Source organism: Phocoena sinus, chromosome 8 (assembly GCF_008692025.1).
Source record: "Phocoena sinus isolate mPhoSin1 chromosome 8, mPhoSin1.pri, whole genome shotgun sequence".
Taxonomy (NCBI): domain Eukaryota; kingdom Metazoa; phylum Chordata; class Mammalia; order Artiodactyla; family Phocoenidae; genus Phocoena; species Phocoena sinus.
In genome coordinates, this window is record NC_045770.1 from 3,839,456 (window position 1) to 4,342,100 (window position 502,645).

Genomic DNA, 502,645 nt, shown 5'->3' on the forward strand with positions numbered 1-502,645 from the left:
ACTTTGCTGAATTCTTTTATGAGCTCTAATAGTTTTTTGTGCATATTTTAGGATTATCTATATACAAGATCACGTCATCTGCAAATCGAGACAGTTTTACTTTTCTCTTTCTAATATGAAGACCTTTTCAAGGCTTCTTCCTTATTGTGCAATGGAACACTTTATCCTCTATAAACTAATTTCAGGCATCGAGAAGGTATGCCCAATGAGGACAAGAATTTGTTTTGCTCCCTGCCATAGACCTGGCATCTAGATTCATTCCTAGTATTTAAGAAGATTTCAATAAACATTTGTTGAATAAATGAAATAAAAAGTAATGGGACAGTTTAGTCCAGAACTTTTCCTCACCCCCTGAAATCACATCGGCAGAGTGTGGCTTATTCTATCCCTCATATATATTCACTTACAATGCCTACCAGTGCCTGACAATTAATGAGCACTCAATAAATACGTGTTTAGTGGGTGAATGAATGAATAAATAATGTAAGGCCTGACGTATGAGAGCGCATGACTAAGACCACATGGTCACACCTGGTATAGGAAACGCCATCTGTCGAATAGCTTAATAAGCCATCGATTCCATCTCACTGTATGATAAATGATGTCCCCTAAGATCACAGTGACAGCAAAACTCTTGTCACTGGAATCCCAACAGTTCTATGGTGGCTGTTAAGCCTTGTTCCCACAAAATGATACTATTATGTAATTCCTTTTATTTATACCATTCCAACAGCAGCTCAGAGAGTTGGCTGGGGCAGGGCAAGGGATGACAAGCCACCTGGGCTGGCTGCACAGCCCAATCTGCTGGCCCTGCCCCCTTGCTTCTTCCTCTTTGACTCTCGCCCAGGAAATACTTTCGGTACATCTGGAAATGCAGTGAAAACACTTGGCATGGACACCATGTGAAAAGTCAACAAGGCCCAGGCAGGTCTGGGGCACAGAGGGTAGGAGGTTGGGGGGCCTTGCCTACTTGTCTCATATTCCCATTCACTCTCTTCTTTTAAAGAGACCTTTGTTGTTCCTATTGTCCCAACCCCACAATCCCAGGCTCACTGTGTGTTAAAGACTGAAATCTATACTCACCAAATATGCCTTTCGTTCTATTTTACTCGGGCAATTATCATATAATAATTGCATTGTTACTGGAAACATACTTTAAGATTTTAATCACCATGAAGGAGATTTATAGCTATTACAGACTTGCTAATCCTCAACAAATATGTTTTTAATCAAGTTAGCATTTTATAAACAATAACTGCCCCATTAATTCTGGGGTGGATTTTGTAGCCTTGACAGAAAGCACTTCAATTGATTTGTTTTCCCTGGGACTCTTTAAGTTACACTTTAAATTTGGAGATTAATACAGGGGAATTTTTCAGACTTCAAAAAACAAGACCCGGGAATAGGGCTGAGTACATCAGTGACAAGAAAGAGCAGGCAGTTTAGAGTAGGACAGGAAAAGCCTGAACTAAGAATCAGATCAAGGTCTAAGAGTGCTTCTACTCGTAATTAGCCCTGCGGCTCTGGCCAAGTACTTAACCTTTCTTAGCCACAGTTTCCTCATTTGTCAAATGGGGATAATCATACTTAGCCGGGCCACACATTTTTATGGAGGGAATCCGATATGTGAGTGTGGGAGAAAATGCCATAAAAATCATGCAGTACTACAGCATGGGGTCTAAGGAACCCAGCTCGGCCCTGCACTTCTTAGCAGAGCCACCTTGGACACATCATCTGACCCTCAGTTTCTTCATCTGTACAATGTAAATAACAATAATAATTATGATAATTAATAATAGTAATGCCTATTTCTCAACGATTTGTCACATTTAGTGAGATGATGTATATGAGCATTCACAGAAGACCTAGCGCATAAGAAGCATCAAAAAGTATTCTCTTCCCACTGTCCATCCATCAGGAATGTACATACTTTCCTAAGATGAAATCCAAGGCATCTGGGAAACTTCAGAGTCATCTCGTTTTCTGCCAGAGAGAAACAGGCCTGCTACAGTGGAGACACCACCACACCACCACCTGCATTTTTCTGATCCCCAAGCCCGTTCTCTTTCTGTCGCGCCGTGTCCTCCACTCCCTGACTGGGAGCCCTTTATAAAAGTTCCAATTAATATGCGCTTGACAGGCTGGCTGGGAGGCCTGTCTCTGGACTCAGGAACTCAGAGCATGCTACATTTGAGAGCTGGTTACAGTTCTTGCAAAAGAAGGGCAGTAGGGAGCTGGAGGTTTGGGTCAGCAGAAAACTCCTTAGGAGTCAGCATCTTTCTAAGGAAGAAAGAGACAGCCTGGGAATGACTAAACAAGCGGCTATTCACTGTCGGCTCTGGACACAGGGGTGCCCACAGACAGCCAAACCCTGGGGTCAGGTCTCTCTACATCTTCGCAGAGTCTTCAGATCTCACGGCAAACCTTGAAACAAACAACTTCACCAAGCTCCCTACACGAAACAAGAAGGCGAGAGGAGTGCGTGCACAGAAACCTGGACCCAGTGGACCAGGACAGAAGAGCCCCCACCCCCCCACACACACACACACTCCTCTAGGGACAAGCACGAGAGAGATTAGCTACATAAACCAGGCAGGCTTGTAAAACAGCTGAAGAATTAAATACTCAAGAATGTTTTGGCCAAGCTGCTGACCCATTCCCTCCCCTGCAAAGCCCAGGGAAGGAGAGGGAGGTAGAAAGAAAAATAAAGAACCAGGGGAAACAAAACCAAATTATTAAGTCCTTTTCATTAAATAGATAAACTCCATCTGACAGGCCCTCCCCTGGAGTCCTGAGGTGCCATCAGTCCTGGGAAATGACTCGGGGCGGGGGGGCGGGGGGGAAGGAAAAGACACACAACAGAGCTTCCTTGGTCTTGACTGGAGTTGAGAGAGGCCATTTAGTTAACTCCCTTCACTCCAGTCAGATTCAAACAAGAACTGGGACGTGGATAGAGAAAGGGAGGATGAGCAGCCTGGTGACTGGCTTGGACCTTGGAACTGGGAACCAGTCAATTTCACGTTGGGCTACAGCCCTGACACATCTACCTGTGACGTGATAACACGCAGATCTAAATGTCAGGCCCACATCTCCAGCCCCCACCGCCCCTCTCTTCCTGGAAGCATGTAACCAACCCAGTCACTGCATGTCCCCCTTCACTCCCCACCCATATCCACCCGTCCTTCTGCACCCCTTCAGCTAATGACATGCTTCCATCATGAATGACCAGCCCATCAAGCTAAAAACTTCTGCCACCCTCCTCTCTCCCTTCTTTCTCATCCCCCAGATCCATTTGGTTACCGACTCCTGTCCTTTCCACCTAGACACATCGTCCAAATCAGGCCCACCATCTGCAAACCTGTTACCACCAAACAAAGTCAGGACCGCGTCAGGATTGACTTTAAGTATCAATCCTCTGATTCGTTTCTCTACCATCAGTCTCTCACAGTCCACGTCCTCTGCCACAATATCATAGATGGTATTGTACTAAAGAGAAAAAAATCAAATCAGACCAGTTCCTGATGAAAGACCTTCACCAGCTCAGTGCTGCCTTAGCAAGGACCACACCCCCGCCAGCCCTTCACAATCTGACCCCTACCTTGCTCGGTGGCCGTGTCTCCCACCCTCAAGCCACAGTGCACCCTACCATAACCAGGGCAACCCATCCCCTCCCATGATTTTGGGCTGCTTTTGTTCTTCCCCCCCTGCCTGGGGTGTCCTTGCTTCATCTCTGCCCGGTGACCCCTTCCTCATCTCTTGAGGCCCAGTTCTAAAGACATCCCTTCCGAAAGCTGATAACTAACGAGAACCTGCTGTACAGCACAGGGAACTCTACTCAGTGCTCTGTGGTGACCTAATGGGAAGGAAATCCAAAAAAGAGGGGATATATGTATATGTATAGCTGATTCACTTTGCTGTACAGCAGAAACTAACACAACACTGTAAAGCAACTATACCCCAATTAAAAAAAAAATGAATAACAAAAATAAAGACATCCCTTCTGTGATGTCTTCCCTGGTGTGCCAAGACAAAGCTAACCCCTTCCTCCCCCCTTTGCTCATTTCACTATTATAGCACTTGTCACGGGTTTGTAACGATCCCTTCCTAAGTCTGTCCCACTAGAATGTGAGTTCCTCAAGTCTGCTCCTCATGGTTTATTCACATTTGCTTCAGCATGTGGCCTTTGTAGGCACTTCTTCGATGTTTTACTAAATACATGAATAGGCACATAAATGATGACTGAGCAAGTTGGCAGCATGGACCCGGATAAACCACCACCCTCTGTGGGTCTTGGTTGCATCATCCATGCAACGAGCAAGTTTGAGCCCTAAAAGCCCCACCTAGCCCTGACATTACATGATTTTATGAGTTCTCTCTGAGAGGTATTGGTGACTGGGCTTCTCCGTGTGAGAACTGAAGCTGAGAGTTGTAAATATGTAAAGCAGCCGAGAGCCTTCTGTAAACACGGAGGCACAGGGGCCCTCAAGAGCAGACAGGTTTATGCGGAGGTAAGCCAGATGTCTTCATTAAGAGCACAGCAGTGCACAGTATCCAAACATGATACGAGAACTTGCAATCTGATATGCCTGCAGAAACCCAGCCCCAGTCCATCAGAGGAAAAAGGACAGAAGGGGCCAGGAAGGAACAGAAAGTGCTTACAAGCAGGTGGGAAGCTGGGCGACGGAGCACGGGTGGCTGAGCAGCCACGGCCCTTCCCCAGCACAAAAGCCGTCCTCTCCCACCTGATCTGCCGCAGGCAGAAACTTTCCAAGTTAACCAGACCGTCCTACCCACTCCCCCCAGGACCTGCGTAACAGAACCCGGCGACTGCGGTGCTGTTAGCTCGCTTCTCTCACCTGGAAAGCCTCTGTGGGCCCCTCTGCCCACGTATCCAGTGCTCACGTTCTTAATGCCCACCCTGTCGCCCACCCCAACCCAAAGTGACGTCTTCCTTCTCCTGGAATCCCGTAACAGCTCAGCTGCCTGGCTGGACCAGCAGCTGTGTACCAGTATCCAGCGTAACACAGCACCGACAAACAGAAGACATTCAGTAGAGGCTCTTCTGGGTGAATGACCAGAGCTAAGGGGGCCTATAGAGAGGCATCCCTACCCTCGAGGAGAACTCCGATGTAGGGAAGGAACAGCTCAGTGGAGGAAGAGCTGTTAAGAGAAGTATTCACAGGAATACACCAAACCATAGGGTTGTTGGCTTTTTGGTTTGGGCTTGTTTGGGGGATTTGGGGGGAAGCTTTCCTACTACCCACGTCCTCTCCCCAAATACTCTACAAGCTCCTTGTGGACAGAAACCAAGTTTCGTCTTTCCTCGCACATACACACCAAGTACATATTTATTGACTGATTTTCTGCCTAAAGCCAGGATTACCTAACAGAGAAAAACTACAGAAAAAGTAAGTGGAGGAAAAAGCGTCCTCAGAGAGGCTTCACCTAAACGAAGACAACTCAGGAGCTCGGTTAAGACTGAAAATGTTTGTTAGGCTGCAAGGAAAAGCATGGAAGAAAAACACTGAGAGGAAGGAGAGCAAATGGACAAGGGAAGTTGGGGGAGGATAAATAATCATTTCAAAGAAACGCGGGGGACTAGTTAAAAACGGACACATTTAGTGTGGACGGTGGCAGGTCACACAGCGCCGGACACATTATGCATTTCATTTCAGACAGAGTCACTTTCCTGTGGGGAAGACTGACGGGAACCAAAGCAGGTTCTGTCAGAAAGTATTCGCTGGTCACTAGAAGAGGGAGAAGGTTCTGGAGAAACAAACCTAATCATTTCCTTCTTTGAATGACGGAAGAGCTGAGCTTTACACACACGGATACAGAAGCCCAGAGATGCTTGAGAATGAACAGGAGACTCGCTGATACAAGTAATTTCATTCCTATGGCTCGGCTCAGGAATGCTGTAAAGGAGGGAAGGAAGGAATGAGGGAAAGAGGGACGAGAGGAAGCAGGAGGGCAGGGAGGAGGGAAGGTCCACCGCCCAGTCTGGCTGCACCGTCCATGTCTCTCCTGTTTCCCCTCATGTCCTTTCCAAAGCTCTGCAGAGATACTGCCCAACCTACCACAGTGAAATTTAAGAAAAACAGAAGTACGTGGGGTGTAAAACCTAAAGGAAGAACCTCAGAATCCTAAGAACCACTGAGTTAATGGCCTCCCTTTAATTTTCTTCACACTGTGGAAAACAATACGCCTTGTTTTAATAAGATTACTGTGTCATATTTCTTGGCAGGCCTGGCATCGGGGAAAGGACCATATCACCAGCACGGATTAACGTTCTCTTCCTGTGAAACACAGGAGCTGTTTTTTTAAGGTGGAAACAATACTATTCTATCTTCACTACTTGTCTGGAACATGAGAAGAAGTGTCCTTATAAGGACGAGGAGGGAGGCAAATAAGATGAGCCAAGGTTTTCTTTCTGCCAAAACTTTTAAACCCAAAAAGATTGATTAAGTGAACATCAAAGGCAAACCAGAGAAGGGGAAGGAAGTCAGAAAAACTTCAGACAGAGTTATGTACGGAAGACAGGAGTAACCCTAATCACTGTCCCTTAATAACAGCAGGAGTGCTGTGCCTGGCTAAGAGGGGATGCTTACTGGGGATGGAGGGATGGAAGGATGGAGGGATGGATAGGTAGGCGGATAAGTGGGTGGGTAGATGGGTGGATACAGGGGAGGGATAGGTTGATGGATGGGCGATCTGTGGGAATTAGACCCCTAGGCCCTAAGAGGGTCACCTTCCTAAATCACTACCCAGTCATAGGGCCAAGTCCTAAGGGAATTATCTCAGATAACTGCTTACTCTGTGATACAAGGAAGAGCAGTACTTCAATTACCTTTAGATGTTTTTTTTTAATGGGTATATATACACCTAGTGCCATAAAAAGGTTTATTACCTTTGACTCAGTAACTTCCCTTATGAGAGTTTATCCTAAATTTTTTTCTCAAAAGAAGAAAAAGTTATTTGCATAAAGGTGGTTTTAAAGCATAATCTATAAAATTTAACAACCATAGCAACCTACAAATATTAAAGTAAATTATTTCAATTCTATAGACTATTAGCCATAAAATAACGAGAAAAATTATGAAAAAACATGGAAGAACGCCTATGGTAAGGGAAAATTCAACATTATATGTACATGTTTAAGGAGCATGTGTAAGTCTTGCAATCACGAAATATAAATAATAATTTCAGCTTTATATGTAACTGTGATCACAACTATGCAGAGGTATACTTGCATGTCAAGAGGCTGGAAAGAACCACCCAAAAAATAACATCAGTAAATAGGTTAAAATGGTAGAATTCTGGGTGAATTATATTTTTTAACTTAACATTTATTAAAATAGACTTGAGATATTTAATTCACTTTCACGTAAATAATATTTTCAGAGGAAAGAAAAGTAAGAAAAACATATTTTAAATGATTACCAGAGTCGCTCCGACCAGGCCCTAGTTAGCTCAGCGTGTTACATGAAGTCACTGGGGAAGAGCCTAGCGGTGAGGAGGGAGGAGGGGACATCTCTGAGCAGAGGACACTCTCAATGGAAGGGAAACGGGGAAAAGATAAGATAAGTCTATGCAGGAATGTCTCTGAGCATCAGAGACTCCTGTCTTCCTCCTTGCCTAGTTCTCTCCCTCCATCCTCTCTTTACCTGCCCTCCTTCATGACATTTCTACCCAGACACAGAGCTGGCAGCCCTTCCCAATGCTCTCAACATTTTATTCTCACGTCCTCTATGACTCCATGCCCACAGCCTCCAATACCTCAGCCTTAAAATACCGAGCATCTTAGTGTTCCATTGCTGGGTAGTAAAATTACTACACACCTGGCCATACAAGACAACACCCTTTTATTACCCCACAGCCTTCGGGCATCAGGGCTTCGGGCTCAGCTCAGGGTCTCAGGAGTTGGCGATGGAGGCTAGAGCCGGGCTGCATTCTCATCAGGAGGCTCAACTGGGGAAGAATCTAATGCCGCTCATTTAGGTTGTGGGCAGAGGTGGCTTCCTTGCAGACGCATGACAGGGCCCCCGCTTCTCCCTGGCTGTCATCCTGAGGCTGCCTTCAGGTCCTGGGGGCCCCAGGAAGTCCCCGCCACGGGCAGTTCCGTGTTTGCTCCTTGGAGACCAGCAGCAGTCTCCCATTCTGGTCCGCCTCCCACCCTGACTCTCCCTCATCACCACCACAGCTTCACGTAGACCTCTGCCCCTCAAGATGCTCATATCTATCTTGGCTCCACTGACAGACTTCCAAAGGAAGCCACACCCTCCTGTTCAGGGAGCCCCAGGGATCTCCCCTTTGTCCCTCCCTCTCATCAAGCTCCTTTCTTCTCTGGGCCTTCTGCTCTGCCCCCTCCCCCTCTTCCCTCCACTCCCCCCACCCCTCTTTTGCCTGACTAACTCTGCCTTGGTCTCAGTTTCCATGGCACTTCCTCAGAGAAGCCTTTCCTGACCCTCAGACTAAGATGTCATAAAACAATTAAATAACCTTTTAGTAATTCCGGGTTTAATGCTTATTTGCTCTACAGTAAGTCCCCTACATACAAACGACTTCCGTTCTGAGAGCGCGCTTGCAAGTCCAGTTTGTTTGTAAGTCCAGCAAAGTTAGCCTAGGTACCCAACTAACACAATCGGCTATATAGTACTGTACTGTAAAAGGTTTATAATGCTTTTCACACCGATAATACATAAACAAACAAACAAACACGAAAAATAAAGAAAACATTTTTAATCTTACAGGACAGTACCTTGAAAAGTACAGTAGTACCAGCTACACCACCGCTGCTTTTACGCTTGCTCCCGGACATCCTGGGCTTGAAATAAAGATACTGTACTACTGTGCTCTATACAGTACCGTAACGTACACAAAAGCACAACCACTTGTAGAGGATGCACGCACGCGACAATGTACACCAGACACGTGAACTAACGTATCTAATCGGACATGCGAACGCACGTTCGCATCTTTGAAAGTTCGCAACTTGAAGGTTCGTATGCAGGGGGCTTACTCTATTGAGTTGTAAGCTCTACGGAAGAAAGAAAATGTCTCCTCCACCTTGCTTGTTCCCTGCTGTAGCCCTGGTGCTTACTTCCTTCAGTGCCTGGAGCACAGCAAGCACTCAGTGGATTTATGACGAATGCATTAATTAATGCTGTGTAGGCAACATCTCCAAACCTTCCACCCAAGCCTCCATGCTGTGACTTCTGAGGCTGCCACCCTCCTGAATCTTCTCTCCCCAGGTTGTCAGCAGTGTCTTCCTAATGGCAAAGTCTTCCCACCTCTCACCGCTACCTGTCTGTAGCCCCTAGCACACGGACTCCTTCCTTTCTCAAAGGCTCTCCTAGCCTTGGCTTTGGAGCCCTAAACTCTCCTGATTCCCTTCCTCGCCCTCTCATCACCCCACCTGTGTTGCCTTCGAAGATCATCTTCCTCTTTTAGAATTTCTGCTTCACCTCCATGTGGAGAAAACCCAAAGCCAGTACCCTGACCGCATCTGAAGCTGGCAGCTGGATCTGCAGCATCTGTAGCCTCAGTGATTTACCAACTGAACTTGAACTCAACCTCAGAAAGCCCCCTCCCCTTCCTTCCTTGGTTCCTCATCTCTGTTGTCTGTTAACGTCAACATCACCTGAGTTCAAAGCCTCAGAGTGACCGTCAGCAGCTCCCGGCCTCCCCCCAAGTCATCTCCGGCGCCCAATCCCTCCTCTCCGCCCACGTGGCACTCACTCCTCCTCGTGTCTGTCCCAACAGCCTCCTAAGTGATGAGCCCCACCTCCAGACCCAGAGGACCGCTTACCAGGTGTCTTTCTAGAGCACAGTTCCGGTCATGTCCCTCCAACACACGATAGTCCACAGTGGCCATCATTTGCCTAAAAATAAATCCAGACTCCTTACATGACCTTACGTGGTCCCCACGACCTTGCTCCCAGGGCTCTTCCTCGCCTCGCCTCCACCCTCGCCTGCACTCTCATCTCATCTCCCCAAGGGGGTCACTGCTTCCACGACTGCTCACCCCCGGGCCTTCACGCAATGGGCTGTTCCCTGCTTGTAAAAGGCAAAACTAAAACAACAAATAAAAGCACCTGCCTACCCCTCCAGGGCCAATTCAAATCTGACTTCCTCCAAGAAGACTGCAGGTCCAGAATCTGCTCTTTCCTTTGCATTCCAGCCTCAGCCTGTGCCACTGCTGGAGCACCGTGCGTGGTTTTGTAATAACCCTTCGGGCATGGCTAACCCCTACCACTAGACTGTGCTTCTCGGAGACCTGATCGTCTCCATCTGTGCCGTGTCTCCCGTGCTGAGCCAAGCCCCGGCCCGGAACCGGTGTGCTATAGAAGGTTCTTATGTTGAAGGACCAAGGTTGGCCCAGCGTGAGGCTCCCTTTGCCCAGGTCCCGAGAGCTGCTCCTGTTAGTTTGGAGCGATTCAGGCTTGCCTCTACCACAACTCTTTACCTCGGCAACTACAAACAGGAAATCCAGGGGGAGGAAAAGCTGTGGCTGATAGAAAAGCAAGCTCTCAGCCCAAACCTCCAGCTGCCTTGTTAAAATTAACAAGCAGCAGAGAGAAACCTGTGGCTTACGAGTTGGGTTTCTTATCGTTATTACACACACACACACACACACACACACACACACCACACACACACCACACACACACACACACACACACACACACACACACACACACACACACGGTATACCTTTCCCAGGAATAAGCTGGCTTTAGCAAGCAGCTGAATGAACAAATGGAAGATGAGAGGCAGAAAGAGATCTGGGGGCTAGAGCACAGAACCAGTGGACTTTTTTAAAACCCCCATGAGGAGAGTGGGGTGTTACAGTGGGCCTGACTGTGCCAGGGGGTGTCAGAGCCCCCCAGATAAAACGAAGCCTCAGAGCCAGGACCCATCAGAGACAGCACAGCTTACACAGGTCACACTGTATCTGCCTCCCTCTCCTCTACATGTGTTCAAATCCCAACCGAGTGTCCAGCACAGCAGGTAAAAACAGGGGCTGTGCTGGCATCGTGGGTCTGTCCCTTCCTAGGGAGGGGGTCCCTGTGTCTCAGGGCCTCTCTGCTATGATGGGAATAGAATCACAGTGCCCAATTCTCAGGGCTCTTAGGCTTACAATTTGGGTTGGCCAAAAGGTTCGTACCGGTTTTTCCATAACGTAACATCTTATGGCCTTTTGGCCAACCCAATAAGTGAGATAATATACGTAAGCAAACAGTTCAGAGCATACTCAAACCCTCCATCCATCCATATTAGGGTTTTTTTCTTTCTTTTTGGCATGTCCACTGCATGTCAAACACTGCTGAGTGAAACTGAAATTTAGGTTATTATGTGGGTGTTACCTGTCAGGGAGAGCTCCCAGCACTTAGACGGGGAGGTGACGGCACCAAGCAGGACCCACACGGAGGCCAGGGGCAGTCGTGTGGACCCGGGCGCTGGGCTGCTGCAGTACTGGATGCTCCCACCTTTTTCTCCACCACCTTCGTTTCCTGGGAAAGTCCAGTTGCCCCAGGCCCAAGGCATCCCCCATCTGTCAAGGCAGGGTCGGCCCCAGGAAGAGTTATTGCCAAACTGCCATGCTATCCCAGTGCTCAAACTGAAAAGAGAACTGTTCTCAGGAGGCTGGGCCTGTGAACTCTTTTCAAACTGCATCCAGCTAGGGAAACTCCGTTTTCCCACTGGTGTTTGCCCAGGAGGCTGACACACACCCCGGATCCCCTTCTACCCTCCTCACCATCCTCTCTCCTGCTTCTATGGACGTCCTTGACCTTCAGCCGAAATCAGGGGTGCGCTGTGCACGTGTAACAACCAGCTGTCGTGTGCCGCTTTCCGTGGTGTAAGTGCTCTCACCACGGAGTTGGGAAGAGATGTCCCCCGTCAGGTCTTGTGACCCCACGAGCCGGCTCCAGGACACAGAGCCCTCGCCGTGCCCTCCCCTCCTCCCCCATGGCCCTGCAGTCCTATCTCCAGAGGAGCTACTGCAACTGCCTTTATTCTTTCTACCTCCCTCATTTCTTTCAGGTCACTGAAAGTGAATCATCCTTTGGAAGGCAAGTCCTAGTGTCAGGGAATCTAGGCTGTTCTCAATGCTAGGAGCGTCCAGGACGGCCACGTACAGCCACTCGGCCACGCAGGGCACAGCTCCACCAGCACCATCCACGGGGACTTTAATGTGAACGGTGACCCCAAGATTGGTGCGGAATGAGGGGCCTGGGAGTGTCTGCACTGCAGTGAAAGGGCGTTCCTGAGTTAGGGGCAGGACAGAAACCACAAGGCTCCCCGAGACCCCCATTCCTGGGCGAATTCTTGGTCTCAGCATTATCTCCAGCTGCCGGAGACTCTAAGCAAATTGGTGCTGGGGGGGTCTCGGCAGGTCACATTATCCTGTCCTCTCCGAAGAAGCACCTAGACACTCACCCTAGGAGTTGCCTCTCTGCCAACCTACTGAAGCAGTTCATTTTTAAATTTATTCAACAAACAGAGAGCATCTCCTAGGTTCCAAGGAAATGCATTGAACAGAATAAGAAGTTCACAGCCTAGTGGGTGACCCAGACAAGCAAGCCAGCTCTTCCTCATCACACTGAGAGATTTGTACACACCAGGAAAGGAGCATCACCATTTGTACACACCAGGAAAGGAGCAGATGTAAATTTACATCTGCTAATAGCGACCGTGTATGGAAGGCTTCCTCTCAGCCAGGACTCTGCTAAGCATCTCCTCGATGTTATTTAATCGTTACAGCAACCTTCTAAGGCAGACATTATTATCCCCACTCATGCATGAGGCTTTAGAGGCCTGGAGACATTATAACTTGCCCGAGGTCACACAGCGAGGAAGCGTAGAGGTGGGTCTGGCTACACAGCACTTGCTCTTGAACTCTGGGCTACACCAGACCCCAAACTGTCTTGCAGTTAATGGTGGCTAATCTCTGGTCAGTTAAGGGCCAAATCTTTCTCTGTATCCTCTGGGGGCTGCTGAGCTACAGACTAGCCAGAGGGAGCCAGAGAAAGAGACCGTCCAACTACCCAAGGAACATGCAGTCCAAGTGTGGAGTCGAACAGCCACCAGGCCACTGCAAGTCACCCCACTCCTCGAGCCCACTTCAGATGCTTCCTTGGAAATTCTGACTCTGAGATCTTAAATGGCAGCTCAGCGCTATTTCTGAAAGCACACATGACAACCAGCAGACGTTTGGTTTTCTTCTTCTTAACAGGCCCTTGTTTCTAAAATGGAAAACCTGGAGAAACCAGTGGAGTAGAGACAAGGTTTTAAGTTGAAGGGAGAAGGGTAAGAAGGAAGAGGGGATTTCACTCCTGGAAAATCATTCTGCCAAGCCAGACCCTCTCAGATGAGGCAGAAGATGGAATTTGGGGACACGATGACCTCAGGAAAATCTCCAGGGACTCCAACTAGCCTGGTTCCAATGACACCTAACAGCTCATCACCCTTGCCAGCTCTGGACCCAGCTGAGTTTTCTTATTCCCGGTTTGGCCTTTTGAAGCCCTGCAGAATCTAGCCCACTTGCTTCTCTTTCTGATATGCAGAGATCTTAGAAAAAGTAGCCAATCCGATTCCCCTCGGGTAACAAAGCAGGATTCAAGATGTAGGGAGAGAGGCTCTCTCAGCTGTCTCTAAGGTCAGAAAACAAGTCCATGGCAGGCTTTGGAAATAATAGCACTAATTTCCCCAGGCTTTGGTTTCCACAGCCAATCTAAAGAAATCCAGGCAAAGGATCCAGGGCCTGAAGCAAACACACAGTCCAAAAAAAAAAAAAAAATGATTAAGAAGAGAGTTTGTGCGTCACAGCAATTGGAAAAATCAGGACATGACAGTTTCTTCAACGTCTGTCTGACTGCACAAAGTAACACAAGTCTTAAGACTTCCTTCTCCATTCCTTGTCCTGACCTCTGAGCCTCAGGTATCCCGGAAATCCTGTCCCACTTCAAGTAGCTAATAGACCTAAGAGTTTCTCTTCTGAGCACAGAGAGAGTGGGAATAAACACTAGTGACTGAGAAACTGTGGGTAGGGCAAGGCAAAATTCCAGGTGGACTTGTGCAGCGGAGAAATGTTCCAAACTCTTCTCACCAGTGATGCTTCTGATTGAACAGGGCCCACACCACAACATCCAACCATTCCTGTGGTCCACAGCCCGCGGTTGCTTGGACGGGGCCATCAGGCCCTGAGCCAGCCAGATTGTGGAAGTGAGTTCCTCCTGGCAGTAGGATTCCCTGAGCTCTGCAGCCAAAAGCCACGTGGGGACAAGGCAAATCCAAATCTCGGCCCCTACCTGGAAGCCACAGCTCACATCGGAGACTCAAGGAAGATTGCCCTTGGGCCTCTGGCCAGCTCTGACCCCTGTGGCTGGAGCCCTCAAAGAAGGTCCCTGGATGGCAAATTAAAGACTTTCTTTGGGATTCACAGTCTCTTCAAAGGATGTTCTCTCTGGTCAAATAATACAACACACATTTTTCAGGGAAAGGGAGAAAGCAGAGGCTGGGGCAGCACCCAAGAACGCCCCCAGGCCTCCTCTTTCCCCCATCACCTTACGGCAGAGGAGAGAAAACCGGGGCTGGCCCAGGCCCACTGGGACGAGGGTGCCCAACAGACCGGTGCCCAGGCTCATCCTGGGCACATCCCCAGCTGGGACACCCGCCTGGCTGGGCTGCCCTCCTTCTAACCCTGTGTGTCTTATTTTCTCCAAAGAGCCCCCTGGACAAGGAAGAGACAGTTAGAAATCACTTCTTTTCAGATCTTGAAAATGAGGCTCCTAAAGGTTGTTGAGTTAGGGAGGAAGGGGAATATTTGCGTCTCTCCCCTTCACTCCAGTGGGTTCCTAAATCTAGTTGCCAAAGAGGTGCTGAGGACTTGCCGGTTGTTCTCAGATGCCTCGTTCACCAGCCCTGAGCCTGAGCCCAACTCGATCAGCCCAACATCTGGAGAAAGCTCCTGTCCAGAACCTTCTCCTCTTCTTAGTGGAGGGAGTCTGGGGACATAGGAGTCCCTGTCCCTACAAGAGACTCATTGGAAGCCTGCAGATGACTCACTCACAGGAAGAACATCTTTCTCCTTTTAGAACCCAGGGTCCCAGCTCCCAGATCTGTGCTCCCCATGATTCTATATGCTATTCTCATTTAGTTTTAACTTCAATTTTCTTTTTTCTCCCCATCAACTACAGTCTAAAATCCATTGCAAGGTCATGCCCCAGGAGACAGAGCTAGGAATCCAGCAGTGCTTATGGAAGGGCCTAAGGACCTGGGGTTCCAGTGCAAGTGGTGTTTTGAATTTAAGTTGGTTCCCCTCCAGGATTGGGCACAGAGTGGTCTAGAGCAGGCTTCTCAGGATTTTCAAACTAGAATGTGGCAGGTGAGACTGACAAGCCAAGGTGGGGGAATCCGGAGCTATCCCTGGAAACCCCAGGAGCGTTGATAGAAAGCCTTCTCCAAAAACCACAAGAAAAGGTGACCAGAGTGAGCAGATCGCACTGTGCCATTAACTGCTTATATGACTATCAGCAAGTCACCTGTTAGAACCTTAGTCTCTTCATCTAGAAAATAAGAAAGAGATCGGGGAATCTGGGGTGAGCAGATGCAAACCAGCATATATAGGATGGATAAACAACGAGGTCCTACTGTATAGCATAGGGAAATATATTCAATATTCTATGACAAAACATAATGGAAAACAATATAAAAAAGAATTATACATATGTATAACTGAATCACTTTGCTATACAGCAGAAATTAACAAAACATTGTAAATCAACTATCCTTCAATACGGCTAAGAGCTACCGAGAGCAGGAACTCCATCTTTATGGCGCGCTATGTAAATGTGCTGTATGCTATATGCAAATGTATGGTGATGCACGCTTCAGGATGGCTCATCCCTGCCTGCAATTATCTCACACCTACTCACAGGGCCCTGTGCCAGCCCAGCTGGGGACACAGCCATGAGGAAACAGGAAATCTCTCTCTCAGGGAGCTCAACCCAGCTAGAGAGAGACCGGACCCTTCATGAGCAACAGACACAACTGTTCTCGGCGCTCTAACGGTGGGATAAAGAAGGTCCAGAGGAATCGCTCAGAGGGACATACCAGGAGTCGGGGAAGAAATGGAGTATAACCAAGGTCTCAATTTACGGTTGTGGTTTGGACATGAGGGAAGGACAGTGGAAGCAGAAGGCACAGTGACAGCAAAGGCGTCCTGGAGTCCCGGGAATGTTCGTGGAATGATGAACGTGGGTGAGGGCTGGGGGCAGGACAGGGAGAGGGACACCAGGTTGGCAGGACAAGCAGGGAGAGAGCCGAGGGCCTTGAACGCCAAGCTGGGGAGAAGAAAGTGTTCTCAAATGACAGCGAGGTTGGCTTTCGTGCTGCCTCCACGTTTGCCTTCCCTTCAGCCTCCCAAACCTGATCGGATCCCAGGCCGTCACGTCCCGGGATGAAACGAGCCCAGCCTGCCAGCCCTGCGCTCACGTGACCTCAACACCAAAGAGTGGCCAGGTCCAATCAGAGCATCGCCCACCGCACACTTGCCTTTTCACATGAAACTCTAGACCACGGAAGGCCAAAGGCAGCGACACTCCAGACCTCTCCTCCATGGGAAGGGGCTCTGAGCCAATCGCCCCTGTCCAGGGCAGTCACTGGCTGGGAGTGTAGAGGTCCAGGCTGTGCCGGGACACCGCCTCCTGACTTGTTCGTTTTGGTACGTCACACATCACAGACACAGCACTGAGGCCATCAGGGTGCTCCCCAACCCCGCCGGGTTTCCTGCTGAGCCAGCTCCAGCCCAGCCCCGGGGGAAGGATGGCGACGGGGCTGCCAGTCAGCTTCTCCTGTGGAGGCGTCTCCCCCATGCACTGAGCAGTTATCTCTAAGGGTGATTAGGAAATAAAACAGCTCCTTTCCCATTAGCCGCAAACTGGCCCATTTGGGCCCTGAGACAGCCCAGATCCAGGAAACCCGGGCTCAGCAGACGGCTCAATTAGAGCAGGTGGTCTCCCCACCCCGTACCTTCTCCTTCTGCCTTTTCTTGTTTGGGGCAGCAGAGCGGGGTGGGGTTGGGGGGGGCGTGCCTTGAGGTTGAACTTGTTGAAAGTGCAAGGGGAAGAAAATTGTTCTCATCTGAATACACAGAGTCAGCTGTTGCCAGAGGGTGAAATCTACCCGGAGTGAGCTCCCCTTACAAGCCAACGCGGTACTGGGCCGCAAGGGGCTCTTGAACTTGGGCCGGCGCTATCTGGGTGACCCTGGAGACGGCTGTCAAGTAGACGCGATGCCCCGAAGGGAGGCGAGATGGCAGCGGTGGGTAAGGGTGCGGGCAGGGGGGAGATATTGGCCCACACTTGTGTTGCAGGCATTCAACACACACCAGCCCTCCGTCCATGTCAGTGAGGGAGGGGGCGGGGGACGGGGGCACCTGCACCACAGAACCCAGTTCACAGGGCCTGTCTCTGACCCCTCAGCCGCGGGGCTTGCGGGTGGGATCTCCGGCTGCTGCATCTCCAGGATTTCTGGGAAGAAGCTGATGTAGTGAACAGGTGCCCTGGATACTCCCGGTGATGTGACATCCTGAGAACATGCCCCAGCTGCTTTGGGGTCACCCAACCCTACCAAGCAGCCTGTCTGCCCCAGAAACTCAGAAAACTTTTCCATTCTGAGAGTTACAGCAAATGGGCTCTGGAAAAAGATAGCAAAAGGACAAATGTGAAGGGAGGAATGGGGAGGGATGGGGAGTGAGTGAAAGAAGGAGTACCCTAGAAAGAGCACTAGAAGTGGTCCAGAGAATGAGTCCTGGTCCCTGCGCCTTTTAAACTAGCCCGATTGATAACTTCAGGCCAGACCCTCACTCTCCGGTCCAAGAGGGGAGCTGGGCTATGTTACCTGAGGTTCCGTCCAACTCTCAACTAACACGTGGTGAAACCAAAACACGGGAGCAGTGCCCTTACCTCTGTACCTCCAGCTCTGCCCAGGTCATGGAGAGAGTCATCCTGACCCCACATGTCCCTGGCATCTGCTCCAGGGATTGAGAGAAAAGTGCTCTTCTTCTAAGACCTGGAGATGCTGTCGCACACGTTGAGCCAGGTAAGCCAAACTACACGGAAAATGCATTTTCTGCACTAGTGGGAAAGTGTGCAGAGAAATAAAGACTCAGACAGCAGCGTTTCTGCTTCAAAGGGGCAGGGAAAACCGAACATGGCAGGCCATTGACCGACAGCAGTAGAAGCATCCCTTGCACTGAGGCATCTTCGAGGAAGAAAGGGGCCACCTGCAGAGAGACGTTCGCACTGTTTTTCCCAGTGGGGCCAGCTCTACGCCACAATCACCACTCCTCCCGTTTACGTGGTGCTTGACACGTTCCAAGGCTCAGCACGCGTTCAACTTTGCTCCAACCTCAAAGCCCCCAAGTAAAGGAGGTGGCAGCAGTGTCTCCACATGGATGAGAAAACCTAGGCTCGCAGGTTAAGGGACGTCCAGCGCTTCCTCCACACCTGCAGCATCTCCCATGAGGCTCATCTTTGGGGGCCAGTAGAGGACTGGCAAGAGCAGAGGGGAAAGTAGTTACAGTGCCAAGGACTGGGGAAAGGAGCTTTGGGTTCCATTTCAGGGTGTGTTTTACATCTCCATTTCTTAGTATCCCCTCCCAATTCCCCCAACTCTTCAACATACATCAGAAATGTCAGTGCTTCCTGGTCAGGATGTAACAAACTGAAGACTAACAAAAAAAGTCATAGAACAATGAGAAGGGATCATCTAATCTACCCTGTCATTTCACAGATGGGGAAACTGAAGCCCAGAGAGGTAAAGTGACTGGCCTAAGGTCACACAGCTAGCTAGCAACAGAGCCCAGGTTAGAACCTGCTATTCCTGACCCCTGACCATGCCGGGCAAGTCAGAACTCCCGACCGATGGGAATGACCGGGGAAGGACCTGGGAAGTTCCAAACGCAAGCGGTCCCTCTGTGCCCTTCCCCCCTCCTGTCTTGAGGTCGCACCCCCAGGCCCATATGCTCCACATCAAAGTTGGAGGCTGAGCCAACAAGCCTTCCTCTCATATGGAATGACTCCGGTATTCACGTCCGAGGCTCTCATTCCAACCGAAAACCTGATGCCAATCCAAATACAGCAGGCTAATCAGAAAGCTCTTGGTTCTTTCCCCTTGTTTACAGAGCCACACTGGAGGCCTGAGCCCCTCTGACATAACTACACAGCTGGTGCTGGGTAAGAGCTTCCCCCAGAGTGGCGAGGGAGGCCTCTCTGAACTGTAAAGGGTCTCCCTGCCTCTCTAGAGCATCACGCGCTCCTTCCTTCACTCCACAATCACGTACTGGGGTCCACTATTTGTCAGGCTTTGTGCTAGGAGCAAGATCCACAGCTGCAGGTGAGACAGAAAGCCACCTTCGAGGAGTCTTCCTTCTAGCTGGGAAGCAATGACATCTACATTTTCTGGGCAAATTCTCTGAGTCGAAGGGAATCAGTCGAAGGGAACTTTTTGGATTACAAAACCCAAAGCAGTGGCATTCCAGCCCAGCAGGTCAAAGTGACCTGGCATCTCCAACTCAGTGACGTGAGGCTGTAAATGTATTACGGACAGGGTATTTGGCCAGTTGTCTGGGGGAGAATTCATGGAGCAGGCAGGTCTCAAACAAATCTTGAGAGAGAAAGAGGATTTAGAAAGATGGAGCCTAGAACCTATGGAGCAAGGGAGGGAAAAAGAAACTAGTAGGTGGGCACTCACCATGCTCTGCTGTGGTCAGCGGGCTGTACGAGTCATCTCAACCCCTCTGCCCACACTTGTGTGAAGTTGCCATCACTGCCCCCATTTCATAGATGAGGAAACTGAGGCTCAGAGGGATTACTATCCATGATCGCAGTTCTGTTCCGGGCCCGTGTGAGTCCAAAGCTCATGCTCTTTTCACTGCGCTGTGCCCAGGGAGGAGCTGAGAGGAGACTCCGGTGCTGATTATCAAAAACTACAAAAAATTAAGACCGCTTAGTTACAGAACCTGCAAAAAGGTTTGCAGTTTAAAACAGTCATTTGTTCACGGTATTTTTTAGTGACTGTAAAGCCATGCTTGTCTTATCATCACCATCTCCATCACCAATCATTCTGATGAGACTGTGTAATGAACAAAAACCACGTGCTAGATACTGAGCCAAGTTATGGTTCAATTTCATTCTCCCAATAATGGGTTTACTTGCACGATTACTGTCCACATATTACAGATAAGAAAACTATGGCATGGGGAAAACTCACCCAAATTACACATCTAGGGCTTCCCTGGTGGCGTAGTGGTTGAGAGTCCGCCTGCCGATGCAGGGGACGCGGGTTCGTGCCCCGGTCCGGGGAGATCCCACATGCCGCGGAGCGGCTGGGCCCGTGAGCCATGGCCACTGAGCCTGCACGTCCGGAGCCTGTGCTCCGCAACGGGAGAGGCCACAGCGGTGAGAGGCCCACGTACCACCAAAAAAAAAAATTACACATCTATTAAGTAGCACAGCTGAGATGCCAGCCCAGGTAGCCTGACCCCAGATCCCATAGTGTCAAGCACACTGCTTATTCTTTGAGATTCTACCTGCACGAAGTTGGGGGTCACCTCACAGATGTCACAGAGACAGAACACATGGCAAAATATACAAGGAGGAAAACCACTGATCTGACTGGGCCACATGAAGTCCTGGAGTGGTCCTTGTGGAGGGACAGGACACTCCATAGGGACATCAGTCTGAGATGATTTATGGAGAGAATGGAGTTTCAGGAGCTGCAGGAGGAGGAGGACAAGGAAACCCAGGTGCAGCGGGTCCCACAGGGACAGGACACACAACCTCAAGGCCACAGCTCTCGCAGACCCAGCCCTGGGCCCAATTCGAGCTCATCCCACACCTCCCAAGCCCCCAAAGGCAGCTGCGTCCCTACGGAGTTCCTCTGTCCCTACCACGTGACGGGTGCCAGACACCGTATCCTTCACGGGAGGAAATATGTCTTGGAACCCGATCTCTCGTTACAGGACACGCCACTGCTTCTATAGGCTGTGAGTGGAGCCCCACGGACCTTGTCTCCCCCAGCCCCCCATCACCTCCTCCACTCCCAGCTCTCCGCTTCTCCATAAATCATCAGCCCAACGGAGCCAAGTTCAGCTTCCCACTTTTTAAGTCTGAGGGCATTTATTCCTGCTGATAAACTGGATTTAGACAGCTTCGCAAACCCCCGACTGTGGCCAACATTATGAAGGTGAAATATTCCTGGAGCCCCGTCCTGTCAAGGAGAAGAATGTACAGCACAGGCGCAAACTGGCACTTTTCCCACCCGTTTCTGTTCAAGGGAGAGTTACTTCTGTCAGGGACTGGAGCTGTGCTTGGGGGTTGGCTAGAGATATAAATCAGGATTATTACATTGGTGCTTCCCACCAAACTCCCAGAGAAGGAAGGCGGCCCTGCAGGCCTCTATCACAGCCTGTGGCTCCACCAAAACAAATAAGGCCCTGTGACCAAACCTGACCGCCATCCCGGCCAGCACACAGCCGAATCGAGACTGTGAAGATGGCCACGCTCCTCACCAGTTCTGCAGACTCGGGAGGACGGCTGGCATCCCTCGTGTCTTTGTACAAATCCAGGGGTCATGGTCCAGAACCCAGGCCACCCTGCAGCATCTACTGTTTCTCTTTTTTCCCTTCTTTCTTTCCATCCTTCCTTCCTTTTCTCTCTCTTTTTCTTTCTTTCTTTTCTCTTTCTTTCTCTCTCTCTCTCCCTCTTTCCTTCTTTCTCACTTCCTCTTTTGCTTTCTTTCCTCCTTTCTTTTTTTTTTTAGGATTCTAGCCAAATCTTGCTCTGGAGCCTGTGTCAGACATCAGGAAATGGCGCTCATCAGTAGGATGTGCTAGACTGAAAAATAAAACTGGTGTGATCCATGCAGGCAGGAGGGGAGCGCCGCCATCAGCGCCTCCCGTTCCTCAGAAGCCGCGTGCAGACACCCAGCAAAGCTGGGGCACGCGCAACGCCACTCTGAGGCCCACGAGGTTAGAGAGCAGCCAAGGGAGGCCCAGGGCTCTGACTCCCAAGCCCACACGCCCCACAGGCCGTGCTCAGGGAGGCTTCCACTCACTCTCAGACGCTGCCCCCCTGCCCTGCAGTTTCCTCACGCACGGGGAGGCCCCATGACTGACAGAGGCCAGGTGAAGGGACCAGAAGGCTCGGGGGGCCTCCAGAGTCACGTGTATCCACCTTGGCCTCCCCTCCCTCCACACCCGTCTCGGAGGCGGGGCCAGCGTCACCAGCTCCCAGAGCCAGAGGCAGGCAAGTCCACCAGGCCACTAGCGGGCGTCAGACAAAGGGAGAGTAAAACGGGACGCAGAAAGGGCTGCACGGGCTTCGTAACCAGGCAACGTGGAGTCCGATCCCCGCACCCTGCCAAGTACCAGCCGTGTGGCCCCGAGCAAGGTACCTGCTCTCTGTGGGACTCAGTCTCCTCGGCTGTAAAATGGGGACAGGACGCCCCCGCGCAGGGTCAGCAGGTGCCGCCCTCCCTGCTCTTGGAGTCCAGCCGGGAAAGCCAGCCCCTCCCCCCGACCTCAACTGGGCTACTCTGCTTGGCCGATGGACCTGCTGACCGTCGGAGCGTCTGATTTTTTTTTTTTTTTTTATTGGAGTAGAGTTGATGAACAGTGTTGTGTTAGTTTCAGTTGTACAGCAAAGTGATTCAGTTGGTACACATACATGTATCTATTCTTTTTCAAGTTCTCTTCCCATATAGGTCAGTACAGAGTAGAGTTCCCTGTGCTCCGCAGTAGGTCCTTGTTGATTACCTATTTCATATACAGCAGCGTGTACGTGTCAACTTGATTTTAGTTCCTCCTTGTAAGTCTTGCATGGTGTCACTCCCCAAAACCCTGGATCAGTCCTCGGAAGCTAGCAAACTCCAGACCTGGCCTGGCAACCCCAGCTCAGCACCTGGCTCGGGGCTCCTGCCCCACCTCCTCCAGCCTCCACCCGGCCATCAGCATTGCCTCTCTCCTGGCCGCCCCCCGCAGACTGCCAGGCCTTCCCACCAAGCACCCAGCCCCTGCCAGTCCTGAGAAGCTGGGATGGGAAAAGATACTTCTGTCTGCCTCACAGAGGTTGTTTTAAACAGGAAAAGTGACATATTACTATATGCAAATGCTATTAAATTCTGAGTATAAGAATTTATTACACAAAATGCATTCAGTCTGCTCTGTTTTGTAATGACTTTTCAGATAGCACATACGTTCAGTGTACCCTTCGAACTACACGATCCATTTCACAATCACTGAAAATGTTTTCACAGTTCATCTCCCACTCCAGACCCTCACCCTACTTCCCCAGAAATAACCACTGTTAACAGTTTTTTGTGTGTCCTTCTGGAAATTTCCTGTTCCTCCATAAACACGTGCCCAATTGTTACACAAATGAGAATATATTGTACATTCCACTCTTTGCCTTGCTTTATGTCTTACTTAAAATTACATTTTAGAGATTGTTTTCATGACAACACATACAGAGCTACCTTATTCTTTTTGATGGTGGCACGGGGTTCCATGACTTGGATGTCCTGTAATTCACAATCTGATCTCTAGGGATGAACACTTGTGTTGTTTTCAGTCTCTGACTACTAGGAACATTGTGAGAGTGGGTCTCTTGTTCACGCCCATCTGCCCATATGTGTCAGTGTGTCTGCAGCATAAATTCCTAGAATTTTGAAATCTGATGGTGTCGGGTTGTTCCCAGTGCATTACACGCATTTATGCTCCATTTATGCTCTCAGCAGCGGGCTATTGCTTGTTTCTCCACTTCACCAACATTTGTTACCGTAACATTGTATATCAAAGTAATGCATGCAAAAGTCTTACAAACTGTGAAGCTCCATGTAGATCTGAAAAGGCACCCTGCTTGCCACCTCTCCCGAGAAGCTTTCCCTGATTTCTCACTCTCCAGAGGGACCGCCTCCCTCCTCTGATCTCACACAGCACCGTGTCTGCTCCTTCCTCTCTGTGCACGTGCGCTCCTGTTACTGCGGGTCCACGAGTGCTGGTCTTGGCCCATCGACTCGACTGTGAAACAGAACTAGTTTGCTCAGTTTCAACCTCCTGCAGCAAACTTTACACGCTTGCACAAAATAAAAACTTGCAGGGTTAAATTTGGATCCTACCAACCCAAGTTCCTTGGGCTCTGACTGAGGCTGGCCGTGTTGGGCAGGGGAGGGTCTGGGATTACTGGAAGACGTCAAGGTTCCCTCCACTGCACCCTGCAACGTGCTATTGGTATCCAGTTGTTTCTCCCCTAGCCCGGGGTTTCTTGTGAGAGTCAGACCATCTCTGATTTTTTACTGGGTCCAGAGTGTACCTTCCTAGGTATGTGAGCCCTGGCAAGAGTCTCCTGCTAGACGTATGCATAGCAGCTGGTGGCTTTACCCTGGGGGTGGGAAACAAAGAGAGTGAATGTTTTTTTCCCCTTACTCCATACAGCTCCACAGGCAATGCAGGCAGACCTCTGCGAACTAAAATACTGCTGCCATATCAGTAAACAAAGGATGTTGCAGCCGTCAAGCCATCACATTACAGCCTCCCCAGGTGAGCCCTGAGGAAACTCAGTATGGGACAGGATGCCCACCATCTAGCAGTCAACTGCTGCAGCCACCCCTGACGACAGTGCACCTGAAGTGACTCAGGATGTGAAAACGCAGGATACTGGCCCCAGACAGCCAAGGTGCACATCAAAGGAATGATGCCAGTGAGCCCAGACTTTGCATCGTCCCATACATAGAAAAGTGCGAACTTCATTAACTTGAGATGTCTGGTTTTCTTTGATTAACAGTAATCGTTTGATGTTCCCACTACCTGGTCTTTTGTTGCAAAAACTCCTAATATACATCCTGACACCCCCTTGCCTCTTCGGAACAGTATCTCAGCATTGTCTGAGATGCTGCCTCTCGGGCTTGAGGTCCTCGGACTGTCCGCTGAATGAAACATAACTCTCAACTTTTAGGTCGCGCACCTAAGGAGAGTGAAAGCCGCGTCCTGCCCAGTCCCCCAGCTAGCGAAGTCCAGAACTAACACCACCTCAGGCCTTCAGGAGAGCCACTGCTAATACACCAAGATGGACAGAGCCCTGGATGTGGAGTCTTCCTGCATGACCCTGTGACCCATCCCTGCCCTTGTCTCCTCTTCTTTAAAGTGGGGACCACGTTCCCCAGGGCTTGTGGTGAGGACGGGGTAATAACAAATAGCTCTTCAGAGTTTAGAAAAGTTTTTTTGCAAACACGTTTCACTGATAAAAATGAAAACACAGCCCACACCAGGCCCAATTCCCAGCCACCCTGGTCTGTAAGCCCTAGCCCGCCCCAGTCTATTTTCCCAATCCCTAGAAGAAGGGGGGTGGCGAGCCTGGAATGTCTCTCCCCTCATCTCATAAGTGGATCCAGATGTGGCAAGCACTGGAGCCACCTGCACGTGTGCACCTGTGCCCCTCCCCTCCCCTCCCAGGTCCCTGGTGGGACCACCCGCTGCCTGGCTTCAGGGCTGTCTGGATGGCCGCTGAGGGGCTCCAGCTGGGGGGGGCGAGGGCCCACCTTTTACTCCCATCAGCCTCTCTGACAGCAGCAGGAGGCCAGGTGGTGACAGTGCTCAGCAGTTCTGCCTAGATCCCCCTTCCCCAGCCAGCGCCCATTTTCCTGGGGTGCTCAGGGACCACGTCAGACAGATCAGAAGCGTCCACAGCCCTCCAAACACAGCCCCCGCCTCCCTCTGCCCTGCCCACTGAGTTCCCCAGCCTGGAGATCTGGTCCTGGAGGAGTAAGGTCGACCAGAAGAAGCCACGAGGGTGCATCAGAGATGCTGCTGCCCTGGGCAGCCTTGCAGTCACTCTGTTTCTCTTCTTCTGTCCTCTACCCTCTAACTCTTCACGCTTTTCTTCCTGTCTGTCCACACTCACTGCCCCTCCCTTTGTTATGCTCCGTGTCTCAGTGTCACTTCCTGTCTTTGTGGATTTCTCCCTTCCCCTCTTTCTCTTTCTCCCACTGCCCCACTCTTTGTCTCCCAGCTACTCCATCATTTTCTGACTTTCTGAGCTTTGGGAATAACTGTGTTCCAGAGCCAAAGCAAGACCTTGTAAACCCTCATGTGGGGAAATTCAGCCTCTTGCTGGGGGGTTGCCATTTACTAAGAGGGCGGTTGGGATGCCTGGGTCTCGTGCATCAGTCCGGGACTCAGAGCACATCCAGCTGACGGCAGCCTGTGAGCACCTCCTCCCAGTACCTCTCCAGCCTCGTCTGCCTCTTACTCTCTCCACACAGGGAAATGCTGTAAACCCTCTCTTCCTTATTTCCCAGACCCTCAACACATCCTTTACCTCCAAACCCTGCTCACAATGCTTTAACTCCATTTCCAGAGCATAGTGAATGAGGAAGGGTGGTGATGGTAAAACACCATCACCTGCCCAGGGAGAGAAAACAGACCTGCCCAAGGAGAGAAAACAGACCTGCCCAAAGAGAGAAAACACACCTTCGCAAGGAGAGAAAGCTCTGTCTCAGAACAGAGGGAGTTTAGCATGATTGGGTGTTTCCAACCAGAGGGCAGAAGACAAGCTGAGCTGTCAAAGAGAACCAAGCATGAGCTGGAGAGAGACGTGGGGAGCAGGAGAGGGTTGATCTAGGTAAACTTCTAAATCTTTGAGATGTTTCTGTACCTGAGTTTCCATATCAGGAAGTTGTGAGGCCCTGGGCTTGCTATCATAAGCTGCTGTCAACTCTCAGGGATTTTAAGCTCAGATTCCCATGGTCCCCAGTTAATCTGTCCCTACAAGAAGGGCCACTTCTAAGCTAGAAATTTCCCTCCCTGCCCCCTTCCCCCCAAACACCTGTACTTTTTCTGGCCAATCCAGCTCTCTCTCTTTCTATTAAATGCACACTGGACATGGGGCTTGAGGAGGGCGACGCTTTGGTTTTTTCTTCATTCTTCTCCTTTTTCCCGTTACAGCACTTTCAGGTCCATTATCTCATTCTTCTTGAGAAACTGACTGTGTAATTTGAAAGTGAGGAGCTTCTAACCCTGAAATGAAGACAACTCTCTCGGAGATGGAGCTAGAAAGTTTACTCCCGAGACAAAGGCCGGCCAGAGAAGCGGAGCTGGGCAGTGCACAGCCGAGTGGGGCCGGGATTACGGAGGAAAGAGGAAGACAGCTTAGAGCAAACTGCCAGGACAGAGTGGTCATGGGGTTTCTGCTTGAGCTGCTCTGTATCGATGGCCCGAGACCCCAAAGGAAACTTCCAAGAGGGAGTCCCTTGGCCTTTTGTTCACTGGACAGTAACTCCTTCACCACCCCTCCTCCCTTGACCCCCTGCCCCCGCCCTACAATGCAGAGCCTCCTGAAGCAGCATTTACTGCTAGGAAGAGAGGAAAAGGAGCATGTAGCAGGGAGGGGCTGACTTCCTCTGCACAGACCGGGGCACAGAGTGGTACTTGGCAACCAGCCTTCAGTAGCTGTACTTTCTCATGGCGACGCTCAACGCGAGGCTCACCTCCCAACGCCGTGTGCACCTCTGACAGGGTCTATAGTTAAAGTCCCCTCCCAACGCCGTGTGCACCTCTGACAGGGTCTATAGTTAAAGTCCCCTCCCAACGCCGTGTGCACCTCTGACAGGGTCTATAGTTAGAGCCTTCTGAGTCAGCAGTTTCTGTTGGTTTCACTGGGATCTTAAGAGCCTCTCGGGCAGTAGAGATGTCTCTGTTTTTTGTTTTTCGGTATTTTTTGCGGTACACGGGCCTCTCACTGTTGTGGCCTCTCCCGTTGCGGAGCACAGGCTCCGGACGCGCAGGCTCAGCGGCCACGGCTCACGGGCCCAGCCGCTCCGCGGCATGTGGGATCCTCCCGGACCGGGGCACGAACCCGTGTCCCCTGCATCGGCAGGCGGACCCTCAACCACTGCGCCACCAGGGAAGCCCTGAGATGTCTCTGTTTTGATGGAAGAGGAGACAGGAGCAGGATTCAAATAAAAAGCTTAGTGTTGATTGAAAAGGTTAGAAGCACTGACTTTGGAGTCTGAGCAGAAACTTTCAAGTTCAAATCCCTTTTACTTTGCTGTGAGATTTAAAGCGTATCACTTACACATCCAGAAGAGATTATGATAAGGGTAATAAGAATGCCAGCCTCATAGCACTGTGATGATCCTGTGAGATACCACATTTGAAGCATTTAACACAGCACTTGACACAGTCACTGGTCAATAAGTGATAACTGGAAAAAATAAAAAAAAGGAAAGCCATCATGTACCAGAAGAAAAGCTCTTGTCTATCTGTTCCTGGGGTCAGTGGCTAGGGAGAGTTCTAGAGTTTTTGAGGGCTTCCCCTGGAGTCCTAAGATACAAACGGAACATGGGTGGAATTCCAACAAGGAACCCATTCTTCTCAGACCACCTCTTCATCTTCAATCTTAGACTATCCATAGAGACTTGAAAGTAGCCCCACGAGTGTTTACAAAAATTAGCCTTCTGGTTCCAGGAAAACTTTAATTTCTTCCACTTCAAAGATCTTTGAAAGCAAAATTGACCTCCAAACAATAAAATGGAAACATGGTTTGCAACAAAGACAGAGTAAATACCTGTGGTCAAAGAGATCATTGTTCAGAAACATTCTCTCCTCTCTTCATCTCCAGGAGCAGAGGATGCATCCTTGGCCCTGGGCTTTTGACCAATGGGAGGTTTGCAAGTGCAAAGTAACCAAGGACGAAAGAAGCACTTATACAATTGAACTTGTTCTCCTGTGCTTCTGCCATCATCTTGGAAAGAACCTTCCAAGCTGGCCTGCTGGTCCCACAAGGATGAGCGACCCATGGAATAGAGCTGCTCCAACAGGGTCCAGCCTGTGTCTGCTAACTCAGAGAGGCACAAGCTCAACCAAGCCTCACTGTTGTATACGATGTTGTTGATTGTTTGTTATGGACTATTACTGAAACAACAATTTAATGACATAGAAATTGATATTTACTGGCATAGAAACGGGATTCTGCTACGACAAAAAGCTAAAATATATGGCCTTGGGCTTTGAAACTGGACAGCAGGTGGAGGCTAAGAAAATGGCAACTTGTGTTGTACGGCGGTGAAATATTTGGTAAAATTACATCCAGCAGTAACTTGGAGATTGAAAATATCTAGAATGAACGTGTGAACTTCGGCAGCATGCTGGAAACACGCGTTGACTCCTTCAGCGCTACGCGATATTATAAAAAGGGGACAACTCTGAAATAACTGATCGATTTGCACGCAGATTTTAGAAAGAATATAAATAAAACAACTTATCTCCAGTCTCTCTACCCAGTAAAATTCCTCAAATTAAAATACAGCCTATAACAGATTAAATCTCAGCACAGACCAAATACACGAAGCAGCCAATACAGCCTGGGGAGCTCAGGATGAAGACCAGGGCAAGGGTATAACAGCCTCTGCTAGAACCCCTACAATAATGAAGGCGGTGCCAATTCAGCCTCTGACCTGGAGTCTAGAGATCATAGGACACGGTCCCTGTGGGAACCATGGAAATGCCCCTCTCATGTCCCCAGTGGTAGGAGACTAACTGGCTGACAGCACCAGCTACCAGCCTCTGAACTCTACCCCTACTGTCACCCTGAGGCTACATGTCCCATTGGCTGTTCCCAGCAAACGGCAGGGGTTCTCAGCAGGCCAGCAACTAGAAGACACGGGCCACCTCTGACAAGCCACCTTGGCTTGAACACTCCCCTGGTGTCTCTCTTAGAATTTTACCGCAGACTGAGATGCTTCCACCAACCTTCCCCTCTTTCCTCCACCTTCACGCAGGGACAGACCGATACTACAGGCTGACTGCTCCCCCAGCCCCCTCCCCATTTTTTCTCATCCTCACTGACATCTGCTCCTCTGAAGACACTGCTCGCACAAGTAGCCCCGGGAGTGGTCCAAGAAGAAAAAGATAGGGATTGGGTACTGGATCCCACCACCGCCATCCTTTTTGGTAGATGAGGCACAGGTGGTGTCTAGCACAAGATGATGGCTCAAGTCGCTAAAGATTTCACCAGTGGTGCCCTAGGGAACGTCCCAGTAGAGAGGAATGCTGTGGCATTTTTAAAATATGGACGGGATAATGCCTACAAAGACAGCAGAGTTGGCTAATTACTGCTACGTTACAATGTTGCCCTGCAAAGGGATGGACACCAGGGCCACTACCATTTAATGGCTATGTGTGTGAGCTAGGGGGCCATCGAGGGAGCCCCCAGTGAGGACCTTGTCCCCTACAGTGGACAAACAGACACAGCTAAGTGACAGGCTCAGTGTCTGTTAGAGTTACAGAGCTCCAGAAACACGGAGCTCCAGAAGCATTTCAATACTCAGCCAGTGGGTCTCTTCTGCAAAAGGGAGATCCCTGGTGGGCAAAACGTGGGACCCTGCGAAAACGGGGATGTCCTGATGGACGATGTTGACCCTGCGGACTTCCTGTCCTTCCAGAGCCTCAGGCCCTGTAGTGATGGCCCAGCCTTCCCTACAGACAGCTAGCACTTCAGTGATGGACGGTGCTCCAGGGCCCTCCTCCCCACAACGAGGCGACAGGTGCTCCCTTAGAAGCTGACCCCATCCTCTCTACTGGGTGCTGGGACAATAACTAGAGTGAAGTTCAGCTCTGTGACTCTAACAGACATGTTACATACGCTGTGTCCAAGAGGGAAGGAAAGAAACTATCCACTGGAGGAAGTGGAAGAATCAGCCTGCCTGTGCAGCAGGCCCCATGGGATCACTCCTGGGCTTGAGCTTGAAGGCACTACATCAAAGCAGCCAGGACGTGGCTACAAAAATTTTAATCTCTATGTTGTGCACCTGAAACTAATACTATATAATATTGTAAATCAACTATACCCCAATTTTTTTTAGGAAAAAAGGAAGAATATTGGATCATTGGTATGTTCATATCAGTACATTGGGACAGACCAAAACATAAACAAAGTGGCCAGGATGTAAGACCAGGTAAGCAAACACTAACTGAGTTCGGGGCACTCTCTCTGATTAATGGATTTTACACCCCAGAAAGGACCACAGGGAATGGGGCAAACAGCTGCTGGGATGGCCCCTAAGACCAGGGAAAAGCAATGGCCACTCAGCAAACGGAAATGCTCCAGCTGCTCTGGCAGACACAACAGAAAGGCAAGAAGAGGCTGGGGAAGTGGGCGTGCTGGGGTAGATAATACAGACTATGAGGCAGAAGCCCTGCTAAGGTATTATGTCCGTTCCTATTGAACCCAAAGACCATTCTTCCCCAGGCCACTGATCACTGAGAAGATTAGAGGGGCCGGGATTGCTGGATTTAGCAAATATAGGATTTCCAGTTAAATTTGATGTTGGGAAAGGCAGTCACAAAGCTGGACTTCTTAATATCTACAGGAAGGACAAAGCTCCCCAAGAAATAGAGGCAACAAGGGTGCTGCTGAATATCTATAATCCCAAAAAGTCACCACTGGAGGAGCAAGAGGTTGAAGGCAGACGGTCACCTCAAATAAGAAACACAATCCTTTGCAGGACCACTTGCTCCACAGGTGCCTGGAACCACTGGCCGGAGAGATGACTAGATTCCCAAGAGGAAGGACCCTACAACTCCATGGCAAATACATACCCTGTGGTTCCCCAAAGGGTCTTACTGCCATTTGCTCAGGTGATCGTATATAAGGGAAAGGAAAGAACCAGAATTCTCCAGGACTGGTGAACAGAGGGCCCTAGCTGACATCAACAGCCACAGACCCAAAGCATCATAATGGCTCCCCTGCTGGAATGAGGCCTCTGGAGCCAGGTCACAAACGCAGGCCTGGCTGAGGTACAGCTCACAGAGGCCCTGTGTCCACAGACTTGCTACACACAGTCCCCAGGGATATCACTGGAGCTGGGATACTTGGCCGATGGAGAAACCCTTACACTCGATCTCTGGCTCACGGGATAGGAGCTATCAGAGTTGGAAAAGCTCACTGGGAACCTCTGAATCGCAGCCAAAGTATCACGTCCCTGGGGGGACAGCAGGATGAGTGTCAGCATTAATGACCTACAAGATGCTGGGTCTTTGATCCTTATAATATTTCATTTAATTCACTAGTCTGGTCCCTGCAGAAACCAACAAGCTACGGAGAGTGTCTATAAACCACCACAGGCCTAAATGTGTAGGAACTGCCATTGCAGCTGCTGTGTCCAAAGTGACGTTGTTGCTGGAGCAGATTAACAAGACCTCAGGGTATGTGACTACTGCTTTTGCAAATGCATTCTTTTCCACTCCAATTTAAAAAAGAGAATCAGGGACTTCCCTGGTGGTGCAGTGGTTAAGAATCCACCTGCCAATGCAGGGGACATGGGTTTGAGCCCTGGTCTGGGAAGATCCCACATGCCACGAACAACTAAGCCCATGTGCCACAGCTACTGAAGCCTATGCTCTAGAGCCCGCGAGCCACAACTGCTGAGCCCGTGTGCCACAACTACTGAAGCCCATGCACCTAGAGCCCGTGCTCTGCAACAAGAAGTCACCGCAATGAGAAGCCCGCGCACCACAATGAAGAGTAGCCCCCGCCTGCCGCAACTAGAGAAAACCCGCGCGCAGCAACAAAGACCCAATGCAGCCAAAAAATAGATAAATAAATAAATTTATAAATAAATAAATAATAAAAAAGAGAATCAGAAACAGTTTGCACTTGTGTGCGGCAGAAAACAATATTCCTTTACAGATTCTCTACAGGGCTGTGTGAACTCACCCACCCTCTGTCACAATATCATCAAAGAGATTTGACTGCCTAGACAGCCCACAGGGTATCACACTGACCCATTACATCAGCAACCTCATGCTTGCTGGGAAGACAAGGCAACAGGCATGGGGAAGACACATGCACTCCAGGGGTGGTTTATAAAACCTACGAGGATCCACGGATCAGTCACTTCAATTAAGTGTTTAGGATACAAGAGTAAGAAGCATCCAGGATACCCTTCCACAGTAAAAGATGCATTGCTGCATCTTGCGTCCCCACCACAAAGAAGGATGCTCAGTGCCTGGCAGGTTTCCTTGGGGTTTTTTTTTTTTAAGATTTTATTTATTTATTTATTATTTTGTGTGTGTTGGATCTTCGTCGCTGCACACGGGCTTTCTCTAGTTGTGGCGAGCGGGGCTACTCTTCGTTGAGGTGCGTGGGCTTCTCATTGTGGTGGCTTCTCTTGTTGCAGGGCACGGGCTCTAGGCGTGCGGGCTTCAGTAGTTGTGGCACAGGGGCTCAGTAGTTGTGGCATGCGGGCTCTAGAGCACAGGCTCAGTAGTAGTGGCGCATGGGCTTAGCTGCTCCGCAGCATGTGGGATCTTCCTGGACCAGGGCTCAAACCCGTGTCCCCTGCATGGGCAGGCGGATTCTTAACCACTGCACCACCAGGGAAGTCCCTTCCTTGGGTTCTTAACACAACACATTCCACACCTAGAAATGTTGTCCTTCTCCTTATACTGGATGACATGGGAGGCTTCCAGCCTGGAGGGGGGTCCAGAGCAGGAAAGTTCTCTGCAGCAGGTCCAGGCCATGGTGCTAATAGCCTTGACACTTGGGCCATTTGATCTGGCAGACCTTGTGGTGTTGCTAGTGGCAGCGTTGGGAAAAGATGCAGCATAATAGATATTACAGTGAGCTTGGTGGGAAAATCACCACGCAGTCCTTTGGGATTCTGAAGTAAGTCTACGCTGTCTCCAGCAGGGATTTATAAATCATTCAAGCACACTCATTAGCATATGACTGGGCCCTGGGAGAGACAGGATGCTTGACCACAGGACATCAAGTGACCACACACTCAGCGCTGCCCATTATAAGCTGTGCTCCGTCAGACCTACCAAGTCACAACACTGATGCTCCCAGTGACGATGCCCCTAAATCAGAAAGGGCATTTCAGGGACTGAGCTTGAGCAGGCCCAGAGGACATGAGTAAGCTGCGTGTACAAGTAACCCAGATTCCACGCCGCCCACCACAGCTGCCCCAGTGCCCCAGCTCTACCCGCAGCTCCCACCATGCCACTGTACGGCTTCCCGTAAACCCAGCTAAAAGAGAAAGAAAACCCTCGGTCACCGCAGCAGGCTGAAAATGCGCCCAGAGTGGTGCAGACCCTAGGCCATCGAACCTGTGAGCGCTACCTTTTTGCTCAGCTTTTTTGAGGTAGAACTGACAAATAAAATTGTAATATATTTGTACAACGGGATGAGTCGATATACACATTCATTGTGCAATGATCAGCAAAATCAGATCCATTAACATATCCATCACCTCACATAATCACCCTTTGTTCTTTGTTAGTGAGAATACGTAAGGTTTATTCTCTTAGAAAATTTCAAGTGTCCAGCACAGTATTCGTAGCTGTAGTCACCATGCTGTACATTAGATCCCCAGCACTTATTCATCTCGTAACTGGAAGTTTGTACCCTTTGACCAACCTCTGCCTGTTTCCCCGCCACCCCAGCCTCTGGCAACCACCATTCTGTGAATTCTACCTTATAAGGTGAACGAGATGTCGTGGATGTGATTAAGTCAAAGATCTCCAGATGAGAGGTTTCCCTGGATTACCTGGGTGGGCCCTGAATGCAGTCACTACTGTCCTTACATGAGGGAGGCAGAGGGAGGTTTGACCAAGATGAAGAAGGCAACGTGACACTGAAGCAAAGTGCTCTGCGGCCGGCTCTGAAGGTGAAGGAAGGGGCCGCAAGCCAGAGAATGCAAGAAACGCAGCTTGAGATGCCGGAAAAGACCAGGAAATGAATTCTCTCCTGGAGCCTCCAAAAGAAGCACCTCCCTGTCAACACCTTGACCTCAGACAGGTACGAGTCATTCCAGACTTCTGACTGCCAGAACAGTAGGAGAATAAATTTGTGTTGGTTTGAGCCACTAAGTCTGTGGTAACTTGTTACAGCAGCAAGGGGAAACTAATACCATACCCTTCTTATCTGCCCTTGGATCCCAACCGCCATGTTGTGAGGAAGCTACATGGAGGGGCCCCAGCTGACAGCCCCACTGAAGCATCAGTGCCGGACATGGGAGTGATTCCAGGAGATTCTCATCTCCAGGCTTCCAGATGAGGTTCCAGAAATCATGGAACAGAGACAAGCTGCCCCACTATACCCTGTTCAAACTCTTAACCCACAGAAACCAGATTTAATTATAACTGTTGTTTTGGACGATTTAATATTTTGTTAGTTTGGGGGTGATTTGGTACATAGCAGTATATAACTAGCACATTATTAAAATCTGATGCTCAGGAAATAATCTAAGATCAGACAAACCTTGGCAATAACCTAAATGCCCAGTCAAAGCGGCAGCTAAATGAATGTTTACACTCCATATTATGGAATATTATACAGCCAGAAATAACACAGTTTTGACAAATGGTTTTTGAGGGGAAAATTACTATTTTTTAGCATATCCTTGAAAAAAAAAGTTACTGGTTTTTTTTAAAAGCCAGTAGTGTAAAAGAGCGCTTATTTCCCTATATCCTCACTACCCAACTCCTTTTTGCCAGCTGAATTGATAAGATGGCACTGCATTTTTTTATTTCATATTTTTTATTACAGTGAGGTTAAATACTTATCTGAATGTATATAAGTTTTGTATATTTCTTCTTCTGTGATTTGAATGTTCATAATTTCTTTCCCATTTCTATTGCAGCATTTGCTGCTTTTCTTACTGTCAAAAATTTCTCTCTGTTCAAGATACCATTCCTTTCTACGTATATTGCAAATTTCCCCCAGTTGTGTCATTTGGCCTCTGATGCTCCTCTTTCTTTTTAATTAAGCCCAAATGTTGTGGGCACTAGGATCTGATATATGTGCTATGCGAGTTGCAAAGGAAGCAGCACGTGTGGTCTTTGCCACTGAAGCTCTTAGGATGTGACTGAGGGAGCCAGTCATATGTACATGCTTCCTCACCAGGAGGAAGCCTCTAAGCCAGCATATAACACAGTTGCCTAAAATAGAATTTTGTGATCAAACAGATTGAAGAATTACTAGGATAAACAAATTCCAAAATATTTCTTTACCACAGGACATCTCAGAACCTTTAGTATTGTGGTTCTTCGAGGGTGGAGGGTGCATAATGACAGTATTTGAGGTTGCGATGGGCTTCCTGAAGAAGGTGGAGATTGAACTTGCCTGTGACGGCTGGGGAGGCTTAGGCTAGGAAGATGGTACAGGGAGGGGCCCAGGGGAAGGGGGAAGAGGCCATGACTGACACAGATAACATGGATCCCCAGAAAACCGATTAGAAGAGGACAGAGAGAGAAAGACAAGGCTCTGCCATCCACCTTGTTCTCACTTCCCATCTTTTATTTTTTTTAATGGCTGCTTTGGGTCTTCGTTGCTGCACACGGGCTTTCTCTAGTTGTGGCGAGCAGGGGCTAACTCTTCATCGCGGTGTGCGGGCTTCTCACTGCGGTGGCTTTTCTTGTTGTGGAGCACGGGCTCTAGGAGCGCAGGCTTTCAGTAGTTGTGGCACGTGGGCTCAGTAGCTGTGGCTTGCGGGCTATAGAGCGCAGGCTCAGTAGTTGTGGCGCACGGGCTTATTTGCTCCGCGGCATGGGGGGATCTTCTCAGGCCAGGGCTCGAACCTGTTTCCCCTGCATTGGCAGGCGGATTCTTAATCACTGCACCATCAGGGAAGCCCCACCTCCTGTCTTGCTTTATGCTTTCTGCCCAGTTTCTCTACAGGAAAAGTGATCTGGGCCTATTTCTCTGGCCCCTGTGGTTTGTATCCCGGAACCTGCAAGCCCTTAAACCCTGTGCCATGGGGAGATGCCCACACAGACGGGGTCCCTGAGGAGGAAGCCTGCCTCCTGACGGCTCTGGGAAAGATTTCCTTGACAGACTTAGCCCTACGCTCCCTCCCTTCCCTTGCATCCAGGTTCAGCCACTGAGTTCTCTGGCACCGATGCCTCTGAAATATTTGCAGAATGTTCTCCCACGCCCCTCAGTTGGTGTTGAGGTCAAGCCAGCAAGTTCTCTCATTTAGGTTTCCCTCATCAATCATGCTCTCCCTTCCCTTCAACGCCTCAGTGGCCCTTGCTGCCCAGGCCTCTGGAGCCTTCTCAAAGTTCACTAACTCCTGCTAGTCTCCAGGGAAGGATCTGTTCCCACCACTGGCCTCTGAGAAACCCAGGGTGCAAAGCCCTTCCCTCGGAGCTCTGATAGCACTTCTCCACATCCAGACCAGAGCAGCAGAGTGAGCTCACCGGATGCCCTGAGGTCACTCTCTTAGCTCCCGACATGTCCAACCCTGGATACAGGGAGAGGGAAGGGGCCTTATCATTAGGCGGGGAAGGGGGTGGGGAGTCAGGACACCTGGGTTGCATTCCCAGCTCAGCTTGCAGCTCACACAAGTCACCGAGTCTTTCCTGCCGGGACACGACTCCCCTAACCACACACTGCCCGGCCCTCAGGCTTCCTATAATCACGTCTAAATGGGCATCTGTCCATGGTATCTAGGGAGCTGACCTTCAGGATGAACTCGGGCACGGCAGCCCCCATCACAGGTACCTCTTTCCTGATGATCACATTTGAGATCCATCTTCTCTAATCCCAGCATCCCACACAGGAAATAACTCTGAGATACCGGTATGAATTGAACACCAGGTCCTAAACTCTGAGCTGGTCTCACCCAGATCTAATCCTAATCCACACCTCGTCTTAGCCAGAGACTTGCTAAAGTGTCCTGCTAACACTATGCAAAGTAGGGGCCGTACCAATGTTACGGAGGAAGACCAAAGTCCAGAGATACTCAGTGCAACTTACCAGATTCACACACTAGAAAGCAGCGGAGCAAGGGTTCCAGGGCACGTCTCTGTAAACCCAAGCCGCCCTGACCGCAGAGGGTACAAGAGGCAACCAGAGGACATTCACAGCTATCATGCATTTTGGAAGGTGAATGGGAAGCTATTTGACTTGGAGGTTTTGACCGTGTTTCCCCAACCTATTTTATGGACCTCCTTCCACCCTATTTTCACTTGGTATTATTAGGAGACAGAAATAAAAATAAGTTAAATAAGTTAAGTCATTTCAAAGTCTGCCTAGAACTATTATACTTGGCCCAGGTGCAGGAGAGAAGGCATCTCAATACGGCTACAACCAATCTGTTAGTTGGTCCATGTGTTTTGACCTATTTGCCATATTTGTTCAAGAGTCCAGTTGGTAAGACTAAACCTTCGGATTAAAAACAGCCACAAGTGCCAAGGGGTGAAAGACAAAGCACAGTCATCAAAGGCATCTAAAGATCAGGTAGGGTACGAATCGCCGAGAGAGAATGAACGGGGAGGAGAGCACAGACTCTGCCTTCAGCAGCTCTCCGTCTTCTAAAGCTGTGGTCTTGGGGTCCCCTTCTGACATAACGAGCCCTCAGCACCTGCCCCCATTCTGATGGTGGACACAAGGCCCTTCCACTCTCCGGGGGTGGGCAGCAGCCCGTGCCTAGAGTCACCCCAGCCTGGCCCCAGGACCAAGTGTGTTCATCACGCCTACAGACAGCTATTGAGTGCACCAGAGTCCCTTGGTTGATATCACACTGGCATTTTTTATTCTCCCTAAGACCAGGAGCTTCTGTGTGCACAGGGCCCGCCTCCCTGCTCCCCAGGACATTTTGATCCTCCTCGCGTTTGAAATCTTGCTGGCTTTTCAACACCCTCCCAGACAATCAGGTTCTTTTCTTTTCAATAACCAAGCTGTTCTCCTGATTGAGCCTCGGTTCTCTCCAAAAACTCTGACCAAGAAGAGTTCAAGGGGGCAGATCCCAAGAAAACAACAAAAGCATCACGTTCAGTGGGTTGCTGGCTGGGGTGAACATGGAATGCCTTCCACAGGCTCAAAAAGATTGGTTGAAAGAGAGAATGAAAAAGTGAGTGAAGAGCTAAGGGGAAAGTGTAAGGTGGTTTCTTCCACAGACAACTGGTCAACCCTGAACTTGCAAAGTGGCCTTTGATTCCATCCTCTCCTGTTCCCTAACTCTCCCATAGCCAATGGCTTAATCTCTCTCACAGTCATCCTCTCCTCTTCATCTTCTCTCCTGCTACCACCTCAGTTCGTGTTATCGCATAGCTGGTCTAGGTCTGGGTGTCTTTAACTGGTCACTCTCTCTCTGCCTCTCCTTTCAATCCCTCCCATCCATCCTGCATGCCACCCCCAGCTCATCACTCTGACCACGGGTTAACTGCCCAGTTCAAAAACAGTCAAAGGTTTCGGTGCTTAATTCACAAATGTCTTGTGTCTCCTGCGAGGTCCTCTGTGGTCTTTCTGTCTCTCTGTTATCACAGCCCTAGGTCAGCAGGGTGTAGTGGGAAACATACTGGATAAGAAGTCATGGGCCAGGGTTGTAACCCCGGTCTGCTCTTCATAGCCATGTAACCTTGGCCAAGCCACTTTAACTTTCTGGACCTAATACTCTCACCAGTAAAATGAGGAAATTGGGTCTCAGGATCTCTGGCATATCTTCCAATTATAACACCTGTGATCCCAGGAAAATGATCACTTCAGCCAAACTGTCTCTGACTCATAAATATTCCTTTTACTGTCCTAACTTTGCTCCTCTGAACATGTCTTTGTCCTGCTTAGAATGGCCTTCCTCTCCTCCCAACCAAATCACACACATTCTTTATGACCCTCCTGAAATCCCACCTTCTCTGAAAGCTTCCCTGGACCATCAGAAATGAAAAAATCTCTCCTCTTCTGCCTCAGCTCCCATCACACTGATGGTGCCTATCACACAAGCCTCAAATACTATGACTACTTCATGTGAACATACCTTGTTTATCTTCCTACACGGTACTGTGGTGTACGGGGAGGTGTCTTAGACCCTCCATACCCTCGTACCCTGCAGGCAACCCACAAACAGGTGACAATGATTTCTGGAAGAAGAGGAACCAGGACCAGCAACCAGGAAGTCTGGACTCTGGTCTCCAGTGATCTTAAGCACTCCACCCGTGTACACCTGAGCCTACATCTGTAAAATGAATGCTTTGGATCAGGACACTAGCCCATCTCTGAGATTCCTCCCAGAGCCAACACTCTGTGATTTCCGGATAAAGAACCGTTCAACCCTTCTTGGAGTCTCACTTTTCTTTATCTTCAAATCCTTTTGGTCTGGCTCTTCGGCTGAGCAATGAAGGGAGAACTTTGAAATAAGGTGCCTCAGTCTCTCACTCAGCCTGAACTACTTCTGGAATAAGTTGGAATTCAACTGTGATGAATGGTCACAACGTGGATTTCCAGATTCTTAGCTGGTTGAACTATTCCTTAGGAGCGGACTCTATCTACCTAGAAAAGACCTGCTATTCGGCACTGAAAGGCTTCTTATTGTTTTCCTGACCCTTAATGCTGCTTGCAGCCACCCATAACTTTAATGCTAGCATCCTAATGACAAGAGTTTAATAAAGTTCCAGAATATCACCCTTTACAGATGGGCTCTTACACAGAAATCAGCATTCAGTTCCTGATGGTATTTCGGGAAACGTCATTCCATAATTATTGTTTTCAGTTAGAGATGGGAAGGTGCTGGGGAGCTTTAAAAACCAAAGACGTAACATCTTTATCCAGAAAATAGAAGAAAACTGGACCATGGCAATGATACATTTCACCGGCTGATGGGACTGTCATAATCATCTAGTGACCAAAGAATTAGTAGACTCATCCTCACCCCCTGACTTGGGACCACGTCTTCACACATTCACTACGTCTCACCACACCCCGGCAGTGGCTTCTTCATTACGTCATTAAGACAAGACATTGCACTGTGTCAAGATTTTACAGACATTAGTAGAATGTGCTGGGGGGCGGGGGGCGGTGGTAGGGAAGGCAGTGGCCTATAAGAGGAATGTCTATGCTAAGTGGCTAGCTCTGTGCTGATTCATCTGCTCCTTCCCGCCCTGTAATAATAACAGCTATCATTTATTGACTGTTAGGGGGTGCCGGGCACTGAGCTAAGGCCTTCACTGCACACATAAGGTGGGCATTGTTGTCATCCACTTCTAGAGACGGGAACTGAGGTTTAGAGAGAGCTAAGAGCCCAATCTCACAGAGTAAGTAGCAGGCCGGAAGTCAAAGCCAGCTCTCTGTGGCTCCAAGCCCATGGTTGTAACCACTCTGAAACACGTCCATACTCATATACTTTTGGCTTCACAGGGTGTCCCAATCCACTTTACTTGCTTGGAAAGCACAGACGACTAGGATCACCCCATGCTGTCTTAAGTAGTTTCTCAGCTCTTCCTGGGAATTTAGCAAGAAACCTCAGCCGAGGTTCCTCAAGGCCACTTAGGGATATGAAGTTTGATTCTTTTCTTGATATGGGGGAAAGGATCATTTCCCATCACTAATACCAACCTCCTCCCACTTCCCTGCTTAGTCCCATAGTGAAAAGGAAAGAGAACTGGTTATCTTGGAGGGAGGAGAAAACGGGTCCAAGCCCACAGGTTTAAATACCTCCTGTCCGCGCAGCTTCCTGTGAAGTGATAAGGGAAGGCGAGGTTGGGAGGGGCAGTGAATCATCCCACCAAAGGTTCTCTTGTCTGCAAGAAGACTGTGGCTATTAACACTGAACAGCCTGTCTCTTCCAGAAAACAATGGCGCTCCACAGAACCACTGATTCCCTTTCAGGGGCCTTCCCTGGCTGTGTGACCCAGCCTCATGACTGAGATTCAAGCTTCTGCGCCTGGCCCAACAGCTGGCACCCATGCCAGTCCAGAGTGTGGACCTGGTCCCAGAGCCCGTGGCTATATATGGTGCTCTGAGCTACCCTTCGATGAAGAAACCAGAAAACCAGAAGGACTTCAGGAAGAATCTCCTGGTGCAAAATGGACAGTTAAACCTTAGAGATGGCCCCAGTCTCCCCCATTAACCCCCACTTCCCAGGCTAGTCCCAAACTGGGATTTAAAGCCAAAGCAAAGGTCTTCATTAGGCTTCCCATGACCTGGGCTCTAAGGACCTTTTTCTGTTGTTGTTTTTGTTTTGTTTTTTGTTTTTGTTTTTGTTTTTGTTTTTGCAGTACGCGGGCCTCTCACTGCTGTGGCCTCTCCCGTTGCGGAGCACAGGTTCCGGAAGCGCAGGCTCAGCGGCCATGGCTCACGGACCCAGCCGCTCCACAGCATGTGGGATCTTCCCGGACCGGGGCACGAACCCGTGTCCCCTGCATCGGCAGGCGGACTCTCAACCACTGCACCACCAGGGAAGCCCCCTAAGGACCTTTGATCAGAGTTCTTAGCTTGATGAGAGTTACCAGGAGTGACAGCCAAGTGACGCTTGTATTCCTGTTCAACCACTGCTCCCTGGGTATGCAGTGCCTTAGGACTCTTAGAAGGCTTGCTGGGAGTGTGATTAGTGAGGCCGAATTTGGGCATTCCTGGGTGCCTTCCTTGTCACTATACCATCAACCTTCAACTGAGGCAGGAGACAGATGGACCCCAGGAAGAGCAGCTGGAGTTTGTCCCCTGTGGACAGATACTCCAAGATAAAGATAGGAGAGGCTGAGCCCTGCCCAGATAAGAGACAGAGACCACATATTTCTCATTCTCGAAGTCAAGGAGACCTTCCTGACTGATTATACGTGCACAGAAAAGCTCCTTGGAGGTCAAAAGGGGAGTGACGTCAACCTACCCATAAGGCTCTTCGATGGACTCCATCTTGGCTAAGAGATGGGCATATACATGGGAGGACCCTGAGATAAACCAAATACGGGCTCAGAACCAGGCAAAGCAAGACTGGCCAAAGGAAACACAGAAGAAATTCCCCATGTAAGTGATTTAAACTGCCACGAGGGTGCGACTCTCCCTGAGTCCACCCGTGTGTCTATCTACACGTGCTGTACTCTTGTTTTCTCCTAATAAACACTTTACTTGTTTCCCTACTTTCCATCTTTGTGGGAATTCTTTTCTGCAAAGCCGAAGGGCCGGGGCCTTGTCACTGCTCACTGGTCTAGTGGCTAGGATTCAGCGCTCTCACTGCCGCGGCCCGACCTCAATCTCTGGCCAGGAACCGAAACCCTGCTTCAAGCCACTGCGGGCCAAGGCCACCCAAGATCACAACCATCAGCGAAGGTTCCCATCACATCCTTACCTCGCACTCAGGATAACTGTGTGGGAAAATGGGGTTTTTAATGCCTAAGCCAAAGAGCAATTCAGGAATATGAGGACATTTTAAGAACACTTTAATCTGTTTATTTCACTCATATTTTCCTTTTTTATGTATGTGCAAGAGTGATCTGTGATTTTTCTAAAAGCCTATGTCTAAAAAAGTCAGAAAGAACGTTTTTTAAATAAAATTAAAATTCTAAGCAATAGGCAGAGGCCACCTTAAATTATACTTCGGCCCCAAAATCACACAGCTCATCAATGACAAAGCCAAGACGGGATTCAGGGACTCCTATTCCCAGTCCCAAGGCGGTTGTGTTTGTGGCTCCCATCCACCACAGGCCACACTGGTCTCCACAGCAGGTGTCACTCAAATGCCACCTGCTGGGCCCAACCCTCAGCAAAGGGGACATGGAATGTCTATGAGCGCTTCCTGCACTCATAGACTGGAAAGAAGAGGCCCAGCTGGCCTATGGGCTGCAGAGGAAGCTGGCTCAGCCCCTAGAGCTGTGTTCCCCCCTCCCCAATTCCCACCCTCTTTCCCAGGAAGGTGTGAGTCCCAAGCTGCACTACCGCTTGTCAGAGAGAGTAGTACTCACGTGGGCAAACAGAGAAAAAGACAAAGAAAAGCACTCACCTCTAGGACTGTTTGGATGCCTCCCAGAGAGGGAAGGAAGCCCAAGATGTCTAGGGTGGGGCTGAAGGACTGTTAGGACTTCAGCCAAGGTCAGGCTTGAACTTGGCTGTCCCCTCAGGACCGGGGACATGGACCCATGGCTGTGGCTGTAACTGGCATCTTAGGACTTGCCGTCCATGGGCTGCTGTCATGAAAATCTTTGGAAATCTTAACCCGTTTTTTGGGTGACTTAAGGACCGTGAGGGGAAGGGGAACAGATATTGCTTTGGAGCCCTGCAGTGGTCTGGAAAGGCCAGACTGAACTAGAAAGTTTTGGTGGTCAGAGTGAAGAACTCTGGAGTTTGGGCCCACGGTTCAGAGAGCCTGGTAATAAAACCTCCAAAGCCATGGGAACAGCATCGAGGATCATGAATTCTGCAAACAATCCTAAAAGCTAGTCTTAGCTTCACCATTTATTTGCCATATGGCCTTAGAAACTTAACCCGCCTTCTTCATTTGAATATGGGGATAAAAATAAACACTTGAAAGGTGCGTTGGAGGACAAAAATGAAATTATATACATAAAGTAACTTGGCTCCTAGCAGGTGCTCCCAAAATATTTGTCCTTTCTTCCAAACCTTGAAGATTCCACCAGTGTTATGTTTTAAAACATCTTTTGAAACAATAGAAACCATTGTAAAATTGTCAGGCATTTGGCCCTAGAGGCTGTGAGCTTGCAGGATGTAACCGGATATCATTTTAATAACTGTGTGAGTTGTGTGGTCCTACTGCTCAGGAAGAATATGCAAAGAAGATAGAATTCCATCAACATCAGAGCTCATTGGAGCTAAATGGAAAAGAAATTACTATATCCTAGACAAAGGAAAACGAAATCAAGTCAAGCCGTGTGGCAGCCTGAGTCGGTTGCAGGTTTCCACGACTAGACAAAGCTTTAGTGGAGTAAAATGAGTGTAAATTCTTAACACTCGGGACATTGCAGGTCCCATCAAACAGGGTAAGTGCCAGTGATAAGTAGTCGTGTGGCCACACCAGTTTGTACGGTCCTATACACAAGACCAATAGCTCGTAGCAGTATAAAGTTCCTGGTGTGGGCTACAGATGGGGCTGGCAAGAATCCAGGTTAAGATCCTAGCTAAAGTCTCCAAATTCTCCCGAAATTGCTTGGAATGGCATTATTATCTCCTTCGTGGGTATGCATCTTTTAACTCTGGGGAGATTTAGAACTAAGAATAGAAATGTTTAAGAGAATCAAACTTAGAACATTAATATTTATGCATTAAGAAAAAAATCTGTGCCTATTTGGTAGTATAAGTATGTGTAACATTCAAGACAACTTCCTTGAACTATTATAAAATATACCTATACTGAAAGTTCCAATTTTCAATGTGTGATTGATTTAGACTTGTATAAGTTTAATTTTTCTTAGTTTATATACAGTTTTGGAACAGTTAGTGTACTTAAGGACCGCCATATATTTAAGTTTATTTTATTAAATTTATAAAAGTTACTTAGAATTTTAGAAGGTTTATTTTGTTAGGATACTGAAGGACATCAAAATGAGTTTAAAATATTCAATGTATACATGAAGCTTTAAAAGCTTAGAGACATTTACGTCTACAAATGGGCCCAATTATTAATCAAACACCTCCTTAAAAGTAACTGACAACATTTGATAAACTTATAAATATAATACAATTTATAAATTGAACTTTAAGGTAAAACTCGGTATATAACTTTATAAATTATATAGTAGGTATATAACTTTAATAAATTAGACATTAACCTTTAAAAACCAAAGAAACCTCTGAATAATATTTTCTACTTATAAAATGTTTGTAAGGGCAAAAACAATAAATAAAAACCTTCCACTTGGGAAAAAAAATACAAACATAAGAAAGAAATTGTGAGCAGAAGCAAGAAGAGCTACAATCCTGCAGCCTGTGGAATGAAAACCACATTCACAGAAAGATAGACAAAATGAAGAGGCAGAGGGCTATGTACCAGATGAAGGAACAAGATAAAACATTGGAAAAACAACTAACTCAAGTGGAGACAGATTCTTGTTCCAGAAAAAGAATTCAGAACGATGATAATGAAGATGAATCAGGACCTCGGAAAAAGAATGGAGGCAAAGACTGAGAAGATGTAAGAAATGATTAACAAAAACCTCGAAGAATTAAAGAAAAAACACCTAGAAGAATTAAAGAACAACAAACAGAGATGAACAATACAATAACTGAAATGAATAATACACTAGAAGGAATCAATAGCCGAATAACTGAGGCAGAAGAACAGAAAAGTGACCTGGAAGACAGAATGGTGGAATTCACTGCTGAGGAACAAAACAAAGAAAAAAGAATGAAAAGAAATGAAGACAGCCTAAGAGACCTCTGGGACAACAGTAAATGTACCAACATTCGCATTATAGGGGTCCCAGAAGGAGAAGAGAGAGAGAAAGGACCCAAGAAGATATCTGAAGAGATTACAGTCAAAACTTCCCTAACATGGGAAAGGAAATAGCCACCCAAGTCCAGGGAGCACAGAGAGTCCCAGGCCGGATAAACACAAGGAGAAACACACCAAGACACATATTAATCAAACTATCAAAAATTAAATACAAAGAAAAAATATTAAAACCAACAAGGGAAAAATGACAACATACAAGGGATCTCCCATAAGGTTAACAGCTGATTTCTCAGCAGAAACTCTACAAGCCACAATGGATATATTTAAAGTTATTTAAATATATATATATTTATATATATATTTAAAGTTATATATTTAAAGTTATGATATATTTAAAGTTATGAAAGGGAAGAACCTACAACCAAGATTACTCTATCCAGCAAGGATCTCATTCAGAGTCGATGGAGAAATCAAAAGCTTTACAGACAAGCAAAAGCTTAGAGAATTCAGCACCACCAAACCAGCTCTACAACAAATGCTAAATGAACTTCTCCAAGGGGGAAACACAAGAGAAGAAAATGACCTACAAAAACAAACCCAAAACAATTAAGAAAATGGTAATAAGAACATACATATTGATAACTACCTTAAATGTGAATGGATTAAATGCTCCAACCAAAAGACATAGACTGGCTGAATGGATACAAAAACAAGACCCATATATATGCTGTCTACAAGAGACCCATTTCAGATATAGGGACACATACAGACTGAAAGTGAGGGGATGGAAAAAAATATTCCATGCAAATGGAAATCAAAAGAAAGCTGGAGTAGCAATACTCATAGCAGATAAAATAGACTTTAAAATAAAGAATGTTACAAGAGACAAAGAAGGACACTACATAATGATCAAGGGATCAATCCAAGAAGAAGATATAACAATTGTAAATATATATGCACACAACATTGGAGCACCTCAATACATAAGGCAAATACTAACAGCCATAAAAGGGGATATCGACAGTAGCACATTCATAGTAGGAGACTTTAACACCCCACTTTCACCAATGGACAGATCACCCAAAATGAAACTAAATAAGGAAACACAAGCTTTAAATGACACATTAAACAAGATGGACTTAATTGATATTTATAGGACATTCCGTCAAAAAACAACACAATACATTTTCTTCTCAAGTGCTCATGGAACATTCTCCAGGATAGATCATATCTTGGGTCACAAATCAAGCCTTGGTAAACTTAAGAAAATTGAAATCATATCAAGTATCTTTTCTGACCACAATGCTTTGAGACTAGATATCAATTACAGGAAAAAAAAAACCGTAAAACATAAAAACACATGGAGGCTAAACAATACACTACTAAATAACCCAGAGATTACTGAGGAAATCAAAAAATACCTAGAAACAAATGACAATGAAAACACGATGACCCAAAACCTATGGGATGCAGCAAAAGCAGTTCTCACAGGGAAGTTTATAGCAATACAATCCTACCTCAAGAAACAAGAAACATCTCAAATAAACAACCAAACTTTACACCTAAAGCAATTAGAGAAAGAAGAACAAACAAAACCCCAACGTTAGCAGAAGGAAAAAAATAATAAAAATCAGATCAGAAATAAATGAAAAAGAAATGAAGGAAACAATAGCAAAGATCAATAAAACTAAAAGCTGGTTCTTTGAGAAGATAAACAAAATTGATAAACCATTAGCCAGAATCATCAAGAAAAAAAGGGAGAAGACTCAAATCAATAGAATTAGAAATTTTAAAAGAGAAGGAACAACTGACACTGCAGAAATACAAAAGATCATGAGAGATCACTACAAGCAACTCTATGCCAACAAAATGGACAACTTGGAAGAAATGGACAAATTCTTAGAAAAGCACAACGTTCCAAGACTGAACCAGGAAGAAACAGAAAATATGAACAGACCAATCACAAGCACTGAAATTGAAACTGTGATTAAAAATCTTCCAACAAACAAAAGCCCGGAACCAGATGGCTTCACAGGCGAATTCTATCAAACATTTAGAGAACAGCTAACACCCATCCTTCTCAAACTCTTCCAAAAAATTGCAGAGGAAGGAACACTCCCAAACTCATTTTACGAGTCCACCATCACCCTAATACCAAAACCAGACAAAGATACTACAAAGAAAGAAAATTACAGACCAATATCACTGATGAATATAGATGCAAAAATCCTCAACAAAATATTAGCAAACAGAATCCAACAACCCATTAAAAGGATCATACACCATGATCAAGTGGGATTTATCCCAGGATGCAAGGATTCTTCAATATACACAAAGCAATCAATGTGATACACCATATTAACAAATAAAAGAATAAAAACCATATGAACACCTCAATAGATGCAGAAAAAGCTTTTGACAAAATTCAACACCATTTATGAAAAAACTCTCCAGAAAGTGGGCATAGAGGGAACCTACCTCAACATAATAGAGGTCATATAAGACGAACCCACAGCAAACATTATTCTGAAGGGTGAAAAACTGAAAGCATTTTCCTCTAAGATTAGGAACAAGACGAGGATGTCCACTCTTGCCACTATTATTCAACATAGTTTTGGAAGTCCTAGCCATGGCAATCAGAGAAAAAAAAGAAATAAAAGGAATACAAATTGGAAAAGAAGCAAAACTGTCACTGTTTGTAGATGACATGATACTATACACAGATAATCCTAAATATGCCACCAGAAAACTACTAGAGCTAATCAATGAATCTGGTAAAGCTGCAGGATACAAAATTAACGCACAGAAATCTCTTGCATTCTTATACACTAACAATGAAAGATCAGAAAGAGAAATTAAGGAAACAATCCCATTCACCACTGCAACAAAAAGAATAAAATACCTAGAAATAAACCTACCTAAGGAGGTAAAAGACCTGTACTCAGAAAACTATACAACACTGATGAAAGAAATCAAAGATGACACAAACAGAGAGATATACCATGTTCTTGGATTGGAAGAATCAATATTGTGAAAATTACTATACTACCCAAAGTAACCTACAGATTCAATACAATCCCTATCAAATTACCAGTGGCATTTTTTACAGATCTAAAACAAAAAATCTTCAAATTTATATGGAGACACAAAAGACCCCGAATAGCCAAAGCAATCTTGAGGGGAAAAAACAGAGCTGGAGGAATCAGACTCCCTGACTTCAGACTATACTACAAAGCTACGGTAATCAAGACAATATGGTCTTGAAATATAGATCAATGGAACAGGATAGAAAGGACAGAGATAAACCCACACACATATGGTCACCTTATCTTTGATAAAGGACGCAAGAATATACAATGGAGAGAAGACAGCCTCTTCAAAAAGTGGTGCTGGGAAAACTGGACAGCTACATGTAAAAGAATGAAATTAGAACACTCCCTAACACCATACACAAAAATAAACTCAAAATGGATTAAAGACCTAAAGGTAAGACCAGACACTATAAAACTCCTAGAGGAAAACATAGGAAGAACACTCTCTGACATACATCACAGCAAGATCTTTTTTGACCTACCTCCTAGAGTAATGGTGATAAATACAAAAATAAACAAATGGGACCTAATGAAACTTAAAAGCTTTTGCACAGCAAAGGAAACTATAAAAAAGACAAAAAGACAACACTCAGAATGGGAAAAAGTATTTGCAAACTAATCAACAGACAAAGGACTAATCTCCAAAATATAAAAACAGCTCATAAAGCTCAATATTAAAAAAAAAATAACAAAAACAAAAAATGGGCAGAAGACCTAAAGAGACATCTCTCCAAAGAAGACATACAGATGGCCAAGAGGCACATGAAAAGCTGCTCAACACCACTAATTATTAGAGAATTGCAAATCAAAACTACAATGAGGTATCACCTCACACCAGTTAAAATGGGCATCATCAGAAAATCTAAAAACAATTGTTGGAGAGGGTGTGGAGAAAAGGGAACCCTCTTGCATTGTTGGTGGGAATGTAAATTCATAGAGCCACTATGGAGAACAGTATGGAGATTCCTTAAAAAACTAAAAATAGGGCTTCCCTGGTGGTGCAGTGGTTGAGAGTCCGCCTGCCGATGCAGGGGACACGGGTTCGTGCCCCGGTCCAGGAGGATCCCACATGCTGCGGAGCAGCTGGGCCCGTGAGCCATGGCCGCTGAGCCTGCACATCCAGAGCCTGTGCTCTGCAACGGGAGAGGCCACAGAGTGAGAGGCCCACGTACCAGAAAAAAAAAAACAACTAAAAATAGAATTACCATATGACCCAGCAATCCCACTACTGGGCATATACCCAGAGAAAACCATCATTCAAAAAGACACACATGGACTTCCCTGGTGGCGCAGTGGTTAAGAATCCGCCTGCCAATGCAGGGGACATGAGTTCAAGCCCTGGTCTGGGAAGATCCCACATGCCGCAGAGCAACTAAGCCTGTGCACCACAACTACTGAGCCTGCGCTCTAGAGCCCGTGAGCCACAACTACTGAGCCCACGTGCCACAACTACTGAAGCCCGCACGCCTAGAGCCTGTGCTCTGAAACAAAGAGAAACCACCGCAGTGAGAAGCCCGCACACCACAACGAAGAGTAGCCCCCACTCGCTGAAACTAGAGAAAGCCCGCACGCTGCAATGAAGACCCAATGCAGCCAAAAATAAATAAATAAATTTATTTTTAAAAAAAATTAAAAAAAAGACACATGTGCCCCAGTGTTCATTGCAGCACTGTTTACAATAGCCAGGTCATGGAAGCAACCTACATGCCCATCAACAGATGAATGGATGAGGAAGATGTGGTACATATATACAATGGAATATTACTCAGTCATAAGAAGGAAAGAAATTGGGTCATTTGTAGAGACGTGGATGGACCTCGAGACTGTCATACAGAATGAAGTAAGTCAGAAAAAGAAAAACAAATATCGTATATTAACACATATATGTGGAATCTAGAAAAATGGTGCAGATGAACCGGTTTGCAAGGCAGAAGTAGAGACACAGATGTAGAGAACAAACGTATGGACACCAAGGGGGAAAAGTGGGGGACGGGGGGAAGGCGGGTGGTGGTGGGATGAATTGGGAGATTGGGATTGACATATATACGCCAATATGTGTGTGAAATAGATAACTAATAAGAACCTGCTGTATAAAAAACAAGAAAGAAATCACAATAAGTAAAGCAGACATTCTAATTGAAAAAGGGGGTAGCAACTGCATACAGCTTACTGGTCTACCTCTTGGATCCTCTTTTAACTCCACAGTGATGCAATTCCCAACACTCTACTGTCCCCGTCCCTGTCCACATCCACCTCACTCTCAACCCAGTGGGGACAGGAGCCGAATGCCCCCCAGGGCAGGTCAAGGGGGAAGATACACCAAATAATAGATCACCAGCTCTGAATCCACACAGACCTGAATTTGAGTAACAATCTATGAGAGCTTAGGAAACAGATCTGAACTCTGAGGTTCAGTTCCCTCATTTCTGCAGTAGGAATTTTTAAAATGCCTGCTCTGAGGGCTATTACGAAAAGTATACGTAGTCGGTATTTTTTCAGCTTTCACCTTAGCCACTAGGGGTGTGGCTGCAAACAAGACACAACTCTGCCCTGTAGAACAGCTAAGAGGATGGTTGCCCGTGTGACGACGGCCCAACCAGTGCCTGCTACACCTGCAACTCACATTCGTGTGAAGGAAGTCAACGGGGCCATGGAAGTGAGAAAGGTCTGGGTTAGAGCGTGGCAATGCCACTTATCAGCTGTCCAGCCATGGGCTCTGAGCCGCAGGGTCCTCTCCTGTAAATGGGAAAAACTGACTACGGTTGCGTGTAGTTGAAGTGATACAACGAAGATGAGTGTGTGACAACATCTGGCTCCGTGCCCAGCATACGTGGGAGAATCTCACTGTATTGTACATCCTACATGCACGTGGCTGGCTCTTCCCAGCACCACTCCATTGCATATAAACCCCAAAGTGCAGGGCTAACACCAGGTCATCTCTCGTCAACCTCTGAGGATAGAGGGAATTTTGGAACTGCTGCCGGCCAGGAAGCTTGGCGTTCTCTCCTGTACCCATGGCCCTGACTGACCCTGAGGAACCAGCCATTAGTCTGGAACAGATAAACCACCATCTGGTTCTACTCAAAGCTTCTCTCCCTTTCACCCCCTTAGAAGTTTATATAAAATGCTGCGTCCATATTTGCCCACTGCTCACCCCAGCTCATTTTCTTTCAAAATCTTCTGGTGGAGATATTGGTCTGTGACCCTCCTGCCTGCATTTCATTTTCCTGGACACCTGTAAAATTTTTCATCCACCAAGTGCAAGGGGCTGCCCTCCGGCTAAGGGCGATGGGTCTTACAGAGTGATGTGAGGGGTGGCCAGTCCAGAACTCGCACCAAACATCAGCAAGATACTCCTAGTACCAGCACAATACTCCTAGTATCAGCTAGAAACTCCCAGTATCAGCTAGATACTCCTAGTGTCAGCAAGATACTCCCCAGCAAAGATACTTCTTCTTAGAGCTCCCATTCCCAGGCACAAACTTCTCACCCAAGCCACTAAACTTTGAAACCTGGGACTCAGGGAGCAAACTTCACAGCAGTCTTTTGTGCCAGAAACTTCTTGCCATGTTCCCCAGGGGGAGGCCAAGGCCCCAAATCATGGAGCTACATGGACAGTGGCTGGCCCTAAGCTTTCCATCTTTTCCTCCTCTCTTTACCCCCTTATACACAGAAGGAGTGCTCCAATCCCATTCCCAGAAAGGGTCCCCTGATACCTGAACCCTCTGAGCCAGGAAACTATTCCTTCTGTCCAAAGAGAGGCCTTACAGTGGATATTTACTTTGCTGCCTGCTTCCAATCGCCCTTCTAGTAACTTTATCCAGAATTTCCCCTAAGGAATCACTCCCTCTCCACTTTCAGTCCAGGAACTTAGGTGAAACTGACTCCACCCCACCTGCCAGGGTGAGCCTGGCCAAGGAGAGTGTCTTACTCAGCTCAGGGTTCCATAACAAAATACCACAGACTGAGTGGTCAAAGCAATGGGAATTTATTTCTTACAGTTCTGGAGGCTGGAATGTCCAAGATCAAGGTGCAGGTCAACTTGGTTCCAGTAAAGGCTCTCTTCCTGGCTTGCAGATGGCCACCTTCTCACCATGTCCTCACATGGCAGAGAGAAAGGGGAAGCTCTCTGGACTCTTCTTATAAGGGCACTAATATCATGAGGGCCCCACCCTCACCACCTCCTCCAAACTTTACCTCCCAAAGTCCCCCATCCCCAAATACTATCACATTGGGGGTTCATGCTTTAACATATGAGTTTGGTGGGGTACAGTTTAGTCCACAGCAGAGAGCCTCACACTTCTCTGGCTACAGTGCCTGGTTTACAGACAAACATGGAACACAGAGCCAGTAGGACCAAACGCTTGCTTCTTCTCTGGCAGACTAAAATCTCAGAGGATGAGGCCTGAGCTGTAAGCAGGCATCTTGACACCGCATAGAGGACAGAAAAGCTGAAAGAGAGAGAGGAGGTCCTAATGACACCTGACCTGAAGCCAGACCCATCCTCCCCTTCCGTAAGCTTTCAAGTTTGTGAGTCAAAATATACCCTCTTGACTTAAGCCAGTTTAAATTAAGCTTTTATTCACTGCAACCAAAGAAGCCCTAACTTGTGCAAATCTACACCAATTCACCCAGTGGTGTGCTGGAGAGATCACACAAGAGCCAGTTGTTAAAGTTTTAGGGATTGTGCGAACCAATCAAATCAATTATATTTTTAAAAAGGCAATAAATACTCAAAACCCATCCCTTCCTTGTAAGTTTACTTGTGCTGTAAGGTTATTTCTGTCTATTGTGTCTGCGTGGTGGGAATACTACACAGCAGTGCCACCCAGCATCTCTCCTCAGCTCTGCGTTTCAGCGGCACCACTTTGGTAGCTTGAAATTGGCCAGGGTGGGAGTATTGTGACCACAAAAATTGACAAAAACTGTAACTCAAGGCCTGATTTGTTGGCTTGTTGATTGTCTAGACTTAAGAAAGTGGTGGGGAAACTGTTAACAATGCAGATTAAAGTTTAAAGTGCTTCGTGTTTATGCAAACTAGTATAGACAGGATGGATAAACACCAAGGTCCTACTGCATTGCACAGGGAATTATATTCAGTATCCTGTGATAAACCCTAATGGAAAAGAACATGAGGAAGAATCTATGTGTGTATAACTGAGTCACTTTGCTGTACAGCAGAAATGAACACAACATTGTAAATCAACCACACTTCAATAAAATTTTTAAATAAATAAAAAGAGTACATCGTGTTTACCATTGTGAAATTGTGACCGGAACAAAAACTGGGGGGGAACATTTTTCCAGTATTTGAAAATTATTATTTGACTAAGCAAAGAATATCTGCAGCCACTGCCATCGCCTGGCACCACCGTGGTTGTCCTGAGAACTCAAAATAAACAGGGCACGGTCCTGTGCACAGAGTGATGTGCTCAAGGCCAAGCATCAGAGAAGATGCAGCAGTAAAAGACACTGCGGCTGTCAGCAGGAAGTGCATCATTTCATTGTAAAGCCAACCCCAGCACACAGAAAACACAGCAGAGTCTCTAAGTCGGGGATGACAAATACCTGTCATACCGTGCATGCCACCACCTCCGCGTCCACACATCTCCTCCCTGAGCCACCATGTGCTTCCAGCATCCGGCCCAACAGAGCACGCAGACAGCTGCTGCTGTGCTCCCCATTGTGACATCACACAGGAGTGCGGACATCTGTGGGACATCCCAGCTTAAAAGTTCAGGAGCAAGATCAGCTGGAACTACAGTACTTAAGGAAGGCTTTGCAGAAAAGAAACTTGAAAAGGGCCTTGAAGGATTAGTAAGAAACTTGTCAGAAAGGCAAGTTTCCCAGAGCCCACCCCAGATCTTCAGAATTAGACACTCTTACTCCAACTGGCCTTCCTGAACAGGTGGGGCCGATGCACGCTGACAGGTGAGAACCGCTGGACTCTGCCCCGCCCCCTCTCCCGCTGCTTCCTTTCACCTGTCACTCAGAACCACACCAGGCAGTGCACAGACTCTGAGAGGAGTGTAGAGTTCAGGGTGACAGAGAGGGAACAGCCCTGGGACCCCGGCCTCCGGAAGGAGAGGAAGGAAGCAGGAGTGGGCACAGGGAGGGGTCAGATTGTAATGCAGGTCCCGCAGCCTCCCTCGGCCGGCTCTACAGGGAACACTGGAGCAAACGGCCCCGCGGAGTGGTCCTGAATTGGCCAAAATAGCTGCACTTTTATACTCCGCCTTGATCAGTCATTGGAAACAGGCCACCCCCAGAAGGGCGTGACCCTGGGTGAGGCAACTCCGTAAGGGTCTGAGCTCTGGCGGCTGTCTGCTGAACGCTCACCCTTCTCACGTGGAAGAGCAGTTCCAAGGTACTCTGGGGCTCACCCAGGGCCACCCTGCTGAGGTGCAGCGGAGCCCGGGCTACAGCCAGGTCTCCGGGGACCAGCGCAGTGCTATTTCCATCAGCCCAGGGTAAGAGAGCACAGTGGGAGCACGAGTCCCTCCAGCCCCCAGCCTCCCAATTTCCTCTCTCACCTTCCCAAGGAGTTGCCCAGCCTCCTGAAACAGGCTGTGAAGAAAAGGCCAGGGGGGATGATAACGGCTGCCTCACAGAAGGGAGGTGAGAGGGCCTATTGCAGGCCCCCACCACACTCATACCAGCACGGAAGGAAAGTGGACCCATCACAGCCAGCACCGCCCCATCAGGCCCAAGGAGCCAGAAGCCTCGGCTCATCAGATGCCACAGCCCAGAGCTGGCCAGTAGAAAGAATGTGGAAACTCAGCCTCCAGTGAACCCCAGGAACAGAGCCACGAGAGCTGGTCCAGGATCCAACTTCTTGTGCCAAACCCTCTCAGGCAGAAACGATCAGGGTTTAAAGAGAAAACTCTGTAACCCTGTGTAATCTAAGGCCGAGGTGATGGGTCAGCTTGGGGGAGTGGAAAGGGCACGGCCTTCGAGCCCGACACAGGGTTGGAAATCAATCCCCCTGTTGACGAGCGTTGCAAACCAGGTTCCTCACCTTCTCTGAGACCATCTCTTCCCGTGTGAAGTGGGGATGACACAGGTTGTGAGGATGAAGTGAAATAACACAAGCAGAGGTCCTGGAGGAGGCCCGGCCCTTTCCTTCCTCCATCCCTCCCCGTGGGAGTCCTCTTTCTCCATCTCCGTGGATCCCGGGAAGGGGATGCCAGAGTCAGTGATGAACCAGGCTAAAGGGCAATAACTCTACGCAGGGCGGAAGACAACTGCTAGACGTCCCTTCTCACATTAGATGATAAGTCTGTCTCATGTTGAAACTGTGTTTGGGGGCTGTCGGGACTGGCTTTACCCAGCATTCAGCACTCGGCATGCACAATAATAAACTGCTCTGTAGCTTATGGAGTGGAGCCTGGTCATGAAGAAACTGATCAGGAGTTCTGTAACTTATGGAGCAGTCATGAAGAAACTGATCAGGAGTTCTGTAACTTATGGAGCTGGTCATGAAGAAACTGATCAGGAGTTCTGTAACTTATAGAGCGTGGTCATGAAGAAATTGATCAGGAGTTCTCCAGAATTCCCCTGTTATCTGAAATTTAGCAGTAATGCTCAGTGATCAGTAAATCTCTGGCAAACTACACACAGGGTCCAAATCCAGCCAAGAGCCTATTTTCGTAAATAAAGTTTTATTGGAACACAGCCAGGCTCATTCATCCACATATTATCTGTGGCTGCTTTCATGCTACCAAGGCAGAGTTGGACTGCAAGGGCTAAAACATTTACTATGTGGCCCTTTACAGAAAAGTTTACCAACCCCTGCTCCAAAAAAAAAAAGCATAGCTAAAGCTAACTGTTGTGGTTTGAGCTCTCCAAGACATGGACTCTGAGAGGAGTGTAGAGTTCAGGGTGACAGAGAGGGAACAGCCCTGGGACCCCGGCCTCCGGAAGGAGAGGAAGGAAGCAGGAGTGGGCACAGGGAGGGGTCAGATTGTAATGCAGGTCCCGCAGCCTCCCTCGGCCGGCTCTACAGGGAACACTGGAGCAAACGGCCCCGCGGAGTGGTCCTGAATTGGCCAAAATAGCTGCACTTTTATACTCCGCCTTGATCAGTCATTGGAAACAGGCCACCCCCAGAAGGGCGTGACCCTGGGTGAGGCAACTCCGTAAGGGTCTGAGCTCTGGCGGCTGTCTGCTGACAACACTCCCAGCACCCGGGCAACAAGTCCTCCCTCCAAAGGACCCTGGCAGTGCATCTGCATGCCCACCACATTCACTCTTTTCGTTTTCCCTCACCTCCTTCCTGCAGTGCACCCACACCAACACCACTGAGTCGTCCAAACCACCCATGGATATGGGGTGTCATCAGTGGGACACAAAGGTCAAAGTGGACACACCACTTTCAGAATAACAACTAAGATATCATCTTCAGTGTATTCCCAATAATATTCTTGAAAAAATTTTATGTCCATAAGCTTGACTGGAAATCATACAGAAACAGACTGAATATATAAACACCGTTCTCAGGAAAAATGGACTTTCTGTTTCTGTCAGAACACCACCAAGATTTTTTGATAGAATGATTGGTAAGATCTAAGATATGTATATATTTGAGATATAAAATGTTTTATATAAAATGTATAAAATGAGAGATAAGGTGCAAAAGCTTGCTGCTCTTGGTGCAGTAGTAAGAGATTTTGAATCTAAAGACCTAGGTTCAGTTCCTGTGGACAATCCCTTCACCCTTCCAGTGTAAAGGTGGGACCTCCCCTGTAAAATGGGACTGTAAAATGGGACCAGAGTACTCCACCCACCTCTACCCACATGGTTGTCATAGAATCAGATGAAATGATGTACGTGAAACAGTGACAAAATCTGTAATGTGCCCAAAAGGTATTTCATTGTCTATGTTGGTGTTCTGTTAACACCTCCTTAATCACTAAGTTCTTAAAGTTACATATTCAAATACGTAACAGTGTTAATTATTCTTCTTTTCTGGTCTTACCAAGAATATCACGAACATTGTGTCGCATGAGAAAAAAAAAAAAAAAAAAACGAGGTATTCAAAAAAGATTTTTTTTTTGCAGTACGCGGGCCTCTCACCGTTGTGGCCTCTCCCGTTGCGGAGCACAGGCTCCGGACGCGCAGGCTCAGCGGCCATGGCTCACGGGCCCAGCCGCTCCGCGGCATGTGGGATCCTCCCGGACCGGGGCACGAACCCGTGTCCCCTGCATCGGCAGGCGGACTCCCAACCACTGCGCCACCAGGGAAGCCCTAAAATATTTTTATTTGTTCTTTACGTACATGCATGCACATACATACACATACACACACTTATATACACAAACACCAGCCCCCTACACTATTTCCTTCCCAAAACAAATTATCTCAGTGAATAGATAGACGTGAATATCACAACTCTTGGCAAACGATGTTGGAGAAAATGTCAAACATTCAAAGTCCCACCTCCTCAATGGTTGTACAACTCTATGAATATTCTAAAAATCAGTGAATTGTACATTTTCGGTGAATTCCATGGCACGCAATTATATCTCAATAAAGCTTCTATAAATTGTTTTTAACAGTCCCACCTCCTCCTGGTTCTGCTCCCAGTGACATCACCTGAGGTCTCACAAACCCCCGGGAGCCCACTGAACAGGCTAGAACTCTGGGCCTCCGTCCCACCATGGTTCCCTGAGCTATAAGTGAGCAGGTACGACACGACAATGAGACCGGGGTTTAACTTCATTCTGTCTTGTGTCCCAGTTGGCACATCTGTTCTCTCAGTGGGTCACTAACCTTTCTGTATTTCTGTTTCTCTCTTTCAAACTACCTCTTCACTCCACAAACACACCGTATATAGATTATATCAATACATATTCCTTGGGCTGCATTAGCCAAGAGGAAAGAGCACCACAGGGACAGGATAACCAGCGTTACTCAGCGTCTGCCCACTGCAGCCAATCTGTCAAAATCTCCAGTTTTTATTAACAGCTGGTTATGGGAGTTCCCAGGAAGGGCTCCCCCATGCCCAGATCCCCAGCCCTCTCAGCTGCCAGGGGGCCCCTGCTGTCTTCTTTCTCCACTGCTCTGAGTGTCAAGCTCTATGAAGTTGCCAAGCTCTATCATGGCTCTTGCTCACGATAAAGTCCTCCTAGGCCCGACCATCCGTAGAGGGGAGGTCAGGGATGCTACAGTTGACCTGGGGAGAATCTATTCCCCACCTGGTCACCAAAGCGGGAATATTTGCTCCTCCCCAGTCTCTTAAGATGTTCAAGCAAACACTCTTTCCTGTTCCTTTCCTTCATTTTCTCTTTCACTCTCCTTGGCCCTCAGGGGCAGGTCCTGGAGTTGGAGGGACTCCATCCAGTTCTAAGAACCAACCTCCTCACGGTGACTGGGGCACCGTCTGTGGGCCTGGCTCGTTCACCTGGGCTCCTGCTTCCCTTGCAAGAACCCTGGGTCCCTGTTGCAATGTGTGCCGTGTGCCCACCCAACCAACAAACCCTTGCTGAGCAACTACCCAGGTGGCCCAGGGTCAGACACTGAATGCCCGAATCCCTGGAGGGCGCGACTCAGACTCAGCACTTACTTCTGGGGCCTCTTCCTTCACCTGGGCTTTCAATCACTCAACAAGTACATTCATCACCTACGATGTACAGGCCATTAAGCCCTATGTGGCAGGAGATGGGGGCACACAGCTGTTGCCCTCAGAGGTCTTGCAGTCTAGTAGCAGATATAGGAAGTTCACAAATAACCATAATACAAAACAAAATACATTAAGTGCTTAAAGAGAGGTACAAAGTGTTTCTGGTATTCAGGAAAAGACAAGTGCACTTATTAAGTACTTTCTATAAACCAGGCGTTGAAACATATTGGAATATATGCATACATATATATCACAATATATATATATACATACACACAGAGAACACTGTATATATACATATATATATATACACACACACATATACACACACACATACAATATATATAATACATATCTATATTACATATACATCATAGTGTATTTCTTTTCACTTAAAGTTTTTAGGCCCCATTCAACAGGTGAGCAAGATACCTGTGATTGATTCAGTAACTTGCTTAGACACTAATCTCTGCCAACGGGAAGATCTGGAAAATTCTAATAAAAGTATCATCTCAGCTGGTTCTGGAAGGTTTGGTGGAATTTTAATTCCTATTTATGATTTTTAGTTACAAGAGTAACACGTGTTCATTGTGGAAATTTTTAAAATATAGAAAAGCACAAAAATGCAAGTTTTTTTAAAAGCCCATAAATCCCACCTCAACAGAAAAACATTATTAACATTTTGGTGCAGATCCTTATAAACTTTTTTCTACTAATCACTTCATCTAAAAGAACAATTGGGACCAGACTTGAGTCACCTTCACTTTATTAATAAATGTTATTTCCCTGCAAACTAAGAAGTACTATCAATCCCATTTTATAAGAATAACTTGAGGGACAGAAAGGTCAGCTTGTCCAAGTCACACAACACAGCCAAAATGTACACCCAGAGTGTCTTTCTCCAGAGCCCGTGCTCCTCTCCCTCCCGGCTGCCTCCCCGACTGGGGGCAGGGAGTGCCCTGGGCACGGCAGGGCAAGAGGAAAGGGGTCACTGAGAGACACTGTTGTCATGCTGGGTTCAGTCACTGCTTCTATCAAGGGCATAAAAGGAAAGGGAGAAATTTCAGCATCACCCCAAATTTTCCAGCCTGGGCAGCTGATAGAAGGATGACCCCAGAAATGATACCAATTTCATAATCTGTTCAATAATTCCTGTAACTTCTACTGGGGAAAAAGTGTTCCCTCGATGAGACTCTACCCTAACTCAGATGGCACTCTGTGCACTGTGTGATCCAGGGAATCTTGTCAAATCAGCAGTCCAGGTCACCGAGGGGACCCGGCCCTGGCTGACATCTGTGGGAGCCAGCGTGGGAGCTACAGCACCTCCCGGGTGAGCCCAGGGCTCCCCACGCCCCACTTTTCCACGGGGTGCCTCTGCAACCAGCGGGGCCTCCAGAACATGCACCAGGCTACAGTGCTGTGAAGCAGACGGCCCTCTCCCCCTCCATACCAAGCGGACTTGATTTCTGCCCTGGCAGGGGTGGGAGCAACAAGCTTTTGCCAAAAAAAAAAAAAAAAAGAAGAAATCAAAACAGAAAACTTACTTCTTTCCTGGGCTGCATGTTCCTGGCTTGACTTACATCACTTATATAACAGTGATATTATGTGTTAGAACAGCACAGAGAGTTTCAGGAAAGGTCAGGAATGCCAGCCTGGGATCTGGTCCCCTAGAGCTCTGACACAGACAGAAAGACACGGGATTGGGGGCGGGGGGGTGGGACTCAGGAAGGTCTTCTGATTCCAGCCTCCAACCTGGCCACAACCTGTCCCCACAGACAGGAAACGCAGCCCGACAGCACTTCGAGAGGGGCTTTGACACAAAGAAGGAAGAGCAGGAACGTGTCCTGGGGCCGCTGGGATCCTCAGCCTCTTTGCAGGTCTGTCTGACAAGTTCATTTTGCGAGGAAAACAGTGATTCACAGGACACAGAGTTCAGGTTCAGCTCTTGGCTGAATGCACGGCACCCAATCCCACGACCCGCATCCCCCAAGCCCAAGACAATTGGCTTGGCTGCTCTTCCTCTCAGGTTTTCTAACCCTTGCCACTTTCAAGAAACTCACCCTTGGGGAACTAAGTTTTCCACAATTGTTAGTTTATTCTTGTCTTTTCTGGACGAAATCCGCTCTCCGTTTCTGGGTGACATCTGATGACCTGCATCAGTAGAAAACATTAGCTTTGCCCTCTGACTCTGAAAACTTGGCCACAAAGTCCAATTCTCTGTAGGTCCCTCTAGTGTGGGACTTCTTGTAATCCTCTCCCTAACACATACCACAGCTCCACGGAGATGCTTCAGAGAGAACGCCGGGCCATTGCAAATATTTTACAGGGAGCCTCCTGCAGGCCTCTTTCTTCCTCTAAATCTCTCCAGTTTCTCATTTCCCCTCGCCCCCCCACCCCCGTTGCTCTTTTCCCTACATTTTATCACATCATATCCAACCATTGTGCCCTCTATTATGTACCGGGACAGCTAACGTCCAATAAATATTGATAAATGGGGTGACTGTGAGTGAATCCTTCCCATCTTTTCCCTTTTCATTCCTTTTCTCTGCATTTCCTCATCACTGACTCCACATTCTGCCAGTTCCCAGTTGAGATCTCTATCTGCTCCCTGAGACTTTGCAACTTGCCGCTACCCATACCCCCTCTTTATCAAAAGGGTCTCATACAGGACGAATTTCCTTGCTCCTACACCAATAAAAGCTGCTGTTTCCTTTTTCATTCAGTAGTAAATATGTATTAACTACATATTTACATAGTATGTCCCAGGCAATGTGCTAACAAAACAGATAAACTCCCAATCCCATAAAGGTGATGTTCTAGTGCTGGGACACCAAAAATAAGCAAAGAGATCAACCAATAAATAATAGGTCCAGAAGAAAATAGAGCAGAGTCTCAGAACAGCGTGATGGGGGTTGGTTGGCTAGGCCTTTTCCAAGCCTTAGTGAGAATAGTCACTTGTCTTCATGTTTATCAAAGCCTCTCACTCGTCTGGCGATGAACAGGGATGCACTTAGAGAGCAGATCCACAATGGCAGCCGAGGAAAAATGGGAAGCGGGGGAGCCGCCATTGGCAAAGCCCATCTCAGTTGCTCTAATTTTAGTCTACTCTGCATATTATCTGTGCCTTCTTCAGGCAGCCCACAGCCTTAACGAGCAATTGACCCTCGATCTGATGAGCAGCTCTTGGCTGAAAGCGACACGATAAATAAACGGGACAGTTCAGAGAGGAAGGCAGGCTGAACTTGACAGTAGCTGGTAGGTCTCACTTGCCTCCCCAGGGCACCTCCTCACTCACTGGTCATCTGACATTCAGGCAAACCTGGAAGTGAGGGAAGTAATGACCACGGGGCGACCTGGATCACTGGGCACTGGAGACAGATCCAGTGGAGAAACTACCCAACGTCTGTACTTAAGGCAGGACAGGTGCAGTCCACAGTCTCTCAGACACTGCCCAGCAGGACGGAGCCTCAGTCACCCATGGCAGTGACCAGCACAGTGACATATCCGGGTCTCTCTTCCCCTGTTCAGTTTCCTGCTTCCAGCCCAACTCCTGCTCACTGACATCACTTCCCAAAATAACTATCTCCATAAGGCCCTCACTGCAGGGAGAACTGAGGCTAAGACACTAACTATGCTCTGGTCTTTCCTTTTAGATTCTACCTCCTAATATTTATATAAATATTGGAGGGTTGCAATGAACTTCTGTATTTTAGAGTGCAGACTGCCTTTTAATTCTAGAAGCAACATTTTTTTAATGTTTACTAATGTTTTATTTGTAGAAGTGAAAATTGAATACAACCTAAATGACAAAACATAAGACAATGGTTTCATAAACTGAACTAGTATATCTTATGAGTAGATCATGCAGTTAGCAAAATGGTAATTAAGTAGACTGCATAATAGCAAGGAAATGCATATGGTATATGTTGTTTTTTGTTTTATTTTTTTTATAATTTCTAAAATATCTTATGAAGCAGATTATTGCCTTTTCCTCCCAGCTTTATGCAGATATAACTCACATATAATGTGTAAGTTTAAGGTGCACAAAGTGATGATTTGATACACGTATATATTACAGAATATCCTGGAAGCAACATTTAATGCTACCTTTTAGTAATGCTCAGGCACTATATATATATATATATATGCAAATACTTCCAACCGAGATGTTGAGAAGTTAAATATTCTACTTGGGCATATAAATTGAGCATTGACCTGTAGCGTTAGATTATTTTTTCTAAATCTAGATTTAAACTGCCTTATAAAGAAACTTTTTTTTTTTTTTTGCGGTACGTGGGTCTCTCACTGCTGTGGCGTCTCCCGTTGCGGAGCACAGGTTCCGGACGCGCAGGCTCAGCAGCCATGGTTCACGGGCCCAGCCGCTCCGCGGCACGTGGGATCCCCCCCGGACCGAGGCACGAACCCGTGTCCCCTGCATCGGCAGACGGACTCTCGACCACTGCGCCACCAGGGAAGCCCCTAAAGAAACTTTTTGATTTGCCCTTGGGAAGAAGCAGAAAGACAACAGCCTGGAGAAGCAACAAGAGGACAAGGAGCGACCAGCAGAAGCGGAGCATCGCACCAGAGCCAGACACTATCAGATTGCCTGTCTAGAATGGGAGGATTCGGGGAATCATTTCCGTAAGGGTTCCCAAAAATTACTTGAGGAGGAAAACCTAATAAAATACTGAATCCTTTATAGCAGTGGAATGGAGACTTAGGCGACTGTTATTTGGGCATTGGTAACTTTTGAAGGCTGGAGAAGATGGGTACCAATGGTTCCCGATACTCCTGCATGTCTCTCTCCAACCTCCTTCTTTTCCCTTCCTCGTGAGGACAAGAGAAATCAAAGATCTACTGATTTAGAGTGTGTACCAACCACCATGTCTGATGCTCTATAGGTGTTTGGTAAATATTTATTGAGTGAATAGAAAAAACAGACCAACCTCCATCACCAAATACAAAATTATCCGAATACTGAATAAGAAGGCATGAAAAGGAGAAAAAGGAATCTCATTCAAGCTACTACTCAGTTTCCTTTCTAGCATTTCTCAGGGGGTTCTGCTAACCATTAACTCCCTGGTATGCAAACAGACGGTGGCGCGTAGGGGGTGATGGAAGAAGACAGGTGTCAAATATGTTTGCAATACTGGTTAAAAAAAGTAAAAAGGACTTTGTCATTGTTAGGTTTTGTTTTTAATTATAAGAATTCTCAGCTTTTACTGTGCTAATATATACCACGAGAAGATACACTATAGACTACATAGAGTGGTGTTTTCATAAGTATTTAATCATGAGCTTCTTTTGGAGAAGTATCTTGCAAGATAGTGTTTCTCGGGTAGACGGTTCCCTGGAACACACTTTGGGAAACACTGGTTTAGCATCATCCAGATTTCTTTTTGGCTTTGATTCATGTGGCTTTTCCTGGCCATCACATAGTTCTCAGACAAAGGGCATTCTGTACTCTGGACTCGTTCTCCTTACAAAGCTTCTTATGTAATCTCTGAATGTAATAATGTGTAAGTCTCTGAATGTTCCCAAACATCTTCTGTACTTCTGCAACCCAGCTTCAGTTTAGGCCTAGACCTCAAGCAGGCCCACCACAGTCTTCTCAGAGATCTTAACTCTTTTCCAAGAGTCCCTCAACTTTATAACCTATAAAACAGGTTTTTATCTACCCATTTATGCATCAAAAAATATGCACTGGGCTTCCCTGGTGGCGCAGTGGTTGGGAGTCCGCCTGCCGATGCAGGGGACACGGGTTCGTATCCCGATCCGGGAAGATCCCACATGCCGCGGAGCGGCTGGGCCCGTGAGCCATGGCCACTGAGCCTGCGCGTCCGGAGCCTGTGCTGCGCAACGGGAGAGGCCACAACAGTGAGAGGCCCGCATAACGCAAAAAAAAAAAAAAAAAAAAAAAATATGCACTAAGTACTTCTTACGTGCAAGGCACCGGGGGAACAGTTACATGGCACAGATTCTGCCTGTGAAGTATATAGTTTGAAAATAACTGTCACTTAAAATGAATAAGCTTGGGAATGAAATAAACCTGATTTTGTGGTCTTGGGTAAGTTACTTAACATTTCAGTACAATATCAGTACCACGGCTGTAAAACAGAGATAATTGGGACTTCCCTGGTGGTCCAGTGGTTAAGACACCTCGCTTCCAATGCAGGGGGCTGGGTTCAATCCCTGGTTGGGGAACTAAGATCCCACGTGCCATGCAGTGCGGCCAAAAAAAAGAAAAAATGGAGATAATTATATCTACTCACCTCTGTCATGTTGATCAAATACGATAAAGTGTGCAAAAATATCCAGCACAGAGAAGATTCTGGCACTAGAACCTTAACAGCATGGATAGTATGAGAACCCTTTAGAATCTACACAGCAGGTTTACCCAGAAGCAGGCCTTGTTCTCAACGGCTTCACAGAAACCTCCAGAAGTTTCCCAGTTGTGAACCAAAGAGGAGGTCACTGGAGCCAAGTCTGGCTGGTTGGTCTCTCCAGTGCTCTAGCCTGGCCCAGCCTTTGTGGTCTGGCCTGATCCTCACAGTTACTTTTGACAGATTTTTACAGTATTAGGAGGGGATTTTTTGTCATTACCTACTTTTGACAAATGAGTAAACTCAAGCTCTGAAAAAATAGATGTCTTGGACAACATCACCCTGCTAATGCGTGGCAAAGCTAAGACAAGTATTTCACGAGGCCAGTGGCCCATACATAACAAGACAAAAGTGGACGGTGAGGCGGCTGCTCTCCAAACAAGGGGCAGGTAGAGCTGTTGCTAGGATGGAATGGAGAAGAAAGGACAGAGACGAGGAAAAAGTAAAGTGGCCATTTGTGGAAGTGGAAGGACCTGGGAACCCTACAGTATCTGTCAGTTTCCAGCCTTTCCCCAGTTCTCCATTCCATCACCCCTGGAAGAAAAGCACATCGTGTCTACCAAAAGTGCAGGGCTTCCCTGGTGGCTCAGTGGTTAAGAATCCGTCTGCCAGTGCAGGGGACACGGGTTCGAACCCTGGTCCGGGAAGACCCCACATGCCATGGAGCAACTAAGCCAGTGTGCCACAACTACTGAGCCTGCGCTCTAGAGCCCGCAAGCCACAACTACTGAGCCCGTGTGCCACAACTACTGAAGCCCACGTGCCTGGAGCCCAGGCTCTGCAACAAGAGAAGCCACCGCAACGAGAAACCCAAGCACCGTAACGGAGAGTAGCCCGTGCGCAGCAACAAAGACCCAACGCAGCCAAAAGTAAATAGATAAAATAAATAAATTTATTTTTTTTAAAAATAAGTGCACATACATGCACACAGACATCCAGCTTTGACTCAGTCTCCACCGCCAATTAGCAGCTTCTGTTATACTGATCTGTACACAATCCCTGCCTTCAAAGAGTTAAACATCTGAAAGGGAGACAAGAGAGACCACAAAAAGGAAATAACTCCAAAAGCTGTATCATACTCAGGTAACCGAGATTCCAAAGTTAGTTCTGCCATTGAGTAGTTATGTGACCTTTGGCAGGTCACAGAATTTCGTCGGGTCACATTTTCTTCACCCATCACTCATTCATACACAAAGTCAATAAATATTTTTCAGTTGTTTCCTAGGTGCCAAGCACTGTGGTACGCACTAGGAAGACAGTGTCCCTGAACCCACGTCAGTGAGAGGCAAAAATCCAGACGATTCCCATTCTACAGCAGACTCCTCTTCCTCTGCCCCATGACTAGGTAATCATCAAGTCCTGTCTATTTCACATGCAAAGCATAGCTTGACTCACTGGCCTCCCAGTCCCTGTCCACTACCATCCTGGTCAAAGCCACAGCTCATAGACACGTGAGCCACTCCTGGGGTGAGCCCAGGTTTGACGGGTTCCATCACCCAAGCTTCTGCTTCTGGTGCGTCAGAGGAGGGCTCGGCTGTTGTTGGACATTCTTCCTTGGAGCCCTGCCTGCTGGAGGACGGAGACCCAAGTATCCTGGGCAATAGGCATCTTGTATGCAAAGACGAGGAGGCCTAGAGCCTTAAGAAGGACACCCTGAGATGCTTGAACATGATCTGTGCATTCCAAAGGAACCACAGATGATTAAAACCTACATCATGCACAGAATTATTTCAAAGGGTAGGGAAGTCAGAAGCCAGAAAGTTTAAGTGTCACAGTAACAAAGTTATTTTTCCTGCAGGAATTTTAATAATAAAAGTGTTTTTAATAGTTATAAGTGTTTAGCCATAAAACCAGTATATCATTAAGTAAATCCAGCCTTTGATGATTCTGGCTTTTCTGCTCAAGAGGAATAGCTCTTCTTTTCCTCTCCCTCCCAGCACTATCAGATCGCAGCATTTTGTCATTCTTTTGTATGGAAAACAAAACACTAAACTCTCAAACAAAGCAGCAGGATTGCACATCCACTCCCTGCCATACAAATCCAGTTCTGCAGCAGATAAGGAAACTTGTCTCAATTTCCTGGTCTGTAAAACAAGGACAGTAATAGGACCCACTTCCAAGAGTTATAATAGGATTGCATCAGCTAACATTTGTAACGTGCTTGGAGCAGTGTCCAGCCCACAGCATGTGCTGCATAAGTGGTGTTAAATTACATTAATTACGAGATAAATAATGTTCGATCTAATTCCTGTTACGAAAACACTTGATGCGGGAGAAGTGTTAAAGCAAAGAGAGCGAACGGGTAGGAGCTGAGTCTATCACAGCCCAGCACGCGAGTTACATAAAAAAACGAAGCCACAGAGTTTCTCCCCAGAGACAGTCTATGAGATCAAATATGCATACTTCTGATTAAATGTGTTATATGCATATATATCTGTATCTACATACATCTACACACATGACTGTGGAACTCCTACTGCCCCACTTAAAAACCAGGGCCTGAACCAGAAGCAAACAGGAGAAATTCATTCATTGTGCCCTACTTCTCTCTATAATAACACACAAGACGTTACAAACCTCAAACTGGGTCTGGGCCCAGAATTTGGTAAGTAAATTGAAAACAATAAGAACATAAAACGACTGAGATTCTCCATCTACAGAAAGAAACCACGCGGGAGATGGCTGTAAAATGTGTTGTTGATGGGAGCAGGGCTTCTCCCCATTTTCCATCAAGGGGAACAGGATGCCTTACAAATTCAATTAAGGGCACCAGAGTCTCCCGCAAGTCCCATCAGAGTGGCCCCAGGAACACACGCTGGAATGTGGCTCGTGGTAACCTACTTAGTTGAGTTGCAATGAATCTGAGACAATGTTGTATTGTCATAACAGAGGGTGAGGGTCCGCAAGAGTCAGGAAACTGAGAGTGAGACTCTGGGGGCATCTCCGCCACCACCCAGGGTTCTTGCTACATCATCAGACCTGTCGGATGGAAGCAGCCCTTTGATCCTAGATCTCCAAGGAAAGTCTCACCTGTCCCTTGGTGTCCTCAGTGGAGGGCCTTCCAAAATGAGTGCCCTCACTCGCCTCTAACCAGAACTTCACCCACTGTATCTTAGCAAATTCCATCAGTAAGAGAGCCAATTCTGCAGACAGGCTGCCTGGATTTCAATTCCGGACCTAGTCTTTACTGGCTGAAGACATTAAGCAAATCTGGCATCTTAGTCCTAGTTCCTCACTGACAAGGATGACAACAGTACCTCCCTCACGGGTGGTTGGGGGAGATTAAATTAGAATAATCCAGAAAAAAACGCTTTCTGTTTTGTGCCCAGCAAATGCTTGCAATTTTTATTGTTGGTTATCGTTGGTCATCACATTATCATTGTTGGTCTGGTTAAATCCTGACTCATTGAACACCTCTGGGTAAACCACTAAAATCAATTTTTTTCATTTTTATTGAAATATAGTTGATTTACAATGCTGTATTAGTTTCAGGTGAACAGCAAGGGAACACTCTTGCACTGCTGGTGGGAACGTGAATTGGTACAGCCACTATGGAGAACAGTACGGAGGTTCCTTAAAAAACTACAAATAGAACTACCATACGACCCAGCAATCCCACTACTGGGCATATACCCTGAGAAAACCATAATTCAAAACGAGTCATGTACCACAATGTTCATTGCAGCTCTATTTACAATAGCCCGGAGATGGAAACAACCTAGGTGTCCATCATCGGATGAATGGATAAAGAAGATGTGGCACGTATATACAATGGAATATTACTCAGCCATAAAAAGAAACGAAATTGAGCTATTTGTAATGAGGTGGATAGACCTAGAGTCTGTCATACAGAGTGAAGTAAGTCAGAAAGAAGAAGACAAATACCGTATGCTAACACATATATATGGGATTTAAGGGGAAAAAATGTCATGAAGAACCTAGGGATAAGACAGGAATAAAGACACAGACCTACTAGAGAATGGACTTGAGGATATGGGGAGAGGGAAGGGTAAGCTGTGACAAAGCGAGAGAGAGGCATGGACATATATACACTACCAAACGTGAGGTAGATAGCTAGTGGGAAGCAGCCGCGTAGCACAGGGAGATCAGCTCGGTGCTTTGTGACCACCTAGAGGGGTGGGATAGGGAGGGTGGGAGGGAGGGAGATGCAAGAGGGAAGAGATATAGGAACGTATGTATATGTATAACTGATTCACTTTGTTATAAAGCAGAAACTAACACACCCTTGTAAAGCAATTATACTCCAATAAAGATGTTAAAAAAAAAAAAAAAAAGGACTCTTCTCCATTATAGGTTATTACAAGATACTGAGTGTAGTTCCCTGTGCTATACAGTACGTCCTTGTTGATTGTTTTATATATAGTGGTGTTTATCTATTAATCTCACACTCCTAATTTGTCCCTCCCCCACCTACCCCTCTGGTAACCATAATTTTTCTACGTCTGTGAGTCTATTTCTGTTTTGCAAATAAGTTCATTTGTAGCGTTTTTTTAGATTCCACACATAAGCAATATCATATGGTATTTGCCTTTCTCTATCTGACTTACTTCACTTAGTATGACACTCTCCAGGTCCATCCACGTTGCTGCAAATGGCATTGTTTCATCCTTTTTTATGGCCGAGTAGTATTCCATTGTATGTGCATACCACATCTTCTTTATCCATTCCTCTGTCAGTGGACATTTAGGTTGTTTCCATGTCTTGGCTATTGTTAAGTAGTGCTGCTTTGAACACTGGGGTGCATGTACCTTTTTGAATTAGAGTTTTCATCTTTTCCGGATACATGCTCAGGAGTGGGATTGCTGGATCATATGGTAACTGTACCTTCAATTTTCTGAGGAACCTCCATGCTGTTCTCCACAGTGGCTGCACCAACTTACATCCCCACCAGCAGTGCAGGATGGTTCCCTTTTCTCCACACCCTCTCCGGCAACTGTTATTTGTAGACTTTTGGATGATGGCCATTCCGATTGGTGTGTGAAATCAAATTTTAGATCTGAAAGGTTAACCACTACTATTAAGAATGATCATGTATGGCCAGAAAGAAATGATAACATTTTGAATAAATACATTTCTGTACAAAATGGAATGTTTGATGTTATAGAACTACCCACAACTGCCTCTCAGGGGCCCCGCCTCGGTCCACGTGCTCCTATCGTGAAACCACGTAGCAGGGGATGTTAGAGCCGGTTGGGACATGAGAGGTAAACCCGCTTTCCGACTCTCTGACTTTACAACTGAGGCAGAGGAAATGGCTTTCCCCCCTTTTTTGGATTCACAGTCAGATGCTCGTTGCCCTGTGCCCTCCAAGTTCACAGACCATTGACAGCGCAGCAGAACTGCAGAAAGAACTGCTGAGCCACGCCCTGGAGTTCAGAGGCTCAAGCTCGAACCTACGTCCACGGAAATGACCGCGGGCCATCCATTAACCCCTGCCTGGGCCTCCGTCCCCAAGCCTGTAAATGGGAAGCAGGGTCACCCGGCCATTTCTGCTGCCCAAGGCTGTGGGACAGATGGCACCAAACGAAGCATGGAGGTGCCCTGTGGGCTGTTCCTGCGGACGTCAGAGCGAACTTTCACAAGTTAGTTGTAATCGTGCCTAGGAGAGAAGTCACCAAGGCGAAGGACATCAGATTAGGGGCGGAAACGGGGAGAGTCCCAGCAGGACCTGGGAAAGGCTTCTGGAGGAACACACATTTCATCCCCTTCCGCTACCTTCTGCGCCCTCATCCGTTCTTAACACACGCAAGAAAGGAGAGCTGAGAACAGGCCTAAAGCTTTGTTTGGAAAAGCAGGTGATCAGTCAGAAGGCCATCGAATCTGTGGCAGGGAATGGGAAACACACGGCAGGTCATTCTAATTAACTCTTCGACGCGTTGCACTGCGCTGGGGTGCTGTTCCCAATGTTTTACGTCTGACTTGTCCCAGGCCGCTCTCTCACCATAGCAACTCAAGTTTACCGGAAAGCAGAAAGGTCTGCATTGGGGAGAGTTAAGGGAGTCAATACAGTTCAGCTAACCACAATTAATTTTTTAAAAAGAAGAAGAAGCCAAATATTTCCCGCCCCATGCATGCCTTTTGGGAGATATTCTCTGCCTCTCTCCTTCTTACACCCCTCCTTCTCCCTCTCTCTCCTCCACGCACTCTCCCTCTCTCCACCTCCCTGAAAACTCCTTTTCTGTGTATAGTAAGTCCCCTGCAAACGAACAAGTCCCGTTCCAAGAGCGCCCAATTTGTTCGTAAGTCCAACAAAGTTAGCCTAGGTACCCAACTAACACAGTTGGCTATACAGGTTTAATACTAATTAATAGGTGTAATACTTTTCACACAAATAATACATAAAAAACATACACAAAAAATAAAGAAAACGTTTTTAACCTTACAGTCCAGTATCTTGAATAGTACAATAGTCCAGTACAACGGCTGGCATCCAGGGGCTGGCATTGAGCGAACAGGCAAGAAGAGCTACTGGCTAGAGGAGGTGGGAGACGGTGGAGCTGAAGGATCGTCAGCAACGGGAGACGGAGGGCAAACTGCAATGTCACTCACGCCTGACAGTGATGGAACGCACGTTCACATCTTTGAAAGTTCGCAACTTGAAGGTTCATATGCAGGAGACTTACTGTATCTGTTTTTCACCAACCGAAGAAAGTGAAAGAACAAGAGAACTAAGTCCACGTGTGTTCTCCACAAACGCCTGTTTCTATGAGCACCACGAGGGCGGAGCCTTACCAGCTTTGTTCTTCGTTATACCCAACAGCAGCTCAGTTAAGTTTCTGAATGAATGAATGGATGAATGACTGAATTTGGCTCCTCCCTCCTTTTGCTGTGGACTGTGGATTTTAATATGATAGCCCTATTTCAGAGAGGCAGTAGAAGGCAGTACAGCAGGTCATAAACCTACTGGCCTGAGAATCTGAAGACCTGGAGTCCCATTCACCCTTGCCCCACCATACTGTGTGGGCTTCAAGTTAATCACTCATATCTCCTCTCTGAGCTTTATTTTCTTCCCCTGAAAACAAGGGCATCAAGCAAGAAATTCTTTAAAGCCTCCTTAGTTCTAATCTCCTTTGAGTGTTTTACCAAAGGCCCTGCAGGGGAATAACCATCCCTTTGTGGGTGAACAGGCCAGGCCCGTGCTATCTTTCCTGACCACAGAAATGGGCCGAGCTTGGTGAAAGGCAGGCAGTGTCCCCTTTCTCTGCACGTCTTACTCGGGTTTACATCCACTGCACTGGGGAGGGGAAGCTGGAAACAGCCTCAACATTCTGAATAACCGCCCCCGTCTGGGCCAGCTACCCCCAGGAATTCAATTCCTGTCACATTTTCATGAGTCTGCATCTTACTTAACTCTTACGGGCAAAACCCTGACCTCTCTAAGATGAGAGATTAAAGAGGTCACCCAGTCCTTTTCCCGCCTCTAAGAACGCCCTTGGCCAAATTACCCCAGAAAAGTGATTAGATTCTGCACTGAAGCAGCTTCATCATCCAAGAACATTTCACAACTTCTCTAGGCATTGTACCATCTTCAGAAACGAAAGTGTCCCCGGGATTCTCTGTGATATACACATCAGGAAACCATACACCCTCCACGCTCTGAAAATTCACTGATTTGCAGAGATCCTGGCCTTTGGACTCATCTGGACAGTGGTAGCTTCTCAAATGGAGCCCTGAGACAGGAACTTGAAGATCTGGTTGATTTCAAGCCCCTTCTTGGGCATCCCTTCCACTGCCATTAGCACGTGAGCTACCGGAGAGGTCAGGGTAGCCAGATCACAGGTGTGCCCGATGGCCGGGTGTCCGCCAACATTCCTGCTCTCAGGTGCTGGGCTGGGTGGAGAGGCACGTTCCCTTCCCTGGCCTGTCCATGAACTCCAAACTGAGGTGATTGCTTCACACCAGCCAAGTTAATGTTTAAAGAGCTAATAAATATATAAATGGGTACTCTCTGGGGCCAAACTGCTGAAAACGGCTTAGAACCTTCCTGCCCTCTAAAAGCCCTTTCAAAGAGGGCATCAACTAGCAGGTCATTAAGAAAAGTGAGATGTGTTCATTCTGCAAAGCTCCCTTTTCCCTCCGTGCTCCTTTGTTCCTAAGGGTTTCAACACACTCCATCTGACACTCTCAATTCCTTTGATAAGGAGTTCTTAAAAGTCCACGGCCACTCACATCTCCCCATTCCCGAAGCAGGCCTACAGGAATTCTGGACATTAGTTGAGCAACCTTGAACAAGTTGCTTCACTTCTCTGAGTCTCAGTTTTCTCATTTGAAAATGGCTCATAATCTGTAGGATCTCCTTAATAACCCATGATTCTGCCCACGGTCACGTGGAAGGAGAGTAACTTTGGAATCACACAGGCCCGGGTGGGGTTCTGACTCCCTGACTCAGTGTGTGACTTGGGCCAGTCCCTCCAGTTCCCTAGCCTCTGTTTCCACACTGGTACAGGAATAAATGAATGGGTGCGACCAACCTACACAAACTCAGGGTAAAAAGGCAAATATGGTGCTTTGGGTTTTTTAGCAAATTGTTCAAGCCCCGTGACGTATTGGCAGAAAGCCTAGGGTCTCTCTCACGCAGTTACTTTGTACATGAGTTTTCCAGGAACCGCAGGCTTCAATGAATTCAAAGGTACCTCTTCCTCGACCCAGTGGCTCATCGCTTTCGTGGATGTTGCCCTGACCGCTCACCCTGTTACCGAGTCCAAGCTCGCTCTGCTCACCACACGACAGGCCAGTAAGTCGGGAGACGAGGTGTGGAGGCAAGGAGTACGACTTTCGGAAAGCCAGCAGACCCAGAAGATGGCAGACTAGTGTTTCAAAAAGACCGTCTTACCGGGGTCTGGATGCCAGTTTCTTTTATAGAACAGAGAGGGGGAGGAGGTGAGGAAGTAAAGCAAAAAGCCCCGAAGTCTTGCGAATATCTCCTGGAATGGCCAGCCTCGGGGAGGGGACGTGTTAAGTCCTTCTTTCTTGCAGCCATCCCCAGGTGGACAGGGTCCGGATGTTTCCCTGAACAAAGGCACTTTGGTTTAACCTTCAGGCAGAGGAGCAGGGTTCCCCGAGGCAAGCCATTACGTATAGACAGTATCCTTTTAGTGAACCAAAGCAGCGGAGGGCAAAGGTTAAAGTGAAAGAAACAGATCCAACATGTAGCCAGATTTTGTTCTTCCCCGTAACAGCCCCACTCAGATCAACAGTCTGCATTTGCCCCTAGAGCCAGGATGGACTTCTCAGCATTACCTGGGGAACACCCCACAGGCACCAGCGTCACAGATCTTCACTCACACGCCATCTGCACCCAAATTCCCCCAACCTGCAATCCCTGGGCATGAGTGCTGGGTGCAAGGGGCACACACGACACGAAAAACCAGCCCTTGCCACGAGCCTCAGCCTTCGTCTTGAGTTTGGGTGACTGGTCTAGCTTTTCAAGAAAGCCTGGGATCAGATCCTTTCCCAAACTTTCCCTTTCCACTTTCTTCATAGACTTTCTCCCCTCCCCCTCTCCCTCCCTCCCTCTTGGGCCAATTTGTATACCTGGAGGTAAGACAGCATTTGCAAAGCCATTTTCCAAAAACTGTAGTCCACCCTTATCTCACCCTTATCTCATTACAATACATGCCTACTTAAGTGCCTTATATCTGTCTAACCGAGAATTTTTTCCCCCAACTTCCAAGGTCTGACCTGCTCTCTCCTCCCCCAGCTAAACAAAGGAAACACTGAAATAATTTTAAATAATCCCCTTAGCGGGCAGCCCATTGGATCCCTGCCTCATCCATAACCATCATGCCTTGGCGCAGATATGATGCACTTACCAGCACCTGAAAACACAGGAGTTTAGAAAGTGGCAGTGCACCCCTCCGCAACAAGAACCACACCCAAAGCAAAGGTTCCCGACCTGGAAGGAAGGTGACCCATTGTGTTACCTCTTCACCAGTTGTAACATCAGGTTTATTTATCCCCTATTAAGCCAGGGGAGGCAAACTTTTTCTGTAAAGGGCCAGGTAGTAAATGTTTTAGGCTCTGCAGGCCACTTACATTTTTGTCATATATTCTTTTCTGGGTTTTTTTGCTTTTAGTTTTTGTGTGTGTGTGTTTTTTAATACAATTCTTTAAAAATGTAAAAAACCATTCTTAACTCAAGGCTGTAAAAAAAAAGGGTCTCTACAGGTTGGATTTGGCCCAGATGCTCTTGCCCACCCCTTGTCTAAACTGATGACTTCGCACACCCACAGGTTAATCACCCTGACGTGGGTATGGAGCGAGGGAGGGAGCTGGTTTTGGAAACAGGTTCCTAGGTCTTAACCCTAACCCACTCAGTCAGAATCTTCGGTAAATTCTCAAGCTCCCTGCTGGCTGTGATGGAAGCAGTCTACTGCCGACCCCAGGGGCCGTGCTCTGACACGTTGGTTCCCCTCCAGCCTCTGTTCCTCCTCTACCCGCCCCGCAGGTGATTCTCTCACCTGCTTGAATGTCATTGTTGAGCCACTCCCATCATGCACCATCCCCCATTTCTCCTTCGACTCCCCTCTGCTTACAGATTAATCACGGGCACTGTATTTTTTAATAATCCTTCCTAATAACACTTGACAATTTTATCTCAAAGCTTGCTGGCAGGACAGCGTTCCCCCAAAGCGCTGCCTTCACCCCATCGTGGCTGACGCCGTAACTCCTCGTCAACTCCATCCTTGCACTGGGCATGCCCCAGCTTCCGCCCCAGCCCTGGCCACCTCTGGGTTGAAGGATGCAGCAGTTACCAGATCTCTGAGCCAGCTCTGAACTTGCTTCAGGAGGGTGGATATCCAGTTCTTTGGATATTTTCCATGACGGTCCTTCTGGGTTTCTGGTTCCTCAGGGTCATGGCACCTAAGCTAGCCACTTACCCACAAGAGTCAAAGTTAAACCTCCAAAATCCTAAGGAAAGGTTTATGCACAGCACGCAGCAAAAGCAAAGCCAAAACCAAAGGCAGCTGGGAAGGAAAGCCAAATTTTAGGGGTCTGTGAAGTCAGCACAGGAGGTTGAGAGAAACGGGCAATCAGCCCTAGATGCAAACTGGGTCAAAATGACGCTGAGGTCACTTGGGCGTAACCCACAACCTTAGTGTAGGTGCAGATGCGTTGAAGATTTTCATGGCACTGTCACTCTTTGCATCATCACAATTTTTCACTGGAACATAATACACCAGTCGGCTCAACCATCATCATTTCCAGAACTTTGTCAACAACAAAAAACCCTTGACTAAAGGAGTTTTAAAGTCAGTTCTGGCTCAGCTTATTCCTGACTCAGACGGGATGTGAGAGAATCCAGGGCAAGGTTGCCGGGGGAGGTGGGGTGCAGCTGTGGACGGCCCGCACAGTAATATAAGAAAGCTGAGGCCGTAGGCGAGAAGGTATGTATCTCTGAATAAAACAGTGGAGAAAATCAGGACTAGCCTGTTGGCCTGGGTCTCCTAGGATCCTCCAACAGGTAATTAGAAGCCAAACAATCTCCCTTTCCCTCTGTTGGGCAGAAGAATGCGAGCTGTTGGGAGTTATGATAAACTGTGTTTTTCACTTGAGTGAGGTGGGGTACTAAAGAAGAGATGAGAAGGAAGGCAAGAGTGAGTGGACAGTTTCAGAAGCCATATACAGTCCTTAAAGTGCACTGAACAAACAGTAAACAACACCCGCCTAAGACAAAATAGGAGAATGTCTAGCTGACCTTGGGCTTGGCGATGATGACATTTAACATACAGCGCCAAAGGCACAATCCGTGAAAGAAAGACAATAAGCTGGACTTCATTACAGCTGAAAACGTCTGCTTGCGGAAAACACTGTCGAGCGAATGAGGAGACAAGCCACGGTCGGGGAGAAAATATCTGCAAAGGATGCCTCTGAGAAAGGACTGTATCCAAAATACACCAAAAGCCTCTTGAAACTCAACAGTAAGAAGATGAAATCCGATTAAGAACAATGGGCAAAAGACCTGAACAGACACCTCACCAAAGAGGACATACGCGTGGAAACTAAGAATGTGAAAAGGTGCTTAACAACATGTTGGCAGGAAATGTCAAATTAAAACAGCGATGAAATACCACTGCACGCCTACCAGAGTGATCAGACTCCAAAACACTGACACCGCTGAAGGGCGCCGAGGGTGTGGGGCAACAGAAACTCTCCTCCACTGCTGGTGGGAGCCCGAAGTGCTACAGACACTTTGGAAGACACTTTGGCAATTTCTGGGTTTTTCTTTCAGTTTTACTGAGGTATGGTTGACATACAGTGCTGTGTAAGTTTAAGCAAATAAACTGCAAACTTCGGCCCACACAGAAACCTGCACACAGATATGTAAAGCAGCGTTATTCCTAACTGCTAAAACTTGGGAGCGATTAGAATGCCTTTCGGTAGGTTGAAAGGATTACCTAAACTGTGGTCCATCCAAGCAATGGAATATTACTCAGCACTGAAAAGAAATGAGCCATCAGCCATAAAAAGATGTGGAGGGAACTGAAATACACATCACTAAGCGAAAGACGCCAATCTGAAAAGGCTACATGCTGCATGGTTCCCACTCTATGACACTCCGGAAAAGCCAAAACTACGTAGACAGTGAAAAGATCAGTGGTGGGCTAGGCGGTGGGCGGGGTTGGCAGCAGTGGGATGAGCAGGTGGAACTAAGATCATGTAGAGGATTTTTAGAGCAGTGAAACTATTCTGTGTGATACTATAATGATAGAACCATGTTATCATACGTGCGTCAAAACTCATGGACTGTTTCACTCAAGAGTGAACTATATACTGTAAACTATGGACTTTGGGTGATGATGACGCCCACTGTAGGTTCAATGATTGTAAAGTGTGCACCCCTCTGACGGAGGATGTTAACAGAAGGGGAGACTGTGTGTGTGTGGAGACAGATGGCATATGGGAAATCTCTGTACTTTCTGCTCAATTTTGCTGTGAACCTAAAACTGCTCTAAAACTAAAACCTATTTATATGCACTGACCACCTTCAACCACACTGCAGTAGAACTGGATTGGATTGTTTTGAACCCAGGAGTTCAGGTCCCCAAACAATAGTGGATGCCAGCTAGATAAAAGAGGTGAAACGACCTGAACCATCGGCTAGAATGAGGCCATAAGAGATGCTTTGTAAATACGCGTAGAATGGACAAACGACTTATCCTGAACCTCACCTATGCCACTCTCACCTGGACCTGAGGCTGGGTGTGGCCACCACCATCCAGATGTTCATCGGCCCAGACCAGTCATGGGGAAACGGAGGCCCAGGCATAGCCCAGGCTTCCTTCATCCAAGGACTTGGCCCGAATCCTTGGGCGATCTTCACCTCTGGCACTTCCGTCATTCCCCTCCTCAAGCCCGTCAGCCAATGCCATCAGCTCCGGCCACTGCCTTCATCTCAGCCACCACCGCCCCGGTTCCAGCTGCCAGAGCTCTGGCCTCAACTTTGCAGCAGCCCCTGCGGGCTCCCAACCTCCACACAGCAGCTCCCCATCTCACCCGAAGGAGAATCCGATATGCTTACCTACCGTGGCTGTATGGACCTGCGTGGTCCAGGCCCTGGTCCCTCTCTGACCTCATCTGCCCCTCAGGACCCTCTCCAGCCCACCAGCCTCCTTGCTGCCCTCCAGACACACTGGGCATGTTCTCCTCTGGACTCCCTGTTCCCTACACCTGGACGCTCCTCCCCAGGAGGTCTCTCCATGTCATTCAGGCCTCTACTCAAATGTCCCTAATTTTTTAAAAGGACATTCCCTGCACCCTGTACAAACTGGAACCCCTGCCCTCCTTCTACTGCGGCCGCTTTGCCCTGTCTCCCCTCCCCCGCCCTCCACAGCACATGGTGTGTTATGCGTATGTTCATTTCCTTGCGCTGTCTTCCTCCCCTGCTGGAACGTAAGCTTCATCAGATCTTGTCTGCTTGTTCGCTGCTCATGTCCAGGGCCTAGAACAGTGCATGGCACGTGGCCATTTTCCGATAAATACTGGATGGAAGGAAAGGAGAGATGGAGAGAAGAAGGTGAAAAGGGAGAGGGAGGAGGGGGGAGGGAGGGAGGGAGGAAAGAAGGAAGGAGGACCGGCGAGCCGGCTTCTCCTATGAAGTCACCATTTGCCCCATCTACCTCAGCACCTACCACCTGCTCACCGCCCCGCAAGGCTGTGGATACTACAAAAGAAAAAGAAAGCATTCTCCTTGTCCCTAAGAATCTCAGTCTTTTGAGGAACGAGAAAATATACTAAAACCAATTGAGTGAATGACAGAAGCAATTCACTGTGCTGAAGAGACTCAGGAGCTAAATATATCCGAACACAGACAAGTGTTGTGAGAACCCGAGAAGAAAGAGAACTACACGGAAACTGGATACAGTTGTAAAGCCTCAGCTGCGTGTATTTCTCTGGTCCCACAGAGCACGTCCTCCATAAACAGTCAGGACACACTATATCATGTTCTCCGAATTGGTTCTGCGGAAATTTGCCCAAATCCTTCTGAAGTGCATATTACCCACAGCTTCAGGGGTGTCCAATGACCTAAAAATCGGAGTTACTTCTTCTCATTCTCACCATTTCTTCCACTGACCTATAAATTCCATCTCCTGGTCAACCCCTCCCCCAGCCCTTCTCTCTATCTCAGGGGAGGGGGGCAGGGAGCAAGGCCTCCTATGCCTTCGATTCCATTACTGATGGAAGGTGAGGAACACCTTTTTGAACTTTCTCTCCCATTCAATCCCAATAATCCGTTACACTTATTTTTTTTAAAGCCTGACTTTTTTTTTTACTTGGCCGCATGGCGAGGCATGCGGGATCTTAGTTCTCCAACCAGGGATCAAATCCGCGCCTCCTGCAGTGGAAGCGCAGAGTCCTAACCACTGGACCGCCAGGGAAGTCCCTCTCTTCACTTATTTTTAATCTTCTTTTTCCCTCAGGCCGTCTTCACTCCATCTTCTTTTCCTTACCTATGTCTTCTGGATTTCCCCACACGAAGGTGGGCATTATATAGCTCACCTCATTATCCCATCTTTAAGCATTCAATTACAGAGGGAAAAAAAGTGCATTCCCTCATCTGCCTGCATCACACATACAAGGTGAAGGAAGCAGCGAGTAAATCATTCCTCCGCATTCTCACGGGACCAAAACGGCCTGTGCAGCCCCTCCGCTACATTTCCTGCTGCCCCCCACCCTCCTGCTCATCAGCCTGTAAACTCAGGCAAGGATTTTAATTCAGCACTACTCTTCGGGAGAAAAGGTGACTGGAGACGCCCAGTGGAATGGCACATGTGAAGGAATGTTCTCCTGGCACCCAAAGTAATGTGCCCCGTTTGGACCTGGCATCAGGGTTATATGCGGCCAGCAGAGAAGTTGGGCCTCAGCCCAGACGCAAACTGAAGGGGCCACCCTGCTCAGGAGGCATCTACCACTTCCGCCCTCACGGCTGAGTGATGGAAAAGTTGGTCCCCCACTAACTAAAAGTGCCAACAGTTCCAGAAACACAGAAGGCGTCAGGAGAGAAGGTACCAACCAATCCACCACCGAGGGCTGAAGGACTGAAAGATAAAAGGTAAAACACAAGAAGGTTAAATGAGGAAAAGGTCAAAACACAAGACACCTCTATAGCTTTAGCTTCAACTGAGAGGCTTTCTAATGGGAAAAGTAATGCACTTGCTGGAGAAGCAGCTGGTTTTCATTACAGCCTAAAAGGGTTCAAAAATGAATACAGCCCCCCTTCTCCCTGCCCCAAATTCGGTGCGCATTCAATTCTAACAGAATGGACACCCAGACTTAAAACTCAAATAATCGGAAACCCCTGCCATGGAGAATTGCTGCTCAAATGGTTTATTCCTTTGGAGGCCACTAACTAAAACAATGATAACTTTCATGTCAAATTCCAGGAAATAAAGGGTAGACAATAAAGAGAGATTTTTTTTTAACCAAAATGCAACAAATGAATTAGCGCTGAGGGGCTGAAGAGAAGCCAAACAAATTAGGCCTGAGGGCGCCCACCAGCCCTCCTACCCCACTGAACAGCTCCTGGGTGCCTTCTCCGTGAGAGTTCAGAAATGGTCAGGGTTAGGGGACAAACATGTAACAAAAGACGCAGGCCCACCCAGAAGATGTGGGAGCCTGCTGGGAGGATTACAAACACTGGCGCAGGGCCAAGAACTGCCTCTCTTCCCCCAGCAGCGGAAAGGAAGCAAGATCGCCAACCCAGACATCGTGGGCAAGTCCCCCCACAGTCAAGAATGGTTTTCAAGCCAGAAGAATGCCTGTCATTGTGCCTGCAGACCCTGGGGTTGGTAACTACATTTTAAAATCATTACTTTTTCAAACGCACTCTCCATTACCACAACAGAGCATCTCAGTCAGTTAGAGCATGGCCTGCTTTGCTGGGGACACAGTAAATATTTGTCATTAGAATTAACTAACTGCACTAAAGAGGCCGTGACACAGCCCTCCAGTTTCCCACAGAGAAAAAGCCTGTTCTTAAACCACAGACTTTACCCCATACCCCCAAACCGGCATCTGAAAAAGTCATATATGAATTGTGAGATGGGCTATGCTAAAAAGCAGGTGACTCAGGACAAACAACCCACCCACCCAAATCACGGAGGATGGGTTGGAAATAGCATCTTGTGAAGGTGAACGCATTTCCGGCCGCCTATTGTATAGCTGTGACCACTGACAACAGGAGGGGCTCAAAAACTCCCCTAAAGCAAACAGCAACCATGAGATTAGCCATAAAACCTCCTTAGGTGGTTTTCATTAAGAAAAATTTATAGTCGGATTTAAAAATTAAGTATCTCATTACTCACTAGTCCTTACCTAGAACCAAATGCTTTCTTTGACCTCTGCCTTATGTAAGCCCACCACTTCCTGGTAAATCTCCTCCCCATGCCTCACCCAGGGCATTCAGGAAATCCCAAAGTCCACATACAAACTGAGTGACTGAGCAAGGACAGGAGGCCAGCTGACCTGGTGGCTCCAGCAACTCCGGGAGCTGAAGGATGCCGATGCCTGCCCACAGGGTGTGTCCAGTGTGGGGACCATTGAAGGGGCCAGAGCAGGAGCACAGCATCGGAAACAGTGTTAGAAAATGAACTTTCGACGGTACAGCGGTGATCTCAAGTGTTTCCATGCCACATGGAAACCAAGACAACTTTCCTTGGGATTTGCTGGAGCTGCCATCAGCTGGTTTGGTACCTGGAGTTACGTTCAGCTGGGCATCTTGTCTTTCATTTGGAGCACTCACCCCCTTTCACAATGAGCTTCATCCTAGACCATCCGGGCCATCTGATGATCAGAAACAGCCTGGCCTAACTACCCCTTTTGCTTCTCGAGCGCTGCGGCTATGGTACTTCACTGAAAATGCAACTTTGCCATCTCTTTAAAATACTTCTTCCGTGGCGTCTGCTTATGGCTGTTCTGCCTCAGCTAAAGTGCATATGGGCAGATAAGATGCTATTTCATCTGCAAAGATTCCACTTACATATAGTCTTTTGGATACATACCTGTTGTCTACAGTATTGATTTCCATTCTGTGTTCCTGAAATACTAAAGTTGCATAGAAGTATCTCAGAAGACCAGGACACCACCAGGCTGGTAGGGCTTTGGGTCCTCCACCTACTCTTCAATCAGATTCATTCTGGTATTAGCCATTAATTTATATAACATATACCTTATCATATGTAACATATGATAACATAATTTACATTTATGTATATTATATACGATAAAATATATACACATACATAAATGGTAGATATGCATATATATAATCAGAAGATTTTATGTGGAAACAAATAATTCCATGGCTAAAAAAAGCTTGAAAACCATGATTTAACCAAAGTGAGATCTATCTGTACCAAGGACTACAGATTCTAAAGCTCTACCAGGCAATTGTGATATGAACAGTCAACCATATGGAGTTTCTCTAGTTGAAGCAGACCTGGGGAGCCTAAAGGCTCCCACTTAGGACCAACTCCTTACCCTTAAGTATCTCCCTCTCTCTCTCTCTCTCTCTCTCCCTCTCCCTCTCTCTCTCCCTCCTTGGAGAATAGTTTGGAAGTTATTGGACCACATGATCTATATGTTCCTCCAGATTCAATGATCTAAAGATTCCCATATTCCAATAGTTTTAGGTGAAATGGATGAGAACAATGATGATCTCACTGTCTGGGGATCTAAAATTGAAAAGATTCTGAATTATTGTTTCAAATAATCACTCACCGAAAAAAAGATCTAGGCAAGGCAAGATATTAGGATATGTTGAAATCAGATTTCAGTGCACAATTGCATAGATGAACTTCAAACTGATGAAGTTCATATTTTCTGGCTTTCTGTTTTAATTGTGGCCACCCAGCCCCCTGCGGGCCAAGCAAGCTCTTTCAATTTAGGATTGCAGCAAGCAAAGCATTCCCAGCAGAGGACCGATGATGGTGGAATTAAACCACCGGGTGATCTTCAAGCTCTTCTTTCCCCAGTTTGTTATCCCAAACTCTGTTACGTTCAACATCCAGAGAAGAATCACTTGTCACCTACGAACAAGAAGTTTAATCAGCAGCCTTAACATTGTTATCCAGCATCTGGACCTTATCTCCTATCACTATGTCACCACCACTTACATTCTTAAAATATAAAAGTCAAGACCGTCCCATGCCATGGTCATGTACGTTGAGAACAAACAACTTCTCCCGCCCTGCCCAAAAAAGCATTTTTAACAAAAACTTCACACGGTTTTACCCCTAGGATTATGTAAAGCATTTCCACATGCCTTAATTAATGGCAACTAAATATTAAAACATTTGGGCTTTGTTTTGCATGTGTGTGTATGTGTGTGTTTAATTTAAGTAATGAACAGATTACAAGTAAGTAGAGCTCTTGGTTGAAGATATTTGTTTTCTTTTGATCACCTGGCTCATTTCACTCATCACTAAATAGAGAAAGTGGGAGAAATTCACCCAAGGAGTTTCCAACTTGCCAAAGCTCAAGATATGTAGTCAGTAGGCATGGAGCTGTTCAGACTGAAGCCGAGCAGGTCACTTCCGAGGGGGGTCCCCAGAGTACTATTGAAGACCCCTCTATGCCACTGTTCCATGAGGATTTTTCCAGCTGTAAAATTCTATGATCCAGCTGTCTCCTCCGTATCTCCAATTGGGTAAGAAAAGGAAATGAGTGTTCAAAGAACCAAATGAAGAACCGAAAAGCCACACCCATTACTAGTCCAGTAAAGCGAGCATGCAGTCTATTTTGTCTCCCCATAACTCAGTGTTCTGTCTGCAAAATGGAGAAAGTGTGGGGCCAATGAGGATCCAAATGGCTAATGATGTTGGCGAAATGCGTTCCTTTCTCTTAATGGTTTTGTTATGACTCTCACCACCCCCACCCCAATACCAAAGAGTTATAGACACAAACAAGGAGGATAAAGGGTGATGTCAACAGAGGCAGGGTGAGTCGGGATCAGAATACAGGATGGGGCAGGAAGCAGAAATCCCAGAATTCAATAGGCAGGAGTAATGGGATGGCTCCAACTGGTCTACGCAAGCCTCATCTGTGCCAATTTGATTGGACACAGTTTAAGAGGAAGAAAGAAAATGCCAATGAAAACCAAAACAAAAGATAAACAGCAGCCTTTCCAAATGGGTGGGCAGGGATCTGGCCTCCTGGCAGGGGAGGAAGCCAGCAGCCCAGGGGGCCTGTCCCCAAAACCAGCCGAGCCCACTCTGCCCCTGTGGCCCCTCCTTCCCACGGAGTTCAGCAGTGCTTTCCGGACCCTGAACCCATTGGGGGGATTTTTTGGAGGGAGTTTGGCAAATTATTACAGAAAAGGAACCAAAGAAGAGAAGGGAAAACATAAAATCATTTCTACAGCACAAAAAAATTTTTACCCTTTGACTTTAGCCAGACAAAGAATTTTCAGGCTCCATTCAGCCGTAAAATCAGTTCTCATGCCACCCACATTTCGCACGCCTCCCCCACTCCTACCGCAGCCATTCCACTCCCCCAGCTCCAGCTCCCCCCGTCCTCCGCCTCTCCCAGCACCTGCCATCCCCCTGGCCTCAAACCCAAACATCCATTTGAAGCAAACATGAGGACCCAACAAATATACACTCCCTCTTACACATATTCACATGTGTGTATACATACATACAGCTACCCCCGTCCCTCACTGAAACTGTCTAACGTCCGACGGAGATGTTAGCCATGGTACCCCTTGCCCCACACCCTCTCCCAGTGAAACTGACAAGGCACAGCTCCTGTTTAGGGGTAGCCATAGGTGATGACTATTCCACCTGGTAACCCCACTGGAGCCATAGCTCACGGGACCCAGAGTAGGTAATAAAAGGGCTATGACAATGATCCTTCAGGCAAGATTTATTTCATTCTCACTGCCATCCGTAGGGTGGGCTGTGAGTCCGCAGAGAACACTCCATCTCACGCACCCTTGGTCTGCCTCTTTTATCCTCGTGCCTAAGCCTTTTTCTTTGGAGGAGCAAGTGCCGGAAGATAAGCTTCTGAAACAAGTCAGGTTCTGGGGGCAGTGTTCCCACCAGCCCTGGAGAGCTTTCACACAGATCAGTATCCTGGAATGAGCCTGTTCAGCCTGCAGAAGGAAGTGTGATAATGCAGGAATGTGGCTCTGGGTCTTGGTCCCCCAGGGAAGGGGAGAGAGGAGGAGAAGGGAGGAAAAGCAGAGTTAAAGGTCATGAGTAATTGAGACTTGATAATGCCATGTGCCTGTGACAGTGACGTCACACACGGTGGTGGAGCTTTGAGCCCTGGCTCTCCATAACCCGCCAAGCCTTGGGCTGAAAGTTAGATTCTAGTTCTGGTCTCCAACTGACCAGGAACTTCTTCGTAACGCTAACACCTCAGTGATTAAGGAACCACTGCCTCCCCAAATTCTACTCCTCCAGTTGGATTCACCTTGAGAATGCGATCTGTTAAACGGGAAGGGGGACGTTGCCCCTCCTCTTTTAACCCCTATGAGGCAAACTGACTCCATAAAGAGATTTAACTCTGACCTTTGGAGGAATCTGGGCAATCATGAAATTATGTCCTTTCTGTATTTGGAACAGCCATAGCTTCTACTGATAAAAACCTAAGGTCTGCAGGGTGTCCTAAAGACCTCACATCATCATACAGGCTTTTGGCAAGGTTCCTAGACCTAATGAAGAGATATAGTGGAGAGGAAGAAAACTTGAAGGGTGGCAGAAAGACATGGATAAACTACGCAGGGACTTCATTTTAACATGCACATCTTGAGCCATCCACTCGGAAACTTTTCCTGGAGAGAGAGCTCAGGAGATGTAAAGGCAAGGAGATGAGTTTCACCTCCTCTTCCTTCTTTCATTCTCCAGTGGCAGGATTAGGAAATAACCAACTGGCTAAAGATCAGGGGGCGAGAAGGAAAAGGAAGCAAAGCAAAAGGTCTGTATCATCCCTCCCTGGATCACCCTACTGCTCTGACAAATCAAGAGCTGACCCTTTGAGAGATGAATGACCTCAGACCATTTTATGGACAGAGTCAGATTTTCTCATTATAGTAAATCAGTACAAGTATTGTTGGCAGTCCAAAGAGGCTCAAAACCCGTATCTCCACGCAGGTTCCCCAGCCATCTCCTCTGATTCTAGGAAGTAAACCCATGGTCAGGTGAGTTCTGAGGCAACCCAAATGAGATCCATTAAAAGATCAAGAGAGAAAGAAAGAAGGAAAGGGGGGAGAGAAGGGGAAGGGAGGGGAGGGGACAAAGGAAGTGGGGGGAGGGAGAGAGGGAGGAAGGAAGGAAGGAAGGAAAGCAGGAAGACTGGCTGCAAAAGTCAGAGAGGCTGACTAAGGGGCCCCCTCCCTCCTGCCCACCTGTGGTATACACAGTCTAGGGCAAGAAGAGTCTGTTGGCAGAAATCTCTCTGAGGAAGAAGGAATCCTCTTTATAGTTAAGCAACTGTATCTCTTTTCAATCAAAGAAAAGTAGTATCCAATTTTCAGGGAAAGAGTTAGAGGAGACCAGTCAAGAATTCAAGAGGTGACTGGAATCTTAAAAAAAAAAGCAAGAGAATTCAAGAGGTGGACGCTCCCTGGGACTTCCCTGGTGGCCCAGTGGGTAAGAATCCACACTCCCAATGCAGGGGGCCTGGGTTCGATCCCTGGTCAGGGAATCAGATCCTGCATGCATGTTGCAACTAAGAGTCCACATACTGAAACTAAAAAAAAAAAAAAAAAAAGATCCCGCATGCCGCAACGAAGATCCTGTGTGCTGCACCTAAGACCCAGCACAGCCAAAATAAATAAATAAATATTTTAAAAAGAACTAAATCAGTATTAAAAAAAAAAAAAAAAAGAGGTGGACGTTCCCAAGACTGAAGGAGAAAACCCCTTAGTCGTTCAGGCCTCAGAACTGCTACGGAAGCAGAGGTGGGCAGCGGTGGAGAAAAAAGGTCTTTGAGAGCCAGACCTATAAGGTCAAAGAACATGGTAGATATTGGGGCCACCCAGCATCCAAACACTCTCCTACTGGGGGAAGAAATCCCAAGTTAGGTGGAAGACAGGCCTCCTTGGTGGCCCAAGAGGTCACATAGCTCCTCCCCCTCTTCCCTCGCAGCTGGAGAAAGGGCATGTGACCGAGGTGTGGCCCATCGGAGGCTACCACACCGTTTAACTCCGAGTTAAAAGCCAAGGACCACGTAGAGATGATCTTGTGATGGCGGGTTTCTAGGGAGAGTGGAGCCTGAAGGTGCGACAGCAGAAGCAGCACCCCAAGCCCACTGCTCGCACAGTAGGGTTTTGGCAGAGCCTTGCCTCCTTGGTGTGTGCCCAAGACTGGCTCACTCGTCTTCCCAGAGATTTCCAGAGCTACTGAATACGTCCAATAAATCTATTTTCTGCTTGAGTTAACCAGCTGGAGTCTTCTTCACAACCAAGAACCCTGACTAATGCTGCATTATAACAAGAAATGTATCAGGAAAGAATGCCCTGCTGGTTGGAGGTGCCCATCTGACCCCTGAAGTGCCACCTCTCAGGTGACGCTCACCTGTCCTCTCTGGGCAGTGAGCAGGTAACTGAGAGAACTGTGACATCCACGCTGGCCGCGCACGCCACGTGGGACTCTGCTCCTAACACACGACTCCACACTGCTTTCTTATTCCCTTTATGGTAATGCTTTTTTCAGTAAATATATGTTTGGGAGATGTATGTGTTCTCCTATAACCCACAGGGAAGAACCTGAGAAAGCGAGCAGACCTCAGAGCCTTCCACCAGTTTCCATCCCGTCATCTGGTCAAGGCCTCTCCACTCCAATCCATTTGCAGGGCCCCATATACACTTTTTTTTTTCTTTTTTTTTTTTTTGCGGTACGCGGGCCTCTCACTGTCGTGGCCTCTCCCGTTGCGGAGCACAGGCTCCGGACGCGCAGGCTCAGCGGCCGTGGCTCACGGGCCCAGCCGCTCCGCAGCATGTGGAATCCTCCCGGACCGGGGCACGAACCCGTGTCCCCTGCATCGGCAGGCGGACTCTCAACAGCTGCGCCACCAGGGCAGCCCCCCATATACAATTTTGTTGCTTCTGCCTTCAAGGCTTTGTTCAGGAGAGAAAGTTCACTCTACCAATTAAGCGTTCTCCCTCAAAACTCCTGCTCAAGATTCCTCTTCTATAGAGTCTGGCTCCAAAAGTCAGGAGCCGCATGGTTCCCTGGATGCACTGTGTTCTTTCTCTCCTTCACTAGGAATGCCTGACCTGCCCACCAAGAATCTCCACTTAACCTGATGAGGGTCTGCTTCTTAAAAGCTCAGCTCCAGGAAGTGTTTGCTGACCCTCTGACAGCGTATTAGAGGCTTCTCCTTGACTCTCTCCAAACCCCCATGCCTGCTTCCTCTACTGCACCTTCCACATGCATTGTCCCCTGCTTATGTGTCTGCCTCTCCAGGGAGATGATGAGCTCACTGGCAGCTGGCACTGGGTCTCCTTATACCGATACCTGGTGCAGCACTTGGCCCAGAGGAAGTGTTCGGTGAGTGTTGATGAATGAATGAATGAGTTAGCACTGGGACCTTCCCCCACAGCTGAACTTACTCTGCCACTGAGACCTCATCTGTCAAAAGCGGAAACGGAGAAGAACATTCGCAAAGGTCTCTTCCTGGCCCAAGGTTTTGTGAATCATTTCAGTTTTCCCTCATGGATCCCGCTTAACAGTAATAGTCATAGCTAACACTTCCTGAACAGGTTAGCAAGCCAGCTGCTCTGCTAAGCACTGTATCCGCCCTCTGTATCCACGGGTTCTGCATCTGTGGATTCAACCGACTCCAGATTGAAATTATTCAAGAACGTGCACGCAAAAAATTCCAGAAAATTCCAAAAAGTAAGACTTGAATTTGTCATTCACTGGCAAGTATTTACATGGCATTTACATTGGATTAGGTATTATAAGTCATCTAGAGATGATTTAAAGTGTACAGGAGGATGTGCGGGGGTTATATACAAATACTATGCCATTTTATACAAAGGACTTGAGGATCTGCAGATTCTGGTATCCGTGGGGGTCCTAGAGCCAATCCCCCACAGACATGGAGGGACGACTGTATGGGATTATCTCATTCAAGCCTATCAAACCCTTATCAGCACATTTGCAGGGAGCTGTACAGTAGCCAAGCGCTCAGTCTCACGGGGACTAAGACGGGGCTGGATGAGCGTACAGAGCAGCCTGAAGAAGAGGCAGCCAAGGGAAGGGAGGAGGGGGCCAAGCAACTGGGTGCGGTTTTCCTGCCTGAAGACACTTGAGGAATAAGCCAGGAGAGAAACGGGAAGGGAGGTCACAGTTGTTGAACACTCCCCTATGCGTCCTCGCAAAACCCCATGAGCGAGGCATGGTCGTCCCCACTTTGCTGAGAGGGAAACCAAGACCCAGAGAAGTGAAGGAATTCATCCAAGGTCCTGCAGAATGGAGGCCGAGTCCAAAAACTCAGGTCTGTTTGTTTGCAGAGCTGGGCTCACCATCCACCCCAGGATGGGGAAGGTCTGACAATAGGGAACCGTCCCCAGAACAAAACCTTGGAGCTCTAACCTATAGGTTTCCTCCAGCCTGTTCTCCTAAAGGAAGCAAGGGTCTGTAATCGATACAATCACACAGTCAGTCAAAGCAAGCTTGCAATTTCCCAGGGGCCCTCTAACGTTCTCCGGACGGACCTACCAAGGTTGAGAATTGCACGGCAGAGAAAAGAGCCCATGATTTGGAGGCCAAGAACTTGAACACAAGGCTCCCCGTCCACTCTTTGTTGGCTGGTGATCTCGGGACTTTGGAAACTGTAAAGCATTCAACAAATACTGTCATTTTATGAATGATCTGAGAATCCTGGCCTCAACACACAGTCAGATATGATCTGGCCCTGGATGTTGAGCCCTTTGAGCACATCAACAGCCTTCAAAAAGGACAGCACGTCTCAGCTAAGCCTGACACAGCCCCTCCAAGCTTCCTGGTCTGTTTATTTGTTCGAAGCATCTGTTTGGTTAGAGAAACACAGCAAGAACGTCCCTCTGCCTGCAAACCTCCCCTTCAGCCGGACAGATGGGCCAGAGAGCAGGGCTCCCAGGAATAGGGACGCTCAACAGATGCAGATGGCCAGCTGACCCAGGTCACCGGACTCCACGTGCCGGAGGCTGTGCAACAGCTCAGGCAGCTCCCCTCCCCATGGCTACACTGACCCCTCTGGCAAAGAGCTCAGGGCTGGAATGGGTACCACTGCTTGGAAACAGAGAGCTCCAGTCCTCCCCCACCCTCCGCTCCCTTCCCACACTGGTCGATTCAGCACTGTGGTTGCCAGGAGGGCCTGCAGCCTGGACTGCACTCAGCTGATAGGAACTGTGCATGTGGGGGGGGGGGGGGGGGGCGGGGGGGCGGGCCACTGCCCTCTAGGAGATGGGAGGAGGGGGCTTGGGCTGGATGGTCCAGGGTGTGTTCTGGTTCCCAGACCTGATCTGGGCTGACCTGACATGAATACTTTTCTCTCCCCCGTATCCATGCCCCAGGAAGTACTGATATTTACTCGGAACACCTTCCACACCCCCTCCACCCTACTCTCCACCCCCAACACGGAGACAGACACAATCTCGGGCAGACAACCTGTTCTCTGTGAAGCCTCTCCAACTCCTGGGGGCAGAGTTATTCTTATTTCAGATCTCCTCCTGCACCCTGTATCCACCTGAGGGAAGACTGCGGGGTTCAAGTCCAGTTAATCCACTTACTAGCACAGAACTGTGGTAGGGATTATCTGAGTTAGCAGAGGTAAAGGGCAGCGGCAAAGTCCTTATACGTGTATATATACCAATATACAAATCTATACATCCAAATACAGTATATCAATAGAGTATACATACTATATGATATACTATAGTGCATGTATGTATACATATACACAATAGTATGTATATGTGTGTGTATATATACACTCTGTTAGTTTACTGTCCATAGCTATGTAATTGACACATATTATACACAAATAGATTAGTATGTTATTAGTAGTATATTAATATTAGCACCATATCATGTGCTAATAAGTATATTATATATCACATATTATTGGTATCTTCCGGGATGAGCATCGTATCACGTCATCATCCATTTACTTGTCTGCCTTCTTCACTAGACCACGGGCTCTTTAACAGCAGGAGCCATGACTCCGGTTTCATCCACCTCTAAGCCAGGGTCTGGAACCCAGGTGGTACTCAATAACCAACTGATGAATGGATAAATACCAGAACACCGTGGGCCCACCCCCACCCATATACTATCAACCGAGGCAGAAAGGTCCGACTGGCCACCCAGTCCTCCCCAATCTTTTAAACTTCCCAGCAGAATCTCAGGCAGAACGTTCCAGCAGAGGCCTGGCTTTAATTTTCAGAGATAAAGAGCTAAGCGCTGGAGAAATGCCTTATCCGGCGTTTCAAGCCCTTTCTCCGGATTCGGCCCCCCGAGACTCGAGACTCGCACTTCGGCCGCCCTCCTAGGCTACACCCGCGCCGTCGGGGTCTCCACCCCTCGGCGGCCCTGCTTTCCCACACAGGGTGCGACGCGGCCGCCTGCTCTCAAGGACGCGGAGGAAACCGGCCACCTCAGAGGCCGGGCGGGCTGGTGCCGTTCCCGCAGCTGTCACCCGTGGCCTCTCAACACCCACCAGCTCCGCTGGAAGCAGCCCAAGTGCCTCCAACGCCCAGAGCGACATCCAAGTCCGAGCCTCCCATGGCCCCGAGGCTGGAGGGACCACACACAGCAGGCGGCGCACACCCCACCCTCGGGCCTCACTCCCCACCCAGGCCTCACACAGACGCCCACCTCACACGCTGTGCTCCACGCAAAGCCCCCCTCGGAGGTATCCTGCCGCCTCCACCCTGGACGCAAACAACGCTGTGAAGGCCACAGCACACGGAACGCTGTCACTGCTGGAGTCTGCAGCACCTCCTGTCTGGCCCTCCTCTTGAGCAGACCAGAAAGGAGTCCGGAGCCTGAAGCAAAAACATCGCCGCCCTTAGGCTCCATAACCTCACACAAAGACGTAAAATGCAAACGGGTCCTCAACAGCAGGTCCTCAGCACGCCAGGCACTTTCTAAGAGTGAGAAAGACGCCAGTATCCCTCCTTTTTGGCAAGAAAAATGAGATTCATGGTATCACTTTTGATAATGTTCTTGGAGCTTCCTTGGACCCTCTCCCACCTTTGGGTTCCCCCAGAGCAGCTCCTCCTTGGTGTGTTTTATATACGAATTTCTGAGTGAACTTTAGTTTGAAAGAATGCCATGGCTATAAACTAACGTTCATACAGTTCCTATATCTGCTGCATATCCAAATATATGGGGTCAATCTGGATGAAGTTTCAGCCCCACCTTGTCCCTCCCCTTCAACCCTCTCTACACACATGTGCACACATGCCTGTGAGCACACACACACGTCAGTCCTCCCAAGCCAAGCCTTGATGTTCCTGGCAAGGAAAGGGCTACTTTTAGATACCAGGCTTAAATGGCAAAGAAGGCCAAGGTGGCCACCAATCTTTTCTCTGGGACCAGTACTTTGGGAAGGACGTTTCTACTTCCAGCCGCAGGGTCCTCACGTAACTGAAATGCAGCCTCCTCAGACGGTGGGGTCATTTCATCCTCAGGTTTCTGCTGCAACCCCAGAAGTCCATGTTGGGAAATGATGGGGGAGGGTAGGACAGATACAATCTTGAGGATATTGTTGGGAAACGGAGGAATTTGTGGAGTAAACACTCCACTCTTCTCAAGTTTGTCTTCCCATAAAAGCTCGGTACTAGAGAGAAGGCTGCATCTGACATTCTGCAAGCTGTCATTAGACACCACTGTGTGCGTGAGCCAGCACTTGTACCAGGAGGGGATAAAAAAGAAAGATTTCCCGCCTGCAAGGACCCGACCACCTCCCTGGAGAGATAAGACCGCAGCTGTCCATAGACAGGCACGTGGCAACCCAAAGCAGCGTGATCAGTGCCAAGGGAAGGAAGGAACTCAGAGGAGACACAGAGACCTCAGGAAGCCTTCATGGAGAGATGGGACTCGATGACTCGGGCGTGAAAAGGGTGGATGGGAAGCGTTTCAGGGCACAAGAGGTGGCCTCGAGAGGACTAGCTGGGAACGAGCAGGAAGTGCTTGGAGGATGCTGAGTAGGACAGCAGAACTGCGTTTGGGGGATGGCTGAGAATAAACACCAGCATCGCCAAGAGTGCTACTGAGTGATTACTTACTGTTGATGGATTTATATAAATAATGTCTCCCTATTTCTAGTCATCCTGTGAGGCAGGTAGTGTCATCCCATTTCTACAGAGAAGGAAGGTGAGCTTGGAGAGCTTCGGTCACCTGCCCAAGGCCCCATCCCCACCTCCGTCCCCCAAACAAAGCTTGAGCTTTCTCTTCCCAAATCCCTGTGTTAGTTGGGCCCAACCATCATGGTTTCCACAACAGCCAGAGGAATATTCTCTCGTAGCAGACCTGGGAAGGTCGTGAAGGCAGATTTAATGGTAAGATTCATCCTAACGGCCTCCCCATAGCACGTGTGTATCATCTTTACCTAAGCTACTGATTTCTCCATTCATTCCGTTTACTCGTTTGTGCAGTAAACCCGTGCCCTGAAGGAAATAGATGTTAAACGTCTGGGCTTTCAATTAACCATCGACTTAAACCACGGTTCTCAAAAAAAGTGCCAGGTGGAGCCAAAACTGCATTAAGCAAATGAATTAAGTTACGAGAAGGAGATGAGGACGGAAGCACAGCCCCAGACCTTGGGCAGCACCAGCCTGAGCCCAGGGAAGGGCGAGGTTATGGCGGGCACTGAGCCGCGCCGGCTGGGCTTCCCTTGCCCACCAAGCCCCAGACCAGGACGCAGGGGACTGGGGAGGCGTTGGAAGAGCAGGAACACCTGGTGGAAATTCTCCTGGAATTCCTGGGAAGCAGAGGGGCACTGGGACGGGAAGCTTAGTCTGGTTTTCTCCCTGTTTCAGCATCAGATCTTTTGATGTTGCAGCCCAATCACCTCCCCTCCCCCCATGGTAACCCTGGGTGACTGAGAAGCAGGGGGTAGAAGGTGAGGCCTCCAGGGAATCCCAGCAGCCCCACTTCTCTGCCCTCAGCTCCCCACCCTCTTCACCTGCCAGTGCAACTCAGTGCTGAGCTAAAGGCCAAGCGACCGTAGGATCTGTCCTCCAAACCAGCATCCTCCTGAGAACGCCAGGGGGCGTCGTTAATAATTATGCAGGACAACAGCTGTACACTGGAGCTGGGGAACTAGGGCATGTGGTGTCCCCCGTTACAGGGCTCGGGGCAAAGTCTATGCAGGGCTGGCCTTGAAGAATTTGCCTTTTAAGGAAAATCAGTTGATTTCAGTTATGGCAGAGAAGTTCTCCCAGGAACTTTTTTAGAGCCCCTAAGGGTCTCCCTCTCTCCTCTCTGGTGTAAGGTTTGTAGTCAGAGAAAGCAGGTTGGTGGGGTGGGGGGGAATTAAACTCACTGACTAATAACCAAGAACCCAAAAATATATCGTGGCAATGGTCCTGTTGACAACTGGGTTACACTGGAGCCATTTCCCAGAATCCCCTTCCCTGGATGGTTCTGGGTTAGACTTAGACAAAAGTGGGACTTCAGTAGCTTTGCAGGCAGAAACGGGAGCCTGGCCATCAGATACTTGGTTTCCAGTGGACTTTCTCACCCCCTCCTGCTTTGTGGGGTCATTTCAGCAAGTGGGCTTCCCCAACTGGCACACCCCCAGCTCTGCCCAGCACCTCCCAGGCGGTGTAGGATCCATTCCTATAAGAAATCTCTTCTCCCATAACTCCCACAATAGTGAATCTGCTTCCTTGATTAAACCCTGACTGACACAGAGAGGGCAGACTTTTTAAACATCTGGACAGGTGCAGGCCAATTATATGCAAAGGCATACCTGTCGCCCGTTATTCCTGCAAATATCGGTGACTAAGGAGAGCCTCAGAAGAGAGACCACATGAGGGGCTGGGAGGTAGAGGAAACCAGGCTCGGGAACCCCGGTTCTGGAACCAAATCCCAGTTCTGCCAACTAACCACTGCTGGGGGCAAGTGGATAACTTTCCTGAGTCTCAGTGTTCTCCTCTGTAGTTCCTCTTGTTCTGCAACACCCAGCTACGCCAAAGGGCCAACACACGACTGGACATCACCATCCCCTTCTCAACCTGCCACCCCCAAGACTCTCCATGCTGGTCACCAACCCCACATCCAAGGGGCAGCAGCCTGGGAAGGAAGAATCACCAAAGCCAAACAGGCAAGGGCTGGGCGGGAGAGGAGGCATCAGAAAGAGCTGGAAAGGAGAAGGGCACAGGGAGTATCTGCAGGAGAGAGGTGTCCTCACACGGCCCTCTCTGGGCTGCCGGGACACTTCCGAGGGATAGATTTCAGAGCAAGAGAGTCACATTTCAAGATGTCCATCTCGTACGGGGCCAGCCTCCTGTGTACCACTGTGGTTTCGATGAGCTGATTCACTGTCCTCACCTGCACCCTCACCCTCACCTGCTCCTTCGGCGCTGCCTGACCGGTGGCCTGTCTGCCCAGATGTCATCTCTCCTCCACACGAGCACTGACCCTCCAGATCACTGCGGGAGTCTTTCAGCCCTGGCCTGTACCCTGCACTTGGCTAAACAGGAACCAAGACCACGTGGGCCCCCTGAGAGCTGGGGATTGGAACAGATACGCGTGCAGTGGAGACTCAGCTGCCTCCTCAAGCCCCGAGGCCGATGCAGCAGCTTGCGGATCAGGTTCTGAGCAGGTGCCATTCATTCTGGGGGGAGAGTGTAGGCAATGGGGACAAGGTGCCCAAAGGCAGAGTCCTCCAGGAGTCGAGTTGGAGAGTCCATGTTGGGGTCCCTCGGCCTCCCTAGAAGACAGTCCTTCGACCAGGTGGTTCAGGCTCTGCAGTGTGGACTCTTCCCAGGACGCTTGCTGGGCAGACCACACTCTTCAACAGACACCCAGACAGCAAAGCAGGGGCGGCCGACCCTGTGCCCACGAACCAAGCTCAGCGGGCTCTCTACCCAGATTCTGACACTGGGGTTCTGAGACTCATCGGGGTCTGATTAAATCAATACATGTGATTTCCCTCAAGCCTGTGCAGACCCTTGGGAGATCTTCACTCCAGAACAACACGGTCTTTGGCAACCTGAGTCCCTACAATCTCTGCTGAGAGCTCAGCATCTCAAAGGTTTCCCGCCCAAATCTATATTTCATCAACATAGCATCCAATCCATCCTCCACTCAGCCCTGGGACCCTTCTAACCTGCCCAGAGAGGTGCCTCCTTTTAGGGTTGGTCAAGGCCAGTGGTTCTCAAAGCGGGGCTCCCAGATCAACAGCATCACAGCACCTGGGAACTTGTTAGAAAGGCAAGCTTTGGCCCCCACCCCAGACCTACTGAATCAGAAATTCTGGGGGTGGGCCCAGCACTCTGTGCTTTAAGACTTAACGATCTCCTCTCTGCCATCAGAGCCAGAATAGGAGGGAAGGTACTGGAGGCAAGAGGACCGGGCAGAGGCCTGGGACCCTGCTGAGGTCTGCGGCCATGGGTGAAGGTAAGGAGAAGGTCTGCTTGCTCTCTGATGAGCTAAGAGGGAGGCTGGCTTTCCCCGGGCAGCAGAAGTTCAGGTGTCTGTCGCTCTGTGAGCCTAATCTGTCCCCAGAAGAGTCTGACCATGTGTCACTGCAAACACAGCTTGCTCTACCGCAGAGCAGATGTTCCCAAGAGCTGAGCCGTTTGAATAGAGTTAATGGGCAGCCGTAAATCATCAGCTGGAGACACGCGGAGGCTGCAGGGGAGATGAGGCCACTTGGCCTGAGCCCCAGCATGAGAACTAGGTGTGTGCTCCACTTGAGCCGGCATGCGGGCCATCAGCCAAACAGGGGAAGGTTGGGCAGGGCTGGTCCTCATGCCTGCTTGGAGCTCAGACCGCAGCCACTCGCGCTACCGGGGAGATCCTGAGTGAGGAGCGGAGAACCCAACTGGCCAAGGTCCTACCAGCTGCTTCAGGGGGCGGTCTGGAAGGGCACCATGCCCAGTCTTTGTGCCCCCCTTCCCTCCTCTCCCTGCATGGTCTTCACTGAGGTTCTTCCCCAGGAGGGCTTGAGTTAGTAAGAGAGGTGGGCAAGGAAGGGAGCACAGACAGGAAATGAGCCTGGAAAGCTCCAGGACGCTTGGGGAAGCCCAGGGCAGCAGCAGCCTGGAGGGGAGCCTTCTCCACCACCGCCCATTCTGTCCTCCCAACTGCAACCTCCCCACAGTTCTGAACTGAGCCTGATGCCGGATACCCTGCTGACCTCTGTGCTGAGGCTCCCCCGGGGGCAGAGGTGCCAGTTCTGAGCCACTGTCCATTGATCACACTGCAGGGTGCAAGCTACTCTGATCACCCAAGCTCAGCTTCTCCGGTCTTCATGTCCCTCTGCCTCCTCCCACCCCCACCCATGCCCATGGCGGATGTGCACTTGAATCTGAGTGTCCACCTGTGAGGACCGCTACTGAACCTGGAGTTCAGCACTGAAGACCAGTGCCATCATTTGGGACCAGTTCTCCAAAATGGTAGGGAACAAGGTACACGTGGTAGGGGTAACCATGCAGAGCCCTTTGTCAGGAGGGCAGAAAGGGAAGCAATCAGCCTGGATTTGGCAGGAAAGGGAGTGTAACTAAAATTTAAAAGATTTAGATTCTGGGCCTAATTAAAAGATTAAATGTGTGAAAGGATGCTAAAATTAAAGTTTCAGCAGAAGAATTCATATCATAAAGATTGGTACCACCGGAAGTATGAGACCAGTTCCTATGTGTGCACCTCACGCAGTAAGTGTTCCAGGACAGATTGCACCACTCTGGGATGCTTGGGCAAATCAGTAATACAGGACGGGAACCAAGAGTTGTGGGAAAAGGTGCAGGAAGAAAGTTCTGTGGGGAGAGCTGTGGCTGAGCTGCGAGTCCCACCCCTCCCCCACTTGGGGTGATCATCTCACCCCAAGGCTAGTGAGAAGGGGCTGCTACGAGATTCCTCAGAAAACCTGCACTGTGTTTCTTGCCACTGGAAAAAGAGAAAGCAGCCTGGTGTGGGGTCACTCCTGAGAAAGTAAAGATGCACATGGCCCAGGTGGATGTGGCTGCATGACTTATCCTTGTGTGCTTGAGAAGCACCACGTGTGCTTGAGAAGAATGTATCTTCTGCTGCTGTTGGATGGGATGTTCTATATGTCCTTTGGGTCCATCTGCTCTAACATATAGTTTATTTTTTTAATAAATAAATTTATTTATTTATTTTTAATTTTGGCTGTGTCGGGTCTTCATTGCTGCGTGCAGGCTTTCTCTAGTTATGGCGAGCGGGGGCTACTCTTCGATGCAGTTCTCAGGCTTCTTCTCATTGCAGTGGCTTCTCTTGTTGTGGAGCACGGGCTCTAGGTGCACGGGCTACAGTAGTTGTGGCCCGTGGGTTCAGTAGTTGTGGCACACAGGCTTAGCTGTTCCATGGCATGTGGGATCTTCCCGGACCAGGGATCGAACCCGTGTCCCCTGCACTGGCGGGTGGATTCTTAACCACTGTGCCACCAGGGAAGTCCCTCTAACATATGGTTTAAATCCAGCGTTTCCACACTGATTTTATGTCTGGGTGATCTATCTGCCATTGAAAGTCCCCTCCTATTATTGTATTGCTTTATATTTCTCCCTTCAGATATGTTGGTGTTTGCTTTATATATTTAGGTGCTCCTATGTTGGGTGCATAAATATTTACAATTGTTTTAGCCACTTGATGAACTGACCGCTTTATCATTATATAATGACCTTCTTTGACTCTTTTGACAGATTTTTAGCTGAAGTCTACTTTATCTGATATAAGTATAGCTATATACTATACTTTGGTTTCTATTTATATGGAATACCTTTTTCCACCTCTTCACTTTCAGTCTACGTGTGTCCCTAAAGATGAAGTGAGTCCCTTGTAGGCGGCATTTAATTGGGGCTTGTTTTTTTAATCCATTCACCCACTCTGTGTCTTTTTATTGTAGAATTTAGTCCCTTTACATTTAAAGTAATTATTGGTAAGTATGGGCTTAATATTGCCATTTTCTTCATTGTTTTCTGGCTGTTTTGTAGTTCCTTTGTTCCTGTCTTCCTCTCTTGCTCTCTTCCTTTGTGGTTTGATGATTCTCTGTGGTGGTGTGCTTTGATTCCTTTCTCCTTGTCTTTATCTACCACAGGTTTTTGTTTTGTAGTTATCGTGAGACTTACATAAAACATCTTACATACCTTCAGGATGCTGTTCCTCATTTGTAATGCACTGTGCAAAATATTAGTGAGCATGGCTTTCTTAACACAGCATTTTCTATTTTCACCCATCACTTCACAGTGATATTTTGCCTCATATTATTTTTAGTTTTGATTTTCACTGAATAAACCTGTACTTTTAGCACATCCCCAAAGAAGTAATCGAAAGGTTCAATTTTTTTTAAGTAAATAATATTGTTCAGGTTTCCTTTTATATAGTTCTGTAGATTTAAAATACAGCTTCTGGGTCGAAGGGTCTGCAGGAGGGAGTGTGCTGGGAGAACCCACCAAAGTGCCCACACAAGACAGTGCTCTTCACACCCAAAGCACAAAGCCACTTTGGGAAATTTCCAGTCAACAATGAACCTTTTCTATGTCCTCTGCCCCCTACCTTTTCTCACCACTCCCCATCCACCTTCCCATCCATGGAGGGAAAAGAAACCAATCAGGAGGTAAGAGAGGAAGACGAGAAGAAAGGGCTGAAAAATAGAGAACCAAGCACATCCCTCACTTCGCTCCTACAGCTGGCTCCAGAGGGACCCCACCTGAGGCTCACCTGAGCCAAGGGAGGGGAAGAAGTTTAACATTAAATCTAGTTCAGAATTTTTACTATTGTCTTCAACTGGACATTGCAGTTTCTGAATTGAGGCTGTTGGAGAATTAATGTGTTGGTAAGATGTACCTGCTGGAGTATCCTTCTAGGGCAAGAGAAGATTCCACCTGCTGAGTAATTTTAAAGGGATGATGAGACACACAAAATATTAAGTTGCATTTTGATCGTGTCATGTATTGTGAATGTTCACAGGGCACTTACTGTGTACTGGGCATTTTCCCTGCATTGTCTACTCTAATCCTCCCAACAGCAATACTGGGTCGGGTGTTGTCATCCTCACTTCACAGCTGAGGAAGCGGACACTCAGAGAGGTTAAGGACCCTTTTCAATGATACACAAGTGGAGAAGCCAAGGTGGAACTAATCTGTCTCTGATTCCAATGCCTTTGTGTCAAGTTAGACACATTCTTTCTGCCTACAGGTTCATCACAGTTTCTCAAATGTGAGGGTGAAAATCAAGGAACACCCACACGTTTGTTTGCATGTGGCTACATTTCCCAGGAACCTACAAATTCTATCGCTTTAATGCTCAACCTTCACCTTCCGCCAGCTGCTTCTCCAATAGAAGCAGGTCCCATGCAGGAAAGAGTGTTAAAAGTGGGCTTTCAGCTCCAGCCAGAAACAGGGATATGACATGTGAAGGGTGTTCCTTTTATTCTTCACCACATCCTTTGCAGTCACGACTGCACTTTAAAGAGAATGTCAGGTTGGTGGAATTAGTTAAGCTCCAAGACAAACGTTATATGTTTGTTTTTAAACCAGGCCTCCTGAGTAAAAAACCCAGCAAGCATATGACATGGAAAAATCTCCTTCTACAGGCATTCACGGGCACAGCCGGAGGCCTCCTTAGGCTGAGGAAGACTCTCTTTTCTAATTTAGAGACTCAAGGGTACAAATAAAGTTAGGTACTGGTTAAAGAACCTGGCCAAACTTTTAAACAAATCCAAGTTTCTATGAGGCAGTCAGATAGAACAGACCCTTTATAAGGAAAGGACTTGTTTTGGTTTGGAGACTGTTAAAGAAGGGAGAATCGTCCCTGAGATCCTGAGCTCAACCTTTGACACTCTAAGAATTGTCCCCAGTACCCTCCTGGGTCAGTGAGTGTCCTGAAAGACACCAACGACCACAGCAAGTAAGATTCTGGCCAAACAGACATAACTCCTTCAGTCAACAACCATCAACAAGCCAGCAGCCTGCCAGGTCTCCCAGACAACAGAGAGGTTAGCATCTCAAGAGAATCTTTGAAATCAGGCACACGTTCAGAACCCAACTCTAAACTCACCATCTGAGCACCTCATGGTAAACTGCTTACCAGGCCCCAGTTTCCTGATCCGTAAATTGAGGATACAGGCAATGCCCATACAAAGGGTAATTGTAAGGGTTAAATGAGATGATATTTGTAAAGCAGCTTGCACAGTTCCTGGCTGTTAATATTAAGTGTTAAATATATTTTAAATACATGTTTTAAAACATTTAAACTATAAAAAAATTAAATTTATAAATTGTAAAAGCTGCCCTTTCCCAGGATCCCAGTCCCAATTTAGACTATTGTGGTAACTTTTGTGAGGGTTCAAAGAGAGAGCTGAATTTCCATTGCTGGGAAGATGGAGTAGACATATTTTTCCTATTCCTTCCACCATATACAACTAAAAGCCCTGGATAGAATATACAAAACAAATACAAGAAGACTCTGAAAAGTGGAAAGGAAAAGGCAGACTGGCGAGGGACCTCAGAATCTGATGACAACACAGCAGTCAGTTTTCTGAGCTTATTTTTTGCCTCGTATGTACCAGACTTGGAGCTGAAGAAGAGAGCAAACAGACCAAAAAACAGACAAACTCCCAGAAAAACTCTTCTCTCTTTGGCCAAAGAACCAGGAAAAGGGAGCCTAGAAAGACAGAAAACTTGCAGTCGATCACCACTCTACTCCAGCCAAATGCCACGGAAAAAGGCTGTGATCCAGGAAAGCTGGGTGGGGAGCTACCCCTCACCTGCTCCATCAGGGTGCAACAAGACACCCTCAACATCCCTGCATGGTACTGTCACTTAGAAGGCCAAGAAGGGCGCTGGGAGCTTTATCCCCACCGGGCAGTGATGTCATCTTCCCTTGGGGTCCAAGTGGAGACCAATGGAGACCTGGACTTCAAGTCCACATGGAAAGAATGAGGTGACCCCCAACCTGCAGAGTTTGTGTCAGAGGAGACAGGACTCACTGTCACCCAGCAGTAATGAAACCACCACACCCTCCCTCCCCTATAGTCAGTGGAGGCCACATGGGAAGCAGAACAAGGCACTCCTCCCCCTGCCAGCCAGGAAGTTTCAGTGGAGGCCTAGCAAGGAGCCAGAAATCCGCCCCATGCCCAGCAGTAATGAGGAGGCTCCTCAGGTGTCATTAGAGAGATCCAGTGAGGGATTCAGAATTCTACTCTCACCTGGCAGTAGAAGGTGACCTTCCCCTGCAATCCTAAATATATATGTACCAAACAACAAAGCTACAAAATATGTGAGGCAAAAACTGATAGAACTGAGAGGAAAAAATAGATAAACCCACAATTATATTTGGGGACTTTAATACCACTATCCAAAAATTAATAGAAAAATTAGACAGAAAATCACCAAGAGTATGAAAGAACTCAACACCATCATCAAGCAGTAGGATCTCATTGACATTTACGGAACACTCCACCCAATAACAGCAGAATACATACTCTTTTCAAGTTCCCTCAAAACATATACCAAGATAAACCATATCCTGGACCACAAAACCAACCTCAACAAAGTTAAAAGAACTGAAATCACATAGAGTGTGTTCTCTGACCACAGTGGAACCAAACTAGAAATCAATAACAGAAAGATAACAGGGAAATAAACAACACACTTCTAAATAATATATAGGTCAAAGGGGAATTCTCAAGGAAAAATTTTTTTTAAAAAATTGAACTGAATGGAGCTTCCCTGGTGGCGCAGTGGTTGAGAGTCCACCTGCTGATGCAGGGGACACGGGTTCGTGCCCTGGTCTGGGAGGACCCCACATGCCGCGGAGCGGCTGGGCCCGTGAGACGTAGCTACTGAGCCTGCGCGTCCGGAGCCTGTGCTCCGCAACGGGAGAGGCCACAACAATGAGAGGCCCGCGTACCGCAAAAAAAAAAAAAATTGAACTGAATGAAAACAATAATAACAACATATCAAAATTTGTGGGACACAGATAAAGCAGTGCTTTGAGGGCAATTTATAGGCCTAAATGATACATTAGAAAACAGTGTAAGTCTCCAATCTATGACCTAAGCTCCCACCTCAATAACCTAGAAAAAGAACAAATAAACCCAAAAAAGTGGAAGGAAGAAAACAAAGAGAAAAGCAGAAATCGATGAAGTTGAAAACTAAAAAACAATAGGGAAAAAATTAATGAAACAAAAAACTTCTTCGAAAAGATCGATAAAATTGACAAAACTCTATGAAGATTAAAAAGGAAAAAAGACAAGATATAAATTAATAATATTAGGAATGAAATAGAGGCTAACATTACATACTTCATAAACATCATGAGGATAAGAGAATACTATGAACAACTCTGCATACATAAATTTAACAACTTAAATGAAATAGACTAATTTCTTGAAAAACACTAACTATCACAACTCTTCCAAAATGAAACAGACAATTTGAATAGTTCTTAACTATTAAGAAAATTGAATTTGTAATTTTTTAAATGCCCCAAAGAGAAACCTCTGGGCCCAAACGGTTTCATAGAGAATTCTACCCAAAGAAGATTTAACACCAATTCTATACAATCTCTTCCAGAAAATGGAAGAGAAGGAAGCACTTCTCAATTTATTTAAAGAAGTAAGTATTATCCTGATACTAAAGACAACACAGAAAAAGAAAACACACCAGTATCCATCATAAATATAACACCAAAATCTTTAATAAAACATTAGCAAATAGAATTTAGCAATACAGAAAAGAATTTGACTTGACTAAGTGTATAATTTAATAGGGTGTCTTCCAGGTATGCAAGGGTGACTCAATTCACAATCAGTGTTGCCCCCATATAACAGGCTAAAGAAGAAACAGCTCACGATGATATCAATCAATATGGATAAAGCATTTGACAAAATTCAACACCTATATATGATAAAAACACTCAGATGACTAGCAATAGAAAGATCTTCCTCAAACTGATAAAAAGCATCTACGAAAACCTACAGCCAATGTACTTAATGGTGAAAAAACGAATGTTATCGCCCCTCCAAGTCTGGGATCAAAACAAGGGTGTCTGCCCTCACTACTCTCATTTACATAGTGCTGAAAGTTCTAGCCAGTGTAATAGGGGAAGGAAAGGAAATAAAAGGCATACAGACCCAAAATGAAGAAATAAAAATATCCCTATTTTCAGATGACATGATTATATATATGGAAAATCTCAAGGAATCTATGTTTTTAAAGGTCCTAGAATTGAGTGAGTTCAGCAAGCTTCCAAGGTACAAGATAAACATTTTAAAGTTAACTGCATTTCTACATACTAGCAATGAACACACAGACACCAAAGGTACAAACACTGTACCATTACAATAACTGAAAAATATTAAACACTTAAGTGTAAATCTAACAAAACATGTATAGAATTTTTATGTTAAAAGCTACCAAATGCTAATGAAAGAAAGAATTCCTAAATAAATGGAGAGACATATCGCGCTTATGGATTGTAAGACTCAACACAGTAAATATGTCAATTCTCCCCAAATTTATATACAGATTTAACATAATTCTTATCAAAATGCCATCAAGGGTTTTTGTAGCTGTATACAAAGTTACTCTAAAAGTTAGATGGAACCGCAAACAAACTAGAACAGCTAAAAGAAATTTTGAGAAAGAAGAATAAGAGGAAATCATCTACCCAATTTCAAGACATTATATAGCTATAGTAATGAAGACTGTGTGTACTGGCAGAAGGAAAACTGCACAGATCAATGCAACAGAATAGAGAACCCAGACACAGACCCACACAAATATGCCAAGTTGTTTACTGACAAAGGTGCAAAAGCAATTCATGGAGGCAAATATAGCCTTTCAACAAATGGTGCTGGAGGAACTAGAAACCCAGAGGCAACAAAATGAACTTCAATCCAAGTCTCACGCCTCATTAAAAATTTCACTCAGAATGGATCATGGACTTTAATATAAAACATAAAACTGTAAAACTTTTTTTTAAAATAGGAGAAAATCTTTGGGATATAGGGCTAGGCAAAGAGTTCCTAGACATGGGACCAAAATCATAATCCACAAAAGGAAAAATGACAAACTGGACTTCATCAAAATTCAAAACATTTGCTCTGCAGAAGACCCTACCAAGAAGTCTACAAACTGGGAGAAAATATTCTCAAAACACATATCTAACAAAGGACTAATATCTAGAATATATATAGAACACTCAAAACTCAGTAGAAAAATAAATAATCCAATTAGAAAATGAGCAAAAGACATGAAGAGCCATATTCAAAGAGGATCTAAAGATGGCAAATCAGCACGTGAAAAGATGTTCAACATTATTTGCCATTACGGAAATACAAATTAAAACCCCCTGTATCACTGCAGACCTATCAGAATGGCTAAAATAAAAAATAGTGATGGGAGAAACAAGATCACTCACTCATGACTGATGGGAACATAAAATGGTGCAGCCACTCAGGAAAACAGTTGGGCAGTTTCTTAAAAAACTAAACATGCAACAACCGTATGACCCAGCAATTTGCACTCCTGGGAATTATCCCAGATAAATGAAGACATTTTCACACAAAAACCTATGCACAAATATTTATAGTAGCTTTTCTCATTATAGCCAAAAATTTGAAACAGCCCAAATGCCCTTCAGTGGGTGAATGCTGAAACCAATGCGGCACATTCATACCATGGGATATTACTAAGAAATGAAGAGTAACAAACTTTGATATTAAAGAGGTGAAAAAAATTGAGCAGCATGTGTAAGGTTCACATTCCAGAGACACAGTCTCACTAAAAGACTGAGATCTAATCACAGGACTATAGAAAGCCTCCCTCCCCCCTCCAATATCTGGCACATTACTAAAGGTCTATTTACCAGTTTCTTTTACATCACATACAGCCATCAAGAAAAAAATTATAAGACATGCTAAAAGGCAAAAAATACAGTATGAAGAGACAGAGTAAGCATCAGAACCAGACTCAAATATGGCAAGAATACTGGAATTATCAGACCAGGAATTTAAAACAGTTATGATTAATTTGCTAAAAGCGCTAACGGATAAAGTAGACAGCATGCAAGAACAAATGAGCAATGTAAGTAGAGAGATGAAAATTCTAAGGAAGAAAGAAAAAGTAATGCTAGAGATCAAAAATACTGTAAAAGAAATGAAGAATGCCTTTGAAGGACTCAGCAGTAGACTGGACATGGCTAAGGAAAAAATCTCTTTGCTTGAGGATATTTCAATAGAAACTTCCAAAACTGAAAAGCAAAAAGAAAAAGAACTGGGAAAAAAAAAAAAAAAGGAACAGAATATCCAAGAACTTTGGGACAACTACAAAAAGTATAACATACATGTAATGAAAATACCAAAAGGAAAAGAAAAAGAGAAATAAACAGAAGAAATACTTGAAGCAATAATATCTGAGATATTTTTTGGCCCCAAAATTAATGACACTAAACCACAATACCAAAAATCTCAGAGAACACCAAGCAGGATAAATGCAAAAACAAGCAAACAAACAAAGACACCTAGGCATGTCACAGTCAAAGTGCAGAAAATCAAAGATTAAAATAAAATACGTCTCAAGAAGACAGAGGTAAGGTTTAAAAATACCTTATCTTTAGGGACTTCCCTGGTGGTCCAGTGGTTAAGAATCTGCGCTTCCACTGCGGAGGGCGCAGTTCTATCCCTCTTCGGGGAACTAAGATCCCCCATGCGGTACAGTGCGGCCAGGGGAAAAAAAAAACAAAAAAAACACCTTACCTTTAGAGCAGCAAAGATAAGAATTACATCTGAATTCTCCTCAGTAGAAACCATACAAGCAAGAAGAAAATGAAGTAAAATGTTTAAACATTGAAAAGAAAAAATGACCAACCTAAAATTCTGTACTCTGTGAAATTATCCTTCAAAAGTAAAGAGGAATAAAGTCTTCCTCAGACAAACAGAAGTTGAGGGAATTTGTTGCTAGACCTGCCTTGAAATAGATGTTAAAAGAAGTTCTTCAGAGAAAAGAAAAGTGATATAGGTCAGAAACTTGGACCTACATAAAGAAAGGAAGCACATTAGAGAAAAAATTAGTAAAGGTAAAATAAAACTTTTATTTTTCTTATTCTTAATTGATCAGATAACAGTTGGTTCAAAATAATAACAGCAACAAGTTATTCAATTGTGTATGCTTCTGTGTGTGTGTATTATTTATGCATATGTATAAGTGAAATGAATGGCAGCAAAGATACAAGGGATGAAAGGAAAGAACTAGGATAACTTTGTTATTATAAGGTACATGCAGTACCTGTGAATCAGTATAATGTTATTTGGAAGTGGCCTTGGATTAGTTGTAAATGTATATTTCAAAATTTAAGGCAAGGGGGAAGCAGCCGCAAGGCACAGGGATATTAGCTCGGTGCTTTGTGACAGCCTGGAAGGGTGGGATGGGGAGAGTGGGAGGGAGGGAGACGCAAGAGGGAAGACATATGGGAACATGTGTGTATGTATAGCTGATTCACTTTGTTATAAAGCAGAAACTAACACACCATTGTAAAGCAATTATACCCCAATAAAGATGTTTAAAAAAAAAAAAAAAAAAAAAAAAAAAAAAAATTTAAGGCAAGCACTAAAAGAAGTTAAAAAAAAAGTATAACTGATATGCTAAGAAAGGAGAGAAAATGGAATCATAAAATACTCAATTAGAACCACAAAAGACAAGAAAGGAGTGGAAGACAAAACCAGGAACAAAGACAAGGGCAACAAATAGAAAACAGTAACAAATATGGCAGAGGTTAATCCAACTATGTCAGTAATCACACTAAATGTCAATGGTTTTAATATATCAATGAAAAGACAGAGATTGTCACAGTGGATTTAAAAAAAAAAAAAAAAGGACCCAGCTATACACTGTCTATAAGAAACCCACTTTCAGTATAAAGACACATATAGGTTAAAAGTAAATGAATAAAGATACATCATGCTTGACATGATATTATACATAGAGAATCCTAAAGATGCTACCAGAAAACTACTAGAGCTAATCAATGAATTTGGTAAAGTAGCAGGATACAAAATTAACGCACAGAAATCTCTTGCATTCCTATACACTAATGATGAAAAATCTGAAAGAGAAATTAAGGAAACAATCCCATTTACCATTTCAACAAAAAGAATAAAATACCTAGGAATAAACCTACCTAAGGAGACAAAAGACCTGTATGCAGAAAACTCTTAAGACACCAATGAAAGAAATTTGAGACGATACAAACAGATGGAGAGATATACCATGTTCTTAGATTGGAAGAATCAACATTGTGAAAATGACTATACTACCCAAAGCAATCTACAGATTCAATGCAATCCCTATCAAACTACCAATGGCATTTTTCACAGAACTAGAATAAAAAAGTTCACAATTTGTATGGAAACACAAAAGACCCTGAATAACCAGAGCAATCTTGAGAAAGAAAGACGGAGCTGGAGGAATCAAGCACCCGGGCTTCAGACTATACTACAAAGCTACAGTAAGCAAGACAGTATGGTACTGGCACAAAAACAGAAATATAGATCAATGGAACAGCACAGAAAGCCCAGAGATAAACCCACGCACATATGGTCACCTTTTTTTTTTTTTTTTTTTTTTTTTTTTTTGGCAGTACGTGGGCCTCTCACCATTGTGGCCTCTCCCGTTGCAGAGCACAGGCTCTAGATGCGCAGGCTCAGCAGCCATGGCTCACGGACCCAGCCGCTCCACGGCACGTGGTATCTTCCTGGACCGGGGCACGAACCCGTGTCCCCCGCATCGGCAGGCGGACTCTCAACCACTGCGCCACCAGGGAAGCCCGGTCACCTTATTTTTGATAAAGGATGCAAGAATATACAATGGAGAAAAGACAGCTTCTTCAATAGTGGTGCTGGGAAAACTGGACAGCTACATGTAAAAGAATGAAATTAGCACACTCCCTAACACCATACACAAAAATAAACTCAAAATGGATTAAAGACCTAAATGTAAGGTCAGACACTATAAAACTCTTAGAGGAAAACACAGGCAGAACACTATGACATAAATCACAGCAAGATCCTTTTTGACCCACCTCCTAGAGAAATGGAAATAAAAACAAAAATAAACAAATGGGACCTAATGAAACTTAAAAACTTTTGCACAGCAAAGGAAAACATAAACAACACCAAAAGACCACCCTCAGAATGGGAGAAAATATTTTCAAACAAAGCAACTGACAAAGGATTAATCTCCAAAAGTTACATGCAGCTCATGCAGCTCAATATCAAAAAAACAAACAACCCAATCCCAAAATGGGCAGAAGACCTAAATAGACATTTCTCCAAAGAAGATACACAGATTGCCAACAAACACATGAAAGGATGCTCAACATCACTAATCATGAGAGAAATGCAAATCAAAACTACAATGAGGTATCACCTCACACTGGTCAGAATGGCCATCATCAAAAAATCTAGAAACAATAAATGCTGGAGCGGGTGTGGAGAAAAGGGAGCCCTCTTGCACTGTTGGTGGGAATGTAAACTGATACAGCCGCTATGGAGAACAGTATGGAGGTTCCTTAAAAAACTAAAAATAGAACTACCATATGACCCAGCAATCCCACTACTGGGCATATACCCTGAGAAAACCATAATTCAAAAAGAGTTGTGGACCACAATGTTCACTGCAGCTCTGTTTACAATAGCCAGGACATGGAAGCAACCTAAGTGTCCATCGACAGATGAAGGGATAAAGAAGATGTGGCACATATATACAATGGAATATTACTCAGCCATAAAAGAAACGAAATTGAGTTATTTATAGTGAGGTGGATGGACCTAGAGTCTGTCATACAGAATGAAGTAAGTCAGAAAGAGAAAAACAAATACCATATGCTAACACATATATATGGAATCTAAAAAATTTTTTTAAATGGTTCTGAAGAACCTAGGGGAAGGACAGGAATAAAGACACAGAGAATGGACTTGAGCACACGGGGAGGGGGAAGGGTAAGCTGGGATGAAGTGAGGGAGTGGCATGGACATATATACACTACCAAATGTAAAATAGTTAGCTAGTGGGAAGCAGCCACAGAGCACAGGGAGATCAGCTCGGTGCTTTGTGACCACCTAGAGGGGTGGGATAGGGAGGGTGGGAGGGAGATGCAAGAGGGAGGGGATATGGGGATATATGTATATGTATAGCTGATTTACTTTGTTATAAAGCAGTAACTAACACACCACTGTAAAGCAATTACACTCCAATAAAGATGTTAAAAAAAAAAAAGATACATCATGCTAATACTAATCAAAAGAAAGGGCATAGCTATACTAATATCAGACAGACTAGACTTCAGAGCAAAGAGAGTAATCAGGGATAAAGAGGAGCATTACATAGTGACATAGGGATCCATTTTCCTAGAAGACATAACAATCCTTAATGTGAATGAATCTCACAACAGAGCATCAAAAACGTGTGGCAAAAAGTGATAAAACTTCAAAGAGAAATAGATAAACCCCCCATTATAGTTGGAGACTCAATACCCTTCTATCAGAAACAGATCCAGAGGACAGAAAATCGTAGGGACATAGTTGAACTCTATGTTGAACTCAAAAGCATCAATAAACCAGATATAATTGACATCTATAGACTATGTCACTCAACAACAGAAGAACACAGATGCTTCTCAAGCTCATGTGGAACAAAATATTAGCAAATACAATCCAACAACATATAAAAAGAATTATACACCACGATTAAGTGGAATTTATCCCTGATATGCAAGGCTGGTTCAACATTTGAAAATCAATTAATATAATTCATCATATCAACAGATATATCTGATAAAAGACTAATATCCAACATATGCAAAGAGCTCTTAAAACTCAACAATAAGAAACTGAACAACCTGATTTTAAATGGACAAAAGACCTGAACAGACACCTCACCAAAGAAGATATACAGAAGGAAAATTAGCATATTAAAAGATGCTCAACATCACATGTCATTAAGAAGTTGCACATTAAAACAGCAACATATTACTACACACCTATTAGAATGACCAAAATCCAAAGCACTGACAACAGCGAATTCTGGTGAGGATGTAGAGCAACAGAAACTCTAATTCACTGCTGGTAGGAATGCAAAATGGTGCAGCCGGTCACTTCAGAAGACACTTTGGCAGTTTCTTACAGAACTAAATATACTTTACCATATGATCTAGCAATTCCACTCCTTGGTATTTACCAAATAAGTTGAAAACTTGTGTACACACAAAAACCTGCATATGATTGTTTATAGCAGCTTTATTCATAATTGCTAAAACTTGGAAGCAACTAAGATATCGTTTAGTAGGTGAATGGCCACACAAACTGTGGTACAACCAGACACTGGAATATTATTCAGCACTGAAAATAAATGAGCTATCAAGCCATGAAAATGCATGGAGGGAACTTAAATGCATATTACTAAGTGAGAAAAGTCAATCTGAAAAGTCTACATATTGTACGACTCCAACTACTGTATATGACATTCTCAAAAGGCAAAACTATGGAGGTAATGAAAAGATCAATGGTTGCCAGGGCCTGGCGGGGAGGGAAGGAAGGATGAATAGGTAGAGCACAGAGGATTTTTAGGGCACTGAAAATACTCTGTGTGACACTTTAATGGTGGATCCATATACATTTGTCAAAACTCATAGAATGTACAAAATCACGAGTAAACTCTAATATAAACTGTGGACTTTGGGCAATAATGCTGTGTCAAGTAGGCTCATTGATAGGGGGGAGGATGCATGTGCGAGAGGGCCAGGAATATACGGGAAATCTCTGCACTGTCTGCTCAATTTTGCTGTGAACCTAATACTGCACTTTAAAATGTCTAGTTCTTTAAGTATGTCTAATTTTTTTTAAATGCCGCTACCATAAATCTAACAGCTGAACTTCTTAGCATTTATCCCAGAGAAATAAAGACATTTCACACAAAAACCTGTACACAAATGTTTACAGCAGGGTTTTCCGTGTTAGTCAAGAACTTAAAACAGCCCAGATGCTGAAACCCACTGCAGTACGGCCATACCATGGAATACGACTCACAACAAAGAGGAACAAACTATTGATCAGCAGTCGCCAGGGGCTAAGGAGGGGATGAAAGTGAGAGGGGAATCACTATAAAAGGGCAGCATGAAGATTCCCAGTGATGCTGCAAATGCTCTGTATCACCATCAGTATCCTGGTTGTGATATTACAGTACAGTTTTGCAAGATGTTATCATTGGGGAAACTGGGTAAAGGGCACATGGGCTCTCTCTGATTTCTTATAACTGCCTGAAATCTGCAGCTATCTCAAAATAAAAATCTTTATTTAAAAAAAATGACAAAAGGAGAGCTGAAGAGATCCAGAAATGGAACACGGCAGATCCTAAAGTCATAGCAGCAGGGGATGCAAAACGCCAGCTGTCAGGGCCGCCTTGCCGTGCCCTGTCCTAAGAACCACGTGAAGCCAGCTCTCCTTCAGGACTGTGAGGGGTATTGGAGGTCAGGCAGAAGGAAGGGGGTACATACAATTGCTTTCAAAGGAGCCAGACAAAGAATAAGTTCTATATCAGACCAGAGCAAGGGCAGACATCCGTGGGAAAAAGACATCCATGTCCCAAGTTCCTAATTCAAGCTCAGCCCTGAAGGTTGGGCACAGGCTGGGGAGGGCAGGAAGGTTGGGGGGAGGTAGGCTGACACTCTGATAGAACCACAGATACAAAGAGTGGCTCCTTGTGACATGTCCTGCCCAGTCCCAGCTGTCCCTGATCCCCAGTTGGTTCTTCAACACTTCCTTAAATGATCTGAGATACTTTGGTGGCCTCCATGCCTTCCCACTTTTTAGCCTAAGTTAGCTCAAGATAATGTTTTGTCCCTTGCAAATAAAAAAACGCACTGCCCCAAAAACCAAGGCTTGGGCTCTGACAATTTAAATATCATGAATTAAATAACTGTCACCTACGAACAAATTCAATCCAGCCTACAGTTGCCCTAAAGCCACAGGACCAGCTTCAACACGGAGGGGCAGATGGGGTGGTTACAACAGTAATAACTTCTAACTGGGTGATGTGGGAAAACTTCCTTCCTCTCTGCACTGATTTCATCCTCTGTAACATGGAGGTCATAGCAAGATAGGAGGGTCTATATCTATGCCTTCCCTCGCCTTCAAAAATCAACTTAGGGACTTCTGGGGTGGTCCAGTGATTAAGGCTTCACCTCCCAGTGCAGGGGGTGTGGGTCCCATCCCTGGTCAGGGAACTAAGTAAGATCCCACTTGCCTCGGGGCCAAAAAACCAAAACATAAAACAGAAGCAATATTGTAACAAATTCCATAAAGACTTTAAAAATGGTCCACATCAAAAAAAAAATCAACTTAAATGCCAACCATCTACACAGTCTGCCCTCGTTCATCTTCAAATAACTTCTCCCTCCTCTCAACCCCTAAAAACTTTATTTAAAACACTCCCACACTTCTTATCTTGTGTTATAATTAGATGAACATGTCTAATATTCCCTATTAAAGTGTAAATTCCCTGAGGACACGTGTTTGTTTTACGTTTATTTGTCCCCCCATACTGCCTAGTAGGACACAGATAAAGTGGGCAGTGAGTTCTTTGTTGAAAGAATAAATCAAGGACAAACTGAGACAACTTGCTCCCGATGAGGAAGCCCTTTTAAAAGTATAAACCATAGGGCTTCCCTATGGTTCCCTGGTGGCGCAGTGGTTGAGAGTCCGCCTGCCGATGCAGGGGACATGGGTTCGTGCCCCGGTCTGGGAGGATCCCAAATGCCGCGGAGCAGCTGGGCCTGTGAGCCATGGCCGCTGAGCCTGCGCGTCCAGAGCCTGTGCTCTGCAACGGGAGAGGCCACAACAGTGAGAGGCCCGCATACCGGGGAAAAAAAAAAAAAAAAAAAAGTATAAACCATAAATTACAAAGTGTAAAGGCATTGTATATACATGTGTATGTGTGTATGTATGTGTGTGTGTGTGTGTTTGTGTATAAAGGCATTTTATATATGTGTGTGTGTGTGTGTGTATGCACCACCTGCTACGTGAACTGGGCCTAGTACTTTAACTTCTTTGGCTTCTCACAAACAAGGCTCTGTGGGCAAGGATCACAGGGAAGGTGAGGTTGCATTGTTTGCTTTTGCTTTTAATTTCTACCACTCCTAATTTCAAAGGAGTGAAACTGAAGCGTGGGTACAATAAAACCCCTAAGCCCCAGGCACATAAAGACAAAATTGAGAAATCGGAAATGGAGAGAAGAATTGGGGGAGATAAGTTAACTAGAACCATAGGTGAAACAGTCACTGCATGTGGGCTCTCAATTGAGTGCTAAGCTTCCTGGTAGCCAAGGCAAAAAGCAAAATGTGATAACGTTCTTAGCTCTCATTGTCAGAAAAAAAGATCATACCGACATTGGGAAAGATAAACCCTTTCTAGGAGCTGCCTTTTGCAGGAATTAGGGTGTCAGTCCTTTTAAAAGGCTGATGAATAACATTGTGGGCAGCATTCTCAGCTGTCCCCTCCCCAAACCAGCAAGGCTGCGGACAGGCCTCTAACCCAGGGAGGCCCTGCTTCTGGGGGAGGATCAGAAAGGGCTCCAGTAGGAGCCAGCCCCCCGCCGACCCACCAGCCCCACACAGCTGCGAAATCGGCCAGTCACATCATTATTTAATGCTGTCTGACTGGGTGTCGGAAAATGCCTGCCTCAAACTATTTTCCATTTGGCATGAGGTTGGGCTGCTCTTTCTGACAATAAATTGCCATTGGATTCAGCTCTCTATTAAAACAGATCATGTCTCCTGAGTAGAAAAGAAAAGCCACGATAATAAACCATAATGACTGTGGCAGAAGGCCATGTGACAGATTCATCTTAAAAGTCATCAACTGTTTGCAAGTTAAAGAAGAGAGTGCTGCAAAGAGAGAGGCGAGGACTGGGCATGGGGGTGGCAGGGCTGAGGAAACAGCAGCAGCAGAAAGTCAGGGCTTTCTGAATCTGGGTGACCAGGTACCTGGGCTTTCACTGTCCTATTCTCTCTGCTTTTGTGTGTTTGAAAATACCCATATTTAAAACGAAAAAAAAAAAAAAAGTTTAAACCTAGGCGCACTGCAATTTATACTGCAAGATTCTGGCCATGAAAAGCGATCTGAACCCTGTAAAGCACTCCCCAGGTTACCCACTATTCACTGCTGCTGCTGTGACTCGGCTCCCCGAAGCCCCAAGTGGCCTTCCAGAGTTCACACGCAGGCACCGTCTGAGTCCTGGCCCAGGGCACCCGGTGACCCAGTGGACTCTGAGTGGTCCTAAAAGCACCTCAAACAATGAGCTGTTTGTTCCCAATCCAGTGGTGGGCCTCGGAGAGCTGGTCTCAGCCCCTTCAATGGCTGCCAATAAGAAACTCTGACCCTCAGTGGAGGTGGGGGTGGGGGGTAAACCAGGGGCTCTGACCCTCCCAGGAGCGGGGGAGGGAGAACATGGCCTTCGCTCCACCACTAGTGGGTCTGGGATGGGAGAAAGGAGAAGAAGCAGAAATCGGAGGGCGGCAGGGATAACTTTCCTGTCCAGCCAAGGCCTCTCTGCCTGCAGACTCGTGAGTTAGAAGCTAGAGGCTAGAGTCACGGGGGATGGTCCAGCAAGGAGGAGCCTGGGGTTGCAGAGCCTGGAGCGGAGGAGGGGCTACAGCTGCGCGGAGGGGAAGGGCTGCGACCGCGGAACCAGGAGGTCCTCAGAGGTGGGTGAACTCCAGGCAGCCTCGCCTCCCAGAGCCAAATTCAGAGAGACTGCAGGATGCATAGCCGTAAGTCTGGGGCCTCTGACGCAGTATGACGCCACACCGCTTAGCTGCGCAAGGAAGGGGCACGGGGACGACCCGAGGGGGACCGAGAAGAGGGAAGCTGTGAGCTGACCCCTCGGCACCTGGCAGCCCTCCTCCCCAGGCAGCAGCCAGCTCGCTCCCTTCGAAGAATGCAGAAGAGGAACGTGCTTTGATTTTCTTAAAACAAACACTGTCCTGAGCAAAGAGATAAGCCGGGCCGGGGTTGGCTCAGGCTCCCCTGTGCAAGGGAAGTCTCACTTCATATTTCCACCACGCAGGCCCCGGGGAGCCAGCCGTGGCCCCTTCTCCTCTCGGGAAACGCCTGTCTGGCGAGGGGGGGCTCTGCTCTGATCCGGCGACACCAGCAGCCGAGGGAGTTTTCTCTGCCGGCCGGGCCCCCAGGATCCAACAAAGAAAGAGGGCCCTTGATGCCTGAAGCTCAGGAGGTGCCCCTCTCGACCCTGGGGGCTTGGAAAAGTGACCTTGTGGGGAGGGGGACGTTTCCCCTAAGAATCTGCCTGAGTCACACCCGCTGTGAGAGACCGGAAGCCACGGCGGGGCTCGGGAGCCGCGGGGGTGACCCGTCGCCGCCTCCCCTCCCCGCCGGCCGCGCGCCGCTATCTGCGCCCTGCGTCACTCACGCTCCGCGCGCACCGGGCGACACGAAGAGCGCCAGGCACTCAGTATTCCGAGTGCTTCTCACAGGTTATCTCACCTAGTCCACTCGGCGAACCTGCCAGGCAGGTACCGCTATCACCTCCAGGTACAGATAAGGAGCCAAGGTCACACATGTTCGTAGCAGACCCGCCTTGAACCTGCCGCTTGGCTCTGGAGTCTGAGCGAAAAGCCGGCTCCGCGGCCCGGCTTCCCCAAGGCCCCGCACCTGCTCCAGGTGTGCGTGTGAGCCCAACCGCCGGCCACTCACCTGAGCTTCCCCGTCGCTTGTTGCCTTGGAGACCAGGGTTCCACCTGCATGCGCCGCCTTCCGTCCCTCTCCCTCCGCTGGCTCCCTGGGCCTCTTCCTGCGGCCCGTTGGCCGGACCCCTCCCAACTTCCGGCGTCGGGCCCAAAGCCTATGCGTATATACGCGTTTGCGCATACGGGTACGTATACGTTCTCTTTCACGCAAAGTTACGCATACGGCTACATATATATATACGTTCTCTTTCACTCAAAGGCCAATTCCACAAGACTTCCTTCAAAGGAAAGGAGGAATGAACTGCTCCCCTTTTCTATCCCAAATATCCTTTTTATTTTTCAGTCAAGTGGGTCTTGATAAGCCAGCCCCGTAGGGTTACACGGAGGAGTCCGAAGGCGCAGATGCGGAGGAGGAGGGGGCACACAGGGAGCAGAGCGGTTAGGAAGGGCACGCGCCCCACTCGGAGATGACGAGCCCGGGACTGTTAATGAGCCCAAGAGGGAAGAGCCCCAGTGCCGGGACGTCACTGTCGCTTCTGAGTGGTGACCAGCACAGTGCACCTGAGCAAGGACTGGCTAACAGGGGGCCACGGAAAAAAGTGTGCTCCAAGGCACAGGGCGAGGAACGAGAATCTGCAGGAACGCGTCCATTCGCGTGGAGGAAGTGCCAGTCTCTCAGGGTGGGACAGTGGTCTAAGTAGCTCTAACTTGCAGCTATATACAAAGACGCTCTTGGTGACCAAAGAGGAATATTGGGAGTCTGGTATTGACATGTCCACACTGCTATATTTAAAAAGGATAACCAACGACCACCTGCTGTACAGCACAGGGAACTCTGCTCAGTGTTCTGCGGCAGCCTGGATGGGAGGGGAGTCTGGAGGAGAATGGACACATGTATACACATGGCTGAGTCGCTTTGCCGTGCACCTGAAACTATCACAACGTTGTTAATTGGCTCTACTCCAATATAAAATAAAAGGTTAAAAAAGAGATAAAGAAAAAGAGAAAAAGGAAGTCTGTCAGCAACCCCCACCCCACCGCCATCCCCCTCACCCGAGTAGACCACACACAGTGACCAGCCATCACAGGTATTCCTATCTGCTTCTAGAGATGGCTGGAACAGGCCAGAATGTGCATGGCTTGATTTCACTTCCCTTAAGTAATCTCCCTGAATCTGTCCTTCCTGAGCTGCCTTCTAAATTTAATTTTCCAAGTAGATTTTACTACAAAAGAGAGGACAGTAATAACAATAGCCATGGTTGTCTTACACTGAATTCTTACTAAGTGCTTTATAGGTGTTTCTCCCTCAGACAGTCACAAGACTCCTGTGAGTTAAGGTTATTTGGTAGATGAAGCTGTGTCTGCCTTTTGTTAGCTATTCACAGGCAGGCATTGACCTGAGTTCTTCCTCTGCAGATTTTATCGCAGCGCCTTGCATACACGGCAGACTTTCAATTACGTGTTCCACTGAACCAGATTCAATTAACAGCACTCCGGGGTCAAGGACACACCTCTGTACCCCAAGTTGCAAGTGAGAGCCTTTTTTCTTTATTAACACGGTAATAGAAATAGCTAACATTCATTCGTCTTAGTAGGTGCCAAGTACTGTGCCTAATGTTTCACATTCATTATCTAATGTGACTGTCATAAAAATCTTATTATTATTTTCCCCATTACAAAGAAATCCCCAGAGGTTTAGAGAAGCAGTTACAAAGAGGCAAAGCTAGGATTTGAGTCTGTGCTCAAATCGCGAGTCAAACAATCCCAGTCTAGGGATTTGTGCTCTTTATCACTAAGCTAATCCCCAAAGTAAACATATTAAAAATGAAGTTCATACAGTAAATAAGTGGGAAAAAAATCCCCATAATCCATTGTTACACAGCCATCTCCCCTTCACCACAATGCCCACCTCTTTCACACAGATTTCCACTGCTAAATGTTTGACACACATCCTTCCAAATGTTTTTTGGTGTACATACATGCATATATTTTTCAATTGTTTTTGGCCGCGCCTCGCATGGAACGTGGGATCTTAGTTCCCTAACCAGGGATGGAACCCGCGCCCCCTGCATTGGAAGCGCGGAGTCTTAACCACTGGACTCTCAGGGAAGTCCCCATACATTCATATTTGTTACATACATACTAGTTTTTTCACAATGGTATCATACTTATTATACTGATATTCAATTTATTTATTTTTAACAATTCTAGACACCTTTCCATATGAGTATGTGTATCTTGTTATGGGCTACATTGTGTTCCCCCAAAATTCATAGGGTGGGGTCCCAACCCCCAGTACGTCAAAATATGACTGTATTTGGAGATGGGACATTTAAAGATGTAATTAAGGTAAAATGAGGTCATTAGGGTCCCTAATCCAATATGACTGGTGTCCTTATAAGAAGAGTAAAGGACACAGACAGGTACAGAGGGAAGATATGTTATATTACTCAGCCTTAAGCAATTTTGTCATAGTTCCGGAGGCTGGAAGTCTAAGATCAAGGTGTCAACAGGGTTGCTTTCTTCTCAGGCTTCTCTCCTTGGCTTGCAGCTACCTTCTCCTTGTGTCCTCACAGGGTCTTCCCTCTGTACCTGTCTGTGTCCTTTACTCTTCTTATAAGGACACCAGTCATATTGGATCAGCTAACACATATATATGGAATTTAAGAAAAAAAAATGTCATGAAGAACCTAGGGGTAAAACAGGAATAAAAACACAGACTTACTGGAGAATGGACTTGAGGATATGGGGAGGGGGAAGGGTAAGCTGTGAGAAAGCGAGAGAGAGGCATGGACATATATACACTACCAAACGTTAAATAGATAGCTAGTGGGAAGCAGCCGCATAGCACAGGGAGATCAGCTCGGTGCTTTGTGACCGCCTGGAGGGGTAGGATAGGGAGTGTGGGAGGGAGGGAGACGCAAGAGGGAAGAGATATGGGAACATATGTATATGTATAGCTGATTCACTTTGTTATAAAGCAGAAACTAACACACCACTGTAAAGCAATTATACTGCAATAAAGATGTTAGAAACAAAAAAATTGCTTAAGGCACCCAGTCTGTGGTACTTGCTATGGTAGCCCCAGAAAACTAATACACAGCTTTATCACAGTTCTTTTCATCTGCCACATGGAATTCTTCTTGACAAATGTACCACAATTGATTTAAATAGTTCTCTTTTTGTAGGAATCTAAGGCCTCCCTCCCTTGTTTTCTTCCTTCCTTCCTTCCTTCCCCTCTCTCTTTCTTCCTTCCCCTTTCTTTCTTTCTTTCTTTCTTCTTTCTTCTTTCTTCCTTTTCAATTACACAGAGTGCTATACTGGATGTCCCTAGGAATATTCTTGCACGTTTATGATTGAGTGTTTCCATAGGTTAAATTCATCAAGGAAGAGTTCTCATGTCAACTAAGAAGCACGTTTTGTAAGTCAGTACCTATCGCCCGGGAGCTTTGAGTTTTGCATGCATGTAGTTTGTTAAGTAATTCATTACTGTTCTTTTTCTGCACTCACTTGGCTTCCCGCTCCCCCTTTTATGTTGCCCGTTTCATTTTTCGGATTGTATTGGACCTTTTTCATAGAGAAGGAGCTAAAAAGAACAAGAGTCAGGCACAGGCTTAACTCCAGGAGGACAACAGAAGCCCTCAGCCTCACCAAAGTCAAGGAGGCTGCTCTGTCTCCAGCTCCAGCTCTTCGTCCCTTGAGTTCCTATGCAATTTCTTAAACTCACAGAGGCCACACGAAGACCTAGGAAGCCATGTGACACTAGAGGTCAATTCAGTTGTCGTTGCCAAATCCCGCGAGAAGCAGCTGCCGGTGGAGAGAGGCAGCGGCGGAGCCATGTTGGAGAGTTCCCTGTAGTTGGCTTCAAAGAGTTCAACGTGTTAACGACAGAGACTCATTTCTGGCACAAAGCATATAAGTCTATACTCTTCTCTCCTCTCCTCATTTCTCTTTCTTAAAAACAGTCCATGCCATGTGATTTCAGAATGCTGGTCCCTGTACAGAAACCAGACTCGCCATGTCTGTGGCTCAGAATAAAGCCCCAGCTTTCCGGGTGAGGGCTCAAGGTCCGGTCCTTATCCACCCTCTCCCACCGCCCCTCTCCGGCACAGCACCTCTGCCTCTGCAGAGGCCTCACTACCCCTGCTGCTGCCCTTACTCAGGCTAATCACACAGTCGCTCCCTTCGACTGTGAGCCCTCTGAGTGCAGAGTCTATGTCTCATACTCCACATTCCTGGATTCTGGTGAGAAAATGATAAATACGGAAAAGGGGGAAAGAGGAGAAAAAAGAATAAGGAAGGACGCAGTGCCTGCCTCGAGGAGATGATGACCTTCCACTCCATGCACACTCTGTCCCCTCCCATCCCTCTCCAGCCTCCAGACTCAAGCTGGGCTGTCCTCACCCACTCCAACTCCTCCTCTCCTCTAGGAAACTTTCTGGACTACTCTGCACTATTTATTTATTTCCTAAGACTATGTAGAACTCTCTGAACTGGACTATAGGCCCTTTGAGGGCAAGGACCGTTTCTTGGGCTTCTTTCTTGTAAAGCTTCAAGCACACACTACAATAGACAGTTATCAGACTAAACTGAAGGCACTGTCCAAGAATAAACCCCTTCTCTTCTGATGCCTGAGACAACAGTTGAGACAGAAACTTGGCTGTTGAGAACTTCTGTGAGATCAGAGACCCAGGAGGAACGATTCTCACTGTTTCTAGCCCTAAATCCTACCAACCTAGTTGTCACTTAACCAATGTCAGTTTTCTAATCTGCAGAAGGGGAATAATAGTTAACTTTATTGTTCTATTATCCATCAAGCTGCTGTGAGGGTAGACCGCATGTAACATATAAATAATTATAAGCTATAAACACACACAACGTATACAACATTTAAAGACATAACAGTGCCTGGGTGGGATGTAGAAAAAACCCCGTTATTAGCGGTAGCAGCTTTATTATTATCCCACTTTCCAAAAGGTGTCCAGGTTTCTCTCCCCAAGGCCCAGTATAAAGAGAATGCTGTGATGAGAACTACCCACTAGGCAGCAGTGCAGAGTTTAAAACAGATTTTTGTGTCTAGGTATGGGTTTGATAAGTAGAGGGAAGAAATGGAAATATTTAATATCACGTTCCTAGTCCATGACATCCAAAACTACTTTAGAAGCCAAGAAGGACTAAGGAGGGGTTTCCCTGGTGGCGCAGTGGTTGAGAGTCCACCTGCCGATGCAGGGGACACGGGTTCGTGCCCCGGTCCAGGAAGATCCCACATGCCGCAGAGCAGCTGGGCCCGTGAGCCGTGGCCGCTGGGCCTGCGCATCCGGAGCCTGTGCTCCGCAACGGTAGAGGCCACAGCAGTGAGAGGCCCGCGTACAGCAAAAAAAAAAAAAAAAAAGACTAAGAAAACCCCAGAGGCAGCAGCAAACCTATGTTGCAGTGAGATTTCTTAAATATTTATTCTCCTTCCAAGGGCTACCTGCAGATGGAAGAGTAGGTAGGCATGCTTCGGATGGGACACTTACCAAAAAAGTGGGGAAGCATGGAAATTTCCAAAGTATAAAGCCGAAAAATACATCTTTTTTGTTTCAGAAAAAGTGACAGACAAAAGCTTTTGAAAATCCCCTTGGAGCTGAGATTTCCAATTTATGGAATTGATGAGTCTTAAAGCTTGAAAGGGACCATGAAATTACTGATTAAGTTGAATGCCTCATCCAAAAAGGAAATGGACACTGAGAAGATACAAGTCACCTGCAGAAAGTCACCTGGTGGTAGCATAGCCTAGAAAGAAGATTGGGTCTCTTGACTCTCAGGCCATGACTGTCCAGGCTACCAGAGCCATGCGTAGATAGGTGACTTTTGAAGAAATAAGAGCAAAGTGGCTCAGACATAGTGCCCTAGACTGATGGAGAGACTTTCCCATTGAGCAGTTAGGTATTTATCTAATTATCTCAAAGGCAATAGGCATGTGTCAGACTTTCCCAGCATGGTGGGGAGAAAATAGCAGTGGCCTAACCATTGGGATCTTCATTTAGATAGAGTTTGGGCAGCAAGGAGATTTATTTACCCAGTTTGCTTTTAAGAAGGTTTTCTTGCCCAGAACAGTACATAAACCTTCTCATCCGGAAGATTCTCATTTTTCTCAGCCTGACTCCAATCTATTTGCCAATCCAAAGCAGAGTGTGTTACACATTAAAGCCACGGGATCATTTATGGGTACCATATGGAGACATCTCGTAACCCAGTGGTGTTGTCCCTAGAGTTAATATAACTCTGTTAACATATGTTCCCGCTATTCCCATCCTGAGAGATGTGTATTGAAATATATTATGCACGGTGTATGGTTAATGGAAAGATACAGGGGGTATATTAAAAAATAAATCTGTTTATGTGACCTATGCTGAAATACATTTGAAATACCATACAGTTGCTTTCAACTGTATGTGGAGGAAAAGATAGTCAACTATCTCACTGTCTTTTCCTCTGATTACTCTTTCCTTTTCCTTTCACCCTCCCATGTCTCCTTGTATGTTTTCTCAGTGCCAAGCTAACCACAGAATAGTAAGATTAGAGGGAGGGGGATGTGATTGCAGGAACTAAGGCAGTTAGTAAGAAGGTGTGGCTGGGAGTAAGGGGCAACAGGAGAAAAGAAAACCGTCAGTCATCCCATCCCTCTGAATCCTGGCAGTACTATATTTTCAAAACTTAATCCAGACAGGAGATCAAGAATTTCCACTTTCCACTCCCCTTGTTCCATGGTCATATCCATGTGTCAGAGAATGACCTCATTGTACACTTCCTGTGTGGAGCACGGAAGTCACTGACAGGGAAAACATCAACCTGCACTTTCCTCTGACACTTCTTTCCTTGTCATACTCTGTACACAGTTAGCTTTCAAGACCAGCTCACCCTTAACCGTATACATTTCTAGAATTTATGTCATCTTCTCCAATCCTCTTACACTGCCCTAGTCTAGGTTTCGTGGTCTTGAATCTGGAAGATTGCCGGAGCCTCTTACTTGGTGTTTTGCCAACAGTCTTTTCCTATCCTAATCCATGCTTGCTCAAGTTCACCGGAGTTGTGAGCTGATTAAAATCTGATCTGAGTTCAACATCTGATTTTAAATCTTTCCATGGCTCTCCACTGCCCACCAAACAAAGCACAAACTCCTTAAGGTGGCATGAAGGGCCTTCATGATGAGACCCCAGCCCAACCTTCAAGCCTCATCTCCCACCACTCCACCCCAAGCACCCTGGAGTCCAACCATAGCAAGTACTTCCATTCCTGACACTCTCGTGCCATTGCCCATGCTGACCCCACTGTGAGGAACGCCTTCCCTCCTTAGCTACTAGCAAATTCTATTCACTCTTCGAGACCCAGCTCCGGCATCATTTCCTCTGTGAGGTCTTCCCAGATCCTCTGAAAGTTATCACTGCAACTTCCTCTTCTACAATCCCGTAGACCTAACACATACCTCGAGTATAGCCCTTCCCACTCTACATCACAGTCATCCGCCTGGCCCCCCCGGTGAAATGTGAGCCTCCTGAGAGCCAGCACAAGAGGTTTCATTCTATAACTCATTCAGTAAATATGGAGCATGGAGACCTGACTGCCACTTAGAAGCTGGGAGAACACATACTGGGTCCTTTACGTCTTAGGCCGTCAGCTTCTTCATATGCAAACGGGCACAGTTATTTAACATCACGCGTGATGTTCGTATGATGAATAAATACAATAATACAAGCGAAGCCCCTAACAGAACCCTCGTATGTGGTTAATGCTGAGGGATGGCTATTACTGTCATATTATGGCTGTGTGCCAAGCACAAGTGCAAGGTCAATTAGGGCCCACCCTCGAGGTCCTCAGAGTATAACTGAAGAGACAGACAAACCACTAGTGCAGTGTCAGAAGGACACGGAGTTGCCGGGAGAGCGCAAAGTGGGCCATCTACTATCGAGGCTGAAAGTCATTCCTGGAGGAAGGACTGAAAGGGGATGAATCTGAAACCACAGAGGATGGGGGACAGCCTCCTGACATTTCCCGGATGAGACGTGATGCTGGCCTGCACTAAGGCAGCAGCCGTGGACGGGAACGGAGGGGACAGATTTAAAGACATCTGGGAGGTGGAATTAAGTCATGTGACTAGTGAGTGATGAGATGTGGGGTCCCTGCCAGGGAGAGTCTGGCGAGCACCGGCCCGGGGGAGGTTTAGAATGCAGACTCAGGAGCCATCCCTGTGCCGGTTTTAACTGAAGCAACCGGAGAGCGCGTGATGCGGGGGGAGGGAGGGGAGCGTGTGAAATGAGCTGCGCAGAGGGCTGCACTGGAGCCGCATTTAAGGGCCAAAGGAGGAAGACGAACTCATGAGGGCAACAGCCAGACAGAGCAGAGGAACCCAGCACAGAAGCAGCGAAAGGAAGCAGAGAAAAGAATATTCTAGATATTCTCAGTGCCTGGTGCCCGATACCTGGCAGATATATAGATATTTGTGGAGTAAATGAGTGAATCACTGAATTGAAATGACCCGCTTAAAACTGAGGACATATGAAAGGCCTTTCATAGGAGTAGGTGCACGCCTATTATTTCACCCTAACAGCGTCTTGGGGTATTGACGTTCGAGGAGATGGCACTTCCCTGGCGGTCCGGTGGTTAGGACTCCACGCTTCCACCGCAGGGGGCACGGCTTCGATCCCTGGTCGGGGAACTAAGATGCCACAAGCCACTCGGTGGGGCAAAAAAAAAAAAAAAAATGCACATGTGAAAAGGAGAGAGGGACGTTGGACTTCAGTGAAGAGCAGGGGAACTGAAGGGGAGATGGCTGGCTGAACTCCACTCCACGGATGACAGAGAGCGTGAATGTCCTCAAGGCATCTAAAACAGAGTCAAGGAGACCAAGTAACCCAGCAGCTTCACCAACAGTGGAACACCAGGAACTGCGAGCCCCTGGACGCCAGGGACAGCATGAGAGCCACGTGGGGAATACAGAGGGAAATGGGACAGGTCACAGGGCACCGTGAGGAAACAACCAGAGAATGAAATTCCAGGTGAGAAGCTTGGCTGAATCCTATAAATGACATTCTTGGAACAACTGGGGAAATGCGAATATGGACTGGATATCAGATGCTGACACGGAACTGTTCGTTTTCTTAGGTATGATAATGGTATCGTGTTTATAGTAGACTGTAGAAGACAATCTTTATTCTCAGGAAATGCAGCTGAAGTATTTAGGGGTGAAGGGTCAGGATGCAACTCCCACGTGCTTTGACAAAAAAGGTCTCTCGATGAAAGAGATGAAGAAAATACAGTAAAATAATAATCACAGATTCTAAGCAAAGGATAACTCTACTCTTTCCAGTTTTGTATGTCTGATATGTTTCATTATAAAAATTGGGGGAAAGATTGAGAAACTCATTCTTCAGAACCTTGGAGAGTCATCCCCCAGAAATAGCTCTGCAATGTCTAGGAAGCTGGGACCATGCTGACTCCTGAGGTGCTAGAAAAAAGGCAGTAGGCAGAGTCCCAGCAAAGTACAGAAAGTGGAGATGACACATTTCCTATTTTTTAAAATGTCAGGGACACAGCTACGAAAGGAACAACCTTAAGCCACTCATATTTCAACACAGATTGGGAAATAACAGCTATGAAAATTCTTTGAGAATTCTGGAGGCAGTGCAACTTACTCCAGGTTTAGAGTAATAGTTAATGGCATTTACTGAGTGCTTGCTACAGCCCAGGCACTGCGCTGGACACATCAGTCCACTGATTCACACAGAGGTAAGTACCGTTATTCCCTCTTTTATAGTTAAAGCAATTGAAGCTGTGTCCCCCAATCAAAAGTCTCAGCACGTATCTGGCTGCCGTGTCTACAAAGAGCTGCCTAACTCTGGTCCTCACCACCTTTCTCCCCTCACCTTTCAGGGGGTGTGGAAACTAAGCCCAACAGTTACTACCTGGGTTGCTGCACAAGCCCTTGGGTTTTCCCCACCCTGGCCCACACCTTTGTAACCTGCTCTTTATTTAACTCTCTCCTCAAATTATCCTGAGTTGAGTGTGCCTATTTCCTGCTGGAATCCTTGGAACCAGAGGGTGAGAAAAAGAGAAAGAAATTGGAGACAGGTGAATCATTACCCAACAGGTTAGTGGGTCAAGAAGCAACCCTGGTTGGTGGGTAAGGCAGCCCCTAAAAAATAGTAAGGCAAATTGGGAAAGCTGGGCCTGGTAAAATCACATTGGAGAACAATTTGGAAATAGCTCATAATAAGGTTGAAGTTGCAAATACTCTACAGCCCAGAAATTCCACCCCTAAAATCTCTCACATAATACATGCTCTGGAAAACATGTACAGGAATCTTCACAGCAGAACTGTTTGCATTAGCAGGATTCTGGAAACTACCTAAATGTCCATCATTCCTATCTAAATAATATACCAAACTGAAAAGCAAGCGAACTAGAACTGCACGTACCCACGTGAATGACGCCTACAGGCAGAACATTAAGCAAAGAAGGTAAGAGGCTGAAGAACACAGGTCCCTGCAGGTAAATGCACATGCTACCCGGCATGGACGGTTGAAAAGCACACCAAGCAAACTAGGCATTGTTTGGCGATACAGACACATGTAGTGAGACAATGAAGGAATGGCTGGGGATGATAAACACCAAATTCAAGGTAATGGTTGCTCCACCTCTACCCTGGGCAGAGGTGGGGAGGGGCACGAAAGGGCAGCCATCCCCAGGGGGCCTCGACTCTGCTGGTGATGTGTTATTTCTTACACCGGGTGATTAGCACCTACGCTTTATTTTATATTCTTTTTTCCTTGTGTATGACTTAAATATTTAATAATTATTTTAAGGGAAAAAAATGAAAAAAAAATTCTGGGTTTGTTTTTTTTTTCCCTGCCAGGTTTTCAGGGAAAATAAAGAGTCATGGGGGTTGCCGGACTCCCTTGCCAGTTTTACTCACATCTCATCGTTCTTTTCTGCTCCTTTGACTCAAAGTAGCTCAAACCAGCCGAGACTTCTGGGGCTTCTCTGAACTCTAGGTTCATTTGGTGGCAGAATGTTTCCAAGAGCCAAATGCCAGCCCTAAAAAACCTCAGAAAACACTCCCCTGGGAAACATACCAAGAAGGCAGTCAAGTGCATGGGTTTCCTGTTAGGAGAGGTTACAGGCAGACCTCCTTTCAGCGCCCCTCTCTTTATTATGCTTCGCAGATATCGCATTTTTGTAAATTGAAGGTTTGTGGTAATCCTGTGTCGAGCAAGTCTATCAGCACAATTTTTCCGACAGCATTTGCTCACTTCGTGTCTCTGTGTCACATTTCAGTAATTCTCACAGTGTATCCAATTTTTTCATTACTATTTTGATATTTGGTATGGTGGTCTGTGACAGTAATCTTTGATCTTAGTATTGCAAAAATTACGACTCGCACAGATAATGGTTAGCATTTTGTTTTTTAGTAAATTTTTTTTAGTTTTTTTCTTTCTTCCTCTCTCTCTCTCTCTCTCTCTCTCTCTCTCTCTTTCTTTCACTGTGCCAGGTCTTAGTCGTGGCACACGGGATCTTCATTGCAGCATGCAGGGTCTTTTCAGTTGCAGCATGCAGACTCCTTGTTGCGGCATATGGACTCCTTAGTTGTGGCACGTGGGATCTAGTTCCCCGACCAGGGATCGAACCCGGGCCCCACTGCCCCCCACTAGGAGCGCAGAGTCTTACCCACTAGACCACCAGGGAGGTCCCAATGGCTTGCATTTTTTAGCAATAAAGTATTTTGTAATCTAAGCATGTGCATTTTTTAGTGATAATACTATTGTACCCTTAATAGACTGCAGAATAGTGTAAACATAACTTTTATATGCACCAGGACACCAAAAACTCCGTGCAACTCGATTCCTTGCGATATTCACTTTATTGCGGTGATCTGGAACAGAACCTGCAATATCTCCCAGGTCTGCCTGTATAGGAATCAGGGCATGTTTGGGTTGTGTTATGAAGTCCTTTAGAAACCACAAAACATTGCCTCAAGAACATGCTCTCAGTCATCCCAAGAAATCTTTGAGGGCAGAAGAACGGGACACTGGTCACTGAAGAAAGGTCATTGTCTCCCTGCCGTACCAAGAGGCTGACAAGGCCTCCTAAAGCACAGTGGAGTAGGGAAGAGCCTAGTTCTGGAAGGAAGTAAACTTGGGCTTGAATCCTGGCCCCACCACTTGCCAGGGTAACTGTACAAGTCACCTCATATTCTGAAAGACCAGTTTCAGCATCTAGAAGGCTGGATTGATCAACCCACAGAGGGTGGCTGTGAAGACCAAGTGGGACCGTGTTTGTAGGTTAAATGCTGCCTGCACGGAGCAGGGTCCTCATAGTTTCAGAGAAGACAAGCTCCATCACCCCTCCTCCTGGTCTGACGCACGTTCCCGGGGAAGCCTCCGTCTGGGAATCACTCCCTGCTCTCCGTGTGTGTGTACCTGCTGCCTGGGCCAGATCCCCACGCTCTGCAGACCCAGGCCCAGGAGGGTCCTTGACGGGGTCATGGCATCCCCCAGATACGTGTCCTTAGGCCTCCCAAAGACTCTTTCCTCAGAATGCTCCCCACCAGCAGCACCACATCAGGAGTCTCTGCTTGATGAGCTGTGGTGGTGACAGGTCCTCTCTGATGAGTCTAGAATCCCAGTCCCGTGGGGTCTGAAGTTCCAGGGAGCGGTGACCTAAACCCCTGCATATACTGCCTAGGACTGTGGCCCTGGTGGGGACAGGGGATAGGTGTGGGTAGAAGGGGACTGTTTGGGACAGCTCAGGGATGCAGCTGAAACCTCGTCAACCTCCAAGCACTTGCCGTCACAATACTTTCACCATTTTCCCAAATCCCACTTTTCAGGAGGAGGTTCCCTTCTCTCATCCTCTCCCTCTGTCTTGCCCTTTCTGCCAAGATCACTCTCCTTGGGAAACCAATAGCTCTGCTTTGTCCTTGGAATGCCTCTGGAAGCCAGGGACTGTTATCTCCCTAAACAACATCCCGGCCAGTGCTTGGAATGTGATTTACATTACTGACCACTAAGCGCAGAAGAAAACAATGCGAGGCCCTCCCAGCTGCACGCAGGGGCTGAGCGGTGCTGCCAGGTGGGAGGTGAAGGGGAGCTGAGCTTCCCACGCAGCTTGGGGTCTCCTCCCGCCGGAGCCCCCGTGATGCAGGCAGGGAGGAGCCTCCCCTTCCAGGGCCCTACGACGGAGGCGGTAAGGGGTCTCCTCCCACTTGGGCAGTGAGGATGCCACCGCAATCCCCTCCGGGCCACGTGGGCTGGCAAGTGAGGGTGGCATCTGGGGAGCTTGAAGGAGACTTTGGCCTCTTCTAGGACTTGCTGCTAGGACTGCCAGCTTCAGGCCTGACTCACCCGGTAGGGCTGGGCACAAGCCAAGGGCCATGGAAAGACTGTGGGGTTACACACGCGGCCGTGGGCTGTGCCAGCGCAGCCTGCTGGGGAAGAGCCAGGGCTCGCCGGGCACAGGGAGCATGGCCCAGGGAGTCGAGACCTTTATGCAATCATAGAGGCTTTTTCTCTACTGGGGCAAGAAGACATTCCTCTCCCGAGGAGGAATTACAAAGCAAATTGTTCCTGCCTCTCTTGAAAGGCCAGTGAGGTTAGGAAACTGCTCCTTCCTTCTCCAGAGAGCTTGAAAACACAGGCAGGTTTGTCTGCTTTCGATGTTTCAGTGTAAGTCGCTGCCCCTATTACCTTGCCTGGGGTGCTCCTGAGCCCCCAGACCCACTGCGGGGTGGGACCCAGCCTTCTCCCCTTCCTCTGTTATTTGCTGCAACACGATAAGAAATATATATCGGTCCTTCCCCCTGGTTCCTGACACACAACTCCTAAAGCACGTGTAATTTCCTTAGTGATAGAGGTGCTAGGAGTATCTTTTTGTTTTGACATTTGATGCTGGTTCCTGGTACAGAGCTCCTTTTCAATCCCTTGCAGTTTCCAATGTGAGGCAACCTCCATAAAAATCCCTACACTATGTGGTTGGGAAGCTTCTGGATTGGTCAACACATCCACATGCTGAGGGTGACACACCCCAAGTCCACAGGGACAGAAGTTCCTGCGTCGGGACCCTCCTGGACCTCGCCCTACGTACCTCCTCGTCTGACTCTTCATCTGTGTCCTTGATCATGTCCCTTATGATAAACGAGTAAACACCAGCGAATGTTTCCCTGAGTTCTGTGAGCCGTTCCAGCAAATTATCAAGCCTGAGAGGGAACTGTGGGAACCCTCAACTTTGTAGCCAAGTAGGTCAGAAGTGTGCGGATCCTGGGGACGCATTACTTGTGATGTGTCTGAAGTGCAGGCACTCTTGTGGGACTGAGCTCTTAACCTGTGAAGACTGATGCTAATTCCAGAAACTAATTAAACTATACGACACCCAGTTGGTGCCCGGAGAGTTGCAAAATTGGTTGGCGAGAGGAAAAAAAAAAAAAAAAAAACCACATGCATTTGGTGTCAAAAGTGTTGTAGGCAGAGAAACGGTTTTTCCTTTACCCCCAAACCAAGCCATGGGAACTTTTTCTCACAAAGCTTTTGCTGGCGATTGCCACAATGGAAAACAGAAGGGATACCAAAAATAACAACCCCAGAAACGGGACAAGGTTTTGGGTAATTTTACAGAGATCTTACCGTTGCTGACTGCCAGCTTAGACATCAACCCTCAGCCCCTCCACATCCCGTCCAGGCCTCCAACTAGCTCGGAGAGTCATGCAACCCCTTCTGGCTCCCCACTCCTTCCACGACGACTTTCTGTCAAGTGCCAAAGCTTTGTCCCAGCCCCCGCTTTAGACCCGTCACTCATCTCTGAATCCCAAATTGAAACCAAATAATCATCCACCAAAGTGTAAACCGTAACTGTCCCTGGAAACCCAGACTGTGAATGTTGGAAACGCCCTAAGGGAACAGGAAATCTACCTTCCTCACTTTGCAGATTAGGAAATGGGATTCCAGAGACAATCTCAGATCTGAGACCAAGGCAAGTTTCTGGACTCTTAGTTGGATGTTCTTTAAAATGTGTCACGCCCCTGCCATGCCCACACGTCTGCTAACGTGGTCTGCTAACGTGGTCCGACCAAAACAAAAAAAGGAAGAAGGGAATATTCTCCAAACAGAATGAAACTTCCCTCTGAAAACTTGGGATCCCTCCTAAGGCAGGTGCCCGGGAGCATGCTGGGCCCCCTGACCTCGGTCCAGCCCCAGAGGCCGCCCCTCAGGCCACCTGCACACCCGCTCCTCTGGATCCCCTCCGCCACTCAGCAGGGTGTGCCCCCCGGCCCCTCTCCCCACACCCCCAGACCCAAGTGCTCCTTCTCGGCCCCAGTCCGACCCCTCTTCACACTCACCACACCTGTCACCATCTGTGTCTTTGCCAGCCTGGGCGCTGTGCGACACAGGGACCCACAGGCTGGCTGATGGTGGGTGCTCAGTAGATCTGGGGAAGGTGTGTGTGGATGAGATGAAGTCACAGAGGCAGGACACGGGTCTTAAATACAACTTTATTGGGAGTAGGCCGTTGTCCCCGCAGCGGCCAGCTCCCACGTATACACAGTATACAGAGCCCAGCCAGAACCCAGGTCCTTCCATCCTTCTGCAGTACACACACGGAATGCAAAAGAACCAAACACAAGGGGGTCTCGGTAAACGACAGTGTCTAGTGCCTTCGGGAGCCAGTGCCCAGGCTGGGGGCACTCGAGCCCCTCCTCCCGTCCTCGGCTCGCCTGCCCCCGCTCCAGCATGGCGAGGCCCACGAGGTTGAGATCCTGCAATCAGTGCACACAACGAGCAGAGGAGGCAGGGGCTCCTGAGCCCACACCCTTACTGGTCCACACCCCTCGGAAGAGGTTGCTGCAGCCCCAGAATGTTCCTCTTCTTCCACAGACATGAGAGACCACCTTAACTTTGTCTCCATCACCAGAAAACTGTGCCTCGAGGCTTGTCTCTGCTCAGCCTTGGAGAGTATGGTTGGATTAGTGAAATGGTCCCAGACAAGACACACCTCCCAAGTTGTCTTGCTTGTACTTCTTTTAAAAAGGAAAAAAAAAAGGTAAAAGGAAAACATCACGACAGGAAAGAGCGCCGAGACCCAGCTTACGTCAGGAGCAAGGTTAGTTGTCCCTCCTGGAAATGATCCATCAAGCCGCTCTCCTGGGGGCCAGGCGCCCCCAGTGACGGCACCTCCCTTCCCACCCACCCGGTCCCCGCCCCTTCCGCACGCCCCCGCGCCACCCTCTCCTCGACGAGGAGGGCTGCACCAAGCACAGGGTGCGGTGCTGTCGTCAGCTAGCGGGGGTCCACCTCTGCCCTGCAGCCCCAGTGTTCGCTCGGGCAGGGAGGGGGGTTCCTCCTCACTCCCTTCTTCAAGGGTGGCTGCAGCCCAGCCTCCGACCTCCTCCTGCCCTTCGTCCCCTGCGGGAACGTGTTCAGGGCTCAGCCAGGGTCAGACTGGGATTGGAACACCATCCCAGGCTCACCTGGCTGGTCGGCTGGTTTGTGGATTCTATCAGGGGAAGCCAAATCAAAGGGCTGACTGCCTTTCCCAGGGGAGGCAATGCTGTGCTGTCACCTCACCGAGGTCCAGGACTCACTACCTACTCTCAGAAACAGAATCTCCCGTCTTCGTGCTGGGGCAGCTGCACCCTCAAGAAATACCCTGCTTGGCCAAAGAATCCCTAACTCCAAAACATCGTCCCCCTTGGAGCTGTAGGAAACATCCGGTTTCCACTCTGCTACCGTGTCTCCGAGATAGACAAGTCTCCAGCAGTTCCTACTGGTGGCTGCCAAGGGCCCCTGGGTCAGCTAAGTGATTCCTGGTGTCTCCTGAAACCTGTCCCCATGGCACCTGAAGAGAGAGACCCTGTCATCGCATTTGGAGGCCCGGGGGGTGGCGGGCTGAGGGGAGCAGGAAGCATGCACCCAAGCTCATCTCTGTGTCTGGGCAGCTCAGTCTACAGGGGAGGACAGCAGGGCTGCTGGAAGCACCAGGGTCCCCACTGCCCCGGGGAGGGACAAGGGTGGGTTCCCAGAGAGCAGAGCCTGAGGTAGCAAACAGTGAACCCCGTTATCCAACTGCAGAAACTACAGCCTGTGATGCAACGTGACAGGCCCCAGGCAAGACCGCATGTAGCTGTCTGGACGGTGCCTACTTGTTTGTTCAGCACCTGGCCCTTCTGGGCACGTCCCACGTCCCCCTAGTGGGATCAGGACTGTGACAATGCTGGGTTAAGGTAACAGCCTGACTTCTATCTGGCTCCCTGGAGGAAGAAGCCATCAGAACTGGGGCCCCCTCCTCCCCATCCTAGGGAGACATTCCTGCAAAGCTCAGACCCAGCCCCAGTGACAGCAGAACCCTCTAGGTCTCTCCTCAAACTCCCTGCTTCGGGCACAGAATCCATCACCCCAGCATCTTTTTTTTTTTTTTGATGGTCGGATCCCTCTTGAAGAAGACAACAGTCTCCTTACTGACCGCCTACCTCCACCTGCAAAGACCCAGAGGACACCTACGCAGAAGCCCTCCCACTAGTCTGAAGACTACGACACAGGGAGAGGAGGTGGCCCTTTAAGGGATGGCCGAGAGTGGAAAGAAGATGAGGAACTTGGGACTGTCCCCCACACACCTCACCCCAAATGGAGCGGCCCAGGCTCCAGCTATACCTGCCCCCTGCCCCTCAGCTCTGCCCACCCCCAGCCGGTTTTCACTGTTCAGTCCACATCAGTCAGAAAAGAAAGTGGCTGAAAGCACCATAAAATCCTGCCTTGTTCAGAGACGGCTCAGAGCCCTGGGGCCCCCTGAAGTCGCCAAGCTGCCGGGCCTTGGCTCTTCCAGCAGCCTGCGGCCTCCCTGACGGGGGCCAAGGTCCCTGAAGTTCCGCTGGGAGGCGCCCATCCTCCAGGTCCCTGGGAGACTGGGCCCCGTGCCTCCTGCCCAGCTCCAAGCACCTCGCAGCCTCACCCCGAGGCTGGCCCCGGAGGAGCCGGGCGTGAGGTAGACTGTGCCTTAGTGACTTAGCTTCCCGGCCCAGGTCCTTGTCCCTGGATGTGGGTGGCCTCGCGGCTTGGGCCCTGCCCAGTGCCCTCTGCCCGTGGCCGCCCCGGAGGCAGCAGCGCGAGGGGCTGCAGAGTTAAGCGGCGGAGCGCTCCGCTCAGCACGGCCTCAGGACGCAGAAGTCCAGCTCCTGGGGCTTCCGGCGCAGGTTGCACCGGTCCCGGGCCAGCAGCCGCCCTCCGTGGCCCACGCACTTGAGCGGACGCCTCTTGAAGCCCCGGCCGCAGCTCTTGGAGCAGGGGGACCAGGCGCCCAGCTCCCAGGCCGGGCAGGGCTCCCCACAGGCGCGCGTGTCCGCCGGCCGGTGGGCAGCGTCGCAGGCGGATGCCCCGCGCTGCCCGGGGGGCCCGCGACAGTCCACGGGCCGCCGCTGCAGGCCGCCCCCGCAGCTGGCCGAGCACGGCCCCCAGCTGCCCGCCACCCAGCGCGCGGGGGCCCGGGCGTCCGGCTGCTCCACCTGATTGGAGAGGCTGAGGACACTGTTGTGGAGCACGGAGGGGGCCCGGGGGTCCGTGGGCGGCGAGGTCCGGTCCTCCCGGGGCTCCTTGGGCAGGTAGAAGGAGTAGCGGACCCGGGGCGGCGTCATCTTCCCCACGGAGAGCACCTCCACGGTCAGGGGCTCCAGGATGGGCCGCGAGGCCTGCAGGCTCTCCACTGCGGTCCCCGTGCCGCTGTAGCGCAGCAGGCTGCCCTTCACCACCAGGTCCCGCTCCACGGCCGACACCACGAAGTGCCCGTTGAGCAGGTACTTGCCTTGGCTGTTCTTCAGGGCCAGGTAGTTGTCGTCTCCGATCAGCCCTTTGTAGCCGCGCTGGCGGATGTCGATGCTGGAGGCGCCCGCCGGGATGGCGACCACGAAATTGTAGCCGTGCCTGCGGCGGCAGAAGAGTAAGCGTTAGACCGATGCCTGCAGCAGGACCTCGCTGCCCTCCAACGCTGAGACGGGTTCCCCTTCCCAAACCCCGGGCAGGTCACGCAGGTGGCAGAGTACCGGGCCTGGCCCAGCCCATGGGTCACACAAACCGAGAGGTGGGGAGGCTGTGGGCACATCGGCCGCCCCCGGATACGGTGGCTGCACCTACTGCCTCCAGAGGGAGCGGAGAGGAAGGGGGAGGAGGACGGGAGGGGCCGGGGCTGGGGCTGATGCAGGGAGGTGCACACCCTGGGGTCAGGGACCTATACCAAGCCTTGGCTCGGGCACCAGCTCCCTGGTGGCTTCAAGCAAATCAGCCTCTCTGGGCTCCAGGGGCCTCATCTACGCAATGAGCAGGTTAAAAGGATGATGTCTCAGCTCCTTCCCACTCCACTAGTCTATGAAAGGGACACCTGCCATTTAGCCTGTGAAGAGAGTCCGGGGATCTACCTTTAATTCCCAGCCCGGTCTCCCCTGCGGGCCCCTGAGGGACAGCCTGCAACACCATCCGCCTGCAGCACCCGAGTGCCCGAGAGGTTGCACCCAGGGCTCGGCAGAGGGCACTGTGTCCAGGGGGTGGGCGAGGCTCCTGGACAGCCATCGAGGCCTTCCTGCCACCAGCACCTGGACCCCCAAGTCCTCAGAGCCAAGCACACCCCTCGACTGAGACATTAGGGACTCTGCTTGCCCCTGCTTCTTCCAGAGCTTGGGTCCGGACTTTGCAAGGAGCACATCCCCCTGAAAATAAAGGGAACGTGCTGGACCTTGGAAAGGCAGGAGCCCAGGCTCAGCAGAGACATTTCTTCGGCTGATCTGGGCACCCATCTCCCACGAGGGGGCTCCCTCAGTCCCAGCCGTTCGCTCCTCCGTCTCCCTGCAGTTTAGTGCCATTCTCGGCTTAATCCTGTCCCCAAGGCCAGGGCCTCGGGCTCAGAAAAAGGGGAGGCTGTCACATCTGTCCCCAGGTATGCTTTGTTATCATCATTGTGAACGTTTAGTGAGCATTTATTACGCAGCAGGTACTATGCTAAGCATGTCACCTGAATTAGCTCCCTAATCCTCACAATAGCGGGACATGAAATATATTAGCATCGTACTCACTTTACACGTGGGGAAATCTAGAATTCTTGAGATTGCGTCACTTGCCCAGCTTCATCCAGAAAATGGGGAACTGGGACTTGAACACAGGTCAGTCTCACTCTAGAGTTCTAGACAGACCCTAACGACTCTGCCAAATGCCTGAGTGTCATCTCCAGCTAAGTGACATCCTAGTCAAGCCTTTGTCTTTGTTGGAGGAATGAATGAACGAATGAATGGCATACTTGTAGCCGAGCATGAGTGGCCTCTGAAGCAAGGGTGCCGGCCAGGATTTGACATTTACTCCATCTCACCCAAGCTTCCGACGCCTGGGGGCAACTCCTTCCCTCCTTCCGCCCCCCCAGGGCTCAGAACTCACATGGGCTTGGTGAAGAGTCCTGACACCTTCTTACAGCTCTTATTGTCTCCCCCGCACACCCCACATTTGTCGAACTTCTTCTTGGAGCCCAGGTTCCCGTCGCAGCCAGCCTTGATGCACTTGCCTTGGACGCAGACCGAGGTGGAGTCAGGGGTACACAGTGTGCCGTCCACCACCTGCAGTGGCCCAGGGTGGGGAGAAGAGGAGTGGGGGCAGCTCAGCCTGACGCTTCCCAGGACGCTGCCCCTGCCCGCTCTCCTGCCCAGGCTCACCCACCTTCGGCGCCAGCGCGTAGAAGTAACCAGTGCCGTTGGCTCGGCAGATGAGTTTGCACTTGTCCCGTGGGGAGATGCCCGAGTACTTGGGCACCCAGGCCACGGCCAGGCTGAGCCGGTTCGTGCTACGGTTGTAGCCGTTGAAGGCCTCGCACTGCTCCTCCCGGAAACTCTTGCCAGAGGCTGGGGAGGGGGAACACATGCAGGAAGCTAAAGGGAGGGCCAGCTGGGGAGAGGGCAGAGGAGAGAAGCCCCCCAGGGGTGCTCCACCTCACCCTCAGCCGGGGCGTCCTCATCACTGAAACCACCCCACCTCAGAGGACCAAGGCAGGCGGGGACCAAAGGATGCGGGAGACAGATGGTAACACATCCCGCGGGCAGTGTGGCGCCTCCCCCAGTGGTCTGGCCTTAAGTTCCCTCGAACAGGAGTCCTAAATAGAACCCCCCAGCAGTCTACTGAAACTGCGTTCAGAACGTTCTTAAATGCATAAAATACATAGATTACAAAGAACACCAATTATATTTATATGCAACTATCAATATATTTTGAAACATATTTGTGATTTATGTGCTTCCTTGTTAACCCGTTAAATAACAAGATCCAACAATGAGTCTAAAACCCACTGTAACTGTGAGCTAGTGATGAGCACAAATGCCATTTTAAGGAATCTGCAACAACTGAAAACATGCAACACATGAAAATACCCATGATTTCTAGTGGCAGAGCCACAGGTACTGTGACTAGCGTTGTAGTTTGTTGCCTAATTAAGAGAAATACTAAATTTGGGGTGGAAAGGTTAGTAAAAACTACTAAATTTCTAACCGAAGGAAATACTAAATTTTAGATTAAAAGGTTAGTAAATATAGAGATGTTATTTTCCTCCCACCCAAGTTCATGAGGCTTGGATAAAGAATTCCTGCTTGGGGGGCTTCCCTGGTGGCGCAGTGGTTGAGAGTCCGCCTGCTGATGCAGGGGAAACAGGTTCGAGCCCTGGTCCGGGAAGATCCCACATGCCACGGAGCAACCAAGCCCGTGTACCACAACTACTGGGCCTGCGCTCTAGAGCCTGCGAGCCACAACTGCTGAGCCTGTGAGCCACAACTACTGAAGCTCGCGGGCCTAGAGTCTGCAACAAGAGAAGCCACTGCAGTGAGAAGCCCGCACGCTGGAAGAAAGAGCAGCCCCCACTCAATGCAACTAGAGAAAGCCCGCACGCAGCAATGAAGACCCAACGCAGCCAGAAAGAGAAAAAGAAGAAGGGAGGGAGGGAGGAAGGGAGGTAGGAAGGAAGGAAAGAAGGAAAGAAAGAATTCCTGCTTGTATACAAGTAAGAATGGTGTCTGAGTTTGAAACTGGGCTGTACCTATCCCAATCTCATTAAAAATAGCAAGAAACTGAGAATGTGGAAAAGATGTAATTTACTTTTATCCCAGCAAATTACAGACAGCTGATCGTGGTCTACAGGAAAGTCAAACAAGGGATATGTAACAGTTCCTTTCTTTCTAAACCATATTATTTCCATTCTGCTATTGTTATTGCAAAGGATTATTCTCAGAAAACAAATTAAAAGCTAACCTATGTTAAAAAATAAAAAATAAAAAAAATTAAAAAAGCTAACCTATTTAAAAAAAAAAAAAACTTCTGCTTATGAAGATGGGCTTGTCTGTGCTTAACTAAGAGGGTTCTAGTATCCTGTCCCCTTGGGCCATCTAGACTCCCAGCCTCAGCATCAGAGGAAGACAGCCCTGGCAAAGGTGGCTAGGCCAAGAAATGATCCCAAGGTTTCTGCACAGCTGCACGTCCGGACTGTGCCCTGGGAGTAAGAATCTCGACTGCAGGAGCTCTGTGGCCTCCCGCCCACCTCCCCAGCCCGGCCGCGGCCGCCCCCGCTCACCTGAGCTGGGGCAGGACTCCAGGCTGCAGGAGCGGTATTTCACCCTCACTCCCTCGCAGTACTTGCCGCCGTTGGCGGGGGCGGGGCTGCTGCACTGCCTCCGCGCCAGCTGCACGCCCCCGCCGCAGGTGCGCGAGCAGGGCCCGTATGGCTCCCACTTGGACCAGGAGCCGTCCACCTGCGAGGAAGGGTCTGTTACGTCCCTGCGGGGTCGGGGCACGGCACCCACACGCTGAGCCCGCACAGGAGCCCCTCGGGGACAGCCTCCACCGTGCCATGCCACCGGCACGAAACCCACTTCGTGCCACGAGGGAGAAAATGAGCAGCGAATGATCCTGCGCCTGGGGCGCACACGACACTTCAGCCCGTTGATTAGCGAATGCCCACTGCCCCCACTTACACAGGAGGCCGCGCGCAGGACAGGGCTCCTGGCTGCGGAGTCAGGCAGGCAAGCTCCACCCGGGCCTCTGCCCTCGCCACATGGGTGGCCTTGAGCAGGCAGAGGAACTTCCTTAAGTTTCAGGTGCTTCGTGTGCAAAAATGGGGCCAGCACATCGACCTCGGGTGTGAGGTCAGACGGAAGATTTAAATGATGCAGCGTGTGTGAAATGTCCTAGCTCCGTGCTTACCACGGCGAGGGAGCTCAGGGTTTCTCTTTCTGTGTCGTTAGTGACCTTACAAAAGTCTCTGAGTCTAAAGGATGGCCAGTAAACCGTGTCGCCATAGATATCTGAATATTTTTATTTGGAAGGTTTCCATAATTCAGACTTTTCACCAAACCAGACTGGTCTTCACCTCAATCCGGGGTTAAACTTGAGAAAGTTTCACTACAAGCAGATGTAATGTTTGTGCTGAGAGGAGATAAAGACAGGAGGCTATTGAGCAATCCTGAAACTGTTTGGCTTTGGGGTGAATTATGCAGTGTTGTTTTAATTTCAAGAGGGTGGAGAAGGGAGAGAAAATTTACAGTCTTCATTATGTTTTTCTTAGGATGACAGTAAAGCCAGTTCTCAGCCCTGAATACACACGAGTTGGGCAACAGGGCCCAGGTGTACGAGGCTGGTGGAGAGGCTGTCACAGGTCACCCAAAGCCGCGAACCTGCACGGAGCCCGTCAGGAACTGGCTGCAGGTAAGGCAGATACCTTAACTTAGGTAGATACTCAGAGTTTCGTCCTGAGGAAGGACACTTTCCCTTAACCCTGCTTTCTCCACGAACCATAGCCCACCTCATTCATGCCTTCCCTTCCTCAGAGAATCAGCCACACCTGCTCTTTCTACCTGCTCCCTCCTCCGTGCCTTGCAGTACGGGCTCTGTCCCCATTGCACCACGGGAACTGCTCTCTCAAAGGTCAGCAGTGACCCCTCTCGAAGGTCAGCAGTGTCCCCTCTCAAAGGTCAGCAGTGACCCCCCCCTAAAGAATGAAAGAGTCCGTGCCCAGGCCCGTGGTCCCCAACCTTCAATATTTAACTTTGCTCCTTTGGCTTCTGAGACGATGCTATGCTTTTTTTTTACCTGGCATCGCTTCTTCCTACCCATTCCTACAAGAAACACTCCTGCCATGTGCCATTCAGTCACTCATTTGCCAAACATTTGTTGAATTCCTACCACAAGCCTGGCACCATGTGCAGCAAACCCCTGCCTTTGAAGCAACTGCATCCCAGCGGGGAAGACAGACCATAAAAATAAGCCTGCGCACATAGTGTCAGATGGGGTTAAAGCAGGTGTTCGGAGCGGGAGATGGGGAGGGCCCTGGAGAGGGGGCTGCCCTGTGTTACAGAGGGCATGGAGGCCTCACCACTGAGGTGACATTTGCACAGAGGCCTGAAGGAAGTGTGGGAGTGAAGCATGTCGATACTAGGGAAAGAGCGATCCAGCGCAAAGACCCTGAGGAGGCAGCAGGAAGAGCTGAAGACAGAGACGGGGCTCCTCGCTGGGTCTGCGCGAGAGGACCTGGCTTGCATTTCAAAGGATCGCTCTGTCTGCTCTGGAGGGAACTGTCTGTAAGGAGTAAGGTCAGAAGCAGGCGGACCGGTGAGGAAGCAGGGGTGATAATCCACGGGGCAGGGGGCGGTGGCGTGGAGGGGGTGACAGCAGAGGAGGTGGTGAGGAATGGTTAGGCTCTGCATCGATTTTGAAGACAGTCCACAGGGATTGCTGGACGCGAGTCCGGGGCAAAGAGGCGTTGGCCTGAGCGCATGGAAGACGCCAGAGCAGGTTCGGGGTGGTGACGAGGGCCTGCATTTTACAGATGTCGTATTTAGGACGGTCATCGGTTATCCAGATGGGGCGATGGAGATCCAGGGAGACAGGCAGTGTCCAGGAGAGAGGTCTGGGCAGCAAACTTGGGAGTCTTCAACATGTAGACGTAAAGGGTGTCTACGGCCAGCGATCTAGATGCTCCACCTAGGAAGGTGGCGTGGATCTTGACAGGGGCGAGGACCGAGCTCTGCAGCACCCACCCCAACACTGGAAAACAGGAGTGTGAGGAAGGGGCAGCTGGCGGGGAGGAGGGAAACCAAGGCAGGTGAGTCTGTGTCCTCAGGGCAGAGAGCCATGGCCGGGTCAAATGCTGCTCGCAGGTCAGGCAGGAATCACCGAGCAGCAACGTGCAGGTCGTTGGTGACCTTAAGAAGAGTTATTTCAGAGAAACAGGAGGACTGAAAGCCTGTTTGGAATGCGCTCCAGAGAAAAGTGGCAAGACAGGCGTTGGCGAGAGCCGGTTCATACAACTCTTTCAAGGAACTTTGCTGTAAAAGGGAGTCAAGTAGGGGCTTCCCTGGTGGCGCAGTGGTTGAGAGCCCGCCTGCTGATGCAGGGGAGACGGGTTCGTGCCCCGGTCCGGGAAGATCCCACATGCCGCAGAGCGGCTGTGCCCGTGAGCCACGGCCGCTGAGCCTGCGCGTCCGCAGCCTGTGCTCCGCAACGGGAGAGGCCGCAACAGTGAGAGGCCCGCGTACCGCAAAAAAAAAAGGGAGTCAAGGAGAGAGACTGTGATACATGAGAAGAGGAAGGATTGTGAGAAGTTTAGTTTGAGGTGGAAGAAACTACAGCAAGCATGCATCCTGATAGGAACAATCTGACTCAACACAGGGGACAATCTGATGCTGCAGGAAAGAGAGGAGATTGACAGGGTGCTTTCCTTGACGAGACGGCAGAGGAGAGCATCGGAGTGCAAAGCACAAAGCCTGGCCGCAGGTGAGCGTGTGGGCAGCTCGTCCACTGTGCAGGAGGAAAGGCAGCACCACGGGCGCAGAAGCAGGTCCGACGGTGGATGCGGTGCTGGGAGCTGGTGGGAGTTCACGTCTGATAACTTAAATGCTTCGTTTTTCTTAGGGAAAGAGGAAGAAAGGTCACAGGCAAAAGTGAAAAATGAGGAAGAAAGAGCTGGTCATAGAAGAGAAAAGTGAAGATGTGAAGTAACAGCTTAGGTGGTTGGGAGAGTGAGAACTCAGGAGATAAAATGTGATGTGACCCCTGGGCAGGCCCACCGCAGTGTCCAGGTCATTGATTCAAGCTGAGGCCAGCGAGCAGGACTGCATGTGCTTCTCCGGCCATGTTCACCTACGCTGGCACCACTGAGAAGGTGAGGGAGTCGGATGCCACCAGGGTGGTGGCTTAGCCCAGTGAGTACGAGGAATGGGGACGGGGGTAGAGGAGTGTACGTGAAGGAGTGGTTCCAACAATGGACCACGGTGTCTCAGCTCAGTAAGAGGCTGGCGAGGGCCTGAGAAGCCTGAGGGATGATGCAAAGATGTCAGGTCGAGGGACTGTAGGTCAAATGGGATTGAAGAATGGCCGGAGTCCCAAAACTGGAGGGAGTGAGCTGGGAAAATCAGGCTTCAGTGGACAGAGTGGGACCCCTGAAATGAGATCTCTGGGGTGACTCACAGGACAAGTTTTGTGCTTTGACTTTAGCTAATGAAGGCAGGGTCCTCCCTAAAGGGCCAGGGTGGAGGAGGGACAGTTCGCTCAGAAAGAAGGTTGAGGATAGAGTGGGTTTGGCTCCTGATGGATTGAGAGGTCCAGAGAGCTTCCCCCATCACATTTCCTGTATCCAGTATCCCCCTAACCAACCTCTTTATCCTCTGACTCATCTTCCCAAGAGGAGGAACTGGCAGTGACCGGCCTGTCCTCAGGACCTTCCAGCCTCAATGCATCAGGCTGGTGGTCAAGGCAATGACATGTTAGTAGCGAACCACCCCCCCCCAAAGATGGCCCCAATGGAGTGCCCATCCACGCTAGCCTCCAGCTCAGCCCACCACCCAGACTCTGCTCCAGTAGCGAACCACCCCCCCAAAGATGCCCCCAATGGAGTGCCCATCCACGCTAGCCTCCAGCTCAGCCCACCACACAGACTCTGCTCCAGCTCTGCCTGTTGAGACCCTCCTCATCCCTAGAGGCTCTCTTCAAATCCCACCTCCTCACCAAGGCTTTTTCAGGCCCTTCTAATCATCATTAATCTCTCATCCCTGCTCTCCACGACACGTTCTCGCACTCTGTCTCAACACACAGCACACACCCCTCCGCGTCTTGGATCACAGTTATATTTCTAGCTTCCCCACTAGACTGTGAGCCCTCTCTGACATGGCCCATGTTTCATTCGTTTTTCTGACCACCACAGTACTTTACCCAGGTCCCTGAATAGAGCGGGTTGTTGCCTAATGAATGAATGAAGCTTTAATTAAACGTATATTCCCAGAACACGGAAGATTCTACATAATTCTGTACCGTGCCCATCTCCGGGCAATGGATAAAGTGCTTGGTGAATGCTTTTTTATTATTGATCCATGGCCTCTGAGTACATAAAACCCCAAAGCAAGCCCTCCCGTGGCCAAGGCAGGGGCAGGAGCGGGCTGGACAACTCCCGCCAGGATCAAGGGAGAAGATGGGCCTCTTTCTTATTCCTTTTGGTGGAAAAGCGCAAATCCCTTTGCTATCCCAACCCAAGATCTGGAGAAAATAAAGTTTTTATTATATTCGAGAGTATTTGGATTCTGAATTTGTTCCGGTTTGGTTGCTATTCCTGTTTATTGAGAAAAAATAACTTTTGTTCATTTATGTTTCAACTTCAAAAACGACCAATCACAACAGAAACTGAAGCTTGGTTCGGGATGTAACAAATAGGGCTCTGAGCCCGGCTCACCTTGAGCCCACGGCTCCCTGGCCATGAAACACCCGCTGAGGGCGGAAAGGAAGGAGCGGGCAGTAGGCCAGTCCGAGCTCCAGGTGTTGGGCTCCAGAGCTCCTCCCGGGTTGCAGCTCAGGGCCGGGCCCGCTGCCCCTGGGAAAGCACCCCACCTGCCTACGGCCTCACCAGTTTCTCTGACCGGCCTCATCTTTTCTCTCCGGTTTCGGAGTCAAGAAGGGGCCAGGACCACAGCCAGGGCAATCAAGGCACAGAGCAGCTGTGTTACGGCCACACAGCAATGTGTGCCGGGGCTGGTCCCCAGGGCAGGTCCCCGGAGTCCACCCCCCGCCCCCCAGCCCACTCACCCTGTGCTTGCCGAGGCTGCGTCTCTCCACACAGGCCCCCTTGAGGCAGAAGCTGCCGTCCCCGCAGCTGGTGCCGTCGGCCCAGGGGAAGTGGCGGGTCTGGCACAGCGTCTGGCCCTTGGCCTTGCCGGTGCACCACAGCTTGCTGCAGCGCTGCATGTAGGGGCAGGGCTTGGAGCCCACACCGAAGGCCAGCTCACACTGCTGGCTCAGGGGGTAGCTGGCACCCGGCAGGTCCTCAGGCAGGGGCACGGGCTTGCTGGGCTCGTCCAGAAGACAGTCGCCTGCAGGGGGCCAAGGGCGCTCATCAGGGGAGAGCCAGAAAAGTGGCCGTGGCCAGCGCAGGGTCTCGACGGGAGCGGGGATGAAGCCAGGGGAACGGAACGGGCCCCGTCAGACGCCGTGGGTCGCGCGGCACAGACGGGACGGGGCCGAGCCCGCCTCCCCGGGGCCCCGCTTACCGTGCCCGCTGTCCAGGAAGTCAGTGACAATGGCGGCGCTGCAGGCCGACCAGGGGTTGGCGCGGTCGATCTGGATGAGCGTCGGGGACATCATCTGGTTGCCCCGGAGCTTCCCGAACACCTCCTCGCACACCTTCACGTTGTCGTGGGGCATGTTGAACACGTGGCCTGCGGGGGGAGGCAAGAGGCCTCAGAGGGCGGCACGCGGGCGAGCGTGGAGCAGCCTGAGGGGCGGGTGGGGGGCGGGAGCTAGAGGACCTGAGTCTACGGCTTTCAGGCGGGTCATTTCTGCCTAACGGTAGATCGCTTCGCAAGTGTCCTCAAGATCACGTTCCTGGGGACTTCCCTGGTGGCACAGTGGATAAGACTCCATGGTCCCAATGCAGGGGGTGCAGGTTCAATCGCTGGTCAGGGAACTAAGATCCCACGTGCATGCCGCACCTAAGGAGCCTGCGTGCTACAACTAAGGAGCCCACAAGCCGCGACTGAGGAAGCCATCTGCCACAACCAAGGCCCCGTGCAACCAAATAAATAAATAAATATATATTTTTTTGAAAAAATCACGTTGGGGTTTTATTGCTGTTATATTAAAATTACAGAGAGAGAGAGAGCACAATTTCACGGGTCCTGCCCTGCCCATCGGCTGTGGGCTCAGTGAGGACAGCAGGGTAGGGCCCTAGTTGATGAGACACTCTGACCGCTGACCGACACAGTGCCACCGGCCACCTGGGCTGGGGCGGTCGGGAAAGTGAGCCATCACCAAGGGCGACTCTGACCCTAAGGAAGGAGCCCAAGGGAGCACAGATAGACGCCCACCCCTGCCCAGAACACCCAGTGCAGACCCAGAAGGGCACTCTCCTCCCTCCCCCAAGAGCCCCCAGCCTCACCCAGCTCGTGGGCTGTGGTGAAGGCCGAGGGAAGCCCGTCGTCCTCGATCACGGAACAGCTTCTCTTGGGGTCGCACATGGTGCCCACGTCAGCCATGCCCAGCGTGTCACAGGTGGTGGCCCCGCACAGGTCCTGCCCAGGTAGGGGAGAAGCAGAAGCCGGCCAGAAGTTAGAGACGTACCAGAAGGACCAGATGGGAAGGAGGGGCACTCACCCCGCTCCGGGTCCCAGCAGGCCCGGCACTTCCCAGCCAGGCCCTTTGCCCAGGGGAGCTGCGGGGCTGTCATTCATGGAATGCACGCAGGGAAAAAGCCTCAGGAGGGAAGCTCGGTGGCTTGCTGAGAAGATGCGACCCAGATCCTACCCAGGGAGGACCTGGGAGGAAATTAGGAGGTACAGGATTACACTGAAAGGACCGTTGCTTTCTACAGACACAGCCTTCCAGCCCCGAAAACGGCGACTCCCCAGCTGGGTGAGGTTCCGGTTGTGGCTAACTGGGCAGAAGGGGGTGGAAGGTTGGCACCACCCCAGCCAGGGTTGGCTCTGGGAGCCTCATCCTTGATGAGGGACTGCCTTTGGACCACCATGAATTAAGCTCAGATTCTCAGCCAATGGGTCACTGGCCAAGGGCCCGCCCTGCCCAAAGCCCAGCTTCCGCGGGCTGGGAGTAGGCAGAGAGAGGCAGAGACAAGCCCGGATGCAGACCCAGCTCCACTGGCCACAGAGGCTTGGGGGACCACGGGCTCCACGGCCGCTCCAAAGAAGACAATTACATGAGTCGTGACCTAAGCAGGAAGGTCCCTCTTTCTGTACTGAAAGAGCCTGCAGCGGGGCCAGAGCCTCTGGCAGCCCAGATAGAATACTCTTCACGGATGTGGAAGGGTCTCCTGGGGGCACAGCTCGCATGACTCAGGAGCATCATGGGCCAGCAACGCATCCAGGCGCCTTCGGAGCCCGGAGAGATAGGATGAGACACCTGTACACATTCTGCTCCTCCTGAGAAGACACTTTAACTGGGTGACACTGGTACTTTCTACACCACACCCCTGCCTTTAACGTGGTCGGCATCTGACAGTTTACACGAAGCTGACGTGCAGCATCTCGTGTGATCCCCACCACAGTCTGAGGAGGCAGAGGTATTATTACACCCATTTGTCAACGGTGCAGACCGCGACTCATATCACAGCTAATCACGGTGGCGACTGAGTAAATGCTGACACTGGGCCTGCACCTGACACACACAGCGCTAGTTAATCCTCCAGCATCCACTAGAGTAATGACGGCACCATCACGCTCCACAGACACCTCTTCAGACTCCCCTGAAGCTTAGAGAAGCTCGAGTCTCGGTCAGGGTCTGAGGACTGGACAGTCACCCTCTGTCCGCTTCATCGCAGCTGTTTACTCAGCGTCTCCTGAGTCCACGCACTGCAGGTGTTTCCCCCGGGAGCCCAGGGGCTCACACAACAGGCACAGAGAGCTGTCCTCAGCTGTGTATCTCCCTAGGGGTGTATGTGTGCGCGCGTGCGTGTGTGTGTGTGTGCACGTGTGCTGACGTGGGGAAAAGGTGGGCAGCCAGGGCGTGTAAGGGGGACCAGGGAGCATAGGAGGAAACGTGGTCACAATACAGAAAATCAGCAAAATTTAATCCCAAGCACTCAGCAGTTTACCACCTGAGCAGTCAGACTTGGCTTCTCACGGTCAGGTGACAGTCACACCTCCTCACGAGTTCACAGGGATTCTGGCCAGAGAGCTTCCAGGGTGATCAGACTGAACCCGAGGGCACCCGAGTCACTGGCGGGTAAAAGGCTGTCCCGCACTTGCTCACGGCTCTTCTGTCCCTTCTGGGAGCCCCCGGGGGCACCTCGAATTCCGGTCTCTTCCAAGTCCCCTTCCCTCTCCAAAGGATCACTCCCCAGAAAGTTCTCCCTCCGCCAGAGTCCTGAAACCCAGAAAACACCTGCTGTCAGGACGCATGGGGGCTGGCGTGGGGGAGGCTCACCTGACCGGTGGTTGAGGGAGCGTGGCCACCCAGGAGCAGGCTGGGCTGGTGCAGCGGCCTGGGAGCGGAGGACGGAGGGAGGCAGGAAGGCTCGTGCAGGGCCAGAGGGAGATAGGCACGAGAGCACAGGAGCCCACAGACGTGGTCGCCCCTGAAAGTTCTAGCCTGGCGGTCACAGCCCGTAGGGAGAGCCTGCAGGACGAGCGTGTCACACTGTCCCCAGGCCACCATGTGCACCCAGCACTGGCCTTCTGTAGGAGAGGGCACGGCAACAAGCACCAGGAAGCCCAGAGTCTGGTCCTGGCCCATCACGCCGCAGGTGTGTCCCTTCGGGCAAGTCACTCCTGTCCCCTCGTTCTCCTCCTCTGGGGAAGGGCCAGCTCCCAACTAAAACCCAGATGGTCCCAGCACCTGAAGCCTCTGCTCCTTCCCGATCCCAGGGTGCTCAGCCCATCCCCACCCCCACCCCCTGGCCTCTGGGTTATAAAAGGAGCGCCCAGAACGCTCTGCCTGTAGAATGGAAAGAACCCTAAAGCTGATCTGGTCTGCTGACCCACGCTGTGTAGTTGATAAAACTGAGTCACAGAAACGTGAAGTCACTCACATGGAGATTCAGAGGCCCATCCCCTGCCCTGCTCGGCGGAAAAGGCTAGAGCAGAGTGAGAGCTCAGGCCGGAGTCCGGCGGCCGCGGGGCCGCCTGCCTCTGTGGTCAGGAGGTCCTTAAAGCCAAAAGCCGCCTTCCTCTCAGCGAGTGTGGATTCTCTCTGAAGCAGACATGCAGCTGCAGGCCCTTCCTGGCCAGGAGCAACCTGTTCTTTCCATCAAGAAATCCCAGTTTCCCTGGATCAAACAAGAACAAGGCAAGAACCGGCAAACTTCCTGAGGGTCGGACGCAGCTGACGGCAGCTGTTCCGCGGTACCCAGCCCATCGCTGTGGGAAGACCAGCTGCATGGGGTCAGAGGTGCTGCCCGGCCCTCTGCCTGGCCCTTTGCCCTGAGTCAGGACCCAGATGGAGCCTCCCTGGGCCTCCACGCTTTGAACTCCCACAGGTGGCTGTGCAGGGTCCCATGGCGCCTCGCTTGTGGCCCTGTGTGTCTCCACCCTTCTGGAACGAACTCAGATGCACTCAAGCTGCCTTAACCTCTTCAGCTCAGGCACTGGTCTCCAGAAACTGAAACGGTTCTGGTTCCTTCCACCTGGAGGGCGTAGGCACCGCCCAGCCTAGCCCCTCACTATTTCTGGTCATTTGCCATTTCTTGTAGCTGCAACTGACTTTCCAAATGACCCAAGAATCATCTTGGCCGACAGCTTAATCCTCCGGGATTATTCTTTTCTAATTGTCTCTTTTTATAAAAATAGTTTAGGACTAGAGCCACATTTTGGAAACAAATCAATAAATAAGGATAACACCTCGCAGCTGCCTTCCTTACGGCCTTCCTTCCACCTCCTCTCACTTCCCCCGCCATCTGCTGAGATGCTCGTGTTTTCAACGGTAGGAAGAGAGGGAGACCCACAAAAATCAAGCACATTCATCTTTTTAATGTGGCAGAAGATACCTGTTCTGATGGAGCCAACTTCCTGCTCACACCGAACTCCTACGTGTGCGAGCCAGCACTCACGTTCACGGCCACGTCACAGCTTCCAAGAATTCTATTCACAGAACTTCAGAGCCGCCCTCTCATTCTGCAGGTGAGGAAACTGAGGCTCTGTGAGCTAAGATCACTCCCCCAAGGCCATGCCGCTATGACGTAAAGAATGGGGTCCGCATCCATGCCTCTTGACACCAGGCCAGCAGTGGCCTTTGGTCTGGATGGCACCACACGAGTTAGGGTATCCTAATCGCTGGTGAAACCACCCTGCACTTGTATTAACACTGCCCCACAGCTTGTTACCCAGCTGAATCTCTCAGGCATCACTGGATTTCTTCATCCAACTCAGAATCCACTTCTGTTTGTAATCTCCGAGGATGGGAGGGCACGGCTTTGTTAGAAGAAAAAAAATCTAGCAGTTCAGTGCCTGGGCAGTGTGACTCAGGATGCCTGGAAGAAGAGGTTAGCTCACCCAGGCAGCTTCTATCAGCAGATTCCACTGGGATATAAACACCTCAAGATATACAAAGTGGTATCCCAGCAAGAGATGGACGAAACCAAACACGAATTACATCACCGAGGAAGCAGAGCAACCTCACCGCAGGAAGACCAAACAACTTTCTCCAGAAGCCGTCACTTCAAGGAAGGGTGCGTACCACGTCCAACAGTAGCTGGCCTTCACGCACAGATGATATTCTGAGCGCTTTACCTGCTCACTTACAGAATCCTCACAGCAGCTTTATGAAGGAGATGCCATTACCAGGCCGCGTCCTACAGATGAGACCCGGAGAAGATGCGTAACCAGCCCAGGGTCAAACGGCAAGCCCAGGTTAGACTAGGAGGGAGGGGCCGAGGCAGGGCTGAACCCAGGCAGTGCATCAGCAGAGCTGGGCCCTCCTCACCCTTACATGCTACTTCCAGGGCACGCGGTCCCAAAGAACGAAGGGGCTGGGGGGTCTCAAGAGGGCAAGGTCATCCATTCCGGACCCTCTGCCCCCAGAGCGCTGGTGGGTCACAGGTGGGCAGAGGCCGGAGAGGCCCGGGGAGAGGAGAAGGCAGGATCCAGGATCAAGGGCCACGAGTGCTCTGGGAACGGGCTCTGCGCCAGGTCCCAGCCCCACACCTGCACAGACACACTGACCCCAGCCCTGCCGTGCACCGTCTGCCGGCTCCTCCTGGGCAAGGCCTGATGGTGGAGAGCGAAGATGAAATGCCCAAGAACCCGAGGCTCCCTCTCCCGGCCCTGCAGCCTCAAAAGCTGGATGAACAGTCCCCAGGAAGGGAGGTGAAACTACCTGAGCACTCAGAGCGCTGTGGTCCTTTCACTGCATCAGCACCTCCCTCCTGCGAACACACTGAACAACGGCGACGTGCGTGGGCCCATCGGAGGGGCTACAAAGGTGTAGAGAGGTCCTGCCCGGAAGATCAGTGGGAATGGCAACTGTGGAGCCCAGAGTTTCCACACAAATAGGAAGGGTTGGGCACACCTGCAGGGGGATGCGGCAGAATGCTTTGAAGCAGGGCCGTCTCAAACCTAAGCTCTGGCCAGGGACCCATCGGTAATGACTGGACAGCAGCAAACATACTGAGCAACACTAATGCAGCGATGGTATCAGCTGCCATAACTCGGCACCAATTCTGGAACCCTCGGCAGCTCGTCCCCTCAACAGCCCTGCCAGTCAGGTACCCTGGTCGTCTTCATTTGTGTTACAGATGAGGGGAGAGCAGTTCAAACAGCTGATTCACTCACTGTCATTGCTAAAAGTGGAAGTGCCAGGATCCCAACTCAGCTCTGCCCGACTCCGCGCCTGTGCTCTTTCCATTGCGCCCTGCGACCCGGGCACGGTGTCACAGCAAGGTGAGCGTGAGGGCCCCGCGTGAGGCCAACATCTACAGAGACGTTGAAGGGCAGGACCTACCGAGGGACCGACCTCGCTGGCCCTCCTGACTAACCAGAGTTTAAAAAAAGAAAGAAAAGATTCCAGGGCACATTCCTCCCTCCAAACTTCCTCCCCACCCTCCCCCATCACTCCCGGCTTGCTTATTTGCTGTAAGTAAGAAACGGGGCAGAAGAGCTATCACCCTACAGTCCAGGGAGAATCGTCTCTCCTCCCCGCTCCCAGAAGGAGTTGGGTTGAGTTTCCAATTAGTGACAAAGATTTACAAACTATTAAATGACAGATCTACAGCTGTCTCTCTCTCTCTGCTAACATCTTCCTCCGAGACCTGACTTCAAAAACGCTTCTCACAAAAGACAAAAACTCTAATTCGAAAAGATACATGCACCCCAATGTTCATAGCAGCACGATTTACAATAGCCAAGACCTGGAAGCAACTTAAATGTCCATCGACAGATGAATGGATAAAGAAGATGTGGTATATTTATACAATGGAATATTACTCAGCCATAAAAAAGAATGAAATCATACCATTTGCAGCAACATGAATGGATCTAGAGATTGTCATACTAAGTGAAGTAAACCAGACAGAGAAAGACAAATATCATATGATATCACTTACATGTGGAATGTAACAGAATGATACAAATGAACTTATTTAGAAAAAGAGAAATAGACTCACAGACATAGAAAACAAACTTACAGTTACCAGAGGGGGAAGGGGTTGGGGGAGGGATAAATGAGGAGTTTGGAACTAACATATATACACTTACATATGTTTTATATATATATAAACATATAACACATATGTACGTATATAAAATAAACAACAAGGTCCTACTATATAGCATAGGGAATGATACTCAATATTTTGTAATAACCTATAAAGGAAAATAATCTGAACAAGAATATATATATATATATATATATATATATATATATATATATATGAATCACTTTGCTGTACACCTGAAACTAACACAACATGGTAAATCAAAAAAAATTAAAAGATCCTGGTGACTTCCCTGGTGGCACAGTGGTTAAGATTCCATGCTCCCAATGCAGGGGGCCCAGGTTTGATCCCTGGTCAGGGAACTAGATCCCACATGTATGCTGCAACTAAGAGTTCACATGCCACAACTAAGGAGCCCACAAGCTGCAACTAAGGAGGCCGCCTGCCACAACTAAGACCCAATGCCACAAAATACGTAAATATTTTTTTAAAAAATTAAAAGATCCTGACAAAATTATGATTCTTTTTATTGTGTTGGGAGATGTGTGTAAAATCCATATTATTATTTTATTATTAGCATTTCTTTTGTCGGAACACTAAATTTCACTGCCATGCTGCAACTAGTTGATCATGGAAAGAACTGGCCTCTGTTTCAAATGAGGGTCCACAATGTGGATCCTTTCTGCACAGTGTAGAATACATATACATCCCCACAAAACCCAAGGCCAGAACGGGAAGATGAGCGCCAGCCTTGGGATGTGAGAGGAGGAAAGGTGAGAGCATGAATGAGGAGAGGAGGAGAAGAGAACGAGGACAGAGAGCCTGCCTTGATGACCCCACAAGAGGAAGAAGACAGCGCCGAAGAAATCGGGGAGAGAAGGGGACGAGGGAGCAGCAACCACGGTACTCAGTGCGGCAGGAAAAACCAGTAAATGAAGGAATAAAACCCACAAACTATGAATCCTAAAAAACAGCCAGTCCCATGGAGGAAATGTCACAAATAGCAAACCAGAAGGTGGCCTGAGGAAGGGCCTCCTGCAAGATAGAAAACAAGCTTCCTGTCCCATCACCACCACCTCCTTCCTCCTTGCCTTTCCTTCGGTCCAGCGTCTGTTTGTCCCTTGTTCTCAGCTTCCAGACTGCAGTGTTAAACAAAATGACCCCCCTCTGGGCTTCCAGAAGACAGGGTCCGAGCCTTCGCCAGGGCACTTACACAGCATTGTAATGGGTTGTTTCCTTGCTGGGGTCCCTGACACACAGTGAATTCCTGGAGGCCAGAGGCCACATCTTAGGAGTATCTGTAGCTCCACAGCCCAGGATAGTACCAGAAATAATAGATGCTCAGTAAGTGTTACGAGAATGTATGGATAAATGAATGGAAGCCAGTGGACCACGAAGTTGCCCAAACAGCAGAGGCGCTAGACCTAAAGAGAGAGAAGACCCGGAGAAGTGCGGTCCCACTGGACCACTGCCCAGCACAGCAGAAGTCACAGAAACTCCTCCTCTCAGAAACAAATGTGCACATGGAACGGCTGGCTCTCATTCTCCACACATCCTGGTTCCAGTCCTCTGTGACCTCACCCTGCTGTTATGAGCTGGAGGCTGATCGCTTCGCCGAATCTAACGTGCACTCTTCCTACGGGAATGGACTTATTCCGAATCTTTAAGGAAACTCCTCAAATTGTCAAAATCCTTGCTGTAGGATCCACTGTTTCTCCTTTGTGGGCAGTAAAGGATCCTCCCTGGGTCTCATCTTCCCAGTGTTTTGATCTCAATACCCCACAGCCCTCCATCCGCCTGCCAAGGGGACAGCAGGCTCCCCACAGCCTGGCCCGGGCTTGTTTCCACCGCTGCAGCTCTGAGACGTCAGAGGGGAACTCCACGCCTGCCAGGCCTGACCTCCTCCTGCTCTCTGCTGGGCACCCCAGCACCGGGAGCTCCCTGGAGCTGCCCTCACCTCTTCCTCACGGGAGGAAGTACTGTCCGGCCAAGCCCGACCCCTTCCTAACTGCTTCCTCCCCGTGAGAAACACAACCGGAGTGCAATCAGAAAGAGGCAATCGCCATTTTTCCAATTTCTCTGGGGCAACCAAGAAATAGGTGACTCTAAAGGGACTTCCCAGGAGGTCCAGTGGTTAAGACTCCCAATGCAGGCGGCCCGGGTTCGATCCCTGGTCAGGGAACTAGATCCTGCATGCCACAACTAAGAGTCCACATGCCGCAACTAAACATCCCGGACACAGCAACGAAGATTCCACGCGCTGCAACTAAGACCCGGTGCAGCCAAATAAATAAATAAATGTTAAAAACAACAACAACAACAAAAAAAACGGTGTCCGTCAGTTCAAGGTCCTTTAGAGACAAAAGGTAATTTACAAAATAAGCACCTTTCTAAAAAACGTCTTATCCAAACAAATTATATATATTCTTCTCAAAGTTTCGTTTGAAAAAGCGTGGATTACACCACTCTTCCAATAAATAGGGTTTAAGCAGAGAAGCTCACACATCTGATTTAAAGGATTACTCCCCACCCTTACAAAGTAAGACAAAAGTCCCTCTTGCGTTGGAGCAGAGAGGAGGCCCCAAGTTCCTGGAGACCACGTCGGCGTCCGTCTAGAAAGAGCAGCTGCGCGCTGCTGTTCTCATCTCATACTGTACCTTCCCCGGGGAGCTCAGGAATGAGCCGTTCCTGAGACTCTGGGAATGCAGCAGGCCCTGAAGTCTGTACCGGCCAGGAGGAGGAGAGACGTTTGCTCTGAAGCGTGAAGCGCATACCTGCATGATGGGCCTGCCGACACAGCCTCCCCACTCTCTGGCTTTGCCCTCTCCACGCCTAAGGGAAAGACAGCTTCTAAGAGTCACACCATGCACATCCCATGCACATTCCGACCCAAGTGGTCATACATCTTGTACCCGTTATGCGTGGTCAACATAGCCCCCTAGGGGAGGTCTAGCACACACCACTGACAAACAGAAGCTGTCACGCTGTTTGATTGCCTCTTCTTCAAAAGGCGGATCCTTCTGACGGCATGGCCCATATTCCCAGCAGGAGTGCTCTTCCTACGGCTGGTTCCAAAAGTCAGCCTCACCACCAGGCAGTAGAGACGGAGGTCTGTTACTTTAGACCAGTGAATGGCCTCCACAGGGGCATCCCAGGCAGCAGATGGGGCAACAGCTGCTTTGCCCATTAAGAGATCCTGTTCTTGGCCTTTGCTTTTTCCCCAGCCATCTGACTGCCGAGTTGGGCTGTGTGCAGAGGTTGAAGCCACCTCCTTTGCAGCTTCCCCGTGACTCAGGCAGTGCTTGTAGGGGCTGGGCAGTGACAGCTCCACAGACCTCAGTTGGAAGAATGAGCGCAAGGAAACGGACTCGGGCCAAAGGCCTCCCTAGAGGAACCAGGTGGTGGGAGGAGAAGGCTGGGAAAGGAGGAAGCTTAGCTCCAGGAAGGGACCAGCTCTGCCAAATGGGTTAGTGGGGAAGTCTTCAGCTCCTGTTCCAGCCCCGTGTGCGCCAGTCCATCTGGATACGGTGGAGAGTCAGGGCCCCATAGGTACCCAAGGATTCCTTGCCACCCCCAGAAGCCTGCGGTTATGATGTCAACAAAACAAGAGCCCGGCACAGATTCAAACCGCAGCCCCCCACGTCAGAGGGAGCAGCAGGTCACGTGGATGCTTGCTTTCCTCCCAGTCTCCTGTACCTGAGAAATTTCAAGAATTCAAAAACACAGCACTCAGTCCCTGCAACATCTATGAATCTAAATTTTCAATAGATCCATAGCAAAAGGCAGAGCTGCTTTTCTGATTTGCTTTTTTGATCTGTCTTTCTAATCCCAAGACTCAGTATCTTTCCAACCCTGCAGCTGGGATCTCCAGATGCTCTGCCCCGAGCTCACTCCACTTCCGCACTGCCGGAGCCAGGAGATGGAGCCCTGTAGCCAAGCCCCATCATAGGAAGTGTCAGTGAGTCTGGGTCACGAGCAGCCCGCCTGCTCTGCCCAGAGCCTACATCAGGACACAGGGTCACACTCCACCGACAGGGATACGGGAAAAGTGAAAGAGACGTTCTCAACTCAGCTCTAAGTGAAGCTCCGCTTGAAACTCCAAGCCTCGAACGGTTTGCCTGCTCCGAATGGACCAGAAGCTCCTCAAAGAGGAGACAGGCCCAGCACAGACAGATGTAAGAGAAGCAGCAAGGAAGACGGAAATGCTGCCTGTACTTGATTGGGTCTCCATCCTTTCACTGCAACCCACGAAAAATCCCAAACGAGCCCCTCTATCCCAATCCAGCTGTCCCAGGCCCAGGACAGAGAGAGGATAACGGCATGTTACCCACGAGAGAAGCACCAGGCGCTCAACTTCCAGGTCCACAAGCAGAAAAAAAGAAGCCTCGTAAGGATACGTCCGAAAGGACTTAGACGCCTCCTTACAGTAGGGGCGGACCTCGCCAACACCATCCTCAGAGCGCCTCCTATCTGCCTTGGAGACAAACGGCGGCTCCGGGGCGGCAACTTCCTGGGTTCCGGCCCCTCGGCGCTGGATCCAGGAGGCGCTCATTGGCCGCGCTGGGCCTACACCTTCCGAAGGAGCAGGCGTTCCTCTGACCGCCCACGTGCATCCGTATGCACAAGAGCCGGGGCTCCACCGAGCCTAGGAGCCGGCTCTCCCCGGAAGATCCCGAGTGGCAGTCGGAAGAGATCAACGAGATTTCAACTCGGGGGTGGGGGATGGAGGTGACTGCGCGCCACAGAGGGCATTTAGAGAGTTAAGGGCAGTGACCTCCCCCCCCAAAAAATGGAGGCTATCTGGGTCCAAAGAGGTGACAAATCAACTCACCTGCCGGGTGAAGAGGATGGCGGTGTCCCAGTACTCAGGGTGCTTGTCACTCACTTTGTTCAACTTCTTCTGCCACGCGCAGAAGTTGCGCAGCGTCAAGGCCGCGTTGCCCGTGACCTTGGGCCCCGTGTCGCGGTCTCCGAGAAGCAGCACCTTGACCACGACGATGTTGATGGGGTTGAGGATGCTGGGATGGCGGTAGAGTCGCGCCGCCGTGGCCAGCAGCGTCAGCAGATAATGCTCCAAGTCCGCGCCGTGGAACTTGACCATCGACTCGTCCGCCACCACCAGCGTCTCCACGTACCGCGGGATAGACACGAAGCGCTTGGCGCGCCCGGACCTGCGCGGGCTGCGACCCTCCCCTAAGCCGATCCGCTGAGGCTTGTAAGGGTCCAGGGCCTGCAGGATGGAGGGGTTCCAGCCTGAGGCTACCCCGCAGCGAGACTTGGGACCTGCGGGAGGCCCGCCGGGGGTGCCCCGGCGCTGCAGGAGGTGTGCGCCCTGGCTGTGGCGCTGCGCCGCCGGCGCCCTGGCGTTGGGCAGTGGGCTAATGACGTACTCGGCGCCTCGGTAGCCAAAGGCTCCGCGTAGCCCCCCGCACAGGCTCAGGGCGGCGAACGAGTCTGGCTCGGCATTCACGTCCCCAGAGTAGAAGCAACGTCGCAAGTCCGGAGAGCTCCCGATGAGTCCCTGGAGGGGGACGCCCAGATGCTCAGTGGCGAAGGCGGGCGCCAGGAACTGAGCATCCGGCGTCAGGTGTAGGTAAAAGTCCTCCTGAAATGCTGTGATCTGAAAAATGAGTCCCTGATCCCCGGAGTCCTCGGGACCCCGCCAGTAGTAGTGGCGGCCGTTGATGTCCGGGTCCAGTTGGATGGGGACCACCACCTCTCGCTCTGGCTCTGAGCCTCCAGCGGGTGCCCCGGCGAGAGCCAGCGTTAAGATGCCCAGCAGAAGCATGGCGCCGGGCAGCGCACAGCAGCGCTCTGGGAAGGGCTCGGCCGGCTCCCCGGCCGCCGGCACTGTCTCCTCGCAGCCCGTACACCGGAACCACCGACGCCTGGGACCGCCCGCAGCTCCCAGAAAGGAGAGCCCCGGGGAGGGAGACTCCTCGCAGAGCAGCGAGCGTGCACCGGGCAGTTCGCGCCTCCTACCTGTGCCTTTCCAAGCAAAGCGCGCCCTGGGAGCTTAAGTACAATCGCTGTCAAGTGCAAGGACGAAGATTTGCAGCCGAGAACTAGAGGGAGGTGTCGGCCGCTCCTCCGAACCGCAGCCGCTCCGCTCGCAGCGCCGCAAACCAGGCGCTGGGCGAGCCTATTAAAGGCCCCCTCCTCTTTGGACTGCCCAGTCAGCGCCCTCCCTCCCTCCCCTCCCTCCCAAAGCTTGCAGCCTCCTGGGGCCACCGAAGAACTCGGTCCCGCCTCCCGAGCGGAGAGCCACTTGGCGGGGAGGGAGTGGCGTTGATCTGAGGCAGGAGGCGTGGGCTGGCCAGAGAAACCAGCGCCGGAGTCTGGATTCGTGTCCTGCCCTCACGCTAGGTCCCATGGCCGACACATCAGTCCGGACCCACCATCCGGCCGCTCTCTGGGTCTTAGCCTTTATCTCAAGGCAGTCGGGGTCAGGAGTTGGACATGAAGACCTGCCACTGACCCCCTCATCCCTACCGTTGCAGCATCCCTGCTGTTTCCTCATCCTAGTGTCCCCTAAAAGTCCCAGAACCAAGAATTGTCCCCTGTAAATGTGCACATTCGCGGGCACATGGAGGGACCTTCTGGAAGCCGGGGCCACCCAGGTCCACAGTCTGCCATGGGGGCGGTGGTGTGCTGGCTGGGATGATACTGAGGGTTAATTTTCAAGAACTTTGCCAGTCGGCTCTTACACAGTCATTCCTAACATTTTAATTATGTGAACTTATAAATTATGTTTAATAACAAGCCCCATCACTTCCTAATTATTTGTGCAGAGTTATCTGTGCTCTTGAGCCTCGGAAGCCACCAACCCTCCAGGACAGCCCCCGGCGCAGGGGCGGGAGGCAGCGTAAGAGGTGCTTTTCCCGCCCCGGAGGGGCTGAGGCACTGGCGGACGGTGGGAAAATCATCAAGAAAAAGTATTTCCTCCCTGACTTCCTCTCATCTGATCCTTGACCAAGTAGACACAGGACCCTGGAGTGCACGCTGAGGGTGTGTGGGCGGGATGTCCGTCTGTCCGAGAGCTCCCGCTTACTGTGCGGGGGGTCCGAGGGGCCCGGTGTCAGGCTCTGGGCCCCGAGGTCCTCCCTAGCTCGCCGTAGAATCCACGTCTTTTCTTCTGACCAGGGAGGAGGTCAAGTAGAGGAAGGAAGCCTTTCCTAGTCTCTCCTGATACCGAGAACATCTTCCCAGAACCAGAGGGCTCTGGGTTGAGTTTGCAAGAGGAGGGGGCAGGAGACTATGTGACGCAGTGAAGCATGAGAAGGGGGTGTTCAGAAGTAGTTTGGAATTTTCTCAGGAAAGTGGCTGCTGGCGAGTAAACAACCCTGTTGTTGAAAGGAAGAGAAAGCTGGGACTGGTCCATGGCAGAGAGCGCTTTCTGCCCATTATCTCCTCCCCATAAAGGATCCCATCTGCAAGAGCCCCCTGGGGCCTCGGAACAGGAAGAGTGCTCGGATGCCCCGCGAGTCTCCTGGGGCCGCTCTTCAACCGAGATGCACGGGGCTGAGATGCATTCTGTGAGTGAGCAGGAGATGGTGTCTATGCTCTGCAAATGAGAGAGAGAGGGTGTGCGTGTGGAGGAGACGGAGCAAGAGGGAGTTCACCACGCTTCCAAAGGCCTTCTGTGCTTGAGTGTTTAAAGAGGGCCTATAAGTAAAGAGGAACTCAGACAACCGAGGGCAGTCGTAAGTCACTTGTTTAGGGCAAGCGATTGTTCTCCTACACCCAGCAGTTTTAATGGTGAGTTACAAGGTTACTTTCACTGTGATCCATGGGGTTTGGTAGGGGGCCATGGCATGTCACTCACGATGGCAGGCCCAAGAGAAGAAGCCTCTCCCCACCTGTGGGCCTCGCTTCCCCTTCCCCAGTCTCAACCCAGCTGCTCTCACCCCTGAGCACAGAAACAGGCCACGTGGACATCCTCAGAGGCACGACCATGAACTGAGCCCTTACCGCCAAGCACTGCGCCAGGAGTTTTATATGCGTTCTTATTTAACGCTGGTCTCTCCCTGCTCACCGCCAAGCACTGCGCCAGGAGTTTTATATGCGTTCTTATTTAACGCTGGTCTCTCCCTGCTCACCGCCAAGCACTGCGCCAGGAGTTTTATATGCGTTCTTATTTAACGCTGGTCTCTCCCTGCTTGGGAACTACCAAGCTTTGCTTGACCTTCCAAGATGATTGCGTCATCACCTTCTGAAGTTTCTGGTATTTCTAGTTGCAAAGGAGGAAAGCTAGTGGGACCACCTTCTCCCAGCTGTGCTGGGCCTCCCAATGTCACTTTGGTGGCCCTGCTTCCATACTAGGACACTGCAAGTGCCACCCTCTTACTTCTCCCTGTCCTCCAGGATGTTAAGATCTCTCGGAGATAAGAAACAGCTCTTCCCCCAAAGAAAGATCGGGGCCCGGCCCTGCTGTCAGATCTGAATACCTCAGCTTGGCCTTCCTGCCCTTCACCTACTAGGCTGACCTCTTCCTGGCCTTCTGACCTCAGCCCAAGTCCACCCCCTCAGAGAGGCCTTCCTAGGCCACCCAACCTAACAAGCCCCAAGTCATGATTATGAGTCCGTATTTTCTTCTTCTCCACAGCATTTACCTCTATCTAAGCCTATTTTGTTCACTTGGGTCTTTACTTCTTTATTGAACCGCCCCAACTATAGAATGAGAGTGGGACCTCCTCCGCCTCTTTCACGGTTACCTCCCCAGGGCCTGCCAGCGCTTGGCCAATAGGGAGCTCTCCATAAATACTGAGTGAATGAATGGATTCACCCGCTTCTAATCTCAGCTCGGCCACTCGCAGCGGACAAGGAACGTCAGCTCCAAAACGGGGGTAAGGCTATCTCCTAGGAGAGTTGGGAGCACCTAACAACTGCTCCCATAATTATTAATTCCCTACACCTCTGGGACGGAACCTCAGCCCAGCACCCTAGTCACCCATCCCAGGACCCTCGTGTCACGGTTGAGGCCGCTGAGGCCCAGAGAGAGAAAGTTCCTTGCCAGCGAGCTGCTTTGCTCATCTCATGAACTCATTTCTCTTTACGCTTTCCATGAAAACCTGGCTTTGGCTAAAGTAATTCGTTTGCCTTCTTCTGCTTGTCTCTATAACTCTCACCTCCTATAGGAAACCACTTCATTTAGCTCTCACAGCTTTGATTATGCCTTTCTTCTTAGGCCCTTCAGCATAGGTGTATTCCATTTCTAGCAAATGAACATTCAATTTGAACTTCCTCGCCTTTCGCTAATTAAATGTTAAACCCTTTTCCTGGGACTGGGCTACAGCCACACTGGACCGGAAACTCAGCAAAACCGGGGCTTCCTTTTCTTTCACATGAGTCTCCGTGACAGTCCCCAGAGCAGCTGTGGGTGGCTTGGCTGACCCAGGTGGGTGCTGAAGTTTCCACGCAGATCAGCCCCAAAGGGCGATGTACTGAGGTCAGAGAATACAGCCGCAGGGTTCCGCCAGGAGACGTAGAACTCACTTCTTTCAGATGTGCTTACTCACCAACATCAGGACCGAGGATGACTTCTGCCTCCTGTAAAATCGAGCATCCTGGCCTATCTCCCCAAACGGGAGACACGAACTAAGGAGAAAAGCGAGTGGGGGAGAAAGGAGGAAGAAGCCCTACGGTCGAGGCAAGATTTCAGTGGGGAGGGATGTCTCTCAACTCCTCAGATCAGGTGTTATTAAATCATTGGTTTACCACGTTAGCATTTAGATCAGAAAATAGATTTAAGAACGTACCATTTTTGTGTGTGTGCTGTGTGTCTCTACCATTCTCTAGCAAAGATCCCTGAAAGTCCCAGGTGTGTTTAATCTGCTTTTCATGGAACCTGTGCTATAGAGACGGGCAAAGCAGATAACACGCACAGAGGCATTAGGGAAGCTTTCTGGAAGGCTCAGGAAGTGTTAAAGGCATCACCCACGGGCTCCCACCAGTGCTGGAGCTCTGGGTCTTCCCCCAGGTGTGGAGACAGCTGAGGCGGCTGGAGATTCACCTAAGGCCCCTTGAATTATAGCCCTGGGCCTGGGTCCATTCTTCTCTGCTCACAGGAAATATTTAACTCTATTTTTTCCCACTCTGTTTTTCCTCTGGGGTCAGTATTTAATAGACGTCCCTCTGGTACTTAAGTCCCGTACCTCTTCTCTTGGACGCTAGGAGGTTAGAACAAAGGGTCCCGACTTGGCCTGGGGACACTCACCGGATAATAGTCCCAGGCTTCCTCCTCCTTGCACCCTGAGCCCCCGCTTCAACAGTCTTAATTAACAGCCGCCACGCTCATATCTCAGGATCCCCAATTTAGTAACTTATTTCATAGATTTACACACACACACGCACACACACACGCCAATGTAAATTACTGTGGAGCTCTTGGCTGTTCAGGATATCACTAGCCTTCGAACTGGTGCAGGAGCAATACCTAGAATGGAGATGAAATGAGGCTGAATCCTCAGTCCTGCCTGGGGATTTAGAAAGCAGCGCGTTCTTTCTGCCAAGCAAGCTTCTCGCTGCTCTGCTCCTCCAGTATATGTTTTCCCACCATCGTCAGCATACACAATAGTAGCTTCAAGACTGGGCTTTTGGACCAGAGCCCCAGGCCCCCTGCACCGTCAGGAGGAAGCACCACCTCTCAACGTCAGGATGTCAGAAAAGGCCCCAAGATAATTTCATCGTTGCTCCCAAGCGCCATGTTCTTCTCCATCAACCCATTCTCCTTCTTCATAAAAATACTTGACGTGTACAGAATAGCATGTGTTCTGCAAAGGAGTTCATATTGATATATATTATCTCACTTTATCCTCACAAAACACTGGGGGAGGGGGAGTGGTGGGATGGGAGTGAGTAACATCTCCACTATGGGTAAGAAAAACAACTTGATGGCCCTAACGTGACTGAGCTACTGTGTTTGGAGTTTTTACAAAAAGTCACAGGGAACACCCTAACATAGCAGAGGAGTATTATTTAATTTGGATTCAAAGAGCATTATTTTCTGTTCTATTCATTTTCACTTCCTTCCTTCTAAGCTAGGTCACTAAGGGAACCCAGCCCAATGGAACTCAGCATAGGTCACCGTTTGCTCCGATGTAGCGATCCTGAGCCTCTTCGGGACCACAGAGGATGTCCTAAACACTGAGAAACCTGATCCCTGGAAACACCCAGGCGCAGACACACACTCAAAACTTTGCTGGTAACTTTGGGAGATTTGTAGACCCTCAGAAGCCCATCCCTCTGCTCCTGGAGGCTTAGCAGGTCCTGCCTGCGCCCAAACAAGAGGAAAAATCTCCTCTCACACCTGTTGTTAAAATACTTGAACGTCAGATAGGCCACAGCAGGACTTGGGCAGAAAAAAGGCAGCCCTTACGTGACTGAGGGTAGCTCACTGCCCCAAACGGCAGAGCTGCAAGCCGGCGCCCAGCCCCAGCTCTGGCGGTGGGTTGTTTGGGGGTTCCAGCTAAATGGCCCCGGCTCCTGCAGCTTTGAGTTCCCTAACTACCTACGAAAGAGGAGGACTATTCTTACTGCCATTAGTAAGGACCCATGGAGCCCACAGAGTGAAGAGCATCATTTGGGACTCTTGTAATTAGAAAGTATGATACAGGGCTTCCCTGGTGGCGCAGTGGTTGAGAGTCCGCCTGCCGATGCAGGGGACGCGGGTTCTGTGCCCCCGTCCGGGAGGATCCCACATGCCGCGGAGCGACTGGGCCCGTGAGCCATGGCCGCTGAGCCTGCGCGTCCGGAGCCTGTGCTCCGCAACGGGAGAGGCCACAGCAGTGAGTGGCCCGCGTACCGCAACAAAGAAAAAAAAAAGAAAAGAAAGTATGATACAGTTCTCACTTCAGGAGTTTGCCAAGAAAACCTGAGGCGAGCCCCTGTGGGGAAAATGGGGGGGAGGGGGATGTGGCCCGTGGAAACCCCGGGGGCCAGCTCTTCCCGTCTGCACCCCACCCTGCCCCCTCCACCCTCTGCTTCCCCGTCCACCACCCCCCCCACCCCCCCCACCCCCCCACCCCCCCCCCCACCCCCCGCCAGGCTTTCTGTCCTCTCTCCAGTTCCTGCATCCTCACTCCGCTTTCTCAAAATCTGCTGCTGCCTCCGGCTTCATTTGCACTAAGGTGCAAGCAACTGATAACAGCTTTAAAATGTTTCCCATTCACGTGTATTTACACCTTAAAAGGATCAAAGCCTTTTCCAAAGCAAAGTTCTGACAGTAGCATCTCAGAGAATGGCCACCAAGTGAGGTGCTTTAAGAGGGTAGGAGGGTAAGAGGACATCTCTGAGATGTGGCACAGAGACCTTCCCAGGCAGGGTCACAGCCCAGTTCTGGGGGCGTGGGTCTCAAAAACAACGAGAAATAAACCACCTGTGCCACATCTGATTCGTGTTCCCACACTGCTCTCACCCATCACTCTGTTCCCTGAGCCCAACAGGCTGGAAGGGTTCTTACCGAACCTCCCAGGACTAGAGGGTGTCCACTTAGGAAGCTACTGTCCTTGAGTTTTTTCTCTGGCATCTCATTTAGAAATGCTTTGTGAACTGCCTCCCCCCCCCCCCCGGTATGTCCCTAATGGGGTCCATGCACTTAGGCCTCTCGGCTTCACTCTGGAAGCAGAGAAGTGAGGGGGCAAAGGGGACAGGTGCCATGGACGGCCAAGGTCAGAGCAGGAGCCAGAGCAGCAGAGACAATTCCCACCTGAGCCTCCATGACCCAGCATTCACGAACATGCTTACAGGACATCAGAAATGAACGGGCGGACCGGGAATTCCCTGGTGGTCCAGTGGTTAGGACTCCGCGCTTCCACTGCAGGGGGCATGGGTTCGATCTCTGGTCGGGGAACTAAGATCCCACATGCTGCGTGGCCTGGCCAAAAAAAGAAGAAAGAAAGAAAGAAATTAAATGGCAGAAAACTCTGGTATTTAACTAAAGAACGGGACTTCCCTGGTGGCACATTTGTTAAGAATCAAAAAAAAAAAAAAAAAAAAAAAAGAATCCACCTGCCAATGCAGGGGACACGGGCTCGAGCCCTGGTCCGGGAAGATCCCACATGCCGCGGAGCAACTAAGCCGGTGTGCCACAATCACTGAGCCCGCGCTCTAGAGCCCGCGAGCCACAACTACTGAAGCCCAAGAGCCTAGAGCCCGTGCTCCCACAACTAGAGAAGCCACTGCAATGAGAAGCCCGTGCACCGCAACGAACACCCAACGCAGCCAAATAAATAAATAAAATTATTTACTTAAAAAAAACTAAAGTAGAAAATAGAACGAGCCCCTGACCAGTCCATCGGGAAAAGGACAGCCGCTCTGGGTCTCCTGGCCTGGGCCCCCTCCCACCTGAGCGGGGGTCCCAGAGCAGAGCCCAGATGCCCGGCAGATCCCCGCTTGCTCCCAGCCGGGGCACCCCAAAGCTCTGTAGCGAGGCAGGATGCCGTCCCCTTCGTCAAGGCTCTTGCGCTCTGCCCGCACTCGTATCCTCCTCCCAGCACCTCTGTGCGGTCTCCCTGGTCACCGTCAAGAGTCAAGAGGTGACGGGATCCAGTAATGTCACTTCTCAGCCAACCTGGCAGGGTCAGCCCAGAAACCCCTCCAGTACTTTCCAGCTGTGGTTGGTGAGACTCCAGACATCGAGTCACTCCCAAGTAAAGACTTCTCCCCTGCTCTCTCCAGGCCAGCTAGGAATCTCCTCCTTCACCAGGGCTGGGATGCCTCACATCCGAATCAGCCAACAGACCAACTGGAAGACACCTGCAGATCACAGAGCCCAGGTGGGTGAAAATCACCGCATCTCATCAAGGAGAACCAAGGGTGCTGACTCTTTGGGAAAGACCCCAGAACAGGGATCGGACAGGCTGGCCTCACCTGCACCCTGGGAGGTGCGAAAAGAGAGGAGAGTGAAGGAATGGGGAGGTGCTGGGAAGATGAGTAGAAACTTAGGAGGAAACAAAGAGGCTCCTTAACTGCTCACACATTTGCAGAGCAGAGCACACTCATAGCCTCAACTACCCATCTTGGCAGCCAGCTCCACATCCACACGCCCGGCCCCAGCCCTGCCTGAGCCTCGTGGATGTGTATCCATCCCCACCGGCCGTCCCAGAGGGCGCTCAACAGGCCTGAAACCAAAGGTATCACTCCCTCCCACGCACATTCCCAAAGCATCCTGCGCGTTTTCCGCAACTGGGACAACGGCACCTCTGTCCACCTCATCACGCCGTGCGTGAGCCCCACCTCCTCCCTCCCCTCGGCCCCCTGCACCATCACCAGACGAACTCAAAGACTCCAGTGCGTTCCTGTGCGTCTCCACTGCCCCTTCCTTCCCTCAGGCGCACACCGCTTATGGAAAGCGTGTCATAACAGGTCCCTGTTACTCCAATCTCTCCCTTAATGCAATCCTCATTCTACATAATTGCTGGAGTCATCCTTCTAAAAGATGGATGCAGTCACGTCACTTCCCTGCTTCCGCACTCAAGTGCACAGGTAACAAATACACCCCTCGCACCTGCCCCAGTGACTGCTTCACTGCCCGCCACTCCCGCCGCTCCAGACCTGAAAGACGCACTGAACTCCGTTCCTTCCCAAGTGCAAAATCTCCTTTAATGTCCATGTGTGTGTGTGGTGTGTGTGCACGCACACACGCACACACACACACACGCACACACACGCACACACACACACACACGACAAGAAGAGGCAAAAAAGCCTTCGATATTTCGAAGCTTCGATGCTAATTAAAAAGCTTTTGCATGCAAGGGCACCAGCCCCTCCATCTGTATCCTCTTCCCCTTCCTCCCCAGCCAAGTGGCTGCTCAAATGCCACTCTCTTCCTAAGTCCTCAGGCCTCTCCTGTTTCCCCATCACCTTTTGAGGCATTTGGAAGATACCTCCACATTCTCCGATAGTATCACTCTGGGTGAAACACTCCTCTGTAAGTCACTAAATAGGGCTAAAGTCTAAATACTTTGAATTCTTCCTTAATGGAAGGTTCTTTTACTGGAGAAAAAGCAAACATACCAGGGAAGAGTTCTGAGCGAAGATAACGTGCTGGATGACGAAGGATGCTGAAATACACCAGCACGCCTCGCTATACCCACGGACTGGGGCTCTGCCACCAGGCCCGTCTCCAGGCAGCACTGGGACTTGGGTTGTGTCAGAGGAACCCTCTGGGCTCAGGTCCTGCTCTGCAGGAGAAGGTGGCGTTAGATGGGACACAGAGAGAATGACAGGCTGAGAACGCACATTCAGGCCCTGAATCTCCTGTCTGTCGACGAGCTGTGTGACTTGGGGAGAAGGACGGCCTTGCAGGTCTCAACCTCCCCATCTGTAAAACGGGAGGATGGAGAAATGACCCCTGCCAGCCTCATCTAATGTCTACCGTCCTCTTTAAATTCTCAAATCCAGTGAGCTTGATGCAGACAGAGAGGACTGCAGGGAAGAATGTCCTGAAAAAAAGAAAGAAGTCCTGTCACCTCAGGAAGTGAGATGGGTGGACAGTCTGCACTAGGCCCAGATGTCTAAGAGAAAAATATCTAGATTTTTTATCCAGAATCAAGAGAATGTTCATTTCCTCCACTGCCCAAGAACACCTGGAAAATAGAATGGATGGGGCCCTCACGTCCCCGTAACATCATCCCCCGTCCAGTTCAAAAATCCTCTTTCAATTTGAAAAAGAATAGACACGTGTGTGTATAATTAAATCACTTTGCCGTACACCTGAAACTAACACAACATTGTTAGTCAACTAGACTCCAATATAGAATAAAAAGTTTTTTTTAAATCCTCTTTTAACACTCTTTCGGGTGCTCCCGTCTATCACTTAGGAGCCCTGGTGTGTGTCCCTGGCCCCCAGATTTCTCGCTCATGCTACAGCCATGGTGTCTGAAATTCCACCATTAGTTGTTTATTTCTTTTGGTTCCCCTTCCTCCGGTCTCTTAAAATTCAAACAGTCCTACGGGTACTTGCTATCAAACCCAAGTGTACATGACTAGGATTCCTTTCTGTCGATGAGAGCAGGTCAGGGAAGCACCCTGGACAACTCTAAAGAAGAGAGAAGCTGAGGGTGAGGGGAATGAGGCCAAGATAAACTCCAGAGACTTTACGACTAGTCTACCAGGCCAGGGCGGGTAGATAACGATGATGACCGTGATGAGGATGTGATGGAAAACAGTGGCCGTTTACATATGCTTACCGTGGGCCAAGCACTCTTCTGAGCACTTCCCATCCTAACTCACTGGCAACATGTTTAGAAAAAGTGGATCGTTTTTATATCAAGTCCCTTGATGACCTTGAGTAAGCACTTCATCTGCCCTGAGAAGTCACCCTCCATTCTGAAATCCCAGCTCCTTTCCTTCAACCCTCTTTTCTTCCATCTGTTACAAGGAGAAATGAATGCAGCGTCGCACGTTACTACAATAAAACATATTTATATGTATGTGTGTGCCTGTGTGTGTATAATCAGAAGTGGTTAATTAGACCCATTGTTTAGAGAGGCTTCAGACCCTCTTGCATCGGCTATTAAAAGTAAATGGGGGGGCTTCCCTGGTGGTGCAGTGGTTGAGAGTCCGCCTGCCGATGCAGGGGACGCGGGTTCGTGCCTCGGCCCAGGAAGATCCCACATGCCACAGAGCGGCTGAGCCTGCGCGCCCGAGGCCTGTGCTCCGCAACGGTAGACGCCACGGCAGTGAGAGGCCCGCGTACGGCAAAAAAAAAAAAAAAAAAAAAAAAAAAAAAAAAAGTAAATGGGGGCTTCCCTGGTGGCGCAGTGGTTGGGAGTCCGCCTGCCGGTGCAGGGGACGCGGGTTCGTGCCTTGGTCTGGGAGGATCCCGCGTGCCGCGGGGCGGCTGGGCCCGTGAGCCGTGGCCGCTGGGCCTGCGTGTCCGGAGCCTGTGCTCCGCAACGGGAGAGGCCACAGCAGTGGGAAGCCCGCGTACCACAAAAAAAAAAAAAAAAAAAAAAAAAAAAAAGTAAATGGGGGCTTCCCTGGTGGCGCAGTGGTTGAGAGTCTGCCTGCCGATGCAGGGGACATGGGTTCGTGACCCGGTCCGGGAAGATCCCACGTGCCGCAGAGCGGCTGGGCCCGTGAGCCATGGCCGCTGAGCCTGCGCGTCCGGAGCCTGTGCTCCGCAACGGGAGAGGCCACAAACGAGAGGCCCGTGTAACGCAAAAAAAAAAAAAAAAAAAAAAAAAAAAAAGTAAATGGGACAAGACTCCCATCTGGTGGTTAGAATCAATAATGAAGATGTAGAGGAAATGGATTGTTTTCATCAACGATTAAAGGATGCACGAAAGCCAAACCATCCTCACGATTAAGGTGGTCCCGGGCTCCGGAGACACCGCGGCTTGGTCAGCTCTCCAAGACCGCCAGGTAATCTGAGTTGAGACACACTGGTCTGATGAAGACCGGAAATCGAGGTGAAGGAAGGATGGTGGGAAGGGGAGAAGCACAGGTTATAACAAGCAGGACCACCACACGACACCTCCTTCAACCTTCTCTGGGCACTGGGTGTGAGAAATAGAATGAACACTTAGATTTATGTGCACAGTTGTGAAGGACTGCCTCCTCAGACTTGCATGATGTGATAGAAATCTCTAACTTTGGAAAAAGTTGCTCTGCGGTGGCTAAATGTCATGTTGAACAGTGCCCCCTGCTGGCCATTTTGTGATAAAGCAAACATGACCCAAGCCTCTTGTCATTCATCTTTGCGGCCATCGTCACCGCACGTAAGACTCAAAATGCGCAAGTGACTGGCCAGTTACGGTAGTGACCACAGATTGTCATCACAGATGCAGCCCACATGGATCTGAGGCGACCTTATATTTGGGGTGCCCCACAATGAGCCCGATACTTGGCAGTCACTGAATATACAAAAGAAGTTTGTTTGCTTCTGCTCGTTATCCTAAAATCAATCAACGTCCGGTCAGCAAGCCAGTCGACGTCAATATCGGACTAAAGTTTGCGCGAGATCTGGTTCTCGGTGATGTAAATAACAGGATTGGGAATGTGCCCACCGAGACTGTCTGTAAACACTAGAACAGCCAGATGAAGGTAGGAAAAGTAATCAGAGACTCGCTAGCGCTGCACAGGAGTTAGGACATTGAACTTAAAGTGGCCTCAAGAACAAGAATTAAAGATCTTCCATATACTGGGTGAAGTTCCAAAGGTTCCAAAAGATAGAATATTTAGGACTAAGAAAGGATTAAGCAAACAAAAACACAGAGGAATGCTTGTGTACGTACAAGTGGCGCTCACAAAACCCTGCATACCAAAGGGAATACAAAGGCACATCAGCACAAAAGTGATGTCAAAAACCAAACCCGAACTGCTGGGGGTCTGAGCTCACTAGTGAGACAGAGAAGGACCAGGAAATCCTCCCTCTGTTATAGGCAATGTGTGGGTCACAGCAATTAACCAAAGTTATAGAAAATGAACATGAATTGACGCAGACAACGGTATTATTTTGTTTAGAATAAAGGAACTCTGTTTATATTTAAATGCCATCACAGGCTTTTGAGAAAAGCTGTTTATTCCCTTCTTTGAAATCAAAATCCTAGAGGCTCTTCCAGCTCTGTAATAATGGTGGAATCTTTGGTTCTAAACAAAGAAACACTAATTCAGTGTAGGGCATTGTCATTAGAAAAATATTATATTTAATTAGTAGTTTATGAATGCGGTCTTAGTTAAGAACGCTGCTTCCACCACTTACTAACTGAGTGACCCTAAGCAAGTTATCTAACCTCTCTAAACCTATTTCTTTATCTGTAAGATGCCTTTTTCAGAGGACTGTCTTGATGGTAAAGTGAAATCATGTATTGTGAGCTGTTCAGCACAGTGCCTGGCCCACAGCAAGCAGTCAAAAGATGGATGCTATTACCGAGGATTTAATGGAAATTAAATTTAAATGAGTCTTTAGAACATTGCCTGGCTTTTAACAGAAAGGTATGAATTGCAAATGAAATTTGAAAGCAATACATTTTTTTAATCTTCATGCAGTGGTACCATAGCATTTTAGGAAAAATTTTAACACTAATTATGTGTCTTTGGGTAAGTCATTTAACCTCTGAATTTGTTTTTTCTCTGCAAAATTTGAGTGGAAATGGATCAGAGGGCCACTAATGGATCTTCCGATTGGAAGGAGATTCTAGAGATAGCAGAGCTTAGGATACATTATAAATTTATAATATATACTCTATAAATCTCTAGTGATAAGCTAAGAGATAACCAGTTACTAATAGTATGAGTTAATGAAGAACTTGAAATTCATAATAAACCTGTAGTATAAGGTACCATAAACATGAACTTCCTTTAATTATTTAAGGACTAATTAAATAATTGCTAGATACAGAATTAAAGACAGATATTTTGATTTTCATTTTTTATATAATTTCCCCTTCATATTCAGAGCAAGAAATTATGTTAAAATTCTTATTCCACATGAATCACAGACACCGAGTCTAAATAATCCCACATTCCAAATTTGAGGGCTCCAAATTAAGGTCGCTCTACTGTAATTCAGAGGTCAACAAACTGTTCTGTAGAGGGCCAGATAGTACATATATTTTAGGGGCGCTTAAGCCTGCCCTTATAGTACAAGAACAGCCAATGTGTAGATGAATGACTGCAGCTGCTTTCCAGAAAAACGTTATTTATGGACACTGAAGTGTGTGGACATTTTCAAGCATCGTGAAATTTTACTGTTCGTTTTCATTTTTTTCAATCATTTCAAAAATGGGAGTGGCAAGCATCCTTAGTTTGTGTCCTATACAAAAGCAGGCAGCATGCAGGATTTAGCCCACGGGCCGTGGTTTGCCAGCCCCTGGTGTAATCATGCATTTTGGGAAGGAACGTGGTAACGTAGGAAATCCGCAACTGGCAGATCCCCCCTGGGATTTTCACTGGCCCGTTGTTGCATTTTGTTTTGTACTGTTTCCACCTGCCATTCTTCTGAGGGCTTTCACCACAAGCCAGGGACCCCCTCTCAGTCCCAGCGGCAAGGGCACTAGATGGAAGCATAGCTAAGGTAAGCCTGACACCTTGAGGATGCCGTGCAGGTGGCAGGCACCACCCTGAAGTTACCAGCAAGGTACGTACAGCTCCCGGGAAGGGTGGATCCAGAAGGGCGGAGGGGGGCCAGGCACGCACGCTCAGCCCAAAGTCCCCGACCCGACCTCTCTCCAAAGGAACTTCCAAAGAGCTGTCTTTGGAGGCATTTCATTCTATCTAAAAACAACTCCCAGGGGCTTCCCTGGTGGTGCAGTGGTTGGGAGTCCACCCGCCAATGCAGGGGACACGGGTTCAATCCCTGGTCCGGGAAGATCCCACATGCTGCAGAGCAACTAAGCCCGTGCACCACAGCTACTGAGCCTGCGCTCTAGAGCCCGCGAGCCACAACTACTGAGCCCGTGTGCCACAACTACTGAGCCCGTGAGCCTAGAGCCCGTGCTCTGCAACAAGAGAAGCCACCGCAACGAGAAGCCCGTGCACCGCAACGAAGAGTAGTCCCCGCTCGCTGCAACTAGAGAAAGCCTGCGTGCAGCAACGAAGACCCAACGCAGCCAAAAATAAGTAAATAAATAAGTAAATTTATTAAAAAAAAAAAAAAAAAAAAACAACTCCCAGAGCCCTCCCAGCTGAAAGCAGGGGGCCCAAGGATGTCCAAGACTTTCCCTGGTCTGGTTAAATCTCCCACCTGCAGCCATTAATGTACACATGGGAGGAAGGGGACCGAGCAGGACCGTTGCCTCCCCAGCGAAGGACAAAGAAAGAAAAAGTAAGGACCCAATTACTATTGATAATCAGGAGTTCTACTGGGCGGCCGGGGTTGGAGGGACGGTGAATAGGGGACTTTAGGCTCTAGGAAGCAAAGACGGATGATCACAGTGTTACAAAAGGCCTGAGGCAAATGGGATTACTCATTGCCTGCCCCGGTCAGACTCCCCCAGGGCTGTTATACCATTGTCCTGGGATGAAGTGTTTTGCTCATTTTTGGAAAAGGATTGAAGAGGCCATTCTTTCCATCCCCCTGCCTCCACAAGTGTTTCCCCAACACTCCAGTTATTCCTGTCTCGTAAATTATCCAGGAAAGAATTCTCGGGAGCATGATACGATAGAAAGCTCATCCTTCCTTTCATCTAACTCAAAGCCTTCTGTGTTTCTGAGAAAGCAGAGAGAGGGGACACTTGGAGGGAATTTGCCAGGACTTGCCCTGGGATTCTGTAGTCGCTAAGGAACTTTTGTGTCTGTGAGGGGCTCCTGTTTGGGGGTAAGAAGCCCTGAGAGTCTCACATTCATGCTGATCCTGCATAGATGGTGAGGGAGCGGAATGGGCTACAATGAAGAAGGGGTGACCCCGACTGTGTCGGCACCGCAACCCAGGCGGAGAACTGGGCAGCTGGGGTAGGTGAGCCGGCCAAGGCCCTAAGCCCCAGGAATCTCCCACACTGACAACTCAGAGAACAACTCCTTAGAGAACAGAACACTTGGCCCAGCCCAGACCTGTGCCATTAGGACTGGGGTGCCAGCCAGTGCTGCTTTTTGTGGTCTTGAGAGAGGACCGTACCATGCCCCTCTCCAGGTTTCAGCCCCTCTCATCCCAGGGAGGTGACGTTGTGGGACAGAATGAATCAACTCTCATACACTCTGGTACCCACAGCCATGGGCAGTGCGATGGGGGGTGGGGGTGCCACTTTTCTTGAGGTCCCCCGGCAGCTGAGCACTGTTCCAGTTGAGTTTTCAGGGCCAGACACGAAGCCCCTGGAGCTCAGGTGCCCTCCTCGCCAAGTGCTTACCTGCCCCGGCGTGATTCCACCTTCTGCCACCTCCCCTGGCGTAATTTACCCCCGTGCTGGGTTCTGCCCCCAGCCCCAGACCAGGCAGTCACAAAGTCCTTGGCTGCCTTAACCAGGTGGTATTGCTTGCCCCGATCCACAGCTTGGGGTGAAAACACCAAGTGCAGAGTGACTTTAATATGACCTTTCTCGCCTCTCTCTTTTGCTTTACAGTGAAAAGCTCTGGAACCTTCTCTGGAGATCTCTCTTCTGCATAGTCGGATCCCCGAAGTGACACTGTCGCTGGGACCGGTGTGAGGGTCTCCTGGGGTATATGTCCCGGGCACTTGGCCTCAGAGGAGGGAGCGACTGGGGTCTCCCCAAGGCCGCTGGTTGAGGGGCCTGTCCAGCACTGGAGGAGTTAATGTGGGAGCGCGTAAGCGCAGGGGAAAAAGTTGGAGTTGACACTTAAAGGGGGGCGGGGGGGGCGGGGGGGGGCGGGGGAGCGAGCCCCGCTGACTCCTGATTGGTTTTACATTTCATCCAAATTTTTTTTCTCTCCTCTCTCGCTCCCTCTTTTCAGTTTCTCTCTCTGATCCCAGGGGAGGGGAAACGGGAATAGTGAGAGATCAAAAATAAACCTCTTATGTCAAAGCCGGGAAGGAAGTATAAATACGAAGGGCTCGGCAGCCCACTCGGTGCTTCCCGGGGTGGGGAGAAGGCAGGGGCGGAGGACGCGCACGCGGCCGGGGCGCCAGTTGCTCGCGATCGGCTGGGCGGGAGGGCGCGGGAGCAGCGGCAGCGCCGCCAGCCGGAGGGGCCGCCCGGGAACCGCCGCCGCCAGGCGCCCACGGGCCACGCGGCCGGCCAGCCGCCCGAGCTCCTGCCCGCGGGGACAGCGGCCGGGCCGCCAGCACCTGCCCGCGCCGGGCCCGCTTCCTCCATCGCCCGCGCCGCAGCCGCAGCCCCCATGCCCCGCGCCGCCCCCCGGTGGCCGCCGCTCCTGCTGCTGCTGCTGCTGCTGCCGCCGCCGCCGCCGCCGCCGCTCGCCCGCGGCGCCCCGGCCAGGCCTGGAGGCGGGGGGCCGGCCTCGGCGCTGGTGGTGCCCACGCGGTTGCCGGGCGGCGCGGGCGAGCTCGCGCTCCACCTGTCCGCCTTCGGCCGCGACTTCGAGCTGCGCCTGGCGCCCGACGCCAGCTTCCTGGCGCCCGAGTTCAAGGTCGAGCGCCTCGGGGGCTCCGGCGGGGCGGCCGGGGGCGAGCAGGAGCTGCGCAGCTGCTTCTTCTCGGGCACGGTGAACGGGGAGCCCGAGTCGCTGGCGGCCGTCAGCCTGTGCCGCGGGCTGAGCGGCTCCTTCCTGCTGGACGGCGAGGAGTTCACCATCCAGCCTCAGGGCGCGGGGGGCTCCTTGCACCAGCCGCACCGCCTGCAGCGCTGGGGGCCCGGGCGCGCAGCCGCCGCCCAAGCCCAGCCCTTGCCGGGAGCGCCCGAGTGGGAGGCGGAGAAGGGAGAGGGTCGGAGGCAGGAGGACGACGAGCAGGGCAAAGACGAGGAGGCAGAAGGCGCCAGCGAGCCGCCGCCGACCCTGGGGGCCACAAGTAGGACCAAGCGGTTTGTGTCTGAGGCTCGCTTCGTGGAAACGCTGCTGGTGGCCGATGCGTCCATGGCTGCTTTCTACGGAGCCGACCTGCAGGTAGGACTCGCTGTGCCCGGAGACGCCGGTCACCTCCCAGAGTCTCCAAATTCTTCCCTTTCCGTCCCGCTGAGAAAACCCTTCCCGTTCCTCACCCCAGACAAGGTTCTTTCCTTTCTGAGAAAGCCCAGTAACTCCTTTCCTGACCCCTGACACCTGGGCTACCTCCAGCTCCTCCCATGCGTCCCTTCCAACTTAGAGGGCGGGTCCTGGGCTTCCTCCTCCCTGCTCACCCCCCTCCCTCACATCCTGAACTGAAAGTGGGTTTTAAAGCCCCCCCCCCCCCCGCCGCCCCAGACACCTGCCCCTCCCAACAGACATGATAAGTGAACATCTGGGGAGAACCTCCACCCCACCCCCACCTCTCCGCCCTCTGCTGTCTCCAGACCTGGGAGGCTCCCAGGGAGAGGCAGCTGGGATGGAAAGATTCCCTTTGCCTACAGAACTGAGGCTGCCATAAGTAAAAGACATTGTTTGCAGGGAGTTGAACCTGGAAAGGGGCTGCCCAACTTCTGTGTGCCCAGCTGGTTCTGATCAGGGGCACGGACACCTTGCCAACCTGGCGCTCAGCCCTGGCAGAACTTGGCAGTGCCGGCATCAGCACAACAAGGGAGGGGAACAGAATTTCTGCCTGGGGGCTCAGCCCAGGAAACCGAAGCTTCAGTGGAAAAGGGAAGGAGAAGGGGGTGGGGATCTGAACTCCTCTGGTGAATGTTCCTGGTGGAGCCAGAACTATCCTTGGTCCGCCCGAGCTGCTCTCTGCCCAGACACAGCTCTCTACGGAGCTGGGACAGGAAAGCTGATTCCAGGGGACAGCTCCTGTAGCCAGGCCATTTCCCACTAGATTCCAGGATGGTGCAGAATCAGCAGGAGGTGTATGTGTCACCCTACACCCCAACACCTCGTGAAGTGGAAGGGTTCCAGGAGAGGCTGCGCTTTCTCCTCCCTGGGGGAGCGCAGAACCAGAGACGTGCGCGGTGGAGAAGAACTGACCTGCCCAGCGGTCACAGTTTCCTGAAAAAGGCACCTTGGCCACTGCTGCAGCTCAGTTGCTGCCTTTTCGGTGATGGTAGTCTTGGCTGGGACCCTATCCTAGGCTCAGCCTGTGCCCAGCTGTTGCGGGCACCTAGTGCTTTGGCATTCCCTATGCAGCACAGTCTAGACGCGGTGCAGCCGGCCCTCCAGCTTCTCGCCCCAGCTTTCTCACTCTGCAGTCACTGGGAAATGCATTCTAGATGGAAGGGTGGGAAGAGCTGGCCGCTCCCCTGGCTGCTGCTGGGCTGTTAAGGCCCCGCGGGCTCCGTGTGCGCTGAGCTCGGGGAGGCGGCTTGGAGCCGTCAGTGCGGTCTGCCCCCGGGACTGTGGGTCTGCACTGACTGAGTATCTGCTTCCCTGCCTTCCATGAGAGCAGGGGGAGGCACCAGCCGCCTTCCCTGACTCCTTTCCGCAAGCAAGTCCTCCAGAGGGCGGCAGGGCGGTGGGCTTCTCCCATCTCGGGTGAGGATGGCTACTCCAGCGACCAGGGGCTCCATCAGAAAGCACATTCACCGCAAACCCAGAGCTGAGGGGCTCAGCCCCTCCCACGCACGACTCCTTTCTGACGGCTGCCTGAGAACCAGGAGGTAGAAAAGCCAACAAGAACACGGAGCAGCAGCAGAAAGAGAAATCTGCCTTTCTGTCTTCAGAGCCACAATGTCCTCCCTGACGTTTTCCTACCATCTCACTCTGAGCTCAGCGCCCAGACACTTCAGATGCTGTGTGTTTGCCTCCAGCAGCAGCTCCAGGAGGTCAGAGCCATCTGAAAGCAGACGTGATTGCTGCGGCCAGGGCTCCCAAGCCACGGAAGCCGGGGACTGGGCTGGGTTCTGCCCAGGTCTGCTGCACCAGACAAGTTGACTTGCTCTTTGCAGAGCCACCCAGGAGCACTTCCACCCTCGTATGACCCCTGGCTGGGTGACGCAGAGCACGCTTGCCCCCTCTGTTCCCCCTGCACACACACAGGTTTCTGGACCACTCACAGACTGGCACCTCTGCAGCAGCCGGCTCCCTCGGGCCCGGAGAGCGCGTCGCAATAGGCATCGGGCACCTTGAAGACTGAGGTCCTCTCCCTGGGCGGGCGGGGGGCTCCCTCTCTCCTTGGGGCCAGCCCTGCCGCCTCCGCCTCGGTCTCATCACGTCACTGCCTGCATCCCGCTGTCGCCGCGCTGGGGTGGGGCAGGGGCCGAGACACAGCGGTCTCTATGACTGGCCCCTGGCCCTCTGCTCCGACCGCTCACAGGCTATGGAGGTGCCACAGAGCAGACCTGAACTTCTCAGCTCCATTGCCTGGGCTTCCTGGCTCGGCCAAGACAGGAGTGGATGTCAAGGGCCGGTTCCCCACGACCTTGCCTGCCCAGACCCACCTCCCCAAATGGAGCCTAGTTCTTTACAAGTAACTCTCCGAGGGGCCTCCTGGAGACTACATTCACACGGACGGAAAAAGCTTCGGGGTGTCCCGGCAGCGGGGGTGTGTGAGGAGGGTGAAGAGCGCCTTCCCCTCACCTGTGAAGCGGGGCGCCTGCACTAGGTAATCGACTCTAGCCCAAACGTCGACGAGGCTGCTTCGTGGTGAGTCTTCTGGAAAGTTCAGCACCACGTGGAGAAGCCGAGTGCTCAACCTGCAGAGTGGCTTCCACGCACCACCTGGGTGGAAGTGCCTGTGAAGGGGCAGAGGAAGAAAGGCCAGCTCTCACAGCACCCGGGTGCGGTGCTGCTTCACTGAGCCGTGCCGTCTCCTGAGCACCTGGAGGGTGTGAGGCCCTGGCTCCCCCGACGTCATCCACGCTGTGGGACTGGGTCACTGAACCCAGCAGCCCAAAGACGTCCAGCCGCAGTGGGAGGCCCGGTCCTGAGAAGGAACCGCCTTCGAGGCCAAGAGAAAGAATCATCCGCGCGCAAGGCTGATCTCACTGCTAAGCGACAGGGGAGCCTTCCGGACTCTGTACACTTGAGTTCAGTCAATCCCTTGACAGGAGGGGCCCTGTCTCCCACCTTCTTCTCTGGTTTCAGAGTTAAGGAGCTCAGACAAAGGGGGTGTCCTGAAAGGAGGGACCACCTCGGAAGAGACCGTTAACTCTGTCTGCATCCGGCCGCAGCTAATTGTCCCCTGGATGAAACTGGAGCAGGAGAGGGGCGTGTGGGGACCGTGCTGCGCCCCAGGGCTGGTCTGGGAAGCTGTCCTTCCAGGGCAGCGGCTGCAGGCTGAGCTTCTGAACTCGCTGCTGAGCAGGGAGGGCCCCCAGAGGAGACCAGAGGAGTCCCAAGGTTCAGGCTACTAGCAGGTGGTTTCCGGGAAGGGCCAAGTCACAGCCGTTTCGTCTCCCCTTGCGCTTGCCCCCTGGGGAAATGTCTCCCCAGCCAGCCCTAATACCCGAAGTGGCCAAGTACCCCGGCTTGCCCGGCACAGCCTCCATCTAGGCCTGTTCGTTCTGGCATAATTATTAATCGTCTCAGCTTTCACTCTGAAAAGTGTCCTGTTTTGGATAATAACAGAAGCAGACACATGCCCGAATCTCCACAGGCCACGTTATATGCATGTGAAGTATGTTCCCCCACTGGCAGCAGACCAAGTCTTCTCCATCCCTTTGGTCTGCTGCCGTCAGAATGATGGACGCTGTGAAGTATTTCCCAAAGAGAAGGCCCTAGTATTCAACGGTCTTTGATTCGCCACTTCCCCCTCCACGCCGAGGGGGGCGGCGGGGGGACTTGGGCAGAGACAACGTCAGGGGCACCCTGGCTGGCTGGCTGGCACGCTTTGTCCGGGCTGTGCTGCAGTTTCCCTTGCAGCAGCAAAGAGGGTGGCAGTCAGTGCCGTGATGAAGAGCATAGACTTTGACAGGAAATAGACGTGAGTGGCCTTGAGCGAGTCACCCATTTCTCTGTACCTCGATTTCCTCACCAGCCTGACAGGCACAGTTATACCAATGTCCCGGCAGTGTCTGGAGGAGATGGTAAAACACGGAAGGCACCTGACCCAGAGCCTGGCACATAGTAGGTGCTCGGCGAAGCGTGGCTGGCGCTAGAGTTGCCTTGGTGATGCATTTGTCAGAGCAGGAGGGCAGGGCAGTCCCACGCCGTCAGAGCCAGCCAGCGCTGTGCCAGCTGTGCTGTCGCACGCAGCACAGGACCTGCCTCTCAGCCTCTGCTCTGCCTGGACTGTGTCCACTGGGCCCCTTGTGGTGCTGAAAACTGCGTGCTTCGGCGACGTGGCCTTGCCCCTCACTGCTTGGAGGACGAGGACGGATGAAGGACATCTGTGCAGGACCCTGTCTTTTCTCCATCTCTTCTTTCCTCTCCCTTTGCTTCTCCCTCCTCCCCAGCAGTCTCAGGCCCCAGAGAGATGCCAGAAGGGAGAGTGATGGCCCCGTTGCGGAGGCCACAGAGTTTCCACGTTACCACCCCTCCTCTCCCTGCCTCTCCCAGGCGTGCTGCGAGGAGAGCGCTGGGCCCACAGCGTCAGGGATGACGCTCTGAAGTGACGCTGCTGGAAGTGTGTTTGGCCTGGGCCCAGCCTTCGCCAGACTCCCGCCATGGCTGGCCTTGGCTGCACGGGAGGGAGCTCCGGGGGAGGAATCTCCTTGTTTGTGTCTCAGAGAATCAGAGGGCTATGTCCCAGCCTAGCTGGCGGAGTGTCGTTTTGCTCCTCCAGGTCCTGGGGGTGCCAATGGAGAAGGAGGCCCCCTGAAAAGTGCCCACCTTTCCCTAAGGAGACCCAAGGGCAGGAGATCCCCGGGCCATTCCAGAGTCGGGTTGTGTGACCACCCCGGCCCAGCTGGCCCTGGGCTCTGACCTACCCGACCTGGCTGTGGGGAGGTTGTCTGCTGGGGGCCCCGCTGCAGCCCGCAGCCCGCACCCACGTGGTGCACAGGGAGGTATAAATCGACAGGGCGCGGTAGAGCAAGCCAGCTAACCTTCTCCTTGACTGGCTCCTGGGCCCATTCTCTGTGGGACTGGAAGTCAGGCCTGCCCTTTTGGACCAGGAAATGGACTGAGAAGCGGGGGCTCACACACTCACGGCTGCCCACCCGCCCAGGCCCAGTGGCCCTTCCCCCAGGGCGCTGTCAGATGCACAGGGAGCCGGGCCACCGTTCCTCAGAGGAGCTGATGGTGGCAGGGCATCCCGTCCCCAAAAGTGCAGTGAGGCAAGACAGAAGGGGAGGTGAGCCAGACCAGGACTGGGGACTTGAACAGAAACTCTGGCGCACACAGTCCTGGCAGCCCTCTTGCGATGGGAATTATCTTCTGAGAAAGCAGCCAGAAGGACCTTCAAATGTCCTCCCGTCTAACCCACCTCCTGGAAGGGAAATGGCTCTCAAGCCAGCTCGGCCCCCTAGTTGTTACTCGGAGTCGGGAGAAGATGCCGTGAGCTGCCTGAACTCAAGCAAGGAGACCCCAAGAACCTCGGTGTCGGGATGTGCGCCCGTGCCGGCCTTTGTGCAGCAGTCTGTACGTGTGCACCTCTGGTTTTCGTCGGGGACGCGCCCATCGCATGCTCTCTGCTAGTCTGACCAGGCAGCTTGGGAACCAGACCCTTCCGAAACCTTAGGTCTTCAGTTCCTCATTCTGAGCCTTCGGGGACTGCTTCGGAGCATCTGGCATCTCTCATCTTCACACCTTCTTTGTAAGACATCAGCTCCCCAGTTATGAAATTGTGAAGGTGGGACTGAAAGGAAGGCCTCCTGTGAGGAGAGTTTCAGGTTGTCTCGGAAGAAGTTCCCGGAGTTGGCCCCTGGTCCTTCCTGGGGTAGGAGGCCCCGGACGCAGCAGAGGCCTGGAGGAAGTAACCCCAGCAAAAGCTGCCGCTCCTCAGCCCTCGCCCCCAGTTGCATACTGATGTAATTGCTTGTTTCCCTCAGGAATCCGACTCCAGGGGCTGGTGCCAAGTTTCAGCTTTGCTGATAAGATGTTTACATCAGCCTAAACATAGCTGGAGTGCTTGACACACTAAGTAACCTGCCAACCCCTGTTTGTAGGGCTTAACTTACAAAATATCTGGCTGGTCGCCTGCGAGGTGAACAGACAGATCCCATTCACAAACAGTGGGATTCGTCTAGAACTCCCACACATGGCCTCAGCCCATGGAATGTCCGTCTCTAGCCCTTCACCCTCCTTTCCTTCCTTCTTCTCCCACCTTCCAGAACACAGGAGGGAAGAAAGAGAGGCCACAGGAGGTGGTGCCCTAGGGAGCAGGGAGGAGGGCTGGCTGGAGGCCTGAAGGCCTGTGTGCCTCTGCCCCATTCGTCTCCTGTTCTGCAAAGTCATCCAAGAGGACTCCCTTCTGGAGGCCCTGGAGGCAGAAGAGTGAGCCCCATCTGGCCTCCCCCAAAGCCTTGGGAGCAGGTGGCAGCCCAAGGTTGGGGCAGAGGCCAAGCACCGATGTCAACTCCTTCAGCTGGCCTTGGTGGGACCGGAAGCAGTGGGAGGCTGAGCGCCTGGGTCTCAGCGACCCACCCGATTCTCTCCCACCCCAGGCAGAGGGGAATAAACCCTCTGGGCTGTCCAGGCAGAAGCCAGGAGGCCAAGCCCTGGGAGACTTACTGAGAAGAGTGTAGACCTCAGAGACAGACGCGCTTGGGCTGGCACTCCGGCTTTAAGAGCTGCGCGGCTGTAGACAAGTTATTTAACTTGCGAGAACTTCCACTTCCTCGTTCGTGAAATGGGGATGACAATCCCTACTTCCCAGAGTTTTTGTGAGCATTTAATGAGGTGACACGTGTACCGTCTGTGACTGGTGCAGAGGAGCTATTGTTAGGAGTGGTCAACAGAGCAAAGTTTTCCCATCCTGAAGAGTAGGGGTTGCCCCAGCAGACATCAGGAAAATTCTCGCCGGATTTTAACCTTGAGCGCTCAGATAATTGCTTCTGGGCCGAGGACGGAGAGGGAATGCGTGGCTGCCAGGGAGATGGTTGGTGTCAGGGTTAAGGTAGAATAACCAGTGCAGTCCACTAGAAGAACTTTCTGTGATGATGGAAATGTTCTGTCTGCTCAGTCCGATGCAGTAGCCACGAGCCATTCACGGCCGTTGGTGCTCTTGAAATGTGGCCAGTGTGGCAGAGGAGCTAGGATTTTAACTTTATTGAATTTTAATGGATTTAGACGTCCGTGGCCACATGTGGCTGGTCAGGATGTTAAACACTTAAGCTTTGGAGCCAGGTGTTCTGGGTTCACACGCTGGTTGACACACTAGCTCTGGGACCTTGGGCCACCTACTGAGCCGTGATTTTCTTATATGTACAGTGAAGGGAAGTGAGGCCAGGGCCTGGGGGGTTTGGGGAGCCTTCACCGAGGTGCTGTGTACCGATGCCCAGCACACAGGGTGCATCAACTCGGCGTGACGGCAGGGGCGGGCGGCGGCCAGGAGACTTACCCCTCCGTCTCCACCCCTCCTTCCTGCAGAACCACGTCCTGACGCTGATGTCTGTGGCGGCCCACATCTACAAGCACCCCAGCATCAGGAACTCCATCAACCTGATGGTGGTGAAGGTGCTGATCGTGGAGGATGAGAGATGGGGCCCCGAGGTGTCCGACAACGGCGGGCTGACACTACGCAACTTCTGCCGCTGGCAGCGGCGCTTCAACCAGCCCAGCGACCGGCACCCCGAGCACTTTGACACGGCCATCCTGCTCACCAGACAGGTCCGCGGGGCCCTGGGAACCGGGGGCGGGGTGGGAGGGCGCGCCGAGGGGGCCACGGCCGCCCAGACACGGGGACCGGCCCCCTGCCGGCCCCAGCTAGACACCAGGAGCCTCGGGCGTGGACAAGAAGGGGAGGTCACGAGGACATGTATGAGGTATTTGCGAGGGAAGGAGAGGAATTCGTGGGGGCTCTGCTCCAGAACTTTGTGAGCAGCTGTCTGCTGAGGTCATAACGAGAGGAAACGGGCTCAAACTGCCCGGAGAGTGACGTGGAGCTGGAGCTAAGACAGGAGGTCCAGCTGCAGCGGGGGTTAAAGGCGGTGGAGGTAACCGGGGGTCCCCTCAAGATTTCCCCAACGGCAGGAGGCCTGCCCATCTCCCTGGTGTGGTTTAAACAGATGGCTTCCTGAAGGCCAGCAAGTGTGATCACGTGGGGAGACCCTGCTCACCCCCCAGGCCGCACGCACAACCCCAAGGCGAGTGCTGCGTTTTTTAGCCCCACTTTATAGCTGGGGAAAGCGAGGCACAGAGCTGCCGCCCCGTGGCAGCGCCCGCAGTCAGGCCCCGGCCACCTCGCTGTGGGGTCCACACCCTTAACCACCGCCAGGCTATCCCACCTCCCGGGACAAGCTTTCTGAGTCTCCGGCAGCCCGAGGACACGCCGACACAGAAGGAGAAATGGCCTTTGGGGAGAAACAGGGATTTGGCTTAAAACGTGTCCTGCGTCTCCGGAGGTGCAGGAATGGGAAGGGTTTCCGTCCTGTGTCTGTCCTCACGTCCCGCTCTCTCCACGAGCAGAACTTCTGCGGGAAGGAGGGCTTGTGTGACACCCTGGGCGTGGCGGACATTGGCACCATCTGTGACCCCAGCAAGAGCTGCTCCGTGATCGAGGACGAGGGCCTGCAGGCGGCCTACACTCTGGCCCACGAGCTCGGTAAGGCTCGCCACGCCAGAGGCCTGGGCTGCTGGACCAGGTGGGAGGACCGGCCCTCCCGAGTCCAGCCAGCGAGGCCCCCCCAGGACCCTGCCGCCTCTCGGGGCCACCCCTCCTCGTTCCGGCAGGGTGACTCCGCCCTCGTGCTGTCTCCACCCCCGCCCTGAGCACGGGGCCATCCTCGGAGGTCACCAGGGAAATGCCAGCGCTCGGGTAGAGCCGTGGGGCCGCATCCCGGCTAAGCAGTCAGGATTCTGGAAGGTCAGCTACCGAATGACTGACACGAGTGTGAATCCGCACAGGCCCCGGCAGAAAATAAAGGAACCCCGGTGTTCCTGGAGCTCTGAGCAAGCTTCCTGGGAGAGGAGAGGCAGGCAGGGTGGGCCGGGAAGAGTCTTTGAGGAATAAGTGCAGCGCCGTGGTGGTCCCTCGAGGAGCTGGCGCTGCGTAGGCCTTCAGAGGCCCTCTGCCCCCTGGGCGGACGGCTGAGGGCAGTGGTGACGCTGGGTGGACCGCGGGTCTCGTCCTCCCCAGGGCACGTCCTCAGCATGCCCCACGACGACTCCAAGCCCTGTGCTCGGCTCTTCGGGCCCCTGAGCAAGCACCACATGATGGCGCCCCTCTTCGTCCACCTGAACGAGACGCTGCCCTGGTCCCCCTGCAGCGCCATGTACCTCACGGAGCTCCTGGACGGCGGGCACGGTAGGTCCCCCAGGCTCCTCCCCGGCCAGCAGCCGGCACCTGCAGCGCAGACGTCTCGGCCTGGGGGAGACTCAGGAGCTGTGTCCCCGCCACTCCGCTGGGCTCAGTGCTCTGACCACTCCACAGAGCATGCCCTTCCTTGGCCCAGCTTCCAGCAGCCCCTTTAGATTAACCCACAGGGCAGGTGGAAGGAGTCTGAGAAGATCTGTCTGGAGGAGGTGGGCTCGAACAGAGCTCGAAGGAATGGAAGAATTTTTGTCGTGCAGAGGGGAGAAGGGAGCTTCTGGCTGGAGCGATAGATCACAGGGGTAGCGTGCAAATGGCAGAGAGGCAGGGAGCGCCCCGTGAGGGCAAGGAGTGGGGCGAGGTGCTTGGTGAAGACAGCCTGACTTGTTGAGTAGAGCAGTGAAAACACAACTGGTTCTTGATTCTTGATACAAAAATAATAGATTGTCCGACATCAATACTTTGGCTTTATTTCTCCTGGCCTGGTTTTTAAGAGTCCATTTACAACCGCAATTATACTGTGACCTAGGTTAGTGTTACGCTTAGCTGGCCTTCCCTCGGTAAACACGGAATGCGTATAAGATGTTCTGGATACCAAAAGAAACGCAACCCTTAAAACAAAAACTTGCTACTGATAGTCAAAACTCGGAGGAGCTTCTGTGGGTGACTGAGTGCTGACAGTTTGTAGGCGGAGGTCAAGGAGTCCTCGAGTGTGATTGGGGGGGGACCCCTCCTTCCTATTTCTCTGCTTCCTCCACAGGAGACTGTCTCCTGGACGCCCCTACCTCGGCCCTGCCTCTGCCCACAGGCCTCCCAGGCCGCAGGGCCCTCTACGAGCTGGACCAACAGTGCAAGCAGATCTTTGGGCTGGGCTTCCGCCACTGCCCCAACACCTCTGCTCAGGACATCTGTGCCCAGCTCTGGTGCCACATGGATGGCGCCGAGCCCCTTTGCCACACGAAGAATGGCAGCCTGCCCTGGGCGGACGGGACGCCTTGCGGGCCCGGGAGCCTCTGCTTGGATGGCAGCTGCCTGCCTGAGGAGGAAGTAGAGAAGCCCAAGGTGAGGGACGGCCACTGGGAGTGCGGGACAGGGAGGGGGAGGGCTGTTTCCAAGGAGGAAACCACACTTGAGAGCCATGAACTAAGAGACTTTGGGCCTAGGGGCAACTATGAGGAAAATCACTCACCTTTGGACAAAGCAAAGCATATTTATCTAAAGCCGAGAGGAGCTGTTCAAGACTGATGGATGACGTCAGCAGGGCTGCGGGCATTTGGGGGACTCCGCCTGTGGGGCTGCCGCGGAGTCGACTTGAAGGCCTGTGAGGCTTGGTGCTAGGTGTGGAACGCTCCAGCGCAAGGGCAGTCGTGGGCACGCAACAGACAGAAGCCGTTATGAATTCTATTATAAACAGGTAGCGTGACAGCAGAGGAGGGACATCCAGTCGAGAATGAGGGGAAGGTGTTCACATCCTACCCGTGTCGGAGCCGAATGCATAGCTAGGGGTCAGGAGGGTGACAGTAATTGTGGGAACTCCTTGCTCAAGGAGGAGGGAAGGAGGAGTCAGAGTCACCTCTGACCAGGCAGAGAAAACCTGGCAAAGACAAAAAGGCAATGCCAGTGAGAGTTTTTAAATGATTTGCTTCTCTGCCCTCTGCTCTTAATACATCCGAACTGTGAGGCTGATCACATTTCTCGGCGAGTCACTGAACCATCTGTGAAACAGCATCCACCGGGTTCGCAGCCTGGGCCCGGCCCAGCTCTGAATCACCAGGGTGGCCTGTGCGCTCACCCTCCTCAGGGCTGTCCTCGGGGGTGCCGCCGTTGCACTGAGGCCCGGGAGCCCGCGTGGGCGGGGACATCACATGCTTCTTCTAAGCCTGAGCCGGGACGGGGTCCACGGATTCATTCTCAGCCCCCTCCCAGCCCACACCCCGACACTGAGCTTCTCCCAACCCTGTCCTATAGCGCGCGCTTCACACGTTCCTGAGGGGAGAGGCAGGGAGGGAGCCCATCCAACCTCTCCCAGCACCACAGCCAAGCCCGGTACAGGGAAAGGTGGCCAGAAAACGATCACGGGATGGTACTTATCACCTATTTTTAAGGGGAAAAGACAGATCATACAATACTGTGTGTGTATATATATATATATATATATATATACATATATGTATGTATGTATATGACAGAATCATATCTGTGTAAAATAAAACCTGGCACCTTCATGATTCTAGAGTCAGAGCAAAGGTACAAAAGGATATTGATGAAAATCATATCAATCGTTTCATCTGGGTAGTGGTATCTTGTAAGCGTTACTTTCTTTTTTACACCTTTCTGTATTTTTCAGTTTTTATATGAGCACGTGTGACTTCTGCAACTTTTTAAACATTATTTTCATTTCGAAAACTTAACGAACCCACCCAAGGCAATGCCTTGCCCTCAGGGTCGGTTGTAAAGTTGGAAGCCACTCTAGTTTATTTCCCAGCACCATCCTACCCCTGGACCTGGCAGCTGGCAGACTCGTGGCCACACCTCCTAGAGCTTAGTCCTTTAGATCAGAACTTACCCGCCTCAGCACTGGTGGCATCTGGGCTGCGTGCGTCCCTGCTGAGGGAGGCTGTCGTGCTCGTGGCTGGATGTTTAGCAGCACCCTGCCCGCCACCCGCTCGAGGCCAGCAGCCTATGCCCTGCCCAGCTGGGACAACCGCAGGGTCTCCGAACACTGCCACGTGTCCCGGCCGATGGAGAGCCGCTGTGTTAGACCCAACCTTATTCCCGTAAAAGTGTTTCACGCAGCAACTCCTGTTGAGCACCTTACAAAGGGCAAGGCACTGTTGTAGACACCAGGGGGCCAGCCGCGAGCAAGGCCAGCACAGACCGTGATCGGGGAGCCGCGGCTGCACGGGCCACACAGCCCCTGCACAGGTGAATCAGGCAGTTTACCAAACTGCGTGCGCCAGGACGGGCGCAACTAGGTGAGGAGGTCACACCAAGAGCCGAGGCCTCCTGCCCTCTGCTCCCCACTCAGCGCAGCCTTGTGTGTTGCAGGCCGTGGTGGATGGAGGCTGGTCCCCGTGGGGACCCTGGGGAGAATGTTCACGGACCTGCGGAGGAGGAGTACAGTTTTCACACCGCGAGTGCGAGGACCCCGAGCCTCAGAACGGAGGGAGATACTGCCTGGGTCAGAGAGCCAAGTACCAATCGTGCCACACGGAGGAGTGCCCCCCTGATGGTAATCGCCACACCAGCCAGAGCAGCTGCTGTGTTGCCTGCAGCAGATCCCCAGAGGACTGCGGGGGTCTCCCGGACGCAGAGCTTTCCTGGGTGCAGACATAAATGGTTTAGAGCAGCCCCTGGCGACCCAGGACCGCTCTCCCTGTCCGGGGAGAGCCTGGCAAAGTCGAGGAGAGACACTGCCCTGGTCTTCCAAGATGCGGAGATGGAGGGCGTCACTCCCAACCAAACTTACTCATTAGAGCTGGGGGAGGGCTTTGCAGAGGGGCGAGTGTCTAGGATAACGTCTGAACCCTCGTCTGTATGCAGAATGGAGGCGTTTTCCAAAGCCAGGGTCAGAGCCAAACCTCCAGTATCTTTCCAGCCAACATCCAGCTCAGGGCGGAGGGAAGATTTCTGCATCTGACCCTAGCGCGCATTCCCCCTGAGAAGAGTTGCCCGTCTCCCCTTGGAGCGCGGTAACTGCCTGGCGGCCCCTTCTTGGGAAGCAGCCCCACCTCTGCCCTCTCCTGGGGACGTCCTCCCCAGTGCCTGCTGGAAAGCCCACACATTAACGCAGGGGCAGCAGACGGTGTGAGAGCAAGCCACCGCAGGTCTTTTCCCCACCATCCCATCCAGCTCCCCTTGTGCAGCCCCAGGAAGTATTGGCAGGCAGCAAACGACAAGCAGAGAGATGCGTCCAAGCGCAGAGGCGCACTGGCATCGGAATGGTGTCTAATGAGGGAATCTGGAGGCTCTGCAGTTTTGCAAGATGAGGAAGATCAGCAACGGCACGAAGCTCTAGAAACTCTGCCCTGGAACTGTGAGGGTCTGCCTGGCACAGGGGTGAAGCGTTCCTGGGGGAACGAGAGAGAGAAAGAGGGGAGGGGAATGAATGTAGGCATGAGGTAGACACGGACTATAGGCGATACCATGATTTCAGGTGCACCGGGACCAGCCATCTCAGTCAGTGAGTGTTTTGGTGCCTCTTGTGTGGATAGAACTGGAATAGGTGTTATAATGGCATAAGAAGCCTGTACTCTGTCCTCAGGGAACGTGCAGATCTTATTAGAGATCCAAACCCCTTTTACAGAGCAATGAAAGGTCAATCCGTGAGGCACAGACCCCAGACCGACAAGGAATCCAGAGCGAGGAGAGGCCTGGCCTGGCCGGAAGCTTCTTGGGGAGCCAGGGCTGAGACGGTGATGAAGCGCAGGAGGACGCGCTGCGATGGGGGCTAGGGTCCCCCCCAGGGCACAGCTGGGCAGAGTGGGCCAGCGTTTCCAGGCCAGCCAAGGGTGTGTAAAAGCTAAGATAGCCCCAGGAGGCTCTCTGTGCTGGCTGTCCTATCAGGTCACCGGGGAAGCTTTTCCAAACACAGAGGCCCAGACGCCTCAGGTGTCCTGACTCAGAATCTCAGGAGGAGTGCACGGCCACCTGGGATTTGAAGCTCCTCAGACCATGCAGATGTGCAGCTGGCGTGGAGAACCTCAGTAGTAAGAGCGGGTTTAACCTCAGGATTGTGGAAGGGAAAAACCCAGGTCTTAATTCAGACAGATTGTTCTGGAGGCAGCCTGCAGCAGGACGGGAGAGGAAGCAGGCTATGTGTCGGAGGCTGGGCACCAAGTCTCGCAGGAAACCGCAGGCCTTGGCTTGCGAGCAGTGGACCGAGATGCTGACAGTGGGAAGGAGACATTTAAAATCACAGATCTCCCTGAGTAGAGTACAGGACTTAATGACAGGCTGGAAATAGTGGATGTAGACGCGCAGATATTCAGAAGATACCAGGGTTCCAGTCTCAGGCTGGAATGTGGTAGCACCACCAAATGAAAACCAGCCAGTCCTTCATATGGAGAACCATATGGAGTTGGGCCTCGCTGCGCTGGGGGTAATTGCAGCATCTTACAAGTGGAGCTCCCCCAGAGAGACCCAGAATTACAGCAAGTGGGGTGGAGAGGCAAGGCCAGAGCTAGAGACGCAGATCTGGGAGCCTTTGGCCACATGTCCACGGAGGGCAAGATAAATCACGATCAGCAGGGGCCCAAAAACATAACTCCATGTGTCATTCCGTGCTTCCCCCGTCCCCACCTAAATTTACTCATCTGTAAAGCAGAATTAATATTCTCCCCAAACGGGAAGGTATTTTCCCCAGAAAGCCCAGCTGAGGCCGGCTGCTCCTTTCCTTGCCCCGTGAGTCAGGCCTTAGGTCGGTGTCTAGGAACGTTGGGCCCAGGTGACACTGGACCTGGGTCCTCGGGTTGGGTCAAGTCCGGGAGGAAGAAGGGTGCCTGGAATCTCGGCATTTCTCCCGTGGGGTCCTCCCTGCTTCAGCTCAGCCTGTTAGCTCCATGCCCTCTCGCCCTCATTTCAGGGAAAAGCTTCAGGGAGCAGCAGTGTGAGAAGTACAATGCCTACAATTACACGGACGTGGATGGGAACCTGCTGCAGTGGGTCCCCAAGTACGCAGGGGTGTCCCCCCGGGACCGCTGCAAGCTGTTCTGCCGAGCCCGGGGGCGGAGTGAGTTCAAGTGTTCGAAGCCAAGGTGAGGGTCCTTCTGGAACTCAGGTGCACAGGTGGGGAGGAAGGCCCCCTGGCCTGAGCCCAGGAGTGGGCGGCGTCAGTGCTCACTGGGCCCTCTGACCGCCCCCCTCCCTCCCCCACTGCAGGTGATCGACGGCACCCTGTGCGGGCCCGAGACTCTGGCCATCTGTGTCCGTGGCCAGTGTGTCAAGGCTGGCTGTGACCACGTGGTGGACTCGCCTAGGAAGCTGGACAAATGCGGCGTGTGCGGCGGCAAAGGCAACTCGTGCAGGAAGGTGTCCGGTTCCCTCAACCCCTCCAGGTGGGTCTCTCCAGAAGTTCTGTCCCTAGCTGCGCGAGCAGACTGGGCTTTGGGGTCACAGGGGCCTAAGTTTGAATTGTGGCTGCTACTCCATCCCCGTGGAGCACTGAGCCTCAGTTTCTTCATAAAACGCGGCATCCTCTCTATCTCAGAGTCGCTGTGGCAAGGCACGAGATGGGCAGAGCGCTTGGCCCGGGGTCTGGCCCGCAGAGATGACGGCTCTCAGGGCAGCCAGAGGCCACATGGATAGGGATGTATCTTCTATGAGTCAACTGGCAGTAGAGCTACACTGAGTAACCGGGACCTTTGCCAGAAAGCAGCTCTTCCAGGCCTGCTGTGGGAAGGACATTTCACCCTAATCTGGCGGGCCCTGCCCTTTCTGCAGGTGGATCTTCAGAAACGGGGGCCCACAGGGGGGTCTTGGCAGCCTCGGGGCTTCATGGATCTGAGAACTCCAGACGCTTTCTCACACCTTAAAGCCACACGTTCATAAAGCCCCTATATCTGTTCAAGTGCTTTCACTTCTGTGGGCTCGACGGATCCTAAAATACGTCTATTGGGGCCAAGACTGTTACTCCCCTTTTACAGACGAGGAAGCCAAGGCACAAAGAGATTACATGACTCTTCCAGGGTCACAGTGGTAGGTCATGGCGGCCAGAGGTGAGCCTAGGTTTGTCCATTCCTGGGCAGTTTTTTCCTGTCCCACACACACTTCCCGGGGAGGAAGGGCTAGGGCCTGCGGCCACACTGCGCCCCTAGCCGGCTCCCTCACTCTCTCTCCTCTCATCAGCCTCAGAAAACAGAATCCGCCTGTTTGGCAGACAACTCAGGAGTCTTTTCAAATTTAAACTCAAAGGATATAGGAAAAAGAAGCATGGGGTGTGGGACAGTCAGACATTGAGTCCCTTCCCAGAGCTCTCTCAGGCATTAGACATGGGGCCTGGGGTCCTTTCTCAGCTGCCCAGTGGGCGCGAGGCAAGGACAGCAAAGAGCAGTGGGCCTGTGCTCCTCAATCCTCCTCACTCCCCTCCCAGCCTACGAAGCCAAATACTTCCACCCCAAAAGAGAAGAATAAGAATTAAGGCTGGGCTTCCCCGGTGGCGCAGTGGTTGAGAGTCCGCCTGCCGATGCGGGGTACGCGGGTTCGTGCCCCGGTCCGGGAGGATCCCACATGCTGCGGAGCGGCTGGGCCCGTGAGCCACGGCCGCTGAGCCTGCGCATCCGGAGCCTGTGCTCCGCAACGGGAGAGGCCACGACAGTGAGAGGCCCACATACCGCAAAAAAAAAAAAAAAAGAATTAAGGTTTCTCCATCCCACATAAAGCCCCAGACCCACGATAAAGTTGAAACATTTTCCCCAAACAGCATCCCAGCACCCCAGACAGCCCCGCTCATGGTGCTGGGCACGCCCAGAAGAAGGCTCCTCAGGGCAGGCTGTGTTGCCCTGCGCCCTGCCCTAGAGCCACGATAACCAAATACCAGCAACTGATGGACTCTAAGAGGTGGCGTGAGGCGTCCGTCTGGTCAGCTTCTGGAATCGGTGTGTGGATCAGATTTTTCCACGTGGGTGTGAGCTCTGGATGAAAGTGGCCAAGCAAGGTTTACACCAGTGCAAGGCGCTGCACGTGCCTGAGACCTCTTTTCAGCCAAGAGCCCAGGTTTGGCAGCAACGGCCCAGCGTTCACCCCCTCTAGGCTGCCTTCCCCTCTGTGCTATTGTCGAGATCTAAACTCCAAACGTTTGAGATAGAGCTCCCCGGCCAAGCAAAAGTCCCGGTGTACCAAGTGTTCCCGTCGGCCTCCGCAGCTAATTTACTGGGCGCTTTGGGGCGACTACTTCCTTATTTGCTTGCAGACTTTTGTCTGCCCACCCCCAGTCCCTGCATGCTGACTTCCTGAGTACCGGGCTGGGGAGCCACGGGTCCTAAAGGTGTCTTCCTGTCATAGTTATGGCTACAATGACATCGTCACCATCCCAGCCGGCGCCACTAACATCGACGTGAAACAGCGGAGCCACCCAGGGATCCAGAACGACGGCAACTACCTGGCCTTGAAGACCGCCGACGGGCAGTACCTGCTCAACGGAAACCTGGCCATCTCCGCCGTGGAACAGGACATCCTGGTGAAGGGCACCATCCTCAAGTACAGCGGCTCCATCACCTCCCTGGAGCGGCTGCAGAGCTTCTGGCCGCTGCCTGAGCCCCTGACCGTGCAGCTCCTGACAGCCCCTGGGGAGCTCTTTCCCCCCAAAGTCAAGTATACCTTCTTTGTCCCTAATGACGTGAACTTCAGCATACAGAGCAGCAAAGAGAGAGCGACGACCAACGTCATCCAGCCCCTGCTCAACGCGCAGTGGGTCCTGGGAGACTGGTCTGAGTGCTCCAGCAGCTGCGGGGCCGGCTGGCAGCGGCGGGCGGTGGAGTGCCGTGACCCCAGAGGCCAGGCCTCCACCACCTGCGACGAGGCTCTGAAGCCTGAGGATGCCAAGCCGTGCGGAAGCCAGCCGTGCGCCCCGTGATCCGGCGGGCGGGGCCAGGCTTATGCTCATGGACTCGGGGCGCGGGGTGCAGACCAGGGTCACGCTACGGTGACCCCACGTCTGGGGGTGGCGTGGCCTGCCTACCCAGGCCCCCCACTGCTGCAGCTGGGCATGAATCCATGGGGGGAGGAGAGGAGAGGAGACAGACCACAGATGCTAATGTCTACTATCTAGTGGGTTGGACCTTGCTTGGGTTCAAGTAGAGGGCATAGGTTAAAAGGTAAGAGTGCTCTCACGGACCCAAAAAGAAAGACTCGGTCAGCCTGTTTGCAAAGGACTAACAAAGTTAAACGAAAAAAGTTATTTCTACTTGGTTCCCTCGTTGAATAATCTACCTCAGAGGGGAAAAAATTAGTCAAAGAGAGATGTGGAGTAGGGGTGGATGGTTGAGTGTCAAAGCAAGCACTGTAGCTGCACCCCGAACTCTCTTCAGAAATGACCAGGAGTGTCTTCAGTATTAAACCCATCGCCTGGAGGGCTGCGAATCGCAGGACTGCGGAGAGCCCCGTGTTCTCAGGCTCCCACCTGCAGGGGTGGATCCATTTCAAGTATTTATGCAAATGTGTCTCTGAACTAAAGTGTGATCTTGCGCCAGTGGGAGTGGTCTGATCTGGTTCGGTATTTCTTTGGAAAGAGCAGGGGACCCAGGGCCCAAGGACAGAGGCTAAAACTAGGTCGGCTCACCTTGAGCACAGCCAGGGAAGCTGGCACCTTGCCTGCACCTCTGAGGCCTCCCCCGAGTTCTCACGTCTGCTGAATCCAGGTCATTCAGGCAAGTCTTTATCTGCATAATCTAGACCAGTGGTTCTCAAACTTCAGTGGGCATTAGGGTCATCTAAAGGGCTGCTTGAAACACAGATGGCCGCGCCTCACCCCAGAGTTTCCGACTCAGCGGGTCAGGGGCCTGAGAATCCACATTTCTAACAAGTTCCCAGGTGACGTGGAGGCTGCTGGTTTGGGGACCGCACTTTGAGAACCACTGCTCTAGTGGAAACTTCCAGCTCTGAGGTAACAAAACGTTATTCTCGAGAAAGCCCATGCCACTCCACTCTGCATATGTCCTCATCCTCACATTTACATACTGACCAGGCAGAGATACAAGATTCTCCTCGCATCTGAGGAATGCTGCACCTGTTTCCAAGTAACATCATCTCAATGACCTCAGCTCCTTCTCTCCACGCCAAATGTCATTCCCAGCTCACAACTCTTTTGACCCAGGCAAGTTGCAACTGTCCCAATCATCCCTTTTACATAGCCTGACCTTCCCCACTTAGCCACCTGAAACCTGCCTGAGAGCCTCCCAAACCCCATCTTCCCTCCATGTCACCTCATCTCTTCCTGGTCAGATGAAGCCCCCAGCTCGACTTCCGTATGGTCTGGTGTAGAGGGAGCTCAGTCCTTGGTCATAGTGGGCGAGAAGGAACAGACGACATCAAGAAATGACATTCTAGGGGAAAGGAGGAGAATATCTAAATTTGCATCGTCCCTTTTCCTGTCACCATTGACCCCACCCCCCTTGTCCTTCCCTTTAGCTTTCTCTCAAGACCCCTTCAAGTAAAAAGTGGCCTGGGCAGAGAGGATGCTACATGGAGCCCTTGTGTAAATGAGGAAAAGGTGCCCGCTGGGAGGACTCGGGCCGCTGGGACACAGGCAGGGCAAACAGGCAGGGATTTCGGCCCGTACCGTGCCCTCAGCTGGTCGTCTTCTTGTGGTGCACACTCTACACGGTGGCCGTGGACACCGCTGACCACTTTTCCCCGACTGCCGGCTTTTAGTGAGTGGGAGGCTGGGCTTACCTAAGCATAAACAGTCACACACACACTGGCACGTTGCTGACGACCAGGAAAGCCAGATCTGTCCTTGCTGTGAACCAGCTTTACTGCGATGGATCGTATGTTCCTGCAACCCTTCATCTCCTTCCATTTCTCCCTCTCCCCCGGATAATCAAGGCCAGGTGTGTCCCCATTAACCACCCACGCCAGTCCAGCTGTGCCATACCTAGAGCCTCTGCATCGTTACCAGGCGCAGAGCTTGCCCTGGAGTTCAGCTGGCAGCTGGGCTGCTGATGTGCAAAGCAGAATGGAATCAGCTTGGCTCTTCCTTGCTGTGGTGGCCTCAGCGACGCTCACAGAATACGTACTTGTTTGTGTCTGGAAAACTCAACAGCTGCAGCTCAGGGACTCAGGAAACAGATCTGCCTACCAGAGAGAGACCACAGCCATCATTTCCCCAGGCTACCGCGACCACCCCTCTAGCCCAGAGAAGGGAAGGTTGCATTTCCTCTGCTGAGAGCTTGCATTTTCCAGCTAGAGTTCCTCTCAGAAACGGTAGTGGTGCCTCCTCGCGAAAGTCCACAAGGCCCTGACTCAGCAGGTAACTTGGTCATTCCTCTGGATCCTCCGAGCTTCCTGCCAGAAATATTTCAAAGGTGGTACGTTAGCATCGGAAGTCCATTTCCAACCTCTGTCCGCGAGACAAGTGAATCCGTGTCTGGGGTTTATTCTCTGCCCTTATTCTCCTGTAGCGGACCAGAGGGCTTTGTGAATTTACAAAAGCATGTTCCCCGGCCCGCTTTAGTAAACCACCCTTCTCTCCCAGGGGTGATGGGAATGTCTTCCCACCAGCTCCACACACCTTGCTCTCTGATGTCCACTAGCTTTAGATCCTTCGTGTTTGGGCATTTTAAGGCCAGTGGACCCTCTTAACTGAGGACTTTTCCTCCTTCCTAGCATCCAAACATTAGTTCTTCTTGCTTTCCCCTAGAGCCCTCTTCATTTTTACCAAGCCTTCCTACCACCAACCAAAACAAACAAATAAAACAAACAAAAAGGACAGGAACAAGAGGAATGTTCTTAAAGAATATTTGTCTTTTGCTTTGTTGTGATATCTCTGTGTGGTCCAGACAAATAGAGTGGCTTTGTCACAGCTTCACTCTCAGGCCTGTGAAGTGAGGTGGTACCTCTGCTGTGCGCCAGGCCTTCACACGCGGCCTGAGTCCCCCAGAGTCCGAGTCTCCCCTGGTCGCGGGGAAAGAGGCTCCCGAGCCCACAGCGATCTGGGCTCTGTATGCTATGCCTCAGATCTCCAAGCCCCTCCGGGAAGCAGCGGGGCACCCATGGCTGTTGGGGAATTAGGAATGGTTTGTCCGTAAGAGTGACCAGAAACATGGAATTTGCCAGAGGCTAGCGCTATCCTTGGATTTCCAGATTTCCAGATTTCTCCTGCCATAGTCGTGTTACTTCCTCTCGCCTCTAGGGTGAGTTGAAGCTAGATTACTAAGTACACGGCCAAAGTCAAACACGCGATGGGGTGAGCGCGACGAAGACTGTGACGACAGCATTTTAGGCCAAAGGCTAAGTCACCGTCTCGACACCTGTCCTCCTCCACCCAGGCTGTGCTCTGTGCGGAGTGGAGAGACGTGTATCCCCGGCAGCGCCCTCCTCCCCTAATTCCACCGTCGATTAGACACTCAGCCAGCCCAGGGTCCTGAGCAGGCACTGCCCGTGAGTCCTAGGACGGGAGAGAGGCAGTAGCACCCATGCCCGGGAGGCACGCAAACCGGGGTTCACTGCCTGTGGTGGCTTCGGCTGCAGGATGGCGTGTCTTTCTGAGAAAGGTCTCTCCTAGTACGGCACCTTTCCCCGTGGTCCTCTGCTGAGCTTGTAGCTTCGAGAAAGCTGCCCGCGGAATGTGAGAGAGAGAGAAGGCACACCAACCTAAGCTGCTGTTTTTGCTGGTTCAATCTAGGTAATCACTAGAGACGTACTGTGGTCAGATTGACCTTACATTCAAAACAGTTCTAAACAAAACGAAATAACTCGCAAAGGGAACTGGAAGTTGGAGCGCTGAGCGAGCAGGGCGGTTGGGTTGCGACCCCCCTGCTGCCCCTGCCTCGCGGGCACCACGTCAGCCCCTCCCAGGCACCTGTCTGCTCTTCAGGTCAACACTTCTTCCCAACGACCTGGCCAGGCGTATCAGAACAGGTGCGCCCCGTTACAGCTCTGTTCCTGCTTCTTCACATGAGGACCTTCTCTGATACTCCACTGGGGAGGTAGTGGGCCTTCCCGGCTAGTGTCACCTTCCCGGTAGTGTCAGCCAACCCACACCCCCCAAAACAAGACCCTGCTCAAGTATTGGGAAGAGAAAGATGAGACCCAGCGCAAAAGTAGAGCCTGAGCTGAGATGCTAGTGCTGGAAGAGAGGAACACAGGAGCCTTCAAACGCACCTGTCTCTTTTAGGACATACTTTCCCTCAGGCCTGGGGCTCAGCGACGAGAGACAGGAAAGTCCTGGCTAGTCTTCCAGCCCCACGAGCTGCCCAGCCTACCCCTGGCGAACACACAATTGCCCTAGGAAAGGAGAGAAGAGTCTTCCCCAGCCCTCACCGTTCCTCATTCCAAACAACTTGTAAAGTCCCACGGGCACTGGAAGAGTTTGCCCTCAGCCAAACACAACTTCCTGTTTCTAAGAAAGGGAAGAAAAAAATAGTTGAAAGGGTTTTTGGACACTGGAGATGTCGAGTTTCTGTAAACGCAAATGAATCAGACACATGTGGAATAAATTTCTCCGGAAGTAAGAAAAGATGCTGTGAGTTTCTCTTGCTGGACCAGAAAGTGGAAAAAGCGTAGCTGAGATGAGAGGTGCATCGAGGCTAAAAGGAGAGAGAAAAGCCGTGTGAATGTCGCCTCAAAGAGAGGGACCCGGTGATGACGAAGGTCAGTGCGGGCCTCCGAAGACCACATCCTGAGCTTGCTTATTTACTCCTCACAACTTCTCCACCTCTGAGGTCATAGATTTAAACATCCTGCCCCCCAACCACAATTTACAACCCTTCCCAACCTCTCATTGCTTCCCTTACACTTACTCTAGGGACCCCAGATCCTTGGGGCCCCCCATACACACATCCCCATCTTTATTTCTCTGCCTCTGCCTCTGTTTCTTCTTTCCCTGTGTGCTTAAAGTCCATGTTCCAGCACCTCAAGTTCGATCTTCCAACGTTCCCACCTTCCTTGCCCCACTGACTGTCTGGGGCTCCACAGCAGAGCCCACGAAGACCGTTCCACCCTCTGCCTGAGGCTCGCCATCGTGACTCTGGCAACCGGGCCCCACACCCCCGAGCATGTGGGACCACCGTGAAGTTGGCATCTCCAGTGGAAGCTCTGACCAGCCACCCACACAGGCTTCCCTCGTCGGCTCTGTTGCTGCTTCTCTACAAGATTATCGTCCACTTTCTCCACTCTCCTCACAAGCTCATGATCCTGCTGTGAGTGGAAGACCTCACCACCACCTACGCGGCAGAACCCAACACTGCATCTCCCATGATACGAGGAGAGAGGGGACACGGTCTCGCTGTCGACAGGTCAGGCTACGGACTCGAGTCTAGAGGAACGTCCTGATTCTGCCTTATTTTAGAGTCAAGAGGCATATTCCAGTAACTATCAAGTCCGTCGGAGAGCGGAGATTCAGGACCTTATTAAATGAGTCTCCCAGGTCCTCCAGGGCACAGCACGCCAGGTCCTAGGCCTCCAGGAGTCCCTACCCCATCATCCTTGCCCACCCCTCTGTTCTCTACCGCCCACCCAGAGTAATGCCTTTCCTTGTGCTTGTCCCCTGACATAACTGATCAGTTATTCCACTCTGTCTGGTTTCACTGCTGCAGGGAGCTTGAACTTCAGATGTCAGGGTGGAGGAAGGGGAGGTGGAAAAGCCCTCCTGGGGACAGAACCAAGAACAACAATGACAGCAGCCTTTCCCCCATGCTCGCCCATCTCTGGTGTGTTACGATGCTGAAAGAATGTCTCCCTCTTCTCCATCTTGTGTTATATTACCAAAGATCCCTTCTATTTCTCTAGCCCCCAAATGTGCTAGATCTCAGAACAGGGATGGGATGAAAACAACAAAACAAAACAAAACAAAACCCTGCCCCACAAGAGAATGAAAGCCATCATACAAGAAAGCTCGGTATCTTACCGCCCGTCCTAAGCCTTACCTGTAGCTCTATCTATTCTTTTAAAACCTAACCTCTTTTCCTTTTTCTGTTACATGTTGAGGTATTTCTGCCAGTCAGAATCAATCCCTTCTAGAAACCAGAGCCCCTCCACCTTCTCTAGGTCCTCAGCCCATATATATTCTTCCCTCTGCCTGAAATGACCTTTTTCCCTTTTTCTACTCCCCTGACTTCAACACATTCCTACTTATTCATCAATTCCCACATTCAAGGTCACTTAGTCAGAGAAGCCCTCGGGTTAGATGCAACACCCGCACGGCCTTGTGCACTTTGCTTTTCAAACACTCAGCTGGACCACAGACTCCGTGAGGTCTGGACCACACCCTGTGCTCACTGCATCACTCACGTCTGGCCTAGAGCCTGTCATGCAGCAGACACTTAATACATGAGAAAACAAGTGACCAAGTTGTTTTTCTGTCTTACAAACAATATGTTTACACCTCCCCACGTCCCTCTCTGTTCCTTCCACCCTCCTCACCCCCTAACAAGCCAGCTCTCCCCACCACTGCCCACAGGACTGCTGGCCAAGGCCGTCAGTGACCTTGCTAAGTCTGCAGACATTCCTCTCTCCGGCTGCCTGAGTCCTCACCTCCTTCGTGGTTCCTGTCCCCTGCTCACTCCTAACTTGCGGAGATCCTCAGGGTCCTACTCACTCTTCCTGGGGTGGGGGTCGGGGGGCGGAAATCTCTTACAGTCACGTGGTTACGGTTTTTTCCTACATGCTGATCACTCCCAAATTTAAATCCTGAGACTGTCAGGGGTCCCCAAGACCACCCCATCATTCTGAGATTCGCTAAAACTCCCGAGACTCGGGGCGAGTTGTGCTCATGGCTGAGATTTATTAGAGACGTGCTGAGGATACCGGCCGAATCATAAGGGACAGAGACACAGGCGGGTCCAGAGAGTCCATGTGAGGCTTCCGTGCTCTCCGCCTCCCACGGGGGCTGCACGGAGCTCGCTCTTCCCCAGCAATGAAAATGCAGCCACACGCGTGTGAGGTTTCAGCCCAGGGACGCCCAGGAGAGACTCAGAGCTCAGGGCTGTATCCGGGGGCTGCGCATGTAGACGGCCTCCGCCTGGCACACAGCAACACGCCAGACTCCCGGAAGGAAAGCCGGCGTCCACCATAAACCACAGGGTCTGCGCAGACAGTCTAGGCGCGGAAAACCAGCCTTGTCGGTTCACTGGTGACGGGGACACCCTGAGAGCCGAGGTCCCAGACACCAGCCAAGGGCCAGCCGTGCCATCAGGTGTCTCTAAGGACGGCGGCCTCGGGCCTGCTGTGTTCCCTTCTTTCCACGCAGGCTGGCTCTGTCTCCTGAACCACAGGCCCATATGCTTCCAGCTCCCCGCCAGACTCAGTGGCCTCAAACTCACCCTCTCCCAGCTGTTGTGCCTGTTCCCCTCCCCGCCACCCATCCTATGCACCGGCCTCCACGTAAACCACTTCTCTCTAGTCCGCCAGCTGCTCGGGACCCCCAACCCGGGACGGAACAGACAGCACGTCCCACCCCTCCCATCTGCTTCTCACATTATTCAGAGTTCTCTTTTAAACCTGAACATTGGATCATTTCACTTCTCCACTTAAACCCTTTAATGAGCACATAAATGTAACCCTCTCAGCAAGACCTGCCAGTCCCCAAGCGACCTGCCCCCAGGAGCTCCCAGTCTGATTTCATGTCCCTCCCTGCTCTGGGGACACTGTGTCTTGTCAGTTTCTCTCCAAGCCCTTTCTCAGCCAGGGGCCTCACACGCACCCTCCCTGAGCCTGTGATGCCCTTTCCTCGGCTCACGCCAGGCTCCCTCCACTCATCCTTCACGTTGAAGGTTGGTGGTCGCGTCCTCAGAAGTCCTCCCCTGTCTTCCATAGTCTAAATGAGGCCCTGTTACTCTCTTCCGTAACAGTGACTACGTATGTCTGCGAGGAGCGTTCATTTCATGCCTCCCTCTCCCCACCACTAGACTGCAAGCTCCATGGGGGCGAGGATTCTGTGCTCGCCCTGGATTTCCAGAGCCAACAGGCACAGGGCTGTGTGCATCTCCGCCAGGTGGGCTGCCACGACACAGCACCGGAGACTGGGGGCTTAAGTAACAGGAATCGGATTCTCCCCGTTCTGGAGGCTGCAAGTCCGAGACCAGGGTGCAATCACGGTCAGTTCCTGGTGAGAACCCACCTCCCGGCTGGCCGGCAGTCCCCTTCCTCCGTGTCCACATACGACCTTTCCTCGGTGCATGCTCACGGGGAGAGAACCTCCTTCAAGTTCCTCTGTAATTCCACCGCCTCTAGGACAATTCCTGAGGCCCTCAGCACAGCTTCTGAGCCTGCGGTGACCCGGCCCTCCTCTCGGACCGGTGCCTCTCTCGGCAGCGCCCCTGCAAAACTTCCTCTTCTGCAGGAGCACGTTCAGCGCCCTGGCTGCCCTCACACCCCTGCCTCCTACGGCGTGGCTCTCTCCACTGTGGCAGCACACCTTGCCCGCGGCCCCTTCGCGGCCCGGATCCCTGCACCGGGGCGGTGCAGCCGAGGATGCCCGGTGAGCGGCTGCAGTAAAACTGCCCCAAACTGTGCTCCTAGGAGGTGGGGAGCTGCCGGAGAGGAGAGGAGACACATGCCGGGGGAGGAAAGAGCCGCGCACGTGAGCTGGGGGCAGGAGGCTGAGACCAGCTCGGTGCGCGCGGTCAGCTCGGTGTGCGAAGTCACTCAGTCCCTGGCTGCCCGCCGGTGGAGCAGAGGCGGCCCACCACGCCCCGCTACCACATCCTGAGGGAACCAGCGGGGCCTGCCGCATCTGTGTGCGCGTGTTTCCCAAGTCCCGTGAGCGGTTAACGGGTGAGCGTGGCACACAGTGGACGCTCCGTGCACGGACGTCCTTCTCCCCTCTCCCTGCTGCCCGTTCCCAAGCCAATCCCCTGACCTCCACATCACACGTGTGCCTCCAGCCCTGGCACCTCTCCCACCATATTCTCCTGCTCCCTGGACAGCTGGCGTTGCCCTCGCCATGTTGTACACTATCCCAGCGGATCCATGTAGATGAAGTGGTGCATAATTCCTTTTGTCTGAATAGCCTCAATCTATCAACTGATGGAAATGAAAATTGAGAATAAATTTGCTAGATCTTAGCCTCCACTGTATTCCAAGTTGAAAGCTGACTTGGATGTCACATACATGGCAAAAGGGTGAGCGTGTGTATTCGAAGAGCTGTAGACTGAGAGTTAGATGATCTGGCTTTGAGCTTTGTGTCTGTCATTTATCAGCTAAGTGAACTTGGGCAAGCCACACAGTCCCTCTGAACAACAGTTCCTTCGTGGAGAAAATGTCCTACCAACCTCAGATAATTTGTGTAAGATTTAGATGAAAGAACGCTACATGAGAGTGCTTTGCACATTACCACGTGCTATGGAAGTGTAGGGGATTCCATACCCTAAGTCTTAGGAGAGTGGAGGCATTACCTGCTGGATCAGGATTTTGGTTACAACCAAATCCCTGGGTTGGAGGAGGCTGTAGGCAGAGGAGGAGAAAGAAAAGCATGAACTTACCTAAGCTAGAGAACACCGGAATCGGTAGCATAAGTTCTCTGTGTGATGGCAAGTTGGCGAGAATTGGAGGGAACAAAAGAGCCACGCTGGCCATGTCTGACTCAGGGCTCTGGGGCTTCAAAGCCAGCGCCAGGCTGGGCAGACGTGTAGAGGGTGGACCACCCTCCTCCCCCTCTGAGTGTGGAGACTTGGGAAATAAACACAAGATCTGAGGATCAGAATAGACACTTTATATTTTTACAATAGCAAGAGATTGGAAACTCCCAAATGCCCCTCCATATGGGACTAGTTAAATAAATTATGGAAATTCATTCAATGATACACTATGCAGCCATTTTAAAAGGTGAAAAAAACAAAAGGATGTTGAACACTATGTATAGTATGCTACCAACTGTGGGGCAATGTAAGATTTATTTGCTAACGTATGTTTAAAACATGTCTGCGGGGACAGGAGACACTGTAAACCCTGGTGGGATCTACAAAGGGGACTAAGAAGCTGGGGAACAGGAGTGCGGGAAGATATATATGCCCCTTTTTGCCTTTTGCGTTTTGAACTGCGTGACTGTGAGACCACCCTGTGTGTGCGTGGAAGTGCGTGCGTGTGTGCGTGCCCGTACGTGTTTGTGCGTGTGCGTACCAGTTTTACTGGACTGGATCAATGTCTTGAACCTGAAGCCAATGGACTCTCTCCTTCCTAACACTTAGGTCTCCACCCTAATTTCAGACCCCATGACCCACACATGCAGAAATCAAATCCAGACAGCAACACGCAGGACAAGAGCCACAGAACACATGCTGTCAGTCCCTGGGAAACAGCCAAGGGCTGTGGACAGCAGTGCCTTTCTCCCAGTCTCAACAGTGGGAAGAGAGGGCTTGGACGTTTCTCCAACTGGATGGCCTCTCCCTGCCGTGTCGATATAAAGGGTGGGATGACAAGCATCCTCCCTAACGGTACAAGAAAAGTCAGCGTCAAGTGGAGGAAGAAAAGATGAGCCACACATGTGAAACAGTTGGGGCTGGGGAGGTGGGTGCTAAGAAGGAAGCTGATGGGAGTGGGCAAAGCTAAGTTAAAGGATTCTGAGAAAAATTAAGTGGTGTCAGCGTGTCGTGGGTCACAACTCCTGTGAGGGCCAGGGACCCAAATAATTTTCTATTGCATCCGTTAGTGAGACAGAAGGGTAAAGGGGATACAACTTTTGATCTGGCATAATTAGCGAGGATGCTGACAAGATGGGAGCCTGATTCAGTCTGGTTCTAAGGAAGCCCCTCCCTCCCTGCCCCTCACTGCATTCCTGCTCCCCACACATAGAAATCTCTCTTCCTTCGGTGTTCCAGCGTTCTGTTTCACATTTGGTTTTGTTCAACTGCTGCGTCTGCTTAGCCAATTTCTGCTTAGACGCTAAAGCGCCAAGAAACTACACGAGAAGAGCAGGGCCTGGGCAGGATCAGAACTGCCGGAGATTTTGCCACCAAGCCTCATGCACCAAGACTGCCAGGAGAGCTTTGCAAATGGAATCAGTCTGAATGTAGCTGATGAGAAACATATGAATGAACGAAGCCAGTACAAACAGAAACCGTTGAGTTTCCCACCGCAGTAGCCTGGAGTGGCTTCCCCAAAGTTTCTACTCAGATGCGTTTGCCTTTCTGTCACCAAGAGGACTCACGCTCCATGGAAACGCCTCCAGATCCTGCCGACTAACCCTGACCTCCCAAAGCCCACGTCCCCTCGAGTCCACTCGGCGCTCAGGGTGCAGTTTGCCCGGGAGCTATCTGGTTTCTCTGTTTGGTACACTTTTATAGGGGACAGGTGGGAGGTAGAATTTGGTCACAATATGGTGCCTCCTCTTCGCTGGAATTGGAAAAGGTTACCAAACCTCACCCACTGACTAGGTGTGTCCCCATCACCCCCAAATAAAAGTCCCAAATGTTGTTGGGGAATTTGGGGCATTCTCCTGTAATTTCCTCAAAGAAGCACACCTGATATCAAACCATCAATGGCAGCATTCACTGTAACACGTCTCAGATGAAGTTGTAATAAAGGAACATGATTATTTGCCTAGAGCTAAGAAGAAAAGAGTTAGGTGGTGGGCTTCCCTGGTGGCGCAGTGGTTGAGAGTCCGCCTGCCGATGCAGGGGACGCGGGTTCGTGCCCCGGTCTGGGAAGATCCCACGTGCCGCGGAGCGGCTGGGCCCGCGAGCCATGGCCGCTGGGCCTGCGCGTCCGGAGCCTGTCCTCCGCAACGGGAGGGGCCACGACAGTGAGAGGCCCGCGTAACGCATAAAAAAAAAAAAAAAAAAAAAAAGAGTTAGGTGGTAATAAAACCTGAACAGAGGTTGTCTAGGAACTTCCAAGGAAGAGGGCACCCTGATTCCTACTAATACTTGCACTGGAGCCCAGCCTGCTGTGTCTACAGAGTGGAAAATTACAACACTCCCAAGAGATATTAACTCCAGACAGATGTGGTTCTGGCAGTGTCCGGTTTCCTTTTCCTGATTCCATCTTCACCATGCGGCCTTTTCCATCTTAATTGAGAGCAGTTGGCCAGCTCCAACGGCCCTAACAGATAGCGGCCATTAGCTACCCGGACATTACGCTTTATCAATCAGGCACTGTGTGTTTAGCCGGCGTGATTTTGGGCAAATGCCACATAGGGATTTGGCATCTGCAAAGCTTTGGTTCAGACCTGGGACCGATGGTGATTGATGGTGCTGTGATTCAATATATAGGAATCGTTGAGCCGCCAGTCCAGAAACAATTAAACCACTGGTCAAAGAGTTGTTCTGCTTCTTAGGTTCTCTGACGGATAACTTAGCTACGTGTTACCCTGAGCATAAACATTACGCTGACCTCGATCCAGGAATTTAAACAGTGTCATTTAATGTAAACGCTAGCAAATACCTTCTTGCTGAAGTGGTCTGTTTTCGGGATGGGTTAGGGTTTCTTCTCTCCAAAAGTACTTTGGGGCATTGGATTTTAAACTCACAGTCAGATCTGCATTTCTTCTCTCATTTACATGGCGTGGCCTCCCAAGCATCGATAGCAGCTGCTAAGGTTGAGGGAGCCCCCTGCTGATGGCCTGGGTGTAACGTCACAGCACATGGCAAGGAAAACTGGGTGAAGTCTCAAGATCTCCTGAATCTGAAAACTGTAACCTGTCTCTAGACCCAGAGCAGACTTCTGCTGTGAAAATCCAGGCTCTAGAAATGTCCTTTATTTCCTCAAAGTATCCGCATTTTTTCCAGTTTTACTCTTCCGGGAAGGAGAACAAAGGAGGGCGGTCTGTCTGTCTGTCTCTCTCTGCAACTGCAGTGCCCTGATCCACTCCAGGACAGTTCTGCTCTGTGTGTGTGTCCTGGAGTAAAGGAGTGGGAGCCGCCTGAGTATATACAGAGTCCCAGAATCATGGCACTGAATTTAGGAACATTTACCCTTTGTGGCGTGTCCGGACGAAGAACTCTGATGAGGCCACAGCTTGAAAGAGGAATTCTTCCCGGCAGCTGTGGCCTTGATTCTGGAGGTTAACAGCTTAACACCAGGGTGTGGTGCCCAATTCCAAAGTCTGAAAATTAACGGTGATAAGGGCGGGCCGCCTGCCAAGGCCTGCAGTGTGAATCCCAAGAGAAGCACTTTCTATTTTGGGACCTCTCTCAACCCAGCGCACGCTGTCCTGTGCTTTGATGCATGTCCCATCTCTTCGTCTATAACGTTTCTTCCTCCAACTCTTTTATTCCTAAACTTTCTTGAGTTTTCAACCCACGGACAGTGACGACAACTTACTCCCTATCCCATCTAACTCTCCGGAAAGAATAGTCATGAGGTCATGTGAGTCAACTACCTGACCCAGATGTCAGCAGAAAGAACCAAGGATACAACTTCCCCTGACACAAGCATCAAAGGGAAGGGAGAGGAAATGGCAAACAGAGTATCCGACCTGGATGAAAGGGAACAAAAGAATAAGGTCCTTTTCCTTGAGACGGCTCCCCTGGAAAGACAAAAAGAAAAGTGAAATCTCGCGCCCGCATAATGTAGCCAACACTGCCAATAACTGCATGCAAAAGGAGCCATCTCCGGAAAATCAAGAGATCAAAAGGTCTTCGATGCTCAGAGTTCTTCAGGGACTCCCCATTGCCCAGTAAAGTCTGAAGTCTTTAAGAAGGTATTCAAGTTTCTTTACTTTTTCTGCCACAGTCCCTGCCTGACCCAACACACGTATGCAGAGCTCACTCTCTGGCAGCCACACCGCTTTCACCTCATGTTTTCTTGCTCCTGTTCCTTCCTTCTCCTTCTGTCAGGGGCCTGCCCGTCCTTCAAGGGTTAGCTCAAATGGCCCATCCTCCGTGAAGGCTTCTCCAGCTCTCCCGGACCGAATAAACTCCTCTCTCCCTTAGGTTCCCAAAGGATTCTTGTTTATATCCTGCCTCCAACCCCACCGTCATAATACTTATGTACGGTCCTGATAGTTCAGTCTCCTCTGCGGTTTATAAAGTAAGATCCAGCCACGCATTCATTCCTGCATCTCCCCTCGAATTCTCACCTCCACCAGGTCTCTCCATGCCCCACCATTCCCCACCCTCATTCCTCCGGTAAAGGAACTATCATAGCTTCTTCTGCATAAGAGATTCTCAACACACTTCTTGTTCCATTAAATTACGTTAATAACTAAGAAGATTAGGAGGTTACAGTTCACTCCAAATACAGGAGAAGGGCAGCACCATGACAACGGGCAAGTGAGATATTACTTCAGACCCTAAGTAATAAGAACCCTCATTTGTCAATTCCAAGATGGCTCATCTAGAAGCTGCTCAAGATTTTTAATTTCTCCAGGTTACGGCCCCTGCCTTCTACATGTGACCATAGAGCACTGAGAACCATTTTTGAGCAACTGTGAATCAGGAACCACTCCCCACCCACCTTGCTCAAGACAGTTTACCGCCATCTGCTAGGAAGTTGTCATTAAAAATGACCCAAATATGCTATGAGCAGGGGGCAAGTGCTGACCCCGGAGTTGTGCAATGACCAGCCCTAAGTGGCCTTAAACATGAGAAGTTGAACATATCTGTGGACCTAAAAAATTATTCACAACCTAAAAGTTGAGAGTTATGTTTTATTCGGCGGGAATTTTTAGGACTTCAAGCCCGGGAGGCAACATCTCAAGTAACCCTGAGAAAACTGCTCCAAAGAGGCAAGGTGGGAGCCAGGTTATATATCAACAGAAGTTTTGCAACAAAGGACAGGGAGCCAGAACATCAAAAGATTATTATTTTTTTTAATATTTGGTTGTGCTGTCTTAGTTGCGGCAGGCGGGCTCCTTAGCTGTGGCATGCGAACTCTTAGTTACGGCATGCATGTGGGATCTAGTGTCTGTGAGTGAATCCCTGGTCAGGGACCAAACCCGGGCCCCCCGCATTGGGAGCGCAGAGTCTTAACCACTGCGCCACCAGGGAAGTCCCCAAAAGATTATTTTTAATGAAAGGAAAGCAGATATCCCAAGTTAAGGAATTTAGCGCTTTTCTATGGATGGGAAGATGCAAGAGTCTGGGCTCACCGAAATCATTCCTTTGATGTGCACCTCAGCTGTCTGGGGCCAGTATCCTGTGTTTTCACATCCTGAGTCTCCTCAGGGTGCACCATGGGGAGTGGCTGCAGCCTGATGACTGCTAGATGGCAGGTATTCTTTCCTTCCTGAGTTCCCTCAGGGCTCACCAACGCACATCCATTGCAGTGGTGGCTGCAATCGGTGATGACTGTGACATACTTTCTTTACTGATATGGCAGGAAATACTCCACCTCTCATATGCAATCAGTGTTTGTCCTTCAAGATGGTCGTCACAGTGGTACATTGACTTTGGCCTTCAAATCCAGGTTAACTATTTTAACCTTCAGTTTCCATGCCTCTGAAATGGAGCTAATAAAATCCCTCTTCATCAGGTTGCTTTTAGGATTAAATGAGGTTTTGAATATCAAGTACTTAATGACTCACAACAAATGCTCAGTAAGTGAAAGCTATTCTCATTACAGTAATGCTTCCGTAATACATTTCTAAAAGTTTTCTTTTGGAATCACCTTCAAAGCCCTTTTATAAGCCACATGTAAAAATCATGGGGTTTTTTTTTCTAATTTTTTTTATTCCTTATTTTTGCTAAAATATTACCATATTTGAGTCTCCATTTTATTAATCAGATTTTTCTAAAAATTATATTTAGAGGTTCACAAAAGTCAAATCCACTAGTTAAAGAACAAGTGCTGCAATCGCTGACTATACACTTCAGGTACTTATGGAATTCCAAAGGCATGGTTCAAAACTCAAATGTTGTATAAAAAGCACTTACATCTTACTCAAACATCCCAGACGCATTCTCCACAATATCTAGAAAAAGGCTAGAACTGTTCCCAGTTTAATTCAAATCAAGTATTTACTGAATAAATATATGAAGGTTATTGAGGGATGACAATTGTAAAAATCAGGTCTTCTGAATCCATAGACTAGAATGCCAAGAAACCCAAAACTGTGGAAGCTGAGTTAAGCTGACATTCTAGATGGCTCCAGGGCACTTCAGTGGAGGGATAGTCTCTGAGCTCCCTTCTGGACCTGACAATAACTTTAATTATTACCTCATATTCCAAATTTTCGCTGCTTAGCCAGAGAATGTCCTTGAAAGGTCACTGGATTCACTCACAGACACTGCCAAAGCTCTGATTTTTCAACAGTGGGTTATTATTCATTCAATCAACAAGCACTTCCTGGCTCCTCTTGTAGATACAGCACTTAACACCGTAGGAGTTACAAGGAAGATAATGCACGAACCCTGACCTCATGGGGATTCCACTCTAGAGGAGACTAGAATCTAGAATTCCAATGTGAAAAATGTTAGTTCTAATCAGTTTATAAGACTACAAAGAATCTATCATAAGTAATGTAATGACTCATTGAGTAAAGAGTAGAAACAACACACGCTCTGGAGAGAAAGACACCAGTGGGAGTGGTCATGGAGGTCTCGGAATGAAACTCAGCCTTAGAGGATAGAAATGCTTTCAACAGGCAGCGAGAAGGGGGACTGTTCCAGGGGAGGGGACCATTACAACAATGGCATAGTGATATAAGTGGCCTTGGAAAATGGAAAGCGGACAAGACTCAAACAGAGGCTAAAGTAAGGACATAGTGGTTATAGAATGGGAAAGGTAGTTTGGGACCATATTGTATAGAATCTGAATGGCAGGAATTCATACTTAATCCTGTAGAGTCTAGGACGGGACACTCCCCTGTTGTACGCTGGAGAAAGTTAGGCAGGATATATGGAAATGCTAAGCTTTCAATGGGCCCTTTTGACATGAGTTCCAGAGTCAAAGGGCTTCACAGGCAAATGGGTCTAAGTTTTCTGCCTGGAAAAAAAAAAATGGGGGGATTAGCTGTACATTTCAGTCTTCCGTGTTCACCCTGGCCTCTCTGGCTGTGGGTCACCAGTAACGGGCAGCTGAAGCAGGAAAAGCCAAAGAAACTGAGAGCTGCTGGTGGCTGGAAAGAAATTGCTCCTGGCAGTGAAATCTGCCCCGTCGATGCCTGGGATAAAGCAGTTGGGATTAGGTGGTTTGCTGGGCCCCACGGCACGGTCTGTGGTGCTGTCAGCAGTCTTTCATCAAAACACGACCGTGTAGCGCGCAGTGGTGGCTGGTTTATGTTCTGGATATGAAACGCAGCCTTACGTGTCCGTCTATTTATATGTGCACCCAGGCCTGCTGGATGACTACCATTCCATTCAAGGGAGGTGAAATAAAACCCTCTGGTATATAGCACGCTGAGATACACACCACACATTCCTGGAAGCACAGGCAAGAAAGGGTTTGCCCTGCAACCACAAAAGAGAATACAGTAGGGGAAACCACACAGTGGCCTAACAGACCACAAAGAGAAATCCACTCTCAGAGTGTGGAAAACTGGTCTTGGAGAAAGCAGTAGGTGGGATTTTGAACAAACCACAGGGACTCTGAAAGCAACAGGAAGGGCCCTGGGGGCACCACCTGTCCCATCTGCATCAGCTCCATTGTCCAACTCCAGTCTTGCTGAAATCCTTGCATTGGGAGCCCACGTAGTTTGCGCTGACTTCATGCCACCATGCCTTAGGCATACCCTACAACAGAGACTAAGCCAGAGGAAAGCAGATTGCAGAAGTCAGCATGGTTGGTCGTGTGGGAAATGGCTAAATGGAGTTTGAAGGCTCCCAGAGTTACTACCAGTCGGCAGTGTACCCTGACGAAACCCACTGCTCTTGTGGACTTGCAGTGCCAACTGCCAGCCTCCCACTCCTTTCGGGTTCCCCACCCTTGGGCATTTATAGACAGACCCATATTTCATTTTGTTGGCCTAATGCTTTCCCAGGTTACCAGGACTGAATGCTGCATCTTTGGAACTGGTGCTCATCTCATGGCACTTTTCACGCACCTCGTTTTCTCTGATTATTTACATACACAGCTTTTCCCCCACTAGTTTGTAAACTCCTGTGGGTGAGACATAATCGCCCGCTCCCCACATCACCTTAAACATCAGAGATATTCAATAAACTCTTACTGAAAGTATATACAAATATATTTTGTATAGTTGGGAAACTATAAATCATCTAAAAAAAAAGGAAACTGTTGAAGATTTGTGAGTGGGAAACCAAGTAGGAGACAACTGCCATAGTTGAAGGGACAGTTAGTGAGCGTCTGGAGTCAAGGGGGCGGAGGAGACGTGAGGCCTCAATACCTGTTGCCGACTTCTTCACTGACTTTTAGAGCAAAGTGACACCTAGGCAAAGCACAGATCACCTCCAAGATGAAGATCACAGCCAAACAGTATCGCTGTTTGTCCAAACTCTGACTTGCTCTGAATGGATAATTGGGTATTAAAACCAGTACTATTCTAATAAAAAAGTAGAGGGACAGTCAGGTTTGGGGAGGTGACCACCAACCTTGAGGAAAAGAAGCAGATGTGAGGATTCTTCCCTCCAGCCTCCCTCACCTCCATCCCTTCCTTTCCATCCCCACAGTAATCCTTTCCCCAGCCAGTCCTCACATCCCCTTCTCTCCCCTGCCCCTTGAGCTAAATGCTCACTAACTGTCCCTTGACCTGCGGCAGTTGTCTTCTAATTGATCTTCCACTCAAATATCTTCGACAGTTTCCAGGTTTTTTTCTAGGTAATTTATAGTTTCCCAAACATATCCCACACATTTCCACCCCCAGATCTTTGCTCAAGCCTTTGTGGGGCCTCTGGACTATTTTCTCCCATATCTGCCTATTCAAATTTTATTTATTCTTCAAGATTCAGTCTAACCACACCATCCTTCATTGAGTCTTCCCTGAAATTTCCTCCTGGAAGCAATTTCTCTTTTTCTGAACTCTCATAGCACTTGGCACCTTTCTTACTGTATTTGGCATACTCTGTATTACAGTTTTCCATGTACATCTTTGCTCTCCAATTAAAACGGAAATTCCTGGGGACGCAAACTTTTATCTTATCTCCCATAGTACCATGCATTGTTAATTTCATATAATATGTCCTCCATGAATACTTGTTGAGTGAAGGAATGTATGAATGAATGACGATATAAAGCAATATAAATAATTGAATGAATGGGATGGATTGTCAGTATTTCTCAGACTTAAGGAAAAGGAAAGTCACTCCAGATGCTTATCAGGTTGAACCTCTTACCTTTACTTAGGTTAATTATCATTAGCCTCATTTTACAGACAAAGTAACCGAGGCCAGTGTAGACCAAATGCTTATGGAAATCATATTGCCCAATGCAAGGCTCTTTATTCTAGGCCATTGTGCTCAATATTAGCCCCTATTTTTTAATCTCTGGCACGTATGTCATGGGATTCTCTTCAAGAAGACCAGAAAAGATACCCTAGTTCTTTTTATTCCCTTCTCATTAACCCCTTTTTTTAGTCCCATGCCTTCATAGAGGGTACAGATGAGCACTTATAATAGGAAGATGTCCTACTCTATATAAACAGGGCAGACAGGGTCTAAATACATCCAAAAGGCAAAAGTTTTTCAGGATCAAAAGTAATTCCCAGAGAATCCCCTGGTGGTCCAATGGTTAGGACTCAGCACTTTTACTGCCGTGACCTGAGTTCAATCCCTGGTCGAGGAATGGAGATCCCGCAAGTCAAGCAGCTCAGCCAAAAAAAAAAAAAGTAATTCCCAGATTAGAGTCTATGGATACAGTGAGGAGGGAATTTTATCAAAAGCAGCAGCCTAATTGTGCAGAATGTGAGAAATCAGCCAATCACAGACGCCTCCATCAGCAGGCAGAGCCAGGAAAACAACTGTCTGCAAGTGTTCCTGTCTCTCCTGGCCACAATGCCACCAGGACCTCCTTGGTAGATGGTTCCCTGGACTTGGTTCAGAGCCCATGAATGGAAACTCTCAGGGCAAGCTTTTTCTTCTTGCTGCTGGCAAACTGCCCCAGAAGCATTCCAACCCCCTGGGCTCCACTGGGAGGCAGGCATCAGATCACAAGAGCAGAGCACCAGCTACCAGGGACAGGGTGGACCTGGCTTGGTAGAGGCCCCAGGCTCTAAGAAGTGAGAAGATCACTAAACAGGCTAGTTCTGCTACAGCAGGAAGAGTGAAGCCTGCTCCTGAGAAATCTCTGGCAAACGTTCTCACGGTATGATTTGTGAACAGCAGTTCCTGATAAAAGCTCAGAAAGAAGATAGTAGTCATTAACACCCTTTGGGCTGAGGCCTGCACCTCTTTTGACAGTTTTTCTGTATGTTAGACAAAGGGGTGCAGAAAATCAGAAAGATTTACAGGCAGTTGGGGGTTAGTGCCGCAGCCTGGAATCAGAAGGTAGTTCTCACCTGGCCTCTCTAAGAGATAAAAAGCTAAACGGTTCTGTGCCTCTATGTCCCCAGCCGTAAGATGGGTTTTCCTGGACTGGGACTGTTGTGCTTGTATGTGAGATGCCAGATCTACGCTCCAAGCATCAGCCACATGTCCTCAAGCCACATCAGCCTGGAGTGGGAACCGTGATGGTCACTTCAGGCTCAGTTCTCAGCGGTAACAAGAACCTTCCTCGTGGGCTGCTTCCTCCCGGCAGCTCAGTCCCCGGACGCCGTGCCCTTCCTCTGGCTTGTGGCGACGCCACTGGAGCCCCAGTCTGGGCTGTGGGCCGTGCTGACCTTACAAACCCTGGTGTGGCATTCTAGCGCTCGGCTCCAGCACTCCCCTCCCCAGAGGGCCCAACTGCTCCTCTCCGGTTTCATTCCATTCTCTTCTTGGGCTCCCACATCACACAGACCTTGAAGTACCTGACTGGTTTCTGCAGTTCACTAAGCTTCCTTGAAGGGTTGGGGTTAAAGACCATTTGAAAGGTGTCTCACCATGTTACACTCTTTTTTTTTTTTTGGCCAAGTCCCCTGCATTGGAAGCACGGACTTGACCACTGGATGACCGGGGCAGTCCCAGTACACTCTTCTAACGTTGAGGGCATATTTTAAAACATAATCACTGAGCCTTCATCACACTTATCAAAAATAACAATAATTCCTTAAAGTCCTCTCCTACCAATCCCTATGCATATTTCCTTGATTTTCCCAGTCTTTTTATTGTGGATTTGTTTCCATCAGGATCCAAACAAGGGCCTCACGATGCATTTGGTTATCTCTTCTGAGTCGAATTTGTCCGATAATAACTCCCCCTCCCTTCTTCTCTAATGCCATTTTCGTTGCAGCATAATGCATTATTAGTTGGAAAGACTGGGTCATTTCTCCCACAGAATGTCCCACCTTTTGGATTTAGCCAATTGTATCCTTGTCATTTAGGTAGTTCTTCCATCCTCCATATTTCCTATAAATTAACAGCAGTTCTAATGACTTAAGATCAGGATCAGTTTTTTAGGCAAGAAACATTATAGAGATACCTCCTGTTGCATCACCACATATAATGTTTGTGTTGTCCCACTTTTAGGGAGGCTAAGGTTGATCACAGGGTGTAGGTGGTGTCAGCCTGACCCTTCCATCATAATGCTCCCCACTGACATTTCAGCTAATAGTTTTAGCCTCATTAATGGAAGTTGCCTAGATCAATTATCTCTTTAGAGGTGGAAAATAGTGCATTTTAAAAAATTCTATCATTCCTTCTGCATTTATTGGTTGGAATTCTCCTATTATAGGACCCACTTGTATGAAAGATTTAGTTACCCCATAATATATGGCATAGAAAAGATAAAATACTTTCTCATTATTTATTCATTTTCAGAATAAAAAAATATTACCCTAGCAACTTCCAATGGCAAGGCTATTAGGTTGTTTGTGATTTTTTTGGTTTCATTATGAACTCATGTTTTTTATGTATTTAATGGGTTTTAATCCATTGAAGTTATTCTTCTTTTTGATGCAGAAATTGCCCTATTTTGGCCAATAAGGGCCTCTTTAAAGTGGTTCCTGTGTTGTTTTGACATGACCTCTAATAGTCTGGGAGAGTTTCCTTGCAAAACAAGTGGTCCATGGCTCATCATGTAGATTTCTTGTCCCAGACCTGGAATCAGCCATTTCACCATGGGAAATGGTATTTAGAGACCCATGTCAGGACTTTTATTTAATTAAGCTTTGCAAACATAATTGAGACTTTCTGTGTGGACACCTCTTGCATCTCATTGCCCTTTTTTTTTTCCACTGGAGGTAAATACTACCATGAATGTGTTATTTATCCTTCTTGTTTAAGTTTTTATTCTTTTACTACATATTTTGTATACATACATATTGAATGGCATTGTCTTGCAGATATTTAAATCTTATAAGCTGGTATTACACTGTGTGTATCTTATTTCAACCAGTGTTTTCCACACTATACTATATTTTTTATATTTAGCCATATTGGTAGATATATTGCCAGGTCATATTAACTGCTGCGTGTTCTTTCCTGGTATAAATATACCACAGTTCTGTTCCTGTTGATGAATTCTTTGGTTTTCAAATTTTGCTATTACAAACAATACTGCAATGGATATTCTCCATCACACCTCACTGTGCATAGCGTGAGAATTTCTCTAGGGTATATTTCTAGATGTGAAACTGCTCAGTCTTCGGGTATGAGCACCTTCAGATTTCCTAGATACTGCTAATTGCTCTCCAGAATGGTTGTGCAAATTGATACTTCCACCAGCAGTGTACAAAAGTGCCCACTTTCTTCCTACAATCTCACTCAAAGTTGGTATTATCAGACTTTTTAATTTGCGAAGTGATTTCTCCTTGGCATCTTAATTTTCACTTCTGTGACTGCTAGTGAGGTGTGTCGGCTCCTTGCGTGGTTGTTTCTATTGCGTTTGAGAGCATAGTAGTTAAGACCATAGGAACTGAAGCCAGACTCCTAGGCTCAAGCTCAGCTCTATCACTTAACTACCAGTGATGTTAGGCACACTATTTAGCCCTTTCTGTGCTCGTTTCTTCATCTGTAAAGTGGGGGTGATAAACACCTGTCTCGTAGGGGCATAGTAAAGATTAAATAGTAAAGATTAAATGAGTTAATATATCTCGAGTGCTTAGGACAGTGCCCAGCCATCATCATCATTGTTATTGGCTCACCGGGGTTCTTTCTATATTCTGGATACTATTTTCTTGGTTAGATTTTGCATTTTAAATATCTTTTCCCAAATGTCTGCAATTCGTCTTTTTACTTTGTTTTTGGTATCTTTTGTTTTTGCAGAAAGTTTTTTGTAATATGATGTAATAAAATATTGTCCTTAGTTTTTCCTATACAGTTCAAGGTTTTGGTGTAAAGCCTAAGAAATCTTTCTATACACAAGGTCATAAAGACCTGTATTTTCTTATAAAAGTTTAAAGTTTTTTTTTTTACTTGTAGGGTTTTAACCCAACTGTGATGTAAGACAGGGATCCAACTTTGTGTTTTTCCACACACATAATCAATTTTCCAAGCACCATTTATTGAACGGTCTTTGTTTTCCCATTTATTTATAATTCTACATTTATTACATATTGGGTCCACATATGTGTGAGTGTGTTTCTGGGCTTCCTATCCTGTTCCATTGATTCATTTTCCAATTCTCGTGCCATCCCACTATGTCCGAATTTCTAAGACTTTTATTTTAAAATAAGCCTTCATATCTCATAGAACAAGTCCCACCTCCTTTTTTTTTTTTTTAACATCTTTATGGAGTATAATTGCTTTACAGTGGTGTGTTAGTTTCTGCTGTATAACAAACTGAATCAGCTATACGAATACATACATCCCCATATCTCCTCCCTCTTGTGTCTCCATCCCACCTTCCCTATCCCACCTCTCTAGGTGGTCACAAAGCACCGAGCTGATCTCCCTGTGCTACGCGGCTGCTTCCCACTAGCTATCTGTTTTACATTTGGTAGTGTGTATATGTCCACGCCACTCTCTCACTTCCACCTCTTCTTTTTTGAAATGGAATCTCAGTTCTTGGCCCCTTGCTCCTCCACAGAGCCTCCCGGAGCCTGAAGGACAGTGTAGACTGTGTCTAACATCTGAGAAATCTGGCTGGTAGCTGCTCTGACGACGGAGCAAAGGGAGGTATTAGGGAGATCCCACGTCCCCAGAATTTATCTGAGTGAAGTGTGGAGGTATTTCCCCTGAGCCAGTTGTGGGCCATAGGAAAGACTTGCTTTTGTGGGATCATCTTAGACCCATGTAAGAGGGCCAGCTTCTATAAAGAACTAGAGCTGATGGTAAGCTAAGTAACCCGGTGGAAAAGATGCACTCTCCCATATGAATGAAATTGGAGATGAGAGACTCCCAGAAACAGCAGGTGCCCCAAAACGCCCACAGAAGACCTCCCGGATAGAAAAAGTCAGCTTTAAACCTCCGCCCAGTCCCGGCTGGTCTGATAACCAGCTCATAACGGGGCTGGGCCAGTAGGACCTTTCCCTTTGCTCCCCTTTCTTTCCCTGCTTCAATTCTAGAGGAGCCAGAGACCACCTAATGAGTGCAAGGGGAGGAGGAGAAAACCTAGTCGAGGAAACAGATGGTACACATACCGTGCTGTCTATTCCCATTGCAAGCTCTCCACCTGTTGCAGGCTCAGGCTGGGGATGAAGATAAGCTTCAACTTGGTGATGCTGGAAGTTTTGACTATTACCTGGGACTATATATCTTAATTCATAAACTGAGACCATGTCTCATGATCAAAGGACTTTTTAGTTGGAGTGGCCAAAAAAGTGAATGAGTTTTCATTTATTCAGTGGCAAGGAAGAATTGGTCCACAATTCAGCTTACAAGGACAAGAGCGGGAGGCAAATAAGGACACTGCACAGCTGTATTCCGTGGATCCTACTCATGCGAAGTACTTATTACCTTTATTACGTTGCTGAATTAAATTTGCTAGTATTTTACCTAGGAATCTTGCATCTACATTCTTAAGTGTGGTTAATAGATAATTATCTTGTCTTGTCCTTGTCAGCTTTGGTATCGAAGTTATACTAACTTCATAAAAAGATCTGGGGAGCTGTCCCCCTTTTCTATCATCTGAAACAGGTATAATATAAGGATTATATGTTTGTTGATGACTTTGTAAAACTTGTCTCCAAAACCATCTGAGCCCGACTTTGGGGTGACTTTGGGGTACAGGAGACTGGGTAATATAACCTATAATTCCACTTAGGTACAATAAGGTCTCAGTCGCTGGGAGGCAAACAAATGTGGGGCACCGTTCTCCCTGTGCATCGTGGAACCCTCACCCGCCTCTTAGGCCCCTCGGGTAGCATGGATAGCCCAGGGCTCATGATGGAAGGAGAATGCCAGTGCCAATTTGGATATCAAAGTTTAGTAAAGCTGGATTTCTTTCTTTTTAGATAAAAGTTAAATAGAAATTGAAGAAAAAGGAAAAATATTGCCTCCCATACACCAGTGGAACCTCTTATGCACCCCATTTTCGGAGACCACCGCACCAGAGAGTGGACTGAACCTGACCGGCAGCTAAAGCGGTCCGCGCAGAGCCTCTGCGGGGAAAGGGAGAGGCAGGAAGAGGGGCTGGCGGTGGCAGCAGCCACGTGCAGGTTTTACCTGTGAGTCTGATCATAAGAGTCCCTGAGCGCGCTTGTTAACAAAAGAGACTCCCAGACTTTAGCCCAGACTTACCAAATCAGAATCTCGGAGTGGGATGTGGGTGGGTGCCTGGAACCTGTATGTTCATTTTGATAACCACTCCAGAAGTCTTGTAAATGGGCAAGTTTGGGAAACACACAAAAGGAGAATAAGCATGGGCTTTGGAGTTAGGCCAGAGCTCCATAATCACTCACCCTTTAATAGTTGTGGGCTTAGCGTGTGCCATTTAACCTCCCTGTGCCTCCATGCCCTTAAGAAAAGGGGGTTAGTCATACCTCCCTGGTAGGGTAGCCACAAGCATTCAATGAGAGGATTCATGTAAAACACTCTGTACAATGTCCAGCACTTGGTAAACGATCATCTTTTTTATGGACAGGCTTCTGGTGGAAGATGTGAGGCTTACATTTCCAACCTGCAAAACATTCATCCGTGAGGTTGAGATGAAGGGATAGTGCCTCAGTTCTCGTTTGTTCAGCATTCAGTCCCATTTTTCTGGTAGCAGTGACGGTTTTTTCTTAGAGAATCATCACCACCTTTTAGTGCCAGTTCATGTAGTTCAGGTTGATGGATCTGACCCTGCCCTTCACCTCCAGGGCTGAGTGTGATCAAGGCCTGGCCAATCAGCATACTCCTTTCCCCCTGGCCGCCATGACTGGTTCTGAATAAGGAGTATGACCCAAGTTGGTCCAATGAAATTCCACCTTGGGACTTTTCACTAGAGCTGTGAGCCTGGAGCTGAGCTGCCAGCTGCCCTCTTGCCAGAGGAAGGGAGGGCCCACCTGAGAACGCAGCAACAGAGGAGAGAAAGGCTGAGATATGGGGAACACGGGACCAAAGCTCAAAGGAACTTTGAGCCCTGGAATCGAGACATGCTGAAGCAATTCCATCCTGGGAATTTTCAGTTACGTGAGCCAACAACTTTTTTTTACTTAAGACAGTTTGAGTTAAATTTTCTGTTACTTGCATTCAAAAGGGCTCTGACAATAAGTTTTAAGGCACTGCTTCTATTTTAGTCTTCAACTTACTGTATAATCACGTAAGCCCCTTTCCTGTCTGACACATTTCCTAACTTTATTAGGAAGAAGCAATCCCATGGCCTTAGCATTTAGACTTGATGGATAATGGAAATTGCTAAGGCATGATCACTCCCTGGGGATTAGACAACTCAAGTCCTTTCCATCTAAATAGATTCTGTTCTCTCAGGGTGAGAAGGAGCTGATATTTAGGTGGGTCTCTGTTTTTGTTCTCCAAACTCTGAGAAAGGTTGCCGTTAAAGGGCAACACAACAACTAAAAGCTGTTGGATAGAAGAGTGACACGCTTGGTTGGTATGCAGTACTGTGTAGCTGAGATGATTATTCTCAATTAACGGGCAAACATTACACAATTGTCTCTTTCAAGTCCAGAGTGCTAATATATAATACACAATCAGAGGGCATTGTACGTCAGACTATAACTCATTAGCCAGGGCCAATTCTTTACCCCTTAGAAATAAAATAGTCTGTTGTTTATGAAAGCCACAATTTGGAGTCTTTTAAATTTGCAGCTATAGACCAGGTGAAGGAGTTCTATTTGGGAAGAATCCAAATGGAATTGGGAACCGAAATTCCTGTTGCGAACTCATTATTAAGGCAAAATCAGTGTTAGTAGAATGGGGGTGGGAGGGAGGTGGGCTTTGATCTCCTGTGCCTCTCACCAGGAACCCCACTCAAGGACTCTTGGCCAGTCTGGCTGAGGCAGCATCTGCCCTGCTGAGGGACATCCCAGAATGGACACGTCCCTGTGCGACTGCCCAGGGAATGCCAAACAGATTGGGTCATTTTATTCAAACCTGGGGGACTTGGCTGCCCAGGCACACGCTCTGTGGATGAACTCACTTTTGCTTTAGTCCACATGGCTGCCGAAGTCTGCAGCTCAGACAGCAAGGGAAAGAGGTGAGGAGAAGGCAGGGAGGGAGATCAGAGAAATCTGTGGAAGAGGATTGAATTACTGTCGGATCACAGGGTGTGGGAGACTCTGGGACAGATTGATGGGAGAGCCTACCCGGCTGGCAGGGACCTGAGAACTGTCACAGATGGCTGTGCTGAGCCAGCTGCCTTGCTTGTGCGTGCAGAGCACAAGCTAAATGGGAGCAAGACATCTTAACAGTTACCAAAACACCCAGCAGTATATCAGCCCACCTAACTGGAAAACAAAGCAGGCCTTTGGACTCCAAATCCCCCAGGCCAAAGCCATATCTACAATGTTATCCAGTGTCTTGCTTCACAGGGCATGTCTCTATCAGTCTTTCAACAAACACCTATTAAAAGCTTCTAAATGTCAGGGCTGGCTGTGCTAGGTGCTGGGGATGTGAAGGAAATATGCACAGTGCTCCCCTCTAAGGGTCTCACCACCTAGTAAACAATTATAAAAAAGGGGAAAAATGCAGTAGGAGCTGGGGTAAAAGAGAGCACAAGTACTACAGGAAACAGGCACCAGCTTATGTTAAGTTGTTATGTAAAGCTAAAGAATTTTTATCTTCAAACATGCATGAACCACTCTTCAAATTCCACCCAACAGTTGTCTCTCATCCAATCCAGGCTCATACCTATGACCTCAGCATGGTAAAAATATCCCCCATGGCCCTTAAGGTCTAGTAATAATTTAAAGTTTTGTTTTTCTCTGTATGTCCTCTGATGTGTTTTCATATCTCGGATGTCTTTCTTTTCGAGGGTGTTATTTACTCTGGTTGGTAGGATATGATATTAAAAGGTCAAGGCTTTAATTTTGTGGAACATCTAGCTTCATTTGGAAAGAGAATTAAGCCCCCACGATCAGAGGTTTACCCCTCAATCTAAGCCAGAGGCTTAGCAAATGTGGACTGTGTTCTTGCTTACTGGGGCCAGAGCAAGAGACAAAAAGGGGTTCGCTCCATTCAAACCCATCGTCATTACCAGATATTATGGCATTGACAGGACACCACCATTACGTGGTTTGGCAGCGTTATTGTGCTCATAAATAATGGTAAATATGAGCGTGTGTGTGTGTGTGTGTGTGTGTGTGTGTGTGTGGGCGTGTGCATGTGCACATGTAACGTTTTGCAATCTCCTTGAGGGCAGCGACAATGGTAATTATTATGAACGGACAAGCATAACCCCAGATACTGACAAGGCACACTCCCTCATATCTCTCATGTCTGTGCTCAGCATCACCTCCTCAGAAAGCCCTTCCCTGATCACGACTAGAATGTAAAGTCACTGGGATTCTTGTCTATTTTGTTCACTGTCCACAAAATTAAAGACCTGAACTTTTAAAATGTCATATTCCACTGGGTACATTAAACAACACAGTCAAGAAGAAGGATGTCCTATGTATAGGATGAATAAACAACAAGGTCCTACTGTATAGCACAGGGAACTATATTCAATATCCTATAACAAACCATAATGGAAAAGAACACGCAAAAGAATATACGTATGTAACTGCATCAATTTGCTGTACAGCAGAAACTACCACAGCATTGTAAATCAACTCTACTTCAATAAAATAAGTTTAAAAAAAAAAGAAAGATGACCAAGACGTGAAAACAGAGAATCTACACGGAAAAGAACACAATCATTAAATTGTTGCTAGACCTGAATGGCCTGGGGATAGTTTGACCCTGTTGAGGTCCTGGATATGAAACTAATGGGACAAGAGAAAACCGTTGGACGGACATAAGGGAAGATGTGGCATCTGAAGAGTGGTTTACGTGGCTGAGGACAGTCACGAAGTCTTTGGCTTCACAGCACAACTTACATGAAATGGTGCTACCTTCTGGGTGCAGCTCCTAGAACAGTGCCTGCCACATAATAGCCACTCAGTAACTTCTTATTGAATGTCAAGCGCTCTTCAATGAAGTTTTTATTTGTTTCCTGTCATTTAATTTTGTAAAAAGGTAGTATGTTGACATAGTTCAACATTCATTTTAGTGTAAAAAGGTAACACAAGGCCTTGTTCTTACCCTATTCTCTGCCTGACTGGTTCCCACCCAGCAACCATGTCCTGTAACCATTTTTATTACTTTCCTTCCAGACTTTGCTTATGCAAATCAAATATAACTATATTTTTATTTTATTATGCAAAAGATAACATACTATCTACTCTGATATTAACCTTGCTTTTTTCATTCAATAATATAAGTTGATGAATGGGTAATGTGGTATATTTATACAATAGAATATTATTCTACCATAAAAAAGAAGGAAATTCTGCCATTTGTGATAACATGGATGGACCTTGAGGGCATCATGCTAAGTGAAATGAGTCAGACAGGAAAGACAAATACTGCATGATCTCATTTATATGGGAAATCTAAAAAAAAATCGTACTCATAGAAACAGAGAAGAGGTTGGTGGTTGCTAGAGGCTGGGGGCAGGAGGGAGAAACTGGGGTGAAGACAGTCAAAAGGTACAAACTTCTAAGATAAGTAAGTTCTAGAGATAGAACATATAGCATGGTGACTATAGTTAACAATACTGTATTGTACATCGGAAAGTTGCTAAGAGAGTAGATCTTAAAAGTTCCCATCACAAGAAAAAATAATTGTAACTATGTGAGGTGATGGATGTTAACTAAACCTATTGTAGTGATCATTTTGTAATACATATGTACATCAAATAATTATGTTGTACATCTTAAACTAATACAATGTTATGTCAGTTGTTTCTCAATAAAATGGAAGGGAAAGATATAAGTTGGAGATTCTTCAAGTTCAATTTGGTGTCTTCAATTTTTTTTTTTTTTTTTTACAGTTCCAGTCAATTCTACTGTTTAAATGTTCCACAGTTTATTAAACCAGCCCATGTGGATGGACACTTGTGTTGTTTCCAGTCTTTTGCTATTAAAAAACAAAAGCACTCTATACCATATAATAGTATAAATTCCCAGAGACAGGATTGCTAGGTCAAATAGTTTATGTCTTGGTAATTTTATATACATATTGCCAAATTGCCTTCCAAAGGGGTTATGTAAATTTAAGTCCTCACCAGCAATGTAAAAAAAAAAAAAAGTCTGTCTCCCCACCACCTTGCCAACAGAGTTTTATCAAACTTAGAATTTTGCTAATCTAGTAAGTAAAAAATAATACCTCAGTATGTTTTTTATTTGCATTTCTCTTGTGACACAGAGCACCTCTTTATTTCTATGAATGGATACTTCATACCTTTCTTATGTTTCTGTTAGGTTAATCGTCTTTGTATACTTGGCTTATAAGAAGCACATTACATATAGGGAGATTAGCCTTTCTCTGTAATGTGAGTTTCAAAATTTTTTTCCAGTGGTGTGTTGGTTAGTGTTTAGTAATGGTCTCTGGGGAAAATAAATCCTGGTTTATAGCATTTGCCAAGTTCCATGATGTAAATATTCCCACCACAGCCAATTTCAAGCTACCAACATATCACTAAATGTGGAGTTGGGGAGAAACGTGCAACACCAGGCCATTATGTAATATCTCCATGATACAGACACAACAGATGTAAATCACTCCAAGAGCATGGATGATAGCAAAATGTAGTTAAACAATTAGAGTGATGAGTCTTTGAGCATATATTACCTTTGTTTCATTCTTTATTTAATTATAAGTTTATATAACTTAATTTTAAATAATGGCTGTGGTTGACAACCAGCTTGCAAAATTTCTAAAATTTAATAATCAGCTCCTGTGAGCCAGTGCAGGCCATCTCCAACACCCCACTGCCTTTCATTCTATTTGTTTTCTGACTTTTTTTTTCAAATGATGTTTTTCATCATGCAAAGGTTTCATTCTGATGTAGTTTTACTTATCAGTCATATTATTTATGAGTTCAGAATATTAAGTAACGGTTAGGAAGACCTTGCCCATTCCAAGATTATAAAAGAGTTTTACCATGTTTTCTTCTGACACTTTTATGGTTTCACTTTTATGTTTAAATCTTTAATCCATTTAGAGTATATGCTAGTGTGTGGTGGGAGGTACGGCTCCTACATGCAGTTTTTCCATCCAGTTGTCTCACAAGAGCTGAATAGTCCGTCTTTTCCCACTGATTTGTAAAACCATCGTTATATGATGCAGCTTTCTTGATTTTAATGAACGTGGTATTTATCATTATTTGAATGATGTTTTAATTATGATTATAGTTTATAAACAGCTTCCCTGTGTCTGCTCATTTGATTCTTTAACCTATAGTGGTAGGTTTGGTAGATTATAATAGCTACCATATTTTCATGCCCAGTATACTTTCCCATCCTCTGTCTCTTGAATCCTTTAGGGAACTCCCCCTTCATGCAATGTGATCCTGGAGAGACGGTCAGTTATGGTACACTGGCCAAATACTGTGTTATATATGCGACCTAGGCTGGCCAATCCAAAAATCCCAACCCACGGTAATAGGCTAGGGTTTGGACATCTGACCTGAGCAAGGCAATATAATCTTCCTTGGGAATGATATTTGAAAAAGATTTTCTGTTGGAATTGTTAAGCTGGGAGATACGTTCTTTAGATCTTCTTAACTGACACATAAATTAAAACTATCTGAGAAAAAGCCAAACAAAAACAAGCAGAGCTAAGAAATGGAGAGCCAAAAAGTTTTAAAGGCATCATTTGGGTCTTTGTATCCAGCCTTGCTCCAAAGCCAATGCCCTTGGACAACCAGGAATAAAAGCCTACAAATTCCTTTTTTTATTTTTAACTTACGTTCATGTGTTCAATATGGCTTCTTATAATTTGCAGTCAAAAGAGTTCTAACCCTCTTCAATAGATATTACTGTTCCCACATTACAGAGGAAGAAACAGAGGCTGGTAGAGGTTAAATTCAATCAGTGTTAACGTGCTTCCCACTCTTTGCTCTTACCTTCTGGGACCCGTCCTTCCAGCACTGGCAGCTCCTCTCTTTGTGTACTGTATCCCAAAGATTTTCTGGTGATGACTGGGAAGAAAGGCCATATTAATGTATGGAGGCTGCTTACTATCTTCTAAAACAGTTAAGATTCTAAATTAGATCGGTTCTATTCCTCCTCATCAGACTTTCTTTTCCTGTAGCAAGGTGAAAAGCTCCCTGACCTGACTTCTCAATATGATCAAGGTTTTGGCTTTATCCTTGGTATCTTTGGCTGGAAAGGAATAAAAGCTCATTATCCAATGATGTCACATTCAAATCAGCCTCAGAGCGTCTTTTCATATTGCGAGGAGAAATATGATTTTCTAAAGTCCCTTTATAATTGGGAATATCTTTATACTATCTAGAGTAGAGTATACCTTAAAAACATTCTGAGTTAGAACCAGGTCCTCTAAGAATTCTCCTTCCTATGGAACAGCTAATACTTAGAGCTTCACAATTAGAAATGTTATACAGACTTCTGTTAAAATGCAAACAGCCCCTGGACAGGTTTACACCCGAGTCTTATTGGCTATGTGCACCTTAATGTGAGTTCATTTAGCAGGTTGGAACATATTTTCACTGAGGTAGTAGGAGGCAAAGGAGGATAAGTAGGCAGAGAAGAAAAAGGACAGGAGAGGCAGGGGATACTAATGATAGGAGAAAGAGTGAAGAAATGGAGAGGTGAAGACAGTTACTAAAGGCTTTCCTCCCAAGTCACTTCTGAGATACAGCTGTGAACCACAGTCAGGGTTAGGACAAGCTGATACGACAGCTACCATTAGGAATGAATTGAATTAGATTCTCTGAGCTCTGAGGGGAGGATCTAATTCAGCACTAGAACCAGCCATATCATTATCTTCACATTTTCTTCTACTTGGTCATTTTTGGCATCGCTCAAGACCCTTCATGAGCTGGAATTAATATGCATCCAGAAATCAGACCCAACCGTTTGTAGCATGTAACTGCAGCTGTCCCACACTGTCAGCAAGCACCAACTCCTTGAGCAATTTACTACCTGGACAGAAGTTCATTTCATAAGCTTATCTGTTCTCAACTGTCATCCAATAACCTAGTGGATTCCTCATCTATAAAATTTCAACTCTCCAAGCAAGTTCCTGTTCCAAGCCTCCTTACAGTGGCTCAGAGTGTCTTTGCTCCACCATTTTTTAGTAACTACACCCACCTTCACTTAGTTACATGCCAAGTGCTCTGATGCTCTTTGGTGAAAGTCCAAGTGAAGGCAAAACTAGGTTAAAGAAAAGACTTCAGCAAAATGGCAGCCTAGGAAGCTCCAAGTTTTCATTCCCCAACAGAAATGTTTTTTTAAAAAGGCAGAAACTGTCTGAACCAATCTTACTGAAGCTCTGGAAAACACTCAAAGTTTTGAGCCACCAAACAAATACCCAATCAAGAAAAAGCCATCTTGGGGCTTCCCTGGTGGCGCAGTGGTTAAGAATCCACCTGCCAACGCAGGGGACACGGGTTCAAGCCCTGGTCTGGGGAGATCCCACATGCCGCGAAGCAACTAAGCCCATGCGCCACAACTACTGAGCCTGCGCTCTAGAGCCTGGGAGCTACAACTACTGAAGCCCGCGGGCCTAGAGCCTGTGCTCTGCAATAAGAGAAGCCACCACAGTGAGAAGCCCGTGCACCACAAGAAAAAGTAGCCCCTGCTTGCCGCAACTAGAGAAAGCGCGCGCGCAGCAACGAAGACCCAATGCAGCCAAAGATAAAATAAATGTAAAAAAAGAAAAGAAAAGAAAAAGCCATCTTCAAAACAGTAGGAAAGTTCTGTGGCATTTTTAGTTACACTTACTCCACCCTTCCCCAGCATGGCAGTGGTTTTGGTCTTGAAGTGGTGGCAACCTGGTTTCCAGTATCATTCCTCAAACTAGAAGAAGCAGAGCAGAAATTATTTGCAAATTATTGTGTACATTTAAACTGTCCGGTGGATACCTGAAGGACTGACACAAGAGCCTGTCTCTGTTATGTCTAACTCAGAAATCAGGTGGTAAAAGTGGTGGACACTACTCATAAAACTTGCAAATGACTATAGCCCCACAGACTCCTGGAGCAAGAAATTATAGGTGGAAACATACAATAGACCTTCTAAGGTGCAGAGGACAATCTGGGGTAAGACTGGGAATCTAGGACATTTGAAAGCAGCCAAAAATATGGGGGGATTGAGGAAGCCATATGCACACCCAGGCAAGATGCATGCTCAGAAAATTGCTGAGAAGACCTTAAGATTTTACCTGACTGATTGCTAGCCTCAGAACTAGCCTAGCTAAGTACTGAAGGAATGCCCTAGTACACAGCCAATCTGCAAACACTGGAAGAGTTCCTGGCACTCAAGAAAATTTCTATCAAAACGTCTGATTTTGAGCTGAATGTGAGCTAAAGGAACAGAGACTTCAGTGATCACATGTGACCAGCAATAGCCTCTGCAAAAATAGTTAGGAAATCACTCAAAACAAACAGACTATTACAGCCTTCAACAACAACAAAACCAGCAAACCCTGGGAAAGGGGAAGAATGTGATTTCCAGAGTCATCATATATATATATATTTGGACACGCCCCTGACATATGGGATATTAGTTCCCCATCCAGGGACTGAACCTGCACCCCTGCAGTGGAAGCATGGAGTCTTAACCACTGGACCACCAGGGAGGTCCCCAGAGTTACCATATTATAGTAGTTAAATATCCAATTTTAAGCAAAAGAAGATTGCAAGGCATAGACAGAAATGGGCAAACATTCAAAGGAACAAAATCAATTCACAGAAACCATTCCTGAGGAAGCCCAGACATCAGACTTACTAGATAAAACTTAAATATGCTCAAAGACCTAAAGGAAAACATGGATAAGGAACTAATGGAAACCAGGAAAAATCATTTATAGATAAAATGAGAATATCAACAGAAATTATAAAAAGGAACCAAACAGAAATTGTGGAGCTGAAAATTACAATAATTGAAATGAAAATTTCACTGGAGGGATTCAACAGCAGATGTGAGCAAAGAGAAGAAAGAATCAGCAAGCTTGAAAATAAGACAATCAAAATCATAGAGTCTGAGGTGCAGAAACAAAAACAATGAAGAAAGCTGAACTAAGGGATCATGAAGTATACCAACATACACATTATGAGAGTCCCAGAAGAGACAAGAGGGGGGTGGAGATTATTTGAAGAAATAATGGCAAAACATCTCAACTTTGATGAAATAAATAAACCTACAACTGTAAGAAGCCTGATGGACTCCAAATAGGATAAACTCAAAAAGACCCAACCAAGACATATAAGCAAACTGTCCAAAGATAAAGAGAGAGTCTTAAAAGCAGCAAGAGAAAAGTGAATCATCATCACGTACTAGGGATTCTCAATAACAATATCAGCCAATTTTTCACAACAAACCCTGGAGGCCAGAAAGACATGGGATAAAATCTTTAAAGTACTGAAAGATAAACCTGTCAACCAAGAATTCTATAGCTGGCAAAACTTGCCTTCAAAAATAAACGAAGGGCTTCCCTGGTGGTGCAGTGGTTGAGAGTCCGCCTGCCGATGCAGGGGACATGGGTTCGTGCCCCAGTCTGGGAGGATCCCACATGCTGTGGAGCGGCTGCCTGTGCTCCGCAACGGGAGAGGCCACAGCAGTGAGAGGCCCGTGTACTGCAAAAATAAATAAATAAATAAAAATTAAAATGAAAAATATAAACGAAAAATTAAGACATTCCTAGATAAACAAAAGCTGAGGAAACTGATTACCACTAGGCTTGCCCTACCAGAAATGCTAAAGGGAGTCCTTCAGGTTAAAATGAAAGGATGTTATTCAGTAACTTGAAGTTGTATGAAGAAACAAAGGTCTCTGATAAAGGGTTCAAAAGAAAAAATGCATAAAGAATAATTATAGAGCTATGTTATTGGGCACTGTTATGGGTGGTATTATGTCCCCCCACCACCACCAATTAATAGTTGAAGTCCTAACCCTCAGTACCTCAGAATGTGATCTTATTTGGACATAAGGTCATTGTAGATATAATTAGTTAAGATGAGGTCATACTGGAATGGGTGGACCCCTAATCCAATATGACTGCTGTCCTTATAAAAAGGGGAAATTTGAGACAGGCATACGTAGAGAATGCTATATGAAGATGAAGGCAGAGATCAGGGTGATGTTTCTACAAGCCAAGGAACAACAAAGATTTTCAAGAGACCGCCTGAAGCTAAGTAAGAGGCATGGAACAGATTCTCTCTCACAGCCTCAAAAGATAGCAACTTGCTGACATGTTGATCTCAGACTTCTAGCCTCCATACCTGTGAGACAATAATTCTCTTATTTAAGTGATCCAATTTGTGATAAATTTTTAGAGTAGCATTAGGAAACTATTATAGGCGCATAATATATAAAGATGTAATTTGTGACATCAATAACATAAAGTGGCAGGGGAAGACAGAGCTATATAGGAGTAGAGTTTTTGTATGCAGTTGAAATTAAGCTGGTGTCAGTTCAAATTAGGTTGTTATAAATTTAGGATGTTAAATGTGATCATGATTATAGCCACAAAAATATAGCTAGAGAATATATACAAAGGAAATGAGAAGGGAATCAAAATGTGTGACTACAAAAAAAATCAACAAAACACAGAAGAAAGTAATAATGGAGTAAATGAGGAACAAAAAAGCTAACAGACATACAAAAACCAAATAGCAAAATGATGGAAATAAGTCCTTCATTATCAGTAACTGCTTTAGATATAAATGGATTAAACTCTTCAATCAAAAGGCAAAGACTGGCAGAACTGACTTAAAAACACAATCCAACTACATAATCTCTAAAACAGGTTCACTTTATATCCAAAAACACAAAAGGGCTGAAAGTGAAAAGGTGGAAGAAGATATCCCATGCAAACAATAATCCAAAGAGTGCCAGGGTGGCTATACTAGTTAGACAAAATAGACATTAAGTCAAAGACTGTTACAAGAGACAAATAAGGACTATCTAAGATATTATATAACTATAAAAGAGTAAATTCATCAGGAAGATATAATAATTATAAGCATAGATGCACCAAACAGCAGAGCCAAAGACTATATGCAGAAAACCTTGACAGAATTGAAAGGAAAAATAGTCCTTCAGAAATAGTTGGACACTACAAACCCTACCTTCAGTAATGAATAGAACAACCAGCCATAAGATTAATAAGGAATAGAGGGCTTAAACAACACCATAAACTAAATATATATGTATATATATACATATATATGCAGAAAACTCTAGGAACAACAGAATACACACTTTTCTCAAGTGCACATGGAACATTCTCCAAGATAGACCATATGTTAGATGACAAAACAATTCTTAATAAATTTAAAAAGATTTAAGTCATGCAGAGTATCTTCCTATCAAAATACAAGGGAAATTAGAAAATTCAAAAATATGTGGAAATTAAACAACATACTCTTAAATATCCAAAGGGTTAAAGAAGAGAAATTAGAACATACCTTGATAAAAATGAAAATGAAAACACAACATATCAAAATTTGTGGGATGCAGAAAAAGTGGTATTAAAAGGAAAATTTGGGCTTCCTGGTGGCGCAGTGGTTGAGAGTCTGCCTGCCAATGCAGGGGACATGGGTTCGTGCCCCGGTCCGGGAGGATCCCACATGCCGCGGAGCAGTTGGGCCCATGAGCCATGGCTGCTGAGCCTGTGTGTCCGGAGCCTATGCTCCTCAATGGGAGAGGCCACAACAGTGAGAGGCCCACGTACCGCAAAAAAAAAAAAAAAAAGGGAAATTTGCAGCTGTAAAAATTTACATTAAAAAAAGGAGAAAGGTCTCAAATCAATAACCTAACTTACACCTTAAGAGAACTAGAAAAGACAAAGAGGGAAGCTCAACACTAACAGACAGAAGGAAATAATAAAGATTAGAGCGGAGAAAAATAGAGAATAAAAAAAATAGAGAAAATCAACAAAACTAAAAGTTGATGTTTTGAAAAAAATCAGTAAAGTTGACAACTCTTTAGCTAGACTGGATAAGAAAAAAAAGAGAAAACTCAAATTACTAAATAAGGTTGGGGGGAGAGGGCATTACTATTGACTTTACAGAGATAAAAAGGATTATAAGAGAATACTATGAATAATTGTATGCCAACACACTGGATAATCTAGATAAAGTGGACAAATTCCTAGAAACGTACAACCTACCAAAACGGACTCATGAAGAAAGAGAAAATCTGAATAGATCTATAATTAGTAAGAAGATTGAATCAGTAATCAAAATCTGTCAACAAAGAGGCCTTCCCTGGTACCACAGTGGTTAAGAATCCACCTGCCAGTTCAAGGGACGCGGGTTTGAGTCCTGATCCGGGAAGATCCCACATGCTGCAGAGCAACTAAGTCCATGCGCCACAACTACTGAGCCTGTGCTCTAAGGCCCATGAGCCACAACTACTGAGCCTGTGTGCCACAACTACTGAAGCCCACGTGCCTAGAGCCCATGCTCCGCAACAAGAGAAGCCACTGCAATGAGAAGCCTGCGCACCACAACGAAGAGGAGCCCCCACTCACTGCAGCTAGAGAAAGCCCACACACAGCAACGAAGATCCAATTAAGACCCAATGAAGACCCAATGCAGCCAAAAATAAAAATAAATAAATAAATAAATTTATTTAAAAAAAAAAATCTCTCAACAAAGAAAAGCCCAAGATCAGATGGCTCACTGGTGAATTCTACCAAACACTTAAGAAAAATTAACACAAGTCCTTCTTAAATTCTTCACAAAAATTGAAGAGGAGGGAATACTTCCTAGCTCATTCTATGAGGCTATAATTACCCTGATATCAAAGCCAAAAATAGATACTAAAGAAAACTACAGACCCACATCCCTTAAGAATATTGATGCAGGGGGGGCGGGGAAAAAAAAAAACCAAAAGAAAAAAAAAAAAAGAGTATTGATGCAAAAATCCTCAACAAACTAGCAAAACAAATTCAGCAGCATTTAAAAAGGGTTATATACCATGACCAAGTGAGTTTTATTCCCAGAATGCAAGAGTAGCTCATCACATGAAAATCAACCAATGTAGAACATGATATCAATAGAATTAATAGAATGAAGGGGAAAAAAACACAACTAATGCAAAAATAAAAGGCATTTGACAAAATTCAACACCTTTTCATGATAAATATAATCAATCAAGTAGGGATAGAAAAAAATTTACTCAACATGATAAAGCCTATATATATATATAAATCCACAGCTAACATCATACTCAATGCTGAAAGACTGAAAGCTTTTCCTCTAAGATCAGGAAGAACACAAGGATGCTCACTTTTGCTACTTCTATTCAAAATAGTATTGGAAGTTCTAGCCAGAGCAACTAGGTGAAGGAAGGAAGGAAGGAAGGCAGGGAGGGAGGGAGGGAGGGAGCAAGGAAGGAGGGAGGTAGGGAGGGAAAGAAGGAAGGAAGGAAGGAAGGAAGAAAGAGAGAGAAAAAAAGAAATAAAGGAGGGGAGGAAGGAAAAAAAGAAGAGGGGAAGGAATAAAAGAAAAGGGAAGGAAGGAAGGAAGAGAGGAAAGAAGGGAGGGAAGAAAAGGTATCCAAATTGGAAAAAGAAAAGTAAAGTTATCTGTGTTTGAAGACAACATGATATTATATGTAGAAAACCTACAGAGTCCACACATCACAAAAAAAACTGTTAGAACTGGTTAAAAATTCAGAAAACTTGCAGGATACAAAATCAACACACAAAAATAGTGCATTTCTATATAATAGCAACAATTAATCTGAAACGAAAATTTTTTAAATTTCATATATAATAGTATCAAAAAGAATAAAATACTTAGGAATAAACTTAACCAAAGAGTCTAAAGAACTGTGCACTTACAACAATAAAATGTTGCTGAAAGAAATTAAAAACAGAAATAAATAGAAAGACATCCAATGTTCATGGATCAGAAAACTGAACATTGTTAAGACATCAACACTACCAAAAGCAATCTATAGATTCAATGATATTCCTATTAAAATTACAATGACTCTTTTGCATAAATAGAAAATTCATTCCAAAATACATATAGAATCTCAATGAACCCCAAATAGTCAAAACAATCTTGAAAAGAAAAAAAAAAGTTGGAGGTTTCACACACTTCTTGATTTCAAAACTTACTACAAAGACATAGTAATCAAAACAGGGTGGTGGGCTTCCCTGGTGGCGCAGTGGTTGAGAGTCTGCCTGCCGATGCAGGGGGGACAGGGGTTTGTATCCCGGTCTGGGAAGATCCCACATGCCGCAGAGCGGCTGGGCCCGTGAGCCATGGCCGCTGAGCCTGCGCATCCGGAGCCTGTGCTCCGCAACGGGAGAGGCCACACAAGTGAGAGGCCCGCGTACTGCAAAAAAAAAAAAAACAGTGTGGTACTAGCATAAAGACATGTAGACCAATGGAATAGAATAGACACCCCAGAAATAAACCTTCACATGGTCAAATGATTTAAAACAGGGGTGCCAAGACTATTCAATGGGGGAAGGATGATCTTTTCAACAAATGGTGCTGGGAAAAATGGATATCCATGTGGAAAAGAATGAAGTTGGATCCTTATCTCACATCATATGTAAAAATTAACTCAGAACGGGTCAAAAACCTAAATATAAGAGCTGAAACTATAAAACTGGTAGAAGAAAACATACAACCGCTTTGTGAATTGTATTTGGCAATGATTTCTTCACTATGACACCTGTTTTTGTTGGTCACAACAAAAGAAAAAGTAGATACATTGGATTTCATTAAAATTTTAAACTTTTGTGAATCAAAGGACACTACTGAGCAAGTGAAAAGGTAGCTCACAAAAAGGGAGAAAATATTTGTCAATCATATATCTTATACTCAGAATATATAAAGAATTCCTGCAATTGAATCACACACACACAGGAAAACAATTTAAAAATAGGTGAAATACTTGAAAAGACATCTATCCAAAGAAGATATACGACTGGCCAACAAGCACATGAAAAGATGTTTAACATCACTAGCCATTTGAGAAATGCAAATCAAAACCACAAAGAGATACTACAGTTGACCCTTGAACAGCATGGGTTTGAATTGCACAGGTCTTGAATTGTGGATATTTATCAGTAAATACATGCTGCAGTACTGCACGATCAAGGTTGTTTGAATCCTTAGATGTTAAACATCAGATTTGGAGGACCAAGCATAAAGTTATAAGCAGATTTTCACTGCGAATTTTCAAGGGTCAACTGAAATTAATATTCAAAAGGATGGATAATACCCAACAAGAAAAAAAAAAACAGAAAGAAAATTACAAGTGTTTGTGAGGATGTGGAAAAATTGGAACCCTTGTTTATTGCTGGTGGAAATGTAAAATGGTGCAGCCACTGTGGAAAACGGTATGATGGTTCCTCAAAAAGGTAAACAGAACTACCATATGATCCAGCAATTCCACTTCTAGGTACGTATCCAAAAGAATTGAAACCAAGGACTCAAACAGATACTTGTACACCAATGTTCATAGCAACATTATTCACAATAGCCGGAAGGTGGAGACAATCCAAGTGTCCATCAACAGATGAATGGATAACAAAATGTAGCAGATACATACAATGGAATATTTTTGAGCCTTGAAAATGAATGAAATTCTGGTACATGCTACAACATAGATGAACCTTGAAAACACAATGCTAAGTGAAATAATACAGGTACAAAAGGACAGATACCATATAATTCCACTTACATGAGTTACCAAGAATAGGCAAATTCACAGAAACAGAAAGTAGATTAGAGGTGACCAAGTGCTGTGGGGAAGGTAGAATGGGCATTATTGTTTAATGTGTACAGTTTCTGTTTGGGATAATGAAGGAGTTCTGGAAAGGGTTAGTGGTAATGGTTGTACAACAATTTAAATGTACTTAGTGTCACTGAATTTTATACTTTAAAATGGTTAAAATGGTAAATTTCATGTTATGTATATTTTACAATAAATTTTTTAAACTATATTGAAGATAAAATGTGTTTTCGTAGCCCTCTCGAACCACCCATTGTCATTTGATCTTTTCCCCTTATTCAACCAAATGTATTGATTGCTAACCAGATGTCAGCTCTCCGATAGGTTCTCAGCTTTCAAAGATACACAGAATAGTCTCCGTCATAAAGGGCTTTATAATCTGCTTGGAAAGGCATGAAAGTAAATCTAACAGACAACTGGGTGATAAGTCCCACGATATTGGTAAGCGTAGGGAATTTAGGAAGCACATAGGTATGAGCATTTAGCTCAGGTAGGAAATATCTGGAAACACTTTCCGAAGATGTTAGTGACTGAGCTGAGTCTCAACACATAGGAGTGGCTAACTCCTGGCTAGGAGAAAGGGGATAAGTTTCTCAGGCAAGAGGAGCAATATGTAAAAAGACACAAACAGTAGAGAGAATATGAGCATATTGGGGAAATGGGATAATATATGATATGAAATTGGCGGGGGTGGGGTGGAGAGAGGAGGGTGAATATTGAAGAGTTGGACAGGGTTCAGAAAGTGCATACCTTATATAATATGGGAGTTTGTACTTTATCCTAAGGGCAATGAGTAGCCATTGTATAAGGTTTCAGAAAGAGGAATCATGTGATCAGCTATGTCTCTAAAAGAGACCTTCCTGGCTACACCAAGACAATGGACAGATGAGGGGCTCGACTCCAGGCACACAAGTGAGAACTGATAAAGGGCCTGAATAAGGCACTGGCAACGCCCACGGAGACTGGTAGCCAGAGTTGAGAAATGTTCATGATAACAACTCAGAAGACTAGTTATTGGTTGGATGTGAGTGATGGGAAGACTCCTGGGTTTCTAGCTTGGGAAATTTGGTGAGAGGTAGTATGGTTCACTGAAACGAGAAACTCAGAAGAAACAGGTCCAGGGCAAGAGGGATCATTTCTGTTCAGAAATGTTGCACCTGTGGGGTAGAAACAGATGGCTATTTAAGTGTGGAGTTCAGGAAAAATGCTTGATGTACAGATGTAAATTGGAGAGCCCACTGAATAGAAAGGAGAATTTGCCTTAAAGGAACCGATGTCTAAATATACAATCACATTATAGAAGGAACTATACTCCTTCCATCCACCACAGGATAATTGAAGGAAAGGAGCAGTTCCCCTGTGTGACATCAAAATCAAACTATATGGGCAGTCACCCACTCAACCCTGTATGTAATAAGGCTTATGAGAATAAACTGATTATCAGTAAACCTGGGAGCTTTCCAAACTGGTTTCTATTTTGAAGCAAAGAGGACTTCTAACATATATCTTGTGCATGGCAAATCAAATCTTAAATCCATATTTGAGACCAATCCTTTGGGAATCTTGTCAACAACCAGAAAAGGGTAGCTATCAAACAAAAACAAAACAAAACAAAAATAAAACAAGTGTTACTATGCTCTGTTCTTTTTTTTAATGGGCATTCAGCCGTTTTTTCCCATAACTGTTCTTTCCTTCTAGTGCTGACAGAAATTGTTCTTCCTAGCAGGTAGATTCTATCTGCAGAATTCCTAAAAAAACTGGATCACATTATATATGGGAGAGGAAGACCAGGCTTTAGAGTAAGAAAATCCTGCGTGTGAATTCCATTCCACCATTTACAATATCACGGACAAATTTATTTATTCACTCATCCATTCGTGCAACAGACAGGCATAGAGCACATTCTATATGATAGGTCCTGTCCTAAATACATACATTTAATACTGAGCTGAAACTTCGTGTTCATAGACCAATGAGGGAGCAGACATACAATCACAGAATTACAGAATAAGGTAATTTCTAGAAAATTGGGGAACACGGTACACCTAACTCTGCTTTTTAGGAAAGCTTTACTGAGACTTGAAGGAGGAGAAGGTGTTTGGCAGATAGGAGAGGTGGTAAGAACTATGAAAGATTAAAGGACCCTGGAGAGATGGGAAATAGAGGGGGAGGAGATTCCTGGTGGAAGGAACTACAAGACCAAAGTCAAGGAGGCATTAGAAAGTAAAACGCTGGGTTCTAAGAGCTTCAGGTCATTTTTATAGGGTAGGCACATGAATGATACAGACAGGTGTAAGCTTCCATGTGTAAGCTGGGGCCACATCATGCACATTCTGCTGTCTTTGTTGCCTAGAGGCACCATTGAGGCATCCTCCTTCCTCTCCACTTAGACTGAAGAAATACTACTCTTTGGGGTACATACTGCTTTTTCATACTATTGCTGTCTCACACTCTGCTTCGGAAACTCCCACTCATTATTTGGGGACTTTGACATTGTGTTCATAAGCTCCTCTAAATTCTGTAGCGCCCTGTATTACTCGGGGGTTCTCCAGAGAAACAAAACAAATAGGATATATACGTACAGAGAGAGAGAGAGATTGATCTTAAGGACTTAGCTCACACAGTTGTGAGGGATGGCAAGTCCAAAACCTGCAGGGCAGGCCAGCAGGCAGGAAATTCACGCAGGTTTCTATGCTGCAGTTTGGAGGAAGAGTTGCTTCTTCTGTAAGAAGCCTCAGTCTTTGGCCTTAAGGACTTCAATTTATTTGATGGGGCACACCCACATTATGAGGGGTAATTTGCTTTAAACAAAGTTGGTATACATACATACATACATACATATATATAGAGAGAGAGAGAGAGAGAGAGACAGAGAGAGACAGAGACAGACAGAGAGAGAATGTTAATCACACCTAAAAATATATCTTCGTAGCAACATCTAGGCTGGTATTTGACCAAATAACTGGGCACCATAGCCTAGCCAAGTTGACACAGAAAATTAATTGTTGCACATCCCTTGAGATTTTTTTTAATTGAAATATAGTTGATTTATTTGGGTTGGCCGAAAAGTTCGTAAACGAACTTTTCGGCCAACCCAACACAATGTTGTGTTAGTTTCAGGTGTATAGCAAAGTGATTTAGTTATACATATACACGTATATATTCTTTTTCAGATTCTTTTCCCTTATAGATTATTACAAAATATTGAGTATAGTTCCCTATGCTATACAGTAGGTCCTTCTTGTTTATCTATTATATATATGTATTACTGTGTATATGGTAATTGCAAACTCCTAATTTATATTCCCCTTCCCCTTCAGTAACCATGTTTATTTTCTATGCCTGTGGGTCTATTTGTTTTGTATATAAGTTTATTTGTATCATTTTTATTTTAGATTCCACATATAAGCAATATCATGTGATATTTGTCTTTCTATGTCTGACTTACTTCACTTAGTATGATAATCACTAGGTCCATCCATGTTACTGCAAATGGCATTATTTCATTCTTTTTATGGCTGAGTAATATTCCAGTGTGTGTGTGTGTATATATATATATATATGGCATCTTCTTTATCTATTCATCTGTCAATGGACATTTAGGCTGCTTTCATGTCTTGGCTATTGTAAATAGTGCTGCAGTGAACATTGGGGTGCATGTCTTTTCAGTTATGGTTTTCTCTGGATATATGCCCAGGAGTGGGATTGCTCTATTTTTTAGTTTTTTAAGGCACCTCCATACTGTTCTCCATAGTGGCTGTACCAGTTTACATTCTCACAAACAGTGTAGGAGGGTTCCTTTTCCTCCATACCCTCTCCAGCATTTATTTGTAGACTTTTTGATGATGGCCATTCTGACCAGTGTGAGGTGATAACTCATTGTAGTTTTGATTTGCCTTTCTCTAATAAGTAGCAAGGGTCAGCATATTTTCATGTGCCTTTGGCTATCTGTATGTCTTATGTGGAGATGTCTATTTAGATCTTCTATTTTTTGACTGGGTTGTTTGGTTTTTTGATATTGAGCTGTATGAACTATTTGTATATTTTGGAGATTAATTTCTTCTTGGTTGCATCATTTGCAAATATTTTTTCCCATTCTGTAGGTTGTCTTTTTTTTTTTTTTTTTTGCAAAAGATTTTCAGTTTATTATCGCTAGGTAAATATCACACTAAAAAACAAGCTCCTCTTCCTCCCCCCCACCACCCCCGTAGGTTGTCTTTTTGTTTTGTTTATGGTTTCCTTTGCTGTGCAAAAGCTTTTAAGTTTAATTAGGTCCCATTTATTTATTTTTGTTTTTATTTCCACTACTCTAGGAGATGGATCCAAAAAGATATTGCTGTGATTCATGTCAAAGAGTGTTCTGCCTATGTTTCCCTCTAGGAGTTTTATGCTATCCAGTCTTACATTTAGGTCTTTAATCCATTTTGAGTTTGTTTCTGTGTATGGGGTAAGAAAATGTTCTAATTTCATTCTTTTACATGTATTTGTCCACTTTTCCCAGTACCACTTATTGAAGAGCCTGTCTTTTCTCCATTGTATATTCTTGCCTCCTTTGTCGTAAATTAACTGACCATAGAGATTTCAAACTATCTAGATATATCAGGCAGGAGTCCAGCAGGAAACAGAAATCAATGAGACAGGTTTTGTGAAAGAACTACCTTTATAAGTACTGTTGGGTTTAAGGGAACAAACAAGAGATGCCGAGGTACCTGTCAAGAACTGTTAGGGATCTGAGATTTTACCCTATTTGAAAGCTAATGAGATAGCCTGTTACAGCTTCATGGGCAGTGATTGAAGACATGACACTCCTGGATCAAAGATGAAGGATAGTTGACTATACATAGCAATAACAGTAGCCAGAGCATCAGCATTTTTGTTTTGGTTATCTAAGCCTCAACTCCCCCAGAGTGACATGAAGGGAGCCAGATAACAACTGTACATGTGATGGGTTGAATTACAGGCCAGGAAACCCTGAGTTTAGGAAATGCAATCTTTTATAATGGGCAGTAGGCATGTCTGCCCTTTGCTTCAGAGGGAGACGTTATCTTCATTACACTGGACAGTGAGTATGACTGCCTTTTGCTCCAGAGAGAGACGCTATCTTCACTTTCCAAGGCTATTCGGTATACAAACATCCTTGAAAAGATCATCAGCAAAAAAGGGCATTTAGTACCTTACTCACAAAATGTACAAAAACATGAGAGACCCGTGGAGAATTATCTCCTGATATTACCTAGAAATCAGTGCGGTAAAAATCTGTTATTCATTGGGTCAAAATTCAAGAAGAGAGTTATCTGAGCCCAGTGAGAGCTGGATCCATGGAAAAGGGGCCATTAGTGGGAACTCTAGTCATGGAGAGACACATATGCTACTAGAGAAGCAATGCTGAAGCAGGGAGAGACTGGGAAGGAACTCTGTTCTCTCTTTCACTCACACTGATTTTTGGCCAGTGACTCCAATTTGTCAAACTCCACATGAAGCCAGCTAGCAAGGACACCTGCAGGACACAGTTCATAGGGGCCAGTCTTACATGTCCAAAGCAGCACTGAGAGAAGACTGGAGAATCTATTTGGGATGCAGTAGAGGAAAATAATCAGTATAATATATGGTCCCTCCCACATCTTAGTTTCAAAACTTCTTGACTTTCTGGGATCAAATGATCTTCACGCTGCTCACTCTAGTCAACCACCCTTGAGGCTACATGAAACTTATCAGCACACAGGACTCCTCCACCTATGAAATATTGAGCCTAAATATACAGATCCATGACCACACTTGCTAAACCTCCAGCTTTTTCACTCTCTTTTTCCCCAGTAAACCTGCTTTGCTTACTTGAGCACCACTGATTCTTGCATTCCATGTATTTCTTCCGATTCCAATTTCCTTCTTATTGAGTTACTACATTTAATGATGCTTTCAGAAAGAGTCACTGAGAGATACATTCTCAGTCTTTTGACTGGCTGAACATGTTTTTATCCTATTCTCAATATTCTATGTTAGTTTAGCTGGGTATAGAATTCTGGTGTACCGGTTATTTCTCTCAGAACTTTAAAGATATTATTCCAGTGTCTTCTAGCTTCTAGTCTCAATGACGAGATACCAGGTTAATACTTTTCTTCTCCGTAGGTGACCTTTGTCTTTGTCTCTAGTGTCCTGTGTTTACATAAGGATTGCTATTGATTTATTTTGCTCATGAGTCAGCTTTCTTCAATTTGAACAATCAAGTCTTCTAATACTTGGAAAATTCTCAGCCCATATCTTTTTGATATTGCCTTTCCCCATTCTTTTTTTAAATTTAATTTTATTTTTTTATACAGCAGGTTCTTATTAGTCATCAATTTTATACACATCAGTGTATACATGTCAATCCCAATTGCCCAATTCATCACACACACACCCCACCCCACCCCACCCCCACCGCTTTCCCCCTTTGGTGTCCATACGTTTGTTCTCTACATCTGTGTCTCAATATCTGCCCTGCAAACTGGTTCATCTGTACCATTTTTCTAGGTTCCACATATATGCGTTAATACACAATATTTGTTTTTTCTCTTTCTGACTTACTTCACTCTGTATGACAGTCTCTAGATCTATCCACATCTCAACAAATGACCCAAATTCATTCCTTTTTATAGCTGAGTAATATTCCATTGTATATATATATCACATCTTCTTTACCCATTCGTCTGTTGATGGGCATTTAGGTTGCTTCCATGATCTGGACATTGTAAATAGTGCTTCAAGGAACATTGGGGTGCATGTGTCTTTTTGAATTATGGTTTTCTCTGGGTATATGCCCAGTAGTGGGATTGCTGGGTCATATGGTAATTTTTTTAGTTTTTTAAGGAACCTCCATACTGTTCTCCATAGTGGCTGTATCAATTTACATTCCCACCAACAGTGCAAGAGGGTTCCCTTTTCTCCACACCCTCTCCAGCATTTGTTGTTTGTACATTTTCTGATGACGCCATTCTAACTGGTGTGAGGTGGTACCTCATTGTAGTTTTGATTTGCATTTCCCTAATAATTAGTGATGTTGAGCAGCTTTTCATGTGCTTCTTTGCCATCTGTATGTCTTCTTTGGAGAAATGTTTATTTAGGTCTTTGGCCCATTTTTGGATTGGGTTGTTTGTTTTTTTAATATTGAGCTGCATGAGCTGTTTATATATTTTGGAGATTAATCCTTTGTCTGTTGATTCGTTTGCAAATATTTTCTCGCATTCCGAGGGTTGTCTTTTCATCTTGTTTATGGTTTCCTTTGCTGTGCAAAAGCTTTGAAGTTTCATTAGGTCCCATTTGTTTATTTTTGTTTTTATTTCCATTACTCTAGGAGGTGGATCAAAAAAGACTCTACTGTGATTTATGTCAAAAAGTGTTCTTCCTATGTTTTCCTCCAAGAGTTTTATAGTGTCCAGTCTTACATTTAGGTCTCTAATCCATTTTGAGTTTATTTTTGTGTATGGTGTTAGGGAGTGTTCTAATTTCATTCTTTTACACGTAGCTGTCCAGTCTTCCCAGCACCACTTATTGAAGAGACTGTCTTTTCTCCATTGTATGTCCTTGCCTCCTTTGTCATAGATTAGCTGACCATAGGTGCGTGGATTTATCTCTGGGCTTTCTATCTTGTTCCGTTGATCTATGTTTCTGTTTTTGTGCCAATACCATACTGTCTTGATTCCTGTAGCTTTGTAGTATAGTCTGAAGTCAGGGAGTCTGATTCTTCCAGCTCCGTTTTTTTCCCGCAAGACTGCTTTGGCCATTTGGGTCTTTTGTGTCTCCATACAAATTTTAAGAGTTTTTGTTCTAGGTCTGTAAAAACTGCCGTTGGTAATTTGATAGGGATTGCATTGAATCTGTAAATTGCTTTGGGTAGTATAGTCATTTTCACAATATTGATTCTTCCAATCCAAGAACATGGTATATCTCTCCATCTGTTGGTATCATCTTTAATTTCTTTCATCAGTGTCTTATAGTTTTCTGCATACAGGTCTTTTTTCTCCCTAGGTAGGATTATTCCTAGGTATTTTATTCTTTTTGTTGCAATGGTAAATGGGAGTGTTTCCTTAATTTCTCTTTCAGATTTTTCATCATTAGTATATAGGAATGCAAGAGATTTCTGTGCATTAATTTTGTATCCTGCAACTTTACCAGATTCATTGATTAGCTCTAGTAGTTTTCTGGTGGCATTTTTAGGATTCTCTATGTATAGTATCATGTCATCTGCAAACAGTGACAGTTTTACTTCTTTTACAATCTGGATTCATTTTATTTCTTTTTCTTCTCTGACTGCCGTGGCTAGGACTTGCAAAACTATGTTGAATAATAGTGATGAGAGTGGACATCCCTGTCTTGTTCCTGATCTTAGAGGAAATGCTTTCAGTTTTTCACCATTGAGAATGATGTTGCTGTGGGTTTGTCATATATGGCCTTTATTATGTTGAAGTAGGTTCCCTCTATGCCCACTTTCTGGAGAGTTTTATCATAAAAGCTTTTTCTGCATCTATTGAGATGATCATATGGTTTTTATTCTTCAATTTGTTAATATGGTGAATCACATTGATTGATTTGTGTATATTGAAGAATCTTGCATCCCTGGGATAAATCCCACTTAATCATGTTGTATGATCCTTTTAATGTGTTGTTGGATTCTGTTTGCTAGTATTTTGTTGAGGATTTTTGCATCTATATTCATCAGTGATATTGGTCTGTAATTTTCTGTTTTTGTAGTGTCTTTGTCTGGTTTTGGTATCAGTGTGATGGTGGCCTCATAGAATGAGTTTGGGAGTGTATCTTCCTCTGCAATTTTTTGGAAGAGTTTGAGAAGGATGATGTTAGCTCTTCTCTAAATGTTTGATAGAATTCACCTGTGAAGCCATCTGGTCCTGGACTTTTGTTTGTTGGAAGATTTTAAATCACAGTTTCAATTTCATTACTTGTGATTGGTCTGTTCATATTTTCTATTTCTTCCTGGTTCAGTCTCAGAAGGTTATACCTCTCTAAGAATTTGTCCATTTCTTCCAGGTTGTCCATTTCATTGGCATAGAGTTGCTCATAGTAGTCTCTTAGGATGCTTTGTATTTCTGCGGTGTCTGTTGTAACTTCTCCTTTTTCATTTCTAATTTTATTGACTTGAGTACTCTCCCTCTTTTTCTTGATGAGTCTGGCTAATGGTATATCAATTTGTTTACCTTCTCAAAGCACCATCTTTTAGTTTTATTGATCTTTGCTATTGTTCTCTTTGTTTCTATTTCATTTATTTCTGCTCTGATCTTTATGATTTCTTTCCTTCTGCTAACTTTGGGCTTTGTTTGTTCTTTTTTCTCTAGTTCCTTTAGGTGCAAGGTTAGATTGTTTACTTGAGATTTTTCTTGTTTCTTGAGGTAGGCTTGTATAGCTATAAACTTCCCTCTTAGAACTGCTTTTGCTGCATCCTATAGGTTTTGGATCATTGTGTTTTCATTGTCATTTGTCTCTAGTTATTTTTTGATTTCCTCTTTGATTTCTTCAGTGATCTCTTGGTTATTTAGTAACGTATTGTTTAGCCTCCATGTGTTTGTGTTTTTTACGTTTTTCTCCCTGTACTTCATTTCTAATCTCATAGCGTTGTGGTCAGAAAAGATGCTTGATATGATTTCAATTTTCTTAAATTCACTGAGGCTTGATTTGTGACCCAAGATGTGATCTGTCCTGGAGAATGTTCCATGCGCACTTGAGAAGAAAGTGTAATCTGCTGGTTTTGGATGGAATGTCCTACAAATATCATTTAAATCTATCTGGTCTATTGTGTCATTTAAAGCTTCTGTTTCCTTATTTATTTTCATCTTGGATGATCTGTCCATTGGTGTATGTGAGGTGTTAAAGTCTCCCACTTTTATTGTATTACTGTTGGTTTCCTCTTTTAGCACTGTTAGCAGTTGCCTTATGTATTGAGGTGCTCCTATGTTGGGTGCATATATATTTATAATTGTTATATCTTCTTCTTGGATTGATCCCTTGATCATTATGTAGTGTCCTTCCTTGTCTCTTGTAACATTCTTTATTTTAAAGTCTATTTTATCTGATATGAGTATTGCTACTCCAGCTTTCTTTTGATTTCCATTTGCATGGAATATCTTTTTCCATCCCCTCACTTTCAGTCTGTATGTGTCCCTAGGTCTGAAGTGGGTCTGTGTAGACAGCATATATATGGGTCTTGTTTTTCTATCCATTCAGCAAGCCTGTGTCTTTTGGTTGGAGCATTTAATCCATTCACGTTTAAGGTGATTATCGATATGTATGTTCCTATGACCATTTTCTTAATTGTTTTGGGTTTGTTTTTGTAGGTTCTTTTCTTCTCTTGTGTTTCCCACTTAGAGAAGTTCCTTTAGCATTTGTTGTAGAGCTGGTTTGGTGGTGCTGAATTCTCTTACCTTTTGCTCGTCTGTAAAGCTTTTGATTTCTCCATCGACTCTGAATGAGATCCTTGCTGGATAGAGTAATCTTGGTTGTAGGTTCTTCCCTTTCATCACTTTAAGTATATCATGCCACTCCCTTCTGGCTTACAGAGTTTCTGCTGAGAAATCAGCTGTTAACCTTATGGGAGTTCCCTTGTATGTTATTTGTTGTTTTTCCCTTGCTGCTTTCAATAATTTTTATTTGTCTTTAACTTTTGCCAATTTGATTACTACGTGTATCAGCATGTTTCTTCTTGGGTTTATTCTGTATGGGACTCGCTGCGCTTCCTGGACTTGGGTGGCTATTTCCTTTCCCATGTTAGGGAAGTTTTCAACTATAATCTCTTCAAGTATTTTCTTTAGTCCTTTCTCTCCCTCTTCTCCTTCTGGGACCCCTATAATGCGAATGTTGTTGCTTTTAATGTTGTCCCAGAGGTCTCTTAGGCTGTCTTCATTTCTTTTCATTCTTTTTTCTTTATTCTGTTCTGCAGCAGTGAATTCCACCATTCTGTCTTCCAGGTCACTTATCCATTCTTCTTCCTCAGTTATTCTGCTACTGGTTCCTTCTAATGTAGTTTTCATTTCAGTTATTGTATTGTTCATCTCTGCTTGTTTGTTCTTTAATTCTTCTAGGTCTTTGTTAAACATTTCCTGCATCTTCTCGATCTTTGCCTCCATTCTTTTTCCGAGGTCCTGGATCATCTTCACTATAATTATTCTGAATTCTTTTTCTGGAAGGTTCCCTATCTCCACTTCATTTAGTTGTTTTTCTGGGGTTTTATCTTGTTCCTTCATCTGGTACATAGTCCTCTGCCTTTTCATCTTGTCTCTCTTTCTGTGAATGTGCTTTTTGTTCCACAGGCTGCAGGATTGTAGTTCTTCTTGCTTCTGCTGTCCGCCCTCTGGTGGATGCGGCTATCTAAGAGGCTTGTGCAAGTTTCTTGATGGAAGGGGCTGGTGGTGAGTAGAGCTGACTGTTGCTCTGGTGGGCAGAGTTCAGTAAAACTTTAATCTGGTTGACTGCTGATGGGTGGGGCTGGGTTCCCTCCCTGTTGGTTGTTTGGCCAGAGGCAACCCAACACTGGAGGCAACCCTACCTGGGCTCTTTGGTGGGGCTAATGACAGACTCTGGGAAGGCTCATGCCAAGGAGTTCTTCCCGGAACTTCTGCTGCCAGTGTCCTTGTCACCAGGGTGAGCCTCAGCCACCACCCCCCCGCCTCTGCAGGAGACCCTCCAACACTAGCAGGTAGGTCTGGTTCAGTCTCCCCTGGGGTCACGGCTCCTTCCTCTGGGTCCCGATGCGCACACTACTTTGTGTGTGCCCTCCAAGAGTGGAGTCTCTGTTTCACCCAGTCCTGTTGAAGTCCTGCAATCAAATCCCACTAGCCTTCAAAGTCTGATTCTCTAGGAATTCCTCCTCCCGTTGCCGGACCCCCAGGTTGGGAAGCCTGACGTGGGGCTCAGAACCTTCACTCCAGTGAGTGGACTTCTGTCGTATAAGTATTCTCCAGTCTGTGAGTCACCCACAGAGCAGTTATGGGATTTGATTTTACTGTGATTGCGCCCCTCCTACTGTCTCATTGTGGCTTCTCCTTTGTCTTTGGATGTGGGGTATCTTTTTTGGTGAGTTCCAGTGTCCTCCTGTCGATGATTGTCCAGCAGCTACTTGTGATTCTGGTGTTCTCGCAAGAGGGAGTGAGAGTACATCCTTCTACTCCACCATCTTGGCTCTGCTCTCTCCCCCATTCTTTCTACTTTCTTTTCCTGGAAGCTACTGTATCCTCTATATCTCCACTTTTCTTTCATAGTCTCCGTCCTTTCTGTTTGTGCAATCATTTGGATAGTTACCTTTTGGCTATGTTTCACTTCACAAATCATTCATTAATGTGTTAGTCTATAGTTTAACCCACTTATTCAGTTTCCATTTCAATAAAAATGTTTTTCATTTTGAGAAACTCTATTTGGCTCTTCTTCAAATCTACCCAGTCTATTTTCAGAGTCTTGTTTTCTCATTATGATTTCTATATCTTCTTTCATCTCTTTAGTTAGTTTCAAACTACTTATTTTATAATCTTTTCAAGACTGTTTTATAAAAACAAGGTTTCAGAGTTCTAACTCCATTGATAGAATTAGATTTGGATAAATCTCTGCATAATGGATCATTTCCCATGTGGTTTGGAATTTTGAGTATAAGTTCATCTTCAATAGAGATTAGTTTTCCCATGTGAGTCTCCTGGTTGATGGAGGTATACTACATAGTGACTTTATATTTGCATCTTCCAGGCACACAAAGGATTTCACTGTCCAGGATAACAAACTGTCCAGGACCAGCCTTTATACTAATATCTCCTCTTCAGGAATCCCATTAATGAAAATAAGGAAAATTCAGATTCAAAATCTGAACATGGGGCAGAAATACATTTCCTTATTACTCCCCTAGGAAGTTTGTAGTTTTCACTGAGATACCAGGGGTAATTTTATCAGAGTCCTGGCTTGATTTAGGGATCTCAGTTCCAGCTTCTTGCCTTGTTCTCTCTTAAGGCTCTATCTCCTATCCTTATACAGGTGTTGTGAGCCCAGTACCTAGTCTCTAAAGTATATACACTGCTTTGCTATCTCCCTGACCAATGAATCATGTTTACAGATCCAGATTTTAGCTCCTCTTTCAATTTTGGCACCAGGAACACCATTTCTATGCCTGTGCAGTGGAAAGGGGTAATGGAGATCCTCACTGGCTCATTCTGCCATGATGTTAAGACTGGCAGTCCCCTTACATTGCTACTTCATTAATAACTCTAATTCCTTCATGTCTCCATTTGTCCAGGAACCTTACTCCATTCATGGCTATGGTGCCAACCCTAACCAGACTGGAATCCACAGTACACCATTCAACCATTCTACTTCCTACAACCCACCTGTAGACTTCTTTTACTCTGCCTCATCCATGTGGCAAACACTCAAGATTGGATCTATCTGAAAATCCCTTTTCTTATAGCAAGCCTATGATGAACACAGTGCAAGCACGGACTTTGGAGTAAAACAGCTAAATCTGAATCCCAGCTCTGCCATTCACCAGCCAAGTAACCCTGGGCAAGTTATTTAACTTCTCTAAGGCTTCATTTTTCTCCAGTAAAATGTAAACAATAATATGTATCTCAGAGTTATTGTAAGAACAAAATAAAATAGTAAAGGCAAAGCACTCAGCACAACTCCTGACACTTTCAATAAATGTAGTTATTATTAGATTCTGGAGAAAATCTCCAGATTTTCACCCTCAGCAAGACCCTCTGTGGGGCTTGGGGACCTCGTTTGTGAGGCCTTTCCTATTTCCCACAAGTGCTCTTGCAAATCTGCAACATTCTCTTCAAGCCATGCACCACAACTCTGACCCAGCAGGTAACTTTGCTTCCTATCTAGATGAAAACATTGAGAGTATCAGATGCCTTCACCATCAACTTACTGCCCTCATGAGAGCCTTGTATCAAATATGGTTTTTCATTTCTTTTTTGAGTACATGTTGTGTGCCGGGCAGTGTTTTACGTCCTGTGTATACATCAGTGAACAAAAGAAACAAAATTCCTCCCCTATATAGTTTACATTCTACTGGCAGAAAAGAAAACAATAAAATAAAATAAGTAAATTACATTGTATCTTAGAAAGTTTTCAGTGTAATGAAGAAAAGTAAACTGCTGGCAGGATTACAATTTTAGATAGGGTTATCAGGAAAGTTCTCACTGAAAAGGTGGCATCTTAATAAAGGCAGTGAAGGAATGAGGAAATAGAAAGTACGGGTAGAGACATGCCTGGTGTGTTTGAGAAAAGCAATGACGCCAGGTTGGCTAAAGAGAGGTGAGTGAATAGAGCACTGTGGGAAGTAAGGTCACAGAACTAAGGAGGGGTGAGATTGTGTAGGGTCTTGTAAACCATTACCAGGACATTGAATTTCACTTTGAGTTAGATGGAAAGCCTTTGGAGGATTCTGAGTAGAGGGATGACTTGAGATGTTAATATTTTAATGGCAGCTCTCCACTGCTATGTTGACAACTGGCTGAAGAGATGTAAGAGCAGACTCAGGGAAACTAGTTAGGAGGTTACGGAAATAATACAAGCAAGAGATGCTGGTAAGTCCTATCAAGGTAGTAGCAGTGAAAGTCGTGAGAAATGGTCAAATTCTGTATATATTTTGAAGAAAGTGCCAGTAGTGTTTGTTAATGCACTGAATGTGGAGTGGGAGCAAAAGAGAGGAATCAAGGATGATTTCCAGATTTTTTGCCCAAGCAACTAGAAGGATAAGGATCCAACAAATTAATGAAGAAGTACTGAGGGGATTGGGTTTTGGCGGGTAGGATAAGGATGATGAGGAATTCAGTGTAGGGCACGTTAAATCAAAGATGCCCACTTGATTTTCAAACAGAGATGTCAGGTAGATTACTGGAGTTTGACATTCGAGGGAGAAGCCCAGGCTGGAGATATACATTTGGAAGTTGTCAGCATATTTAAAGCCATGAGACAGGGTGATATCACCCACCAAGGGAGTGAGTGCAAATCTACTCTGCAAACAGAGTAGGTCCAAGGACTGAGGAGGAGACAGTAAGGACGATTAGCAAAGGAGACTAAGACAGGGTGCCTAGAGAGGTGGGAGGAGAGCTGGGAGCGTGTGGTGGTGTGTCCCAGATGTCAAGTGAAGAGCATCCCAAAGAGGCAATGATCAACTCAGCCAGATGGCACTAAGTGAGGCGAGGATGGAGCATTGACCGTTGGCTACAGCAATCCAGAGGTGATCCGTTACCTGGACAAAAGCTGTCTGGGTGGAGCAGTGAGAGCAGAAGCCCAACTGGAGGGGATTTAAGAGAGCTAGCTCAAATAGATACTTGTACATCAATGTTCATAATAGCATTATTCACACTAGCCAAAAGGTGTTAACAACCCAGATGTCCATCAGTAGATGAATGGATAAACACAATGTGGTACATACATACATACAATGGAATAGGAAGGAAATTCTGATACGTACAAGCTGGATGAACCTTAAAAACTTATACTAAGTGAAATAAACTAGACAAAAAAGGACAAATATTGCAGGATTCCACTTATACGAGGCATTTAGAATGCTCAAATTCATAGAAACAAAAAGCAAATGGTGGTTACCAGAGGCCGGGGTGAGGTACTGGGAGTTATCGTTTAATGTGTACAGAGTTTCTGTTTGGGATGATTTAAAAGCTCTGGACAGTTCTTGACGTGGTCATGATTGCACAACAGTGTGACCGTTCTTAGTGCCACTGATCCGTACGCTTAAAAACAGATAAAATGGCAAATTTTATATTATGTACATTTAACCATGCAACAACAAAAAAAATTTTTAAGGGAAAGAATTGGAAACAATGCAGACGAATCTTTCAGGAAGTTTTGCTGTAAAAGGGAGCAAAGAAATGGGGCAGTAGAAGGAGAAGGAAGAGGTCAAGAAAGAATTTAAGAAGGGAGAAATTACAAGTTGCTTTGATGCCAGTTGTAATGATCCTGGTAGAAGGGGGGAAATGATAATGCAGAGAGCAGGGAGATAGCTCCAGTGGTGTTACTGAGTTAGCAAGAGGACATGGCTTGGTGCCAGGTGGCAGTGAGGCCTTGCTGGCAGCAGAGGAAGGGGCAGTCTCTGAAGGAAGGGCTGGGACTTCCCTGGCGGTCCAGTGGTTAAGACTCTGCACTTCCACTGCAGGGAGTACGGTTTCCATCCCTGGTTGGGGAACTAAGATCCCACATGCCGCGAGATGTGGGCGGGGGTGGGGGGAACAAAAACACGAAACAAAATGAAGGAAATGCTGGGAGCAAGAGAGTTTCAACCACCCCACAGGAAGGAAGGCAGAGTCCCTGGATCCACACAGTGGGGATGGGTGGGTAGATGTGGTGATAAAGAGTCTGTCAAAATTCTCTTCTAACTGCTTTTCTTTCCTTTCTGATATAGGAAGGATGGTCACTGTGGTAGACAGAGTAATGGCCCCCCAAAGTTGTCACATCCTAATCCCTGGAACCTGTGAATATTAACTTACATGGTCAAAGGGAATTTGCAGATGTGATTAACGGTAAGGACCTTGAGATGGGAAGATTATGTTGGATTATCTGGGTAGGCCCAATCTAATCACATGAGTCCTTAAAAGTGGAAGAGGGGAATGAAATACTGCCACATATTACAACACGGAGGAACCTTAAAAACACGCTAAGTGAGAGAAGACAGGCACAAACGAGCGTGTATTGTATGATTCCACTTAGATGAAATGTCCAGAATAGGCAAATCCATAGAGACGGAGAGTAAATTAGTGGTTGCCAGGGTTTGGGGCTGGGGAGAATACAGGGTGACTGCTAAAGGTACAGGGTTTCTCTGGGGGATGATGAAAACTGTTCTGTAATTGGTAGTGGTGAAAGGTGCACAATTCTGTGAATATACTAAAGATGACTGAATTGTACACTTTAAATGGGTGAATTGTATAGTATGTGAATTAGATCTTCAATAAAGCTGTTACTAAAATCAAACAAACAAAACTGGAAGAGGGAAACAGAAGATTGCATCAGAGCAACATGTGACAATTGATATAGGGTCAGAGAGTTGCTGACTTTACAGACAGGAGACCATGAGCCAAGGAATGCAGGTGGCCTCTAGAGCCCGAAAAAGCAAGGAAATGGGTTCCCCCCTTGAGCTTCCAGAAAGGGACACAGCCTTGCCTACACCTTGATTTTAGCCCAGTGAGTCCTGTGTCGACGTTTTGACCCATAGAACTATAAGACGATACATTTGTGTTGATCTCAGCCACTACATTTGTGGTCATTCATGTTATGGGTCATCAACTGTGAGTGAGAGTAAAGAAGAGTTATTAGAGGTTTGACAGGAGAGGAGACGTTAGGAAATAGTCCTGTAGGAAAGCGAAAGAGTGAACTGACTAGGAAAATAGAGCACGATTACCAGCCAGTGTTAAAAACACACCTAAGGGAGTTGGGAACTTCTTTTCCCCCATCTAGATGGCTACTGTGGGAAGTCTGGTTTTTTATTACCCACAACTGGGCAATATTTCATTGATTGTTTCATCCAGCGAGTGGATGCTCAGAGTAAGCAGGAGGTGGGAGATGGGAATCTGTCGTTTGCTTGGTTGGACTCAGTTTCTGGTCTCAGTTTCGTGGACACCCAGCAGTCTGAGTGCGAGTCACTAAACAAGCCCACAACCTTCTCTGGTACTCAACAGAGGAGTGAGCAATCTGTCCTCACACTGGAGGGAAGACCCACTGGGTCAGACATAGTGAGAGGTGGCATGTCAGCCTCCAAAGTGGCTCATAAGTACAACATATTGTGCTCTATGGGTGATTTAAGAGATCTTCCAAGGTAATTTCTACACCTGATTTTTAATATTTGTAACGTGTCTGTTGTATAATTTAGTTATTTTCCATGTTTACTATAGAAAATAAGACAAAAAAACAAGGCGGCTAGAGGAAACCGAGTATAGAAGCCAATGGCATGCGAGGAATGTTGGAGAGATATAAAAATAAGTAGAGCATACATGTTCTGAACTAGATAGACAGGGAAGGAAGGACCAAGACATACCAAATATTCCTGATTCACTAAATATATGTGAGATACACCAAGCATCCAATGTTTATGAGCCACCCATCATCGATGATGCCCTTCTGACCCCACTTGTCCTCTGCCCGAGAAATGTAGGTGAAACCACAGCTATTGGACTTCCCTGGTGGTGCAGTGGTTAAGAGTCTGCCTGCCAATGCAGGGGACACAGGTTCGATTCGTGTTCTGGGAAGATCCCACATGCGGCAGAGCAACTAAGCCTATGCGCCACAACTAGTGAGCCTGCGTGCTGCAACTACTGAAGCTTGCGCGCCCAGAGCCCATGCTCTGCAACAAGAGAAGCCACCGCAATGAGAAGCCTGCGCACTGCAACGAAGAGTGGCCCCCGCTCGCTGCAACTAGAGAGAAAGCCCGCTCACAGCAACGAAAGTCCAACACAGCCAAAAAGTAAATAAATTAATTCATTAAATAAAATTACTTTAAAAAAAAAACAACACAGCTACTCATCAGGGTAATTGATGAGATACAGGTATTTGCCAGGTATACTTGTCCCTGCATCATTCCAATAAACAAGTGTGTATGATGGCCCTATGTACCTTCAGTCTATGGGATCCCCTTGCTCAGACGCAACTCTGATTCCCATAAAGCCCCACCACCAGAGAGGAAAGCTAACACAACAGGGAAAAAATGGGAATATGAACATTGTATAATCCAGACTCAGGTAGTATGGTTCTTCCACTGTTCTTGTAGCTTATCCAATGTGTGTTCACATACCCCACCTTTCCCCTTACTTCTCACTATGTGTTTTAAAATTTATTGATAAACTGTGAGATTTGAGCTTCTTAGTTTGGTCTATGCACTTTTCTCCTCTGTGGCCTCTGGGATAACTTTGCCTAATATGGGTCTTGGAGATTATCACTGGCCCAAGGTAAATTCAGCACCAGGAGCTGACTTTAGAATCTTTGCAAACGATTGTGACTCTACTGTTTTGAGAGTGATTAAATTTGTCATTTAGCCGATAGGTTGCAAAACTGTGTGCAATCATATCCAGACATGGTCAAACAGAGATTCTGGGAATCAGAGATGGATGTGGTAGCTAGCTATGTCTCTGAATAGTTTCTCATTGAGGAGGCAAGGTATCTGTTGTCCTATGTGGGAAAAGTGCATTATGTTGGACAAGGGAATTTATGATACTGGATGTATGGGAAGGAATATGTGTGTACCCTCTATGAGATTGCCTGCCTGGCATTCCCCCTTCTTCTGGAAATTGCCCCTTTGCATCCACATATCTGGCATAGAAGTTGCACGTTCTTAATGATGCCCATCGCGTTGATTTTGGTTGGTTGGTTTAGGGATGACCTGACCTAAGCTAATAAGCCCCTTCTCTGGAATTTTTGAATTTAGGACTCAAAGAATTGAGGTCAGTTCCTCTCCAGTGTAGACATTTGTGTTGTTGTTCTTACAGACTGCAGTATACTAGGGTTTTAACCTTGTATCTGGGGTTCTAGAGCCAGTTTGCTTAGATTTCTTTTTTATTTATTTATTTATTTTTGGTTGCATTGGGTCTTCATTGCTGCAAGTGGGCTTTCTCTAGTTGCGGCGAGCAGGGGCTACTCTTCATTGCCATGCGCAGGCTTCTCATTGCGGTGGCTTCTCATGTTGCGGAGCACGGGCTCTAGGTGCATGGGCTTCAGTAGTTGCGGCTCACAGACTCAGTAGTTGGGGCTCTAGAGTGCAGGCTCAGTAGTTGTGGCGAACGGGCTTAGTTGCTCCGCGGCATGTGGGATCTTCCTAGACCAGGAATCGAACCTGCGTCCCCTGCATTGGCAGGCAGATTCTTAACCATTGCGCCACCAGGGAAGTCCCCAGATTGCTTAGATTTCAATCCTGACTCTGACATTTACTATCTATGTGAACTTACTCTCTCTTCAGTTCCTTACCTGTCAATTACAGGTAATTATATCTACTTCATAAGGTTATAATGAATATTAGAAGAACTTAGGAGAGTACCTTGTTCTCAATAAATATTCGTTATCGGGCTTCCCTGGTGGCGCAGTGGTTGAGAGTCCGCCTGCTGACGCAGGGGACGCAGGTTCGTGCCCCGGTCCGGGAAGATCCCACATGCCGCGGAGCAGCTGGGCCCGTGAGCCATGGCCGCTGAGCCTGCGCGTCCGGAGCCTGTGCTCCGCAACGGGAGAGGCCACAACAGTGAGAGGCCCACGTACTGAAAAAAAAAAAAAAAAGTTAGTTATCTTTACTCTTTACAAATCGAGACAAATGTTTTATTTTTCCCAAATCTGACTTCAATTCAATGTTATTCAACATTTATTTTTTGCACACATACTATATTATGAGCGTTAAATTAAGCTTAGGAAAAAATATGGTACCAAAATAGACATGGTCCCTGACTTTTTTGATCTTATAGTTTAGTGGGGGAAGCAAATATTAAACAAATAATCACAGAAATAATACAAGCTATAAGACTTGCTATGAAGGACAAGTAGAAGGTGATAAGAGATTATAACTGGAACACCAATCTAGCCTTCCTTAAGAAAGCAATGTAAGAGTTAGTAAGGGAAGAGGATATTGGAGAAAGCTTTCCAGGTAGAGGGGTCATCAAAAGCTTTTTGAGGCTTGGATATAGTGAGAAAAGGAGGAGGAAAATAGCAGGAAATGAGGCTGGAGACACAGGCAGGGACCAGATCATTCAGGACCTTGCAAGATGAATAGGGCACTAAAGGTTCAAGATCTTGGAGGTTAGGTTAAGGATTTTGGATCAGGATGGTGGCAGTTGAAAATGAGAGTCGACAGGGTTAAGAGATAGTGAAAGGGAAAGAATCAAGCATTTATCCTGCTTTCTTACATGAACTATACCAACGGGTAATTAAATAATTGAAGAGGGGTGATTTCCCTTGTAGAAATATTGCAGCTTCTAAATGAAGAATGATTGAATTATATCACCATTTTAAAACTCCTAATGAATGAATTGATGCAGGCATTATTCATCAACAGCTGTTAACACTACAAAAAGAGAGACAAGTACACACTGTGTGTCTCCTAATGGAAAAATACACCACCACCTAGGAAGGTATCCTGCCAAAAAATTAAACACGAATCTGATAATACATCTAGATCTTACTACCAATTTATAGAAAATAACAGAGGACAAGGTAACACATTAAAGTATTCTGTGGGGATGCAACTGACAAAATCTGGATTGTGGCAAAAACTAAAGGACAAACAACTAACTTCCTTAAATTAAAAAAAAAAAAAAACTAGGAGTTCCCTGGCGGCCTAGTGATTAGAATTCTGGTCTTTCACTACCATGGCCCGGGTTCAATCCCTGGTCAGGGAACTGAGAACCCACACGCCTAGCGGCGTGGCAAAAAAACAAAAAACCAAAAACAAAAAACGGGAAAACAAAGAAAGAAAAAATACAGAGGACTTTCAAAAATGTACCAACCCAAAAACAATCTAAAAAAGAGTGGATATATGTACATGTATAACTGATTCACTTTGCTGTACACCTGAAACTAACACATTATAAATCAACTATACTCCAAAAAAAAATTTATTTTTTAATTAAGAAAAAAAATGTACCAACCAAACACAGTATAGCTCCTCACTGAAACATTTGGTTAAAAAAAAAAAAGGAACATTTATGAGTCTATTGGAAATGTGTATAGTAACAGGATATTTTATGACATTAAGAAATCATTGTTATTTTAAATTTGTGATTATGGCATTGGGAGTTTTTTTTGAACTCTTTTAGAAATACAGACTATTTACATAGAAAATCATATGATATCTGGACTTTTCTTCAAAATAATATGGGAAGGGGAAAAAAATTGAAGGGGGTATGGACGAGGCAATGTTGGCCATTGACTGGATTCGGGGGCTTGAGTGTTAGGTACATGTTTATATATTTTTAACTGTCCTTTCTATATTTTATATGTTTGAAATTCTCCACAATAAAGAAGAAGGGGGCTTCCCTAGTGGCGCAGTGGTTGAGAGTCTGCCTGCTAATGCAGGGCACACGGGTTCGAGCCCCGGTCTAGGAAGATCCCACATGCCGCAGAGCAACTAGGCCCGTGAGCCACAACTACTGAGCCTGCGCGTCTGGAGCCTGTGCTCCGCAACAAGAGAGGCCACGGTAGGGAGAGGCCCGTGCACCGCGATGAAGAGTGGCCCCTGCTTGCCACAACTAGAGAAAGCCCTCACACAGAAACGAAGACCCAACGCAACCAAAAATAAAATTAATTAATTAATTTTTAAAAAGATGTTTATATTAAAAGAAATTTGGAAAGCAAAATTGACATAATTTAATAATAAATCGAGAGAGGGAGGTGTCCGAGATGACCCTGGGTTCTGATTTTTGTGCCTGGTTCTAAAATGGTACCCTTCGGTGATCAGAAAACAGTGAGCGAGAACACTGTCTATAGAAGAAGGCCACTCGTCTATCTTGGACATGTTGAGTCTGAGGTATTTCTGAGACAACCAAGCAAAGTGGAACTAGTAGGCAGTTAGACAGGCACATCTGGAGCTGGGCAGAGAGATATGGGCTAGCAGTGTGCATTTAAGAATCAACGGCTTGGGTGGTCCAGTGGTAAAGAATCTGCCTTCCAATGCAGGAGATGTGGGCTCGATCCCTGCTTGGGGATATAAGATTCCACATACTGCAGGGCAACTAAGCCCACGTGCCACAACTACTGAGCCCACGTGCCACAACTAGAGAGAGAAAACCCACACGCCACAACTAGAGAGCAGCCCATGTGCCGTAACTAACACCCGATGCAGCCAAAAATAAAAATAAATAAATTTTTTTAAAAGTGCATTAAAAAAAAAAAAGAATGGCTCACAGAGTTTAGACAGGTCTGCCTGGGCACCAGTTCTTAAACTTGAGCAAGGGTCTGAATTACCTGGAGAGTTCATTTAAACACAGATCGCTGGGCCACTACCCCAGAGTTTCTGAATCAGTAGGTTTAGATATGACTTAAGAATTCACATTTCTAACAATTTGACAGGTGACGCTAATGCTGCGGTCTGGAGACCACATTTTTGAGGCTCACTGGTCCCGGAAGATAGTATAAACACTAGTTCTCAACCCTGCATGCACATTGAGAATGTCAGCAAAGACAAGGGAGAGAGTGTTTCAAGTTTGATCGAGTACTCAACAAGTCCAAATGCTGCTCAAAAGTCCAGTGAGATGGGGAATTCCCTTGCGGTCCAGTGGTTAGGACTCGGGCGCTTTCAATGCCGTGGGCCCGGGTTCAATCCCTGATCGGGGAACTAAGATTCCACAAGCTGTGTGGCACCACCCGCCCAAAAAAAATTCAGTAAGATGAGAGTGCAAATAAATATCCTCTGGATTAGCAACATAGAAACAATTGGTGACAGTAAGAAGGTAGAGTGAAGGGAAGATCAAATTAGAGGGGATGAGAAGTAAAGAAGGAGAAGCAAGAGCAAAGAACAGTGAGTGCGGATAATATTTAGGTTTGAGAAGTCTGGCTGTGAATCCTGTGAAGAGGAAGAAGAATAGTGTTGTGGTGGGAGGTGAGGTGGGCTGAGAGCAAACAAAAGCATTAAGATCAAATCACTGAGACCAAAGCACCGCCTTCCTCCTTGAATTAAAAAAAAAAATTAAACCACCAATTCCCCATCTGAAGATGAGCTGTATTTCAACAGTTGCATCTTAAAGATCTAACGAGTCTTCAAAACTCAAAAGGATGCTGTGACCAGATTTGACAATTATGAATAAAGCTGCTACAAACATTAAAAAAAAAAAATCGCAAGGATGGACTTTTTTTTAAAGGATGGACTTGGGGCTTCCCTGGTGGCGCAGTGGTTGAAAGTCCGCCTGCCGATGTAGGGGACACGGGTTCGTGCCCCGGTCCAGGAAGATCCCACATGCCGCGGAGCAGCTGGGCCCGTGAGCCATGGCCGCTGAGCCTGCGCGTCCGGAGCCTGTGCTCCGCAACGGGAGAGGCCACAACAGTGAGAGGCCCGCGTACCGGGGGGGAAAAAAAAAAAAAAAAAAAGGATGGACTTTAATTGTGGATATTCTGGCATCTTGGAGAAGAATGGGTAAGTCTACTGAAGCACAAGCTTCTTCCCTGACATCACAGGTCTTGGGAAGTTGCCATTCTACTAACTGATAAAATTGGCCCCCATATTCATTTATTTCATTAATCATGATTCATTCCTTAAACATTTATCAAATACCTATTATGGGCTAGACACTGTGCTAGGCTCTGGGATTAAAGTGGTGAATGATAAGAGGGAACTACAGTGGTAATTAGAAGAGTGTTGGAGAAATGCAGGGAGCTCTAAGAATCTATACCATGGGATCTAATACAGTCAGGGGAAACAGGGGAGGAGGCCTTGAATGAGTGGTTGTCAGAAAGAGAGCTGAATTCCATTTATATGAAACGTCCAGAATGGGCAAATCTGTAGAAGCAGAAAGTATACAGATTAGTGGTTGCCTAGGGCTGAGGAGTTGGGGAGGAAGGGAGAGTGACTGCTAATGGTAAGAGTTTCTTCTCGGGGTTACGAGAATGTTCAAAAATTGACTGTGGTGATGACTGCACAACTCTGCAGATACTAAAAAACACTGAACTGTAACACTTTAAATGGGTGCATTGCATGGTATGTGAATTATATCTCTTAATGTTCATGTATATTGTTAAAAAAACAAAATTCATCTCAGTAAATTTGAAGATCTAATTCAGTTTATTCGATTTCTGAATCAGGTAGCATCCCATCTAGCAATGAGAAGTGTGCTCTGAGGGGCTGTACAAAATGGGAGGTTTTATAGGAAGAAGTGGGGGGCAAGGGATGTTTAATAAAAGAATAGAAAGGATTACTTTTAGGCCAGGACACCTTCTTCTGTGGGGGGAAGTGACAGCAAGTGTTTCATCATGCAGACTGCATCTTCTTCCTGGGGCGGGATGGGGTGGGGAATGGAGAGGGTCCATGTGACAGATTATTATTATTGCTGACCAGAAACTTCCAAACTGGCTGATTAAGATTACATTCCCGGTAAAGGTGGAAACTGCAATTAGGTCAGGTATTAAATCTAGGTTTGGTACCATGGGCTTTAGCAAAAGTGACGCCATTTGGGCTTGTGGTTTTTCTCTTTATTATTATTATTATAATTATTTATTTTTGGCTGTATTGGGTCTTCCTTGCTGCGCGTGCGGGCTTTCTCTAGTTGCGGGGAGCGGGGGCTACTCTTCCTTGCGGTGCACGGGCTTTTTCACTGCAGTGGCTTCTCTTGCAGAGCACGGGCTCTAGGCTCATGGGCTTCAGTAGTTGTGGCACACGGGTTCAGTTGTGGCCCGTGGGCTCTAGAGTGCAGGCTCAGTAGTTGTGGCACACAGGCTTAGTTGTTCTGTAGCATATGGGATCTTCCCAAACAAGGGCTCGAACCCATGTCCCCTGCATTGGCAGGCGGATTCTTAACCACTGAACCACTGGGAAGCCCTGGTTTTTCTCTTTAAATACATATATTGTGTAGAAGAGATGTGTGGATCGAGAGGAATTAGCTAAGGAACAACGTATACATATACAGAGGGAGTAATGCGTGCACTGGAGGAAAGAGCGTGGCATTTTAGAAGATGTGAAAAAAAAATCTGCATCTGGCATGTTCCTTGAAAGAGTATAATGAGAGTTGAAGCTGAAGCTATGTATTGAACAGGCCCACATTTGTAGCTGTGAAAGCCATGGTAAAAGTTTGAGATTTGATCCTAAAAACAATAGGAAGCCATTGTTGTGTGATAAGATCAGTATGCATTATAACTCCAGCTACCACGCAGAGAGTGAAGAGAAGGGGGCGGGGTATATTCAGGAAACCAGGTAGGTGGTATTATAGTTCTCCGGGTACAAGGTATTGGTTGGTGTCTTAGATTGTTAATGCAAGTTCGTGTGCCCGATGCACAGTGAGGCCAAACAAACTGAAACATCGGGGCCATGCAAGGAGATGAGGAGGCTCATGCCCTAAAAACCCCGGGGATTAAAAGCCAGGGTGGCAGGGGGAGCCTTAGGGTATGTGATCAGCTTATCAGCTTATCAATTCTCTGATTGTCTGATGGTGAGGTAGCAGGGTGGTGTCACAGGGGTTAACATTATCAGTCCTTAGGTTCCAGGAGGCCTGGGGCTATGTGATCAAGGTTAGCATCTTCCATTTGTTGGAGAGGGGGGTTTTTTTACATCTGCAAAACAACTCAGGAAATGTGCATCAAATCCACTATTATCTAGGTACTTCAGAGAGGAGCTAAAGCAGAGGATCTGGGAAGGGAAGGCCCCATGGGGTCCTGCTTGGTTACAAGATTAGGATGGTGGTCGTAGGAATGGACGAATTCAGCAGGACTTCTTGATAGGTTGGAACTGAGATGTGGAAGAGTAGTGAAGTAGCCAAGCTGACATGCTCAACTGGATGGATGATGAAATGGGAATACTAGAAGAGGTGCAAGTTTCAGGGTCGGGGAGTAAGACTAATTCTGTTAATATAGTTGGAATGATCTAATAGGGGAGTAAGGCTGCTTTGTGCAGTAGTGAGTTCTCCTCTATTGGAATTATCCGAGTTGGACTAGAGATCTTTCAGTTAAGTGTCCAGTGTTCTTGCTCTGAAATAAGTTGTGGACTAAGTAACTAAGTTCCCATTCAGCCCTTATGGTCTACCACAAGCAAGTGCCATTTCTGCCAGAATTTGGCCCCCCCGAACAGCTCAGGGCTGAAATAAAACCCTCTTCGCCTGGAATTTGAATTCCTCAGAATCACCTACACCAGGTTAATAATTTAAGGTTCCTCATAACTGTTTGTTTGTTTCACCTGTGTGCAGGACTCTGGTTTCATAAAATCCTCCCAGCAGTATTATTTAACCTAGTGTGGAAGAAAGGTGTATATATTCCGCCAAGCCAAGGGCAAGTCTCTACTAGCCCAGGAGAAAGGGGGAGGCTGCAGGTGCCACAGAAAGTGGCCCTGCCCAAAGCCAAAACAGAGGAGAGGACTCCTACAAAGTTAATCTTTTTATATCTTCTCACACCCTATCCAACCATCTAGCCCTGTGCCCTTAGGGTCCCACAGCCATTGGGTGGTTAATTTATCCTCCAGTCCCAGGGAGGGGGTGGGGTGAGAGGATGATAATTTTTAAATATAAAATGAAAAACAGAAAAGTACAAAAAGGGAGGAAACGGAGAAAAGACAAGAGAGTAATACAAGAAAAGCTGTATTTTGTGCCAGGGCTGCCACCTCAGTCCCCTGGGAAGCAGTAAGGACTTGCCTAGAGGTCCCTTATCGACTCTCCGATTAAATGCCCTAGGAGAGGTCCGCGGGATTTGTTTGACTGCTTTATTCCCACCCTGATTCTTCTCCAGGTATTACCTTGTGCCCCTGCTCTAACACACACCAGGACCTTCCTGAGACTTGCTCTGTCGCTGCTGTTCCCCTTCCAGGGTAAGCATTCCGCCTTCTTTTTCTTGTCCTTCTTCAAATCTCAGCACAAAACTTTCTGGGCCTCATTCGCATCTTCCTGACTTTCCTCATTTCTGAAATGGGAATAATAAAAATGATGGTGGGAATAACAGCAAAACCTACATATTATGATTGCTGTTAAGATTAAACATTATATATACTTGAAAATCTGTTGGAAACCGCAGAAGACTATACAATTTGACGTTGCTTTTTATGGCCTTTATTTCTCACGTAGATTTCAGTGGCTAGAAAGAGGGGGTGCTAGGGTGCTGGGGTGCTTGTCTCTCAGTGAGATCAATGCAAGACGTTGCCAAGTGTTTCAGAAGAAAACGCCACTCTACTTCAGACGGGGTGCCGGCCACCTTGAACAAAGCCCTTTGGAGAAGTTTTTCGGTGCAACAGCTGAAGGCATGGGAAAACACAGCATGCAGCTGAGGAGCCTCCCGGGCGCTGCAGGCCGCACCCCCTTGGCCCCAGCGCGGCCGGCCGACTAGCCTGGGGCGCGCTTCTGCCAGCCGCCCAGGGCGCCCCTCCGGGCCACCGTCCGAGCGCTCGCCCGCCGGGCCGGGGACGCTAAGGCTTGGAGTCCCGGGAGTTTTAACACTTTACGCGATTTTGCAGTTGACCGAGAACTCTCAAGCCCCCCGAATACTCCCTCGCCGGAAAGCCAGGTTACTGGCGGTGGAACCAAATGTGACTCCAGGTGTAAAAGAAACAGGCATATTTGGGGAGCGGCTCTAGGTGACCCCGTGTTGGGGGAATAAGATGGATTTCTCCAGTCATTTCAAAACCACACCTCCCGCCGGGTGGCCCAGGGAAATTCTAGAACAATCCTCGGGCGCCGAGAGGACGCCCCGGGCTGCAGAGGCCGCAGGGAGCCGGACACCGGCCGGGCTTGGCTGCCTGCAGGGAGGCGGGCGCGGGAGCCGGCGGCGCACGGCATCCTCACCTGTCCGGGGCCGCCTCTCCGCAGGCCTGTTTCCGCGTGTGAGAAATGGGCTGACTACCAGCTCACCCTCTCACCGAGAGAAAGCGTCTGGGGTGTTCCGGTTCAGCGCCGCTACAGAAACCACTCGAGAAAACAGGAGTTTGTTTCGGTTTTAGTTCAAAGAAGGAAAAAAAAAAATGCAAGAAGCGTGCACCGTGCGCAGAAACGCTTGTCAAGGTTAGCGGGAAGCCTGCTGAGCTGACGGGCAGAGGAAGGGCGAATTGGCCAGGGCCTAGGCGGCCTGTGAAGGTAACTCTACACGTGTTCACGAAAGCATGAAGATGCACTGCTCCTGTCAAAACCCGCGGGTGCGTCGGGAGACCGAACTCGAGCCACGACGACCGGGAGCAGCGTCCTCTGCGCCTGCGCAGTACCCGCGTTTCCCCCCGCCCCGAGCTCGCGCCCCGCCCCCGAGTTCTCTCCGCCCCGCCCACTTGCCCTCCTCCTCCCCAGCCCGGCCGCCCGCGCAGAGCATTGTGGGACACAAACAAAGTGCCCCCAAACAGGCTGGAGTGAGCGGAGCGGCAACGCGGCGGCGCCGGCCCGCACGCGCGCGGCGGCGGCTCCCTCCCAACCTCCCCCTCCCCTCCCCTCACTCCCCTTCCCCTTCCCCACCCCGCCCCGCCGGGAAAACGCGAGCCGTCGCCTCGCTCCCCAAACCGCCGCCTGCCCTCGGCCAACCGCCCCCAACGGCCGCCCGCGCGCGGCTCGCCGGGCCCCCTCGCTCCTCCCCTCAGGCCCCCAGAGCGCTCCCCTCCCGCCGCCTCGCACTCTCCCACCTCGCAGGCACGCCGCTGCTCGGGGCCGCCATGCCCCTGCCGCAGGCTGTCCACGGGCCTAGGCGCGGCGGCCCGAGATAGGGTCTCCTCCGCCTCCCGGGGGAGGAGAGAGGGAGCGGGCCGCGCGCTCCGCCCCCTCCCCCCGGGCTGCCGCCGCCACCGTCGCCACCACCCCCTCGCCGCCTCAGCCTGGCGGGGAGGAGGAGGAGGAGGAGCAGCAGGCCTCCGGGCCCTGGCACCGCCGCCCGCAGGTAACGGGGAGGGGAGGGCAGGGCTGGCCCCTCTTCGCCGCCCGCGCCCTCGGGCGCGCCCTCCGAAGGGCTGACGCCGTGCGTCCCCCATCTGGGCGCTGGACGGAAGGGAACGCCTGGTCTCCTCACCCCCTCCGCGCCGGGAGACACCCCGCAGGGTCCCCTCAATGGCATCTGAGCCTTCGGGAAGGAGACTGGCCTTGGGTCCCGCCGTCCAGGAGAAATTGCCCCGATCTCCCAGGACGCCCCGCATCCGCACGCGCGTGTGCCCAGCACCCTAACCCCGAGGAGGCGGAGTGTTAGCGTCTCACCTGGTCGAGCCCGCAGCGCGAGACCCACTGTTCCCTCCTCTCCCCTGCTGCTTTTTTTCTCTGGTACTGGGAAGAAAAAGGTTGGCACTTACTTAAAAAACAAAAAATGAAAACCTTTTTTTCTTTCCTATCTGGGGATCAGTCTGCATCTAGTCATTTTCTGCTGGCCTAACCAGAAAAGGGTTACCTGCGAGTGAAATGACGAGTACGTTAGAACTGATGAAAGGAAGCATGCTTGTGAGTTGTATGAAGGTTAACCAGAATTTAGAGTAAAGCCCAGTAAGTCTGCTTTATTGGGACTGACTTATAGAAATGAAGGCCAGAACTTACATTTTTTTCCACGTATAAGTAGATTTTCTGTTGGTTAGGAAGACATTCTCTTTAACTTCCACTTATTTTCTTACTGTTTTATTCGGATAAGCGGCTAATACCAAAAGCAGACTTCACAATTTGATAGATACCAGTTGTTTGGGTAGGTAGTTTTTTTTTGCCTAGAGTGTTTCGGTCGGAATTATTGCATTTAAAAAAATATTATGTAAATCTTTATTTATACAGTTACCCCCATTACTTCACTTTCACTGTCAATGGATATTTAATTTTACCTAATGTAGCTTCCTAATCATGGAATGTGGCAATAATGAAAGGAATGTTTTCCTGTAGTCTTGTATTTTAGGATGATTGCATTAATTATGAAAACCAGATTTACTTATTGTGTGCAACACTGCTAGGCATTTTACATATCTGATGTGATTTTATTCTCAGAACAACCTAATGACTTAAGATATTATTACTTGAGTTTTACAGATGAGACAAACTCAAGTGATATTAAGTAACTTGCTCTAGGCCACACAACTAGTTAGTGATAGAGGTGAGATTTGTATCCAGATATAATTCCAGTGTAGATGTGTTTTCTACCATTCCTCTCAGTACAGGTACACTTTTTTTAAACTTAATTATGAAAAATGTCAGTCTTTTTGAAATTGAGGGAAAAATGCAGTGAACACCCCAGTACCTAGATTCAGTGATTGACATTTTTGCCATTTCCCCCCTCTCCTCCCTTACTGTGTGTCTCAATATGTAATCATTTGAAAGTAAATTGCAAACTCCATGACACTCCAGTATTTCAGCATGGTTTCCTAAAACTAAGGACATTCTAACCCCAGTATCATTATCAACACCTTTCTAAATTAACAATCCATATGCAAATTTCCTTAGTATGCCAAGGTCTCTTTTGGGAACTCTACCCCTGCCCCCAGCATTGCATTTGTTGATTATGCCTCTAGTCCTTTTTTTAAAAGAGGAGTACCCATCTTTTTTTATTCTGACAATTAACCAAACCACTTGGTTTATAGAATGCTCCCACTTCTGGGTTTGTCTGTTTCCTAATGGTGTCATTTAATTAATTCCTCTGTCGCCCTGAATTTCCTGTTACTGGAAGTTAGGTCTAAAGAAAAGCTTGAGTAGCTTAAGGAAAACTTTATTTGGCAAGAATGTTTAATAGATGATGCTGTGTACTTCATGTTATGCCATTTAGGAGGTATTTAACGTCAGATTGCCACACTGTTAAGGATACTAAATGTGACCACTTGATCAAAGTGGTGACTACCATATCTGTTATAAAGATGTGGTTTCCCTGTTCGTGATGTGTACGTGATCTTGGAGTAATTCCTTGACACCAAGCAAATACCTGTTTCTGCCTTTGCTCAGTGATTTTAGCACCCATTGATGACTCTTGCTTCAATCAGTTATTTTATTGGAGATTTTCTGTCTGGAAGATTTCCTTCATTAACTAGGAGTGAACTAAACTTCCTCCTAAAAATGCTAATGTCCTCCCTCCAGTTATCAGTATTCAGAGTAAAGAATACTGGGGTGATAGTCACCCCCAATGGTGGCAAATAAGGGTTTTTTTTTTTTTTTCTTTTTTATGGGGATAACTGTAACCGAGCAGGGCCCCGTGGGGCCTTCCCAGGAAGGGCCTTCCCCCAGATCCTCTGCTGTGGCTCCTCTCTGAAGTACCTAGATAATAGTGTTTGATGCACATTTCCTGAGTTGTTTTGCAGATGTAAACCTACCCCCGTCCAACAAATGGAAGATGTTAACTCTTGGCGACCTTGAGCACATAGCCCCAGGCCTCCTGTGGCCTAAGGACTGATAAATGTTAACCCCTGTGACACCTCCCTGCGGCCTCCCCATCAGACAGTCGGAGAATTGTGCCCAAGCCGATCACATACCTCGCAACCTCCCTCCCTCACCTGGCTTTTAAAAGTACTTCGCCAACCTTCGGGGAGCTTGGGGCTTATTAGGGCATGAGCCACCTCATCTCCTTGCATGGCCCTGCAGTAAACCTTTCTCTGCTCCAGACTCCAACGTTTCAGTTTGTTTGGCCTCACTGTGTGTCAGGCACATGAACTTGTGTTAACAGTTTTACTATGGACTCATGGGTTTTCATTTATTCTTTTTTTTTTTTCTTTTTTTAATAACCATTACAGTCGTTTTTCTTCTTGATGATCTAACTGTCCCAAATTTGGACAGTAGGAACCTTTTCAAGCTGTCTCCTGTGTCTTTTTAATGCTGGGAGTGCTTTCTGGCACAGGATATCCCAGGCTTGCCTTGTTACTTTCCTTGTTCCAGATCTGGAATGGGCTGTTAATCTAAGGAGTCTTGGTTCTTTGTAGTGAGAAACGGTGTATAGAAACCAAGATCTGGATGTTTGGCATATTCATTGCTGCTGGAGTGTCACTATTTCTAGGCCCTTTCAGAGGGGAGAACTAAAAATGGTTTTTTGCTTGTGAATCAAGTTCATAGTTATATATCCAATTCAGATTTAACGTAGCAGATTTTTCTTTAACTTCTTTGATTCTATATTGGTCTCTTTTGTCTTAAACAAAAATCTTGGTTCCTAATAAAATTAACATACTTGCCTTATCCTACTATGTATACTTAAAATCATTTCAAAATTATCATACCAATATCATTACTAACAATAAACTGAGTAAAGTTTAAGATTTCTTTGCATCTATTTTTGTCCTTAGAATATATTACATGAAGGCTGTATAATCAGAGTACTTACTGTGTTCAGAAGTCACTTGAAGTGCTTTCCTCTGTTTGGTTATACTGCCAATTTGATATGGTTCATTGGTTTTTTGTTTTGTTTTGTTTTGTTTTGTTTTTGCGGTACGCAGGCCTCTCACCACTGCGGTCTCTAACGCCGCGGAGCACAGGCTCCAGACGCGCAGGCCCAGCAGCCATGGCTCACGGGTCCAGCTGCTCCGCGGCATGTGGGATCCTCCTGGACCGGGCACGAACCCGCGTCCCCTGCATCAGCAGGCGGACTGTCAACCACTGTGCCACCAGGGAAGCCCTGGTTTCATTTTTTATCTTAAGGTTTTCTTTTTTAAACTTTATTTTTTTTTCAGAAAGAAACAACTTTTTATTGAGTGTAGTTGATTTACAATGTTGTGTTAGTTTCAGGTGTACAGCAAAGTGATTCAGATATACATACATTCTTTTTCAGATTCTTTTCCTTTATAGGTTATTACAAGATACTGAATATAGTTCCCTGTGCCATAGGTCCTTGTTTATTTTATATTTAGTAATGTGTATCTGTTAATCCCAAACCCCTAATTTTTCCTCCCTGCTTCCCCCTTTGGTAACCTTTGGTTAACCTTTGGTAAGTTTGTTTTCTTTGTGAATCTGTATGTTGTAAATAAGTTAATTTGTATCATTTTTTTAGATTCCACATATAAGTGATATCATGTGATATTTGTCTTTGACTTACTTCACTTAGTTAGATAATCTCTAGGTCCGTATATGTTGCTACAAATGGCATTATTGTTTTTTATGGCTGAGTAATATTCCAGTGTGTGGAGGTGTGTGTGTGTGTGTGTGTGTGTGTGTGTGTTTGTATACACACATACTACATCTCTTTATCCATTCATCTGTCAGTGGACATTTAGGTTGCTTCCATGTCCTGGCTATTGTAAACAGTGCTGCAGTGAACATTGTGGTCCATGACTCTTTTTGAATTACGGTTTTCTCAGGGTATATGCCCAGGAGTGGGATTGCAGGATCATATGTTAGCTCTATTTTTAGTTTTTTAAGGAACCTCTATACTGTTCTCCACAGTGGCTGCACTAGTTTATGTTCCCACCAACAGTGTAAAAGGGCTCCCTTTTAAACTTTTATGTTTGAGTATATAAAATATATACAAGGTTCAAAAGTCAAAATAATATTTTAAAAGTATGCTTAAAGAAGACTCACCCAAATTAGTTTTTAAGATGAAGTGTTTTTTAACTTCGTCAACCCTTTTAATATCTAATCTCATAAATCTTGACTGCAGTGGGCAAAGTATGTTGCTTACGTGTAGTGATATAGGAGTCCTTTTAAATTTTGCAATTCAATTCCGATTCCTCTGGCAAAGAGAAAGCACTAGACTAATCTTCAGAGGTGAGCAGAGAAGTAGATTTCAAGCTTGGCTTTTTTTGTTTGTTTTTGGTTTTGTTTTTTGCGGTACGCGGGCCTCTCACTGCTGTGGCCTCTCCCGTTGCGGAGTACAGGCTCTGGATGCGCAGGCTCAGCGGCCATGGCTCACGGGCCCAGCCGCTCCGCGGCATGTGGGATCTTCCCGGAGCGGGGCACGAACCTGCGTCCCCTGCATCGGCAGGCGGACTCTCAACCACTGCGCCACCAGGGAAGCCCTCAAACTTGTTTTTGCAAGCTTTACTTTGAAAATCATATATTTATTGTTTGGTCAATTTTTTTTCTTTTTTCCTTTTGACTGCAGGCTTGCGGGATCTTAGTTCCCCAACGCTGGGCCCTGGCATTGAAAGCCCAGAAACCTAATCACTAGGCCACCGGGGAGTTCCGAAAACCATGTCTTTAAAGGGGCATGTAGTTGGTAGAGTTTTATGAATCCATCTACTTACATGTCACACAGCAAAACTGACATACATATGCTATCTGCAAATATAAAAGGTATTTGGATATATGATCAGTGAGGATAGCACTTTTTTTTCGATTGGGCAAATTTGATGGAAATTATAATTATGCCTTGAAATGAGAATATATAAGGGAGCAATCAGTGGTTGTCTAAAATAAGCAGAATACAGTTATGCAGTTTGTAAGCTGCTTATCACCCAGGAAAAGTTGTGCCCACGGTGTGTTTCCCTCTGTGTACACCATCACTGCTTTTGGTAATAGAGCGAACATCTCTCCTTCAGGAAATGGAGTGGGAAAATGAGGAATGCATATGTTTCATTTGCCTTCATTCTGTCTTTAATCTTGGTAAAATATACTACCCAAGGTTAGAACACATAAGGTGATGAAAAAATGCCACAAAGTGTAGCATAGGTATATACACTCACATAGCAGCTAGAGCTTATTGTGGTATACTGAGTGGGCTAATACAGTGACGATAATTGCCAACATTTGTTGAGCCCTTTTAAAAAGGTAGCACTGTGCTAGACATTTCATACATCATCTCATTCACATCTCACATTAACCCTTTGTTATTATTGCTGCTGGTATCTGCAAATAAGGAAACTGATATCCAGGTTTCAAGCTCAAGTCTGTCTTCAGTGTTTTACTTAACTACTTTGCTGCACCTCACAACTAAATATATGTCGTAAAATTGGATATATTTTCACTCAGCATGAATCAAATTAAAGGAAGTGCATGACTGACATTAGTCCTATAGCAGCACTGAAGATTGCATCTAAAATTTTCCTAATAAAATGTTGGAGTTTTAATTTCTTCTTTTAATTTTTATTTACTTATTTATTTGGTTGTGTTGGGTCTTCGTTGCTGCACACGGGCTTTCTCTAGTTGCATCGAGCGGGGTCTACTCTCCGTTGTGGTGCGCGGGCTTCTCATTGCAGTGGTTTCTCTTGTTGTGGAGCTCGGGCTTTAGGCACGCAGGCTTTAGTAGTTGTGGCACATGTGCTCAGTAGTTGTGGCTCACGGGGTCTAGAGTGCAGGCTCAGTAGTTGTGGCACATGGGCTTAGTTGCTCCACGGCATGTGAGATCTTCCTGGACCAGGGATCGAACCCGTGTCCCCTGCATTGGCAGGCAGATTCTTAACCACTCTGCGCCACCAGGGAAGTCCGCAGTGTTGGAGGTTTTAAACTTTAAGTCTTCCTAGCCTTGTAAAGGATAAAACTCTCTTGCTATTGAAAATGGTCAAGCATCAAAGACTGTTGTAAAGGGGTTTCCTTCATTAGTTGGGGGATCCTAATTAATTTGGCTTCTTCCAACTGTAATTTTTTAATATCTTTATTATATATATTGAATGTGTGTGTGTATATATATATATATATATTTTTTTTTTCCCCTCCTGTGGTTTCCTGGTATTCTGTAGACTATTGAGCATGTCTTTATATAAGATATAATGGGATGTTTTTACTTTAAATGCAACCGCATTCATGACTGAGACAGTTTTCCCTGTACCTCAGACTGATTGCTTGAAATTTATCTCCTGTTAAGCTGAAAGCCACATTAGTTTTCCTTTGTTCTTTATATCAGAAATACTTCACCCCATTTTAGACAATGAGCTGGAAATCTCTGGATTCTTAGCCACAGGGTCTAAAATAAAATAGTGATTGCATATGTGTCTTTAAAAATATAAAGATACGGGCTTCCCTGGTGGCGCAGTGGTTGAGAGTCCGCCTGCCGATGCAGGGGACGCAGGTTCGTGCCCCAGTCCGGGAAGATCCCACATGCCGCGGAGTGGCTGGCCCGTGACCCATGGCTGCTGAGCCTGCGCGTCCGGAGCCTGTGCTCCGCAACGGGAGAGGCCACAGCAGTGAGAGGCCCGCATAGCGCCAAAAAAAAAAAAAAAAAAAAAAAAAAAAAAAAAAAATATATATATATAAAGATACATTAAATTTATGTTACACTCTTGCTTGAAGGGCACATTGAATATTACATTAATTTCTTCACTAACATTATTAGGGCCAAAGGTGACCTTAGCCAGAACTTTTTTACATAACTGATCATGGAATACATCACTGGCTTATATCATTGTGGTATTTCACATTGATAACTCTGTCTTATAAGAGTGAAAGTTGATGGATGAAACTTATTAATGTCTCACTTTTCTAGGAGAACATCTTCTTTGTCTCCATATTGAATGTTCTTCCATTTTAATAATTGTATAGCTTTAAAAAAACTTTAAAATTACAAATGTTTGATACTCCAAGAATTTGTAATTTCTGTATTCTATATTCTTCTATAGGTATTCAATGGTATATGTATTATTTTTATGTTGACAAGATTTGCTGTTTACTTGGTTTTGATATTTTTTAAAATTTTTATTTATTTATTTTTGCGGTACGCGGGCCTCTCACTGCTGTGGCCTCTCCCGTTGCGGAGCACAGGCTCCGGACGCGCAGGCTCAGCGGCCATGGCTCACGGGCCCAGCCGCTCCGCGGCATGTGGGATCTTCCCGGAGCGGGGCACGAACCTGCGTCCCCTGTATCGGCAGGCGGACTCTCAACCACTGCGCCACCAGGGAAGCCTGGTTTTGATCATTTTTGATGCATTCAGCATAACTATTGTACAAACATCTTTGGGTACCATATAACCAAGACTTTGAATATTTGGAATCAGGATTTTGTGGAACTACTGCCCTCGGGCTTCTGAAATGACTTTAGATAATTCCTTTTAAAAATGATTTTCTCTAATTCAGATCTTAACCTAAGTATCTGATCTTCACCAACTCTTAGCAAGCAAGCCTATTCAGAACTACCCTCTATTAAATGTTAATTTTATTCACTTTGATAAAATTAGTAAATTATTTGGTCCAAACAAAGAAAATAAAATGTAAGAGTTTTCAGGGACTCGAGGCATACTTACTTTGCTTCCATTTCGTTTTTCTCTTTTACTGGTGTGTTTACTAGCGTGTGTGTGTGCGCGCGTGTGCGTGCTTTCTTCCATTTTTACCTTTTTCTCCTTTTTTACATTTTGACTATCTGGGTTTTACTTTTTCCTTTGCTTTTGCTTTTCTTTCTTTTTGCTTTGGATCACCCAACATTGCTCATTTCCTTTTTGTGGCTTTCCATTACTCCATGAGGACAGTTTCTTTTATCTTTGGTGCCTTTTACTGTGCCATATGAAACTATACCCTACTTCTGTGAGAATTGTTTCTATTTACAGGAATCACTGCCTCTGTTTTTGGCCCGCCTGGTATGTTTCCTCCTCTTTTCTTCCTACTTCCTTCAACTAGGTTCACTTAGCTTTACTTTGAGAGGCAGTTCAGTGTAAAGCATCACTGAGCATGCCGCCTAGGTTCAGATCTTGACTCTAGTGTTTACTAATTGTATGGCCATGGGCTGGTTCCTTAACTTCTCTGTGCTTCATTTTCCTTGGTTAAGTGGAGATACCACGTGATACCTATCTCAAAAGGTTGTGTGAAAATTAAATTATTTAATATGTAAAAAATACCTAGAATAATGCTTGGTACATATTGAGTACTATGTAAGTATTAACTAATGATTATTACTGCTTTTTTAAAAAAAATGGTTCAAAGCCATTGATTATTCTTTAACAGTTTCTTGAGATATACATAACTCAAAAGCCATAGATTATTAACACTAGAAATTTGTGGTCTCCAATTTCAGTGGGGCCTTCAGTGCCACCCAGCCATCCTTTTTTTCTCCTCCACACATTTTTTGCATATTTCGTTTTCCTCAAAATTCTGCTTTATGTCCTCTCTTGTCAGCAGTCTAACCTCTACCTATAACTTTAGAGAGAAGTAAAAGCCAAAGCTCTCAGAAAAGAACTCCCACTACTTCTCACCACCCACCTATAAGCCTAACTGTAACTACACCCTTCCTTTCCTTTTTTCTTACACTGGGTCTCATTCTGTTTAAGGCTAATTCTTTTACTCAAGCACTGAATCCAGTTTCTTTTTATTTATCCAGGGATCTTACACTATCTGTTATCACCTGTTTTCTATATCTTTTCCTTCTCTGATTCTTTTCCACCAATACTCAAAGCATTCTCTGTATATTTTACCACAATTTAGAAAAGCTTATCGGGGGGGAAAAAACATTCTGTAGTTTCTCCCATTTTATAAAAATATCGGTATCTTCCCTCGAGCCCTTATTTCCCTCCAGCTAACCCCCTTGCCCTATCTTTAGAGCCAAACTTCTTTAGATTGAATTGTCTCCTCAAAATTTTCACTTGCTCATTTCTATATAGTCTTTATCTTTATTGCAATCTAGCATCTAACTCTACTGCCTCTCCATTATGTGCTGTTTTAAGGTCACCAGTGACTCCTTGCAGATAAATTGAATAGACTTTATATCTTATTTGACCTATCAGCAGCATTTGACACTGTCGACCACTCCTCCTTGAAATGCTCTATGCCCTTCATTTCTGGAGCATTCTACCATCCTGGTTGTAACAGGGAAGAACAAAATCTGACTCCATGTTGGATCTGTTTCTTTTACTTTGACCTTTGCTTTCCATTGTTTTTGTTCTGTCTATAGCTATAGGCATACATAATGGCCTGCCCCTCTGCCTGAAATGTTAAACTGAAGTGCCTTTATTTAGCTCACAGGGAAACGGTGACCTGCCCACCTGTGAATGGCTGCAGAAAAGAAGAAGAAATTAACACATCCCCTCCCTGGGACTGGCCAGAACCAGGAGATATTTTGCAAGACTTACTTGCTTCCTCACCTCCTCCCCTCTCTGTTCTATAAAAGAAACTAGCATCCCCATCCCGATAAGATGGTACTCTAGGCTGCTAATCCACCATCTTTTCGGACTCAGTAAAGTCACTGTTCATTGCCTCAACACCTCGTCTCCTGACTTATTCGCCTGTCATGTGGCAAGCAGAGTGAGCTTGGACTTGGTAACATGGTCATTCTATATATCACTTGCCCAGGTTTTCCTTCTGCTGCCCCCTCCCCCTTTTTTTCCCACCTCTTTTTCCCTTGGTCAGTCTAGCTAGACTTATCAATTTTGCTTGTGTCTTCAGAGAACCAAGTTTTGGCTTTAATTTTTTCTGTGATTTTTCTATTTTCTGTTTAATTTATGTCTGAGCTTTATTTCCTTCAATTTTGGGGGGTTTTGTCTTGCTCATTTTCTAGCTTCTTAAGGTAGAAACCTAGGCCATTGATTTTTTTTTTTAATTGTAGTGAAGTACAGATAAAAAATTTACCAACGTAACCATTTTTAAGTGTGCTGTTCAGTGGCATAAAGTACATTCACATCATTATGCAGCTCTCACCACCATCTGTCTTCAGAACTGCTTTCATCTGCAGAACTGTAATGTAATTCTGTAACTCCCTGTCCCCCCCCCCCCAGCCCCTGGCAACCACCCTTCTACTTTCTATCTATGAATTTGACTGCTCTAGGGACCTCATGTAATTGAAATCCAACAACGTTTGTCATTTTGTGACTGGCTTGTTTCACTTAGCATTATGTCCTCAAGGTTCATCCATGTCGTAGCACATATCAGAATTTCCTTCCTTTTTAAGGCTAAATAATATTCCATTGTACATACTACAATGTGGTATATACCACATCAGTGTGTACATACCACATTTTGTTTATTCATTTATCTATCGATAGACATTTAGCTATTGTGAATAATGCTGTGAACATTCATGTACAAGTATATGCTCATATCTCTGCTTTCAGTTCTTTTGGGTATATATCCAGAAGTAGAGTTGCTGGATCATATGGTAATTCTGTTTAATTTTTTGAGTAACTGCCATACTGTTTTCCATAGTTCTACGCTTACATTCCCACCAGCAGTGCACAAGGGCTCCATTTCTCCACATCCTTGTCAACACTTGTTATTTTCTCTTATTTTGTTTTTTATAGTAGTCATCTTAATGAATGTGAGATGGTAGAGTGTGAGGTGGTAGGCCACTGATTTTTAGACCTTCTCTAATATATATATTTAAAGCTATAACTTTTATTTTAAGCACTACTTTAGCTGCATTGTACAAATGTTGATAATATATTTTCAGTGTTTTACTCAGTTAAAAATACTTTGCAGTTTCTCTTGTTGATTCCTTCATCACTATGGGTTATTTAGAAGTGTGTTATATTTAAAATACATGAAATTTTCTTGATAACTCATTGACTTCTAATTGTGATTAGAGAACATACTCTGTGTGCATTCATTCCTTTAAAATTTATTTAGAAGATTTGTCTTATGGCCCGGCATATGGTCTGACTAGGTGAACATACCTTGTTGCACTTGAAAAGACTGTGTACCAGTGACCTTTGTGATATTAAAGATAGCCAGCTCTAGCCTTCCTTTACTTGCTGTTTGCATGGTGTATCTTCTAAAATACTTCTCTGTCTTTTTATTTAAAGTAGGTTCCCTGTAACGAACATGTAATTGGGCTTGCTTTTTTAATCCTGCTCTCTGCCTTTTAAATTGGAATGTTTATTAGTCCATTAAAATTTAATGTAGCTACATTTTACATTATTTTGAAAAGCAGGCATGTATTAGTTTGCTAGGGCTGCTGTAACCACAAACTGGATGGCATGAAGAGAAACTTTTTTTTTTTTTTTTTTTTTTTTTTTTTGTGGTACGCGGGCCTCTCACTGCTGTGGCCTCTCCCGTTGCGGAGCACAGGTTCCGGACGCAGAGGTTCAGCGGCCACGGCTCACAGGCCCAGCCGCTCCGCGGCATGTGGGATCTTCCCAGACCGGGGCACGAACCTGCGTCCCCTGCATCGGCAGGCGGACTCTCAACCACTGCGCCACCAGGGAAGCCCGAAGAGAAACTTTTGTCTCAGTTCTGGAGGGTAGAAGTCTGAAATCATGGTGTTGGCAGGGTTGATTCCTTCTAAGGGAAGGAACTTAGGAGGGAAGGATCTCTTTTTGGCCTCTCTCCTTGCTTTTACTAATGCCTTGGCTCGTGGCAGCATAATTTCAGTCTTAACATGGCATTCTCCCTTTGTGCATCTGTCTTTGTATTTCACTTTATATAAGAACATCCTAATTACCTCAGTTTAATTTGATTGCTTTTTAAAGAGCATGTTTCCAAATAAGGTAACATTCTCAGGTACTGGGGATTAGGATTTCAGCCTATCTTTTGGGGGACACGCTTCAATCCATAAGACGCATATAAGGTTGGTAACAGTGCAAAAGCGTATTAGGTAAAGCCACTATACTTGTGTACATATTTTAAAGCATACATAGTAGGACTCATGAGTACTTGGTAGGAACACTTAAAACACTCTTTAGAGAAACAGAGCTCTTTAAATGCTAATTGACTAAAACTGACTTGAATTTGATTTGCTTATGTAAGGATCCAAGAGACTGAATGAGATATACCCTTTCTTCAAGCTTTCTTTCTGGTGAAAATGATTTGAGGTTAATAGCTGATATCCCTTAAGTACTGTGATTGAATTCTTGTAAATGGTAACTGATGGGATGGGGAGAGAGAGGGGACTGTGAATTTGTGTTTTCAGTCAGACAGACCTTTTTTCAAATCCTGGTTTTATTACTTATAGGAATGTGGACAAGTTAATTTAACCTTCTGTTTCCTCCTTTATAACTGGATCTTAAAAATTCTTTTCCCAGAATTGTGAGACCAGAGTGTGATAAAGACACTTGGTAGGAGTTACTCAATGTATATTAACTTATTTTCCCTGGATATAGAAATTAATAATCAGCATGACTCTGTGGTTACCAGCAATGAGAAGAAATTCTAATAGTTTAATATCACTGGTTTAATTGATTTATTGTTTAACTCCAGGTAAATCTCATTCTCTCTTCTTCTCAAAGCTCTGAACTAGAAAGAACTTCTTCCTGTAGTAAAATGATTAAAACCTTTACTTGATTAAAAAGTGGCTAGTTATAGGGGCTTCCCTGGTGGCGCAGTGGTTGAGAGTCCGCCTGCCGATGCAGGGGACACGGGTTCGTGCCCCGGTCCGGGAAGATCCCACATGCCGCAGAGCCGCTAGGCCCGTGAGCCATGGCCATTGAGCCTGCGCGTCTGGAGCCTGTGCTCAGCAACGGAAGAGGCCACAACAGTGAGAGGCCCGAGTACCGCAAAAAAAAAAAAAAAAAAATTCAGTTATTTTGCCTCAAGTTTTATTTTGTTGTCCATCTATAATTATACTTTTATTAATAATGTGAATGAACATAAAAGAATATGCTTATTCCAAAAGTAAGCACCGTTAAGTCACAAACATTTATTCAACTTTTTAAAAATGCCCTGTGTTAGGCAGTTAAAGAATATTCACAGGCTCAACCTTTTCCCTCAAAGAGCATATGGATCTATAGGACAGCAAATCTGTAGACAGCTAATTGATCATCTATTATACATAAAATACTGATTAAAAGAGCAGTGATCCTTTTGTGGCCATAAAGGGATGCCTAGTTGAGAACCACTGCACTATAATAAGGAACGTTACGGATAAGAGTATAGCACATGTAAATGGTGTAGAGACAGAAATGATTTAGAAACTCTGCTGGTGTGTCTACATGAAGACTTGTGCACAAATGTTCATAGCAGCTTTATTTGTAATAGCCCCAAACTGGAAACAACTCAAGAGTTTGTCCTCTGTTAAATGATAATCAGACCATGGTACATCCACACAATGGAATAGTACTCAGCAATAAAAAGGAACAAAAATTCTTGAGCCTAACAACATGGATGAATCTCAAAATAATTATATCCAGTGAAAGAAGCCAGATGAATTAAGAAAATATATACTGCCTGATTCCATTTATGTTAAAATTCTAGAAAATGCAACTAGTCTAAAATGAAAAGCAAATTCGTGGTTGGGGGATGGGTAGGAGGGCTGGAGGGCAAGATTGTGAAGAGGCACAAAGAAAATGATAGGAGTCATGGAAATGTTCCTTATCTTGATATCTGTGTGAAAACTGACCTAATTGTATGCTTTAAATATGTTTGGTTTATTTTACATCAGTTGTACTTCAAGCATTTATAAAATGATTTTTAAAGAACATGGGTATAATTGATTCTAAAAATATACTGGAATTATCCTTGGAGAGACAGGACATATACCTGGTAAACCTAAATTGGTATTATATCAAATGCCAGATCAGTGGTCAAGACAGAAAATGCTACAGGAGCTCAGTGGAGGGAAAGGCAGCATAGTTTAATAATAAAATGGAGAGGATCAAAGTCAGAGTACTTGATTTTGAGGCCCTATTAGGCCACTTATTTTTTTCTGATCTTTATTTTCTGTGATTTTTGAAGAATTTCCTAATCTACTTAGTAAGATTTTTTAAGTTCCAAAGAAAATATATTTAAAAATACACTGTAATCTGAAAAGTGGCATGCAAATGGAAGGTATTGCTGATATCCAGAGTAGAAGGAAGAACAAAATAGAGTAGTATTTGACCTGTTGAGAGCAATAAGGGAATTCCAAAATGAGACCAGAGGGGGAAGTGGAAATATATATAGTATGTTCAGAGAATGAGTCAAAGATCAGTTTGACTGGAGCAAAGAGTTCGTGTTGGAGAGCAAGGAAGAAAAGATAACTAAAGCATCTAAAAGCACAATAGAGCAGAGAGAATATGAGACATATGGCGAGAAAGGCTAGCATCAGGATGTAAATTGCTGTTTAATTGCCTTGTGGCTTTGGATAAGTCATTTATCCTCTGAGCTTCAGTTTCTTCATCACTATAATGGGAGGATAATAGTCTGCCTTATCTTGAGTATTTTATGTATTGAAATCAATTGATGTCCAGTGATACATATATGAACATGCTGAAAAGAACTTAGTGCTGTTCAGAGTTGTACAATGTGATAGCTAAGGCATGAGGTAATAATTGCTGTACTAAAATCATTGGATTTTAGACAATGTGAACAGTGGTGGAGGATTAACTCAAGATTGGTGAGATTAAAAAGAAGGAGACCAATCAGGATGTTAAGTAGCCCAAGGTAGTGTGGCTAATGGAGAAAAGAAAGGGTGGATTTGAGATAGGTCTTAGTGACCAAGTCTGTGTTAGGAGGAAAAGTGAAAGATAGAAGTTGTATTAGCTTCCTGTGGCTCTTGTAATAAATTATCAGGAACTGGATGGTTTAAAACAACAAATTTATTCTCTCACAGTTCTGGAGGCCAGAAGTTCAAAATCAGTATCACTGGGTTGAAATCACGATGTTGGCAGGTGCTCCCTTCCTCCAAAGGCTCTGGTGGGGTGGGGAATCCATTCCTTACCTCCGCTAGTTTCTGGTGGCTGTGTAGTCATTCTGTGCCTTGCAGCCAAATCACTCCAATTTCTGCCTGTCTTCCTATCACCTTCTCTGATATTGGTGTCAAATCTTCTAACCTCTCTCTTAGAACAATGCTAAAGATCGTATGTAGGAGCCACCTGGATATCCAGAGAAGTCTTCCTATTTTGGCATACTTAATCACGCCTGCAAAGTCTGCCATAAAAGTACCATTTGCAAATTCCAGGGAGTAGTTCATGGACATATTTTGAGGAGTGACCTTTTTTAGTTTACCACAGAAGTCAAAGATGACTCCTAGGTTTTTCACTTTTTGGAATGTGGTATCATCGGCCAGAGAACTTCAAGAGGAAGAATACATTTGTGAGAAGTGATGATTAATTCATTTGGACCTGTTGAAGTACCTATGGGACATCTGTATATGGATACTCATTTTGTGTAGCAGAAAACTGAATCGAGTGACTTAAACACTAAGAACATTCACTATTTCAAACAAAAACAAAACAAATCCTAGAGTAAGACAGCTTCAGAGTTAGTTACTCAGCAATTCAGTGACATCAACAAGGGCCTCAATTCTCAACTTTTTGCTTTGCCATCTTTAAGGTAGCTCTCCTTATGGTTCCAAGGTGACCCCTTACGGTTCTAAGCCTTAAGTCCAGAGATGAAAACACCTAACCAGCTTGTTTTGTGTGCCTTTTTTTTTTTTAATCAGCAAGGAGACCTAACCCTAACCCCTGAATCTCCCCAGCAAGCTCTATTCCTCTTAGCCAGATAAACGTTTTAACATTTTCTTGACTAACTTTTACCTAAATAGATCTATTATTTCTATGTTGCAGTTGCTCCTTTATGATTATCTTGACAAGTGGATTTTACTACTCTTTGATGTGCAAATTTGAATATACAAAACCGTCTTTCTCTGGTTGGCTCAGATGTTTGAACAGCAGTCTATTCACCTTGCTGAGCCTTTTCTAAGTTCTTGTCTACAGATATCTAACCATCTCCTGATTTAACATTAAATGTTAAGGCAGTGGTTACTGTGGTGTGGGAACTCTCCTGAGATCCCCAGAAGCTTTCAGAGGGTACACAAGGTCAAAACAATTTCATAATAGTATTAAAATATTGTTTGTCATTTTCATTGTTATTCTCATGGTGTACAGTGGAGTTTTCAAGAGGCTACTTGAAGTGGGATATTACAACAGACTGAATGCAGATGCAGATAGGAGGATTCCACTGATATAATAATAATAAACCAGACTTGAGATTTGCAAAAATCCATGCCACTCTTGCTTTTCTTTTGTTCTGAGAAAGTGTAGTTTTTGAAAAATATGTTGTGCTAACATGTAATGGGCTTATTATTTTTAATGAATGAAGTTTTTGCATTTCTAAGTTTCAATGTGTAATATGGTAATGTTAGTAAATATAGTTCACATAAACAAAAGTTCTTTGGAATTCTCAGTAAATTTTAAGAGTGTAAAGGCGTCCTTGAGACTAAAGAGTTCGAAATCTTGCCATCTAGTGTTGATGCTACTCTAAACACATACTCATAAGTTTTTCCATTTTACTAGTTTTCCTTGTCTCCCTAGCTGATGATTATCAATTATCTCGTAGATATGGCATCTTTACGTATTGCAGGATTTGTTGTGCGTACTTCAGAATCATTCATACTGCTCAGTGATTTATTCCATTCACGGGGTGGGGGGGCAGCATCCTTTCTTACTGTTTACTAAAATGTTTAACTCTGCGTTTTGTTTCCACCATAATCACATACTTCTCTTTATTAACGGTTTTTGTGTTTATTGACCATGATGGATAGTATTCATAACTACCTCAAAACTAAGCACAGAGAGATAAACTAATGAAGACTAGAGCAAAGATTTAAATGACCATGCAAAACCATTATTATTGTCTCTTGGTAGTGGGTGTAGTTAACACTCTTGCTCTGGAGAATGACTTTGAATTATCAATAAACATTTATAAGTTGGGGAGTATCTGTAATTTTTCTGAATTTGCCTATGAAGGGAGATTAGCTAAGGGAAGATTTCCAGGTTTTGACAGGAGATGGTGAATCAAAAATGAGTACTAGATTTTAAGCTCTGGGTGACTGGATAATTGAAAGCATCTATCATTAATAGTTAGAAGTCCTGTTGTGGAGTATCAGTTGAGGAGAAAGAATTTGAGTTCAGTTTCAGACAGTGAATTTGAAGGATGGCAAACACATTCAGATGGAATTGTCTAGCACTCTTGCTCGTCATAAGAGGTCCAGAATTGGAGTTCAGGAAGGATGCTGGGGTTAGAGATTTGAGATTAATTCAGCCAAAAGTGAGAGAGTCAGACCTATCAATAAAGGTACTTCATCTATTACTCAGTGCTGTATCACATTCTTGTGTGTATACTATGTGCTAGGCACTGGGTGCTTCCCATGTACTCATTTAACCTCATTTAAACCCCTGCCACATTTAACTTGTGTAAGGGCATCCAGTCAGTTCAGTGATGTAGTCATGATTAAGATTCAGGTTTGTAGAGAAAGATAAATACTGATATTGCTTATATGTGGAATCTTAAAATAAAATACAACAAACTAATGAATATAACAAAAGTAGCAGACTCACAGATATAGAGAACAAATTAGTGGTTACCAGTTGGGGGCGCAATATAGGGGTGGGGGAGTGAGAGGTACAAACTCTTGGGTGTAAGATAGGCTCAAGGATGTGTTATACACCATGGGGAATATAGCCAATATTTTGTGATAACTGTAAATGGAAATAGACCTTTAAAACTATTAAAAAAAATTTTAATTAAAAAAAAAAAAAAACGGGAGTTCCCTGGCTGTCCAGTGGTTAGGACTTGGAACTTCCACAGCAGCGGGCATGGGTTCTATCCCTGGTGGTCAGGGAACTAAGATCCTGCAAGCAGCATGGCGCAGCCAAAAAAAAAACCCCAGAAAAACAGAAACAGACTCACAGACATAGAAAACAAACTTCTGGTTACCAAAGGGGAGAGGTGGAAGAACAAATTAGAAGTATGAGATTAACAGATACAAACTACTATACATAAAACAGATAAGCAACAAGGATTTACTATGTAGCACAGGGAATTATACCCAATATCTTGTAAGAACCTACAATGGAATGTAGTCTGCAGAAAAACCTTAATCACTATGCCGTATCCTTGAGACTAACAAAATATTGTAAATTAACTATGCTTGAATAATAAACAGGTTATAAAACAACAACAGCAACAAAGATCCAGGTTTGTCTGAACTAAAAAGCAATTGCTCTTCCTACTATATAAGCTGTCTCTAGGCACCATTAATATATTAATTAATAATTGAGCATAGTGAAATAAATAATGCTTAGTTATACATGAGGTGGAGAAATCTGTTGTTGGATTTGGGCAATATGAAAAGACTTTAATTCTTTTAATTAATGCATTGTACTGTGTTAAAAGACTCAATGTATTTATCCTTATAGCAATTTTCTATAGTTCAAAGGGGTGTGGATACTAAGAGTATCTATCTATGGCATATCTAGAATTTAAAACCTTAATAGGAATTAAAGAGTTATGATGTAAGATATATATTGCTCATTGGGGAGATTTGAGGTAGTAAGTTTCTGAGAAAATTCAAATTAATAGGTTTTTTTAAGCCTTTATTGTAGATTTCTATATAGATTGAAGAGTTGTAACTATAAGCATGTATTTTTCTGGGACATTCAGATAATTACAGTAGGCTAATGTTTGGTATTTTCAGTCACCTTTTCCTCTTTAGGTTGTTTTACAGCAAGGACTACAACTAAAACTCAGCTTTTAAAATTTTTTTCTTTATTTCAAATATTTTGTTAGAGAATTTGCCTAACTGAATCATTGGTTTGAAAATTTAGAAAGGTATTTACTTGAATGAGTCATAACCTTTTCCCATCCCAAGCTGTTTCCAATTGTTTCCTATATGGAAACAATTATTCTTATACTATTATCAAATCAGTGGAAAGAGTACTTGTAATTTAGGAGTACTGGCTCCAGGTCCTGTTTTTAACTGTGATTTTTGTACAAAGCAGTAGACTCCAAGAATCAAGTAATCTGAGCTCCACTCCCATCTTCCATTAAGTTATGACTGGTTAACGTTTCTGGGCTTTTTAGCATAGTATCTAGCACTTGGTAATGTTTGGTGAACTAAACTTTTAAACACATAATCTACTAATATACCTTTCAGCTTTAAAATTCAAGTTCCTTCATTCTATTTTCTGAGGGTTTTTTCCCAGTTGAGGGGGGAAAAAATTGCATCTGTCCAATCTATTCCTCCATCCTTTATCTCTTTAAGCTCTAAGATAATGTTCAAGCCATGAAATATTCTCTTATAGTATAAGAGAATGAAAACTATCAGTTCCAGAGACATACTTCACAGTCTGACATATGTTTCCTCTGGAGACACTTAACATAGTACTGACTATATCAAAGTGCTATGTTTTTCCATAGTTGTCTGTCTGTATCTCCAAAGATTGGTGATTTCCAGAGTTGCTGTAGGAAGTCCTGTTCTTGACCAATTTGAGTCAGGGTCCTCAATGGACCAGATATTACCAGACGTTTTGTGGTTGCTGTCTTTTTATCAGTTGTGAGTTAAAGCTAGAGCTATTGTAAAGAACCATTACTAATGTATAGTACCATTAATAGTTGTGGCAATTATGAATTATTTAAGTGTGATTATTACAATTAACTTTTATCCATGAATAAATTTTTAATGAAAAGGATGAGTAAGCAAAGTGTGAGTTGCACTTCCATATTGCCTATAAGCAAGAATGATTTTAATCTTGCTTTTTAATATTGTCTGTGGAGTAGAGAATCAGAAAAAAAAAATCAGGATTCCTTCTCATTGTCAAATAAACTCAGTTTTTAAAAGTGAAGTTGAACATATTAATTTATTTTCTTTATATAAAAATGAAGTTTTTTGATTTATTTAAATGATGAACTTATTTCTTACACACTTTGTAAAATCCTTTTGGGAATACCATGCCAAAGTAAAGTCTGATGCTGTTTGCTTTTGTTCTCTACAGTTCTTTTGAGGGTTGTCAAAATCTGGGCTTGTCAATGAAGAAGTTTTAGAAGTAGGTGATGGTGCTGTCTGCACAACACTGTGAATGTACTTAATGCCACTGAACTGTGCACTTAGAAATGGTTAGAACGGCAAATTTTATCTTATATATGTTTAACACCGTTTTTTTAAACATCTTTATTGGAGTATAATTACTTTACAATGGTGTGTTAGTTTCTGCTGAATAACAAAGTGAATCAGCCATACATATACACATATCCCCATGTCTCCTCCCTCTTGCGTCTCCCTCCTACCCTCCCTATCCCACCCCTCTAGGTGGACACAAAGCACCGAGCTGATCTCCCTGTGCTATGTGGCTGCTTCCCACTAGCTATCTATTTTACATTTGGTAGTGTATGTATGTCCATGCCACTCTCTCACTTCGTCCCAGCTTACCCTTCCCCCTCCCCGTGTCCTCAAGTCCATTCTCTACATCTGCATCTTTATTCCTGTCCTGCCCCTAGGTTCTACAGATTTTTTTTTTTTTAGATTCCATATATATGCGTTAGCATATGGTATTTGTTTTTCTCTTTCTGACTTACTTCACTCTGTATGACAGTCTCTAGGTCCATCCACCTCACTACAAATAACTCAATTTCGTTTCTTTTTATGGCTGAGTAATATTCCATTGTACATATGTGCCACATCTTCTTTATCCATTCATCTGTCGATGGACACTTAGGTGGCTTCCATGTCCTGGCTATTGTAAACAGAGCTGCAATGAACATTGTGGTCCATGACTGTTTTTGAATTATGGTTTTCTCAGGGTATATGCCCAGTAGTGGGATTGCTGGGTCATATGGTAGTTCTAGTTTTAGTTTTTAAGGAACCTCCATACTGTTCTCCATAGTGGCTGTATCAGTTTACATTCCCACCAACAGTGCGGGAGGGTTCCCTTTTCTCCACACCCTCTCCAGCATTTATTGTTTGTAGATTTTTTTTTAATTTTTATATATTTTTGGGTGTGTTGGGTCTTCATTTCTGTACAAGGGCTTTCTCTAGTTGCGGTGAGCGGGGGCCACTCTTCATTGCAGTGCGCGGGCCTCTCACTGTCGCGGCGGCCTCTTTTGTTGCGGAGCACAGGCTCCAGATGTGCAGGCTCAGTAGTTGTGGCTCATGGGCCTAGTTGCTCCGCAGCATGTGAGATCTTCCCAGACCAGGGCTCGAACCTGTGTCCCCTGCATTGGCAGGCAGATTCTCAACCACTGCACCACCAGGGAAGCCCTGTTTGTACATTTTTTGATGATGGCCATTCTGACCGGTGTGAGGTGATACCTCATTGTAGTTTTGATTTGCATTTCTCTAATGATTAGTGATGTTTAGCATCCTTTCATGTGTTTGTTGGCAATCTGTATATCTTCTTTGGAGAAACTATTTAACACAGTTTTTTTTTAAACCTGAATTTTTGCCCATGGAGGTGTATCATATATGTGACCATCCTCTTTCATGTGTGATATGGCTAAATAAATAAAATTAAAATACTGGTGGTAACTGCCAACTTGGAAAATGTGAACAGTGTAAAGCGGTAGCCACTCTTACTTAAGATGATACAAAACTTTATGATTGTGGTAACTTCTATCAAATGATTTTTAAGTATTCAAAGGCTGTGGAACTAGATGACCTCCAAGATTGATCTCTACCTGGAGATTCTTTGAATTTGTGAATAAATCTTGCTTTCATTAGTTAAGTAGAGGATTAAAAAACTGTGGAAACAATCCAAATTTTTATCAACAGATGAATATATAAACAAAATATACATACAGCGGGATATTATACAGTCTTTAAAAAGGAAGGAAATTCTGATACATGCTACAGAATGGATGAGACATTATGCTAAATGAAAGAAGCCAGTTACAAAAGGACAAATATTGGATGATTCCATTTATATGATGTACCTAGAGTAGTCACATTCATAGAGGTAGAAATAGAAGGTTGGTTACCAGGGTCTGGTAGAGGGTGAAGAATGAGGAGTTATTGTTTGATGAGCACTGAGTTTTGTTATGGGATGATGAAAAAGATGCAGACATAGTGAAGATGGTTGTACAACAGTGTGAATGTCCTGAAAGCAACTGGACTGTACACTTAAAAATGGTTAAAATGGTAAATTTTATGTTATTTATTTTGCCACAATAAAAAAACTTTTATTAACTGCTGTTAATTAAATGACTTATTAGATAATGTAGGTGTTTTCATTTATAATAGAGTTTTGGAGAACTTTTTTTTAATAAAGTGATATGGGCACATTACCAATACAGTAAAACTGCTTTTTGATATATTACTTGAAGTATGGCTGGTATGACTGAGGAGCTGAATTTTCAATTTAATTTATTTTAATTGATTTAAATTAAAATAACCACATATCCCTAGTAGCTCCTTCATTGAACAGTGTAATAATTGTATATTTTCTTCATCTTTTTACTTTCAGCCTACCTATATCATTATATTTGAAGTGAGTTTCTTACGGATAGCATGTAGTTGGCTCATAGTTTGAAAATATGCATTCTACCAGTCTGTGTCTTTTAGTTGGTTTTATTTGGATTATGTACATTCAAGGAAATTATTGATATGTTGAGGCTTAAGTCTGCCATTTTTTTGTTTTTGTTCGTTCCCTCTGTTCTTTGTTTCTGTTATTTTCTTGCCTTCCTGTGGGTTACTTGTACCTTTCTGAGAATCCATTTTGATTTATCCTTAGTGTTTTGAATGCATGTCTTTGTATGTATTATTTTGAATTAGCTCTAGGTGTTACATACATAAATAACTTATCACAGCCTACTGTTGTCAGTATTTTACCAGTCTGAGTGAAGTATAGAAGGCTTACCTCTTTTTGAAGTTACACTCCCCTATTTATAATTGCCTTAAATATTTCCTGTACATGCTTTGAGAATCACATCATTGTTATAGTTTTTGCTTCAATTATGTGAAACAATTTAGAAAAGTCAGAGGAGAAGGAAAGATATATCGCCTATACAGTTGACCCTTGAACACAGCAGGGATTGGGGCACCAAGCTGACCCTCTGCACAGTGGATAGTCTGTGTATAACTTATAGTCAACCCTTCATGTCTGAGGGTTCCTCCGTATTCAAGGTTCTGCATCCTTGGATTCAGCAAACCTTGATTCAGCTAACCGGAGATCATGTAGTACTGTAGTATTCACTATTGAAAAAAAAAATCCACATTATGAGTGCACCTGCACAGTTTCAAAGGGTCACTGTAATTTGATATTTTTCATTGTTCTTCCTTTCATTTCAAGAGCTGTCTGAACTTACTCTTTTTGGGTGGACCTGCTGGCATCTGATTCTCTAGTTTTCAATCATATAAGAATGTCTTGATTTCCTTTTTATTCCTGAAGGATGATTTTTGTTGGCTATAGCATTCTTGGTTGGCAGTTCTTTTCTTTGAGTACTTAAAAAGTGCTGTGCCACTTCCTTCTGGCCTCCTGGTTTCTGATGAGAAAGATTCCATTATTTGAATTGTTTTCCCCTTATAAGTAGGGAGTCATTCCCCTCTTGCTGCTTTTAAGATTTTTCCCTTTGTCTTTCTGTTTCCAGCAGTTTGCTTATGGTGTGTCTGAGCATGGACTTCTTTGAATTTATCCTGTGCAGGTGTGTTGAGCTTCTTAAGTCTCAGAGTTTTTGCCAAATTTGGGAAGTGTTCAGCCATTATTTTTTTCAGCCCCTGCCTGTCTTTCCTCTCCTGTCAGAACTCTGAAGATATCCATATTAGATCTTTTTTATAGTTCCATAGGTCCCTTAGGCGCAATTCATTATCTTTTCTCTCTGTTCAAACTGAGTAATTTCTAATGTTCTATCATCAAGTTTACTGATTCTTTCCCCTGTCCTCTTCATTCTTTTGTTGAACTATCTCTTGAATTTTTTGTAACAGCTTTAAAATTAGTATACCATACGCTACATATTCACCCATTTAAAGTGTACAGTTCAGTGGCTTTTAGTATATTCATTGATTTGTGCATCAATCACTGCAATCAATTTTAGACCATTTTCCATTACCTAAGAAATCCCTGAACCCCTTAGCTGTTACCCCCAAATTTCCCCACTCCCCAACCCTAGGCAACCACTAATTTACTTTCTGTCCCTCTAGATTTTCCTGTTCAGAACATTTCATATAAAAGGAATCATACAATATGTGGTCCTTTGTAACTGGCTTTTTCACTTAGCATAATGTTTTCAAATTTTATCCATGTTGTAGCATGTATCAGTACTTCATTTCTTTTTTGTTACCAAATAGTACTCCATTGTATAAATGTACCACATTTTATTTGTCCGTTCATCAATGATGGATATTTGGGTTGTTTTTACTTTTTGAGTACCGTGAATATTTTGCTATGCTGTATAGGTTTCTATGTGGACATCTCTTCAATTCTTTTGGGTGGGTAGAGTTGTTAGAACATATGATGACTCTGTATAACCTTTTAAGGGACTTCCAAGACTGTTTTCCAAGTGGCTATGCCATTTTGTATTCCTAGCAGCAGTGTATGAAGTTTTCTGTTTCTCAGCAACATTTGTCATTGTCTGTCTTTTTGGCAGATAACAACATCCTAGTGGGTGTGAAGTGGTATCTCATTGCAGTTATTGTATTTTATCTTTTATTCTTTTACTGACATTTTCTATTTTTTCATTTGTTACTGGCATGTTCATAATTATTCCTTAAAGCATTTTTATGATGGCTACTTTAAAATCCTTGTCAAGCAGTTAGAACATTTGTGTCATTTTAGTGTTGGCATCCATAGACTTTTCTTATTCAAACTGACGTTTTTCTTCGTTCCTTGTATGATGAATGATTTTCTGTTGTATCCTGGACATTTTTGGATTTATGTTATGAGGCTCTGGATCTTACTTAAATCTTCAGTTTTAGCAGGCCTCCTCAGACACAACTCCAGCAAGAGAAGGGGGGGCTCTGCCTCATTACTACTAGGTAGAGGTGAAAAAATACATGGTGGAGAAAGTAGTGCCTAGTTACTGCTGGTCAGAGTTGGAAGTTTGAGTTCCCCACTAGGCCTGTGTTGAACTACCCTGGTGAAAGAGGAGGAACACTTTGTTTACGCTCCCCTTGTGGCCTCCACTGACTGATGAGGATCCTCTTTATCACTGGGCAGGGATGGAAGTCCGTACCCGCCTTGGCCTTCTCTGACACATACCAACAGGGGGCAGAGGCACCTCGTCACGCTTGCGGAAAGGGAAACATCTCTGCTCCTCTCTTGGCCTGTGTTGACGTGGTTGAAGTAAGAGTTTTTTCTGTGACGTTCGACTGAGTAGAGCAATTATTGTCTTAAACATTTTCTTTCTTACTAGGCTTCCTCTTGCCTTGTTCTTTGGCTGTAAAGAGCTGGCTTTTCTTGGACATTTTTTTTTTTGTCTGCACCTTCTGGCATTTGTTGGCCTTCTGGCTCCTTTCTCCCAGTCCAGGATATAATAGGTAAATATAAAACTCAGAGGACTCACCAGTGTCATTCCTTGCAGGTCTACTATTTCTCTGTCTTTCAAAGTTGTCTTATGTTTATTTTATACATAATGTACATAGTGCTTAACTGTACTAAGTGGAAGGAATAGAAAAAAGTGTTATATTCATCTTGGCCCAGAATCAAAACTCTCTCTTGCCCATTTTTTCATGGGGTTGTTTTCTTACCATTGAGTTGTAAGGCTCTTTACGTATTTTGGATAAAAGTTCTTTGACAGATGTGTGATTTGCAAATAATTTCTTCCAAGCTGGAGCTTGTCTTTTCATCCTCTTTTAATAATAGTGTTTTCGCAAAAGTTTTTAATTTTGAAGTCCAGTTTATCATCTTTTTGCTTTCCATTGTGCTTTTGGTTTAATATCTAAGAACTCTTTGTCTAACCTCTGGTCATGAAGGTTTTCTCCTATCTTTTTTTAAAGATGTTGTATAGTTTTAGCTTTACATTTAGATCTGTGACCCATTTTGAGTTAACTTGTGGGTGAAGGATGAGGTTTCAGTCAAGGTTTTCCTTTCATATATGGAATTTCAGTTGTTGCAATAACATTTACTGAAATGACTTTCTTTACTCCATTGAATTGCTTTTGTTCCTTTGTCAAAAATCAGCCATGTTTGTGTGGATATATTTTTGGATTCTCTTCTGTTCCATTGGTCTCTGTGTCTGTCCTTTTGCTAATACTACTCTGTCTGGATTACGGTAGCTTTATAGTAAGTGTTTAACTTACTTTGATAACTTTAACTTCATTTTTCTCTTTCAAAATTGTTTTGTCCATTCTAGTTCTTTTTGCTTTGTATGTAAATTTTAGAATCAACTCGTCTATACCTACAAAAAAAAATCCTGCTGTAATTGTAATCATGCTAAATTTGTACAACAATTTGAGAAGGAATGACAGTTTTATTATATTCTTTTCCAATTCATGAAAATAATATGTTTCTCCATTTACCTAGGTCCTCCTTAATTTCTTTTATCCATGTTTTATACTTTTCAGCATATAGGTTCTGTACATGTTTTTTTAGTTTTATATTTAAGTTTTCTTTTCTGGGATTACTGTAATGATATTGAGGGTTTAAATTTTTTTTAATTAAATTTAGATTTCCTGTTGTTCATTGCTATTGTATAAAAATACACTTGACTTCTTCATGTTTACCTCATGTCCTGTGACTTAATAGTTGTAGAAGGCTTTTTAAAAATTTTTTTATTGAGGTATAGTTGATGTACAGTATTATATTGTTTCAGGTATACACAATAGTGATTCACAATTTTTAAAGGTTTTACTCCATTTATAGTTATAAAATATTGGCTACATATACCAGAAAAAAAGCGGGCAACACAAAAGCTGCCTGTGAGAGAGAGACCAGTTATCAGATTTAACAGAAAAAGATTTCAAAGTAACCATTGTAAATATATTCACTAAAGGAAATTAAAGGAACTAAAGGAAAGCGTGATTAAAGAAGTAAAGGATGGTGTAATGACAGTTTCACATAAAACAGGGACTATTGATAGTAAATAGGAATTATTGGAAAGAACAATAGAAATTCTGGAATTGAAAAACACAATGACAGAAATAAAAAATTCACTAAAGGGACTCATTAGTAGGTTTGACCTGGCTAAAGAAAGATTTAGCAGACTTGAACGTAGCACAATAGAGATTATTCAAACCAAAGAACAGAGAGGAAAAAAGATGAAGAAAAATGAACAGTCTCAGAAAAATGTGGGACATCATCCAGCACACCAACATATGTGTAATTGGATTACCAGAAGGAGAGGAGAGAGAAAAGAGAAGAAAAAATAGTTGAAGAAATAATGACAGGAAACGTCTCAAATTTTTTGAAGAACAGTAACCTACATATCCAGAAGCTCTGTGAACTCCCAAGTAAGAAAAATGCAAAGAAATCTCCAAACAGACCTATCATAGTAAAAATGCTGAAAATCAAAGACAAGGAGAAAATTTTGAAAGCAGCAAGAGAAACATAACTCGTTACTTACAATGGAACCCCCCAAGTAAGATTAATAGCTGACTGCCTATCAGAAATAGGGGAGGCCAGAAAGCAGTGTGATAACATAATCAAAGTGCTCAAAGAAAAAAACTGTCAACCAAGAATCCTGTACTGTCTTTCTAAAGTGAAAGCAAAATATTTTAAACAAAAACTGATTTTCTTGCTAGCAGACCACCCTATAAGAAATACTGAAAGAAGTTCTTAAGGCTGAAAGCGAATGACCCTAGATAGTAATTCCAATGCATACACAAACAAAAGAGCACTGGTATAGGTAAATATGTAATTATTAAAAATAGTAGAAATGGATATTTTTCTCATAACTGATTGAAAACGCAAGTTATAAAATAGGTATTAATGTAATATTGGGCCTATAACATATAGAAGTGTAATGAATGTAATGTATTTGTCAATAATAGCTCAAAAATGGGGGGAACAAAACTGTATTGGGCTACACAAGTGACTACAGATGGTAAAGTAATGATCATAACAATGTTGTGTTTGTAACATTAATATATATATAATATATAATAATAGTACTAGGAAAAGGGAGGAAGGAGTAATGTTTCTTTGTGTCACTGATATTAAGCTAGTAGAAATCAACAGCTGATTCTGATAAGTTGAGACTTATATGGTAAACTCTTGAGCAGTCACTGAGAATGTAACTCAAAAAAATAGAAAAGTCATTAAGGAAATTACAGTGCTATATTAGAAAATACTCATTGAATCCAAAAAATTCACTACAGGAAGAATAGAGGAACAAAAAAGACATGAGACATACAGAAGCAAATTAGAATGAAAGGCCTAAGTCCAGCTATATCAATAATAACATTAAATGTGACTGGATTAAACAGTCAAAAGGCAGAGATTCTCAAATTGGGCTACCAAAAAAAAAGATCTAGCTACATGCTGTCTACAGGAGACACATTTTTTTAAAAGTAATTAATTCGTTTTTGGCTGCGTTGGGTCTTCATTGCTGCACATGGTCTTTCTCTAGTTGCAGCGTGTGGGGGCTACTCTTCGTTGCGGTGCGCGGGCTTCTCATTGTGGTGGCTTCTTTTGTCGCAGAGCATGGGCTCTAGGTGCATGGGCTTCAGTAGTTGTGGCATTCGGGCTCAGTAGTTGTGGCTCACGGGCTCTAGACCACAGTCTCAGTAGTTGTGGCGCATGGGCTTAGTTGCTCTGCGGCATGTAGGGTCTTCCTGGACCAGGGCTCAAACCCGTGTCCCCTGCATTGGCAGGTGGATTCTTAACCACTGTGCCATCAGGGAAGTCCGAGTCACATTTTAGATCCAAAGATAGACACAGATTGAAAGAGAATAGAAAAAAGATTTACCATGCAAACAGCAACTACAAGAAAACCAGAGTGGTTGTACTAATAGCAGACAAAATAGACTTTAACAAGAAATGTTACTAGGGACATTTTATAATGATAATAGTGTCACTTCATCAGGAAGATACAACAATTATAAAAATTAATGCACTTATCAACAGAGTACCAAAGTACATGAAACAAAAATGGACAGAAATGGAGAGATAGACAATTCAGCATTAATAGATGGAGACTTCAATACACCACTTTCGGTAATGTATAGAATAGCTTGGGAATTCCCTGGTGGTCCAGTGGTTAGGACTCCACACTTCCACTGCAGGGGGCATGGGTTGGATCCCTGGTTGGGGAACTAAGATCCCACATGCCACATGGCATGGCCAAAAAATAAAGAGAATAGAATAGCTGAAAGAAGATCAACAGGAAGTTAAGATCCCACATGGCATGGCCAAAAAATTAAATAAATAAATCAATAAAGAGAATAGAATAGCTGACAGAAGATCAACAGGAAGTAGACACTATAAACCAACTAGACCTAGCAGACAACACTGTACCCATTAACAATAGAATATACATTCTCAAGTGCATTCTCCAGTGTAGCTCATATGCTAGGCCATAAAACAAACCTCAGTAGATCTTCAGAGGTTGAAATAATGCAAAGTATGTTCTGAGACCTTATTGGAATGAAATTATAAATCAATAGCAGGACAAATTTTGGAAATCTCATAGATATGTGAAAAGAAAACAATGCATTCCTAAAGAACCAGCGGGTCAAAGAAGGAGTCAAACAGGAAATCAGAAAACATTTTGAGATGAATTAAAATGAAGATACAATGTACCAAAATTTATGATATGCAGCTATAGCAATGCTTAGATGGAAATTTATAGTTGTATATACCTATATTAAGGAAGAAGAAAGATCTCAAGTTAATAACCATCCTTCCCCTAAAGACACTGGATAAAGAAGAGGAAACTAAAGCTAAAGCAACCAGAAGGAAGGAAGTAATAAAGATTATAAAGGAATACTATGAACAGTGAACCATCAGAAATGAAATTAATGCAGTTCCATTCACAGTAGCATCAAAAAGGTTAAAATACTTAGGAAATAATTTAACAAAGGAAGTGCAAAACTTGTACTTTGAATACTACCAAACGTTGTTGAAAGAAATTAAAGATGGTCTAAGTAAATGGAAAAACACCCCATGTTCATGGATTGGAAGCCTCAGTGTTGTGAAGACGGCAGTATACCCCAAACTAATCTATAAACTTGAGCACAATCACTGTCAAAATCTCAGCTGAGGGACTTCCCTGGTGGTGCAGTGGATACGACTCTGCACTCCCGAAGCAGGGGGCCCGGTTTCGATCCCTGGTCAGGGAGCTAGATCCCACATGCATACTGCAACTAAGGAGTTGACAAGCCGCAACTAAGACCCAATGCAACCAAAATAAATTAATTAATTAATGAATTTTTTTAAAATCTCAGCTGATTTTTTTTTTTTGTAGAGGTTGACACCCTGATTCTAAAAGTTACAAGGGGGGCTTCCCTGGTGGTGCAGTGGTTAAGAATCCACCTGCCAATGCAGGGGACACGGGTTCGAGCCCTGGTCCAGGAAGATCCCGCATGCCGTGGAGCAGCTAAGCCCGTGAGCCACAACTACTGAGCCTGCACGCCTAGAGCCCGCGAGCCACAACTACTGAATCCCATGTGCCTAGAGCCTGTGCTCCACAGCAAGAGAAGCCCGTGCACCACCACGAAGAGTAGCCCCCGCTCGCTGCAACTAGAGAAAGCTTGCACGCAGCAACGAAGACCCAATGTAGCCATAAATAAATAAAGTTACAAGGAACCCAGAATAGCCAAAACAATATTGAAAAAGGGACAGATTTGTAGGACTCAGACTTCCTGATTTCAAACTTACTATGTAGTAGCAGTAATCAAGAATAAGGATAGACATATAGAACAATGGAATAGAATTGAGAGTCCAGATGTAAACCCATATATCTATGCTTAACTGATTTTCAACAAGGCTGTCAAGACCATTGAATGGGGAAGAGTAGTCTTTTTAACAAATTGTACTGGGACAACTGTGTAGCCACGTTCAAAAGAATGAAGTTGGACCTTTACCTCACATCATATATAAAAAATAACTCAAAATGAGCTAAAACTATAAAACTGCTAGAATAAGACAGAGGTAATTCCTCATGACATTGGCGTTGGCAAGGAATTCTTGGATATGACACCAAAAACACAAGCAACAAAAGAAAACAATAGATGCTAAACTTCATCAAGATTAAAAACTTGTGCTTCAGAGGACACCAAGAAAGTGAAATAACAACTCACAGAATGGGAGAAAATTTTTGTAAACTGTATATCCGATAAGCAACTTGTATCTAGAATAAAGAACTTTTACAATTCAATAATAAAAAGACAACCCAGTTAAAAAATGGACAAAGTAGCTGAATAGACATTTCTCCAAGGATGATTTGCAAATAGCCAATAAGCACATGAAAAGATGTTCAGCATCATTAGTTATCAGGGAAATGCAAATCAAAACCACAGTGAGGGGGCTTCCCTGGTGGCGCAGTGGTTGAGAGTCCACCTGCCAATGCAGGGGACACGGGTTCGTGCCCTGGTCCGGGAAGATCCCACATGCCGCGGAGCGGCTGGGCCCATGAGCCGTGGCTGCTGAGCCTGCGCATCCGGAGCCTGTGCTCTGCAACGGGAGAGGCCACAAAAGTGAGAGGACCACGTACCAGAAAAAAAAAAAAATTAACAGTAATTTCTTGACATTTTCAAGTAGTCAATAAAAACAAATTTCCAATTATAAGTTTATTCTTTAAGATAGGCACAAAGTTTCCCATTCTAGTTCTCCCTTTATCGCTTTCTTCCTTGCTGTTGTTTTCCTTCCAAGTCTTTTGTCCTGTAGAGTTTCTCACAGTCTAAGTTTTGCTGTTTGCACTGCAGTGGTATAGCTTAATATATTCCTGTTCCTCTGTATCTACTGTGAATTGGTAGTTGGGTCTAGAAACTTGGTCAGATTTTTGTTCAGTCTTTTTTGCAGTGTCTTACTGCTCTTTCTGTGAAGTTATAAACCATGATGATTAATGCCTCTTTAGTTGGGGGGGGGCGTGCAAAATTGTGTTCTTCTAATTCTGACATTCTTTCTTCATTTATTAGCTGGACTATTTCTAAAAGGAGAAACCTTTCATATTCTATTTGATTACTTAAAAACACTTTATATTGGAAAGGCAGGATAAATGCTTTATTCTTCCCCCCTTTTTTAATTAATTAATTTGTTTATTTAGGCTGCACTAGGTCTTAGTTGAGGCATGTAGGATCTTCATTGTGGCATGTGAGATCTTTTATTATTATTATTATTGTTTTAAATTTAGTTGCACTGGGTCTTAGTTGCAGCTCATGGGCTCCTTAGTTGTGGCATGCAGGCTCCTTAGTTGTGATATGCGAACTCTTAGTTGCAGCATGCATGTGGCATCTAGTTCCCTGACAAGGGATCGAACCTGGGCCCTCTGCATTGGGAGCATGGAGTCTTAGCCACTGGACCACCAGGGAAGTCCCTCTTTCCTTCTTTTTAAAACCAGTTTTCAAAATAATTTTTTGGTTCATTAGCATCTTTAAAGATGATGGATTAGGTTTGTTTTTGTTTATAGTGTCATGTGAACTCATGAATGTATTTCATTGATTCAGTTTACTGTTGCATTTTTTGCCATTGGGAACCTCCTCAAAGTGACTTGCATTTTGGCATACCCCTAGTGATCTTTGATAGCTTCCTTGCATAGCTGATAAGATGCTCCAGGTGGACATTTACTGCCCCCAAAGTGCAATCTGTCTTTTCTCTAAGGAGCCATGATTTCTTTTAGTGGGAAATGGAATTTGAAGGCCAGTCTGGGTGCTAGGGATATTCACGGCTGAAGATTAACTATGTTATGAGTTCATACTGATGCTTTTAATTCAAATTCAAGGCTGTAAATTCAAATTGCAACTTTATCTTCACCTTTTAACCACTGATAATGAATAGATATAGGCACTTTATATAGCCAAACCAAATAGAAATTTCAGGACATATATCTGTCCATTCACATATTTCGCTGCTTCTGTATTATGCTAAATACTGGACAGGTTCAAAATGTAAATTAGACACCATAAAATGTTTTCACCAAATCCTTTTGCTCTCTGCTTGCTCCAAGCTTCTCACAACTTGCTTTTCTGCCTCTGCTCCCTACACATTCTTTAGATGTCTTAGGCTCTAACAAATTCAACAGGATGAAATTTACCAGCAACCTATGTAAAACCCAGTATTTAGGTCCAACTCCGACCTCTTCCCTGAACTCCAGACCAGAATAGGCAACTTCATATATACATGTACTCTCGGATATTCACCTCAGAAGTATTTCAGATTGTATGCTTAAAACCAAAATATTTCTTTTCATTCAAATATAAGCCCTACCAAAACCAGCTCTTCCTCTTTCACTGCCTTGTTTGGTGAAAATACCATCCACTCAACCATCCATGTCAAAACCTAAGGTTACATTCTTGTCTGCTACTACTCCCCCATCCCATCCCCAACACAAAATCATGCCTAGGTGGTTTTACCTCCTAAATATTTCTCAATTTATGTTCTCTATCCTCACTGCCACTGATTTAGTCCGATTTTATCTTATCTTACACTTGTACTGCTCTAACAGTCACCCTCTGTATTGCTACCAGGATAATCTTAAAATGTAGCTGTAAATAACACTGCTCTCCAGTGGTTCTCCAGTGGTTACCTTTTGCATAAGGTCCTAGGCCCTTAGCATTGGTATAAACATAAACGTAAGTGGCCTCAAACAAGCAGTGTTTCAAGTCTCAATTCCTCTGTAAAATCAGATTATTATCATCTTACCTCACGTGAGATAACATATCTGAAGGTCCTAGTGCTGCATTTGCTACTGTACACAGTCAACTAGTACAGATACTTTATATATAAATTCCACCTGGATATTCCTATTAGAGGCATCTTAAATTCAGTATGTCTCTCTCCCTAACCTTCTTTTCTGTCCTTGATTGGTTTTAATTAGAATATAGGGTGGGAACGAAGTTATCTCAGTTCAGTTTTAGCATAATTAAAACCTTGTTAGTATAATTTGGAAAATTAGTTTCCAGTTTTGAGATGTGGCTGGATATTTAAACATGCAAATTCTTATTAAATATCAAGTTTCACATCCTCGCAAATTAGTTTCAAGGTTAGCAGTCTCATTACTTTCTCTTTAATCATCTGAGGCAGCCACCTCACTTTATATGCTGAAGAGCTACTCCCATTTTTTTTTTGTTTTATTTATTTATTTATTGGCTGTGTTGGATCTTTGTTGCTGCACACAGGCTTTCTCTAGTTGCGGTGAGTGGGGTCTACTCTTCGTTGAGGTGCACAGGCTTCTTATTGCGGTGGCTTCTCTTGTTGTGGAGCACGGGCTCTAGGCGTGCGGGCTTCAGTAGTTGTGGCGTGCAGGCTCAGTAGTTGTGGCACGCGGGCTGTAGAGCGCAGGCTCAGTAGTTGTGGCACGCGGGCTCTAGAGCACAGGCTCAGTAGTTGTGGCTCGCGGGCTCTAGAGAGCAGGCTCGGTAGTTGTGGCACTCGGGCTTAGTTGCTCCGCGGCGTGTGGGATCTTCCTGGACCAGAGCTCGAACCCATGACCCCTGCATTGGCAGGCGGATTCTTAACCACTGTGCTACCAGGGAAGTCCGAGCTACTCCATTTTAATCTCAAATCCTCTGATAATTTTTATCAGTTAATCTTTATATCAAAATATACATATTCAGGATGTGCTCTGTGTCATATAAGAAATAGAGTAGATATTTTGAAATTTTATCTCCATTTCACTTTATTCACACTTTTTCTAGGGTAATAATAGAAGCTAACATTTATTGAATGTTTACTTTGTGCCAGGAATTGTGCTAATTCAGTCCTCGTGACTATCTTGAAAGGGTAATTTCCATTCCTGTTTTACAAATGAGAAAACTGAAGCATAGAGAGATGAAGTAACTAGACTTAAGATTTAATGCCTGAATGGTAAATGGAAGAGTCAGAATTCAAAACTTACTATTTGTCTAACTTAAACTATTATAGCAACTGGGCTATATACCTTATTTGGTAAATGTTTTTCAACCCAACTGCAAAACAGAATCATAGGATATTTTTCCCTCCCTTTTTTTTTTTTTTTTGGCGGTACGTGGGCCTCTTATCGTTGTGGCCTCTCCCGCTGCGGAGCAGAGGCTCCGGACGCGCAGGCTTAGCATCCATGGCTCACGGGCCCAGCCGCTCCACGGCATGTGGGATCCTCCCAGACCGGGGCACGAACCCGTGTCCCCTGCATCGGCAGGCGGAGTCTCAACCACTGCGCCACCAGGGAAGCCCTATTTTTCTCTCCTTAAAGTATATGTTGTTTAGCAACGGCCGCTTTCATAAACACGTATATACTATTTCATAAGTAATTTGGAATAAAAGGGATGGGAAGGAAACTTTCTGAATTACTCACTAGTTCAAATTGCAAACTATTACAAAATACATTTTTATTTTGAGCGCTACATAAATTCTGCATTAGTAATTGGATTGAAAAAATATTTATTTGAGAATTTTAAATGAGTTCCAAATTAAATATATAACTACACACATACATATTCATCTATACACATATGGAGAGATACGAGGTTTTTTTTAAATAGAATTATCTAATTTATAAAAATTTCAGGATATACTTTCTGGCTTCTGTACTATCCATATTATGTATGACTTCTTCAAATAACATAATTTCATCCCAAGTTTTGCCACAATATGTATGTTACTGCAGTATTTCTAAATTATATTTGTCTGTGTAATTTATTATAGAGTATGTCATGAGACTAAGTTTTCACAGACCTGTGTTGGGAAGTTAATGAAATAAATACATGGCATACAGGGCATTTCCCAGTCTAATCTTCATCTTCCTTCCATTCCATACCTCCATCTGTATTATACTTTGTACCATATGTGTGTAACCATTACATTGAACAAACACAGTTTACGGAAGGTACTCAGAATCCATTTTATCTTTGTCTTCCACCATCCTTATAAATTTATTCTGTGGGGTTAATACTCCCTCCAGCCTCTTGAAGGGCAAGTCTTAATAACTTTTCTGGTTACTTTCAGGGAATAGAAACATTATTTTCGAGAACTAATAAATTTAATTCAGAGTTAAAGGTTTTCTTCTTTGCCCACCTCAGGCCTACTCTAGGTCTGCAGTGGAAAGTGAGGTTTGTTTGCCTTCCTTTTTCTTTCTGTTTTTCCTCTCTGCCCTTTTATTCCTCCTCATTTGCTGACTGTGGTTTCTGGCCCCTCCAGGATTGAAAGAAGCCAGGATTGAATAAGAAGAAAAGGTCTTTAATAACAGTAGCAGCAGCGGCTGATGTTTCTGTAGCATTTATTTCGTGCTAAGTACTGTTAAAAGCATTTTATGTGTATCAGGCCAGTTAATGCTCAGAGCTCTCTGAAGTAAGTTCTGTTATCCCTGTTTCACTGCTGAAGAAATTACGGTGAAGTTTGGTGACTTGCCTAAGGTCCCACTGCTACACATGGCGGTACCAGGATGTGCAACCCAGCATTTGGGCACCAGAGTCTCTTCAGCCACTCCGGGCATTGCTTTTATATACTGTTGAGAGATGGTAAGCATACTTCGTAGTCTTGGCCAGAGTTTAAATCAGACTTGTATCCATTAGATTTTTTTCAAATGTGACACATTTTCTGTAGACCTGAAACAAAGGGCAAACTTGCCTTAACCCCTTTCCATTACTGGGGAGTAGAAGGGAGTGGGAGAGGGTTTGAAACTCACAACACACTGATCACTCGGCAAAGTCCTTTTCTAATATTTAACTCTTTGAACGTTGAAAGTGGGTGTAACTCAAGGTTGAAACTAAGTTTTCCCCTGCCTCCATGTCCAGGTGGCCTTGCACCTCACTTTGGATGCAGTATCTGTTGTTTGGGGCCTCCACCCAAACCGAGATTGAAATGTTTTCAACACCCTGTTGCACGTGTTCTCCAAATATACTATTTAATTTCTTGCTTTCACACCTGTGTTCATGCAGATGGTCCCTGGATTATGAGTATCACTTGCTTGAAGGCATATTCCTCCCTGAACCATGTGATCCCGATCAAACTAAGTGCTCCTCATGGCCTGGCTTTTATTTTAAAGAAGCCAGTTTACTGGGGTACAGCAGATGAACAAAAAACTTCCAAATAAAGCTTTCCCATTTTTTCCCCTCTTCATCTTGTTCCTGTGAGAGAGAAATCAGCAGATATGTTAAATGGTAGTTTGGTCAGATCAGTCTTAGCTGCCTGGTGTCTCGTGATTGCTTGTCTTTGGGAAAGCGCACAGGCAGGTTTATATTTGAGATGTCGCCTCTGATTGGTCAGGGTAGTTACTTCAGCGGCCTTACCTGGCTGGCTTGGCCCAGAGCTTCATGCCATTTATCGTGTTATCAGACTAAGAAGAACCTCAGATTGGTCATTTTGTCTTCTCATGTTGGGATATTCAGTGAATTTTTTATATTTATTGAGCTGGAAATCTTCAGGGTGTCTTTTTTTAAATCTTTTCCCCTTCACATGTACATTTACTTACAAAGAACATTCGAAAGTGATGTTTATGTAGTAGATTGATGTCTGAACTGACGCCCTCTGCGTGCCCACATTTAGAGTAACTTACAGTGCCATTAACAACAATTTGCCAGTACAGTGCACACGCTGTACACAGGGCACGTCAGGATGGTGAGCGCTCACTGAGATCGTGTGAGGTCCCATGAGAGCCTGGCACTCCCATCTGCCTTATCACCCGGCAGAGCTCTACTTTCATTACTCCCTGCCCTCCATGGTGCCTCTCCTGCCCTGCACGTTCAGAATTAAATTTTTCTTTGTTTGCTTTCACATAGCACTAGCTGTGTAGTTTTAATTAGGTACGTGTGTCGTCTTCATAAAGACTAAGTTTTCTGTGTTTTTTTGGCTGCATTGGGTCTTCGTTGCTGTGCGTGGGCTTTCTCTAGTTGCGGTGAGCGGGGACTTCTCACTGTTGTGGCTTCTCTTGTTGTGGAGCATGGGCTCTAGGCACGCGGGCTTCAGCAGTTGTGGCATGTGGGCTCAGTAGTTGGGGCACACGGGCTCAGTAGTTGGGGCTCGCGGGCTCTAGAGCTCAGGCTCAGTAGTTGCGGCGCACGGGCTTAGTTGCTCTGTGGCATGTGGGATCTTCCCGGACCAGGGCTCAAACCCATGTCCCCTGTATTGGCAGGCGGATTCTTCACCACTGCGCCACCAGGGAAGCCCAAGACTGTAAACTTAATGAGGCCAAGGACAATGTTTTATTTTTAATTGTGTGTCTCTCTTTACATAATAAAGTTCCTCACATCTAATCAGTCAATTATTGAATTAAGTTTTCAATAGTATAAACAAAATCAGTCAGTAGTATGATTTGACTGTCAGAATACCGGGTTTAGTCTTACCAATACTTGTACCCAGACAAGGGAGGTAAAAATAGTAAAGTTATGCTCAAGTTATAATCCTGCCATACCTATCATATTGTGTACAACTCTGGGAACCAGTCTTAAAGGAATACGGGAAATGGAGATTGTTGAGAGCATAGCAAGGATGTTCATCAAATTTTAAAGAGAACTTAAAAGGACAAGGGATGTTTAGCTTAAAGAATAGAACCTTAGGAAAGAATGGAATGTGATTGCCATCTTCAGTTTTTGAAAGCTTTTTCAAGGGGAAAGAAGAAGTAGACCTACTCTGCATGACTTTGGGGTTTGAACCAAGAGGAACTGAAACCCTAGGGTTTTGCAGCAGTATGGTGCTTTTTAAAAGAAAAAAATTGTTTAATGTGCAAAAAGAAGAGAATAAACACCCATAGTCTACCAGTGATTCCCTTGAATATGATGAAAGCTGCCATCAATACACACATTCTGTGTGCAATTTCAGAAGGATCATGGCACCCTTAGTGAATCCATGAATCTCTAGTTAAGACCTCATGTTCTCTTGTTCTGTGTGTGTGTGTGTGTGTACAAATATAAACATGTGTGTATATATTTCACAAAGATGATTATCGTCTATATACTCATCACATTTTTCTCTAAATACATAATAATGACCACTTGAGTTTTCACTGTATTCAGCAATTGTGCATTCGTTTAATACTCAGAACCACACATTTTTCCAGGTCAGTTAAATATTCATGATCTTCAACACCATTTTTAACTGGTGGCTATATTTTTGAGACATTTGAAATCTTCTTTATCTAGAGATGATTTACAAAAAGTGTTTCCCCAAATTTGTTTTGCATTTATTTTAGTACTTTTTTTTTTTTTTTGCGGTACGTGGGCCTCTCACTGTTGTGGCCTCATCCCGTTGCGGAGCACAGGCTCCGGACACACAGGCTCAGCAGCCATAGCTCACGGGCCCAGCCGCTCTGCGGCATGTGGGATCTTCCCGGACCAGGGCGCGAACCCGTGTCCCCTGCATCGGCAGGCGGACTCTCAACCACTGCACCACCAGGAAAGCCCCTTTAGTACTTTTTTTAAAAAAAAAAAGAAAAGTTATTTGTCTTAGATAAAATAATTGATATACATAGCTATGTGGGGTTTTTTTTTTTTTTTTACATCTTTATTGGAGTATAATTGCTTTACAATGGTGTGTTAGTTTCTGCTTTATAACAAGGTGAATCAGTTATACATATACGTATGTTCCCATATCTCTTCCCTCTTGCGTCTCCCTCCCTCCCACCCTCCCTATCCCACCCCTCTAGGTGGTCACAAAGCACCGAGCTGATCTCCGGTGTGCTATGCGGCTGCTTCCCACTAGCTATCTACCTTACGTTTGGTAGTGTATATATGTCCATGCCACTCTCTCGCTTTGTCACAGCTTACCCTTCCCCCTCCCCGTATCCTCAAGTCCATTCTCTAGTAGGTCTGTGTCTTTATTCCTGTCTTACCCCTAGGTTCTTCATGACATTTTTTTTTTCTTAAATTCCATATGTATGTGCTTAGCTATGTGTTCTTGTATTGGAAAAGCAATCTAACAGTCAAAAGACCCAGATCTTAGCTTTGGTTGTCATTTGTTAGCCATTTAACTTCACTGAGCATTAGTGTTTTCTTATCTTTATCAAGGGGCTAGTACAAGCCTCCGTGACTTTCACATAGAGGATGTAAAAAGAGTTTAGGGGGAAAGTCCTGTAAAAACTGTTAATTAAAAGTATTATTAGATTTGCAAAATTATAAGTATTTAAGAATGTCAGTTTTTTACATTTTTAGTGAATAAATGTAAAATGTGATACAGGCAAACCAACTTTTTTTTTTTAAGGGAAAATCCAATCAGTTGATTACTAAACATTATTTGTTTTATAAATTTTCTTTCAGGAAGGTGGTTTTATCGTGTTAGTAATCTGAACAGCAGTAGCTGCTTTCACTTGAGTGCTCACAACGTGCCAATACTGTGCTCAGCACGTGCGGCGTGTATTGTCTCATTTAGTCCTTGTAACAAACAGCCTTGGAGGAACTGTTGAAGAAAGAATGCAGACCTATCACATCATAACACTTAGACTCTTGGTCACTTGTATTTACCCACTTCATATCCTAAAAGAGGCAGGATAAAGCATTGAGGTTAAGAGTGTAGGTTCTGGAGCCAGCCTGACTGGATTTGAACCCTGGGTCTGCCACTTAATAATTTTCTGACTTCAGCAAGGTAGTTAACCTTTTTCTGTTAAATGGGGATAAAATGTACCTACTGGTAGAGACATCATGACAATCAAATTATCGAACGTGAAGCATTTAGAACTATATCTGGAAAATAGTATTCTATAATTGTCATTATTTGCAAATTATTATTATTTAAAACTATGCAGCTCATTAAGTGTGACATTAGCTCACAGACTCCACTGATAGGACACTTTAGGGGACAGATATAGAGAATGTATTTTAATATATTTCTTACCTTGAACTAACTTTCTCACTACCATCTTTCAGCTTGTTGATTTAGCATGGTGGCCTCATGAAAACGATCTAAATGACCTTTTATTTCAGCTACTAAACCATCAATTAATGCTTATTTTATGTATCTTTTAGGACATTCTGATTCATTTGCATCCTTGAAGAGCATCAGTAGAAGAGGAAGGAAAAGATGGGTGTGAAAACATTTACTCATAGCTCCTCTTCCCACAGCCAGGAAATGCTTGGAAAGCTAAATATGCTTCGAAATGATGGACATTTTTGTGATATCACTATTCGTGTCCAGGACAAAATCTTCCGGGCACATAAGGTGGTACTAGCAGCTTGCAGTGATTTCTTTCGCACCAAACTTGTAGGCCAAGCAGAGGATGAGAACAAGAATGTGTTGGATTTGCATCATGTCACAGTGACTGGCTTTATACCCCTTTTAGAATATGCTTACACAGCCACTCTGTCAATTAACACAGAAAATATCATTGATGTTCTAGCTGCAGCCAGCTATATGCAAATGTTCAGTGTTGCTAGCACCTGCTCAGAGTTCATGAAATCAAGCATTTTATGGAATACACCCAACAGCCAACCAGAAAAGGGTCTAGATGCTGGACAAGAAAATAACTCTAACTGCAATTTTACGTCTCGAGACGGAAGCATTTCTCCAGTGTCTTCAGAGTGCAGTGTGGTAGAAAGAACCATTCCTGTCTGCCGAGAGTCGAGGAGAAAGCGCAAAAGCTACATTGTTATGTCTCCTGAAAGTCCTGTGAAGTGTAGCACACAAACAAGTTCTCCACAGGTATTGAATTCTTCAGCTTCCTACTCAGAAAATAGAAATCAACCAGTTGACTCTTCTCTAGCTTTTCCCTGGACTTTTCCTTTTGGAATTGATCGAAGGATTCAGCCTGATAAGCTTAAGCAAGCAGAAAATACCCGGACTTTAGAATTACCTGGCCCATCTGAGACAGGTAGAAGAATGGCTGATTATGTGACTTGTGAGAGCACAAAAACTACCTTACCTCTGGGTACCGAGGAAGATGTCCGGGTCAAAGTAGAAAGGTTAAGTGATGAGGAGGTCCATGAGGAAGTATCCCAGCCTGTCAGTGCATCTCAGAGTTCACTGAGTGATCAGCAGACAGTGCCAGGAAGTGAACAAGTCCAAGAGGACCTTCTGATTAGTCCACAGTCTTCCTCTATAGGTATAGTGTCTTCTATGTTTTCCATAATGCTATGAAGTCAAGTCTAGCTTTTCTTTTTTTAAAAGATTTAATTTAATTTTCTTTTTTTTGCCTGCATTGGGTCTTTCTTTTATTTTTAATAAATTTATTTATTTTTGGCTGCATTGGGTCTTCGTTGCTGCAAGCTGGCTTTCTCTAGTTGCGGCGAGAGGGGGCTACTCTTCGTTGTGGTGCGTGGGCTTCTCATTGCAGTGGCTTCTCTTGTGGAGCGTGGGATCTAGGTGCTTGGGCTTCAGTAGTTGTGGCTCACAGGCTCAGTAGTTGTGGCTCACGGGCTCTAGAGCGCAGGCTCTGTAGTTGTGGTGCACAGGCTTAGTTGCTCCGTGTCATGTTGGATCTTCCAGGACCAGGGCTTGAGCCCGTGTCCCCTGCATTGGTAGGCGGATTCTTAACCAATGTGCCACCAGGGAAGTCCCTACGTTGCGTTTTTGTTGCTGCACACGGGCTTTCTCTAGTTGCGGCGAGCGGGGGCTACTCTTCGTTGCGGTGCATGGGCTTCTCATTGCAGTGGCTTCTCTTGTTGCAGAGCACAGATTCTAGGTATGCGGACTTCAGTAGCTGTGGCTCGTGGGCTCTGGAGCACAGGCTCAGTAGTTGTGGCTCCCGGGCTTAGTTGCTCCGTGGCATGTGGGATCTTCCCGCACCAGGGATCGAACCCGTGTCCCCTGCATTGGCAGGTGGATTCTTATACACTGCGCCACTAAGGAAGTCCGTAAGTCAAGTATTTTTAAGTGCTTATTAGATAAAAGTTTGGTGCTGTATCCTATAGGAAGTATTAAGAAGAATAAAACATGGTAACTGGGTTTTTTAGATGGTATTAGTTCTACAATATTTTTTTAATAAGTTACCCACGGGGAGCAAAGAAAATAGTTGAACAGTATCTGATGGGACACATATATGATGGCACAGTTCATATGTCTGTGATTTGTGAATTACTTTCAATGCAAAAAATACCAGTTTAAAAAATCCAGTTAGTGTTTTATTCTTGATTAAAATATTTATTGAAAACTTAACCATGTGCCAAACTTGGGGATATATGATGAAAAAGACATATAGTGCCTGCGTCTGAGGAGTTAATAGTCTGATTGGGGAAGCAGATGAGTAAATCAACAATCAGCACTAGACTAGAGGTAGGAACAATGTGTTACAGGTTCACTGAGGAAAGAGCAAGTTAACGCTGTGTATTTGAGCTGGATCTTACATAATAAGTAGGAGTTTGCCCACGTGAGGGAATGACATTTCTTTGAAAATGTATAAAAGCACAGAGGTGTAGAAGAACATTGCATATTTGATAAAGCAGTGAATTCAGTGCACAATGATGTGAATAAAGCATGGAAGCCTACAAGTATAGAAAATAATGGGAAATAAGAAAAATGAGCAGTTGAGAACATGTTGTGAAAAGCCTTGAACACTAGTTTCAGCTAGGAGTGCATTCAACTGCATATAACAGAATCCCTTCAAAATGGCTTAAACCAAGTGGGATTTTATTATTATTGCATAAAACATTCAGAAATAGGAAGTCCAGGACTGGTAGAGTGGCTCTACAGTGACCTAGGCCCCTTATATTTTTATAATCCACCATCCTTAGTTTGTCATCCATATATTTATTGCTTCATATAAGATTTTTGCTTCATCTTTAGCCTCATATTCTAGAAAGGGGTAACTCTTGTGTGGAAAATGGTCCTAGAAGTCCCCAAAAAACTTCTGCCAGTTTATGTCACGTCATCTTTCCTAGCTGCAAGGGAATATGGGAATACATGTATATTAGTTGGGTATGTAACTGCCTCACAAAATTACAGGAGAATGGATATTGTATGCAACTAGCAGTGTCTACCACAGCTTGGCCAAGCAAGCTTGGGTTTTATCCTAGTGGTAATAAAGAGTCTACCTTAAATGAATGAAAAATAAAACATTTACAGATATTTTAGGAAAATGAATTTGATATTGGTCAAATTCATAGGGGGTTGGCTGGGGAGAGACAGTCCAAAAACCAGTAACAGTACAGTTGTCTTTGTATGAATGAAGATGCTTAGCATAATACTATAAAGAAAATGGGTATTAAGAGACTTTGTAAAGGAAGAATCATTACTACCTGATGATATTGAATATGTGGTTTGAGGGAATAAGAGGGTCAGGGTACCTGGATGACTAGGAAAATACTGATAACATTTTATTATATTCATTGATTATAAGTCACAGTTTTTCATATTTTATTATCTCTAAATTCAGATATGTTTTGCAATTAATAATCTTTACAGTTACTTTTTCTTTCTTAATGGTACAAAAAATAACGGTAATCGTACACTCGATAGGAATCTATTAGATGCCATAACTACTATGAAAAATCATTGGGAGGAGGTGGGAGCCCAGTTTTTTTGTTTTTTTTTTTTTTTTTGCGGTACGCGGGCCTCTCACTGTTGTGGCCTCTCCCGTTGCGGAGCACAGGCTCCGGACGTGCAGGCTCAGCGGCCATGGCTCACAGGCTCAACTGCTCCATGGCATGTGGGATCTTCCCAGACCGGGGCACGAACCCGCGTCCCCTGCATCGGCAGGCAGACTCTCAACCACTGCGCCACCAGGGAAGCCCGGGAGCCCAGTTTTAAGAGTAAGTCAGCAAGATTTGTTCTGTGTGAACCATGCTTGGGTGATGACCAGGCAACATGCCACAGAGCCGTTGAAAGGCAGGGTGGGTGAGATCAAGACTGGAGATTACCAGTTTAGGACTTTTAGTAGTGACAGATTGACTCTCAACAGGAAAATGTGTGTGTAAGAGCCAAAGCCAAAGAACTGATCCTTGAGAAGTATCTATGTTCAGGGAGAGAAGAAAACCCAACAAAGATCAATAAAGAGGTTTTCTCCCAAAGATTGGAGAACCAGGAGGGCCCCTTACCTTTGTTAATTTCTTGGATTTTGATCCACCATATGAGTTTCCCAGGGCTGTCACAGCAGCCACCACACACTGGGTGATTTAAAACAAGAGAAATTTATTTCCTCACAGTTCAGAAGGCTAAAAGTCTGAAATTATGGTGTTGGCAGGGAAGGTTGTAGGGGAGGATCCTTTGCTTCTTCCTAGCTTCTGACAGTTACTAACATTCCTTGACAGTCCTCAACGTGTAGCTGCATCTCTCCAGTTTCTGCTTCCATCTTTGTGGGGCCTTCCCTCTGTCTCTGGCTTCAGCACCACATCTCCCTTCTAAGGACACCAGTCATTGGATTATGGCCCACCCTACTCCAGTATGACCTCATCTAACTTGATACATCTGCAGAGACCCTATTTCCAAATAGGGCTGTATTTACAGGTGCTAGGGGTTAGGACTTGAGTATGTCTTGGGTGGGGGGGTCAGGGGGGAACACAATTCTACTCATATACCTACTAAAGATAATATTCCGAAATTTGGGACAAGATACTTGTGCTTTTCAAGTGACCACACACTCAGTAATATATTTGATGGCAGGAGATCCTAGCTATTTGACAATGTGACCAAGTTTTTGTTAAATTACTAACATGTTTAATCTTGGAAACACCTTGGTACCTTCTGAATAATGAACTAATGAGTAATTACTATTTTAATTATTTATCTGAGAACTTAGAAGCCAAATATTAATCTGAGTATCTTTCTAACTAAATATGTGAAATAGCCTTATTTTACCACTCAAGTATATCTAATCAGTTCACATTTTACCTTTATTATATTATTAACATGATTAAATAGAGAAGTTAGGAGCATAAGTAGAATAAACCTTTCAGTTTTATAAGAATACTTCCTTTCCAATATATACTATTACAAATGTAGGTTCTGTTACAAAGCAGACATACAAAGAACTCTGATCTGAATATCATATAATCAGATAATCCAAATTAGGGTTTTTTTTCCCTTGTCTTCATAGCAGATGTACTAATCACTCTCAAGTAACCTATCTTAACTCCAAATCTGTATACTAAAATAAAGCCCTACAGAAAAAGTTAAATTCCTCAAGTATACTAGGCAGTGAAAAAATGTAGGAGGGAGAAGAGGAAGATGTGTGTGGTACTTTTTTTCCATATTCCATAAGAATACTTCATAAGAGTACTTAATTTTACTAACTTATTAAAGATGATATATAGCAGGTAGTTTGTCATTCTAGAGACTGAGAGTATAATACTGAATATACTCATTATAAAGAAAACAAACAAACAAAAAATACTCCTTATGAAATTCTAAAATAATAATTTAATTACTCATGAAATTCATTCAAATAAGATTTTACCTGTTCTTTTTATTGCCAGTTGCCCAGCAAAAAGTTATAAAATCTGACACTCCCAGTAAATACAATAAGTATAGAAAATTTAAGAGAGAAATAATTGCTAAGTTTAGATTGGGTCTTGTTTCTCAAAAAGCTGGCCATCTATATCTGATATGGTTTAAGGAAAATTTGTTTAAGTGAGAAGGACTTCATGATAGGGCTTCATTATTTGTCTTGAAGTATTCGATTATCTGTATACACCAAAGATAAAATAGTTTTAGATAATCCACAGTTTACTATGCTAACAAAGAAATTCAGGGTTTTTTTTCTAGACTCTAAAATCTGCCGTTAAAAGAGAAGTGACTGTTATGAGGGTCAGTTAAGATGTTGAGAAATTTGACGGTTTGTGTATGAATAGTGAAAAAACTTGTCGAGGTGAGCAGTTAGAATGATGGAAGAATTTGCGACACTGAGCATATATGCAGTATAGCATAATGATTAAAAATTCAGGACTTGGAGTCAGGCAGGTTTGGAGTCTGCTACCAGTTTCTGCCACTTACTAGATGTGTGACTTTGAACAAGTCACTGAACCTCACCAGGTTTCCATAACCATAAAGTAATGGTAGTATTACCTATCTATTAAGTATTTCAGTGCTCTCCAGCAAGACCACCAGGAACACACCTGTAGTTGAACAAGTTGGGGTGGTGGTTTTAATACCTGAAAATCCCAAACAGTTACTTAAATATACAGAATGAGTTAGTGTGCAGCGGGCATGTGTAAACCCTATGTCCAACATAGAAGTAGTATCCTAGTAGTGGGCGTATTGGAATGTAAGTATCATTCATTACAGCAAGAGTGAGCCAGTTTTGGTCCCTTAAAATGGACAGATTCCTTAAGTGGAGTTAAATAGTTCCTGCAAGCCAGGCTCAAGTATCTCTGAAGAGAACGAACTGGCTATCATAATCAGGATGGTCCCAGGATTAGTGTCTTTCTGACTGAATAGGTCTTGCTGTTAGGATTGTAATGACTTCAGCAGAAACATGTTAATTTGAGGTCAGGGTCCATTTTTCTATGGCCGAAGCCTGGGATATGATATAATATTCCCTATAAAAGGGAATCTACCTTCTGTAGTGCTTAAAAGAACAGTTATTAAGTTTTTGTCAGCAGGGTCAGATAGAGGATAATAGATCCAGCAATCTGTTAAATTCAGATTAGTAACTATGGTCTGGGGTGGGGGGGAAAGTACAAGAGTTTTGTTTTTCCTTAAGTGGCAGAAGGAGATCTTAGGAGTTCAGAAACAATAGGATGAAGATGAAAGATCGTATTGGTTTTAATAGGCAAGATTAATAGTAAAGAGTACTGAAGAATCAGAAAATTAATCTGATTTTGTCGTCTTGGGTAGGAGCTGTCCATTTTGAAGTCAGTGTCTTCTGGAGAATTCCTTAGAAGGAATGGATGCACAGGAGTTGGAAGGATGTGATACGTGTCTTTTAAGTTGGGAAACATGAATCCAATGAATGCCACCTCAAACTGTTACCACTGAATCCGTTGTTAACAATATCTGATCAGTTCCTTTCTACTGATAATCAATGGAGAGTTTTCTCTGGTGGCATCTTATCCAGAAAACCAAAACTCCAGATTTTAAATCATTCATAAGCTCTTCTCTGTTTGTGATAAACCTGGGGTATCATTGTAGTAGTATCAGTTGGTGATCGTGTAGAACCTAAGATTTAAACCAAAATTCCCACTTGAAAAAGGCAGCCTACTGTTAACTCATAAGGAGTCGACTTGTGGGTCGTAGAGATGATTTGTCTTATTGCTATCAAGGCTCTTGGCAGTACTTAAGACTGTGGAAGTTAAGAGGGTTTTAAAGTGCCTTGATAAGTATAGTTTTAAGATCTCATGTGTTCTCTTTATTTCTCTCTTGAAGTTTATGGATGATGGGGACAGCGGAGAGTCTGAGTAAAAGATCAGCTTATAGAGTTCTTTCAGAGCAGCATCAGTGTAATGTGTGGTCCTGTTACTTGAGAATAGTTGGGAGTTCCCCAATCAGGAATACAGAATCTATTAATTTTTCTTTTGCCGTTACAGCATAGCTCTTTAGCATGAGGACGCCTCAATCTACCCTAAAAATAAACAATCGTCAAACAAACTCATAGCTCATTTGGAGGTGTTTAAAGATGTACATCAATGCTTGGTTCCTATCTTTGTCTTATCAAGGTTGTGTCATCGCTGGGAAGGCCATACACTGGAAGTACCCATGGGGGTAGCTCTTGAAATCCCTGCCCCAGTGTTGGTACAATATTGATGTATCTCAGATGGACAATCTTGTTCATGTCGGAAGCTCCCTGCAAAATGGCTACTTCCAATTCCAAATTGTCCTTGGTGAAATTGAGTCAATTGAGAGATAAGTGTAACGCGTTAGGATTATGGAGAAAACATGAAGGAAACAGATGTTTGGCCTGGAAGAGATGCAGTTTCAGATTGAGATGACTCATGAGAACTGCAGTGGTCCATAAGAATAATGCTTGTGTAACTTTTTATTTCCAGTTGCAGAGGCCAGGGACCAGACGAAGCCTCCTGGTTCTGGGCATTTGAAACTAAGCAAAGCAGTTCACACAAAGAGAAAATTGAAGTCAAGTCCTAATAAGGTTTTTTTAAACATCTTTATTGAAATACAACTTACATATCATAAAAGTCGCCCATTTAAAGTGTATACTATAGTGGTTTTTAGTATATTCACAGAGTTGTGTAATTATCCCCCCGAAAAGAAACCCTGTACCCCTTAACAATGCCTCTCTTCTAGTCCTACCCCTATCCCTAGGCAACTACTAATATACACTGTATAGATTTGCCTGTTCTGGACATTTCATATAAATGGGAGTATGCACTGTGTAGTCTTTTCTGACTGACTTCTGTCACTTTCTGTTATATTTTCAAGGCTCATATATGTCATACCTTGTAAAGTTTTGAAATGTTTTTGCCAGTCGGAGATCTTCTGAAGTCAGCCTCCAGGGCCAGTTCAGATGGACCAGTCTGGTCTCTGTCCATCCTCTCATTACAGTGTATTTCTCTTGTAGACAAGAGTCAACACTAGATAGATAGATCATAGGAGCAGGTGTTAGAAGGCCAGAAAACAGTTTTGTCAGGGAACAATGACAAGTCCAACTGGATAAACAAAATATTCCCCAAAGACCTTTTTCTAGGAAAGCAAAATAAGCCCAACACTGAAAGGCTTCAGTGAAATATTTGAGCTCACTTAGGCATGAACTTACCTACCAGCCAGAGGCAGGTTGCGCCTCAGAAGGACTTTTAGATATGCACTCTGTTGTCGAGGTTCCCAGTGCAAGGCAGAAAGACCTTCAGCCAAATCTCGATGAGCCCTTCATTTCTGCCAATGCGCTGTGGCCAGAGGCCACCAGGAGCATACCTGGTTAAACAAGTTGAGTTCAGTACCCATTTGAAGTGTGGGAGATCACACACCATGGGGTCTTTCAGGCTTCTCAATAAGAGGGTGTTAGAAAGGACTTATTAGAGGATTTGGGCTTGTGTTACGTGATTTCAGGACAGCTGCAAGAACAAAGGATTGTTTGTTCAATCCAATTCAAGTAAGTGGGATTTGCTCGGGGACTGGTGTTGTCGGAAAGCATAAATAACTCTGTGACTGAGAATCTTAACAAGTATCTAGGAATGCAGACCAAAGTAAACCTAAGGCCAGCAGGGACTTCCATTAGCTAGAAAGGGGAGGTGTGGTACTTTTGTGATTGCACAGTGACCTTGTTTTTGTCTGTGCTTAAAAAAAATTATGTGTTTGAGACCAGTGTGATCGGGTCTGATGTTGGTGTTCTGCAAGATTGTTTTATGTCCAACAGAAAACACTAGGCCTAGCTGTGAATACCAGGCCCACTCCTAAGTGTCAGTGTCAGGCCAGTTTCTCTTTCTCAAGTATGAAATGAGGTGTTTAAAACATATAGAACTGTGGCTGGAACATGGTAAAAGCTCAGTAGTGGCTGGACCACTGTAATTATTTTTCACCACCAGAAGGGTTTTTGTAAGTGTCTTAAGTACTTAAACAACGGTTAGCGAAAACAGAAATCAGTTTCATGGAACAGAAGCTATCATACAGCACTCCTTAATGATGGAAGAGAGTAGATTCTCTCTTGATAAAATAGCCCTTAACATGCAAAGCTGATTGTGTCTATAAATCCACTTTACTGTTGTATAAGAGAGAGGGTTCTATTCAGAATTCTTAGTCCTCATACCACTGAGAGCAGAATCCCTATAGTTTTTTTTATTTATTTAATATTTATTTATTTATTTATTTGGCTGTGCTGGATCTTAGTTGCAGCACGCAGGATCTTTAGTTGCAGCATTCGGGCTCTTTTAGTTGTGGCATTCGGGCTCTTTTAGTTGCGGCATGCAGGATCCAGTTCCCTGACCAGGGATCGAACCTGGGCCCCTGCATTGGGAGTGCAGAGTCTTACCCACTGGACCACCAGGGAAGTCCCAGAATCCCTATAGTTTAGAAAGGAAACTTCATTTTTTTTTTTCTGTTTTTTTTTGCGGTACGCAGGCCTCTCACTGTTGTGGCCTCTCCTGCTGCGGAGCACAGGCTCCGGATGCACAGGCCCAGCAGCCATGGCTCACGGACCCAGCCGCTCCGCGGCATGTGGGATCCTCCCAGACCGGGGCACAAACCCGTGTCCCCTGCATCTGCAGTTGGACTCTCAACCACTGCGCCACCAGGGAAGCCCGGAAACTTCATTTTAATAATTTAAGAAACATCACTATCACCTCAGCAAAGTAAAATTGCTGGTATAGCCTGCTATTAAATCAGTTCAATTAAAATTCCAATTAATATGGTTACTTGTGCTGTCATGGGCAGAAACCACCGTCTCAGGAAAAAGTTTACAAGATTTATTTGTGCTGATGGTTACATAAGTGATATAACACTATGTGTTATAATGTCCACAGTATGGATAGATTTCTAAAAGTCTGTTTTAACTCTTAATTTAGCTTGGTGTTGTTTTTTTTTTTTTGAAGTACGCGGGCCTCTCACTGTTGTGGCCTCTCCCGTTGCGGAACACAGGCTTGGGACGTGGAGGCTCAGCGGCCATGGCTCACGGGCCCAGCCACTCCGCAGCATGTGGGATCTTCCCGGACCGGGGCACGAACCCGTGTCCCCTGCATCGGCAGGCGGACTCTCAACCACTGCGCCACCAGGGAAGCCCGGTGTTGTTTTTATTTTTAGCTTTTGGCACATTTAATGTGCCATGGACTAGAAGAGAGTACCCTTTGTTTTACTCTCCATGCTTTCTATCCATCAGATTAGGGATCTAGAGGCCAAGGTTTAGATATTTTAGAATGGAAATAGATTTAAGAGGGACCATCTGCTAGATATGTCTCGTACTCCATTTTAGTTCTTTTTGACCAGCCTTTTAAGCAGACTCCTGGTAACCCCAGAATCAATCCAAAGCACAGTGGGTTTCATTTCCACCTCACCATGACCCCACTCCCTCCTAAAAGTATTACAGTTTACTTGATGGTGAAATTTCAGTTAGATCAATCTTCCTGGCCTGCCCTAATCACACCTCCAGGCCTTTTTTGCAAGCCTTTACCTATAAGCTTTAATGTTGCCTGCGTTCTGAAGAACTGCAGAATACTATAAAGTAGATTTTTGTGTGTCCATGGTGACCAGATCCAAATACCGGGATTTTTCCAGTTTTTAATCCTAGGACAGATTGAAATGTTAGTGTTTAGTTCCCTCTTTAAGGAAAAAAGTGACAGTGGGAAGATATTGTCAAGTGAACAGCTCTTTCTTAAGCAAAATGCAACATTATCTGGTCCTCCAACCCACATCTGGTTTAAAAACAAATGAGAAGGATCAGGAATAAGTTGGATAAATAGGCATAGGGAAAAGCATAAATGTTTCTTGATAGTAAGGGAATAAGAAAAGAAAAGGCATGCACAGGAATGCCAAACACACACCAGTAAGGGCGAGATGGGGGTGAGGGGACAGGAGGAATAGAGGTGCAGTTAGGGATGAATGTAAACGCATAGGGTCTTGTCTCCTTTCAAAAACCTCTATCAGGGCTTCCCTGGTGGTGCAGTGGTTGAAAGTCTGCCTGCTGATGCAGGGGACATGGGTTCGTGCCCTGGTCCGGGAAGATCCCACATGCCGCGGAGCGGCTGGGCCCGTGAGCCATGGCCGCTGAGCCTGCGCGTCCGGAGCCTGTGCTCCGCAACAGGAGAGGCCACAACAGTGAGAGGCCCGCATACCGCAAAAAAAAAAAAAAAAAAATCTCTATCAGTGTATTAGAACACAGTATAACAATTGGTGTTCTTGATGATTACCGTGAGTCATCAAGAAACAAGAAAAGAATTATATTTAGTATTATTTATTTAAGAAGTCAAGGCAAAATACAACTGTCACACATTTTCTAGTGCAAATTATTTAATAAAGTAAGCTTGGATGCCTTAAAAGGGATTCGGTTAGTTTTTTGGAAAATTTTACTTAAGTAGAAAATGTAATCGGTTCCTAAAGTCAGCAAATTCAAGTGTTCCAAGGGGGAAAACTGAAGTATCGGATTCAAAATTTTCACTGGGAGGAAGTTTCATCCTGTGTATCTGTTAACAGATGATATTTATTAAATGTTCACATGTATATGGTGTTGTACAACTGTTACAGTTAGTACCTTTTAGCTTTCATTAAAATACTGCAACCAGAAGAGTGCTGGCTGTAAGGACTGCACAGCCGCAGGGGCTCGTTTGTTCACTTGGGGCAGCACAGCTTATTCGCACGCCGTAAAGACATTGGCCAGGTTCAGTACCTGATGAGAACAGGCGAGGCTGGTTGGATCTACCCTCCCACTGAAAACAACGTGATCTTTTTATTTTAAGTCACCTTTTAAAGTATTTGAAAAGATGGTTAGGGAACTGCCAGGTTAATTTTAGGGGGGAGCCTGACGCAGAGAGGTAAGTACATATCAGAGCACTAAAACCAGTTTTTACGTAAGACATTTGCCAAAACACAAGAGGGCTTTGGTTCATCAAGTCGAAGAGTGAGGGAAACAGAGGTCGACCCAGAGCATATGAAAGCTGTGAAGTCTTAAAGAAGTTGCCCCACGCATTAAGCACTAGGACTCAACCTGCTCCCCTTCCTCCAGACTCCACAGGGGACTCTAGAAACAGCTGCCTTGGCAGTGGGCCAACTAAGAGATGAAAAGGGAAAAGGGGGAAAAACACACCCCTGAGAAGTGGTGGGCACAGACCAGCCTCCTGCAGATTTACATCCTGCTTACTCCTTGCATGGGTAGGCCAGTGAATCTCAAACAGTGAATTGGGTTAGACAGGGCCTGCCCTCTAGGAACCTGGCAGAGGCGAACAGAAAGCTTCTCTGGAAGAGGGTATGTTCATCCTCCCCTTAGCAAATCAGTCCCCTGCAAATCATTTTCAAGGGCAGTAATCACTATCAAAACAACCAGAGCACGCACGAAACATGGATATCAAACATTCTGGCAGCAGATGGGATTTCAGCAGAAGAGAGAATTGGTGAATCAGAAGATAAATTAGAAGAAATCACCTGAGTGCTGCACAGAGAGAGAAACTATTAGGGTTCTCCAGAGAAACAGAACCAGTAGGACATATATATAGATATACAGAAGGAGGCTTATTCAGAGGGATTCACTCACATGATTTTGGAGGGTTAGAAATTCCATAATCTGCTGTCTGCCAGGTGGAGGCCAGGAAAGTCGGTTGTGTGGTTCCAGCCCAAATCCGAAGGCCTGGGAACTGCTGGCCTCTTAGTGTCCAAAATCCCAGTCCAAGTCCAAAGGCCCAAGAACCAGAAGTGCTGATGTTCAAGAGCAGGAGAAGATGGATGTCCCAGCTCAAGCAGAGAGCAAATTTGCCCTTCTTTCACCTTTTTGTTCTGTTCAGGCCATCACGAGACTGGATGATACCCACCTGCAATTGGTGAAGATGATCTTCCTTACAAAGTCTACCAATTTAAATGCTAATTTCTCTGGAAACACCCTCACAGACACACCCAGAAATTACATTTTACCAGCCCTCTGGTCACCCCTTAGCCCAGTACATTGACACATACATTAACCATCACACAGACAGTGGTAGAGCCTATAGGTGTAAAAGAGGGTAAGGGTTATGGATGGTACAAACATAGGTATGATGGAAGTCCTAAAAGGAGAGGAGAGAATGGCTGAGAATTTTCCAGAATCTACGAAAGACAACAGTCCATAGATAAGAGGCCAGCAAATTCCAAACTGGGAAAAGATGAAAAGAAACATGAACCTAGACACATTATAGAGAAAATTCTGGGAAAAAAAATTAATGACAGATTACCTTCAGAAGAATATCTGACTTTTAAATAATGTTAGAAACCAGTGAAATGATATCCTCAATATGCTGAAGGAAATAACTACCAATCCAGATGTCTACACACAGTGAAAATATCTTTCAAGAATGGAGATAAGACATTCTCAAAGAAAAACAGAATTCAGCAATATATCATCATTAAAGAAATGTTTAAGGATAGACTACAGGTAGAAGTGAAATGAACACAGATGGAAGGTTTAATGTACACAAGAGAATGAAGAGCAAAGAAAGGTAAACATGTGAACAGATGTGGACAAACATTGCTTATATGAAAGAGTAGGGGCTTTATCAAAACAAAGAAGTAAAACGTCAGGCAATAATTTGTAAATTGAAGAATGGGTGTATATGGGAAATGAAAATGTTGTAAGATCCTTCTGTTGTCCATGAGGAAGGAAAAGTTTTTAGACTTGGTTAAGTATGTGTCTAATTTCCAAAGCAACCAGTAAAGTGAATAGGAAAAGACTGTAATTTCCAAACTAATAGAAAGGGGGAAATGGAATGATTATTATCGTTTATATTCAACAGGTTGATTCTAAAATGTAAAAAATGCGAAGGGCCAGGAATAGCCAAGATGTTCAGGGAGCAAATGAACAAGGTGAGAGGATTTGATCCACCTCAAATCAAGATTTATTATAAAGCTACAATAACTAAAGTGTGGCATTCATGCAAGTACAGACAAGCAGAGGGAACTAGTAGAGAACCCAGAAACAGACCCATGCTTTTAGAGCACTGCAGAGCAGAGGAGAAAAGACAGACTTTCCAGTAACTGTGTTCCATCACAAAATCAACTCCAGGTGTGTTAAAGAAAAGACCCAAGTGCCAAGGGCAAAACCTAAATCTTTCATAAGGTAATTTGAGATAGGGAAGGATTTTTAAAAACAAGCTCTGAAAGCCATAACCATAAAGGAAAAGACTGATCAGTTCAATTAAAATATAAATTTTTTGGTCATCAAAAGAAAATGTAAAAAGACAAGCCATGTAAGAGGGGAAAATATTTGTAACATCTTTTACCTACAAAGATTTTGTATCCGAAACATGAAAAGAACTCATGATAAAAAGGACAACTCAATAGCAAGACTTGAACAGGCATGTCACAGAAGAGAGGTTCAATAAATACCTGAAGTTAAAAAAATACATATTCTATGACCAAGCAAGTCCATACCTGATATAGATACCCTAGAAAAAAAAGCATGTGTATGTGCATTGTTACTTGAATATATGCAGAGCAGCGGTCCAGTGGTTAGGGCTCTGCGCTTCCACTGCAGGGGGCATGCGTTCTCAATCCCTGGTCAGGAACAACAACAACAAAAAAGAATATTCCCAGCAGTGTTGCTCATAGTAGCCTGAAACTGTCCATCAAGAGTGAATTGGATAGGGCTTCCCTGGTGGCACAGTGGTTGAGAGTCTGCTTGCTGATGCAGGGGACGCGGGTTCATGCCCCGGTCCGGCAGGATCCCACATGCCGTGGAGCCTGCGCGTCCAGAGCCTGTGCTCCGCAGCGGGAGGGGCCACAACAGTGAGAGGCCCGTGTACCACAAAAAAAAAAAAAAAAAAAAAAAAGTGAATTGGATAGATGATGAATAAATATCTAACTTCATTTACATGTAACAACATGGATAAGTCCACAATATTGAAAGAAAGAAGCAAGACATAAGAATACATACAGTGTGACTCATTTTATGTAAAGTTTAAACCAGACACCATTAAATGGTATGTACTCTTGTGTACTCTTCGTGGTGAGGGCGTGATAGTAAATATTTTAGACTTGACTTCTGTCCCAAGCTCACTTGCTCCACTCTGCCACTGGAGTGAAAGCAACCCTCGATGGTGTTCAGCTGTGTTGTAGCATAAAACAACCCCTAGGGCTTCCCTGGTGGCACAGGGGTTGAGAGTCTGCCTGCCGATGCAGGGGACACGGGTTCGTGCCCCAGTCTGGGAAGATCCCACGTGCCGCGGAGCGGCTGGGCCCGTGAGCCATGGCTGCTGAGCCTGTGCTCCGCGACGGGAGAGGCCACAACAGTGAGAGGCCCATGTAACGAAAAAAAAAAAAAAAAAAAAAAACCCCTAGTTTATGGAAATATGCATTTGAGGTAAAATTACTTTTTAAAAGGAAGGGGGAGGGGATTTCCTGGCGGTCCAGTGGTTAGGACTCTGCACTTTCACTGCCGAGGGCGCGGGTTCGGTCCCTGGTTGGGGAAGATCCAGCAAGTGGAACAGCACAGCCAAAAACAAATGGAAATAAAAAATAAATAAAAAGAAGCAGGATAAGAAGAAAAGGAAAAAGATGATAACCATGAAAGAGGATGCTGATGGTTGCCTCCTGGAAGGAGGGGTTTGTGATCAGAGAAGGGTAATGGGAACTTTCAGGATGCTACCAGGGTTTTAGGGGGTTGTGAGGAGGTTTCACAGATGTTCACCTTACAGCTGTCTTTCTCATTCTATGTGGAAGTTGTGTGTACAACAAGTAAGTTGTATGTCACAATAAAATAAGTTTTAAAAAACAAAACTTGTTAGTGCTTCCTTAAATGATTGTTACAACATTACTTAATTTTATGTGAATGTTTGTTTAGTTTACATTTGAATTGCTCTACTTTCTAAAATTTATATCAAAGAAATACTCTTGAAAGAATTTAAGTAGTGATATAAGGCTGTTGTTTCACATGTGATTTTTTTGAAATCACATAAACGTTTAATTAAAAGTAGGGACTTAACCTGGTGGTCCAGTGGTTAAGAATCTGCCTTCCAATGCAGGGGATGTGTGTTCAATCCAGATCCCACTTGCTGCAGGGCAACTAAGCCCACGTGCCACAACTACTGAGTCCGTGCACCGCAACAAAAGATCCCACACGTCACAATGAAGACCCTGTGTGCCGCAGCTAAGACCCGATGCAGCCAAATAATAAAATAAAATGTAAAAATTAAACAAAAGTTAAAAAGTTATAGAACACTACTACTTCTGACTGGTAATTCAGGGTATATACATTAGATAATCTGTTCAGAGGCTTGGAGACACAGCTTACAATTTATATCTTGGCTTTATTTATTACACCAAAGTATTGACAGCTGTCTTTTTTATTCACAGGTTCAGTAGATGAAGGCGTCACTGAAGGGTTACCTACACTTCAGAGCACTTCTAGCACCAGTGCTCACGCCGATGATGATGATCGGTTAGTACTAACATAGTACATGGTTTTCTTGTAAGGGCTGTGCTTGTGACTCTAAACCCAAGCATTCTATCTGGGAATTATATAAAAGTTTATTGTGACCTCCCTTTAGTATATTTTTTAGTCATCAGGTAGCCACATAAATTAGACAACTTATAGCACAAGGGTTTTTTTTTGGCATTTCCAAGACTTCCCAGCCCAGTTGCTTTAAATAGTATCTATATTAGGGGTTGGCAGGCTGTGGACCACAGGCCAATTCCAGCCACCACCTTTATTTGTAGATCAAGTTTTATTGGAACACAGACATGCTCATTTGTTTACATATTGTCTGTGGATGGCAGAGTTGAATGGTTGAAACAGATCATGTGGTGTGCAAAGCCAAAAATAATTACATCTGACCTGCTACCAAAAAAGTTGATCAAACCCTTATCTATATACTCATGGTTCCCAAGTCATTATCTTCACATTGACCCTTCCTGCTTGATAATTTTCACATAGACATAGCAGGGCCAAGACTTAATATATGGCCAAGACAGACTCTAGCCTTTCCCTCCCCTCAGACCTGCTCCTCCAGTCCTCCTGTCTCGGTGAACAGTGCCATCATCCCCCCAGTTTCCCAAGCATTGTCTCTGGGAATTATACTTGATCCTTCTTTCCCTCACCTCCCACCACCATATTTAATCTTTAAGCAAGTCCTGTCAGCTCTGCATCCAAAATATACTTCTCCTTCAGCTCTGCTACTGCCACCCCAGCCCAGGTCACCACCATCTTTTGCCTTCACTTCAGTAACCTTCAACTGGCCCCTGATTTCATTCTCCCTTACTCCAGTCATTCTCCATGTAGCAGCCAGAATGATTTTGTTTTTTAAATTAAGTCAGATTATGTTGCTGTTCTAAGTAGCAGATTCTTAAAATTCCCCAGTAGATTCACACTTAAAATCTAAACTCCTCACTATGCCTTTACAGGCCTACCTGATAGGACTTCCTTCAGACCATACTCCTCCTTGCATACCATATCCAGCCACACTGACCTTCTTTCAGTTCCTAGAGTATTTCTAGTCCATATTTGTTCTGGCTTTGGGGCCTGTCTGCCATTTTAGGGCCTTTACTCTGCCTGAAATGCTTTCTCCCCTAATTTCCACATTGCTCACTCTTTCCTGAATCTTCAGATCACTGTCTAAGTGTCAGTTCTCAAGGAAGATTTTCCTGACCACCAGTCTAAAGTAAAACACCGATCACTCTGATCACTTCTGTTTTAATTCTCTGTTCTGATCATTTTCTCGAGTGTTTATTGTCTGTCTCTGACCACTGAATATAGACTTCACTGAATTAACTCCTCCTCTTAGAGTCCAGGACAGACTTAAAAAGTATATTTGTTGCAAACTTGAAGGATTCAAAGAACTCAAACAAGGTTTATTGTTCTTGAATAGCTAAACCTGATACAGCAGGTTATGAACCAGAGTCATTTGAATATGTTAATGAAGGTGTAAACAAATGGAAATATGCCTAGATTCCTTAATTTCAAACGTTAATGAGGTTGTCTGTTCTATACTAGATACTGTGCTGAGTGGTGGGCATATTGAGATGAAACATAATAACCCTTTACCCTCAAAGAGATCAAGCCAACTTTGGGGGAGGGGGAAGAGGTTAAAGACAGACAAGTAAGCAGATAATCATGAGTCATCTGCAGAGGGGTCGGTTGCTCTGCATAGGAGGGTACCTGCCTAAACCACTGATGAGTCGAAGAAGGCTTTTGGGAGGAGGAGGTAACTTCTTGGGTACATTTCATAAAACGGCTGGGTGTGTCATCTAGGCACGTGAAGGAAGTTAAATATATGAAAGCACAGCACTGAGAGAGAACTGTTAAGGAGGAACTGCTTGGTATGGGTATGTTTGGGGAGTATGACAAGAAATGAGGCTGGAAGAGTACACAGACCCAGATCATGTGGAGTCTCGTCTGCCTTCACTCTGAAGATGACCGTGAACCATCGCAGGATTTTTATCAGGGGACTGATTTAATCAGAGAGATCACTGTGAAACAGTGAGGATGGGTTAAAGGGGTGTGGGGCTAAAGAGAAGGAGTTATTAATTCAGCCGTCTATTGATGAGGGCCTGAATTAAAGCAGTAGTAGGAAGGAAAGTAGTAGAGAGATTAAGGCTACCTAAAGTAAAATCGTTTCTGATATGTGCTTGGTCATACGACCTTGCTTAACTTAAGATACTTGACATTCTGGACGATAACATTGTTTCTCCTTTTGTTATAAATGAAACTTGTAATCTAACTTTTAAACTGCTTCAAAAAGTCTTAAAGTGTTTTGTTGTTGTTGTTGTTCATTTAAAGTTGTGCAGAAATGTTTATTGAACTTAAAAATCAGAGCCTGGTTGCCTTCTTTGGTCTGTTTTGTAGATTGGAAAACGTTCAGTATCCCTACCAACTCTACATTGCTCCTTCCACCAGCAGCACAGAACGGCCAAGCCCAAATGGTCCAGATAGACCTTTTCAGTGTCCAACATGCGGGGTGCGATTCACCCGTATTCAGAACCTGAAACAGCACATGCTCATCCACTCAGGTAATGTCATCATCCCTATTGTGGCATAAATTAGCACTCCACAACATTTTATTTTGAAATTTCAGTTAAAAACAGTAAACAGATGCTTTTGAGTTAGAAAAAAGTTTTATCTCTGGGAAGTCTAGTGAGAACAGATAAACATAGGTCCATTGCTGAATTGGTGCAGTGTCAGAAATGTATTTGCTTACAGGCATCATTATTCTCATTAAGACATGGGTTGGGTGTAATATGTAAATGAAAAGGATATCAGATGCATGTGTGTATATGTGTGAGGGAGAAAAGCACAAATACATACAGTAAAGCAAATGGAGTTAACAGGGTATATATTGGTGTTCTTTGTACTATTCTTGTAACTTCTCTAAATTTATAATTATTTCCAAATAAAAAGTTTTTAAAAATTAATAACAATAATTTAATTTTAATTCTACAATCCTAAATTTCTCTGTGCCCTGATTAGTCAGCCTTGTAGTATTTTTTTTGGTGTAAAAGAGATTTTGGATAAATGATGTGTAAAACATATTTGAAATTTAAGTTAAGTGTTCACGTAAAGGCAGTAAAATTCTTGCAGATAGAACACTGACCTCTAATAAGAAATCTTTACCGCTATTCTCAGCTGTATAACTATCTCACTTAGATAGGTCTAACACTCCCTGTGCTAACACTAATTCCCTATGACTTTGTTGAATCAATGGATGATGTTTTGAAGGGTTTTGAAATTTTATTTGCTAAAACTGTGATAATGAATTGGAAGGGACCATTAATATACTTTATATTTCATATATTAATTTCTACATATTTTTTCCATCACTATTACATTAAATACCCAAAAACTCAATCAAGTAGTTCTGTTGTAATCACTAATTATGTTCAGAGATGTTAGAATTTCCCTTTTTTCTTCTCATTTTTCTCTTGAGATAGGAAATGAAGAGTAGGTACTGATCATTTTCACATCTTCTCAATATAAACCTCACTACTTGAATGAAATGAAGTAATCTTTTGTGAAGATTTGGGCTCTGCTTAAATACTCTGGTTAAATTGTGTTTTGAAGTCTATAAAATACAAGATTTGGAAGCGTTCAAAAATCCATTGGAGTATATATTACCTCAATTACCCCCACCCCATGGTGCCTTTCTTTCTCGCTTTCTTTTTTCAAGCACTAGTGACTTCTTAGATGTTCTGTACCTTTTCTGAGATACTGAGTTTGGAACTCATTTTTGCTGATGATTTTTGTCTTTTCAGATTATCTCTTGCTACAGAATTACAGTTCAGAAGTCTGTGAGGTTTATGACATTTCCACTTATTTTGTTTTTAGATAATATTTTGTTTTGCTTTATTTTATAGGAATTAAACCATTTCAGTGTGACCGCTGTGGGAAAAAGTTCACCAGGGCTTACTCGCTAAAGATGCATCGCCTAAAGCATGAAGGTAAACGCTGTTTCCGGTGCCAGATATGTAGTGCCACTTTCACTTCCTTCGGGGAATATAAACACCACATGAGGGTTTCCCGGCACATTATCCGCAAGCCTCGGATTTACGAGTGCAAAACATGTGGCGCCATGTTCACCAACTCTGGAAATTTAATCGTGCACCTGAGGAGTCTGAACCATGAAGCGTCAGAGCTAGCAAACTACTTCCAGAGCAGGTGAGGTGCACAACAAAAACCGAACCAGGAAAACTGCTTTCTAAACTCTCTTTTCCTGCTTTTAGGGCAGCCTGCTGTGTTTTTTTTATCAGGTTGCCAGCTAATCAGTCACATGCCTTTTAAATTCCCACTATCCAGTAATGCTCTGATCTCCTGATCTGATCAAATTTTGCTGATCCTTCTAAGTATAAACAATTTTAAATACATTTATAGTTGGCATTGGAAATCTTTTCCTACAGAAGTAGACTACTTATCAGCTTGTTTTGGTTTTTTTGTGGGTTTTTGTTGTTGTTTTTTTAAATACAAGGTTAAAGTAATTCTGTAGTACATTTTAAAATAGACCTTATTGGAGAATTTACCGTGTCAGATATTTAGTGATAGTGGATTACTTCAGACTCTTTGGATGTTAATTAAATTCTTGACCACTTCTCTCTTTTTTCTTTAAATAATAAGAGAGAAAATTCTACACCAGCTATGGTGTAGAACTAATGGATATGATAATTTACATCAAATGAAGTTTTCCCTTTTTTCAGTTTAGAGCTCCATGCTTTTAATATAAAAAACTTATAATAGAGTTACCTTTCTGATTTATTGGGTATCCAAGGATCAGGTTCTAGTTCTAGCTCTGCCACTAACTAGTGTTATGATTTAACACGTCACTTTACAGATGAAGAAGCTTGAAACGTAGAGAAAGATAAAATGTAAGCTTTAAAGATGATTTCTAAGGTCTCCTCTAGATATAAAATTCTGTTGTCTATTTTTAATACTTTATCAGAATTGTACATCTGTAGGAATTCTTAGTTTCTTATAAAATCAAATCTTAAATTTTTAACTGCCTTCATTTTTTAAATCGTATTTTTCAGTAAATTATTCCTGCATAGATTTTGTTTTCTCTTCAAGCCAGACATTTTGTTTAATGTAATCATTTCTAACTCTGGGTGTCTGGTTATCATATCACTAAACCTAGATTATACATGACATAACAAACTTTGTTCCGGACTAAAATAGTGTCCCAGTTAACCACGCCTGTTTTCTATATCTTCCCTGTACTGAGCCCTCTATCCTCTACGCTTGTTTAACACCTGAACACTTTTTAGAAAATATAACATAGGACATCTTAAATTGCTTTGCAGATGAGCAGACTTCGGTTTTTTAAATTAATAGTGGACAAATTATAAAATAACCTTAAGTATATTAGTTATTGACATTATAAAGTGTAATGAATTTTTTTTTTGTTTAACTGTAAAGATTTAAATCAAGCATCTAAGTAGTTTTTTACATTTCTTTATATAGTAGATTATATAAAAGGTCACTTATGCCTGAGGATTTAGTTTCTTAACTAATTTATATCCAGGAAGTAATAAAAAGCTAGGTTTATGTACCTTATAATTAGTGTATAATCCAAGAAAGGTTACGCATAAGTTATTCAAATGATCTTTGTTTAAATGAACATGCTATTTCCGTCTGTTTTGTATACAAAAACTCTTCTACATAGAACAAGCAAGGCTGTTTAGGTGTCCAGAGTGACACTGAAGGTGATAATCTTATCTCTCTTGGTGGTAGGGAGAGTTGGTATACTTTGGTTCTAATGGATGGTTTTGGTTCATATATTTAGGAAAGTTTAGAAGTTGAAAATTCCTGAGTTCTAATCTTCATTCAAAAATTAGAGAAATGAAAAATCCCAACCTTGTTTTACAAATCAGGTCTTTGTATTGTGTCTTATTTATTACTGGCTTGAAAATTAACTCCCTGTTTCATCCTTTGCCTCTTACCTAGTGATTTCCTAGTACCGGACTACTTAAACCAGGAGCAAGAAGAGACCCTTGTTCAGTATGATCTTGGAGAACACAGTTTTGAAAACAACTCCTCTGTCCAGATGCCTGTAATTTCACAGGTCTCCTCGACCCAGAATTGTGAAAGCACTTTTCCCTTGGGGTCTCTTGGTGGGCTGACAGAAAAAGAGGAGGAAATGCCAGGGCAGCCAAAGACCAGTGCTTGTGCCGAGGCAACCAGAGAGGACCCCCCAAAATCAGAGCTGTCTTCTGTAACTATTGAGTAATTTCATGGTTTGGCTTCATTTTTGATTTTTGGAAAGTGCCTGTGCTTGGTCTTGTACATTTGAATTTAATTTAACTTTTTAAGCAAAAAAGGGTTTGGGCAAGAATTTCCCTTTTTACTTTGTAAGTTCTGCAACTGATGTTTTATTTTTCATGACTGAGAGATTGCTTCTGTAAGTGCACAGTAACCCGGTGTTGAAATACAATAGAAACCCTGAGACTTAAGGAGAACCAGCTGACTTAAAACTGGTATCAGTTTCCTCTTCCATTATCAGGAGTAGGCTAACAACAGATCACTAGGTCAAGAAGAAATCAGATGATTATTGACCTTCCTGAAATGAAAGCGTACACCAGAGACATATTACAGAACGAATCTGGCAGATGGCCTGAATAGATGTTTACTCCTATACACAGGATATTGTACAGTCTTTTGTAAAGCCTGTTGTTTTTGGAAGTATTTATGGTGAGCTTTCTTAAAAATTATTAGGGTATATACTTCTGAAATCCCACGTGTTTTGTGTTTTGTTTTGTTTTTTTAAGCTTTGTCACTATAATTTTTCATGGTGAAAATTTGGTATTGGGATAGGTATTCCCTGTACCTTTGTAGTACCACTCCTCCAAATAATCTTTCTTCTGTGAAAGAAGGCGAAGAACCATGGTTAAGGATAGTCAACTTGTGCGTGAAATGACCAGGAACAGAGAATATAGTGTGTGAATCGGCTTCATAGGAACTCTTTCATACTGCTTTTCTGGATAAAATTACTGTTTACCTGGTCTTTGAATGTTAATGCCTGGCTAATTGGGTCATTGCCCAAATCAGTTTTCTCTTGCCTATACTTGGCATGATCCCATGAAAAGGAGATATACTGGAGATGTTCTATATTTTATACATAGGTTTGTGTATTGTTGAGGATGTTTTTATTCTGCTGTTTTGGACAAAATAAAGAATTCTCTGTTAAGGCTATATTCTTAACCCAACTGCGATTGTTTACAAAATACCCATATGACAGTGATAAATGGTCCTTATTCCAAAATATTTTAAGACATTGCCAAATGTCATATTAAAAGCAGTTAGGGTAGTTTTTACGCAATGTAAGCAATAATGTAGAAGTAGAGGAGAGTCTGTAAAATGATGATCTACGACTCAAATCTATTTGGGGAAAAAAGGATTGTTAAGACTAAAGAAAAACTAAAAACCTTAAATTAATGACTGTTACCTCTTGCTGCTAAAAAAAGAAAAGAAAAGAAAGGAACTTCGTGGTTTATAGTTGAAATATATATGATACTCTAGACTGGAATATACGTTTTTACCTGGTGCCATTAAAGCATCACTGACCTTGATCCTAAATATTCATGAGTCCATGAACAATGATCTTTTGAGTAACTCTTTTTTTCTATGTATATACCCAAAGTTTAATAATTATGAAAACACCTGATTAGGTTAGAAAAAGAAAATACAGTTTCTTATTCAAAACACAAGATCTCAGTTTTGTCTGGGTGCTAGTCGTTAATAATAAAATTTTTCTAAGTTATAGTGATTTGTTTCATTTTTTTTTTAATTGGCTAATTCTGTAACTTCTTTTATCCCCTACAAATGTAAAGGAAGGGAAAGTGAACTCATTGAAGATTTTTTTTAGGCTAATGTTCTTTCTGTTTGAATATTCTGCTATTTTTAACTTGTTTCCAACTCCTTTTCTCACTCATGAACCTGTTGTTTCCTCTTTGCTCCCAAACATAGGTATAGTACCTTCAGGAAAATCAACATGCACAGATTATGATGGCCTCCCATTATTTATGCTTCTTTACTAATAGGTTGAATTACTTTCTTCAACAGACTGTGATACTAATAGCGGTACTGCTGTGTCTCAGCTGGAAAGGTCAGGAATTTTTATTTTTAATGTAATATAGATCCTTTGGAAACTGTTATGCCTACCAGTAGATAAATCTCAAAAGTTAATTTTAAAATCTTAATGGAGAAAACAAAGAATCGGTAAAATTATGACCAGGAGTCATTGTTGCCCAGAGTTATTTTTTTAAAAAAGAAGAAGAAGGAAGGAAGAAAAGGAGGAAAGAAATAGGGTTAATGAGAAGAAATATATCAGAACCATTTGGAGATTTGTGGGTTGAAAGTGTTTTAGCACACCCCCGTCCTGAGAATTTTGTATTAAGAGAGTCCTACACAGTTTTGGCAGCTCTGAGGTGTTCTGTGTTCTCAGAATGTAGGATTGACCACCATCACTGGCTATTTTTTCCCAAATGGAAACTTTAGATTTTCATTGGTAATTACAAATTATACAGATTTCCAAGTTTTATGAAACATTTGAATCTACTGTGAAAATGCCGATTGTTGGTTGTCTGCTCCCCAAATCTTATCAATACAGGTAACTAACTAGTACTTAACATGTGATATAAACAGAGTCCTTTTTTTTCTATTTCAGTGAGGCTCTACATTTTTCTTGATACACAGTTTAAGGATACTTAGCTTATGGATCTGTTTTAGGAAACTAAGGTATGAGGGATAATTGTATATAGTGCTATTTAGATTTATTTAAAATTCCTCTAAGAGAAGGATGCCTGGATGTATAATTTTTACCAGAATATATGGAAAACATTGCAGAGAGATGAAAGCCAGTTATATTATCTCATCCATTAGAAATTACCAGTATAACTAAACATAAAAAAAATTCCAGTTTAGAATACTTTAGCATAGCTATCTTTCTGAAAGGCCCAAGGAGGGGTAACTTTGTTAAAGGGCTTAAATTTTAGGATGCAAGATAAATTGCCTTTTTAAACCAAGTATTTTATATAAGAAAAGCATTTATTTTTCATTTTAAAGCTACCAAATAGGTATGATATACATACTTTAGAAATGAGCAAAGATGTTTGCTGTGATACTGGATATTACAGCTCCTGCAGTCATTCTTTCCATTTTTAAGGGTGTATTCTAACAGTGGAAGCATCTAGCATGTCAGTGATTGTACTAATTCAGAAACGAAAGCATTAATACTTGTTTTCATTTTTTTGAATTTTAAGTTCGAGAAAGGGATGCAGATGGAGTTATCACCCACAAATGTATTTAAATGGATATTTCTTACTTTGAATTTAAAGTAACCTTCTTAATTTTCATTTTAAATAATTAGTTATATATTTAGTTACATTGCCAGTTTTTAAAGTTCTCACTTTCAGTGATGCAAAAGTGTACTAAAGTGTTTAAATAGCTTCATTCATTCTTACATTTTAACATTTCAGCAACCATTCTGGCTTACAGAACTTACATTCTGGTTCCATGTTATGACACATGCCCTTCGGTTTTCAAAACAAAAAAAACTTCCATTTTGTTAAAATATGTTACCAAGTGGAATGAACCAGCCAGCACATCTAATATACTTATCGTTGGTAACTCTGTTACCTTCTAACTACTGAGCCAGTCTCTCCGGATGTGTAAATGGTTCCCTGGGAGCCTTTGGAAGTTGTATTAAGTCTTTTCGGTCTTTTATTTTATCTCTTATTATTTTTTATTCTCATACTTAATCTAAATAGAGACGAGTTATCTAGCTTAGTGGCTTTTATTCTGAAGATTCTCAGATCATGGTTTAGTTTCTTTTAGCTTCGTAGCCCCTGAGAAATACATTACTTTATAAGGTAGTGGCAGTTGGTACTAGTATACCACATGGAGAGAATTATTCTTATTACTTGATGAATGAACAATCCTAAAATTATAATATTGTACCCGAAAGGGCTTTGAGATTTAAGGAATTGATGAAGAGAATTAAAACTTTTGTGTGGCACTTAACTCTATTTTCACCTGTCTCGAAAATGTGAAGCTCTGGAGTATACAACTAAGTGAGGGAGAATAGTTTTCTAGTTATTAATATTAATTGGGAGGGAAAAAACTAGTAAAGGTCACATCTGGAAGCGACCCAAAGTTGCTAAAAGGTAGGAAATGTGGTTTTCAGTGTAAGTTATTGACATAAGATGATTTATTTATAATATATTTAGATTTTGAAAGTTACTGAGAGAAGCATGTATACAAACAAGATTTTCTTTTCTAAATCAGTGGTACAGAATGGGGGGTGCTCAATTACATTAACCATGTCTATGAGGAATATTTATAGCTAAGCATACTCCTCCCAGGCTTTAGGCTCAAATCGTCAAAATTTAAGTTATTCCGTATTTTGCCTATACCCTTTTTTATCTTTCAGTGTCATTTTTGCTTGACAACATGTTGGTGACCATAGGGTATTTTTATTTGGAAGGTCCTCAGCAAGACTAATTTGCCAAAAGCAATAATGGTTCACATTAACAATGAAGTAGAGTTGAACCAATTTCCAGGTTCAACTAAGGAGCAGACAGTCTATGGGTATTTCATTTTTAGATTATAAATATGTTGAGATTTATTAATGGGGAGTTAAGCCTATGTCAGATTATGGGATGAAGACTCTTAGTGACATCATAGTTGTACTTTTTTTTTTAACTTCATACTTGACACAGTTAGATATTTCTACTACATCATAGTGATTATATTTTTATGATTAAAAAAAAGTAATAGTTCCATATCTTTACAAATAGCCTCTGCAGAGATGTCAGGAGATGATGTTACTGGCATCTCAACTTGGCAGTATCCAAAAATTGAGACTGCCTTCAAGTGTATATGCTACTTCGGTTATATAGCTCCCTCTGCATAGGGGCCAGGCCAGTTCCAACTAATACCAAGGTTCTTCTGTACATAATAGTTTTCGAAGAATTTAAGGGTTCAGACCATTGGTTGAAAACAAAAAACTTTTAAAAAAATTTTTTAAAGACTTAAAATTTTTAAATTTCCGTTTGAAGTGCCTGGTTTATAAAATCTGATTCTTTGATGATTGCCTTTCTCTTTTAAACTGACTGATTTTGCTGAGTAAACTTAAAGCCCTAGGCTCAATTGTAATGATTTATTGATAAAATTGCTGCTTGATGGTTTGAGGTTCTACAGTGTCGTGACTTTTATTAAATTGTCCCTGTTTTCCCAAATACCGGTCTAACCATATCCAGATTTCATTATTCGATTAAACAGGTTTAAAAATCACCCTGTAAACGAATGTTCAGGTTACCAGAGTACATCATCTGCTGAGGAAGGATCAGTCTTCCCTACATTAAGAGGAGCCGTCATCTCCTCCGACACATGCTGTTTCCTTGGTATTAGTGGATGCTGTGTTCATTTAAAGATGGGAAGCCTTTCTTGCAGTTCCTAGAAACACCTGCTTTTTCTAGAAAGAACCTTTTCTATGATTAGGTTATAATTGTGTTTTCTCTAAGAGCTTTCTTTTATTTCAGTTATCAGTTTTCAAGTTGACAAATGCTATGTAAAGTCTCTCATACTGAGAGTGGTCCACTAAATTACTGAAAGTTACACTGCTGTTCATCTTTCAGGTGCCTGAAATGAATGCCATCAGGTGATCAGGAGTGAGATCATAAACTTTATTCATTTTCTTCCTTATACAAAGTGATGGCTTCTAATGCTTATATTTCAAGATATTTTTAAAAAAGACAACAGTCTCTTGTAGAGTAAAATTTGATTTCAATCCAGGTCCCAGTAATATATTTGATTTTTCTGTTGTTGCTGGTGCCTGCTGTTGCATCAGATAGAGATTGCCTGCCTCTTTGTAGGGCACCCTTGTGGCACCTTATGTCCAATTGGAAGATAGTATATGGCTTCTTTGTGCCTCTGCTATCTTTTCAAAAGCCATTTTATAAAAATCCTAGGTAGCCTATTTTAATATTTAAATATATATATTTGTGAGAGATACTTTTAGAACAGACTTTTTTTTTTACTTTAAATATCCTGTATTCCCATTTTTAAGAGTAAATGTAAACTTTCCAGGATTTGAACTTGTCTTTTTCCACAGCAGCATAATGAAAAGTCGATCTGAGACAATAGACCATAATTCAGTGATAGAAGAAATTAATGTCTGATTCAAGGAAACAGACGTGAAGGGAAAAAAAATTGTTTTGATGTAACAGAAATCAATTTTTAAATAAAATTGTTTTAGTTTCTGTAATTTTGTATTTGCTGCTATAGTAGCTCAGTATTTTACAGAGCTAACATATAAATCCGGCTCTATTCAAAAACTGGAGTACTTTCTAGTACAACCAGCCTAGGAGGAAGGAGTGTACGTACCACAGTCTTCCAGATGGGTGACTGGCGGTCCTGTTTAGCTAATGAACGCATGCTTTTAAATTCACCTATAGCCCAACGTCAAGGAAGTTTGGGAGAAACTTTTATCTTGCTAGTTACAGCATTATGATTCTTTTTGGGCAGTGGCATTTGGTGAAACCCTTGGGGGAGGGAAGGTGATGCTGGGGAAGAAATGTGAATTAAATCATGTGGAAGGGTGTTGTCACGTCTTCTACCCTCTCCTAGAACCAGTACAACTTTCTTAACTGTGACAGGCCCAAGTTCACCAGCTTTGTATCCAGTTATCATCTCCTTCAAGTTTGGCTTTACTTGGTTACAGTGGCCATAGCTAAGTTATTTGGCATGTTTGACTTTCAACAGTAACAAAAATGGTTTTGGATTTGTTTTATTTCCTAAAAATGTATACAGTGTCAGAACTTCACATTTTATATACTAGTATCTGGCTATGAGTACTTTACAGGAACCATAGTTCTTGGTGACTACATACATATATATATTTTTGTGACTTTTTTGTATACTAAGTGCCGTTTCAATGTTACAATCATTTTTAGAGTTATTGTAATCACTGTGAATATCATGTTTTTTCAAATATGTTCTGAGCCTGTAGTGTTTGCTTTGTGAATATATGTGTATCGTATATATTCTGTATAGTTACATTGTACTGAAATATTAGCTTGTTTGATATAAGGAAAGTATGTATTGAGTACTTTTTGCTAGCCTGGTTGTTTAATCTTTTTTTAAAAGGTTTAAACTTTTTTAAAAACAAAAACTTTAAACCAGCCTTTATTACATGGTCACAAATAAAGTTGCAGTTAGACGGGACGGGCAGGGAAAAAAATAGTTTTGAGTGTCTTTGAATAGAAACATAAGACTAAGGTTTGTTTGGTTCCCCCCCCCCACCCCGACCCTTCATTAAAATATCTTATTAATGCTTTATGGAGTAAAACTTCCTGCTGTTGTTATTTACTGTTGGCTGGAAGGAAGAATTGGTGGTGCTGATCGAGGTCTAGTGGATAAGAAAAGTCATGAGACTAAGGCGCGCCTTAAGTAAGCATCCATTGAGTTTGTACAGACTAGAGAGTGTTCTGCGAGTCAGCACACACATCAGCTTCCTGGGCAGGTAAGAAAAGAGCTGAAAGGGCAAGGAGTCCATGAACACCATCCCTAAAATGGAAAAGAATATGAAGGAGGCTAGTTGGAGAAAGTCATCAAATCCTAGAGCTGTTGAGCCAGGTATCTTGTGCAGACCTGCTTTCCTGAGTGGTGGGTTATGTCTTGAGAAGTTGCCTTGAATCTATCTGAGGCTATACTTCATTGATTAGAGAGACCTGTTGGGATATTTCAATAATACCTCACAACCAAGGAGTAGAGCATGGTACTTACTGGGGGAAGGCAACTCATTGCCTAGGTGATGAGCCTGTGAGAGCCTGAAGGAAGGGCATTCTAACTACAGATGCACTTGCTGTGGATTTTGACAATAAGTGGTCTATAGAGTGAGAGCAACCGCCAAAGGAGACTGTGCACTGACCCCACGCTACCAGCATCACTTAAGTTCAGGGAGGAAAAGCGTAAATTTTTAAGAAGCATTTTCTACCATTCAGTGAGTGTGTTGAGTGTTTTGGTTCTTTTTGCGGTACGCAGGCCTCTCACTGCTGTGGCCTCACCAGTCACAGAGCACACGCTCCGGACGCGCAGGCTCAGCGGCCATGGCTCACGGGCCCAGCCGCTCCGCGGCACGTGGGATCTTCCCGGACCGGGGCACGAACCCGTGTCCCCTGCATCGGCAGGCGGACTCTCAACCACTGCGCCGCCAGAGAAGCCCTGTTGAGTGTTTTTAACAATGGTTTACCAAACCATTCAAGGCCGGCAAACTGTGTTGGGGTCCTCAGTAGCTACCTCAGCCACAGGTGATCCATATAAATGCAGAACGTAGAATTTTAAATACTCCTGCCTTACAGTTTGATTTGCATATGAATAACAGGCCAGAAAATTTCGTTTCAGAGAATGATACTAAAGGTAGTAAAGGAAGATGTGTGTCTGTCTCCTGGATGCATGGCACTGGGATACATAGTTGGGGCGTCCTTTTCTGAACAGAATGTTCTAAGTACTAAACTGAGAGATCTGCAAATGTACTAAGAGTTTAAATGGGGGGAACTTGCTCATAAACATCAAATCCCAAAATGTAATGTAATTCATCTTTCACATGGGTAAACTTTTATACAGATGGGAAAACTAAGATGGGGCATATAGTCAATCCAGAGAGCTTCCTCGTCAGCCAAAGGATGAGAACCAGGGTTGGCACAGCCGTGGAGACGAAGGGAAAGCTGGTTTACTGTTGTTAAACCCTTGATTTGTTTTCTTGAATTCTTGTGCCAAAAATACTTGAAATTTTTATACCCACCCATTTTATAGATAAGCAGACAAGTCACTGCAGAGGCTATGGGCAGAGCTGTCTTCAGAGTCTTTTTGTGGGGCGCCTCGCCTCCATACAGTCCCACACCCTTCTTTCTATTGTTGCCTCCTTTTTTCCACGGCTGACATTTCTGGGGGCCTTTGGCTGGAGTCTGAAAGACTGAATAAGTGAGTGAGTGCGTCTCATTGACCAGAGAACCTGAAAAGTTAAGACAGGCTTAGCACCATACACATACACACACTCAGTAAAGGGCCAGCTACAAATGAATTACCTCTGATGATTCGTGCCATCTAGAGACCCTCTGTTGGGAAAGTTGCTTTAGAACATAAGAAAAGATCACAACCGAATAAAATTCCACTAGTCCACTTTAATGTAGGGGCTGAGGCAGATGTGCTCTCTTTGGTAGTTCAGGCAGCAGTGGTAAATGTGATAGGACCTGTGTACACGATAACTTTTGTCCAGAAACAATTCTCTGTTGAATGCAAATGAGTCAACCTACAAGATTAGTAAAAATTCCTTTTCAGTGTGTTTTACAGTTTATAAAACGCTAGCACTGTGAGTGATTAGGTTTTCAAAAACCCAGTGACATAATAACAAATGTATGACCCACACAGATAGGGTCCTTCCTACCCATTTTAGAAAGGCATTAGAGCCACCCTGAAATCCCTAGGCACCAACAGGGCTGCAACCCGAGAAGTCTTGAGTTGATACAGCACTCAGCTCTCCCAGACCCAGTGATAGGAAGAAAACCCTGAAGCTTTGACCCTGCCAGTCCTAGCGTTGCGATTCTTTGGGGCACTAGCATTTTGGGAGACCCTTGAGGGAGGGTAACGCTGGCAGAAAATGTGAGTTCGTTTATGCAGATGGGTGTTTTTGTCTTTTGTGCCAGGGCCTAGTTCTAAAGGAGAGTCAAGTTAACTTACTCTCCTGATGTAAAACAGTTACAGGTGACCTTGTTGTAAATATGTGAACTGGTCGTGTGCTTTTCTTTGTGTGCTTTTACCTAAATATCACCTCTGGATTATCTTTCCCACCCCTGTTGCTCATATTTTCTGTCATTTTCTTCATCCCTGCTGCTGCTACTTAATTCAAGCCTTTGTTGTTTCTGGCCTAGAAACAAAAACAGCCCTCTCTCCAGTCCGTCCCCCTCTGGTCCATCCTTCCCGTTTCTGCTGGGTCATGTTTTAACCGGGCCACTGCCCTGCTTAAAGTCCGCCTCCCTCTCCCTGGGAGATCCATCCCGGCCTGCTGTGCTTGGCTAGTTGTAGTTGGACTTTCACTACAAAGGTCAGGCTTCACCTCCTCTGGAACCCGCCACTCAGTCCCCACTCCCGTCTGCCTCCAGTTTTGGGGTGAAGGTCCCTCTCCCTAGCAGATTTTGTTTAGCTACACCAACCCACGTCTCAGTCACACTGTCTTGTAAAGCTACCTCCTGGGGCAGTTATGAGAATGGAATGATTATATGTAAAAGGCTTAGAACAGCAAGCACCTAGTATAGAGTAGCCACTCAATAAGTCTTGTCTATTATAACTAGTGTGTCTCCCTCACCTGATTTATTTCTTGACATCAGGGACTGTGTCTTCTATTTGTATATTCGCTGTAGTGCCAGGCACATAGTAGAACTCAAAAAAATGTTGAAGGAATAATTGAATGTTGCCAGGAAATGGTCATAAGCTCACTTTACCAGAATGCTCAGAGGTACTCACCAGGGAACTTTAGGACAGAACACCGAGAAACATGGCACCTGACAGTTTGCCTCAACTCCCACTTCAAGTCTAATCCTCAGAACAACTGCCATCAGCCTGGCCACAATTTCTCCAAATTGTTCTCTGGAACACTGGTGCTGCCATTTCCCTCCCTTTAGTCCGGTTTACTCATCCATCAAGTCCATACCTAAGTTTCACTTCTTAAAGAAGCATTCCCAGAGCCTTCCACGCTGGGCTCTGACTTCCTGTTAGGTTCACAAGCATCCGGTGCTTTTATTACAATGGTAATTGATTATTTAAAAGCAGTTGGACTAAACTCCGTTTGATTAAGTTCCATTCGGACAGGGCCATACCTGTCTCTTGTACCAAGGCGTCCCCAGGCCTGGGGTTGATTGAATGAAGTCTCTGACCCTAGGAGCTTATGGTTTCTGAAGTAAAGACTTACAGAAATAAAACGAATATAGAAATAACTGAGTGCCATGAGGGAAACAGCAAAGCATGTCCTCTGCCAATTTGGAGGGAGAGACCTGGCTGGAGGGATCAGGGAGGCTACGTGGAGGAGGAACATTTGAGCTGGAATTTCCTTGTAAAGAGGTCTAGAAATTTGTACTGGCAGAAATGGGGGTGGGATGGCACTTAGGAAACAACACTGAGCACAAGAGGTGGAATGTCCAGGGAGTGAAAGTGGTTTGGTTTGCTGAGAGTTGCAGTATCCCTGAAAAGAAAATGGGAGAAAATGTTAGAAAGCAGACTGGAACCAGATGAGGAGGCCTTTAAGAACTTGAACTGAATTTGGTAGGAAATAGAAAAGCATCACACATTTTGAGGCAGAGGGACAACTTAATCAGAGCTTGCTCTAGAAAGATTAAGAACAAGCATGAAGTAGATTAGAGGGAAGGCGTACAGACTGAACTGCGATCACTGAGGAATTACTTAAGTAGTTCAGGGAAGAGCCCAGAGGAAGGTGCCATGAGTGGCACTGGAGCAGGGGTCTGGGGAAGGGTTTGGTGAGAGGGTGGGGCTGGGATCTTAAGCATGTCTAGTCTCTGAAAAGTGGACAATATCAGCTCTATTTCAGGCCCTCCAAGTGCTATTTACTTGATGTTGTCAAATTCTTAAGGGAACTCCCTTTGGTTTTGAGGGGGAACTCTGTCCTAGACAAAAATAGAGAAAGAGTTCGGCAGAGTTCTGAGCCAGGTTCCAGAGCTGAGCCCAGAGTTAGGGTGAGGAGAGGTTTAGGAATAGTCGTGCAAGGAAGTTACTTAGCTGGGTGGCCCTTTCATAGCAGAGCCTGGCTTCTACTAAACCATGTTGGTGGGGTTGAAATTTCCAAAGACATTTCTCACGTCCTGCTTTGCTCTGCTTCTTACATTCCTTCTACTTTCCTTCAACAGACACTGAGTGTCTGCCACACGAGACACTTCCAGGCACTGCAAGCACAGCATGGAACGGAACAACAGAAACCTTGCCCTCGTGGGGTTCATCATCTGGGTGGAGGGGAAGGGGTTTGGCCAACACTGAAGGTAAAGTGTGGGGGTGGGTAGGGGAGCAGTTTCATGGCCAAGGTGAGAGGATGGCCAGTAAGCCAGGTCCAAGCAGGTGAGGGTCCACACACGAGGTCAAGGGCACTACCAGGCATGTTCAGGAGGGAGGCTGGGCTCCCCACCCACTCCTCTGTGGGAAGAAGCCAGAGCAGAACAGGACGTGCCTGGAGATTAAAAAGGGACATAGACTGAGCATGGAGGAAGTTTGTTTCCACATGTAACATCTTTTCCTGGACAAACTCAGAGAAAGTCTATTTCCCCAACACAGGCCAAGGAACAGGTGCTCTAAGTTAGAAACTGAGCTTAAAGGCTGGATACCGGCAGCAGCTATAGATTTAACTTTTTAACGCAGCTCGTTGTATGTATCCAGGTTTTTGGCTTCTAAGTTCAAGGTGCTGTTTAAGAGACCTGCGTGTATCGAATACCCAGACACATCCTTTCCTACAGGGGTACTGACTCTCACAGGCTCCTGCGTACACGGAGCCCAGAGATGAGGTGTAGGCTGCCAGCGTGTAATCTCCATTGACGTAGGAAACATGAAGTGGCTTTTGGAAGACGGTTGCTCTTCCCCCCAAGAACCTCCTGACATGAGGAGATAACGCATAGCTGCCCTGGAAAGTTTTATCAAGTGCCTTTTGAAGAGGTACAGCAAGGAAGGCCTAGGGAAAGGATGAGATTTAAACGGGGAAACGTGCATATGCATGGAAAAACCAAGCACCGGTTCATCCAGTCCTGCCCAGCGCGTGCCAGGTACATCCACGCATAATTTCTACCCAGAACAGGGGTTCCACAGCTCCCGCGGCCTCCCAGGTACGACCGTGTGACACCAGTGAGAATTCAGATCCACTGTCCAACATGGCAGGGCCTTCCTTCCATGTGGTCCCAGGAGAGAGGGACTGGTACAGATTAGCTTTGGGGAAGGTCTAGCTTTGCCTTGCACGTTTTAAGTGCCACAAAACATTGATGTATACACGCATACATACAAACACACACATGAAAAGTAGGGGCAAGGGAAGAAGGGAGGCTTCCGTTTCAGTCAGGGTCCATCTGCAGTTCTGGTCTCCCAATGTCAGGAGTCCTGCCCGCCCAGCACTTCCTCCCTGGCGCTGCTACCAGGCCCGCCCTCTGGGGGCCCTGGGCCTGCACCCCTGAAACAATGGGACCAGAAGCTCTTCCGTGCCCCACCCCTCGCTGTCAGCAACAGCCGCCATCCCAGAGCCAAACAGTTGGAGCCCCTTATTTGCCTCTGTTGACAGGCACCAGGTGAAAAGGTTTTTCCCATTTGCTGAATCCCTTCCCACCTGGACTGTCTCAGTCACTGGGGGTTTTTTGTTTGGTTTTAATTTTTTGGCCACGCCGAGTGGCATGCAGGATCTTAGTTCCCCGGCCAGGGTTTGAACCCGCACCCACCATAATGGAAGCGCAGAGTCTTAAGCACTGGACCGCCAGAGAAGTCCCTCGGTCACTGGTTTACCCCGGCTCTCCTGTGCGTCAGTGGATTTTCCAGCTCATCTCCCATCGTAAAGTGTAGGTTGGAGGGGTGAGCAGAGCCAAGAGCAAAGGAAAAACCCAGCAGTTCGTTCTGCCCAGCAACCTCCAGGCTCCAGTGGGAACCAGATACCTCCTCGAGGCTCAGCCCACAGCATGGCCCTCAGCGCCCGGGTGCCTGCACCTCGGACCGGGGTTGGCGGGGGGGTGGCGCTCTCTCTGCTTGCCCACACGTCACTCCAAGTACGTTACATAAGAAGCATAATCTGTTTTCAGTGTAGACGTGGGAGGTTGGTCCTTGCTTCCCAGAAGTTACCCATAACGAAGTCCCATGAGTAATAAGTAGAAAATAGGGGTTTTCTAATCCCAAGGAGGATGAGAAGCATGTGGGGAGGTCAGGGCTGAATGTAATTCAGACTCAGTCCAAGATAATGTTAATCTAGGGTGACAGGAACATGTGGTAACAAATATGCTTAAGACCTTTCCAGGGCCCAGACCTCACCTTTTAGTAGCTGCGCATCGGTGAGGTTTTCATGAAACCCTCAGCTCTGCCGCCTGCCTTTTGAAGGCTCTTTCCCTCCTGTGACTGACGCACAGGACAGGAGCATGTGTGGGCTCGTGAGCCGCCTACCGTCCCAGCCTCGCTTTCCTCCTGCCCACCCCCATGCCTGAGCCTGGCACACGGTGAGAGGTCAGTCAGTGAGGAGGGACGAATACACATCCTGGGAATGGGTCCATAATAATGGCAGGCAGTCCTGTCCCAGATGAAAAACAGGTGTAACACGGACCTCAATACGCTTCCTACCTTTCACTTTCACTCTCAGTGATGGAGAAACACCTGATTATGAGCTGCTCGTGGGGGAGTGAAGCTCTTCATCAGCTTCCCTAGTCCGTGAAAACGGCATCAGTGAGGAAAGCCGGACGGGGATCAGTGTTGACCTTGGAGATGTGGAACGTTTCCAGGTACATTTAAGTGGGAGGAAACCCACATTCTGGAAAAGAAGACCCGAGGAGTTTCTGGGGGCCCTCTATCCCTCCCCCCGACCCCAAGAAGAGAGGAAAGAGGACGCTCAGTCCCCCTGGCCGTGACCATGACGCCCGAGTTCCTGGGCCTCCCATAAACCTGCTCCAGCCGAGGAGTCTGCCAAGGACACCCGCGTGATGCCAGCCCTGAACGCGCTCCAGTCACGTAAGCGAGCCCTGCTGCACTTACGGAGCTGGCCGTCCAGCGCCTGCCAGCCTCTCCAGGACGGTGAGTTTCCCATGGTGGCCACTGCCCATGAAGTTCGCACTCTGGGGTGAGGGGTCGGGAAAAGGAAAGGCAGCACAGACACTGGAGAGCCGCCTTCACAGTGGGCCCAGACGTGGTGTTTCCACACTTGGGAACACAGGGTTCCACACTGGGCTTTGCCAAGACTCACCATGAACTGGGTGGGAGGAGGTCGTGGAGACTGGCGGGCCACCCACACCTTCCTTCCAGACCGGCTGCTTCAGCGACTGTGCCTATGGCGTGCAGGGCGTGAGCGCCCCCTACTGCTCTCACCTAGAATGATCCCCAGGGCAGGAACTCGAAAGAATCTTTCTTTGCCTTTAAGCCAAACTTACAAAATATTTATTAAACCTAATTAAAAGGCTTTTGTTTAAAATAAATACCCAGCGAAACAGTTCAAACTGTTAACCACTCGTTTATTTTTCAAAAGCCTTTGAACTAGAACAAAATGGATTGTCTTTTCAGCTCCGGTTGCGACATTCCCCCAGGTCCCAGTGAAAGTCCTTGTCATTGGTGACCCAGAAACATTTCTGTCACCCCACCCAGGCTCATTCTGTGGCTCCTTCTTTGGGACTGGAGAAATCTGAGGAAGGGGATTTCCCTGGACGCAGCAGGACCCCGCAGGCCTTCTGTCAGTCCTCCTTTTCCAGTCACTTCTCCAAGCCCAGGTGCCCCCATCACTTTGGGCCTCTGTTCCTTTTGCTTCGGCTTCCCCCAAGGTCAGCCAGCATTCAGCAGACATGAATGGCTCAAGGGAGGAAGCTGAGGGCAGAAGAGACCCTTCTGAGTCACAGGTCGGAGCACGTTGTCCAGCTGCCCACGGCCAAGACCTCAAGGAAACGTTCTGTGCCTCCATTCCCCACTAGCCCTAGGTGGAGGAATAAGAGAAAGCAGATGGTTTGGCCCCTGATAAAGGGGAATGCCCAGGGGCTGCCGGGGGTAGTAGCCAAGGAAATAGGAACGGGAAAGATTTTGAGACGCTGAAGGAGCCCTTTCAGAGCCTAGCTAGTTCATTTTGGCCTTTTCCACGTGTGCCTAAGCCACGGAGCTGATCGCCTGGCAAGAGGCCCTGGATCCTCCAGGCTTCAGGTTGGGGGTGCCCTGCCTCTGGAAGGCAGTCCAGGACTTAACTGCACGGGCTTTGGAGTCCAGCGGCTGGGTTTGCATCCTTCCTCTTCTCTTTCTGAGGAACCCTGAGCGAGATGCCGTGGGGAGGATGCAGTGATGTGGTGCACACGAGGCACTCGGCACGCACTGCCCCGTTACTGGCGCTTAGTAGACATCACCGGAGCAGCTGAGCTGCCAGACCCTCCCCAGCGAGGACAGCGGCGGGACAGACACGTCGGCAGGGTAGGTGTGCAGAGCAGCTTCCTACCTACCTGACCTCCAAAGCTTCTTTCCAGCTGTGAGGTTGAATGGAGGTGTCCTTCCAGTTCTAAAAGGGCAGCCCTCAGGCAGCTGTTATCCCACTGAGCAACTGGAGGGTCACAGAGGCCCAGGGAGGCAAGTGGCCAGGCCCTGTGACCTCACACCTCCTGGGAATGTGAACTCCCTCCCACCCACCAAGGGCCCCCGACGGGCTCCAGGACCTGCTTCCCAGCGTCTGCAAGGCCAGGCCCGACGAGCCTGAAGCAGCCCTCATCCTACAACGGCCCTGTTCCCAAGTCACAAAGGGGGCAGGGCGACCCTCGGCAAAAGCCTGTCGAATCCATGACTTCTTTCCTCATCCTTTCTCCTGGCTGGTATAAATAAGCCATTTTTTAACCGTTTTTTTTGCAAGGGTCACGTATTCCAAACATAGATTTCAATTTTTTCTAGTTTGTTTCTACACATTTTTCTTGTCCTTTTAAGTATTTGGACAGTACCTAGGTTATGAAATTCAAAGAGGTATCTGATGCCCTGTTTCCTTCGGGAGCTGTTGTCTGACAGAGAGAGAAAGAGAGAGAGAGAGAGAGAGAGAGAGAGAGAGAGAGAAGGAGGGAGAGGGAGAGGGAAGGAGAGAGCTCCCCTACCCTCCTCTCGGGACCTGGTCCTTCTCCTGTCCCCCAGCCCTCCCACACACACACCGTGTACTTGCAGCTCTTTGGAAAAAGAACACAGGCTAAGGGTGGAAGAGTTTTCTTTTCGAGTTAAACAAGTCCGTATGAAGTTCCAGAAGAGAGGTCTGGCAGGGAGACTGACTTATTCCTGACCACAGGGGCGTGGGCAGGGAAAATCGTGATAACCTCAGGGTGAAGGAAGCGTGTGGTGGAGGAAAGCACAGAGCCAAGGGGAAGGGCAAGCTAAGTTTGCACCCCAGGAAAATACACAGCCCTCCCGCTGGAAGATTCTGAGGCAGTGGAACAACCAGACAATGGAGTTGATTCCACCTCGCCTGGAAACAGCTCTGGACCCTGACTTTTTAGGAAACAACTGGAGATGAGGGGAAAAGGCAGAAAAACAGCCTCGGAGCTGCAGGTGCAGGGCGATGGCACAGGAGCGCGCAGCCCTCTGGAGAAGAAAAGGGGGAAACAGATAATGAAATGAACTGAAATCCGAAGAGCTGGGGTTTCTTCACCAAAATACAGCCATCCGTGTAGGCATATCAGACCGGAAGCCATCAGCGCGGCGTGCAAGTGCTGATCAAGTCAAGGGCTGCTCTTTCCTCAGCATCTCTCTTGCGGGGAGCAGGGGTGTGGGGGGCGAGGACAGCCAGAACATAGAGGGAATCTGGAGCCAGGCCCCCAGCACGCTCGGCCAGCACCCAGGTCCCCCTCGCGCCCCCTTTTCCTGTTGTGCCAGAGGCGGCTCCCTCTCCTCAGGGAGGAGCCTATCCAGGCCCAGAGGAAGCACCACTTGCTCAAGGCCCCTCTGACGTCGTCACTCCCCGCTGTCAACGCCGTGTTCGTCACCCTGTGGAAGAACGGTTGCAACGATCTTCTAGGCCAACCCGAGACGTAAAAGCAGGTGATAAATGTTCATATTCCTGCTTGGGGGGCCTGCTCTCATCATCTGAGTGGTATTTGGTGGCTTTCCAAGCTCTGTTCCTGATTGCCACCCTGAGGAACCCCAGCCTGGTGACCTGAAAGCAGTTGCCCGGACCCCCTTCCAACGGACACTTCCCCCTTCCCTCCCTCAGCCCATCACCCTTACCGGACGAGTTGAAATGGCACGAGGGCTGATGCAAACCCCCCCCCCCCCCCCGCTTTGGGCCAGGTGGACCCCAGGGACCCAATAAGCAGCGGCGTCCCACCCGGGCTGGCAAAGCAGATGGAGAACGAGTGCACTGCCCACCTGGAACAAACCCCTCACCTGGAAAATAGCTCTCATGGCAGGGAGTCCTCGTGACCAGGTATGTCGGAGTTCCCCAAAGCAAGGGGCACCCGAGCCTAGGGGCTGGCCCACAGGGTCTCTGAGAACGTGGGCCCCTTCATTCTACCCGCGAGAAGTTCCTTCCCTCGTGAAACGACGGTGTGTGAGTAACAGAGTCTATGGGGGACAGAGCCTAGGTGCCCGGGTCCTAGGAGACTAGATGTGGGAACTTGGGCGGTTACTTACACTCTTGGCGCCGTGGTTTTCTGTTGTAAAGTGGGAACGACCATAGGGCTGTTGTGAGGTTTACGTCAGACAAGTAAAGTGGCTCTTTCATTAGATGGTAGATATGTTGGAGCCTCAGTGTTCCAAGAAACTCAAGTCTGAGAAACACCGGCTTTAAGGTCCAATCTCCCTTACGTGTGGCTGCAGGTGTGCAAAACACACACACCCTCGTGATTCCAAGCCTGGGAAAGTGGGAGGCCTCATTCCATCGCAGAGAGCTGAGGGAGGCCCCCTGAACTGAATCTTTGGGCATGCCACGTGCCCCAGAGAGGGAAGGTGTCCTGTGGTAACAGCCAGACCGTGTTTCCAGGACCGGGAGCTCAGGCCCTAAAACACAGCCCTGCCCCTCCCCGAAGAACGCCTGTGTGTGTGTGTGTGTGTAAGAAAGTACCTGCCCACGGGCTGCAGCATCTACCAGCTGTGATAACGGGTATCGTTGCACGCTTGCTCCTCCGGGAGATAACACCCACCTCCTGCCACTGGTCACCTCTGTCCTCAAACCCTAAAGTTCTTTTGACCCCGCCCTGGGCATGTTCATCCTCCGGGTCCCAGAGCCTGAGGGCCAGCAGGTCCCTGCCGCAGGGAGGGGTGGGTGCAGGGCCTCCTGCTGCCCACCTGAGACGGGGCACGAAGGGACTGGAAGCTGCAGGAGACAGCCTTCCGAGAACGGCTGGGCCTGGGGTCCGTCCCAACCCACCTCCCCACCCTACGCAGCGAGGGCCCCTCTCCCGTGACAGCACCTTGGCCACCGGGAGGCTGGCGGCCTGGGAAGCCCTGCGGTGCCCCCTGGTGGCTGAACAGCTTCCCTACGCCCTTCTGGTTTCCCCCGGCCCTGGGTCCCTGCAGACTGTTCCTCCTGCAGGATCCGATCCCTGTCCACGAAATAGGATGAAACATTGACTGAACTTCCATTTTAATGCTTGTGATTGGTGGCTAAAACAAGTGAGACGCAGGGTAGTTTGGGGGACCAGAGAGATGGCTCGTTTCAAGATCCTAGCTACTAAAACAGGCTAGTCAGTCAGGAAAAGGCCTCACAGTGGTTCGCTGAGCTTTTGTGGGGACCCAACCGAAGGCAACAGAGAGCACGAAGCCGAGGCAGCGCCTTGCGCACAGGCCCGTGTGCCTGCCTGGGGCAGCGCTGCCTGGTTGCCTGGGTGCGGTCACACGAACGGCACTGCACCGTCGTGGGCCTGGCTGCGGCCACAGCAGGCTGCACGGGCGGAACTGAACTTGCTCACACACTTGGAGCTGGAGTTCTTGAACTGGACATGAAAATGTGTGCGGAACAGTTTTGGTCACTAGTCTCTCCCCGGGCCTGCACCCGGGTGCGGGAGGCTGAGGCGGTGGCTCAGGGCTGGTGCCGGCGCCGCTGCCCTCGGCAGAGAGGAGCGGACCCGGGCCGGCTGTCACTCCTGTCGTCAGCCCTGACTGTGCTCGGGCCTCTGTCTTCATTACAGCTCCAAGACGAGACTGACTTCCCACTAGCTAAGGAGTCTTAGCCGATTCTTATCTGTGGTCAGAAGCAACGCTGGGTTTGGCTCCATAGTCTTTTGAAAGGCACTGATGCTTTGTTCGGTTTCCAGGCGTCAAATGTTTGTGGCTTCCAGGACCCTGCCAGGACCGCAGGACACGCCTGCAAAGTGCAGTGCCGGGCACCTGGTGGGCACTCAGAGAGGCGGATGCTCTTAGCCCTGTGGTTCGTCAGAATCACCCGGAAGGCTTGTTAAAGCAGACGGCTGCGCCCCACCTCCCAGAATCTCTGATGCCGGAGGTCTGGGTGAAGTGTGAGAATTGAGTCTCTGCGACGCCCCAGGTGGTGCGGATGCTCCTGGCCCCGGGGCCACGCGGTGGGAACGCTGTCCTGGATGACCAGCCCAGTCCCAGCCCGGACATGCCGGTGAGACCCCTGAGGCAGCGGGGTAACCCCAAAGGGCCCCAGGAGGATAACAGTGAGGCTGAGAAACCACCATAGACTGGGACAGAGGGCTGTGGAGAGGGAGCCCCTGTGCCTTTAGGGGACAGTGAAGTCGTCTCATGACCCCGCCTGCGTTTCTGACCTGGGGAGGGCGTCTTCCGGACCATGTCAGGTGCCGACAGGAGAGCGGTGCTGTGGGTAGGCACAGGCCAGGCCTGGCTGCCTGAGGGGCTCTCACCCTTGGGAACCAGACCACAAGTGAAGCCTCTCCCTACACACCAGGTATGTACACTCGGCACCATCTGCACAGGGTCTTCTGACAGCACCTTCATTCTCCTACTCCCCACACCTGGGCAAAAATGATACCCTTTCCCTTCCCTGGAAGGAAAACCCAATGTGGATGCTTGCACAGCTGTCAAGACAGAACTTCTCCCTCCTTCCAGAGGGTAAGGCCCTCAGGCTAAAATGAAAGAGGCAGCTCACCTCCTCCAGGAAGTCTGCCCAGATTGTTCCCTTTGGTTTCCAAAACACATAGAGAGCAAAGACCATTCAGTCAACAAATATGTGTTAGCATCTTCTAGGAGCCAGGCCTGAGCTGGCGATACAGCAATGAGCGAAGACCGCCCACCCTCCCTCACACGGCCATCTGATTTCTCTTCCTAGGTCTGCTGCTACCCCCCAGCCCCAGCTCGTACAGAGCCTTGGCATACGGAAGGCCCTCAAACATCTTCTCAAGAACTCCCTGAGCCCTCCCCAGATCCTCGTCTCTGTCCCTCTGAGTCATCCCAAGCAAGAAGGGAGAGAATACTGTAATTTACTAAGTAAAAATCAAAGGAGGAAGGACAGCACTAGACATGGGAGAAGCCGCGGCATCATCAGGACCCACCCACTCAGCCCACGCTGGACAGCCGTGAGTTCACGCACTCTCTCGTGTCCGAGTGTACAAGCGCAGGCGCACAGGTACGTACACACACACACACACCATTCGTGTGACCATCTCCCCACCCGACCGAAACCGCCAGGACAAAGCTCCTCCCCCATCCCGGGGAGCTGCACCCCGTCCCATCCCTCCTGTCCCGGCACCAGGCCCTGCCTGGGGAGCTTCAGGTAAGGGAGGAAACATGGCCCTGTGCTGGCCTGGGGACCATCACAGGGCACCGTGGTCCCCACTCTCAGCCTGACTCCAGGCTCTGTGCTGAGGGGAATTTAAACCCAGTTTCTTGCTGCTGGGGCTAGGGGAGCCCATCAACTCCAGTAAGAAAGAAAAATTACCTAAAAAGAAACAAAGTGTTTTACTCATACACACAAATATACACACTGAACCCCACCCTGGGAGCCGGCAAAACATTCGAACCTTGGACCCGGCTGACTTCCAGGTCCCTCAGGCCTGGATTTCCTGAAGCAGGCGACCCTGGGAGCCCGTGGTGCCCCACCAGTCCCGCCCAAGGGGCCCCAAAGTCCAAACGAGAGCTGGTCCTATATCCGAGGCAGACGAAGCCAGCCTTCCCTGTATCCGAGGAAAAGAGCCTCCGGCCCAGCGTGGCGCCAGGGCCGAAAGGCTGTGTCTTCAAACCTCCGGCCTAGCACTGACAGGCGTCCTCCCTGCCCCTCCCCTCCCCGAACGCACTTGGGAAGCTGGGGGTGTGGGGTGGGTGAGAGGCCTGCGGGCGAGTCTCCATCTCCAGAGGCTCGAGGATCAGGTCCCAGTCTGGGTTCCGGGGGCCAAGCCGGGGGTCCGGGCAGCAATCCCGTCCTCAGCCCGCACGTGCGCACCTGGGGTGGCACCTCGTCTCTACACCCCGGTCTGCTGTTTAATCCAGTCCCGAAACACGGAGAGCCTCGTGTACACGCCTGGCTTGTCCCTCTGCGCGCAGCCGTCGCCCCAGCTCACCACGCCGGCCTGGAACATCCGCCCATCGGCCTCCGGGCTGGACAGCGGGCCCCCGGAGTCGCCCTGCGGGGAGACCAGGCCTTGGCACCGAGCCCCGCCGCCCCGCCCCTCCGCGCCGCCCCCAGCCCCGCCGGCCCACCTGGCAGGCGTCCACGCCGCCGCTGAGGTAGCCCGCGCACAGCATGCGCGCGGTGATCTGCTGCGGCAGCAGGCGCTCGCACGTGGTCTGGTTGATGATGCGGATCTCACCCTTCTGCAGGATCAGCGCCCCGGTGCCTGGGAGGCAGCGGAAGGGGGGGAGAGGGCGGGAGGAGAGGCCGGCAGTCAGCGGGGGGACCCGACCAGCAGAGCCCCCGAAATAGCGTGGATGCCCGCGGCCCACACGTGGCTAAAACCTGAGGGCACGTCTCCAGGATGGGATGCTGTGCAGCGGGGCAGAGTGATCAGGCCGCGCTGACCATCTGTCGGGTGAGGAATCCGATACCCACCCTGGGAAGGCGTGTGAGAAAGGGACAGAAGGACGGCCACGAGCCCCACCCCCATCCCACAGCGGCTGGACTGTGGGCAGAGCTGTCAGCCCCTCGCCCCAACTTCACCCCCACCCCCGCTCACCTCCCTCCTGCGTGTGGCCCCAGCCGGTGACCCAGATGGCCTTGCCGGTGGGGAAGGCATGCGCGGCGTCCGGCAGGCAGATGGGCCGCACGGTAGCGCTGTACTCGGCTGGCTGCTCGAGCTGCAGCAGCGCAATGTCGTAGTCAAAGGTGAAGTCGTTGAAGAAGGGGTGGGAGATGACGCGCTGCAGCCGGCGCTCCTGCACCCCGCGGGCGCCGCGCTTGCTCTGGTCGTGCAGGCCCAGGAAGGCGGTCCACACGCTGTGGTCAGAGTACCTGCCGGGGGCCGGAGGACGGGCGGAGAGGGAGGCCTGAGCCAGCGCCCTCGGCGCCGCGCCCTGTGCCCCTCGAGCCGAGCCCGCGCCCACCCCAGGACGATGCTCAGCTGTCCTCGCTTATCTCATTACCAAGAAGATTTCCCTTCTCATTAATCTACCCTTCCATGGAAGGAACACATCAATCCAAATACTTCTCTGACACAGCGGTACATACTTTAAGTACCAGAGGAGCTGAAAAGTAGGCGGAACTTCACCAGGTTTGTCGTCGGTAGCGGGATGGTGCAGCAATTCTCAACTACTGTGTATTGGACGACGGAACCAGTAAAAAGACGAGACCCTGGTGTTGCTGGGACCCCGTTTCCCACGTGGGAAAAGGGAGACACCAACAGGCAGAGGCGGAGGAGAGAAGAAGCCCATGCTGCTGACATGCCATCAGAGCAGGAAAAGCTCATGGCTGTTCAGAAAGATGGCCTCAGAGCCATGGCATCCCCAACAGCAGCCAGAACGTGGCTTCTAACGATCCTTCCCCATGGAAAGGAACCAAGGCTCCTTGGAGGAGTGACCGATTTCAGGTCTGGAGCAAGCAGCACATAGAGTGAACCAGGAATATACTGTGTTACCAGAAGTGAGTGAGAGCTGGCACCAGGGCGGTGCCAGTAGGACAAGGCTTTCACCAGTCAAGATCTGCATCATCTGGCCACCAAAGTAAACTACGGGGTTAGATCGCTATACGTGATAAACAATATAAGAAGCGGAGGAGAACCTATCCTGAAGCTAAAAAATAATCTCAAAAGAATTTATAAGAAGAGAAGGAAAGCTGTGCTTTACAGGAAAACACCAGCTAATAAATACAGAAGAAATGACACAATAAGTCACATTTCACACCTACCACAGCAATAACCGATACACGCAAGAATCATCAACAGATGCTAAAAACCACCGGGTAACAAGATAGCCACACTGGGACTTGCCTCCTGGTCCAGTGGTTAAGACTCTGCGCTCCCAGCGCAGGGGGCCCGGGTTCGACCCCTGGTCAGGGAACTAGATCCCGCGTGCGGCAACTAAAAGAAAAGATGCCACATGCCGCAACTAAAGATCCTGCACGCGGCAAGGAAGATCCCGCATGCCGCAACTAAGACCTGGTGCAGCCAAACAGATACATAAATAAGTATTTTTAAAAAAGATACACACACCGATTCAAAGTATCACCCAAGAGTCATAACCAACGGGGGAAGCACCTTTATAAGTACTGGGAGACACCACCCTAACCAAGTAATCAGACTTTTCTCCAAATCGTCCCCACTGATGGGGTATTATGTACTTCCTGAGGACACATCACCTATGCAGTGTTTCCTGACCAGAAAAAAAAAAATTTAACCTAACTCTAATCATGAAACAACAATCAAAAACAACCAGATCGAGAGACATTCTGCAAAATAACATCCTGGACTTTTCAAAAACGTACTGCCATTAAAGAACAAAAATTAAAAGGCTGGGAGAGACTGTTCTACATTTTAAAGAGACGAGTCAAAACTAATGACTTAAAACAAAGCATATCCCTTGACTGGATCCTACATTTTTTAAAAAACCTATAAATACTGGGAGAACTGGAGGAATCTGAAATGCGGACCATATGCCAGCTAACGGTGCTACGTCAGTGCGATCGTTTCCGGATGCGATAACCGTATGGTGGTTACATGGGAGGGTTTCCCTGTTCTTGGGAGACGCCGCCTGCCGTCCTCGGGGAAGACGTGCCACGATGGCTGCGCCTGACTCGGAAATGGCTCAGCAAGGGGTACGTGAACGTCTAGGGAAGCACAGCTTAGCAGTGATCTGTGTGCTCGAGCCCGCCAATGAGTACTGTGTCCGACAGCAGAAGGAATCTGAGAAGACTTCAGTGTCAGTCACCAGAGAGGGCCTGGAACTTCCAGAAGACAAAGAGAAACAAAAGCAGGACGAGAAAAGACACAGTGTGAAAACGCCACCAGGTCATGAAGGACCTCTTGGAGAAAAAAAGCCCCAAAGCTGGTCGTGTCGAGCCGACTGGTGACATCCCCGTGCTGCATCGTCACAAGCACATCAGCTGGACAGCAAACACAGAAAGAATGGCGAAGGCCCAAGCGTTAAGAGGCAACTCGGCAGCGATGGGTTAGATGGCGGCAAAGAAACACCTGCAGATAAACCCCGGCCATTCCGTCAAGACCTAAGGCAAAAGGCAGAGGTCGACACAGCCGACCACGCCAAGCACTCTTCTGGGGGCCGACGTGTTACGTCTTCTTATCCCCCAGCCAGTCAAGGTGGTCTTGGGCCACCGTCTGAACCCAGCAGCCCATGCCCTTGACCACGAGATGCCACCTCTCGGTAACACCCTGGGATAGCTTGCTGACTCAGAAATGTGTCCAAAGTACCTGCACTCCAGGTCCTGGTACACTTCCTCCGGGCCTGTCCCTGCTCACAACCCTCCCTTTGTCTGGAAGGTCGGAGTCACCTGGTCCACTGACAAACACCCTCACGTTTCAACAGCAGACCAGACACCCTGCCCATAAAGGCACTCCTAGCAGCCACCCTCCCCAGCACTCAGGGGAGCTCTAACCCACACACTGGGCCCTCGGCAGCCTCCCCCCAGCTCTGGCACAGCCCTTACTACGTGCGCGTGTGTATCGCAACTTGTCCCCCTACCCTGGGACGTCTGGAAGTGCAGGGACCAAGTCTAATTCAGCTTTCTCTCCCGGTGCCAATGGTAGTGATGGCTGTTGAGGGCATTAATGGGCAGAAGTAAGACTGCTGAGCAGGAGAAGATGAAGGAAAAGGAAATGAGAAACGAAAAGGTGAAGCAAGGGAAAGAGGAAGAAGCCGGGCAGGGCCCAGGGGCAGGTGCTTCAGGAAGTCCACGCACATCCCAGCTCACCCTGCAGACGGGGCTAGGAACGGGGACTGTGGCGGCTGTGTGGGCGCAGAGGACCCAGATCTTGGTTTCTTCTCACAGAATGCCTAGTTCTAGGGCTAGACCAGGAAAATACAGGATGAGCCTAGAGTACCAGGTGGTGTCCGAAAGCAGGGAGGTGGCTCAGAAAAACAGAAGAATGGGGGCATGTCCTAGGGAGCCGGGCGCCAGCCTGGAGAGCTCTCAGTGGTCGGCTCTGGAATAACCTAGCGACAGTAAACAGCACGGTATTGGATTACAACCCGAAATATAAATATATGCACGAGTCCCTACAAACATAAATAGATGATTAAATAAATACATGGGAGAGAGGGACAAAGCTTCCTTACAAAGCAATTCCACACTGACTCATTTTCAAAGAATAGAATACAGAAGGGGGAAACACTTCCGAGTGGAGAGAGCTGTCATCACCGTCTTAACCAGATGACCGAGATGAGCTGAGTATCACCAGAGATAAGCCACGTTGACATCATTTACCTGCTGATACAACGTGACTTTCTTCCAAACACTCATGACCCCAGTCTAATCACGAGAACAACCTCAGATGCATCCAGATGGGGGCACTCTACAGGGCCCCTGGCCTCCAGACTGTCCAGGTCACGAAAAACACACAAAGACTGAGAAATCGTCCCGGACCAGAGGAGACTGGGGAGACAGGACAACAGACACAAAGGGGGCACCTGGACAAACTCCTGCAGCAGAAAGGATGCTGGTGTGAAACCGGTGTCAGGGAGCCTGGGCGGGGGAGCCCAGAGGGAGCCCCGAGGCAGCCCGGAGGCAAGTTCCTAGTAAGGGACTGTGAGTTTCTCCGTTTCTCAGTGCTGACAAAAGCAGCATGATAACATCAAGGGAAATTGGGCCGGGGTATGGGGAAATTGCGTCCTATCTTTGCAACTTGTCCACATTCCAAAATGATAAGTTCATTCTAAAAATTCTGAAGTAAGCTCCCATCACCCCAAGAAGAAAGCAGATCGCTTCTGCCCAGAGTGGAGTGGAGTGTGACAGAGTGAGAAGAGGGGGGCAGGCTGGACCAGGCTGCACTTCACCAGCCCAGCAGCGCCCGGGGTCCACCACTGACCCCACTCCCCCCAAGCCTCTGCTGTTACATCACCCCCAGCACGTGCACCTGTCTGATCGGCCCCAGTGTCTGGCCTTAGGCCTACGTCATGCTATGGGTCCTGTCTGTCCCGGAAGTCCATGGTGGTCCCGCTCTCTCTTGGCCAAGGGGCGACTGTGGCACCCTGGGTCCCCTTCCCACGCAGCTGCCCGCGGCAGGAGGGCAGGCGCCCGGCAGGAAGGCCCTGGGTGAGGGGGACCCCTGTGCCCGAGTCTCCAGGAGCAAGCTGTCCCCTCAGTCCCCCTCCCGCAGCCGATGGCCAGAGGGCCTGGGCGGGCTGGACCTAAGTCAGAAAGAGCCCCGGCGCTGGGCCACCTGCTCCTGCTAAGCCTGGCCCTTGCCCACCCGCCCTGAGAGGCCGGCATGGCCCAGTGGCACGCTTGGTGCCCCTCCCCGCACCGGGCTCGGGTCTGCCGTGGACCTGAGGCTACGATGGGCTGAGCACCTACTGTGCGCCAGGCCCGGGCTCAGCGCTTCAGGTGCGTCCCCGCCCTCCCTTCTCACACCTCTCAGCGTAAAAATCACAGCGTCACCATCAGCACCCAGGAGCCTGAGGCCTAGGAAGGTGAATAACTCGCCCACGGTGGCCTGGCAAGCCAGGGCCAGGCGGTGAATGAGAGGGTCCCGAGGGGTCTCCACCGTGCAGAGGCTGACCGCACCGGCTCTGGAATCCACACACGTGGGCCCCAGTCTGGCTCTGCCTCTTAAAAGCTGTACCACCTCAGGCAAATGTCCTTACCTCTCTGATCCTCCGTTTCTGTAAAACGGGGACGTGTTCAGACCCGTCTGCCTGAGCTGTTAGGAGAGGCACTGAGATCCCGCTGGACAAGAGGGGCACCCAATAAACACTCATTTTTATTACTTCTGTTATTAAGCCCCATCCTGGGGGGTCTGCCACCCCTCCAGTCCCGGCCCTGCCTCACCTGGGCACGACTCACAGACACAGGGCCTTTCCACCCCAGGAAACATGGAGGGGCGCCCCACTTAGGGCCGGCACGAGGCCTCCCCGCTCCGGCCCATGGCGTACCTGAATCCTCTGTGGTTGACGAAGCAGTGGGCGGCGGACACCATCCAGCTGGGGGAGATGAGGGAAGCCCCACACACGTGGCCCTGGCCCAGGGCGTGGAGGCTCACCTGCCAGGGCCACTCACCTTCGTCCGCGTTCTCACCCCCGACAACCCGAGACTGTCTGGTGAATGACCGCAGCCCACAGTCTGGGAGCGGCGGAGACGGGAGTCACAGTGGGGCACCAGCCCCGCCACCGGAGCAGCAGCCGGGGCGGCCACCTGGCCCCTCTCCCTGCCCCCAAATTCAAACCCTCACTCCCCACCTCCCGCTCCTGCACAGGGGCCTTCAGACATCTGATGGTTTGCTTAGATTTAATTTGGGTGTCATTTGCCCAGACTTTCTTGTCGCGTGCGGAAGGACGCAGCTCTGAGGGAAGAACAATGGGGGACGTGAGGTCACAGAACAGCTGCTGCTCTGCCCACGTGTAACCTACGGCCAGCGCTTCTGAAATACACAAGAGGCTGCAAATTAAAGTACGGGCGGGGTGGGGACAGAACCCTGCCGAGGGCTCCAGGACTTGCCCCTGGGGCCAGGTCTACAGAGCGGGGGTCAGCCCGGCACCGTGGCCAGGATACCAGCCCTGCCACAGAGGCCCCGACGTACTAGCTGCCCTGGGCCTTGCCTCCAGGACCAGAACTGCCTGTGAGGCAGTGCCTGGGTGCCAATCAGCAGAGTTATCCTTTCCTCCAGGCAGACACACCCTCTCCCCAGGGCAGAGCTGGGTGAGTGAAGCGCTGACATAATGCCCACCTCCGTCTGCGCCTTGCACAGTGAACAACCTGCACGACTGTATGGGCAGCCCTGCTCACCACAGTCCTTCTCATCCGAGCCATCGACGCAGTCCTTCTTCCCGTCACACTCGGGGTTGCCCTTGCTCACACAGAGCCCGTCGAGGCAGCGGTAGGTGTGTTTGGTGCAGGTGACGGTGCTCACTGCTCACGGAGGAGGACGCAGGGGGAGGGAATCAATCTCCGTCCCGCACCCAGGCTGACGGTCCCTCCCCCTCACGCCCCTCTCGGGCCTGCCCCCTCATCCGCACCCGCACCCCGCCGACGCCCTCTCTCGCACACGCGGTGCGCAGGGCGTGCCCCGCCGACGCCCTCTCTCGCACACGCGGTGTGCAGGGCGTGCCCAGCCGACGCCCTCTCTCGCACACGCGGTGTGCAGGGCGGTCTGTGAGTGTGACAGGTAAGCGCCCAAGGGAAGGGGGCGGGGCCTGGCCTCACCGTGGTCGCACATGGCCTCATCGGACCCGTCCCCACAGTTGTCCTTCCCGTCACACTGCTGGCTCTGCGGGAGGCACTTCCCGTTGTTACACCTGAAGGTCTCGGGCGGGCAGCCTAGGGAAGCGCGAGGACTCAGCAGGGGCTGGCGGGTCAGCAGAGGGCCGCGGGGAGCCCAGCCGCCACCCGCTGCCCCACTCACTGCAGCCCTGCTCATCACTGCCGTCCTCGCAGTCCTTCACGGAGTCACAGACCCAGAAGAGGGGCTTGCAGAGCTTGTCTGTGCACGTGAACTGGTAGGTGGCGTTGCATTCTGGAGGGGCGAGGGGCCGCAGTTAGACACGAGGCTCACTCAGCAACCGCTCTTCCCAGGAGTTGGGGCACCGCGCTCCGGGGGACCACGTCCCGCCTGGCTGTGGAAGCTGACTCAGCACCGCCCGCTCCAAAGGGGGCCCCCAGGAGCCCGAGGAAAGGCGGCCTGTCGTCTGCCCCGGGCCGGGAACAACCTCCCCCACCGCCTCGGGCCGTCCCGCCACAGGGTCGGTGGCAGAAGTCGGGCACAGCAAGGGCAGAGGATGCCCGGGTCTGGCAGCCCCGACTCACGGCAGTGGAGCTCGTCGCTGTGGTCGGTGCAGTCAGCCCAGCCGTCACAGCGCAGCTCCTCCTGGATACACCGCCCTGTGTTACACATGAACCTGCCCGGGCACGCTGCAGAGAGACAGGGCAGGCCTCAAGTCCACGACCCCCAGCCCCGCCTCCAGCTCAGAGGAGCAAGGCTGCAGCTGGGGGTCTCCAGGCCCGCTGAGCTGTGACAAGGGGCTTCCTATAGCTAGCGGGCGAGGGCCAGTTGAGGTCCCTCCCGCCCCCCATGACCAAACCCCGGGAAGCCCCGGGCAGAGTGGAGAGAGGCTGGCGGGTGCGCATGCAGTTCTACTGCCCCGTGTCCTTGGTCAGCCACATGCCCGAGCGCCAGGCTCCCCGTCGGCAAGTCGGAGCGGCAGCAGCTCTGCAGACGGCTGATGTGTCCCACCCTAGTGTCACACGGCATCACTGGCTTTCCTTAATTCTAAGACATTTTCCACATTCCGATGTTTCTGAAATTGGAATGTGTCTGACAACTGATGTCATCAGGCAGATGACAAAATGGAGAGGAGGTCGTTGTCACTTTCTCTGCACAGGTAGCGTAGTCACTTAACAAAGCGGTTTGTTCATCTAATTACACTTCTGGCGGTGAGCCGTGTAGTTAAATCTGAACTTAAATATGGACGTCTGTGTGCAGTAAAAGTGACTTCCAAAAGGTTATCCTAGGATGCAGGGTTGAAACAAAATAATCACCATGGACGTGGAAGAACTGGTATTCACAGCGGACAGTGAAATTAAAGGTCACGGAAACTACCAGACCTCTTCCGTAGAGATCACAGAATTTCCAAAGCTAGCAGTAGTTCGTGTGATGACTCACGCCCCAGTATGCTCTAATGTGTCTCAAAAGCTTGCTGTTAACCCTACAGGTGCTCAAAGACACACAGAGACAAGCACAGATTCTCAAAGTGATGCAGAACCATAGGGACAATAGACCAAAGGAACTCGGGGGTCCTCGGCCTGAGATGCCGCACCCAGGGACCAAAGGACATGGTGTGTGCCGGCATTCACGGTCGGCCTTTTTTCACAAGTGCATCTAAGGTAGCCTTTGTTTCCCCCCGCAGAAAGCTACTAGAGCAACTGATAATAAATCCTACCGGCTCCGGTGGCCTAGAGTCAGGAGAGCACAGTGCTAATAAAATGCAGAACAGAGAGCTCATCGCGGGCCCCGCCTCCCGAGCGTGTCACTCACGGTCACTGGCGTCGTAGGACAGGTACTCGGCCAGGAACCCGGTGTCCGTGTAGGACTGGTCCGAGTGGAAGTGGACGGTGATCTTGCTGCTGCCGCTGCTCACGACGAACTGGGGCCTCTCTCCACAGTACCTGGGGGCGGCAGGGGCCTCAGTGGGAGGAAGAGGACCCACCCCGGGGCGGGGGCAGCCCCCCTCCCCCTCCCCCGACACCCACCTCTCCCCGTTGATCTCCACGTAGTCCTTGGAGCAGGAGCCCAGGGGGACGTTGGGCTCCAGCAAGAAGAAGGCTTTGAAGTGCACCTTCACATTCTGGTTGTCGGGTACCTGGGGAGAGAGAAGCTGCTGACCCTCTGTGCGGCTTCGCTCCTTCCTAAGTCCGGGGTGGCCCGTGGCAGCCACGGGGCCAGGACCATGGCGGGAAAATGGCTGCCGGGTTCTTCCCTCCGGCCCACGGCGGCATTAGTAAGGACGTGGCAGGAGGGATCCGGGCTCCATGCTTGGAAGACCTTCCAGACTTGCAAACAGCGAGACACACTATTACGTTACTAAAGAAGGCTGGAAATTCCTCCCCCATCATCGACTGGACGGCGTGAGGTGCCCCGTCGGCAAGACGCCTGTCTCCTGCCGTCCAGCAAGCGCGTCCTCTGAGTGTCACTCAGCCTTTGGCCTCGTCCCAACAGCTCCTCTAAGCGGCCGGCGCCCCTGCTCTCACGTTGCCCAGAGCGAGCCACGGCCAGAGAGGGAAGTCCCGGGCCCAGGTCCCTCCGTCACGTCAGGCGCCGGCCAGGAGGCGGGTGTGAGCCCGGGTCTGCTGGATGCTGCCCGAACCTGCCCCGCCTGCGGCCTCCACACTTGCACCTTAGGGGAGGCCGGAGGCACTCATCGTGCTTTCTCCTGCTGCCCTGGAGCATCCCTCCCCCTCCCTGTCCCTTGTCCCACCCACCTTCTCTAGCCGCCTCCGTCCCCCCCATCACAGCTCCTACCTCGATGTTCCAGGTGCAGTTGATGTTGGGTGGGTAGTGGCCTGGATAGTAGGGGCTGCTAAATGTGCCCTGGGCTGCATGCAAGTCGCCTCCACAGCCTGAAAGGAAGGGGAGGGGGGAGGGCGTGAGGACCAAGGGCCCAGGCAGGCCGAGAGCCCTGAGGAGCTGGCTAGCCTCCCTCAAGCTCCTGCCTGGGCACCAGACACTCCACGACCAGGAGAGCCCGAGCGTCAAATGTGGTCCTGAGGCTTGTCCCCTCCTGGGCTGCCCCTTACTGCTCATCCGAGGCAACTGGAAGACCATGGCCTCAAAGCCGGGGTGTCGGCGCTCGGTGTTGGTCACCAGCGTGACGAGCAGGACGTTCTGGGAGGAGAGGAAGGTCAGGTTGTAGGAGGGAGGGTATGTGCCACACAGCCTGCGGGGCAGAAGGGCGGGCGTTATGAGAGCACAGAACCCAGCAGAGGGGCCGAGTGTGGGGTCCCAAAGCCCTCCCCACACAGGCAACCAGCCACCTGAGTCAGGATCTCCTCAAAAGACTGTCTCTGTTTATAACCGCAAGAACTCAGAAACACTGAATGCCTAACAGTAGAGGACTCATTAAACACACTATGGACCAAATAATAGCAGCAGTAGTAACGGCATCAACTACCAACACTTACTAGGAACACGCCAGGCACTGTCCTTAGTGCTTCTGCACCCATTAACTCAGGTATTCGTCACAACAACCATTAAATACGATTATCCCCATTTTACAGGTAAGGAAACAGAGGCAAAACAGGTGAAGTAACTTACCCAAGACTGCACAGTTAATAAGTGGCAGGACTAAACGAAAAGACAACGCATAGAATGGGAGAAAATATTTGCAAACGATGCGACCAACAAGGGATTAATCTCCAAAATATATAAATACAAACAGCTCATGCAGCTCAATATCAAAAAAAACCAAACAACCCAATCAAAAAATGGGCAGAAGATCTAAATAGACATTTCTCCAAAGAAGACATACAGATGGCCAAAAAGCATATGAAAGGATGCTCAACATCGATAATTATTAGAGAAATGCAAATCAAAACTACAATGAGCTATCACCTCACACCTGTCAGAATGGCCATCATCAAAAAGTCTACAAACAAGAAATGCTGGAGAGGGTGTGGAGAAAAGGGAATCGTCCTACACTGTTGGTGGGAATGTAAACTGGTGCTGCCACTATGGAGAACAGTATGGAGGCTCCTCAAGAAACTAAAACTAGAGCTGCCATATGATCCTGCAATCCCACTCCTGGGCATATATCCGGAGAACACCATAATTCAAAAAGATACATGCACCCCAGTGTTCATAGTAGCACTATTACAATAGCCAGGACATGGAAGCAACCTAAATGTCCACTGACAGATGAATGGATAAAGAAGATGTGGTACATATAAACAATGGGATATTACTCAGCCATAAAAAGGAATGAAATAATGCCATTTGCAGCAACATGGATCGACCTAGAGATTATCATACGAAGTGAAGAAAGAGAAAGACAAATATCATACGATATCACCTATACGTGGAATCTAAAAAAAAAATGATACAAACAAACTTATTTACAAAACAGAAACAGACTCACATACATAGAAAACAAACTTATGGCTACCAAAGGGGGAAGGGGAGGAGGGATATATTAAGAGGTTGGGATTAACAGATACACACTACTCTATATGAAATAGATTATCAACAAGGACCTACTGTAGAGCACAGGGAACTCTGCTCAATACTCTGAAATAACCTATATGGGAAAAGAATCTGAAAAAGAATAGACATAAGTATAACTGAATCACTTTGCTGTACACCTGAAACTAACACAACATTGTAAATCAACTATACTCCAATATAAAATTTTAAAATAAAATAAAGTTTAAAATTTTTTTAAATTTAAGAGTCAATAAATAAAGAAATGGAGAAAAGAAATCTCCTCCCCTCAAAAAAAAAAGATGGTGGTCCACTTCACTGGACCACCAGGGGAGTGTCAGGCGACTTCCCTGGTGGTCCAGTGGTTAAGACTCCGTGCTTCCAGTGCAGGGGGCATGGGTTCAACCCCTGGTTGGGGAACTAAGATCCCACTTGCTGTGCGGTGCAGCCAAAAAAAAAAAGAAAAGAAAAAGAAAAAAGAAAAAAATGTGGCAGGCCTGAAATTCAGACTCAGCACTCAGGCTCCAGAGGCCTCAGGGCCAAAGAGCATGTCATGTGCACTAAGCAACGCCACAGCCTGCAGCCATTACCAGTGACAGTCAGAGACACGCTACTCACCTGGGAAGATGATCCTAACATACGCCATCTTTACAAAGCACATAACAAAACCACGTGTGCCACATAACCCTTTTTAGAAAATAAATACACAAACCTACACATAGCAAAAAATTCTATAAGAATGTGCAACACACATTTAACAGTGATTATTTCCAGGTAGGAAGACTATGAGTGGCGTCTGTCCTCTTCGTGCTTGTCTGTTCTCCACCCTGCCGCCCAGGACCAGGTATTCATTTGTTGTACAGTCAATCAGTTAGAGAAACAGAAAGAAACCCTGCATGAAAAGGGTGTTTAGACCGAAGTCCTGGCTGTGAAGCTGTGGCGGCAGATGGCTCCCTCCTGGTTTGGGCCTGAAGTTTAGCCCTTATGAGCTGTGAAACGTCTGCCCGGCTCATTTCCACAGGCAGCAGTGGAAGGCTCTGGTCCACTGAGTCGGGAGCGGCAGGGGGAGCCGAGTGAAGGCAGGTCACCCCCACCGGCAGCCTCCGATTCGCCTCGGCGCCCTCAGCAGGTGCAGTGTGCCTTTTCTTGATTGAAGCACAGTTGATTTACAATGTTTCAGGTATACGGCAAGGTGATTCAGTTCTATGTAGGTATATTCTCTTTCAGACTTTTCCATTGTAGGTTGTTACAAGATACTGAAAATAGTTCTCTGTGCTCTACAGGAGGTCCTTGTTTATCTATTTTATATATAGTAGTGTGTACCTGCTATCTATGCCTTTTTATTTACTATAACCCCGATGCTTTGATCCCTGGGGCTTGCTGACCTGGAAAGGCAGCCCCACCCCCCAGGGCTAGCCAGTCCCTGGAGACAGTAAAGACTGGGGCGAGACTTTCACATGCAGACTAACTAATCCAGAGCCCACACCCCAACACCTTCTCTGTGGAGGTCCCCTGCTCCAGGCCACTCTCCACCTGCCCTGATCACCCAGGTACCAGACGACTGGAGACAGCCCTAGGGCCCAGAGCCCGCTGGAGTTATTCAAACCAGACGGCCTTTCCTGGAGAATCTACAGCAAGGGCTCTTGCCCACGTTTTCCTCCAGCCCCCTCTGCCTCCTGATGACCCTGGTGCTTCCCCATATGGCCCTGTGTGGCCCCACCTCTCAGGAACCGTGAGTAACAAACTATCTTTTCAACTGTTGACCTCACTATCGCTGAGTAACGACGAGACCTTCATTTACAACAGCAGGTGGAGGAATTCCCTGGCGGTCCAGGGGTTAGGACTCGGCACATCCACTGCCAGGGCCTGGGTTCAATCCCTGGTCGGGGAACTAAGATCCCACAAGTCTCGTGGAAAGAAAGAGAGAAAGAGAGAAAAAAAGGAAGGAAGGAAGGAAGGAAGAAGGGAGAGGAGGGAGGGAGAGGGAGAGGGAGAGGGGGAGGGAGGGAGGGAGGGAGAGAGGGAGAGAGAGGGGGAGAGAGAGAGAGAGAGAGAGAGTGAGAGAGTGAGAGAGAGAGAGAGAGAGAGAGAGAAAGGGAGATACAACAGCAGGTGGCACCTCCACTCCAGCAGGTAAAAGACAGGTGAAGGAGCGCCCAGCATCTAGGGACCTGTGGGCCTCCGGCATCCTTGCCAAGGCTGACAGTCACCTCTGAGATGCTCCCCTGCAGCTCGGGCCGAGGACCACGCCATGCCTGCTCTCTGCTGCCTGCAAGCTGGCAGCAGCCTGAACCTCCAGCCTCCACTGCAGTCATTCCGGAAGCCCAGCCTATCACGGGCAGCCGCCAGGCTCCCGCTGCCCACCTCCACTCGCCCGGGACACTCACTGCACCACAGCCCGGGGTTCCACGGGGCTCAGGGTGTCATACACAGTGACCAGGTCACTGCCACTTTTGTCACAGGTCGCGACATCGAAGCTGCGGAAGGTGAGGCTCAGTGTGGAGTCAGCGTTCCCCCGCAGGGTCCACTGGCAGCGGGCGTGAGACGGGTAGGGGCTGTCAGGGAAGCCGGGCGTGGTGAAGCGGGTCGGCTCGCTGCCACGGGCGTGCAGGGCAAAGCTGCAGCTGTCTGTGTGGGGCAAGAGGATATGGGGCAGAGCGGGGCAGGGCCACGAGGGGAGCAACCAGGACCCCCGCCTGAGGTGGAGAGGCAGCCAGGCCTGGCCCCTCGGAGGCGTCCCAGGCTGCTCTGGACCCGGGAGAGACTGGGAAGGGGGCTTCTCATGGCCCGGGAGAGGCAGAGGGATGTGCTGGCCATCACTACCATGTGACTCTGGGGGACCCCCCCCGACTGAAGGGGCATCTGGCCACATACCCCCCCCCCCCCCGCCTCTCCTTTGGGAGGAGGGCGGATACTTACTGTCCTGGGTGCTCTGTACTGTTCTGGGGTCAGTGGCTGAAGAGCAAGAGGGAGAGTAAAGCATTTACTGATGTGTCTATTTCCTTATTCCTGCTTCCTTACTGCCCTAAAGGGAGGGGCCGGCCAGCAGGCAGCCTCCTCTGCTGGGCACTGGCCCTGGGATGCCCCAGGCCAGACAAATGCCCGCCCCGGCGCCCCTGCACTCACGGAAGGCCACCACTGAGGTCAGCACGAAGGAGCTCACGGCGCGGGCTCGGGGCGGCAGCGTGACCACGTGTTCCTGCGCCATGGCCTGCTCGGCCTCCTGCACCAGGTACTGGGGGATGCTGAACTCCGACCAGTAGTAGGCGATGATGCTGCCCTCGCTGTGGAGAGAGGGGCGAGCCTGAGGTGCCGGGGCCCATGCCCTCCCAGGTGCCCGCTGAAGACGGGGCCGGATTAAGAGCCTCCCGAGGGGCCTCACCAAGAGACCTTCTCCAGGCCGGGCCAGCCCCCAGGCTCTTGTACACCCACCCACCTGCTGATCCCTTGAGCCCGAGGCCTGGGCCTCTTCCTCTCACAGCCTCACGCCCAAGCAGATGTGCTGTGTTGTGGGGGCCAGTGCAGCTCAGGCTCACAAGCGGGAAAAATCCTGGAATGGAGTCTGGGTTCTACCTCTAGCTTGGGTGCACTGAGTCACAGCTGCTAGAGCCTGCTTCCTGAACTTGAAAGGGGCTGACAATGCCACCTGCCACACAGCATCCATAGGGATTCAATCAGACTAGCAGAAGCAAAAGTACTTTGGAGATAAAGTCAGGACAAGGACTGGGGCCTTGGCTCTCTAGGCAGGACCTCGCGGCCTCACCACTCCGCAGGGCCCAGACGCTGCACCACAGCAGTGCCTTTCCGCCGGCCTTCCAGCACCCACCTGAAGGCGGTCACAGCTGACTTCTTGTAGTAGGGGCCCAGGACAGGGATCCCGCTGTATAAGAGCTTCAGCTGAGGGAAGGAGAGGAGGCTGATGGGGGTCCAGAGAGCGCCCATGACCCCGGGCCCCCACCCAGGCTCCCTCCCTCCTGGGACCCGGGGCCCCTTCCCAGGTGCCCGGGAGCCCACATCGCACACCAGCCCAGGCATCTGGGAGCAGAGGGGAGCCTCCTTTCTGCTGGGTGAGGGTGCGCGTGCCAGAGACGACAGCAGGGCCTGGGCTCTGCCCAGGGACGGGACTCACCGCTTCCTTCACCTTCTTGGCCAGGTTTGCAAACTCAGTGGAGCTGGAGTTCTCATAGGCATCCAGGAAGTTCTCGTTCGTGATCCTCAGGTAGCCATTGAAGACCTTCTGAACCCGCACGTTCCGGTCTGTGAGAGAACAGTGAAGGACGGCGGTCAGAGGAAGGGACACACGCCCTCCTGTCCCCCCACTGTCACAGCTGCCCTCAGCCACCCCAGGGGAGCAGACCCTGAGCCCCATCACCTCCCCGTGGGAGAAGCCCTCCTTTCCCTCCCCCCAAACCGCACCCTCCCTCCCTCCCGCTCACAGCAGGCGGCCCTGGGTGGGCCCTGGAGGAGGGTCCACTCACACTGAAAGTGCCATGCCAGGAGCCCCGCCATGAGGGACAGCACCAGGAGGCCAGCCAGCACGGCTACCAGCACCACCCACTGCCGCGGGCCGCCCTTCTCCACCTTCCTGGCGTTGTTGGCCGGCAGGAACTCCACGCCTTCCTCAAAGCCATGCATGTTCTGAACAGAGAAATCAGTGCACTGCCGGTCAGAATCCCCGGCCACAGCAGCCTCCCAGCCCGGCTCGGGCAGAACCTCTCCATGCTGTCGGGTCCATCCAGGAAGGAAAAGCCGGGAGGAAGGAGCAGTGGCCTCCCCTCTATGCATCCCCAGGCACGTGCTGCTTAAGGATTGTGAGTTTAAATAAAAGGGAAGCAAGCAGCCCACCTGACCCCAGTCACTGAGGCTGTCAGCTACGTGAATCATCTTCGATGCAGGAGGATGCCCAGATGCGGGGACAGAGGGCCCAGCGCAGGGCCAGGACTGCCTCGGGCGAGCTGCGCTGTATGCCCTGACCCTAACCCTTGCTCCACCAATGTTTAACCGGCCAAAAGTAAGAAGTCAGTAAACTGGGCAGCTCTGCCGTGCCACTGCAGGACAAGTCACTCTGCTCTGAGCCTGAAGTCTCCCAGTCCAGGACCCCAAGGTGAGCTGAGAAGGCCAGGTCTCTACTGGAATCCACACCCAGGCTCAGACCCAAGAGCGTGAGAAACAAACAAAACTTCCAACAAACAGGATGGCGGGGGGTCTCCAGGAAGAGGGGGGCGTGGGTACGGGCAGGCAGGTGAGGTGTCTGCAGCACGCGGTGACAGGTAGGCAACTTTTCCGCCCTCTGGCACACACTCTACCTGCTGCCCTAAACCCGGGGAGGGGCTGTGCCCTTTTACTCATTTATGATTATCGTTTTTTTAATTTTATTGATTTTATTTTTTGCTGTGTTGGGTCTTCGTGGCTGCGCACGGGCTTGGGGCCACTCTTCATTGAGGTGCACGGGCTTCTCACTGCGGTGGCTTCCCTTGTTGTGGAGCACAGGCTCTAGGCGCAAGGGCTGTGGCACACGGGCTGAGTAGTTGTGGCTCGCGGGCTCTAGAGCACAGGCTCAGTAGTTGTGGCGCACGGGCTTAGCTGCTCCACAGCATGTGGGATCTTCCCGGACCAGGGCTCAAACCCACGTCCTCTGCATTGGCAGGTGGATTCTTAACCACTGTGCCACCAAAGAGGTCCCGGGCTGGGCCCTTTTACAGTTAACTGCCTCATACCTACTCCAACAGGGTGTGTAATAAAAGCAGCAGCCCCACCCCAAATTCCACAGATGTGGCCATTTTTAAGTTTACAGATGTGGCTGTTTTGGTATTAACCTCATAACTGTAAATGATGGACTTGAACTGCCATTTCATGATTTGTCACATTCAAACATTACCTATTTACTCACTGTTGTGGAAGATTCTCCCCACTCCTGCCACATCTGGATACTCGTTTCTCTAACTTTAGTTTCCTAATTGGTTATATTTGTGACTTTATCTAATATCAAACACAGAAATACATCCCATAGCTAACCCTACCATGGTAATCATATTACAATATATAAATGTATCAAATCAACACGGTGTACATCTTATTATGCCAGTTACATCTCAAAAAGAAATAAATTTTTAAAAAGAAAATAAAAAACGCAGCCCAGAGGCACTTAAAATGTTTCCAAGCTGCTTGTTCTGGAATTTGTCTCCGTATTTCTAAATAATATGCCAATACCAGTAACTTGATTCATCTATATAAAATATAATCAGCTGACTTCCTATTATGACAGGGTGGATTTCAATGCCCCTTCCTTCTCTGTCTCTCACCCATCCTCCCAATAGTTATGGGGCTAAAGTTTAAAAAAAATTATATCCATACTGTATGTTTTCATTATTAGCCTTTGAAAATATTGTTCACTATTGTTTGCTTCTCACTGCAACTGAGTTGTTTTTCCTGCTGTGAATCTTCATTTACTTGGATTTCTTTTTAACATATACCCAAGTCATTCCATACAATCTAAGAGCACTGTTATGTTCTTCTCATCTTCCACATATAAAGTCTGTCAAAGAACTTCTCATTTCATTTTCCTCCTGGGGGCACTCTGTCCTTTCCCATCGCTGCTGTCTGGAACTTCCTCCACCATCATCCTGGGAAGTTCCTTCAACTCCCTCGTGTGTATGGTTTGTCATTGTTTTGTTTTGTTTTTGTTTTTGTCTTTTTGGCTGCACTGCACAGCTTGAAGGATCTTAGTTCCCTGACCAGGGACTGAACTCGGGGCCATGGCAGTGAAAGCACCGAGTCCTAACCACTGGACCTCCGGGGAACTCCCAACTCCCTCTTGTGTTAAAACCCCTATTTCCTGGATTCCATGTCTCATCTCTCTTGGCTTACTTCATTTGGATGGAACACATACTTCAGTAGTTTCCAGAGAGGCACGTTTCTTGTGACTTCACATGTTTAGAAGGACCTTAATTCTGCACTCACGTTTGTTGATGGTTTGGCTGGGTATAGGACTATAAGTTTCAAATAATTTGCACTTAGAATTTTGAAGGCTCCAATGTTTTCCAGCTTCTAGTTGTGCTTTGGAGAAATATGATAATAGTACAAATCCATTATTTTCTATTCATGATTTGTTATCTTTCTCTGAAAGTCTTGAGTAAATGCTTTGAATTGGGTCTTTAAATTTCACTACACTGAGCTCTCCACCTGCCCTTGGAATTTGGAAACTCATATCTTTCAGTCTGGGGAACTTTCTTGTATTATTTCGTAGATTATGTCCTCCCCTGCATTTTCTCTGTTCTCTTTCTGTAAGTTCTATCATACTGATCCTCTGCTTTACTTCTCCATCTTGTTTTGTCATCTTTCTATTGAGTTTTTCATTTCTGCTATCAAAACTTTCATTTCCAAGAGTTCTCTCTTATTTTATGAATTTTGGAGGCAAAATCTTCTCATCCTGATGTTTCTATCGAGTAACTTTTCTCTGTTGTTGACTTTCTCTTCCGTGTTGAAGGCTTTCCTCAAATGCTTGAGGATGTGTGGCTGTTTACCCATATTTAGGAATGAAGTCCTAAAGGTTGTTCAGAAGCTCTGTGGGCATGGCTTGTCCACAGGTGACTTCACTTTGGGCCACAATTCAGCGGCTAGCCAGATGTTTTTCTGGGCACTCCCACCTGCTAGGCTGTGTAGACCTTTCCTATGGGATAGCTTAGTTACTGCAGGGAATAGTTTTCTAATCTTCTGGGTGGGGTGATTTAAACCCAGCCACTACCATTCAGAACATGGGAGAGAAGAGACTGTTTTCCCCTTCACTCCAGCCTCTGGGACCTGCTGTCCTCAAGTCTGGAGAAACTGATTTCCCATCCCTTATGGGGGACTCATGGGTAGGAGCAGTTTTGTTTGGGATGGAGGTGGGGCTCTGGGGATTTCTAACAATGCCCTTCCCTGTCTCACCTCTATCTCCGTAAATACCTGAGCCCAGCTCCTGAGTCTGGCAGAGGATGTTATCAGAGGAATGCTAGAAGAACACTTCCAAGCACCAAAGAGAGGTATGTCTCTTCAGATTGAAAGGGCTCGCTGAATGGTGAGAAAGATAAATGAAAAAGCACCCATAACAAAAGGTATCATGTTGAAATTTCAGAACACCAAAGCTTAGAAGTACATCATCTATTGCAAATGACGTGACTGACAAGGGCTTAATTTCCAAAATATACAAAGAAGACACACAGATGGACAACAGGCACACAAAAAGATGCTCAACACCAATAATGATTAGAGAAATGCAAATCAAAACTACAATGAGGTATCACCTCAGTCAGAATAGCCATCATCAAAATGTCTACAAATAGGGCTTCCCTGGTGGCGCAGTGGTTGGGAGTCCGCCTGCCGATGCAGGGGACACGGGTTTGTGCCCCGGTCCGGGAAGATCCCACATGCCGCGGAGTGGCTGGGTCCGTGAGCCATGGCCGCTGAGCCTGTGCGTCCAGAGCCTGTGCTCCACAACGGGAGAGGCCACAACAGTGAGAGGCCCGTGTACCGCAAAAAAAAAAAAAAAAAAAAAAAAAAAAAAAAACTACAACGAGGTATCACCTCACACCAGGCAAAATGGCCATCATCAAAATGTCTACAAATAATAAATCCTGGAGAGGATGTGGAGAAAAGGGAACCCTCCTACACTGTTGGTGGGAATGTAAATTGGTGCAACCACTATGGAGAACAGTATGGAGGTTCCTTAAAAAACTAAAAAAGAGTTTCCATATGATCCTGCAGTCCCACTCCTGGGCATATATCTGGAGAAAACCATAATTTGAAAAGATACATGCACCCCAATGTTCATTGCAGCAGTATTCACAATAACCAAGGCATGGAAACAACCTAAATGTCCATCGACAGATGAACGGATACAGAAGATATGGTATATTTATACAATGGAATATTACTCAGCCATAAAAAATGAATTAATGTCATTTGCAGCAACATGGATGGACCTAGAGATTATCATACTAAGCGAAGTAAGTCAGAAAGAGAAAGACAAATACCATATGATATCACTTATATGTGGAATATAAAATACAACACATAGGAATTCCTTGGTGATCCAGTGGTTAGGACTCCACGCTTTCACTGCTGAGGACACAGGTTCAATCCCTGGTCAGGGAACTAAGATCCCACAAGCCACAAGGTGCGGCCAAAAAAAAAAAAAAAAATAGAATACGACACAAATGAACTTATCTACAAAACAGAAACAGACTCAGAGACGCAGAGAACAGACTTGTGGTTGCCAAGATGGGGGGGGCGGGCAGGGGAGGGTTGGACTGGGAGTTTGGAATTAGCAGATGCAAACTAGTAGATATAGGATGGATAAACAAGGTCCTACTGTACAGCACAGGGAACTATTCAATATTCTGTAATAAACCAGGAAAAGAATATGAAAAAGAATATATATATGTAACTGAATCACTTTGCTGTATGGCATAAATTAACACAATATGACTCTACTCCAATAAAATAAATGTTTTTAAAGGAGTACATCCTCTACATGCCTATCTGGCTTTTTCTCCCTCTCTCATACTTTACATTTCTTTGTCATTTAGTTCTATTTTGGGATTTTTTTAAAAAACTTACTCTCATAAACCTTCTATGGAATTTTTAAAATAGTTTCACTGGGGTACAACTGACGTAAAATAAACTGTACATGTTTAAAGTGTACAATCTTTGGCATATAGATACAGCCATGAAACTATCACCATGATCAAGATAATGAACCTATCCATCACCTTCCAAAGTTTCCTCCTGGCTCTTCCCTCCTCCTTTCCTTCCTGACTCCCTTTCCTGTCCCCAAACTACCACTTATCCGATTCCCATCAGTAAAGATTAGTTTGCTTCTTCTAGAACTTTATATAAATGGAATTCAACAGTATGTACTCTTTACTGTCTGACTACTTTTACTCAGCATATGAGATTCACCTGTGTTACTATGTTTATTATATTACCAGTGCATTCCTTTCCAGTGTGGAGTAGTAGCCTATTGAATGGATATAACACAATTTGTCTACCTAGTCACCTGTTAATGGATATTTGTGTTGTTTCCAGGTAGGGGGGATTACAAATAAAGCTGCTATAAACGTTCCTGTATGAGTCCTTGTACTGGTATATGCTTTCATTTCTCTTGGGCAAATACCTTGAGTGGAATAGCAAGACTGTATGACAGCTGTACGTTTAACTCTTCAAGAAACTGCCCGACTGTTTTCCGAAGTGACTGTACCATTTTACACTCCCATCAGAGTGTGTGAGAAATCCAGTTGTCCACATCCTATCCAACACTGGATGTGGTCAGTCTTTTACATTTTATCTGTTCTAACAGAAGTATAGTGGTATCTCACTGTGGTTTTAAGTTCCTTTTCCTTACTGACTAATGACATTGAGCATCTTTTCAGGTACTTGCGTTGCCATCTGTTTATCTTCTTTGGTGACGTATCTCTTCAAATCTTTTGCCTAGTTTTTAAAATTGGTTTGCTTAGTTTCTTATTACTGTATTCTGGTTACAAGTCCTTTATCAGATATATACTTTGCAAAGGTTTTCTCCTAGTCTGTGGCTTGGATTTTCATTCTATTGACAGTGTCTTTTGAAGAAGAGAAGTTTTTCATTTTGATGAAGTCCAATTTATCAGGTTTTTCTTTATGGATTCTGATTTTGTGGCTGTATTTAAGAAATCTTTGGGGCTTCCCTGGTGGCGCGGTGGTTGAGAGTCCGCCTGCCGATGCAGGGGACACGGGTTCATGCCCCGGTCCGGGAAGATCCCACATGCTGCGGAGCGGCTGGGCCCGTGAGCCATGGCCGCTGAGCCTGCGCGTCCGGAGCCTGTGCTCCACAACGGGAGAGGCCACAGCAGTGAGAGGCCCGCGTACCGCAAAAAAAAAAAAAAAAAAAGAAATCTTTGCATAACACAAGGCAACAAGGATTTTCTCCTATGTTTTCTTCCAGTAGTTTTAATGCTTTAGGTTTTTCATTTGGGTCTAGAATCCACTTTGAGTTAAAATTTTTTTTTAATGGTGCAAGGTATGGATCAAAGTTCTTTTTTTTTCTTTTTCTCCCCTTTACATATGGATATCCACTATAAGCTGTTGTGCAGACTATCCCTTTTCTACTGAATTGCCTTTGCACCTTTGTCAAAAATCAGTTGTCCCTTTATACACGGGTCTATTTCCAGAGTCTATTCTATCCCATTGATCTTTGTCTATCTGTATGCTAATACCACCCTGTCTCCATTACTGCAGCTTTGTAAGTCAAAAAAGCTATTGAAATAATAAGTGAGTTTAGCAAGGTTGTAGGATATAAGATCAGTATCTAAAAATCTATTGTACTTCTATACATTAACAATTACCAACTGGAAATTAAAACAAAACAAAACCCTTACAATAACATCAACAATATGAAATACTTTTGGGAAAATCTGACAAAAGATGCAAAACGCCTGTACGCTGAAAACTACAAAACGTTGGTAAGAGGAAATTTAAAAGACAGAAATGAATCAAGCAATAGCCTGTGTTCATGGATTGGAAGACTCAAGAGAGTTCAGAGGTCTGTTCTCAGATTTGCCTACAGAGTCAATACAATCTTGATCAAAACCTCAGCAGGCTCTTCCTAGAAACTGATAAGCTGCTTCTGAAATTCACATAGAAATGCAACAAGCCCTGAAAAAGAACAAAACTGGAGGACTTACATCACCGGATCTCAAGATTTACTAAAAAGGCAACAAATGTTTTATTTATTTATTTACTCATTTATTTTTGTCTGCCTTGGGTCTTCATTGCTGCGCGCAGGCTTTCTTTAGTTGCGGTGAGAGGGGGCTACTCTTTGTTGCGGTGTGCAGGCTTCTCACTGTGGTGGCTTCTCTTGTTGCGGAGCAAGGGCTCTAGGCACACGGGCTTCAGTAGTTGTAGCTCGCAACTCTAGAGCGCAGGCTCAGTAGTTGTGGCGCACGGGCTTAGTTGCTCCGTGGCATGTGGGATCTTCCCGGAATAGGGATCGAACCTGTGTTCCCTGCACTGGCAAGCGGATTCTTAACCACTGTGCCACCGGGGAAGTCCCCAAATGTTTGTTTAATTTTAAAAAATCATATATCATATATTTAATTTCCAAGAGTGACTTTTATCCTCAGATGGTTCTTTTTTGAGCAGTCTTTTCTATTTTATGAATGCACTACCTCCTTGTTCTTTCTTAGGATATGAACTTGCTTGTTTTTATATTATCTTCAGAATCTTGTCTTTGCCCTCCTAGGCTATAGGTTTGCTTCAAATGTCCAATGGTCCTTGGTTGTCTAATCATACTTGAAAATGAAAAAGCCTCAGCAGGCTGTTCGTAGAAACTGATGAGCTGCTTCTGAAATCCACATAGAAATGCAACAAGCCCTGAAAAAGGACAACACTGGAGGACTTACATCACCGGATCTCTAAGATTTACTAAAAAGGCAACAAATGTTTTTATTTATTTATTTATTAGCTAGAATCTCTGAGCAGACTGTGTAAGTTTTTTTTTTGTTCTTTGTTTTTTTTTTAATCCAGGCACACGGGCTTCAGTAGTTGTGGCATGCGGGCTCAGCAGCTGTGGTGCAAAGGCTCAGTTGCTCCATGGCATACAGGATCTTCCCGGACCAGGGCTCGAACCCGTGTCCCCTGCATTGGCAAGCAGACTCTCAAGTCCCTGTGTGTCTATGTTTATGTGTTGGAAGAAATGTAACATAATAGTTTCATATGTTTATTTTCAATGTACAGGGTAATTTCACAACTGTTTTCCTACCCAAGCCTCACAACAATCCTGGAATCACGCGTGACTGGTGCCCTCACTGCCGTTCTACAGAAAGGCAGGGAGAAATGGTGACCTTGCAAGATCACACACTCACTGGGTGGCAACTCCAGATTTGATCCTGATTTTCTACCTCCCTGTGGTCAGCTTCCAGAACTCAGGGAGCAAGTATTCTGGGATATGGGAAAGCAAACTCCTTGGGAAGGGGAAGGTGGCCAACAGCAGGCACAGCGGAGCCCAAGGGCCACCCCAGCCTGGCCGTGGAGCAAGTTGTCAGCCATGGCGCTGGCTCATAGGCAGGGCCCTGGTCGTCCCTGCACTGTGAATACCAGGCTCCACTTAGCCCAGAAATGCTGTTTAATCAGTAACTAGACGACTTCCTTTTATTACCCTACTCTTGGCTCCATTTTCAGGCATATTAGAGATCATCTTGCCTAACCCAGTCCTGTCACTGATAAGGAAACTGAGGCTGAGAGACAGGGAGTGACCTGTCCAAAGTCACAAAGGGAGTGAAGCCAGTAAAGCGGGAACGCGGGACAAGCCACACAAACCCTCGTCGGGGTTTCACGGATGCCCGGGATTGGGTGGCCCCTGGGAGCAAGTGGCAGGGAGCTCCCATCCGTTCGGGCTTAACTGAAAACATAACCTTCTCCCTACACATAACCACCTCTCTACAGACTGCAGAGCCAACAGAAGAGGGAGGATGCCGGTGCCTGCCTCTGCCTGTCCTGTCTTTCGTAAAAGTAAACACATTTACAGGTGCACATACAAAACAGTGTTGTAAAGCAGGTGCTGGCCTACCACAAACAGAGGCCATGCAACTCTCATGGCCTCTTCTCCCCGGCCAGCTCAAGTTAGATCTTGGCTCAAGGCCAGCTCAGACAAGAAAGCAAGGGATGACTTCCTGGAAGACAGACAGACATCAGGGGTGCACACAGAGTGAAGCCCCAAAGGGACAAAGGGGGAGAACCCAAGGGGTGGGGTGCAGGGGCAAATCAGATCACCACCATCCCCACCCAACTTCCTGGAGGGATAGAGGGAGTACCACCCAAAAATCCAGGAGGGGAGACAGAGAAGCCCCGGAAAATATCATACTTTCTGCTGGTTTAAGCACACTAGTGCAAATGATCCATATCCTCCCCAAGGTCAGTGGTTGTCCAAAACACTAATTTATAGAAGGTAAAAAGGAAAAGGCATATTTTATCTGATGCTATAGGAAAGACCTTTGCAGTCACCCTACTCCTGTTAAGTACGAAACTCACCAGGGCTGAAAGCTAAATGCTTAGCAAGCAAAGCTGAGTCCAAGTCAACCACAGAACCCTCATGCTGGTGAGGACCCTTTACCTGGTTCCCCAAGCACATGATGGCCGGCCACTCGCTCACCAGGGCCCGCTCTCCCACCGGCGCCGGGGACCCGCAGATCCAAAGCCGGAAGGTGGCATTGGCAGCTCAGTGTGGTCCTCATGGGAGAAAAGCTACTGGTAAGTGTTCACGTTTATAAATAGCAAAAACAATACTAACGATCTAAAAATCTGCACGAGATTTCAGTCGAAGCAGACGGAGAAGAAATCAATCTTCATGCCAGGCTCTCCTTTTAACGACTGTTCCTCATTTGGCCAAGGTTGGGTGTGATTTGCCGGGAAGGCAGGGGATGAAGCTGAAGACGGAAGAGGTGGCCGAGAGTCCTGGGAGGGGCCCCGAAAGGCCCTCACGTGACGTCTGGTGATGTGCTTCTGCAGCTGAGGATCAAGGTCAAGGGGCAGAGGTGATGTCACTGGCTGGAGACACCGACCTGAGACGAAGACGAGGGTGGCTGGCTTCATGTGCCACTCCCAACTCTGCCGTGGACTGGTGGCAGGCGCTCTTCGCTCACTGGTTCCGTGACTCGGTGTACCCACCACCAGCTGGGATGGATTTCAATTCCATGATGATGTCATCCTGCCACCGTGGTCAAGAGGACCATAAAATATCCCTGAGATGGTTCAAGCAAGAAAGCACAGTCTCAGCCCCTGCAACGGTTTTCCAAGGTGAGGGCCAATTCCACGGCACTTCGAAGATGCTTTTCTTTTCAAGAGGAAAGACAAAGCCAGCATGACTCTCGTGGCCGCTCCCCGATGCCAGTTCCAATCAGATCCTGGCCAGTGTCCCCAGAAACCCAGCATGGGCTCAAGGCCACCGGAGACGACAGAGCAAGGAGTGTATTCCAAAACTTAACGCTGCATTTGTCATCCTGAGAGATGCTGAGAACAGTACAACGCGTAGCGCTGAGATACCAGGGGTGAAACTGGAGAAAGGCCCCTTCTTCAAGCTGCTGGCTATGAAGGGACCCTGTACTTAGATGGACTCTCTCCAGTTAAGTCAGCACCCACAAAAAAATCCAAGAGGCTGTGGGCAGCGTGCGGCCAATATGCAGGCTCCCAGGGGTGGGGACGTCACCTATCCTGCGGCCACTGCAGTCCTGGCCCAGCAAAACGATGAGCACAGAAAGGACACTTGATTTGCTCATCACGGGATGATCGAAGCAACGAAGGAGAAGGGAAAAGAAACCCATGTCGGAATCCACCCGCTCACCAGCCCGGGGCATCAGATTCTCAAGAAATAGGAAGCTCCCACTGACGGCACCACTCGACCATACTCCACACTTGCCTAGCCATGAAAAATAACGATAAAAAATAAATAAAAGAAGCACAGCGCTTGCTCAGCATCCACATTCCCCGGCCCCTCTCCCAGGAGATCCTAATGCAGCACGGCAGGAGCAGAGCCCTGGGGTCCGCAAGTCTAACCTGTGTCCCAGGTCATTCTTGGGAACCAGCCTGTGAGAATACACTGCCGCCTACCATTCCCAGGAGGCTGCTGGCCCGGCTCACCCACCGCCCGCCACAGTGAGAGGAGCCAGCTGGGTCGTGTCAGTTTCAGTCAGCCTATTTTAAGCAACCGCCTGGGATGCAAGGTACCTGCGCAAGGGGCTGGACTTGGCTTCTGCGCCCAGGACCTCCCCATGATAGGTTATTAGCACCATCTAGAAGCCCCGGAGGCTGCCAGCAGATTTCTGCAGAGGCACACTGCCAGCCAAGGCCAGTCAGCTGGTGATGGACTCCCCAAACCCTCTGCCTTCTCGTTGCTTGACCCTCTCACCCTTCCCCTTCAACCTCGTCACTGTCCTCAGCTGCCCCACCTGAAGAAGGACCTGCCGGAAAATGGGTGAGGCTGCTGGGCCTTAAGGAGGATCCAGAATTACCTGCAGATCTGTGAGTCTAAGGAGAACAGAAAGCTGACCCAGAGCCAATAGCTCCCACTGAAGGAAATTAAATAACCCCAAACTCTGCACACCTGGTCAGAGCAGGACGGAGAGTCCCAGGGGGCTGACTCAGCCAACGCAGGCACTGTTGGCCCGGGACCGGGTGGTTCTCTGCCAGCCAGTGTCAAGCTCCTGCAGGTTTCATGTCCGTGTCCCCTCCCGATACCTGGCACTGCCCAGGGCCACCCCCCCGGCCCGCCCATACCACTGTGGCACTGGCACCACACCACCTGCAACCAGACTCCGTGGATACAAGCCTATTCTTTCTTTTATGAGGGGTTGGAGTTGGTGGATTTCCACCCCTTCAACGCTGGTCTGGGGGTGCTAACCTTGACCCCAGCCAGGAGGCCCCCAAGGCTGTAAGGAAGCTGGCACCATCCTGCCACTCTGAAAGGCTCTGCTCCTGTCACCACCTCCCAAGCCCAGCCTGTCCCTGAGGACACAGCCCAGGGCCGAGCCCCTCCAGGAAGTGTCCAAGGACCACCCTGGTCCACAGTCTTTCTCGCTGGGACCTCACCTCCCTCAGACCCTTGGCATCAATGATAGCCCCCAGCCACAGAGGGCAGACAGGCAGTCCTAGGAGGTCAGGCTGCCCCACTTTCCTCTTTGTACTGCTTCTCTACCCCGTACCCCCTTCCCTTGACCTTGCGCAGGGTTAGAACCTGACTGATTGATGGGAGGAAGGACTTCTCTCTTCCTAGCCAGAATTACGTAGCCTACCCAAGGCAGGTGCCAGGACCCAGGCAACTTTCCAGACCTGTGTCCACCCCTAGAAGGGAAGAGAATGCTCAGTCCACACCCCAGGGATCTGCTGATAGCCCCCCAAGCTCTCTGGTGTCAGCCAGCCCGGCCACCTGCTATACCTGATACCGATACCGAGGCATCTAAGTTTAGGCCCTCCCGGTCTCACCCTCTCCCAGCCCTCAGTTAAATGCTCCCCCAGGGCACAACCTCTTTTGTAATTCCAACCAGAGAATTCCATCTCAGATGGGCTCCAAGACTGTGTAACAGAGCAGCACCCCCAAACCCAGCCAGTCTCTTTGATCCCACAAACTTTGCACCTGCCCTGTCCTTTCTGGCCAGAGACCATCTTCCTGGGGCAGCCACACCCACCTTTCTCCCGCTCCAGTCACCTGACCGGGAGCAGAAGTATCTGCCCGCAGGGGCACAACCAGGCAGCCTCCCCCAGAAGCTAAACCAGAAAGAAACTAAACAAGGAACCAGAGATAAAGGCAGCGCCGTGTACCTCCTTTCCACCCTTCTTCTTGACTTTTCACCGAGCCCACATTCCAATTTCATGGGCTAGTGCCTTTTCTAGCTATTGACATTTTTGTTGAGATCACTGTAAATCCAAATGCAGTTGTAAGAAATAATACCAAGATCCCTTGTACACTTTGCCCAGTTTCCCTCAGTGGTAACATCTCGTAAGACGACATTATAACACCACAATGTTGACATAACCCACAGATCTGATTCAGAGTTCCCACTTTACTCGTACTCTTTTGTGTGTAACTATTAAGTTCCATACGATTTAATCACTGGTGTGTGTTCCTGTAACTACCAAGTGTCAAGATTCTGAACAGTTCCAACGCAAGGATGCCTCCCACTGCCCTTCTGCAACCATACCCACTTCCCTTCTGTCCCCCAGCCACTAGCCTAAAATCGTCCTTTCAAAAATGTTAGATAATCCCTCGTCCGGGAAGATCCCACATGCGGCGGAGCAACTAAGCCCGCGCTCCACAACTACTGAGCCTGCGCTCTAGAGCCCGTGCTCCGCAACGAGAGAAGCCACCGCAATGAGAAGCCCGCGCACAGCAATGAAGAGTAGCCCCCGCTTGCTGCAACCAGAGAAAGCCCGCGTGCAGCCTCGAAGACCCAATGCAGCCAAAAATAAACAAATAAATAAATTTATTTTTTTTAAATGTTATATAAATAGATCATCCAGTATAGAATCTTTGAGGATCGCTGGCTTTTTTCACTCAGCAAGATTCCCTGGAGCACCACGCATCGATGCTTTGCTCCTTTTTATTGCTGGGCAGTATTCCACAGTACCTTTTAGCCTTTTTTAACAGCTGCCTTGCTGGACCCAGGGATCTGCAGAAGTGAGTGGAAACACCCCCAAGCACACCAGCCTCCAGGAATTGACTACATTCAGAAACGCCTCTTCCACCTTTTCAGTAGCTCCCAGGAATGTTCACTCAGCTACAAATCTAGCTGTTTGGGAGAAAGCACTGAATATGCAAACAAGAAAGCCCCGTCGTCGCCAGGGGAGGGCGCCTGGAGGCCCCAGTCCACAATTACAACCTGTGCACAGAAGTCAAAGGACGGGAGAGAGGAGAGAACTGTGTCCTTGGAATCGGATTCTTAGAGCTGAAACAGTTTAGACATCATTGCATCTCCCATCCTCCCAGGGCCACCCTTTCTGGGGCAAAGAGTATTTTCAGTTAGGGCCAGCGTTACAAAGTTCTCCCTTCCCCCGAGGGCGATCGGCATCACAATAGCCCTCCACATTAGCACTACGATAGAACCAGCCTAATTCCTCCAGCTCAGGGAAGCTCCTGAAACACGCTTCTGGGTCTGCTCTTTCTCTGGCTAAAATGCTCAACAACGGTTCAAAGTGTTTTCTGAACCTCTGGCCATCTGCACAGCAGAAACATTCCCGTTAAGACGTGGAACCCAGAATTCAACAGCATAATCCAAACGGGGCCTGACCAGCAAGGGCCCCATGAGGGCTGCCCGTCAATCTCTTCCCTTATCCCCATCGCTCTGTTTCCATTAATTGTCCAATAACACAGTCAATTAGCACACACAAATAATACAAATAAAATAATAATAATACAGAATGACAGATCCACCTGATGAAAGTTTACACAGCAAGAGCGGTTTTTCAAAGAGTAGGAAGTAACATGGAAAAACTCTCTAAAATACAATGTTAAATGAAAAAAAAAAAAGTCAAATTGTTGGGCACTTCCCACCCTCCCAGACTCAGCTTAGGTGTCTCCTCTGAGATGCTCCCAAGGAAAGCCCCTGCCCCACCATTTTAGTGGGGTGACAGCCTCTAGTTTCCCTATCACCCCAAACATACCCGCATCCCAGTCTCTCAGTCTCTCAAAGTCAACCATCTGCTCCTTAAGGATGGGGGAGCGGAGACGGGGCTGTGTCTTGCTCCACAATCTTGGCATGGGTTAAGATTTGTAATAAACGTGTGATGAATTAATTCATTACAACCATGTCTTTAGCTGCAGAACAGGAATGACATCATGATTCCATTTGGGGAAATAGAAGACTGTGGGATAATAGAAACCAAACTATTTATAGGGGTTAGAAAACCTGGGGAAGAGAATTTCAGAGGAATTTCACTGTGTGTATTTCTGTATTGCTCAACTTTAAAAAGTCCTTTCCTAACTTTAATAATCAGAAAAAAGAAAGCAACTTTTTTTAGAAAATATGCATAGGAAATACCAAGTTCTTAAAATGCCTCTCTAGGGAATTCCCTGGCGGTCTAGTGCTTAGGACTCCGCGTTTTCATTGCTGAGGGCCTGGGTTCAATCCCTGGTCCGGGAACTAAGATCCCGCATGCCTTGTGGGTGCAGCCAAAAAAAATAGTATAAACAAATAAAAACATCGGGGAGGGGGAAATTTTTTACTTTACATTTTAGGGAGCCACATTACATGCCTGGCTTCGTCAACTCAAACTTCTGGATCTGCTGTGGTGCCGTTCACTCCTCAGGCCCCTCACGTCTCAGCTGTGGGAGGGTGGAGGTTTTGCGTCTGCTGTCGGGGTGGTGCTCTTACCCGTAAGGCAGCCGGACACAGTGATATTCTCAGCAGTCTCTCCTGCAGGCAGCCTAGGTCCTTCTGACTCATGATTAAATCATCCGAGGTATCGGCCTTTCCCTCCCACTAGGGTATCATCGACAGAGCTGAGAAGCAAACCTCCAAGACTTCATCAGGGTTGTTACCAGATAAGAAATGACACAGGGCTTCCCTGGTGGCGCAGTGGTCAAGAATCCGCCTGCCAATGCAGGGGACACGGGTTCGAGCCCTGGTCCTGGAAAATCCCACATGCTGCGGAGCAACTAAGCCCATGCGCCACAACTCCTGAGCCTGCGCTCTAGAGCCCGTGAGCCACAACTACTGAAGCCCACATACCTAGAGCCCGTGCTCCACAACAAGAGAAGCCACCGCAATGAGAAGCCCGCGCACCACAATGAAGAGTAGACCCCGCTCTCCGCAACTACAGAAAGCCCCGCACAGCGACGAAGACCTAACGCAGCCAAAAATAAATAAATAAAATTAATTAATTTATAAAAAAAGAAATGACACAGGAGGGAATCAGGGGCAGCCCCGAGGCCACCGCCCCGAAGGACTTGGATGCACGAGGGGACCCTGGTAGGGCCAGCTGCTCAGCCAGACACCACCCTCCAGACCAGACTCTCCTCCAGCCCCTGGCCCTCCAGCGTGACCAGCAGATAGGAGGCTGATACGCCTTCCAGAACATAAACAGTACATGTACAGCAACACACTAGATAAAACCCCAGCGTGTGGCAAAGATTGGAAAGAGTCATGCAAAACGTAAACCACCAGATGAGTCCCGTCATGAGTTTTAATTGTGTGTGTAGTAAAAAACAAAGCTACGTTTTTCAAAGCCTGTTGAAATCCCATCTCCAGCCAGTCTCCTGGTGTATCAGGTGAGTAACCTCATCGAGAGGAGAAACCGGACGAGTCTGGTGTGAGAGGTCTTTAGCGGATTCGTGTTGGCAACTGGTTCTCAGTACTCTGTTGAACGATGTGTTCTAGGATGTGTCTGGGGATGTGCACCAATCACCCTGTCTTTGGAATACAACTGTACAATGGCTTTGAGGTTAAGGCTATAAGCTTTGAAGGTGCACAGATCTAGGCTGGAACTCCTGCCGTGCCTCTGCCTTTGGGCCATTACGCAAGCCCTCTGAACCTCAGTGCTGTCATCTGTAAACTAGGCGTTTTTCGCGTTTAGCTGCTGTGAGGATAGAGAAAGAGAATGAATCGAAGTCCTCATATTTAGTGATGGGTAGCAGTGATTATCACCATATTCTTCTCCATCTTTTCACCATCATCACCACCAACTAACTCAGAGAGACAGAGGATCCAAGATTCTGACCGGTTAGCCAACTACCACAAGGGTTCTAAAGGTTCTGTTGCTAAGCCTGGACAGAATAAGCAAATTCTGAAAAGATGAGATTCCAAGACAGAATTCTCATAGGAATCTGCTTCTAGCGAAGTTCTCAGTGGGACTTCCCTGGCAGCTCCGTGGTTAAGACTCCACGCTCCCAATGCAGGGGGCCTGGGTTCGATCCCTGGTCAGGTAAATAGATCCCACATGCTGCAACTAAAGATCCCGCGTGCCACAACTAAGACCCGGTGCAGCCAAATACATAAATAAATATATAAAAAGAAAAAAAAGTTCTTAGCAAAGAAAAAAGGGTAATTACTGCCCATGAGCTCTGAGCAAACCCCAAATACCCTTCTCACCTCTGCCAGCCAGGGTGAGAATTCCATGAGAATCTTGGAACTTCCCATTTCTATACTACCAAATGGTTATTATAAATGTGCTAAGCCCCAAGCATTTCAGAAAATCCCAAGTAGAGAAAATCCATTTTCTTATGAAATCAAACCAACTCTTACCCTTAGTAGTTCTCCCCTTCCTGAGCCCACTGGGCTGCCAGCCCCGCCTTGCACTGCAGCAGTCCAAGTAGAATATAGTAAAGCCAGACTGCCTGAGCTCAAATCCTGATCTCACCACTGTTTCCCTCTGTGACCTTAGGCAAGTTACTTAGCCTCTCTGTGCTACACTTTCCTCACCTATAAAAGGATAATAATAATAGTCTTACTCTAAGAGATACAATACCCATACACAGTACATGCTCAATAAACTCAGCGATGATTATCCGTATTCTAAACACTCCAGTAGTAGCCAGTGCGCAGGGTCAGAAGCCACATCTTTGGGACCTGGGCTCCTTGGGGGCTTGTCACACCCTCACTCCTCTTCCAAGAACAGACTTTCTCTCTTAGGAGAGACAGGAGCCAACAGCCTGGGCAGAACCACAGACCAGAGAACGAGCTGGCAGCAGGGGACTCCAGAACCACGGCGGCCACAGGCCGCAGCTAGCAGTGAGAGGCCCAGGTTGGGTAGCCTGTGATGAGATGCGCCTTCACCAATGAGCTGGCTCTGGACAGACCCACGCCCGAGTGATTCCCAGGGGTAGCAGGCGACGTGGGCTTCCTCCTTGGGCAGCTGTCAAGCTAGTGTTGTCTTCTCTTACCCTCAGTTTTCCCGTGTCCTAAACGAGGGCCACGGATTTCCAGGTCTTCCCAGGACCGAGGTGGAGGGAAGGGTGTTATAAGGCCCGCAGGCTTCCTGTCCATTCACAGCACCCAGGTCTCAGTCTTAGTTCCCACTGCTTACCAGCGCCCGTGCTCTCTTCTCACCCCTGCACACACCTCCCAGCACGGGGCCTTCCCCTTCCGGGGAGGCCAGCACAGGCTCAAAGAACCGAGAAAGGAAGAAGTGCTTGAAGTTCTGTTTTGTGTGGTAGGAGGAAGAAAGGGATGTGTAGCCGGTCTTAGCATCCGTTTCCCTTTCACAGGAGGACCTTCCTCATAGAAGCCAAGTAAAGGGAGAGAAATGAAAACTGAAGAGGGTTTCCATGGCTGGGATGCTATTCCCCAGCACCCCTCGAAGACATTCCCTGTGTTCAGCAGGTAGGCCGCATATCTGCGCAGTTAGCATCCTGACAACCTGGGTTCTCAGCCTCTTCCCACGCATCCTGCTGATTCGACAACACCTTACAGTTTGTCTTGAGGCTTTTCCAACTCAGAAATTCAAACTGTGTGATTTGTACACCAGGCTGCAACTTATAAAGGGCTTTCATGTAAAGCATCCCCTTTAATCTTTGCAAAAAACCTGTAACATATATATCATCCCCATTTTATAGCCACAGAAACTGAGGCCTAGAGAGATGAGGTAACATCTCTGAGGTCACCTGACGGGAAAGCAGCAGCACCAGGTCTTGGCTCCATGTTGGACGCTCCTGTCACCACATTACAGATGGCTCTGGCCACAATTCACCCCCCCACCCCCCGGGCCCTTCGAGCCTGGGTTAGACATCCCTCCTAAGCGGCCCGCAGGCTTCTCCAGAACCCAGTCCTTACCATGCAGAACTCAACTCCCTGAGGGCAGGGACTGTGTGACTGGGCTCCTTCTCAGGGCTATTACCCAGCACCTGGAACATGCTCCACCGATGGGCACCTAATAAATAGCTATTATGTGGATGAGTGAATGTTCGACCAATTAACAAAGCGATGAGACTCTGAATAGTCACAGCTGCACAGCCTGGCCCCTACGACCTCTGATTTCGATCCCACCACATCTGACTTCTCAATCCTGGTCTCTGCTTGCCGAGGAGATACGGAGTCTCACCCAGGGCAATGCTGACTTGAGGAGGAACCAAGAGCTCCTTCAAAGCAGCTTCCTAGCCACCATCAAAGGTTCAGCAGGGGCCAGGACACCCGGTGAGGCAGGCTTCCCACTTCTCGTTAACAGCCACAACAACTGGCATCTGTGCCCCTGCTCTCACGCAGGCAGGGCTCGCACAGTCCCCAGACACAACACGTGCATCAGGACTCCGGAGACGATGGGGAACACAGAGGTGACCACTTCCCACTAAATAGGAACAGGTGGAAGTGGGGCAGGGGCCAGAGTCATCAGCCTTGGGAAGGAGGCAGCCAGGTACAAGCACCACCAAACAGAATCCTTCTCCAGCCACGCAGGGATGGAAGAGGCCAGGAGCAAGGAACTCAAACGCAGCAGTGCCGTGTGAGGCCCAGCAGGACCCAGCCAGGCTCTGCTAATGCCGAGGACAAACCCAGGGACAGCAGCTGCCCCTCCCAGTCAGAAGACAGTCAAGGGAGAGTCTGCAGACCCTGACTGCAAACACTGCAGGGTGATGCAGGGGCTGAGAGCTCTGGGAAAGCACGGAGTGGAGAGGCACATCTGAAGACTTCCTGGAGAGACAGAAAGGAGCTTTGGGCACAGCAGGCTACTTCCTTCGGGACAGTGAGTCACGTCTAATGTTCACACACAGCTCTTAGCGTGGCTCTCAAGAATGGAAGCTCCTTAAGGGAAACAACCATATCTTATTTGTCTTTGAGAGCCCAGCTCAGGACGAGGTACAGAGTGGGCTCAACGGAGCTTGGCAGGAGAAAAGACAGAGTGACCCATGCGGGGGAAAACGGCAGAAACGGAGTGGAAGGAAGAGCCCAGAGGAGAATGGATGAGCTTCACAGCAGGTGAGAAATGAGCAGGGACCAAGGGGGAAGGAAGCGAGGGCTGACGGGTGGGAGCTCCGTGGGAGCCCGGAGGACAGTGTGGAGCGTGGGCGGTGAGAGGCGAGTCCAGGAAGACCCAGCTCTCCCAGTGTCAGCAGGAGACAGTCCCAGGAAGGGAAGCGAGAAAAAACAAGTGACACGGAGGGAGGGAAGAAAAACAGTCCTGAAATAACAAACACCAAACAGCAGGCCCTCTGCTGAGGCAGGAGTCCAGAGCCCCAGGAGGCAATTATCAGGGATTCACAAACATGGCAATTACAGAAAGGAAACAGAAGCCGCAGAAGCCGGCCACCCAGCTGCATCCACCTCCAGCAGGGCAGACACTCAGTGGGAACACAGACCCCAGCCTGCAGACTGGCTGCTGAGCCCGCACTTCCTTCCGCAACGGGGGTGGAAAAGTGGAGAAAACAAGAGTGCCCAGACTCAGTTGCTATTTGTGGTTCAGGGAACCACGGAAGCCCCAGAATCTGGTCTTCTGCAAGCTCCCTCAGTCAGGATGCCACTTGGAGAAAGGGACTGATTTGAGAGACCCCCAAAATCTGGCCTGGCATGGGAGCAACGGCTGCAGTGCGGGGTAGCAGAGGAGCTTACTGACCCACCCCAGGATCCCGGGAGAAAGGGAGAGGCAGACCATCCACTGCTCCCTCCTGAAACAGCCCCTGCCTCTCGGCGCCCACTCGGTGTGCGGGCCGTCCAGGACGCCGGGGTCCCCGCTGGCAGAGAGGTGGAGGCTTGGCTGCTAGTTTCGCCTGGGCACTGCTACCTAGGTGTGGCCATCAATAAAGCAGCTAACAACCCATTCGCGCCTCTCTACGGTAAGACTTAATGTTTGTTTTTAAGGTCTGTCCTTGTACTTTCTGCCAAACGAGAGCTTCCGGCTTCAGTGTCTCCAAAAAGCTCAAGACGCAGGTTCTTACATCCTGTCCCAGAGTCACCTTCCCAAAGGGCTCCATCCCCGCCCTCGGAGAAGCCCAAGCAAGCTCCACCTGGGAGTCCTAAGCTCCAGGCTCCATGGCAACCGAAGCACTGGTCTCCCAGTTGCCCTCTGCACAGGTCCTCCATTGCCTTCTGACCAGCAAGACAAAAACAAATTCCTGCAGAGGCCAAGGACTCCAAAGCCCCCAGGAAACATCCCTTCTCCGGCCCAAACCACCCACTCAGAGCCTGCGCCGCTGCTTCCTCTCCCGATGTGCACGGACAGCGCGGAGTTCTTCAGGGACCGAGATGAGCCCCCTTCCAGGCCAGGGAAAGGCCCGAAGGGCAGGAGGACCGGGACAGGGCACTGCGGGACCGCCGGAACCGGGGCGGGCGCCGCGAGGCTGGAACCAAAGGTCCGGCCGGGAGCCCGCCGAGCAGGAAATTCCACCTGTCGGGTCGGCGCCGCGGCCACAAGCCGGCAGCGTAGCGGCTCCCTTGGCCGAGAGAAGCTCGGTGCTGCCGGCCCCCTGGGACCCCCGGTCCCCAGCCCCCTGGCCCGCCGGTCCCCGGCCCCCCCAGGCCCCCGGCCGCGGACCCCCGCGCGTCCCACCCCGAAGGCGCCCGCGCCGCCCGCGCTCGCCCACCTCCGGCCGCGAGGTGTACTTGAGTCCCGCGCCGAGGCCCCCGGAGCCGCCTGTGCCCCTGCGCGCCCGCTCGGTCTTCATGGTCCCGAAGGCCGTGTGGCTCAGGCCATCGCCGCGGGGCCGGGGCGCGGGGCGGGCCTGGTTCCGGTCTCAGGCCCAGCGCTCCGGCCGCCGAGGCTCTGCCGGGCCCTTCCTGTCGCGCACAGGTAGTTTCAGGGTGTGGCTCCCGGGCCGCCACGCCCGCCACGCCGCGGCCGCCGCACCTTCCCGGGCCCGCGCACTCCTCTCCCCTCCCCTTCCCCTCCCCTCCCCTCCCCTTCCCCTCCCCTTCCCCTCCCCTCCCCTCCCCTTCCCCTCCCCTTCTCTCCTCCTCTCCTCTCCCCTCCCTCCCCTCCCCTCCTTCCTCCCCTTCCCCTCCCCCACCCCCATCCCGCCGGGCTCAGGGACCGCCTCCACCCCTCGGGAAGTGGGAAAGCGAGGCCACCGCCTGAAGGTGGTGGAAGAGCTAGTGGCGACCTGACTCGGGGTGGCCCTCGGTCCGCACTGTGCCTCCACACGGAACAGGCGGGCGGGAAGGACCGAACAACTGCGAAACTTAATCCCCCCCCGCCCCGCCCTCCTCCTCGAGTAGAAGTGGCCCTTTCCGCTGGAAGTCGACCTCCCTGCCGCCTCCTAGAGGCCCACCTTGGTTTCTTTCCCTCCCTCCCCCCTGCATCTTCAGTTTCTCCCCACCTTGCTCCACATCCAGGTCTCAGTTATAACCCCTCCAAACCCAAACAAAACCCATTTTCTGGCCCCTAAATGTCAAGGTTCCCAAAGCTCTCTCTTCAGCCTTTTTTTCTCTACACTTTCTTGGCAACTCATCTTGTGGCTTCAAGTAAGTAAATCTGCCTTCCTAGCATTGGCATCGTGAAGGAGTGCCACTTCGGCATTCGCAAGTGCTTGGGAACTTCTCCATTTGTGTTCTACTGGCGTTACAGAGTCAACAAATATTATTGAGCACATATTATACGCTAAGCACTGTTCTGGGTGCTGGGAAACAAGAGTAAACAAAATTAAAACCCCTGCTTTGCAATCAGCAAGCCCTGAACTTCCTTCCCAGACTTGCCATCTTGCACTGTTTTTTCCATTTATAATACTTACTGTCCTCCTAGGCTCAAAACCGTGGAATCGCCTTTGACTCTGCAGCCCCCTTGCATCTCATACCTACTTCGATCCAGACCTGAGCAAGTCTTTCTCTTTAGTAGCTGATGTGTACCACTTCTCTTTCCTCCCCATTCAGAAGACCCCACTTCAAGCTCTTATCCCCCTTTGCCTGGATTAGTATAAGAAGCCAATGGAGAATGTGCTCACCCTGTCCCTGGAGAGAGGCTGAGGTGGCCAAGCTCTGGCCAGAGGCACCAGGGCGCCAGGGCAGCAAGGATGTTGGCTTTGTTAGTCCGGACCACTGTCCATGCTGTGAGCCAGAGGAAGCTGCAGCCCACCCAGGCCACCCTCACCCTGATCCCTTCAGCAGTAAACAAGATAGAACAACTTCTGAAAGATAAGCCTGAACACATACGTGTGAAAGTCGGTGTCCAAGCCAAGGGCTGTAATGGCCTTTGCTACCTGCTAGAATATATGAAGACAGGGAAACTCTGACGAGGAGGTTATTCAAGATGGTGTCAGCATGTTCACCGAGAAGAAAGCACAGTGAATACTATTAGGAACAGAAATGGACTGTGTTGAAGACAAATGATCCAGTGAGCTTGTGTTCAATAACCCAAACATCAGGGCTTCCCTGGTGGTGCAGTGGTTAAGAATCCGCCTGCCAATGCAGGGGACACAGATTCAAGCCCTGGTCCGGGTAGATCCCACATGCCATGGAGCAACTAAGCCCGTGCACCACAAATACTGAGCCTGTGCTCTAGAGCCTGCGAACCACAACTACTGAGCCCACACGCCACAACTACTGAAGCCCGCATGCCTAGAGCCAGTGCTTCTCAAAAAGAGAAGCCACCGCAATGAGAAGCCCGCACACCGCAACAAAGAGTAGCCCCCGCTCACCGCAACTAGAGAAGGCCCACGTGCAGCAAGGAAGACCCAGAGCAGCCAAAAATAAATAGATAAAAATAAATAAATTTATTAAAAAAAAAAAACACCTCAAAGGAACATGTGTCTGTGGAGAAAGCATTAACGTTAGACTCCTCAGGACTACTCGGGCTGTAGGCCCCAGGAGAGTTGTGGAAGCTCTAGGGCTTATTGAAGAAATCATGTGACTGTCACATGCTTAAGGTTTGTAATGTCTGGCTGCCTTACAAGGAAAGTAAAGTGGTGCGTTTAGAAAAAATAATAATAATAAGCAACTGGATCTCCTGCCTCCAGTTTGCTACCCTCTGACCTCTCCGGCACAGGCAATCAGGTTACTCATCCTAAACCACAGCTCCTGTAAAACCCGCAGTGTCTCCTGGATCAAATCCAACTTCCTTGCCTGGCTCTCACAGCGTGACCTGTCTTCCTTTGCAAACTTGCCTCCCGGCACTCCTACTAGGACCCCTTTTCTGCAGCCAGACTTCCCCACATTTGCACCTTTCCTAAAGCTTCTCACCCGCTGGGAAGCCCTTCTCCTTCACAAGCATCTCTGCACATTGGGACAAAGCCGCCTGCACAGCACTAGTCATTCACGTTCTTCGCCAGAGTATTTCCAGCTCTCTGCCTTCTGGGCACAGGCTGGAATTTGAAGTTAGGTGTGGCCCTGTGGCTAACTGTGAGCAGGGAAATGGCAAATGGCAAACGATACACACCTCTTCCTGGTAGGAGCATGAGGACACAATGCACAATCCCCATGCCTTCTCTCCCTGGCTAGGTGATCCTGGAAGCACATGCTGAGATAAGACAAGACCCCTATTAGCCTGCAGCCCTAGGTGGCTGCAGTGAGCAGAGACTTCTGCTGATGTGCATTTGATATGTAGCATCAATGAGAAGTAAGCTTTTGGGATGTTAAGCCACTGAGAGTCGAGGTTTGTTTGTTATTGCAGGAAGTCTAGCCTATCCAGATTGATACCCTACTTCCTCCATGAGGTTTTCCTTCCCTCTAAACCAGAACTAGGTCTGTTTATACCTCTACTGTGGAATTTATCACCTTTCCTTTGCATTTCTGTCGATGGCTTATGCACCTTTGAGTCCTCAGAGCCTAGCACACTGATTGGCACTATCCCTTGAATAAATAGAAAATAAGTCCCACCCCTCCCATCATATGAAGCATTCCAAAGCTAAAGAGAAGATATCAGAAAATAATTTTCTGCGTATTGTGACAAAGTCACCTACGGAACTTTGTAGGTACTACCTTGGTACCAGTCACCAATGACACAATACCCTTCAATTAGTGTAGATGATGGAAAGTAAGCTGGATCCAAAGTAACATAAAGGAGAGGCATTCACGGCACTAAAACCTGCTGCCCTGCTGCAAAAGGAGTGTCTCATATCATCTCCCAGGTTCCTGGAGCATCCTCTTTGATCTCATGGAGCTGTGAACGCCTTGCACGTAGAAGGCACTCAGTGCTGTCATTTGAATGCAAAGCGCATGCCCTGCATTTACTGCGATTGCAGGCTAGGAGGAGGTGATGCAGGCCGAGACCCTCACCCTGACATTGTGTCACGTCAGCTTACTGAGTGCACACCATGCGTGTGACAGAGGAAGAAGTGTAACCACATGTCCTGACATTAAACCCATGACATGTGAGGTCAGTGCTTTTATTCCTAAACTGTAAGTGAAGAAACCCAAGAGCAGAAGCCCGAGCTTCTTTTATTGTTTGTTTGTTTGTTTTTAATATTTATTTATTTTGGCTGTACCGGGTCTTAGTTGTGGGCATGCGAACTCTTAGTTGTGGCATGCGTGCGGGATCTAGTTCCCCGACCAGGGATCGAACCCGGGCCCACTGCATTGAGAGCGCGGAGTCTTAGCCACTGGACCACCAGGGAAGTCCCCTGAGCTTCGTAATATGCTGACATGCTCATCAGCTTTATGACCTCATTCTTCCCTGCAACCACATTTAGAGAGCTCTTACGTGGACCAGGAAAATCAAAACGCCCTCGAGTGCAAGCTCTAATGGAGGAGAGTACCAGATTCTGGAAGAACTGAGGAAGGAGAGATTAACTATGCCTGTGAAAGCTCCACAGAAGTGGCATTTCAGCTGAATTTGCATTTCACCGAGAGAAGGAGAAAAGGGGTGGGGGGGGGGGGTGGTGTGAGATGTGGGAAAGATTCCAGGCAGGTGCAGTGTTGCTCTCAAGGCCAGGGATGTGGGTGGGCGTCATGCAGGGGGAAGGCAGAATTTCCTTGTGACCACTAAACAACTGGTATTTAGAAAGTGCATGCTTACCTTCCACTGGGGAGTAGGTGTCAGGTATACAAATCTTGTTCTAGAAGATTAAGCTACATTCACGGATGACGGCTCCCTCACTGGTTCACCCTGCTCTCCGCCCATTCCAAACCTCTCCCACACCACTTGTCTGTGGATGGGTCCCCTCGGGAGTGGGATTCGCCTGCAGGCCCGGAGTGATCTGCTTCGCCGGGGTTTGCCCCTCTTCTCACCAACCTGAGCAGCAGAGCTGCTGGGTCTGCCGGACGCGGCCACGATCCCTCCCATGTCGTCACCAGTCAAAGCCAGTGTCTTTCAGCCTGTGGTCAGTCCACTAAGTGGCTCTGGCCCCAAGGACATTGGGGCAGTCGGAGTGGCCTTCTGAGGGGCCCCCAGGGGACAGAGTCCTGGGGTCAAGAAGAGAAGGAATTACCCGGGGGGATGGTAGCTTGGGAGTGGGAGTGTTTGTGGGGGAAGAGAAAGATGGTGATGGAGGCCCTGTGAGTTGGTCACTGCAGCAAACTACATGGGCCTCAGGCTGACATCTGAGTTTGAGTCTAGATTTACCCCCTAGGAGTGTGAGAACCTGGCTATATCCTTTAGACTGTCTGCTCTTGGGTTTCTTCACTTACAATTTAGGAATAAAAGCACTGACCTCACATGTCATGGGTTTAATGTCAGGACATGTGGTTACACTTCTTCCTCTGTCACACGCATGGTGTGCACTCAGTAAGCTGACGTGACACAATGTCAGGGTGAGGGTCTTGGCCTGCATCACCTCCTCCTAGCCTGCAATCGCAGTAAATGCAGGGCATGCGCTTTGCATTCAAATGACAGCACTGAGTGCCTTCTATGTGCAAGGCGTTCACAGCTCCATGAGATCAAAGAGGATGCTCCAGGAACCTGGGAGATGATATGAGACACTCCTTTTGCAGCAGGGCAGCAAGTTTTAGTGCCATGAGTGCCTCTTCTTTATGTTACTTCGGATCTGGCCATCTTAGTAATAATACCTTCAACGTCCATTTACTGAAACAATTCTAAAGGCATCACCGACTTTCTTTATACCACCCACCCACAAACAACAAATCTGTCAGTTCTACCCCCAAAATATATTTGGAATCTGTCTACCCCTTGTTTTCCTACTGCATCTCACTATTGCAAGCCACCATCTAGTCCTCCCCGGACTCCACGTCACCTCCTGAAGCCCTGCCTTCTTCCACTCAGCTCCACCCCAGTCGGCTGTGATTACAGATACACGGCACTGCATCATCCGTCTTTCAAAACACAAAGTTCCTGAAAGCAAGGATCAGTATCTGCTGGTTCCCCAGCTCACACTCAAGAAATGCTTGTTAAATTATTTTAAAACGAAATGAATAAGTGAAAATGTTTTCTGGTTTTCCATTATCACTCAAAATTTTCATTGTTAAATGCAACGCAAATATAGAAAACAGCATAAAGTACATACACAGCTTATTGGATTATTCTAAAGCAACACCTTACAATCACCACCGGAACTTTGTCAACACAGCCCAACCCTGACCCCTCCATGTGCCTGTCCCCAGACAACCCCAGTTCCCCGACCAGGGATCGAACCCGGGCCCTGGGGAGGGGATTACTTGCTCATTTTTCTTACATGGTTTTGATCATCCAGGCCTGAATCTCTGCACATCATTGTTTAGCTTTGACCTGCTTTTTGTTTTTCTGTTTTGTTTCCAACATGTCTTTTAGGTCTCTTTTAATCTAGAGGTTCCCTTTTTTCTTCCTTTACAGTTGTCCTTTACAATTTATTTACTGAAGAAATGAGACCATTTGTCCTGTAGACTTCCCACAGTGAGGATTTTGTGGACTGTATCTTCAAACTGTTGTCTCTTCAGTGAGTTCCCTTGTGCTCTGTATTCCCTACAAATTGTTGTATTTAGAGGCTTAATGAGATGAACGTTTGATTGTTTTTTGGAGGGAAGATTCTTCATCGGTGGTGGTGTGTTTTTCAACGTGAGGCCTATGTCTGGCTGTCTCGTTTTGTTTTCCTAGTTCCATGCTTAGATTCTAAATTCAGGAAATGTGAACGGTAACATTTCAATTGATCATCCCTTGTTTATTTACATACTGGAATACTTCTATAGAGAGAAATTTCTCATCTATGTGGTTACCCGGTAGTAATGTTTGTACAGGAAGGCAAGAGTAAAGGCCTGAGTCTCTCCCTCTGTTGAGTAGTTTTCAAAATAGTCAGCTTTCTAGCATCTCTTCCAAGGGAACAATTGGTGTTTGTTTTGCTTGTTTTTGTATTATTATGAATTCTGGATTTAAATGTATTGATATGTTTTGGTTCATTGCCATTTGTAGGCTATTGATGTTCAAACTCTCCCCTCTGTGACCAGCAGGGATGCCTTCAAGTTGGTTCTGACTCTTTTTTAAAAATATTTATTTATTTATTTATTTTGGCTGCACTGGGTCTTAGTTGCAGCGTGCCGGATCTTTTTAGTTGTGGCATGTGGACTCTTAGTTGTGGCATGTGGACTTCTTAGTTGTGACACGTGGACTCTTAGCTGTGGCACGTGGGATCTTGTTCCCCGACAGAGGATTGAACCCGGGCCCCCAGCACTGGGAGCGCAGAGTCTCTTACCCACTGGACCAGCAGGAAGTCCTGGTTCTGACTCTTTTTTGACCCAATCCTACTCATCTTGATCATTCTTTGCTTTCTGGGTCATATGTTTCAGGTTTCACCTTGTACGTTCCCTGCCCCGCACATGCAATCAGCCATTTCTTCAACAAGTCCCATTGTCTTTTAGTGAGAAACAGCATTTCAAGACAATCACCTGGCACAAGAAATGTTTATTACTACTGCGTTGGTCATTTTTTCTGGGGCTTTTTTCTTTTTTGGCTGTGCCATGCAGCTTGTGGGATCTCAGTTTCCCCGGCCAGGGCCATGGCCAGTGAAAGCCTAGAATCCTATCACTAGGCCACAAGGGAACTCCCGTTTCTGGGGCTTTTGAAGGACAAAGCTAGGAATTTTTTTAAAAGAGATAAAATACCCAACAAATTCACACTGTTATTTCTGATTCAAATATAGGACCCCAGGGTAGTACTGACTGTAACATCTGTATCTGTCTTTTCCTTTTCCCACACTGAGAGTCCTTCTCATGTCACTGCCTGGGTTTTTTAGTCCCATCTCCTTTATGAGTGAAGGCAACAGGCACAATTTTCTCATTAGAGTTCAGCGAATCTGCCCTTAATGGAGTTTTTGTCAACTTGCCAGCTCAGAAACAACAGAATGCTCTAGCTGATTTGAGCAAAAAAAAAAAGAGGAAATTATTAAAAGATCCTTAGGAAGCTCACAGAAATCTCTGGGAGGGCCAGAGAGGCAAGAAGGGAAGAGACAGAGGCAGGAACAAGGCCAGCCATACCACAGGGCTGCCTGGGAAGCCTCACTGCTCCTGTCTCAGGGAGACGCCACTACAGCTCAGCCCAGCGAGACCGGCCCCGGACGCGTCATGCAACCCTACTGGCCGTAAGCTGCATGTTCTGTTGTTGCTGTAACCAGAGATTGGCCTGTGGGGTCTCTTTGTTCCCTCTTTTTTTTTTTTTTTTTAAGAAGATGTTGGGGGTAGGAGTTTATTAATTTATTTTATTTATTTTTGCTGTGTTGGGTCTTCGTTTCTGTGCGAGGGCTTTCTCTAGTTGCGGCAAGCGGGGGCCACTCTTCATCACGGTGCGCGGGCCTCTCACTGTCGCGGCCTCTCTTGTTGTGGAGCACAGCCTCCAGACGCGCAGGCTCAGCAGTTGTGGCTCATGGGCCCAGTTGCTCCACGGCATGTGGGATCTTCCCAGACCAGGGCTCGAACCTGTGTCCCCTGCATTAGCAGGCAGACTCTCAACCACTGTGCCACCAGGGAAGCCCTCTTTGTTCCCTCTTGAGTGAGTCTCTTGTGAGTGCATCTCATTGGTGACTCTAAGTGACACCTGTGCCCTCCCCACAAGCCAGCTGAGAAGTCCAGTTCTGTTCCTGCCTTGGGTAGACAGGACACATAATATGGAAATCCTGCCAACATAACAGGGCTGCCCCACAAACACCCTGGCGTCCACGGACGGTGCAAATACAGATGCTCTGAGCTGGTGGTCTCGGAGCCTGTCTGGATATGTATTTAATTACCTGGGCCTACTTACCTGCTTCGCTGCTGAGCATCTTTGAGAATTTCTGCCTGTCCGCATCATCAGCACATCCAAGCTCATCCTTTCTTTCATCTGATATTTGTAGCTACCCCCTGACCCCATGGTGCTGCATGGGGCCTATTTATGATTTCTTTTATTTATTTAAATTAATTAATTTATTATTTATTTTTTAAATTAATTTTTATTGGAGTATAGTTGCTTTACAATGTTGTGTTTGCTTCTACTACACAGCAAAATGAATCAGCCATACATGTACATATATCCCCTTCCTTTTGGACTTCCCTCCCATTTAGGCCACCACAGTGCATTAAGTAGGGATCCCTTGCTATACAGTACATTCCCATCAGTTTTATACATAGTTTCAATAGTGTATGTGTCATATTTTATTTTATACAGAGTACCAATAGTGTGTATGTGTCAATCCCAATCTCCCAATTCCTCCCACCCCACCCCTTTTCCCCCTTGGTATCCATACATTTGTTCTCTACGTCCTGTGTCTCTATTTCCGCTTTGCAACATGGGCTTTTTAAAATCAAAGTACCTGATACATTTGCTTACATTCTGAGTCCAGTGTTCATTCACCAAGTGAAAGGAAGTTTTAATCAAATAATGTAAATAAATATGTGCTTTACAAGATTCCTGCAGCGTGTGCTCTTCCCTCCACAGAACAAGAAAATGACAAGATTGACATTTCTACTCCTAGTACAAACTCTTCAATGGCCACATTATCAGGTAAAAAATATTATCTTCTGATATGAAGTTGGTAAACAAGTTTCATTTTATTTGGCCGTGTGGCTTGCAGGATCCTGGTTCCCCCACCAGGGATTGAACTCAGGCCCTCGGCAGTGAAAGTGAGGAGTCCCAACCACCGAACCACTAGGGAACTCCCCAAAGTATGAAATTATCAAGACCATGGACTTACATCACACATTAATCATGTCCATTTTACAACGTACATTAATAATGACGTTCCTCACTCTAAGTGTATGTTGGGTCTGGCGGCACAGACAAATATTATGAGGCCAACGTGTTTAATGACACTTAAAACCTAAATGACCAGCACGTGAAGACAAGCCACTACAATTTTTCAGCACTTGAAATCATGCAATACTGAATTTTGTAATTTACAGAATTTCATTTAGGAATGATAAACATACAGCTTGAGGTCTTAATTAAATGCCAAAGACAAAAAGCCATAACCATCGTAGAATCACCTTGTCCTGCCACAGTAAAAAGGGGTGAAATAATACACAAAAGCAACACGGAAGCAGTATAATCCATGCTTCTGTCAGCAAGTTCTGTCCGAAGATGACAGCTTTGAAGAAACAAGCAAAAAGCCACATCAGGCTATGGAAGGTGTGGATGAAAGTACAGCTCGGTTTATGGTATAATATTTACAATTGCTTTAATCACAAAGGACACAAAAACTGTTGTTTTCACTGAGCCCTGTGTACTGGGAGAAGATGTTTTCAACAAATAATACTAGCTCACATTCATTGAGCACTTGTCTACACTGGGCACTGTGTAGCTTTAGCATCTTTCCCTGTGGCCACTCACTCCTAACCCAACAACCTAAGTGCTATCACCACCCCCATTTCTTCAGAATGGAGAAACTAGGCACAAGAGCAGTTAGACAACCGCCTCAAGGTCACCCAGCCAGTAAGTAGGTGGCCAAATCAGGAAAAGAGTCAGGTAGTTTGCCTTCAGAATCCCCACTTGTAACATGATAGCTGCCTTTTCAATTTTATTGTATTTTATGGGAAAGAATGTAGTATGAAAAATCTCGGAAAATGTAATGCTGATGGATTGGCTGCTTTGGTTGGAATAATGAAATATTTCCAAATAAAGTTTGATGCTGGAAATGATAAGTGCACAAAATGCTACCAAATGTCTCCAACCAATGCAGGTATTCTGATTAGAATCAGAATGTGAATCGTCTCAGTATTTTTAAATAAGATTGGAAGTGACCAAGGAAACATTTGTACCTCACAGAGAGATTCATCTTGCGACAAAGTAACCAGTTGTTGAACTTAATGATGTTATGCTGTTCCCTGTTTGTTTTTTTTAAAGCTAAAAACACCTTTTCAACTTGCTTTTTCTAAAGAAACCTATGCTATGGAGAAATTTGAAAACCAGCGTCTGGAAAGGTTTTCATTAGTAGTTAATTCTGCTGTCAAAGTGATGCCTCATCTGAAAGACCTATCTGTATACTTAAGCTCGGAAATAGAACTGGTAGATAGAATTGGAAATTTAGTATCGTGCTGTTAAACAGGCACAGTCAAGGATGACTTGTCCCATTCCAGCCTGGTTTTGCAATTTCTCTCCTGCTTAAAGAAAAAAAAAAACTTATTGAGGTATAATTGACATACAATAAACTGCACATATTAGAAAGGTACAATCTGATAAGTTTGACATACGTCAGACTTACACACCCTGAAACCAGCACCACAGTCAAGAGCTCTTTCAGCTTTGATAGCCATGAAATACAAGGAGACCTTAGAACCTGACTTTCTAATTGCTGTATTGCAAAGTGTTAGAACACAATTTAAAAATAAGAAGGTGTTGGGGCTTCCCTGGTGGCACAGTGGTCGAGAGTCCGCCTGCCGATGCAGGGGACACGGGTTCGTGCCCCGGTCCGGGAAGATCCCACAGGCCGCGGAGCGGCTGGGCCCGTGAGCCACGGCCGCTGAGCCTGCGCGTCCGGAGCCTGTGCTCCGCAACGGGAGAGGCCACAGCAGTGACAGCCCCGTGTACCACAAAAAATAAATAAATAAGAAGGTGTGAGGGCACATAACTCTCCACTCCTTAAGCACATAGCAATGCCCTGCCAGCGAGGGGAGAGGAGAGAAACTTCACAGGGGAGAAACTGACAAACACACCACAGGCAGGTTATCAAGGACGACATGGATAGTGCCAATCATGGGGACAGCTCGTCCCCTTGATGTGCTGTGATGGGCACAGCACTTGGCTGTGGTCTTCCTCCCCAGTAACACACAATCCCAGGGTCTTATCATGAGAAGAACACCCCACCAATCCTGGTAGAGGAGCATATCCTACAATATGCCTGACCAGGATGCCTCAAAACCTTCAAAGTCATCAAAAACAGGGAAAGTCTGAGAAGCTCCAGTCAGGAGGAGTTTAAAGAGACACACGTAAGTATGTGATATCCTGGGACAGAAAAAGGACACTGGTAAAAACTAAGGAAATCTCAAAGAAACTATGGACTTTAGTTAGAGAGAGAATGAAAGCAATCACTTTGCTTGCACTAAAACTTGTAATATTTCACTGGACCCAACAGGCTTTGTACCTTTAGTGAATAAAATTTGGAAAAAAAATTTCATCTTTCTTATGCTTCCCAAATTTCCGTTTATGATAGTACACGCATACAGTTTTTAAATGACTCTCTACAGAGGGCGCAAATTTAAAAGGTTTTACTCTTGGAGGTCGCTGCTCTAATCAGAAAGAGCCACCGACTCCAGCATTTTAAGTTCAATCAGACCTGGGTTAAGTTGGCCTGAGAACTCCTCGAGACTCCTCAAGAAGTCATGCCCCATCCATTTCAAGGACTCTAGAAAAACGTTTTTTTATTTGGGTAGGTCCTGTCCCCTTCCCTGGATACCTGGGCCACTCCCTGAGGAAAAGCACAGCAGCCTGCGATTGTGAAGGCCTGCTAGACCCAGTGCCCACAGAGGGCAGGACAGACACCCTTTCCCCTTATTCATTCTACGTAACAAGGCAAGGCACCGACTCTGTTTTACAAGGACCACTTCACCCTTTGTCCCAGAAAAGTACTGCACGTCCCAGACTTTGGCTCTGTGCTGAGGAACATGTGAGCTGGTGGCTGTTTCAGCTGTGAAGTGGGGGGGCAGGGGGCGGGTGCCATAGGGCCTTCTGGTTCCTTCCATCAATCTCGCCCGTGTCCACTTCTAACAAGTCACGTCAGACCGTGCGTTCCTTTGGAGGGGACCCTGGGGCCTGTCCAAATTAACTTAGAGACTCATCACGTCCCAGTGTGTCTCCTAAATCAGAGAATCAGCGTCATGGCAACTGAAACCAGAGATTACTAGGACACCTGGGCTGGCTCAGACCTCGACTGCCAGGTTCCGATTTGTAACTGAGAGCAGACGAGGAGGTCGGATGACCTCACGCCAAAGTCCGCGGGGAGCTGCCGGCACCGCAGGCTGCCAGCAAGGTGGGCAGGGCCACATTCCCCAGAGGGCAAGGCTGAGTCACCGGCAGAAACTAGGGGATGAGCAAGTTTCTCTCAGGACCCTGTGCGGGCAAGGTGCCGCCAGGGAGCAGAGTGGAGCTGGTCTAGGTGAGGTCTGCCCTGCAGTCCCTGCCTTACATACATTTCCTTTCAATTTTAAAAAACTAACATCTGCATATGGCATCTATAGATCTACAGATACAGAGCTAGAGCTCTCCATCAATCCAGGGTGAGGACGACAGGTGAACCTCAGCGCCAGGATGTTCGGATCTACCCTCAGAGACCTTTGTACTGACCCCATTGGGGTAAAGGAACCCACTGCTATTTCACCAGTCCCAGGCATTTCCGAGGCCCACCACTGACAGCGGTGTGGGTGATGGACACCAGTCCTAAGAGTTGGCCAGTTGGATGAGTCCTGGTTGACAGGCGCCACTCAGGAGGTGACTCCTGGGCCCACTGTCTCCCAGGGCCGACATACACGGAGCAAGGGGATGGACAGTGACAGCTGGGCTTGGGTCTCTGCTTCATCCCTCACCAGGCGGAGGACCTCAGCTTTCTGTAAGATAACAGCCACGCTCTGAAGTTCAGACGATGAAATGAGGCGCTGTATACAAAGCAGCTAGCAGATGGCGGGCACTGACATACAGAAAGCTGGTCTGTTAGGTTTGGAACTGAATCATTATGAATGTTGACCCACCTTTTCCAGCTGGTATTGCAGGGGGTCAAGCGAAAGCACTCTTTAGAACACTGGCGGGAACTGGCTTCCAAAAAATGAAATTTCGTCTTTTTCGCGACCTTTCTGGCAACAAGTTGTGAGGCCAGTGCAGGAGGGAGGGGCAGACGGGGATGCTGATCGCTACAGACAACCAGCCTGTTCAACTGGTTTGTCCCAAGGTGCTTCCTCGCCAGAGGCTCATAAAATGCACACTCCCTGTACGTACACACATGTGCACTCATACACAGGTACGCATGTATATGCGAGGGACTCTTAACTGCAACATATACTGTAAATCAGCATCACAGTAAACTAGAGTGAGGACTCGAGATCAGCCCCTGCATTTACTCATACAAGTAGCCGGATGTTAGATGACCAGCGAAAACCACCCCGAGGCACAAAGTGCTGAAAGCAGGCGTGGGGTAAACAAGCCTCCTTCAATGAGAAAAACAGTGCCTACCAGTGGCAGGTTATTTAAGGAACTCAGAAATGGAGGCTGCAAACCTTTCTCTAAAAATTCAGCCACAAGCTCCACTCACTGTTTCCAGAATCAGGAAGAAAAGTCTCATATTAATAAACATTAATTCTATTTTGCTGCACCAAATTCTTAACTTTCGGACTGATTTTATTTCTTTTAGCTAATCATGTAATTCATTCTCAAATTGATCAAATGAATGATCACTACGTGTTTATAGGAATTTATAGGACGTCGATAGCTCAAAAGGAAACAGTTAATTTAGAGAAGAAGACTTAAAAAATTCCTGATGTACAAACTAGATGGATTTGTCATCATAAAAAGAAGAAATGTTATATGAAATATTAAGGTAAAGCAAGCAGGGACTTCCCCGGTGGTCCAGTGGTTAGGACTCCACACTTCCACTGCAGGGGGGGAACAGGTTCGACCCCTGGTCAGGGAACTAAGATCCCGCATGCCATTCGGTGGAGACGCAAAAAAAAAAAAAAAAAAAAGAAGAAGAAGAAGAGAAAGATAAAGCAAGCAGCTCTTATGGAATTTAAAAATATAATTACAAAATTCACTAGAAAGGCTGAAGGTAAACAGAGCAATCACCTAGATTATAGACTAAACTAAAGAAAAAGGAGCAACCAGGGAGGCCCGAGGTTTAGCCAATTACAATTTTAGAAAACAGAAAACACGGTGGAGGAAATCATTAAGGAAATAATGAAAGACCAGTTCTCTGAGATCAATAAAAACCACCAGCTTTGAGGGTGAAGCACTTTCCCTCTTATTTTTTAAATGAAAAATGGAATTCAAGCCCAAGAGTCCAGCTTCCTGTACCAATTCCTGCCTCTGCCGTGCAGTGAGAGACCCTCCAGGGAAAAAAGCACCACTGTCCAGGGCAGAAGGGTTAAAGCCATCACCACGAGTAATGCCAGGCCAATAAATCAAGGAGTCCTGGTGGAAGTTAAAGTATTTATTGATGTGTTTTAAACTCTGTACATTCTCCACAGAGCAGATTAAGAAGTTTGTAGGTGAAGTTTATCTGTGCATAGTGGGAAGAGACACGGATGGGGTAAAGGGGAGGAAGAAGAAAAAAAAACAGTCACAGGGAAATAGAAAAAAAATACACCACAGGTTACCAGAACCTTTAGAATTAAAAAAAAAAAAAAAAAAAAAAGGAAAAGAAGTAGCTAGTGAGCGTCAACATCAACTATACAAGCATCACAAAGACTCGTGTGAAGGAAACAAAATCTTCAAAGCTTTCCATGGGGTCTACAGATCATTCTGTGTACAGCCTGGAGCATCCACCTTCCAGAGAAAAGCAAACCTCCCGCATCCTCCCCAGGATGCCGGCCACCTCCTCCTGCTGTCTTCTCTCAGTGAACGGTGGGGACGGTGGAGACCAGTGCCTTCGGAGGGGGTGGAAATGCCCAAAAAGGAAAACAGCACATCTGGACATTACTCGGGAGAGAAGTGAGCGGTCAAAAGCTACGGTGACTCAACGGCGGACAGCGGAAGAACGTCAGGTACAACTACAGGCTACTTTCTGTGGAAGAACTGGATTCAGAAGGACGCAGTAGTGGCCCCTAATCTGTACACACGAGGCTCGCTGAAAGAAGCTGGAACTCAAATGCTTGCTTTGAGCGCCTCCCTTGGTGACAGGACTTGTGTGGAGACACCCAGTTACCCAGTGGTGGGCGCACCGGACTTCCAAGAATCTGGTCCCTTCAAAGGAATTTTGAGAGGGGGATCATGATGTATTTTAAGGATCAGTGACGGCTCCTTATTTCAGTTAGTTTCTCAGCAACTTTCTGAAAGCTCATTTAAAGCTTTAAATGAGGAATACTGCCTCTTCTTCTTTTAAAATAAAACCCAGGACAGTGAGCCGTAAAGAGCTGATTGACACAATGCGGCCGGAACAAACGGCCTGCATGTAGCACGTACAGTCTATCATTGAAAATCAACATCTTCCATTTCTACAGAGAGCATGTGTGAGACAATACGACAGAAGCGGGACTCCTGATTAATTTAAAAAAGAAAACTACATCAGTCAAATATCTGTAATAGATAATTTTTTCACTTCATTTAAGGTTTATATATCATATATTGTTATATTAACATTTTTTCACCCATTTAAAAAGAATGGGAAATTGTGATTATCTACAGTAGTACTTTATAGTCTTAATGATCCAGGAGGTCCGAGTGTAAGATGAAATCCTCCGGAAGTAGCTGTCTGGTCAGTCGTAGGTCCAAACCTCTGGACATCTGCTGCCCGCCTCACCCCCCCCACTCCAGCCGGGTGTCGTGCTCACCTGCCTTAAATCTGCATCTGCTCCAGGTATTTGTAGGTTGGGTTTTCGTAACCATGATCTGCATTTTGTTCAGGTGACGCTCTTCTGGGTGAGCATTGGGTCGACCTGCAGGAAGAAAGACGGGGGTTATCGCGTGAGCCCAAGAGAACTTCCTAGGGCATCAGCAGACCTGAGCTGGACGATCCCCGGCGGACCACGGTGGAACCAACAAGAGCAGGCGGTGAGGACCCAGGAGGAGGAAAAGAGAAAAGAAGAGGGTCAGAGAGGCTAGGCTGCTGAAAGCTGGAGTCCACGCTGGAGAAAACAGTGAGCTGAATCTCCCAGCACCACAGTGACAAGTCTCAGCTCTGCCGCTTCTCTGCGGGGCAGCCTCGGCGGTCAGGGCAAGGAGAAGGACCAGATGACCTCGGGTCCCCTCCAGCCCTGGAACCCCACAACTAGGCCAGTGTGCAGCAGGAGGTGAAGCCGGATAACAGGACACACGCATGTGCATTCATTTCCCCCAGCAGATTCTAGTCTTTATTGTATTCATTTTCTAGAATCAAGACACGGTGGACGTTCCCACCACTCACCAACAACAAGTGGTAAGTCAGCAGTTCTAATCACAAATGAGAAGATGGAAGAGAAACAGCCTGGTCTGGCTCTTCCGAACTTCCTGTTGCTCTTCTCCCCATGAAAAAGAAGAGTGCTGTTCCTATTTCATATTTTTAAGAATCAATTCACACACATTGCCATTGTTGCCTGAACTGTCATATACCTGGTTTTCTCCTTATAAAACCACGTCAAAAAAAAGCAAAACTAATACAAAGAAAGAAAGAAACAGTATCAGCAGTCCTTCATTCTCAAACATCTGTAACGCACCTGAAAACAATCTGAGAAAACAGTTTCCACCCTGTGCAGCGTAAAATGTGCTGTGCCTTCCTCGCATTCACGGTCGAAGCCCAAATTAATGCTAAGAGTTGGCAACAGCTCTTGTGACGGGATCAACTTGACTCAGCCGAGGTCTGACTTCCGAGACGTGACCTAATAATCCAGGGAGTCGTCTAACTGACGCGCAGCCCCTGACGAGACGCTCGAATTCCGCAAGCCCCCCGACGGCTCACCTCCACGATCCCATGGCTGATGGTGCCGTACTGCCTCTTCCTCAGCATCACCAGGCTGATGACGATGACCGTGGCGATGGCCACCGCAATGACAGCAGACCGATGAGGGCGCTGCTGCTCAGACTGAAGTCCTCCCGCAGGGGCCCCACGGATTCCTAACGTAACGAAGCAGATGTGCGACAAGGTGTGAGAGACGACAAGCAGCGGGGGAGGCTGTGAGCCTCCGGTCGTGCTCCAAAAACCCAAGGGGGGCACCCGGACCACTGCCGTCCAGGTCACCGTCCAGGTGGGGGGAGTCACCCACCTTTTGCCATCTCCATGGAGATTCGAACTTGAGCTTTTCTTATCCGAAAGCACAGGGGAAATGGGGGACGAGGGACCTTTGATAGCTTAAGATAGCGCAAGGTGCTCCCAGGAGGGAGAGAAAACGGCCGAGGCTGGTGTGGGACCTTGCCATCGGGTTTTGGAGCGGGACACATACCGGCCCCTCCTCGAGGCCTCCGACTCTCTCGCGCGTTGAGAATCATTCCTTCACGTCCAGGTCTCGTCAATGACCTGAAACGGAGGCAGGGGGGTGGGGGGAGAATGTCACCAACTGGGAGGGAGGGCAAATTTAGTGTGTTAAGTGTAACCGCTTCTCGTGCCCTCCATTTACCATTTGGTGAGGGAAGCAGACGCCTGATGGACACCCACTCACCCATCAGCTCTGCGCCATTCACCTAAGTCCGCTCACCAAACCCCTGAACAAAGGAGCAGGTGTGGGTGCAAAACTACCGTACAGCAGTTGGTCTTTTAAGGGTGTCACCTGCGTTTTCCTTTAGGTAACCCTTGTGGAGATATTTCAGCACAGATTACCAAGCAAGCCACGTTTAAATATCCAATTCAGTTAAAGATAATCCAGAAATTGTAAGGGATAAAAATGCTAGATGAATAATTAATAGGTGGCATAAACCTCAGGCAGTGTAAGAACCAAATTCAACTCTATTCCATTTTTCAAGTTATTAAATCTCTACTTCATTGGAAATGGCCTCCTCATATTTTATTCATACCTTAGTTGCAAATATATTTTCCACTGTATAGCAAGAGATGAGCTTGCTGAAAAATAATTCTTTATTCACACCCGGACTCTAAACAATACAGCCGCATCTGTGGGAGCCGTCAGAGCCTGCCCATCTGCTAGCCTATTGGAAACGGACGCGTGGAGGTCCATCTGGGAAGCATCTAAAACCATGCGACTCACTCTAATTATTCCCGAAGTTGACACGGGCACAGAGCAGGGAGAAACGGCTCACACTATTTTCATCCACTTTCTTTCTTACTGTTAATCACTTTCTCCTCGGCCCCGATCAGTCCTCCTTCCTGCTCTCCCAGTGCAGATCCTGCGTGAGAGAGAGCACACCTGAGTTTCCTGGATAGGCTGACCTCACGCCAACCTCAAAGCAGCAGCAAACTCCCTCCTGAGGGCCAGGGAGCTCCTCACCAAATTGCCCCCTCCCCTTTCTCGATACGCTACTTGTTCCCATTTGGGAGGATGCGCTGCGCTCCACAGGGTGAGTGACGCGAGACCAATGGGTGTCATGGGGGGAGGAGAGAGTGCTGTGCTCACTTTGCAAGGCTTCAGGAGAGAATACTTTTTGTACTATAAACAGAAACTGGATCCAAAGGCATTCCAGCATCAAAAAACCGTGACCCACCCTGTGATATCACCAAGCACCCCATACACCTCAACTCACTCCTTTGACACTTCCTCTGAGTGGAAAAAGTGTCACACCAGCAGCGAGCCTGCATGCCCGCCTCAAGCACCGTCTTTTACTCCACAGGCAATTCTTTCTGCCTGAAATACCCTCCCTGACCTTATATCCTTCCTATTTGTTCTTCAAGCTGCAGCTTCTTTTGGGGAGACATTCCCAGGTTATAGTACTTAGAGTCACTGTTTGTAATTATTGATTTTCTTCTGTGTCTCTCACTAGGCTGTTACCCTCCCGGGGCTTATCAGACCAGAATGAACAGGAAGGAAGCATTCCCTACGTGGGGGGAACTCTAACACGGGGGTGGATGGTACCTTTCCATAAACAGGGCAAGAATGGCAACAGTCTCTCGTCAAGGTCAGACATTGCCTGGGCCGGCATCACCTGTGCGCGGCACTCCTGATGACAGCGCTCAAAGGTGCAGCTCAAACCCAGGGAGAGGAAAAGTGAGGCGCAATCTTCTCTGTTTTTAGCCCCAAAGCGTGGGACTTCTAGCTCTCCTACCAGTGTCTCGTTAATAGTATTATCTACAGTGCTACCTAGATGCCTGTGATTTGAACCTTTTATAAATAGATCAACCTGGCGGATACTCGGCATTCTAAGGTGACCACCCGTAAGTAAGATGCCGACACGAGTATTTGCAAAGCACTGCTGTCCCAGGCTGCCAGAGGCCCAGCCACAGCAAGGCTCTCCGGCTCACGGCCAGACTCCCTCTGGACCCAGAGCCGCTAGTAACCGCACTGCAGCTGCTGCAGCCCCAGGCCAGCTAACGCTTAACTCGTTAGAATGCAGCCAGAAACGAGGCAGCCTTTTTCCCAGAGCTTTCATTTCGAAGAAGAGCTTCACAACCTGATTCTAGGGTGAGTTAAACCAGGGCCGGTTTCTGTAGTCTCAAAATGCCAATGAAACAGCAACACTGCGTTTCCGCTATTTGAGGAAGGGACTCTCTCTCGGCAGGACGCTCACGACCAAGCCGAATAAATTCTAACTCTGCACTCTTTCCATCTCTCTCTCTCCTCCACCTCAGAATTTCAAAGGTCATAGGGCAGGATCCTGTTTCAAAAATAATGTGGCACTGAGCCAACGAATTGAAAGTCCTACTACCCGTGCTCGGACTCTCCTAACACTGTTTTGGGTGGTGCAACCCTCATGCTTCTTTAACGCCGACCAAAAGCAATTTGGTTTTATAGCATGAATAAACAAGGGAATTTAACAGACCGAAAGTTAATGTTTAAACTATTCCAACGAATAACAGTTGAAGCATAAGGACAAGTTGAACTTTTAGAAAATTCAACTTCACCTAAACATATCCAAGATGTGCCACCCAGAGGAACGTTCACACGGCGATGAAGAGGCATATCCAAGTAGAATAAAACAAAGCACGTGCACGCGAGTGACTCGTGCAGGCAGCTCACAAGCCCGTGTTCTGAGAAGCAGCATACACACCACTGCCAAACCCTCAGCCGGGCACGGCACGAGGCAGCCCGGTCAGTCCGAGAACGTGTGCCCTTGTTCACGATGACCCTGGAGGCTGGACTGGCCCCCGCTCCCCCGCCCCCGGAAATGCGGCAGCTATACCACGGTCTGTGAAACAGGAACACCACGGGCTCTGAAGACGGAGGAAGCTGAGTTCAGATTCTGGTTCCTCCACTTCCTAAGCTCATGACTGAACTTTGAGGCTGCTCCAACTGCCTTATCTAGCAAAGAGAGCTAATAACCCTACCGTATCCAGGGTGTTCAGTGGGTTAAACGAGATCAAGCGTGCAAGCCTTCAGCCTGTGCTCACACGCAGCTAACTTCATCTGAAAAGTGGAGACTCGTTACAGCAAGAGTTCACTTGTCTCAACCTGTTTCATCCATCAGCTTCTACTATGTTCTGAGGGATGCTACATCTCGGGGGACATGAGACAGCTGGAAACAGACACTCGGGCATGGACAAAAGGCAGAGGACAGCTAAGAAAGGGAAAAGATGTATGTGGGAGCAGCAGAGAAAAAGAAGTAAAATGAAATGGCTCTCCACCCGACCATAAGCGTGTTTTTATTTGTCCTAGGAATTTGCAACCAACCTGTTTAAGCTGGGTATACTTTTAAGGTCTCCCCAGCTTAAAAGGATTTATGAAGGCTCTACTTTGGTTACTCTGTATGCCTCTGTACTCTCTGGACATCCAGAAGGGCAGCTCAGGATGGCCACCGGGTAAGCAAACCCACGGACACCGGGTTCTGGGTGCCGGAAGTCAGGCTCCTCTGGTCCTCCCACAGCCATGTCTGAAGGCACGAGGCGGAAAGCATCAGGTGGTGGAATGAACGGAGCGTGAAACTTCCGGGCAAGTGAAAGGAATGAAGGTCTTAGGGGTACATCTTTGACAAAACCAACCTGTTTTCATTGGGTGATACACTTCCGGCTGAGTGTCTAGCAGAAAGGAAAGCAACAAAAACAAAACAGCACAAGAGGAGATTAAGAAAAAAAATCCCTTCTTTCAAAATTCCTACCTTTGACTTGACTTGCTCTATAACGTGAACAAAAGCGTACTCTTCCTTACAAACTGGGCCTGAGCTGCCCCACAAGCAAACGGCGGTAAGAGCTACAGCACATGACTGCAAGGAAGGGAGAGGAGGCAGGCGGTCTTGGGTCTTTTGGGGGAACTTCTGTGAGATTCCCAAATTATTTAGCTTAGCCCCAAGTTATTTTTCTTAGAAAACAACAAAAACACAAGTCAGCACTGGTTGTGGTTTTCTGAGAAGGAGACAAGGTCCCAGTTCACAAATGTCCAAAAGAGACGCGCCCCCATCCCAACAAGCTGAGGAAGTAGGGCCACCCTGCGGCCCCGTGGGTGGGGTCTGAAAGAGCAGGCTTAGGGAGTGCGCTGGCACCTCGTTATGTATCTGGCTCCTTCCTCGGCTTCTCTTTTACTATCAGAGGGTCAACTATACAGAGTCGGTACCTCTGAGAGAGCTGGTTTGGAAGGAAGGCACTTGTGTTAGGGTCTGGAGGCCAAGCCGGACGCCCCCTTCCTCGGGCCTCCGTAGCAGCACCACCGGGATCTGCCTAGGACTCAGGACCGCATCAACTCAGGCTCAAATCCTTACTCTCTACCTACAAGCTACGTGACCTGGGCGGACACTTAACCTCTTTAAACCTCGGATCCCCAAATGGGCAACACACCCAGTCCCTACCTCAGAGGGTTATTGTGAAGATAACAATATAAACGAGAGCATCCACGCACAGTGCTTAGCCGAGGCTGGCGTATTCTACAGCGGTGGCCGCTACTTTGTGGGCCACAACAGCAGCCCGCAAATAAATAGAAACTGATTGCACACCCTGATCTCAGGGCCTGGGCTCGGCAGCTTGTCTATTTCTCGTGCAGACCCACAGCTTTTTTTTAAATTTATTTTTGGCTGCCTTGGGTCTTTGTTGCTGCACACGGGATTTCTCTAGTTGCGGCGAGCGGGGGCTACACTTCTTTGCGGTGTGCGGGCTTCTCATTGCGGTGGCTTCTCTTGTTGCAGAGCATGGGCTCTAGGTGCGCGGGCTTCAGTAGTTGCAGGGCATGGGCTCAGTAGTTGTGGCTCGCGGGCTCTAGAGCGCAGGCTCAGTAGTTGTGGCACACAGGCTTAGCTGCTCCGCGGCATATGGGATCTTCCCGGACCAGGGCTCAAACCTGTGTCCCCTGCACTGGCAGGCAGATTCTCAACCACTGTGCCACCAGGGAAGCCCCCAGACCCACAGCTCTGAGAGATCCCTACAGACGTCGAGAACCGGCAGGGAATGGAAGAAAGCAGGCCTGCGCAGGAGGAGGCAGAGGGACAGCTTCTCAGCCCGCCTCGCACTCGAGTGGGTCAGGTCACCTCTGCAGCCCCCTGTCACCTACCTCCCAAGACTGTTAGGAAAAGATAATGACAGCCTAGAACACGAAAGTGCTATTTAAGCTGCAAAGGGGCTTCCACGTGGAAGGCCTCACACACTGGAGGCAGCTGATGGGACCAGGACAAACAGTGGGCTTTAGGCAAACTGTCCATAAAATGGGAGAAACATCACAAACCTCCCGACGTTACTGAAGGCTCCCCACTTGGTGCCTGCACGCGGCAGGTGCTCGGTGAATCCCGGCCCCTCCCCTGCTCAACCTGCACCGGGAACACAGTCTCCCCAGCACGAGCCCGTCCCAGATCTGACTTCAATTTTCTAACTGCATTCTTCCCCGCCCCCTGGCCCCCCGCTGCCAAGCTGGGCTGTTACCGCACACGCACCTTCGTTCTCAGGCAGGGATGGGAAGGGATGGAGGGGGTGGAACGGCAGGACCTCGTCGCTCTCCTCCGAGCTCACCCGCACGTCCACGGGGGTCTCTGAGATGGAGGCGGTGAACTGGTCCATGTCTGCTCGCTGTTCTTGAAGCAGCTCATCTGACAAAGACAGACACGCAGGAGCCAGCTTTTCAGAAGGATCTGGTTTCTAGGCACAGGATAGCCTGCATGGGGCTAATTCGTGTCATTAAGGGTGGGATGTGAGCTCTGCCTGAAGGGGCGTCTCACCAGCTCGCAACACAGGCCACGCACGACCCCCTCCTCTCTCCTGAGGGTGTGCTCCCTGACCCTGCTGACTGCAGAACCTCGGCGCTGGGAACCCCACGGCTGCATCCTGGGCCCCCCTCTCTCCTCGATCAACTCCCTCTGGGTAAGTGGTTTCCTCCTACGGCGCAGTTTTAAATACCATCCACGGATCGTGACTCCCAAACCTGTATCTTGCACCTGCATCCCCGACCTCTGGCTCATCCACCTGGTAGCCTACTGCACACCTCTACTTAATGTCTGAGGGCAATTTCTATTTTAACAGGTAAAGAGAATGCAGCACCTGAGCAAAATGTAGCCTCACCACCCACTCAGCTGCTCACAGGGAAAAGGCGCAGAGCCAATGCTTTTCTTTCTCTCAACCCCCTGCCCTATTCAGCCCATCAGCGCATCCTGTTCACCCTTCCTCTGAAACATATCCTCAGGACCACTCATATCTCCATCTCCTCCATTCCCATCTCTGTGCACTCAGCCATCCCCTCTCTCCTGGATTTTTACAATTGCTTCCTGGGTGGTTTCCAATTTTCATCAACTCTCAACATAGCCGTCTAGTAATTGTTTTTTAAAGTTCACATTTTTAAAAAACATATTCCAGATCTAGTCACCTGCTGGTTTAAAACCCTCGAAGGGCTTTCAATTATCCTAGAATAAAATCCAAACTCCTTGATGGTGCTAAAATCTCTCTACTCAAACGTCAGGCTCCGCAGTGGTCGCTTCCTGTGCTCAGTGTTTCCCCCCCTGGGGTTGCCGTGTGGAGGGCGCCTCCTTATCATTCGGATCTCAGGTTTCCCCCAAGGGAGCCTGACCACCAGGCACCCTCCCTGTCCCACCCCAGTTTCACCTCTGGCACAGCACCCATCCCCACGGACACTCGTTTTCCTGACCGTTCCCTCCTCCTAAAATGTGGGCTCCAGGAGGTCTGTCTACTGGTGCACATTTTACTCTGTGCCACACAGTAGACACAACGAACGTTTGCTGGATAAATGAAGAAGAGAAAGACCAGAAGGGGGAGAAGAAGTGAGAACGTGAATAAGTAGATGCCTTAAAATACGCCAGCAGTTAAGGGGCAAAGGGTAACGGGAGACTCGCTCAGTGCCTTGCAAATTCACACCCTAGATTTTTCTTCCGGTAACAGAGTGAAGGTCAATGAAACTCAAGGCTCTGTGGCTCCCAGCCAGGGCTTGACCCTGCCACGTGAGCCCCAGACTTCTGAGCCCGTGGCACGCTAATGCCTAGCTTCGTGGCCTCGCTTGTCCTGTTTCTCTCATCTGGCACCGCCATCACTCCTGAGCACAAGCCCCGCCTGACCTTGATGCAAACAGTCAGCACCCACCAATTTCCTCTTGGATTTCTTGGGCCACGTAAGGTACTTTGTAGAGCAGAGAAAGGCTCTGGTTCCTTCTTTCTTCAATCACGTGGAGATGTGTCATCACCTGCAAGCACAGGATGCGGGGAGAGGCCTTGTCACCAGAACAGCCGGGCCAGCCTGACACCCACACGCTTCTGCAAAGACCTATGTTCTCTACAGAGTCCGGCAAAGCAGCTGGTCAGGGGGGCAGTATGAATCCTCCCCGTGTTTACTGGCCACTGTAGTGCAAGAATGCGTGTATCACCTCTCGGTGATCTAAGGGATTTATCCGGAGAGTGCTCCAAGTTAAGGGAAAATTTTTAAAAATTCCCTTGGCCAAGTATTGATTTGGTTTGCCCAGGAGGCACTTGCTAACTGTACTATAAAAAAAGAACCCGAATTTGTACAATGCCAAACACTCAGTAAGGGCCTTCTGAGTGAAAGAGGAAACGAGTTGGTCAATTTTTACCACTGGTCAGACAAGAAGAGGCAACAAGGGAATGAAATCACTGGTTAAAAAGTAGATTTGAGGGGTGAGGCCATTCATGGATTTTGCTTAGTGAAGCAGCTGCCTGAAGTGATTACCACAGTGAGCACCAGAACCAGTTTGTTCCTACTTAACTAAATTAGCCATTCCTCCCAAACTGCACGCGGGGCTGCCCTGGTGGCGCGGCGGTTGGGAGTCCGCCTGCTGATGCAGCGGACGCGGGTTCGTGCCCCGGTGCGGGAGGATCCCATATGCCGCGGAGCGGGTGGGCCCGTGAGCCGTGGCCGCTGAGCCTGCGCGTCCGGGGCCTGTGCTCTGCAACGGGAGACACCACAGCAGGGAGAGGCCCGCGTACCGCAAAAAAAACACAAAAAAACCGCACATTGAAGTATAAATAAACCTGATTTTTATGGGGTGATAAGGAAGGCATATCTACCAACTGTCTTACATAGCTCACTGCCTTTTCTGAATGCAGAAGTTCCAAGGTTGTTCATCCAAAAAAAAAAAAAGTCATTAAAGTGGTCACTGAATTTAATTAAAAAAATGTTTTTTGTCACTGAATTTGAGAGGTTTTCAGGGTGGAAATGGAAGGAGATTTGGACTACATCCACCCCAATGACACTGTGAAGCACATGGCTGTACATCACACAAGCTCCTCAGGAAGGCTAATCCCACTGGGCTACACCTGCAGCCACCGAGCTCTTCCTAAAGAGGGCGCTCTGAGCCAATGGATTAATTATGTGGGCTTGAAGCCATTAACATGAAGGGTCAAAATGAAAAAAAGTTAAATGGAAAGATGCTTTTATTGTAGATTGATGTCCCTCTGACCTATAAAAGCAAAGATGAAAGCAATTTAATTTTATACTTGCCGTTCTTTCAATCAAGTAAATTGATGGGAAAGCACCAGAGTGAGTGCTTTGGAGAAAAAATGCAAGTAGAAATGGAAGGGTGAGCTCCCCAGTCTCAGCAGTGGTGACATTGCCATATGTTAGAGGAGTTAAGGAGCCTGGCAGAGGACGGTTCCTACACCCAAGAGGACAAGACCACAGGGTGGGATGCTGGGCGCCAGGGTCTTTGGAGGGCCGCCCGGAGCTGCAGTGTGGGGCGGGAGGCAGCAGTACATCACTCACACCTCAAATCGAGTGCACATGTTCTAAGAGGCTCAACGTATTTGGGGTTTTCCAGAGTTTACATAACAGGACAGGGAACAGGCCAAAGGCTAGTGTAATCCAGCGGCCGAGCTGCCCCAGAATTAAGGGCTCCGAGCAGACAGTAAACATCACACAGTAAAGATGCTCCACCTCCCAGGGCACTCAGGTGGTACACCCTGATCCTGGCTCACAGGTTAATTGAACACACTGATCAAGGTCTCACCTTTCCTTCTATTCTCACCATACAAGACAGGCTGTTTTTCTATAAAGTACTACATAATAGTCTAGATTTTCTACAAAAAAAAAAAAATTGAAAAAAGATTACATTTTAACTTTATTAATTTTTTTTTTGGCCATGTCATGCGGCCTGTGGGATCTCAGTTCCTCGACCGGGATTGAACCTGTGCCTCCTGCACTGGAAGTGTGGAATCTTAATCACTGGACCTCCAGGGAAGACCTACGTTTAAAAAAAAAAAAAAAAATCGGGTAGACCCAAAAAATTCTAACCCCTGTCAGGATGTAAGCTTTTCCCACCTGAGCTTCCCGGAAGCTACCCGAGGTCTGCTGGCCTTTCCTCCTTCTCTTCTACTCCATCCAGCTTCAAACAGAGCCTTAGCTCCAGGCCCCCAGCAGAGGCCCCGGGGGTCCCCAGACCCATGCCCTTCCCACTCTTTAGGACACTGAGTTCTTTCATTCCCTGAACACCCAGCTGCTAACGTGGGCTCCGTATGTTTAAGGACAATTCTTCTCCATCTTCACAGTTAACATAATTAATTTCACACAACTGTGAGCTGCTCAAGGGCACACAGGATTCAACTATGTGTGGTGAGATGCTGGAGCAGAACTGGGCAGCAGATGGGGCCGTAGGGGAGCCCCCCAGGGCTTCTGGGAAGTTCCCCTACGATCACACCACAGGAGCAACAGGAGGCAGGAGGGGACAGGTTCCCAGCCTGTGCACGCTGCGTCCCCACAAAGCAGCACAGGGCTGGGTTTAAAATACAGGAGGAAATAGAGTAAGATCAGTTATGGCATCACAAGGCCCTCTAGGAAAACCAACAGGCACACTGTTTTAAAGGAAGCTAGTGGTCTTGGAGGCAAGTTCATTTCTATGAATACAAGACAGTAAAAGTCAAGTTAATACATGGTCAAAACAAAAATTAGAAATGTAGGTCCAGAAACAAACCTCTATAGATGACTGCAAAGACCAGCAGGGGACAAAACCCAGGGATGTAAAGTGTCTAAACACGAAAACTATACTGTACAAAAGAGACCAATTTTTAAGATGTGCTTGCCTAGAAAGAGATTTCAAATATTAATTCTGGTGGGACCCTCAGCTAGAAATAAACTGATATAAAAATGATCTCTTCAATATCATCATGCATTCCTAAACCTTCAAGAACAGTTTAAGTAGGGCATACTTAATATTAAAAAGTATGGAAAAGATATTTTTCAAATAGTACCTTTGCAAAAACCAACTCTTGTACCTACTGTCTCTGGAAATCCAAAATAGTTTCCTGAGGACTAAAAACAATAAGCATGACCATCCGTGCTGCCCGACCACCGGTCAGAGCGGTCTCTCCTCTGTCTGGTGTACCTGGGACTTCATCTGGGCCGCCTTTTCGGGGTCGACAGCCAGCACGTGCTGGTAATGACGGATGGTGTGGAGGCGATCTTTGTTCTCAGCCCGGACGTAGCGCCGCAAGGCCTGGAGAATGCGATGGGGCTACAAGAGAGAACAGTGGTTTTCACGTCCAGAGACTAGGGAACTGAAAACAGGCAGGAAGATGAAGCTTTAAAAACTCACTAAGAAAGTCAGCCTCAGTGAGGCCCAGGAATGAAAGCTGTACCTTTAAGAGCTTTACGTTACCTTCTAAGTAGCAAAAGCTAAGTTCCACAGTTATAGTGCCTCCTCAACAGACAGCATTTTCCAAAATCGCTAGCCCACCGTCTTCCTCCAATCTGTCTGTCCCCTTTCCTGAGCTCGGCGCCTGCCACCATAATTACAAGCACAGGGTGACCTGTGTCACCCAGAAGACTTTACTTGCTTAAGGAGGCTACAAATACCCTCCTTTTCGATCCTCTCCATCCCCCAGAGCAAGGCAAGTTAGAGCTAAGGGATAAAGTTTGACACCACTGGCAGATAAGAGCTGCGATATAAATTAACTTATCACCTTATTTAGAATAGAACTGGTTCAAAAGCCTTTGTCCATGGAAGACGTGTTTTTATTCTTTGAAAGTAAGGCTACTATAAAAATGCAATAACTGGGGAACTACCAACCAACACCCTGAGGTTCTGCTTTTCCAGCGGAAGCCGTGTCCACACCACAGGCGGCCCACGGGCCCTCAAGCGTGATGTGAGCTCACACCGGTTCTACACACGCTACTTCAGCGATGCTCACCCGCGGAGGGTCGGACTGCAGAGCCGCCAGGTAGTTCTCCAGCGCCACCCGGCGGCGGTCGTTGAGCATGGCCTCCACCCGTGCCAGGTGCGTCTCCACCAGCTGCTGCTTCTCGCTGGCCGCTTCCTTCTCCAGGGCCTTCACCATGGCTTGGAAGTGCTAAACCATAAAGCAGGAACCACATCGAGTCAACGCACCTGCGGGCATCTACACTCACGGTGTCAGACCCCACTCTGTGCCTCTTCGCGCCCAGCGCCCCAGCACAGAGTCGTGTGGAGCGGGGTGCGGTCGTAGAACACCTCCTCTGACTTCCGTCTGGACACTTACAGGTGACCCTTGAACATCGCAGGGGATAAGGGCACCGATCCTCCCCGTGGTCCAAGATCCCAGTGTAACTTACAGTCGGGCCTCTGTACATGCGGTTCCGCATCCACGGATTCAGCCAACCGCCCATGTGCGGTGCTGTGGCCTTTACCGTTGAAAACAATCTGCGTGTAGGGGGACCCACGCAATTCAAACCCCTGTGGTTCAAGGGCCGACTGTACTTCCCCATCTAACGACAGCATGTATGTCTGGGCATGGGACGTGCTCCTCAGCACCTCCCTAACTGAAATCCCTAGCATGCAAGCCCAGGCCTGGCCTCTCCGTGTGCACCGCGAGGAAAGGAAGGCCGTCCTTCCCACACTGCAGCAAGGCGCCCCCAGACCACAGTCCTGTCCTGTGGCAGGTGAGGCCGAGCCATTCACACCAAGTCCCGAAGGGCGAGCTCCCTGCGGGGTGCCTGGCCAGGTCTGCAGGCACGTTGAAGGCTGCCGAGCTAAAGCTCCCTGCATGGGGTGCACTGGCTGTGTGGAAATTAACATTCACAGATTTTCTAGGTTACTGATAAAAAAGCAAAGGTGAGCCGATAAAATATCAACATCATGAGAAGAGAGGTTTCAGCTAAACATAAACACAAGCTGACTTAAGATGTAACTAGTTTTAGGAATCCCAAATCAGTCCTGTAAATTCCTGTCAACAACCTCCTCTAGTCAAAGGGAGGCAGCTGCTGTGAGTCTGATTACATTCTTAAATCCAAAGTTAAGATAAACTGATAGAGAGATTTATTTTCTGCCTTTTGACTTTTCAATAAGTCTGCAAAAAAAAAAACAAAAAAAAAACCCAGCATTCGGTACTGCAGTACTGCCGGAAAACAAGGCACAGCCTGCAAAGGAAGATGCCCGAGGACTTTTGCCGGGAAAGCAGAGTAAACACAGCCGAGCTAAGGTCACTTCCAGGCATGAGTGAGGTGTGCTCTGCTCCGAGCTTCGGTTTCCCTCCACCGTAGGTGAGCAATTCTAGAGAACGCCAGTTGGTAGGTGAAAAACAAAGCCGGCCAGTGAAAATTTCCTCGTAACATAAGCGCTCAACCAAAAGGGGGTGTCAAACTCTAACTTGTGGGGACTGTGGCTCCGACCATACTCCAAAGGGTCAGCCTGGGAGCCCCTCTCTGGAGGACACGTCTCACCTGAATGAGAGTCTGCCTCTCTGCTTTGGGGAGGTTCTTGGCTTGAAGTTCAGCCTCTTCCCATTCCTTCTTCACCTGGAACAAAGGTCAAAGCCACTATAACCAGAATAATCTCTGAAACAATTCCCCCGTTTTCTAAAAATACTGCCAAGCCCTGAATGTAATGTGGAAAAGTGCACAAGGAAATTACATCCCACAAACCCATGAGCTCAGGGTTTGTCCCAGAACTGCTGCCTCAGAAGATGCAGGGCGTCAGCTCTCGTACCGACTTCTCAGAACTGATGTGGTTAAAACAGAGTAACAAGCAGTTCCCAGCATACAAGCCCACCACAGGGGATGTGTGGGATTTTAGGTGGTACCCAGACCTAGCAAAAAATTCCCTTTTCAATTTTTTTTTCAACCTTTCCAAGTAAGTCTAGGAGAAAGTTGCACTCTGGCGCTCTGTTGCTCTGGCACTTATAACTCCTTGAAGGAAAAGAAGCATCCCTGAAACTATGCAGGCCACAGTATCCAGCTGGAATGTTTTAACACTGTTTGCTTTGATCCAGTATCTTTTTCTAGTTACCTTGTTCTAATGGCAAATGATACTAGCTTTCTACTTACAGTATTGATATAAAGTTTCCTTCTTCAAAATAAAAAAATTTAAAAAGCTAGTTCATGGCAAAGAAAAAGCAGCAGAACGTAATGTTTACAGGAAGCGCTCCTCGGCAGAGTCTGGAACAGAGAAGCACTCAGAGGATAATTCCATTATCATGGACAGAGGGAGGGGACTAGCTCCGCCCCGAAGGCAGGCCGGCCTACGCTCTCACACCTCACCTGTCCTAACTCGGTTATTAGCGCAACAACCTGGGGAGGTGGCATCCCTCCGCCTCAGCCACGAACCCCAAGTCAGCTGACGCCTGACAGCACGCAGATAAGGGAGCCCGAGGTTTACCCTGTCCATCCGGTGTCGGTGCCGGATCTCCAGCTGCTCCTTGGCCTTCTGGAAGCGTGCGTGCTCGTTGTCGTCTGCTGAGGTCTCGAAATACACGTCGACATCGTTGGTCGGCAGTGGAGTTGGGGGAACTGAAACAAAGGGACCAGAGGGTTCTCTCCAGGGGCCAGCCCCACGCTGAAGTCGCACGATGCTCAGGGAGCGAAGCCTGGCTGGGCCTGCAGACGGGACCGGCGTGTCCAGCCAGCACCGCGCTCAAGGGCAGGGTGCGCCCGTCTGCTGGGACTCCACTCCATCTTCCTTACCCAGTATCCAGCCACCAGGCCTGTCCGCACTCCCCCCCGTACTTCAGGACCAGTGAGGCATCTATTTAGGACTTCAGGGGCAGAAAAGGAAACCACTTCTATACCTTCCCGCAGTTCTTGAAACCTTAAAACCTAAACAAGAACTGCCCTATTGAGAGCATCTGACCAGAGACAGGGCTGAAGTCAGACGTGCAAAGGCACTGCAGGGCTCAGGTCTCCTCTTTTTCTCTGGCTATTTTTAGGTCACAACTCACTTTGGGCAACTGATTCAGCTGAATGCTCTTTGCACACAGACTGGGCAGAGAAAGTCCAAATGCTTCAGCTCCAGCTGCTTAGTTTTCAGTTCCAATGGAGGTCTTTCAGCCCCAGCCCCACAGCAGGGGCAATGTACTGGACAAGGGCTTACCACGAGTGTGAAGATGCTTTGGGCTTTTCTATCCATGGCACTCACTGGCCCCACCAGGCCACCACCCAGGGAACAAACCCGTTAGAACAAACACTCCGCACTAGTCTAAGTTCCTGAGTTCCTACCAGCCCCAGGCAGACGTGCGTCTGCACAAAGGAGCTTATCCTAACCCAGGAAGGGTTGAGATGACAAGTCTACCTCTTAAGAAATACCTGTGGAAATTCTCATTACCCCAACTCACTGGGGATTTCCCAGGCCAAGGAGGAATGTCAGGCAACCTCCTTACACAACTTGTTCCATCGGGACACACTTGAGAGCCACTTGGAGAGCAAAGGCCAAGTTCAACGAATTTTAATTCAAAAACAAATTCTCCCAGTTTCCAGAACTGCGTGATTTTAACACAACATGAGACCAGCTGTGTAAACGATGAGTGTGACCACAAGTACGTCAGCCACTCCGCAGTCCTTAAATCGGGGTGGGGTGTCTTCATTCACCCTCTTTCACTGAGTTTTAACCCTAGAAGCTATGGCTTAAGTCTTGTCGAGAACATCTGCCTCCTACATTAATTTAAATAGGATCTCAACAGCCAATTTCCAGACTATAACTAAATCAGAATATATACAGCTAGCTTCAGAAACCACATTCCCCACAATACTCAAAAGCTCAGCCAGGAGAATTTCGAAGCACTGAATTCCACTGGTGCCGACAAACACGTCGCCATTGGCGGCGCATGTCCGCAGCTTAAAGGCTTACCTGTTGGAGGCAGAGCCTTTGGTTCATATCCCCGGGCCGGATGAAGGTAATACAAGCAAGCACAAGCTGCCGCTGCCCCACCCCACCCCCGCCCCACGCCGGAAAGAGAGGGCAAAGGGGCAGCAGGTCTGGAGGTTTGGTTCTGAAGACACGATGGGATGGGCTCAAACCTAGAACCACATCCCTCTGTCTGTGTGCAAGCGACCAGCTCAGGAAGCCGGAAATGCGCAGGCCTCAGTCCCCTTCAAGGAGGGAAGCAAACTTGCCCACAGGAGCAGTGATGCTTCTAGGCTCCGAAGCCCTCCAGCCGGGCCCCAAGCACATGGCCTGTCGGGAAGCACGACCTTGCAGGCTTCGCAACTGTTCACGCTCCAGCAATCTGCCAGTCCCCGGTGTCTTACGACACCGTCCACCTGACCCTCTGGGTAAAGACTGCACCTCCACATTCAGCGAGACCTTTAACGACCCAGATTCCTCAGGCTTTGACCCCAAACAGCGTTTTGTTGCCCCTTAGTTTAAGAAGTTTTACAAAGCAGGAAGTATCACAAAAATTTCTGTCTCCATCTTTCCTAAATAAAAAAGTTTCTGCCACCAACGTTCCCCAAGGGCTCATTTGTCTTCTCATCTTTTCAATCATTTCAAATAAAAAGTTCACCAAGCAGCAGCTGGAGTGGAAGCACTAAAAGTAAACCATATCATATTAAGATTTAAATAATCTTTTGGTTGGGGAAGGAAAGAGGGAACAAGATGGCATATGAACGAAAAACCGTCAGAAGCTACAGCCACAAATCTTTAGGGCAAATACCAGGAATGGCAGCACAGCTCATTATTCTAGAATCAGAATGAAGAAGGGTCTGCCTAGCCAGAGGGTTTTCCTACACACGTGTCAGAAGTGCTCCAGACAAGAAAGAGGGTCTTAAACAGGAGAAGGGGGAACTATGAAGAAAGGCAACCTACCGACAGCGAAGTAAACCTGACTCAACTGAACGCTGAATTTCTTTGTGACCAAAGAACGCATAAACTAAAACTCCTGAAGCTAGGCCTGATCCAGCGCTGCCAGAATACTGGGGAAACGGAGTCACCACCACTTGGCTGCAGAGCACGCTCCCTGGAGTGCGTATGGCAAGATGTTCCAGTGTTCTCGGCTCCCTGAAGTGTCCTTATTGTCACTTCTTTGGAGAGCGGGTGATCCCCTTAGCTAGTGTGCATCATGGGGGGGTCGGCACAGGGCCGCTCAACACAAGAGTGAGAGAGAAAAGCCTGGACACAAGATGTGCAGAACTCACGACCTGTGCGCTTGTCCTTCGTGCATTTCAGCCTCAGACAGAGGAGGGCAGGGCCGCCTTCCCAACCCAACCAACACGGAGGCTCCGGATGAGAAAGGGCAGGCCCCTGGCTCCCCGCTGTGGCAGGGAGGGAGCGTCATCTCCTCCGCCATCACTGCTCCCATTATCACCGCTGTCACCACCTCCATCACCACCATCACCACCACCATCACCATCATCACCTCCACTACCATCACCTCCTCCACCACCTCCACCATCACCTCCACCATCACCATCACCTCCTCCACCACCTCCACCATCACCATCACCTCCACCTCCTCCTCCACCACCTCCACCATCACCATCACCTCCACCATCACCATCACCTCCTCCACCACCATCACCTCCACCATCACCATCACCTCCTCCACCACCTCCACCATCACCATCACCTCCACCTCCTCCTCCACCACCTCCACCATCACCATCACCTCCACCATCACCACCTCCACCATCATCACCTCCACCACCACCATCACCATCACCTCCACCACCTCCACCATCACCTCCTCCACCACCACCACCACCACCTCCACCTCCACGGGCCCACGGCGAGCACAGGACACGGAAAACTGAGCTGACAACTGCCGACAGGAAAGCAAAGCTAGATCTAGAAAGCACAGAGAGAAGAGCAGACGACCAACAGCGAACACCGAGTGGGCAGGGAGCACCACACAGACGCGGTCACGAGGACACCGGGGGACAGAACGCTGGACGGGATGGAGCTGCACAGCCAGGGCGGCGGGACTTACTCATCACTTTACACACAGCCATACAATACTCCTCAGACTCAAAATTGTTCCTGTTGCCGCCGCAGCCGCCATATATAAAGCGCACGCACTTCCCCTTGGAGAGGTCGAAGTACCACCGGGGCATCACGGCCCGGCAGGGCCCCGTCAGCGCCTCCTGGGAGCAGACAGCTGTGTGGAAACGGTCAGAATGTCAGCAGGGGCCGGGCAGCAGCTCCAGCGGTTCACAGAGCTACAGACCAGCAAGGGGAGAAGGACCAGGCGACGCTTAACATCAGCGAAGGCCAAGATGGGACAGCACCGGGCGCCCAGGCCAACGAAGTTGCCAACTCCTGCCAGCCAGCACCGAGGATGCGGTCGTTTTCCTTCCTGATGCAAGAGAGACCCTTAGGTCCTGAGAATATGGACTGGTGCTTTCCGCACTGTCTAGAGTCTAGAGCGGGGCAGGGCTGACATGGAGGAGCCTCACGCTTCTGATCTGTGAGGTGGGGACAGCTGCCTGGTTTGGCCGTCTCGGGGGTGTCAAGGGCAGAAGGAGACAGTGCAGGGGCAGAGGCTGTTTCACTGGCGGTAACCATCGTAAACGCTACTTAGGCCCCCGGAGAGGACGAGTGTACGTTTTATGTTCTCCAGGGTGAATCACAAACTTCTGGACTCATTGAGTCATCTGCTCCTCGTTGAATCCTGAATAATTCTTCAGATCTTAATTGGTTTCGAATATACTATGAGCAGGAGGCCGCACATAAAATGGTCTAGAACTGTCACAACTTTTTTTTTTTTTTTTTAATGGTGAAATGAAAACACTGCTGGCCCTGATCCCTTACCCGGTAGGTCATCAAATTCCACCCTCCCAGCTGCAAACCTCTTTCTGATGGACAAACAGGGCAGCCTACAGATGGGAACACACTCAGGAAAGGAACCAAGGAAGTGACTTCCACTCCAACAGGTTGGGGCTTCAGCAGTTACTGAGGAAGGGGAGCCCCCTCAGGAGAGAACATTTCCGGCTGGATGTGGAAGAATCCTGCCCGATGGCAGACCACGTGGTCTCTCTGACTCTCTAGTTAAGTCCTTACAATGTGAAGCTTAGTTTCCTGATTAAAATCTGTCAACCGCCAGACCCTGCAGTGCCCAGAGCTGACCTCACCTTCGGGGCATGAAGCCACCCTCCTGACTTACCTGTGAGGAAAGCAGTCTCTAGGCAAATTAGAGAATATTAACAAATTCTAAGTAAATGACCGCCAGGTGGATTTTACAGCCGCGGCGGCTCTCCGTGGGGTTACCTCTGACGCCGTGAGAGATCTCCTTCTCTGCAGTGGTCCCATGGCGGCTGGGCTGGGTCGGGCTCTCCTCGTGGCGGCCGTCTCCCTTGAAGGCGTCGTAGTAGTAATTGCGATCTTCCACCACTTCCTCCTCACCCTCGTCCACAGCTGCTTCTGTGAAGTCTTCCAAATCTGCTTCGGTAGGAAATTCACTAAAGGTCACAATAAAAAAGGAAGGTTAATACCAGTGGCTATGCACAGAGCGCAACAATGAGTCCCTTCCCTGTTCTGAAACACAAAGACAGAGGCAGGAAATAAGCTCAGCCCATGGTGAGCCGTGCCGCTAAAGCCCTCAGCCCGGCCGCCTCAGTGGAAGGGGACCACCAGGCAGCAGGGGCTGGGCTAACCTGCAGAAAGGCACGTGGCCGGGGTGACACGCAGCTGAAGGCCACTGGCGTGCCTGGGCTCAGCCACGGCCCAAATGAGATGTGCCAGCCCAGCTCTGGCAGGAACGGGCAATGCCTGCTTCGCCCGGAAGCCAGGGACCAGCAGCCACGGCCACATCCGCAGGCTCCGGGCAGGAGGTTACCTTTTATAAATATCGTAGTCTTCCTCTTCATCGTCCTCTTCATCGTCCTCCTCATCGTCCTCTTCATCGTCCTCCTCCTCTTCTTTTGACACAGCAGATTCAACAACCTTTGTCTGAGGGCAGCACACGTACTCGGTGCCGTGGAACTGGTCCACCCCACAGGGGAGCAGCATGCCATAGCTGTACAAGGTCATTCCCTGAGTCAGGCAGGCCTGAGGGAAACCCACACACCAACATCAGAGCACAGCAAGTGTGGCCAAAGACCCCCGATCCCCAGCTTTACCCAAAAGAAACCCTTACGAAACCACAACGTGAGCCTTTCTCACGGACACATACATTTTTGGCCAAAAAGTTGCGACCCTACTATTTTAAGACTTACAAATCTTGCTTAATTTGCAAGGGGGAAACATCATCTGGGCTAAAACCAATGAAAGCCCAAAGTTGGAATAAAATTAAGGAAAGGAGGTTTCTTTTAGTAATTGTCGACGCGGGTGAATGGTGGTCAATGGTAACATACATTCCTAATTGGTGAGGAATTCAGAATTACTTCAGAACTAGACAAAAGAAAGGCAACTGGCTGGAAAACCAACTTAACTCAGAGGACAAGCTAAGAAAGGGTCATTCTCCCCACGGGAAGAATGAAATGATATCTAAACCTGACAGCATGCATGTCCAGACACAGATGTCCTATAACTGGCTATTTCCACACACGCCTTAGGGTTTGGGTGGCCTTGCTGGGGGCCCTGCCGACAGAATCCTTACTTAACGATCTTTTTCATGTCCCTGACTTCAGGGGCTGAACTGTTAATACTGTGCTTCCTTACAAAAATATCTGTTCTTCTCCCAAATAGTTTTAATTTAAAAGATACAAGTAACTGTAAACTTTGATGAGGCAAAGGGAAAGAAAATTAATTTAAAATTATGGTAAGGGGCTTCCCTGGTGGCGCAGTGATTGGGAGTCCGCCTGCCAATGCAGGGGACATGGGTTCGTGCCCCGGTCCGGGAAGATCCCACATGCCGCGGAGCGGCTGGGCCCGTGAGCCATGGCCTCTGAGCCTGTGCGTCCGGAGCCTGTGCTCCGCAGCGGGAGAGGCCACAACAGTGAGAGGCCCGCGTACCGCAAAAAAAAAAATAAATAAATAAAATAATAAAATAAAATTATGGTAAGGTGTCGAGAAAAAATACTACTTTCCTAAACAACGCCCGACTTTCCCACCCACTCCTTTACCTCTTTGACCACAGTGTGCCAGTGCTGATGATTCTCGCACACCTCCATCCGCTCCTTGTGGAAAAACTGGCACTTTTCTGGAACTAGCAGAACGTCACTTACAAACTCGCCCACTGGAAAAGAGAAGCTTTGTCAGAAGCAAATCTGATCATGATTCAAGGTGAAAAGAACCCTGACTGCAGGCTACCGTGACGGTCACACAGTCACGGGCAGACAGGAGCAGTCTCTAATGCGTATACGCTGATGTGCACCTCATCTTCCGAAGCCAACTGGACGTTTCAGCTCCAGGCCAGCAGCCACAAGAGCTCAACACTCTGTTACAACCGCAAAGCCCAGGACTTCCTCACTCCTTCCTGACCTCAATCCCTTAACTTCTGGAGCAGGGCTATGGCACCCTACGGGGGAAACGGGAAGAGAACTCCCGTACATGACCTCAAACACACACAGCTACTCCCCACCACCTCTGGCTTCACATGGACAACATTCCTAGCCTCTTACTTCTATTTCTGCCCACATCAGTTCTAATAACAAAACGCCCAGGAAACTAAGACTGGGTGTTCTCCTAAAGAACAGGTGAATCTTACTTTCGCCCTTTGTGGACCTACAGACACCTAGCTCTAAGACAAACCACCACTGCGATAACTGATGCAGGTACAAATCATCAGTGGAGTGTTAATTAGGAAGGGGAACACGTGTCTTTGCAGTGGGAAGGGCTGGCAGACACTACTTTAACTGGACAAGCTGACTTAAGTGATGTTCTAAGAACAGATCACCTACACAGTCTTTCTGCCAAAATATGTCATTTGACTCTAATCATACAAAACAATAGGACAAATTCAAATTCAGAGATAGTGCTAAGCAAATGACCTAGACTCTTAAAAGATATTATTGTCATAAAATATTCAGGGACCTCCCTGTGGTCCAGTGGTTAAGACTGCACTTCCAGTGCAGGGGGCACGGGTTCAATCCCTAGTCAGGGACCTAAGATCCCGCATGCCGCCAAAAAAATAAAGTAATATAAAATAAATAAAAGATTCAAAAGAAAAAGCTGAGGAAATGCCTAGATTAAATATAATGTATGACCCTTTTTAAAAGGGAGCTGTAAAGGACATTATTTGAACATTTAGGACAATTGTCCCATGTGTGATCGCTGTATCACAGTCATACAGGAGAATGCCCTCGCTCTTAAGAAAAGCAAGCTGAAAACTACTTGGAGGTGAACTATCTTAGTGTCCCAACTCACTTTCAGATGGCCTAACAATGAAAAGTAAGTAAGACACACACAATGCACACAGTGAGATAGATAAGGCAAAACTGGGAAACACAGGTAACAGGTATGGAGTACTGTATAGTACTACTGCATTTTTTTATAGGTCTGAAACCTTTCAAAAATAAAAAGCTGGGGGAAAAATACACATAGCTGCTTAGAAAATAGAGTCCTTATCTCTTAGAAATACATGCTGAAGTATTTACAGGAAAATAAAAACGGTATCTGTGACTTATTTCCGAATAATGAGGGGTAGCTCGGATTGGCTACAGACAGGGTGAGTGGTTCGTGAACCGTTACACAGCACATGAGGGTTAATGCGATAATCTTCTCTGTGTTTGGATATGTTTGTAACTTCCATAATAAAAAGCTAAAAACGTAATCACTGGCTCATCACCCAGAGAACCTGGTTCAATAGGTCTAATTCGGGACTCAGTGATCTGCACTGAACAAGCATCCCAGGCGCTTCTGATGCATCACCAACATGCTCTACTGAGGGTCCGAGTGCAAGAAAACCAAGGTGGTACTTACCTCAGGAGAGACGCAATAGGTAGGGGAGGGAAAAGGAAACAGGCAGGCTAACCTCTGAGGTTTAAAAAAAAAAAAAGGAAAAGGAAAGTCTAATAAGAAAGTAATCTGGCCTAAGAAAGGTCTTAGGGGGAATTCCCTGGCAGTCCAGTGGTTAGGACTCGGCGCTCTCACTGCTGGGGCCTGGGTTCAGTCCCTGGTCGGGGAACTAAGATCCCCCAAGCCAAGCGGGGGAAAAAAAAAAAGGTCTTAAGACTTGAACTAGCAGGAAGTCTATATGCAGACCCGCTCCCCACCCTCATTGCAGCTCAGGCCTCGGTCTCTGGGCCTGAGAAGTCTGTCCTTCCGCTGCCCATGCGGAGGCAAAGGGCAGCCCCTGATCTGCTGTGAGGGGGAGATGTGCTCCCGCCATCACAGGCAGCCACCGCACATCAAAACAGCCTTCCGCAGGGCAGTGAGGTTTCACTCTGCCATTAGCACAGGGACTTCGGGGACCAGATAGCTCAGTTTGACACTAATGCAGGAGCACAATGGTTAGTTAGACACGGTGCTGCCCTCGAGGGCCCCAAAGGGAGATAGAAACAAGCTTTACCCATCAACCAGGCTTAAAATCGAAGCTTAAAAAGCAAAGCCCAGGGGTAAACTAGGATTCGCCTCCATCAGGAGAAGCACCCCGATACTCAGTCTAAGTACAAATCACTGAAATTCTGGCATCCAACCACCAGCTCACACTGTGGATGGTGACTGTATGGACTAAGCAATCTTTATATATATATATTTTTTTCTTTTTGTTTTGTCCGCACCTCCTGGCTTAAGGGATCTCAGTTCCCCAACCAGGGATTGAACCCGGGCCTCAGCAGTGAAAGCCCATAATCCTAACCACTAGGCCACCAGGGAACTCCCTATGTTTGTTAATTTACGACAAAAAAGCAACAAAAAGTACACTTAAGAGGCAGTGTGTACAGGGCTAAATGCCAGTGTTTAATCTCAGCACCACTGCTACTAGCAGAGAGGTCTTGGGCGAGTTACTCAAACTTTCTGTGCCTCAGTTTCTTTAACTTGCTGCTGTGAGGCCAGATGTAATATGTACAACACGGGAAAAGCTTAGAGCAGAATCTGGTACACAGTCAGCACTAAGAATTATTTAAGTATTAGCTCTAACTACTGATGTTAATGCTGTTAGTTTCAAGTCCCAAGTAACTAGTTTTATACAAATCAAACTATACAACCACAGTTATCAAGAACTCTATAGTTAGCCAACAGTTCATATCCTTTAATTTGTAAAACCTCAATTTTATATGTACAACTGCAACTCAGAGAAAAAGTTTAGACAGCAATTTCACTACTATATATATTCTATAGAAACAATAACCAAACTGGGTTTTAAAAATATAGTGGAGTACGACATATCGTTTCATCTTAGTTAAAAATGCATTAACTAAATCTGCTTATATTACACCTTAGATAAACCCCAAAATGATATAAAGTAAAAAAGCAAGTTATAAAAGGTCAAGTGCAGTATGACACCATTAATGTCAGCTTTAAAACACAAAAACAAATTGTTTATAGACACATTCGTATGTAGCAAAAGTATAAAAACAGGCATGGGAATGATCCACCCTGACAGTGGCGTAGCAGTGATCTCCAAGGGTAGGGAGGGAGGGAGGGAAGGGATGTAAGGATGGGACTCTGGGACATTTGATCCCTTAATTAAAAAATAAGATGGAGATTAAGCAAATATGGCAAGCCCGCACGCAGCAGCAACAAAGACCCAAAGCGGCACCCCCCCAAAAAAAAAAAAAAAAAAAAAGCAAATATGGCAAAACGGGGAAGAACTTAAATCAGGACAGTGAGTATATGACTATCATATTACGTTTTATTTTTTCAGTATGCTTGAAATATCTCAAAATGAAATTAAGTTTAAAATTAAAAAATTTTTAACGCAAGAAATTTAATAATTAACTCCATGCTAAACTGTAAGATTAAACGCCATCAATCTTCTGCTATGGAATCATGATTAAATTGATCTGTCTGACCTCTGAAAACCAGAAAAGAACTAATGCCACTGATTTAAAACAGAATAGCACTCTTTGATTCAACAATTCCAATTCTAAAACCGTACTCTTAGGAAGTAATTAAGAAAGTGAACAAAGATATTCATTACAGAATTTTTAATATCAAAAAACCGGAACCAGGGCTTCCCTGGTGGTGCAGTGGTTAAGAATCCGTCTGCCAATGCAGGGGACATGGATTCAAGCCCCGGTCCGGGAAGATCCCACATGCTGCGGAGCAACTAAGCCCGTGCGCTACAACTACTGAGTCTGCGCTCTAGAGCCCGTGAACCACAACTTCTGAAGCCTGTGCGTCTAGCGCCCATGCTCTGCAACAAGAGAAGCCACCACAATGAGAAGCCCGCTCGCCACAACTACAGAAAGGATGCTTGCAGCAACGAAGACTCAACACAGCCAAAAATAAAATAAATAAATTTATTAAAAAAAAAAAAAAGGGCTTCCCTGGTGGCGCAGGGGTTGGGAGTCCGCCTGCCGATGCAGGGGACACGGGTTCGTGCCCCGGTCGGGGAAGATCCCACATGCCGCGGAGTGGCTGGGCCCGTGAGCCATGGCCGCTGAGACTGCGCGTCCAGAGCCTGTGCTCCGCAACGGGAGAGGCCACAACAGTGAGAGGCCCGCGTAATGCGAAAAAAAAAAAAAAAAAAAAAAAAAAAAAAAATGGAACCAACCAAAATGTTCCTCAATAGGGAATTAGTTAAATAATGGTACTTAATGGAATACCATGGGGTTATAAGAAACATGGTTAAATATCTGTATATAACATGGAAACATTTCCATTTCCACGACGGTTTAACAATTTTAACAATCATTAAACAAATAAGCAAAGGAATAAACACACCCGATATCCCTAACCTCTCCTTAAGCCTGGTTAACTCCTTAAGGCTAAATCTGTTTAAAAAGACAGACTCAAAAGATGTATGCATCCCTAAGAGTGGTACATAATAGATGTTCAATAAATGTCAATTTTTTAAAAAAGCACTAAACAGGAAAGCATATTTAGCATGATTCAATTTAGGGGGAAAAAAAAAGCATTTAAAAGCACACACATTTCCATGTGTATCCAAAGAAAAAAAGTCTTGTCTATACACCAAAATGTTAATATGGTTAATGGAGCGCAGAAACTGGAAAGGATTGTTTTTGCTTTCCTTTTTCCCAATTTCTTTTATTTAAAACAAAACCAAAACCTTTTTAAACATGTAAATTAAGAGAGGAACACATTTCAATCCCAGCATCAGCTCTGTCATTTCACTGCTACTTTTTGCCTTTGATACAAATAATTATCAGAAACTTCTAGGAAAAAGACTGACCTAAGCAAATCAGTATTACTCTGTTTTACAGAAAAACAATGAAGATGGTTTGGTCTCACTTTAAAAGTTTATCTAAGGTTGTAACAATTCTCAATTTAACCCGGTGGAGTACAATAGACAGTGCCCACAATTCCCTAAGTCACTGGAAACCTATATTGTTTTTGCTATTCAAGGCAATAAGTTGGTCAATGAACACGGCAATTTAGCAAAATCTAAACCATAGGCTTTCATTTAAGCTGCATTTATGATTTATCTTCAGTCTCCACTCATTCCCCGTGATACTGTTTATCTTTCATACCACCTCCCACCAGCAGGGTCATGGCAGCCATCAGGTCTTAGAGCTTTTTCAGAGTTCATAACATTCCTTTCAAAGTTAACAATGGCTGCTCACCCTCTTGGGGAAGCCCCTCGATACCAACACTCATATGTATAAATAAACCTACTGCAAAAGTACTCTGCGGTTGGGACTTCCCTGGCGGTCCAGTGGTTAGGACTCTGTGCTCTCACTGCCGAGGGCCCAGTTTCCATCCATGGTCGGGGAAATAAAATCCCACAAGCCGCACAGTGCAGCCAAAAAAAAAAGTACTCTCTGGTTGCAAACAGGAAGACCATGTCATTTACGGGGCCCTTGGAAGCTGTAAGCAGTGGGGCGAAAGCCTGCTGTAATGAGAGAAAACCAAGAAAATTAACGTGACCATCCAACAACGTGAGTTTTTGAGAGGTCTGGTAGCCACCCTTAGCAGATGTCTTGGAGGTAAATAGGGCTCTGAGAAGTTAAAGAGCCTGAACAATCGTCATGAACAGAAACATACACCTTGCACAAGGGCCCACAGTGGGAACAGGGTGAAGTGCTGATGGACTGTCAGGAATTCAAAGGCAGAAGATGACTTGCGGACAGACACCTGCAGTGGACAAGTAAGCTCCAAGCTCACTCCGGGCCCCACCTCAAAGCTTCTGAGAGCAAGACCATTCCTGGCAGTCTTCACCACAGTAATATTCCCATCCAAATCTCCTTCCAGAAATTAGCAACAACAGAAACAGTTATGGGCTCACAAAGCTCTCTTCTTTTGATGCAGGAGCCAGTCTATATACAAATGTCAGAGATGACTAACTCCCTCCCCCCAAATACCAGCAGCTTCGCTTCTTCACAGTTCACCAACTCTATCCCACTCAGATCATCCTAATTATTTAGATAAAATCTTATGGATAAACAGGCAATTCATAATAATGTAAGATATAAGATTCAGTTTGAGAGGCAAGGTTGAAGTATGACTTCTCACCAAATATACTGAATATCAGTGAAAAGAGTCACACTGGTGGGTGGTCAAGCATGCTCTCAAAATAGGGCAGAACTGAGTGGCAGGTGCACAGATGTCTACAGACAGCGAGACACCAGGCCTGATGCCAACACTACCCGTTACCTGAATTCATTCTCAGAGAAACAGCCTTCAAGAGTGCTAATCAAGACACGTCCTTCCCCTAAAGCTAGCAAAACAATGGCAAACAAAAACAGTGTCTGAGAACATCCATAACGCCCCTGAACAACCAAATCAATTAATACGGGTACCCAACCAATTAGACAGAGCCTGTTTTCCCATCTCTTTGCCCTTTGGCCTGCCTGTGCTTTGGGTTTGCTGGGCAGTAATATCTTAAAGGGGGTTTCAGGGCTGAAGCTAATCACACTATGGCCATCTCTTTACTGCAACACATGGTATTCACCTTAACGTGTATAAAAGGACTCACTGTGGTTATTTCTGGTGAATAAAATATATAGGATGCTTGCTTTTTACTGGATTAATTTTTAGTAGTTTGTATGTTAAAAGAATTGTGTATGGTTGTGTAACTCAGTGAATATACTATAAACCATTCAATAGTACACTTTAAAATGGATGAATTATACAGTATGTGAAATATATCTCAATAAATCTGTTTTTAAGAAGCAGAGAGACTGATTATTTACAGGGAATACTGAGCAAATAAATAAATATACTGAGGATAATGGGATTGGAGGTATCGATATGAGCTCACTGCTTTTAATATCCGCATGTATAGAAATATAGATTTATATGTGCATAAATATGTGTATATAAATGTATTTCACAGGTCTGTCTGCTGAGTGGGCCTAGAAGCAATAACATAATAGCAGTAAGCACACCTAATACCCAGATTTTGGTTCCTAAATACCATTCCCCACTAAATAAAACCATTTCTTCTTGGAGAAATGGCTGACTCCAAGGGTGGGGCAGGGAACACAGGATGAGCCTGGAGCATCTTTTTGTACCAGAAAGTAAGGAAGCTTTCAGAGAATAATAGGGACATAGCAAAAAGACACAGGAGTCAGCATGAAGGGGGACCCACTGGACAAATCTGGACAGTGAGTCCATAATGAAATGAATAAATGAATGCAGACACCATCTTAGCCAGGTGATAAAAGTTATCACCGGTCATGAAACAAAGTGACATCATGCAATTCCTAAGAGGATTCAGAGAGAAGAACACTTCTATGACAGTGCCCTCAAAAACACACAAATCAAAATGATCGTAAGACAGACCCAAATTGCATTCTACAAAGTCACTGGCCTGTACTCTAAACACCAAAGTTAAGAAAGACAAGGAGGGGGCTTCCCTGGTGGTGCAGTGGTTGAGAGTCCACCTGCCGATGCAGGGGACGCGGGTTCGTGCCCCGGTCTGGGAAGATCCCACATGCTGCAGAGCGGCTAGGCCCGTGAGCCATGGCCGCTGAGCCTGCGCGTCCGGAGCCTGTGCTCCGCAACGAGAGAGGCCACAGCAGTGAGAGGCCCGCGTACCACAAAAAAAAAAAAACAAAAAAAGAAAGACAAGGAAAGGCTAGAGAGAACTAAGTGCAACATTGAAACAATGAATTAGATCCTGGTGTTGTTGGAACAACAGGTGAAACTTGAACAGGGTCTGTAGATTAGATAGTATATCAATGATAATTTCCTGATTTTGACGGCTGTACTATAGTTACATAGCAGAATGTCCTTGTTTATAAAAAATATACATGGAAGTATTAAGGGATAAAAGGATACCATGTCTACAGCTTAAATGATTTAAAACAAAAACAAAACCTGCGGGGAGATACAAGTGGTAAGATTAATTTTACCGTATTAATCAAATGTTAACAGTTGGAAAATCTGAGGAAAGGATTTAATGGAAGCTCTTTGTACTATTTTTGCAACCATTCTGTAAACCTGAAATTATTTTAAAACTGTTATTATTTTTAATTTTTTTTTTCCTATTTTTGGCCATGCCGCATGGCATGCGGGATCTTAGTTTCCTGACCAGGGATCGAACCCATGCCCCCTGCAATGGAAGCACGGCATCTTAGCCACCAGACCGCCAGGGAAGTCCCGTATTATCTTTAAGTTAAAAAGGCAAAAGTAACCCTGAAAGACTAGAACCAAAAGGCTTTCTAAGGAGCCTATGGTAAAAAGAAAGTGGTGCTGATAATTAACCAGTGCCTGGGGACTCTAAAGGGGTGGGGACGGGGACGGAGAGACATTACAATCTTCTGCTTCTCAAATGATTACAAGGAATTGGCAGTACTTTCTTCCTAACCTCCCTTAAACTCCAGCCACCTGGTCCCCTACTAGCTTAGGCTCAGGCAACTGTTTTACTTATTTAAAAATACCAACAGGTAAGCTCTCCTTCCTGGTTAAGAAGTTGTCCAAATGGATGCTGCTGTAAACACAATAACTGTCTGAATTGTGTAAACACAATAACTTCAGTAACACTGAAGACTGCATTATGCATTATTCAGTGACCACAATGCAAAGAAGGTATTGAATGGTTTATGGTCAAATTGTTTTATGCATCTAGTTAATGACAATATCATGCATTGTCTGGTTCTCTGGCACTGAAAAACTCAAACTAACATTTAGAAAAGAACATTTTCGCTGTGCACCAGCTATGGCAGTGGTCTTGCAATCAACAGACAGCATCCTAGTTCCAGGCACCGTCTTGACTGCGGGGACAGAGAAGACTAAAGCCGTGACCCTCCTCCCAAGGTGCTCAGAGTGTAGCTGGAGAAAGACACATCAACAGACCGGCATCGTGCAGGGTGATGGGGCACGGGCGGCAACAAAGAGGAGCTGAGAAACCTGGACGTCAAGACAGAAATTAGAGCAGCAGGAAAGGCTTCCTTTAAAGGAGGTGTCCCTGAGATGAGTGTGAAAAGGAGAACTCGCCAAGCAAAGAGAGTACATAAAGTCACTCCAGTGGGAGCTAGACTGCACGTGGCAGGAGCCACGAGGTGGACGTGCTGTGGTGGGAGCATGGAGCAGGGGTGGGGAGGATGAAGCAGGGGTTGGGGGCACGGAGCAGAGCTAAGCAAGGGCCACACCATGCAGTTTCCAAACTGTGCTAAGGGCGCTTACACCTGGTCTTTTAGGTGAAGAAGAGCTAGAGCTACTGAAGGGTTTTATGTGCAGGAGAGACAGTTCAGTCTTCATTTTGGATCAGGGAGGGCAATGGACTGAACAGAACTGAGAAACGCGCAGAAGCGGTTCTCACAGTCCAGGCAGGAAATGATAAAAGACTGAGCTAGAGCAGGGGACTCGGACGGACCAGTCGGAGGTTCCCAAAGTTTCCCCAGTCACGGTACTCTGGGTGACCCAGGAAGTTTTTCACAGCACCCCCCAGGCCAAAAGGGTGCCGAAAAGTTAAGTAGTCAGGGCGACAACTTAGTAAAAAGCACCTGTGTCTGACACCTTGTGCCTGCTGGGCACTGCACAGCTTCTCCTGCACGGCAGTAAACTCAGCACCATCACCCCCATTCCTTCAGCAATTCTGGTGCAATGCTGGCTTTTCCTCACAGAAACCACTAAGAAGCAGCCTCACAAAGACATGAGGTCATCGAAAGGAACGGGATGAGCTGATGCTGAAACCGTGAACGCCTCCAGCTAGCTCACAATGTCTGACATGCTTTCCCTGAAAATCAAAAATATCCCTAGTGCCCTGGGGTGCCTTTGTGCACCGTTTGGGAACCATGGTTATAAGCCATTCTTAAGAGGTAAAAATCAGGCTGCCCTGAGAACTGGCTGGGTGTGGGGAGATACAGGTCTCCCAGATCTCCAGCTCAGAGTCCTGGGTGGGTAGTGGAGCCAACAAGTGACAAAGAACATGCAGGATCGGGAAGACCAGGCCACAAAGCCTCTGGTAATGACTGTGCAAAAGGAAGAAAATGATTGCTAGGTACTATCTATCGTGTATGAATATTCAAGGGTACTCTCTTAAGTTTGAGAATTTTACACAGAATGAATGAAACCTCATACTCAGAGATTTCTTACAGCCAAAGGGAATGAAAGAACATCTTTAAACCACACCACACAAAACCATTCACAAGCCTCACACTACTGCATGGGGCTCAGTTTTAAGTAAATGGTGTTAAGCACACACCTGTCCTCTTTTCCCCCATACTCAATACTTTTAAAACAAAGTAACTGCTACGGTAAATACTGTTATTCAGCTGCTGCCTCTTCCTGTTACTTTGCTACCTGTGAGAAGGAGAAAGCAATGAGTTCCATGTCAGGAAAAGTTTTTTGTTGTTGTTGTTTTTAAATAAATTTATTTATTTATTTTTGGCTGCACTGGGTCTTGGTTGCTGCGCGCGGCCTTTCTCTAGTTGTGGCGAGCGGGGGCTACTCTTTGTTGTGGTGCGCAGGCTTCTCATTGCAGTGGCTTCTCTTGTTGCGGAGCACGGGCTCTAGGCCCACGGGCTTCAGTAGTTGTGGCTCGCGGGCTCTAGAGCGCAGGCTCAGCAGTTGTGGCGCACGGGCTTAGTTGCTCCGCGGCATGTGGGATCTTCCCAGACCAGGGCTCGAACCCGTGTCCCCTGCATTGGCAGGCGGATTCTTAACCACTGCACCACCAGGGAAGTCCCAGAAAGATTTTAATGAAGGAGGGAGGGGAACAGGTTAAGTTAGTGGTTAAAATTAAATATATCTGCAGAGCTAGCCAGGCTATGTTAGTGCTCTATGTATGTCAGTCCTATCGCGGATCATCTAAAATTGATCGTTTTGCCCTTTTAAGTTGCCACGACCAAATCTGTTCCTGAGTCAGTCAGGCAACAGACGCATGAACGTAACTTAGATGTGTCAACGCTCAGTGGTCAGGATGAGCACATTCACTAAAAGGGCATTTGGAGCAGCGACTCTACTTCTGGGTAATAAAATGTTATGGCTGCACTTGAGTTAGGTCTGACTGCTAACAGAAACACACAGAGTCATAAACACCCTTATCAGCTGACGCTTCAGTCAGGCAGGTGGCACAGGGCCTGGCCGACGCAGCCCTGACTGTCTACAGGCAGCTACGACTCACTTCCTCGGCTTCTGAAAACTGCCACAGGTTTGGTCTGGCTAACAATACAGGATTTCGGTGCTTGCAAAATGTGTGTAGGGCAAAGAAAGGGGAACGAAAGACCACCCCTCGGCTGCTTCGGTACTACTGATCCCAGGGCTATCAACAGTAATTTCAAACTCTCGGTGTGAACGAAGCTGGGCCGCTCTGAGCGCAGCACGCTCACTCAGGGGTGTGGAAGAGGCTCATCCTGAAAAAGCAGAGGACGCCCACGACGGGAGAGGTGGCGTTAGTGACCATCAGACTTATCGACACCAGAAAGCCCTGAGTATTCCAAAGACAGCCCCCCAGTACGTTCCTGCAGCCCTTGGCTTCTTGACAGATGGCGACATCTCACTGTGAGCCAGAAGATGAAATGTAAAACCGGGGACCCCGCGTTCTTGAGAGGTAACCCAGAGGTGCTCCAGGACGCTCACCGAGACACTTGAAGGGGATCACGATGTGAGTCTTGCACTGCTTCTTGTCCCTCCGGCACCAGTTGTCCACGCTGACTGCCTGGTTTGCCTCCATCACATTTGTGATCTGTAGTTCTGGATACATCTGCAAGGGAAGAGGAAACACACACAGTAGACTGACTTTGTCCGTAAAAGATGAACGCTCGCTGGTGAGCCAGGACGAGTGTCTGCGTGCTCAGCTTCCCCGTCATCCTATGTAAAGCTGAAGTCCCCTCTGCTGCCTGGTTCCAACGGAACTAATCAAGCAAAGAGATACTGTAACTGTTAGCTTTCTTTTGACAGGTAGATTTTGGACCACTTCTGACACATTCTCTTTGAAAAAAGACCTACACAAGCAGCAAGCGTTCAGCCCCAAACAAGTCTATTAGGTATCAAGTCCACTTGTAGGGTGTGTGTAAATAGCTGAGTTCAAAAACTAAAACATTTAAGAGGCAAGTCTATGGAAGTGTGTGTTAATGAAATTATAGAATAATATTCCAACCCTGACCCCAAAGGCTAGTTTTGGTAAGAAATTAAAACATCTCATACGCTTTTCTACGTCAAGCATTGACCCAAAAAGTCTGTTGAATCAGACATGAGATAATCCCTTATGATACTGGTGGCTTCTACCAGCAAGTGCAAAACACAAGCACACACGTGACACTGGGCTTGTTTCACAACTTCCCATAACATGTGGGAAGCCAAGGGAACCAGGCTGCACTTCTAAGGCCCTGCCAAGCTTCTGCAGTATTCCGTCCAGAAAGGACAGAGAGCTCCCAGCACACCCAGGCCAAGTGCACACTCAGAACAGAAGCCTGCTGCCCCCATCATCACCAGCCTGGTCTTAGGTCAAAACAGCAGAATGACAGAGCACCTATTTCTAAAGCAAACAGGTTCAAACGTGACCCAGAAACGTTTAAGTTTCTGGCAGCACGCTTACCTCCTGACAGTACTGGAGAACTTCCTCCTTTGTTCCGAAGCAGCTCCGAGTGCCTGTCGGGTCAGGTTCCCACTCCCCAGTCTGAATGTTCACGTGCATATTTAGCTTTCCACAGAACATTGCAATCTGAGGCTCAGCAACAGCAAACCCTGTTCCAGCGTTGGCTGCGAGGGCCTGTCGAAGGGAAAAGAAATTCCAGGTTCACTCCCAAGAGGTGGCATGGAGGGAGAGTCACTTAGCGGTTTGTGACAGTAGAATGGACCTTTTAAAAAATCTTCATTACTTACTATTTTTTCTTCATAAACAAATCCTTTTCCCAGGAACTAAGCCAGAATAAAAAATGACCTTTGGACATATATAATCAGAGAGAAATGTGCGTGGGAACTGTAACCACCACTCCCCGTCTAGATACTTCTGACTTGGGAACCCATAATCCACCTGCAGTCCCCTCTAATACAAGCAAACCCACTTTCCATTCCTTAATACACCAAAACACAAAAGTATAGAACGGCGAGAGTTCCAGCAATTTTACTCAATTCACTTACATGACACCATTTTACTGAGCAACTACTATTTTTGCACAGCAACGCGCTAAATGCTCAGGACACAAGGCTGAGCAAAAGGTTACGGCCCCTGCCCTCTTGGGGTTTATGGTCTAGTTCAAGAGTCAATTCTCACACAGAAAGATTCCCAGATGTCATAGAGCTGAAGGAGCATACAAAACAAAAAGGGAATGTGACTTAGGCTTGGGTAGGAGGTGATGGGGAAGCTTCGTGAACTGTGACACTGGAGTGGCTTTGGCCATCCCCGTTGGGGGAGAATGTAGACTGTGAGTCTGTGGAGGGTCCGAGGGCTGTGACACTGGAGTGGCTTTGGCCATCCCCATTGGGGGAGAATGTAGACTGTGAGTCTGTGGAGGGTCCAAGGAAAGGGTGGGTGGCACACATGGTCAAGACTGGATGGTCTGTCGACCAAGAAAGGATGGAGTGCTGAGGGTTCTAAGTACAGAGTTAATATTTTTCAAATGCAGCTATGATGTTCTCTGTAGGCAGGGGGATGGCTCAGGGAGCTGGAGAGATGACAGTACTTGGGTAAGGCAGCACCGGCAGACAGCAATGCAGGCAAGACTGGGTGACGATGCCCGGGGGGTGACCAAGAGGCAGCATGGCTTGCATAACTCAGTGAGCAACGGCGTCGTGCATGGAAAGAGAACACTAAAAGGGATTTCATGAACAATTTTATCTCGTGTTAGGAAAAAAATCAACTATCCGTAGCCATCAATAGCTCACAAATTACAGGTGAGAAAAAACATTTACGTACGATGACAGTGAGGCTCTCACAAAGTCTCGTGCACCAGAAAAAACACAGGCATCCCTGCATCTAAAGATATACCAATATTGATGGTTACATTCACAATAAAGTTCTGTGGTCTCTCCTAATGGGTAAGTTCTTTCAAAACAAAAATTAAACATCTTTTTAAAATGTTAAAACTTGAGGGGTCGGGTTAGACTATCTGGCTTATTATGATCTTTTCAAAAAGAGCAGAGAGCATTGGTAATAAATGGTTTTCCTATTAACAAGAAAAAGTAGATGTGACTTTTTTTTTTTTTTTTTTTTGGCCGTACCCTGCAGCTTGTGGGATCTTAGTTCCCCAACCGGGGATCAAACCCATGCCTTTGGCAGTGAAAGCACAGAGTCCTAACCACTGGACTGCCAGGGAATTCCCTGACTTATAAAATATACGGAAAACTGTGTGCTTTCCAGGCAAGTCTCCTGCATTTGTGCTGATAGACTGGCTACACAGACATGAATGGTCCTTCCAATTAGGAGCCTACGTTTGATTCTGAAATACATCCCGATCTTCTAGGACAAATTTACCACCTACACGTTTTGCTTAGGAGCTTATTAAAATTAGCCTGCTTTCCAGTAGCGCGAGACAAGGAAGCATGAACACTTGCTGGATGCTGGGAGAAAGCTAATCTGGATCTAAAATGTCGCCAAGATCAATCAGGGATGAAAAACACCTCAGTTAAATCCAACGAGGAGAACAGTCAGCAACTTTATTAAGTAGAATAGACTGTCACCCCACTGTGATGAATAATCATCTATTAAAGTAGAAGACACAGATCCTGTGCGTTCACAATAACTGCACGTGAAGCTATAGACTGGTGTGAAGTCCTGTCTCCCCCAAAGAAAGAAAAAACATTTAAAGGTATCTGTGGAAAGAAGGTATAGGTAGTACCTTAATGGCGTTTAATTCAAACAGATCATTAAAAGGTATAAAGATGCACACGACAAAGGCACTTAATTCTCACACTGAGCTGGAGATGTGCACAAAAATGCCTCTTCTACTGGCCATTCTTCTTCTGGGAGGATTAAGGCTAGAAACTTGGGTTATGATACGGAGGGAAATGGGCACACAGTACATTAAGTGGTACATACAGAAACAAAGGCAAGCAAACCCCAGGGATGCTCTGTGCACCGAAACCAGTGTTCCAGCAAATTCATTCCTTCCTACTCTTCAAAAGCTCAGACAGAAACGAACAAAGAAAATCCAGGAAGACATGATAAATATGTAAGCAAGAAAGCCAAATCTACAGGTTAGAAGGAAAGTATTTCCTAAACCTGCTATAAATGAACTACCACAGTTAAATGTGAAAGACGCTGAGCAATCCTTTCTAAATTCTCTCTACGGACCGGTATATTTTAACATTAACTAGGATGTCAGGGTGGTATCTAATCTTTCAGAAGTACAGAGGCGGGGGAGGGAGGCATTTGCCTCTTTAGTTCCAAAAATGAATACAGGTAAGAAAGAGCATCAGTCAATTACATGAGCTCACCCAGGCCACAGTCAAAACTGTGCAAGCAGTCGCTCATCCCATTGAAGAAGACAGGGCTTCCCTGGTGGCGCAGTGCTTGAGAGTCCGCCTGCCGATGCAGGGGACACGGGTTCGTGCCCCAGTCCGGGAAGATTCCACACGCCGCAGAGCGGCTGGGCCCGTGAGCCATGGCCGCTGAGCCTGCGCGTCCGGAGCCTGTGCTTCGCAATGGGAGAGGCCACAGCATGGAGAGGCCCGCGTACCGCAAAATTAAAAAAAAAAAAACATTGAAGAAGACAGTCCACGTGTGGCTCGCTATGGCTGTTGGCTGAAAGGCCACAAGAGTTCCAACTGTACAAATGCTCAGTTTACGGGTCAACCACTGAGGTCATACATCGGTGGTTAAGTGCATTTGATCTTTCTGCAGAGATGGTCAACAGTGCCTTCCCCAAAGAGGATCTAAAATACCAGAGGTTAAAGCAGCAGGAAGAGGCAGCTTGGCAGCCACAGCTCCTCACATCAGTTCCCACCAAGGAAAAGGAGGGTAACTGGAATCAGTCCAGACAGCTCATATGCTGCCGTGATTCATTTCTGAGTTCAGAAAGATTAATCCTTGTGGCCATCAGAGACTCTCAAGAAGGTATCATCTGGAATATAAAAAGTCTCTGCGGACCACGTCTAGGGATCAACTAACCAAACATACCCCAACCTTACCCAGTGTATAACAGGATCGCTTTTTCCTGTAATGTTTGTGCTTCTTTCCTTTGAAAATGCTCTTATTTAATGTGCTCTCCATTTTCGGAGGCACACACTGTGCTTTGACCCATTACATCAACGTATAAATCAATCTGTTTCCTAACCTAACATGTTACAAATGGGATTTCGTTGCCAAGTCAGCACTTCCGATATCCTGTGAACCTGAAATCCTCTAGGAAAGAAAATTAACGCCCCACGCTTGGGCACCGCGGCCAGCCCTTGATCTATGAACACTGCAGCATTTTTAAGGCTTTGAAAACAAATTGCATCAACTGCTTTCCTAGTTCAGCACTTCCATTTAACTTAATAATTCATTCTTATTAAGAAATTCCATTTTATTAATTTGACTCAGCTACTCAAGGATGGAAATTCTACTTGGTAAAAAGTGCTTCTAGTAACTTGGTTGAAAACCTGAAATGGCTTTAACGCAATAAATAAATAGCAACAAACATAAATCTGAATGTAACTTCAAACAGGGCCTTCCTTTAATCATCACCTCAAGAGAAGCAACTCCTGGGCCCACCTCAGCCCCACCTCCCTTCACAAAGCCTCCCAATCCAAAGCAAACAGGTAATCCATTACTTCCTTCCTCACTAAAGCTACTGCCTCAGATTCCAATTTGGCTCCAGGCTCTGTGAAAGTGCCTGCCATGGAGGGAGCGTCCTCCAAAGAGGAGGGCTTTATTCTATTCCTGAGGGAGTCTGTTTCCTGCGACAGGAAGTGCTCCTGTGGTCCATGTACCCCCGAGAAGCAGGGCAGCACAGCTCCAGCTCCCATTAGAGCACTGTACATGTAGCACCTACTCACCACCGGCACAGGAGTGACATCAAGACACAGACTCCTCTCAAAGACCCGCCTTTTTATTTATTTATTTATTTATTTATTTATTTATTTATTTATTTATTTATTTATTTTTGTGGTACGCAGGCCTCTCACTGCTGTGGCCTCTCCCGTTGCGGAGCATAGGCTCCAGACCCGCAGGCTCAGCGGCCATGGCTCACGGGCCCAGCTGCTCCGCGGCATGTGGGATCTTCCCGGACCGGGGCACGAACCCGTGTCCCCTGCATCGGCAGGCGGACTCTCAACCACTGCGCCACCAGGGAAGCCCTAACCCTCCTTTTTTAAATGAATATGTCAGTGAAATGACAATCTATTCATGGATGTGAAGATCCTGTATTCATTTGTTTGTTTAAGTTCTGAATGGTACTTCATGATTCCTAAATTAAAATGACTTAGGTCTGTGTCCACAAACCTGCACCCAAGATTTACTTAATCAAACAAAGTTTAAAAAATCCAGTTTCCAGGTTATCGCCCCAATATATTAACTACAAAAGGGAAGCCAAACTACTTCACAGTGGAGACACTGCCGTCAACGTCACCAGCCATAATTCGTGTAAGAGGACAGATGAGGAAAGACACACCGAGGGACTGTCTCAGACTGGAAGCTATGGAGAAAAAAGATGCAACGTGGGAGCCCAGACAGGATCCTGGAACAGGAAAAGGACACTGGTGGGAAAACTGGAGCAGTATCTGAATAAGGCCTGTGCGTAAGTTAACACTGCTGTACCAATGTCAACCTCCCAGTTTTGATAAATGCACAAGGGTTATGTCAGATGTTAATACTAAGAGAAGCGCAGTCTAAGGATACAGGGGAACTCCCTCTACTATTTTTGCAACTTTTTAAAAACTCTAAAATTAGTTCAAAATAAAACAGTTTTGATTTTTTTAAATCCTATTCATCGCTTGCCTGAATTTCGACTGTGACTCCATGGTTTCAATCCGCAAAGAGAAGACACGCTCTTTGGTAGGGCAACGAGCAAGTATGATCAGAGCAGGCCCAATACCTGAAAAACGTAACTATTTATTCTGAACATACCTTAATGTAGTAAAACCCCATGCATATATATATTATATTACATTTGATTTATCTCCAATGGGAGGACTATTACAATTCTGCCCAGAACCTCACGTATGAGAAACTCCACTTCTGTTACTGTCCAAAGGGTGACTGCAGTTTGAGGTCCCTAGTGCATCTTCCTCAGCAGTACAGCGTGAAGCTTTCAATTTAAAAAAGCTCCAAGGACTTCCCTGGTGGCGCAGTGGTTAAGAATCCGCCCGCCGATGCAGGGGACACGGGTTTGAGCCCTGGTCCGGGAAGATCTCACATGCCGCGAAGCAACTAAGCCCGTGCGCCACAACTACTGAGCCTGCGCTCTAGAGCCCATGAACCACAACTATTGAGTCCACGCACCGCAACTACTGAAGCTTGCGTGCTCTAGGGGGCCCGTGAGCTGCAACTACTGAGCCCGCATGCTGCATCTACTGAAGCCCGCGCGCCTAGAGACCATGCTCCATAACAAAAGAAGCCACCACAATGAGAAGCCCACGCACTGCCACGAAGAGTAGCCCCCGCTCACCGCAACTAGAGAAATCCCGCGCGCAGCAACGAAGACCCACTGCAGCCCAAAAAAAAAAAAAACCCCTCCAAACTTCGAACATTTCAACACACTATTTAATAACATATCAGGATTCTTGTTAAGCATTTTCCAGCCTGAACAGCAAACTGAGAAACCTGTTCTTAAAAGTGACAGCTTACGTTACGCCAACTGAAAATCCTCGGCTTTCTGTTGTTGTTGTTAACATTTGAACTTAATTCTAATTAGAAGCTTGTGAATTAGGGTTAGGTGGAAAAACTCTGAATGTAAAAGGTCATTAATCTTCCACTGATGTATGCCAGCTGTTAGGTATCATTTTCATAGGCAGTAATTTATACAAATAATCCCTGCTTTTATTAGCGCTGTAAATATTAAAGTATAAATGATGTATCATTTCCAAGACTGAAAATAGTTTAGACTGTCTCCAAGGCTTTTTATAGGAACGTGGTAATCTGTCCATCTGGATTACGCTGGTAAGGATCCAAGCACCAAGATTTAAGAGAGGTCCGTCTTTCTGTACGTGTCTCTAAGATGAGAGCTAAGAGCCTTTTATAAAGGAAGTTACTCAAATACATAAAACACTTTCAAGTAAAAAAAAAAAAAAAGGCAGAACAGTGTTTATAGATCTAAAATTCTCAAGTGAACAAGTTCTTTACAGGCTCCTGTGTTTCTTTCCAATTGCCTGTAATGGGAATTCCACGAAACTGACCTCCTCGGGAACAGAGGTCCTAGGGACATGGCTCGGCCAGCCATCACCTTCTGCTCTCTCCACTCCTGACCCTGGAGGAACTACGCGATGTGATGGTGAAGAGCACGGGCTGTATGAGATGGACAAACCGTGACTGTGTTCCAGCCCCACCACTGACAGGCTGTGCCACGTTTGGCAGGTTCCCTAACCTCTCTGGACCTCGGTCTCCTGTCTATAAAATAAGGACAATAGTAACTACACACCATAGTGCTGTTTTGAGGTTTAAGTGAGTTTAACACATGAAAAGTGCTTGAAACAGTGCTTGTTACATAGGAGTTCTTCAAGTGTTGATGGCTATTAGTAACAGGCTTTAAATTTCTTTATCTGTAAAACAGGGCTACTGACACACTATTCCTCTCGGGCCTGTTGTGGGAATAAATTAAGAGAATGCACGTAAGCACTAAGCACAGCATCCGACTTGAACGTTAGCTTCGTTAGCATCGGCTGGCTCCTGAAGATGTCATTTTCTCTGGCTACAAGAACCAGGGCTTAAGCCATGGGCACACCACGTGACCAGCCATCCTCCCCAAACCCGTGAAATGGGGTGAAGGCTGCACATCCCTCCTCTACCTCTGAAATCTGGACAGACCTGAAGAGGGCTGCACTCACACTCCACATTTTATTTTGAGGGAATTCAGTCACCAAATGTTTATATGACAATTTAATACTGCCTTACCATTTAAAAGAAAATCACTGGGGGGTTGCTGGCTTCCTAGCTCTGGTCCAGCTTCCAGCCAAATGCAAGTGAGGTCAAAATGAACCTGTGTTTTCTATAGAGACACTGCTGTGATCAAAAAAGCACTACGTGGGCATCCCTGGTGGCGCAGTGGTTGAGAATCCGCCTGCCAATGCAGGGGACACGGGTTTGATCCCTGGTCCGGGAAGATCCCACATGCCGCGGAGCAACTAAGCTCGTGTGCCACAACTACTGAGCCTGTGCTCTAGAGCCCGTAAGCCACAACTACTGAGCCCGCGCACCTAGAGCCCGTGCTCTACAATGAGAGAAGCCACTGCAATGAGAAGCCCGTGCATCGCAACAAAGAGTAGACCCTGCTCGCTGCAACTAGAGAAAGCCCGCGTGCAGCAACGAAGACCCAACACAACCAAAAATAAATAAATAAAAAAAAAGCACTACGTTATTTCTCTAAATCTGTTTTCTTGAGGGATATTCCCTTGACTTACAAGCTAAGTAGCCCCATGGAGGTTATTTAGTTTCTCTCCTGACCCCAGTTTTCACTTTTGGGCAACATAAATATGGCGTTACCCAAATGTTAGGTATTACAATAAATGACCCCCACAATACTAGCTTTGGCTCACACTACGGCAGACAGAAGTCTACTTTCCTAAAGCTCCTGATGCATAAGAAACGTGGTTTGCAAACAAAGACAGCTTCCTCACTGAATAAAAACCTGCATGATTCCAAACAAAAGCAGTAATATGTCATGCTTTGAAGGCTGCTACCTGCAAAGGTCAGAAAGCCAGGAGGATGCAGTATGAATATTAACATCAGAGGATCTCCATGGTGTGAACCTGGTCTTCCCCTCGGCACTCATTGGCCAGTATTACTCAGGCAGCAACCAAGAGCCTGCCAAACAAACAGCCTAGACAGGGTTGGCGGGGGTGTGTAGGCATGTTTCCTAAACCTTAAAAGGCTGAAATGATTTCAAGTAACAAACACCCAGAAGTACAAATGATTAAATATTAGTCATTAAATATGTTCATTCTAAGTCATTCTTATGGATTCACAGATGACAGAAATACTACAAATGACGGGGAGTTTTCTGTTGAATATCCAAGCACAAACCTGGCAATATTCTCAGAAGTTATAAGCTTACTTCTGGCTGATTTGATGCTCTGTAATATTTTGTTTATTTTAAAGGCATTAAGTCAGTCATTAAAAATTAGGTAATTTGGGGGCATATTTCATGCACTTGAAACAACAAATCACACCTCTTTTAAAAAAATTCTATTCTTCAGATAGAAGTATTTCACTAAAATAAACACTCAACTTAGTGATTTTTACCAAGGTTAAGTTGGGAAACTATCTAACATGTCAGCTTTGGCTGAAATGCTCTGACTTCAAGATGTTACAACCACAAACATCAACAGCCAATGTCAGACATGTGAACTGATTTCACTGAATCTTTTCTCCTTTAATACACTATCTGGGAAAAGATAAGAAAAATCCATGCAGCTGCAAACATCCATGTTTTAATATTTAGGACAGTTTTTACTGGTGTTTTAAATTTAAAGCAGGGGTTCCCTGACACCTTACTTGCCTGGTAAGGTCTGTAACAACAGATCTTAGGCAAGTAAGAAAGGTCTGGAGAGCACGTGCGCACACGAATGCCGAAGGTGCTGAGCTGCAAACTGTCCTCTCTTTTTTTTTTTTTTTTTTTGCGGTATGTGGGCCTCTCACTGTTGTGGCCTCTCCCGCTGTGGAGCACAGGCTCCGGACGCGCAGGCTCAGCGGCCATGGCTCACGGGCCCAGCCGCTCCGCGGTATGTGGGATCTTCCCGGACCGGGGCACGAACCCGCGTCCCCTGCATCGGCAGGTGGACTCTCAACCACTGCGCCACCAGGGAAGCCCTGTCCTCTCTTGAGAAGTGACTGTCCTGAATTCTAAGGTTCTCTTTTTTACCTTTGCTTTAAAATGTTTTTCATAGGATGGCAGCAGTAATAAATGGGTAGTCTGTTTTTTAAAAATGCTCCTTCCATAATATTAAGAACTGACAACTTTATCTATCTAAAATGTTTTTCTTAGCTTTACTATTCCATGAAAACCAAAGAGTTAGCACTTTATTTCTAAGGTTCTGTGACGCTGAATGGCAAGAAAGGGCAGAAATTCCTCCGTGAATAACCCGTATCTTTCTTTCCTTATAAACAGAAAATAAGACAATTTGCCAGGATGACATTCACAGGGCAGGGAGAGGAAATGCACATTTAAAAATACAAAATCGGCAATTTCCATATGCTATTCTGCTAAACATTTCACTGTTTACTAGATCAAGCAATATTCACACATCTATCTTGATGTAACAAATCACTTTAACTTCTAATGTCCATCAAAACGCTATGAAAGTAACACAAATATGAAAGAGCTCCACCCTCTCCAAGTTCAAATCAAGTCAGAAAGGCATCTTTGCCATGATTTACGCAGCATTTAAATGTAAAAGTAAATACTGTATTATCAGCTCGCACCAGATCTGCCTGCAGACAATTCTTCCTGTCTGGGACCCATGCCCATGCCCATTATTGTAATTATCAGCAATTAAAAAAAATGAAGTAATAAAGCGAGTATGAGCTGCTAGTCAGCATGCTTACTGCTTGCTGTCTCTGCCATTAATTAGCCTTCCTGGGTACCAGCTACCTAACTACTAAATAAATGCATAAAGGAGAGCAGGAAAAGCTACGCCCAAGTAAAAAGAATAAAAAGGATGCAAACGTGTGCACTGCATAACTCTGGGAGGGGCGTTCGGTAGGCTGCAGGGTGCATGATGGACCCGGAAATGCACAGCATGGTGGTCCAGCTCACACACACCAAGATTTCAGCATTTGCTGGTCCCCTTTTCCCAGAGGCGAAAGCCCAGGAGCACTTCTGTCCCACTGGTCAGGTGGGCCCCTGGGGAGCTATGTCCACCCTGCCCTCCGAGACCCACTCCGACCACAGCATTTTGAATCATCTCAAGGCAGAACACATCACTCACTCTCATGTTCCAAGGGATTCCAACTCTTGACGACTCCTACTTCCTCCCCGCTCCCTCCATCAACCCGTCTGGCGATGGACACCATCCTCCTGGGCACAAGCCAGGGTCTCTCCTGCCTCAAGGCTCTGCACCTCGAACTTCTGCCCCTGCTCTTCCCTGAGCTGTCACGTCTCACCTTTCAGGACCCAGCTCGAAAGTGCATCTCTGGGGGCCCTTCCCAAGGACAGGCCCCACCCTGCCGGTGTTTTGTTTTCCCCTCCAGCAATGGGAATTCACCTGCTCATTCACCTGCACTGCCCATCTCCCTCCAACAGGATGCAGGTTGGCAGGGGGTGGGGCTGTGCTTGGGGGCGGGGCGGGGGGGCCCTCCGGGTTTCCTAATCTCGGCACCTGGAAACAGCACCAACTACCTAGTAGGTAATCATTCACACCCAAGGAAGTGACTTTCTGACTGAAGGCTGTGCTCTTGTTTTCTCTCCAACACATTTAGTTAAACTAGTAAGAATTAAGCAGATACCACTCAGCAGCGATTTCCAAATGATTAACGCTGTGCTAGCCTTCACATAAGTACCTCTGTAATGAATGACAAGTAAAACGAAAACAACTCAGGCAGCAAGGCAAGTTTCCATTTTTCATCTTTTGCCACTTGAGTCCACGTGCCCAGCCTGAAAAGCCACCCAACGCCAGGCTCCTAGCGGAGTCCTCCACCCCAAGGCGGCCCATCCAGCCTTTTCTCCCACTATTTATGCCTCACCACTTCCATACCTTTTCAGTCCGGACATCATCGATGGACTTTCTAGTCAAAAGGATTGAACTCTTAAACCACCAGACCCTACGCTCACCCACCTTCTTCTCCTTGCTCCGCTGGTCAAATCAATACTCCTGTTTACATGATTATGACATAAAAAGGTCAGCTCCCTCCTTAGGCAACTATTTCCCCCCTCGGCCTCTGCAAGGCCAACTCTTCCTTTACTTGCCTGTACTGGCCGCTGGCACTCAGCCTGCCAGGAAGATCTGCAGAGATGGCTCTGATCCCTTTTCTTGAAGACCAGGCACCGTCTTCCTGCTTCAACTGCGCTGATGACTCTCCAGGCCTGAGCACAGCTGCCACTCCTGGGACTGATCACAACTGTCCTGAAAACTGCTTCCCCCTTTTCTCCTGTTCCCAACTCAGTACTCTGCTCCTTCGTTGCGGAGCACAGGCTCCAGACGCACAGGCTCAGCGGCCATGGCTCACGGGCCCAGCCGCTCTGCGACATGTGGGATCTTCCCGGACCGGGGCATGAACCCGTGTCCCCTGCATCGGCAGGCGGACTCTCAACCACTGCGCCACCAGGGAAGCCCTCTGCTCCTTCTTGACTTAACCGCCTGTGTCAGTGGCTCACCGCTTCCCACAGCCTCCCGGAAACTTTCACTCATGAAACTTTTATCTTACGCACACACTTTGCTGGCAATTTGGACAAGCACTAAACTGTAACCTGGACACAATTTTCCCTCAGAGGTTAAGATGTGGAGCTAGGGCCACCTAGCTTCCAGCACTGCTGCTGGTACATCTAAAGCCAATTTGATCCCTCGCTCTTTGTGCAGGTCTGGTTTTTTCCTACATGGAAGTAAAATCTTACCCATCTTCGGTATCCTGAGATTCAATTCTAATAGGCCTGGGTCTGAGTTTTTGTCATTCACTTGCCTGAGCGCTCAGTGGGCCACATCATCGCGGAAACACTCAGTCCTGGGTTTCCTCTTCTCCCTCTGAAATTCTTATCAGCCGCATCTTACCTCCTACATTGACCTTCCTTTCTTACCTCTTCCTTTCTAGATTCTTTTTGTTCCCTTTCAGAACGATTTCTAACCAGACTTTTAAATGTCTGGTATCACATTTCCAACCACCAAGAACTCTTCCTTGTTCTCGGAAAGCCTTTTTTTATTGCAAACTATTATCTCATAGCGGAAACAACCCCTCCTCTCTGAGGTAAATATCAAGAGCCTACTGAAGTTACCTGCCTGCTCCCTGCATGGTCTTTAAGCTGCAGTTCCCCCATCTGTTTTGTTCTTGTTCAAGGTGTTCCTGAAGTGGCTGGTGACCCTAAGTCATCTAACTCAGTGTTTAGGAAAGGGACCCTGCTGTACATGGACAGAACTTGTCCAGAGAGGAATCCTTCAGCTCCCTCCCTGACTGCGGCCCCCGAGCCTGGCTGCTGCAGATCTGCGGGGCCTAGGAAGGGAGCCTTTCCCCTCTCAGAGCCTCACGTTCTGCTGGGCCTGGCGTCCCGAGGAAGCTGAAGTCTTCCCCTGAGGTGCAGCGAGGTGGGGTGAGGTGCGTTATTCAGGGCCTGATTACTCATGTTTAGTTTCAACCCCTCCCTGCCATTAGCCTCACCCTGATGCTTCCATCCCTCATTCAAGGTCTGCTCTGCAAATCAGCTTGCTTTCAGCTGGTGTCCCTGCATTTAGGTTCCAGCTTCTCTGGTCTGCTGGCTCAGTCACTAGGTCCATCATCAAGTCTGCATAGACATCTTTTCTTCTCTCCTGTTCTCTGTCCTTGTTGGTCTATTCATTCTCTCACCAGGACAGAGTTAGAGCTAGAACCCTGCACCTGCATCTCTCTCTTTTTAAAAAATATTTACTTATTTGGCTGCACCGGGTCTTAGTTGCAGCATGCAAACTCTTCGTTGCGGCACGTGGGATCCCCGACCAGGGATGGAACCTGGGCCCCCTGCACTGGGAGCGCGGAGTCCTGGCCACTGAACCGTCATGGAAGTCCCTCCACCTGCATCTCTCGAGGTGCAACAATTCAAAAGCCACTAACTATGAATATATTTGAAAACTAGAGATGAGAAGTATTAATAAAATTGAGAGCTTCTATCTTGATTATTTAAACATAATGCCTTTAAGAAAATAAAATTCTGATCCTTTCCTCAGATTATTTCATTTGATCATTTTACAGTTACGTTACAGTCAATATGCTAGTCACTGGGTGTTATGAGCTGAACTGTGCCCCCCTTAAATTCATATGTTGAAGTCCTAACATCTATCACCTCCAAATGTGACCTTATTTAGAAATAAGGTTGTTGCAGATATCAGTAATTAAGATCAGGTCACACTAGAGTGGGGTGCCCCCTAATCCCACCTGAATGGCACCCCTATAAAAGGAGGAAAAATGTGAAGAGACAACACACACACACAGGGAGAATGCCATGTGAAGATGGGAGTTATGCTACCCAAAGCCAAGAACTATCAGAAGCTGAGAGAAGCTTGGGACAGATCCTCCCTCAGACCTTCAGAGGGAGCGTGACCCAGCAGCGCGTAGATCTTAAACTTCCAGCCTCCAGGAACAGTGAGACAATAAATTTCAACTGCTTAAGCCATGCAGTCTGTAGTACTTTGCCACGGCCAGCCTAGCAAATGAATACGCTGGGTAAGCGAATAAGACTCAGTCTAAGTATCTGGGGAGCTCACCGTCTTAGAAGCAGGATCCAGACCCAGGGAAGCCCAGACCTACAGTGTAACACGTACATTATGCACAAGACGTAAGGAAGTGGAGACGGCGCTGGCATCTGAGAAGCGCTGCGGCAGGGGTAGGCGTGGGGCTGCGGGGAGTGGACAGCTAAGTCTCCAGAACCCCTTCCCCAAGGAAACTGGGCCGGGGCTCTGCTCCAGCGCCAGCACCAGAACGACCCTGCTAGGCATATTTTAGAATGTGAGAGGGTGTGATTTGGCAAGATTAGGTGGAGACAAGGAGGCCACTTAGGAAGCCTCTGCATTCATCCAGGAGATTATACGTGTTGAAATGATAATTATCTCAGATATACTGAGTTAAATAGACTATATTGTTAAAGCTCATTTCACCTATTTTTGCTTTTTAAAAAAATGTCAACTAGAAAAAGTTACATTTCATATGTGGCTCGCCTTTTTCTATTGGACAGCACTGTGTTAAGTGTTCAGCTAACACTGTGCTAGGGGAAGACACGACCGAACGACTTTTTTTCATTTACCTGTAGATTCCGTTTAACTGCAGTTTCCTTTCTTCCGTTATGAAGGCTAGCAAGAGTTTCTGGCATTTGCAGGAATGGGGTCCTTGGATGGCTAAATGGGTAAGCTTCTCTAAAGAGAAAAAAGCTTCTCTAAAGAGGCCAAGCTCGTGCAAAAGAGACAAGTGGTTACAAGTAAAATAATGAACGGGAATTAGACAGGAAAAAGGCCCTTGAGACATTTCTTCTTAAAAAGGATTTGGTATGGGTTATGTAAGTGGGTAAAACAGTGCCAAGAGCCCAGGTTCTTATTTTATCCAACTGCTGGAGGGTGGGGGAGGATGACAACCCGCCTCCATCCCCCAACTCTTTAGATCCTACAAATAGTAAAAGAAGCCTGACTGAGACATTAACAAACAGACAAAACAGAAACAAAAACAAAAAGACACCCTCTTAGGCTTCTGACAACCACAGAACAAAACACAAAGGTCTTCCAAAGACCAAAAAAAAAAAAAGGCCAGAACAGATAGAGTATATATGATATGGTACTCACATCACACAGGACCTTGAGTCAATACACATTTGCAAGGGCCTTATTAGAGCAGGCTCCAGAGACAACAAATTGAAGAGTCACAAGTTCTCACCCACATGGAGGCTCGGGCTCGTAAGGGAGACAACACGTGAACAGAATAATCCTAATATAAAAGGAAATATTCCCAAACTCTATAGTAGTAGCAGTCTTACGAAGTCATCAGAACTAGCTCACCATGAAGCTTTCAGAAACTGGCAGGCCAAGCAGCTATTTAAGTATAATACTATCCGGTAACTTAGTACCCAAGCCGAATTTGGGCAATCTGTGCTGGCCTATTAGAAAGATTCTCCTTCACCTTCCTTGGGAACAGCTATTAAGTAGCTCAATGGAAGAATTTTTGCAACTCACTTCTAACGCCCGATGCCAGGATGAAAACAAGTGTTCATATTAGGTTAAAGTGAATTCTTTGGCCCTATGGAAAAAACGGGTCTCAAATATTTCCAAACGTACATAAGACTAATAGTAACCCTCACATAACATCACAAAAGCCACACCTTAGTCTCAGTAATATTTAACATGATAATATTTTACTTGGCCAACAATGAACCCTACCTATGCTGGTATAAAATGATGCAATCGAGATCCTATATTTGTATAGGCCATGTTACCTCTCTGATCACTTCTTTGTCTCTTTGCTTTCTTCCAAACATTTTCACCCATAAAACTCCAAAATGTTCCAAATACTGATGTGATATCCAAAAGAAATTTATCTTCACAAATTACCAAGTAAAAAGGATGCTAGAAGTGGTACAGCTAAAACATTACCTTCTTAATGTTAACTGAAACAAACATCATTACCTCAAATTGACTCAGAGTCTATGTTCTATTTTATTTTCTATAGCTTTTCAGAGACAGGCATCAATGCTGCTCGCCTAGTATCAGATCACCATGGGGATATTTTAGTGAGGATCCAATCGTCCAGGGACTGGTGCTGGATTTATAATCTGCCTTAACTCCCGCCATCCTGTGACAAGTCTGCTTCTTCACTCATCACACACCCACACACATGTAATGGCTCAGCTTGGCTGGGAGCTCATCAGCTTTGAGTCTGCGCTTTGTATTTAATCTTTCAAAAATCAATACTTAAAACATTTTAATCTGATTTTAATCTGTCCTACTATTTCCATTGTTTAAAAACAACACTAACCAACACTGAGTCTCAATGACTTGTATCAATTCACAAGATTAATCTTTCAAAACAACAGCCCAGCAGGATATTTTATTAATGTAGATCCTGAGGCAGCTAATCAAGCCTCAAGTAATCATTTTTCTTAAAGAGTTGCTATGAGAGACAGAGACAGAGAGAGAGAGAGAGAGACACGGAGCGGGAGGGAGAGAGGGGGGACAGAGAGGGAAGAAAAAAAGAGTTGCTATAAGGAAAAACATTCATACAGCATTAAGCAGAAATCCTCTTCAAAAGGGGTGAGGGGCATGGCAGAGTCAACCAGCCAATCAGCGAAGGTTCTGCTATGAAATGTAGTTTGCAATTCACTTGAAAATGAGTAATAAATCGTTACTGCAAGAGGTTATTTCAAGCCAACTTTCTCCGCTTTTCAACAAGCATTGAAAACTCTGTGCCTCTAGATGACAGAGAACAGACAGGGGTATAAGACAAAATGACAACCCACACTCAGCCTCCCTTGGGGACATGAGAACCTCTGACAAATAAAGGGGGCCTGCTGCTGCCATAGCCAAAAAAATAAAAATAAAGGAAACAAGTGTTGGCCAAGATGTGTGGAAATTGGAACCCTTGCCACTGATGGTGGGAATGTAAAATGGTGCAGCCACTGTGGAAAAGAGGTTGGCAGTTCTCAAAAAGTTAAACATAGAATTACCATATGATCCAGCAATTCCACTTTCCAGTACATACCCAAAAGAACTGAAAGCAGGAACTTAATGGCTGACAATGTAAAAATACCTGGAAGTAAACCCTATAAATAGGTTCTTTAAAAAAGATAAGCTACATTAAAATAATCTATTTTTAAAAGACTGGAGAAGTGTTGATTGTCATTTTTCCAACCACCTAAAATGCTTCTTTTGTTTATCATCTTAGGATGATAAACAAAAGAAGCCAAAAAGTTGGCTTGGCCAAAAATTCCTTGGGTGTTTAAGTAAAAACAAGACATTTCTCATTTCACCAAGAACTTTACTGAAAAACATATTCACTGGTTTTTTTTTTTAATTTATTTTTGTCTGCATTGGGTCTTTGTTGCCGCATGGGCTTTTCTCTAGTTGCGGTGAGCGGGGGCTACTCTTCATTGCAGTGCGTGGGCTTCTCATTGTGGTGGCTTCTCTTGTTGCAGAGCATGGGATCTAGGCACGTGGGCTTCAGTGGTTGCAGCACGTGGGCTCAGTAGTTGTGGCGCACAGGCTTAGTTGCTCCGTGGCATATATTCACCGTTTTATTCCACTACCTTCTGCCATTTTTCAGGCAACTTCCTAATTTCATCTTCCCAAAACTTTTAATCTTTTTTTGATGTATTTTTTTTTACACAGCTGGTTATTAGTTATCTATTTTACACATTACTGTATATATGTCCATCCCAATCTCCCAATTCATCACACCACCACCAGCAGCCCCCCCACCCCGCCAGCTTTCCCCCCTTGGTGTCCATATGCCAAAACGTTTTATCTTTTTGAGCAAAGAACTGTCCCAGGTGCCTTTTAGTCTTCCAGGGAATTGAAATGTTTTCCATTAAGAGAATTTTGTAAAGCCTGAAATAAATGGAAATCCAAAGGTGTAATGTCCGGTGAATATGGCAGATGAATCAGCACATCCCAGCCAAGCTGTAATAGTTTTTGCCTGGTCATCAAAGAGACATGCAGTCTTGCGTTATCCTGACGAAAGATTATGTGTTTTCTGTTGACTAATTCCGGATGCTTTTGGTCGAGTGCTACTTTCAGTGGGTCTAACTGGGAGCAGTACTGGTTGGAATGAATCGTTTGGTTTTCCGGAAGGAGCTCATAATAGAGGACTCCCTTCCAATCCCACCACATATACATAACATCACCTTCTTTGGATGAAGACTGGACTTTGGTGTGCTTGGTGGTGGCTCATTTCACTTGCCCCACGATCTCTTCCGTTCCACGTTATTGTACAGTATCCACTTTTCATCACCCATCACAATTTGTTTTAAAAACCGAACATTTTCATTATGTTTAAGTAGAGAATTGTATGCGGAAATACTGTCAAGAGGCTTTTTTCTCTCAACTTACGTGGAACCCAAACATCAAAGCGATGAACATAACCGAGCTGGTGCAAATGATTTTCAACGCTCGATTTGGATATTTTGAATATGTCAGCTATCTCCCGAGTGGTATAACACTGATTGTTCTCAATTAATGTCTCTATTTGATCGCTATCAACTTCAACTGGTCTACCCGACCGTGGAGCATCGTCCAGCAAGAAATCTCCAGCACAAAACTTCACAAACCACTTTTGACACGTTCCATCAGTCAAAGCACCTTCTCCATACACTGCACAAATCTTTTTGTGCATTTCAGTTTTTACTTTTCTTGAAATAATAAAGCATAATATGCTGAAAATGTTTTTTCTTCCATCTTCAATATTAAAACAGCTACACAAAAATTCACCAATTTTGATAATTTTTTAAAAATGCATACTCATGGGCTTCCCTGGTGGCGCAGCAGTTGAGAGTCCGCCTGCCGATGCAAGGGACACGGGTTCGTGCCCCGGTCCGGGAGGATCCCACATGCCGCGGAGGGGCTAGGCCCATGAGCCATGGCGGCTGAGCCTGCGCGTCCAGAGCCTGTGCTCCACAACGGGAGAGGCCACAACAGTGAGAGGCCCGCATAGCGCCAAAAAAAGGGCATACTCATATGACAGCTGTCACAATACAATCTAACAAAACTGTTTCAAATGAAGTTAAAGACAACTAAGTGCTACTAGAGCCATCTTATGGAAAAAACCAAATGAACTTTTTGGCCAACCCAATATATGCTGCCCTCAGCTGTGTGCTATGTGTTCTGTGCAGTGCCCTGCATACAGTAATTTAATAAATGTCTGCCAATAATGATGACCATGAAGAACTTCAAATGAACCAGTTACCAGGGAAAGTCTTCAACTCTGGAACAAGTTATATCCAAAGGTTCTTTTAAATGTCAATCTGAGATACAGCTAAAAGGATAAAAAAGAGATATCTACTGCATACTGTTTGCATTAAAGAAAAATTAGAAATGTAAATTATAAACAAATAAATGACAGAATTAGAAGACTCTTATTTTTACATAAAACCCTGAAAAGATGGGCAAGTTCAAAGATATGCACGTTATTTGCGGGGTGAGGGGGGCGGTTCTGTCACTAGAAAGCTAATAATTTATACAAATCTCAACTACTTCCAGTGTTTTAGGAAAAAATTATCCTTAAAAACTTAATTCTAGGCGCACCGCAGGCGGGCCAGTGAAGCCAGCGGCCCTGGCACGTGATCCGGGACCAGCTTCATCACTTGGTGGTTCCATCTGTCTGCCCGTCCATGGGTGCCATCATGGCGGACGCAACCAGTCAGGTGCTCCCGGGCTCTGGTCTCACCATCCTGTCCCAGCCACTCATGTGCATGAAGGTGCTCATCCAGGTGGGATATGAGCCTCTTCCTCCAACAACAGAATGAAATATTTTTTGGGCAGCAATTTCATCAGCTTCCTGGTCCTCTCATTATGCTCAGCACGTTGCGAGCATCAGTGGGAAGCGTGGGCTGTTCACAGGCTTAACTCCAAGACTGTGTTCAGGGGTCCTTGGAACTGTGGTCCATGGTAAAGTTTTACAGCATTACCAGGAATGTGACAAGGCTGAGGAGTCAGGATCTGGAAATGTACAGAAAGAAGTTTCATCTTCCTTTGACCGAGTTATCAAGGAGACAACTCGAGAGGTGATGGCTCATTCTGCTGCTACTCTCATCATACATCCCTTCCACGTGATCACTCTGAGATCTGTGGTACAATTCATTGGCAGAGAATCCAAGTACTGTGGACTTTGTGACTTCCTAGCAACTATCTATCGGGAAGAAGCCATCCTAGGATTTTTTGCAGGTCTTTTTCCTCTCCTCCTAGGTGACAGCATTTCTTTGTGGCTCTGTAACTCACTGGCCTACCTTGTCAATACTTATGCACTGGAAGGTGGGGTTTCCACCAATGAATGAAATGAAGAGTTATTCCCAAGCTGTCACAGGATTTTTTGCCAGTATGTTGACATATCCCTTTGTGCTTGTCTCTAATCTTACGGCTGTCGACAACCGTGGGCTTGCTGGTGGATGCCCTCCCTACTCCCCAGTATATTCTTCTTGGATAGATTGCTGGTGCATGCTACAAAAAGAGGGAAATATGAGTGGAGGAAATAGCTTGCTTTCCCGGAAGGTCCCCTATGAGAAGACTTATTGTTGTGACCTAAGAATGTTAATTTGAAGATGTGGGGCAGGGACAGTGACATATCTATAGTCCCAGGTGCACAAAATTATGAGAGAGAATGTTGATTTCTATACAGTGTGGTGTGCTTTTTAAATAATCATTTAATCTTGGGAAAATGGGGAAAAAAACCTTAATTCTATCATTTTACAAATATTCCTTAGTTCTTTCTACATAACTGAGCCCACTGTGTGTTCACCTAAGTTCAAAGACTCTAGATCTAGAAAGCACCAAATAAGCACCAACTCCATCAAACCATGTGCTACTCAACAATAAAATAAGGGCAAAACGCAATAGAATATTCAAATTATGGTTCCAATACTGCTGCAAACATCCAACCACTGGCTGGCAGGCAGCATTCTCATTCAATAACTCAGAATATTTGTGCATCAGCTTAAGTACTCCAAATTCAGAGTACGGAAGGCAACTAAAAGTGGTGGAAATTGCATATTTAAAAATGCAGGGAGTTCAAATGCCCCAAACCATGAAGGGTGATTCAATTAAAAGTGACACTGGGGCTTCCCTGGTGGCGCAGTGGTTGAGAGTCCGCCTGCCGATGCAGGGGACACGGGTTCGTGCCCCGGTCCGGGAAGATCCCACATGCGGCGGAGCGGCTGGACCCGTGAGCCATGGCCGCTGGGCCTGCACGTCCGGAGCCTGTGCTGCGCAATGGGAGAGGCCACAACAGTGAGAGGCCCGCATACCGGAAAAAAAAAAAAAAAAAAAAGTGACACTGTAAAATATTTTAACGGCTTGGAAAGTTTTTCAATACGTCAAAAGGCAGGAAAACAGCTTATAAACATATAAGGGGATTCGAATCCATTCTTTCAAAAAGCAAAGATGTCCAGAACACAGACTGGGAAAATTTTAAAGTTACTTACCTGGATGGTAAATTACAGTTAATTTCTTTCTGTTTTTTTGTTTTGTTTTGTTTGTTTTTTAGCTCTACCTGTGTTTTCTAGATTTTTCACGATGACCATATATTTTTTTCTTTAACACAGGATACACGCTAAGAGTCACCATAATAATCATCTGTAAAAAATCAATTTAGAATCTCAGTCTTTTTTAATGAAAGGCTGTAAGAAGTAGCAAACAGGTTCCTGAGATGATACGCACTCAAGTCATAACGTACAATGACTGTAAATCTAAGTTCCATGACCTGATAGTGGTTTGGTAGTGGAGAAAGATGGAAAAATAACCTCAGAAGAGTTTTCTCTTTACTTTCTGATTACTAAGAATCACGTACTGCAAATTTTTGCCTAAATGTTGACCGTTTGGTAACTTCTCCATAAACCTTTGGTGGCCCCATGCTGACCTGAGATATCCCTTCTCCAGGCCTCTGACCAGGCCATCTGTTCTACCAGTTAGCACAAACTTGAGAGCCAGTTCATCACTTACTGATTGTGACCTAGGTCAAGTTACTTTATCTGTCCACGCCTTGGTTCCTATGTCTGTAAAACAGGGATAACCATAGTATGTGTCTCAGAAGGTAGTTCAAAGGTTTCAGTGAGTACATGTAAAACACTATACATACTAACTGCACCATAAATATAACTATCACTGTTATTATCACTCCAAACACCACCAGAATCTGCCACTCTATTCCTGCTTGTCTAGTCTTCTTCCCCAACTACCTAAAATAACACAGCTTCTCTCTATAAACTCCCAGTAGATATCTAATTTCAAGGGAATTAATTTCCACTTATGGTCAACTAGGTAATTCAGACCAACCCTCCTGATGAGGACAGCTGGAAAAGCAACATAAAATATTTTTCAAAAGCACTTAGTTAGAGACTTCCCTAGTGGTCCAGTGGTTAAGACTCTGCGCTCCCAATGCAGGGGGCCTGGGTTCGATCCCTGGTCAGGGAACTAGATCCCACGTGCCGCAAATAAAGATCTCACGTGTCACAATGAAGATCCCACACTCGGCAACTAAGACTCAGCGGAGCCACATAAGTAAATATTTTTTAAAAAGCACTTCGTTAAAGGCAGTGGGGACCTAAAAAGACAGGGAAGATTTCCTAGGTCAGTAACCAGAGGAGGATGAAAGTCCAAGGAGATGAATATAGCTCACAGGGCTTTTTTCCTCTGGGGATGATGAAAGATCCTAAAGGGAGTAGCTGAGCAGTGCTTTTAACAGCCTGTAAGGACCAATGGGAAAGGGACTGGAGTCCAGGGGCAGGAGAGAGAGGAGAAAGGAAACATACTTGGAAATACACTAGTGGTTTGGAGTTGATACCCCAAGGCAGGCTGAACCTAGAAGGGTAATCCAGAATTGACAGGACTTCACAGAGACTGCAGCTCAACTTCCAATCCTCTCAATCCGTGAAATGAGAGATCCTGGATCTCTAGTTCATCAAACTCCAGGTAGAAGCAAATCAAACATTCTCTGGAGCATAACATTAGCCTAGGCCTTAAATTAATCTATAAGCATTTGTGTAAATAAAACGTATGGCTCACAATCAAAAATAACTTGACAAACAAGGAAACAAAATAACATGAATAAATAACCAGCAGAAACAGACAACAAGAAAAGATCCACAGGGACCCCAAACACAGGAATTACCAGACAGAGACTCCAAGTATACTTTTCATGTTCAAATACACAAAAGACAAAAATTGAGAATTTCATCTCTGATCTAGGAACAATTAAAAAAAACTATTTTAAATTATAAAACTGAAAACCACAACAACTAAAATTAAGAACTCAATGGATGGGACTTCATGGTAGACTAGATATAGCTGGAGAAATCATTAGTAAGCCAAAGGATGGGTCAAAAGAAAAGCTATCAAATGAGGCATGGAAAAACACACAGGACAGAGTAACAGTGTCTACGATGTTTGTTTTTGGAGTCCTAGAGAAAAGAGAAATAGGCAGAAGCAATATTTAAATACGTAGATAATGGCTGATAATTGTCTAAAACTGATGAAAGACATCAAACCACAGATTCAAGGAGCTCTACAAGCCGAAGACAGTCAGCCTTCCATATCCTCAGATTGTGTATCCATGGATTGAAACTACTCAAGGGCAAAAAAATTCAGAAAATTCATAATAGCAAAACTCGAATTTGCCACGGGCCAACTATTTACATAGCATTTACATTATATTTACAACTATTTACATAGCATTTACATTATATTTATAACTATTTACATAGCATTTACATTGCATTAGGTATTTTAAGTAATCTAGAGATGACTGCAAGTATACAGGAGGATATTGGACAGTTACATGCAAATACTAGAACCATTTCACGTAACAGACTTGAGCATCACAGATTTTGGTATTGGGGGTAGGGGTGCCCTGGAACCAATCCCCCAAGGATGGCAAGGGACTATACATATTTAAAAAATCCAAACCTAGGTACATAGTAAAATTGCTGAAAATCAGATTCAAAGAGAAAATCTAAGTAGTCAGAGATAAGGGACACATTATCTTCAAAGGAACAACACTCTGACAGTTAATTCCAATAAGCTATTGATAATACTGAACACCAAGATATTGACCAGGAATAGAATTAAGAATAAGATCTTTAAAATGATGAAAGAAATTCTATTCTCGATGAACCTATCTTGAAGAAAGACACTAAAACAGGTATTTAGTGAAAGAATATATGTCACCAGCCAACCTTAAGAAAATTCTAAAGTGTGTTTTGGAAGACAAAAAATTATCCCAAAACGAAGGTCAGAGATACAAAAGGCAGGAAGAATAACAAAGAGAATATGTAAATCTAAATCAGAGGCTTTCAAACTCACTGCATCTTTGAATCACCGGAGGAGTTTTGTTTTGTTTTTTTACATCTTTATTGGAGTATAATTGCTTTACAATGGTGTGTTAGTTTCTGCTTTATAACAAAGTGAATCAGTTATACATATACATATGTTCCCATATCTCCTCCCTCTTGCGTCTCCCCTCCCTCCCACCCTCCCTATCCCACCCATCCAGGTAGTCACAAAGCACTGAGCTGATCTCCCTGTGCTATGCGGCTGCTTCCCACTAGCTAGCTATTTTACACTTGGTAGTGTATATATGTCCATGCCACTCTCTCACTTTGTCACATATCCTCCCCATATCCCCCTCCCCATATCCTCAAGTCCATTCTCTAGTAGGTCTGTGTCTTTATTCCCGTCTTACCCCTAGGTTCTTCATGACATTTTTTTTTCTTATATTCCATATATATGTGTTAGCCTACAGTATTTGTCTTTCTCCTGACTTACTTCACTCTGTATGACAGACTTTAGGTCCATCCACCTCACTACAAATAACTCAATTTCGTTTCTTTTTATGGCTGAGTAATATTCCATTGTATATATGTGCCACATCTTCTCTATCCATTCATCTGATGATGGACACTTAGGTTGTTTCCATCTCCTGGCTATTGTAAATAGAGCTGCAATGAACATTTTGGTACATGACTCTTTTTGAATTATGGTTTTCTCAGGGTATATGACCAGCAGTGGGATTGCTGGGTCATACTGTAGTTCTATTTTTAGTTTTTTAAGAAACCTCCATACTATTCTTCATAGTGGCTGTACAAAAATATGGAACGCTTCACGAATTTGCGTGTCATCCTTGCGCAGGGGCCATGCTAATCTTCTCTGTATCGTTCCAATTTTAGTATATGTGCTGCCGAAGCGAGCACCGGAGGAGTTTTTAAGAAACACTAATGCTTGACACCCTCCCTCAAGAGACCCTGATGAAATCTGTCTGAATTGGAGTGCAGACAATCTGTGTTCTGTAAATGTTCCCCCAGATGATACCAGTGTGCCTCCAAAGTTCATAATCAACTGATCTAAATTCATTTGACTGTATAAAACATGGCTTGTATGAGGTTCTTCTGGGGTTTGAATGAAATTAACATACATGACAACAATGGCAAAAATGTTGAGAGAGGTTAAATAGAGTTAAAGTGTTACTAATAACCTTCTACTGAGGCAGGATGAGGGCAAAAATACCAATTAATGTAAGACACTGATTAAGTGAAAGATATTGAAATGTCCTAAAGTAAACCACTAAGGGAAAACAAAGATTATACAAATATGTTCCAAAGTAATAGGAGAGAGAAGTAAAATAATAACCACCTCCAAAGGAGTTAAATAAGGGAATAAACATAGCAACCTAAATGTCCATTGATAAGTGAATGAATAAAAATAATATGGTGTACACACACACACACACACACACACACACACACACACACACACACGAATATTATTTAGCTATGAAAAAGGATATCCTACCATTTGCAACAACAACATAACCCCCTTGAGGGGATTATGCTAAGTGAAATAAGTCAGACGGAGCAAGATAAATACTGTATAATCTCACTTATATGTGGACTCTAAAAACACTGAACTTGTAGATATAGAGAAAAGATCACTCATTGTCAGAGGTGGGAAGTGGGGGTTGAGGAGTGGAGGGCGGGCAAAATATGTGAAGATGGTCAAAAGGTACAAACTTCTAGTTATAATATAAATAAGTCCCGGGGATGTAACGTACAGCATGGTGACTATAATTAACAACACTGTATTGTATATTTTAAAGTTGCTAAGAGAGTTAATCTTAAAAGTTCTCGGGCTTCCCTGGTGGCGCAGTGGTTGAGAGTCTACCTGCCGATGCAGGGGACGCGGCTTTGTGCCCTGGTCCGGGAAGATCCCACATGCTGTGGAGCGGCTGGGCCCGTGAGCCATGGCCACTGAGCCTGCGCATCCAGAGCCTGTGCTCCACAACGGGAGAGGCCACACAGTGAGAGGCCCGCGTACCGCAAAAAAAAAAAAAAAAAAAAGTTCTCATCACACACACATGAAAATATGTAACTATCTGTGGTGATGGATGTTAACTAGTCTTACTGTGGTGATCATTTCACAACACATACAAATATCAAATCATTATGTTGTGCACCTGAAACTAATATAATGTTGTGTGTCAATTACACTTCAATTTGAAAAAAAAGAAACATAAGAACCAGCAGAGCAAACAAAAAACACTAAATAAGAAGGTAGATGAAAACCCAAATACTTTAGCAATCATATTAAATGTAAATGGACTAAATATTCCAGTAAAAGACAAACACTGTCTCCTAAGTAAACAAAAGAAAAATCAACCATAAACACATCTAAAACACAAAGATGGAAATAGTAGACAAAGTACTGATAAAGGCAAAAACCTTACTGGAGATAACGAGGGAAACTATAACTGTGAGAAGTCCAATTCTTGAGAAATAGATAGCAATTTTAAATCTGTATGCACCTAATGACAGCCTCAAAATAAGCAAAGCAAAACTTGTCAGAATAACAAGGAGAAAAACAACTTTCCCAAAATCACAGTGGGAGATTTTTGTGTGTGTGTGTGTGTGTGTGTGTGTGTGTGTGTGTGTGTGAGACAGTGGGAGATTTTTAACATACCTTTCTCAATAAAAGAAGAAAAGAAGATTTAAAAAATCATAAGAATAAAGATCTGAACAACATGAAAACAGCATGATCAGAATACATATAAAACACTGGAAGTAACAACTACAGAATAAACATTTTCTCTATGCACACAACAAAAATTCTATCATAAACTAGGTCATAAAGCAAGTCTCAATAAATTTCAAAAACCTGAAATCATACAGACTAATTCTCTGACCACAATGCAGTTAACTTAGAAATAAAGAGCAAAAAGACAACCAGATAATCTCCACATCTTTGGAAATTAAGAAGTGTACTTCTAAATTACCTGGGTAAAAAAATTAAATCACAACAGAAAAATCTATTTTTTTTACTTGAATTATAATGCAAATATTATATATCAAAACTTGCATGTCGTTTAATGGTACAAATTTGTAAACAGCAGATAAACTCTGGAGATCTAACATTCAGCACAGTGATTACAGTCAACATACTGTTTTATAAACTTCAAAGTTGCTAAAAGACTAGATCTTAATAGCTCTCACCACCAAAAAGAAATTATAATTATGTTTGATAGAGGTATTAGCAGCAATGGTACAATGGTAAACATACTGCAATATAAAAATGTATCAAATCAGAACACTGTACACCATAAACTTACACAATGTTATGTTCAATTATATCTCGTTTTTTTAAAATAAAAGAAATAAAACTGTCACAATTCACAGAATATACTCAGAAATTTTCAAAATTACAGATAAATTATTAGAATTAGTACACAAGCTTAGCAAGACTGAATACATGATCAATTTGAAAATATCAACTTCATTTCAACAACCACAACAAAATGACAACTTTAAGATGCCACTTACAATAGCATTTAAAAACATCAAATATCTATATAGATAAATCTAACATAAGATGTACAAGATCTCTATGAAAAAAGCTATAAACACTGAGAGCAATTAGAGAGGACCTAAATAAAGGTATATGCCATGTTTCTGGGTTGGAAGACTCAGTATTGGAAAAATGTCTATTTTTCCCAATTCAACTACAGACTCAATGCAATCGAATCTAAATTCCAACAAGCGTTTTTGGCTAAATGTGGCAAATGTAAATGGAAAGAAAAGGGTTAAAGAATAGTCAAGACATTACTGAAGACAACCAAGGCAGAAGGGCTTGCTCTAGTAGTTATAAAACCTTGTTATAGGGACTTCCCTGATGGCACAGTGGTTAAGAATCTGCCTGCCAATTCCAGGACATGGGTTCAAGCCCTGGTCCGGGAAGATCCCACATGCCACGGAGCAACTAACCCCGTGCGCCACAACTACTGAGCCTGCACTCTAGAGCCTGAGAGCCACAACTACTGAGCCCGCGTGCCATAACTATTGAAGCCCGCACTCCTAGAGCCTGTGCTCCACGACAAGAGAAGCCACCGCAATGAGAAGCCTGCGCACCGCAACAAAGAGTAGCCCCCGCTCGCCACAACTAGAGAAAGCCCGCACACAACAACGAAGACCCAACGCAGCCAAAAAACGTAAATAAATAAATAAAATTATTTAAAAAACAAAAAAACCTTATTATAAAGTACAGTCATTAAGAGTGGACTTGGTACAGGGATAGAGAAGAGATCAATGGATTAGGAGAGCCCAGAAACACACTCACCCATACAGAGATATTAATTAACAATAAAGGTGGCATGGGAGAACGGAAGGGAAAGGAGACCTTTACAGTAAATGGCGCAAGTTGGATAGCCATACGCAAAAAAAAAATAATAAAAAGACCAATACTTCATATCTACACAACAATCAGTTCCAGGTAAACTGTAGCTCCAAATGAGACAGGCAAAACAAAAGACCCCTGGTAGGCAACAGGAGAATAACTATGTCCTCAGGGTGAATTAGACATTAAACTTAAGAACTTCCTCTAAAGACATCATTAAGAATAGCGTAAAAAGGCAAGCAGCAGAGAGGACAGTATTATCTCAATAGCCTCAAACCAGAAACATTCCAAATGTCCATCAACAGTAGAACAAATTGTGGTTTCTTCATACATTGGAATACTATACAGCTGTGAAAACAAGCGAACCACAGCTATGCTCATCAATCCAAATGACCCTCAAAAACATGTTCAGTGAAAGAAGCCAGATAATATATACTGAAAGATTCCATTTCTATAGAGCGAGAAAACAGGAAAAACTAAACTACAGTGTTTAGGGATGAACGCTTGGGTGGTAAAACTATAAAAAAGAAAAGCAAGACATAATCACCATAGAAGTCGGGATAATAGTTGGGGGAGAGGGAGGGGGATGGGGAAGTGGGGGACGGGAATGTTCTATTTCTTGACCTTGGCAGTGGTCACACGAGTATGTTTTACGAAAATACACTGAGCTATAACTTTTTTTCCTTTGTGTATTTAAATTTTTAAAAGCTCAAAAAATTCCAGGCTTGAGATGTGGGTGGAGAGGGCTGCAATGTTGCCTTGAGTGCTTGGCACCTTCATGAGCACAGGGCTACCCTTACTTTCAGTTCAAATATCTTAGCATTGTTACCTTCTAAAATCACCCTAATATGCTCGAACAACTAGCACTCTGCATTGATAAATATTTATTACAACTCTAAGAGCCTGGGTAAATTTCTTTGGAATCCAGAGAGATGAAAGGGGTCTCTCTCAACACGAAAACACAAGTGGGAATGCTGAATTCCCAACTCAAGGTAAGAGTTATTTCTGGAAAGGAAGGTTAATGGGATGGGGGAAAGTTCAAAGGAGACCTAACAATGTTTTATTTCTCTACTGATGATGTTTTAGTTCTTTAAAAAAAAAAAAACCAGGCTAAAGCAAATACAGAAAGTGCTAAAATTTAACAAAACTGGGTGGTGGATATGAGTATCTTTTATATATTTACTATACTATGTTGGTCATATTCATAATTAAAGGGTCCTAATACTCTTCACACTCTTACTGGCTCATTTCTCCAGGTAAAAATTCTGCTTCAGCCTAGGTAAGCCATCTATTTAGCCTTCCAGTGCCAATATATAAAAATCTGACAATGCTTACATTCTTCACCAACACTAAATCCCATGTTTTCTTCTTCTCTAGGCTAATTACCTCCCTTACAAGTTTTCACATACTTCTCCATTCCTGCCTTTCTGTTCTGGATGGCAATATCCCTCAAAAGGACGTGCCGAGATCCTGATAAATCACCTGAGAGGTTCCTGTGAGGTCTCAACTTCACCGGCAAACCTTTAACTCACAGATCATTTAGGTAAGAATAAATTCATTCTTTTTCTTTCCAGCCAGCTTAGCTATATAACCTCCCAAACAGATAATGACCTGGTAGCAGACATTGGGTTGCTATCTACCCAACATCCACAGCCCACTTTTCCAACAGAACCCAGTGTGCAGTCTAAGCCTATCACAGCACCACCATCCCCTCCCCACCCATGACTGGTGTGGCTGGAAGCACCTGATATAATTATGTACAGTAAGACTTGAGGGGTCTTGTGCTGATGTGCTCTGAGAAAGCCCCACAATCCCCTGGACGTTATCAAATCAAAGCACGTGCTCTGAAACTGCAACAGCCATTCTGCAGCCACAGGAGGCGTGAGGCTGAGGAAGGCAGAGTAGAAAGGTTGTGCTGAGCTGTTCAATTAACCCACACCACAGGTGCCCCACTCCAAATGCTGATTGACTTTTTTCTGGACCACAATCTTATTCCAGTCATATTGGTTACTGTGTCAGCCTCTGCCTAATAGTTTGTCTACCAACTAGGCCAGTGATCATAAATCTGGTGCCAGTAACCTTTTCTCTTCCAAATAATCCCATACACTGATTTTGGTAAGATTCCCCACAAGTGGTCACCGTTTCTTTCCTTAAAATTTGTTATCAGAATACAAAGATAGGGACTTCCCTCGGGGCGCAGTGGTTAAGAATCCGCCTACCAATGCAGGGGACACGGATTCCAGCCCTGGTGCGGGAAGATCCCACATGCCGCGGAGCAACTAAGCCCCGTGCGCCACAACTTTTGAGCCTGCGCTCTAGAGCCCGCGAGCCACAACTACTGGGCCCACGTGCCGCAACTACTGAAGCCCGCGCGCCTGGAGCCCGTGCTCCGCAACAAGAGAAGCCACCGCAATAAGATGCCCGCGCACCTTAAAGAAGAGTAGCCCCCGCTCGCCACAACTAGAGGAAGCCCGCGCGCAGCAACAAAGACCCAACGCAGCCAAAAAAAAAGAGAGAGAACTTGCATGTTATATTAAAAAGCATTAGACGTTTTTTAAAACCTATGGAAAATGTAAAAAGGCAAAGTCCCCTGTAATTACATCCTTCAAAGATAACCACTGTTAGCAGTTTGGCATATATTGATTCATGATAATATTACAACATCTATGAAATTAGTTTCTTTTAAAGAAAATATTCACATCAGGTTTTTTGATAGTGGAGAAAACAGGTAGACCGGAGTAAAAAGAAATCTGCAACCAAAACACCCTGACATAGAAGAAAACGCGCACGACACTCAGAATACGACAGACCAATTTTCACCCTGGCCCTGCTGCACTGCATTGAACCCTCCGCCTCACCCGACTCCCATTTTAGGTATGGATACGAATACCTACTTCACCAGACTTTTGGGGGCTTACATAAGATAATGTCCCCAAATGAGTTCTGTTGGCTTTTTGTTTACTGGAATTTGTTTTTCTCTACCTGCACATAAAAATCCCCTGGGGAGCCTGTGACAATGAGAATCCCAGATATCCTCAATGAGAATCTCTGGGGATAGGGCCTGGAAATCACATCACGCAAGTGCACTGCAGCGGAAAATGCCCTACGCACAGTTGCTTTTATTACTGCACTGTTTAGCATCTAACACAGAACCTGGTAGCAGTGTTCAACAAACACGAGTGGGATGAATAACAAATGAAAAGTTGTATTTTAAAAATAGATTACAGTTATGTTTCAAAAAGTTTCATTGAAAAAAGCCTTTTGATGCTTATGTAAGAAAATTTCTCTCAGCAAATAAAGGAGTTATTAGTTGTACTTGATACAAAGGACTGGAACTTGTTTCTATTTGAATGCGCCTACATGGTTCACTTTCCATCCTAGGACATAAATCAAGGTACACTATACGAAATTTAATTAAGAGTCAAGGTAATCTAGTTTATCTCACTAAAAAAACAACTCATGAAAATCGGATTATGGGCGATTTTGAATTCTCAAATGGCCTCCCTCCACAGACTTTACAGTTACTGTACAAAAATGTATCCCTACTTTTTCATCACACAGAAAACTATTTTCTTTCAGTAGTTCATTTTAGAACAATTCAAAATACTAATTGTTAGGTACCAGCTTCAATATGCAATTTATGTGTCACTTTGATAAAATGTATGTACCTGAGAGCTCTAGGAGGATACACACCACACCAAAACGTTTACAGTGAAGATTTCCCTGGACAACACAATCTCAGATTATTTTTCATTTCTTATTGTTCAAATGCATTTAAAATTTTTACAATGAATATGCACTCCCTATATAATTTTTCTTATTTAAAAAAAAAGTGCAAAAGCCCAAGAATTCAGTAGGAGAAATATAATTAAGGAATCCTGAAAGGTTTTTAAGTTTTGATTTTCCAGAGTTGAAACAATATCAGATAAGTTAAAAATATGATTTTTATATTTGGAAAAAAATTAACCCTTCACATATTATTGCCAAGAATTCTAAAGCTCTTTAACAAACAAACAAACAAAAACATGCTTTCAAATGCCATGAAGGACATTATTGGTTCAACTGGCAAAATGGAATACAGACAGCAGACTTGATCAAAGTATTGTATCAAAGTTAAATTTCTTTAAGCTGGTAACTGTACTAAGCTTATGTAGGACAACTTCCTTGGTTCTTAGGCAATACTCACTGAGGTTTTCAGGGGTAGAGAGACATGATATACGCAACCTGCTCTCAAAACGGTTCAGCAAAAAATACGTAATAACAAAATGAATGAAAAAGCAAATGCTGAATAGGAGAAATGTTAAACTGATGAATCTGGGTAAAGGGTATAAGAGCTGTTCGTACAATTTTTATAATTTTTTGTAAGCTTGAAGTTATTTCTAAATAAAAATTCTAATTGAAAAATAGTAACAGAAAAATATTCAAAATTGTTCTTAAGATCATACTGGACCAACTTTAAGCAAGATTTTATTGTGGGGAAAAAATAGCAACGTATTTAAAAATTGTGCTCATAAAAACACTCACGCAGCACCAACCTTAAGCAAGAAATTAAATTAGTATTGTCCAGTAGATATGAGTTACATATGTTGTATTTTCTAGAAGACACATTAAAATTAGAAGAAACAGGTGAAACTAATTTTAATATATTTTACTTAGCCAATGTGTAAAATATTATCATTTCAATACGATCAATATGAAAATTATAAATGAGTTATTTTACGAGTTTTTTCATACTAAGTCTTCAAAATTTGGTGTGCATTTTACACCTACAGTACACCTCAATTCAGATGCTAAATTTTCACAAGAAATACTGGATCTGCACTTAGATTTCATAAAATGTATCAAATAGTTCAAAAAGCAGACTCATACCAAGTTGTTTCAAACACAGATAAATGTTTTCCAGTCACCGAATAGAGTATTTGTTCTTAAATATAAATTAGCTAAAATTAAATACAATGGAAAGTTCATTCCTCAATCACAATAGCCACACTGCAAGTGGCTACACTGTGGGACAGCCCAGCTTTAAAGGATGAAACAAAAGCCCGCGAGAGGAGGGCTTGATTTGCCAAAACTCAGCTCATCACATTTATCAAACGATTTTAACATGGTTATGAGGTTAACAGGCTGATGTTCCTATCAGAGGCATTGGTATCTGTCCAGGTCATAATGTGACATCCCCTCCACCACCAATCAGAAATATCAACACAAAGCTTCTTGATCTTCTGCCTCAGACGTCATACGTTGAGTTTCCTGAAAACTGACTATCAAAGGGCCCATTTTAAAATGTGGTGGAATGAACTGGCTCTCAGAAGCCTCAATGTCCACTGTACAGAGTGCAGAATTTCAGCACAAATACCATCTGAGAATCCCACATGGGAGCAGGCCCACAACTGAACTTGTCTCAGATTTAATAGAGGAAGTGACCCTGAGTACAGAGACTTTTTTTCTTTTAAACAGGTGTAAGAGATTAATTCAGTCAACACCAAGCAACACTCAAGACCGGCCAATCAATAATTCTGTGCCAAGCAATTTGATCGGGGATTTGGCTAGAATCCTTTTGGCTCATCTCAATAAGGACCATCCCAAAGCGAATCCTGATTTAGGCCATTCTCATCTACATCAAGGCTTGGCAGTCCTTTGCCTGAAAGCAAATAAACTAAATCAAATTATATACATATGAAGGAAATGCTGCCTCTTGCACAAAAGGAAAAACCATTTGAAAGGTAATTTAGCAAGTATGGGCAAAAACACAGTTCCAAAGAAGAGAAGTTTCATAACACAGCATTCAAAAACCATTTTAGGGAAATGTCTAATGCCTACTTTCTGTCTAGCCAGACTTTCCGATTGAACAATGATGTGGGTAATAACCAAATTTAATCCACAACAGCTAATTCTGATATTGTTCATTTCTCTTTCTCTGCAGGCATCAAGTATTAATATTCCATTTAAACCTGAAAGGAAGATGTACTTTAAAATTGATGGACCCTTTTTTGTGAATTCACTAGTGCCTGAAGTTACTCATACCTCTGGGAAGTGAGGTAAAAGTGTGAACAATGGTTTCTGACATCCTGACCTAAGAGTTAAATGCTACGTTCCATACAAAATCTTCTTCCTTCCCCTCCCATCCCAATGATCTAGCTTGCTTCCCTGCGACACCATATTGGGGACCACAGATATAAATCCAACTAACCACTGTGTGGCAACGAAAATAATCCTAATCTAAAAGCATGCGTATATAAACATTAACTATTTCTACTTAAAACTTCTCCCCCCCCCGGCCCCCCAAGAATCAAAGCTTTAAGCAGGATGAATACAAACAATTTAAGCCGTTCCATCGGAGGTTCGTTCTTGATTAGATTTATTCTAATCGTGGAAATATTTACACGTCCTGCAGAAGAACACGTTCTAACTGTGGGTTTTTATTAGAAACTTCTCAGTCAATGCCTAGGTAATCAAATCCAGTCTCACTTCTCTCTGAAATTAGCCAACCACGCAGAAATCCATTGTAATTTTTAAAATAGCGAAGAGGGGAAATAAACTACACACCCCAAACATTCCAGTCCGACAGTTCAAGCACTATTTCGAGAAGGCAAGTAAAATTAAAGTCCCACGTCTCCCTCAGGAACAGAAAGGTTTCTGGGAAGCGGCCACGTCCAGGCCACCCTGCAGGACCCACGGACCTCAGCAACCCCGCCTGTCCCCGCGGCCCGACCCCAGCGAACCACCCAGGAGCCCAGGCGCTGGAACATCCTCCTGGCACAGAGATGGCACGGGGTTATCAGGTGCAGAAAAACTACTTACACCAAAAAAGTACGATTAGACAAGAGTTTTTACAACGTATTCACGGGTACCGCGTCCCTGCTCGCTGAAACCCACCACAAAAGGGAGCAACACCAGCAGCAGAGAGGGGTTTCCCCTTGTTTATTGGACTCAGGCAAACGGCTATATTTAACAATTCCTCCCGAAGGCCCGATGCCAGCGCGCAGGATCTGGAGCGGGAGGCACACAGGCAGGAGAGGGCACACCCGCTGCGGGGTGCGGAGCTTCTCCGGTGCAGCCCAAGAGGCGCTCGCCCCGCACCGCGGCACTCCCCCGGCGCCGAGCCGGGACGCCCGCATCCCCGCGGCTCGGCCCACCTCGCCAACAAAGGCCGCATCCGCCGCTCCCCGGTGGGAAGCTCCGGCCCCCCGCGGGGAGCGCGCTGCCCGCCCCAGACCGGGGCCAGGGTCTGCACAGCCGCCCCCGGAGCGAGCCCAGCCGCACCGGGTCTCGGGCTGCGGGCCGCCCCGGGGCGCACGGCAGAGGCTCGCGTGGTCCCGGGGGAGGGCGGGGTGGGCGTCTGGGCGGCGCGGGGTCCCCAGAGAATGTGGCGCCGCCGCGGGCGGGATGGGGGCTGGGGCGGCCGAGGCTGCCCGCCGCCCCCCGCAACCCCGATGCCTTTCATTTGGCCTCTGCGGCGTCGGAGACAGCCCGACCTCCAGCGTTAAGCGCTGCGCCAAGCAGGGGCGGGCGGGGGAGGCGCGCCAGACCCGCTGCAGCGCCGGACCACCCCCACCGCCCCCACGCGACGCGCTCCCCGCCCGGCCCGAACCCCACGGCCCGCCCGCCAGCAGGCCGCGCTCCCTCGCGGGCGCAGGAAAAAGGGCTCGGGCGCTCGCCCGGTGCCCACCTCAATGTAGCCGGCCAGAGCCGCGGCGGGCGCCGTGAGCCCGAGCAGCAGCAGGACCAGGAGTTTGCCCGTGGCCGCGGCGGCCGCGGTCCCGGTGGCCGCCATCCCTCGCCGGGTCGCTCTAGCGCTCGGCGATCAAGCTCACACACTCGGACTCGGGAGCTCTCCCCACCGCGACCCAGAAGCATCGGAAGCCAGTCCGCCGCCGCCCCGGGGGATTTACACCGACCGGAACTGACTTCACAAAACCACGCCCTCCATATCCAGCGCCCAATGCTGGCCCGCAGAACCGCCGCAAGACACCGCCCCTTGTTCAGCCCAGATCCAACCAGGGGACGGAAGGGCCCGCACCTCCCGCCGCCGCAGCCGTGCTCCCCCGCCAGGCCCCTCCCCCAGCCGCTGACGCCCCGCCCCCGCCGGGACCCCGAGGCCCAGAGACGCGGGGGTGTGCGCGGGGGTGTGCGCAGGGTGGGTGGGGGCCCGCAGCTCGGCCCGGGCGGGGGCGCGCTTCGGCCTCTGGAACCGTGCACGGTTGTCTGTCCGCAATGCGACCGTCTCTTCGCCTGCAGCGGTCTGATACGGACACGCCCCACTTCCCGCCCCTGCGGGGTATTTTCCAGATTCCTCTGGGTACCGCCCTCTTTGGGGTTCTGAAAATGATTTTATTAAAAACAGGATAAAAAAAAAAAACAGGATGAATTGTTCCGAGTCCAGGCAGGTTTGCAGAAGGCCCTCCCCCCGGGCAGAGGAAGGGCTGCCATGAGGCAGCCCTTCCTCTGCTTCGACCCCGCGCAGGGCGCGCCCCTTCCCAGCGCGCTGCCAGCCCGGAGCCGGCTTCGCCCTTTCCTCGCCGCTCCGCCCGGCCGTGTTTCCACGCTTTTGACCTCTGTTTCTTAGGCCTCATCCGTCCTGTTCCTTACCAGTGGCCACTAGAGCCCGGGATAGCTTCCTCCCACTGGAGACCAGTAGTGCAAGGAAAACGTTGACTTCAAAGCCCAGGTCCCCTTCCTCGTGTATTTTAGGAAAAGATCATTTTTCTTTTTTTCTCCAGTTTAAGATCACTAGCAAGAGACCCGCTTCTCTCTGCCTTCTTGCTCTGCTGCGTTTCCACTTTCAGTCGGGAAACATTCTGCTGCCCGGGGTTCACAGCTGGCACGGCCTCGCCGTGGCTGGGGCGCCTCCGGCTTTGTTTCCTTTCAATAGCCTTGAGATTTATGGACCACCCTCTCCATAGTCCTTGCTAGTTTCCAGATGAATAAAGAGCAGGGTCTCTACCCCAGGAAACAGACAGTAAAAAGGGAGACACAGCGTCCACGGAGTTCACACAGAGTGCGGCAACGAGGAGAACGCTGGATTTTCCAGCCCCACTGCGTGACGTGCCCATTCCTGTGGTTGAACACGCTCTACCCCATTCCCCAGAGGCAGCCCACACCTTTCCACTGCAGAGCTCTCCCCATGCCTGCTCTGTCCTCGCTCCAATATTTACCTGCTGAAAACCTTTTCATCTTCCTCTGCTCGCTTGGAGGTAAAATCATCTGCTTCTGAATACCCGGAGCGCTATTCCCCACTCTGGCACTTGCTGCCCTAGTTATTTCCAAAGTTCTCCTGCCACTGACAAGGCATGGGTATGTAATACTGCAGGGCCCCTCACCCCGGACACCCCAACACATGTTTGTGCAGCGTCACTGAAACCAATTCTGCTGGGTTCTGGTCCTAGTTCAGCGGTTGCTGTGGACTGAAGTGTATCCTCTCCAACATTCACATCTGTTGAAGCCCTGCCCCCCAATATGATGGTATTTGGAGATGGGGCCTTTGGGAGGTAATTAGGATTAGATGAGGTCATGAGGGTGGGGGCCCTCAAGAGGGGATTAGTGCCCTTATAAGAAGAGACCAGGGAGCTTGTTTCCACCATCCACCCACCCCCATCCACATGAGGACGCAGAGAGAAGGCCAGGAAGAGAGCCCTCATCGTTGGGAAACGAAACTGGCCAGCACCGTGCTCCTGGACTTCTCAGCCTCCAGAATTGTCAGAAAGAAAGTCCTGTCGTTTAAACCACCCAGTCTGTGGTATTTCGTCATGGCAGCTGGAGCTGACTGGCGTAGCTGTATAACTATGGGCAAGCCCTTCATCATGTGGACTATCTTTCCTCCCCTGACAAATGTAAATATTAAAAACCTGTCTTACTTTACCAATTTGTGTGATTCAATGAAAAATGAATGTACAATAGAGAAAAGCATGAAGTGCAATTTTCTGTGAAAATATGCACGAAACAGTACCAAGTGACTGTGAAAGTCCTAATTCTGTTGTGGAGCCTTGGATGTGTCCTACAGACCCTCTGGGACCTGTTTCCTTGCCCACAAAATCAGGGACTCAACTCAGGGACGTCTAAATTTCTATGAATCTAAATGCTAAGAGAAAAGCAAGTGAAATTCCCTAGGTTCAGAGCAGTGCCCCAGTATTCATGCTTTTGGGACTGTGTATGCAAGGCTGAACTCTGATATCACGGAATAGGGCAAGGAAATGTAGAAAAATGACCTGGGGGTTTTCTATCTAAAATTATTTATGTCCTGGGGACTTCCCTGGTGGCTCAGTGGTTAAGACTCCACGCTTTCAATGCAGGGAGCATGGGTTTGATCCTGGTCAGGAAACTAAGATCCCACATGAAATAAATAATTAAATTAAATTAAATTAAAACCTTAATATGTTTTAATTAATTAATTAAAATAGGTCCTGAAAGACATTTATTTGCATTTTCAGGTCACTGAAGGATCATTAATAAAAGTTTGTTGCCCTATTCATCAATGTTCTTGACTTTAAAATGTTACTTTCTTTTTATTAAGTGACACTCACAGGAGCATACTTAGTCTTGCAGTTCTCGGACAATGATTTTTCATCCTAAACATGTTCACGTCAGTGACCAAGTCATCTGAAGAGTACTATGTTTTCACTTCATTACCCTTTGTTCACAAAAGGAAAAGGCCTAAAATAACCTCCTGTTTCTCCTCTCTTCTTAAGAATCAGACTTTCTCGTAAAAGAGTTATCTTTTACGTACACTTAAGATGTGTGCATTTCATTGTTGGGGAAAAAAAGTAGTTTATGTCCCTAAATGTATCCTTATATGAGCAGCACCCACTCATCCATTTGACACTTATTCAGGTGAGTTAAATCCAGGTACAGCAGCTGCTCCCAAATCAGGATGCTTTTCAAAATCAACTAAGAAGTTTTATGAAAAGGCAAATTCCTAAGCTCCTACCTTGGAAATTTTGAATCACTAAGACTAAGGTGACATAAGGAATTCAATATACATTTTTTTTAAAGCTGTCCAGGGAATTCTAATCCGCTAATACTTCTGAGAGCTTGATTCTTGAATCAAAATTTTTAAAATTGGAGTAGCTTTTAAAGTTACCAGTGTTTCCAGACATAGACAACAGACTTATGGTTGCCAAGGGGGAGGGAGGGTGGGGGAAGGATGGATTAAGAATTTGGGATTAGCAGATGCAAACTATTATATGTAGAATGGATAAACAACAAGGTCCTACTGTACAGCACAGGGAACTATATTCAGTAGCCTATGACAAACCATAAAAAAGAATGTATACATATGTATAACTGAATCACTTTGCTGTACAGCAGAAACTAACACAACATTGTAAATCAACTATACGTCAATTAAAAAATAAAAAAATTACCAGTGTTTTAGTTTTCTAAATAAAACATTGACACAACTCTGTGTTGTCACCACTGTTTCATTAAAGAAAGAACATTTAACAGCAACAAAAAGTAAGAATGGTCATCATTTTACAATTTAAAAGACAGATACAATGTAAATTTTTGACAACTCACTACATTGCCTTTTTCTCATCACAAGTCAGAATGGTGAATACTTTATAACGGAATGGTCCTATTCTAATGCAGGTGTTGGAACAATGTAGTATGGGACATGAGTATGAACTGGTTATAAGCTTGGCCTTGGCTTATAACTGGTAGCCTTTAAATATACCATACCCAGAATGTATCCTCTCACCGCCAAACCCACCACATCATCCATGACTGACTCAGCACTTAAGACTTGGTTCCAGTATCACCTGCTCATGGAAGTTTTCTGCTCTCCCTCTTCTCCAAGGCTGAGCTGATACACCTCCTTTCTGTTCCCCCAGAACATTCTGTACATACCTCTGACACACTGTTTGTAAACTAAACATTAGTGATTTATTTTCTTTCTTTTTTTTTGCGGTACGCGGGCCTCTCACTGCTGTGGCCTCTCCTGTTGTGCGGAGCACAGGCTCCGGACGCACAGGCTCAGCGGCCATGGCTCACGGGCCCAGCCGCTCCGCGGGACGTGGACCGGGGGCATGAACCCGTGTCCCCTGCATCGGCAGGCGGACTCTCAACCGCTGCGCCGCCAGGGAAGCCCAGTGATTTATTTTCTTTATTGTCTCCTTAATTACATCATGAGTCCCTTGAGGGGAGGAGTCGTGTTTGGTTCACTTCTGTACCTTTACAGAGTGGTTGCACTTAACAGACATTCAAAAAAATATTTACTGAAGGAACACATAACTAAATGAGCTTTACACTCTGGCAGAGAGGGTAAAACTTGTGCATGCATAAGTATACTACTAAGTGGAAAGTCATAAATGGCCCAAGAGAGCTATCTGTGCTTTTTCAGGAATAAATTGGGGGAAGAAGTTGGTTACATCTGGCTGAGGACAGCAGGCAAGGATCATAGAGGAGATTATATCTGAGAGTTCCTGTGAATATACAAAGGATGTCCAGGAGAGGACAAAAAGCATGGAAGGAGCAATGCAAGCAAAGGCATGGCGTTGGAAAAACACAAGGCATGTAAGAGAACATGTATTTCATTTTTTGGAGGACAGGGTTTGTAATAAATAGCAAAGGTAAGATGGTTGGTCAGTTTACCTAAAAGATACTGGGGAGCCATAGAAATCTTTGGAAAAAAGATATAATTAGAGTTGGCTTTAGGCAAATTGAGTGTGACAGCCATACGAGGTATGAACCAGAGTCTAGAGGCAAGGAGGCCAAGTAGGAGCCTATTGTGATATGAGGGGAAGAGTGATTGTGGGCAGAATGAAGAGAGATGCAGTGGGACTGGAAAGGAGGAGGAATAAAAGGAACTTCATGTGTCCAAACACGGTGCCTGGGAGAATAGGGTAAGGACAATGCCACTGGCAGAAATAGGGAAAAGATAATGGGGACAGGGGAGTGGAGTGATGAAATGCCAACAACATCTCCAGCATGAGATACACAGTCATTACTTGGGAAAGAGCTCAGAGAGAGTTTGGAACTAGAATTAGAATTCAGGAATTTACCTACCCCAAAGTGGTTAAAACCATAAGACAGCCAATGGGGACAGCAACAAGAGAGGTAGAAAGAAACCCAGAATGATATATTATTTTTCTGTTTAACCTATGTTTATCATCACAGCATAGAGTCAAAAGCTAGAAAAGACCAAGTAGGATGAAGACTAAGAAAGCATCACTGAACTTGGAGATCATAGAACCTGGTCACTGGTCATTTCTTTGTAAGTTGTAAAGCTACATGTAGGAAGTAAAGGTTTTAGTGGCTGGTGAGGCAGAGCTAACAAGCACAGTCATATCCTCCAAGATGTTTCCTGCTGAAAGAGCGAGCTAGTGGAGCAGCTCTTGTGGGGTACGGGTAGAGAGTTTTGTTGTTGTTTTTATTGCTGTTTGCCATTGGTAAGAAGCCACTGTGTGGGGGAAGAGGAGTTAGTTGCCTGGTGGTCTAGTAGTTAAGATTCCGCACTTTCACTGCCGTGGCCCGGGTTCAATCCCTGGATGGGGAACTGGGATCTCACAAGCCAGGCAGTGCAGTCAAAATAAAAAACAAACAAACAAAAAAACCCAAGAACCCACTGGGGAAGGGGAGAAGTTGACAGTGCAAAAGAGACCATTCAGATCTGTAAGATGAGTATCATCCTTATTTTGCAGATGAGGAAACCAAGGCTTAGAGAGGTGAAATAACTTGCCCACAACCAAAACCAGTAACCAGCAGAGAAGGAAATTGAATCTTGGTTTGTGTGACTCAGAAACTTAAGGTCATCTGCTCACATCATGCTAACCAACTCCCTAGCAGGTATCAGAAAACATTCGTCTCATAAGTCCCTCCATGGATACATGGAAAATGTATCAATGGCTGGCCATTCTTTCTGCTTGCATTTTAAGGTAGCTTTGTGATCTTCTCTAAAATCACACTTCTATTCATAAACAGAGAAGCCACTCTACAGAATGTAACTAAAGAGGAACTAGAAAGTTCCCTAGCTGTCTCCTATTTCTCTCCTGCTTAGAAGGCTTCCATGTTCCCTCTGCCACTGATGTTGAACAGGTGGCATCACTTCTCAGAGGGACGCTCTATAAGAAGCAGAACAGGTTTAACCTTGAGTGAGTTTCACCTTCACCACATGAGTAGGTAATTAAGATTTAAATATTTTAACTTATAAAGACTTTCTTATACCTCCTACTGGTCTAAATTAAAACAGCATCTGGTTTTCAAACAAGTCAAATAGACAAAAATATCAAGTACTTAAACTCAGTACAGGGCACCCAAATTCGATAATGCCAGAGCAGGGTCTAGACATAAGAAAGAATCTGGCACTGGAGTCTTCATGTAAATATCTTTTGTTTTCAAAGATAATATTGGTGTAACTGATTACAATCTGGGTATGTAGGTGTGGCTGAAATACAATGCTTGAAAAATAACTTTAAACACACTACACATATGCTACGCTTTGTTTTGCTGGTCAACTGGTTGACAGGCTTGAAGCAAACAAGTTCTGTAAGGTCTAAAACTTATACAGTCTTGGGTGTCCTCGTTAAGACTAACGTTAAGATTTTCAGAGTACCTGCAGAGGCCTCAGGGGAGCCCAGGGCAAAGGAGTGGTCACAGAGCTTAATTAACTCTGCAGAAAAGCTACCTCTGGCTGCAAATCACTTTTGGAGGAGTTGTTATTGCATGTGGCCCTGCCTATTTACCTTCCTTTATTTCTTGTCGTCCGTGAGTCTTCATTTGAAAGGAGCCATCCCATTCCTTGTATTTGGGCTGTTCTGCCCCTATGCTATGGCTAATTTCTCAGCTGCCCATAACGTTGCCACATTTTTTACTGTTCTTGTTTGGTGCTTCTTTGAATGATTTCCTCTGCCTTCAGTGTGGAAAATATAAAATGATGATAAAAACCTCAGCGCTGGAAACTGCTTGCACTAAAAGTTCTTACTGTTGGTGATTTCTACATGGTACTTGCTTTTCAGACAAGCTGATGTGAAATTACTCAGCTTGAGAAGCCCCGAATCGGAGTTTGAACATATTTGGGGCATTTTTCTACCCTGTACAGAAGTCCTTTCATAATGGCTATAACAGAAGGATGGAGAAACTCATAGTTCTATGATTAGAAATTTTGTCTTGTGGATGGACCTGAGACTTTCATACAGAGTAAGTCAGAAAGAGAAAAACAAATATATAATATCGCTTACATGCGGAATCTAGAAAAATGGTACAGATGAACTTACTTACAAAGCAGAAATAGAGACACATGTAGAGAACAAACGTGTGGATACCAAGGGGGGAAGGGAGGGTGGGATAAACTGGTAGATTGGGATTGACATATATACACCACTATGTATAAAATAGATAACTAATGAGAACCTTCTGTATAGCACAGGGAACTCTACTCAGTGCTCTGTGATGACCTAAATGGGAAGGAAATCAAAAAAAGAGGGGATATATGTATACGTATAGCTGATTCACTGCCGTACGGCAGAAACTAACACAACACTGTAAAGCAAACTATACTCCAATAAAAATTAATTTTAAAAAAAAGGAGGGCTTCCCTGGTGGCGCAGTGGTTGAGAGTCCGCCTGCCGATGCAGGGGACATGGGTTCGTGTCCCGGTCCAGGAAGATAACACATGCCACGGAGCAGCTGGGCCCGTGAGCCATGGCCGCTGAGCCTGCGCGTCCAGAGCCTGTGCTCCACAACGGGAGAGGCCGCAACAGTGAGAGGCCCATATACCGCAAAAAAAAAAAAAAAAAAGGAAAAGAAGAAAAAGAAATTTTGTCTTTATTCGGCTAATCTTCATCATGTATGTGAAGATGGCTCTCATCTCCCATCTGCCCCCCACTCCAAAGTCTTTTCTTTAATGTAAACAGACTCATTTCTGTAACCATTTTACATGCAACATTGTTACCAGAACTTCTTACCTTCTTTATACCTCTCTATAAATTCCAATTTACTAATCAGCCTCTAAAAATGTAGACTCCAAAACTGAGCACCATATTTCACATCCTATAGAGAGCATAATGTTGTTTTTCTGGACAACTTGCATTTCATTAATACACCCTAACATTTCCTGATGAGATATCAATACCAAAGGCACATAAACATTCATTTGGTGGATATTTTTTCAGCACCTACAGCATACCATGTGTCAATCAATACTCTACTTGAGATATAAGGTGAAACAAGATAGGCTTCTTGTTCTCAAGTTGCTTAATAAATAAAGGCTGTCTGTTCAATGTCAAAGAGTGTGATGATAACGGGAAAACTTCCCAAAGAAGATGCTTTAACTGAGTTTGAAAAGATAGGAGTCATCTCGACAAAGAAGGCAGCTATGGCTAGCCAAGGCATTGGTCTGGGTGTGGACAGGGAAGCATAAAGAGGCATGACCCCACAGGGGAGCAACAAGAGAAGAGGGATCACAAGAAATAAGGGTACTCACTAAAGATTTTGAACTCTCTCTTGACAGATCTGGGGAACCACTAACTGATGGTGAGATTTGCATTTTAGGAAGATCACTTTGTCAGATTCATCACATCAGGAGACTACTGAAATCATCCAGCGAAGACACAATGAGAGCCCGAACTAGGGCAGAAGAAGTAGAAATACAGAGGAGAGGGACGCAGGGATCAGAAAGTGCCCCACTCAATGACTTGTGGGATACAGAAGAAATGCACACTGGGGAAAAGGGCCTAATAGCAGATAGCAAGTGGTTAAAGCAGGGACTTTAGACAGATGAATTTCAGGGTTCGAATCCCTGCTCTACAATTCCTGGTTGTGTGACCTTAAATTATTTAATTCCATCAGAGCTCGGAATTCTCTTTGCAAAATAGGATACTATCGCCTTTTTAGCAGGGATCCGACAAAGACTAAATGGAATAATGGATAAAGTACTTACCTGTTTAGCTCAATGCACAGCACGTGATAAGTTCTTGATACAAGACAGCAGGTAACTGTGGCTGGCTGTTTATGGTGGTGGTGATCACGCTACTGCCATTCAGCAGGATAGAGAATTCAGGGGGAGGAGCAAGTTTAGGGGAAGAGCTAATGATATTACAAGAGCAGCTCATACTTGTACAGTGCTTTCAATTTTCAAATGTCTCTTGTATCCATTATCTCATTTCATGTTCAAAAGAACCCTGCAAGTCTCACTTTCATTTCTAGGACAATTCATTTCTAGGACTCCATCCTAGGAAAATAATCCAAAATGAGAATAAATGACGGAAAAATGCTTATGAGATATGGTCAATTTTTTAAAGAAGAGAATGCGAAGTTGTATATGTAGAATAATTTCAATTACATGTTTAAAATAGACTGGGAGGAAATGAACCAAAATATTACTTTTTTCTAGAGAGTGGGATTATAAATGATTTTTAAATTCTTCTTAATATATTTCTGTGTTTTTCAAATGTTCTATAATGGATAGGTATTACTTTTACAATGGAGGGAGGGATGATGCCCTTTTCTTTTGTTTTCCATTGTCTTATTAACAATGTTTTGTTAAGTAGATAGGTTAGTCATTATTATTTTCTTTGTTTTATAATACTAAGACTTCTGTCAATAATAATAACTATAACTAACACTTACATAGCACTTACTACATGCCAGGCATTGTTCCAAGCATCTTAATAAATATTGTCTAGGCATGAGTTTAGAATTTATTAGAATTATCCCATTTTTACGTTTTTGGCTGTAAATAATAGAAATGTCTACTTAATACAGCTTAAACAAAAATAGTATTTATTGGCTTATGTAACTGGAAAAATCTAGAGGTGAAAACATAGAGATGGGGCATGGTTCCAATCAGGACTGCAGCTCATGTCTCTGTGATTCTCCCGGTCCTCCTAGTCTGTCAGCTTCATCCACAGGCTAACGGTGAGGCGTCTGTGATAGTTTTTGATCCTGTCCTACATTTGCTCAGGAAATTGTCCAGGAGAAAAGACAGCTTCTGCCTCAGGCTTCCAAACGAGAGTCCTGAGATTCTCTGGTTGGACAACTTAGGTCACATACCCACTCCTGACTCAATAACTGGGGGGTGGGGTGGGAAGAGGGGCAAAAATAAAATGTGCTGAGTGTCTTAAGTCAACCAGGACGGCCAAGGAATTGGAAGTGGGGGTGAATGAAAATCCAATAGGAAGGGAAAATAGGGGAGAGGATACTGAGTAGGAAATAGACAATATCGATTACTTTATTTCTCAACATTCAGTTTAGGTTGGATCTTACTGCCAAGTTAGCTACAAATTTCATCTTTCCTCCTTCCCAGCTGTCCTTCCTGGGATCCTTATTTTGGTTCTCTATTTGTTATTCTGTGCGCCATTGAATAGATGTTGATAAAGTAGTCTATGAAACCTCTCGGCTTTAAATCACCTGAAAACCCTCTGAATTGAAGGTAAGATGTAGAACAAGCTATATGCCATGTTTTTTTCTTTGTCTTATATTGACAACATTTGCTTGTTGTTTCAATTAAGAAATGTCAGAGAGTGAGCCCAGCCAGCTTCTTCGGCGGAGCCTCACAGGGTAAGAGGGGCTTGGTGGAACCACAAGGTCTATTTCTGGTTTTATGTTTGTTGTTGTTTTGTTCTGTTTTTTATATAAAAGCTTTGACTTGTAGTTCACATACCATTCAATGTGCCCATTTAAAGTGTACAATTCAATAGTTTTTAGGAAATTCACAGAATTGTGCACTTATCACCATAATCAATTTTAGAGCATTTTCATTATACCCAGAAGGATGACTGTACCTATTAGTAGTCACTCCCTGTTTCCTGCCCGCCCTTCCTCCTCCCAGCCTTAGGCAACCATTGGTTTACTTTCTGTATCTATAGATTTGCCTTTTCTAGACACTTCATGTAATCATAAAATATGTGTTCTTTTACAAATATCATGTGATATCACTTATATATGCAATCTAAAATATGACACAAATGAACATATCTATGAAACAGAAACAGACTCACAGACATAGAGATCAGACTTGTGGTTGCCAAGCGGGAGGGGGGAGGGGAGGGATGGACTGGGAGTTTGGGATTAGCAGATGCAAACTATTATTTATAGGATGGATAAACAACAAGGCCCTACCGTATAGCACAGGGAACTATATTCAATATCCTGTGATAAACTATAATGGAAAAGAATATGGAAAAGAATGTGTGTGTGTGTGTGTGCATATATATATATATATATATCTGAATCACTTTGCTGTACAGCAGAAATTAACACAACATTGTAAATCAACTATATTTCAATAAAATTTTTAAAAATAGAATAAAATATGTGGTCTTTTGTGACCGGCTTCTTTCTCTAAGCCTCGTGTTTTCAAGCTTAAGCTAACCATGTTGCAGCACGTATCAGTGCTTCATTTCTTCCTAGATAATGTTCCATTATATTATCCATATATATTATACTATCCAGATAATATTCCATTATATGGATAGACCACATTTCAATTATTCATTCCTCAGTTGATAGATAGTTAAGTTGTTTCCACGTTTAGACTATTATGAATAATACTTTTATGGATATTTGTGCACAAGTTTTTGTGTGGACCTATGTTTTTATTTCTCTTGGGTATATACTTAAAAGTAGAATTTCTGGGTTTCCTTGGTGGCGTAGTTGTTAAGAATCCACCTGCCAATGCAGGGGAAACAGGTTCATGCCCTGGTCCGGGAAGATCCCACATGCCACGGAGCAACTAAGCCCGTGCGCCTCAACTACTGAGCCTGCGCTCTAGAGCCCGTGAGCCATAACTACTGAGCCCGCGTGCCACAACTACTGAAGCCTGCGCACCTAGAGCCTGTGCTCTGCATCAAGAGAAGCCACTGCAATGAGAAGCCCACGCACCGCAACAAAGAGTAGCCCCCGCTCGCGGCAACTAGAGAAAGCCCCTGAGCACAGCAAAGAAGACCCAACACAGCCAAAAATAAATTTATTTTTAAAAGAACCTGGTTTATTAAAAAAAAAAAAAGTAGAATTTCTGGCCCATATGGTAGTCCACTGTTTTGCAGGTCAGAAATTTTATCAGAGCCCTTCAAGTACTATCTTTAGGTAACCAAACTCAAAAGAGATTGCCAGGGACTCCCCTGGTGGTCTAGTGGTTAAGACTCCACACTTTCACTGTGGGGGGCATGGATTGGATCCTTGGGTGGGAGGGAACTAGGATCCCACGTGCCATGCGGTGTGGCCAAAATTTAAAAAAAGAGAGAGAGAGACTGCCATGTAGAACTAGAAGATAATACATCAATTGACATTACTGTTTGCCATCAAATGGCATTACTGTTTTCAGGGGACCAGATCACTCATGCTAACTGCTTGGAGAATCTCCTTTCCAATATCAAGGTATATGAGAAACTGAAAATTACTGCATTTAATTTTTAGTTTAGTACTCACAGCAACTCTCTGAGGCTTAGAGAGACTAGATAATCTGTTCCGGGTTACATAGAAAACAGGTGGAAACAACAGGATTGCAACTCATGTCTGCCTCTTTCCAGAACTGTCTGTCTTAAATACTAGACTAGACTCATACCGCTCAAATGCCACCAAATATTTAACTGTCCACTTGTTGGAAATGAGTTGCTTTCAATGTTTTCACCCACAGTACTAGTCCTTCTGCAAATGGCTACTTGAAATAAGTATGTGCTCTCAGTAGTTTTATTCTCAAAAGGTGACCTGGTATCCAAATTCTGGACATGTCTTTATGTGTCTCTCTCTACTGACTTCTTATGAGAAGTTGTTCCTGATCACATTTGCTGGCACACCTCCTTAAAAGCACAGTCAGCAGCGTTCAGATCAGCTCCTGGATGCCTGCCCTACAGGGACTTTTGATGATCTCTGTACTATTTTGAGATAAAAAGGGTTCAGCATCCAGCCGTCCAAAAACATAGTCTAAATCAGCTTTTAAATCCCTCGTTACATTTTACAAGGTGGAGGCCGCTGAAGACTTGAGTTGTTTCCAGGTATACTCCAGTAGATCTCTCTAGGTCTCGCTCCTTTTTTGGGAATGGGTTGCAGACCAGACGAGGCGCCGTGTGGTGACTAACCCATCATCATGGCCTCAGCTGTTGCTCATCCTGGAACAACCAGCTTTACAGCTCTTTTGAGAAAACCAGGGTTGTATCACCTGTACTTGTCTGGTATTCACACACTAAATTACATAGCCACGGTAAAATATTATGAAATCAAGACTCACTTTGAGAAGTTTTGTTAAATTTGTTAGATGTGACAGTGGTATTGTGGTTAGGTGAGGAAAAAAAGATTTTCCTTTGAGATGCATACGAAAAAAATATATCTAAGGGTGAAACTGAAGAATAAGAGGTTGCCCCTAAATGAAGAGACTGTGAGAGGCAGACGGAATTGAATACTTGATATAAATAATTTAAAATGCATAACTGTTATTCAAATCATTGAGATTTGGCTATGGATGCAACCTTTCAGATCTGATGGAAATTATTTACACTGAAGTGCTCAGAGAACAGTCAAGATAAACGATGAGGCAAACGTATCAACTGACATATTTGGTGAGGATAAGTGATACTTGAACATCACAAGACTGAGTTAGCATCCTCAAAGAGAAAGTTTGTAACAGTATCAAGTTGTAAAGACTGATGTATGGGGCAATAACCTATCCTTGCAAGAGAAGTTATTCTTGTAATTGTTGTTTATTTTATCTTTTACTCTTGGTTGCTGCCCTAGATAGATGAATGTTGAAGCTTTCAGTATCTATGAGGTTGAATTTACAGTGACAAAGGGTGCAAATCGGCCTCAGGATTCTTACCTTTGAGAAAAAGTAAAGAATGGCTTTCTCATTCTTCATCATGCCATTTTGCTTAGTTCTTTTTTAATTATTTTATTTATTTATTTTTGGCTGCATTGGGTCTCTGTTGCTGCACACAGGCTTTCTCTAGTTGCCGCGAGCAGGGGCTACTCTTTGTTGGGGTGCGCGGGCTTCTCATTGCTGTGGCTTCTCTTGTTGCAGAGCACGGGCTCTAGGCGCGCAGGCTTCAGTAGTTGTAGCACGCAGGCTCAGTAGTCGTGGCTCATGGGCTCTAGAACGCAGGCTCAGCAGTTGTGGCACACGGGCTTAGTTGCTCCACGGCATGTGGGATCTTCCCCGACCCGGGCTTGAAACCATGTCTCCTGCATTGGCGGGCAGATGCTTTTAACACTGTGCCACCAGGGAAGCCCTGCTTAGTTCTTTAAAAAGAAATGTGGGGTGTTCAATCCTGCGTTCGGCTGTTTTCTATCACTCAGCTATAAGTCAATTCTAATTTGAGTTCAGAGGTGATTGACGAAAACCAAAGTCAACTCTCAACCATCATCTACGTTTTGTGTTATCTGTGACCTCTTAGCTCCTCAACCCGCTAACCCCCTTTTGTGCCATTTTTTGAGGAAATGCAAGGACATTTTTTTAAAGTCAATTTTACCGCTCTTGAGAAATCCTGGCAAAAGGAGATTAGGTAGTGAGGAAAGAAAAGAAAAAAAAGTGAGACAGCAAATCGTGGTGAGGCAATTAATTAAAGGGAACTTTGGGGATTGTTTGTGGCTTTCCATTATTTAAGTTCCACTTCTTATCAAAAATGAATACAGGGGGCTTCCCTCGTGGCGCAGTGGTTGAGAATCTGCCTGCTAATGCAGGGGACACGGGTTCGAGCCCTGGTCTGGGAGGATCACACATGCCGCGGAGCAACTAGGCCCGTGAGCCACAACTACTGAGCCTGCGCGTCTGGAGCCTGTGCTCCGCAACAAGAGAGGCCGCGACAGTGACAGGCCCACGCACCGCGATGAAGGGTGGCCCCTGCTTGCCACGACTAGAGAAAGCCCTCGCACAGAAACAAAGACCCAACACAGAAATAATTAATTAATTAATTAATAAACTCCTACCCCCAACATCTTCTTTAAAAAAAAAAAAAGAATACAGTGTCATTTGGCTCCTGTATGCTTAGTAAATACCTCAAAACTTCCTTAGTTAGTGGCTATTTCTTTTTCTTTTTTTTTTTTTGAGGGTTTTTTTTTAACATCTTTATTGGGGTATAATTACTTTACAATGGTGTGTTAGTTTCTGCTTTATAACAAAGTGAGTCAGTTATACATATACTTATGTTCCCATATCTCTTCCCTCTTGCGCCTCCCTCCCTCCCACCCTCCCTATCCCACCCCTCCAGGCTTAGTGGCTATTTCTGCCTGCTACTAAGCCACTCTGAACCATTGAGCATTAAGCGACAATAAAGAAAACTGGAAATTCTTAAGCCATTGCTGACACCTGAAACATTAACAGGCTATAGTTACCAAATTCCTGGTCCAAAGATGTTCTATATTTGTGTGGTGATTATATATTCTGAAGCTAAGGCATATGATCAGATGAGATGAAACATTTGAAATCAGAGCAGTTAACCACGATACATACTTGACAGTTAAAATATTATCTTCCCATCCTACACCTTGTTCTTAATTGCTTTCATTGCTGTGTATTGAGCAGCCTTGACCTTAACAAACCCTTCCGTTAAGATAGAAACCAAAACAGAGAACATGTGTTAGAGAGGAAGAAAACGTGTAAAGACAAATAGCCAAATAACTGGAAATCACGGTGCTTAGATATTTAATATTCTTCAGCAATGTTAGTCATTATTTTAAGAAACTTGATTTTTTCGAACAGTTGTTAGGCCATTTTTAAAAACTGGCTTGCAATTGTGGCAGATCTGATTTGCAAGAACAAAAGAGAGAAAAGCAGTCTTGCTATATTCAGCACTAGGACGATTATTCTCAGGGCATTGTGTTCAGTTTTGGTTTTCCTAATTGAAGAAGACTGTGCACAACTTGGGAAGAGTCCCAAAAAGTCAACCAAAACATTCAGAGGCTAGAAAAGAAGGCATATGGAATTCAGCTTCCAGAAATACACAGATGGAAAATAATGAATGTTCAAGTGTATTCACTATAGCATTATTTATGACAAAAGATTGGAATCTACCTAAAAGTTCATCATTATGAGACTGGGTAGATGAATTATAGCTCAGCTATACGATGAAATTTACTGTAGATGTAAAAAAGATCGAGGAGGGCTTCCCTTGTGGCGCAGCCAATGCAGGGGACACGGGTTCGATCCCTGGTCCGGGAGGATCCCACATGCCGTGGAGCAACTGAGCCTGTGCACCTCAGCTACTGAGCCTGTGTTCTAGAGCCCGTAAGCCACAACTGCTGAGTCCGCGAGCCGCAACTACTGAAGCCCGCGCGCCTAGAGCCTGTGCTCCTCAACGAGAGAAGCCACCGCAATGAGAAGCCCGCGCACCGCAACAAAGAGCAGCCCCCGCTCGCCACAGCTAGAGAAAGCCTGTGTGCAGCAATGAAGACCCAACACAGCCAAAAACAAATAAATAAATTTATTAAAAAAAAGATTGAGGGGCTTCCCTGGTGGCACAGTGGTTGAGAGTCTGCCTGCCGATGCAGGGGACACGGGTTCGTGCCCCGGTCCGGGAAGATCCCACATGCCTCAAAGTGGCTGAGCCTGCGCGTCTGGAGCCTGTGCTCCGCAACGGGAGAGGCCACAACAGTGAGAGGCCCACGTACAGCAAAAAAAAAAAAAAAAAGATTGAGGAAACTATTTTGTGTTAGGGAAAGATCTCCAAGATGTATTGTTAAGTGAAGCAAGCAAAGCACAGAACAGTGTGTGGAGTATGCTGTCATCATGTTGAAAAGTAAGAGGAGAGATGATATATATTTATATCTATTTGTGTATGCATAAAAATAATCTCTGGAAGTGTATACAAGAAATCAGTGACAGGGAGTTTGGGATTAGCACCTGCAAACTATTATATACAGGATGGATAAACAACAAGGTCCTACTGTATAGCACAGGGAACTATATTCAATATGCTGTGATAAACCATAATGGAAAAGAATATGAAAAAGAATAAATATATATGTATAACTGAGTTACTTTGCTGTACAGCAGAAATTAACACGTTATAAATCAACTATACTTCAATAAAATTAAAAAGAAACAAAAAACAATGACAGTAATTGTTTTCCAAGGGTAAGCAAAAATTAGATGGATGTGAGATGTACATGTAAAGAGACTTTTATATCTTTTGAATTTTGATTTTTACATATGTATTACTTACTTTAAAACTGAAGTAATGAACGGCAAAGAAGAAAAGATACAAAATGAAGAATGGTGAGAGAGATGAGGATTTAAATTTTGTCTACATTTAAGAAGAGCCCTAAGTAACGCACCTTATCTGAGTATCTCCAAAATCAGTGTAAGTTACCACATGTTAACTTAATTGCAAAGACAAACAATGAATGAATTGATTGTGCCATAATACAGTTCACTCATGATGCAAAGACATGACCCTAATTCACAGAAGAGAAGATTGAACTCGTAACTGATTTTTTTCCAAAATGACGAACAATTAGTCAATGAAAGAATAATACAGTTCTCTATTCCCTGGACCTCATAATGTTTGTAAAGCACTCTGTAGTTTGCAAACTGCTTTCACTTATGTTATCTCATTGGATCCATCGTTACAAAAACATTGTGTGGTGTACAAGACAGACATTTCTATTTCTCATTTTACAAATGAGAAATGGAAATAAAGAGAAGTGACCACTTGCTGGTGGTCTCAACCAACATGACAGGATATCTGAAACTGGAACTGGCTTGAGAAATGAGGGAAAGACGATGGCCAAGGGCTTGCCAAGTCCCTGGACTCCTTGGAAGTACTTACAGCTTTAAAATTCTTCTGCTTTTTGCCCAGAGTTATTTCTCAATTATTAATTTTTCTTTGTTCTGGTTCAGAGATTTAGCTGAATTTCTGACTCATCTTGTTTCTTTATAGAAAAAGGCATAGGAACCCTTCTTATCTTCCATCCATTCAATCTTTCCTTTTAGTGAAAGAATCATGGAAGAGAGCTGACTAGAATGTGCATTCCTGACACCTCTCCCAAGATTCTGAGCAATTGGGTCTTGGGTGGAGCCTGGGAATATGTGTTTTCCATAAGCATGTGACTATACTTAGACTGGGGGTCTGAGCATTGCCCTGAAAAATATGCACAACATGAAGTGAGGTTGTTTGTAATGAGTTACTCTGTGGCTGATTAAAATCAAGGAGGCCGGGTAAGATAGGGAGGGTGGGAGGGAGGGAGATGCAAGAGGGAAGAGATATATATATGTATAGCTGATTCACTTTGTTATAAAGCAGAAACTAACACACCATTGTAAAGCAATTATACTCCAATAAAGATGTTAAAAAAATTAAAAAATGAAATAAATAAATGAAATCAAGGAGGCCGGGCTTCCCTAGTGGCGCAGTGGTGGAGAGTCCGCCTGCCGATGCAGGGGACGCGGGTTCGTGTCCCGGTCCGGGAAGATCCCACGTGCCGCGGAGCGGCTGGGCCCGTGAGCCGTGGCCGCTGAGCCTGCGCATCCGGAGCCTGTGCTCCGCAACGGGAGAGGCCACAGCAGTGAGAGGCCCACGTACTGCAAAAAAAAAAAAAAAAAAAAAAAAATCAAGGAGGCCTCTCAGAGCCTCTTTCCAAGCTCGTTACTGCTGCAGAAAAGGCAAAGGCAGGGAGCTGGGAGCGATGACTAGCCTGTAGTGAGCTGAAGGGAAGGCAGTGGCGACAGCACACAGGGCTAATATTTGCCTAGCAATTCAGGAAAAGATTCACAGACTTAAAACTCATCAGACGTATTCCTTTCCCTCTGAAACTCTCCAAGTATGAGACTGAACTCACCTTGGAGAGTCTGAACAAGTTGCCTATTTGCTTCTAAGGAGAATTGTAAGTGTTGACCACGTCTGTAAAGACCTAAGTGGTTTGAGATTTGGTTTCCTAGTGACTGCCTCTTTCCCTCTGCAGTGCTGGAGCAATTTGTGATCTGGTGGGGTACACCTACTCACAGGCCCCAAATTCCATCTAGAGAAGAGGGACCTGGAAACCACAGAGGCCTCATGGTGGAGGACACTTGTTTACCTAAGCTCTTCCCCACTCCAGCCCTGGTGAAGCCCCTAGTTTGGCTTCCTTCAGAGTTTCTGTACCAACATTTATCTTTTTTCAGCTGGCTTCTGCATAAGAGAGTATTTTGTGAAAGCTGCTTTGGAATTATTTTAAATGGCGTAATGCCTAAAGAGTACATTTGTCATTGGCTGAAGGCTTTTATAGTTCTGCATACTTTTCTGAGTGTTTTTCACTTGGTACTCATGCCCCAAGACAATTATCGAAAAAGACATACATTTATTAATTGAAATAATAAATACTCTGTAGGTGTTCTAATAAAATGTGGTGATTTAAGGGTTAAGTGGTATATAGACTCATTCTAGCATAGCAGTAGAGCACACTTCTGTAAAAGCCAAATGGAAAAGTACAGAGGGAGAAAAAAAAACAAAGAAAAGTTAAATCACGGTGCACTAGGTACGCAGAAACAATGGAGAGAATTTGAAGAAAAAATCGCCTCATAAGTTTAGGAAAGGTGTATTCACGAGAAATTTCATTTGCTAACTATTTTTCCTCGGTTCAAAGATTTACAGGTGCTACTTTATCTTGTCACCTTATTTGTCCGTAGAGCATGTCCTCTACAAAAATAAGAGCCGTCCTGAGCTGTGACCACTTATTGACCTTATGGAGTCACTGGATGCAAATAAGCCAATTTCCTGCTCTCCACACTTTATTAGTTGACTGTTAGTCTACCTTCCAAGAAGGAAGCAGTGACTAGAAGCTTGTCTAAGGACAAAACTGGATTACCGATTACATTTGCCTCAAATCCTCAAACTTTCTTTCATAAATAAACATAATAAGGAGGCTTGGGTGCATGGATCTACCTCTGTCTCTTGGTAAGATCTTTATCTGAAAATCTTATAACAACTCAAAGACGGAGACCAGGACAGAAGCCCGAGTAGCTTACGAGAAATAGTGGTCCCTAGGGAAGAGTGAAGAGGACTCTAATTAGCTAGTTTTGACTTCAACATTCATGTCTTACCCACAGTTTCCTCATCCACAGTTGCACCTGCGGAAGCTTTTCAAAGTTAGGATGATGAAGATGGGGAATTTGGAAAGTGCAGGAAATGACATAATTGCTGGCACATGATCTAGACCAGCACCGTCCAACAGTTCTTTCTGAGGTACGGACATGTTCTAGACCTGGGCTGTCCAGCATGGAAGCCACCAGCCACATGTGAATACTGACCACTTGGACATGTGCCTCCTGTAATGGAGGAACTGAATTTTAAATTTTATTCAGTTTTAATAAATTTAAACTTAAAGAGCCACATATGCCTAGTGGCTACTTATACTGGACAGTGCAGTTTTAGACTTTCAGGTGACTTTTTTAGCTGTTAGAGACCAAATTTCCTGACTGGTTGAGTATTCAAACCTTAACCAACTCCTGAGTTTGGTTCAAACTCAAAGAAGTAGGTGGTTGAAAAGTGAAAGGGTGAAGAGAAAAAAACATACCCTCATCTACTGATATTACTGGGGTACAAGGAAGACACATAAACAATTCTAAACCAAGTAGATAATAAAGAACTTTAGCTGATCACCTGAACATTTGGTATCTATACAACACCAAAAAACGATTTTACTTTTTAAAAAAAACTGAATGGAGTGAATTGGCAGATGAATTTGGCATCATGTAACACAGTAAAATATAAATGAAAAACAAACACCAGGCCGGTGTTTGAAGCTTCAATAATAAAAGGGTGGAGGGAATGTTTCATTTTCGTAAGGCCTGCTCTTTGACACCTAGGCCATCCAACCCAGCTGCCAGCAGGCAACTTAGGTACCACAAAACAGAACGACCCAATTGTGTTTAAGTGCATTTGTATGCATAAATGAATTTTTAAAATGGGAGGTACATATACCCATGAACGTTGGGTTTTTATTATTGTTATTGGGTTTACCCTTTTCTGTTTTCTCCAGATTTTCAACACTGAGCAGAAACATTTTTTAAGAAAAATATTTTTTCAAAAGACAAAAGCACAGAGAGTAATACAGTATAGTAAACATTCATGTGCCTACCACCCAGATTGAACAGTTGTTCCTAATTTGTTATATTTGCCTTGACTATTTCTTTCAGCCCCTTGGCAACCTTCCCCAGTCTCATGGCCCCTTTCTCCCCATTAGCATGAGTTTAATGTGTTTTCCCACACATTTGAAGCTCTTTCCCTTCATAGGTATATATTCATGAACAACACATAGCACTACTTTACTTTTTTTTTTTTTGGTGGTGTGTGGGCCTCTCACTGTTGTGGCCTCTCCTGTTGCGGAGCACAGGCTCCAGACGCACAGGCTCAGCGGCCATGGCTCACGGGCCCAGCCAGTCCGCGGCATGTGAGATCTTCCCGGACTGGGGCACGAACCTGTGTCCCCTGCGTTGGCAGGCGGACTCTCAATCACTGCGCCACCAGGGAAGCTCTCGCACTACTTTACTTTTTAAAAAAACTCACGGTGTTTTCCAAAGAAGACATACAAATGGCCAACAGGTACATGAAAAGATGCTCAATACCACTTAACAGGGAAATGCAAATAAAAAACACAATGAGATACAGCTTCACACCTGTCAGAATGGCAGTCATCAAAAACACAAGAAATAACAAGTGTTAGTGAGGATGTGGGGAAAAGAAAACCCTTGTGCACTGATGCTCAGAATGTGAACTAATATAGACAATACGGCAGAACCTGAACTCAAACCCTGCCCACTGCAGGCAGGAGTTTTTGTTCCCCAACATTTTGCCTCCCATGGTGTCCTGGTTCTCATTTGGCCATAAGACCCACCAGTGGAGAGTAATTCTCCCTTGCTGACCAAGGAAACTCAAGAACTGGAAGTCAGTAAGAGGGAAGGAAAATAGAACAAATGAGAGAAATAGAAAGAGGGGGAGGAAATTGAGAGAAAAACAGTCACTTTGGTCAAGGATGTAATGTTACTAAATTTTATGGACTCCATAGCTTGGAAAAGACAGACCAAGGTTGATAAAGATTGGGTGGAGAAGCTGTTCAGGTATCATTCTATCACGTTTTCAGCATCCCATTGCAGGTGGGGCTGAAGGCATCTCTTCACCTTCCCTGGAGCAGTATTTTCTTAACTGTAGGAGGAACCAGAGATGATTTTAGATGTCACGGTCTAGGCAGCAGTTGGATGGCAGAGTGTGGAAGTGAGATCTTTTTAAGTTGTTTTAATCCTCCTCTACCCAGTTTATTGAACAATCTGAATCAAGTGAGGTACAAACCTGAAATGTTTTCTTTTTTCCCTTCTGCCATGCTCAGTGGAATCGCTTTCTCCCATGATTTTGGGAAAGAAGGAAGAGGGGAAAATGTCTCCTCCCTAAATGATGTCGGATCCTCTTTGGCTCAGTTGCCTCTCTGGCTGACATTCTTGGCTGTTGAGGTCCCCTTGTTCTGGGCGTCTTAAATCCTGATTCTCCCACTAGTGTGAGGACGCATTCTTCAGTAGGCCCTGCGTAGCCCCCTGGCATCGCGGGGTCACTCTGGCTCGACCGCCTCAACTGTCCCTCAGCTCCCATTCCACGTCCTTTCCACTCTGTGGGCGTGGGGCTTGAGAGGCGAGCACCAAAGTCTCCTCCAAAGCCTCTGTCTCCACACTCCTTGCTGGGGTCGCAGCTCCAGGTCAAGACCGGTTCCGACCTCCAGTGGATGGACGCCACCTCCTTCCTTACTATTCTGTGGTCCCTGAGAGTGATTCTCTCAGGCCCCTTCCTGCCTCAGGGGAGGCAGAATTCCTGACCAAGTCAGGAGTCAGGACTGAAGGTCCTCAACCTCTCCTCGTCCCTCTATCCAGGCATCTGCTCTTTCTGAGGCTCAGCCACCTCCGCCTCTGATAACCTAAGAAGGTATCTGGCCTCAATTGTTTTCAACTCTATTGACAGTGGGGACACAAGAAAACCTTCTTTGTTCTCAGCCTGGGATCCCAGTCTCGGGTTCTGATTATATCAGAGCGAAATTCTCCGTTTGTGCTGGTGTAAATCACCTGGCTAACTTTTTCAGTCTCCTTTTTCAAGCAGAGAGAGCAAGCCTTCCTTAGGTAACAACATGTGTCTACAAACTAAGATCATTTGGCTTTCCTTGTGTTTATTCTCACAGTATCTTTTATTTATGACAAATGATACTGATTTTGCATTTACCATAGGGATATAGTGTTTTATTTTTCAATGAATTTCTCTAAGTTTTATGTAAGTAATTTTGTTTAAAGAACAATATTTGGTTGATAATTGGTGTTGCTGGTAAGTGAACATGGAAAAAATAATGAAAGT

At 46.7% G+C, this 502,645-nt stretch overlaps 5 protein-coding genes, 1 long non-coding RNA gene, 2 other non-coding genes and 2 pseudogenes across 26 annotated transcripts; 4 read left to right on the top strand and 6 right to left on the bottom strand.

Annotated features, from left to right (window-relative positions):
- Positions 1-136,422: 136,422 nt before the first annotated feature.
- Positions 136,423-160,327, bottom strand: ADAMTS15 (ADAM metallopeptidase with thrombospondin type 1 motif 15). The gene is made up of 8 exons (XM_032640584.1): positions 159,192-160,327; positions 148,139-148,271; positions 147,252-147,419; positions 146,791-147,074; positions 141,296-141,473; positions 139,402-139,583; positions 139,126-139,301; positions 136,423-137,628 (listed from the first exon to the last, which is right to left on the bottom strand). The coding sequence occupies exons 1-8, from the start codon at positions 160,146-160,148 to the stop codon at positions 136,854-136,856; spliced, it is 2,853 nt and encodes a 950-aa protein (XP_032496475.1). The 5' UTR covers positions 160,149-160,327; the 3' UTR covers positions 136,423-136,853.
- A 16,361-nt stretch (positions 160,328-176,688) lies between these two features.
- On the top strand, positions 176,689-198,575 carry ADAMTS8 (ADAM metallopeptidase with thrombospondin type 1 motif 8). Its single transcript, XM_032640990.1, is given in 10 exon segments — positions 176,689-177,823; positions 185,258-185,497; positions 186,296-186,431; positions 186,966-187,133; positions 187,900-188,201; positions 190,188-190,371; positions 192,724-192,879; positions 192,882-192,895; positions 193,020-193,195; positions 195,141-198,575. Coding segments are annotated over 10 exon segments (2,994 nt in total). The 5' UTR covers positions 176,689-176,776; the 3' UTR covers positions 195,712-198,575.
- A 21,041-nt stretch (positions 198,576-219,616) lies between these two features.
- LOC116757829 lies at positions 219,617-267,334 on the bottom strand. The gene is made up of 5 exons (XR_004351094.1): positions 267,260-267,334; positions 266,442-266,772; positions 265,403-265,566; positions 228,198-228,272; positions 219,617-222,129 (listed from the first exon to the last, which is right to left on the bottom strand). It is a non-coding gene; the product is annotated as an uncharacterized LOC116757829 (long non-coding RNA).
- Positions 266,954-339,274, top strand: ZBTB44 (zinc finger and BTB domain containing 44). Of its 3 annotated transcripts, none has more exons than XM_032640162.1 (6): positions 266,954-267,510; positions 309,000-310,072; positions 325,813-325,897; positions 328,301-328,464; positions 329,806-329,889; positions 331,883-339,274. In XM_032640162.1, the coding sequence occupies exons 2-6, from the start codon at positions 309,055-309,057 to the stop codon at positions 331,891-331,893; spliced, it is 1,362 nt and encodes a 453-aa protein (XP_032496053.1). In that variant the 5' UTR covers positions 266,954-267,510; positions 309,000-309,054; the 3' UTR covers positions 331,894-339,274. The 3 variants fall into 3 exon arrangements, with proteins under 3 accessions (XP_032496053.1, XP_032496052.1, XP_032496051.1); XM_032640160.1 differs by having other exon boundaries at positions 267,379-267,510; positions 329,806-330,106; XM_032640161.1 differs by lacking the exon at positions 309,000-310,072 and having other exon boundaries at positions 267,092-267,510; positions 329,806-330,106.
- Positions 318,767-318,838, bottom strand: TRNAG-CCC. The gene has a single exon. It is a non-coding gene; the product is annotated as a tRNA-Gly (tRNA).
- An 11,957-nt stretch (positions 339,275-351,231) lies between the features above and the next one.
- Positions 351,232-392,148, bottom strand: ST14 (suppression of tumorigenicity 14). 3 transcript variants are annotated; one of them, XM_032640425.1, is made up of 19 exons: positions 391,877-392,148; positions 370,350-370,509; positions 370,001-370,128; positions 369,698-369,768; positions 368,998-369,155; positions 368,791-368,826; positions 368,259-368,499; positions 364,473-364,612; positions 364,198-364,295; positions 363,429-363,538; positions 363,214-363,344; positions 361,986-362,090; positions 361,585-361,695; positions 361,386-361,499; positions 360,969-361,091; positions 360,119-360,305; positions 354,754-355,028; positions 354,281-354,417; positions 351,232-354,204 (listed from the first exon to the last, which is right to left on the bottom strand). In XM_032640425.1, exons 1-19 carry the CDS (start codon positions 391,955-391,957, stop codon positions 354,043-354,045), a joined length of 2,568 nt encoding a protein of 855 aa, XP_032496316.1. In that variant the 5' UTR covers positions 391,958-392,148; the 3' UTR covers positions 351,232-354,042. The 3 variants fall into 3 exon arrangements, 2 of the variants coding, with proteins under 2 accessions (XP_032496316.1, XP_032496317.1); XR_004351116.1 differs by lacking the exon at positions 360,119-360,305 and having other exon boundaries at positions 353,524-354,204; XM_032640426.1 differs by lacking the exons at positions 351,232-354,204; positions 354,281-354,417 and adding an exon at positions 359,831-359,912 and having other exon boundaries at positions 354,885-355,028.
- On the top strand, positions 387,404-394,134 carry LOC116757664 (annotated as a pseudogene).
- Positions 394,135-406,729: 12,595 nt separating this feature from the next.
- On the bottom strand, positions 406,730-479,338 carry APLP2 (amyloid beta precursor like protein 2). Of its 15 annotated transcripts, none has more exons than XM_032639415.1 (19): positions 479,089-479,307; positions 442,864-443,037; positions 441,906-442,029; positions 429,938-430,050; positions 428,710-428,921; positions 428,142-428,332; positions 426,865-427,032; positions 423,324-423,454; positions 422,390-422,464; positions 420,883-421,041; positions 420,078-420,206; positions 416,831-416,930; positions 415,180-415,332; positions 413,309-413,344; positions 410,479-410,565; positions 409,668-409,741; positions 409,187-409,341; positions 408,084-408,188; positions 406,730-407,496 (listed from the first exon to the last, which is right to left on the bottom strand). In XM_032639415.1, the coding sequence occupies exons 1-15, from the start codon at positions 479,191-479,193 to the stop codon at positions 410,486-410,488; spliced, it is 1,950 nt and encodes a 649-aa protein (XP_032495306.1). In that variant the 5' UTR covers positions 479,194-479,307; the 3' UTR covers positions 406,730-407,496; positions 408,084-408,188; positions 409,187-409,341; positions 409,668-409,741; positions 410,479-410,485. The 15 variants fall into 15 exon arrangements, with proteins under 15 accessions (XP_032495306.1, XP_032495305.1, XP_032495309.1 ...); XM_032639414.1 differs by having other exon boundaries at positions 406,730-407,790; XM_032639418.1 differs by lacking the exon at positions 413,309-413,344.
- LOC116757564 lies at positions 461,802-463,452 on the top strand (annotated as a pseudogene).
- LOC116758899 lies at positions 467,844-467,950 on the bottom strand. Its single transcript, XR_004351283.1, has one exon. It is a non-coding gene; the product is annotated as a U6 spliceosomal RNA (small nuclear RNA).
- Positions 479,339-502,645: the final 23,307 nt, after the last annotated feature.

Coding starts and splice junctions, on each gene's coding strand:
- ADAMTS15 (XM_032640584.1), bottom strand. CDS start 160,148: ATGCTTCTGCTGGGCATCTTAACGCTGGCTCTCGCCGGGGCACCCGCT. Junction 147,420..148,138: donor CACCACAGCCCACGAGCTGG/GTGAGGCTGGGG, acceptor CTCCCCCCGCAG/GCCACGTGTTCAACATGCCC. Junction 137,629..139,125: donor GGACTCTTCACCAAGCCCAT/GTGAGTTCTGAG, acceptor CTGCCGCCGCAG/GCACGGCTACAATTTCGTGG.
- ZBTB44 (XM_032640160.1), top strand. CDS start 309,055: ATGGGTGTGAAAACATTTACTCATAGCTCCTCTTCCCACAGCCAGGAA. Junction 310,073..325,812: donor TCCACAGTCTTCCTCTATAG/GTATAGTGTCTT, acceptor TTTTATTCACAG/GTTCAGTAGATGAAGGCGTC. Junction 330,107..331,882: donor GCAAACTACTTCCAGAGCAG/GTGAGGTGCACA, acceptor CCTCTTACCTAG/TGATTTCCTAGTACCGGACT.
- ST14 (XM_032640425.1), bottom strand. CDS start 391,957: ATGAAGACCGAGCGGGCGCGCAGGGGCACAGGCGGCTCCGGGGGCCTC. Junction 370,510..391,876: donor AGTACACCTCGCGGCCGGAG/GTGGGCGAGCGC, acceptor TTCTCTGTTCAG/AACATGCATGGCTTTGAGGA. Junction 355,029..360,118: donor GTCAACCACAGAGGATTCAG/GTACGCCATGGG, acceptor GGCCCCCGGCAG/GTACTCTGACCACAGCGTGT.
- APLP2 (XM_032639415.1), bottom strand. CDS start 479,193: ATGGCGGCCACCGGGACCGCGGCCGCCGCGGCCACGGGCAAACTCCTG. Junction 420,207..420,882: donor TGCAGTCCGACCCTCCGCGG/GTGAGCATCGCT, acceptor TCTCTCTTGTAG/CCCCATCGCATTCTCCAGGC. Junction 410,566..413,308: donor GTATCACCCAATGAAAACAG/GTTGGTTTTGTC, acceptor TCTCTCACGCAG/GATCTGCACTGGGAGAGCAG.